Raw genomic sequence first — 452,413 nt, 5'->3', positions numbered from 1 at the left:
ATGCATGAAACCACCCTCCTCCTTCCTCAAAGCAACTGACCCCCCCCCCACTTCCCCACTCCTAAAACCCACTAGGACGACAGCTTAAAATAAGTAAACATTTGGGTGGTCTGTTGATATTCACAGAGCACATTTGAAATGAACTAATTTGCCTTCTATGAGAAACAGATTTTAACACTGTTCAAAGAGTTGCTTCTTTGAAATTAAGTAGCACAAGTTGTCTTTGCATGTCCTCTGACTTGTTTAGGCTGTAGCATTAGCCATTAGCAGCATTTGCTATTGAGAGGAAAGAGGTTGCTGAATCTAAGGACAGAAGGCTATGAGGATTTCAACCATCAAAAGCAGAGAGGCCACAAATAGTCTCATATTTATGACTCTGTATTTTAAAAATTCAATTCCTTCTTATCCTTCTTTCTCTGGAAACCTCTCTGCCCTAGGGGACCCACCCTTGTAAAATGCATTTTTGATGCTCTGGGATTAACTAACTTCAGGTTGGGTTTACTAGAGCCAGACATTAGCCAGAAAGCCAGGAATAATTGCAGGCTTTTCTGTGTCCACAAATTCTGAAAACCTTTACCAATATACCTGTCCCTATATCTCCAGCCCAAGAGATCTTCAGGAATACTGAGCTTGTCAGTCTCTGGGCATCTTCCTAATGCTCCAGTGTCCTAAGCCACTCCCATACCTCCCTTACTGAACAACTTTCAATATAATTGGTTGACTGCCAGGATTCTGAAAAGCGACTCTGCTGGCTTTTCCCAAGAAAGCCTTAGGAGTTCTAAAAATGGTCTCCTCATGCTGGCTCTAGAGTAGATGGATCCATCACAATCCCCATGGACTTAACTTTTCCTGTTTTCTGAGGTCCTATGCTAAGCCTTGTAAGGCACAATCTCAGAACTGGAGACTGAACAAATGTACTAAAGTTATGGACTATGAGACAGGAACCACTGAGTGAGTACTTTAAGCCAAAGTTTGGGAATCTCCAAAGGAAGAATTCTTAAATAGAAATATTAAATGCTACTTTCATAGTTTTTTTTAAAATAGTGTGTATTAACTATTCAAAATGGTGGGCTTCTGTATGATAATTTCATATGGGCCTATTCACCTTGCTTATTACTCTACCTTTATAGAATATTTTCTATTAAGGGCACCGGGTAAATGTGGATACTTTCTTTGTTTACTGGTAGCTATGAATTTGTCATTAACTCCTGTTGTTTCTAGTGGCAGTGACAGCCAAGTACCATTTGGCCCTGCAAACATGTTAGTGTTGAAGTAATGATGAGTTTTCCTTTTACGGAGACATATAACATGCCATAAACTTCACCCCTTTTGTTACAAATTCTATGGGTTTTAGGATGTTTGAAATTGAGCAACCATTGCGACTATGAAATTCCAGATTGCTGTCATCACTCCTAATTGAAAGCCCATAACCACTAGAGCCCTCCCCTCTCAGCCCCTGGAAACTACTAACTTCTGGTCCTATGGATTTGTCTAGTTTAGAATTTCATGTAAGTGGGATTATGCAAACTTTCATAACTGGCTTCTTTCATATAGCATGTTATCTTTGGTATGTATTTGTGTTAAAGTATGATTTCAATTTGTTTACTTTTCACTGGGTGATAGATTCAGGTTTTGTGCACCTTTGGGATAAGGTGTTTAATATTACTGTCAACATTTGGGCCTAAGATTCTATGTGAGCATGCATATCAATTCTCTTGGGAACTATATGCTTTTGACTATATACCTAGTGCCTTCTTCATTCTCATGATAAGTCTTTGTGTTTCATGTGTTTGATTAATGCCAAGGATGGCCATTTGATCAAAACTAAGTATTGAAAGAATTTTGTATTCCTGGGTATGGTTAGCAATTCATTCATTAAGGGTCATTCAAGGTAAGCCAGTATCCTTTGCTAGACTAATATGACTACCCAGACATACACGGAAGATGTGATTTGCCAAGAGAATAGCTTATCACATAGATATGAGAGTTTCCCCCAATAGGGAGAAACTATCAAATGATGGAGAGATGCACAGCTAGAATTATTTGAGTGCCTGTATCCTCTTGGCTTTCATTAAACAACTAAGTTCACACTTCTTTCAAAAGAGTCATGGCATCCTCCTCTTCTAATTCCTTGGTTAGGATCCAGAAACATACATAACTGTCTCCTCATATAACCTCCTGCTATGTGCTGCTCAACAGAAAGAGGGTCATTCCTGGGGGCCAGTGTCCCTGGGAGCTGGTGAAAGAGAGGTTCACGCTCCTAGGGGCTCTTGCCAGGCTGCTTCAGGTTTTGACATTCTTGTTTATGTGTACCCAGAATCTTGCATTTTCTCTTGGAACCTGTGTTTTTTTTTTTCTCTTACCTTTACAAAGCAAGCTTGGGGGGGGGGGGGTGGGTAGTGGTTGGAACATGTTTGCAGTCCTTGTGCTGGAGCAGTGGTTTGCATATGCTTCCTATGTTACACAGATCTTATCTCATCTACTTCTGTCCTAGGCCAATCAAGTTTGAAAAGCTTTTTATGTTCTGTTAGTTTTCAGGGGCACTAGCTCTTGGTGTGACATCTGTCACAGACAATGAGCATTTCTGATGACACACTGAGCTTATCAAGAACAAGCAAAGTCAGGACAAAGGTGTCACTTCTCTGTAAGAAGAATCAAAAAGAAAGTGGATTCAAATCAGAATGAGATAACCCAACAAGAAAAAATGTAGGCTTGCACAATCAGATTGGAGGCAATAAATATCGCCTTTTTTTCATGGTCTTGGTGGAGTGTGACAAGTGACACAGTTAGCATTTACTGGCATGGTCTAGTATCATCATTGCAACAATTGTTCTCATTACCATCATGTAGATGGGAAAACTGATGCTCAAAGATATTGAATAGACAGCCTAAAATCGCACAGCTCCTAGGTGGTAGAGTATTGACTTGAACTTCCACCTGTATGTTACCAAAGCCTTCAAACTAATAATACAAAATTGCCTATCTAAATATGCAGCTTTGGTTTTAGTTTTAGATATGTAGTTCTTCATGACTTAAAAAAAATCCAAGCTATAAATATTATATAAATAAAAAGAGAAAAATTTTCTATTACTCTCATTACTATTTTCTGTGTCATCTCTAACTTCTTGCATTGTCCTGGCTATAACTTCATGGACTCTGACCCCATCTTCAAGGTTTATTGCTAATGCTGACTTGTTAGAAAAGCTGAGTGTTTTGCTTGTAGAATAATCTGTCCAGTATTTAATGTTAACACTGTTTAAATCAAGTCTCTACTGAGTATAACTAATCTTTTTTTTGTCAGAGCATACTTTGTAAAGTGTAAGAAACATAATACCCTCCAATATATAGTAAACACACATCTAGTACTTAACTCCATAGCAAGGGACACAGGAGGATGACCAACACAGTTTAAAGAAAATCCAATGGATAGATTATACATATTTAGTCTGTTAAAAATGCTAGACATTGGTAAGGGAGGGGCTCATAAAACTCCACCCCTAGCTGAGGAGTTATTAGCTGTTGATGGCTTTTGCAGGAAAGAGAATCACTTTTCTTCAGTGATGTATCTATTGGTATGTTGTCCATTCCCTAGTAAACATAACTCTACACCCATGTACTCTACACAACCCTAAATAAACCCAATAGGCTACTGAAAAATAAATAAAGGGGAACTTGTTGGGAAAAAAGAGACGCAGATGCAGATGGATATATATATATATATATATATATATATATATATTTTTTTTTTTTCCGAACCTCATATGTATATATGAATAAAATTTTATATATTTGAAATTATCAGAGTGAATAAATGAAAATTTTTTAAATTTCAGAACAAAACTGTGAATTTTGATCCAAAATTGATTGATTTCAGAACAACTAACTATATCCTATAGGCTTGTCCTTTTCCTGAATAAAATTATTTTCAAGGCTAAGATCAGGCAACCATCCAACTTTATGGAGTCTGGGCTCTGATTAATAGTCAAAATTAGGGCAACTTTTCTTTCCCCTTAGAGAAATTGTCTGAACAAATTTTATGCGATGAAGGAAATATTCTGTCTCATCTGGCTATTATGCTAGCCACTGGCTGGCTTCATACATTCCCTGAGCTTTGTGTGTGAGTGAGCAGGGAACTAAAGTTTTAATTTCATTTAATTTTGTTTGATTAGTGTTTAATTCTGAAGAGCCATATGGGACTAGTGACCACTTCATCGTATAGTCAAAGCTTCGACTGAACGCCAAATGACCTTCATGTGAACTAGCTAGAACAGTTAGTGTGACTTTGAAAGGGCTCAGAGTAATATGTTTGCTTTATTTCCAAGCTTGGGGATTGTCATAATTAGTTTTGTCAACTTGACACAAACCTAAACACATCTGGGAAGAGGGAACATAGATGGGGAACTGCCCCCACAGGACAGGCCTGTGGGCCTGTCTGTGGAGGATTTTCTTGATTGCTAATTGATGGAGGCCCCAGCCCAGTGTGGGCCCTTGCCACCCATGGGCAAACAGGCCTGGGGTGTATGAGAATGTGGGCTGAGCATGAGTCAAGGAAAGCAAACCAGAAAGCAACATTTGCCCATGGTCTCTGCTTCAATTCCTACTTCCAGGTTCCTTCCATGGCTTCCTCAGATCATAGACTCTAAGCTGTAAGCCAGACAAACCCTTTCTTCCCCAAGTTGGCTACAGTCAATGTTTCATAACCACAGCATGGAAACAGAGGTGGTCAGAGGTATTTTTTTTAAAGGATTATTTTTTTCCTCCTATATTTCCTTCTGTCAATCTACATTTTTTTCTTTGATTAAAAAAAAAAAGTGGAAAGAGACTGGTCTGTTTATAGATGGCTGCCCATGGGGGCTTGCTTCCAGCTTTCAGATCCCACTGAAGTCTCTCCAGGGAAAGAAGATGCAGTCCTAGGACACCACTGCAGTCAGGGTGGATATAGGCCCAGCTGGGGACAGAGGGAACTGACATGCTGTGCCCAGGAGGTGAGGAGTAAATCTCAGGAGAAAGCCCCTGGAAAAGGTTCTCATCCCAGTCCCCCATCAAGGACATTAGGAGATGAGCTGTTCTCCAAGGCTGGAATTTAGTGTTATTCATGCTCTGGGTGGGTTTCAGCTAAGGCGATCCTAGGAGGTCACTGGATTTCATAGTTTACCAGCAAAATTCCTAAAAGGGTCTTTATACAGGGAATCGGCTCATAATACAAAAAGAAGGCAAGAAGAAAAGTATATATTCTTTGCGGTAAAGGGGTTGTGGGTGGGACAGCACTATTTATGTAGTAGGGTTATTTCAAAAAGAGAAGAGGAAAAGAGTGGGGTGGTAGGAAAAAAACATGCCTTCTAGAGGACCTGGCACATCTCATTTAGAATAGATCAGGTAACTGTGTTTTAGGAATGTGTCCCTGGTCTGTGTTCCCAGCTCTTTCAGGGCCTTTGCAGTGCTCCTCCTTGCTGGCTTCCCAGCCTCCTCTCCTCTCCTTGTACAGAGCTGGCCTTGTCTCTTTTCAATGCATTTTCAGCATGGGATCCCAACGATTAAGTTCGCCTTGGCTTTGCTCGAAGCTTACCTGCTTATTGTTCTGCCCCAGATTTGCTGTATCCGAATGGGACCTAAAGCCCAAGGATTCGGAGTTTGGAATCCATTTCCAGGCCTGGCAGCCTGTGAGGCTGGTTTCTATAATCCTCCTCTTTCACATGGCTCTCATATGTTGATGACTTCCCATTGATGACTTCCCTGGAAGGTTAAGAAAACTTCGGTGGAAGTCGTAAGAGGTCCCAGAGAAGGAAAGAAAGTTAAAGCAGGAGTTCTGACTGCTTTCAAACAGCCTTGAGGATTTTTTTTTCTTCAATATTTTAAGCTCCACTCACTTTTTAAAAAAGGCTTCTGGAGACATGTGTCAACTATACCATAAAACCAGACTGGCTATCATTCCCGCACAACCAAGACAATGGAACCAAACAATGAGTTTATTGCTCTTGTTCATGAGCGTGGTTCCTGAGTTATAATAAACAGTTTATTGTGTAATTACTGTGACCCAGCCAACGTGTTAGAGCTGTCAACAAAAGCTCTCTTTGATGCTCATTACACAGCGCCAGTCCTGTGTTCCCCTGAGAAAAGTTTAAATGATTCACCCAAGATCACTCATCTAGCAAGTACAAGAACTACCCACAGACTAAACTCTAGGTGTGTTGAACCCCACTGTCCACCTCAACAAAGACTTAAGTTCCTATCTAAGCTTTGAGTTTTAGAGAGTGAAGAAATTGTTTGTAAAATGAAGATGATAATATTCTGTCTTTGAGGTTAAGGAGTTAAGACTAGTGGGAATTTATTTCTAGACTAAAACGATGGGCATATGTACCGTCTTATTATTTTATGAATCCATTAGTTAGTGGCATGCTGTATTAATAGGATTATAATTAATTGACAAAGAATGCTCTGACTGTAGTAGAGAAGCCTCACTATCCATAAAAGGAAGACATTGGCTTTGGACTTGATCCAGCATGACTTAGTTACTGAATGACAGTGAGCAGCTCAATGAAAGCTGGTCTGGCTAATGAAGTAGCCAGCTCACAGTTCTCTGGTTCTGCCCCGTGTTTTGACACTCATTTATTTCACAAAGTATGCAAATACACAGGTGTCCAAATAAGAGACTATTGCACTGTTTGTTTTCTACATGTTTACAGTCTCGGTTAGAACTCTTGACATAAATTTGAAGAGCCCCAATGCCTTATTTTAAGTTTCAGGTAATTTTTCTACTTTTCTGGTCCTACACTCTTATTTCTATTCTAATGATTCAGATGGTCTTCCTAATTCTGAATGTGACTTCTCACAACTTAGGACTCTCTTTTCTGACCCAGAGCAAAGAAAAGCAAAATGGACTGAATTTCAACATCAAAGTCCAGGGTTTGTCCAGAAAGGCCAATGTCATATGCCTTTGACCAGAGACATACCCTCTCAAAACCAGCCCTGTCAGGAATGACACAGTTTTGGAGAGACATAAAACTCAGCACATCAGAGAATTGTTTCACATAGTATTGATACTTGACTTTTAATTTTTTCCAACTTCAGGAGAAAAGGCCGTCTTAGTTTAAATAATGCTTCTTTAAGGAAAACTACAGAGAAATTACTGAGTCCCTGGAAACCAACTGGGTGCCACTGCTGTAGATTCAGGAGCTTTAAGTCTTAAGTCATTCTCAAGTCAAATTTTGTGGAAATGTCAGATTCCAGCAACCAAGAGACAAATCAGTCAACCATATCCACAGATATTATCACTGAATATACTCTGTGCTTCATGTCTTTCCTAGTGAGCCACTTCTGAAGATGAAGAAGACGAAGAAGACGAAGAAGACGAAGAAGACGAAGAAGACGAAGAAGACGAAGAAGACGAAGAAGACGAAGAAGAAGAAGAAGAAGAAGAAGAAGAAGAAGAAGAAGAAGAGGGGGAGGGGGAGGGGGAGGGGGAGGGGGAGGGGGAGGGGGGAGGGGGAAGGGGGAAGGGGAAGGGGAAGGGGGAAGGGGAAGGGGAAGGGGAAGGGGAAGGGGGAAAAAGAAGAAAAGGTGCTTAGCACTGGTTGTATTGCGTGACCAATGTTACATTCTTTTCGTTCTCAATAGATCTGACTCTTCTTTTCTTTGAGTATTGGTAATGCTCAGAAGACATTTTCAAACTCCTGACTTCCATCTCTAAGGACAGCTAAGAGAAAATGATCTGGAATAGGGATTTAGTAGAAAGATAAACAAACAAACAAACAAACAAAAAAAAAACCAACCAAACAACATCAGAATATTTAGCTTGGACTTCATATCAGAGAGAGGTTAAATAATATATATGGTCAAAGAAATATTCATCCAATAAATTCTACCTGTCAACATTATAAACATGGGGTTACAAGGAGCTAAAGGGATCTGCAACCCTATCGGTGGAACAACATTATGAACTAACCAGTACCCCGGAGCTCTTGACTCTAGCTGCATATGTATCAAAAGATGGCCTAGTCGGCCATCACTGGAAAGAGAGGCTCATTGGACACGCAAACTTTGCCCCAGTACAGGGGAATGCCAGGGCCAAAAAATGGGAGTGGGTGGGTAGGGGGTTGGGGGTGAGGGTACGGGGGACTTTTGGGATAGCATTGGAAATATAAATGAGGAAAATACCTAATTAAAAAAAATAAACATGGGGTTAAAAGCCCCAGTCCTGTATCTAGGAAGCAATGATAAAGCCAAGGGAATATAAACAAACCATCTGTTCCAACCTTCCTAGGAAATCCTCTAGGTCTACTTAGAATGGGATTGACAAGGCCTCATTGGGAGAGAAAAGACAAGAGAGAAAGCTCAAACTCTTCAAGTTGGCGCACACCATGTGGAGAAGATAAAGCATTAGAAATGTGATTAAGTTGACCCCTGGTTTTCTCTTCTGAATGAAGAAGACTATGGTGATTGTTCTTGCTGAGTAACAGCAAGGCCCGCCTCTAATCATGTTTCTTATGAAGCTTCAGAGGGTATGGAAAGAGATCAATCCTATCATGATATGGCATCCTTTTTTAAATTTGATTGATGCGGAAGAACATGGTTTGGGTCGAAGGCTTCAAAAAGCCTTCAAAATGCAGCCAAGCCATCCCCTTGGCCTCTGCAGGGCCCCTGAGTCATGGGCCTTAGGGTTTCTTTTTCTTTTTTCTTTTTCTTTCTAATCCTCCCTCTCTGGGTCCTGCATATGAATCAGAACACTTTGTACCATGGAGAAACAATATAAATAAATCATGTGATCAAATGACCTTTTTGAAATCACGTTTTGGCTGGACGATGCTTTTCACAGCTGTCTCTCTGCTCTGACTGCAGATGCCAGGGAGAATGTGTCTGACATCCAGTTGAAGCCAATTCATAGGAAGCTGAATTCAACACACTTCCTTTTCACATTTTTTTTTGGCAGTTTGAAAACACACACTGCCAGTGATCTGGCATGTGTGCAAATAATATCCTTATCTTTGGCCCTCAAAGTTGCTTCTGGAGAGAGGAAAGTGGTTCTAGGAGAAGGGGCCTGAGAACAGGATTCAGAGGAGATGGATTGTTTACTATTTATTGTATTTGTTTACTGGAGTCATTACAATAGCTGATAGCTGGTTGTCTGGGAATTGCTTACTGCAGTGGCATGTAAAGAAGAAAGTGACCTGAGAAGTGACATGGGAGTCCTCTTTTTTTGTTGTCCTTTCAAAAAAGTGTGACAGGTCTACATATGCCAGGAGATGAGACACCGATCCTGGGGGTGGGGGCAGGGCATGACATGAGTGTGGGGCCCATTTCTCCAGGTGTTAGGGGTTTGAGGAGGTATCTGACAGACTGTTCTGTTTGTCAACATTGCCTAATCCACATGTCAAACAACGTTTCCAGGACACGTCCTGTTTGTGTTCCTTTCCAGAAGGATTAGAATTAACAGATGCATTAGTCCCCAAAATGACTGGCGAGGCTGTTAGGGAGAAAAGCATGGCTAGCTGGCCTGCCTGCCTGCCTGCCTGCCTGCCTGTCTGCCTTCCCTCCTTCCATTCTTCTGCCCTTCCTTCCTTCCCTCCTTCTCTCCTCCCCTTCTGCCTTCTTTCCTTCCATTTTGTTATTAATCTGTTGCCTAATTTAGTTTTATCTGAGTTGTTATATGTCACTGGGAACAGAATAAGAAGTAGAAATTAAACATTTTCTCTCTGAAAGCATTTCTGAGAGAATGTTCCTGCCCCTTTCTTTCCTAGACACTCTAAGTTCTTCTGGAAGGATAGAAGGAATAAGTTATAACTTAAAAGCAAGAAGCATCTACTCTCCTCCTCCTCTCTAGGTGACCTGTGTGTGAATCCTGCCTGGAAGCTAAGCCCTCTCCTTTCCCCTAACTTTCCTTGTGACTTCTCTCTGGTCCCCTCCCTTGGCTCGCTCAGCTCTTCCCCTTCTCAGTCCTTCTGGTACTCTTTATCTTCTCTTTTCTCTTCCACCCACTTCTAATCTTCCTCCTCCTCCTTCTTCCTCTCTCTCTCTTTCTCTCTCTCCCTCTCTCTCTTTCTCATCATGACAGCTTCCATATCTAGTTTACTCACTTACTCACTTTCTAACACAGGAATTGGGTTTGGAGTTTTCCTTGGAATCCTAGCCCAGATTCAGTGCACTGAGTTAGCTGTGGAAAGGGGATGGAGCCCACTCCTCCCACTCCTGCCCCTGCATGTCTTTTTGACCACTAAGATGAATACCTGGGGATCCATCCCATAAACAACCACCAAACCCAGACACTAATGCAAAAAGATTTTGCTGATAGGAGCCTGATATAGCTGTCTCCTGAGAGGCTCTGCCAGTGCCTGACAAATACAGAAGTGGATGCTCACAGCCATCCATTGGACGGAGCACAGGGTCCCCAATGAAGGAGCTAGAGAAAGTACCTAAGGAGCTGAAGGGGTTTGCAGTCCTCTAGGAGGAACAACAATATGAACTAACCAGTACCCCCAGAGCTCCCTGGGGCTAAACCACCAATCAAAGAAAACACACAGAGGGACTTGTGGCTCTAGCTAGCTGGTGCTCTAGTAGCAGAGCATGGCTGAGTCGGCCGAATCAATGGGAGGAGAGGCCCTTGGTCCTGTGAAGGTTCTATGCCCCAGTATAAAGGAATGCCAGGGCCAGGATGAGGGAATGGGTGGGTTGGGGAGCAGGGGGAGGGGGCAGGGGATAGGAGATTTTCAGAGGGGAAACTAGGAAAGGGGATAGCATTTGAAATATAAATGAAGAAAATATCTAATTTTAAAAAAAGATGGACATTCAGCTCATTGTGGGCCAGTTCTACCAGAGATTGTTGTAAAATCTACAAGGAACTAAAAAAAGGTAAAATTAAGCAAAGTCTTGAAAATTGTGTTAGCCACATCTCAGTGCTCCAACTTTCCTTTGAAAAACAACAAAATGCTTCTGTTGTTTTGAGGTCGTCAAACAAAATAGGTGTACATCGTTTTGTTTACAGTTTAAAATTTGTTTATTCTTCAAATGGGAAAAGGATGGTGAAAAAATCATCAATGCCAATCATTTAATAAAGGTAACAAATAAATAAAGATACTGCCTTTCCATTAAAGGCAGCTGACATGCTAGCTAAATGTTAGTATCAATCTTGTAATGTTGCCCACCAGTCAACCATTTTGACCTACAAAAACCAGACTTTCATGTGGTTCCACCTAATGGACTGACTTCATGTAAAATTTTGCTTTGGACTCAGTATGTCTATAGTTTCTAGTCGTGGAGAATGCACAATGGTTTCATCCCTCACTCTTATTGCCAATCCTTTAGGAACCCTAGGGGTTGAGTCTTTTTTCCTGATAATCTGATGATATAGCTCACGTAAGGTGCCAAGCACAGGTCAATAGCTTAACTCTTATCAATATAGTGCAGATTAGAATACATCAGGAGATTCAAAGCCTTGATCAAAACTATGAAATTCTAACAGATGTCTGTGATGTACTCGCTGAAGATGTGGATGGTGGGTTAGAGATAGTGCCATATTGTTTAGGATGGGATCTGCCTACAGTATTCCTTTTTACCAATAATTTATTTTGAAAGTAAGAAAATGAGAGCTGGGGCTATAGCTCATTTGGTAGAGTGCTAGCCTAGCATGCACAAGACCCTGAGTTCAGTTCCCTGTCATGAATAATTTAGGTCAATGGCACATGCCTAAAATCCCAGCATTATGAAGTCAGGGGGGGTCAGAATTCATTCTTAGCCATATACTGAGTTAGAAGCTAGCCCGAGCTAAAGGAGAACCAGACTCAAAAAAGAAAAGAAAAGAAAAAGAAAAATTAAAAGGAAGCCACCACAAACTGTAAATGTCTTATTTAGGGTTTTATTGCTGTGAAGAGACATCATGATCATGGGCAACTCTTATATGGGAAAACATTTAATTGAGGCTGGCTTACAGGTTCAGAGGTATATTTCCTTATCATCATGGTAGTATGCAGGCAGACATGATGCTGGAGCTAAGAGTTCTATGTCTGGATTGAGAGACATCAGGAAGAGAGAGAGAGAGAGAGAGAGAGAGAGAGAGAGAGAGAGAGAGAGAGAGAGAGAGAGACTGGTTTGAACATCTGAAAGCTCAAAGCCCATCTGCAGTGACACATTTCCTCCAACAAGGCTACACACTTCCTCCAATGAGAAGACACCTCCTAATAGTGTCCCTCCCTATGAGCCCGTGGGAGCCATTTTCACTCAAATCACTAGAGTGAGCATCATGACCAGTCCCTACACATGGCACCTTAGTGTGTGTCTGTGGCTCTGTGCTTAGCCTTACCGGATGCACACATCCCCCACTGGTTTTCTAGTTCCTTTGTCTTCTGCTCAGGCTGTACCTCTTTTCAAAGGGAGTAGGAAGGGCGATCTGTGTCTACATGGACACTTCACTTCTGGATGGTCAACTTAACACAAGCTTCAGTCTCGCCTAGCAGCTCCAATGTGAAAATCCAGAAAGGAGCTTTCCATGAGCCAATTCCTTGTGAGGAAACTCCAGAAAGTAGAAAAGAAAGTAAAAACTAGCATTGGGCTAAGGTAAAACTCCAGCCCAGCAAGTGTTGAGAAGATTCATTTGCAGTTACCAGCTGCCATGTTTCCTTCCCATCCCAGGCGGAGTGACAGCCCTTGCCCCTCCCTTGACTGAGCATCCTCTCATTGTTTGCTTCTACATCAGTTTTTATCAACTCACAAGAAACTTGTGAAGCCATTCTTCCCCACTCCCTTAACCTCAGTGAGATTTTGACATGACGTTTATACATCTGCATATACAATGTAATCTGTGCTTTGTATGAAAAATGAGTAAGAGAAGTTGCAATAGGGAATAGATATATGATACACTTGAATTTCTAAGGTACTTTTCCTTTCTACAAGGTTATTTACAGTTTGTGAAAGCCTTTGCTTGACAGATGTTGTTTCGGTTGATTTAGAAACATATTGGACACAGCACTAAGTGGTTTATTAAACCCCAAATAAGTAAATACCACATATCAAATTATAATTATTTTAGTTTCCCATATTTTGAAGTATGAGTTTGAGTTGAGATATAAATGTGTCTAGACAAGTGTGATTTGCTTGAATAGAAGTAGCCATACTCAGTTGATCTTCGTTTAGTTACTGATCATGCTTTTGACTACTACATTAGTCCATTTATATTGCACCAGCAAATACATGATCCTGGCTATTTCATAAGGAACAAGGTTTATTTTGCTCAAAGATTTTGGGAGTTGACAATCCAAGATTAGGTGGCCCCACATGTTCAACTTCTAAAGAGAGTCCACTGGGCCACCACAATATGGCTGAGGAACAGAAGAGGCCAGACATGCAGCGGCTTTGTAAGAGCCCACTCTGTTGAGAACTAACTCTTCAAAATTAGCATTCAACCTTCCCAAGGATAGAGCCCCTAGTAATCTACCTCACACTATACATTACCTTGTATTAGGTATTTCATTGCTTCAGTACTGACACACTGGGGACAAGTTCCCTAACACATCTAAACTATAGCGACTATCTAACACGACTTCATACCTTCTAATCTCAATAATTCAATAGTTGTAAGCAGATATTAAGGTGTTCATCATCTCTGTGCTATTTGTAAAGACTAAGCCCCAAATATACAGCATGAGGAGATTGCCATGGAGTGTTAGCCAGTTCACAGCAACATTTTTTCCCAGAGTAAAGTGACACCTTGATCCACATGTAAATGAATAATCAATGGCCTTGTCTATTTGCCAGACCAGAGCCAGTGACTCCATTGTGTGGTTCTGTTTGTGCCCAGCTGATGTCATTATATCTTTCCTACGTTGGAGTCTGATTAATTAATGCATCAAATATCAAAAAAGATAATGACTTTCAGTTTTTAACTCATATTTTAATTAAAGTATTTTATTAATTTTCAATTGTCTTTCCCTCCAATAGCACTAATTTAGAGAGTTCTTCCTTTGAGACCATTTTTGACATCATTCTTAGCTTGGGCTTATTGGTGTTAGGATGGTTCGATTGATTCATAATGGCAGCTTCCTTTTTCAAAATAATTAAGATTTTTTTTTTGATGAACAAGAAACCTAGAAAAATGATGTTTGTCTAGAAACTTTTGGTTAATTGCCTTCTATTTTAAAAAAAATCTATGTAGATTAGTGTGCAGAATGAAACATTCATGACTGGGCTGATGACTAGAATGGAGGAGCTCTCAGGCAGCAGCTAAGTGTCCCATACTGTACACATATAGTAAGCGGGCCCTGGGGTGGCAAACAGCTAGTTCCAGATTTGCAGGTCGTGTGTGTGTGTGTGTGTGTGTGTGTGTGTGTGTGTGTGTGTGTGTGTGTGTTTGTATTTTTAGGAAGCTTTTCTAGCACTAGATTTCCATGTGATTTTTTTCATATAGAATCTTTTAAGGATTCCAAATCCCCAGAGTTTGATATCTAAACAATTAATGAAACGTCATTTTCTCAGTCCTTGAGTTATTTAAACATGGGGGCCTAAAGTCACGGAGCAAGTGAGGAGACAACAGAGCTTGTTGTCTCAAAGCTTCCACTTGCCATATTAGCCAAAGCAGAGTTCTTCAGCTAGAGACAAAGGGCTGTGTTCTAATCTTTACTGTACTTTCCCTCTCTGGCAAATTATCAGAGTTTTTAACAGTCACAAAACACCAAGAAATTGTGTGTTATATTTTTTCAGTGAGGAAATTTCAGTTCAAAGTATTTAAAGCTACTTACATGAGTCCTCTGTCAGATTACAACCACTAGGTTGAGAACAGAGCATTCATTCTCAACTAGGGGAAATTCTTTTTCCTTTCCCAACAATCAATGCGCATTGTCTGGAAATGTTTCTGATTGTTCCCGTTTGGGAATGGCACTACCGTGACCAGTGACTGCTGGCTGCTCAGCATTCTCTCGAGCATAGGAACACCACTCTGTACATAAGAGGACACATAGTATCACTGGTGAACTAACTTGACCTAGGGTCTCCAGTGCTGACCAACAGGACCCTTGCAATGATGGATATGTCCCACAAATGACTTGAAGTGCTAACTGGTGTGGTTGGGATGAACTGAAAGTTGGTTCCATCCATTCATAAATACTATAAAGTGTCCAGTGGTCATTCATCAGATACTTTGGGTCTTTCTTGTATACTAGTCAGTCCTTCCACGTTTGCTACATACCATGATAGTAATACTTTCACAGAGTTAGGATAAGAGCTGAATACAAGAAATACGTGTGGAATAGGCTAGTAGCTACTGTGTTAAAATCTAGAAATCTATACAGTTTAAGACTCTCTTTATCCAAAAGCTTAAGAAGAGACAGTTTTGCCGGGCGTGGTGGTGCACGCCTTTAATCCCAGCACTCGGGAGGCAGAGGCAGGCAGATTTCTGAGTTCAAGGCCAGTCTGGTCTACAAAGTGACTTCCAGGACAGCCAGGGCTATACAGAGAAACCCTGTCTCGAAAAACAAACAAACAAACACGAAGAAGAAGAAGAAGAAGAAGAAGAAGAAGAAGAAGAAGAAGAAGAAGAAGAAGAAGAAGAAGAAGAAGAAGAAGAAGAAGAAAGAGGAGACAGTTTTTGGATTTTGAACTTTTTTCAGATTTTGGACTACTTATAATGACATAGCTTATGTATGGAATATGAGTTTTAACTCAAAATCCATTTGTGTTTATATGAATATATAGATATACACACACATTATTTGTAGGTAATTTTGTACAGTATTTTAATAATTTTGTACATGAAACAAAGTTTCATTGACCCATATGAGGTCAGTTATTAAATCTTCCACTTGTCTAATTTTGTTGCCGTTCAAAACCTTTCGGGAGTTGAAGCTTTTTTTTCTCTTAATGTTACATGTTCAGATTAGAGATGTCCAACCTGTATGTGAATATGGCTAAATGTTTGCATATGTTTATCATATGCACACACAACACTGAAGCTATTTCCAAAAGAATGGTTTTACACAATAACTCTAAGCTTAGAACTTTCACAGATGAATAAATGATTAAGTACCTAATTATTCTGTTTAATCCCATGTGTCACCTCTTGCAGCTGCCATACATACCAGGACCCCAAATAAGGGGGACCCACTTCTCTAGAGCCATGAAAAACAAAACTGGAACAGATACATCAGGCTGTAAGTGTGAGCAAGGCTCCTTACTCCCACCACCAATCGCAGGCTTTTCTTAAACATCAGTACTGTTGATATCACAAGTGAGACCCAATGTGCACACTGGGGAAGAACATCTTTTGATGCTTTTCAGTGCCCTGGAGAGCTACTTCGCTTCTGTAGCTTCACAGCGGTTCTGGAAGACAAGAGAAGTGACCCTTTAGGACCTCGAGTGGTCCCAGCGGACTATGCAGGCTCTCTAACGATGACTCTTTGAGGCTGTTGCTGGGGGGCAGGATTCAGACCTCCCCAGTGCTGGGGAGTTGACTCAGTCTTTCAATCTCCAGGTGTCTGTGTGTCAGAGAAAGGAGTCAGTTGATGAAAAGCCTTGAAAAGTTAATATTGAAATGAGATCAGTTAGATTCTCTTTGCATTTATGTTCTCGGGATCTTTGAGTTGAGTTCCCACTGGAACGGTGTCTAAACTCAAAAGAAAAGAGCACAGGACTGATGAATGAGTCAGAAGAGAGATATATGGTCTTTCTTCCCCCCTTTTCATCTGCATTTCATATCCCTTGTCAACTATCTAGAAAAGCCCATTTCAACCATCATGTATGTACCATTCCAATGAGCATGTATGTAACATTCCAACCAAGCTTCTCTTCCCACTGACCTGCCTTATTTTTTTTCCCAGTCATCTTCTTCATAAACTTCTGTAATCATTATGGCATGTTTGTATCGTTAGTGCCTAGGGTCTCTATGTCTAACTTTTGCCATAATGTACCTGAAGCAGGAGACAGTGCTAAGCTCTTCATTGGGGCATCTTCATAAGGCAGCATGGTACACGACGCACAGTATGTGTTTATTGACCATTATTTGGATGAAGGGATAAATGTAAACCAAATTGACTTGCACTGGAACACCGCCAGTTCCTTTTCTTACTGATGTAAGTTATAAACCACTGCCAAGAGATAATTTTCCACATTCTAGGAATGAATATTCCCAACTGCTATTTCTCCCTAGATCTGAGATAAGTTTGATTTAGAAGCAGTTTTTTTTTTTTTTTTTTTTGAATCATAACTGTCTCAACTTCAAGATCCAGGGATAAGTCCTCTAAGTATGAGTCACTTAAATGGAAAGTTATTCAAGCAGTTATATGAAGCCTGCAAATGTCAGGTCTAAAGCCCACTTAGACATAAGTTCAGAGAATTCTATTTCTAGAAAGAGTGCAATGGGTACTCAGCTTAATGATGTTCAACAAAGCCCTTGTTTGAGGACCTTTGGATATATAGTTGCTGAGATAGCCTTTTTAGAAGCATTTAGCATTTATAATGATTCTACTATTCCTATTGGACTGGGGTCAGGGGGTCAGGGTGAAATTAAGAATACCAAGGTGATGTGGCTTTAGTTTAAGGTTATAAATCTTACAAATCTGATTTTACTTCCCAGCTTGGTTACTTCCTGGTTGTTTTGGACAAGTTACACACCTTCATAAACCTTTCATTTCTGATCTAATTGAGGTGATAACAGACTACACGTTGTACTCTTGGAAAACAATTTGAGTATTTTCCCTTAGGAATTACAGTACCCAGCACATAGAAAGCATTTTATAAATGCCGACCATATATGATGATTTTAAAACTGGGCTACACATTCTTAGGTGTCTTTCCATCGAAAGAGAAGGTATGTCCCTGTTTTTAGAACGCAGGTGAGCTTATGGCTGCTCACTAATGGTAAAGTATGTTAAAACTGGCATTTAGTTCCCTTCTAAACAAGATGAAGTAAGCAGACAGCATCCCCCATCTTCTTTACTGGAATACTGATTAACTCATGGCGTCCCACTTCCATGAGGCCACTCTCCTGCAGAAGACATAAAACTCTAGGCTAGTTGGTGAGTGAGCTTCTGGGATTTTCCTGTCTGTGCATCCCATCTTCCCGCAGGCATGCTGTCTTTATAGACACACTGTGTGTCCATTCCTAGGTAGGTTCTGTAGATTCAAACAGTTCCTCAGGTCTGTGCTACAAGTATTTTACCCACTAAATCATCACCCCAGCCCCACTCTGACGCTTTGAGGAGGCAGCCTCTATAGCTGGCCTGTGCTGGTATCTTCTCATTCCGTTTTCAAGGGGGGAGGGTGTCCCGTACATACAATTTTCCCTTCAGACAGCAAATTGCAGTCTGTTTAAAACCAACATCCAAGTGACACTTCAGCTGTTTCTTTTGTCCCAGTCAGGAGTATAGACCCCTGTCCTGGTCTCCTGATGGAATTCTACATTGTCAATGGGTAGAGAAATGACCTTTTTTCCCCCCCAGTAAGTATGCAAGTAAGGATGTTAAAACAGGCTGCTAAGGTAGTTCCTCTCTTTGATACAGTCTGTGTCCTCCCTCTGCAGAGGGAACTACTGAGGCTTATTCATAAGGAAATGAATGGCGGGTCACAGAGTCATCCAGAGACTCATCCTCTTTGGCAGTTGCAGAATGCTTTTGCCTGTTTCATGTCTGTTTGGAAGCACACTCATGAATATATCCCTATGGCACAGTTCCTGGGCAGAGAAAGTCTTTAATTACAAAATAATTATAAGACCATTCGCCTACATCAACATCAACTTTAGAAAGAAGGAAAATGGAAACCTCTTCCTTGGAATATACCGTGATCCCCTCTGACCAGGGCTTCGTGAATGAAAGCCCCTTTATCTCTCTCTTGGTGATGTGGTCACAGCTAAACTGGCATCAGCACAGCTGTTCACAGCTGCACACAAGATGTGAGCAAGTGATGGACTTAGCCAATTCTCCTCATGTGGTGCAGCTTCATTCAGTTCCTCTGAGAACACACTCTGATACTGTGTTCTAGCCAGGATCTAATCAGCATATCTGAAAGGCACTCGGATTTCCTGGAATGAGGCGGTACTCTCTAGACAGAGACTCTTCTCTCAGTATCCCTCTAAACACACTGAGTCCTCGCTACTCACCCCCATCCTCGTAACACATTGAGAGGGAGTCTCTCCACAGTGAGTGTGTTTTTAATAGACCCTGAGCAGGAAGTGAACTGAGGTGGAACAAATGTCCTCATTATTTGAGGAAGAACCACAGCTGCCCTGAACAGCTTGGCCATGGTAACTGACACCAGAATGCTCTTCATCAAATAGTTCCATATAATATGACTAAATAGATATAATAAGTTGAGCATTTACTATGTACAGGGCCAAAAGAGCCATTTTATTAGAGTGCAAATTTCATATTTTCCTCCTAAATGACTTTACCATGGCCAGCACAGTTTCATGTTCAATAAATGATAAATAAGTGAATAATACTACGAACAGAAAATCAGTCTAATGAGTCATGCTTGATAGACTGGTAGTAGTCCCCCAGTGAGCTGTATCCAAAAAGATGAGAAAGCTGTATCCAGGTACAGTGGGAACGGTGACCTTCGAGGCAGTGTCTCTTAGGGGAGGGAAAAAGTAAGATCCTGTGTGCTGTGCATTTATCTGCGTTCATGTGCTAAGCATAAATGGCACAGCTGTTCCTGCCTACCTCTCACCTGTCAGTTTGGGTTTTGAGTTTGATTTTTAACCCTTTGTTCTCAGTTTCTGAACTGAGTGGCTATTCGGGTCCAATCACAAAAAAACTCTCTGCCTTCATAGCTGCAGCTCCTCTCAATACACTCACTCCCACTTTATATCCCCCAAAGATTTGTGGTTTTGTTTGTTTGCTTGCTTTTGTAAGTTTCATGGCATGTGTTGTTAAATAGAACATTAAAATACATACTTTTGATCAGGTGTTGGGGACCATGCCCACTCTCCTAGCATGTAGGAGATGGTAGCAGGAGGATCAGGAGCTGAAGGTCAGGCTGGGCTATATGAATCTCTGTCTCAAAAATAGTTGAGATAATATGGCAGAGAGAGATGGCCTGAGAGTCAAAGCATTAGCCACACAAGCCTAGAGACCAGAGTTCAGATCCCCATACCCATGTAAGTCAGGCTGTAATCCCAACACACAGAATGCGGAGAGACAGGAGACCCCCAGAGCAAGATGGCCAACTAGATTAGACCAATTCGAGGACTCTGAGTTCAAGTGAGAGATCCTGCCTCAAAACATAAGGTAAAGAGGCCAAGAAGACAGCAGGCATCCAAGTCTGGCCTCTTATGTGTCCACACCATGTGAAAAGCAAACCCATGAACATATGTGTGTCCACAAAAGTAAGCATATGTGCACACACCCCATACACAATAAATCCACACACATAAGACACAAATATTTAAAGTTCATGCTCAATTAACAAGACCACCTTCTTGCATTTAACTCTTTTAGAGCCAAAAGAAGTTTGGGCATTATTTATGAGAAGAAACTGTAAAACAATGCTATTTTCTGACTACTAACTAGAGTTCCTCTTTTAAGGGTTCAAGGAAACTCAACCAGAAGCTCTTGGAGAGTAACCGTTGTGCCAGTAATTGGAGGAAAAACCCACCAACCATAGCTTCTGGTTGCAGAAGCCAATCTAATTGATCTCTGAACAATTAGGTCCAAAGATCTGCCAACAAAGCATAGCCAACTTTTCCCTTTACTCATTCTGTTGAATTTTTAATAAGTGTGCATTAATTCACAAATTGGAGAAAAGCAATCATGTGAATATAAGTAAAAATACATGTGAATATGTAATCAGGAGCGTGTGTTTCAAATGGTACCCTTTTGACATTAAAAGAAATTGAACTAAAAGATTCATAAGTGGATACCTCGTGGTTCCCCTTAAAACTAAGACCTAATGTGAGGGGAAAGTTGAACTTGAAATAGTGAAGGGGAGTGAAGAATGGATTCCATATTCAAATTATATAGCATATTATTCCTACAAAGCAAATGTGGCATAATATCTGATGTAATAAAATTTCTCATTTTCTATTTTTTGGAAATATTTGTTGAGAAGTAAATGGGGATATATCCTTAGAAATATATCTTCCTAGTATTAAAAAGGAGATTTGTTTGTTTGTTCATGTGTGTGTGTCTGAGTGTTTTGTATGTGTACCATGTGTGTGGAGCAGCCTACAGAGGTCAGAAGAAGGCATCAAATCTCATCTAGAACCAGAGCTAGAGGCTGTTGTGAGTTGCTATGCAGGTGCTGGGAACTAAATCCTGGTCCTCAGCAAGAGCAGCAAGTGCTCTTAAAGGCTGAGCCAGCTCTTCTGCTCCCCAGGATTTTTGATTCTAAAGCAAAGGTTTAAATTCATGGACCGTACTGATAGGAGAGAGCATGAATGGTATTGATCCATCTTGATCCCTGAGCATAACCACTTTGAAAATGTCACAGTTAAATAAATATGTAGTAAAATAAATACATAGTTCAGTCACAAAAACAACAACAACAACAACAACAAAAACAAAGTGGGTTCTCTGCTCCTCCCTGTTCCAGAGACAGCCACATCTTCTTATCCAGTGCCAGCCTTGTCCCATAGACAAAATGGTGAAGGTCGGTGTGAACAGATTTGGCCATATTGGGTGCCTGGTTACCAGGACTGCCATCTATTCTCCACATACCAAAGTGGAGATTGTTGCCATCAATGACCCCTTCATTGACCTCAACTACATGGTCTACATGTTCCAGTATGACTCTACCCATGGCAAATAAAATGGCACAGTCAAGGCTGAGAATGGGAAGCTTGTCATCAATAGGAAGCCCATCACCATCTTCCAGGAGAAAGACCCCTCTAACATCAAATGGTGTGATGCCAGTGCTGAGTATATCGTGGAGTCTACTGGCGAAACCACCATGGAGAAGGCCAGCGCCCACTTAAAGGGTGGAGCCAAAAGGGTCATCATCTCTGCCCCTTCTGCTGATGCCCCCATGTTTGTGATGGGTGTGAACCACAAGAAATATGACAACTCCCTCAAGATTGTCAGCAATGCATCCTGCACCACCAACTTCTTAGTCCCCCTGGCCAAGGTCATCCATGACAACTTTGGCATCGTGGAAGGGCTCATGGCCATGGTCCATGCCATCACTGCCACTCAGAAGACTGTGAATGGCCCCTCTGGAAAGCTGTGGCGTGATGGCCATGGGGCTACTCAGAACATCATCCCTGAATCCACTGGTGCTGCCAAGGCTGTGGGCAAAGTCATCCCAGAGCTGAAAGGGAAGCTCACTGGCATGGCCTTCAGTGTTCCTACCCACAGCGTGTCCATCGTGGGTCTAATGTGCTGCCTGGAGCAACCTGGAGAAAAGAAGGTGGTGAAGCAGGCATCTGAGTGGCCACCAAAGGGCATCCTGGGCTACACTGAGGACCAGGTTGTCTCTTGCGACAGCAACTCCCACTCTTCCACCTTTGATGCCGGAGCTGGCATTGCTTTCAATGACAACTTTGTGAAGCTCATTTCCTGGTATGACAATGAATACATCTACAGCAACAGGGTGGTGGACCTCATGGCCTACATGGCCTCTAAGGAGTAATAAACCCTGGACCAGCCACCCCACCAAGGACACCAAGAGCAAGAGAGAGGCCCTCAGTTGCTGAGGAGTCCCTATCGAAACTCGGCCCCCAACACTGAGCATCTCCCTCACAATTTCCACCCTAGACCCCCATAATAATAGGAGGGGCCTAGGGAGCCCTCCCTACTCTCTTGAATACCATCAATAAAAGTTTGCTGCACTGCCCCCCCCAATGTGGCAGGATTCATTAACTACTGTAGTGGGTATTAGAGAACATACCATAATTTATTTAAGTTGCTTGTATCAGCACTTACAGTTTAAAGTTACATGGTGCTATCAATACAGCAAGAAAAGCCCTTAGCCAATGAAGAAGACAATCACAATGACACCTACAGAAATACAGCAGATAGGAACAGACCCAGTTATGCACAAGCATTTATCTCAAGCCTAATTAGTGCCCCTTGGAGACTAATTTCTCAAAGATTCAATTCCGTGCTAACAGTATCAGAATTAATTTGTAAAAGGTGTTTCCTAACACAAAGAAAACAAAACTTAGGACATATGAAAGACGTATTGATTCATCCATGGAGATAAGGAAGAAACAATCCTAAACCTATGAATGGAATTTGAAAGATACCAGAAGGAAAAATCTGGGATTAGGTGATGGGTGACTACTAATATGCACATAACCACCGTGCCAAGGTACTCAGAGTAGGTCGAGAGTAATGGCTTGTGTATTAGTTATTCTTTTGATTTCTGTGACAAGGTTATCTGACAAAGAAAAACAAAGTGAGGAAGGATTTGTCTCATGAAGTCTTCCAGGAGATACGGTCCACTGTGGCTAGAAAGTAGAGCTTCAGCCACTGGGTCACACCGCACCCTCAGTCAGGAAGTAATGGATGCTGATGCTCAGATCACTGCATCCCTCTCACCCAGTCTGGTACCCCAGCTCATGTAATGGTGCCACCCACATTCGGGGTGGGTCTTCTAACCTCTGTTAACCCAATCCAAAAGCATGCCTCAGGGAGCTGCCTAGAAGCTCCTCTCCTCGTTGATTAAAGATCCTGTCAAGATGACAAGCAATATTATTAACCACGGTCCAGCCCTAGGCTTATGGCCATGGGTGGCTGTCATTGGCTCATGCATTGAGATCTAGCTTTGGACTCCTTGACCCACCTTTGTATTCTCTTTCTTTATAGGGTTGAATTTCAACCCTATAAAGGAAAGGAAGAGAGATTTGACCAGGACACCCTTCAGCTTCTGCTTTCTCAAGTCTGCCTAGGTGCCAGCCCTCTGTAATTGGACACAGCTGAACCTGATCTTACCAAGATTGGGACGGGTACCCGCTGAGCAGACTTGATTTTAGAAACGAGGTAGTTCCAGGGCTGGAATGTGGTGCTTACTCAATTTGGAGGTTGAGACAGTATTCTGGAGACCATGGCAATGCTTCTGAAATTTTAATATTCTCAAGAGCAGCCTGGGACTGGAGAGGTGGCTCAGTGGTTAGGAGCACTGGTTGGTCTTCTAGAGCTCTGGAGTTCAATACCCAGCAACCACATGGTGACTCACTACTATCTGTAATGGGATGCATTCTTCTGGTGTGCATGAAACAGAGTACCCATATACATTAACTAACTAACTAACTAACTAACTAAATCTTAAAGAAAATAAAAAAGAACACTAGTGTCTAGGAACAAACTTCTGAGGATCATGCTTTTAGAAGTTATTTAAAATGAGTTTGTATTTTATTTGTCTTAAAACTTATTCGTTCTGGACTGTTTCTATAAAGTACAATAAAAATAAGCTGCTGGAAAGTGAGATGAAAGAGATTTATGCCGATAAACTCCATTGACAATCTGGATCCCACAAGCAACATTTACTATTCATATTACTATAAAAATTTCCATAAAGTATCTCATTTCTTCTTCTGTTGGGCCTTGGCTCTAGGTCTGCCATGGCTCCCTGCCTGATGGGTGAGCACTGTTTAGACATCCCTGCTATGATTAATTGCCTCAGAAATTTCTGGAGTGATATCCAACGTCCCCAAACCTAAACCATAATTCCTCCATGCTGGCAGCAAAAAACTAGCAGCTCTCTTTAAAAAACCATTCTGACACTGTCACTCACACAATGTGCGCGACTATATTCGACAGCCCCATCATCCTGTTATCACCCCATTTCCCTCTTCTTCTTCTCAGTGGCTATACCATCCAAGAAGATAGCACTCCCTCCTGTAGCAACCATCAACAGTTTAACAGTCAATAGCTCCTCAGGGAGGGGTGAGTCCTTTGGGTGCCCTCTGTCCAAGAGGCAGTGCTGAGGGTCCAGTCTTTGTCCATGTCCACTACTATTTGTGGTTGCAATGGCACAGGTGGATGGTGGGACTCCATGGCACGCCTCTCCACCCTCCTCTTCTTACAGCCTTTCTACCCTCTTCCTATGGGCCTTAGAGGCATGATGGAGATGTCCCATTTATGGTTGGATGCCCAGCAGTCACTTGCCCTCAGCACCGTGACCAGATTGGTCTTTTATACTCTCACTGTTAAAGAGGAATGTGGTGACTTACTTGCGGGCCAATGCAATATTAACAAAAAGTTTCATAGTGTTGCTCACTGTACAGCATTCTCAAGATGTTTCTGCTGACAACCTTTTCACTGACGCTTTTTAAAAATTTAAACATAAACATATACATATTCATGAAATATCAAGATGTTTGATTCAGTTGTACCTTACCCAATGCTTAATCACGTCTTCAGTCATTCCTCAATTGAAAACGTCATGGCTCACACTTGCAGATCCTTTCCTCATAGCTTGTGCTGTGTGCAGTGAGCTGTAATCTGCAATCAGCAGTGTGCAGCAGCGGCATCAGAACTTCATACTGCTGCTGAGAAGTGACTCAGTGCTCCGTCATCAGAGCACAGTCCCCTGGTCTCTAGAAGCTATCGTTCTGCTCTGGATGTCTGTGAGATCAGGAGGAGATCACATGCTATATGTCTTTCTGTGCCTGGAGTATTTCATTTAATACAATCATCTCCAGTTACAGCTATGGCACAAATGGCACAATTTCTTTCTTTTTATGGATGAATAGTATCCCTCTTTGTCTATGAGTTTCTCTGCCTTTCTTGGCTTCTGTGTCTAGTGCAGCACTGAGCATGGAGGTGCCTCTGGATCACTACACTGCCTTCATTTTCTTTGGCTGCATATGCAGAGTGGGGTTACTGGGTTAGTTCTGTATTTTTGTTTTGTTTCGAGGAACCGCCATGCTCTTTTCCACTGTCACTGATTTACACTCTCACCGGCAGTGGATGGGGTTCCATTTTCCCTACATCCCACAGTACTTGTTATATTTGATAGTAACCATCCTTGTAAGAGAGAGTTCAGTTCCCATGCCAGGGTGAGTTTGATTTGCATTACCCAGTTGATTTTTTTAAAAGGAGCCTCTTTTCCTGTACTGTTGGCCATTTGATAGTCTTTTGAAAAGTACCTGTTAAGGTCTATGGCCCCATTTCTAGCCAGGTTTTTTTTTTTTTTTGAGGGGGGGTGTGTTGTTTGTTTGTTTTTTTGTTTTGTTTGTTAAAGAAAAAATTTTTAAGTCCTTTACGAGGAAGGCCCTGGCAAACACACCACTGTCATGGAATCTCCTTTATTGTCTCTGACATAGGCCATACCTTGAAACACTGTCAATGACTGGCACAGTTTTCTGAACCCTTGCTGTGTGCCGGGAATGTTGTTTTGTTGATAACTAATGGATGTTCTTCACCTACACTCTTCACTTACAGTCTGAGGAGCTCACAGGGCAAGTACAACCATCCTCAGGATAGAAGAGGAAGGTGAGATGCTAGAAGTGAGTTCCCTGTGGTTCTCAGACATCTTGCATCTTGAATGCATGAGACCATTCAGAGAAGGCAGGTGCCCTGGTGGGTTTGTATGCCTGTGTCCTCAAAACTGTATTTCACCCATCCTTGTGTTACTCCAGGTCTTTTCCTTCAGAAACCCAGGCCAGGGCAAGCTGTGGGCTTTATACAAAGCCCACTGGGAAGGCACTGGGAGACTCAGACCACAGGTAGGGCTCTGGCCTGACTAATTAAGGTTAGGCAAGCTTCACTTTCCTCTATGAACATCAGTGAGTTCTCAGCCAGTTTTCAAAAACCAATGCTCCCAGGAGATCAGGAGACATCCTACAACAGATTAATGCTGTGGTCAGATCACTTGGGAGTGTGTACTGTCTGGAATCACCACCAAATTGTGAGCTGCTATTATGAGCTAGGAACAATGATAAATCATTTATAGATTGTTTATTAGAGTTATGTTTGCATCTCTGACCAAAAACCCTGACAGAAACATCTTAAGGGAAGAAAGTTTTATTTTGGCACGAAATGTCAAAGTATAATCCACCGTGGTGGGAGAAGGTATGGCGCAGCTCTGTGGTGGTGGGAGCCTGTGGGTGAGCCTTGTTCACATTCCGACTATGGGCCAGAAAGCAGGAGAGAAGTCAGAAGAGAATATCACCTTTATATCCACCATCACATATCTATTTCTGCCATTCAGGCCTGGCTTGTTTTTTAATTCTAGGCCGTCAAAATGATGCCCAGATCAAGCTTTAAGCCAGGGTGTGAGACCTGTCTCAAAAATCAAAAGAAAACAACAACAATAAAACAAAACAAAAAAAAAATAAAAAATAAGAACATGTGGGAAAGTATTTGGATCCAACCATCACAGAGAGACTAGAATATGCCCCATTTGATGACAGATGTAGCCAGTGCCACACTAAAAGATTGATTTTATTTAACTTAACATTTCTCCAAACCTAGAAAGAAGTAAAGGAACCCTTTTCTTGTATAACCAATATCTTGAGTTTTTTATTTTGCTTTGTTTTTGTTTGCTTGTTTGCTCATCTGTTTGTTTGTTGCCTTGGTTTTTGTTTTGTCTTGTTTTTTTAAGACAGGGTTTCTCTGTATAGCCCTGGTTGTCCTGGGACCCACTCCGTAGACTGGGCTGACCTTGAACTCAGAGATCCCCCTGCCTCTGTCCTCCAGAGTGCTGGGATTAAATAAAGAAAGGTATGCACCACCATGGTGGGGGCACAATCACTATCTTGAATAAGGTAGACACACATGGAAACAGACTAGAAACAAACCTCTAAATGTTTTCCCAACTTCCACAGTCTATGGATATATGAGTGTTTTCTTGCTCAATAGAGTAGAAAAGACAAAAATAATCTAAAGAATAATAATAGCTACACCTTATAGTAAGTGCTGTCATTAACCCTCCACTAGACCAGACACCCAAAAGCTGTTAGGAGTGCTTAATCCTGACTGACTCACTTAACACCTACCACCACTGCACTATGACAATTAGAGCAGCTAATGTCTATAATTGGTATAGAAACTATTATCCCATTTAACAGCTGGGGGAAGCTGAGGCCCATAGAGAGCAGCTGTCCTCTGAAAATGAACCCTCTCTGAGACTGAGGTTTTCCTGATACCCAAGGGCAGGGTTAAGTAACACTCCATGCACAAGACCATCCCATTTGTATTTGATTGTCCCAGTGCTCATTAGCATATCAAAGCCCCTACTGTGGCTGTAATCTGTCCTGTTGAACATTTCTGACTTTTTCTACTGTCCCTCAGCTTAAAAACCTGGCTCACATTCATTACCTTCTTGATCAAGTTACAGACAAAAGCAGCCTTCAAATTAGGTCTATTAAGATTTATTTTTAATGAGGAGATAATTCCTCTAACAACACAAGCCAGACTCGTGTGGGTACGATTACACAATCAGGCTGTCTTCAAAAAAGGGTAAAGAAAAGCAGGTTTGTGCCTCCCTCTGCTTGCAAGGAGTTCAGCCTGCCTTGATTAACTCCATGCTACTTAAAAGCACAAAGTACAGAGGAGGGTGTTTGGGAGCCACCCCACCACACACACACACACACACACACACACACACACACACACACACACTCCCATGGCTAAACCATCACTATGACAGAGGGGAGTTCCTGGTGCAGGAACGTGGACATCTTAGAGGGAGCGTCCTGAGCTGTGGTACTGGAAAGTATAGGAGAAAAGTTGCTCAGAATGTGGACAGTCTGCTCTTTCTCCCACGTGCACTGTCCTGTATCCCCTGAAATCCCCTGCCAACCCTCCGTGGGCTTTTCCAAGTCACTCCAGCGAATTTGATAATTAATCCCAACATTGTGGAGTCCCTCTGAATGATTTTTATGCTTTAGCAGTAGAAAATAATATGAAAATAAACTTCTTAACACTTACTTTCTAAAATATCTCCCCCAAGTCATCTTTAGACATCTATATCCTATGGCCCATTCTTCCTTTTTCACCCCAGATAAGCAAATCATTTTACTTTAATGAATAATTTATCTAGTAATATTATTATGTTTAATAATTACCCCAAAGAGTCACCGATAAAAAATGATCTCTTCATATAGTTCGCAACAAGGAGAATTCAGACCATTGTAGCTCTGTGTTCCCCAATGTTAGCCTCTGGTTCTTTTGCTCTCTCTGTAGAGAGTTGATCAGCCTTCTCAAAGAGTAGAAGAGATTGAGCAACAGCACATTGTTGAAGATGTTTGTGAAGAGTTGGACTTAGCAGGAACATCAAGGCAGAGCTCCTAACCACAGGGAGGACAGACAGATAAAGGAAGCCCTAGGGAAAAACAAGAGTTATCAGCATGCCGTCTGATGCTGCTGCATGTAATCCTAGACTCAGCCAAGTGATTAACCTGTCTGTGTAAACATGGCAGGAAGTGCTGGGCTGCACTGGGGATAAGGGATGGTTCATGGGCAGTGGGATGGTCCAAACCAGAAGAACAAGTCTAACTAATCCTAGGATACTGTAGCTCCCGTTCCCACTAGATGTACGTACACATTTGCACACTCACATGTCACTTATTGTGGATTCTTGCACACTTCTGTGCAGTAGATCTGTCCTCCTCATCTGACAGCACCCAATCTAGCCCCCATCCCGTTGTTTTCACATACTGTTTTGGATTTCTACAAGCCTCTTCATTCAAACATTCACATGCCCCCACCTCTTTCTCCTCTTCCCCTGTTAGATAAAGTAAGTCATAAACAGTCACTCTGGGAACTATTTCTAAAGCCATCTATTCCAACATCGAGTCTACATTTCTTTTAATTGACAGTAGTAACAGTGAGTTATTGGGTATATTTTTTTCATTCTTTTCCAGCTTCTTATTATAATGTTCTTATTATAATGATCTTTAATGGCAAAGAATATATCCATCCTGCCCTTTCCTATCTCCTACCCACAAGGAGTGTAACAAAATAGGCATCTTATGTTTAGCTTGCGGGGTAGAAGATACTTGCCCACATTTCAGCAGCCATTTTGGTTTTCATTTCCTGGTATAAATTCCTGTCACTGGAAGCAAAAGCTAAGTTTTTAATGTGGATTCCCAACCACATCTTAAGGAATGCCTCTCACCTCCCTTCATGTGTTTCTGAGTGTGGTTTAACCCACCATCACTCAGTGAGTGTTGTAGGTAAAAATACTGGAGAACTCCATCCTTTGAAACTTTACTTAATATTTCTCCCAGATGAATGTATTACCTTATAAAAGGACTCTTTGTCTCTTATAGTTAACAGGCTCTTTGTCTAGGCTGATACCCAGCATCCCAGAGTAAAATGTCAGATCTCTGTTTCATCAGTGTTTGAGTCTTGGCTTGTATTTCAATAAGGGGGATGAAATGGTAATTCAGATGTTGCAGAAAAACGTTTTTTTGCACCTTTTCCTGGTATATGTATATGAATCTCAACAACACAGAATTTATTTTCAGCCCATACTAATCCCTTGGAGAAATGTGCTATTCATTTGCCAAAGGACTGAACAGCTGCACTGTCATGTCAGACACCTGAAGTTGGCATACCTCTCCCCACCAACTATGTCATTTGGTTGTACTCAGCTTCTTCCTCTTCCTCTTCCTCCTCCTCCTCCTCTTCCTCCTCCTCTTCTTCTTCTCCTCCTCCTCTTCCTCTTCTTCTCCTCCTCCTCCTTCTCCTTTTCTTCCTCCTCCTTTTTTTCTCCTTCTTCTCCTTCTCTCTCCTCTTCCTCCTCTTCCTTCTCCTCCTCCTCCTTTTTCTAATTCAAAATTACAATTTAAAGACTACTGGTTCCCAAAGTTCATTTTGTGGAACACGTATCTATAATAAAACTTTTCTAAAGCACGGTTTGTGTTGATCAAAGAACTTGAATAGCCAATTACATTAGTATTAACAATTAATAATTTATTAATAATGCATTAACAAGATGGAGAAAACATATCAGAAAATCATCCTGATTCATTTAATTAGCCAGTTCCTCAATTTATTTGGCTGTAGCAGTGGTTCACAGACTGAGGGCCACAGGCCACAAGATAACTTTTTAGAAATGCAAAGTGTTGAGTCTTAACCCCAACTTACAGAATTCAAAACCATAGAGGGGAGGATAAGCCTTGCAGTCTACATTTCATTAGTTCTCATGGAGATTTAGGTGTGTGCTTAGTTTTAAGAAGCGATGCAGGGGCTAGAACGATGGCTCAGTGGTTAAGAGCAGTTGTTCTTGCAGTGAACCTGGATTCAGTTCCTCACACTTACATCGTGGTTCACAGCTATCTGTAATTGTATCCCCAGTTCCAGGGGAGCCAACAGTCTTTTCTGACTTCTGTGGCACCAGGCATATGGGCACTATGTAGGCATACATGAAAGCAAAATGTTCATACTCATAAACTGCAAATAAATAAATGTAAAAAAAAAGTAGAAAAAAGTAAAAAGAGCCACTGGAATATGAAATTCTTATGTGAGGACCAGCTTCCACTATCTTGGGGTCATCATGCTTAAATCATCTGGGAAACCACTTAGTAGATGTGGGTATGACCTGAGATTCATTATGGTACCCGAGTACCAGTTCCTAATACTTATACTAAGAGTATACATGGACTACTGGGACCTTTAAACATTTACAGCCTAGAAAGGCATGGCTGGTGTGGATAAGGAAGACTATTTAGACAGGTTCTTGTAATAAAAAATCATAGGCAAAATATTTCCAGTGGTCCATTGGACAAGATATCCTCCAGTTTTCCACACCTATTTGTTGAAAGATGAGTGGGAATGGCAACCAGATGTTCCCTTATCAGGCCACACCAGGCAGCAAATGAGGAGGTGGGGCTGGGGATTGTTGAACAGGGGAAATTTTCTTACCATTGCAAATAGGAAAGTATCACCTTTATGATGGTCACAACTTACATAACTCCCTAGAGATTCAATTTCCCCAAATTAGTCAAGCAGCACCTATGGTCTTATCTGTAGTGAGAGCAAATGTCACATTCTCATAAGATACTGACACTGTGGCAGAAAAGTGATGATGATATCATTAAAAGTAAGTAGCTAGAAGTCATCTCATGCGTCAATAGGGAAAGAGGATGTGAAAGCCAACGTTAGGTCAACTTGCTTCCTTTATCCCTGGGAAAGAAAATCCTGCCTTTTCACCACGAATCTCTGTACAATGCCTTGTGTCATGAGAACCTACCTAAAAAAAAAAAAAAAAACGCAGATCTTATAAGCGTTCGAATTGCCTTTGCTCCTTTGTAAAACACAGCATGCACACACGTATGCATACGTGCACACACAATGACTGAACAAAAGAATAGTCTTTCCTAAGGGTTGATAACTTCCCTCATCTCTAAACATTCCAAGAAGATCTCCTATTTACTTGGGCTCCGTGCCTGTTGCTGTGTGGGCTAGGTGATGGGCAAGCTTTCTCCATGGGAAGAAGTTAGCTGGATACAAACTAGAAAGACCAGAGAGCCACGTGGGAAAGAACCAAGTCTGTGGATACTAAGGTTTGGTCCAGAAGAGGAAACTGGGAAGTCAGTAGAGGTCAGTGACTAGGATCAAAATTGGAGATGAAAGCAGAAAGGAGCACTAGCAACTCTTGTGAGGAGAGACTTAATGAAGGCACAGAAGAGCTTATCAGCAATTCCTATCCTTACCTCTCCTAGAGGAGAGTTTAGAAGAATGCAAAGTGTATTTTTAGTGATTTGAGGATGTCAGAACTCTACTTTTGTTTACTGAAACAACATTCAGACACTAACTCGGAGGTGATATAGTATTACCTAAGTAGCATGTTCCCATATTTTATCAATGCAAGAATGACTAGCCTCTACTTCATCCTTTAATAAAGCTACTATCTCCTTAAAATTTAAACATCCAGACTTGTCCAAATTAGTGTTTTTTAACTGGAGCCTGCTTTACCACCCTCACCAAAAGATCTTTGACAAAATCTAGCTATCATTTATTTGTTATTGTTTTTAATGATGTATTTGTTTATTTTATGTATATGTGTGTGCCCGAGTGTATATATGTGTATCGTGTACACGCAGACATCTGTAGAGGCCAGAAGAAGGTGTTGGGTCCCCTGGAATTGGAGTTACATGTGCTTGTGAGTCTCCTAACTTGGGTGCTGAGAACCTTACCTGAGTCCTCTGCGAGAGCAGCCAGTGCTCCTAATCTCTAAGTCATCTCTCCAGCTTCTGTACTTGTTATTTTTGAGACAGGATCTCATGTAGGCCAGGATGGCCTTGAATTAGTGATTGCCCTGTCACCACTTCCTGAGAGCTGAGAGAGGTGTATTCTTTATGCTTGATTTCTGTGGTACTGGAGATAGAAACTAAACTTTATACGTGCTAGAAACCCAAAGCATTATGTGCAGTATTTGTAAGCACGGTACACACTGATCCATAGCCAATGTTCCAAAATATTGCCCAGGTTGACCTTGAATTCTGTGTTGTTGTTCTTTGTTGTTGTTGTTGTTTGAGAGATGGCTGTCCTGGAACTCACCCTATAGACTAGACTGACCTTGACTCAGAGATATGCCTCTGCCTCCCAACTGCTGGAATCGCATGCATGAGCAACCATGCCCAATTGATTCAGTCTTTATAATTGATCCTAGGGTTTTATGCTATAAGAAATATACTATCAGCCAACTGAGCTACAATTAAAATTCTAGGCACTATTTTGGTTACCAAACCTGCGGTCATTGGCATCTGGTAGAGAGGAGTCAAGGAAATTGATAAAAATCTATAATCATAATTAAGCCCATTCAGACAATTCCAAACAGACAATTGTCTGGTTCAAAATTTCAGTGGTATTGTAGATTCCAAGTAGAGTGTGCTTTTGGGGGGGAAACTCTCCTCTCAATATAATTTACATACTTTTAGTAATTCTAACTCTACGGGAAGTTTTTACATAAATCAGGTTAGGAGATGCTTTCTCCTTTTTACTATAGTCATGTGGAAGCCATAATAATGACCAGTTTGGGGGGGATATCCTTATTGTAATAAACTCAATTGACAAAGAAAGCATCTAATTCTTATTTATTTATTTATTTGTTTGTTATATGTAAGTACACTGTAGCTGTCTTCAGACGCACCAGAAGAGGTCATCAGATCTCATTACGGGTGGTTGTGAGCCACTATGTGGTTGCTGGGATTTGAACTTCGGACCTTCGGAAGAGCGGTCGGGTGCTCTTACCCACTTAGCCATCTCACCAGCCCCGAAAGCATCTAATTTTATGCCATCATATTTTAAAGTTTTCTTTCAAGTAACAAAATGTGTCCTGCTGGATGTAATTGGTGTGCTCAGTGTGGTCACTGGTACAGCTGCCATGCCATCTTGGCAACTTTATTGCCAAGCCGCTGAGGAGGTGGTACTGTCTAGTGGTAAAAGCTCCTCCATGGAGTTCATGCACAGAATCAGCCTGCTACCCTTAAGCTCTGTTCCTTTCCATTCGCTCTAAGGCTCCTGCTGAACCCTGAACTCTTGTTCAATCTGAACTCTGGCTGAGAGCCTTCTCCATGAGGAATTATGCCTTTCATTTCATCCCTGAAAGAACATTAAATAAAGATCAGGTCAGCCTCAAGTTCAAGAAAGTATTTATGCTGCTCCTAAAAACAATGAAAAGAAGAAGAAGAAGAAGAAGAAGAAGAAGAAGAAGAAGAAGAAGAAGAAGAAGAAGAGGAGGAGGAGGAGGAGGAGGAGGAGGAGGAGGAGGAGGAGGAGGAGGAGGAGGAGGAGTTGCCAATGTTAAATTATGTCTAAATGGAAATGTAGTGTTTTCTCTACTGTGAGAAATCTGTATCCAAATAAAGTTTGAAAAATAACAGAGTGTAGATTCTTCCCACAACACAACAGTGAATCAACACTAACATCTGTTGGATTTGTTTTTTTTTTCACAAGCCACACCAACATCATATTATGAGGCACAGCTAGTCCTCTCCCACCCTCCTTATTATCCCCCCTCTGAAACCAAGCAAAATAGTTTTGAACACACACGAAACAATTTGCATTGACTTCATTGTAACAGAATGTAAAGAAAAACACATCTTTGAAGTTCCCCACACAGATGGCTTGTCCCAGCTCTCCCATGGTAAATGCTAAGCATAAAATGTGACTGAACCACAGGAAGCTGAGGAGACCACAAATACCTAACATCACAGCAAGGGTCCCGGAATGTCACTGACCAACTGGAAATGCATGGAACCCAAGAGTCGCTCTGAAGCAGTCTGTCACTGGCTCCTCTCTAGCTATGCCTTCTTCCAATGTGCATTGTTGGTAGGTTTTTACATCAGAGCAATGGGGCCTGCTCACTTGAGTCTTATTTCTTAGGAAGAGAAAGGGGTCTACATGCTTGTTACCTTGGTGATATCTACTACCTGGTTCCCATGGTAACATGCAGCCGGTATTTGCCAGGCTTCCTCAGGCTAGGAGTCATAGTGGTCAAGTGTTTTGTTTTGTTTTGTTTTATTTCAGCAGGTATAAATATATGTTACAGTGCTACACAGCAGACACAGCTGCACAGTCTCTTGAGTTTACAAGTGCTTCATGACTCTTTACTTGCCTATGGGTAGTGTATATGAAAGTTCTTATTCTCTTCTTTTCCTGCCTTCCTGTTTGCTCACGTGCTGGTCATGATCCTTTATGTTGACTTCATGGCCCAGTCTGAGAATTTTTTAAAAAAATTATAGTCTTTACAACAACTTTTAGCACCAGCAGCACTCACTGGCATAAGCCGTAGTCTCACATAGTCGCAATCTTTGCTCTGCAGCCAAACCATTCTATTCTCTCTCCCTCTGGAGTGACATTTTCTCCTTGCAGAATGGATCTTGTTTTTAACTACTTCATACCCTTCCATGGGGACAAGGGGACAAGATCACTCAGTAAAGTGCTCGTTACAGAAGCATGAAGGTCTAAGTTTGGATTCCCCAGTACTCATGCAAAAAGCTGGGTGCTCTGCTACATGCCTGTAATTCCAGCCCTGGACAGAGAGGCAGACAGCTCTCTGGGTTAAATCTGTGAACTCCAGGTTCAGTAAGAGACCATGTCTCAAAAAACGTGTAGTAGCGAGCAATAGACAAAGATAGCCAATGTCAATTTCTGGCCTCCTGACCCATACATGTGTGAATACTTGCACAATCTCATACTCATGAACGAACACAGACACACAGACACACAGACACACACACACACACACACACGCGCGCGCGCGCGTGTGTGCATGCATCCATACTTCTCTGTACATGTGTGCACAGAGCTGCCAGTGACCTGAGCACTTGTTGATTTCTCCTATTAGGTCTAGATCCCTATTCTCAAGATGTGCACTATGCATATCAAAGAAAGGCATTACGTTTTTATTTTAATTTTTTAAAAGAAAGAAGTCAGGAAGTGTTCTATAATCTAAGTCTTGAGTAGTAACCCTACGTCTAGAGACTCTGAATATTTTTATGGTGGTAATCTTTTACACGTATTTTGTTTTCCTTGAGACAGGGTCTCATGTAATCTAGGCTAACTTCAGGCTCTCTATGAATAAGGATGCCACTGGGCTTCTGAGTCTCATGCCAATGCCTGCCAAGTGCTAGGTTTGCAAGCATGTGTGACTACAGCATACTCTGTGTGTGCAGTGCTGAGGATCAAACCTGGGACCTCATGCTGAACTGTGTGACAGGACCGTGGTGGGGATGGTAAGCTATAGAGAGGACCCCAAGGAACTCATCTGACAACACGGCTGTGGAAAGGGATCTTAAGGACAAAAAAAGAGAGGAAGCAAGAAGTTCAGCAAGACCCCAATCTCTCAGCAGCGGGGTTAACAGGAACCTCAGTCTCAAAAGAGGAATCTCAGTAAAGTCCCATTGCACGAGCCTTGTAAGAAGCTTGGTGGGAAGTAACAGTGACCGCAACAGGACTCTCAAAATTGAAATGATAATTCTAAAATCAGCTATAAAAAATTACACCTGTAAGATAGTTGAAGAATATTAGACACACATTAGGTTTTCAAAAAAAAAAGAAACTAGAAAATTTTATGTTATTCTATTACTATGGTTATTGGGTTCATTTTTTTTTTGCATGAGTATGTACGTGCATGTGTGTGTGTGTGTGTGTGTGTGTGTGTGCATGTTCATATATGGCTAAGTGTATGTATGCATGCAAATACATGAAATGTCAGAAGGTGTCTTCTTTGTTCAGTTTCTACCTGTAATACAGGCTCTCACTTGAACCCAGAGATCACCAACTTAGCTATTCTAGCTAGTGAGCTTATTCCAGAAATGTCCCATCTCTGACTTCTGAGATCTGGGGGCTGTGAAGACCACCCAGCATTTACTTGGATGGTTGGAATCCAGCCTCTAGTCCTCGTGTATTTGTGACAACAACCTGACCTCCAGATCTTTGCTAGATAAACTGCAATACCTACTGGTGAAATTGCATTAAAAAAAATATATTTTAGGAAATAGATGAAAATTAAAATGCCAACATGCCAATAAGTCCAATGAATTCTTTCCTTGGCTTTTGTATGGTTTGTGTATATCCACAATGAAAAAAAAAATGTCAAAAGTAAAATCGTGAGATAGAGTAAGAGGGACTACGCTTGACATCTTAGATTGGATTTCTTGGGGAATTGGCTCTGAGGTAGAGATGTGCATGGGACCTGGCTCAGTAGTCTCTTGAGGAGTTTACAAGAAGTACACATAGGGAGAAAATGATGTTAACCTCTGACACAGTCACAGGAAGGACCACAGTTCTTTACAATGAGAGCTTTGGAGCCGGCATTAGGGACACAGTTCTTGTGTGCTTTTTCTCTCCACTCCCACTCACATACATATGCTGGCCAACTTCCCATAGGACATGGCCTAGGACAAGGCAAGCTGGCTGAGGATAAGCCCCACAAAGTGACTCTTCTAACCTGGAGCCTGAACTTTCAGCATCAGGGCTCTCGAGAACCTTAGACCCCAAAGAGGAAACTAGGCAACTCCCTATATTCACATGCATTTGTGCTTGTGTGCACACAGAGGCCAGAGGGACAACATTAAATATCTTCTTCTATTACTTCCTGCTTTGTTTCCTTAAGAGAGGGTCTGTCTAAGAATGTGGAGCTCATGGTTTTGGCAGCCAGCGAGCTCCAGAAATATTGTCTCTGCCCCACTACCTGCAAGCAGTAGAATGATGGGCACAAACAGCCCCGCCTGGCCTCTTTATGTGAGTACTGGGAGTCCTAACTCAGATCCTCATGCTTGCACATTGGTGATCTTACCCACTGAACCATCTCCCCGGGCCTGTCTCTTTGTTCTTATATTGTTAGAATGGTGGTGTATGTTCCCATATCACATGGAGCCAAAAGGCAATATCTGTGCATCCTTGGCTAGTATAAAGAGCGGGATATTTGCATAAAGAGGGCATGTTTTGACAAGACAGAGATCTACTGCTTTAAATTCTTCTTGCAAGTGGTTTTCATTGAAATAGCAGGAAACTAATGTCCTTTTAAAACTTTATTAAAATCATCTGGATATACTCAGCCTAATAAAAGCACAGTGTATGGCTGCTGGACTTCCTGTAGCTGTAGATATGGAGAAAAGAGGCTTAAGTAGTATCCTACATTTGCAGTCATGTAGACAGATAATGTAGGCATGAGGAAATATGTCTTTAATGAAGCGAACTCACAAATAGCATCTCTGCTCCATTTCTGGGGCAGAACATTTGGTGTCTTTTGGTATTCTGGCTCTCATGGTCCTTTTGTTGTGTGTGTGCTTATAAACATCGGCATGTTCTTATTGGGGCTGTCATCTCATCTTCTTCAGTCCAAGGCATTTCACCTCTGTACTCAGGATAGGCTGGTTACCGAGTGCATCTTTACACAGAGCAGTACAATAAACCTAGGCTTCAGAACCATTTCTGTTTTCTCTTCTAAATCCAAAAGGCCAGTTCCATTATCACAACTCGAGGCTACTTAATTTAGCCATGTTAATTAGTTAAGACTAATTGCTAGTCAGAAAATGAGGCAGCCATATTTAAGGAGCTCATTCACAGGAATACAGCCAGGCTTTCCCCTCTCCCTTCTTCCCCAACTTCTTTCTCCCTCCTCTCTCATTCTTTGCTCACACACACTCTCTCTCTCCTCTCCTTTTATCTTCTACTTCTTTTAAATCAGTTTCTGGCAAAAGAAGAAAGTGGAGGAGGGGAATGAGGAGGAGGGAGAAGAGGAGGAAGAGGAAGAGAAAGAAGAGGAGGAGGAAGAGGAAGAGAAAGAAGAGGAGGAGGAAGACAAGGAGGAAAAGGAGGAGGAAAAGGAAGAGGAAGAGGAGGAAGAGGAGAAGAACCACTTTTGGGGCTGTTTTAGAAAAATGGCACCACTATTTATTAAGGATACAACTGTATATAAATCACAAACACATCCTCCAACTCGAATGAAAACCCTTAGTTACATTTGACTCCAGAGCTTTGAAATGCAAAGAGAAATATAGGACACAGTAGGGGGAAAGGTCCTTTGCAACCAGGAACTAGGAGGAAGTCTTGAATAACATTGCTCTGGCCAAGGTACACAAGCTGAACACCACTTTTTAACCTATGGTTATGTGCATTAAAGATGAATATCTTGCCTGTGAAAAATTAATGTCCCAGACCTCTTAGAACTGTTGTTTGTGTAGTGAAGTATGCAAGATGTCTTTGAAAAACGCAACCTTTTGGGGCTTCTCTCTTCTGTCTTGGGCAACTAGCTGTGAGGGAACCTGGAGCAGGTGAGCAGAAGGCAGGTAGAGAAGGTCCAAGGATCCAACTGCCTTCACAGAAACATGGAGGTAGTGGAACTGGCGAGTGAGATATTTCACCTTCATGTGAAACAAATGAAACATCTCTCCTGTTTTCTTTTGATCTTCTAAAAGCATACAGGCTTGCTTGCTCTTTGCTTGGCTAATCGACTGAGTTTTAAACAAAGAAATCTCATTTTGAAAGTTAACGTCAGAAGAGCTCTGCCGGGGACGTTGCTGGCCTGGAAACTGTACAAGTTATCAGATTTATGTTGTGTCTGGCGTAGAGACTTTGATAACCAAGTCTCATGGGGCCCCATACAATTTAATTTTGATGAACGACCAGTTTGGTAAATATTATTTACATTACTGCAGTTGCTGCCCATTCCTGTTTGAGCGACCGGTCCTGTCGTCTGTGCAATCATTTCTCACGTTAATTCCCACAGGCCACCTCTCCTCATCGTTACTTCACAATTAGGGAGATGATTGGTAATGAGTGAGCTTTACTTTGAACTAAAAATGAAAACATGAGCTCATCATTCAGTAATCTAGAATCGTAACTTTTTTTTTGCCTGAAAAACTTCAAAAGTATATTCTCGATGATGTACAGAGACAGAACTAATATTGTTTTTCTAATTTGCTTCTGCTTTTAAAATATAATGTGTGTGTACATGCATGCATGTGGGTGTGCTAGTGTGTGTATGTGTGTGTGTATGCATCTGTGTTATGCACATGTGTGCACATGTGAAGCATGTGAAGTGTATGTTTGTTTGCTCATGGTTACACATGTCCCTACACGGGCATATGGAGGCCAGAGTTCAGCATCTGGTGTTTTTTTCTATCACTCTCTACATTATTTTTTGAGAAACAGTCTCACACTGAACCTGATGTTCCCCTGTTTGGCTAGGCTAGAAGCTCCTGGCATCCTCTTGTCTTTGATTCACCAGTACTGGGGTCATAAACACCTTCACATCTAGCTTTCTCCTGGGTGGTGGAAATTTCAATTCAGTTCCTCATAGATCGGCAAGTACTTTGCCCACTGACCCAGATCCCTGTCCCTAAAAACAATGTAAGAAAAATTGACAAGGATTTAGGCAAGGCATTCCTAGTACAGTCTCATCCCTTTAATACATTATGTCCTCCACTCTTTATCCTTGTGTGTTCATGCATTTATTCTGTTTGTAAAGCACTTCATGTGTGTCAGCCCATGTTTGGGCAAATGTCAGCAAACACATTCATCACAGGCCACGGGGTATTAGGTTTTGAGGGCCCCATGGTGTCTGACCACCCAGCCTTGGCATGCAAGGCTTCTGTAGATAACACATGAGCAAAGGGGCTGGCGATGTTCTAATAAAACTTTATTCATAAGAATTATGCATCAGTCTGCTGTGACAGACTATGAGACTACACACACACACACACACACACACACACACATACACACACACACACACACACACCAGTGGATACTTCAAATGGAGGGAGTGGATTATCAATAAAAAAAAAGAGGGCAGCATATGGAATTAAATTTCTCACATTAAATGAATTCAATTAAAGTTCAGTGTGATGTTTTACTCGGGTACTTTGTAAGTGTATTCTCTACACCTATTCAGCCATCATTGTTTCCTGTCTTCTAATAGGCTGCCTAAATGCTATCCCAGATCTCACTCAGTACCTAATACATTTACTTAAACCTAACATATGGAAATATAAACGAGAGAGCAAGGGTATTAACATATTCATCTTGTCATCCATTCATTCTCTATTCTTTGTCTTCTTTGGACAAAGAAACCCAGAAGTTCTGATTCAAAAAGAAAAGGAAGAAAGAGTGTGTGCAGAAGGTGCTGACTGGGGGGTTAGTGTTAGTTTCTGCTACTTTCCTGCAGCTTCAGGGGATGCTGAAAACCAGATCCCAAGGGGTGGAAGTTGAGGAAAACAAGAAAAACAGATACACATGAACTCCCACTTCCCAGTTAGAGTTTGGATACTGCTGCCATGCACCAGTTCCTGCCATTCATCCAGCTGGGAATGATATCTCTTATAAGAGTACTGTTCTTCCATCTCAGCAAGCAGTCATTGAATGCCAACTGGATGTAGAGTACAGTGAGTGGGCTCCTGTCACGGAAGGGTCTGTGATAGTATGACCCATTCCCTCTGGCCGGGAGACAGAGACTGAGGGGAGAGATGGAGCTGAGGTAGATGGCAATAAATGACACAACAGGTGGGACAAAGCTTCCTTCCTCTCTGCCTGACATTTGGTGCAAACTCTATCCCAGGAAGCGTAAGCACCAGAGAGCTGCCGGGCCCATCCCTCGTGCTTGTCTTCTTTGGGGAGAACCTTTACTAGAACACTCTCCTAGGGAGACAGGATTCTCCAAATAATAATGGCAGACATAGATATGCATCAGTGTCTATGCATCAGTCACAAATCAGTCACATTTACCCAATCCTCATATCTAACCTATTAGGTAATGCCATTATCACCCCCATTTTGTACATGGGAAAACCAAGTCACAGCAATACAGAGAGATTTGCCCAGCCAAGTCTTCCCTCATAACCAGCCTTTGAATTTGTGCGCTCCATGTCGCTGGTCCATAATTTCCACAAGGAATGAGAATATTCGACTAAAGAAGAACACACCCGACTCATAGTCAGTACTCAGGCCCCATTCAAAGCTTCACTGTCTCTGACAAAGGCATTGGAAAAATTGATATCTGTAGATACCCAGGGTTGCTGTGCTATGTGTACCAATCACAGATGTGAGTACAAAAGCTAAGTCATGTCAATACGTTCAGCCATTTTGGTAAGAGGAGTAGAAATTTTCATCTCTATTGCTTTGGATAGTGTGTCTATTTTCTCAAATTGTGGTACCCAATATTGAGGAACAAGGATGTAATTAATTCTTGTTCTATGATCCCAACATAATAGAGGTATGGGTAATAGCAATAATAAGAAGTAGCTAAAATAACTGTGACCTAGCAGGCATGGTCCAGGGTAGATCACATGCATTGTTATTATCCCATTGTGGGGGGAGGGGGACTGCATGTTGCAGAAGGCAAAGGAGGAATTAATTGAGGTTGTCAAGTGGGCTTTTGGTATATAAAAGAGCAATGACTATTTTATTGGCTACATGATGTCTTAATAGGTAAGTCTAAGATTTGATTGCAATAGCCTTTGATGTTAACATCAAATAATTTTGCCTCTCATGGAGCCCCTCACAATAGATGGCAATTAGTATTGTCTGAGAGCATTCAAAGGTAGAAATAGCTCAGAGGTGCTGACTGCAAAATAGCAATGTGAGATTAGGTTAGGCCATTGCACTTGAGGATCACTTTGATCTGGTCAGCTCTTCAGCATGTGGACATGCCCAATAGCAAGTCATTAATGACTGTCACTTGCACTGTGCACACCACACCCCCCATATGTCAGCCCCATATATTGTAGTCTATTCAGAAGCTGCTTCCACAATACAAGTTGTGAAAGCTTGCTAGAGAGCCATGACTCTCTTACATAGGACATCCAATGTCAGCCTTTGTTTTAGGGTGAGAGACAAATTTGCAGTGCACTGGAAAGTCTGAGCCCTTCTGTCTTTGCATCCCTATGCCTCCGGGTTTCCTTCCATTTCTGTACCATGGTTTCTTACTTGGGCCTTGCATTCCTTTGTGACTTGGGTTACATCTTTTGAACACTTCTCTTCTGTGCTGGATGTCCCATTCATAAACATACTTATTCCCCAGGCCACAGGCTGAATGCTCCATTCTCTTCATGTACTTTGTTGTTGTTGTTGTTGTTGTTGTTGTTGTTGCTACTGATTCTTCTGTCTGACTTCAAGAGAGACACCATGATATCCGTCCACTGTCTGTGGACATGGAATCTTGGCGATTTTGTGGGCCTCTGTCGTTTTGCCAGACAATGACCTTCTGTTTCTGACTCCAGGCTTTAATGCACAGCACTGAGTTGTGGTCAGTACTGACACCATTAGTGAATAAATTTAAATGGTATTGATTTAGGCCTAGTGGATATGGTTGCATGGACTGTGCTCTTTCCATCTTCGGGGCTACCGAGGAACTTAGAAAGTACCCCTAATGACATTGATTAGAAACATAAAGCACAATGGCTCGTTATTGGGTAAATAAATGAATAAATGAATGGAGGAATGAAAGAAAGCATTGGTCATTAACACAGAGTTATCTACTATGGTAAGCTATATTTGGCAAACAGTATCTCCTAGAAACTGTAAAATTCCATATGGTTATAAATTCCTTCATATGTCAGAGCCCCAATTATTTTGATATTACATGTATTCCAAATGAAAACCTTTTCCCCTTCATTTGAATTCCCAGAAGTACTTTTCAGAATCTTGAACTTGACCCTCCAGGTGACATGCTGACATCCTGTTTTGACTTTTTAAGCTTACAGAGACCTCACTTTTGATCTGCAGGGAGAATGAGCTAAAAGCTGCACTCCTTTGGGAGACAGAATGCACTTTCAATATAGCATTTTCTCCAGTGGGACCTCTTGAATGACAGCTGAAGTATTATAGTATGATAGTGAATGAAATGCAATAATCAGGGGAGGAAAATGTGACATCCAGAGGAAAGGTCTGGGTTGTGGTGCCGAGAGCTGGATTAGCAGCTTCAGATAACTACATGTCCACTTGGCTATGGTTACATTCTCTAGGTCCTCCCATAAGGGACCTCTGTTTCTGACCCCAGGCTTCAGTGCATCAGAAACTGATCCATGCTTGTCAGCAATGCCATTTATTGAGAAAAGGAAATGACTCAAGAATAAAACAAAGGCTTAAAAATAAAATGATACAGCTCAGAGGTGAAGAATTTGCCTACCATGAAGGAGGCTATGGTTTTGATCACCAGCAGGGCAAAAAGCAATCCTGCCTCCTACTCTCAGCCTCATTTTTATTTATTTGGGTGGGGACAGGATTGTTTTGAGTCTCATGTATCACATACTAGCTTTGAACTCACAATGTAGCTGAAGATGACACCAAACTTCTGTTCCTCCAAATTCTACTTCCCAGGTGCTGAGGCCTGTTTTCTGCACTGATAGAGGACACATGATTGACCTCTCACCTTTGGACATGCACACACACACACACACACACACACACGTATACACATGACTACCTATAAACACATGTAACACACTATTGATGACGCTAATGTAAAGGCATTTAATAAGAATGTTTTAGGGGCTGGAGGGATGGCTCAGCAGTTAAGAGCACTGATTGTTCTTCTAGAAGTTCTGAGTTCAATTTCTAGCAACCACATGATGGCTAAAAACCATCTGTAATGGGATCCGATGCCCTCTTCTGGTATGTCTGAAAACACCTACAGTGTACTCATAGAAATAAATAAAACTTTAAAAAAAAAACCAATATTTTAGCAATAGTATATGGGGAGAATCTCTTGTGTCCTGTATGGTTGCATCACTTGTCAATAAAAAACAAACAAACAAACAACTATGGCCTATAGGAAAGGGTAGAATAGAAGCTGGGTCACCTGGTAAGCAGAAAGCATTCTGGGATAGACACCAGAATGTGGAGGAGGTCAGAAGCACAGGAGCTGAACAGAGGTAACCAGCCATGTGGCAGAACTTAGCATAGAATAACGGGATGATTATATATATGAGCTAATCAGAGAACAGTCAAAGCTTGGGGCCAAGGTATTTGTAAATATAATCTGAGTCTCAGAGTCATTATTCCAGGAGTCTGGAGACAGAGAAAGCCTCCCTTTATTACAATAGTGCTCTTTTAGTAGAGATCAGCAAACTAGAGGTACAGGAAGAAAAGGAGACCACTAACGGGAGAACCAGGTTAGATCACTCATTGTTCGTGGCTGCTCTCATGGTTCCATGAAAGAATGAATCAGAACAAACTAGTTATAACAGACATTACACAGCCTACCAAGTCTAATGTGCAGTTTGTCTTGTCACAAAAGAAGTTTGCTGAGTCCAACCTATAATGACAACAGGCCTTTCTAAGAGAATGTTCAGTGCGGTGAGCACACTCAGGAGGCAAGCAACTCTTTCTATGTAGGTAGCAAGGAAAGGTCTCATCTCTGGATGCTGAAGATAGAGGCATAATTTGTATTTCACAATTTTCTTTTGCTCTGTAGTTTCTACAAGCAAGATGCATTGCTTTTATAGTAAGAACCTGAAAAATTATTGTGGGTTTTTTTAAAAAAAATCATCCTTTTGAAATTTTACCATGTTCCTTGAGTGTTTTCTTCACTACCATTAAGGATTTTGTAATGAGCTGGCTATGTACAAAGCAGCTTGGAGTGGGAGGGGGTGTATTCTGAAGAATTTGTTTCCTAATGCTCTCCCGCCCCCACCCTGAGTCAAAGGAAAATATGTAAACAATGTAGTGTAGATAAAGCCTCACTAGCTTTGGGAGTGAGTTATCCAACTGGCTATGAGAAGGGATTTTTTGCGGTTATTCCTGTGTCTCATCTCTTTCTGTTTCCCCCCAAACAACAGGAATCCTGAGATGTTTTCGCAACAGCTTGCTGTATATGGTTATACAATCTATGCTGAGAAATAAATGGTTTTATTTAGCCTGTGGGTGTCAGTGCTTCTTAAATTCCCCAGCGAATATAGAATATCAGCCCATTCTGCCTATAAAAATAACATAGCCATCACTACAATCATATAACTAAGAAGTGTTGGACAGCTCTCCCAAGAAACACCAAGCTCACAGTCAGTGCATTTTATCTGCTTAAGGAATTTTCAAGAATGATCCTGTCTGCCCATTCTTACCTGAGGCAGTAATGTGCTAGGAAAGGTGGGCACATGGCCAAAGAATGTTCCGCAGCACAAATACACACAGATATACATACATAAACACACACATACATAAGCACACATACATATGCACACACAAACACATATACACACACACACTCATCTCATCGAGGAGGCATGGTTCAGCAAGATGTCAAGTCTTACACACACACACACACACACACACAGAGAGAGAGAGAGAGAGATACGCATACACATATACACATATATATGCTCACATACACATACACATTTACTTATCAAGAAGGAATGGCTCAGCCAGATGTCAAGTCTTACACACACACACACACACACACACACACACACAGAGGCATGGCTCAGCCAGATGTAAAGTATTGCATCTGTGAAAGTGCAGAGTCCACCCTAAGCTCTGATCTCTAGAATATTTAGAATATTTAGAATAGCTATGTCCCCAGCATGCATCGCACTAGGGACACATACTTATTATGTTAACAATACTTGCAGAATGACCAAAGACCATGTTCTTCAATCCAAATCTAAGGATGTAGGTGGTATGACACTAAGAAATGTTCAGAGATCCTGACTTTTTTCCTCATCAAATCACTGACAGTATTAGCCAGAGTGTATAGAAAACACAGGCAGATTAATTTTAGGCCTTTGATGGATAGATCTATTCTGTTTTACCCTGGGATTTCTGGAGAAAGGTGTTCTCACCAATTTGTTTTTCTTTTGCTGTTAAATTAAACCAAGTATTATTGGATTTCTGACCATGGATCTGCTAGATGCTGGAAGATGTCTGTATTGATAATTGATCATTTCATAGTACTACACAGAATTATCTTTAGCATTTTGAAATTATTATTACTTAGTTATGCCAAACAAACACCTAGTTTTTAGCAAATGCTTCTATTTCATAGGTAGAACTGAATATCGTTACTATCTACAAATATAGTAAAAGAAAAGGTTAATTTGGGCTTTGGAACCAAAATATAAATGCTGAGACATCTTATTCCTGTTAGTGTGATACTTCTTTAGAAATGTGGTTAAGGATCTGGATAAAGGGGATGCTTACACACTGTTGGTGGAAATGTAGGTTAAGATAGCCAATGTGAAAATGTTACAGAGGTTCCTCAAAGAGCTAAGGTCAGAACAACCATGTGCTCAGCACACTTCTGACATGTCTGCACTTGCAATATCCATCATAATCAGACATGCCTACCAGGGCCTCTACTGATAGATGAATAAAGAGAATCTTCCTGCCAGCGCCCCACATGTGCACATGCACACCACATTGAGGTAATAGTCAGTCATAGATAAGAATGGATTTTTGTCATCTGTGTCAGAAATGGATAAAATTGGAAGAGACTTTCTTTAATGAACTATCCAGGCACAGAAAGATAAATATGGCATGTTATCAATTACCATGGAGGTTTAATACAATTGACTTCATAAAATAGAGTAGACTACAGGTCATTAAGGACAGGGATGTGTAGCTGCAAAGAGGTTATGTAATAGGCATCAATCCACAGAAATATATCTATAGTCAATAAACAGGAGGATTTCCCCCCCCTATGGTTCATGCTGAAATGACCTAATTGTTGCCTATAACATTCATGAGATGCTTCAAAATAACTAAAAGACGTTGATGCTTCCCAGAACATAGAGTGATAAATGAAGAAATGAAAATGCTAAATACCCCAATTGGATCATCATTTATTACATATCATGCGTTAACTTGCTATGCTGAACTCTGTAAATCTGGACAAATACATGTCAATTTAAAACACGTGAAGCTGACAGTTGACCCTCAAATCTTGGAAAGTTCTACTTGAAACACACTAGGAGATAAATCAAAATAGAACATATATTTAAACCTTTACAACTTCCTTGATTAAACATTAATGAAATTAGATATCTTACTGTTATCTTCCTTTTATAAAAATAAAACTTGAAATGGAGAGGATGAAGAAACATGCCAAGAATTCTGGGTGTGTATGCAATCCCGGTGCTGAGAAGGCAAAGATAGATGGGATGGAGATCGCTAGCCAGCCAGCCTAGCCTGCTTGCTGTGCTCCATGCCAGTGAGAGGCTGTCCTTCAAAAGAAAAAAAAAGTAGATACCATGAGACACTCTGCTCCTTGGCCTCTACATGCATGCATGCTTAAGCACTCAAATGTGCATATCCACATAAAACAAAATAAAAGTAAACATACTTTACTATGGCCATACCATGGCCATACAACCACAAAGAGGCACTATAAAGCACAACTTCTGGTATGGAGAGATGTCTCAGCAGTTAAGAGCACTGACTATTCATCCACAGGTTCGAGTTCAATTCCCAGCAACCACATGGTGGCTCACAACCATCTGTAGTGGGATCTGGTGCCCTCTTCTGGTGTGTCTGAGGAGAGCCAAGGTGTAATCACATACATAAAATAAATCAATCAAAAACAAATAAACAACCACACCAAAACTTCCAGACTGCAGGGCTGGATTCTCAGCTTGGTTCCTGTTGACATGGAGTCTGGGTGGTCCCTTGTGTCTTAGGAGGTGACATGTTCCTTCAAAATTGTTCAGCGGCCATTTGATGGCAGAAGCAGTTTTTCTTCCTCCCCAAGCTGTAACAATCAAACATCTCTGGACAACTAGTTCCTTGAGGGGTCAGATGTCCCTGGTTTAGAACTCCTGCTTTGAGTCCCTATCTCCAACACTATGCTTTTTGCCTTTTCAAGCTAGGTCATGGTCACCACTGTTCAGTGTCCCCAAGTAAGCGCTTCTCCACTTGTGCAGATCTGGACCACAGCATGTTCAATTCTCTCTCATTTACCTTGAAAGGAAATGCCAAGCGCCTCCTATCTGAGGTGACTTGGGAGTATGGATCCAAAGCTAAATTAATAAAAAATAATGAATTGCCCTGCTCTCATTACTGAAATCTGAACTAGAACTGGATCCATGTGCTCAAGGCGGGACTTCTAAAGGGAAGGCTGGGTGGGAAGACTTCAAGTTCAGAGTACTGGCCATTGCTCTTAGAGTTAATTTGATGAAGAAATAGAATAAGAATTGCAAAGTCATCAAAAATGATGGGTTTTTTTCCTTTATGACCCTTGGCATCAGAACAGAGAGTCTATTTTTGTGGGTTTTTTGAATTTCCAGAATAAAGGGAATAAGAATGTTTAGGTAATGTTTGGATGGTTTGGAGACTGTTCTTCCATTAGTGATAGGTCAATTAATATCAGAACAGTTCAAAGAAGCAATTATTTTAATTTATAAATCACTTCAGAGGTAGGAAGCTGCCATCCATTAATGTGGTTTTTACAAATCAGAGCGCTCATGGTTATGTGTGTTCGTGTGTGTGTTTTTCTCTCCATGTCATCCTATCTGGCCCGAGTTTCCAGACCAGATTACATACCTTCGTGATTATGTATTTGTCTCTAGGGCCATGCCAAAAATATAAAGCACTGAATCTTGCAATTTGAGCCCTGGCTGAGACCTCCTTCCTTTTTGAGATTTTGCTCTGCTGAGAGGTACCACTACAGGCCTCTAAAAGTCACCTTCTAACTTTACACTGTGAATGGCAGGGTCTGTGAGTGGAGACTCCTCAGTGGGTTATGCTGTTTCTTGGTGACAAGAGAGAACCAGAGTGATGGATGAGTAGAGGTAACAGTAGATAATTAGCTGGTGAGTTGCCTCCAAATGTCTTTGAAAGCCATGCAAATCAAGCATTTCTTTCTTTCTTTCTTTCTTTCTTTCTTTCTTTCTTTCTTTCTTTCTTTCTTTCTTTCTTTCTTTTAATCCTTTCATGGTTATTTAAATTTATTAATGACTGGAACTAGAGATCCAGGTGGCTCAGTCGCTAAGAGCACTTGCTGCTCTTGCTGAGGACTCTTGCTGATTATTCATACTTTCTCAGCACCCACATCAGGTGGCTCACAACCACCAGGAACTCCAGTTCCAGGGGATCCTGAACATTCTTCAGGCTTCTGGGGCACACGCATACAGGTTAAAATCAATACTCCAGAGTGAAGACAAAGCACCGCACTCAATAATAGAGCTATGAAATGGCTCAGGACAAATGCAAACTCCATGGAGAAGCCAACTAAGAAGCTGGGCATTGTGGGAACCCAGCTGACTCTCGGAGGCCCCCATACCTCTTTTGGAAGTTTTCAGAAGGAAAGAATTACCACTTCAAAGCTGAAATAAATATATGTTAGTCCAGTGACTTGGAGAACAGGGGCAGCTAGGAGGAATGGGAGGTATCACAAGGAGCAGGTGCCAAGGCCCAGAAACAAGAATTTCTGACAATCCCAGGAAGTGAAGTTCAAGAGAAGGAAGTTTAAGAAAAAAAAAAAGTGGGGGTGGGGGGAGGGAGGATGGGGCCTGCAATGTGAATAGGTATAAAGACATTAAATATTGTGATAAATTGTGATAGGGTTGCGCTGAGGACATTGGTATATGTCCTCGGGGATATGGCAAATTGGCACCTCCTTTGTGCTGAGGAATACTAGAGCAAGATTAGTGAAAAACAATGGGAACCAAAGAAAGCTGCTGGGAAAGGGATGGGGAGTGTGGTAGGGGACGTGGGCCCACGCCCATGCCAGTGAGTATGAGACCAAAAAGGGGAGCCTCTGATGGTTAACGGAAATTTCAGAATTTAGTTGTGACTCAATCCAGCTAATAATAAAGCCCCCACTAACCCTTTCCATTACATGTCTTTTACCCCTATTAATTGAGGTTATAATTCTGTTGCCAGAAACCAAGATGGTGGACACACACACACACACACACACACACACACACTTCCATGAGAAACCACAAGGTTACATAGCAGATCATTCTTTACAGAGAAGAGGTGACACTTTAGCTGTAACATCAGCAATAAAGACCCCACCAAGGTAATTCCTACACATGACCAAGGCCTTGGGATGGGGTGATGGTGATGTTTTGGAGAGCTGAAGTCCCAGGAAAGCACATTATGGGGACCCTCTGAACCACAGTGAGGCAGCTAGAGACCACCCTGGGGAAGACATGTATATGTTAGTCATTTCCTTAATGATTGGACATTGGCAGACCCATTCCAAAGGCTGAAATAAACCATCTGCTTTGAGCTATGCCATATCTGTGTGATTGCAGAAAATTGTTTATTATGAGATTCCTACTTCCTACCTCCAGCTGATGGAACCTTTGTTGCAATACATTTCAGTGGGAAAGTAAAGTAGATGGCCTGAGTAAGAAGAGCATTCATTAGAGCAATGATTATTCATACCCCAAGTCTAGGCTGCTAGGTGTGTCCGGGCTGCCAGGGGCTGCCAATAGTCCAAACTCTTTCTGGAAAGAAGAGCAAAATGGTGCCTCAGAGCACACTCAACTTTCCACTTTGCCAGAGGAACACGGCCAACACAAGTAGGACCTGTGTGAACTACGTGCCAGGTACCTCATCAGCAATTAACTCAATTCTTTAATTATGAAAAGTGTTTAGGAAACTGAAGTAATCAACAGAAGATCAGCCTTGGGGTTGTCTATGCTCCAAGGACCTGTTCTGCCATTGCCAAATCTCCTGTGCCATCTGGGAAGGAATGTAAGAATTTATAGAAAGGAGCTTGGGAGACCGTTTGGTGTGTAAATCACTTGCCACACAGCTGTGTAGATCTCCATTTAGATCCCTAGACGCTACACCAAAGCTAAACACAGTAATCCATGTGCTCTTATGGGAAGCAGGGAGGTGGAAAGTTTGAAGTATGGCCTACTGTATGCAGTAGTGAGACCTGCTGCAAATAAAGTGCAAGTGGAAGACCAAAATTTAGCTTTATTCTCTGACCTCCAGATCCCACACCCATATGGCCCCACCCACAGGAATTTACAGGCAGATAGTTGTGGGTGTGAGTTGTGAGTTCTGCTTCCTACTATGGCCTCAGGGACAAAACACTGCAATATCACTGTTAAGTCTCTAAACTTTCATTGTGCTGATAAAAGAAATGTGGGGACACTGGGTGGGCAATGTCACTTACGTTTTCGTGGCTTCCCATCTCCAGTGGCCTCTTCTCCTTTTCAGTAGAACCTCAAGTTGCATAGCTTCCTAATAAAAAGCCATCAGCAGTCCCCTGGAAGACAGAGCAGCCTGCTGGTAACTTGGTTTCATTTACCACCACCAAAAGATGGCAGTTAATCAAGGCATGGCATAAAGAAAACCATGATGTTCTCTCAACGATGAAAGACTTACCTAAAGGCTATTGTTTGTTATTGAAGTACTGTCAGAGTCTAGTGAAACTTAAAAATACAAAACAAGATGTGGGCTGAGCACATGGAGACTGAGAAGGAGAATTCTTAGAGAAGTTAATTTATGTTTGGCCCATCCAACGCATTACATCACACTGTTTTGAAAACATTATCATAGTACTATTAAATTTAATCTTGTGGTCCAACGACATTACCACATTCAAATCAAGAATACTTGTTACTGTGAAAGGTGTATTAATAACTTGAAACTTAAATATTCATTTATTTGGATAAATTTCAACCTTTTTTATTAGATATTTTCTTCATTTACATTTCAAATGCTATCCCCGTTCCTAGTTTCTTCATTTATTTGGATAAATTTCAACCTTTTTTTATTAAATATTTTCTTCATTTACATTTCAAATGCTATCCCCTTTCCTAGTTTCTTCTCTGAAAATCCCCTGTACCCTACCACCTCCCCCTGCTCCCAGACACAGCCACTTCCACTTCCTGGCTCTGGCATTTGCCTATACTGGGGCATATAATCTTCACAAGTCCAAGGGCCTCTCCTCCCATTAATGGCTGACTAAGCCATCCTCTGTTACATAAACAGATAGAAACACAAGCTCTGGTGATACTGGTTAGTTCATATTGTTGTTTCTTCTATAGGACTGCAGACATCTTCAGCTCCTTGGGTACTTTCTCTAGATCCTTCATCCCTGTGTACCATCCAATAGATGACTGTGAGCATCCACTTCTATATTTGCTAGACATTGGCATAGACTCACAAGAGAGAGTTATGTCAGGGTCCTGTAAGCAAAATCTTTCTAGCATATGCAATAGTGTCTCGGTTTGGTGGTTGTGTATGGGGTGGATCCCTGGGTGGGGCAGTTTCTGGATGGTCTTTCGTTCTGTCTTAGCTCTGAACTTTGTCTCTGTAACTCCTTCCATGGGTATTTTGTTCCCCATTCTAAAAAGGAATGAAGTATCCACACTTTGGTCTTCCTTCTTCTTGAGTTTCATGTGTTTTGCAAATTGTATCAGGTAATCAAAGTTTTGGGCTAATTTCCACTTATCAGTGAGTGCATATCATGTGTGTTCTTTTGTGATTGGGTTACCTCACTCAGGATGATTCCCTCCAGGTCCACCATTTGCCTAGGAATTTCATAAGTTCATTCTTTTTAATAGCTGAATAGTACTTCATTGTGTAAATGTACCACATTTTCTGTATCCATTCCTCTGTTGAGGGACATCTGGATTCTTTCCAGCTTCTGGCTATTACAAATAAGGCTGCTGTGAACATAGTGGAGCATGTGTCCTTATTATAAGCTGGAACATCTTCTGGGTATATGCCCAGGAGAGGTATTGCTGGATCTTCTGGTAGTACTATGCCCAATTTTATGAGGAATCACCAAACTGATTTCCAGAGTGGTTGTACCAGCTTGCAATCCCACCAGCAATGGAGGAGTGCTACTCTTTCACCACATCCTTGCCAGTGTCTGCTGTCACCTGAACTTTTGATCTTAGCCATGCTAACTGGTGTGAGGCAGAATTGCAGGGTTGCTTTGATTTGCATTTCCCTGATGATTAAGGATGTTGAACATTTTTTTCAGGTGCTTCTCAGCCATCGGTATTCCTCAGTTGAGAATTCTTTGTTTAGCTCTGTACCCCATTTTTGTCTAGGGTTATATGGTTTGCTGGAGTCCAACTTCTTGAGTTATTTATATATATTGGATATTAGTCCCCTATCAGATTTAGGATGGTAAAGATCTTTTCCATATCTGTTGGTGGACTTTTTGTCTTCTTGACAGTGTCCTTTGCCTTACAGAAGCTTTGCAATTTTATGAGGTCGCATTTGTCGATTCTTGATCTTACAGCACAAGCCATTGCTGTTCTATTCAGGGATTTTTTCCCTGTGCCCATATCTTCGAGGCTTTTCCCCACTTTCTCCTCTATAAGTTTCAGTGATTCTGGTTTTATGTAGAGGTCCTTGATACACTTAGACTTGAGCTTTGTACAAGGAGATAAGAATGGATCAATTCACCTTCTTCTACATGATAACCACCAGTTGTGCCAGCACCATTTATTGAAAATGCTCTTTTGTCCACTGGATGGTTTTAGTTCCCTGGATCAATTCTCATTCTTCTACATGATTGAGCCAGCTGAGCCAGCACCATTTATTGAAAATACTGTCTTTTTTCTACTTGATAGTTTTAGCTCCTTTGTCAAAGATCAAATGACCATAGATTTGTGGGTTCATTTCTGGGACTTCAACTTTATTCCATTGAGCTACCTGTATGTCACTATACCAGAACCTTGCAGTTTTTATCACAATTGCTCTGTAGTACAGCTTGAGGTCAGGGATGGTGATCCCACAAGAGGTTCTTTAATTGTTGAGAAGAGCTTTTGCTATCCTAGGTTTTTTGTTATTCCAGATGAATTTGCAGATTGCTCTTTCTAATTCGTTGAAGAATTGAGTTGGAATTTTGATGGGGATTGCATTGAATCTGTAGATTGCTTTTGGCAAGATAGCCATTTTTACAATGTTGATCCTGCCAATCCATGAGCATGGGAGATCTTTCCATCTTCTGAGATCTTCTTCAATTTCTTTTTTCAGAGACTTGAAGTTCTTATCATACAGATCTTTAACTTCCTTAGTTAGAGTCACACCAAGGTATTGTAGATTATCTGTGTGTATTGTGAAGGGTGTTGTTTCCCTAATTTCTTTCTCAGCCTGTTGACCTTTTGTGTAGAGAAAGGCCACTGATTTGTTTCAGTTAATTTTATATCCAGCTACTGCACTGATGTTGTATGTCAAGTTTAGGAGTTCTCTGGTAGAATTTATATATACAATATCATATCATCTGCAAATAGTGATATTTTGACTTCTTCCTTTCCAGGTTGTATTCCCTTGATCTCCTTTTGTTGTCTAGTTGTTCTGGCTAGGACTTCAAGTACTATATTGAATAGGTAGGAAGAAAGTGGACAGCCTTGTCTAGTCCCTGATTTTAGTGGGGTTGCTTCAAGTTTCTCTCCACTTAGTTTGATGTTGGCTACTGATTTGCAGTTTATTGCTTTTATTATGTTTAGGTATGGGCCTTGAATTTCTGACTTTTATCATGAATGGGTGTTGGATTTTATCAAATGCTTTCTCAGAATATAATGAGATGATCATGTAGTTTTTGTCTTTAAGTTTATTTATATAGTGGATTACTATATAATTGATGGGTTTCTGTATATTAAACCATCCATGCATACCTGGGATGAAGCCTACTTGATCATGATGGGTGATTGTTTTGATGTGTTCTTGGATTCGGTTTGGGAGAATTTTATCAACTATTTTTGCATCGATATTCATAAGGGAAATGGGTCTGAAGTTCTCTTTCTTTGTTGGGTCATTGTGTGGTTTAGGTATCAGAGTAATTATGGCTTCATAGAATGAATTGGGCAAAGTACCTTCTGTTTCTATTTTGTGGAATAGTTTGAGAAGAGTTGGAATTAGGTTTTCTTTGAAGGTCTGATAGAACTCTGCACTAAACCCATCTGGTCCTGGGCTTTTTTTGGCTGGGAGACTATTAATGACTGCTTCCATTTCTTTAGGGGACATGGGACTGTTTAGATCATTGATCTGATCCTGATTTAATTTTGGTACCTGGTATCTGTCTAGGAATTTGTCCACTTCATCCAGGTTTTCCAGTTTTGTTGAGTATAGCCTTTTGTAGTAGGATCTGATGATTTCTTTGATTTCCTCAGATTCTGTTGTTATGTCTCCCTTTTCATTTCTGATTTTGTTAATTAGGATGCTGTCCCTGTGCCCTCTAGTGAGTCTGGCTAAGGGTTTATCTATCTTGTTGATTTTCTCAAAGAGCCAGCTCCTGGTTTGGTTGATTCTTTGAATAGTTCTTCTTGTTTCCACTTGATTGATTTCAGTCCTGAGTTTGATTGTTTCCTGCCATCTACTCCTCTTGGGTGTATTTGCTTCCTTTTGATCTAGAGCTTTTAGGTGTGCTGTAAGGCTGCTAGTGTGTTCTTGCTCTAGTTTCTTTTTGGGGGTACTCATAGCTATGAGTTTTCCTCCTAGGAATGCTTTCATTGTGTCCCATAAGTTTGGGTATGTTGTGGCTTCATTTTCATTAAACTCTAAAAAGTCTTTAATTTCTTTCTTTATTTCTTTTTTGACCAAGTTATCATTGAGTAGAGTGTTATTCATTTTCCACATGTATGTTGGCTTTCTATTATTTATATTGTTATTGAAGATCAGCCTTAGTCCATGGTGATCTGATAGGATACTCAATATTTTTGTATCTGTTGAGGCCTGTTTTGTGACCAATTATATGGGCAATTTTGGAGAAGGTTCCATGAGGTACTGAGAAGAAGGCATTTTTTGTTTTGTTTTGTTTTTGTTTTAGGATGAAATGTTCTATAGATATCTGTTTCATCCATTTGTTTCATAACTTCTGTTAGTTTCACTCTGTCTGTGTTTAGTTTCCAGGATCTGTCCATTGATGAGAATGGGGTGTTGAAGTCTCCCTCTATTATTGTGTGTGGTTCAATGTGTGCTTTGAGTTTTACTAAAGTTTCTTTAATAAATGTTGATGCCCTTGCATTTGGAGCATAGATGTTTAGAACTGAGAGTTCATCTTGGTAGATTTTACCTTTGATGAGTATGAAGTGCCCCTCCTTGTCTTTTTTGATAACTTTGGGTTGAAACTCAATTTTATTCAATATTAGAATGGCTACTCTAGCTTGTTTCTTGGGACCATTTGCTTGGAAAATTGTTTTCCAGCCTTTTATTCTGAGGTAGTATCTTGTCTTTGTCCCTGACTTAGGTTTCCTGTATGCAGCAAAATATTGGGGTCTGTTTATGTAGCCAGTCTGTTAGTCTATGTCTTTTTATTGGGGAATTGAGTCCATTGATTTAAGAGATATTAAGGAAAAGTAATTCTTGTTTCTTGTTAGTTTGTTGTTAGAGTTGGGCTCTAACTGTTCTTGAGGCTCTCTTCTTTAGGTTGTTAAAGGATTACTTTCTTGCTTTTTTTCTGGGGCATAATTTCCCTTTTGTGTTGGGATTTTCCCTTTATTATCCTTTGAAGGGCTGGATTAGTGGAAAGATATTGTATGAATTTGGTTTCTCCATCTATGGTAATTGAGAGTTTTGCTGTGTATAGTAGCCTGGGCTGGCATTTGTGTTATCTTAGGGTCTGTATAACATCTGTCCAGGATCTTCTGGCTTTCATAATCTCTGGTGAGAAGTCTGGTGTCATTCTACTATGTCTGCCTTTATATGTTACTTTACCTTTTTCCCTTACTACTTCTAATATTCTATCTTTATTTACTGCATTTGTTGTTCTGATTATTATGTGTCAGGAGGAATTTCTTTTCTGGTCCAGTCTATTTGGAGTTTTGTAGGCTTCTTGTATGTTCATGGCCATCTCTCTCTTTAGGTTAGGGAAGTTTTCTTCTATAATTTTGTTGAAGATATTTACTAGCCTTTTAAGTTGAAAGTCTTCATTCTCACCTATACCTATTATCTTTAGGTTTGGTCTTCTCGTTGTGTCCTGAATTTCCTGGATGTTTTGAGTTAGGATCTTTTCATTTTGCATTTTCGTTGATTGTTGTGTCCACGTTTTCTGTGGAATCTTCTGCACCTGAGATTCTCTTCTCCATCTCTTGTATACTGTTGGTGATGCTTGTATCTATGGCTCCTGATTTCTTTCCTAGGATTTCTATCTCCAGATTTGTCTCCCTTTGGGTTTTCTTTATAGTTTCTACTTCCATTTTTAGATCTTGGATGCTTTTGTCAAATTCCTTCACCTGCTTGTTTGTGTTTTCCTATAATTCTTTAAGGGATTTTTGTGTTTCCTCTTTAAGGATTTCTACATGTTTAGCAGTACTCACCTCTATTTCTGTAAGGGAGTTATTAATGTCTTTCTTTAAGTCCTCTACCAACATCATGAAATATGATTTTAAATCTGAATCTTGCTTTTCAGGTGTGTTGGGGTATTCAGGACTTGCTGTGGTGGGAGTACTAGGTTCTGATGATGCTGGGTGGTCTTGGTTTCTGTTAGTAAGATTCTTATGTTTGCCTTTCACCATGTGGTAATCTCTGGTGTTAGATGTTCTAGTGTCTCTGGCTGGAGCTTGTTCCTCCTGTGAGTCCTTTAGCCTCTGTGAGCACTCCTGGGAGACCAGCTCTCTCCTGAGTCCCGTGGGTCAGAACACTCTCTGGTGGTCAACTCTCCTCTGGCATGGTGGGTGCACACAGGACTGAGAGTCAACTCCACCTCCTGACTGATGATGAAGGCCTGAAGGGACCCTGTCCAAGAAGCTCTGTTGCTTCTGCAGTCTGCGTGCTCTCCTGCCATAAATTTCAACCTTAATACTCTATATCTTGTCCACATTTCACAGAATCTTAATATTCAAATACAGCATGAAGCTGAGTGATCTTGAAAGAAATGTGGGTATGGACCCACTTTGTGATTAACCTACTATCCTGCTACCCTATTAACCTGCTGACCCTACATGACTTGGACTTAGTTTATAGTAAACTCGGAATTGTGAGACTGTCATTGGAGTCTCAAAACTACTTCTCAGCAGATGTTTGATCTTAGCACAAATTGTGTTGTCTTGAAACCTCAGGTTCCTTCTCTGAAAAGCAGGAAACAATATTTACCTTATAAGCTGTCATTAGACTGAGCCCTATGACAGTGCTTGGAATAAAGCCTACTGTGTATTAAGAGGTCAGAAAAAGAAGCCATTGTTCACTGTTAGCTGTGCTGTCTTTAGCTGGTCACTTTAAACAACCTGAACTTTAAATACTTCAGTTGTAAAATGCAAGTCTCCCTCTTGCTTCTCATATACTCCTATCCATTTTCTTGGAGTCTTGTGATAAAGCCTGGGATAGTTTTGAACTCACAATTCTTCTGCCTCAGCCTCTATGATATTAGCAAAATACAGGTTTTTGGAGTACAATCAGTGTTTCCTAATGTAATTATTTTTCTATGACTTTCAAATCATTTGTCATTTCTGTGAAAAATATAACACAGTTCTAAAAAAGAATGGAATCACCCTCTGCATATCTGTGTAAATTTATTAATTTAAAATCAATATTTCATTCTGTGTAGGTGAAGTGACTATTTGATGTAGGGATCAGAAGCCCTGAGTGATTAAAATCTGTAGTGAATATGTCCTGTTGACATAACCATGACAAGGATCTCAAAGCCTCAGCCTCATTAAATGGCCAAGCCTTCAATGGGCTAGGCTCCAGGAAATGGCAAAGCCTCACTTCCTGATTCAAATGTGGATGTTAACAGTGTGTGCAGAAAACGTCTAGCATAACTTTATCCCTGCAACAGATATTTATGTCCTGAAGACTGCTTCCCTACAGAGGCTGCTCCTTCTGAATTAGCTGCTGAGCCTGCCTCATTGGTTGAGGTGTATGTCATAACCCTGCCTTATTAAATTAGCTGTATGCACTAACCCCACTTCCCTGTCCAGATGTGTATAATAAATACATTGTGCAGCTTCTCCATCAGAAAGCCCAGTCCATCCAATCCCAGTTGTTCTAAGTGTGTGGCTGTCCTTTATTTCCTCACTGTACCAATAAGGTCAAGTCCTTGGATACATGTAGGATGTGGGCATTTGGCTTTTGTTTCACTTTGTTATTTTAAGACGAGTTCTTCCTATATCTATAACCCAAGGTGGCCCCAAACTCACTATGTAACCTAGGATGGCCTAGATTTGTTGCAGTTTTTCTTTCTACCTATAGAGTTAGAATTACAAGTGAGTACTGCCATATCCAACTAACCAAGCTGACTTTGAGAGCACAGAAGATCACTCCACTCACCTTTGCAATGTGTGGTTGTAGAAGAATCCATAACTGGAAGATAGACCCAGCCATAGACATCACGTTTGTAACCAATTAGTTATCAAAAACCCTGCACACCTGAGGCACCTCTGAAGCCATGGTGTCTAGGTATCTTATTTGTTCATAATGAGAAGTCTTTCATTTATTTGGTTGCATTTTGCATAATAGGTTCTCAGTGTAAATAATAAATGGGACATACATGTACTAAAAGCCAGGCGGTAGTGATGCATGCCTTTGGCTCTAGTACTCAGGAGATCCATGGCACACATTATTAAAATTTTTCATTTCAATTCTAAAACAAACAAACAAACAAACAAAGAAAACAAATAAAAGGGAGGCATAAGTGAAGAGAACGAAAAGTGATATACAGGGGTATTTGGAAAAAGGAAAGGGAAGCTAGAAATGTAATTAAAATTTTTAAATTTTAGTCTCATTATCTTTTCATTTCAAACACATCACAATAAAACACATATGAAAGTCATGTTTTCTGTGGAAGGGGAAAAGACAGAACTTGAAGCTAGACAGCTTGCAACCAAATGGTACTTTTAGTTTCCTGATGAAATGAGTGTTTAGCAACTATGTGCCTTCATCTTCCTAGCTACAAATCAGGATGAGAAAGCTGTTAATCTGAGTATGGTTATGAGATCTTTGGATGAGCTAATACATGAAGCAGTCAGAATACTTGGCATAAGCAACAACATCAGTTGTTCTCAACCTGTGGCTCGCGAATCCTTGGAGGAGTTGAATGATCCTTTTACAGGTGTTCCCCCAAAACCATTGGAAAACACAAACATCTACATTACAATTCATACCAGTAGCAAAATTACAGTTATGAAGTAGCAACGGAAATCACTTTATGGTTGGGGTCACAACAACAGGAGGAGCTGTATTGAAGGTTTCCAGCATTCAGAAGGTTGAGAACCCCTGAACTATACCATACTTTATCAAACAGGAGAGTGTATCATCTCAGAATCCCATTTTGTCCCTTAAGTCTCTAACCAGTCAGTTGAGGATATGTGGGTCCCAATTCTGTAACAGACAGGTGATGTATCTTGCTGGGATTTTTTTCTTCCTATAAAATTGTTAGAATATTGTCTCCTAAGTATGGTAAAAAGCTACATAGGCAAGAGGCTATATTTGAGCAGCTCTAAGCATCCCAGCACTCCACAGAAGTTCCTGCTGAGTAACTTGTAGCCGTGCAGCTAGTTAACCGAAACAGGCCATTGATGTGAGGACCAAATGTTGATTGGTAACTCTCCCCTGCATAAGTAAAACCATAAGGGAATAGAAAATCATTTCTCTTGCTACAGTTTTCCCACCAAGAATACTGAAGAAAACTAGACATAATGTGAATCCCATATGTCCAAATATGTCACTAATTCATTTGGCTATAAAAAGTAAGTCTCTCTGGCCTATCATATTTGAATCCATTTTTATCTCATATTCAGACTCTGCCTTTAAATCCCCACACACCTGCATCACGTTGACATCCAAAGCAAGCACGATTCCTTGAAGCCCAGGGGATTTCTGCCCCAGAAGAAGCTCCATGAGAAGAGAAACACAGTACTGAGATTGGAAGTAGAATGCACAGAGGAGTCCATGTGGCTAACAGACACAGCCTTCATACTAGGAGAAGCCCAGGGGGACGAATCAAGTGTTTGAGCTGCTCAAGCTGAATGACCAGGTGCTGCATTCTTAGGTCTCACATGAGAAGGTTTTTGGAAATGAAGTGAATGTAATCATGCTCTTAGGCTCATTACAGCAAAATTTAATAGATTATGGCTTTTAGCTTGAATGGGACCAGGTTTTGCTCTGTGGTTAAAAAGGTCTTGTGTCAAAGCTAGACTATATAGGTGGATGGGCAAGTCCTAACCAAAGCAACACTGGGTGGGGGGGGGGGTGATAAGGCCAAAGTCAAGTGCACTGTGCTTTTGTTCTGCTTAAGAAGAAGGCTCTGAAGCTGTCTGTGCTCATGCTTTGCTTTCTGCCTACTATCGGAGGACTATCCGTAAGGTAAACATTTTCTACGCAGAGATTACGTACTGTCCAAGAATCTACTTACATGTTTCTTATAAAGATTTTTACCATTTTTGTGTGTGTAGTCTGTTCACTTTCAAATAAATTAGTAACTTGTTAGAGAAAGCACAACATAGTCATGAATTGCTTGGTAACAGGGACAAATTCTGAGAAGTGGTGCATAGGTGATGGTGCTGTGGTGTTATGTGGCCACCATTTAATGTGCTTACACAGCCCTGTGTGGTACAGTTCATGACATACCCACTAGACAGTGTGTAACTTCGTATTTGTGATTCATCTGAAGCATACACCATGTGTGGTTCAGAGCTGTGCATATGAGATGTAAAATCAGACTCCACCCAGGCAACCCTGTCATTCTAGTGGGTTATGGCCGGCCACTGAGATCTATAACACTCCTTCTCCAATATCTTCTTCCTGAACCAAATCCATCCTGCTGACCTAGCTCAGGCTGTTAATTCAGGTGCACTGGTCTTTTCCCTCTGGGCAGTATGTTACCATTTTTCTTGCTGAAGTTTTCTTTTATTCCTCTCACCCTGCCTAGACCTAGATGGATAAGATGGGGGCAGAGGTGTTCTCTACTGAATGAGACTCTTCAAAGAGAACTCTGTCACCACTACTACCCCTAAATCCTATTTTGCCCAAAGTCTGTCTGAATCTATTATACTCAAACAACCCCACTGTATACAAGGGACTAACAAAAATGTCATGTGCATTATATCTCTATATTACATACATTATTTATGAAAAATATCATGGAAGGTTCCATTTTAAACTCTTAGCATATAGAAAACCCCCATGCTTATTTGTTTATAGAAACACCTGACTTGGCACATACTGCTATTTTTTAAAAATGGAACAATGTCTTATTCTTTAAATTTTGCATAGACATATATGATCTATGTTGTTCACATTTCCCCATTCTCTCTACCTTCTTCTGGCCCTCTTTTTAGTTAATTTCCCTTCCCGACTTAAATCCTTCTTTTGAAATCTATCTATCTATCTATCTATCTATCTATCTATCTATCTATCTATCTATCTATCTATCTATTTACCTACATACCTATCCATCCATCTATCTATCCATCCACCTATCTTTATACATGTATAACACATGGAATCCATTATTTCATTCCTGATCCAATGTTTTCCATTTTTAATAAATACACTGATGTCTAACAAACCCTTCAACTATCTTATTAGTTATTCTTCCCTTCACTCACTGGAATATAAATTGACAGATATGACTCTAATGCCTAAGATAGTCTTTGACATATAGCAGGGTTTTAATAAACAAGCATTTAATTATAAACCTGTTTAATGACTGAGACTGAAGAGATGGCTCAGAGGTTACAAGCACTGGCTATTCTTTTAAAGGACGCAGGTTCAATTCCCAGCACCCATACCACAGCTAACCATCTCTAATTCCAGTTCCAGGGATATGATGCCCTCTTCTGGCTTCAGTGAGTACCAGGCATTCACAGGCAAACAGAAAGTCAAGACACACATATAAAATAAAAATAAATAAATCTTTAAAGACTGATTAATTAATTATATTGCATTTTTTACTGAGTATCCCTTGAATTCCACAAAGTCCCCTAGCCTATCTTGCAAGACCCGCATTGGTGCCTAGGTAAAATGTTCGATTCTCACTCTCAGGCCTTTTAAATGAAAGCTTGACTTGCCCATCTGTGCTCTTGCCCAGTAACAGCGTACTAGATCACATGACCTCCTGAGAGCTCTCTGGCCCTTGACATCCTAATTCAATTCCACTTAGATGTCCTAAAAGTAATTTGTGGAGAAATTCTTTTCCTCCTCCTCTCTGGATTGGAGTTTGCGTTTATCTAATTATTTCCTTGGTAGATTGACCCAGCTTGAAAGGAGCACCCTGTCACCTCCCCTGGAAATGCTCTAAGCCCTCACTTTATAAACCGGGAGGACTAAAGACTCAGATCTCTAGGGAATTAAATTGCATTCAAATAAGATTAAGGCTTTTTGACTCACAAAAGCAAGGACAATCAGAGGCTAACTGAGCCAAAGCAATTGTTCAGCAAACTAATCCAGATATGTTATTCACAAAAGGACTCTCACAACTGGTTAGCAAAAGGGAGAAATGCCCAGAAAGGAATGCTGGACTGGACCGAGTTACAGGAGAGTTCTTGAAACCTTGTCCTTCCCCTCTTAGGTACTGAATGGGTCTTTCCTCAGTTCTGTTGTCTGGGGCCCAACACCTCCCAGTGACCGCAGTGGGAGTCTCTAGTGGGGATGGAGGAGGTTCACCCTCTGCAGACATGTTGGATGAGTGGAGAGCCAAGGTGCAAGACAATGTCACTGGGAATCAAAGGCTGAATGCGTGCCTCTCCTTGATTTGAAGCGTGATATTGCGATCTTTTACAGGATATAGATTCCTTCGTAAAAATAGTATTTTGGCATAATAAAACAAGGAGCACAAAATTGCAAAGAAAACTAATTACATTAAAATTCGTGTTAGCAAAAATCCTTTCTCCCCCAAACAGGTGAGTTAGCTCATGTATGTCACTAATGTATTCAACTGAGGGCCAGCATCAGTCTGATAGTTGCAGTAATTTTATAATGGTGACACATTTAATTGACAGTTTGAAGTACTTCAACAAACAGAGCTATGCTATAAATATCGACAACTTATAAATGTTGGATGTGCAGGACAGTAGCCACAAGTAAAGCTAACGCCGCTGTGGCTTATTCTCTACATTACAATAGAAGGAAGTGTAATTTGGGGTAAATATGGGTATAAGTCATGATAGATGCAATCTTCCCCTTCAAATTCATGGATGCCCCTCACCCTCTATCTCAGGTTAGAAACCCCTGATGTAGACATCAAAGAGTTCTCTGAAGACCCTTTTGTCAAATATACATGGTCCCCACCTTCACTTGTACTTAATTGTGTATGTTCTGACCGTTCACAGCCAACAAGTATTCTTGTTGGCCAGGTCAGCAAGGAGAAGGCTTGAAAAACTGGAAGGTGACCAGCCCTGTCATGTGTGCTTTATGCTTAGAGAATAGACCTCTTCAGGCTGATGGGGAAGGGCTGCCAGTTGCCATAGAATTCTGGCTCAGGGTTGTTCAACTTGCCCTGAATGTGGTCACAACTACTGTTTGAAAAACACAAGCCCTGTACCCTAGAAACAGCTCAGTTCTTGACAAAGCAGGATGGTGAGTGGGTGCTTTAGGGTTGGAACTGTGTGATCTCCATTGTTGTATTTACTGCTCCGAAGCTGGTCATTTTAATTCCAGTATTGGAAGAGCAACGTCATCAAGGTTGCAGTAAGAATGAAGGGAGGATATATGCAGAATGCAGTTCCTGTCACAGTCTATACACTTAAAAAGCACTGGCATTGCGGCTGCTGTTGGGACACCTCCTTCTTTCTACTGGTCTCACCTTCCTGTGTGCCAATGTAATATGCAGAGTTTAAGACCCTCCACAGAATCTGTCTTTTCATGAAGACTTTGATAATTCCAGATATGCTAGTGAAAGAGCATGCTATGCTAAACCCATAAAATTGACAGTTTTTTGGAAAACATTCTATGATTGATAATGTTACACAGCTCAGTGTAGTACATAACACTGAGAGCAGGGACTGCTATATAGGAAACTGTCTCTGTGAAGAGCCTGCCTGCCTTCCTTCCTTCCTTCCTTCCTTCCTTCCTTCCTTCCTTCCTTCCTTCCTGATTCTGCCTGTACTTCCACAATCACCCCTGAAGTTCAGTGAGGTTTCTGGTTTTCTCTTAGAAAACTCTTTTCTATAAAGGCAATTACTTGAATGTTTAACAAAATTATTTTAACACAATATACGTTACATACAAAACCATAATAAACCAAACTGAACTTGAGAGCACGTGCCTGTAATCCTGGCACTCAGGAGGCTGAGGCAGGATATTTAGTAAAAGTCTGTTAGAGAGGGAGAGGGAGAGGGAGAGGGAGAGGGAGAGGGAGAGGGAGAGGGAGAGGGAGAGGGAGAGGGAGAGGGAGAGGGAGAGGGAGAGGGAGAGGGAGAGGGAGAGGGAGGGAGGGAGGGAGGAAGGAAGGAAGGAAGGAAGGAAGGAAGGAAGGAAGGAAACAATTAAATCAAAAGAGAAATTGCTTGGAATTGGGTATCAGCTCTCTACAGCAGCCATGGAGCCATCTTCACTCTGAGCTGAGGAGAGGGTAGCACCTTGTATTGTCCCTTGTCTCATTTACACAGGTGTGGTTTTCTAATTGTGATTAAGTAATATCTTTCTAATAGTCTTTGTTTCAAAGAGCAAGGTAATTGTGAATGATTGAAAAGGAGGGTTTAAATACCATTTGAAGCAAATGAAAAAGTTATATAGCTAAAACTGGAGAATCAAAACAGCATCATGAAGGCAAGATCATTTAACTCTTATGGAGAACAGCATTATCCTGTGTGGAACGCCCAGCTTCATGTGACTGTGAATTCCCTGAAAGGCAGTCAGGCAGAAGTGAAATGTGGCCATGCACTAAAATGTTTCAGAATGAAATACACACTGGATTTTAAAGACGAGGTAGTAAATAAAAGATGTAAAATGCATCATTAATCATCTGTATTGTGATTACATAGCGAGAGCACAGCAATTTGGACATATCAGGTTAAACATATCTTGTATTATCATAAATCCGAAGTTTAGCCAATAGCACAAGAACAGTAGTAAAACAAACTACTGCCTTTCAACTGGCTTTTTCCAATGTGTCCACTGAAACACTTAACACTCCAGCCTTGACACAGCCAAATGCTCCCTGACAGATGGGTGAGTAACTGAAATGAAGACACATTCAGCAGAACACAAGCCTCAAGGCAGAGTGGCTTCCATCCACTACAGCATGGATGACCTTTAAAAACACATCACGGGAAAGAGAATAAGTCAAATACAACTGAAGAAATACTGCTGGATTCTGCTTATATACAGCAGCAACCGCAGGTTAATCCATACGGAAAGAAAATGATGACTGAGAGGACAGGGAAGAGCAACAGAAAGCTATTGTTGAATGGCTACAGAAATGAATGGGCTCCGGAAATGTTGAGTGGCGAGGGCCACCCAACAAGAACACACTGAATGGTATCGGACTGAGTCAAAATAGATGCAGTGGTAAAGTTTATGTTATATGCATTGTGTTACAACGTCAAAAGTCCATATATGGCTCTCTCACATGGCTCACATTTCTGTGGTTGATGCTGTTCTAGAGCTTGAAATAGGGGCTAAGAAGCAAGTGCTACACTCTGTGGTCACTGAGCCTATGTAGTAGGAAACCCAGGCCTTGAGTGCTATCTAGCTTAAAGAGCTTGGTCTGTGTGACAACTTTTGTCTTCCCATCTGAAAAATTAGGCTCAGGGTGTTGCTCGTTGAGTTATTTTAGGTCTAAAAGAGTCTGTTGCCGGGCGTGATGGCTCATGCTTTTAATCCCAGCACTTGGGAGGCAAAGGCAGGCGGATTTCTGAGTTTGAGGTCAGCCTGGTCTACAGAGTGAGTTCCAGGACAGCCAGGGCTATACAGAGAAACCCTGCCTCAAAAAACAAAAACAAAAACAAAAACAAAAAACAAAAAACAAAAAAAAAAGAGTTTGTCTATTTAGTGAGTAGCACAAAGAAGTGCTGTTAAATAAATAATACTCTACCAACACAAGGGAAACCAGGGCATTTTACTGCTGTTGAGACTCCACTAATATAAAAATGCCTATGGAATACCTCAAAGGTCAGTCAGTGTCACACAGCTTTGTTGTGGGTTTGGTCTAATGCTGCTTATATTATGTTAATTTGGTGCCCCAAATTGCATGAGAATCTGCACATCTACACGTAAGATGCTGAAGGACTCTGCCCCCAGTTGGTTTTGATTGGTAAGTAAAGTTGCCAGCAGCCAAATGACTGGGCAGGGACAGAGGGGGGGGACTTTAGGATCCCCAAGCAAGAGACCGAGGAAGGAAGAGGAAGGATATAGCTGCCATGCTGGGAACGGAGTAGAAGTGTGTGTGTGTGTGTGTGTGTGTGTGTGTGTGTGTGTGTGTGTGTGAATGTGTCCTGGACAGAAAGCATAGCCTTCATGTTAGTGCTGGGAAACTTAGCTGGAGAGGGCTGCAGGTCTGGGTCTGGGGCAGTAAAGATGGAATATAGGTTTTAGTAAGTAATGAGTTGAGATTATTAGAAAGTACACCAGCCATGTGGAGGTTAGGAAGTGGGCCAACCATTGAACTGCTCAAAGCATATTAAAACATAAAGACTATTTGTGTCATTCAGGAACCCAGAACACTCGGAGGTTGGGGGTGGGTAGCAAGGAGTGCTGCCACCACTGTTACCAGGGTCGATTTGAGTAGAATGAATTGGGAACTGCTGCACAGTTTTCCTGGGCAAAGCTTATTAAGTGTAACTTACTGGAGACTGTGAGGGAAGCATTGGGCTCTATTCTATGGGAAATACACATTCTAGGGCTATGGGGATAGCTCATTATAGCAAGGGTTTGCCACACAAGCACTTGAACCCAGGTCCAGTTCCCTGAAGCCAGACGCTATGGCATGTGCTTGTAATTATTTTCCTGGGAAGGACACAGAACAATTCCTGAGATTGTTGAGGATTCCTGACCAGCCAGCCTAACTGAATTGGCAAGGCCCAGGCCAATAAGCTACCCTGACTTAAAACACAAGATGAGATGATGAGATGTTTCTGAAAACATCCCTGGAGGTTTTCCTTTGGTCTCCCCATATATGTATCCATATGTGTTCATGCCCTCACACATAAGTGTGTACCACCCACAGCCATGTTCTCCTTGAATCCCTCTTCTACCGTGCTCAGGTATAGCAGATTGATAATGTGACATGGACTTTCCTAAACCAAGTCCTCTTGTCCCCAAATATGCACTAACAATAGCCATGCTGGAGAGGCGACGATCTGATCTCTCCACCATTCCTACTTGTCACTAACAAAAACAGTGCTTCCATGAAGACCAGGCCAGGCAAGCTACTCAGCGTGGCTGAAATCTGCTGTGGTGGGTTTTTCAAAAGTAAATTCACACACATGCACGCAGTGGCCAGAGTTGGTAAGCTAGGCCTCACCAGGGCAGGCCTGGAGAGGGCAGAGAGAACGCAGACCAAAACCAAGCTCCAAGCTCCAGGACTGCCAAGAGCTGGGCACAACAAGCAGTCCAACATGCCAGGACCCAAGAGCCAAGCTGACTTTCGGGTGCCTGTTTTTGAAGATGCCCCAGATGTGGACACTTGTGCTGATAGATTCTTTTAATACAATTTAACTCTCTCCCAATGTTGATATCATTACAAGCCAACCTGAAGCCATCCTTTAAGATTCTCGCTGCCCCAACGCACCTTACCTATGGAAAAGAAGCATCACCAATGAGTTCCTTCTGCACACACTGCACAGACTGCATCCTGCTTACACTAAAGGTTGACCACATGGGAGCCCAGAACAATAAGTTCTGTATTTGCTTTGTACTAACAACACCACCATATGGATGCATCATCCTACTTCATATTTACAATACCTGTGCACAAACGATATCCTCATGTGCAGTTTATAGTTGGATACTTTGCTCAACAACCCAGAGCAATCAAGTTGCTTTAGGATTCACATCCAGTCATCTAACCTCAGAAACACTCCTCTAAGGTACCATACTGCACCATGTGTTCATTTTTAGGCTATTAGAGTTACAAGACATCTGACCAGAACCTTGTGTTTGCTTACTCCACAGCCTTTTCTGAATTTCCTGTTAACTACAGTACTGGTGAAAATAATTTAAATGACCCATGCCTTGTTCTTTTATCCTGCTAATGTTGTTTGAGACAAAGGCTCTTGTAGAGGCGAGGCTGGCCTCTAACTCATAGCAATACACCTCAGCCTTGCATTTGCTGGAATTAAAAGTGTAAGCTGTCCTATACAGCTGATTCATGGACTTGTCTAAAATAAACAGTGGAGACAGAAAGCAAGATCATCATCTTTGTAGGTCTCTATCTCTGGTGTTATTTTTGCTAGTTTATTGCCTGTCAAGTAAGCAGATGAGGATCCCTGGCCAATCGCAGATAGCGAGCAGCTTGTGTAAGCAAGATGGTCCCTCTATAGCCCCCATAGCAGTTACTAGGGAGCTGGTCCCTATCCGACCCCCCACAGCAGTTACTAAGGGGTTCCACAATGAGCAATCAAGTCTTCAAAACTAGAAGAAAGTCTAATGAGGAAAGTTCTTGCTTGAAATTCAAAATTTGCTGCTCATTCCAAGGTGTTCAGTTAATGAAGCCATAGTAGCCATTAAGATACTAAATAGTTCAAATGCAGTAGGCAAGTACCCATCTCTCAAACATTCTGAAGGCTCCTTTTATGACAGTGGTTCTCAACCTGTGGGTCAAGACCCCTCTGGCAGACCTTGATCTCCAAAAATTATAACATTAGAAAAATTATAGTTAGGAAATAGCGACAAAAAGAATTTTATGGTCAGGGTCACCATAACATGAGCAACTGTATTAAAGGGCTCAGCATTAGGAAAGTTGAGAGCCACTCCTCCAGCTAAACTCTTGATATTAGAGCAGCCCACCCTTATTCATGGCACAAGAAGGAAAGGACACATTTGAAAACAACCTTTTTCTGCTAGTTACATTGTTTAACTACTGTTTGAGCTTGTGTGTGTGTGCGCGCACACGCGCGCGCACGTGCGCAGGTATTTATTAAAATATTCTGAGTGCTTGAGGTCCTGTGGATTGACTAAATTTGATATGCAGATATGCTTTTTATATTAAAGAGTATATATAAATATTAATTCAGTGCTGGAGTGTAGCTCACTTGTAAGCATGCATGAAGTTCCGAGTTGGCTCTTTAGCATCTCAACGACTGAGCCAAAGAAAGAAGGAAAGAAGGGAGAAAGGGAGGAGGGAGGAAAGTTTGTTGACTGTCGCTCCCTCCACCGCTGTATCTTCTTCTACAGCTCCCCCTCAGATACTCAGAATCCCAGATCATCCACCAAAGGTGCTCAAATTAGCATCCTCTCCATTCTATGCACACACAGTACTCTCTTTCTCCTAGAAAAAAACCTGCATATCAGTTTGGCTGACCCCAGCAAATTGTCCACACTGAGCTATGTTGGTTCTACTTGGTATTGAGAAATGGAGGCCTATTTGTGTTGAGCAATGCCTATAAGAATCACTCTGGGGATACGGCCAATTCAATTTAGTTAACCATTTTGTTGGACTTGGGCAGGTCTAATTAGATTTGATTCGTCTCTAATTTAGTACCAATGAACATATTTTCATGATTCTTGTAAGCCTTCTGAGGTTTGCAGCAGACACATGCTCAGCTCCTTCCCTTGGGCTCTTTTCCTCCCTGTCTTAAGGGATGGTATGGTGGGTCATTATAAAGTTTGAGTTCTCCCTGTCTTCCCAAGAACTGAGGATGGGATCTGTGGCACTGGGGTAGCTTCTGGCTGTGGGCCACCTCCCTAGATTATTCATGTGGAGCCAAGATTGGTGTGTGTCCAGCCACAAAGAACCAGGACCAAGGCCCAGGGGGAGACTCTGGTCAGAAATAATTGCAGACAGCTCTACTGGCGCCTCTGACTTGGAAGCCTCAAGGAGAACCACATGATTTTAGCTCAAGTCCAAGTAGCCTTTGACCCTCTGCCCAACTCGTATGCTCTCCAGGAGAGGTGCTCCAAGGAGCCAAGGTGTCTCTCTGACCTGGCTTAAGCCAGGGTCTTGATTCATCGTGGTTTTTTTTTTTAAAGTCACCCTGCAAGAGGTTTTAGGAAGCCTTGAGAATTTAGAATAAACAACAATCTCTAGCCTCTAATTTTCTCCTTCTGAACTCTTGTAATTATCTGATTGGTGTGAAGCTGATTGTATACTGTTAGTATAACCACTGAGTGCCTATCTCACACACACACACACACACACACACACACACACACACACACACACACACAGTGCTGTGAGGGTCATGACAGGGCCATAGCGATGGAGAAGACATTTTAATGGTAACTTTACATTGGACCCACATTGACAGCTGATGTTAAAGGCAAAGTCTTTAGGTAAAGTGTTTAGAAGAATTCTGAAGTTCCACAAAGAATCATGGGATAAAACAGTAGGTTCTTGTCTTATTTTCTGGGCAGAAACTCCTTTTTGATCACAGTCTAATAAGAAAAATGATGCACCTGTTTGTCACCCACACAACTTTAATAACATGTTGGCCAGAGAAAACAAGTTTCTACTATTTCCTGTGTACCAGATCTATGCAAGATGTTAGGTAGGTATTTAATAAACAGTTACTCTTGCATTTTAAGAATATGGAGCATTGTGCCAACAGGGTACCTAGAAACTGGTTTTATGCCTGAAGTTTGATCTGTGGAGTCTTCATCCAAGCTCTAGTTGCAGATTCACAATTGTATATTTATCCCATGCATGATAAAAGAAGTAGCCATCATTCCTAGAAACCATCCCACATTCCAGCCCTCCATTCTCAGAGTGTAAACTGACAGTCACATCTTGATGTCTTAAGTCCTTTCCAACTCCACAAGCCACATCTCATTTCTCTCATGAGTAGATGGGTTGAACATTCGTAACTGACAGAAAGTGATTAAAACCATATACAGGTCCTGTCTGGAAATAGCTTAGAGGCTTACTGACTGTCATCCTGAAAAAAGAAAGGGATGCTACTAAAGTGACCACACACAGCTCTTCTGAGTAGATACTGGACTTCCCTAGGTTTCAGGAGGATATAGTCAGGGAAGTTGCCCAGGGTGCAGCAATTTAAGTACACAGAGTGACATATGAGATTTGCCTAATCTCTCTTAGTTATGACCAGGTCACTGAAGGCATGTGGAGAGAATATGCTCTGATAAAGAATACACAATTAACACTTTTAATTATGTCTGGGACGCAAGGCATTGTGGCTGAGCTGAGTGGACATTATTGAAAACCTTGTCAGCTGCCATTCAGTTGTGCAGTCAGCCAAGGGAGACCTTGGGAATCTTGTCTCTGTCCTTTATCCAGGCTGTTTGTCTATCTACGTGATTTTTAGGAATGCTCTTTTGAATGGGACAGCTGTATAGCTGTTGACCCTAACAAATAGTAGCTTTTTAATTCTGAAGCATCTTTTATCACATAATGGGTAGACCAAAAGAAAGAGAGGAATCTCCTTGCTCTATTGTTCTTGGAGGAATACAGAACCAGTTAATGGGAATGAAGACAGACTCGTGTTCTCTCTCTCTCTCTCTCTCTCTCTCTCTCTCTCTCTGCATCCTACACATGTTTCCTTAATTTACCTGGAAACCACATTGGAACATTAAGAACTGGAAGATGCTGTTTGTCTTTTTTTTTCTGCGCATTCATACTTCTGCTGAAGTAATATTTTTATGACTTTTTAAAAAAGGGCTGGCTATGACGGTAGTGCCCCATATTTGCAAAGTATGAGCAAAATGCCTCATGTGTAACAGGCCAGCTATGTAGCAAGCCTATATGAAAACAAACAAAAGGGGGGAAAAGCCAGACAAAACATAAACCACTGCAAACGTCACATTAAAATTTGAAATCCAGATGGGTGGTGATGGTGCACACCTTTAATCCCAGCATTCAGGAGGCAGAGGCAGTTGGATCTCTGCATTCAAGGTCAGCCTGCTGTATAGACAGATTGAATTCTAAGTCAGCCAGGATACATAGAGAAACCTTGTCTCCAAAAACAAAACAAAATAAAAATAAAAATAAAAAAACCAAAACAAACAAACAAAGAAATCCAAATAAATAAAAGTTGAAATCCAGAGGAAAGGATTCGCCTCCCATAAGGAAAACTGTTTACATTTGTGCTCCAGCTGGATTTGATAGCCTGAAACTTGTTGCAAAAGTCACTCTTTGATGTTTGTTCTGGGACAGCAGTTAGTCTTAGACCACGTATAAGGAGGGCTGCTGTGATAGCATTTAAGGGTGTACCCCAAAGACCTGGAGGCTTTCTCTCCCAGCCATCCTTTGGTGTCAAATGAGTATACAGACCAAAGATTTGATCTCTCAAGCAGCCTCTGGAGGAAGTAGTGCAATTGAGTTTTATCTCCCTACTTTTTCCTATTCTTCTCAGCACCTAACTCAGCCCAGTATAAACTTCCAAAGAAGAGCTATGCAGTGTCTAGAAAGACCAAAGTGAAGCAGGAGACTCTCTGTGTCTTTCAGACTGTATCATTACTTTCTCTCTCCATCCATGTCTTTAAACCTCAGGCAGGAGGAGGCAACTACAGGAACATTACATGGTCACCCAGGAGTCTCTGGGTTTGCATACTTTCTATTGGACTTTTGATTATTGCTGTATCCAATGCTTTGATCACCTGCTTTAATCCATCATTCCAGTGTTTGGTGAACTGGGTGGCTCTTCTGTGGATTTCATGTGATATTGTGGCCCTTCAGGACCAGATGCTATAAGATGGGCAGCATCTCATGCTAGCTCAAGCTTGAGCATCTCTCTAGAAAGATGCTCTGGGTCTTATACTGAGAAGCAACCATGAGTCATGATTTGTGGTCAGGGCTGCATAACTCTAACAACCTGACCCAGTTGGCATGAATGGGTAGCAGCAAAGACGTAATTGACTTTGTAGTGTTGGTCAAGGACCAGAGGACAAGGCTCCAATACCTGGAATTAGCACCTTCAAGCTGAGCCAAGGAATGGTGAGAAAGCCATATGTTCACATTCAGGGAAGTCCTCATTCCTGCTTTGAAAAGTGGCCAACAGAAAAGAAATTGGATATTTCAAAGAAATATTTTCCCTCCATTGGTCTAATGTCAGAAAGGATACTAGCTTTATATATTTCACATTTATTTATTTCTCGTAGTCTGAATTAGTACCCAGTTATTCCCAAGAGTACCTGTTGCACATAATATATATAATAATGAGATTACGGAACGCTAGCTGTGTGAGCAGAAAGTTAGACATTCGAGATTTAGATTTTCAAAAGCATCAGTCAGTCAGCCACGCTTGGGTCTTCAATATTGAGAAACTGCCTTAGCGTGGCCAACTTGAGCAGCACAGCTGGGGAAGTGGACATGCTCACACACAATTGCTTATGAGCTATTTGTGTGGAGGACCATGTGGAAGATCAGAGACTCTCCAAGTGGGAAGGGATCTCAGCACTTTCCTCTTCTCTCTTCTACTGTGGTCTACATTATTCAAGACAGATGGACTCGGCTTGAACTGATGTTCCCCTCGTGCCAAGCTCCTCCTCCCGTCACAGCCGTTTTTCCCCTTCCTTACAATATAAAAAGGAGTTTTAACCTCTGGATTGCTCAATCCAATCATAAATATATAAGACAAATGGAGCCTGGAAGTGTTTAGAACCTGGACAAATTAGATAGAGGGACAGAGGGATGGCATGGGAGATAGAGAGGGAAGGAGAATGGCGGGGGGAGGTAACATGTTGAAAGACTGCAAAAGAATAGATAGAAGACAGTATGCAGGGTTTGGGCAGTCTTCCAAAGAAAGCCTTGTTTTACTTTCCCAATGTTCCAGGTAACTGCAGACACTTAAGCATTGCTTCAGTGTAAGAACACTGTCTTCCAGATGTATTTTATATTTCTCCATGAGGCATATAGACAGGAAAAGATGTCAATGCACATGACAGCATTGACTCCAATGTCATGCAAGCAAGCCTTTGCTTAAATTTAGGCCACACTAATTCACGCCTTGGTTTCCCATCATTTTGAAATAGTGGTACCTTATCACTCCTTACCAAAGAGTTGGAATCCTCTCCTGCACCCATGCAGCTTTGAAACCAGGAGTGCAAGAAGCCCAGTACTCATTTGGGGAAGTAGTTTTGCTGGATGTGGTCCCTTCATAAGGAGATGTCTCCTGTATGCCCTTTCTGGGGCCAGGGAAAACAAAAATGCAAACCACCCAGACTGAGAAGAGACCTCAATCAGTAGAGCTTTGCAAGCATGAGGAACTGAGTTCTCTCTCCAAGATACCTGTCAAAAAGCTGAGAGTAAGAAAGTGTACCTGTAAGCCTGATGTTGGCGATGATGAGAAAGGAGCCCTTAGGCTCCCTGCCCTTCAGCCCAGGCTAACTGATGAGTTCAGGGCCAATGAGAGGCCCTGACTTAACATAAATGTGGGCAGTGCCTAAAGAATGACATCTGAGATTAGCCCTCATATGTCAGTCACTATCATGTTCATACAAAGTCATGTGCACCCCCCCCCACAAACACCACAAGAACAGACACACACACACACAGAGAGAGAGAGAGAGAGAGAGAGAGAGAGAGAGAGAGAGAGAGAGAGAGAGAGAGAGAAAGAGAGAGAGAGAGAGAACTTTCTCAGTAGAGACCATTAAAAATAGCTATCCTGGAAAAGATTTACAATGGCTGGCTTTTAGCTTCTAGGGAAATATTCAATGTGTATACATTTGTTTCCCTAATTGCCACAAATACTCAAATTGTTATCAGTGACTTGTAACATATATTTATTTAGGACTATCATTTCTAGTACTTTCCCCAAATTGGAAACAAAGCAGCTGTTTTGCCCTTCAGAGAACAAGACTTGTCCCTTTGAGTGATCACTTAGAGAGGACAGGGATTACTAATATTTACTTAGGATTTTTAAAAATAGGGCTGGGGTCAGTTCGTTGCAGAATGGAAATAATGTCTTGGGAAACTTCCGTTGTAACTTATTACTGCAGTCAATGGGAAAACAGTAATTTGAGATGAAACCGCACTCCCCTGGTACAAACACTATGTAGATGCTGTTGCCATCTGAATGTGCCTCTTACTGGGCCACAGTCCGTGCTGTCAGTGGCTGATAGTGAGCACATGAATCCATGGTGTCTCTGATTTGGTAGCTCATCTGCTAGCTAGCAACAAGAGGAAGTGTTCCCTGAGACTGACTACTCATTCCAAAAAGAAAAAAATATCATTTTTATGATCTTGCCATTAATTCAAACAATAAAAAACATAAAAAATAAAATGTCTACATTTTAACGGATGATTTGCACTATGTTTCATTGCATACAAATGAAGGAAAATGACTTAAAATCAAGTTTTGTTTTCAAATTTTAAAGTGGATAGAAAGCCAACATTCTTGTTTGTGTTTATATACAGGAACTATAAAATATATGATGAATATTGGCTTTTCCCACATAAAAAGTATTGTTTACATATGAAAAACTGCTGTAATTTTAGGGGAGGAAAACTTAAAAGTGAGTTCACTCTTAGTGTAACTATATCAATGTAAGGAAATAGCTGTGTTTACTAATGCCATGGTTAACAGTGTGTGAAGTTTAATTTAAAAATCATATACAAGTAGTTTATTGTTTACAAATTGCCCAGTTGAAAAAAAATTAGAAGCAGAGATTTAAATAGATTTCTATCAGCACAGCATTCCTGTCCATTTCCATCATCCAATGATTTCAGACTATCTTCACGGGAAATGGTTTCTTACCCAGTAACAAGCACAGTATAGCAGTCTACTTTGGGAGGGGGGAGAATGGGGGACCAGGACTGGAAATTGCTTTGCACTTTGGTTCATGATGATAGACATTTTTTGAATGTAGCTAAAGGTTCTTGTCCATTTCAGGAAGTTCCTGAATCTGTACTTTCAGAAGTGGGCCTGGAATCAAACTCTTAATGGACTAGAGTGACAGGTCTGTGTTCTAGACTCCAGGAATGGCCCAATGTCTCTTTGCAAAATTCCCATGCAGTGGAAACACCCAGGGTGACAGTAAAACTAAACACTGGACAAATAGAGATGGTGCAGAATTCAGCCCTTGAAGACTGTCCTCTGGAAAGACAGCACGAAAAGCTTCAACAGTGATGGCAAAAGCAAACCTGGAGCCTGGCCTTTCCATGGTCGCCAGCTGGTCTTCAGTGTCAATTGTCCCTGATTAAAGCCAGACACCAGACGTTTACATCATCTGTGTTCTGGGACTCTCCATGTACTTTCTCTTCAGGTGATTTTTCTTGTCTTTGCAACAACTCTAACAGCATCACCGTCCTCCCTTGGCTAGAATGAATTTAATATAATTCTCTTTTTTCTTTTTTCTTTTCTTTTCTTCCTTTTGTGTGTGTGTGTGTGTGTGTGTGAGAGAGAGAGAGAGAGAGAGAGAGAGAGAGAGAGAGAGAGAGACACATTCTCATGTAGTAGGCAATAAAGTTAAAGTCTGATTTTTCTGCCTCCACCTTCCAAGTGCAGGCATTACAGATATCTATAACCACACCCAGTGTATGCAGTGCTAAGGGACTGAACTGCATACGGACAGTACAGGTGAGTTAATATCATATTGACTGATTGATTGCTCAACATAAGGCTCTTCTTCAAGTCAATCTTTGGATCCTCAGCATCAATCACATATCTGATACCAAACCAAATATTCATTGAAGAAATAGTTTCAAGGGCTAGAGGTAGCTCAGTGGTAAATCACTTTCCTACAGTATTCAGTTGGTTGGTTGGTGAGTTTTGGGGTCTCTCTCTCTCTCTCTCTCTCTCTCTGTATGTGAAGAGAGTAAAGTATACAGTTAATCCTGTGTCTGTGCAGAGCATATATTCAATGTACAAAGCATACCATTATTATTATCGGCCTTAGATCAGTATCTGTTACATAGATTCATAAATGTCAGACTCTTCAGACTCTTTTAGGGGAAATTTTACCAAGCAATTTAAACTTGGAGACCTGAAGAATTATATACTCCAGTTACTTTGTGGTGGTCAGGCCTGAGGAAACCATAAATGTCTAACTTCTTAGCCAGAATGACCATCTGTCAATGTACAGCAGAAGATACAATTTTCAAAGATTTGAGTCTCATGAAACCAAGTCCTGGAATTGCAGAATCTGTAGTCAAAAGGTTTCTGTGTGTCTCTGACTCAGAGAAAAGAACATTATTGTCTTGGTTAGGGTTTTATAGCTGTGAAGAGACACCAAGGCATGGCCAAGGAAATTCTTACAAAAGAAAACATTTAATTGGGGCTGGCTTACAGTTTCAGAGGTTGTCCATTGTTATCATGGCTGGAAGCATTGCAGGAAACAGACAGATATGGTGCTGTTGGGATATCTGAGAGTCTACATTTTGATCTGAATGCAACCAGGAGAAGACTATCTTCTTCACTGGGTGTAGCTTGAGCTCAAAGCCCACCTCCACTATGACACACTTTCTCCAAGGCGATACCTACTTCAAGAAGGTCACAACCCTTAGTAGTGCCACTCCCTATGGGCCAAACATTCAAACACATGAATTTATGATGGCCAAAACTATTCAAACCACCATAATTACCTAGATGGTCATAGGCTGCAAGTCAAAGGCCATTCTGACTGTTTCATTATATGTCATTTTCTGGGTGTTGTAAAGTTTGTATAAACTGGACACTAGAGCTCCTCTACACTGTTAAGAGAATGAAAGATAAGCTGACCTGCTCCACATATGCCTATGTAATTTTCAAAGTGGAAATCTACTTCTTTAAAACATAATACCTTTGCTATAGATGTGAGGGTGAGACTAGAGCTGATTTTCTCAGGGAGAGCTGATAGTAGCATGGCAAGGACTAGACTGGTTCTCTCCATTTGAGTCCTTCAGGTTCACCCTTCAGGTTCATCATCTGTCAGTCAACAGATGATAGTGGCCTGAAAAATCCCAAAAGTTTTACCAGACTAATCCCTGGGATCAGTGAATGCACCTCTTACCAAAAGGTAAGAGCCTAGACAGAAAGCCACCACAGAAAAGTCTTCAAAATTGTGATAAGGATGGTAAAGTGCAACTCTCCACAACTGACAGATTCTGGCAGGGATGTGGGTGGGGAAGCACTCAGGTTTTGTTTTTGTTTTTTTTTTTTTAATGGGGCTGGCCACTGGGAGTTTCACCGTGCACCAGTGAGTGTATGGGCAAATTGGAGGACTTGCTTTGTTGCTGTTGTTGTTGTTGTTGTTGTTGTCGTCCTCCCTCTTCTCCTTCTGCTCCTTCTTCCCCTTCCTCCTCCTCCTTCTCCTCTTCTTCTTCTGCTTCCCCTTCCCCCTCCCTCTTCCCCTCCCCCTTTCCCTTCTTCTTCTTTGGGAGGGAAGGTCACAAGGGTAGGGAGCAGACCTGGGAGGACTGGGAAGTGAGTGTGACCAGGGTGTATGGTGTGAAATTCCCAAATAATCAATTAAAATATTATGTTGGGGTTGGGGGGAGAACTGCAGACAACTGTGGAATGCTGAAAATGGGAAAACGGCCTTCCTCTAGGGCAAAGCTCCTCCCCAATTGCTTATCTAATACCAAGATCAGATAACATCGTGCAGACTGAGAATATATTAACAACAACTAAAGAAAAAGAGGTCATAAATATGAGAAAGGGCAAGAGAGATGGACAGGAGGTGTCTGAGCGAGGAAACGAAAGGGGGGATGATATAATTGTAGAGAATAAAAAATATTATAAATAAAACCATAGAAGAAAAATCTCTCAGTAAGTCTTTGACTTTCAAAACTAGGTTAACTGAGATAAAAATATTGACCCTAAATGTGGGAGTACCATTATTAGGGACTGAAGTCTTAGACTTCATAAAAAGGAAAATGCTAGCCAAACACTAGCATTCATTCCCCTCTGCTTTTTGAGTGTGGCTTCAACATGACTAGCTACTACAAGTTCCTGCTACTATCATGCCATTTCTGTCATGCTAGACTGTGTTCTCTCAAACTGTCAGCTAAAATAAAACCTTCCTTCCTTAGATAGCTTTTTTGTCAGGTATTTGGTCACAGCAATCAGAACACTAGCTCCAATGCCTTCCCAGTAGCAAGTCTTCCATATTTGGGTGTCAGTATCTAGAATTTCTTTGGGGAAGGCTGCCTCTCCATACTCCATTACTGTGGTTATCTTAGAGCTATGTCTATTCCAACTCCATGATTGGTCATGTGATAGAGGCCTGGCCAATGTGAACTTCATTGCAGGCTCAGTGATAGGCTGGTGATCCAGTTAACACTAAGCAGTATCTGTGGACTTCTGATGGATGTGCAATAGGATGTACAATAGTAGTCGTTAGGGTAGAGTCAACTAACCTAGAACCTTGGGGGCTCCCAGAGACTGAACCACTAGCCAAAGAGTGAGCATGGGCTGGACATAACTCCTGTCCCCCTAGAGATGCAGTTTGGTCTTCATGGGGGACACTCAACAAATGGAGTGGTAGCCGTTCCTGAATTTGCTGTCTGCCTGTGGATCCAGCTTGTCTGGCCTCAGCAATAAACAAGGATGTACCTAGTCCTACAGTGACTTGATGTGACAGTGGGGGGATACACAGGGGAACAACCCCTTCTCAAAGGAGGAGGAGGATATGGAAGGAGGGAGTGGGCAGAGGCTGATATTGGGATGTAAAGTGAAAAATAAGTCAGTCAGTCAGTAAGTAAGTAAGAAAATAAATAGTTGGGGCATGAAAGTTTGCTTTTTCACATGCTGTAGGCTGTACAATATAAACTCTGGAGCCACTACCTAGCTAAAGTTTTACAAAAGTGAAACAGATGCAGAGAGAATTGAAGTGAAAAGATTTGAAAAAGACCAAATCTCTTGCACTGGCCAGTGGTACCTCACTTCTTCAAGCCCATGAGCTAGCACATCTCAGTTTTCAGATACTTCCAAGAAAACATTTCTAACTCCAGGTACCCAGAAGAGTATCTGGCTACTGAAAATCCTTAGAAAGCATTCCTGTAGCTAACTGAATAGAATTATTTTGTACTTACCTGCCCACACGATAAGGTCCTAAAACCAAAGTCAAGTCCAAAGTTGTTTCTTCCCAGTTTCCAAGGTAGTACTTGACATGTGTCTATTGAGGACTCAGAACTCTATGTTCTCCTTCAGTGTATGACACAACTGCAGGGAGATACAGTGTGGTTAAAGAAATGCATGTGGCAGCCAGAGCCACGCCTGGTGTTTGCAAGGCATTGAAAACTGATGATAAACCTGCTGATGGTGTCCAAACCATCTGCTAAGCTTCCCCCATGGACAATTTGTTATGTGTGTGGGATAAAGATGGTTGAGAGACTAACTGCATAGGAATAATACAATTGGCATTCTCCCTTCTAGTGTCTTGTCACTCTTAAGTGAACATGTTTGTTCTTGGATTTCTCGTCCAATTAGAGTATATGACACTTCTTGGTTTATGTGGCCAGCCTACAATGAAATATTTGCTAGTCTTTACCCAATCCATAGCAAAAGACTAACAGAAGTTATGCATGTGGATTTCACAACCAATTGGAACAGGGAAGAGTGTCTGAAGTGAGCCAGGCCACTGTTTCCTAGATAAAGAACAGTGTTAACTTAGTCATTCCATGTGAATGGAATCCCCACATGTGGCCTTGGGAGATGTGGGTGGGCATCTCTCCTCATTATGTGAAATAAGCAGAGAAAACAGCAGATGAATATAGCAGAGCTGCATACCGTGGTCTCAGGCCTAGTCATCTCTTCCCGGGGCCAGTTCTAGTCTTGCCTGAGTGCTTACTGCTCTCTCCACACTATTACACAGCAGAATTCTTGTGTCTTTACACTAGGTAATGATTTTATGTTGATGTTGCCCAGGCTGATCTCAAACTGACTTGGACCACCCTGAATTAATCACCCAGGTTATTAGGACAATATGTACACACCTAGGTAGTTAGTTCTTCATCTAGGGATTGAGTAAACCCAAGGTAATGTCTGATTCCCTCCCCCTCCCACCTAGACAAAAACCTCATACATTAAGAAAGTCAAAACTTTCTTAAGATGGGAAATTACCCAGGTGAGAAAGTCAATGGCCATTTCCCAAACCACCAAAGACATTTCCCTCAGCACCAAGAAGAGGAAAATCAAGCTGCCCCATGCAGAGCTAGGATAACATGCATTGACTGCTCCATGGTTCACAGAGCTGCAGAACATGAATTCCTTCTCAGTCTTCAGCCTGCTGCTGAGCTGGGTGATTTATTCCTAAGTCCCATCCCATGACTTCATAACAGTGTTTACACCATAAAGACTGCCAAGTCGAGATAGCATGCTTGCACCATCCCTGACATGGAGATAAGCGTTCAGATGATCAATGAAGCCAGTGTCCTGTACAAGCACAGCAGGTGGTTTGACAATCCTGTGTCTTTATGGCCACAGAGGAGTCGGAATTCCCCAGCTTGGCTCAGGAAGAAGAAGCCGGCATGGTGACTGTGTCAAAACACATTGGTGGATTTTTCTTCTCCCGTTACTGTTGCTCATTGGCATTTGTGGAAGATAGCAGATTTCAGGTTATGAAATCTACATTTCCTGCCTGTTGTTTCAAAATTATGTGGTACAAGGGAGTATCATCCCCTCTAACACACAAATGAATTGGCATCACCATAAACAAACAAAACAGTCAAAAACCCAGCCTATCTTTGGTCCTTTGCAGCTGAGCAGATAAACCATATAAAACAATAGGAATTGTTTTGTTTTGGTTTTTTTTCTTTTTTTTTTTTTGGCCTTAAAAAAATGACCTTTCCCTTGCTTGAATTGTAAGATGATACACATATTATTCGATGTCCTTTTTTCAATGTCTAGATAAAGTTACGGATGTCACGTTAATGACATCTGCAGATGATACTAAATTGGGAAAGGTTCCTTTTATTCGTAAGGATAATGTTGTATAAAGGCTGCCAGATACAACAGCATCACTGAGAGAGAAGAACGAAATAAAGAAAGTTATATCCTAAAGGAAGAGAATAGGAACTAAGAAAAATGAAAATAAACCTGTGAGTAGAGAGAACTCAGACAGATGAGCCCTAAAAACTTCTCATATCTACATGGACACACAGTGGACAGCAATTAGAAGTTCGAGTACCCTGGGGAATGAGAACTGAGCTATTTTTAGTTCCACAAGCCCAGGCATTGTGTCTCAGAACAGATAGTCTTTTCTTCTGAAACTTTAATAAGGCCGCACCTGGCATGGGGCGTTCAGTTCTGGAACTGTACCAGAATGACATAAAAAACATTCTGAAATGGAAATTTTCAGGTTTTTTTTTTTTTCTTTTTGGTTCTTCTAAGAATGCAGCCATCTTTATTTTTTTCCCCAGCTATATCTAACAACGTATCAGCTACATTTGTTGATTGGCTTCTAACTGAGTATATCCAAAAGAAATGTGAATGCCTAGTAAGTAGATTGTCCCCAAATCATCATTTCCAAGCCCCAGGCTGGCCTGCTTCCCAAGTGCCTGTCGAAGCCTGCCCACTCCCCAGTGTTCCAGTCTCAATTACTGAACTCAATGACTCCTCTTATTCCAACTGCAGAGCATTCTGTGACTCCACTCTTTAAACAACACATCTTACTCACAGTCAATTGCTAATAGCTTTACCTGCAAATAGACCCAGGCTCTAACCACACATCATGCCCTCGGTTGCTACTCCACTGATGCAGATCACTTGAGCTGCCTTCTCAGAAGACCCTGCTGAGCCAATAAGACCCGAGATGGTCTGCTACCCCGTGTGTCACTGCTCACATTTTCTACTCCTGCCTTGCATTCTCTGTCACGCTCTGGCATTCTCCCTGTTCCTAAAACACCAAAGTCAATCTCTACTTGGGTTTTTGCCTTTGAGATTCCCTGTGCCGGGAATTGCCTTGTCCGGGTGGTCACATATCTTTCCTCCCTCAGATTTTGCTTCAACATTGCCTTTCTTTTTGGGGGATGGGGTGGGTGAATGTCACAGCCATGCTAGGATTCATGTCACATACCCCCTTTCCTCTTCTCAGCACATTATCTTTCCCAGTCATTCCTTCCTCTGCCTACAGTGCAAGTGACCTCCACTAAAAAGATAAGTGGCACTTTCTAGCCTGGTCTTGTCTAGTCAGAATGCTGCTCTGTGAATTTTTTTTTTTTAATCCTCAGAAAGACATTTACAGAAGTGGGCAATGGCTAAGGTAAAAGTCCTCTTTAAAGTCTCAGAAATAAGAAGCATGAAGTTCCTGAGAATGAATCTAGTGAAAAGAACATTCATTGAAGAATTGGACAAGGGTCCACATTACCACAAGCATCATTAGGATAGACCTACTATTGCTGTTCCCTTCTCATAGAAAGGTAGCAGAGAATGTGGGAACACTGCTCAGTGTCTAAAACCTCTTAACAGATCATTGTGTAGGTCTCCCAGGAAGACATGGCTCCAGAGTCCATGTTCTCATATAAAGATCTTCAAAAGCTTGGGCTCAGGACTCTCTTACATACCTAAAAATCAATGTAGACCCCAAATCGTTCTGTATAATATATGATTGGTATAATTATTGTATTCAAAATTAGAGCTTTTGTGGAATACCTTTATTAAATTATTTTAAATATCAAAAGCTCACTATCATAACATATTTTGAAAAAAAATGATATTTTTCCAAAAACTAAAAAAACCTTGGTGTCATAGATGATAAACCTGATTATCAACTTGACTACATCTGGACCAATCAAAACCCAAGCAGCTGAGCACCAGCTTAATTTGCGATCACTTGGAGTCAGAAGAACCACCTAATTGTCAACCATACCTTTTGGTGGCGGTCCACCTAAGGTGACATGGAATAGGGAAGCTTTGGCTTTTTGCCTGGCTGCTCTCACTCTGCCAGGTTTACCGATCCTGTTGCTGAGACATTCCCTCATCCGGGTTAGAACCTGCTTCTTTGGGATGCCAATGCAGACTGAAGACCAGCAGCTCTCTAGGCACTCCCCAGAACTCCAGAGGTAGATTAGGACTGATGAGACAGCCAGTCTCATGGACTAACCAACTACCAGATCTTTGGCCTTTCTGATGGGAAACAGTGGGGCTACTCAGACCACAGCCTGTCAGCCACTCTTATAAATTACATATATTCTTCCTATCAGTTCTGTTCCTTTACAGAACTCCGACTAGCGTGCTTGGTAAAATGAGGAGTGTCCATTTGCCTACAAAATCTGCTTTAATAGAAAGCAGCTTGATGACCTATCTGCTTCTGCCTTCAATCTGCTGTGATGGGTTGTTTTGACTGAAGTCTATGAAGAAAATCCAACTCCTTAGACACATAATTGGAAGGGGCCGTTAGTTTAATAGCTTTCTAAGTCATTGTTGCCCTGCTTTAACAGCACACAGTACCTGACGAGTGATATTTTCATAAAGGTTAGTTGCAATGTGGAGTCTGAAACTGGAGCAGTGAACTTTTCATGGTCTGTTACAATAGAAGCTGTGTCTTTCCTGCGTGTTCACCAGCAATTCGGAGAATAGAGACTCCTTTAATGTTCTGCCATGGACATTTGGAGGACACTGGTTCACTGAGTCTCACCAGTCTTCTCAAAATTGTTTTTAGAAGCCACTCTTTTAATGTCACTTCAGCTCTTACTTTTGCCTTAAGAGGTGAAAAGCGGACAAGATCATTGCTGGAGTCACAGATTTTCTAAAATCCTATTTTTTTTATATGACAATTCAAATCACATTTCCGAGGATTTGTCCCAAAGGCCTTTACAGTCATTGATATTATTTCTAGACATTAGCTCCAGGTGCAGTCCTGTTTTTATCTTCTGCTGCTTTGTGTGACTGTGTTTATATAAAGTCCTCATCTATCTAGGGAAAAACCTACTTCTAGTCTATGATTAACATCACTAATAAAAATGTTAACCATGTAGCTGAGGTACAGACAGCTTTATTCACCCTCGCTCCTGACTCATGGCTGCAACTGCCAACACAATAAAAAAGATAAAGAACGTCTCAGCGCTGTTGAGAGAGTTGTTGGAGTTGTTGACCACTTGCCCTTTGCAAAGGCCTCAGGCATCACAGAGCATACACTGGGGACAGATTCACTGTACTAAACAATCTTACCTTACACAAATTATGCCATTTACCTTCTCTAGGCTGCAGTTTCCCTCCATAAAATAAGTGTGTGTGTGTCTGTGTGTGTTTGTGTGTGTGTATTTATGATATATGATATATCACTCCGGTTTTGCAAAATCATCATGCCAACTTGATACATTCATATGTTACATTCTTGGGAAAGTATGTGGCACACAGAAAAGTGGTACCTATCACTCATGATAATGTCTAACCCAGTGCAAATATTAGAAACAAATTCTGGTTTGCTCTGCTGCATCGTACCATGTGAGTATAGTAGACTTCGGTGTGGCAACAACCGCAGCAAGGAGCAAAGGAGGTGATTATTTTAGTTGATCGAGGATTTCACTGATGAACGTACTGGACGACTATGGCAGCAGTCAAGAGAAGTTGTGAAGATTGTGTATGCTCTGTGCTTGGATTCTAAATGTGCCATGGACCAGCCGTATGCCCTGGTACAAATTCTCTAGCGGCTGATCTCTTAGTGTAATTTCAGACTTGAATAATAATAGTATCCTGGGAGGTTGTTATGAGAATTAAATGAGATAATACACAGCTATATGCTTAGTAACATATGTGCCCCGAAGAATAAGTGTTCAACTAATGGCTAGCTGCCTGTTCTTATACTGATAGGACTCAGTGGGTCATTAGGCTGCCAAGCCTAATGACCTCAGTTCAATCCCTGGGACCCACACATAGAAGCAGAATAACAGCTCCTGAACGTTGTCATCTAACTCCTACTTGTGAGCCTTGACATGAGTGTCTATAAACACACACACACACACACACACACACACACACACACGAATGCACAAAGTCAATCGATCAATATGATAAAAAAAAAAAAAAAACAAAGACCTTTCATTAGGATCTTATCTCAGCTCAATATCACTCCTCCAGGGACACTTTTATGGCCATCCAGGGAAGGGTGCCCATTTTCGACCTCATTAATCCCTATACCCTTTCTTCATTAGACATATAGTAACAGCAGTGCCGTATCTTGTTATACATGTGATTAAAGTTCACCATACCCACTAGGCTCAAATTCAATGAAGACAGACATAGAGCCTCTTTTGCTCCCTATTATATGCCCAGTGCTGGCTCTGGGCCCGGCATAAAGCAGGTTTCAATAAGTACTTATTGAAAGAATGAATGAAATAACCAATTTACTAGCTTGGCACGGCATAGCTCTACTCCATTATAACTTTATCTGAACTTCCTCTAGCACTTGTGACTCAAGTGTGGTCTGTGTGTAGATCGGGACCAGCAACCCACCAGGGCATGTTGAAATACAGATTTCGGCTCTGACTTCAAACCTACAGAGTTGAAAGCTTATATTTTTAGCAAAGTCCTGAGGTAACTTTTATGTTAGAAGCACGGACTCTTGCTTCTCTTCTTCCTCACCAATTTGGTAGAGAGAGACAAGAAAACTCCAGGGAAAAGAGAGAGAAAAGATGAAGGACAGAAGTGAGGAAGAAAAGCAGGAAACAGAAGGCGACTCTCTAATCCCCTCATGCAGCAACCCTCCCTCCTGTAATTCCAGGTCCATCCCACTCCAAAGACTGACGTTATACCAACATGGCCGTTACCCAGCCCCAACTGATTCTTTGTATTGTTTCCACTCCTCTCTCTCTCTCTTTCTCTCTCTCTATACACACACACACACACACACACACACACACACACACACACACACACACACACACACATATATATATATATATATATATATATATATATATATATATATATATATATACTTTGTTCCAAAAGACTAGTTTAGCCTCGGTTGAATAATTTTTGGAGACTGGAGTCACACCATCCATTCCCACTCCTGAATAAGCATCATCAAACCATGCTTTAGTGTTGCCAAGTCTGAATGCCTGCTTGTGTATTGCAACTTCAGAGAGAAAACACAACAAAGTCTCTTCCTTACTAGCACCAAAGCCGACCTTGAACAACACAAAGGAATTTTTAAACAAACAAACAAACAAGCAAACAGCTTCCTGCTGCCTGTGTGGCCCCCCAGGGGCACCTAGTTTTCTCTGTAGTAAGAAGGATATTGGCTTTAGGATTTATCGCCACATGTATATGCTAAAGTTCAGCCAGAGACTTGGTGAAGACTCCATTTTCTCGTGCTTAATCTCCCCACATTGTGAGGGACTGGCATTGGCATCCTCCTTGCCACAGAGCTCCCTGATCCCCAGGGAAGTCACAGGCCTAGCCAGATGCCAAGCTACATTTCAGCTCTGGGGTCCTCTCAAGGTACATTGGCTGGCTGAAGCTAATGGGACAGGACTGACTGGCAATCAGCACAGCACTGCCCAAACTGCTGGCTCTTCAAAGAGCTGTTACTTGCTGGGTCTTCCTCTCTCTCCCTCCCCTTCCCCTCCCTCTCTGCTTCTCTCCTTCTGCCTCTCTCTTTCTCCTCTCCTACAGACACATATGAGAGTTGCCTGCTCTAAGAGCTGTTGGGTTTTCAGAATCAGCCTTGGGTGGTTTATAGTCTTATGCCACCAAGTCTTCTAACTCTTCATTTAGGTTCCCCTGGCATCTCAGTCATGGACAGACTTAGAAGAAAAAACCTGGGTTATACTAAAAGATGGAGATCCTAACTGAAATCCAAGCTATTCTGACAGTGCATTCTAACCAGATGAGCCAAGGGCTTTCTCCCTCATCTCTATACACACCAAAGAGCACAATTTCAAACCTGAATCTTGGCTTAATACTACTAGTTCTGGTTGCAAGATTATATTTTATTATCAGAACTTGGCTTCTGTGTCATAAAAATATGTGCACAATATCCCTTTGTTATATTTTGTAAAGATTTTAGGGTTTGTGAGACAGAAGCAAATTTTGAGATGTGTTGATTGGTAACTCTCTCTCTTTTCTTTTCTGGTTTTCTAGAATGATGAATGGCAGTAGGCAGAAATGGTTGGGTTGGTAATGAGCTATATAATGAGTTCTATATATATTTATTTAAGTGTATACACTCTATATACTTATGCTATGTAAGTATAATGACTAAGGACTTGGCCCAACCACTAAAACTATATACATACAGAACCGGGAATGGCAGGGCACACCTTTAATGACAGAAGACGTTATTACTGGGGCTTGCTGGCCAGCCAGTCTAGCCAAATCAGTGAGTTCCACGTTAAGTGAGAGACCCTCTCTCAAAAAATAAAAACGGATTGAGGAGGACAGCCATTGTTGACCTAAGTCCACACAATTGTGCATAAGCTGGCATGCTTACACACCCAGAGAAACAAAACAAATGCTGATGAAAAGTGGCAGAAGGAGATCAGAGAGGATCAGGAGGAGAAGAGAAAGGGCAAAGAGTCTGAGCTGGAACTGATCTGCAAAGATGACTTACAGAGAGCGTGGCTATCCATCTCACTACATTTTCAAGGTTATGAGGTTAAATGGTCTTACACGCGTTCTCGCGACCGGCCAGGAAGAACACAACAAACCGGAATCTTCTGCGGCAAAACTTTATTGCTTACATCTTCAGGAGCAAGAGAGCAAGAGAGCAAGAGCTCTATTGCTTACATCTTTAGGAGCCAGAGCCAGAGCGCAAGAGCGAGAGAGCTCTATTGCTTACATCTTTAGGAGCTAGAGCGCAAGAGCTCAAGAGAGCAAAAGCAAGAGCGTGAATGGCGAAACCCCGTCCCTTTTTAAGGAGAATTATTCTCCGCCTAGGACGTATTACTCCCTGATTGGCTGCAGCCCATCGGCCGAGTTGTCGTCACGGGGAAGGCAGAGCACATGTAGTGGAAAACTACCCTTGGCACATGCGCAGATTATTTGTTTACCACTTAGAACACAGGATGTCAGCGCCATCTTGCAACGGCGAATGTGAGGGTGGCTTCCTACAAAATGAGATATTTTTTAATCAGAAAACCTATTTCAGGTTTGTCTGTTTTTTTATCTTAAGCTACTTAAGGGTTATTTTTTTAAAAAAAAATTATTGGGTCTGCTACTGAAATATGCTTTCTACCACCCCTGTGCTTCACCTTAGTCTTCATGACTTCAACAAGAAGGTGACTCTGACTCACTGTCAAAGCTTTGATCCTTGCTCTAATGGCCATTTTATATGACAAATTTACATGATGTCCCGGAGGCAGTGATGGGTCCTGAACAGTTGAGAAAGGAAATTTGGAAGTCATCAACACCTTTCAGTCTGTTTCACGAAGCACATTATGAAAAGTCAAATTTGCCTACAGTGAGTGCCTACTTCCTCAAATCTGCCTCCATTTCAGGAACTATAAGAGATAAGGCCACGACCTTGATCTTTCCAAAGATTTTTTTCACAGATGCTTTTGCCTGTGTTCTCTATTCCAGGCACAGTGAACACTGCTAACAACATTCTAGTGAGGATGAAGACGAAAAGAATAACATTACCAGTAGCAACCAACTTTCACAGGTCAGCTACCGTGCTAGCTGGACTACTCCTTCAGCCATCCAGTCACACTGGGGTAAACACAAGAAGCACCCATGTCCTCATTATACTTGACAATTAAAGTGGTCAAATCACTACCTAAGGCCAGCACATGTCAGAGGTGAGGTCTGAAGCCTGGGATATGATCTTAAATTTTGATTTCTTTAATCAATTTAAAAATCTTATTTTGGCATCACCAGAAACAAAACGACAGTCCCACAATAGTCTACACAAAGCATTTGCTGATGTAAGCATGTTCTTATTTCTGAACCTGGAACAGAACCGAGGAACTTGATATAGTTTTAACAAAATATATTAGTAAGATGCTCCAAATGTCATAACACACATAAGAGGACATTCTATTCCTTAGGTTGGGAGGGTGATGGAGACTTACTTATAGAGGGTATTTTCAGAAGGACTTAAAGACTAAGAGCCTGCCAGACAGAAACTAAAGGAAGTACGCCAAAGACCACACAGACAACAATAAAAGTCTGCAGTATTCTGACAAAATAAATGCCTAGCCTCGATCGCTAATCCTAATGATTTAAGTGAACTGAAATCACTTACAGGTTTTTTTTTTTCCTTCAACAAACTAAGGAGGCAGCCAAGTCCTGGGGCTTCTGTTGAGCTGAAAATTTGCATTTCTAGTGAATTCTCATGTGCAGCTTTGGACTACTCTTTGCTGAGAGCCTGTGCCCCAAACCAAAGACCTGTCTGGAACCCCCCACTGCTAGTGTGTATACAGGAGGGAGATGCCAGGGTCACCAAGCCCTGCTCCGAATTTCCCAGAAGACCTGAGGGTTTTTTTGCCTGCTAGGAGCGGTAGTGAAATTTTACTGTTGGTTTTGGGAGCAATTAATACTGAAGCTGTCCAGTGGGAGGAAATAGGAAACCACAGCTTGAGGCTGAGTGGAGAGAACCTAGGATTTTATGGTGTTTCTGTCCCCTCCGTGCCCCTATTCACAGGCGGGTGAGGGCCTGCGGCAAGAGCATTTAGAAACACTAGTTCTTTTGTTGTGGGAGTGAGGAGGGTGTCCGATTTGCAGGGAAACGATGTTTTCACAATTCCTCCTCCAATTTTGAGGCTGGGTCTGCTGACGACAGCTTAGTTTGTGTGTTTGTCTCAAAGGTGCTTCTGCTGACCTCAGCACCCAGCCCGGAGTAAGGAGGGACAGGCAGGAATCCTAGCTGGGAATGAGAGGAGCAAGGCAAAAGTGGGCTCTGTGGATGCAGCTGGGACAAATGAGAGCCTTGGGAAATCCTTCCACTTCTAATTCAATTTCTATGCTTAGTTCTTATTTTCCAGGACGGAAAAAAATCTAGACTCCGAAAGGTCAGCTTCCAATTGTAGACTCTCCCTCTCAGACCACACCCACCGGCTCCCACAAACCCCGGCAGCTCTGAAGGTCACTGCCCAAGAACCGAGGAACAGGAAGAAGCAAGCGCACGGAGTCCTTGTTGTCTTCTTTCCACCAGATTGCTTTGCTAGCTGACAGTAATCAGCTGTGCTAACATTCCGGGCATGTCCCCTCTGCACCCGCCATACTTGGCATGGAGGAAAGGGAAAGAAAGACAGGCATTGGCTTCTAGAGACCAGGAAAAGAGATGAAAGCAAGGCGTTCAGGTTCTGTGTTTCATCTCTGTGTTCATTTGCTGTTATAGTGCCTTGTGGCTCTGCAGGAGTCTTGTGGGAATTTCTAGAAATCTAGTTGGCAGTGCTCCTAGTTACTACACCATTATGTCCCAGAGACACTTAATTCAGGATATTCGTTGTCATACTGTTGACCAAGAAAGAAGAGCCTGACAATTATCTAGAAAAGAAATACTACCAGAGACAGCACGATCTTGGCTCCTCTTCACTGGACACTGAGACTGTTATTCCCCAGATTACAGTGATCCACACTTTCTTTGAGAGTTGGAGTATTTTTTGTCATCGTGTCTATTTCACACAAGAACACAATTAGAGGAGGTTTCCTCAACAGAAGAAGCTGATTAAGTTCACAGATTTATTGTGAAACCATTTGGGAGTCATGGAAAATGAGTTTCACTGCTAAGCTTTTCTTGCTTTAAGTAAAGAGAAAAAAAAAAGGCAAACTGCACCTTGAATTCTCCATCTATAACAGATCATAAAATACCCATAGCCTTCCATGTAATTTACTCATCTCAAGAGAGATGCTGAATGCTTCTTCCAGTCTCTTAGTACTTTCCCAAGAGTTCAGCGATTTTACAGGATACAGCGGGGGATTCTGACCCTGCAGTAGGGTAGGCCAGACAGTGGCAAACTGCCAGGATACATGTCACAATAGAAGGCTGTACTTTGCACAACTTGCAAACTAGTGGGTGGGAGAGCCTTGTTTTATTTGAGTCCCGGGAACGATGCTGTAAATAGGACTGATGTAAACAGAATCCATTTTCAATAGCAACGAAGACCGCATTAATGATGATGCACTTTTGACCCAAATGCCCAAAGTCCTGGAGAAAGAGTCAGAAGCCATACTTCAAAATCCTTGCTTTAATGAAGGTTTCAACACACACAGTTTCAATGTTCATTTATCAAACACATATCTCATGCATGTTTCTTCAGATCTTGGGATTTTAGGGTGGTAAATTTCAATGGTGTTCCATGCCCTGTGCCCCTTCATCCAGAACACTTAACAACCGAATAGAAGAGAACAGGTCATAAAACTGTTCCTGATTTAGGCAGGTTTTGTTTATTTTAAATAAACAAAATTTCAAGAATGCCGAGATAAGCATTATCTCATTTGCTACACAAGCAGTTGAGAGTTGGACTGGTTTGTTGGAATGGACAGTTAAAAGTGCAAGTTGATTTCAAATCTGCTCTCATCATCAAGTCTACGATCAGGTGGTTTATGCCTGCCTGGTGTCACTCTAGATAACATCTCCCCAACACCAGACTGTTGTTTTCCCATCTTCCTGGGCCTCTCCTTCCATAATCATTTCAAGCATACTTTCTAGGATACCCATCCATATTTTTGATGGATACACAAAAATGTAAGGGAACAGGCTGTTGCAGGGTTTGTAGTCTACCTTTGGCAAAGGAAGCTTATTCTGCAAAATTAAAGCACATCAAATTCATGATAAAATGATATTCAGAGCACCCTGGGTTTGACGAGATCTAGATATCCTCCTCCTCCTCCATCTTTTTAAAGTATAAAACTATAATCCAGAAATACAAGTAGAGCTCTAACATGAGAGCATAGACGAACGAGTCTGGCTGCCTCCTGGTCAGCACTCTGTACGGGCTGCCAAGGTCAGGACAGCACTGATGCAGAGGCAGAGAGCAGAGAGCAATAACACAAGGAACATGATCCAGAGCTGAAACCCAGAGGGTCAGAAGCTTGCTGACAGATACACAGACGCAGTAACTCCTCACTCACTTTCCATAATACAGAATCCGAGACGTAGATTTCTCATATCACTGGGATCTTACAAAGTTGTATAATAGGAGAAAGAGGCATGGGAGGAGGCAAGGAGCAATCCTGAATCTGTCTGCTGTACCTCAAGTTAACTGTTGATAAAAAATGGGTATCATCATCTCACACACACACACAACACACACACACACACACACACACACACACACACACACACACACACCACAAGCAACTACTTGGGAATCATGTTGTCTACTGATGATCTCCCAGTGCAGATACTTGCTTGGGAAATGGAACTTTTAAGGTACACAGAGTAGAGATTGAAAATTATTATCACTGACCCTGTCACAGCAGATGTAGAGCCAAATAAAAAGGAGTAGTGTGCTCAATTCTGTAACATTTCACATGGCCCCTGACCTCTCCATTTCCCTTCGTCTCAGTGAAACTGGCCTCTTGGACAGACTTAGCTAGGAATACATCTGTAACAGGATTAACCCCACTTTTGCATCCGTGGACAGTCAGGAACTAATTTAATGAGCACCTAAATGGACTCAGCCTTGCTTTCTCCAGGAGCCAAAGGCCCTGGATTGCTTATCACTGTTTGCAAGGAGTTTTTGTTGTTGCTTTGTAGTTGGCACACTCTGTAGGGATTCCTCCTTTGTCCTCCAGAACAGTCTTAGAGGGTGGAAACTGTCGTTAGTTGCGGTTTATGGATGACTACGCTGAGTCGTGAGGATGTTTAAGAAGGCTTCTCTCTTCGGGGCGTGACAAGGGCATTCAGGTCAGACCCTCGTGTTCTATGACTTGTACAGAGTGAGGTTCCACCCAGCCTCCATGTCTCAGGACAGCTAAATGGGAGCACATCTTACATATTACTTTCCTAGACAGATTAGGTATGTTCTGTTCCAGAAATGTAAATAAAGAGAAAAATATTTGATCCATCTTTTAATAGTGAATTTGTGAATGTTATAACTAAACTGTGAGTGGGACCTCCAAAGTTGCTGGGGGGAAAACCAGGAGATCATTTATTTCAAGAGAAACACTAATTATATGACTATAAATTTGTCTGGATACAATTGTCATGAATACCAATGCTGCCCATAGCCCACGCCAACTTAACGAATTACAGTTAGTTTTCTGCTTCTCTACCTTACAAAAGCATCACTTGAAATGTTTCTTTAGTCATTTTAGCTTTCGAAATAACACACAAAATAAGGCCCTTTCTAAAATTTAGGTTATCTCATAGGAAATATCTCATAGGAGGCGTGGGAACAGGGCCAAGAATATTACTTGTTATATGAAAAGCTTTTAAAGTAAGGTAGAAACTATTTGACAACAAGATCTGGATATTGTTCCATGGTGCAGCACTTGGCCAAAGTAGGAAAGCTGCTGTGTTCAATCCCCAGCACCTCAAGAGACTCTCAAGTAGTTAAAAAAAAAAAAAAAAAAAAAAAGGAAATGAGCTATCAAGGCACAAAACAGGGAAGAAACTTATCCCAATGCAGACTTGCCCCAACGCTCAGTGAAAGATGCTTGTCTGAATGACTGTCCGATGATGCCAACCCTATGGCATTCGAGAGGGTGAAAGGGTAAGCGCTTGCCCGGGTAGAGTGGTGGGTAGGAGTGAGGGATGAGCTGGTAGAACACACAAGAACAGTGTTAGGTGTGGTAGGTACATGTCATAATGCTGACCAAACCCACTCCATGTACAATGCAGAATGACCCATATGTAAGCTGTGCACTCGTGATATAACCTAATATAATTGGTCTAATAAGATAAAGTATTGGCACTTGCCTCATCAGTGGCTTAATAAACACGCCATAAATGCAAATGATATCACCAGGGAAAACCGGAAGAAGCCGTTGGGGGAAAAGAAGACAGCTCTTTGTCTTTGCTTTTCATCTTTCATGTAAACATGAATTTGCTCGAGAGTACATTCTTACTTTTAAAAATTAAAAAGGGAAACGGGGAGAAGCCCACTGCCCCTCAGGCCCACAGCATCTGTATAGATGCTGTACCCCTTGTGGGAGAAAAGGAGAGTATTCTCAAGGAACCCCAACACCTTGGGCTGTGACAACCACAGAGTATATGAAAGGTCAATTTAATCGTCTCAGTGGGTTGGAAAAGACAAAGCAGACTTTGTCCCCAGTTGAATTCACCCCTTGAAACCCCAGCGATGGCAAGAGATAAAACAATACTCTTTATCAAGGCAGATTAACCAGCAAAGACACGTTCCCTCTCCATTTATCCTATAGGCTTCTAAGGACAATGGGCCTTTTGTCCTTACACCTGTTGGGGGAGGGTGGCAAGAGCCCAGGACAGAGGCTGATGTGGGTTAGATGAGGTCATCTGCTTCAGATTTCTTCCTTGCATCTCCAATGATACATCTCATTTCATAACACGCCTTCCAGGGGAGGGCATGCTCTCAGGATGCAGCAGGATGTGAGCAGGTCCCAGTCTTATTGGAGAAGAATGATAGAATGAAAATCCCAGCTGGAGCTAGATCATGGCTGTGTCGTCACAGGTCAGTTTTTAGAATGACTTCAGGCCCAGGTGTCTTGAAGGTCTGGCTGCTGTCTTGACCTCAGCTTCCAGTGTCGCACCAGAGAGAGAGGGAAGGACACTCACCAGAGAGAGACTTCTCAGGTAAATGAACCTTGAGGGTCTTGACTTTAAGAAAACACACACACACACACACACACATACACACACACAGAGAGAGAGAGAGAGAGAGAGAGAGAGAGAGAGAGAGAGAGAGAGAGAGAGATAGTTCCCCCCACATCAACATCAGGTTTACCCAGCTGCTGCATTAACATTTCTTGGCTCACAGATTTACAGGCATGTGTGTGCTAATGTCCTTCACTCTGAACCCTTGCTTGGAATGGGATCTGTCAGCTTTGACTTTTTCCTTTGTCTTCTTTGGGGAACAATGCTCCAATTTTACTTTGAAGCCACCAATCTTTCCCCTCCTCATAAAATGTGAAGGTTGAATTCAATACTTCTATTTCACCTAAGGGGATTGTGTTTGGCCAGCCAATCAGGGTGCTGTTCCTATTCTTCAGAGAACAACACATAATTCATGCTGGACCCATGAAAATCCCCTCCTGGAAACTCACTGGATGGAGTTCTTTCTGCCAGTGACATGGTAAAGCTAATGTAGGGGCTAGGAGATGGCTCCATGGACTTGCTCCTCAAGAATGAGGACAGGAATCCAGTTCTCCAGCATCCACATAAATACTAGATAGTTGTGGTAGCCTGCCTGTAATCCTACTGCTTGAGATACACAGACAAGGAACCCCAGGTCAGCTGTCTAGCTAGACTAGCTGAAAGAGCAAGCTCTGGGTACAATGGACAGGGTCTGCCTTAATGAGTAAAATGGAGAATGATTAAGCAAGATTCCTAACATCAGCTTGAGTCTGCTTACACACACACACACACACACACACACACACACACACACACACACACAGACTTAGTTTCCATTACAGCTGGGGTATGGATTTGGGGTAACTCTTTCAAAATAAAAGCAAAACAGAAGAAAAGTGAGGTAGTATACTAAAAATAACAGCTTTTGTAAAAATGGTTTAACAATTAGAAGCGATCAAGTCAGAAGTCAAAGTATTTACTGGATCCTTCTATGAAAGAGACCATCAAATTTCCAGAAATTCAGTTGCCCATTATAATAGGAATATCTACTCTTCTCCTTTATATCTAAGTCTACGTTGTTACTCCATATAACCCTGTCATTCTGGTTAAAAATTAACAGGAAACTTGGAATTAGAGTGGTTCTATCTAGAGCCTCATCCACTTTTCTTGGTCCCTGTCGCACCTCTAGATGGACATATGAAATGGATTGTTGTGAGTGCTGCTACCAAGTTCCAACAGAAGGCACATATCACATCTCCATCACTGAACACTCACTCTACCGCAGGCACCATGACTGTGGAATTTTTGTGGCTGAGAAGACGCTTGCATGTGACATAGCCATGGGAAGTACCTGGCTCACTTCATGAGGACATGGCCCTGTGCCGCTGCCCCTTCTAACCCTCCATGCTCCAGTTAAGGGTAGGAATGTAACTCAGGAGTGAGGGAAGCTTGGGTTCAGAAATAACCGTAACTTGAGGGTGTGTGAAATGGAGGAAGAAGCATAGCCTTACGACACAGTCATCACTTAACCTTAGAGAAGGTAGCGTGTACGGAGTACCGCTGTTCTCCTGGGTCTTCTTTCTACCATCCTTCACAATGTTTTTGTGGCAGGTCCTGCTATCATTCCTGCTCTACCATACAAGGAATACACCCAGAAAGTTTAGAAAATCTGATCCCCGATTCCTGAGCAGGACGCCAAGCAAGTAGCATGAGCCAGGCTTTCAACGGCTATATAACATTGTCCTTTGGGTAGCAAAGTCTGAAACTGTGCATCTCTCATTAGCTTCAGAATTGTGACAATTCAGGTTGTATCTGGGAGTTAGTCTCAATAAGATTCAGTTAACCTGATGGGAGATCTTGGGTGGAGGGAGAGAGGTGGTTTCCATCAAGTTAGAGAATCATGCTCTGAGCATGCTCCCAGTTCACACCTCTTGCTTCACGGTAGACACGTCTTGCTCCACACTTCCACTGGTTTAGCGGGCACCATCACTATAGACACAACAGTAACTATTTCTTTAAAGCAGCTCTCTAATCACTTAGCAAGCATCCATGTCCTCAAAGTACCTCCTCCCTCTCTTGTCAAGTGTCACACAGATCATCCCACCATTCAAACATCAGAGAGAAAGTATGCGCTCTTCCAGGATCCCTCTGCATCCCAGGAGCCAGCATCCACCATTGTGAATCAAGCTTCTGCACTTTCACTTAAGTATTTTAATGGGAACTCTTCATTAACTTGGTACCCAGCTTAGATACTGGGGACATTCTGGTGAATTTGTACATCCTAACTTGGTTATTAAACTGGTTATTCCAAGGTAAGAAGTAGACTGTGCCCAAGACGATGGGGGCCAGGTGGTAAGAAGATGAGCTTTAATGTTCAGGATCCTAGGCTTATCTAAGAAGGCAGTTTCATCTTCTTCCTAGAAGATACCCTCAGCACAGAGAGAAAGATGTCAGGCCATCTATTGTCTGTAGGAGGCAAAATATGTCTTCCCTCTCACCTTCCCACTTTCTTTATGGAGTAGCCAGCTGTGCCACACATTATGGAGCTGGGATGATTGCCTCTAGATTCCTGTTCTGCTTAAGTTCCTACCTTGACTTCTCTCAGTGATGGACTGTTACCCCAAAGTGTAAGATGAAGCCCTTTTCCTAAGTTGAGTTTGGTTACAGTGTTCTATCACAACAATAGGAACCCTAAGGCATTGTCTATAATGAATAATACAGAGGACATCCTAAAATTCAGTGTGATCATTTTTAGGTGTTATGGAGACTTCAAAATACATTCCAAATTGCCTCATGCCTTTTACCTCAAAGTAAGAATCTTAAATTCCCTCTTAAATTCTCTTGAAAGCAGGCCTTCCCTGAGGTCATCACCTTTATATAAAGTCAAATGAAGAGATTGCTAAGCATTTTCTAGAAGAGCCCCAGCTGTTTACATCTGGATAGCCTATTCATCAGACATGTGACTGACAAAGACTTGAGGTTATGGAAGCTTCAGTTACCATCCAGATATCAGATCCCAAGCAGACCTCTAGATTTCTGACCCAACAAAACAAGGGGAGACCACAAATGATCATTTCCATTTTAAGCCACTGAGTTATGGACTATTTGTTACAAAGCAGCAGATATCATATGGGGGGACTGATTCACATCTAACTCTACAATGTTTATTATAAGCTAGAAACATAGACTAGAGATTGACTTCATAAATGCATTTCAAGTTAGATACAATCTCCCAAGCAGTTCAGAACAGCAACAAACAACAATAAAACATGAGTAGATAGAGAGGATCGTCAACGGCAACTTGGGGTTTCAAGTTGGACATAGTACTACCGGAGGATCCAGCAATACCTCTCCTGGGCATATATCCAGAAGATGTTCCAACTGCTAATAAAGACACATGCTCCACTATGTTCATAGCAGCCTTATTTATAATAGTCAGAAGCTGGAAAGAACCCAGATGCCCCTCAACAAAGGAATGGATACAGAAAATGTGGTACATTGACACAATGGAGTACTACTCAGCTATTAAAAAGAATGAATTTATGAAATTTCTAGGCAAATGGATGGACCTGGAGGGCATCATCCTGAGTGAGGTAACCCAATCACAAAAGAACTCACATGATATGTACTCACTGATAAGTGGATATTAGCCCAGAAACTTAGAATACCCAAGATATAAGATACAATTTGCGAAGCACATGAAACTCAAGAAGAACGAAGACCAACACGTGGACACTTTGCCCCTTCTTAGAACTGGAAACAAAACACCCATGGAAGGAGTTACAGAGACAAAGTTTGGAGCTAAGATGAAAGGATGGAACATCTAGAGACTGCCACATCCGGGGATCCATCTCATAATCAGCCTCCAAACGCTGACACCATTGCATACACTAGCAAGATTTTATCGAAAGGACCCTGATATAGCTGTCTCTTGTGAGACTATGCCAGGGCCTAGCAAACACAGAAGTAGATGCTCACAATCAGCTATTGGATGGATCACAGGGCCCCCCAATGGAGGAGCTAGAGAAAGTACCCAAGGAGCTAAAGGGATCTGCAACCCTATAGGTGAAACAACAATATGAACTAACTAGTACCCCCGGAGCTCGTGTCTCTAGCTGCATATGTATCAGAAGATGGCCTAGTCAGCCATCAGTGGAAAGAGAGGCCCATTGGTCGTGCAAACTTTATATGCCTCAGTACAGGGGAATGCCAGGGCCTAGAAGTGGGAGTGAGTGGGTAGGGGAGTGGCGGGGAGGGTATGGGGGACTTTTGGGATAGCACTGGAAATGTAAATGAGGAAAATACCTAATAAAAAATTTTTTTAAAAAAAGTATTGGCCATGACTGTGTTCACTAAACAAGCAGCTATTGTGTTTAAGCAGAAGAATTTTGGTATCCATATTTAACAAACACGAGGGGTTCAAATCTTTGGTTTTTCTCTGCTTTTATTTAGTGTGTGAATCCATTTGATTTGTATAATTATTCATATCTAACTTTACATGAGACATCCACATGCTGTTTTAGTAAGTCAACACTGGAGAAGTATGATTAGTTTTCCTTTTAAAGAACTTCAAGTTTGAGAATCAATATAGGAGAATCTTCTGAAAGAAATGGTAGTGAGTAAAAATGATAAGTAGTTTCCTTACAATGAAAAGTGGCTTGCTACCGGGGGCACTGTAGCCACCACATGTGGTAGGGATCCAGGGTTGCCTGAATCCTAAGGCTGCTTACCATGGACAGCCATCTCCTCTCAGCCCCTCTCCCTCCCTTTGGGACTTGCCAGAATCCAGCCAGGTAACCTTCAGCCATCATGCATGATTCACAGTTCCAGAAGCCTGCCAGCTGTCTGACTAGAACCCTGTAGTTGCTCCACCCAGTCTTAACCCACAAGATCAGCCCATGCTGTAAGAGGAAATTTGTACCAGGTTCCTTAACTAACCTAATGAAGCCATCAGTCTGTAGCCAAGAAAGAAACAGAAGACCTGGATAGATGTAATATCTTCCAATACCAGACAAACAGAGGACACCAAGATCGCAACCTTGCTATGAGTCTAATACAAAATGTCAATGAACAAACTAACTCCCGATATACAAATCCCAGCACAGAAATAAAAAGATCATTAGGAGAAATAAAATGACATCTCCAAAAAATACCAATCCTACAGTCATGGTCGATAATAAAAATAACATGGGAGAATATACAGGAAAATAATTCAAAGGAGTAATTAGAAATATGGCCAAACAACTTGAATGGTTTGAATGAAAATGTCACCCATAGTATCAGGTATTTAAATCTTGGTCCCCAGTTGTTGGTGCTATTTAAGACTGTGTAGAAGGTGTTTTGAAGGAATTAAGTCACTGGAGGTCAGCTCTGAGCATTTAAAGACTCATGTTATTCTCAGCTTGCTCTCCCTGGTCAGTGCTTGCGATTTAAGATATGAGCTCTAGCTCGCTACTCCCACTGTCATTACTAATGCTTCCCTGACGGAATGAATTCTTATCTGTCTGAAACCGTAAGTCCAAATAAACTTTTCTTTGTATAAGTTGCTTTCAGCATGATGTTTTATCACAGCAACAGAAAAGTAACAAGTACACAACCCAAAAGAGACAAAGACACACAGAGGAATAGTTGAAACGACACTCTGCATTCAGTCTGACTTTGAAGGAATAAAGCTGAATAGCGACAATAGAAATGGCAGAAAATACAGAAACTCATGGGAAGTAGACAACACACTCTCGGGTCACGGGAGAAATCAAGAAAGAAATTAACATCTATGGAACACAATGAGGACTATTTATATCTCTAAGGCACCTACATTACCGCCATTTAAATAAAAAAATAAAAAATAAATAACCTCACCTTAATAACTTAGTGGTATACTTGAAAGCTTTAGATAAACAAAATTATCTGATAATTACTATCTGGAATACATAAAGAAATAAAACAGCTAAACATCATGAAAACAAAACAATTCAAAATGATGTAAGGAACTAAGCAGAGAGTTCTCAAAAGAGGAAATGCACCAAGAGATAGAACATACTTTAAAGAATGTTCAATAACTCTAGTCATAGGAAAATACAAATTTAAACTACTTTGAGATTTCATTTTATACCAGTCAGAATGGCCAACATCAATAAAACAAAGGACAGATAGCATGTGCTGGCTAAGTATTCAGAGAAAGGGAAGCATTTGTTCGTTGCTGGTGGGAGTGAAAACTGGCATAACAACTGTGGAAATCAGTGTGGAAGTTCCCTCAGGAAGATGGGAATGAATCTATGTCAAGATCTAGCTGTACCACTCTTAGGTATATACCCAAAGAACTCCACGTCTTACTGCAGGAATTAACCATGTTCATGCTCTATTCATAACAGCCAGAAATTGAAAACAGATTAAATGTCCATCAACTGAGTGAATAATGAAAATATGATATATTTACAAAATAGAATACTATTTAATGTTAAGAAAAATGAAGTTATGAAGTTATAAGATAAATGAATGGAACTAGAATCAATAATTCTGAGATAACCCTGAAAGACAAGTGTCATGTTGACTTCTCATTTGGGGAATGTTAGGTTTAACTCTGTAGATATGTGTTTCATTTGGAATCCCCATAGAGTTCAGGAAATTAGGAAAAGGATATGGGTTGATTCAAGGGCAGAGAGATAGAACAAAGAGGTAGAAAGGAGACTAATAGAACATGAGTGGTTAAATGGAGAGTGGGATGAGAGGGCAGGTGTAGTAGAGAATCTAGGGAGGGGTAAGGAACCCGGAAGACATTTTGAGAAAGTTATATGGAAACTTACTCCTATAAAACCATCCTAAAATATATAATTACATGTTTATAAAAAGAATTTAAATTTATATTTAAATAATTTCCAAATTTATTTATTTTATTTTAATTTATTTAATTTATTTTATTTTAATAAATAAATAAATTTCATTTCCAGCAACCACTCGGTGAGCCACCGAGTGGTTGCTGGAAATGAAGGTTGCTTGCTCTGGCTTAAAGATTTATTTGTTATTATATCTAAGAACACTGTCGCTGTCTTCAGACACACCAGAAGAGGACATCAGATTTCATTACAGATGGTTGTGAGCCACCATGTGATTGCTGGGATTTGAACTCAGGACTTTTGGAAGAGCAGTCAGTCAGCTCTTAACTTCTGAGCCATCTCTCCAGCCCTGCTTATAAAAAGAATTTAAATGGATTTTCCCTATAATGCATCAGCTAACCACACTAGTAGACAACATAGAATAACAAATAAAAGCCCAGTGTCATAGGTGCAAAAAGCACCTTTTGTAGTTGTGAGCAAGTGAGGTCACATGGGCCTCCAAAGGTTACAAGATATTGTCAGTGCTCGTGGTTGCCCTCCAGAACTTGACAGTAAGACTTCACATACTCAGTCATGGAACAAGAGAAGACAAGCTGGTACTCACCTGAAGGCTTCATTCCTACTGACAATCTTTCATAGTGCTATGAGGAGTAATGCATGTAACCAGAAGAGAAAATTAATAATCTCATCCAGCTGTGATTCCCAAACTCTGCAAAATGACCAGCTGGCCAAGACAGCCCTACGGGTGTAATAGTGACACAAATATTACTGGAGCAACCAACCACTTCCTGATTGCATTTAAGGCCCAGGAACCTATAGCTAGCAGTTATTGGAACCAAGAATATGTGGCGGCATAGGTCAAAGGCTCAAAGGGAAAACCTACTACTATCACTCTGCTAAGTAGACATAGTATTTTACTGACTCATAATGACTTGATATCCACAGTGAGTAGTGTATCTGATAACCTTTATCAGAGAAGCATCTTTTTTCAGTATGTGGTAATTAACTTGAATAACCACAATTGGTCAGGGTGCAGAGAATAAGAGACTTAAGCATTATCAACCCTAAATAAGATGTCACTGCTCTTTTCTCCAAGGTTCAGTAATCATTGATAAATAAGGGGGCTGAATGATTGTGAGACCCAGAGGTGCTGAATAACTACAAGAACAATGCTTCCAGACACAGTAGTATATTTGCCCAATGAGAACTCACAGTGGCTGTGACAACATGTACAAAATCTGCACAAGGTTAAGCCAGACAGATTCTCAGCATTGAGTTAGTTGAGGTGGTAATGAGGTCTCCTTGGCCAAGGAGCTATTGACAATTATAGATGGAGAGAGAGAGAGAGAGAGAGAGAGAGAGAGAGAGAGAGAGAGAGAGAGAGAGTTAGTTTTTTTTTAAGTTCCAGCTCCTGCTGGGTTGACAAAGGAAAAAAAGACCACATATTCAAGAGTAAATGAGCAGTAAAAATTGTATTTGATGATGATAGCAGTGTGTGTGTGTGTGTGTGTGTGTGTGTGTGTGTGTATTTTTTTTAGGTACAAAGCTGGATGTGTAGAGAAGAGACATAAATATATGATAGGACTAGACCATTAAACACATTGTATGAAAGTCTTAAATAACTATTTAAGAAAAAAGGGAGGAAAAATAAATTTACTTTATTAATTTGATCATTGAATTAAAGGTGATAATTAAAATTACTTCATTAATATGACAATAAATTTAGTTACTATTTTTTATGCTAGGATTTATGATATAAAATATGAAAAAAGTTTTAGATTGAGTGAAATGTGTTTTTCTGTGTATGTATGTAAATACATATTATGAAGATATTGTAACTCTTATTATTGAATAACTAGGGACTATTCTAAACCACTGTTATTCACAGAAAGAACTTTGTATTAAATATTAAACATCTAGGAAATATTGTGTTCTTTCTTGAATACCTTTATAAAGCATATTCTGTATTTTTTATTAAAAATACAATCATATTGAAAAACAGTACATGATAATAGCTTAAAATCAGCAGTTTTAGCTACAAGATGTACTATGTAAGCATTATGATAACTCTGCAGCAGATACCCAAAGGGAAGACATGGGAATCTAAAACAAATGACTATGTTGATAACTCTTAGCCTCCCTGCATATAAGGCCATCAATTGTGTGTCTTGGGGCTAGTATAATTGCTTGTAAGCCTTATGCTTCCTGTTATGTCTGTTACATTGTTGGTAACAGTGGTGTTTTCTGTGATTGTTAATATTATAGTCTAATTTCTTTGATGGAGATTTATTGTTTACAAGGTTTTTCTAGAAGATGCTCATTTGCCCTTTTATTTCCCCGGGCTTCCCACTATGTATTTCTAAGTGGGGCACTTAAGTTATTCTTAAGTCAGACCACTATTAAATCAGTGACTACTAATTTTTATATTTCAAATAAACAACAATATAAATGCTTGATATATGTCTTAGGTGTTATACATGCATGGATTTTTTCAATTAAAATAAGTCTTAAATTATTAATCAAAATAAATTTAATCATTTCCTCCCTACCTGTTTCTCCTCCAAGCCCTCTCATAACCCACACTCAAATTCATAGCCTTTTTTCATGTAATTATTGATATTAAACAAACACATAGGCAAATGCATAAATATATAAATACAATCTGCTTCATCCAAGAAACAAACCTTAATATCAAGTATAGACAGCACCTCAGAATAAATGAATGGAAAAGGATATTCCAAGTAAATGGACCTAAAACCCAAGACAATATAGCTTTTTTTTTTTAAGACATGGTTTCTCTGTGTAGTACTGGCTGTCCTGGAACTCTCTTTGTAGACAAGGGTGGCCTTGAACTCAGAGATTTGCCTGCTTCTGCCTCCCAAGTGCTAGAATTAAAGGTGTGTGCCACTACCACCCAGTAAGGTATTTAAAAGTGATCATTTAAATATCTGACAAAATATTTGGATTTCAAACCAAAATTAACAGAAAGAGATAAGGAAAGTCATTACATACTATCAAATGGAAAAACCCACCAAGATAATAATGAAATTCTTAACATTTATTCACCAAATGTAAGGACACCCAAGTTCATAATAGAAATGCCACTACAGCTTAAACCACATATTGACCCTAACCCACTGATAGTGGGTTACTTCAGTACTCAACTCTCACCAATAGATAGGACAGTTGGATAAAAACTAAACAGAGACATGCTGAAGCTGATCTATAGGACAAATGGTTGTAACTCATATAAATAGAACATTTTATCCAAATACAATAGAATACACCCAATTTCAAATTGTACTATAGAGATAGTAATAAAAACAGCATGGTACTGCCACAAAACCAGAAACATTGATCAAACTGAAGACCCATAAATAAGTCTACACACCAATAGACACCTTCTTTTTATAAAGCCAGAAATGCACAATGGAGAAAAGATGGCATGTTCAACAAATGGTGCTAGCCAAATTGGATGTAGAAGAATCCAAATTGTATGTAGAAGAATCCAAATTGATCTGTACTCATCACCTTGCACAAAGCTCAACTCCAAATAGACCAAAGACCTCAACCTAAGGTCAGATACACTGAATCTTATAGAGCAGAAAGTGAGCAATGTTCTTGAATTCATTCACAGGAAAAGACTTTCTAACCAGAACACTGATAATACAGACACTATGAACAACAATTAATAAATAGGGCCTTATGAAACTGAAAAACTTCTGTGTGGCAAAGGACACCATCATTTAAACAAAACAGCAGCCTATAGAATGGAAAAAGGTTTTTACCAACTATATTTTCAGTAGAGGGTTAAATATCCAAAACATATAAAGACCTCAAAAAACTGGACATCAAGAAAACAACCCAACTAAAATATGGGGTGCAGATCTAAACAAAATTCTCAAAAGAGGAAACTTATATGGCTGAGAAACACTTAAAGAACTGTTCAACATTCTTATTTATCAGGGAGCTGCAAATCAAAACTATTTTGAGATTTCATTTTATATCAATCAGAATGGCCAAGATCCATAAAATAAAAGATTGTGCTGGCTAGGATATAGAGTAAGGGGCACACACATCCATTGCTGGTGGAAGCACAAACTTGTACAGCCACTCTGGAAATCAGCATGGCAGTGCCTCAGGAGGATTAAATTGATCTACCTCAAGATCAAGCTGTATTACTCCTGAGTATATACTCAAACGACACCCACCCTACTACAGAGATGCCTGCTCAACATATGTTCAGTGTTGCTCTATCCATAATAGCCAGAAATTGGAAACATCCTAAATGTTTGCCAACAGGGGAATGGATAAAGAAAAAGTGAAACACTTATACAAGAGAATATTATTCAGCTATTAAAACAATGAACTTTGCAGGTAAATGACTGAAATTGGGGTGGGGGTAGGGAATCACACTGAGTGAGGTAACTCAGGCCCAAAAGGACAAATATCATGTGTTCATTTATAAGTAGATGTCAGCTGTTAAGTCATTGATAACCAAGCTACAACCCACAGAGGTTAGGTAGAGAGCAAGAACTAGTGGGGAGAGTGAATCTTCCTAGGCTGGGGAAATAGAAAAGATAGTTATGGGTGACAGGCAGACTGGAATGGGAGGATCAAACCAGAAGTGGGGAGGGAAGAGGTACTCCAGGGAGGGAATATGGTGAGGACAGCTAAAACCAAGGGACTTTTGGGGTATATTATGAAAATCTAATACAGTGTAAGCTTCCTATATTATATGCATGTATGTAGGTCATCTAAATAAAATCTCAAATAGTGAGGGAGACCAAGCCCCAACTGGATATCCTTTGTCACCAAATGAAGCTTCCAGTACCAGGAATGGGTTACATCTAACTGAGTTGTTGGCCAAGGGGGTCCCATGGGAAACCCCAAACAACACAGGCTATTGCCACAGCTAATGGTGGCTCTCCACAAACTGACAGTAAGGCCCTATAGCTTAAGGCAACACCCACATAACTCATTAAATGCGGATAAGTCTAGATAGTGCCTACCTAGAACCTTCACCACTACAGACTAATATTCATAGCACTAGAAGGCACTCTATGTGCTACCAAAGGGCAAAGATAAATGCTACACCAGTTACAAACCCTTCAGTCTTCAATGGTGACCTGCTTGGAAGATATCCTGGTGCAATAGTGGCACAAAGCATGCAAGAGTAACTAACCAATATCTGATTGGAGTTATGGCCCAGGCCATGAGATGAAACCCATGCTCAATGTTGCTTGGATAGCTAAGAACCTGAGGCTACAAAGGCCAAGGACCTAAGGGAAAACCAAATACTTACTGATGTGCTAAAAGAACATAACAATAAGATGAATCCTGATGACATCCTGTTATAATCATATTATCTGTGCTCTGCTCAGCCATCATCAGAGAAGCTTGCTCTTGTAGCAGATGGGAACAAATACAGAAACCCACAGCTAGACAATAGGCAGAGAGTGAGAGATCTTGGAACATGCAGCCCTAAAAGGGATGTCTCACTGGGGCTCAGGGAACTCTGAGGCACAGAGAGAGTAAGACTCAGAGGGAATGGAAGACACCAAATAATCAAGGCCTTCTAGACACAACAGTGCCAGTACACAAATGAACTCACGGAGATTGAGGCAGCATGAATAGGGCCTGCACGGGTCTCTACCATATAGAGCCCTAGAGACCTAGTTGGACACGGTCCCACATCCCTAACTCAGAAGCCATCTCCAATTGGTAGCTACTTGCAAATGAGAACTGTTTTCTCCCAGACAGTGTCACTGGGAAATCATCACTCTTGAGAGTAGTTTTCATGCCCAGCGGTAGATGGCCAACACAAAACTAACTCAACAGCATCTTTGGAAGTGCTTTTCCACATGATGTTAAGTCAGGAATATTTTTGTTTTGTTCTTCCTACCTTATGAGTCCTTTGCCTATATATTACAGCTTCCTGTTTGAAGTTCATATGGGATTCCCCGAGTGTGTGCAAGTGTGGGTCTCTGCATCTATACATTTCTTCTGCTTTTTCTTTGGCTTCTTTTTTTTTCTTGTTTGTTCTGTTCTATTCTGATTTGATTTGATTTGAACTCCTTAGATACCTGCTCATTTTCTTAATGAGAAACAAGACATACACATACACCCACACACACATGTGTAAAACGATGATAATTAATGGGAAGTTCTTGGAGGTTCACAGAGGAAGAAAGAGGAGAAAAGGAAGGGTGGAAACTGTATAAACATAGTATTTGTGCATGTGCTTCATAAAAAGTAGATAAAATAAATAAAAACACATGTTAGAATCAGTGAAATGTGGTATTATGCCATTTCTTATAAATCATGTTAAGAACCAACAATTATAAGTGAAAAGACTAAGTTACAATATCTTGGTAATATTGGGCATTCAGACCTAGTATCAAACTTAAAAGTTTACCTACAACCCTTTACTGACACTATATTTTACTGACACTATATTTTCTTGATGACTGCCTATGATAACTGATTTACATTGCCCTGTTGAAGGAGGGGAGGTTTACGATGTTTAGAAAAATTTTCAACGTCACTTTGATTCTGAAGTAGCAAAGACAAGATCTGACTTTAATATTGCTAATATGAAACTGCATTCTGCTGTCTTTTGTGACACTACCATCCACACAAACTCATGCATGAGAATCAGCAAATATTATTAATGCTCCTTAGCATGTGCTGTGTAATAAAACACACACACGTGAAGTGATAAGTCATTTCCTGTAGCCTCTTCGCTCTCCCTTCGAGTCTGTAAAGTACCACCACCATGGCCTTTTTCTCTTCTCCCTAAGGCTGAGTATTAGTAACAATGCCAGGCACTGAGATGAAGGTGAGGGGTCAGTATGCCGTGTAGCTTGGCATAGATCATTCAAACGGCCATTTGGTTTTTACATTTCTGGGAGATTATCTATAAAATGACCATAATGCTTGTTGTCTTAGACAACTCTAATAGGTAGATTCATGAATTCTTTCTTTCTGTATTTTTGTTTCTCTAGCTTTTGTTTTGTTGTTGTTGTATTTTGTTTGTGTGTTTTGTTTTGTCCCAACAATCAGAACATTGTCTCTTGGCAGTCAGTCTACAGGAAATTAATGTTACTCCCTTCACGTGCTTAGGGCTCACAGTATGAAGGAAGAGAATATATGCATTATGCATTTTTCTCTGTTTTATCAAATGCAAAAGATCGCATTATTCAGCTGCTGCACTATGAAGCCATGCTTGAATAATTATTTTGCTTTACAAATAAGAAGCCACAGACATCTCTCAATATTTTAGGGGAATTAGTTTCACCTGTATGAACACCGAAATCCTAGGGTACTTGAGTCCATTGGTAAAAATGGAATGATGTTTGTAAAACTGATACAAACACTGTATATGTTCAGAGCAACACTTTATGCAATTCAGACACTAAATATGTTTTGTTTTAACTTTATTATTTACGGAATGAAGAGAGTGGAAAAAGTCAGCACTACTCAGTGCAGTAACAATTCAATTTTAGGATTTTTTTTATTAATTATTTTATTTATTTACATTACAAATGCTGTCCCCTTCCTGGTTCCCCCCTCCACGAGTTCTTTACCCCATCCTCCCATCAGTTTGTTGAATCTGACATAGAGGGCTAACTGAAATTGTGGAGGAACTGTGAGCTTACTTTCTAATCAGGAGTCCCCAGAGCAAAATGTGTGTTATGTTAGCAGTGCTGCTTGTAAACTTTATGACATATGGGTAAGGAATCTGAAAGGTTTTTATAACATAAAGCTAGGTAGCTGTATGTCGTGTATGCATGAGTGTGTAAGCGAGCTTAGGCATTCACGCATACGTGAGTGCATAGACATTGTCTTAGCTGACCAGAAATCCCCCAGGGAGTTCCCATGCCCCTGCCTTTCCAGAGATGGGATAAAACATGCATATGACCTAGGCTTTTCATATGAGCTCTGGGGATTGGGACAAGCACTTTCCCAACTCAGGTGTCTCTCCAGCCCTGAGAGCATCTTTTATTATTGGGATGTGGGTTTAGAACCTTCCATTTAGATACATCTCACACATGAAGTGGGTATTCAGTCTCATTCAACAATTTAGTCTGGTGTTTGTAAACAAGAAAGGGACCTCTGATATTTCTCAAGCTTGAGAGCCTAGACTTAGCTGAAAAATGGTCTAAAACTGCAAACCACTGTCTCAGCAAATGGGTTATACTGAATAAGAATATACATCTGGATACATCTACAAAACAGCTACCACTCATAAGGCTCAGGGAACATTGTGGAAGAGGAAATGGATAGATGGTAAAAGCCAGAGGATCAGGGGCTTTGCTGTGAGATTGTGTCTCACATATTTAGAAATGACAGGAGCTATAGCCATTGAGTCTCACCAATATGACCTGACCACCTAAACATGAGTTGAACAAGGTCAACCCCAATAGACATACCCAAGTGGATTGGGGCCCGGGGAGCCCATGAGGTCCCAACCCTACAAAAAGAACTATAGTCAACTAAGGAATGCTGAGAGTGGGAGACATAGGTTTCTCCTGGGAAGAGAACACAATTGGTTAACCAATACCAAATAGTTATCTCTGAAAATATACATACAAGGAACATCATACAAACTGAGCAGGTTGTATTGAGGAGTAAACATATTGAGGATTATATGTTTATGTATATACATATATATATAGTTCCATACATATATATGTATATAACAACAAATAATGAAAAATGAGGCTAAGAATTTGCAAGAGAGCATGAAGGGGTATATGGGAGGATCTTGATAGAGGAAAGGAGGAATTGATGCAATTACATTATAATCCCAATAGTTAAAGGGAGAAAAAATAAGAACATACATCTGTGCTTTATCCCATCAGCCCAAGTCTTGGTGTCTGACATCACCAGCTCCTCCCTACACAGGAAATCCTCTGCATTTGTGTTCCTTCAGTCCTTCTACCCAATTAACCTTCAAGTGTTACTAATTCTACTTGATTGCTAGCTCTGCAATCTGTCTGCTGTCCCACCCCAACTGCCCACACTTCCAGTCAGGACCATGGCCCACCTAAACAATTGCATCAGCCTCTACGTGAGTTACCTGATCCTTTCTGTCTTTAGCCCCACTGCTTGTTAAGTGCAAAGTCTAATCATATCACTCTCTGGCTCAATCTCTTCAATGGCTTCCTGTAGCTCTTCAGATAAAGCCCCAAGTCCATTGTACAGCTAACAGGCCCTGCAGGAGGGGCCTCGTTAATTGTCTGAGCCCCCATGTCCCTTTCCTCTTCTTCAGTCAAGTAAAACTAATTTCAACAATTCCACTGGCCCACTCTCAGACTCTTATACATGTGTAAAATACCCTCCCTTTTAAAGTTCACAACTAGGTTTTACATCCTGACAGTGGCTTGCTCTTTCTACTCTCAGGCTAGTTTCCTGTCTCCTACCCCAGGACAGCTTTCTTCTTTAGGATTATCCTATATAGCCATCCATTTCTTGAGAGCAGGAATAGGCTCTTTTTCTCTGTTGTAGGCGAGGGAAGGTGTTTCCACACTAGACACAGCCTCCATGTCTGAAAGGCTGAGAGGAAACTGGGCACAGATGCTAACTATAAAGCTTTTAAATGGTAATACATGTTTAATGAAAAAAAAAGTTTATTTCCTTTTAGTAAGAATTACAGATTAGTTTTAGAATTAGAATTAATTAGATGGATTGTCTTTGCTCCCAAACAGGGTTGTGATTGCTTATTGAGTGGGCTATATTGAGTCATTTCTCAATTGGTATCCTCAAATCATCTGTGCAAAATGAAAGCTAGGATCTCACAGCAACAGTTGGGATGCAGCTCAGTGGTAGAGGGCATACTTGAATCCTGGGTGTCCTGGGCAAATTCCTGGCACCATAAAACCAAACCAAAAGAACCATGAGACAGACAATATCATCAGAAGAGCTACCCATGCATGTAATCTATCTGGTCTGTTATTTTTGTACAAAGTACATTCATACAATGACCGGCGTTCTCTTCCTTTTAAAATGGCTTAAACATCTTTTTGTTTCTAAAATCTTGCTCCTACTTTGGTTGTTGTGCTAGTGTAATATATTGGAGACATTCTCATGCAACTTCTTGTTGTTGGGAGTTAGCCATATTGTTGGATGTTGCTGTTGTATATCTGACCTGACTATATCATATCTCTTTTTTGTTTGTTTGTTTGTTTGTTTGTTTTTTACAAGACAGGGTTTGTCTGTGTAACTGCCCTGGCTGACCTGGAATTCAATTTATAGACCAGGCTGACTTTGAACTCAGAGATCCACCTGCCTCACTTGGTCATGTTTTTCACTGTGAAAGTTAAATGGTGAACTTTAAATCTGTAAATGGCCTGTATTCTGTAATTCATTAGACTATAACATTTCACATATACAGCATAAGGGAAAGCATTACACACATCGTGTGTGCACATCATGACTGGGAACTGAACAACAACCACCCTACTGCAACTGCCTGTATCAACCCCCTATTCCTTTCACTTAATTTATTCAAATATTTTGCAGATTACCAGGTGTTGGGCACTGTCCTTGACCCTGGAGTAACGAACAGAAAAACAAATTGCAGATTTATGGAGCTTCTCTTGATACAGAACTGCTTGTAAGCTCAGGATATAAGGCTGTTACAGAACACTTGCTTTGTTGTGCAGTACTCTAGGTCTAATCGCTAGCATCAAAAAAAAAAAAGACTATTTTTAAAAATTTCTCTTCTGAATTTAGGTTCATTCTTCTCCTTAACCTTACAGTTTTATTATGTAACTATGACTTTCCAAACTGTTTATTAGTGAGCTTATGATAGCACCACATGTGTTCTTGTAAGCTTCTTTAGCACTTAATGTTCTGATACAGGAAATACTAGTCTATTTATTTTTAATCTTTGAGGTTTTCTATTGTGTGCCTATGTCAGAGTTTATCCATCTCCTTGCTTCTGAATGTTTCAGTGTCTTTAAATTTTCACTATTGCAAGCAATGCTTCTATAAAATGTGTTGCAGAAATATATTCAATTTATTCTACGTGCAATTTATTCATGGATTTATTTCCGTATTCCTTTCATGTGATGTTTCTGATATGACACACAAATATGGAAGGCACACTTGTGTTGGATAAAGCTGGGCCCTGTGGTAGGTATATGCCTATTTTAATAGCTGCTGTTGGAGGAATGTCAGAAGTGGCTGTGGGCTTTGTGCTCCTACCACAGTCCTTGTGCATAAGCTGTTCTGGCACTGTGGACTGGGTTCTGACTACTGTTAACATCCATCTGCCTGCTGATTAATGCTAGTGAGGATAATGACTTAAGCAGACATGCACAGGATATTTGATGGTGTCTTTCATGATACACAAGTTCAACACTTTTGCCTGCTGTGTTAATTGTTACATTTTATGCACTTATTTCTTGTTGATTTAGGTTTTTTTTTTTTATTTTTGCATTGGCTGTTCTAATGATTAATGAGGAGAAATAGCATGGTGATTTAGATGTGTGTTTCCCTGATGCTTCACAACATTGAACATTATTTCATGTGCATATGGGCCATCTGCATCTCTTCTTAGGGGTGAAGTGTCTAGTTGAGTCTTTTGCCCATTTTTACACCTTCTTAGTTTGTCAGTGTGCTGGGGCGCATGCCACAGGGATACACATGGAGGTCATAGGACAACATATGGGAGTTGGTTCTCTCCTTTGGTCACGTTAGACTTGAGAATTGAACATCAGGCTTGACAGTATGTATCTCTGCCTATTGAGCCATCTTGCCAACCCTAATTTTGCAGTTTTGAAAAAAGATTTCTGTTGTTGTTGCTGTATTTTAGGAATACTCTTTTTTTAGGGAATACCCTATTCAGATATATAACTTATATAAATATTTTCTCACATTCTGTGGGTGGTACTTTTTATTCAGTGGATAGTACCTTTGATGAATAAAAATTTTAATGTAGTACAGTTTCTCAAAGTTTTCTATCATTGCCTCTATATTTTGTAACATATCTAGAAAACAAATCCAACCACATGAGGTTTTTTCTCTCAGAGTTGCATTGATTCTGTATTTAGAAATTTGATCCATTTTCAGTTCATTTTTTTTGTATTGAAAAGTATCAAACTTCATATGAATATTCAGTTTTTCTACTACCTTTTTAAAAAAACAGTCTTAGTGTATTTGTCAAAGTCATTTGTAAGAGGTCGTGTGTGTGTGTGTATGTCTATGGTGTGTATGTGTGTATGTGTGTATATGAGTGTATGATGTGTGTGTGTATGTGTGGTGTGTGTGTGTGTGTATAGTGTATATGTGTGTGTGTGTGTGTGATTGTGTGGTGTGTGTGTGTGAAGACATATGAAGGTCAGAGGACAACTTTATGTGTATTCCACAGATATAATCCACTTCTTTCTATTTTTTAGACAGTGTTTCTCACTGGCCTTGAGATTACCAAGTAGCTGGCTGATTAGCTAATGAACCTCAGAGAAATGCCTGTCTCCACCTGTCCAGTGCTGGGATTACAAACACGGGTCATTACTTGTATAGTCTTTGTTCAGGGGGTGTGGGTAACTGAACTCAATTCTTCATGCTTCCAAGGCAAACAATTCCAAACTGAACCATCTCTCTAGTCCATGCACAAGTTATTTCTGAATCCCCTGTTTGTATCTATTTAATATATATATTATATTGAATTTTTATGCCTGTATTGGTTACTTTACAGTAATCATAAGTTTTGATATCAGAAGATTGACTTCCTCCAGTTTTGTTATTTTTCAAGATCACGTTGACCACTCAGCAATGGTTAACATTTTAAGGGTCCATATGAGTTTTAAGGTCATTTACCTATTCTTACCAGAAATCTCAAGGAGATTTTTTTTAAGAGCTGTAGAGACTGTTAGTAAATATTGGTTAGCAGGCGATGGTGGAGCACACCTTTAATCCCGGTAATTGGGAGGCAGAGGCAGGTGGATTTCTGAGTTCGAGGTCAGCCTGGTCTACACAGTGAGTTCCAGGACAGCCAGGGCTACACAGAGAAACCATGTCTAAAGAAAAAACCCTAAATAAATAAATAAATAAATAAATAAATATTGGTTAGTGTGGACATTCTAACACTATTAAGGAATACAAAAGCATTTCAATTTTTAATCTTCATTTATTTGTTTCTATAATTTTCATTATTTTTCCTTTATATCTTTGGTTGAGTTAAGTATAAATATTTTACTTACAAAGTGACAGCCTACAGAATGGGAAGAGGTCTTCACCAACTCTACATCCAATATAAGGCTGATATCTAAAATATATAAAATATATAAAGGAACTCAAGAAATTAAGTATCAACAAACCAAATAACTCAATTTAAAAATGGAGTACAGAAAATTCTCAACAGAGGAATCTCTAATAGGTGAGAAGCAATTAAAGAAATGTTCAATGTCCTTAGTCATAAGGGAAAAGCAAATGAAAACTACTCTGAGATTCCTTCTTACACTATTAGAAAGGTTAAGATAAAAAACTCAAGTGATAGCACATGCTGGTGAGGATGTAGAGCAAAGAGAACACTCTTCCATTGCTGGTGGGAGTACAAACTTGTAAAACAGTTTTGGAAATCAATCAGGCGTTTTCTCCTAAAACTGGAAATAGTTCTACCTCAGGACCCAGCCATTCCACTCCTGGGCATATACCCAAAATATGTTCCACCATACCACAAGGACACTTGCTCAACTATGTTCCTAACAGCGTTATTCATAATAGCCAGAAACTGGAAACAAGCCAGATTTCCCTCAACTGAAGAATGGATAAAGAATATGTGATACAGTTACACAGTGGAATAGTGCTTCTAATGACTCTTTATCCAGCTCCTTCGTTGAACTAACTTATTAGTTCTAGTGGATTTGTTGTTTTTAATTTTTCATAGACCCCTTAAGAGTTTCTAGAAAACCATGTCATCTACAAACAGATATAATTTTACTTCTTTCTTCTTCTAGGGATATGTGTATTTCACTTACCTGATTTTAGAAAAAATGTATGTTTAGACACTGAATGTGATATTGCCCAAGAGATTTTCACGCATAGCATTCATTATAGGAACATCCATTCCTTGTATCCTCTTTGGCGAGTGGTATCATGACCAGGTGCTAAGTTTAAAGGATTCAAATGCTTTTCTCTATAAACTGAGATGACTACAGTGTCTTTTCCTTCCCTTTCCCAATGTGATGATCCATGTCTCGACAAATTTTTGCACTGTAGGAATTAATCCTATTTGATCATAGTGTGCGGACACTTAACATGTTGCTGACCTCACTTTGCTAGTATTTTCCTAAGAATTTCTGGATTCGTGTTTTAAAGGAATATTGAACTCTTATCATGGGGTATCTTTCTCTAGCTTTGATGTCAAGGTAATGGCCTCCCAGGGCATGTACAGACACACTGCTCCCTTTTCAGTTTTGTTTGTTTGTATTATAAAGATTGAGGAGGATTGGTATGGGTTCTTCTTTCAGAGTTTGGTGTCATTCACAAAGACAGTGTTTTGATCCAGAATTTTGGGGGACTTTTTGTAGTACTCATTTAAACTCCTAGCTAGTAAAAATATCTCTTCAATTTTAGATTCTGTTCTTTATATTTCCTTGTGATTTTTGGTAGGTTTTATATTTCTAAAACACTTTTCTTTTGATGTGGGTTATCTGGTTTATTGGTAGCCCTTTGTTTCCTCATGGAATAGCCAGCATCATCCTTGGCTTTATTTCTAACTAATGCCATTTGAGTCTTCTCTTAGTTCATGGAGCTAAATGCTTGTCAGGCTTGTTGATCTTCTCAAACAGTCACCTTTGGTTTCCATGATTTTTTTCTGTTGTTTTCTTGTTCTCTATTCTATCTTTGCTCTAATCTTTAGTATTTCCTTCCTTCTGATGGCTCTGAGTCTGTTCTTTTCCTAGTTTCTTAAGTTGTTAAATTAGATCATTGATTTGACATCTTTCTTATTTGTTAATATAAGTGTTTATAACTATAAATTTCTTCCTTGATGCTTCTACTGCATCCAAAAAGCTATACTATATTGAATTTTTCATTCATTTCTGCAACAGTGGTGTTGTTGGGTTTTTTGTTTTGTTTTGTAATGTTTTGAGACAAAGTCTCTATTTGTAGGCCTGGCTGGCCTGGAAATCCCTATGTAGACCATGCTGGCCTTGATTACATAGATATCTACTTACATTTGCCTCCCAAGTTCTGGGATTAAAGGTGTATGCCACTCCCCTTAGTGGATTTTTTTTTTGTGTGTTTAGTTTTGATTTTGGTTTTGGGGTTTTGTTTTGTTTTTGTTTGTTTGTGTACTGGCTGTTTACATCTGCTACCTCACATTAGTTTACTGTCTGTGTTCATTTTTATTATATGTTATCTATTATAATAAGAGGCATTGAAGTTTCCAACTACTACTGTATAGCCATCTTTCTCCCTTAACTGAGTTTCCTTCATATAGTCTGAGAACCTATAGCTACATACACAAATGTTTATAATGGTTACATATACTCATATGCTAAAATTTCATTAACATAAAGTATCTATCTTCCTCCTGTCTTGTTTGAAATCTTGTAAGCTTAGGTTTTTAAAACCTACTTTTAATAAGGGCTTTCAAATGCTTTGATCCCCCCCTTCTAGCCCACTGTCCAAAGGTAGGGGAGAAAGGGATATGGAGCTGTTTAGAAGTAGTTCCTTGGAGCAATTCCAATCTCTGTCAGGACACCAGCAGACTGGGTCAGTAGTACTGAGATAGCAAACACAAACCAGCAGCAGTAGCACAATCCAGCAGAAACAGCCAGGCCTCCGCCTAATCAGCAGGAGTCAGTGGGAGCAATGAGGACCATCAGGGGTGCCAGGAGAACTTCTCTGCCATGCCTCTCCCAATGAAGAGAAGATCAGAGAAGAGTTGAGATTAATGAAGAGTTGCAAACGTAGCTATACAAGTACACCATCACTGTCCATTGAGTCCTATTTATATTTTCTTCAATCATCTTGTGTCTTCCCATGAAAAATACCACATGAGTCTGTCTTAGCAAAAACACCACATGAGTGTGTCTTAGCAAAACATCAATGTGAGTCTGCATCACCTGATATATCCAGAAACATCCAATTCAAAATCTACTTTTTCTCATATTGTCATATATATTTTCTTCTTTGGGGAATTATTTGCACAGAATCTCTTCCTTCATATTTATATCCTTCACACATATATCTTCATTCATATATCCTTCATACATGTAACTTCTTTAACTCTAAATTTAGTCTCTCACAGGTAACACATTCCTCTTATTCTATCAATTGTTGTCTTTTGATTAGGAAGCCCAGTCCATTTGCATTTAAAATAATTACCAATATTGGGGAGAGAGTGCTTTCATTTTGCTGTTATGTTCTTTATTGATTTTTCCCTTCCATTGCCTGGCTTTCAGGCTTTAGTTGATTTCTCATAGTGAATGTTGGGATTTCGTTCTCATTTTCTTAATTCCCTCCACCACTGGGTCTGTTTGCTGGCATTGTTCTATCTTCAAATATACTGATGAAGTCTTCCATCTGCTCAAATTTCCTTCTGAAACTCTATAATGGATTTTTCATTTCAGTCATACCTGATTTGTTTATTTATTTCTATTTTTCTTGACTTCCTTCACATCTCTAAGCTCTTAAAGACATTTTAAACATCTCTACCTAGAAGCTGAACTGTCAAATCTTATTCATGGTCAACTTTAAGGTTTTTGTGTGCATGGGGATCAGATCTCTGGGTTTTTTGTTTGCTTTGTTTTGTTTGTATTTTTCTGATTTATTGCTAAAGACTGGACATTTTAACCTAAAAACCTGATGCTGGTGGGAATCAGATTATCTTCCTCCTTGATGCTTGATGGCTTTTATTACTATATTTTCTGTAGTTTTCATTTACTTATAGGCTTGCTGTATGCCTAGGACCAGCTGAGGACTAACCTTAAGGTCTCCTCATATTCTTTAATATTCTGCACTTCCTGCAAGGATACAAGTCACTTTCCAGTGTTTCCCAAGAATTTTACTGCTGTGGGATTTTTCCATTTAGTATGTATCTCAATTTTATTACCATTATTAATTTGTAGTTGATATACAGCCTAATGACTTTAAGTATGTCATTTTCATGGGTATATAACACTGTAATTCACTCATTTTCTCCTCCACTTTCTTTGTTTGTCCCTACCTCCTTCTCCCATTGATTCCCTTTTTCATCCTATGCTTGTTAGTTTTTGTCAAGTTGATACAAACTAGAATCACCCAAGAAGACAGAACCTCAGCTGAGGAGTTGCCTCCCTCAGATTGACTTGTAGGCAAACCTGTGATGTACTGATTGGGGTGATTGGTAAAGGAAGGCCCAGACTACTTTGGGCAGTGCCACCCTTGGAGATGGTGGTTCTGGGAGGTATAAGAAAACAGGCTGAGCTGGGAATGGTGGCACATACCTTTACACTCAGACACTTGGAAGGCTGAGCTAGTCAGATATCTGTGAGTTCAAGACCAGTCTGGTTTACATAACAAGTTCCTGGATAGCCAGGGCTTCATTGATGACTACGATGAAGAAGAAGGAGAAGAAGAAGGAGGAGGAGGAGGAGGAGGAGGAGGAGGAGGAGGAGGAGGAGGAGGAAGAGAAAACACAGAAGGAATAAACTGTATGAAGTAAGCTAATAAGAGGTGTTTCCCCCGTGGCTTCTGCTCAGTTTCTGCATCCAGAATTTTTCTGAGTCCCTGTCCTGACTTACTTTGAGAATTGACTTTAACTTATAGAATATAATAAATCCTTTCTTCCCCAAGTTGGTTTTGGCCTGTGCTTGATCACAGCAACAGAGCAGCAAAGTAGAATATATTTTTAGATATTACCTTTTATTTCATCTCAAATATTTATCTCAGTGTAATGCATCTGAGAGAAAATGCTGGGTTGTCCTGTGTTTCCCTCTGCCACAGTCACAGAGTCTTCCCTCCCAGCTCCTTTGTACTGTTGACTGCTGAAAACGTCCCTTTCTAATTGTATATCATGAATATAAACCATTAAATATGAAATCTCTGAATGAGAGTAGGCACATGTGCCTTTTAGAGTATTATCTATTTCTCTTAACATCACTGTGTCTTATTAATGTTCTTTCCATATATCTTTTGATTCCATTCATTTTAAAGATCAAATAAAATCCCAGTGTAGATGCATAACATTTTTTTAATCTGTTCATGTAGTGATGGACAACCAGGATGAGTCCATATCTTGGCTATTATGAGTAATATAGCATGTTCTTTTAGACATCTTTCATGTGTAGAAATGTGTCATATGGCATTCTACTTTAATTTTTTAAAATTTTCCTTATTCTTTATTGTTTTGTGCAATTATACAGTGAAATGTGAACACATCTACCCTTCTCCAGAATCATCTTAGCTTCCCAGATATATCCTAGCAAATCCCCCCACCCCAACATCACATTTCTATCTTTTCGCTCCCTGGTCTGTTTTTGAATAGTTCACTAAGTCCAGTTAGTATTACCCATAAGTACATGAGTATAGAGCCAGTCACTAGAAACTAAGAGTTCTACTCATGTCCACATCATCAGAAGGAATGACTTTACCTCCCCCAACATCTATCTACTGCCAGTGGCTCCTTAGTAATGTTCAGGAATTGGAAATCATCTACCACATCTAGGTTGGAATTTTGTCTGCTTACTCTTGTACAGATCTTGTGCAGGCAATCCCTGTTGCTAGGAGCTCATGTACAGTAGCCATGTCAGGTCCAGAAGACAGAATCTCACAGTACTCCTCCTTATCCTTTAGCTCATATGTTTCTTATCTTCTCTTTCAGGGTGTTTCCTGAACCTAGGTTATGGGTGGATGATATAGGTGTACAAGAATAAAAGACTACTCAGTCTCTGATTCTTAGCACTTTGGGCAGTTATGCATCTCTACATTGACTTCGGCCCACTTTTTAAAAAGGCAGGGGTTGGGGGGAGCTTCTCTGGACCAGGATTACCAAACCAGCTAGGTCTCTATGCATAAATATAAATATTTAGTAGGAAATTTAGTAAAATAATCATTTAGCAAATTTCTACCATAGGGCCTATTATCCCTTTGTGGATAAGCTCTTAACCAGGATTACAATACTAAGTATGACATTCTCCACTGTGGAGCTGGCCTCAAATCCAATAACAGAGTAGTTACCCCATACCTCAGAACAGTCATGCTACTATTGCACCAGTGGACATAACTGGATAGTCTGTCACTATTTAAGGACAGAGTCCAGTGCTGTGCAAAATGGCCAATGCTTTTTCTCCCCTAGCAACTTGCCTAACACCTTCCAACACTATGGAAATTAACCAGCAAGGAGGAAGATTCTTAGTAGATCTGAGATTAATGTCTCAATATCTTACCATGTAGCTGTGGTGGATAATCAAGGGCAACGGCAATAGCCAGCATCATTTTGGAGACCTCTGGGACCTCCTTGACTGGTAATTTATAGGGAGATATCACATGCTTTGTGTGCAACTTATATTTAATGATCTGTGTCTTCTAAGAGAGTCATTATCCACCATGAAGGGTAGTTCTACTTTAACTTTTTTAATATGTTGCATTTGGAAATTACCTAAATAACTAACAGGTTTCATAGGCCTTTTTCATAGATACTTAGTTTTGGTCAAGCCACCAACTACTCCTCCTTTCTCCCATATTCCTCTCCTCATTCCTGCTTAATCCTTTAACCCCAGAACCCCCTCCAATTTTATTTTATTTTATTTTATTTTATTTTATTTTATTTTATTTTATTTTATTTTATTTTTATTGTCCATCCAATTATTATTTTAACCGGGCTGTGAGACTGATGCTTCCCTAGAGTTTTTGGCAACTTCTCCATGGCTCTGCTCTCCACCCCCAACTTCATATACTTGTACACCTCTCCCTGCTTAAGCCTTTCTAGCCTAGTGCTCTGCTCCTGACTTTTCTTTTACCTATAATCTACAAACCCACACAACCCGCTCCCATTGCTTGTCTTTCTCTAAAAAAAAAAAAAAAAAAAAAAAAAAAAGTGCCCTTTTTATTTTGCTGACTTCCACTTATGTTCCAAGTTAAACATAGAAGAAATGATTTGAAGTTAGATCTGCTTATGAAAGTTTGGAGCTGAGATGAAAGGATGGACCATCTAGAGACTGTCATATCTGGGGATCCATCCCATAATCAGCTTCCAAACGCTGACACCATTGCATACACTAGCAAGATTTTGCTGAAAGGACCCAGATATAGCTGTCTCTTGTGAGACTATGCCGGGGCCTAGCAAACACAGAAGTGGATGCTCACAGTCAGCTATTGAATGAATCACAGGGCCCCCAATGGAGGAGCTAGAGAAAGTACCCAAGGAGCTGAAGGGATCTGCAACCCTATAGGTAGAACAACATTATGAACTAACCAGTACACCCCCCCCCCCGGAGCTCGTGTCTCTAGCTGCATATGAATCAGAAGATGGCCTAGTTGGCCATCAGTGGAAAGAGAAGCCCATTGGTGGTACAAACTTTATATGCCTCAGTACAGGGGAACGCCAGGGCCAAGAAGTGGGAGTGGGTGGGTGGGGGAGTGTGTGGGAGACTTTTGGGATAGCATTGGAAATGTAAATGAAATAAATACCCAATAAAAAAAAGAAAGAGCATATGACATCTGTGGTTTGTCTTTCTGGGTTTGAGCTACTTCACTTGGCATAATTTCTTATCAGTTCCATCCATTTACCTGCAAACTTCATGGTTACATTTTTTTATTCCTAGTACTCCTTTATGCATGTGTACAACATTTTTTCTTATTTATTTATCTATTGGTGGATATGTAGACTGATTCTGTTTCCTAGACATTATGAATAGAGCAGATATGAACATGGGTATGCAAGTGTCTCTTTGTAGGATATAAAGCCTGTTGGATACATGCCCTTGAGTTATATAGCTGGATCACACAGCAGTTCTGTTTCTATTTTAATAATCCTCCAGATTGATTACCAAATGGCTATATTCATTTTCCAAATAACCAACAGTGCTCAAGTCTGCCACGTTCAAACTAGCGTTTATCATTACATGTATTCTTGATTTTGGCCATTGTGACTAGAGTGGGATAGATTCTTAAAGTAATTTTAATTTGCATTTCTCTGATGGCAAAGGATATTGTCTTAGTCTTCTTTCCATTGCTGTTATTAAAAACACTGATCAAAACAAACTTGAGACAAACAATGTACATTTTTGTTTACATATCCAGGGTCACATTCCATTGAGGGAAGCATGGCAGTAACTCAGGACAGGAACCCAGAAACAGCAACTGAAGCAGAAACCATTGAGGAATGTTTCTCTAGCTTTCTCAGGTAGCTTTCTTGTATACATACCCCAGGACAACCTGCCCAGAGATGGTCCTACATATAGTGGATTGTGTCACTGTGGATGTGGACCCTCATTCTAGCTCCCTGGAAGCAAGTCTTCCGATAGCAGCCTTCAGATGAAGATGCAGAACTCTCAGCTCTGCTGCACCATGCCTGCCTGGATGCTGCCACTTTGATGAGAATGGACTGAACCTCTGAACCTGTAAGCCAGACCCAATTAAATGTTGTCCTTTACAAGAGTTGCCTTGGTCATGCTGTCTGTTCACAGCAGTATAACCCTATGATAGTCCTATAGTCCATTTTTAAATTGTGGTGTTTGTTTTCTTAATGTTTAGTTGCTTTAGTTCTTTGTATACCCTGAACACAAATCCTCTGTTAGATAGACACAGGCAAAGGTGGTCGTCATTCGGGAGCTGCCTCTTCACTCACTTGACAGTTTCCTTCTAAGTCCAAAAGACTTCAAGAAACCCTGTTTGTCAATTGCTGGTCTTATGTGATTTTCTATCAGAGTTTGATTTTAGAAAGCACTTAGCTATGCCTATAAATTGAAGTATGCTCCCCCACTTTTCCCTTCTATGTCGTATGTTGAGGTCTTTAATCCATTTGTAGTTGGGTTTTGTGCAGGGTGAGGCATAAGATCTAGTTTCCTTTTTCTGAATGTTGAAGTCTAGCATTTCCAGTATCATTTGCTGAAGATGATGGTGTCTTTCCTCCAATATAAATTTCTAGCATCAAAATCAGGTAACTTTAGTTGCATGGAGTTATATCTGAGTTCTCAATTCTACTCAATTGATCCGTGTCTATTTTTGTACCAGTGCCATGCTGTTTTTCTTACAATAACTCTGTAGTATAATCTAAAATCAGGCTGGTAATACCTTCTACCTTCTTTTTGTTAAGGATTGCTTTGGCTCTCATTCGTCTTTGTGCTTTCATATAACATTTTGGACTGTGTTTTCTATGTCCATGAAGGATGGCATTGGAATTCTGATTGAAATTGCATTTAATCTATATAGATTGCTTTTGATAAGATGGCTGTTTTACAATGCTCTGTCTTCCAATCCATGAAATGTCTTTCATCTTCCTAAGTTTCTTGCTTTAGTGTCTTAAAAGTCTCAATGTAAAGGTATTTCACTTCCTTGGTTATGTTTATTCTCACATGCATATATATGAATGTGTTTGTAATAAATGGAATTGTTTCCCTAATTTCTTTTCATTTGTAGGCATAAATTTTTTGCAACTTTCTTTTAATACACATTCAACCAATTCCTCTTGCCTGCCACCCACCAAAGAGAGTAGAAGAGAAAAGTTATTAGGAAATGGAGGAAGTGGACCTGTTCAGCATTGCATTATTGAGCTCATTTTGTGGTAATGCTGCCACTTAAAAAAACAACAACAACAACAAAAAAACCTCTCCCAAGAACTGCTAGTGAGGTTCCTGCAGAAGCTTGCCACTTCATTGGGATTTCTTCAGGATTGAACTACAGCTGCTGGTTCATGTGTGGTGTCTGCATGCCTAGAAGCCTGGACTGAAGCTCCTGGGTTGGGTGTGGCATCTGTCTGCCTAGAGGACTGATCTGAAACTGCTGAGTCATATTTGGTGTTGTTAAAGTACTGAACTGCTGCCAAAGAAGGTCAAACTTACCCCCAAAGAACTATTGCTGAACAGATTTCAGCCACGGAATAAAAAAGAAGTACAGAGGGTGGGCAAATTTGTCTTATTCCTTATTACAGTGGAAATTTTCTCACAGTTTCTCCATTGATTACTATGTTGGATATAATTTTTATAGTTCATAGATAGCTTTTATTATATTGAGGTATGTTCCCTTTTCACCTAGCCTATGACTTTTATCATGGAGAAATGTTGGATTTTGTCAATGGCTTTTTCTCTGTCTATTGAGATGACTGTGACATTTATTGATTTATGTGTTTTGTGCCATCAAGTTGATAAAGTCAACTTGATCATGGTTAATGAGCTATGTAATGTATTGTATGTATTGGTGAGTATTTTATTAAGAATTTTTGTGCCTGTTTTTTTTGTTTGTTTGTTTGTTTGTTTGTTTTGTTTTGTTTTTCCCTACCAGAAAGATTATTCTGCAAATTTCCCAACTTTGTGATGTCTCCAGCTGGTTTTGGTGTCAGGGTAATATTTTTTATTTTATGGAATAATTTGGTGTTCATTGTCCTTCAAAGTCATGGCAAAATTCTTCAATGATTCTATTTGGTGTTGGACATATTTTTAGTCATGAGATTTTTGTTATTGCCTCAATCTCATTGCTGGTTATAGATCTGTTTAAATTATTTCTTTCATCTTGGTTTAATTCTGGCATGTCATATATATCTAAAAAGTTCAGCCATTTCTTTTAACTTTTCCAATTTAATGAAGTATTCATTTTAAAGGTATATAATCATGATTTTTTTTTTTAAAAATGTCATTGGTATCTGTTGTAATGTCTCCCTTTTCACCTCTAATTTTATTGATCTGGGCCTTTTCTCTTTTACTTTTGGTTGATTTGGCTAAGCAATTGGTAATCTTGTTTATCTTTTCAAAGACAGGCTCTTTATTTCAGTACTTGTTTACATTATTTTGTTGGTTTGTTTCTGTTTCATTAATTTCTGTGCTGATTTTGCTTATTTCTTCTCATCCACTGTTTTTAGGTTGTGTTTGGTCTTGTTTAGTTAATGCCCTAAGCCTTAAGCTTTATCATTGATTTATTTATTTGAAACCTCTAAAGTTTTTTGATGTAGTCATTCGGTCAAATAAACTTTTTTCTTGGGATTGCTTTCATTAGGTCCCACAGCGTTTGGTAAGCTGCGTCTTCATTGTCATTCAACTCTGTGAGGTTTATAATTTTCCACCTGATTTCTTCTATGATCCATATATCACTTAGTAATTTGTATTTTAATCTACATAGGTTTGTATACTTTTTGCAGTTTCTATTACTATTGTTATCTACTTTTATTTTAGTGGTCAGACAGAATACAGTATTTTATTTTTATTCTCCTATATTTGTTAAGACTCACTTTGTATCCTAATATGAGATTGACTTTAAAGAAAATTCTGTGATATGCTGAGAAGAAAAGTGTAGTCATAGTGTGTGGGTAGAATGTTCTGTAGAAGTGTCTAAAGTCCATTTAATTTACTATGTCTTCTAACTCCAGTGTTTTTCTGCTTTGTTTTTCAGAGTAGACAATTGAAGTCACCCACTGTCACTGCATTGGGATTAATCTGTAGGTTTATATTTAGTAGTACTTTTTGATCAAACTGAGTGTGCCTATACTTATTACATTGATGACTATGAAGTGGCTGTCTTAGCTGCTTCTTGGTCATGTTGTCTCTTCACAGTGATAGAAAAGTAATTAATACAGTGCTCTTTTTATTTCTCCTATTTGGGGCTTAGAGTGTACTTTTCTGGTTATCAAAATACATGTGCCTGCTTATTTCTTAGTTTTTTTTTTTGTCTGGGAATTACTTTCTTCCATCTTTTTACTCTAAAATGGTATCTACTTTTGCTCATGAAGTGTGTTTTCTTTATATATATATATTATTATTATTATTATTACATATTTTCCTCAATTACATTTCCAATGCTATCCCAAAAGTCCCCCATATCCTCCCCCCCCCCACTTCCCTACCCACCCATTCCCATTTTTTTTTTTTGGCCCTGGCGTTCCCCTGTACTGGGGCATATAAAGTTTGTGTGTCCAATGGGCCTCTCTTTCCAGTGATGGCCAACTAGGCCATCTTTTGATGCATATGCAGCTAGAGTCAAGAGCTCCGGGGTACTGGTTAGTTCATAATGTTGTTACATCTATAGGGTTGCAAATCCCTTTAGCTCCTTGGTACTTTCTCTAGCTCCTCCATTGGGAGCCCTGTGATCCATCTACTAGCTGACTGTGAGCATCCACTTCTGTGTTTGCTAGGCCCCGGCAGAGTCTCTCAAGAGACAGCTATATCTGGGTCCTTTCAGCAAATTCTTGCTAGTGTATGCAATGGTGTCAGCATTTGGAAGCTGATTATGGGGTGGATCCCTGGATATGGCAGTCTCTAGATGGTCCATCCTTTCGTCACAGCTCCAAACTTTGTCTCTGTAACTCCTTCCATGGGTGTTTTGTTCCCAATTCTAAGGAGGGGGATGGTATCTACTGAAGTGTGTTTTCTTGAAGGCACAATAGATCCTATTTTTTAACACAATCTTGGAGGCATGATGTTTCTTATTGAGGCCTGTTTCTTATTGAGTAATTAAAACTGTTAGCATTTAGAATTATTCTTGAAAGATATTCACTAAATCCTGTGGTTTTATTGATTTAGTAGTATTTTCTCAAACCATCTTTGAGCAGTTGTACTATCACTGCTATTTACAACTAGGTACTTAATATCCAACTCTTTATCATCTGGATGAGAGATGTGCAAAGAGAGAAAAGAACACTAACCATTGACTTTTAAAAGGTGTTGTGCATGACTTCTGTTGGAGGAAAAAAAATGTAATGCAAGGGTAGGGACAACTCAAAAAAGAATTGATTTCTCACGGTTCTGAACTCAAGGAAGTCCAAGAGCAAGGACTGGTTTAATGTTCACTTAAGCTGTTCCTGGTTTGCATGAGATTTTCCTTCTCAACGTGCTTTCATATGTTAGGAATAAGAAATACAGGCAAGCTCTTAATGTCTCTTCCTTTAAGGGCATTGCTCCCATGGTGATGTCTTACCTTTACAACCTCATCCAAACCTAATTATTTTTCAAGGATGCATCTTAATACCATCCTAATGGGGGGCTAATCCATCAACATACATTTTGGGAATGTTAAGACATATTGTGGTACACACATCCCAGCTGCCGCACAAGCCATTATGAACATATGGATTTACTTTGACAAAAGTTACACTAACGAAATGCAGAGCAAGGTAGTTATTCAAAATACACGGAATCAAATACAGCCAGAATCTCATTGAGTCATTTTAAATTAATCAGTTAAGTAAGTAATCAAGCAATTTTGTGCTGCTGGAAGTCAAACTTTGGGGCCCCCCTAGAGTGCTAAGTAAGCCACCTAGCACTGAGCTGCAGCCCTAGCCTTAGCCCCTTCTCCTCCCGTTCTTAAAGAATGTATGGTCTAGCATGTGCTCACTTTTAGTATATAACTTAGTCATTCCTGTATTCCTTTTTTGAAATGAGTAAACTAAACTAGGTAACCTGGGATCACACAGAAAAGGCAAAGCAAATTTTGACCATTGCTTCTTAGTCCCTGAATGTTAATTTATCCTACTTTGCGTGTGTGTGTGTGTGTGTGTGTGTGTGTCTTCACAAAGTGGAACTCACAAGAGTTAGCATTGTTCTTCTACTTTTGGAACCTCAATCTGAATGAAAGACTTCCAGCCAAGTAATCCTTAGGTGAGGTCTCTGATTGGACTAGCATTAGTCACATGCCAACATTGTCAGGGGTCAGAGTGCTATGACTGGACACTGTTATTTTCCAAAACAGAAAATATATTTGAAAAGCAAAATCTCTTAATCAAAAGCTTTACACAATTCCATGTACAATTAAAGCCATGGCTTAAAGTATACCTGGCAGATGATACCATCCAGTCAAAAAGATAATAGGCAAAAGGAACAAATTGCTTTCTTAGTCAATCCAGCCTATTGACAAGGCCCACTTGATTGGTGTACAGCATGTAGCGTAGAAAAAAAAAAGACAAAATGTGGCTATTGAGCCATAGTTTCTGTTTATATCCTGGGCTATGTCCCATTTGAGACAAAATGTTCACTCATAAATGTATCAATTGTCATAAGTAGTTCCCAATGCCCTCCCACCTTGCAGGTAGCTCTAATTTTCTATATTTAGTCATAAGTTTTGGATACAGATTCCTTGATAGCCAAGCAGGGGAAGAAAAGAGAAGCATTATATTCTGATTCAGTGTACGTGACTCTTTTTAAATTTGTGTTTGGTATTGCAGTGCTTGTAGGATCATAGATATTCTAGTTTCCCATGGGCATCACAGAGTGTCCATATTCTGGGCAGAGCCCAGCTTTATTGAAACAGAATCTCATATGAGGAAAATTTAAACAACAACAAAAACACCAAGTCATTGTTTAGTGAATATGATCTACATAAAAGAAACTGGAGTAAGAGTCCAATCTGGAGCTTTTGCTGGGCCAATGTATCTTTAAAGCAGCAAAAATTGCACCATTACCAAGCTCATTCATTAAGAGTAGATGCAGAGTTTTCTAGCCTTTGGCAATCCACATGCCTTTTGATAAACCTACACACATCACCCCAACTCTCAGACTTTTTGAAATTTCTATCTCTATGATAGAAGACCAACTTCTCCACTTTCTCCATTAATAGTTAATAAAGCATCCAATTTTCACATATAGCTCCTTGGCAAGAGTCGTTAAAATTTGCTTGTCCCAAGTGTGCAATTTTAAATGTTTTTTTTAATTTCACCAATTAAATCAAAACATTAACTATGCATTTATAACTCCCTATAATGGAGAGAGAATGTGCCTCCACGATACCCATACGAATGGTCCTCATTTACTAGAGACCTTCCTTTTCTCTAGACATTTGTTAGACATTATCTAACTTCTCCATGATGGTTTCTGAACCCAAGTCCTTCATGCACAGACAATACACAGTAAGGTTTCATAAAACTGGTTATGAAATTTGCGGGGTGATTACTTGTGGAATATAATACAAGGTCAGTGAACTAGAGTCTGATGATCCGTGTTGCTATGAATAAGCTGCTCACTGTGCGGCTCCACGGCTGCAAACCCAACTGCAGTGTGCCAGCCGGCTCCAGTGTACTTAAGCACTAATCCATATGTGGACAGATGAATAAATGGGGATGTGGGGAAGAAGATAGATGTGAAGCAATATTATTTTACATTCTTAATGAATTATGAAAATTGCCCAAGACCAGGGTGACTGAATTGCCCAGCCTCATTTTCTGCTCCTGCTGCATGGTATCATCAGCAGAGCAGGAAGTCCAAGCCAGCCAAGTATGCAGCATCAGGCCATCGGGATCCTAGCCAAGTGATTTCCCAGGCCAGCTTTTGAAAAGGAATAGCATTTCTTGACCCACAACGAATGGGAGTGAAGAACTAGAAACATCCAGAAGGGGCCATGTGAGGTCTTTTGCAACTTCAGGCTCCCTAGGAAAGGGTTTGTACCATTTTAAATACTGACTGTTTTTAAAATATTGGTGATGGGAATCACCCCAGAGCAGCTGCTGGACTGTTCTGAGTGTGCACAGACGAGGGGATCTCTCTCTGTTTGGACCAGTGGCAAATGTCTTCCCCTACAGCCTGTGGGATAGAAGTGTTTCATAACTGAGGGATGCTTCAGTTCATGCTAGAGACGTGTGACCACAAAACAACTGGAGAGGAGAGGACAAGTCAGAGCAAAGGGAGACTGGAGGATATTCAATTCACCACAGGCTCCTGGACCATGTGTTTTATGGCATGAAACACTCCAAGAGGAATGTGACATTAAAGGAAATAAAGGGATCTGTGACCAAATAATACTAGTGTGGAGAATTCTAATTGGGCTTTCTACTCAGAGAAGTTCAAATACTTGCAAGTAGTGGGAGGTTTATCTCCCAGACCATCCACACGTGGAATGGTACTGCTAATGTCTCTCTCTTCCCATTGATTTTCATTTAACCCCAGCACTGCCAAAGCTGGGCTTTCATAGCAGGGAATGTGTAAGAATTTGGTTCAATTCAAAGGCATCCTTTGCCTACCTTTTGTGCAGGGTAAATAGGTGCAGAATAGGACTAGAATAAAAAGAAGTATACTCTCTGCTGAAAGGTGGATGGAGTGGTCAGGAAGCTTAACAGAAAGGGAAATGCTTGCGCAGGGGTAAGCGTGCAATCACCCAGTGACACACACAGTCTTTTGAGAATGATGGGCAACCAGAGAAAATAAGACACAGACTGCCAATTTATTCTCATGGGGAATTTACAAAGAACCTGATGACACAAAGAAATGTTGAATTTAAAACAGAATCCTATTTGTTGAGGGAAAGGCACCCAGGGCCTCTCCAGGGAGAAGCCTTTTAAAGCTGTGTTTCCACCTACTAAACTGCAGATTTCTATCCAATTGCTTTCACCTCAGACATTGAATCCATGATTAATTAATTGATGTGGGGAATTTTTCATGCTGTACTTAGACCTAATTTATTCACTGAACTCAATTTATTTGGGAGCAAATGTGATGACAGAGACTTTAAAAATGCCTTCCTCCATCTCAGTTTCTAACCACCCTTCACCCTGCAGGGGGAATCAGCACTTTCAAGTGTGAATAGCAAAATCTGCCTAAATTTGGACTTGAAGAAATGAACATTCATTTATACATGTTTTGGGGGGTGTTATGAATGGCATTGTATATTTTCCTTTTTTATTAGGTATTTTTTTCATTTACATTTCAAATGCTATCCCAAAAGTCCCCCATACCCTCCCCCCACCCTGCTCCCCTTCCCACCCACTCCCACTTCTTAGCCCTGGTGTTTCCCTGTACTGAGGTATATAAAGTTTGCAAGACCAAGGGGCCTCTCTTCCCAATGATGGCAGACTAGGCCATCTTCTGCTACATATGCAGCCAGAGACACGAGCTCCGGGGGTACTGGTTAGTTCATATTGTTGTTCCACCTATAGGGTTTCAGACCCCTTTAGCTCCTTGGGTACTTTCACTAGCTCCTCCACTGGGGGCCCTACATCTTTAATATAGTTGCCATTTTAAAGAATGGTCCATGGCTTCACTAGCCTCATGTATTTGGCAGGCCTTTTAGTCCCAGCTACAGTTTCCCTCTTGTTCAGCAGCCTTAAGTCCAATTAGAGAGCTGCTGGTTAGCACCAATATATATGGGCCACTATTGCACCCTTAGAGTTATCATGCTATGCAAGTCACTGGTGTAGTCCATAAGTGACAAAGATGAGAGGAGGCTCTGGATCAGATGCAGCTCTATTCCTTAGAGTCCTATGCCTGAAGCCAGTGGTGTCTTTAGCAATAGGAAATTCTTCAGTCTTTGGAGGCAACCAAGGATAACAATACCCTATAATGTTTTGGGAGTCTTTTCAGTTGGAATTTTAAAAATATATCTACAAATTCTAGGTTGAAAATAGAAATCAACATGCAACTCTTGTAGGCTTCCAGGTTTTTACTGATTTGGGTCATTTCATGAGTTGTCTGTTGTTTTTGACAATGGCTCCCCAACCATTTAAGAGGTCTGCATATAACCTGAGTCGTTTCATCTGAACAGAACAGTAGAACCCAGTCCGTTCCCTATAAACTAAGCATCATACTAACTGTCATCTGAAGAAATCACAGTGAAGGGAAGAAATCAAACCATCAGTTGGTCACTTTAAACAGAATGATGACCATTTCTCAAATGCCTCTTCTAGGCGAGGTGTGGAATTTGGATCCATTTAAGCTTTTGTTAGTGCTTGAAGTTAGACGGTGGTTTTACGTGGCCATTTCAGAACAAAGACGATGCCTTATACAAAGCCACATGGCCAACGAAAGCCACAGAGGGAATGGGAATGGTCTTCACAGAAATCCAGGGGAAGCAGTAGATTTTGAACCCCATGTTTTTACTGAACTTCTGTTCACAACATTAAGAAAAAACTCTCAACTACACTTAGTTCAAAATGCTACTTAAAGTGTAATTTTTGCTTAGAATGTGACTCTTCTGTCACAGAATAGCAAAAAAAAATGCTAATATCTACACACCTCCATTATACTTGTGGTAATGAATTAGACATTATATTGGAAAATAATGAGTGCTGAGACGGAGGTGCCAAGGCTGTTAATCTCATCACATAATGAAGGCCATATCATTAGTTTCCTATACTCTTCATGTAGAGGCTCAGTGGTTCATTCAACAAATACTCTTTGAATGCTGCTTTTTATCATCCAAAGCATTATGGACTCTTCTGAAAGACAGAGACAATACTGTTTTCTCCTGTTTCTGGAAGCTGTTTATAAGGATCCTGTTAAATAGTATAGTGTGCATAAAATTGTTTGAATAACTCTGAATTTCCCCAATGCTCTGTCTTTCTTACTAGTACTGTAAGACACTACTATAATATCAGGTTAACAATACAGTGCATGCATGTGTGCATATGTGTGTGTGTGTGTGCACATGTGTGTGTGCACATGTGTGTGGATGCACTGAATGTAGCATATGTGTGTACATTTTCATGCATGCTCATGTATGTATGTCAACAAAAAGCATTTAGAGGCCAAAGGTCTTAGATTTTTTTTTTACACCCAGGATGTCTAACTAAGCCTGAGATTACCAGTATGACAGGGATGAGTGGCTGGAAGGTTCTAGGGACTCATCTGTGTCCATGCTGCCCAGAAACGGAATCACAACTGTGAATTGCCACACCTAGCTTTTCTCATGGGCCCAAAAGGTCAAGACTCCTACTCTTAGACTCACATGTCAGTACTTTACCAACTGAGCCATGTCTCCATCCCTACAACTTCAGATATAGTTTGAATGCCCTGCTGGTTGACTTCATGACAGTATGTATTTCCCCTGTAAACCCTCATTTCCTAAGAGCACATGCAGATGAATGACACCTGGCGAACACTACCACCATGTGATGTGTGGGTTTCAGACAAAAATACAGTATCGAGATATCACTCCCATGAGGAAACAGCCACAAAGATACACACAGAATTACAAACTGTATTTGCAAATAGAGTCAACTATACTCTTGCTTAAAACTATGGCCTCTGATTAGCAGCCTATGTGGTTTGTTTTTGTTTTGTTTCCTTGCAAAATGGAAATATTCATAGCAGTCTCATAGAAGGGTGGAGATACAGAATTAATAATAAGGATGTGTTCTCTGGAAAGGAATGCCACTTAATGAGGAGTGTGTATGCTATACTGGATGAACAGGGCTCCTTTTCTCAGCATTTTTAAGAATTTACGTGTGTGAAGATAATTTGCAGCTTCTTCCCAGGATGCTGTACTCCAGCTACCCTCACCCAAGCTTCCTTCCCTCCAGCTGAGCTGCCTCCACTGAATCCTTGCAAAGTCTTAGTTTTTCTATTCAGTTGCCCAGGAACTCTAGAAATGCAGCCATGTGTCTCTATACAAGAGAAGACTCTTGGGTCTTGGGCCACTCAGACTCCAGTACTCCTCACCTTCCAAACATAAGGAACATATTTCAAAGTTCTCTGAGGGCCCATGATGGCCCTCTCCACCAGCCTTGTAGGTAGACCAGGGTTAGTAAATGTCTTCGCTCAACTCCAAATTATAAGAATTACAGGTTTTCTTAGTCACACAGTGTCCACCATAGCTTGTATGCTGTGCCTCTGTAGATCTGGTATGAGCACAGAGAATTTGTGAACACTGTGGTCAGTAATATTGCAGAGAAGGACATTGCAGTTTGAATCCGAGTTACTTCTCACATGTTATATAATATATTTTTGGTTCCCCATGTCCTTATCTGAACCACTTAAAAATAGTAAAACTGTTTCAATCTCACAGCACAAAAACAACCGGTCAACTAGAGTTCAACCAAATTGGTTGGAACTTGCTAACCCTAAGGTGAGAAGGGAGAACCCGCCCCTTTCCCTACAGTAGCATCCTTTGCCATTTGCTGATCTGGCCATATAATCCCACTCTCCCTCTCTGTAATTTCCCCTCTTATGATTCTCTCAAATTATGGTTTGAGGGTGGGAGTAAGGATGCTAGGCAATCTGCCAAGAACAACTCTGGTTACATCTGTAGTCAGAGGGGAGGACAGGAAGATTGGGAGCCTAAGGCCAGCCTGGATTACATTGTGATACAAAAAGAAAAGATTAATGGATCAGTTTATTACTAACATTATCTGAAACATCTCTGAATATTAATCCCTTGGTATCCAAGGAGAAATGGTTTCAGGACAGTAGCAGACAACAAACTCTTATGAAATAGCCTAATTTCTTATAAAAAAGCTAGAGAGTCTGAATATGACATATGCACATCCTTTTCTATACATCTAGTGACCGGTACATTACTTACAATAGTGAGAACAATATAATTTCTATGCAAATGTATTACCAAGGAAATAATGGTAAATGCCTGAACATGTTCACTCCAGGTACAACTATTTCCTGTGACTCTTTTTGATCTGCAGTTGGTTGGAAATGAAGATAAGGAGCCCAGGCTCATGGAGGACCGATTATATACAAGTTTATCCTGCCCCCACCCCAACCCAGTGCTGTGCTCTCACTACTGCTACCCAAACTGTTATTATTATTATACCCAAGCTATTCTTTTATTAGATATTTTCTTCATTTACATTTCAAATGCTATCCCCTCTCTTAGTTTCCTCTCTGAAAATCCCCTAAACCCTCCCCGTCCCCCTGCTCCCCAACCCATCCACTCCCGCTTCCTGGGCCTGGCATTTCCCTATACTGGGGCATATAATCTTCACAAGACCAAGGGCCTCTCCTCCCATTGATGGCCAACTAGGCCATCCTCTGCTACATATGCAGCTAGAGACATGAGCTCTGGAGATATTGGTTAGTTCATATTGTTGTTTCTCCTATAGGGCTGCAAACTCCTTATGCTCCTTGGGTACTTTGTCTAGATCCTTCATTGGGAGCCCTGTGTTTCGTCCAATAGATGACTATGAGCATTCACTTCTGTATTTTCCAGGCACTGGCATAGCCTCACAAGAGACAGCTATATCAGGGTTCTGTCATCAAAATCTTGTTGGCATAGGCAATAGTGTCTGGGTTTGGTGGTTGTTTGTGGGATGGGTCCAAGGGTGGGGCAGTCTCTGGATGGTCGTTCCTTCAGCCTCAGCTCCGAGCTTTGTCTCTGTAACTCCTTCCATGGGTATTTTGTTCCCCATTCTAAGAAGGAACGAATTATCCACACTTTGGTCTTCCTTCTTCTTAAGTTTCCTGTGTTTTGCAAATTGTATCTTGGGTATTCTAAGTTTCTGGGCTAATATCCACTTATCAGTGAGTGCATATCATGTGTGTTCTTTTGTGATTTACCCAAGCTATTCTTATGGTTATTTCACTTGTTATCATTGTGTGTGAGACATGGGGAAGCCAGAGAACAACTTTGTGAAGTTGGTTCTCTACCCCCACTTTTATGTCAGATATGAGGCTTGAACTCATGTCTCCAGGCTTGCACAGTGAGTAGCTTTACCACTGAGCCATTCAAACTGGCCCCATCCTATTCAATCTGCCATATTCTTGAGTATGTTAACTACAGGACAGTTTTCCATGTGTGGATGGAGTCACTGTTTTCATCGGTAAGTGTATTAATGTTCCAAACGTATGAAGCAGTGAACAGGACTTCTCAGATAAAAATTCAAGTGTCCACATTTAATGAGACTTTAGGAATCATACAGTTTTCCTTAATTATTTAATGTTGGGGGTAAATGAGGCACAGAACAAATAGGGAACACTCCCAAGGTATCTAGCTCACAGGCGGCAAGGAAATCTAGTTACCTCAAACTAAGAGACCTTTCTGCTTGAACTCTTTTGGCATGCTCCCTATTCTGTGTCAGCAGTGAACATCAGTATTCAATCCTGCTGCTCATTCTCATCTAGATCACTCAGTCTCAACAGCCACTGTCAACACTCCAGCGACAACCAATTACTGACTTGACACTGGGAACATAAAACCCATTTTGCCACCTGTGAGTATAAGACATTTAATATGATTTGGAAGTTATTGCTTAAAGATGGGCACCTAGTACACAGCAGCAGGCAGAGTACAGGTAGTGCTTAGTGGTAATATCACAGTAGCCCTACGAAGCTGACGGATACCATTGCAGAACTGAAGTTAAGAGAGATATAAACCTTAGCCAAGGTCACAGAGCCTGCTGGTAGCAGACTGAAGATCTGAGTGTAGGTATTAAAAAGAAATGCGTCCATACATACATGTATGTGTACTTGTGTGCATGTGTAGATACGTACACATTTCACCTCAGTTTTCTCTGGGCTGTTTCAATGTAGCTCTGAAACCATCCTCATCAGGTTCTTTTGTTCTTTCAGTTAACCTGAATCTGGAAAGGTGGTATTCCTTTTTCCTTTCCAAATTCTGCAGTAAGATCAGATGTTCCAGGTTCATTGGCTTTGAAACGCCAAGCCCGCCTCTATCTTTGCCATCTTACCTCTGTTGTAACTTGCAGGTCAGAAGAGATCTTTCCCTGAAAGCCATATTTGGTGAAATATAGACTGCCTTTTGTTCATGCTTTGCTGGGGGCCATGCTTACTGCACCCCTTGTCTTAGGCACCCCTCCCCCACCCCTGGCCTCCCTCACACAACTTCCTGACCATTCTTGTCCTAGGACAAAAATGAACAAATTCAACCCTGCCCAGGCTGGCATCTTCCATAAAGCTAGAGCCAGGCCAGAATCAAACACTCTAACATTTTCTAGCAGTTCACCAACAAAAAGAATCCGACAGATTTATGGCACTTTTCAGTAATGAGTAGATGCCACCCCTAGATTATGAGACCTGACATATATCTTAGAACCTCTATCCTGCTCAATCAAAAGAGGAAAAAGACAAGGAAAAACCCAGGAGTGGTCCACTAGCCACAACTTTGTTAGTGGCTCACCACAGTCTGGAGGACAAAGTTCAAGGAAGATCATGACAGACTGTCCTTTTCTGGATATGGAAAGACTTTGTAGAATAGATCATTTCTCAACCAGTATTGCCCAGCTGTGGATGACCCAACTTTGTTCCTACACTAGAAATTGGAATTCTAACTGATGCCTTCAGTATTAGAATGTGGCCAGAGGGGCATGTTTCCAAGCCACAGAGCCCACTCTTTATCACCAGCCATTTTCTAAGCTTCTATTTGATATAGAAATTATATATCAGTTATACAAAATGATCATCTGGAAACAACAAATTTCATTTATCTTCCTGCTAAAGAAGTTGAAAAATATATCATTAGTGTTTGTATACTGGGGATGAAGAATCTATGCTCTCTACTGGCATCCATACCGTCAGCTTGTTTCTGATCCAAATTCTAACCAAATTGTGATGCTCATGTGTACCTGTCCCCTTAGAAAGATGAATAGGTCACAGATCCCAGGAACGTTGGCTGTGATTGCTTGCCCTGCTGGCAAAAAAAAAAAAAAAAAAAAAAAAAAACAAAAAACATGAGTTGCTAAAATGGGGTTATCCTGTGTGCAGACTTAGACATCATTGGTAAACAGTTGATTCTGTACCTTGTTAATAGTCAGAGGTACCTAATGTAAACTCTGAATTATTCAAACACTGTGCAGCTCTTGGAAACACAGCTGCACCTCCTGGTGTTTTGTTGAAATCCCTCTGTTTGGTCTTTATCAAAATCATGTATCGGTCATGTGCTGGGAAGCAGAGGTAAATAGTTATTGGTTTCATCATTTCTCTGCATCTGTGTTTGTAAGCACAGGGCTGCTTGGTGCTGTATGCAAATGCCATCTGAGGTTGAGTTATGAGCTAAAGAAGTGCCCTGTCCACACAAAATGCAAATAACATCTAATCAGCACACATATCCAAACTAAATAATAAAGGAAGTTTCTGGCATGGGCAGACAATACTGTAATTCTTAGGAAAGAGAGATCCGGAGGCCTAGGAAGATGGATGACTCAATAGGTAAGCTGCTTGCTGTACCCATGTGAGGACTTAAAGTTCAAGCATCCAGAACCCACTCAACAATGGCCGCTTCTGTAACACCAGCACTCTTACACAGACATGGGAGGCAGCGACAGGAGAATCCCTGGAAGCAGCTAGCCTTTTAGCTTGGCAAATACAACAGAGAACGAACATCCCCTGTCACCCACTGATGTCCTCTACTGACCTCACACACAGTGGCGTGCATGCCTCCTCCCACATCCATCCCCTCTCCCTCCCTCCCTCCCTCCCTCCCTCTCTCTCTCTCTCTCTCTCTCTCTCTCTCTCTCTCTCTCTCTCTCTCACACACACACACACACACACACACACACACACACGGGAGGTTAAAAAGAGAATGTGCACTCATCTCAGCCATATTCAGTGATGACAAAGACTTCAGTGTTGGCCATGGACACTGAGTAGCATGTCACTAGACATGAGTACATCCAAGGGCACATACACACCTGAAGTAGGACTTTGAAAGCAAAGGCTGAAATGACAATTTGTACTTTATGTATATGCCTATGCTTCTACCTGCAACTTCCTAGCTTTATTTTTCTTTAACATCTTTTCCTCATTCTCCTCCCTAAGAGTTTTGTTCTTATGGGTATTAGTCACATATGCATCTCCCATTGTCCCTTACTCACTACCATTGTGCCCGTGGTACATGACTGACACTTCGCAAACATTTACTCAATGGAAATCTCATCTACAATCTACTTCTCTATTTCTTTTTCCAATCTCATTCTATGAATTACTTGTTTTTGTTTGGTCTCTTTCTGCTTCCCTCAATTGTAAGATTAAGTGTTATTGTGATTTTATGCAAGATATACGGTTTGTGGGCTAGAGTTCTAATCCTGAGGCGTGATAAGGCTGAGCCCATTCTGGAGACGATCTGACTGACTCAACTGAACGGCACTGTGAAGCTAGGAACATTCACTCTCAGGATATTGCAGAAGCCAGAAGTAGAACAGAGAAGGAAGGTCACTGGTTCAAGGCTCACCCAGAGCAGTGCTTCTTAGCCTTCCTATCGCTGTGACCCTTCAACACAGTTCCTCATGTTGTGGTGACTCCCAACCATAAAATTATTTTTGTTGCTACTCTGTAACTATAATTTTGATACTGTTATGAATCAAAATAAAGATATCTGGTGTGAGGGATATCTGGTATGCAACTCCTGTGAAAGGGTCATTCAACCTCCCAAAAGGGGTCACAAGCCATAGGTTGAGAACCACTGTCCTAGACGGGATGTGGAGGGTACAGTTTAATCCCACCCAGCTCACCTCAGCTCTCAGATCTGGAGCCTGTTCAACAATTAAGCCATTATTTCAAGGTTCCCTACAACAAGGTATGGCTAGACACATCCTTCAAGACACCTCAGATCTCTATGAGGTATAGAAAAATACCAAAAGAAGGAAGGTTGGACTAGTGTAACAAAAAATATCACAAACTGTGTGAATTTGTAAATGCTAGAAAGCTATCATTTACAGCTGTGGACATTGGGAAATCGGAATCAAAGTGTCAGCAGGTTTGGTGTGTAAAAACACTAGTAAGAACACAAGCGGTCCTTACACTGCTTTCTATGTATCCTTACATGGCAGAAGGGTTAGAGGATCCTGGAACACCCTAAGAGACTGGCTTCCTAAGAGGCCCCAATTCTTATACTATCACATTGGAGGTTAGGTTTCAAGAAAAGAATTTTGTAAGGATGTAGATGGTCTATAACAAAACCAGAAGAAAGGGGCAGGAAGGGTAGAGTTCGAGCTTAAATCCACTGCCACATATGCATATGAGTTCTCAGGCAGGTTTGCTATACTTCTGGAATTGTTTGCTATACTTCCAGATCCTGAATGAGAAAACAGTGCACGACACACAGCTTTATCACACGAAGTCTACATAGGGAGGCAAGAGGGCCTGGGGATGGGTTGCTGTTATCTCTGAAGGGCTTTACTGTATATAGTTGTTCTTCCCCTTGCTTGCAGATGTCAGAGAAGCATCATTGGGCAATGTTTAGGAATTCCTTACCTCTCTCCACGTTCCAAGCTACTGATTCTCCCACTAGAGCTGTGCATATAGGTTTAATGTATACCAGAGTTTGACTTCGACTCCTCCAGTTTGTAGCTATGGAAAGATTTGACTAGAGTGGAACATATTTGCTCCCCTCACCGTTCTGAGTGTCCATTTTCTTGGGATTCAAGCTGTCTGCTGTCTTTTGGACAGGGTTCAAATCCATATTGCACTACAGTTCAATTATTACTGAACATTTTCCATGGCTTATCAGAACTGCATAGTTGGGGAGAAGGCCTTCCTAGAAGAGCAGGAGAGAGCAGACTGTGCAAGGCAGGTTCTGCCTACCTATGTGCACCGAGTGCAGCTTAGCTGCTATGACCTGCGTGGACTTAGAAACTCCTGTAAGATTTCTTTCCAGGAAGCTGAGAAAATTGAAAGACTCCAAGAATCAATTTTCATGAATTTTAAGTTTGGACGTAGTTCTAGCAATTTTTCAAGTCAGTAATTTTATGAGTAAAGAAACCAAAATTATTCCTGTCGCAAAATTGGTTTGTTCCTTTAAGTAAAGACTAGGTGACAAGCCCCAAATGTATATAAGAATGTTCTAAGCCTAAATGGAAGATATGGGAGAGCTGCATCAAAGCATACCTCACCCTCAAATAAATACAAGGTGCCCACTTTCTTCCCTTTGTCTTCCCCTTGATGCCTTCTTCCCCAGTTTGATGTCTCTATACTTTTCCATGTGCCTTTCACAACATGATTATTGAAATTTCTTCTGACAGCCTGATCCTCTTTCCAGGCAAAAATCAATCCTTTCTATTCTGCTACATCCCCAGTGGCCTTACTACACCAGAATGCACAGAAAGGAAAGTCACTTTGAGAAAAGAGCCATATGAGTCTTTGTGCTAGACTCAGTTCTTCTGTTACTAATAAATTAAACTGTTTATCCAATTCCTGCCACTCAAATTCCCATCTGGAGGCTGAGGGGGCTATAAGTGCCAAGTGAAGAGATCACCTCCTGAGCCTCCCCCTTCCCGGCTCCCATACTGGGGTCTAGAGGCAGACAGGAGGCGTTCTTACCTCTGGAAGCCAGACAGCCTACACCTCAGTATTAGAGGACAGTTGAGTGCAGGAGGTCACAGGTAAAGCCATGGAAGAGAATCTGTCACTCAGCCTTGTCAGTCTCCTATAAGAGACTTCCCTCTTGCACTGCCAGGCCAATGAGGCACAGAGGCAGCATGAGGTCACATGGGTAACCCCAGGCCACCAGGGCCATGCTCCATCACTCTGGATGTTTATATTGGCCTGCTTCCAAGAGGCTAAATATTTTCAGAAGTAGAAGAGGAGAGAGCTAAAGGAAAAGAAAGTGCTTCTAGTTAGAGTTGTCTAGCATTTACCTACAGAGAGAACTATCAGAGAAACAAACTGGAACAGCCTCAGCCTACATGGAATGCTGAGGGATCCTCCAGACTTGTGGGCATGCTGAAGTGACTCTGGCCTCCTTGCTAAGTAGCCTAGCATGTCCTGCAGTAGGTACTAGGGTTAGCATCAGGAATCTGGAATCTTTCATGAAAGGTCCAGATATGGTGAGCTTTGCCTCGAAATAAAGGAGGGTCGTCTTATAACACCTCAATACAGATTGGAGGCGGGAAGAGAGAGAGAGACAGAGAGAGAGAGAAAGAGAGAGGGGGGGAGGAGCAGGGGGAGGGGGAGGGAGAGGGAGGGAGGGAGGGAGGGAGGGAGGGAGGGAGGGAGGGAGGGAGGGAAGGAGACAGAACAGTACAGGTTTCACCTTGACTTTCTGCTTTTCTGCATTATACTGGTTAGTTTTTCTCAATTTGACACAAATTAGAGTCACTCAGGAAGAGAGAACCCTAACTGAGGAACTGCATTGATCGGACTGGCCTATAGGTATATCAGCTAGGCAGTTTCTTACTTCCTGATTGATGTGGGAGGGGCCAGAACACTGAGCAGTGTCATCCCTGGGCTGGTGGTCCTACTTAGTATAAGAAAGCTAGCTTCAAGGCAGTAAGCAGCTCTGATCCTGCTTGAGTTCCTGCCCTGACTTCTCTCAGTGATGTGGAAGTGTAAGACAAAGAAATTCTTTCCTACCCCAACCTCAAGCGGCTTTTGGTCAGTGTTTTATCAGACAAACAGGGAAACAAATTAGGATGCATACATAAGAGGCTGTCTGGCTAGCAAGGTTCCAGGGATTCTTGTCTCTGTTTCCTCCCTCAGTGCAGAAGCTCTGGGATTACAGATGTGTGTTGCTCTGTAGGTAAAGCACCAATTCGGGGATCCTAGGAGCCTCAAGATTGTGCAGCCAATGCTTTGCCAACTGAGCTATCTTCTCAGCCCTGGCATACATTTTTACTCAGAAAAGAATTTTGCTGTAAATCGCTTACATCCTTCTACTGTGAATTTGTATTTCTGGGTTCTTGTGGTAAGAAAGTGCTACAATTAGGATGCATGTGTGGACTTGGCTTTTTAAAATCTTCACTTGTTTCAGCGCTATTTGTACCAGTTCAGTGTTGGCAACATTCTAAACATCCGTCTGCTGGAAGTGGCAATTGTGTATGGAATTCCAGGAATGGCTTGGTTAGGGCTCACTTAGCTCAGAAACCCATCCTTAGGAAGTCAGAAACCACTGCTCAGAAAGGGTGAGTGCAGTGCAAACCCTAACCAGTAGGAAGGGTGCATCAAAGTGTGTGCCTGAAATAGGTGCCTTTTCTTTAAAAAGCTTATTTTACTAAAGATGGGTAGATTTCATTTACTCTACACATTTACGGTTAATAAAATTTATTCAAACAAAGTAAAATGATGAAAGTGTGCTTATTTGTGTGAGAATTTTTTCTTTAAAAAAAAGTCGTGAAATGGTGATTATATAGCATTATATATTATATGACATATGTAAGTTAAAAAAAATCTAGAAGGGTACACTTCAATACAGTCTTTCAATATTCTGAGAAGTGAGCCCAGAGGTTATTTTCATTTGATCTTTTGTTGTTGTCTACATGTTTCTGTGAGTGTCCTGTTCTATTTGTGTTTTGAGAGCATTGCCCCATGCTGCCTTAGCTGTCCACAGCTCACGATGTGCAGCAGGTTTGCCTTGAACTTGTGATGACTCTCTTGCCTCTGGCTCTAAACTGCTGCTGTTCTATTTATTGTTCTCTAAAAGTAATTTTACTAGACAAATTAAAATGTGCTCCCCATTTGAAAAAAATCACAGTGCAAATAAAATACAAACTAAAGACATCTCTAGGTCCTTCAAACAACTGCCTTTTCATGACTTCTTGAGAATCCTTCCAAAGCACACATAAGCACATCTGAGGATAGATGAGATTTTTCTTGGTATAAATTAGTCTCCTGAATACAGAAATAAAAGCAAGCCAACTGCACTAACTAGAGTTTGTTCTTCTTTATGTGTTATCTTGAGGAGATTTTAGGACCAGTGCTTATAAATAAATCCATGCCATCTTCATACAGTTGTAGATGGTTCCACTATCAGGATGCCAAACTGGTTGTAACACATTTGCTAATCTCAAACCCTATTACTATTTTCCTTCAATATATTTTCGAATATTCTAGACAATAAGATGATAGAAAGTGGATTTGAAAGGAAAAAGGACATAAGCACAATTATCTTTGTTTGGTATACCTGTGTTTCATATTATCTAAGATTCTATGTTGTGCACTTTAAAATTAAAAAAAAAAAGATAAGTTACATTTCAATGGCGTTGGTGAGTCACATTTCTTTATGAGTCCTTCTTACGTTCAACTGTTGTTCATTTGACCTGTTTATTAAGCTGATTGTGGTGCCATGCCCAAAGGGCACATTCTTGCTGAGATGATGGCTAGTGTCCAAAGTAACAGACTTAATATACAGTCAGTGTTATTGTCCAGAAAAATCTCAGGCCTATTTCCCAACACTGTAAACCTATTTAACAAAAGAACCAGCCAAGAAAGTGTTGGCTGAAGGACCTGGGACTCTACTACCGTAGATGTCTTTGGCATCAAAACGCTATGGCGATGAGCTTGAGATATGGCTCAGAGGTTAAAAGCATATATTGCTCTTCCAGAGGGCATAGGTTCAGTTCTCAGTACCTATATGATGTCTATAACTCCAATTTCAGGGAATCTAACATTTTCTTCTGACTCCTGTAGGAACAAGGTATGACATGATGCACATATACTCATGCATATAAAATAAAAATCATTTCTGAATGCTATTGAGCGGGGTAAATGGTGAAAACCCTGTAAGAAAGACGTCCATAGTTATTAAGAGTACCATGGCAGGCTCGGTGGAAGCTAGGAACAACATGGGTACATTTTCACAAAACGCAAAAAAATTGGAGTCATTGTTCAGGCAGAACAGTTCTAAGTTATTCTAGAATATTATTAAGAAGCCATGTTATTGAGTTAGGGCTGAGAGAACACTCAGGTGACAGACAATAATTTTCTTTGCAACTGGGATCATAGCAGAAATCCATTAATCATGAGTTCGGGGATAAGATCAGAAAAGGGCATTAAAGCAACCATCTACACAGGATGATACTAAAGTATATTTGCCATGTTTCCTCAAAGGGGAGGAAGGTTAGTGTTGGCAGCATTCCTCAAACGGCAGAAATGTGTTTGCTTGGATCACCCAGACACGGGATTAAAACAACATCATCCAACTAATTATCTCCTGCTCCTTAAGTTTCTCACTAACCTCACTCAGCTTGTTTTAAAATCGTTTACAGAGATGGAGACGTGATTTGGTGCTTAGGATCCTATAATTCTCATGCAGAGGATCAGAGTTCCTAACGCCCATGTCAGAGAGATCACAACTTTCCATCTCCGGGGGATCCCACACCTTCTTCTGAACTCTACAGACACTTATACTTATGTTTGCACAAAGCCACACACACACATCTTCCTGGGGAGATGGAAGGGAGGCAGAAACACTTGGAGCCCTCTGACAAGCCAGATTAGCCAAATTAATGAACTCAAAGCTCAGTGAGAGGCCCTGTCTCAAAAAACCAAGATGGAGACTGAATGATGCAGGCACTTGATGTGAACCTGCGCCCTCCACACACATGTAAACACACATGCAGGAACACATACACACACATACAGAAAGAATGAATGGTTTTGGAATATGTCTTTCCTGAGCTGTATATTTAATACAGGCGTTACATGTGGCAGATAATATTTAACATTTAAATTAGATGAAATGTAATCCATTACTCATTACACTGGTCAGTCCCATTCAATAGCTACTGTAGGTCCCTGGCTTCTGTATTGGACAGTGTGGATTTACACACGTCATCATAGAACATTCTCGTAGAACACACGTTGGGAATGAAAGTCTCTCCTTTGGCCACAGCCACCACTCAGGTTTCTGAATGTCACCACTAGTCATTCCCACCTCATTTTTGTTCCTTCTTTTCATGCCATCTGGTAGGACAGGAATATTGACAGCTAATTAGAGGCTCTCAAAGGACAGATATGATATATTATGCCTAATTCAGGGCCTGGAGTAAAACTGACTCTTACTGAACGTTTACAGACTTACTGATTTGTTAAAGAAGGAACAGATCTTCTGCCAGAACTAAGCTGATCTTTGCAGACAAACAGCAGTCTTCTTAGGGGACAGCAAACAATAAACTGGCGTTGAAGTAAGAGTGGTTGAAGAGAGGAGGCCGGATCTTCTCAATCTGTACCACAGCCTCTTCAGGAGACTTCTGGATGCCATTCCATCTGGATGACCCTCAAACCTGTAAAGCTTCCTGTAACGCACGATGTGTGTGGTCGGCTGGCTTGCCTGCCTGCCCAGAAAGCACACATGGCTATGGGAAGAGTCCTGTCCACATATCGGCGGCTTAAATCTTGTCTCTGCCCTTCCCGTCTTCTGCAAACACAGGAGCTGCTCAAGCCAACTGATCATTGAACCATTGTTTCCCTTGAAGCTGAGCAACAGGGTACTAGAAACAAACTCTTAAGATGGCCCCTTGGGCTGTGCCTTTCAGTGTTACATCAATGGATCTGTGGTAAATCAGACTTTGTAGGTGAAATTAAGGTCACTAATGAGTAGACTTTACAGCAGACTCTCTGGAGGCCCAGCTCAGCCACCAGCACTGGGGAGAAAGCAGAGTGTATCCTGGAGATGGCACGGGATGAGGAAATCTGAGAGACTACAGTGTGAGGTGGAGGCCACATGTTGGTGGGCCCAGCTTCGAGGCTGAGGTAGGAGGATGCTACCATTGAGACCAGCCTCATACCAGAGAATGAGACAGACCCCTGTGACACCACAAAGGTACAAGAAGATTCAGTGCAAAGGGGATGTTCCAATGCTGACTTTGGAGTGAGATTGCAGGGAGTCACTTGGAAAGCACATAAGCAGCAGTCTTTTCTTTTTTAAAAATAATTTATTTTTTTATACTCCATATTTTATTCCCCCCTCGCCCCCATCCATCCTCCGATTGTTCCATATTCCACACCTCCTCCCCACCCCCTGTCTCCACGTGGATGTCCTACATCCCTCACCCCACCTGACCTCTAAACTCCCTGGGGCCTCCAGTCTCTTGAGGGTTAGGTGCATCATCTCTGAATGAACACAGACCCAGAAGTCATCTACTGTATGTGTGTTGGGGGCCTCATATCAGCTGGTGTGTGTTGTCTGTTTGGTGGTCCAATGTTTGAGAGATCTCGGGGATCCAGCGTAATTGAGACTGCTGGTCTTCCTAAAGGATTGCCCTTCTCCTCAGCTTCTTTCAGCCTTCCCTAATCCAACAACAGGGGTCAACTGCTTCTGTCTATTGGTTGGGTGCAAATATCTGCATCTGCCTCTTTCAGCTGCTTGTTGGGTCTTTCAAAGGGCAGTCATGATAGGTCCCCTTTTGTGAGTACACCATAGCCTCAGTAATAGTGTCAAGCCTTGAGACCTCCCCTTGAGCTGGACCCTACTTTGGGCCTGTCACTAGACCTTCTTTTCCTCAGGCTCTTCTCCATTTCTATCTCTGTAATTCTTTCATAAAGGAACAATTATGGGTCAGAGTTGTGACTGTGGGATGGCAACCTCATCCCTCACTTGATGTCCTGTCTTCCTGTTGGATGGAGATGGGCTCCATAAGTTTCCTCTCCCTACTGTCTGGCATTTCATCTAAGGTCCCTCCCTTTCAGTCCTGAGAGTCTCTCACCTCCCAGGTCTCTGGTGCATTCTAGAGCCCCCCCCCCAACCTCCTATTTCCCAAGGTGGCCTGTTTCCATTCTTTCTGCTGGGCCTCGGCTTCAGTCCTTTTCCCTCACCCAATACCAGATCAGGTTCCCCTCCCCCCACTACTGCCCCCCTCCACTTTCCCTTCTAGATTCTTTCCTCCCTCCCAACTTGTGATTGCTTTCTTCTCTCTCCCAAGTGGGACTGAGGTATCCTCACTTGGGCACTTCAGTTTGTTGACCTTTTTTAGTTCTGTGGACTGTATCTTGGGTATTCTGTACTTGCGTTTGTTTGTTTGTTTGTTTGGCTAATATCCACCAATTAGTGAGTACATACAATGCATGTCCTTTTGGGTCTGAGTTACCTCACTCAGGATGACATTTTCTAGTTCCATCCATTTGCCTGCAAAACTCAGGATGTCTTCATTCTTAATAGCTGAGTAGTATTTCATTGTGTAAATGAACCACATTTTCTGTATCTATTCTTCTGTAATGAGACATCTAGGTTGTTTCCAGATTCTGGCTATAACAAATAAGGCCACTATGAACATAGTGGAACACATGACCCTGTGGCATGGTGGGGCATCTTGTGGGTATATTCCCAAGAGTGGTATAAATAGCTTTTCAGATAGATAGATCTATTTCCAATTTTTTGAGGAACCTTCAGATTGATTTCCAGAGTGGTATAAGGTGGAATCTCAGGGTCATTTTGATTTGTATTTTGCTGATCACTAAGGATTTTGAACATTTCTTTAGGTGCTTTCGGCCATTCTAGATTCCTCAGTTGTGAATTCTTGGTTTAGTTCTATGTCCCATTTTTTGATTGGGTTGTTTGGATTTTGGTGATAAACTTCTTGAGTTCTTTATATATTTTGGATATTAGCCTTCTCTTGAATATGGGGTTAGTGAAGATTTTTTTCACAATCTGTAGGTTGCTGATTTGTCTTATCGACTATGTCCTTTGCCTTACAGAAGCTTTCCAGTTTCACGAGGTCCCATTTATCAATTCTTGATCTTAGAGCATGAGCCATTGGAGTTCCGTTTAAGAGATCTCCCCCTGTGCCAATGAGTGTTAGCTAGAACAATAAGACAACAAAAAGAGATCAAGGGGATACAAACTGGTAAAGAAGAAATACAATGGCATCACTATTTCCAGATGACATGATAGGAAACATAAGTGACCCCAAACATTCTAGCAGAGAACTTCTCCAGCTGAGAAACAACTTCAGCAAAGTGGCTGGATATAAAATTAACTCAAATAAATCAGTAGCTTTCCTTTATACAAAGGATAAACAGACTGAAAAAGAAGTTTAGGAAACAACTCCCTTCACAATGGCCACAAATAATATAAAATATATTGGGGTAACTCTAACCAAACAAGTGAAAGACCTGTATGACAATAACTTCAAGTCTCTCAAAAAAGAAATTGAAGAAAATCTCAGAAAATGGAGAGATCTCTCATGCTCATGGATTGGCAGAATTAACCCAGTAAAAATGGCCATCCTACCAAAGGCAATCTACAGATTCAATGCAATCTCTGTGAAAATCCATACACAATTCTTCAAAGACATGGAAAGAGCAATTCTCAAATTCATCTGGAAATGCAAAAAAACAAAAACAAAAACAAAAAACAAACAAAAAAACCCCACCAGAATAGTGAAAACAATTCTTAATAATAAAAGAAGAGCTGGGGAAATCACCATCCCTGACCTCAAGCTGTACTACAGAGCAATAGTGATTAAAAACTGCATGGTATTGGTACAGAGACAGGCATGTTGATCAATGGAATAGAATTAAAGACCCAGAAATGAAACCACACCCTGATCTTTGACTAAGACACCAAAAATATACAACGGATAAAAGAAGGCATCTTCAATATAAGGTGCTGGTCTAACTGGCTCTCTGTATGTAGAAGAATGTAAATAGGCTCTTATTTGTTACCTTGTACAAAGCTCAAGTCCATGTGGATCAAGGACCTCAACATAAAACCAGATACACTGAGTCTAATAGAAGTGAAAGTGGGAAAGCGCCTTGAACTCATTCGCAACAGTCTTTTCTAGCAAGAAATAGATAAAGACCAAGGTATCTTTGTGAGGGAAAGCATTAAAAACATATCAGAAAAAAATCCAGCAAAGTAAAATAAGCTCTATTCCAGACTTGCAAGGAACAGAAATGTGTCAGCAACCAGAGTCAACTTAAAGCGGACTTTTCCAGAATATCCAGGCAAGCTGAAACCTTGCTTCAGTCCTGTAAAGCCCTAAGAAAAGAAGCTCATTAAGGCCGCCCAGATTTTTGACTTCTAGAGCTCTGCGGTATTGGATGGTACTTTAGAAGTCTCTGTTTGCTGAGGAGATGGCTCCTTGAGGGTTTGCTGTGCAAGTATGAAGATTTTCCAGATCTGTTTTAAGGTACTCTTGTATACGAGTTTTGTGTGTGTGTGTGTGTGTGTGTGTGTGTGTGTGTGTGTGTGTGTTGAGATGTGTTCTTCTGTGAGTGTGATGCAGAGGATAGAGCATCCAGTGTCTTCCCTGTTGCTCTCTAGCCTGTTACAAGACTCTCATAAAATCAGTCGGAAGCTTGCCTTTGTGCTAGGCTGGTGGGCCAGGGAGCATTACCAGAATAACAGGCGTGCACATCCAATTTCAGTTTATGTGGATGCTGGGGTTTCTAACCCAGGCACTCTCTCACCTGCTAATCCATGCCCCTATCCCCAACACAGCATCTCGAATTTGATGTTTTATCTAGGTGTGCTAGAACCACTTGTATAAGCAACAACACTGCGAACAGCTTTGAAATCCTTCGCTCATGTAAAGGAGCGCTATGAGCAACATGCGCCTTAGAAGCAATTGAAGCTTTGCACTCTGAATCAGAGTTTAATGGGCAATTTCCAGCATGGAGGAAGGGAGGTGAGAGGGGATAAAGTAACTGTTGGGAAAGCTCAAGATCAGATTTAGAGCTAAAAGGGCCAGACTCCGCCTTACTGATGTCTAATGGCTGCTGAAGAGGAGACAAGTGATCTGCGCCTTGGTTACAGACTTGGAGGTAAATTGGCCCCATTAAAAAATAATTTGGAGAATCGTATTGATGATGATAATGCTAATGCGGCAATAACAGCATTCCACTCTGACCTTGACTGGGGTTTGGTTCCAGCCAAGCCCAGCCACTTAGCTCACACTGGCTTTCAACTGCTCATCATCATAAATGTCTGTATCCACTCTTTGGGACAAAGGGCAGTCTCCTACCTCCAAAGTAAGCAAATAAACATGACAGTCAAGGCCTTCTGTGGATGCCCACCCATGTGAGGCTTTTGGCCAATCTGACCTAAGACTGAAGACAGATTCAAGGGCCTTTGCCATTTACTGGAAATCTATTGTAACAGGAAGACTTATGGAGGCCAGTGATTCGAAAACAATAAATACAAAAGACATGGACTCAAATCCAAAGCCACGCAAAACTGTTGGGCAGGTTGCAGAAAAAACAAATCTAAACACTGAAGGAGAAACAAGATTACAAACCAGTGGACTCCTGTCAGCCCATCTCTCCTTTTTATAAACACTTCCAGGCAAACCACAGTTTCAGCTCATTTTCAAGCAATGCTTTCTCTAGTTATCTGGAAATAAACACAAAATTTACCTCTTATCAAGGTAAGCAGACAAATGGGTGTGTGTGTGTGTGTGTGTGTGTGTGTGTGTGTGTGTGTGTGTGTGTGTTTTACTGCCTAATATGGGTCAGAAGATTGGGCATGACTCCCAAGGCCGTCAGCATATGAAATGGAGTGAGATGGCAGATTTCCCAGACAGAGGGGCAAACACAACACTCATCTTTCATTGTCTCTTCTCTCCACTCCTGGTTTTCTTCCTTCTGTCCCGTTTGTAAGGTTCTGTTTGGGGTTACACTTTTAGACAGATAGCTGCTTCATCACATATGCTCTTATCCTTAGTGAGGCTAAAAAAAGATCGCAACACACACCCCCACTGTGGCACTTGCCAACAAACTCTGCCTGTGTTTGGGGCTGATCTCATCCTTAACCTCCCTCTAGGACCCATCAGAATAATGGATGGTGTAACTCCTCCCTGATAATGTATGTATGGAGCTGGGAATTTTTTTTTCTTCTCTGATTAATAGGTATTCAGGCCTTGCAATCCTTTTGCTGTTTTCTTTAGATTAAGAGCAATCTTGGTGTCCAAAAGTTTAGAGTCCAAAAGGGCGAAAAGAAGTGCTTTTCAAATCCCGGTGGAAGGAGTGGCTCTCATTTCCTTTCTACTTGCTTTTCCTCTAGTAGTACAACTAGTCTCTGGGAGGCTGGAGGAGGGCCACACTGGCACAGACTGGGTTATTACTACCTCAGTTCTTTTCAGCACTGAAGAACTTCACACGCCACTTCTAGGATAAAAGAATATGAGTTTCCATCTCTCAGGGCTTTTGGGAGTCTACCATAAGGATGGAAGGACCATTTGCAATTGTGTGTGTGTGTGTGTGTGTGTGTGTGTGTGTGTGTGTGTGTGTCGTCCATGTGTGTGGTGTTCCTGTGTGTGTGTATGGGTGTGTGCACATGTCAAAGCTAACAGTCAGATTCAGATATTGTTGCTCAGGTGCTATCCAGCTTGTGTCTTGAGATGCTCTCTCTCGCTGGCCTGGAACTCACAATGTAGGGAGGCTGGAAACCCAGTGAACTCTGGGAATCCTTGTGTCTCTACCTCTCCACCACTGCGATCACAAATGAGTGTGGCTCTGCTAGACTTTCCACTGCTTCCTGAACTTGAACTGGAGTCTTTATGCTCATAAAGCGAGCGCTTTACCGATTAAGCTATCTTCCTAATCCCATTAGAAACTATCTTGCCAGAAGACTCTATCTAATGTTGCCAGAATGGTTCTTAAATTCTCCAGGGATCCTGGCCAGGCTTCCAAATGACCTTTGACATTGGTTAACTGGCTAACTACTCAACAAAGGATGAGGCCTTATCAGATACTAATGCCCTTGCTACCAAGGGCACTGGCGTCCCCATCGTAGAATTCTTAGTCTCATTGATAAAAGAATTTAAGGCAGATTTGAAAGGCAGCTGGGGGGGATTTTATTCTAATTCTAAAGAAAAATCTCAAAGCAGACAAGCTATAAATGTAGGCAGCTGCCCAAGGAGATAAGATTGAACAGAGGACAAGAGAAAGCCATGCCATTTAAATTAGGTCTGTGGTTAGCCATGTGGTGGACAAGCAGATGACTGGTAATAAAGCTGGGGGTGGGAGGATAGAGAAAGAGCCAGAAAAATCATACTTAGACTCTGGCCAGCATCCAAAAGACAAAAGAGAAGAGGTGGGAAGGTTAAGACTCAGGGTTAGAAAGTTACAATCTCATGGTTACTGTACTGACTGCACTGGGCAGGGGGGCAAGAAAGTACATTATCTCATAAAACAGGTAATTGTTCCTCCTATCTCTTAAGCATGACTTAAGGTGGATCTGCCTTGTTGAGGGGTGGTCCCCTAGCTAACTGATTATCCACCCTAACTGGATTCTTAGGTCTCCACCCAGGCCAAAGATACCATTGTCTTGACCAAAATGAAATATGATAATTTCTTCGTACTAGGCCTTTACTGATACTGTAATACAAGTACACATAAGGAAGGGATCTCTTAGGTTTGTAGACACTAAATCTAGTGGGAAAACTCCCCCTGTGTTGAATTGATACCAGGTGTTTACAAACTTACAGAGAGAATAGCCCATTGTGGCAAGGAAGGCATGTTGGTTAGATGAGCTCCTACTCATGGCAGTAGACATATGTCACAAAGTAACTGAAAAGGCTTAGGCAGGAAGTAAGGTCAGGTTTTAGCCTTAAGGTGCATCCTTCTGACCTCCTAATGGCCCATTTCCTCTAACTAGATTCCACTTCCTAAAGGTTAACAACCTCCCCCAATTAAAATAATCATCTGAGGATCAAGTGTTTACACATTGAACCTGTGGAGGACATTTCACAGGTAAACCATCACAAACTGATTTTGTTAGCACAACAAGACCACGACAGCTCAGAGCTTCTCAGATTTGGTCCCAGCAGCAACAGTGTTTAGGGACTTCTCAGAAATGCAAATTCCTAGACCCCCTTTCTGACCTGCTATTAAAGAATTATGAGGTGACACTCCCAATATGTACACATTAAGTCGTCATCTGGGTAAATGTGATGCACGTTAGAGAAAAACATCCAGGGCCTCACTTTGCTCTTCCTTACAGGATTAGTGTGGGATGAGATTGGCTACTTTGGAGGAAGCTGTCAGAGAAAGCAAACTAAGGTCCAGGTCTCCATGCTGGAAAGGCTTGGTCCCTTGAAGAGCACATGAAGCTAAACAGTCAGTCATCCTGTTATGAAAGTCCTCCTAGATTTGGATGCTAAGCCTAGTTCAACCAAACAACTGACTGCTACTTTTATTCACTCTGTGGCATCAGGGACAGGCACTAGGAATTAGTACAGTGTAGGCATTTCTGCCCTGTATGCACTGAAGCCAAGAAGGAAGTAAAAGGCACTAATGTGTTTACTCAAGGAGCAAACATGGCTGCTGGATTTAATTGCCTGAGAATGTGATTGAGATGGGCATGGTTCCTTTATTCTTGATCTTGATCTGCCACGGCCCCACCCCCACCGCATCTCACATAAGTGGTAGCCAAAGAGTCAGACTGGTTCCATGTTGGTTTCACAGATAGGCTGCAGCTGAACTTCATGTGGGCCAGAGTTCTTTTCCTTACCATAATGACTGGTCAGGAAACCCAGGCTGGCCAGTGAGAACAGGTACTTCCTTACTGAAGAGGTCAGAGTGGTCCAAGCTGGAGATTTTCACAGATCAGAATGAAGCTCCCGTTAACAGCATTGGAGACGTAAGACAGTTTACTTCCATGGGTAATGCTTACTTTGGACAAAGCTGGCTCACAGCACCATAAATATCAGGTGCTAGTATTATCCATTTCATCCTTCAGCATCTTGTCTCAAGTCTTAGTCAGTATGCTATTTACAAGAACTTCTGAATAAGGCTAAAGGGAGGAAGGAAGGAAAGAAGAGAAGAGGAAGGAACTTGCTGAAGAGACCAGAGATAGACATATTCAAGAATTTTCAAAACAAAACAAGAAACAAATCAAGAAATCACTACATACATGTTCAGTGGTAGAACCCTCAACAGTGGAGACCTCAATGTGTTAAAAGTGACTCCCACCACTTGGGCCAGGACTCAGAATACTGTGACATTTGTCATGGAGAATGGAAGTAAGGTAAAGAGTGGAAGGAAGAAACCTTTTGAGGCATAACAGAGAACTCAAACGGCAAATAGAGTATACCACATCTAATAAACTGATGAGAAGGCTAGTGGTTGGGACAAAAAGAACAAAAAAAAAGCATGAAACATAGGTACTCAAATAGCAGCAGGTATGGCCCGCTGGCTGGAGGAGGTTATCGCTCCTGAGTTGTAGAGTAACTGACTCACCCAGGCATGCTAGGCTGTGATGGGCCTTACTCTGGGGGCCACAAGAGCTACGGACTGAACTGGAATGGCATGACTCATTTTTGGAGAAAGACAGATACATGCCTTGCCCTCCTCATTGGTCTCTGCCTATGCAAAGGTGTGTGAGGGTCACACCATTTCCATTGTGTTGGCAGAATCCGTAGGGTGTCCACAACAGCCATGACGACTCTGCACACTGACAGGCACTTTGGGAAAGGAGAAAGGGGAGCCCACACACTTGCATTTAAAGGAAGCCCCCAGACAGAGCCCCAAGCTAAACTCTGACACTCCTCACCTTCCCTCTGGAACTCAGTCACAGGCTGCAGCTGGTGCAGTGCTGTCACCTGCCAGAAACCTAGAGCTTTGCTTCTTGCGTTGACCATTTCCCTCTGTTGGAAGAAGCTTCCAGTGTTCTTTAAACAAGTGTGCTTCTGGCAGTAAAATAGGAATTAGAATGTACATTTAACGTAAGAATTCGTTTTCTTTATCCTCCAAGGTGATAGCAATTAAAAGGTGTATCTTACAATTCATGTGTTAAGGAACTACCATAGACAGACATGATACTCTTGATGATAACTGTCTCCTTACATTGATCTTTTGTTCTCTCTCTTTCTCTCTCTCTCTCTCTCTCTCTCTCTCTCTCTCTCTCTCTCTCTCTCTCTCTCTCTCTTTGTATGTTTGTGTGTGTGTGTATGGATAGTGCATATGTGTGTATTCATGACACATGTACACTTCTTTGTGCCAGTGAGTATACATGGGTCTGCCGTGTGAAGACCAGAACTGGATGTTGATTGTCTCTTCAGTTCTCTCCACTTTAAGACAGAGTCTCTCTGAAGCTTGAACTTACTGATGATGATAATTTGCCTGGCCAGTGTGTTCCAGGTATCCTCCTGTCTCCTCCACAGTGCTGGGATTACAGATGTACATCACCACAACCAGACTTCTATGTGCTGGCAATCTGAACTTGGGCCTTCATGATTTTGTGGCAAGCACTTCACTGACTGAGCCATGCTCCCAACACCCCCTCTTATGTTAATAAAACTTCATATTTTGCATTATTTTCTCACTGGCATACAATTATCTGTTCAAGTCTTTTCTGACATGCAGTAAGCTCCCCTAGGTCAGTGGGCATTTTCTTGTCTCCTCAACTACCACTTAATAGATCCATGCAAATGCTAGATGTGAAACACTTTGAATCAATGAAAAAAAAATGGGTGATTATATAAATTATATCCTAAACATAGTTCAAGAATATCTTCTAAAAAGCATTTTAAAAAACATGACATAGAGTTCTTTTTTTCTTTGTATTCTGAGCAGAATCTACAATCTCAAACATTTTAAAGGGCCCACAATTGGAGCAAACTCTGCCCAAAGCTTTATATGGGACAGTTTGTTAAATTGCAAATAAGCCCCAGTTAATAATATAGTATCAACCTCTCCATTTTCTAAGATAGACTGAAGGGAGAAAGTCTGTGTCCCCAAGTCACTAGCATTGAAAGTAGCAGTGACATATCTTAACTGTGTCCCAGATGGGTCCCCAGATTGTCCTATGGCCACAGTGAATGTGTGAAACATCCCAACTCCAGATTTCAGTTATGAAAATAAAGACCAGGCTCTCTGAATCTCTGGTCTCTATATCCTTCTCCACTCCTTTGGTAGTAATCGTAGTACCTGGCTGCAGAGTAAGGAACACTACTCAATGAAGTGGGCCTTACCTCCAATTCCATTGTTGTATAAAAAGCCAGCTTAGGAAAAGATGCACATATTAATATAACTATTTGGAGATTTCTCTCTATGTAGGGAATTTTATTTTACCCCATTTCAAGTAGGAGAAGTTTATCTGCTTATATTCAATTTTGAATGTAAAAATGTATTCTCACTAAATCAGGCATCTCTCTCTCTTTTGTTTGTTTGTTTGTTTTTGAAAGAAAAGTGGAAAGAATTAAAAGACACCATGGCTGGATGATGGTATAGATGAGTCAGCTGAGATAAAATGTAGTGGGAGGTATTATTCCATTGAGATGAGCATCAAATCATGTCCCCTTGACCTGAATGTATTAAGAACTGCTGGTTGTGTCTACTGTTTGTTTTTCCCCTTTGGTAGGAAGGAAAACACTTTTTTAAGTGGGTACCAGGACAACAGAAACAAAGGCTGTACCTCTCAGAGTTGGGAGGATGCAGATAGTAGGGGCTGTGTTTAAGTTCTTCCCAATAACCTATAAGTGAAAGGTTCACATGGTTTGAATGTCTAATACCACAGCTCCTTTGTGCTGTGGTTTTTATCTCTTCATTTCTGATGTTTGAAATTTCCAGGTAGTGGCTGATGGTGAAGTGGCTATCTTGGGCCATGGTGACCTTGGGAATGAAAATCTATACACTGAAAGGAGACACATAAGCTGGGGTTCACAAGGTCCTTGTAGACTAGAGCCAGCATACACAGCTCTAAACTGACCACATCTAGCTAGATGTTGTTGTTGTTGTTGATGATGATGATGATGATGTGTGATGTGATGTGTGGTATGTGGTGTGTGGTGTGTGGTGTGGTGGTGATGGGGTGTGTGTGTGTGTGTGTGTGTGTGCGCGCGCACGCGCGCGTTCCTATGCTATGACACAGAGAATGACTTTTAGGAGTCGTTTCTGTCCTTCCATCATGGGTTCCAGGATCAACCTCAAATCATTGAGCCTGTGTTGAAAGTACTTTACCTGTTTAGATATATTGTCATTCCCTGATTTGGGCATGAGGGAAGAATAAAAGTTATATATTTTATAAGCCATTGTCAGCAGTTTAATAACTAGTTCAAATCAGACATTCTTGTAACAGATGCACATGCCAATAGCATTCAGTAAGCTCTAACAGTAATGCCTAGACCACAGATATGAATATCAAACTTAGACTAGCCTTACAATGGGACCAAATAGAGTCCCTTTAAGATATGGGTCATTTATGCATATTCAATCTGGGAATACTATACAAATAGTGATTATTTCTTGACAATTAAGGACTCCTATAATGATTAGTAAAATATTAAGTAGAATACACAAAACATACACACACAAACACACACACACACACCTCTGCCTCCCTCAGATCCCACACAAAACTTAACACAGTGGACAGTTCAGCTGCAAACTGTAAGAAAGTTATCCACCTAGAAACGAGAGAAGGGTAGGAAAGAGGAGGGGTGGGGGGGTTACGAACACTAAGGATGTTTGAAAAGGCTGCGCATATTCTTTTGTAAGCTTCATAGAAAAGATTTGGAGTTTTCCTACACAGGGGATTGTGTTCATCCCAGAAGCCATAAGTTGTCAAATAAAAGTCCCATTGCTAGATGTAGGAATGTTCCTCTAAAGTTGTTGGTCACAGGTGTCCTAGATACCTCACCCCAAACAAATACAGACTATTGACATTGCTTATGATTGCCCACAAGAACTTGATGATAAGACTCTATTGCTGAAGACACCATACATAGTAGTCTCAAGACATAGAGAAAGCAAGTTGATACTGACCAAAAATTTCCTCTCTGCTATATATCTCTCATAGTTCCATGCTTCTGAGAGCGGGGGGAGGGGGGGTCATCAATAGTCTTACCCAGATATGAATCCTGTCACTTGCAATAATTACTGGCATGACAAGATATATCCATGGTGTAAAGTTATAGGTGGCAACCAGTGCTTTCTAATTGAATTTAAAGCCTCCTCCACAGGAAGAAACATATGTCTGATATTGCAAATCATGGTTGGGTGCCTACAGGCTCCAGGAGTGAACCTATTACTATTATTTTTGCTAAATAAGCATAGTATCAAACTGCCCTCTAAATTAACATCTCTCCACCCACTGATACAGCACAGCTGTCAGATATCATGAGTAGTGAAGTGTCTTAGTGTAATAAACAATAATGAACACAAAAATCCATAACTGCTCTGTGTTGTACTTAGTCAACTTGACACATAAACTAAAGTCATATGAAAGGAGGGAAACAACTGAAAAAAACACCTGCATAAAATCCAGATTTTAAGGCATTTTTAAAATTAGTTATTGATGGAAGAAGGCCTGGTCCATTGTAGATGGTGCCATCTCTGGGATGGTGGTCCTGGGTTCTATAGAGAACAAGCTGAGCAAGCCATGGGGAGCAAGCCAGTAAGCAGCACGCCTTTGTAACCTCTGCATCAGCTCCTGTCTCCAGATTCCTGGCCTGTTCCTGTACTGACTTCCTTCAGTGATGAATAGCACAAGTGTAAGCCAAATAGATTCCTTCCTCGTCAACCTGCTCTTTGGTCATGGTGTTTCATCCCAGCAATAGTAACCTTAACTAAGACATGGTAGAAGTTCAAATAACCGAATGTGGAGGGCTAAGCCAAATGAGATGTCTATATCACATCCCCTCCCCAAGGCTCAGGAACTGCTTTGGAAGAATGGAGGTTGAAATTGTAAGAGCCAGAGGTCAGGAGGCCAAGAGTGAAACTTACTACTGGACATGACAGAACCACTGCACCTCTGAACTCTCAGCAGCTGTGGTCACCCACGTAAGATGGATCCAGTTACATTCTAGCATGGAGTGGGAAGAGGAAGAGGTTCATGATGCCCTAACTGAGCAGCTAGGAACAATTGATAGCTTCCTGAGAAGGGAGAGTCCATTTTTGTTGTTTGTTTGTTTGTTTGTTTGTTTGTTTGTTTGTTTTAAAGGCTGGCTCCTGGTAGTCAACTACACTCCAGGGGATTGTTCCATACCCAGAAATACACACAAAGCACAAATGGGAGTTATTGGGTTATTAAAGAAAACTAAGTATAAAAATAAAGTATTCCATTTAAGATCCCTCCCTTTGAGTCCTGAGAGTCTCTCACCTCCCTGGTCTCTGGTGCATTCTGGAGGGTCCCCCCTACCTCCTATTTCCTGAGGTTGCCTGTTTCCATTCTTTCTGCTGGCCCTCAGGGCTTCAGTCCTTTTCCCTCACCCAGTACCAGATCAGGTTCTCACCTCCACCACCACCCCTACACTATCCTCCCTTTCCACTTCCCTCCTAGGTCCCTCCTTCCCTCCCCACTTGTAATTGCTTTCTTCTCTCTCCCAAGTGGAACTGAGGTGTCCTCACTTGGGCACTTTAGCTTATTGAACTTTTTGAATTCTGTGAACTGTATCTTGGATATTCTGCACTTTAAATGCCCTACAGTAGGGAGAGGGAACTTATAGATCCCACATCCAACAGGAAGACAGGACATCAAGTGAGGGATGAGGTTGCCATCCCACAGCACATCTCTGACCCATAATTGTTCCTGTCTGAAAGAATTACAGGGATGGAAATGGAGAAGAGCCTGACAAAAAGAAGGTCCAGTGACAGGCCCAAAGTGGGATCCAGCTCAAGGGGAGATACCAAGGCCTGACATTGTTACTGAGGCTATGGAGCACTCACAAAAAGATACCTATCATGACTGCCCTGTGAAAAACCCAATAAGCAGCTGAAAGAGTCAGATGCAGATATTTACACCCAACCAATGGACAGAAGCAGTTGGACCCTGTTGTTGAATTAGGGAAGGCTGAAAGAAGCTGAGGAGAAGGGTGATCCAGTAGGAGGACCAGCAGTCTCAATTACTCTGGACCCCTGAGATCGCTCAAACACTGGACTACCAAACGGACAGCATACACTAGCTGATATGAGGCCCCCAGCACACAAAGAGTAGAGGACTTCTGGGTCTGTGTTCATTGAGAGATGACACACCTAACCCTCAAGAGACTGGAAGTCCCAGAGAGTCTAGAGGTTAGGTGGGGTGGGGAATGTGGGACAACCACATGTAGATAGGGGGGTGTGGAGGAGGTATGGGATGTGGAATAGTCAGAGGGTGTAGGAGAGATAGGGGGAATAAAATATGGAGTGTAAATTAAATAAATAAATACATACATACATACAAATTCATTCCCCCCTCCCCCAAAAAAAGAATTTCCTTAAATAATCCAGCAAGAAGTAGGGTATGGAAAGAAATTTGAGTTGGCACTGTAATATGTGGTAATCCAATTCTATCTTCTATGCCTGTGAAGAGCAAGAATGGGGAGCTTATCGAGTGACCCTCTATCTTATGTTAATGCATTTACTCTACTAAAACATCTCTCTACTCAACCTGGCCACACTGAAAAGGTAGACACTGCTTCACACACCCTGGGAAGACCTCCAAACAGTGCCTTTTAAAAACATGCATTGATACTTGTTACTTGTATATAGCTACAGAGGAGAGGGTAAAAGTTCAGTGTGTACGTACAATAGGTAATGAGCCAGTTACAACATCTGGCATTTCTACTTCCTTGAGCATTTGCTTCTTTCTTTTTGCAGCCTGGGAAATCTCAGTCTTTGGAAATTATGTGATAAGTTGTAGATAATATTCACCCTGTTGTCTATAGAAATATCTCATTTATTTCTATCTCATTGAATTTTAGTAGTCCCTGACTAACCTTCCTCAATCTAGTCCCTCTTCCTTCTCATCCCTCTTAAATCTCCTAGTGACCTCTTCTTTCTCCCCTTTGAGATCAATTTTCTTTGCTTCTACATACGGTTGAGAACACGCAGTATTTGGTGCTGCCACTGCCTATAACAGTCTACAGTTCTGTAACTTTTGCTACCAACAATGGGGCTTTACTCTGTTTTAGTGACTAAATGATAATCCACAGTACATCTGCACCATGTTTTCTTCATTCATTTGCTGATTGTGTCTGTTAGATATTAGGAGTGTTGCAATAAACACTGGATGCATACATCTCGTTGGTAGCCTTGTATCCTCTCCCCTAAATGTCCAGTAAGAAGTGAGAGAACTGGAATACATTGGAAGGACCTCCATGCTGTCTTCTGTAATGGCTCCATGGATGTACATTTTCATCAGCAGGCATCCTGCCCTCCTCTTGAGTTCAGTGATGGTGGTGTGCTGCCAATTCACATGCAGGCCATGTAAGGACAAAGTATCCACAGAGTGCCAACCAGATCTCAGGAATTCTCAACCAGAACACATCTATCCTTGGCTCTAAGCTCTCCAATAGCTTCTCGTGAGATCCACTCTAACCTGGCCCTAGCCACATAGCTGTCCCACACCCCTCTTCATACCCATGTCAACACTTATGCTTCCACAAGAGGATTTATTTCTTCTAAACCCACTGTGCTCATCCCCTCACCATGTTCACCTTAGTTTCTATGATGCTCACTGTCATGAGTATTTACTGCTTACCTAATAAACTTATTGAGTGTAAGTTTCTGGAGACACGGCACTCTCAACACCTAGAGTGGTGCCGCTACAAAATAAGAATTCAGTACAAATGAGTGATAAAATCCAAAAGCTTGGAGGCTGAGGAGATAACTCAATCGATAAAATACTTGCTATGCAAGCATGCATGAAGACCTGAGTTCCATCCCACCCTCCAGGCAGATCCCTAGAGCTCAATGGCCAGGCAGCCTCACCTAATCAGCAAGCCCTTGGGCCTACTAAGAGTCATGATTACACACAAACAACACATCAAAAAGCAATAAAAACGGCAGTGGGTGGCTCCCGAGTAATAATAACCTCTGACCTCCACATATATGCATGCACATGCATGTGTGCACACACCGAGAGAGAGAGAGAGAGAGAGAGAGAGAGAGAGAGAGAGAGAGAACAAAAGTAAAAGTTAGACTACAAAAACAAAATTAGTAAAAGCAATTCATTCTTAGGCACACAAGTCTGACGAACAAGAGGAGCTTAAAGACTGAATAACAATGCCATTATCTACAACACACACACACACACACACACACCACAGCCTACTATCCTAGAAGAACTGACACACTGACACTAATCTACAAGCATGACCACAGCAAACAGGTCCCGATCTGTACTCTCAGTTGAACAGCAGATGGTGCCTCCTCGGTAATGTCAGAGATAGCAAAAACCCAAGACAACACATGCACTTGGGCACAGGCTTGGTAATGGATATAAAAGCCAGCCTTAGGTTTCATAGAAGTGCATTTGTGAGACTGATCATTTTGGTGACAAAGGAGCCTGGAAGCAGGGCCACACCAATTGAGAGTCCCTTTCCTACTGCGGACCTCCTGAGGAAAGGGCACCTCACCCATTTTGTCCTCCTGCCTCTCTGCTTATGATACCATAAACTATAAACATGAGTGGTCCAGAAGGCTGGCTGGTTCGTGCCATGGCAAATGGCCTTCATGTGTTTTCTTTCAGCTCACCCCGGTTCCCTCCACAAGGGTGGAAATAAAACGTTTTGAAGGTCTGAGAACATTCAAAACAAGCCATCGTTTAGAAGTAACTGCTGCTTGTGCTGTGCACATAAATAAAAATCCATTCTAAGCTTAAACACATTTACAAGGCCTATGTAAAGACTTTGCCTTTTGCTCTATAAATGTCTGAAAAGATTAATTAAGAGCAGAATGAGTCATCCATCTAGATTGATTTAATGTATACTTAAGGGTCAGACTGGAAACAATGCTTAGACACATTACCATACAATTTGCCCACAGTCATTAGTCTATTTATTTTACTTGCTGACAATATTTCTAGAATTAAGTCATTGTTAATCTATGTCTGGAAGGAGAGACAGGACCACCCAACTCCTGATCCAAGAAGACACATCTTCTCTCACTTCCCAATATGAGCATACAAATTCCAATCTTCTGGGTTTGGGGCAGGATCAAGAAATCACAATATACTGGGGATGTTACTCAAAGCACCATCCCACTCTCTGACCTCTGCCTCCCATCAGCCTCTGAACAATACTTCTGAACTTCGTTCTCTCTCTTTCAACAGTGTCCACTTGCATGGGGACACATTTTCCATACACTCTTTGGGAACTGCATTGGTTACTCTTTTGTTCCTGTGATGACACACCGTGGCTGAAATCAGCTAGTGGAAAGAAGAGTTTATTCTGTCTTACGGTTCCAGAGGGAGAGTCCATAGCTGTGGGTAAAGCATGGCAGCAGACAGTCAGAGCAGGAAGCTGAGAGATCATATTCTCAACTGCAAGCACAAAGCAAGAAGATCAAACTGGAAGTGGGTTCAGGCTGTGAACTCTCCAAGCCCATCTTCCATGACATACTTCCTCCAGCAAGACTAAACCACTAGCCAAAACAGTGCTACTAAACTTGGGCTAAGTGTTCAAACACCCATATCTATGGGGGATAATTCTTACTCAAATAGCTATAGAAACTAATATCATCTTCCCAGAAACAAATCATATTGTGACTAGAGAATATCAACTATTTGTAACATATTTTTACATGTTCTGTGCCCTCTTTATTTTAATTAATATGCATAAGTCTGTAGAAAGCCCAAAATGTATTCATAGATGAGGGAAACTTTTGACTTTCATGCAACTTGAAGAGCTACAATTAAACATCTATATTCAGGTAGCTTGGTGTGCCAAATCCATTCTCCATGATTTGGGGGTTGGTCTTGGTCAGTTTTGCTTCTTTGTGGTAAGCCTCCAGAATGTAAGTCCCATCACTGTCCATACTCCTAGTGGCAAAGCAGAGCCAGCCTCAGGCCCTGAAAACGTTTGCTGGGGTTGTTGGAATGCATGGTATGTTGTTAATTTTTATTTGGCTGTTATTTGGTTATGGTGGCCAATTTTCAATGCCATGTTTATGGATATAACTCCTAGGAGGATTTTTTTTTAAAGCTGATCATACTTCTAGGCTGAGCACACAGTTCTAAAAGAAGGCAAACAACGCAGATCTAAAGAAAGCAAAGTCAAAGAAACCAGAGCTCAGTTCTGCTCATGTGTGGGGTTGGGAATAAGAAAATTCGGGGTTTGAATCTGCATACTACTGTCATTCTTGGACAGGAGAGTTATATCATTTAAATAATCAGACTCTCTGTTATTTGACCTGTAGGTAGTTGAAAGTATGAAATGAAGTGAAGATAAAGTAAAGCCCTTTGTGTCTGCCACATAGCAGCATCTCAAGCACTAAGAGTCTTAAGATCCCTACCACTGTGCTTGAGAAATGGTCATATAGCTCAGCACACGTGTACTGAAGGGAACCTTGGACAACCACAAAACGTGGTGCTTCCTCTGAGGTTCAAAACCAGGAGGTAAAATCCCTAAAGATCAAAGTTTTTATTATCCTAAAAAAGAGACAGACAATTGTGAGAAAGTAGCATCCGATCTGGTTCCTCAGGTTGTCACAAAGGGGGAGAAACATGAAAAATGTTCAGTCGTCCTTGTTCCCCCTCAAAGATCACAAATCCCCCTTTATACAGTTTTATACAGCTTCTTGTTAAGAAAACACTCAGGGAGTTGACAGTAATTGTGTCATTTTTCTTTAGCTTTGTCGTTTAGATTTAATAATACTGCCTTCTTTGGCTTTCTCTCTCATGTTTATTAATAATTTTCATTGCTTTTATCATTTCTCTGAATCCTTTCTATCTTAAATCTTATGTTAAATCTCACAAGGAAATAACACTTGAAAACAAATTTGAAATATTCTAACCTTTGGCCACTGAAGGCCTAAAGACAAAACAAAAATAAAACAGAAACCCAAAACTTGATCTGCTACATCTCCAAGGCAGGGCATAAAATAAGAATTCAGTTTATGATGATTTGATTGCATCATACACACACACACACACACACACACACACACACACACACACACACACACACACAAAGCACATATACATGTACACATGCACACCCATACACACACACGCACAAATCCACACATATATACATGCACACACATGCACACACACACTTCAGGTTCATCTTATAAATGTGTGCGTAGGCTACAGAGGAAGCTTCAGTGGGACAGACCTGCTCCACCCGAGCAAAGAAGAAGGAGAACAAAAAGGAAGGGCAAAGAAGTATTCTTTAAAATGCTCAAATTTCCCCCAAATTGTTCAAGAGAGAAATTATATGAAGTCCTATGGCTAAATATAAACATATACATAAGGATATTAGAAATAATTCTGTATTCTCAGAATGGTCTGTGCACTGTAGTTAAGGATGTAGAAGTATTGATTTGGGGGCGGGGGTTGTTTTCACAAACTAATCTGGTAAAGGAAACAGTGGTTTCTTACCGATTATACGGTTTTGACACAGGAAGCAGAGGGGTTTGTGCTTAGCTGGCAACCAGGTACAAGTATAAAATGGACCAACCTTTTTGGAGACTACATTTGTAGTATCAAGGAATGTTGGAGAATTATGAATGCATAAGTCCTAGCCCCGGTCCCCTAGGCAGAATAACAAGTACAACAGATCAGCTGAGCCAAGCCTCTTCTGGACCTCCTACCATCTAGAAAATTCCCGAAACTGGCTATTTACTTTAAGGTACCCTGGGAAGTGTAAGGAGATGTGGGAAATGGTGGGCTTTTAAAAAACATTACCTCCAGACAAGAAGGCGTCGGGAGTGCTAAGCTTTTCCACTGCCCTGAAGAATGAGAAGAATGAGGAGACTTGGCTGGGGAAGGTCAGATGTTGTAAACTTAATGCTGTCCTCTGAAACTCAACGTGAATATACTGGGACAGACCTTTAAGGACGTAGATGCAATTAAAGGAGGTATTAAGGACAGAGCCCCTAATCCAATGGGGGCAGTAACCTTGCAAGAAGGGCCAAAGATACAAGAGTAAACATACGGAAAGGGAAACGAGGGCCACCCACAAGGCAGGCAGAGAGAACTCAGGAGAAGACAGACATAACTGTTGAAGCCAGTTCCTCAGTAGGATTGTGTTAGAGCAGTCCTAGCATGGCCACAGGGGGTATATCGTGGTCTCAGTAAGGGATGACAATTCTCAATGAGTGAGGAACAGTTTGATAGCAAAAAATCATAGGGAAAAGAAAGTGCCTTTGGTGGTCATGTATCCAACTAAGTTGTTACCCCCAGAAATATTATGTCTCAGAGGTCTTCTACATGTCTTACTGGTTTATATATTATCAGATTTCAGAACTGGGTGTCTTTCAGCAAGAGGAACTCAGGAGGTCTGTGACTTGTCCCTACTTCTAAATGTGCAAAGCACAGAGCTTAACTTCCACTTCAGGGCAGCCCAGTGTTTCAACAACCAGACTCTCTCTCTCCCTCCCATCTCTTCCCCTCCCTTTGTACCTCCCTGAAGGTTGCTTTGAAGCTCTGAAAAAGCTCTACCCAGGCTTTAAAATAAAACCCTCCCCACCCATCCACTCTTAGCTAGTGCCTGTCAGAAAGTGGCATAAAAATGCATTACACATAGCAGTAGAGAGAACGCTGAGGTCTATGTCCCCTCCTGTTTTCTAGTCTCCCTACAGACTGTCAGTTCTCCCACTGGTTCGCAATCACACCCTTCCTGGAATCCCCGGCTTGAGACCCGCTTTAAGGAAGAATATAAACCAAAATATTGAAAATCTTAAATAGATTTTCCCAATCTTTCTAATTCTACTTTCCTTATCAGTAAAAACGAGGCTATGCGATCACTTATAGAAAGTCAAATATGAGGACATATTTGACGTGATGTTAATCTAATACCCAGCGTTACTCTTGGTGATGACGATGCTTTGAGCTAAACCACTTCCTCTGTACAAAAATCTCTGATGGTTGGGCAAGCACACATAGGGTTCATGTGACCGGTCAAGCTCTTCCTGAAGACACAGGTTATTGTCCAATAAAAGGCAGCAGATACCACTAAATGCAGATCCACGGAGCGGATAGATTTATTGTGTCCACTCTCCCTCAAACTGTCACGTCCCAAATCAGAAGACTCCATCCTGAGCCACAAGTCCCGTCTGAAGGACGCCATGGCTCCTGAGTTCCTGGTTAACACGCTGGGCTGGAGCCTGCTGCGTGCTTGACCCCAGGAAACTGTCCCTGATCTGAAGGAGGAAAAGTGTCAAGGAAGTGAGGCAGACAATTAGAAAAGCATCACTTCCCCGCAGCAGCGGAGTAGAGGGAGCATGACTTCATTTGTGAGGAAGCTTGCCTTCTCTCCCGTCATAGGGAAATCTGTTCACACTGAACCCTGCCCTCCCCGTGACAGTCAATAAGTACAAAAAAAAAAAAAAAAAAAAACCCTTTAAAACAAGCTTCCTCCTCAGGACGCACGCTCTGTGTGCTTTGGCTTTTCCTGTTCTTATTTAAAGGTTCCCCAGAGTTCTCCTCAGTCACGACTTACCCTCAAAACATTCAGGGGTCTCTGAGGGAAAAACTGGATACCACAGTGTGCTCCAGGGACTCAGTAGACCCCCCTATCCATGTAGAAGGACTCCTTCAGCCCCAAGGTGAAGCAGCCTAAGATGTTAAGAGCTGTACTCTGGATCGGGGCCAGGCCAGGAATAACAACAAAGCTGAAATTAACTTGGAGGACTTTTGAGTGGATGTGACTATTTTTGAACCCAAGAACATCTCAACAGCTACATGAGACACTATTGGAGAAACCCCCTTTTTGGTAGTGTTGTCTTCTTGTTCTGCAGTAGGATGTCAGTGGCGGGGACATTTCCTATTAGAAAATCACAGAGCGCCATGTGGCACTTGGAGAAGCTTGAAAGGCTGCTCTGGTTGAAATGCTAACATTTCTCTTTCCAGGGGAAAATAGTTTCGTTCTCGTATCTTATTGGGTCAACACAATTAAAACGGTTTGTGCCACAGTCTTTCTGGTCATGGGGCATAAATTCTTAGCAATTTATCCTTGCATGCGAGGGTTTCTAGATAGTCTGGGAATGTGTATGGTAGGAATAGATCGTGCTGGTGGTAAGTCGCCCAGTCACACCCTCTCACGGTCTCAGTTTCTCCTGTTCCCACTGCAAGCTCCTCCCATCTTCTGGCAGCTCACATTCCTATCACAGAGCATGCGCTCAAGCCAGGTGAATTCTGGGATTAAAAGGAACCTCGTGATTCTTCTTTTCCTAAGAAAAAGAACATAAGGAACAGCCGCAGTGAGGCAGGCACAGTCTGTGCTCCATGGGCTCAAAAGAGAAAAGAAAAGAATGGGGTTCAGATACGAGGCTCGCCATATCCTAAAGGCAGGACTGTGAACAGTGCTTTTCTCACATCAAGCAATTCAAAGATCTACTCCATAAGCCTTCTAAAGATTAAGTGGTAAAATTCACACAAATACGGCCCAGAGTCTGGGACTTGGTCACTCTTAAAGTGGTTATTTGCCTTCATTAGTGTCATAATAAATATTTTTAAGTTATCAGAAAATAGAATTCTTTGTTTTGTTTTTGTTTTGTTTTGTTTTGTTTTTTCTATGCCTGGAATCTCAACCTGTAACACCAGACACAGGTGTTTTAAAACAAACAAACAAACAGAAAACTCTGCGTGCGTGTGTGTGTGTGTGTGTGTGTGTGTGTGTGTTACATGTTTGTAAGTATGCGAATATGTATGTGTGTGAGTGTTAAGTGTGAGTGTGTTTGGGTATGTGTGCGAAATCCTGGGACAATCTCAAGTCTTTGTTCTCACCTCTCACCTTGTTTGAGACAAAATTTATTGGGTTTGTTTGTTTGTTTGTTTGTTTGTCCCTGTGGTTGACCAGGCAAGCTACACTTCAAGCTTCTCTGCCTCCCAGATTGTCATGGGAGCTCTGGGATTACTGGTGTGCAGTGTTTCATTTGGGTTTACGTACGTGTAGGAGAATCTGAACCCAGATCTTCTCACTTCCATGACAACTACTTTACCTACGGAGCCATCTCTCCAGTTCCTGGCTGCTGATTGGGAGACTCCCATCATGGAGCCACCTCTGAGCTGATACTTCTGAGTTCTATACCAGAGTGGGCTGAACGAGCCACGGGGAGCAAGCTAGTAAGCAGCATCCTGCCATGGCCTCTGCATCAGCTCCTCCCTCCAGGTTACTGGCTTGACTTCCTTCATTGATGAACTGTGATGTGGAAGCCCAAATAAATCCTTCCATCCCCAACTTGTTTTTGATCATGGTGTTTCATCACAGCCATAGTAACTCTAAGACAGCCGTTCAAGAAGGATGCAAGGCTCTTGACAGCAATATCATGATTGGTGGAGGGTACATTTCCAGATTGCAGATTCCACCAAAGATAAAGCTAGCCACGCCTGTTATCATAGAGTGAGTTCCGATCCTCAGATGTCACATAATGCATTGGTCCATCCATCTGTACTCAGCTAACACAGTCTGGATGGATCCCCATCACTAGCGTGAGGCTTGATAAAAGAAAGATGCTATGAATCTTATTTAGAGCATTTTGTCTATGTACATTTCTGTCACAAGTAACAATCTGGGCGGAAATAAGGTTATGCAGACCAAGCACAGTACTGTTTTCTTGTAATCGTGGGGCTTTTTTATTGTTAAGTGAGAGATCATGGAAAAGATCTGTAGTTTACTACACAGAAAATGTCTGAACCTGTACTGATTATAGTAAGTGTTAGCTGCTGATCTATACCTTATGGATCCCATGCACTTAGACATTTACCTTTCCATTTGGTGTTTATTGACTTCTTCTATTTAGCTCACTTGGTACAACAGTGAAGATTATTATTATTATTATTAATTTATTATTTTGGTTTTTTGAGACAGAGTTTCTCTGTGTTGTCCTGGCCACCCTGGAACTCATTCTGTAGACCAGGCTGGCCTCGAACTCAGAGATTCCCCTGCCTCTGCCTCCTGAGCACTGGGATTAAAGGCATGAACCACTACTGCCCAACAAAGATTAACCTTTTTATTTTCATTTTACATATGCTACGTCTAAAGCTCACTGACGATTAAACGGTGTGACCTTGGTCAGTTGATATGTGGTATCTGGGAATTTCTCACCACCCTGGTTATGAATTTCCAGTTCTATATATACTCATACCGGGAAAGAATGCTCTTGGCCAGTGGTTACTCTTCCTTGTTCCTTTGGGTTTGGTGTGAAGCAGAACATCATGACAGGGAATAGGTAGAGGATGCTGCTCATCTTCTTGTCAGGAAGTAGAGAAAAAGATCAGGAGAGTTTCAATAGCTCTTTCAAGGTCATACTTCCTGCATCCTGACTTCCTTCCAATACACTTCATCCCCTAAAGCTATGTCAGGCTGGAGACAAGCCTTAAGCATAATGGCTTTGGTGAGATTCTGAAGACCCATACCACAGCAGGAAATTCACCACAAGTCAATTGCAGGATCCATTACAACCTACAAGCGATTGATAGGCAGCAGGATACAGTATATCTAGCAACGAATTAAAATTTAAAGCCTCCTAGTTGCATGGAAACAGCCACTTTGCAAATAGCTTTATCCCTGTCCACTCACTGTTCCCTTCAGACCATCCTGTAGATGCAAAATAAACACAAGCCCCACCAGACAAACAAGAAACAGAAGGGCTGGGCAGGAAGACAAGGGTTCAGAAACCCTTGGCTGCATAAGTTAAATGTTAGTGATCATCCAACCCAGGGCTTTGCAGATGTGATTAGTACACACTGAAGGACCAAAGAACAGTCACATTTTCCATATTCTATTTTTAAAGTAAAATTTTTGTTAAAGGACCCACATCATTTTCTAGCTCTGTGTCTGAAACAGACTGTAGACAGTAACCCAGCGGAACGTCTTCATCTCCAAGAAGTTACTGGTTAGCACTTATCCCTGCCAGTCCCCTTGGTATGTGATACCATGTGGTACCTACATGAACATTAATGATAACCAAGACCCTCAGGTTGGAATGCTCACGCAGTAAAATAATATTGGTGGTCTGGGGTGATAACAGTCAGTAAGGTGCTTGCCTTTACAAACATGAAGGTTTGGATTTAAACCCTCAGAATCTACATAAAGAAAAGGGAAGTGGGGTAGTGGTTCCAGTGCTGGGCCGGCAGAGACAAAAGGATGTCTAGGTATTTATCGCCAGCCAGCCTAGTAGGCTTGGCAAGTTCCAAGTTAAAGAGAGACTCTATCTCCAAAGACAAGGTGTCAGAAACTGAGGTACCCAAGGTACTTCAAGATAGTCCTCAGCATGCATGCACATCCACACACATGTGTATCTGCACACATATCATTAGGCACACACAAACATGCACTAAACAAGCAAATAAATGTTACTATCAAACTGGAGTTTATTTACCACCAATTTCAGTGAGCCTTCTGTGCACACTGCATCCTCATCTACATAGAAAATACTTGAAAAAAAAAGAAAACGTTGCTTTGTTGCTGCTGCAAGGGATGTAGTTGGCTTTGCAAGGGCTGCATCTGTATTGATCAGATGCAGATTGCTTTATCATTCTTTAAATAATGTAGCATAAAAGCTATGCACATAGCACACATATTGCATTAGCTATGCAGAATGTAGGCCCGAATTAGAATTCAGAAAATGTGCTTAAATGCTGTAAATTTTACACAGATTTTGATATCCACAGAGGTCTTGGATACCCAGAGACAATCATGCTCTTTCCACTAATATATTTTTAAACATGACAGGATCATCAGGAGGAAGAGTAACAAGAGACAGAAATGAGGACCTGAGGCAGAGGCTCTCTATGCTGAACTAGACTTTGGTAAATTCTGACCAAGGAGCAAGAACTCTCCTGATAGAAAGCCTGAGTTCTGCTAGGTTTCGTCCCTGGGTTGTGAACATGGCAGTGCATGCTGAGGGATGAAAAACGTCCTCTTCGCTGTGCTGGCTTTCCCGCTAAGTATCCAAGAGTCTCTTAGAAATGTCAGAACAGAAGATCAAGATCTGTCTTCAAAATACTGTCCTGACGGTAGTGTGGTAATCAAAGGGAGGGAGAACTGGCGTATGGCAGCGTGCCAAGCTCATGGCCCAGTCACTTCTACTGGCTACATAACTGAACACTTTCCAGGCTGAATGTAGTCCAGGGAGGACTATGCTCAGCAGTATCCTGACTCTTACACTTGAAATCACTGCTTTCAAGTCATCAAACAATTCAGGGAGGTGGGCCAAGAGTTATCCCACATTCATAGAGGAAGAAGCGTCACCCAGTAACAAGACCACTGCCCAGTCTCCTGTTAGTGTGACTGTGTGTTAGTAACAAGACCACTGCCCAGTCTCCTGTTAGTGTGACTGTGTGTTAGTAACAAGACCACTGCCCAGTCTCCTGTTAGTGTGATTGTGTGTTAGTAACAAGACCACTGCCCAGTCTCCTGTTAGTGTGACTGTGTGTTAGTAACAAGACCACTGCCCAGTCTCCTGTTAGTGTGACTGTGTGTTAGTAACAAGACTACTGCCCAGTCTCCTGTTAGTGTGACTGTGTGTTAGTAACAAGACCACTGCCCAGTCTCCTGTTAGTGTGACTGTGTGTTAGTAACAAGACCACTACCCAGTCTCCTGTTAGTGTGACTGTGTGTTAATAACAAGACCACTGCCCAGTCTCCTGTTAGTGTAACTGTGTGTTAGCTGAGCCCCACTAAGATTGGAACCTTTTGCAAAGATTCATTTTTAAAAAATTTTTATTTTATTTTATTTTATGGGTATGTCTTATCTAACTGTATGTGTGTAGACACTGTGTGTAAGACTGGTGCCTACAAAGGCCAGAAGAGAACACCGCATCCCCTGGATTTGGTGTTAAGGGTGGTTTTAAGCTGTGTGTAGGTGCTGTGAACAGAACCAAGTTCTCTGAAAGAATATCAAGTTCTCTTAACTGCTGAGCTGCCTCTCCAGCCCTGAAAACTGGGATTTAATGGATGTATCTAGGACAAAAAAAAAATGCATAAAATGCTGGGGAAAACAACTACTCAATGCCCATAAGCAAGAATCAGTGACAGACAATGCTCCAGAAGCACACTGGGTTCAAAACCAAGAGGCTAAGTCATTCACACAAAGCGGTGCACAGCATGCCTGAAGACCTGGGAGCTGCTCTCTAGGATCTGAAAAATACTAAAAACACTCGACAGGGCTGGGGAGGTGGCTCAGACAGTAGAGTGCCAGCCATGTAAACACAGGGCCTGGATTCGAATTCCCAGAACCCACACAAACAACTGGTCACACTACCTACATCCCCAGGACTGGGAGAGACAGAGACTGGTAAATCCCTGAATCTCATTGGATAGCCAGCCTAGCTGAATCAATGAGATTCTGGGTGATTTTTAGTGAAAGTCCCTGAATTTCACAATGGAAAAAAAAATCAAGGAAAGACACCAGCATCTATCTCTGGCTTTCAGAAGCACCATCTGCATGTATGCATGCCCATGCCTACATGGACACATACACACCACACACACAACATATTATATATACCCAAAACACACCTCACAGAAGATATTATCATCTCTTGCTTCTAATATACATAGCCTTTAAGAACACGTTTCAGTGTGGAACGTTAGGGTTACTTGATTGTGCAGACTACAACTCTTAGCAGACTGTGCTAAGATTAGCTTAGGAGAGCATTTGGAGCTGCCTGCAGAACACACATTCTCTGAATTGTAAGGGAGAGCCAGTGGCCTTATTCAGTGTGATGAAGGCTGAAGCAACGTGGGCTTTCATCCAAAGCTAAAGGCCTGAAGAGGCAGGTGGTGGGGTATGAGTGGGGCTACTGCTCTATAGTCCTACTCAATCCCTTACTTCAGCTCTCCACTCCAGCCTCTCAGAGCACTACAGGAGCCCTATCTAATTCAATGAAATTTTTCTTTACTCGATCTGTTGATGTTAATGTTAAAGCTCATCTCTTACAGAAACACCCACACAGAGGCATCCAAAAATAATAATTGACCCACACTGTGGGCAACCACTGGCCCAGTGAAGTTGACACACAAGATTAGTCATCCTGATATTTTCCACTGACATTTCTTTTTGGACGTTCTCCAGAGTCTACAGATAATATTTCCAAAGTAGGGAGAGAGATAAGAAAGTGCCCTTTAGTATGTAGTACAATATGTATCATCAACTTGGTGTTTCAACAGAGCAAGCCAAAATAAGATTGGGCCAGGTTTGTTTCAGTCGCGGTTCTACATGATCAAGAGAGATTTCATGTTATTAGAAAGCCAGAATGGCTGGGCAGACAAAATGGCAGGGCAGTGGTGGCACATGCCTTTCATCCCAGCACTTGGGAGGCAGAGGCAGGCTGATTTCCGAGTTCGAGGCCAGCCTGGTCTACAGAGTGAGTTCCAGGACAGCTAAGGCTACACAGAGAAACCTTGTCTCGAAAAACCAAACCAAAACAAACAAACAAAAAAACCAAAACAAAAAAACCCAAACAAACAAACAAACAAAAACCACAGAATGACTTCAATGCCCTTAAATGAACATTTCTAGACCCCCATTGCATCAGTGTAAAATGACCCAATGTCTCTAACTTCCCTGGCCCCCAGCTGCATCTCCTCTGTCGACATTATTTCCTCCATTTGTTCTTCTTGTACCTCCAGGGAGGCCTACACGTCTTCTCGAAACATCAGACACTCTCCTATCTGAGGCCTTTACACTTACAATCTACTTCCCAGAAACAGCTGCTCCTTTGGATGTTTTCAAGCTTACTTCCTTCCTTCTTTCACCTTCTTCTTGAACAGCCATTCTGAAAGGTAACTTCAGTTAGCCTCTTAGCCTGGTTTCTTTGTTACTATAACAGAATATCTGAGTCTTGGAACTTTGTGAAGAAAAAAATCAATGTAGCTCATGAGTTTGAAAGTTCAAGAGTGTGGTTGGAATCTGGATACCTTCTGATAGGCCCCTGCACTATAAGTTGTTGTAAAAGACAGAAGGGCAATCACTCAATGGCAAAAAGACAAATCACAGGGTGTGCCTTTAAGGAAACCACACTCTGCACAACTGACCCACTCTGCTGAGAGCTAGATCATTCCAGCCAGAAGGACAACTCCCTCATCACCCAAAGTGCCTCTTCAAGCTTTCAACAAGTTCACATTGAGAATCTAATTTCAACATGAGTTGTGCAGAGGACAATAGACATATTATCCATTGTCCATATCAATAGATTGCTATATCAACCTATATCAATAGATTGCTACAAACCATAGCAATCAGTAAGTGGTACCCATTGCTCTTTGACATTTCTTTTTGATGCCCTGGTTACTTCCAGCATTTATATCTATCTGTTTGTGTTTTTCTGTTTATTATCCACTCCTAGCCAGAGGAAAAAATAAAGTCCATGAACATCAGAACTCTGTTCTTTCTCACCTCACCTCTAAAGACTTCCAACTAGTGTTGGCGAATAAGTTCAATTAATTTTTATAGAAGAGAAGAAGTGGACAAGAGGAAAGAAATGTCAATCCACTAAAAATGGCACAAAGTTATTTCCATTAATGTTACAAATCTTATTTAAATGAAATCTCATCATTATCATCATCATCATCATCTTTAGATTTAAGCAACTTTTATTTGTAACAAAATACACACAGCATGAGTATACTAGTTTACACGTTCTTAAGGGACAGTTCAGTGGTGTCTGGTGCAGTCATTCTTATCGTGCATAAGCCAGTAAGCACATCAAGCTACAAATTCTTATTGCTCTTTCCCCAAGCTCTGGTAAAATATCTTATGTCTCACGAATCTGATTACTCTAGAGGCTTTTTAAAAACATTTATTTTTCCCCTGCCTCATAAAACAAAAAAAAATTGTCTTCTTTTATGTGTATAAGTATCTTGACTTCATGTATGTACATTCTGTGTACACCTGATGCCCAAGGATTCTTGGAATCCCTTCCAAATAAATCACATGTACGAAGAGTGAATTTGTATGTAAATTTTGTCTCAAAGAGAGCTCTGGACTTGGCTTTCCATTGTATGCTTCTAAATTCATTACTATAGAGATGTTTTAGTTCAAAAATGTATGCTTCATTCCTAAATATATTCATTAACTAGGTCAATTTTTTTAATATCAGAAACAATGCAATATAACTTTCTTCTACCAAAGCAAGGGAACAAAATTTAACTCCCAAACTCAAATCAAAAAAACCTATTAACTTTTAATACACTATGAATAGTACGGTCCAATAATAAAGCAAGAATGTAAGAGTGTAAAGCAATATATTAAACTTTCTGTTTTGTCAATGATCTAAGGTGCATTAAGCAAACATCACACAGCAAGTATGCCAGGCACCTATATTTGGAGCTCTTTGTGAACAAGGAACAGGTCAAATGACCCTTAAGACACAAGTATTTTATGCCACAAGATTGGCCAGGTGGCAGCTGAGCCTAGGGGGAGACTACTACTCATCCAATCAAAGCTAGCCCTCCATCTGGGTCTTCTGACAGTAGGTTCTGAGCGATCCATTACACTAGGCTACAGAGTAACATTCCTGGATGTGGTAGGCACACTTCCAACCTTTTTATTATTTGCTCAGCTTTTGAAGGTCATTCTATGTGGAAATCTCTTCCACCAAGACTCACATAAAGTGTTTGCTTGTTTTTAAGAGAAACTTATGCCACAAATTCTCTAGACTAACACAGCACATGGCAGGTCAAGCCTCCCTTTAGGAAACATGACTTAATCGAATGGGATGCTGAGAAGCAAGCTTGGAATGAATGCAGCATCTAAGTAATACTTTCTGGCCAGGTGGTAGTCACTTGCTCCTCAACTACCCCTTGTTTTAAGAGATGGCTCTTTTTAGATTACCATATAGCAATCACTAAAGAGGTTGAGGTCTCAGTTTTGATCCTAAAGGGGTCAGTTCCTTTGACTGGAGCTGTAAGGTATTAAGAATGACTGGTTCCATTCCATGGGCACCATCTTTATAGGGTGAAGTGGGATGGAAGACTCAGAGCACACCCATTGCCAGAAATCCTGGCAGCAAGTAGTCAAGTCACTCAATCAAAGGCAACTATGAAATTCTTGAATACATTTACATATATTTATACATCTAATACAGTGGAGAAGACATAGTAAAACATTACAAATTAAGTTTGTAATCAGCTTACTAATGAGCCTTTCCCATAATTCCTGGAAATGTTCTAGATGCTGTGGACACAACAATAATCAGGGCAGATGTCTGTGAAACGCATAAGTTTCTTTTTCAACAATTTATTTTTTTGAGAATTTTATACATGAGCACTGTATTTACATTATTCTCATGCCTCTCTTTTCCTTTCCACCTCCTTCCAAGAGCCCTTCACTTTCTTTCAAATCCAAAACTTCTTCTTCTTCAATTTTAATAAACCATGTTGTTGAGATCTCATGGGTGCAGATTGTTTGACATACATAGGATACTAATCCTAAGCAGATCTCCTGGTCTTATGACTCTTAGACTCTTTCTGTTTTAGGGGCAGGGGCTGTGTTGTAAATGTATCAATTGGAGTTGGGCATCTGACATTATTTATTGTCTGCACTTTGACCAATCGTAAATTTCTGTAATGGTCTCTGCTGAAAACAGAAACTTCTTTGATGATCAGTGATAACTACATTTATCTGTGGGTATAAGAATAAATATTTATAATGAATTACAAATTAGACTAGTTTCGGAAAGGGGTGTTACTGGGTTCTCCTCATGGGCCCATGACCTTACCAGCCATGAATAGTTATCTAGCTTTATAGTATTATGCCAAAATTCCCTCCTAGTGAATGGGCTTTAAAGGCAACTAGATAGCTATTGATTACCTCAAAGATGAAGGTGACACTCTTACACCCTTTGGGATATTTTGTTCTGTTCATGAACCATTCTGCTCATGGTTGTGGTTCATAAGCTTTAGAGCTGAGTGTGACTATTTATTGCTTTCCTACTTTGACAGCCGGCATACCATCTCCAATACTATACGAGCTACACTCTAGGGATGAGGCGTCCCGTTCATTTCCAACTCAATTCCTCCAAGACCTGAGTCCATAGTGTGTAGTGTCTTCAGCAACTTAGACAAACAAAGGACAAATCCACAGCTAGTTTTGTTTTGACAATCTCTTGGACAAATCAAAGAGAAGTTTCCCATTCCTAGCACTGAGTTTCATGGATAGTCTATGACTTTTGAGGGGACTATCATGACCCAAGTGGTATGACTCCCTTAAATATTATATATACATACTTCACACACACACATTTAACAGATTATTTTCAAGTAAATATAAAATTCTATTTTTCATGGCTTTAAAAATAATCCTTAGTGTTTTTTTTATCCCACCTCCCTCCCTATCACTCAGTATTTTCCTCTACACCCTCCCCAACTAAAGCTCCGCAGCTCCAGCTCCCTGTCTAGAGCTCCCATATCCATCCTCCATGTCCCCTTTTTATGTTCCTGGATGCTGCTGTTACTCTGGGTGACACACTCACATCAGAAGATTCATAGGTGACACGCACGAACAAGAGAGAACAGTGGTGTTTGTCTTGCCTAGTCTGAGGTGCCAAGCACTTGCTATAGTTTCTCCGTCCACTCACTTACCTGTGAACTTCATTTTTCTTTACAGCTGAGTCGTGCATGTGAACCCTTTTTCACTATCATCCACGGCATTTAAACTGTTTCTGTTCCCTAACTATTGTGAGTGACTACTGTGACAATGAAGTGACCGAGCAAGGATCTGTGGACTCAGATCCTGAGCCCTCTGTGCACGTATCAAGGACCGGCATTGCTGGGTATTTGATAGGTCGACTTTTAGCTTTTTGAGAATTATCTGTACTTATTTTAATTCACCAATTCCGGTAAAACGTCAGTGCAATATGGCAAATTCTTATTATATAAAAACAAAACAAACAGAAAAAAACTGTGTGGGTTTAAGTTAGAATACCAAACAGGATGTGGTAGTGCATGCTTGTAGTCCCACTACTTAAAAATGGAAGCGAGAGGATCAGAATTGCTAAATTAGCCTCTGCTACACAGAAAGTTCAAAGCCTACCTTAGCTAGATGAAGCCATATCAAACTAATAAATTGTAATTGTAAATTTAATATAGTGACTATTGTAAGAAGCTGCAAAGGTTGTAGATGATTTACATGTGTGTGAATAAAGTATTTAACGGTTTCGTGTTGACTAGCCTGTTTTAACTGAATAACCACTCAACATTACCAAATGCTGCTAATATCGAGAGGACACTTCACTTGTCTCTAAAATAAAACCTCCTACCCCCTTTTTTATATGTAAAAAACATACAGAGGCTCAGGAGATGGCTCAAAGGGAAAAGGTGCTTGCCACCAAGTCTTCCAAGATAAATTGTATTCCTGGACCCACATGATAAAAGAAGAGAACTGACACCTTCCAATGGTCCTCTGACTTCCACATGTGTACTCTGGCATATACATGACTACACACACACACACACACACACACACACACACACACAAGCTCTTTAAAAATGTTCTGTTTTAAGTCTTTTTCCTGCAGTCTAGCTTCCATGGTTCCAGAAAATACTGTGCAATCTGCCAAGGGAGGGAATCAATTAGAAAATCCTATCCAGCTGTGCCATCTGTAAAGTGTGACAATTACCAGAACAGAAGGACAACCCTACCACGGCTTTTCTAGAGCAGCATAACTTCATACTGCACTTGAAATCTTGTCCTTAGACCCACAGACAAGAAGCATCTCTACAGCAAAGTGAGGCCATCAGAGAAAACAGCAGCTGAGATGTGCAGACCATGCAGGCCCTTCCCCGTGAGACATCTGCATCACAGCTCCTGCGTCTATGGATCAGGGGACATCTCAGACGATGAGGTATAAAGACTATAAGAGTCAGAACATCAGGAAGTCTGCTATGAAACAGTTTACCCCAGAAATGGCTGCATAAGCAAGACATGAACAATACTATTATCAATGGGCATGTCAATTCAGAAGGGAAAAATATCAGGGGGCCCTACCCCTAGACAAAGAACTGCAAGCAACTATTAACTGCTTGAAGAAGAATTAGTCCCTTTTGTGATGAGCCTCCTTATTGGTTCTTTCAGTGCAAAGTGGTCAGCTTTAGCACCACATACAAACAAAACAAAAAAAACAACAAAAACAGATTCAGCAAGTAGGATTGATATATTTATATAGACACATACACACATGCATACATTCCAGTAATAATCAAAGAAAAAGAAGCTATCATCTTGAGAGTTGGGGGGAGATTCAAGGAAATGTAGCTGGGAGGAACTGGAGGGAGGTAAGGGGAAAGGGTATTAATCTATTTCAATTTAAAACGTATTTAAAATCAAATGTTACAGTAAGAAAAAAACTTCCTGTTTTGTTTTTTTCTTTTAAGAGTTCAAAATTTATCGACACTCTTGTAATATGTTAGGTGTCTAAGAAATGGCCTTCATTTCATTTGGACCTGAGCACAGATTGAATGCTGTGTGCTCTTTGGCAGACTTAAGCATTAAGAATGTTTTATTAACTAACCACTAAGATAGTAGGCGTCGGCTGTCAGCTACCTGAAAAAGTCTACTTTAAGAGAATTGAATCACTAAAAGTTTTACCTCAGGTGAGCTGTATGCTTTTCTACAATATAGTTCTTGTTAGAAAAAGATAACCTAGCTTTCGGACAGGTTATCAGAGAGCAGAAGCTGATGTTGACATCTGCATGTCTTTGTTGAGATCATGAGCTTGGGAGTCAGAGAGACCTACCTTTGAAACCTGGACTTTCCTAAATCGTAGTTGGACACTGGTTTTTTTTTTTTATAGCTATGACAAAATGCATGTGAGAAATAACTCTAGAAGAGATATATTTTGATCGATGATTACAAAGCAATTTACTCTATGTAAAGAAGGAATACCAAGGCCACTCAAGTTATGTTGGTGGGAGTGTGTGGCAGAAGCTGCTCACAACAACATAGTGAACCAGGAATTGGAGAGTGAGTGAGATTAGTTACAAGAGACCTAACAGTATCTTAGACCCATTGCTTTGTTAACTCTAAGATAGGGTAAAGTAATCTTTCTTCAAGAAATGGTTGAGAAGACTGAACTGATTCATGCAATAACAAAGCCAATACCTGCCCTAATATGAGCAGGATAACAGTAATGATAATGGTGTTCATGGTGATGGTGATGGTGATGGTGATGGTGATGGTGATGGTGATGGTGATTGATGGTGATGGTGATGGTGATGGTGATGGTGATGGTGATGGTGATTGATGGTGATGGTGATGGTGATGGTATGGAACAGCAACAGAACAGCAGGCATCCAAGATGGGATGCAGATGAGTATGAGGTTGATATTTTCATTGTGTGTTTCTCTCACACCCAACTCGTACCTTCAACTGTGATGTCACACAATCAAATTATATTGAAATGTAATAATCCTAAAACAATTTGGAATTATTCCTCCAGATTTTCTAAGCCAGGCCATCCTAGGAAAAAAAACGAATTCATCTGAGATGGTTAGCTTGCTTTCACAAAGCTAACTGGGCCCAGACAGAGATAAGACCTTGGCCTCACCAATGTCATCTCATACCCAACTAAGCTAACTAGTCCAACATGAAGAATGAACCCAACCCCAAAACAGTCCCTGGGTTATTTTCATTGGCTCCATTATAGAACTGGCTGCAAGAGATATTTTTATTATGCTAGCCCTTTATAAAACTTCCCTGTGAATGTTCATTTGAAATGGTTTCCTTTGAATTGCGGTGGTTCTCTTAGCAAAAGCATTAGAAGGTGAAAAGCAACTCCTGGGAATTAAGAATAAATACTCCATTTCATTGTGACCATCTAATGAGCTCCCAAAATGCAAGTGCCATAGTGAACAGTCAAGATGATTTGAAATTCTAAAGTTAAGACAGCAAATAGTAAGTTACTTTCCTTTGTAACTCTAGTTTCTTTACAGTGCAGAAAATATCCATTACTCCATACATGGGAAATAGACACTTTCACAACACTATTTTTTTTAACATAGTTTGACTTTTAATGGCATTAGCTGGTAGAATTTCAGTGTACCCAATGAAGTGAAAGCTTTGAATAATGCACAGTTCGAAATAGACTGAGAACTAAAGCAACATGTTAGCATTTGACACTACTGTCTAAGAGAGTCGGCTTCTGCCTTGGCAAGGCCATACGCTCAAGTTGTAGCTGTTCCAACCTGGTGAAATGTGTCACACAATACTTAGCTGTAGCATTTTCAAAACCCTTAATAAATTTAGATGGAACCAAGCCTGCATTTTTAGGCACATATCTTATTTTGGGAGTTGGAATGCTAAAGGCTGATAAAGTAAAATCCACCCAATATTTTTAATTGTGCTCTTTAACTCTCATATCTTAGTGGTTTTGTTTCGAACATGATCACGTTTCACTAAGGGTTGGAAGTTAATGTTTCAGTCTGAATAATGAAGGTCCTGGAGGATGCAGGAAGTCATTTAAGGAAAAGGCGAGTGTATTCATCTGGGTTCCCTAAAAGAACAGAACTGATAGAATTAATATGCATGTATTTTACATTTCTATTGCATATATGTGTACATACATATGCAATTAAAGAGGATTTACTAGAGCAGTTTGCAGGCTGTGGTTCTTGTAGTCCAACAATGGGCCTTTCAATGGAAAGGCCAAGAATCCAACGGTTGTTTAGTCCATGAGACAGGGTATCTCAGCAGTCCCAGTCTGGTGCAGGCATCCCAGAAGATTCCTAGAGAGATGCTGGTATTCTAGGCCAGCAGAACTTAAGGCTCCAGGAACAGGAAGCAAAAATTGTTTCCGCGGGTGATAGTGAAAGAAACCATTTCTATTTTCAACCCTGTTTCCTTGATCCATTAATCCTGCATAGGAGAGAAACCGTATTGGATGCTGACTCAAAGCATAAACCACCTTAAAGGGAAACCTGCTCCACCCCTCCAGGCTACCACCACCTACTTTGTACTGTCACTGTGTCTTTCAAAAGAAGAAAACGTTCTATTCAGCCAGCCATATCTAGATGGTGGGAACATGGTAAAAAGCCAGTGGATTGCATACATGGGGGCCTGCTGGTGCACTTCTATGGCTATGAATAAGTTCCTTGATCAGAAGCAGGGCTGTATAAAATACCATGATGGTGAATAAAGTATTCTGGAAGTTCACAGATGGGAGTTTTAGTAGAAGCATTAGATGCAGGAAAAGCAGATCCAAAACAGAATGAGTATACACTCCTATAAGGACAAAGCATTGCCCTTCCCATGAAAGAAGTGGTCAACCTGCCACTAGGTTACTGGCTGGTCCTCAGGGGAATAGTAGCATATCAGAGCTCATTGTTGGTCTCTGATGCTGCTAGACCTGACATGCCATTGCAGATGTAACTATGTCAGCCTTTGGTGAGTAGAAGTACATGTATTTTTGAATCCATGTATAACCTCCATTTCTGCCACTGTGGCCACTTTATTCATGGGCCCATTAGGCAACGACAGGGATGCCTGGGGAAAGAGGCTTATTGTCCACAGAGCAAGCTATCTTAGCCACTCAATTGCTGAATTCCTCCTCTGCTGAAGTCACTTTTCAATGAGCATTTGCACAAGTATCTTGGCATCCTTCACACACTTGCAGAGATCCATCCACATTCTACTTCCCTAAATTTCTTTCTCACCAATTTTCCAATTGAGTTCTTTCCAAGTTCCTGACTATCCAGCTAACCCATTACTACCAGTCCACAAATCATGGAACAATTACCTTCATAAGAGAAGAACCACCAGTAAACTCAACCCTAGTCTTCTCTTCCTTTGTCAATTCATCATAGGGCATACCCCATGAGGCTAGATGTGTATGCTCAGAGAAGGTATTGTAATGGGAGTAGAAACTATAGGCATCTGAGCAACTTCTTCATGTAAATTGCTTGTGCCTTCAGGATCTTCTGAGTCCAATCACATATAAACCACTTCCATTTGATGTTGGACTGCTGCTATGTATGTCCTACTTTATGGCTTGGTGGGTCAGACAATATACCTAGCTCATAATGGGCAACTCAGGCAGAGTGATAACCTGGTGACCTATTGTCTAGTGTTAAGAGTCCATTCACTAGGGCCAAATAGGAGGTAAAGAGTCCCTCAAAGGAAAAATAGTCAAGATGATGATAGTGTATTGCTCCAGATTCTCCAAGGAATTCACTTTGATTCACATAGCACTGGTTATGATAAGCACAGCCTGGATATATATCATATCTCATATGCATCATATCACAGCTCTCTGAATAGGAAAGCTTCTATGAAGCAAAGCAAAGGATTTGTTGTGCTACAATGTTTGAATGGTATCAGAGGCAAAGAATAGCCAAACCTCTAAATACTTTTTTTAAAGGTACAGGCATAAACATATATACACATGTACATAGTTGATTTCACTTGGCACCCCCTAGTGTGAAGAATAGAGAAAGCAATTTCCAGCTGAGACTACCTTTGCATTTCTCTTAGTCATCATTTGTCCCTTGAATTTGATTGACTATTCTGTGCAATATATTGTGGTAGAGGCCAATCCAGAATAGAGAATGAAACAGAGCTGCTTCTATCTTCAAGGGGTGTATTGCACAATATGAGACTTGTAGCAAACGATTAAAAGTTCTCAGCTCCAATTTGTGGTGATGCCCTTCCCTAGCAACAACCTAGGTCCTGAGGTGGAAGTAAGTGGGAGGCCCAACAGGCAATCATTCTGCTAAAGTGAGCAGTGCTCTGAGTGAGGAACAGGACGTTCATAGGTGCGAATGTGCACCCATCCTTAGAATCCATGGACAGCAACCCATTGTGGCTGGAGCCTTGTAAGAGAAGAATGAGCCTAGGTATGTGAGGCAACTATGCCTTAGTGTAGATGAACCCAGTTTCAAGATGTTGATCCTGTGTGTGAAGGGATGCAGGCAAGGAATTGAGGTTGGGCCCTGACTGTGGGCTACTGTACTGTGAAGACCATCCTGACTGCACTAGGCAGAGAAAAGGTCTCATGGCTGCTGGAGAGAGACTCTTAAGAAGTCTCTGTAGGAGTGGGAGGGGAGAATCATTCTTGGAATTGGATTGGAGGTTTTCTAGCTCCATGAGATTCTCTCCAGAGCAACACTGGTGATGTCTAAAGGGATGTTTGGGTTATGGGACCCCAGTGATAGCAAAAGCAGAGAGAGCAGGGAGCTACTAATGGTGCTACAGTGCCAAGGAAAGCCTCTACAACAATGACAGGAACCCATCTGGCCAAATGTCACTAGTACAGCTGGAAAACCCCATGCTATAGACTGGAGGTAAGAACAAACACACGCAGTTACAGTCACTTTATTTTATCTAAGGAAGAAAAGTGTTTAGTGCTTGTGGAGTGACTAGGGAGATGGAGGTACTGAGCATGACTGTCTTAGGGGTAGTATTGCTGTGAGTAAACACCACGATAAGCAAATTGAGGAGGAAGGGGTTTATTTGGCTTATGCTCCCACATTGTAGTCCATCACTGAAGGAAGTCAGGACAAGAACCTGGACACAGAAGCCAATGCAGAGTTCCTGGATGAGTGCTGCTTACTGGCTTGCTCTTTATAACATGCTCTGCTTGCTTTCTTATAGAACCCAGGATAGCCATCCAAGAGGCAGCACCACCCATAATAGGTTGGGCCCACTCTCATCTATTACCAATTAAGAATATGTCTTATAGGTTTATCTTATGGAGGCATTTTCTCGGCAACAACTTTGTAGCTCTCTGACTTAAACAGTGGTGGGCTGCCCTTTCCTGTGACAGAGAAGGCTGAGAGCTGCTAGATGAACAATACAGAATTAACTCAACTCGGTTTTGAATATGTCAAATTTGAGCTGTCTGCAAGAGAGCCAAGGGGAGAGAGCAGATCTTTCAGAGTCCAGAGCTCATGCATATTCGTTAACATTGATTACATCTATTGGGCAACTACAGTGTAGTAGGCATCATCTGAGGATATTTTTCCCCACATCACTTTTATCAATTCTATCAAGAGAACATCAACATCCTTTCATTGAATCCTTTTGATGTGTGGTTAAGTTTCCACATTAGGACCAAAGAATCTCATTCTAATATTAAAAAACAAAAACAAAACAACTTTCCTTTCAAGTAAGAAAACACTCCTGGAAGCTAACAGTAAACACATGTTTCCCAATAACACATAGTATCAGTGAGGTGGCCATCCTAACCACTCTGCCATAAAAATCTTCCAAATTGTATTATTATTGTTCAAATGGCTTTCATTGTTTTCAACTTTGGAAACATCCTGAAATTATTTGCCTGCTTTCACATCTCTAGTTTGGATAATGGCAACACTTTGCCTCAAATAGAGCACAACCTAAGAACTGTATGGTGCACTTTCTAAAAACAATGGATCAATCTTCTGCCATTTAATATTTGTATAAAGCCATCTGGCCCTCTATTTTCTCAGCCAAATGACACAGTGTCTTTAAAATTAGCAGATGGTCACTAACTCAAGTCAGAGATCCTGGAGAAAGCCAAGAGCCAGGTTCGCAGTTATATGATACAGAAGTCAGTCCTCAGTGCTCTTGATGGATGTCTGGGAACAGTTTTGCTTATTTGGTCTGGGGAGGGGGTAGAATCTTAAATAGCGTGACTATGAAAGCTCATATTGTCACTGCTCGGGTCCTCTTGTGGTTTTCAGAGTCAGCTAGACCTTAGGAAAATGGGACTCCAGTTAGGAATTCATCAACACAGCCAATTCTTGGTAGGGTCTATTTGTAATTTGGCCTGAGCCCAGAGTTTCAGGTCAACTCACAGTAAAAGAGAAAATCAAGTATTTAGTTCAGGTAGGGAGGGGGCTGCTCAGCTCAGGCCAGGGATGCAAATCACTCCTGGTCCTCACAAGGCTTGGATGACCTATGGGAGAGTTCTCGTCAGTTAATTCTCCCCAGCATTCTACCAAGATCCTGGTAGGATTGTGCCAGGTGAGAAAGACTGCAGAAAAGCCAGGCCTTTCCTTAACACAACAGAAAGTGCTCATCCAACCATAGTCAGTAAATACAGCCTCAGACTGAGTCCTGCAATGCATATTTTGTTTGTTAAGTCCAAGGCCTTTTAGTGTCTTCAGAGAGAGAGAGAGAGAGAGAGAGAGAGAGAGAGAGAGAGAGAGAGAAAAGAATTTCTAAATTCTGCAGTTGGCTAGACTGTATTGAAAATCCCTTCCTTAGAGTCAACAGCTTTTCCTGCCCCTCATTACACAATTTCCTTAGCTGTTCTAAAAGTGGCTTCGGAATTTTTTTTCCCTCCAGGGAAGGAGGGGGTCAGGGAGTAGAGTAGCGAGCAAGACTTCAGTGCTGTTCCTGGTAGTCCAGGAGCAGCCAGAGCTGACAAGCTGCTTGCGGTGGGCAGTGTGGAACACCTACATACCCCTCCCATGGGTCTGCCACCTTGCATGGGCAATTTGAGCAGGGAAAAGACTTTTTTTGCCTCACTAGTCCCAAATACTCTTTCAACCAAAGGCTGTTAAAGTTGGCAAAATGCTTTTTAATACACATTTAAAGGCTTGACTTTTCTAACTTGCTTTTCAATCTCTCTCTATCCCTTTATTTATTTATCTTTCTATCTGTCTATCTATCTATCTATCTATCTATCTATCTATCTATCTATCTATCTATCTATCTGGAAGAGAGTATTTCTTGTTTGGGAGGAAATTTGAAAAGTTTCATGACATCTATAATTCCACTGAATATATAATTGATAATGTGCTAATAAACAAATATTTAAACCTTCTACTATGTTAACTTTTCTCCTAGTCCAGGGCCCACATTTAAAAATTCTGTGTGTGCCTCTAATTGTTTCAATTCAAAATCATTGGCAGTTTCTGGGACCTTGTTGGATCAATAGAAATAAATATGATCCATGTATAAGGAAAAAAAATTGGGGCTTAGATCTCTACTGGGGGGTTAAAATTGGGCTTAGATCTCTACTGGGGATTTAAAACACCAAATGCACTAAACAAAGAAAGAATTTTAAAAGCAATAAGGGAAAAAGGTCAAGTAACATATAAAGGCAGACATATCAGAATGACACCAGACTTCTCAACAGAGACTATGAAAGCCAGAAGATCCTGGCCAGATGTCATACAGACCCTAAGAGAACACAAATGACAGCCCAGGCTATGATACCCAGCAAAACTCTCAATTACCATAAACGGAGAAAACAAGATATTCCATTACAAAACCAAATTTATACAATACTTTTCCATAAATCCAGCCCTACAAAGGATAATAGATGGAAAACACCAACACAAGGATTGAAACTACACCCTAGAAAAAGCAAGAAATTAATCTTTCAATAAACCCATACAAACATAATTCTACCTCTAACAACAAAAATAGCAGGAAGTAATAATCACTTTTCCTTACTATCTCTTAATATGAAAATTATTATTACCAACATATCCTTATCAATTGAAATTCAAAAATATGAGGAAATAATGATTTGTTGGCTGTCATACAGTGGTCTCTCTAATTTGGTAATTAGAGAAATGGGTCCAATATTGTACAATACATATATACTTTCTGCTTGTTTGTATGTGACAGTATCTTGCTATGAACCACATAATGGTTTGAAATCATGCTCCCCCTATTTCAGCCTCTTTATTAGTAGGATTGTTTATTTGATTTTTTTCACTATACTATGGCTTTCAGAACAGCTTACAAATTTCAAAATTATTTATACAGCCAAAAGAAACATAGACAATTAATTTGGGAGGTGGCTTGTTAGAGAAAAACAGTGAGATTGAATGTTTTGCTTAATATTTATAATTATTGTATCAATTTTGAAGAAGGGGATCTTATAAGTTACTCTTATAATTTCTGAGATGAATGCTTTTCAAAATCATCACTATCAACGAACCAGAATCTTACCCTCACCTAATGTCTGTGCCACCCTTCAAGTAGAACCATTCTTCATTGAAACAGTTGATGAATGAATTAGACCATCTTAATACACACACCATTTCCTAAATGAATGTAACCTGTTACCTGTGGGCTGAGAATAGCACCATGCAAGTCAAATAGCTTTGACCATAGCAGGAAATCTGTATTCAAATAACCATGCGTACAATTCAATCCTTGGTGCAGCAGAACTGTTAACACTTAGCTTAGCTACTATGAAGGTAAAATCCTTTGGTGATGTGAGGGGCATTGAAGTACAGTCTTATTACAATGAACTCCAATGCCTAAAAATTGTTCTTATTTTGTGTTTGTACCACAGTAAGATTTTAAAGCTCTACTAAAAACAAAATAAACAAACAAAAATTACATTGATTAAAGATGGATTTGCAAAATTTAAAAAAAAATTTATTTATTCACTTTACATCCCAACATCAGTTCCTTCCTTCCCCTTGAGTATTTTAAAGGAAACATATATAACTGAACATTCAAGGTCATTGTCCACAGATTAAAGAAAATGTGATTTTTCTCTTTTTGGTCTGGGTTACCTCACTTAGGATGATTGTTTCCAAATTCATACATTTACCTACAAGTTTCATTTTTCTTTTCTTTTTTTGTTTTTTTGTTTGTTTTTTTTGTTGTTGTTGTTTGTTTGTTTCGAGACAGGGTTTCTCTGTATAGCCATGGCTGTCCTGGAACTCACTCTGTAGACCAGGCTGGCCTTGAACTCAGAAATCTGCCTCCCTCTGCTTCCCAACTGCTGGATTAAAGGCGTGAGCCACCACACCAAGTTTCATTTTTCTTAATAACTAAGTAATATTCTACTAAGTAAACATACCACATTTTTTTTTTAGTTGATGGACATCTACCTGACTATTGTGAGTAGAGCAGTAATGATCATGGGTGAGTGAGTTTCTCTAGAGTAGGACAAGAAATGCTTTGGGTATCCTACCCAAATACTTGAGAGTGGGCTAGCCTCATTGTACGATAGATCAGCTTGAAGGTTTTTGAGCAACTTTCACACTGATTTGCAGAGTGCTTGTGCCTGTTGGCATTCTCACCAGCAGTAAATGAGTGTCCCCCTTTCCTCACATTCATGCCAGCATTTATGGCCATTTGTTTTATTGCACCTTAGCCATTCTAATAAGAGGAAACGAAATATAAAAGGAGTTCTAATTTTTCACTTCCTTGATGGTTAAGGGTGTTGGACATTTTTAAGTATTTGTCAGTATTTCATCTTTGGAGAACTCTCTGTTTACTTCTGCTGGCTATTATTTTGATCCTCCTTTGGTGTGGTTGGTCAGGGGAGTCCAAGAGATCCCTCCCCCCAAAAAAAACCAATATAGACTATTGCTGTTGCTATTGATTGCAAAAGTTGAAAATAAATCTCTATGACTGAAGGCACAACTCATTTTGGATAAAGGACTTGGAGAAATCTAGCCTCTTCTCTGAAGGTGAGCTCTCATAATTCTAGAAGGTGCTCTATAAACTGCCGAGGGAGGAAAGCAATCAACAGCTCTACCCAGCTGCAACCCCCATGCTCCATAACAGTGATCAGTATGGAAAGATTTCCCTAAAGTGCAATAGTGGCATTGGCATCGTGGCGGTAACCAAAGGCTATCTAATTGGACCTAAGGCTCACTGAACAGGAAGGAAATCATGCCCAATACTGATAACCTAACCAACAAGCTGTCCTTAGTGAGGTCATAGATCGCAGAGGAGAACCTACTAACACCGCTTCCCTAAAGCAGTCTAATTCCTAGTTGCATTCTAAATACCTAGCTCTGGCCTTCATCAAAGACGTTTTCTTCCAGAGCAGACAGAAATCATAGAAACTGCAAGTGCAGAGAACAACTAACTTTGGGTAGCCAGCCCAATTGATACATCTACACTAACTCTTTGTTTGTTTGTTTTTCAGTTTTTCAGGATGGGGTTTCTCCTTGTGACGCTGGTTGTAATGGAACTTGCTCTATAGCTCAGGCTGGCCTCAAGTTCAGAGATCCACCTGCCTCTGCATCCAGGGCTCTGGGATTAAAGAAATGCACCAGCAAGTCTAGCTGTTCTATGGAACATTTTTTTAAATTAATTAATCTGTGTATTTACTTTACATCCCAACTTCAGTCCCCCCCCCCACACACACACTTCTCCTTCCAGTTCTTCCTAGCCCTCCATCGACTCCTCCTTCCTGTCTCTTCAGAAAAGGGAAGGTCTTTCATTGATATCAACCAGCCTTGGCACATCAAGTTACAATAAGACTGGGCACATCACATCTTGCATCTTGTCCTACTGAGTCTAGATGACACAGCCAGTAGGGGGAAAGGGTCCCAGAGGCTGGCATTAGAGTCAGAGACAGTGCCTGTCCCCTCTGTTAGGAGATTCACTGTATGACAACTCTTATAAGGCTCAGGAAACATAGTGTAAGTAGGAGTTAAAGATTATAGGGCCAGAGGACCAGAGGACCAGAGAACCAGGAAGTCTGTTCCAAGGTTGAGTCTTACAGGGAAACTATGCCCATGAAATCTCTACAATTTAGCTGCTTCAACCAGAACAATGTTGACATACCAACATGGATGAAGGAAATCACATGGGGACACTCCTCCCCACCATCACCAGATGAAGAACTACAGGCAATTAAAAGCTACTGAGAGGAAAAGAATTAGTCTTTTTAGAGATGAACCCCCTAAATGATTACTCAATCCCAAATGATCAGTATCATTTAAAAAGAAAAGAAAAGAAAAGAAAAGAAAAGAAAAGAAAAGAAAAGAAAAGAAAAGAAAACCATGCAACTGTAAAAGAACTCAACAGGCTGCATTTCATATATGTATATGCATGCATATATTTATACATATTACATATATTGATATATTTGAATAAGAGCATGAATTTTAAGGGGAGTGGAAGGACTTATGGACGAGTTTGGAAGATGAACAGGGAAGGGCAAAAAGATAATTAAATAAGAAAAAAAGGAATAAACTCAGAGAACAAAACACAGTTCCCCTTCCCTGATCTGCAGCCATCATACATCTGTGGTGGAAATTGACATCAAACCTGGCAAACACCCTTGGTAGGACAGCTAGAACAAAAAGGATGGTCTAATTCAAATGAGGTTTGTTCCCCTCCCAGTACTGGAGGCTGCAAGTCCAGAATCAAGGTGTCATGGGTGTTAGTTTGATGTCTTGGGCTTGTAGACGGCTGCCTCGTGATCCATCAAGTCTGGCCTCACTGCGTTTGTTTCTAAATGGTCTCTTCCTGTGAACTTTGGTGATCATGGAGGAGGCCCGCTTTCGTGTCCTTATTTTACCTTAATCTCTTCTTTGAAGGCTATGTCTCCAAATACTGTCACACTATGTGATCTCGGGAGTCCTAATTCAGCATGTGAATATTGAGCAGATACATCAAGCCCTTCACACCTGTGCATGGCTCTCAATGAGGAGACCCACCCACCCCCATGTGTGCCTCTACTTTCTCACCCCTGCTAGGATGATTCGCAGGCAAACTCCCCATTCAGAAGGAAAAGAAAGAAAAGGAAAACAGATGTGCCATCTCTCTGACACTCCCCAGCCTCCAATGCCAAGGGAACAACGATTGAGGTTATTTTCCCCATTTGAAGTATCAGATCACTACTGCTTTGGGCAGGTTTTCAAATCTTGGGCAACATTTTAGGAGAGCAAGACCCATAACTTTTGCACTACATTCCTTTAAGAAATAGCCTAGCTTATACTGCAGTGTCAAGAAAGAAGCAAAAGGGGAGGGTGGGATGAAAATAATACGCTCCTGGAAACAGGCTCTAGCATAGCCTTGAGGCCATTCTTGTCAACCAGGCTCCTGACACCTGAGCCTCGGGAACATTGTCCAGGGCTGGCCACGGGCAGGTCTGTCCCGCTTGGGCCTCAGACCAAAAATAAACCCTCCTTTCTTCTTTGTACCTGATTACAGCCTTTCTTACTAAATCTAAACAGCTCGAGACTGCCCTGAAAGGTATCCTCGAGAGAAAAAATTTTAATTACGTGAAATAAAGCACTTAACTCTGTAAAGATCTTGTTTAAAATGAGCCACCAAAATTTCTCCATAGGAAAGAAGTCGAAGCCCAGCGGAGACGTCTCTTCTCCGAGGGTTCTTCTTTGAAAGACATGGCCGCCGCTGGCTCCTTTGTTCTTTGAATTTTGCTGGGGACCCAGAGGAGAGGTTTTGTATCCCTCCCCATATCTTTTTGTGAAATCTAATCCTGTTTTCCTAAAGGTTGCCTCCTGTTCAGTTTGCTGCGCAGGTGGGGGTGGAAGGCTGCCGTTTAGCCCAGCATGGAGCTCTCTTGAGCTTATTACACGGGGCTGCTGAAAAAAGTCTGTCTCCCTGCAAGGGCCCAGGCTCCCGGCAGAAATATCCGCTTTCTCTATGACATGTTATGGTAAATACAATACCAGAAGATTATTGTATTTGAGATGAAGTAACTGATTCTGAATTTTCTTTCTGTGCCAAAATGAAAACAAAAGATAACTCAATATCCTGATGGGAGCACAGAAAGACCTTCTTTTTACCTTTCTTTCGGATGGTGATTACTAGAAATTGACGATTCTGGGTCTTTGTGTGTGTTGTTGCCCAGGGCAGGCCACCTGCTTGGTCAGGAGCCTGCCAGTTGTGGACCATTCCTTGGGACAGAGCAAAGGAAACAATGCCTTACTACTTTCATCTTAAGGTTATTTCATTGTTAGAGAAGAAAGATTGTTATATCAGACCAGACTTGGTTATTTTACCCATCCCTCCTCTAGGGCTGGTACTCTACTGACCGCACAGTGTGCACCTTGCAAGAAAACATCACTGTCATTTTTTAATAGATGCATTCATGGAAATCTCTAGAAAATCAACTCATCGACCTGACAGTGTGAGTCACTAAGACCAGTTTTCACAATCTGAAATGTATGACTGGCCTGTGTTCTCCTCTAGAATGTAATTCTATGAGGTTGGATTGGTTGACTAAAGAATTGAAGGAACGATTGAAATTAAAATACAGCCTGTGGCTGCCTAGGTCTTGTGTATATATCTCATATCTTAACTATATGACCATGAAGGGTTTTTTTTCCGAATGATGCCTGTGCCCCTTATATCATGTCAAGAATTTTATTTTCCATTTTTCATCTTTGAAAGAAGATTGGCCAGGTTGGAGAGATGGCTCAGCAGTTAAGAACACTGACTGTTCTTCCAGAGGTCCTGAGTTCAATTCCCAGGAAGCACATGGTGGCTCACAACCATCTGTAATAGGGTCCCATGCACTCTTCTGGTGTGTGTCTGAAAACAGCTACAGTGTACTCATATAAATAAAAATAAATAAAATGAAGGAAAGAAAGAGAAAGAGAGAGAGAGAGAGAGAGAGAGAGAGAGAGAGAGAGAAAGGAAGGAAGAAAGGAAGGAAGGAAGGAAGAAAAGAAGGAAGGAAAGATTAGCCACTGTGTTCAGAGAGGGTGTTCTGAGTTCCTGACTCATGGATGACCATCCATCCTGGCTTGTCCAAAACTCACAAGGCCGGGATATAGGCTGGGAGGGTGGGCTAAGAGGTTAACCCTGGAAAGCTTTAGGAAAACCAAATTGAACCATTCACACCATCGCAGTGTGACTTCACCATCACACGCTGGTCTTTATCCCACCCAGTCCTCACCAGAGCCCTCCTGGATAAACGGATTCTTTTATTATCCTATCTATGGGTGAGACCCATGTATGTTAAGTAATAAAAACTTAGAACTATCTCTTTCAGAGCCTGAAGATGCGTCACATACGAATAAACTGGGATGACTGTGGAGTCCTCCTATTACCTGAGATGACAGTAGTGGATTCCCAGATAGCATTTTATTATCCACAATTACCATTATCTCGACATTTATTAAACCATTTATCACATCATAAGACTCTCAGCACCAAGGATAGGGACTGGGCCCTATATTCACATCCATCCGTCTGCGGACTTGAAATAAAAATCCATAAGAAGAAAACCCGAGCATCACCTTAGAGTGGGGTTTTTGCATCTACTTTGTTCAGAGGGCAGAAAACATTGAGTCTGGAAAGGAAGAGGAGACAGAACTATGGAGAAGGAAGCTAAAACATCTTTGCTAATGTGAGTGGTGTGGTTTATAGCATGAGTGAAACATTATTATATATTTGGCAAGACGGAGATTTGAAAATGAGATGCTTACATAGATTTGGTGAAAGACTGTGTATATTTGGGCATTGTCATCTGTTCCTGGTGCACAGCAGCTGGACCCTTTGGAATTTCTTGAGTGATGGGGGGTGATCAAATCCTGCGCAGGACAGTCCTTGTGGGGCCCCTCCGTTCTGCTCTGAATGTCTGGGTGGTAAATTGGATTAAACCAGCTTAAGTAATCAAAAATAACCTTAAGTAATCCATCATAGGCAATGAATTATTATTAATATGAGAGAACAGAGGGACACAATGTGAATGAACAGAAAAACAAGTCCAATATATAATTAGAGAAATTAGAACATAAAACAGCACTTTTCCATATAATACTAGTAAGCAAAATGACCATTCCAACAAGAACCATTGTCAAAAAAACTTCAAGTAGACAGAAAGAATATATTTACAAACGAGTCCAGTATGCAGAGGATATGTAGAGCTTCTTCATTTCAACAGCAAACGACAATTGTGTTTTAAAATAGGAATTTGGCTAGATATTCCTCTAAAGGCGCCAAGAGGCAATTGGCAATAGCAGGCAGACACACTCACATACACAAATACACACACACACACACACACACACACACACACAGGGATTGTAATTTTTAAAAAATAGACAATAGCAAATGTTAGAGGAGATGTAGAAAAATTGAAACTTTTGTATATTTCTCATTTGAATGTAAAACATTTAATACATTGGCAATTTGTTAAAAGTTACAAGCAGAATTACCATATTACCCAGCAGCTCAGTTCCTAGACACCGATGAAAATAAAACTGAATGGAGAGACTAGTGCTATGGTTCAATAATGTGCCTGCTGCCTAAGAATGAAGACCTCAGTTTGGTCCCTAGGACCACGCCATAAAGCAGGGTGTGGTAGCATGGATGTGTAACCCAGCACTGAGGGGTAAAGGGTCCCTGGAGCCTATGATCAGTCAGCCTCAACCTCAGCCTCGCAGAATTGTCAAGTATTAAGTCCAGGCAAGGGACTATCTTGCCAAGAATGGTAGTCAGCCTGTTAGTAGCCTGTAGCATCTACATCCACATGTGCCTACACACACTGGTGCCCTTGTGTCCACACATCCTGTCCTTCCTCATCCATAAGAATGACACTGATACATGCTACAGTTTAGATGAACCTCAACAACACAATGCCCTCAAGGGAGAGGGACACAGTAGTCACATGTGGATCCGTTTCTGGAAAATGTCTAGAATAAGTGCTGTAGAGACAGAGTGGAGACTGGAAGTTGCCAGGGCCTGAGGAAAGAGGTAGGGGTGGGAGAAAACAATTGTTTAATGGACACAATGTCATTTCTGGGGTGATGAAAATATTCTGGAATTAGATGTGATAATTGTACATTGTAAATTTATTAAAGATGACTGAAACATTCACTTTAAAATGGTTAATATAGTGTGTGAAATTCATCTCAACAGCAAAATAAAGATGGAGATATGATACTGTTGGGGTAATTTTATTAGAACAAATTTTATTTTAAATGTATATAAATATGTCTGCTTACAAGACAAATGTTAGTGTGACTCCCCTGCTTCAGCCTCCCAAATGGCTGGAACTATTCACCATGCCCTAGTTCTAGATGTAATTTTTAAAAGGTTTTCTTTCTTTTCATGTCATGTGCATTGATGTTTTGCCTGAATTTCTATCTGTGTGTGTGGGTGTCAGGTCCTCTGGAACTGAAGTTAAAGACGCTTGTGAGCTGCCATGTAGGTGCTGGGAATTGAACCCAGGTCCTCTGGAAGAGCAGCCAGTGCTCTTAACTGCTGAGCTATCTCTTCAGCCCTCTTGATGTAACTTTAAAGTGATGTATTTAATGTATGTATGTGTGCTTTTTTTCATCAGATAAAGATGTACTAGTTTCTATTTTTTCACAGTTAGATAGTCCATTTGAGAGAAATTCATGATGATTGATGTGACTGATAAACAAGGAGATGGTGCCATGAAAACACATTATGTCATGGGATCACCTAGGGTCTGAGCATTCCGCAGCTGGGTGCTGCCCTGCTAGGAAATCTCAGATCTGTCTTGTCCTCAAGATCAGCATAGGGCAGCCTTGGCTAGATTATATCTGGGTTTCCTGGATTCTGTTTACATTTTGTTGGCAAGTTTTACTTGTGGCCCATTTAAAATTTCTTCTCATTAACTATTTTTTTGTCTAACATTTTCTAGTATCTGACATAAGCTTGATTCAGCTTCTTCCAAAAATTCATATGAAGATACAAATTGTAACATAAATCGATCACTTCATATCAACTTATTAAATTTTGGATCTAGGAATGCATGCCTGTATGATGACTTGCATGCACACACTTGTGTCAAATAATAACCTGCTATATGTGTGAAGAATAGACTCTTTTGTCGCTAAATGTGTCTGTTTCTTATGCCCAGCTTCTTCCAGATATCTGTGATATTCCTTATTGCTGTTCCTTCATGAGGGGGCCATGATGCATTACCCCGGGATATGGCATTTTTCCTTCGCTCTGACACTAAGTTTCCAAGCTTTGCCTCCTGTTTCTCTTTCACTTCTCTGTTTCTTTTTTTTTCCTCAAAGATTTATTTTATATAAGTACACGGTCATTGTCCTCAGACACACCCAGAAGGGGTCCCATTACAGATGGTTGTGAGCCACCGTGTGGTTGCTGGGAATTGAACTCAGGACCTCTGGAAGAGCAGTCAGTGCTCTTAACCGCTGAGCCATCTCTCCAGCCCCTCTCTGTTTCTTTTTGTTAAGCGGATATTCGCATCCTTACAAATGGTAAGTCCTTTCCAATAGTAAGCTGGTAATTTAACTTAGACACGTGTGCTGCTTGTCTGTGGATTAAGAAATCTAGAAGTTTCTGATCTAGGCAAATTTCCTTCCTGTTAGGTTTACCCCCTTTGGCCTCTGTGAAGCCATTGTCCTGCATTTGTGGCAAAATGGCAGTCCATAGCCAAAGCATCTCTTTGCCTTTTTAAACTTATTTTTAGTTAGACAATATGTAACATGGTTTAAATATCCAAAGAATTATAGAGCACACAGGGAAACGGCCCTCTTCTGCTCCCATATGGTATGCTCCTTTGGAAGTGACCAATATTTTCATAGCCTTCTGCATTTCCTTGTAAAAAAAAAAACAGATACATTCATAAATACTAGTAATCCAAACACATTTTCTGTATCTAGTACTTTGAACATACACAGTTTACTCTTTCTATACAAATGCGTATTCTACATTGTTGGGTGTCAATGCACCATAGCAATCCTTTTTTGATGAATGTCCAAGTTGCCTTTAACCTTTGATTCCCCGGAGAGCCATCCTGTAAACAGACCACTTTGTCCAAGGACAAGTATGTGCGTCTAACTCAAAACTGGCTTACGATTTTAAGGATTTGAACACTATTTCAACTGAGGGGGTTAAAGAAGGGAGAAAAGCTGATAAATGTAATGGTTGTGAGAAAGTAAGAAATGCTACAGCCTCCCCAGGCTGTGCACTTGGGAAGTTCCTAACCAGGAACTTCTTCCTTTCTTCTCCCTCCCTCTTTCACAGTTTTGCCCATCTAAGGCTCTGAGATTTTCAGAGGATTAGCAGCAAAAGGAACTAAGTGTTATAACCCCAAAGGCAGCAGAGTCCCTTCCACCCCACATCTGCTGTCTTACAAGGAACCAAATCACCTTCCAGAGAGGTATCTGACTTCAGGAAGGGCTGAGGGGCAAGCCCCGCAGGAGTACTTAACACTTCCTGTTCACAGAGTCAGAATGAAGCTCCTACTTAACCATGACTTCATATTTAGATGTTAGAAATTGATTTCATTTACTTAAAGGGAAGCTTCTGAAGAAGCCTCAGATAGCAAGGGCGTTGATCCCAGTAGTATCACTTAATGAATTTTTCACAAAGCAAGTGCATCTAGGAAGTTTCCACAGATCAAGTAATGGAATATGATCAGAACCCCAGGCCCCAGATGAATCCCTCCTTCCTCCGCACACTAACCCTCAACGCCCCCCACGTCTCCATCAGTTCCCACTTCCTGTACTCATCCGTAAGTAGACAGAGGTGCGTGATGTGCCTTACTCTGTCCTGCTTCTCAACAAGATGGAGAACTTATCTGTGATTTTACTTCTATCTTTCTTTTATGTGGCTTTGCTCATTCCACAAATATTTATGGTTGCTCTGTGCTAGGCATGATGCTAGTGCTGGAACACAATGACAATCCTACTGATAAGGTCCGCACTCTTCTAGAACACACACGTAGAAAGATTATTTTCTTCTAATCATAAAAACGAACCTCTGAGGATTTAAGATGTATTTCTTTCCTGGGAGTCTAAGGAGGTTTGTCAACACAGGTCACTTCACGGAGTCCACTTGTTTACAAAATCAAGGGTATTGTTGGACTGAAGTGATTTTCTACATTTGGACCCAAAGACTCTCACAACACCATTGAAATCTGCAAAATAAAAGTCTTGGCTACATTTTAGAGTTGCATTCCACCATAACACTGAATACCTCTACCATACCAACCAGGTAAGACTCAAGATGCAGCTGAATCTATGCAATTCTGCTTTAAACAAGACTCAAAGAAAAGTAGTGACCAAGGAAGACTTGTCATCCATCCATCCATCCATCCATCCATCCATCCATCCATCCATCCATCCAACCATCTATCCTCTCATTCATTCATTCATTCATTCATTCATTCAGCATGTGATCTTTCCTTGGCTAAGAAGATCAACTGGGAAACATACTTCATGCATGAACTAATCCAGGAAAGAGAAGAAACTATGGATCTCCCTGTTTGGGCCTCTCACACAAGTCAGAAATTCTAGTGTGTGTGCATATTAGGAAATGTTGCTGTTTTCAACGGATTTTTAAAATTTTTAATTAACACAGCACTAAAATTATAGAATACGTGTATTTATCCAAATGCTTAAAAACTTATGGCCATTGAAAATAAATTTGAGGTGCCTTAAACCAAGCATCACCTACAGCCTTTCTTCTTCCCCCTTCTCCCAGATAAGAATTTGGAGTATTTTCTTCTAGACCTTTTTATGTGTCTTTGTGCATAAGCTTCTAGTTACCTGTTTTTTATATGAATTATCATAAATTTTTCCTTCAGTAATTATCTGGCCAGTTGAAAATTTACTCTTTTGATCTAAAGTATAGTATCCCACCATCTAAGCACTGTTTAATAGAAATTTGTCATTTCTCATCTGAGGACATGTAGTCTCCTGCTGTTTACCTTCTAAGAAGTGTTGCTGCACACATCCTTGATATGAGTCCATCTGCATGTGAGCATGTTATCTCTACAGAAATGAATAGAGGAACTGCAGAGATGGCTTAGTGAGTAGCAAGCAGTATGGGTTGCCAATGCGTAAGAACGTAGTATGTAAACCTAGAATTCACAGGAAAACACAGTAGAGGGTAGATGCAAGAGGATCTCTGGGGCATGATGGCTGTCAGCCTAGCTCCAAGTTCAGTGAAACATTGTCTGAAAGGAAAGAGGTGGAGAGTGGTAGAAGCAGAACACTCAATATCTGTCTCTAGCACATGTGTGCCAGCGCACGCGCACACACACACAGAAGCACACACAGGCACACACTCACAGGCACAGACACACACAGGCACACACACAGACACACACACACACACAGACACACACTCACAGGCACACACACTGATACACACCCACTGGCACACACACATATACACAGACACACATATAGGTACACACAGGCATACACTCAAGGCACACACTCACAGGCATACGTGCAGACACACAGTGGCACACACTGACACACACAGGCACACACAGACACACAGAAACACACACAGGCACACACTCACAGTCACACACACATGCACACACACAGGCACACACACAAGCATACAACACATATACACAGACACACTCATAGGCACACACAGGCATACACACACAGGCATACACACACAGGCACATATTCACAGGCATACAACACATATACACAGTGGCACACACTGACACACACACACAAACACACTGGCACACACAGGCACAAACACACACAAATACACATGCACAGGCACACATAGGTAGTGCTCATATAATGCACACATATATGTCACATTCACATAAACGCACAGAAAGGAGTGGATAAATAAAATAACTCGGTCTATTTTATGCTAAAGATTGACCAGCATGCTGTCTTCATACATCTTAAATTATTCAATCAGTCTCCTATTAATTTAGATTTCTTTTTTATTTTTTTGCCATTAGAAATGATCTGCTGAACCCACCCCAGTCTTTTTTATGGAGAAATTTTTCTGCTTTGAAGAACTTGCACACAGCACTTCTTGCACATAAACATGATGCACATGAAATGGAAAGGCTAGGTTAAAGAGTATAAGATTTTCCAGCTCTGATGGGTGTTATCAAGTTGCGTTCTAAGGAATTAGGACAAATATTGCACCCAACAAGGATATCTAGGAATACCCAAATCTTATCAAAATGTAGGATTTACATGCTAGTAACCAAAAGGCTGAAATTGGGAGACTTTCAACTTGAAAAAATTTATGAGCAAAATCAAGTATCTTCATGTAAGTTGAAGAAAACATCCTTGTAGTATGAGCTGAAATCCTTTTTTCTTCTTACATTTTGTTATTTCACTTGAATGTGTTTGCTCCAAAAGCATTTGTTGGGAGTTTAGTCCTCTAGGACGTAGGACCCAGGGAGAAGTGATCAGGTCTCAAGTGTAGAATAAATGAATTAATGCCATTATTGCTGGAACAGATAGATTCTTGCTGAATCGGGACTTTGGCTTTTCTCTTTCCCCATCTGTCCTTACCTCGACCTTCCCCCTCATGACTGATGATGCAGTAAGATGTCGCGGGTGCTATGCTGACACCTTGACATAGACTTTCTATCTCTGGGAACTGTCAGCTGTTCTGTTCGATTCATTCATTGCCTGCTCTGAGGTGTGGGCGAAGACGTGGTGACTTTTATGAGACACAATTTGTATTTGTCTCATTCTTAATGAAGTTGAGCATTTCATGGTTTTCTTTTACAGATTCTGGATTTTGAGTCATAATCCAGAGGGCTTTTTAGTGCTTCAGTTACAAGAACAATATTCCTTCCTATTTCTTTTTAAAGCAGTGTTGATTTATGGTTTTTTTGTTAATTTCTGGTGCATCTGTTGCAGAAGAAGTATATATTTTAAGTATCAAACACAGTTTCTGCTTTGTGAAAAATGTGTGTATGTGTATATGTGTATGCATGTATGTGCATATATGTATGTGTGTGTATGTGTATATGTATGCATGTATGTATGTGGGTATGTACATGCATATGTGTACATATGTATGATAGACGTGGGATGTGTATATGTGTGTATATGTTTGACGGTGTGGATATGTACATGTATGTATGTGGGGTATGGGGTGTGTGTATACATTGGTTCTGTCTCCAGCACCACATAAATTTACATAGTGTTCCATGCCTATCATCCTAGCATTCCAGAGATGAATACAGGAGGATCACCCTTGAACAGAATGATAAAAAATTAATACTATTGTTGTCAGAATAATAAAGAAATGAACATAGTAGAAACTATATGAGATTTTTATAGGTCTGCTTGGAAAGAACACCTGGTTCCATTTGGATGTGTATTTAATATTTGAGACATTCAAATGTGGGTTTTAGTCTACCTAACATAGCTGGAATTAGTTATTATTCTTCCTCAGTTTTATGATGGGAGGTCTAAGTTAAATAAACGCCACTGTGACTCGGTTGCTGGGCAAGCATTTTGGGCATGTTTAAGTCCTGAACAGGTGGCTTTTCCATGTCCGTTAAACAACCACCTAATGCTTCATTTCTTGACTGTCTCTTGGCAGCTCCTTGCCATTCACTACAGAATAGCCATGCTGGGTTGAGAGGGTTTCCCTAACAACCTTCATTTGGTTCAAAATGGTATCACAGTGGAACTATAAGCACCCAAATCCAGGTTTATGTTCAGGAATAAGAAGCTAAATAATCTAGGAAATACTGATTTCAAATGTTGATTACATAGGCAACTTGCTGTCCTGTCCTGTGACCAAAATACAGGAGTACCCCACTGCCCCAGTGGGGTATCCTAAAGAAAGCCACCCCCTGGACTCCAAGCATCCATTGCTGTGCCTCTTGCTCACAGCCCAACAGCAGCTGCAGCTTGTACTATTATGTGACTGCGAATGTCACTGATGTGCACAAGTCACATCCATTTTGAGTAGGGGGAAAATCTGCAAAACGAGTTATTTTTTTCCCCCAGGATCTGATGAGACTTGACAAGGCACTAATTGCTAGGCTTACATTTCAGGAAGCAACTTATCCTGTTATTGGTGCCTGCTAATACAGAGACCATGCATGGTGAATATACCATGGACAACTGGCATTGATCCGATGCCACTTAAGCTCATTACCAGGTCTCGTTGCAACATGTGATGCATCCCACTGCTCTGTACATTTCAAATATCTGCACATTCCTATGGAAATTCTTCCAAACATCACCACCACCCAGTTCCCACTGTCCATGGTAATGAAGTAACTTGAAGAGTTGTTGGAAAGGATCTTTGGAGAGGCCCCAGATTAATTTATTGCAAAGAACACAAATCCAGCCCCACTTTTACAACCACAGGCAGGTGCTATTTATCCAGAAGAACCACAGCATAGCCTAGACAGTACAGAGACCCTATACAGAACTGGAGATGACTGGATCTTATAGTAATGGTTGTGACAGTGAAACCACTAAAGAGCAGTTCTTCCAAAGGCTGGTCTAAAGTCAAGAAAGCCAGTACCCTAACTTGTGAGGAACTCAGTCCATTCACCCCCCCCCATCTACTCACCCCCCCATCCACATTCCCAATATCATGCCTGATGCCCAGCATCACCCAGTCCTGAGTGACTCCCTGAGACATCCCCAGTAGTTCCCTTGATTCCCACTGACTTAAATTTGAATTCTGCTAACATTCACATTTTCACTCTTTGGAACAGTATCCCTAAGCTTTGCGCAATTTATCCTGAACTAAGCTCGATAAAATATAAACACAAGTGAGAGACACTTCGGTGCATTAGTGGATGAACTCAAGCCTTGAAATCAGACTGTGTGGCCTTGAATCCTCGTTCAGTTGCACTAGCTGTGCATTTGAGGCAAGTTGGCTAACTTTTCCATGGCTTCGCTGCTTTCTCTACTAAGTTCCATGGATTGTCAGAAACATTATATGTGGTATAATTCATTGAATCTGGAAGCAAGCTTTATCCTAAATGTAATAAGGACAGAAAAACCTGTTAAACATCATCTGACACCATTACTTAGTAAAAAAACAAGAAACACAACACAACACAACAAAATAAAACCACAGATTTTTGTGCACGTGTAAAAATTGATTTGCCATATAAAAACAGGAATTTCTTTCAGTGTTCACAGGGAAATAAAATTTTGGCTGTTTCAAGAACTGTGGGGCCAGCAAGATGGCATCTCTGGTAAACTGCCCTTCCTTCAAGCCCATCAACCTGGGTTCCACCCCCAGAGTCCGCATGGAAAGAAAGAACCAACTCCCACCACACTAAATCAAGAGTAAACTCAAATCGCTAAGAAGCTCTCAAAGAAATGTTCAACATCCTTAGCCATCATGGAGATGCAAATCAAAACTACTTGAGAGTCCACCTTATACCAGTCAGATCAATAAGACAAATTGTACTCATGTTGGCAAAGATGTTGAGTAAGAGGTACATTCATTCATTGCTGGTGGGAGCAAATTTGTGCAGTATGGAAATCTGTGACAGTTTCTCAAGGAAGACTGGAGTCCATCTGCCTTGAGATCCAGCTATACCACTCTTGGGCATACACCCAAAAGATACTTCACCCTACCACAGCAGAGATTTTTGTTCAGCCATGCTCATTGTTGAACTTCATAATAGCCAAAAACTGAAAACAACCTAGATGTCCCTCAACAGATGAACTGATAAAGAAAATGTGATGCATTTACACAATGGGCTATTACTCAGCCATTAAAAACAATTAAATCATGAAATTCATAGGTAAGTCGATAGAACTAAAAAAACAAACAAACAGAAAGTTTAAAGTGAAGTAACCCAGACCTAGAGAGACAAATATGATATGTATTCACTTATATGTGGATGCTAGCTGTTAAATCAATGATAAGCAAACTACAATCCATAGGACCATAGAAGTCAGGTATTGAGTAAGGAACTAAGGAAGATGGATAGATCTTCCTAGGAAAGGAAATTATAATAGTTATAGATAGATGAAGTGTGTGGGGGGAAATGGGAGGGTAAGTCAGGGAGGGGGAGGGATGAAGGATATGAAGGAGAATGTATGGGTAGTGACAACTAAAATTAAGGACCAAAATTAAGGACCATTATGGAGTAGTATGGAACCCTCATATAGTAGATGCTTCCTAAAAATATATGTATGTAAAGCAATCTCAATTAATTGCCAAATAAAGGGAAAGACAAAGGCTCAACCAGACATCTCTTATTACTAAATGACGCTTTCAGTTACGTCTAGTTGAATTGTTGGCCAGTAAGGTCCTATAGGCTGCTCTCCACCAAAGGCAACACCTACACAATTCATTGAATGTGATGATGTTGAGTTGGTGCCTACAAAAAGCCTTCATGCCTATGGGCTAGTGTTCCCAGTACTAGAAGGTACACTGCATGATATCAGAGGAAAAAGGTAAGCACCAAGCCAGCTACAAACCCTTCAGTCTACAATGTGTCCTGCCTCCCAGATAAGCTAGTGTAATAGTGGCACAAACATTGTGGGAGTAACCAACCACTGATTTGGGTTAAGGCTCATTCCACACCATGAAACCCACAGGTAATACTGCTTGGTGGCCAAGAACATGAGCCTAGACAGACCAGGGATCCATGGAAAATCTATTGTTCTACTAAAGTAGTGTAACAATAAAAGTAACTCCTAATGGCGTTCTGCCATACTCAGAGATCAGTGCCTTGTTCAGTCATCATAACAAAAAGCCTCTTCCTGAAGCTTTATTCTTGGGAGCAAATATAAATTTATAAAAAGTATTCTCTCTCTCTCTCTCTCTCTCTCTCTCTCTCTCTCTCTCTCTCTCTCTCTCTCTCTCTCTTCCCTATAGGTCCTTTGCATATATACTTTGGCTTTTAGTTTTATGTTTTTATAGGATTCTTGTGCATGAAAATGAGTGAGCTCTGCATCTATTTCTGTTTTTTTGTGCACGTTTCCTTCTGTTTGTTTGTTTGGTCCTATTCTGCAGTGTTAGGGTTTTTGTTACTATATTATATTATATTATATTATATTATATTATATTATATTATATTATATTATATTATTACATTATATTATAATCCCTTACATTACTTTTTTTTTAAATGAGAAACAGAAAGGGGGTGGATCCTGATAAAGAGGGAAAGTGGGAAGGAACTGGGAAAAAGGAGTGGAAAGTGCAATCAGGATACATTATATGAAACAAATCAGTTTTCAATAAAAGAAAAGTAACAACAGCAAAGAAAACAAGTAGTACTCTGACCTCCCTGCATACATTGTGACCTATCGGGGATGAGGGTGTGCACACGCACTCATGCACGATCTCGAGCACGCACTGGAGCGCACACGAACGCACAGATACACACAGACACTTAAAGTCTAGCATTTCTGAATGACATTTGTGGTTCAACCCTGAGCCTGGTGGGCTCATTCCACAAGACAGCAGAGGAAGGAGAGGAGGAATGCGAGCAATGTGAAAAGGAAACCACTGTAGGACCATAGGACCGTCTAAGGGATTATCGACCCAAGGTTAGAATGACCAGGAAACAAGGAACACTTGGTGATGGGATTGAGCAGGTTAAAGGCGGAAGCTATGCCGTAGACTCGATGAGTGTTTTGAAAAGCCACCTCACAAACCAGACCTCAGTAGAAGTTTTAAAGATATAAAGGCTGAATGAAGCCGGGCGTGGTGGCGCACGCCTTTAATCCCAGCACTTGGGAGGCAGAGGCAGGCGGATTTCTGAATGCGAGGCCAGCCTAGTCTACAGAATGAGTTCCAGGACAGCCAGGGCTACACAGAGAAGCCCTGTCTCGAAAACCCAAAAATAAATAAATAAATAAATAAATAGATAGATAGATAGATAGATAGATAGATAGATAACGGCTGAATGAAGGTGCATAATCAGACAGAGGTCTGCATGTCACTATATTGCACAAAATCATGGAAACCATAGGCTTTTGGGCTGAACTCAGGGTACACGCCTACTCTGTACTCTTAATTTCATGATGCTCAGCAGTGCACTGCCCTTTGCTGTCTGATTCTCTTCATAAGCAAGATGAGGATAATGAAAACTCAATAGTCAGGATGCCCTAAGGATCAAATAAGTAGCACAAAGGAAGAAATTGAGCCTTAGCCAACATAGTGGTGCCCACCTATAAATCCCAGGACTCAGGGGGCAGAGTCAACTTCAGCTTCCAGGCCAGCATGATCTCCAGAGTGAGTTCTAAGGTACCCAGAATCTAATGTTGTTACTGTTCATTGTACAGGAAGATACATTCTTAGCATGGCAGTTTTCTTGAAGTCAGTAGCTGTGGCACCAAAAGATATGCACAGGTTGTTTAGTCACACGGCAAGCAAAGATGATATAGTTTCTTTCCAGTTCCATCCTGCAAATAAGTGGCTCCCAGGGCTAGAGAGATGACTTACTGCCTAAGAGCACCAGCTGCTCTTGCAGAGGACCCAGGCTCCATTCATAGCACCAACATGGCTGCTCACAACCTCTGTAACTCCAGTCACGGGGATCGCATGCCCTCTTCTGGCCACCACAAGTATTGCATACAGCTGGTACACAGACATACCTACATAGGCATCTATATGCATTAAAAAAATAAAAATAGGGGAATTTTATTTTAAAATAAAACTGTGGCTCCCAGCAGGTAATTCATGGAATTACAGAGTTCAGCCACCATCCGTTCCTCGTTTGAAACCTCATTCAGCAGAATTCACTGTCAAGTACAATTCCCTGGGGTTTATCTTTCTCACATCTCCTGCTGTTTGTCCTTCAGGAGACATGTCTTTCTGGTTCCTGGTTCCTTTGTGTCTTTTGGGTGTGGGCATTCTTTCTCTGAGTTCCCTTGCTTCCTCTCTCTTTCCTGTTCCTTCATTGGTATTGTTTCGGCAGATGGAATAATTTATGGTATGATCTCTCTTATTTCCAGGCTATCCACTGCCAGCTGCACTCCTTGGGGACCAAATTTTCATGTGGAATCCTCCAAAGAAGGCCTCCGCTTTAACCCACAGTAATATTCAATTCCAGTAAAGACTCTAGAGAGAAACTAGCTAACAACAATCTCTCTATGAACTCAAAATGACTTCAGAAAGTACTGAATCTTTCAGAGAACACTTTTGTGTACATTGGGTAGTAGGGAGGGCAGTGCTTAAAATCTATATTTCTCTCTCAAACTTGGGTAATTTTAATACCACTTTATATAATCAACCTCCAACACTGCTTCCCGGGTGTGTGCATGTGTGTGTTGAAGGTGAAGGGTATGTTCAATTATTCAGTAATTTTGAGTAGGCTATGTGGAGGACTCCTCTACATTCTATGGAGAAGCTATGAAAATATGAGACGGTGGTTTTTACTCAGCATTAGATAAAAGTTAGAGCCAAAGTGGCGGCTCATGCCTCTAACTTCAGCTACAGGAGACACGAGAGGATGGCAAGTTCAAAGCCTGAGACCTGCCTGGGATACAGTGGGAGCTCAGGATGAGCCTAAACAACTCAGCTGAGCCTCTTTCTGGACCAGGTATGTAAGTCAGTGGTATAGCATAACTCCAGCACTGGGGAGAAGAGAGCAGAGGGGAAACAAGAGGAAGGTGGGAGGGAGGAGAGGGAGGAAGAGGATATTGGAAACATTTTTCTGGACAGTATTGGTCACCTTCTCCACACCTAGCTACATTTCTGATTATTTACTTGTCATATAAAAATCATGGTTTTATCGTTTGACTTTTTGAGATAAGGTCTCACTGTACAGTAGCTCTAACTGCCCTGGAACTCACTATATAGACCAAAATGCTCTCAAATTCAGAGATCTGCCTGCCTCTGCCTCCCCAGTACTAGGTAGGATTTGAAGCACAAACACTACCACATCAGCTTACATACATTACGAAGTTAGACTAAGCTTCCAAAACAGATCACTTACTAGCCAAGTATTTTTGTAAAAGTACTTTTTTTTAAATTTCACCTTGGTATTTTAATCTGCTAGATAGTTACCACCACCTGCCCTGTATGGCTATTAGAACAACTGAGTTAGATGTAGTGTATTAGCATGAAGTCTGGTACACCGCAGATTTGCAATGAAAGAATTATTATTTAACTCTTACACTCCTGCCTCTCTCTTGACTCTTCCCCCCTTGCTCCCCCTCTCTCCCCATTCCCTCCCTCCCCTTTCCATGTGGCCATGGCCAGCCTCCACTTACCTACTCTCTCCTTCTCTCTGCCTTTCTCTGCCTCTACTACTCTCTTAACTCCCCTCCCCATGCCCGAAATAAACTCTATTCTATCCAAAAAAATTATATATATATTATTTAAGATTAACACCTGAAATAGCAAGCTCATTTATCTGCTTTTCTTACGATTTGAAACATGTTTCTCTCTTCTAAGATTTCTTTACAGGTGTACATCCTGAGGCTGGCTAAAACATTGATGAACAGATAAGCACTTTCAAGAAGGTGAGAAATCCATAAACCTCTTATCCCCAACACCTCAGGAGCTCAGGAGGTCACCCGCAGCTCAGGAGGTCACCCGCAGCTCAGGAGGTCACCCGCAGCTCAGGAGGTCACCCGCAGGTGCTTTGGTCCTTCTTTTCCCATCAGCTGCAAACAGAATCTGACCTTAACCTTTTAGAGGTAAAGCAAAGGAGTGAAGCTACACAGGAGAACATGTGTCCCTCCCTGTAGTAATTTCTTAAGATATTTTTAATTGCATGTATGTGCATATGTGTACAGGGGTTTGGGGGAGTGGCTAGAAGAAAGTGTGGGATCTCCTGAAACAAGTTACAAACAGCTGTAATCGTCCAAACGTGGGCAGCAGAAACCAAACTCAGGACCTGTCTCTGTAAAGGTAAGTGTTCCTTACCAAGGAGCTGTCTCTTCAGCCTCTCCTGTGGTAATGCCTGTGCAGTTAGCATCTCCTGATCAGGAGGTGTCTGAATTAAGATTGAGGAGTTCCCTGGTAGAAGATACTTTCAGAAGGGCTAGGCAGGTGAGTAACTGTGTAGAGGTGCTGTTACATCTCCACTGAAGTCAGTTCTTGTGGACTGATTTCCATGCTCAGCTTCTGGCAACTTCCAGGCACAATAATTCAGAGGGAGCTTTAGCACCTAATGAAGAGGAAGATGGCATGCTAGAAGAAACTCACTTTTGTGAGTTATTTGGAAGATTCAAGGTTTAAAGTCCCTTTTTAAAATTCGCTGGTTCTTTTGTTTGCTATTTTATTTTTACATTAAGACAGGGTCTCCTGTATGCTTTAGACTGGTCTAGATTTCTCCAACCTCCTCAATAGCGAGATTTCCGAGATCTCCAGTGCACATCCGCACAGGGATACCGGATGCCCAGCCTCTTCACAGTGGCAGTGGTGCCTAACCAATTGGATTAACAACATCTTTAGGAACTGGCAGACCTGCCAAGTCATTTTTCCGCTATCATCAGAACTGTATACATCATTGTTTCCAGGATGGGTGGCACTCCCAGCACACTGTTGGCTGGTCTCTACTGGCACTTTGATATTCTCAGTTCTGAGTGGCTGGCCAAGCAGCAGAGAACTCCGGTTCTAGGAAACTTGGGCGATTATAACTTTATTAGTCATATCAGTTACTGAAAATGCCCTTTCCTTTCCCTTTGAATTGGCGCATCCTCTCCTCTGAGAGCTAAGGAAGAAAGGTGCTTTTTTTAACTATCCATGATTTAACAATCTTCCCTCTTTACTTCCTCCCCCTTCTCCCTCTGTTCCTTTCTCCTTTTCTAGAGTTCTGACTTCCAAATGTCTATCTTCAACCCGAGGGAGATGATGGATAACTTGAACTATCTGCTTGGAGCCACTTCCCTGCTTGCATCCTCTCTAATTCTGAGAGCAAGCGGAAGTGACTGGAAATCCCTGGAGGTTCGAGTGCCTTCCCCGGGACCTATGGCCTCACAGTCCTTCCCTACTCCCTTCCCCTCAAATGTCGGGCAGAGTTGGGGGCTTCCAAGTCCCCACCCTCTCTAACCGCACAGTAAGCGTCTTAACCTTTTTTTGGGGGGGGGGGGGCTACAGAAACCTGTAGAGCTCTCGCCACAGGGACAGAGGTCCCGGGAAGACCCGGGTTTAAACAGTTGCGAAACTTTCAGAGAACTGCGGATCAGAAACACAACTAGAACTACTGGACTGAAATAGATCCCTGCCTTTAAAACTCTTGACTTGGGGCAATTAAGTAGAGTGGAGCTCAGGTGACAAATCTGGTTCATAGTGATCAAGTGTAGGACTAGGACGGCGCAAGGCTACTTTTTTTTTTTTTTTTCCTCTTGTAAGGAATGCCAAGTTGGGTGATGGAAAGAGACGGGGGCAGAATGAAGAGGACAGGCAGATACGGAGAAGTGGAGATGGCTCAGTAGAAAGCGGAGAAGGAAGAGACCATCAGAGAAAAGGGACATGGGCCCAAAGAGACCTACACCAAGACCTGGCGAGAGAGAGATTCCAAACCGGAGACCAAAGTAGGAAAGGGGAATCGGAGTGGGTGGCTGAGCGCCACCTCAGAGAGAGAGAACTTTCTCTGCTCTCCCTCCTTCTCAGGGAATCTCTGCTAACCCCACCTCGGGGAGGTGACGCGGACGGCCACCGATTGCTCCGGCACTGCCGGCGCCTCTGGCCTCCGCCTCCGGCAGCTGGAGGGGCCTAAAGCGGTGAGTCCTGGCACCCGCGGCCGAGGAGGGGACAGGATCTACAAGGAGGCGGGCCGCCTGCCCCGTTTTCTCCTCCCCTCTCCTCCTCCTGGAGGCGTGCACCTAGGGTATTTGAGCGCCCGCGGGGGCCCCCGCCCCCTGGCCCCCCATTCAAGAAGCGGCTCGGCTAACTCAGCCAGCAAAGGGCGCCCGGCGCGCCTCGGAGCGCACGTTCCGCGCCTTCTCCTGCCCGCAGGCTGGACATTATGCGGCCGAGCCGCCGAGCCCTAGTCCTCCGCCTCCTTCTCCTCCTCCTGCGGCCCGAGCGCCTCAGCTCACGGCAGGCGGCAGCGTTGCTCAGCGGAGCGCAGACGGGACCCTCTCTGCAGGACCTCAGCGACTCCTAAAGTCAAAAAGTTGGCGGCAGGGCGCCGGGGTTCCGCGCGCTCTCCAAGGCTGCTGCCTCGCGTCGCCGCCAGCCACCAAAGCCGGCAGGAGGGAGGGGGTGGGAGAAGCGGGGGGAGGGGTGAGGAGCACCATGCAGTTAGTATCCTGGGCCACACTGCTAACGCTCCTGGTGCCGGACCTGGTTGAGATGAGGAGCCCTGACTCCGCGGCGGCCGTGCGCAAGGACAGGCTGCACCCGAGGCAAGGTAACATGGCTCTGAACCCTGAAGCCCCCCCCCCACGCCCCCACACACTCCATCGCCACCTTCTTGAACACGCTCTGGGGCGGGCACCCCGCAGTAGAGGCCTCTCTCCTTTTCCTAGAAAGAATTACCTCTCCTTTCGGAACCTCTCCCTTCTCTGGGTCATCCTTAGTCAACTATTAGGGAAGGAAGCACTGCAAGAATTTTAGGGCCACCCCCACCCCCAGTCCTTTTTACCTGACTTTTTTTACCCTCCTTATCCCTTGACCCAAACCAGTCCTAATTAATAGCTTGGATCACCAGATAGCACACATTTTATTTTATTTAGGATATTTATCAGAATCTGTAATTATTTTATGTTTTTATATTTGTTCATTGTCTGACTTCAAATGCTGTAGTCTCGGCCCCTCACCTAGTTCTCGGCTGTTACTATTACAGTAGGCGCTCAACAAATATTTATCCAGTGGTGGAGCGTGAAGGAATTGACTCGAAGTGGCTGCGAAATAAATTAGGACAAAGCCCCCCATCTTCTTTTTAAATTAAAGCTTTCGGGGGAAATGACTGATTAGCTCACTTGCCTCTGTTTCTCCCTGCAGTGAAATTATTAGAGAGTCTGAGCGAATATGAGATCGCGTCTCCCATCCGAGTGAACCCCCTCGGGGAACCCTTTCCCACGAACGTGCACTTCAAAAGAAGGCGGCGAAGCATTAACTCTGCCTCTGACCCCTGGCCTGCCTTCGCCTCCTCTTCGTCTTCCTCTACCTCTTCCCAGGAGCACTACCGCCTCTCAGCCTTCGGCCAGCAGTTTCTATTTAATCTCACCGCCCATACCGGATTTATCGCTCCACTGTTCACTGTCACCCTCCTTGGAGAGCCAGGGGTAAACCAGACCAAGCTGTATTCCGAGGAGGAAATGGAACTTAGGCACTGTTTCTACAAAGGCCATGTCAATACCAAGTCCGAGCACACTGCGGTCATCAGCCTGTGCTCCGGAATGGTAAGTGGGCGCGTGCCCCTTCCCTCCTCCCCGCCTCCTCGTCTGCTTTTTTAAGACTTAATTGCACCCTAGTCTGAACCTACCGAGTCTATGCTCTGGCGTTAAATATCAACCCTGGCTTAGTTCTCGGGAATTGGGGGTCCACCAGCATAGTGTGTGCTCTTACACTCGAGAAGAGAAGAGTGTACACATCTGTCCCCCAGAGGGTCGTGTATCATTTGGAGCTGTCTTAGATCGGATGGATTGGGTTTGCTGTAAGCAGCCCAACTCTGCAGAGTAGGTTGCATGTCGGTTTACAAACTCAGAGAAAGTTGCTGGGTTGTGGTTTCTTGTAGCAAACTTGGCCGCTCTGGGGCTGTGCAGCTGAGCGCAGGGCGGACTCAACTCCTCATTGGCGCGTCCTGAGTCAGGGTTGTAAACTGACAATCCCTGGACACCCCTACTGGAGTGCTGGGATATCTCATGTTGTGGACGCGGCTATACTACAGTGTCCCCGCGTTCTTTCCTCTCGGAGCCTTTTATCACGTGCAAGGAATTTTGAAACTGAACCAGATTGACAGGGAAGCGGATCCTGTCCGGGGAAAGGAAGGGTGGGCCAAATACTCTGAGAGCCGAGAGTGAAGGCGGAGCCTGTCTCTAAGGCGGTGTTTAGGGTTGGAAGGTGGCGGCGGGGGAGGGGTGGTGCACTGCAGTCCGACTCTGCACCCTGCTGGCGTGGTGACTGGAGGCGCTAGAGTAATGGGAGAGAGCCTGGAGAGGTAGCCTTAAAAAGAACCCTATTCTAGAACCTGTGGCTGTTTCAAAATATAGGAATAGAAATGTATAGCTCATGTTTCTCTAAGAAGGTTGGGAGGACGGATACCACCCAGTGCTGTCAAGTAGGCATTTAGTACGAGATCCAAGTTGGTACCTCCACCTCTTCTTCCTGACCCCTTCATTACCCTCCATTACCCTCCATTGGGGCTAATAAGGTATCGGTCCCCAGCTCCTACGACAGTCGAGAGTCATGTACAATTCTGGACCCAACTAGGGTGGTCCTTCACTTTCCCAAGCGACGTGCGTTTCTACCACGCGCGTATGACGCAGAAACTTTCCCGCGGCTGGCTCTCCCAGCTCACTGCACCGCGCCTTACGCACAATTGGCTATTAAAAGTCTGTGCCCCTGGCGCATTTACCCTCTCCCCTTGACACACACACCCTCCTCCTCCTCTTTCTAAATGGGGGCTTGGGTACTCACTCGCATGCTCGGCTGCCACTTTTGCTGGCTGGTTCTTGCGTCTTAAATTCCAGGTCTGGAGGTTATATCCTTCTTCGACCTCCAAGAGCCTGCTCTTGGATCCCGGCAGGAGCTCCGCAATCCCGAAGACTGGGAGGAGGGAAGGTGGGGTGTGGGGAAGGGGTTGAACCCCTTTGCCCACCAGCTAAGTGCTGGGAATCCTGGCTCCCAAAGAGCTTCCTTGAGATTGATTGGGGGTAGGCGGAGACCGCGGTTTAGCAAGGGGAGGGGATGCTGCGTTGAGTCATCGCGGCCTCAAACCTGGGCCTGGACACAAGAATGGCTCCAGTCTTTGAGAGGTATCACCTAGGTAGACCTAGGCTGAAGTCTTGAGGCGGATCCCAAACAATCAGTGCACCCCACTATTTAAAGTTAGGGACCCCCAAGTCCTGGATCTTAGATACGGCTGCTTGTGTATTTCGTTGGTAAACAGTCTTTACTCCTCCTCTTTCCCCGCCTACACACCGGTGGAATCTGAGTAGCCCCAGCAGTTGTATAAATATTTTTCTGCGTAGGTCCTTAATTTCCATTGGTGGTTTTACATGGTAACACAGTGCACGTGGTCTTCTTGAGAACGGAAAACCGGGGCTCCTGAAAAGACTCTCTGGAGTATACTATCCCCAATAACACGGCATGTAACTTGCAGCATGTCTCTGAGGGGGGGGGGGTCGCTAAGGAAGGGGCTATATATATTTTTTAAATAAGCGAACCAGGTTTTTATGTCTTTAGCCACTAATCTAGCTCAGAGCTTCCTGCCTTCTTTGTCTCCTGGAATTATTTCCTCCCAAGACTCCTCTTTATCATTTCTGTAGCCTCTCTGTATAATGATGTTCCTCACTTTGCCCAGGAAGGCCTCCAGGAAATCTGCCCTCAACAGAGTGATCCGACTCTGTATGCCCCACACCCACACCGCCAACCCACCCCTCCCATTTGCAGTTTTCTGAATCCCATCTCACACATTGCTCGCCTCTGCTGAGGGAATGCCTGTGCCTCAGTTTTGTTTTGGGTTTTTGTTTTTTGTTTGTTTGTTTTTTGTTCTTCTTGTTCTTGTTCTTGTTCTTGTTCTCGTTCTCCTTCTTCTCCTTCTCCTTCCTTTCTTTAGGACAACGGTATGAGAAAGACCTCCATCTACCTGCTTCTCTCCCAGTTTATGTTTTCTTTCTCAACCCCTGCCACACACCAGTATCAGGTCAATAAGCAGGCTTCAAAGTCTCATTGCCACCCTTTGTTCACGTAGCTTCCACACCTCCTTATATCCTAGTGAACAATATCAAACACACAGCTGATAATCAGAGCCTAACATTACATCCTCTCACACATAGCCTATGCCCAATTTCATCTTAGTTCTCTCTTCTGAAATTCTGTATTTCAAGTAGTTGGCTTTATACTTTCTCTAAACTCTCTTAATTTCCAGTGATACATACATATATATATATATATATATATATATATATATATATATATGTATGTATGTATATCCTTTCCTCCTCTTCCTCTGTGTGTGTGTACATTTGCACGAGAATCTATCTCTCCCTCTCCCATACTATAGTTTAGAGGATACATAGTGTGTGTGCGTATGTAATACATGTATTTAAAAAAAGATGGTCACCTAAGTCAGCACAAAACAAGTTGGGTCTCAATGATTATTTCTGAACCAACAACAAAACTGATTTTGTCTCTGTATTGTTACCATTTATTGAGCTTTTGCTGGAGGCTCTGTGATACAATGCCCCAGTCCTCAAAGCTACCTATCTTGCTTATGAGAATATCTGGGCCTTCCTCTCCCAGGCCTCAAGATGCTAAGTGACCAAGTTGGAACTATACTCCTTAAGAGAATGACTAGATTTGTTTTTCCACACTCTGAAATAAAATCAGGATTCTGGGTCCACGAATCAGCACTAACCCCAACCTGCTCTGTCCCACTGAAAAGCAAATCACTTCCTGTCTGTGCCTCCCAGGCTCCTTCTACTGTCCCCCATAGGCCTCACATGCCCTGTGCTTATGAGATACCATACTGACTGCTGACAGAGATACCTTGGCGAGCATAAATGTGCTAACCTGCTGCTTCTCTGGTGATCTGACAATGTGTCACAGACTATACTAAAACTGACTTCTGCCTGAGTCTATGTTCTGGAGTCATGAGGAGAGTTGTGTTAAAACGTCAGGTTCTAGACATCACGCCTAGAAATTCTGAGTCTGGAAATACAGTGTGTCACTTGGAATCTCATCAGAAAAAAAAGTGCTTTTCTCTCAGGCTGCTCTGATCCTCCTTGCTTTGGGAAAGCTTGGCATTTTGTGTGCATTTTCTTGGATTAGACACCTGGGAGGAAAGTGCATTAAAATTCTGGTTCTTCAGCTGGCCCCAGAGATTTTGGTGCAGTTCAGCAGATAGAGGCACAGGCCAGTGACCTGGCTCTCTAGTCGACTCGGGACGCTGGTGCACGTACCCACACTAGTATTCAGGGGTGGTCTTTTCTCGCGTCCAGGAAATGAGAGAAGGCTTCTGGTTATTTTCAGTGTGTGAAGAAACAACAGTTTTGTGTCTCCTCTGACACTTGGCACTTTCAATGTTCATATAGTATTAAATCACTCGAGTTTGAGGCATTGTGAATCATTTGCAAACCTTGTAGATATTCAAAGAGGGGACCAGGAGAATGGCCTTTTACAAGGTGTTCCTTCATAGAGCTTGGTAAGAGCAAATTGGCCCAAGACCAGTGAGTTACAACAAAACCCACTGGTCAGTTCAGAACCTGAGAAAGTCCTCGAACTTGGCTGATGGAATGGCTGGTATATCCCATTGAACTCTCACAGCTGCCCTTTAGGAACGTCACCTCCAAATGTCCAGTAAGGAAGCGGTTCAAGAAGGTGTGGTGCTGGGTACAAGTAGCGGCCTGTGACAACACTGGTTTACAGGATATCTCTCTGCCTTAAGGGAACAGGAACGGTCCTCGTGTCAGAGCTACAGGCCTCACTACCTTTAGGTCATTATGGTCTACCTGTACCTAGTGAAGGTGAAGGAGAGGGTTTTTGGCTTGTCTCTTAGCTATGCCCTGATGCTAACTTTCCAGGCAGCCTGAACACTCCACGGGATCTCTTTTAGCTGCCTGTGGCATTAAGAGATTTGAAATGTAAGCACCAAGAAAAACCTAGCTATGAAAAGCAGGTGAGGTCAGGTTGAGTATTAGCTCAGACTATGACAGGGAGTGGAGAGGAGCCACCTGCCTCAGGCTACCTCAGAAGAGTTTCAGCAGAGGAGGAGCCAACAAACTGCCCTGCTCCTCCCTGGAATCACTCTTTGGGTTGTTTTTGTCCTTTCTGTTGGCTGAGTCGTGGTAAATCCACCTCTCTTCTCTCTTCACAGATGGGCACGTTCCGCTCTCACGATGGAGATTATTTCATTGAACCACTGCAGTCTGTGGATGAGCAAGAGGATGAAGAGGAACAAAACAAACCCCACATTATTTATAGGCACAGCACCCCTCAGAGGGAACCCTCCACAGGAAAGCATGCCTGTGCCACCTCAGGTATTTGCCTCTTGGTTAAATACAGATGCGGTGCTGACGTGGGTTCATTGCCATGCTGCAATGAGGCAGCGGCTTTCTCCATGTTTGCAGGACACCACTCTATACAATATGGCTTAGTCCTTCCCCCAGTAAGGTAAGGTATAGATGGAAACTACTGAGAGGTTTAGTGACTTATTCAAGGTTGCACAGCTAAGAATTTACCATCAGGATTCCAGCTCAGGAAGCAATGACTCCAGCCCATCTGTGGGCAAAGCCACCAGTTCTTGTTGATGCGCAGAACAAAGCTGGGGTCTGAACCTGTGACTCCAGTGAGCAATCGTGTATGTTTTCTTCATCGCTTCTACTCATTTGGTTTCACTTTTGGTTTCATGCCATGTTTTATAACTTATGCAAGCTTCACAGGGGTTTTCTTTATTTGTTTTTTTTATGTTATGATGGAGCTCACAAAACCTGCTGTGTGTTTATTGGTTTGACTAATGCCCTGTGACTTTCAGGAAATCTAAGAATGGATCTGGAGCTTCTTAGTAGGTTTCAGTCTCACCCTTACACTCTAAGTCTAGGGCTGAACTTCATTTTGGGCAGATTGTCACAGATTTGGGGGCTGGTCTGCAGGTCCATCATTAGGAATGTATTTTCCTGAGCACTTGAGGAAATGGGTGCGTGTCTGTGGACTTCAGTCTGCGGTGTTGCAGCATTTCTTACCGACTCCTAGGCCTGGCTGTTTTTCACCTGCTTACAGCTTACCACTGAGTAGCATCCTTACCGCTGGTTGTTCTTACGTATTAAGGCGTTTCTTACAATGGTTTTTAAAAGTCCATTGACTTCTTGCTTATGGAAGAAGTTTCTTTGTTTCTTCATAAGAACTGCCTCAACACAGTGAGCAGCTATTCAAAGTTTTCTGGTATCTCCATACAAGACCAAGACAACCTTGGAGAGTCTTGAAATGCTCCGCCAAGGAATTGTCAGCTTCATCTCTGTCTGTAGCAGGATTGCTCAGAGTGATGTTGCCTCGTGTCCTCATCCCCACTTCAGGCATTATTTCTAAAGTGAATCCTAAAAGATAAGGATAGCTGCTGCTCATCTGAAAGTAGTCAGTGGGAGAATTGTAGGTCTCTGGGCTCATTGCATCCATGTTGTGGTCTTACTGTGACAGGAAGGTGGGGTATAACTGAAATCACTTTACTTAGTCTCTCTAAAGGGCAGAAGAAGCCATATGGCACACATCTGGAGAGGATCATGAGTTCAAGGCTAGCCTGGGTTACTTTGTGACTTCCAGGACCACCTGGTCTATATACTGAGATGTTGTCTAAAAACAAAAGAGGCAAAAAGAAAAGCCAAAAGTTGATGGTCTCAGACACTTGAGTTGTGACAAGCCTGCCAGCTGCCAGCTAGTTTAATAGTTAAGACATGCCTTATTTTTATTTTTTGACTATGGTAAGCCAGCCTTATTTAGATTTCTCAAATCTGTATTAGCAAGCACATATTTAAACATGTGTTATATGTGCTTATATATGCTATAAACATGTTTATACATGTTTAATCTATGTTATTAACATGTTTTACATGTGTTTATATATGTTATAAACCTATTTTACACATAAGATAGAAGGAATATACATGATTTTTCTCCTTCTGTCTAATTAATGTGTTAAAAAGACATGGACATGATACTTGTGTTTAATGCCCTGAACAGTGGTCCATGTGCTAATGTTCTTTTCCCTAACATGGCTGGAGAATAGCTTTTGAAAAGGTAGCTAGGACATCCTTGCCCTTTTCTGGATAGTCACTGTACAAAGCACAGGACCTGTACTCTTCCCCTGCACTTCTGCTATAGACTCAGCAAGGCAAGACGCGCGCACTCTCTTCTGCCTCCTATCCGGGAAGGAAACTGATGCTCACATGGAGGAAGTAGCCTGCCCAAGACCTCACTGACAGTCCAGAGTCCAGCCCTGCAAGGATTTGCCTCCTCTCACACCCATTTTAACTCTGCAGAAGCGCGTGTGGGACAGTGAAGCAGGAGAGACAAAGTCTTAACAGTATCATTCAAGAAAATTGGCAAGTTTTTGTTCGGTTTTGTTTTAATGGATTACATGACACAAGTTAATAGACTTTTGATTTCTTCTGGGCTAAAGGACACATTTTCAGGTCGTGTTTAAAAAGAGAGAGAAGAAAGAAAAAACTTAACTGTAGGAAATTAAAGGTGATCAATAGAAAATGGCTCAGCGGTCCAGAAATGCTCACTTAGGCTCTAGTTGTTGAGTTATTGGTGTCAGAAGATGCAGCCTTCCAAATCACCAAGACCGAGTGTTTGTTTACTTTCTGGTATTAATTTGCCAGTGACTGATCTGCTGAACACTTCCTTCACCCTATGTGATAAATCAGAAGGCTGGTACTTTGGGGTTCTTTGTTTTAAGACAGGGGCTTCTGCATAGCCCTGGATAACTTGGAATTCACTTATGTAGATCAGGCCAGCCTTGAACTCACAGAGATCCACCTATCTCTCTACCTGCAGAACGCTGTGATTAAGGGTATGTGTCAACACCCCCTAGAGAGCCTGGCAGTTTTGATTGGCTCTGCCAAAGGTTTTCTGTTGGATTTTGCCATTTTTTGTCCCAGTTGCTTCTGTATCTCTTTGAATTTAGATGCAGGAGCATCAGGACAGTTGAAAAAAGCAAACTTTGAAATGTGGCACAATTCACCAGCACCCTTAGCGGCACTGACAGGTGGCCTTCGCCTAGAAAGTGAACATAGTATGCTAGTGGGAAGCAATAGCTCTTGGAAGAGAAGAAAGGAGATGCCTAGTAATGTCTGTCCACTCAGCTACATTGATTTCTCCTTCCAGTCCTGAGCAGGGATTGGTCACCTCCCCTCTGGGGAATACGAATGCAGATTCCCTTAAAACAGAGAAACCAATCCATGTCTTTCAGGCAAATGGGATGGAGTCATATTGACAGTTTCACTAATATCCAGGCAACTGGGATATTCAAGTAAATCTGAGTGTTACTGCTAGAGCTGAATAGAAGGCATGTGTCACTCTCTGACACGTGTAGTTTGTACCTTCAGTACTTCATTTTCTCATGCCAATTCGTTCTGGTCTTTTCTGGTAGGGCAGTAGACTATTTGAACTGGAATCTTCAGTAGGAAAGTCTAGTTCAATACTCTAGTTGTATATGGAAGAGGAAATCAGAGTGTGGGGTGTAAACTTAGGTGCCAATTTTAAGGAGTGATAACGCTGCACATCCAATACCTGATGGAACTTTTTCTTGCCCAAGTCTGGGAGTGGCCTCTGGAAGCCATAGACAGAGCCAGGCATCACTCTTTAGCTGCGGGATTATGGGATTCTCAGCAGGGCAGGCTACTCTGCCTCTTGTCCTGCTGCACACAGATAGGATGTAAGCCTTGCTCATTTCTGATTCTCGATGTTGGTCTCATTCTCAGAACAGAGTCTGAGATAGTGTATTAAAGATGTGTGAAGGAGTCTAATGTGCTGGGACCATGGACTTACAAGGGAAGGTATAGCCTTGTATGCATTTATTTATTGAGCCATCAAGTACTTATTGAATAACTCTTCTAGGTCCTGATGAGAAAACTAGAAACCATCGATTTCACATGACCTGAATCATATTATAGAACACCAAATAAAAAAGAAATAACATGAATTTGCTGAGTTGTGTTCAGACTGAGCATGAAATAATGAAGGGCCCAAGACAGGGTTTAGCAGAGAGTACATATCCACAGGAAGAAAGATGAGAAAGAAAAAAGAGGAAAAGAAAAAAGAAGAAAGGTCGTGAAAATAGGGAAGGTAACATTGTGGTCAGGGAAGGGGAGCTGGAAACACCAAGCTCCGATGTAATCACCTGTAGTTTTTCTGTAAGCACATTGCTAATGGGTTATGGAACTTGCCCAAAGCTGTTATACCCACCAGTGGTGAGACTGAAAGCACGTCCTGTCTCTTATTGCCTCTTCATCCAGTGTAGTATCTTGTTGCTGGAAAGCTCTTGGCCTAGTGTCTGCCCTTTCTGACTCCTCCATTGAATGTAGACTCTGTTCGGATGTATCGACATGTTTTGTCTTTTCATTCTGTTTGTGAATTCACTGAGATTCACAATGGAGAGTAGGGTGTCATCTTCCGGTGCCATGTCTTTGAGAGAGCAGAGACAGGTTCACCGATCTCTCCATCCACCTGCTTTTCAGGGACCCCAGTGGCAGGCTGGAGGAGCCCTCAGAAGGGCTATTGCTATTTCCATTGCTTGCTTCCAGGTAAAAACACAAGTCCTATTTCTCTGCCTCTCTCTTTGTCTGTTTATGAGTATGTTTGGGGTGTGTGCAGTTGTGTGCAAGTGTATGAGAAGGTTAGAGTTTGACATCAGGTGCTTTCTTCCACGGCTCTCCTTATGACATGGGATCTCTCAGTAAACCTGGAGCTGGTTCACTTGGCTAGACTGGCTGACAAGAAGCCCCCAGAATCCTGCATCTCTGTCTTCCCAGTGATGGAATTACAAGCTGGCACACGGAGCAGACTTCCTATCATGGGTTCAGGAACAGAACTCAGCTAACATTTTGCCAATTCCCCATTCCCAAGTTCTGTTCCTGTCTGACCCGGAACCTTTCACAGGAGGATTAGCTCTCATCAATGAGCTAATCAATCAGACTTGCCAGGTGAGAGGGTAGATGAGTGACATAGAGAGGCTATTTGACTGAACCTACAAGATACACTTTTCTGTTACTAAAGTTTCTCCTTTAGCCTCCATTGCATCAAGGTCAGCCTCCCCCACCACCTTTAGAACATTTAGTGTTAGGTGCTTCATGGCTCATCAGTGCCACACCTAAAGAAGCAGTTGGACAATAGGGTGACAGCATTTCTGAACTGTTTCAATGCTGCTTATTGTAGGAAAGAACTAGAAACAAGTACCCCTGGGAGGAAAACAGATGAGTACAATACTGTACTAACACAAGAAGGATTCCCGCGCAACCATTGCAAATGAGGATATAGATTTAACCTCCTGGGAAGTACATGGGCAAAGAAACAGATGATGACCTAGATGCACAAAAAAAGTCCCAGCTTTTAAGAAGGACAAAGTTTATCTGTGCTTATGTTTTTTATGCTATATCCTGGGGCACAGGACAATGGGCCATATTAATAGTAGTTTACCAATAACTGTATATTTATAATTAACATAATTTTATAATAATATAATTATAACGGTATGTGTAAGTAAAACAAATCTTTAGCAGATGCACAAATGTATGGGAAGTGATTATTTCTTCTTTTAAAGAACATAGATAACCTTTGCTTTTTAAGTTTACACTTTTTTGTTTTGTTTATTCTTTTGCTATTACTCTATAGTACTTTCCACAGAATTTAGCAAGCGTGTCCAACCTATAGTCTACTGGCCACGTGAACTTCAGGGTACATTGTCCAAAACAAAAAGCTTATATAAAACATAAAGACTGGGGATCAACGCAGTGCAGGCCATCATATGGGGTTCTCGTAAGCATAGAGATCGTTTTTGCCGCATATTATCATATCAATACACTCATCACCATCATAGGAAGTTATATCATCCTTATTCAACAGCTAAGGTAAAAACACAGCTCAGAGGAGTTGAGCAGCTTACCATTGTCACACTGATGGTAGGAAGTGGGCGTACAGCTCCACCCTCAACAAACAAGTTTAGTTTGTTCTGTACAAAGGGCCAGACTTCACTGAAAACACACATAAAAGCTGCCTTCTAGAAAATTCTTTTTTGTCCCCACTTTGATGAGATACGTTGTTCCTACATAGTCTAGCTTCACCTTGAGCTTCTGGTCCTCCTTCCTCAGCCTCACATGGCTGAGATTGCAGATGGGTGCCATCATGCCCGAGTGGCAAATCCTTTCTGATTGAATTGTCAGAGCATTGGGATTTTTTTGGTTTGCATCTAATGTCCAATTTTCAAGCAAATTTCCTATGACTTGTGTTGAGCATGCATCCTCTATGGTTCTAAGACTTTATATAGATTATACGAGGTTTTCCTTGTCTTATATTTTTGATTGCTATATGTTAATTATATATAGTAGCAATTGGTATAGCGTGTAATACAACGATACCCATCTCCCCCTTACCCTCTGTTGCCCCTCCCTCTTCCACTGGTCCCTTTCCTTTCCCCAGCCTCTGCCTGCATGCCCCCAACTCCGTTTTGTAGTGACCCAGTGAGTTTTATTAGTGTTGCTTACAGAGGGTAAGTGAATGGTGGCTTACAGGGGAATGAATACCTTATCAGTGGGTCCTCCATTGAAGTAAATATTTCTCCCTCAGCTCTACCAACCATTAACCGAGGACCAACCCCCAGGTGGGGGTGGGACCTAGGGAGCTACGCCTCTGGATTATGTATTTTAATAATTCAAACACCTTCCGTTTGTTAGTGAGAAAACTGAAACACAGGAGTTCATAAAGAAGAGCAATCCAAGGTCACAATAACTCATAAGTATAGCATTTTCCCCCAAGCTTTAGATCTGGTCTAGTTAGGAGACTTTTCTGGGCCTGGTCCTTTGCGGATTCAATGGCATTCATAGGAATTACAGTTCCTGGACAGATTGTCAACTGGCCTGCCTGGAGTCTGGTTTGATTATGAGGAGTTCCACGCTCCGACTTCTCACCAAGACTGTAATGACACCCAGTGACTTTGCAACTCTACCATGCCCCTTGTTGGAGTGTCTGCTTGTGCTTGTTACAGATTAACTTCTGGGATCCCTGTAATAATTTAGCATCAATCTACTGATGACACTAGCATCCCCATAGCAGTGAAAGGTGATGTTCAAGAATCCCTCAGGGGACTTTCCATGAGAAACCCCAAGGCAGCTGGCCAGTGCCTGGTTAATGGTGGTCCATGGTGGGCTAGTCAGTCTCTTGGGCTGAAGCCAACCCGACTCTCCTTTAGTACACATTTCCTGCAGCCCCTCTAGTCTCTCCCCGTGTGAAATAAGAACAGGCAACTTCCAATGCAGAGGCACCCTCGGATCATTGTGTAGAACTCAGCATAATTCCCAGGGTGGGGACTTTGAATGTAGGAATAAATGATTGATGAATGAGGACTTAGGATGTAGGAATGAATGATTGAGTGTGAGGACTTACTTAGGATGTAGGAATGAATGATGCCTTCTTTTGTTTGTTCTCACGGTATCACTATCTCACCTAGGCTGGACTCCAGCTTGGCGCTTCACTCTTAGCTTCCAAAGTGCTAAGATTATAGGTGTGCCCCAACACATCTGACACCATCTTCTTGTTGTTTGTTTGTTTGTTTTAAAAGACCAGCACATTATATTATGAACATATTCAAGTGTACATAAAATAGAGGTGATAGCAAAATGAACACACCATCTATATTTAATAGTGACCAAGGATTTCCCACCTACTTCCTGTTGGTTTGCTCTTTCCTGGGATGTTTTAAAGTGAACTGAAGACTCATGACTTTCTATCTCTAATTATCTGTCTGGACAACTAAGGGAAATATTCTAAGTAGCTGAAATACATTTCCTGTGGTAAGCAGAATCAGTACTGATTCCCCCACAGCACGTGAATAGCACCTACATTAAGCCGTTCCTCCTTGTTTCCCAATTCCTTTCTGTCTGGTTAGACTGGGATCTCCACAAAGTCTGTGCACTGAGTGGGGTGGTTGCATCTTCCAAAGCACTCGTGTTGTTATTGTTGCTGATGTTAAAATTGCCATGTCGTTTTAGATTTGCTCAGCCTGGCCAAGTTCGTTTGTCTCTTTGTCTGTTTATTTTTTGTCTACTTGTTCTAGTCTCTGCTTCATCCTGGTCAATTTGCTGCTACAATAATTTGAAGACAGAACTAGCCCTCAACCATAGAGCAGGTATCACACAGAGCTTCTGATAGTTTTGGAGTGATTTGGTGAAGCACAAAAGGCAGTGTGGTTGGGCATTTTTGTTATTGCTGTTGTTGTTGTTGTTGTTGTTGGTGGTGGTGGTGGTGGTGGTGGTGGTGTGTGTGTGTGTGTGTGTGTGTGTTTTGCAGGTATATATGTGTATGTGTTCACCTATGTGGCTGCCTGTGTTCATGTGTGCTCTTGTGTAGGCAACCCAGAGGTTTGTGCAGGTGTCTTCCTCAATCACTCTCCACTTAATTTATAAAGGCAGGATTGCTTAGCTCACCAACTCTGTTCATCTAATTTAACTTTAAAGCTTGTCCTGGGGATCTCTACCTCCCAAAATGCTGGAATTACAGAGATGCCTTCATGTCCATCCGGCATCTACATGGGTACTGGGGGTCTGAACTATATCTTCACATTTGCACGGTAAGACTTTTACCTACAGAGCCATCTCCCTAGCATTGGGCTGGGCTTTTTGTTGTTGTTATTGTTTTGCTTTGCTTTGTTTTAGAGTGGTGTGTGTGTGTGTGTGTGTGTGTGTGTGTGTGTGTGTGTGTGTGTATGCTTTGCTTATTTTGCTGTCTCTTGGAGTTTTCCTCCTGATAGAAACAGTCCACATTCACAGCACTTCTTCCCACTGTCTTCTATGCTGCTCAGGTGGCCCCTCACCTGGGATTTCCCAGAACTAGCTTGAAGATGGAAATATAAAGTGGCAAGATAGACTTGGACCGGAGGAGGTGTCTTTTCTCGCAGATGTGAGAAGGACTCTCCTCTTCTATGCCTTACTTAGAGCATTTTGAGTTTCTGAACCCAGAGAGAGCTGGGAGGTGCAATTCTCTTACTGCCACCAGGGTCAGGTATTTCCTGTATCCTGTCCATCAGGATCTTGGGAGTTCCTGCTGTAAATCACTTTCTGCTGCTAAGGGCCTGGTAATACAGCTGCTTTCTAATGTGTCCGTGCTCCCAGAAGCCACTGGGAGTCGGCGTGGATGCATATCTTTCTGTAAAAGGACCCTGAGAATTGTCAGAGGGCTTCTGCTGGTGGGAGCAGGAGCTCCTGGGAGTTACCATGAGGATCCTTCCCTCAGCCCTTATCCAGGGTGGGCTGTTTCCAAAGGAAGACCTTGGAGTGTCTCTTGGGTTTCATTATTTGAGGTGATTAGACAAGCGGCTTAATGAAAGACTATTTATCCAACCAAGGAGATTTAAATTCCATAACTTAGTATCCTCCAAGTTTTGGTTCTTTAAGATAATCAGACCATTGCCGAGTTGATATTGTAGTCATTCTGGGTGAACCATTTCCAGGCAAATTTTCCCTTGTCTCTTTTTATGATGTTTGAGCCAGATGTCTGTGTGAGTGCTCTGTTTGAGTGCAAATCCTTAATACATAGAAAGTACCACAGAGAGGGAGGCAAGGGAGATGCTGAGTCAGGTGCGTAGTGGGGCTGGTGGATTTCAGGAGAGAACAGACCCAAGTGAAAGCTGAGTTGGGGTGTGTCTTCCTTTTTCACCCATTACCTATTCTCTGTGATATTAAAAGAGAACGGTGAAAAATACAGCTTGTGTCTGGAGAAGGTTCAACCTGATTTCAACACAGGCTTAGCATGCCTTTCTGTTCTGACTCTAAAAGACCTTTTTATTTTCCTCTTGTGTTCCCAGTGTCAGTGCTTCTGTTTCATTTTAAGGTAAAACGTACCTGCTGGAAGAGTCATCTTCTCAGCATACAGGCGTGTGAGTTTGGGCAACTACTATGATAACATAATATTAGGCTCTCTTCCCAGTAATTCTCTAGAAACAGGATCAGCAAGTGCATTGCATTTGAGAATCAGCCACTCTGCTGCCTTTACTGGCCATCTACCCAGACAGTCATTCTTTTAACTATGGAACACCATTCCATTCAATGGATGTAACGCTCCTCCATTATACAATTGGTGAACACTGGGTTTGGGTTTTTGTCTGTTGTGAATAAAGCCATTCTAAATACTTGGATGCAGATCTCTGTATGAATATGGTTTTCACTTCATTTCAGTTGTATGAATGCCTTAGAGAGGCTGGCTTATATGATCAATGTGTATGTAATGTGTAAGAAACTACCAATTTACTAAGCTCTGTGTCATTTTGCAGTAGGGTGTGAAAGTTTGTTTTCTGGGTCCTTAACAAGGACTTGCCATTTTGTGTATTTTTACTTTTATTTTTTGGCTAATCTAGTAGGCTGGAGCAGAGTCTTTCTGTAGTTGTAATTTGCATCCTCTCATGACTCCTGATACTGAGCATCTGTGCTTGGGGTTGTTTGACATTTGTGTATCTTTGGTGAAATAACTATTTTGTCCATTTGTTAAAAAACAGGAATGCTTTTTCCCCCCTCACCATTAAAGGTTAAGAGCTCGCTCTACATTCTGGATATGGGACCCTTATCAGACACAGCCTCTGTGAATGTTGTCTCCTGGGCTGAGGCTTGTCTCTTCCGAAAGTCCCGTCATTTGCAGACACATGCTTCACAGACAGCTTCTCCCTTCCTCTGACAGCGTTCAGTGCACTTGCTTCGGGGTCCACCTTTCCATGAACCTCCATGGCAGCCAAAGGCAGGGGCTTGTCAGGAACAGGTGGAGGGGAATGGAACAGGAGAGGCGTATTTAGGGTTTGTTAGTGGAAAGCAGTTTCCACTATGGAATGGGTGTGCTGGTGACTTTATTTCTGGTTGGCATCCAGCAGCACGGTTTCAGTGTTCATCCACTGCGCTGTGTGCTAGGAATGTGGGTGACATCAGCTGCACACCCGAGGATGCTGTTCTGTACCTTTGAACAGGTGTGCACATAGGAAGATCAAAGGAGCCAGGGAAGCAAGGAGACGGACCTGTGCAGAGGACTTGGCAGTGGAAGTGAGCCCCACCCAAGGACTGGGCTGTTTGGGGAGGAGGAAAAACAAACATGTCACTCCATCAGAAAGCTCCTGCTCTGGGCTCTGCAGATTCTTCCTATGTACACTGCTTTCTCTCATTCAAGCTCATCCTCACATCTGATGTCGTATTAGACACAAATGGAAGTGATTTTTTTAAAACTATCATATGTGTTAAAAGGTCAAAAACAAAAACAAAATAAAACATCACTGTACCTTCTTCAGTATAATTTGACATTAGCTAAACATCATCTCTTTCATGTTGGTCTCTTCTTTGCAATTATTCCATCCTACCCTGCTGATGGTTGGTTTCCTCCACATCTTCTCTGTGGGTCTAGTTTTCATTACTATAAAAAAATGGCTACGTGTGGATAGCATGTACAGGAAATAGGTTATAATTTGGGAAGCCACTAGTTAGGCCTGTGGTGAGGGACCAATAGAAACTGTCATCACGACAGAAGAGAAAGTGGCAGACAGAGATCAGATCACTAGACTAGAAGCTGTAGGGTAATTTGGGGCTTAAAATCACTCTTGTGAGAACTGGCTTAGGTCTTACAAAAAAAAAATCGGAATTCCTGTTGAGTGGCCTAAGAATCTTGAAGATCCGACCACCTCACAGTCAAACTAGACAAGTCTCTGACACAAGGTGTCAAACTACGTTTAACTCATAATACAGTCTCTGATTGACTGTAGCCAAGAAAGACCCTTGGATTTTACTGACTTTAAAGCTAAGGACTTCATTTACCTCTGTCCACTTTTATCTAATACAAAGACGTGTGTTCCACTTCTCATTTCTGTACTGAGCAGATCAAGGCCAGGATACCATAGGCAAGATGATGTCAGCTTTAGATGCTCAAGATAGGCCTCATTTTCAGGCCTGTGCCCTTTCTGGGATGCAGCACAAGGAAAAGCTGCCTCTGGGTAGTGCCCAGAAAGGGAACGTTTAAAGTCATGAACCAACTGAAGTTTGAATGTAAGTGTGAGGATAATTAAAAATAAACTTGTGAGATTGTTCAAGAAGCTGCTTCAAACCCACAGAGGAACTTTTTTCCACCCTTTAATTCATTTAAGAGATTAAATTGTCCAAGCAAGAGCTGAATATATATGAAATATAACTCAAGAATAACAACATAGGGTCTGGGTGTTGGGGGGATGGGTTGGTCAGTGAGTGCTCGCCACACAAGTGTGCCTACATGAGCTCCAATCTGCAGCACTCACCCTAAAAAGCCAGACTCAGTAGCCTGTATCTGTAACCCCAGAATAGGGAGATGGGGACAATTTGGTGGGTTCCAAATTCAGTGGGAAACAAGATTGAAGATGACCTCTTAATGATAGTATTCAAGAAGAGGGATGTTGCCCTCTGCTCTCAACACATACACAAACATATGTATATGTGCAGCTGTATGCACAAATGAATGCACACAAACACACATAATACACACACACACACACACACACAAAGGAAAAAAAGAAAAAAGAAAAAATCAGAATTCTTTACACCAGGCCAAGACACTGGGGAAAGCGGTCTAGGACTATACAGTTCTGATTGTCATCAATACAGAAAGCTACTCCCAAATCACTCGTTTCCATGCCCAGTGGATCAGGCATCTTGGAATGGGAAGGCGTTTCTGTTGCAAGCACTGTAATACAAAGGCATCCTTGGGAGGCTCGTACTGTACCAATCGTATTCACAAGGAATGCTCTCTGGGAAGTGGTCCGAGTTTTTAAAGCGCTCCAGTGCAATGAGCTCTTTAATCTCAGTTCTGGGAAGGAAACCTGGTTCCCCCACAGGCATCTGAGGCCACCCACGAACTGCACTGAAGTGTCAGGAGACACCAAGCTCAGGAGCTGCCTGGTTCCTGCAGCCCTGAGGCAGCCCTCTTCTATGGAAAGTGGCGGCAGGATTCCTCTAGAGCACTTGTCATGTACAGATCCTGTTTCAACATCCAGTCAATCGGCAGTCACTTAAGACTGGCTATCGTCCCTCAACAGAGTGGCTGGTGTTTCCATTTCATAGGTAAGGGGAAAGTGGTGTGGGTGCAAGATCACACAGAGCAGATGAGGAGAGGATGACTTTCAAACATGGTGCCTTTGAATGCTGAGCCCACATCTGAACGCCTGAATCCCACTGCCCACTGTGTTTACTTTGCAAACTGCCTAGAAGTCTCTGTTTTCTGGGATCCCCAACTGACCTTGGGCATGGCTAAGGCTGCAGGTTACAATGGTAATACTCTGGCTATGCTCTGGATGTGGTGTGTTAAGTAGACTATATTATTAAGATTGATTTAATTTTAAACTATTTAGTTATAGGTATGTGTGTGAATACATGGTGAGGTGCACGGCCCCCCCCCCCAATCTGGGGACCAAGCATTCAAATACCACAGCTTGTGGAGAATGAAAGACATTGTTCATTTAAATCACCCCATAGCCCTCTTGTAGTCCAATTTCATGTCTTATAATCACACCTAGTTCTCTCTCTCTCTCTCTCTCTCTCTCTCTCTCTCTCTCTCTCTCTCTCTCTCTCTCTCTCTCTCTCTCTCTCTCCCTCTCTCAGCTAGGATGCTCCTGGCTGCTCTGTGTGGGTTTTGTCTGTGTGAGTTACTATCCTAGGTACTCTATAGAGATGAACTCTATTATTCCTCACAGAGACCACTTATGATAGGGACTATTAATTTCAGTTCATAGGTAGAAAACTGAAGGATGCTTGAAATAATTCAAAAGGATATTTCCAGAACATCTACTTAGAAAACACAGGGAAGATACTTGCCAGTACAGGCAGAGGCAAGAACTTTTTGAGGAAGGTTCAATAGTTCAGAAAATAACCTCAAGAACTGACAAATGGAATCACATGAAATTTAAACATTTCTGCACGGCAAAGAAGAGCACACAGCAGAGAGGAGACAGTTAGGAGAATGCATGTGCAGACACACACATACACGTACACATGCATGTGCATACAAACAAACACACGCATGCCCCCCATGGGAGTGACACAGGAAGAGAGAGAGAGAGAGAGAGAGAGAGAGAGAGAGAGATATTAAATTGCTTTCTTGCATGAAAGATGTCTCTGAGCCTTCGAACTGCTTATATGTGTGGAGAAAATTCCAGATGTGAATATCATATGCCAGGTTTAACCTAACTAACTTGTTTTTGGAAATATCTTATGGCATGAATGTCCATAAACTACTCTCACAGAAACATCTTTCATAAAGGTTCAGACAGCCGAAATAGGTCTTCTGCCACAAACTCCACCCCAAAGTCTCTCGTGCCCTTGTGTTTTGCACCCATAGGTTGCCTGTACCGTGCATGTGTCACTTGAAAGTGGGGGAACATGGTGCTTTGGTTCTCATTCCTGTTTTTTTTTAAACAGCTTATAGTTAGTTACAAAGACTGGGAACATAATCCTGAGAGTATCTCAGGACCCATTATTATTTTTGAAGTCAGCGCACCGAGGGCCCTTGAAGAATGATTAAACCATGTTGGTTCCCACTCATGCAGACTGGAGCCTTATGCCCCTGTAACATCCTGCCCCTCGATTAACTCTTTCTGCACCTGAATTCTAGAAGCACGGCACTTTAGTGGAATCTCCATGGGGGTTCAGGGTTTTGATGTTTTCTTCCCTTTTTCCCTTGCTGCTTTGCTCTGTTGTTTGTGGCTTCTTATTCCTCTGACCCAATAGAACTTTATCTCTGGCGTTTTTTAGTCTCTGTCTGAAGGCTTCATTATGTATCTCTGAACATGACCCCAATAGTAGGGATCCTAGCTCCAACTAGAACTAAGATGGCAGAGACTAGTCAGCTCTGTGCCATGTCCTCAGCTCCCAGGTCAGTTAAGACATGGCGGTGTTTGTTGCAGTGACTCAGGATGGTGCATTCTCATTTTGAGGAGAAGGGAAAGGCTGCTTTTGGGATGTAAATTGAATAAATAAATTAATTAACAAAAAAAGAAGAGGTCTCTTCTCTATCAGTATAATAGCACCTTCTATGTTACAGTGTTAAGTGGAGGTATTTAATACTTTCCAGGGCCCTGCTCTATATGAATTTCATATACCCGTCTCCTTTAATATTCACAATTCCCCTTTTGCAGGTTTACTATTATTATCTTTATTTTACTAAGGAGGAAACTGAGGCAAGAAATTGTTCTAGGAAGGGCAGCCGGTGAGCTAGAGCAGGAACAGAAACTGAGACCTGACCCTGGTGTCTAAGTGGGGGACAGTAACGAGATGGCTGTCAGCCTTCCTTCCCTCTGCCAAGTTCCAGTGGAACAGAAAGGAGTGGGGCCTCCCCTTGGTCCTTGCCATGTGATGTCTCAGCCCACCAAGACCATGAAGTCACAAGGTCACTGTGTGCCTTGAGAGCACCCGGTTAAACTTTGATAAGCTTGTGAAAGTGCACAGCAGTAATTAACCTCCCAACTGTTAACATTAACGTTTGGATTGGCTCCACTCAGCCCCAGCTGGCAGAAACACTTTGGTGAGTAGCCACTAAGTAACGAGGGTGTGTGTGTGTGTGTGTGTGTGTGTGTGTGTGTTTCTCTAAAATAGCTCCGATTCTTTAGTAACACCATGAGCATTTCCTCACACTGTAAAATGAAACTTACTTAAAATGCCTTCAACACATGCATGAGCAAATATCACCAAAATTTGGTTGTAAAATGTGTTTTTCCCCCATAACAATGCATCCTAAATGTTTACAATACTAGATTTTTAAGACTTGAACTCAGTTTTAAAATTGCTCAGTGGTTACTTTTGTCCTTTTCAACTTACTTAGGCATGAAATAAGTACCCAAGATGATGTCTTAAACTTCCCATTTATAAGAAATGTTTCTTCTAAGTACTTTCTTATTTAATTCTCAAACACCCTTGAAATGGATGCAGGAGTTTTGTTTTGCTTTTTCCTGCTCTTTTGGGCGATGGAAGGCCGCCCTCAGTTCCTCTGGTCACACCCCTCTAACTCCTTCCACAACAAGGCGCAGTGATGTCAGGACTGAAATGAGGTGTGCTCTGCTCATCTGCCCTGCCCGTGAGGACAAACATCGTTAAAATCCTTATCCCAAGCCAGAACATTATTTTTAAGTGCACTTAGTCACTCTGCCTTAAATGGTTCCTTTTAAAATCTAAAACTCATATTATACTTTTATGACTGGTTTAAAAATAGCCAACAAGAATAATGACAGGATTTATTTACTCCTTCCTGTGCACCAGGCAGGAGTTAGCATGTTGCATTCATAAACGCCCATTATCCCTCAAAGGAGCTGTAAACAGACACTGTTTCCCCTTGGTCTGTAAGTGGGAGAACAGAGAGATAGACAGGGATGTGCCCAAGGTCAAGTGGGGCTTCCGTGACGTCTCCTCGCACTGTGTGAGTTCTTAGAGCCCAGGGTGTTTGGTGTCAGAGAAGCATTAGTACTTTCCTTTTGATGGCATCAAAGCCAAAATGCTTGCAAAGCCAACACTAACTTAACTTTAGTAATTGCCCTTAGGAACTCGAATACCTAGGCTGTAGTCACAGGAATGGCTGGCAGAAAGTCTGCCTCTGTCTTTGACCCTCTGTGTCTCTCTGTGTCTGTCTGACTCTCTCTCTCTCTCTCTCTCTCTGTCACATGTGCACGTGCACACACACACACACACACACACACACACACGCACACACACATTTCATTTCATTTCGTTTTATTTTATTTTATAAAACATGGTCCCATGTAGCCCAAGCTGGCTTCAAACTTCAAATCCTCCTTTCTCTACTTCCAAAGTATTGGGATTACAGGTATGCACAGCCACACCCAACAAAGAATCTGTTCATATCCACATCTGAGATTCATATTGCTTAAATATTACATTTTCTCAGACATGCCCTTGATTCTCAGAAGAATCAACACACTACTGCAGGGTTTGAATGGGGTCATGTTTCTTATGAGCTATTGGATAAAGTAAATGAGCAGAATTTCCCAAGACTGCTTAAAGAAAAAGAGACATGTAAAAAGATTCCTTGTTTCTGAGGTTTTTATTTAAATCTCAGGAGGCAACATGGCACTCGGAAAACAATTTTATAATTGTTAAAAATGTAAAATGTAGACTTATCATGTGACCTAGAAGTTCTACTTCTACATGTATATCTATATGTATATAGATGTGTGTGTGTGTGTGTGTATATATATATATATATATATATATATATATATACACACATATTTAGAACAATGATACAATTTAAATTTTTTTTAGGATTAGAGAATACTAGGAACTTTGAAAACAATTTTATAGCTATTCAAAATGTAAAATGTAGAGTTGTCATGTGACTTAGAAATTCTACTCCTACATATATACTTATGTATTGTATATGTATATGTGTATATTCATATATATGTATATGCAAAATGAAAATACACCTGCCCAAATACCAGCTGAGGAGTTGATTTGCTGACTTTCCATCCAGATGTCAAATAGACAAGTATGTTGGTACACTCCTTACAGTGGGCCATTTGGCAATAAAAAACAACAGAATACAGATATATGCTACATCATGAAAACATTAAGTGAGGTAAAAGAATCTATATACAAGATGCTACACAATGTATGAATCAGTTCATAAGCTGTGCCTGAAGAGGCAGACCCATGGATGTCAAAACATAGCTTCTTAATTGGTAGGGCCTAGGAACAGGGAAGAGTGGGGGAGTAACTGCTGATAGGTATAGAGTGCCTCTTGGAGACAATGAAATTATTCTCAATGTAGACAATGGCAGTAATGACTCAGTTCTATGAATAGATTAAAGTGCAGTGAATTTGGCTAAAGGAGGGGAAAACTCAGTGGTAGAGTATTTATACAGTCAGTATGCATAAGGTAATGGGCACCTGCAAGAGCACACACATACCCACCTAGAGGGGGATTACACATTCCAAAGGGGTGGGTTTAATGGTATGTAAATCTAAATGAAAATGTTATTGAAAAGTAACGATAAATGCGAAGCTATGTATAAGGAAGGAATTGCACCAGTACTTGGCTATTTATACCACCCTTCGCACAAGAATAAAATTAATTAGTCCATGTTTATAGAGCATAAGCCAAGTAACACTTGAAATTCTTGAAACACAGCCCTTGATTCTATTACACTGGAAGACCACTGAAGAGCAGTGTGTGAGCCTTGTTTTTAATCCTAACAGAAGGTTCTCCTTAGCTGAGAACTACCCTTCTAGTTTGAGGCTAGAGAATAAGTAGGTGTATTGGCTCAGTATCTGTGTGTGTGTGTGTGTGTGTGTGTGTGTGTGTGTGTGTGTGTGGTGTTGTTGTTGTTGTGGTTGTGGTTGTTGTTGTTGTTGTTGTTGAGGTGGAGTCTCTCTATGTAATCCTGACTCTCCTGGAGCTCACCATTTAGATCATGTTGGACGAGAACTCACAGAGATTCTCCTGTCTCTACCTCTTGAGTTCTGGGATTAAAGGCATGCGCCACCATGTTTGGCTTTAATGCAACATTTTAAATAGCTTGCTAAGATGCCCAGTGTGCTAGAAGTGAGTTGGGCTAATTAAATCAACAGATAAGGTTCAAACTCAGGAGGAGGGGAAGTAAAGTGGGTGAAAGACTGAGGAGTATCACGTGTGAGAATGTGTCCATTTCGTTATGAAGAAGTGATTGGTTTCTGCAAATGGGCTTAATTTTTATTTCACTTCTTATTTATTTGTATTTGAGAGGAGTGCACTAGTGTGTGCTGGTGTGCCTCTGGGAGGAGAGAGCTAGTGTGTGCCTGTGGAATCAGAGCACGCATTTCCAAAGTCAGTTCTCTCCTACCATGAGGGGCCTGGAGATCAGGGATTCCCATTCCGAAGTTCCTTCTGACAAGAGCAAATGTTTTTTTTTCTCCTTACTGCTTGAAGTAGTGTCCTGCAGTTTGGTTGTGGCTTGTCCCTCCAAGGTGGGTGCATTCAGCAAAGCAATGTGAAAAGTGAAGGCTTTACTTGGTGAGACCTACTGGGAAGGTTGGCTGGCTGCTGGGGACACTTCCCTAGAAGAGACATAGGTAGTTCTCTCGGGTCCCTTGTTAATTCCCCTATGTCTATAGAAATTGCTTCTTCTGTTATGCTACTCTGAGGACCTTAACAAAAGACAAACAAACAAACTGGACTGCCTAAACATAGCGTTCCAGCCTACAAAACTGTGACCTAAATGAACAAGTTGAGTGACACACATTTTCTTTTTTTCTTTTTTCTTTCTTTCTTTCTTTCTTTCTTTCTTTCTTTCTTTCTTTTTGTTTTGTTTTTTGTTTTTTGTTTTTTTGTTTTTTTGGGACAGGGTTTCTCTGTATAGCCCTGGCTGTCCTGGAACTCACTCTGTAGGCCAGGCTGGCCTTGAACTCAGAAATCTGCCTGAGTGCTGGGATTAAAGGCATGTGCCACCATGCCCGGTTCTTTTTTTTTAAATACAGCTACTTATATATTCTTTGAGAATTTCACGTGCTCTGTATTTACATTAATCTGCTTCCTCTCCTTCCAATTCCTTCCAAGTCCCTCCCACTCCTCAAACTTGTGACCTCTTATTCTTTAACTATAATTGCTACACACGCACACACAGCACGGGAACACACATTCACACACACACACAGAGGCACATACACACAGGCACATACACACAGGCACATACACACAGGCACACACACACAGGCACACGCACACAGGTGCACACACACAGGCACACACAAAGAGGCTCACACAGACAGGCACAGGCACACACATGCTCCCAGGTAACTTTCACTCCCTGCCCTGTTTTCCCATTCCTCTTCATAACACCTCCATGTACCTCTTCCTTTCTCTGTGTCGCCTTCTCCCCCTGCTTCTCCACTCCCGGTGAATCCTTTTTACTTTTCTGGCATCTGCAGTTACTCCAATCACACATTTACATCTAAAACTTTGGAACTGAGATCCATGTGAAAAAAAAGACATGGCATTTGTCTTTCTGGGTCTGGGATGCCTCGTTCAGTATAACATTTCTTTTGGTTGGTTGGTTGGTTGGTTGGTTGGTTGGTTGGTTGGTTGGTTGGTTGGTTTTGGTTTTCAAGACAGAGTTTCTCTGTGTACTTCTGGCTATTTTGGAACTCATTCTATAGACTAGCCTGGCCTTGAACTCAGAGATTTGCCTACCTCTGTCTCCTGAACGCTCAGAATAAAAATGTATGCCACCATGCCCAGCTTTTATTCAGTATAATATTTTCTAATTCTATTTACCTGCAAATTTTATGATTTCATTTTTCTTTGCAGCTGAATATGTTATACAGTTTGATTATCTATTCATCGGATGAAGGGCATTAGGCTGTTCATATTTCCTCACTATCATTTTGAGTAGACTAGCTATGACCTTGACTGAGCAAGTATCTGTGGAGTAGAATCTGGAGTCCTTTAGGTATTTGTCACCCAGCGGTCTAGGTGGTCCATATGGTAGATCTATCTTTAGCTTTTTGAGAATTGTCTACACTGATGTCCATAGCGCCTGGACAGTTTGCAATCCTCCAACTGTGAATGCCCCCTGTCCCCACAGCCTTGCCAGCATTTGTTGTTGTCATTTTGTTGAGTTTAGCCATTCTCCCCTAGTCAAGGATGAAGTCTCAGAGTAGTTTTAATATCAGTCTCCTAATTGGCAGGAATGTTAACGCTTTCTGGGATATTTCTTAGCAATTGCCATTTATTCTTTTGAGAACAATCTGTTCAGAGATCTCTAGCCCACTTTTTTAATTGGCTCATTTGTTTTCTTGACTCTTTTTTTTTTTTTAGTTCTTTCTATATTCTGGATATTAATCATCTGTTAGATGCAGAATGGACAAACATACAAGGCCTTTCTCTTCACTCAGTTGCTTTTTTTCTGTACAGAACCTGTTTAGGTTTATAAGGAACTATCTGTCAATGATTGGCCTTAGCTCCTGGGAAAATGAATCCTATTCTGAATGCCCTTCCAAAAGTTTCAGCCAAGGGGCAGGATGTGAAATCAACTTAGAAAATCGGTAGCCTTTCTATACATCAGCAAGAAACACCCCGAACAGGAGATTATGAATACAGTCCTCTTCACAACAGCTTCAAAAACTGTAAAATAAACCTAACCGAGGAGCTGGAAGACTCCAAATCTCTGCAGAAAGAGACTGAGGAAGATACTGGGGAGAAGGGATCTCGTGCTCCTGGATTGGCAGAATTAAAACTGTGAGAGTGGCCATTCTACTGAAAGCCATTTGCAAATGTAATGCAATCGTTATAAAAATCCCCACAACATTCTTTATGGAAATAGAAAAAAAATCCAAATTCAAATGGAACCTCAAAACCCTGATGGTCAAAGCGATCTCGAGCAAAAAGGCACAATGTTGGAGGGATTATAGCTCCAGATTTCAAGACATATCACAGACTATAGTAATAAAAATAGAGTGGTACTAGCAAAAAAACTGTAGATCATTGAAACCAAATGGAAGCCCTGTGGATAAGTGCATGTAGCTATAGGTATCTAACATTAGACAAAGATGCCAGAATATACACTGTAGAAAAGACAGCATCTCCAACAAGTGGTTTTAGGAAAACTGTATCTCCACATGAGGAAGAATGAAATCACACCCGTATCTATCACCTTGCACAAAAATCGACTCTAACTTAATCAAAGACCCCAGTATGAAACCTGAAACACCGAAACATAGAAGAAAACATAGGTTGTTTCAACTGTCTTTTGGAAACAATGCTACTGAGTTACAGCTCTCTGACCTTAATGTATTAATGAGTGTGATCATCATCAATGTCTTGGGGTAAAGACACACACTGATGTAAATCCAGCGTCTGCTCCAGCACACTGAGATTAAAATGCTCTCCTTCTTCCACTGGCACTTCCCTCTTCCTGTCCTCACTACATCCTCAGCCAGGAGCAACTGCTCCTCTGGCCTCTAGCTCTACATGTGTTCAGATTCTGAGCATTTCATATGACTGAAGCCATGTAACATGTGGTCTTTTGTGACTGACGTCTATCATTTTACTGATACAGTAAAGTTCAGCACAGTGTCTTTAATGACCCAAAAGTCAAATTGTTAGGAAAGTTCAAATTAGAAATCTGGCCTTTTCAATAAACACAGGGACCTGAGCTCAATGCCTAGAACCCACACAACAAAGGAAAGTCTGTGTGTATGGGTGTACACTTGTGACCCCAGCAGTGGAGAGATGGAGACAGGCAGATCATAGGCCAGCCAATCCTGCCTTTTGGGTGAGCACCAGGTACCAGGGAAAGACTATATTTCAAAACTGGGGTGGAAAGATCTTAGGAACTACATACGAAGTTCTCTGCTGTCTTTTACATTCATGTGCCTGTCTGTCCATTACACCCTCCTCAAAAGAACATTCACAGCATTAAACAAGGAGTATTTCCTACAAAATAGATGAATTATTGTCTTAGTGGATGGAGTAATTTTACATTTCAACATGTCTCACACACCTAATGTGAAAAAGCAAACCATCTTGACAAATGTTCACTGTTGCTTTGTTCGGGTTCCCTTTGGTAATGGTTAATCTCCAGCTGGAGAAAAATGTTGCCAAATGACCAGCACAGTTTAGGGTGCTGATCAGATATGTGCCTGAGTTCTTCTTGCAGTGTTCCCTGCTATGTAACTTTGGCCAACTGCACAGCTTCTTGATATTAATTTCTTTATCTATAAAAAGAGAGGTCATTTTCTGAGTGTGAAACGTAGTATGGTATATGAGATGGTCTACGAGCCCAAGAGTCACAAAAGTGCAATGCCTGGCCTATATAAGATGCTAATTAGTATCTGTTCTGTATTCATCTGGTGACATGAAGCTTGAATGACAGCCTAGACCATATGGCATTGGTATACTGAGATTATACTTGAAAGAGAAACTAGGAGGACATGTCTAATGGTGCACTCTCTCATGTCCCAGGTTTCCAGTTAGCTGTGTTCTCTATAGTTGCATTACACAGGACCTGTTTGACAGTTTGAAATTTTTTGCACCATTTTAATAATCAAAATATTCAATTTGGCCCAATGCATGCCCCAGGCTTAATTTTTTCCAGTTTCTTTTTTTTTTTTTTCAATTTTTTATTAGATATTTTCTTCATTTACATTTCAAATGCTATCCCGAAAGTCCCCTATATCCTCCCCCCCCCCCCGCCCCAGGCTTAATTTTTTAAGCAAGCGGTTATAATTGTCAAGCTCTCGGGCCCATCAAATATGAAACCACTTAGAGTTTATCCTTTCGATTTGTATCTTTGGTATTGTTGAAAGGAATCATTTTTCAAGTTCTAGGCACAGAAGCAGATTTCTTAGTCATACAATTCTTCATTATTATAACATGAATGCACATTTATGAGTGATAAGCAAGGTAACTGATTAAATCAAATTTTATTCAAAATGTGTTTTGGCAGGCTCTTTTATATGTATTCTGTTTGTTCTGTGGTTGGTGATATGAAAATTGAATGGTGCATTTCAATATTTGAGCTTATTATGAAGTTCTTCAGAAACAGTTTAAGCCTGGCTTCCACGGGTATATGGACACACATGCACACACCTAGGCCTGGGTACGACAGAAAAGTCCCTTTCCCAAAAAGCTTACAGGTCCTTACAGGGTTGCTGCACCATGGATCACGCTTTGCAGAAAATCTGGAACCCAGGAGGCCTAAAGATGCATCAAGCTACCCTGGCATAAAGTGTCGTCCCAACTCCTGGCCCTCACTCTGCCCTGAATCTGCTTCCTTTACTTATCACTGAAAGAAATGAATTGCAGGTTCAGAGACATCAAATAGCTGTGACTCTTCTGTTTTGCTCTGATGGAGACCTGGTAAAGAAATAGGACATTTTATTCTGCTCTCTAATGCCTTTTACATTCTCTGTTAGCCTGTTACCTCTCAGATCGCTCTCTACTGTCTATGATTGGATTTCAAAAAGACAAACGAACAAACAAACAAAAAACACTTAAAAGGAATAACAAGGCTTTTGTTACCCAATAGAAGGAGCCATATGCTGCCATTTCGCTTAACCCGGACCTAATATTCTAGGCTGGTTGGTATGCATCTATTGAAGCTTCCCAGGGAAGCTAGTTACAATGTAGTCATTTCAATCAGGCACAGTCATTTCAGTGACAATTCATAGTCTGTAGTCCATTTTGTATGTCATTTGAGTATAAAGGCAATTGTTTACTTATTTTTGTATGTGTGTGGGTTTAGTGTGTGTGTGTGTGTGTGTGTGTGTGTTATACTTGTGGAGGCTAGAGGTCAATGTTGGGTATCTTCCATAGTTGTTCTATATATTATTTTTTGAGATAGTGTCTCTCATTGGACCTGAAGCTCATCAATTCGGCTATACTGGCTTACCGGTGAATTCCAGGGATTTAACCTGCCTGCCTTCCCAGTCATGGCATTTCAGTTCTCAGAACCAACCTGGTTTTCTATATGGATGGTAGAGATCCGAAGTCATGTCTTGATGTTTGGACAGCAAACAGTTTACTAACGGAGCCATCTCCCTAGTACCTAAAGGCTCCATTTCAAACCACGTACAATTTTTAGTGTAAGTAGAGCCTGATGTGTAATGAATGACATCTGATTTCTTACAGAACTCAAAAATAGTCACAGTAAAGACAAGCGGAAAATCAGAATGCGAAAACGGAGAAAGAGGAATAGCCTGGCTGACGACGTGGCACTGCTAAAGAGCGGTTTGGCAACAAAGGTGCTCTCTGGCTATAGCAACCAGACAAACAGCACAAGGGACAGATGGAACCACAAAAGAACCAAACGCTTTCTGTCCTACCCACGGTTTGTAGAGGTGATGGTGGTGGCTGACCACAGGATGGTTTTATACCACGGAGCAAACCTTCAACATTATATCTTAACCTTAATGTCCATTGTAAGTATACAGAAGAGAAGGTGACTCATGAACTGATGTGATGTGCTGCTGGAGGACGGGTTTCCTTTTCCATTCTGCTTGTAGCATCAATTGGGGCCAGCATTTCAGCCATTCAAGTAAATGACCAAAGAGAGTATGTGGTTACTCGCTGGCTGACTTTTTATAATAAACGTAGTAGATATCAGGATTGAGTGCTGGCTCTCCTCTGAATATTGCACTTATTACTTGAAAAGCATTGTTTGGCTTAGGTGGCATTATCATCCACATTTTATAGATAAGAACTCTGACTCTGGACGGAGTGACGTCATTTGCCCATAGTCAGGCTCAGCTAGCAAGTGCCTTAGAGGCTGTGTGTGACCTTCAGCTTGTTTTTGTTTGTTTGTTTTCTGGAGCCTCATGCTTTCTGTCTATTTAAGGAGCTTTGCACAGCCTGGTGGTACTATGCAATGCTGGTCTGGAATCTCAGTCATCCATGATGCTTTTTAAAAACACATCCACCCAGTCTAGCATCTCAGTAGGGGTGATAATTGGGTAGGCCAGGGGAGAAGCTTAGCAATCTCTGTATTTTTCTGCTCCTGTATCGCATTGGAAATGCAATAGATCTACATAATTAGAAAATCAAGTAGACCCTCACACTAACCATCCCTTTTGGTTCACACATGTTCCCTGCACCTTCCCAGGAGCAAACATTGTTAAAGTTCTTGCTGCTTCTAACCAGCACGGTCCAAAAAAATAGAATCCCATTCACATTTTGAATTCTGAGGATTCTAGTAGTATCTTTTAACAACAGAAACAAAACAGATAAAATTAATTTTAATCTATTTTTGTGTCCATAAACTATCATATCAATAATTCTGGTGAAAGAGTTTATGTAAGTGTTTTCCACACTAAGCTTTCAAAATCCAGTTTCTGCTGGTTCAACTAACCATGTATCCAAAATATTTGGAAAAGCTGGAGTGATAGCTCAGCGGGCAAAGCACTTCCATCTCAAACATAAGGACCTGAATTCAATCCGTAGCACTCATGTAAAAAAGCACACGTGTTGTGTACACATGTAATCTCAGCACTAGGGAGGCAGAGAGTTTGCTATTGAGCCAACCTAGCCTACTTGACAAGCTCCCAGCCAGAGAGAAATTCTGTCTCAACAAGGTAGACAGTGCCTGAGGAAAAAAAATAATCTACATGCACATACACAGCTGTGTACTCAAATGCATGCATATATGCACATGCATGTATGTGCACACATATGCCCATCAGAAAAAAATCTTGTACCTATGTTGAACACACATAGCATTTCTTTTTATTCCATAATCAAGAAAACCTAACAGCTGTTTACATTGTATTGGCTCTTGTAAATAACCCAGAGATGACAGACAGGCCATGGCTGTGTGTAGGCCCTGTATGGGTCATACATCATTTTACAGAGGCAGCATGAGAATTTGCATGTTTTCCATCCTCAGCAATTCTGGAGTCAGGCTCTCGGAGGCACGGAGAAGTTACTTTACAAGTTCCATTCAAGCAGAAATGGAATATACTCATGTATTCCCTATACCGTAGTATTTTTTTTAATTAATGTTACACAGTGGTGCATAGAGATCTGATGTCACTCATTTTCCTTTGATGGATTAGCCCTTCTTTACCTGAACAACAACAGTCTTCTTAGAAGGAATGTCCCAGGTGCACGTGAAAAGCCACCATGCTTGGGAATGACTATTGCTTCATGTTGTCCTCTTCCCTCCCCACATCCTGTTCTGCTTCCTGCTCTTTGCTGTGGGCCATCTTCCCTCCTCCTGCCTTTCCGCAGCTCTATCCCTCCATGACTCATAGGCCTCAGCCCTCTCATACCCAGGAGACAGAGGGAAAACCCAATCAGATCTCGCAAGCCCCAGCTCCACATCCATCCCACTGTTTTGGGTTGTCAGAGGGTTTTGACTATGGGCCTGGCTTTTGGATCAGATAGCCTAGACTGTAACTTCTGGCTCTGCTGCTTGCTCCTGGATAGCCTTAGGCTACTTGCTTTATCTGTCTGAGCCTCCGTGACCTCTTGTTTCAAAGGGATAGTTGTAGGGCCTAGCCCAGAGTTTTGCTGTGGGAACTAAGGGCAAATCCAGTTTTCTGCCAGAATCTATTCTATGGTAAGCACCAGCTAACACAGCTGACATAAATAGTTAATAATAATTAATAATAATAATGGCAATAATAATAATAACAGTGAGAAACCAGTTTACAGTGCTGTTGAACATATAAATGGACAATGAGCATGAGGAATGTGTATCAGCATTTATGTGGGACCCAGGACTTCAAGGGGCAGCGAAGTGCTTGATGGAATATTAATATGTGATGCTTTGGGACAAATAACTGTTAAGTCATATGATGATGCAGCTTCAAGGGAAAATACCTCAGAATTTCGCTAGAGTTCATTTTTATGTAAAAAAAAAAAAACCAAAAACCTGCCATCTATGAATTTTACAACAAAACTGTAAGTCAATACTTGTACAGTGAACGTTCCGAACCATAGACCACATGTGTTACACGAAACGTAGGAAGTGATGGAGCCTAGCCTAAGAAGTGAATTGCTTATTGTTTACACAGAGAGTCCGCCATTAACTTTGAAAAATTTATCTCGGTTGCAGGTAGCTTCTATCTATAAAGACTCAAGTATTGGAAATTTAATTAATATTGTTATTGTGAACTTAGTTGTGATTCATAATGAACAGGTAATAAAGTTTATTTTTCTCTTTTTTTCTATCTGTATCCGAAATGGCATATCTAATTGGTGTTGTTGCATAGACCAAGAGCACTTCTTCTCTATGTTTAGGAAGGACCTTACATAAATTTCAATGCCCAGACAACATTAAAGAACTTTTGCCAGTGGCAGCACTCAAAGAACTACTTGGGTGGGATTCAGCACGACACAGCCGTTCTGGTCACAAGGTAAATGGATCGATCGCTGGTTCCTCGGATCCTTGGTGTCAGCAATGGGAGGGGTCCTGCATTGCTGGGAGCCAGTCAGTCCTGCCAGGGGAGGTTCTTAGCCTAGTCACTATGACTATTTATAGCAGCCAACTCTTTGTTGCTCTTGCTGCCCTGAGCACTGCGGTGCTTTTGGACGCATTCCTCGCCTCTGTTCACTACACACAAGTAGCACTCTCTCACCAAACACTGCTGCATGTGCCCTGGGGGTGAGGGAGGTTACCTCTCTGTGCCACATGAGGACTCAGTCTATAAGGCAGGTGGAAAAGCAAATGTCCTTCTACAGCTGGGAAAGCTACCATTAACACCCAGCTTGTGGCTGCCGTTGTAGGACCTGAGGCTAGTGTTGCCAACTGTTATGATTTTTCTTTTTGCAAGAAGCCAGAAAGAAGAAATTTTTAAAAATACAACTCTCTCAAATTTTTATATGGTAAGCTATTCTCAAAGCGTGTTTTTGAAATGTGCAAGGCAACAGAATGATGCTAGCTTATTGGTTTCTCTTATTATGGTTTCTCTTACCACCTCTGACAGTTATAAACACTCCCATTGTCCCACAACCCATTGCTGGGAATTGAACCCAGGGCTTTGCCCAGCCCTTGTATGTGAACTTTACAACTGAGCCACAACTACTAGCCTATCATTCCTCTTAAAACGAACTAACCTTTCTGGGGCCAGGTGGAGGACAATATAACTGTGCTGTGGCTACCCGGGAGACAGCAATAGACTTCTCCATGTTACCTTTAACCCTTAAGTCCATGCTTCACAAAGTTTGGGGGGGTTGCAAAACCCTGAACTTGCTAGCTAGCCTTTTGCCAATCCCCTCCCTAAAAGGAACTAGCAGTCTCTGGGGGATTCTCTATTGTTGATCTTCACTTTGATGTTGTCAAAGCCTAAGTCTGTTTTGCTCCTAGGGAAGATATCTGCAGAGCTCAGGACAAATGTGACACCTTAGGTGAGTACTCCTGCAAGCCCCTGTGGCTAAACTGGTTTCCTCCATGGTTCTCTTCTGAATCATGATTGCTTTTAAAGGTAAATCCGTGTTGGTTTCTCCCCCTCCCTCCTAACAGGTCTTGCTGAACTGGGAACCATTTGCGACCCCTACCGAAGCTGTTCCATTAGTGAAGACAGTGGGCTGAGCACAGCTTTCACAATAGCTCACGAGCTGGGCCATGTGTAAGTCATTCTTTTTACTGTTTCCTAAAACTTTGTTGTTTTTTTTTTTGTTTTTTTTTTTTTTTTTTGGTTTTTTGGTTTTTTGTTTTTTGTTTTTTGTTTTTTTTTTTTTTTTTTTTTTTTTTTTTTTACCAGTAAGTATTTTCTTAACTTTAGCAGAGCCAATTCTTCAGAGTAGATTTGGCAGGATTGAAAGAGCTGAACCTTTGTGAGAAATTGGGTCAAAGCTATCCACCCACTTCAGGCCCAGTTCTGTGTGCCTTTGGTTGAACTGTTTATGTCTGATGATGCAAAAACTTAATAATTTCTCTCCTTCTGTTGGGGACTCAAAGAAAGGTGCATTTTTATTCCTTCTAATACAGTAAAGGATGAATTAGCTTGGAGAACTTTCTTGGCTCAACATATATGTCTATAAGTTTGCCTCAGCGTTTTTGACAAATCCAGACCATTCCCAATGCTGGTTATACATGGCTATAACAAGACAGGTATTATCTGGAACAGCAACACCGCTCCTTTAGAGAAGAAAATGGACAAAGAAGCAGAAAGGTTCATTTCCAGATTATGATCAGAGCAGGGCCATTATGAGATAATTTTCCCTGTGTGTGTGTGTGTGTGTGTGTGTGTGTGTGTGTGTGTGTGAGAGAGAGAGAGAGAGAGAGAGAGAGAGAGAGAGAGAGAGAGAGAAATCAGTGTAAATATACCTGAAATTGTTTTAATTTGGAACCACATTAGTGTATCTCTAAAATAATTGATATCACTGCATCTTTTAAATGGCTTTTTTCAAGCGAATCCCTAGTGTAGTCTAGCTGTATGCCCCTTTGTGTCAGATGCCAGCTCTGTGTAGAGCTAACATTATCAGTGAGGAAAGCTCTTCCGTTCCGATGCTTTTCACACACCTCTTGTACACGCTGTGCAGTAGATGGAGCAAGATGTATGCTCACACATCCACACATACATGTATGCACTCACAAGTTTAATTTATCAAGGGCCTTTCAACTTTTTGTAAGAATACATCTTTGCTGTTTTCTCCCAAGGAAAACACTATTGGGGATTTAATGTTTAGAATGTAGTCAAAGCTTTCAGTGTGGTCAGGCCACACAGACTTAGTCAGCCTCTCCCGGGTCCTTCTGATTCCTAAGACAATCATGAAATGCAAAGAATCCTCAAGATGGCTTCTATTTCCAGGTACCCCATGTGAGTAACAATATGAACCCGAGCTGATGAAGTAGTGAAAGCTCTCTCCCCCTTACTTGCTCATCCACAAAGACTAAGGAGTTGTACAGTCATCCTTAGGTGTCTGTAGGAGGCTGCTTTCCATGCCTCCCATAAGTGCCAAGCTCCACAGATACTCAAGCCCTTTTGGTGAAGAGGCACTGAATTTTGGCATCACCTATGCATATTTTGCTATCTACTTTAAACAATATTTAGATAACTCATAATACCTAATACAGCACAAATAGCTGTTATATTATATTGAGTGGGGAAGGGGGTAAGTCCGTGCCCATTCAGTACAGAAACAAGTTTATTTCCCCCTCTAAATACGTTCCACCCTCAATGAATGGAATCTGTGGGTGTATGATTCACGGATGCAGCGGGTCAATTGTACTGTTCACTGCATCAAATGAGTGATGAAATGGAACATCCAAAACACTGAATACATGTTCCAGTATAGAATGGCAGTGAACAGTCTCAGTTAGTATGGGTCAGTAAATATTCAAAATATAGTTATTATATTCCCAGCAGTGAGCAAATGTGCTTGTCCAAATGAAAACAAGCTTCTGTTTATTTGTATGAGGACATAAATAGATTCCATTTAACCTAGTTATGATGAGTTGGGACTAAGAGGGTAGCTCCTGTCCACCACAGAGGAGCATGGTAGGGTTGGGTGCCTTCCTTACTTGAGGTGTGCTAGAACCAGTGTTGTTGGGACTCCATAGCTGGCACCTGCGAGCTATGTCGCTTCTTTGAAGAAAAGGGGTTCTGCAATATTAAAGCCTTTTAGTAAACTCATCTAATACAGATCACATTTTTCCATCTCTGCTGGCAAACTCAAGAACCCACATTTTTTTTTTTAAGAAAAAAGAAACAGAACAGAAAAGAATTCGTGGAGCAGACGCAGGGGCTTTAGTCCAGATTTTTCTTTCATATGAAACAGGTCCACACCCCTCCATCTCACTCAGACTTCCTGAGTTCAGCATGAACTGGGAAGGGAATTCCTCACTCGGTGCAAACTTAACCACATGTTCCGTGTTCTGATTGACAGCAGCCTTTCCCAGAGAGAAAAGATGACCCGCTGACCTTGTCAACTGGTGGATAATTGCCTGGGCTGGAAGGCCATGTGGGTCATGGAGGGGGTGCACATTAAGGAAATGCTATCGTTTTTCCCCCACTTCCTCTGGTGAAGCCAAGAATGGAAAGTATGTGTGAAGGACGCTGCCACAGCCCAAGAGGACACTGGCTGTGCTCCACAGCCTCCCCTCAGGCAGAATGGGAAAGAGTTTAAGAATCTTTTTTATGCCTGGCTTTTCAGGAAGCCAGTTCCTGTGAGCTGGCATTGGCAGGTGAATCCCTGTGCCATCTCTACTTTCAGCTGGCTGGGCATATGTGCCTATGGTCTCTGTGTCACTCCCTAGGAGTTTGTGGGCACACTTTATATACCTTCATAATGATACTTTACTTGATAAACACATGTGTATCCCTAATCACCGTGACCCAAAAAATGGGAGATGTGAGGCCCACAGTGATCCTCTTATTACAAAGCACTTAGCTTCCATTTATGACACGAATTTATTCTTTATATTGACAACAGTATGACACCCTGCCAAAATCTTGTTCTATGGATTGCCCTTTCGCTGTCTACTAGCATTTCCTTTAGTCTAGCACCAACTACTGCACATTCAGAGCCTCTACAATTCCAATATTCATATTTATACCCAACAAATGGCCTGTGCATACCTTTTCATTCACTAAAGGCATTTACATCAAATTCGATAAAAATCCTCTGGTGGTCTATGCTCCGTCTAGAATTGTCTTATAATTTATTCTGCTCATTCAGATTCTTGTCCACAGGACAACAGGTCCTTAGTTATACTTTCTTCTTAGATTTGTTAAGCAAGGATGCCCGCAGGAACCCTTGGTGTGTTCTGACATTCTCACCACTGCTTCGTTGACTTTAGGTTTAATATGCCTCACGATGACAGCAATAAATGCAAAGAAGAAGGAGTTAAGAGTCCCCAGCATGTCATGGCACCAACACTGAACTTCTACACCAACCCCTGGATGTGGTCAAAGTGCAGTCGGAAATACATCACTGAGTTCCTAGAGTAAGACCTAAGCGCTCTCTTAGTATCAGCCACTGGTGCATCCCTTCTCAGCCTGTGGATAGCAACCCTTTGGGGGTCGAATATCAGATACCTTCCATATCAGACATTTAGATTATTATTCTTAACAGTAGCAAAATTACAGTTAAGAAGCATCAACAAGATAATTCTCTGGTTGGGGGTCACCACTATGTGAGGAACTGTGTTTAAGAGTCACAGCATTAGGAAGGCTGAGAACTGCTGCTCTAGTGCCTGGCCTATCTGAAGTAACCCATGAAGGGGAAGAAAACGGAATCTGGCATTCTTTTTGTCTTGTTGTTCTTGATAACATTCCTTAGAGGAGAAAAAAATTTTACTCTATAACATCTGTTAGCTCATAGCCTTGCCAATGTTTGGAAGATTACAAACTGATCTGAGCACAAAGCAGGGTCTGTAAAGGAACTATGCAAATATTTCTGTGTTTGTGTAAATGCTTTGAGATTTATTCAGGCCTTTGCAGAGTGCTCTGATGATGAAGGGCCCAAATATTTATGTACTGCTAACCTAGTAATCGTGGCTTGGGAAGAAGTGGGATAATGAGAGGTTGCCAGAAGAGAGTATGTGATGGAAATAAGGGCATTCTCTGTCTCTCTGTCTCTCTCTGTCCCTCTCTCTCTCTCTGTCTCTCTCTCCCCACCCCTGCTTCCCCCCTCCTTATGTCCTTTTTTTTAAGGTTCCTCAAAGACTCAATTATGTTATACAATGCTCACACATCACAGCCTCAGTGGTCTCCTTTCCCAGAAGTGCAGAAGGTTAAGCAATTGCCTCAGGTCACTGGTTTATATTTCTGCAACCACAAATGGAGAGGGCTTTGTTAATCAGAACTTAGCTGGTGCAGATTTTCCAGGAAAGAAACCTGGATGAACTGGAGGGCCGATGTTTTCCTTCTAAGCAGGTGGCTTGAGATGCTATCTTGCTATGAGTCATTGAGCCCTTACTCATTGTTCAGCAAACACTTACTGAATGCCTTGTGTTACAGACCAGGCCCAGTACAAAGATAATCATAGTTGTGGCCCTAAGATGCTTACTGTCTATTGGGAAGGATTTAAAAAAAATGACTCCTACAGGAGATTAGTGCTCCTTCCCCTGACTGTATCGTATGTGTAGAATATCTTTCTACAGAAATACAACTTTCGATTCTAGACTTACCCTTGACCTAACTGTGAATGAAAAGAATAAAGGCCAAAAGGACCAGTCCTTGCTGCCATTAGGTACATGTGTGGCCTTTGCTTGTCTCTGCAACCCTCAAGAGCCTGTCTCACCATCTGTATGTTTCTGATTCCCATAGCACTGGGTACGGAGAGTGCTTGCTGAATGAACCTGCATCCAGGACCTATCCTTTGCCTTCCCAACTGCCCGGCCTTCTCTACAACGTGAATAAACAATGTGAACTGATTTTTGGGCCAGGCTCTCAAGTGTGCCCCTATATGGTAAGTGTTCGGGGTAGTCTCTGCCCGCAACTGGTGATTCTGGACTTGCTTATGGTCACCTTTTCCACTTGATTCTCACTCGGAATCAGTTACCCAAGTGAAGGTTCAGAATAAACTGGCTCTCCGTAGTTGTGTCTGAGGCTGTGGTGGGCTCAGTAGATTCTCACTGCATTCCTGAGACACGGCAAAGGGGAGATGGCATTGTCATTTGCAGCGAGTGGGACAAGAACCTAGGTTAAGGAGGTCAGGTCATCGCTCTCCTTGTGTGCCCTTCAGCTTGTAAAAGTAACCCGAATTAGGGACTCCTCTAGATCTGTACAAGGAATTCATGAGCCAATCCTGGCTTCCTGACATAACTTGTCAGGGGTGTGTTCTGTGACCAGCTGGGTCACTTCTGATCACTTCTGATCATCATCTAGCTGGCTGGGTGGCTGGGTGGTATTTTGATGTGTGAGATAAGGATCTGTGTAGATAAGAGGACATATGCTTTGTCCTCAGGTGCCTCAGGCTGGGTCTTTGGGAACGTGAGTTAGTTTTGCTGAAGAGGGCCTTCAGTAATGGTTGGTGGAATGAGAAATAGAGGGATTCTGCAGAAATGATTTAAAAGTTCAAGGAACTCCATCGAAAATGATGTCTACTTCTCTGTCACTCATACAGAAATAAAGCCATTGGGTTGAGCATGATAGTGTTGAGGCAGAATGATAGAAAACCATCCCGAGGCCAGCATAAGTGGAGTAATTCTGTCTCAGAATGTCCTAGGGTGAGGGAAGGCCAATGGGAAAGAGATCAAGCACACTTTAGTGTCACCTTTTAATAAACTATTACACGGCAGTGACAATGCTCAGTACTTGGAAATATACACCAGAACCGACTGTGTGAGAGCATATGCCTTCAACATCAGAAGGAGAATGACAAGTACTAAAAATCCAGGTGGCTAGAGGCTTCTTTTTCATGTTTTTTAAAACATGAGTCCCTGGTAACTTTTAAACGTTTCTCCTATAAGTATGGTTTGCTTTAATAATTAGGATAAAGCTAAGGATTTAGAACCATCTCTTAAAGTATACCTCAAGAGCCTGGAGGTTTGGCTCAGTAGATAAAACTCTTCCCTTGAAAGCAGGAAGAGCCAAGTTTGATTCCTAGAACCAGTGTGAAAATGCTGTGTGGTAGCCCTGGCTTAATCCCAGCGCTAGGGAGGCACTGACAGGAAAAATCCGTGTCTTGCTGGCCAGCCAGTCCAGCCTAACTGGTAAGCTCCATGCCTCTGAGAGACCCTGCCTCAAAGAACGGAGGTGCTGTTACTGAAGATGACACCAGGGCTGTCCTCTGGCTTCCCCGCATGCATGTGTGAGCACACCTGAACATACAACAACACACAAAGAATATACCTTGGATATAACCTTAAGTATGGATATACTTAAAGTATATTCATGGGCTAATTGTTAAAAGATAGTCAATAGGAACCTTAAAGGCTGTGTCTCACAGGTGGCATAGAGAATCCTGAAGGCATGTGCACTGCTAAAGAGAGTCACCTCTGGGGTAAATGAATGTGGGAATTGGAACTTGGGATGAATGTACAAGGCCTTAGCTTCCCTGTGAGTTGTTCTTTTCCCTTCATTTGGTAATGATGGGAAAATAATTAGCTATTATATTATTTTATGTGTGAGAAATATATTTTAGCATTTTTTCTATATTTCCTCCTACAACCTCTAGATCTTAAAAATGGCTCATTATGTGATCATGGTATTATATGCATACATATAACATTTATATTTGCATACATATAACCCACAAGCAAATGTGCATGTACATATATGGGCATGCACAGAAACACACTAATTTTGGAACCATAGCAAAGCAAAATTCAAGTCACAGACGTTTACAGTATCCCAGTGAGCCCTCATCCCTCTGACCCTCAGTCTCTTCATCATTTACATGGGGGAGGGGACAGACAAAGGATCCTGTGATGTCATGTAAGTCTCAGAGGTCCCTTATGTCAGTCCCTCTTTTACAGGACCATATCTCTTACTGGAACATAAATGTGTCTTGGGTGGCTGCATTTTGGAATATGTATTAATGATAAGTATTTTATACCAAGAAAGAATAAAAAATCCCTTTGCAAGCCAACTTTAACCACCAGCAAAGCGTAATCGAAAGGGATTCTTGCCCTGCGTGCTTACACCATATCTCATCTTTCCCTGCATGGAGCAGATGCAGTGCAGACGGCTCTGGTGCAATAATGTGGATGGAGCACACAAAGGCTGCAGGACTCAGCACACGCCCTGGGCAGATGGAACCGAGTGTGAGCCTGGAAAGGCAAGTATCGCCCTGTGTGGCCTCTCCTCCTGAGACAGAAACGCTCCTGACTTGGAAGGAGTTTGTGTGGTATGGTGGCATATAGTATAACATGGTGTGTTCCAGCATACGTATTCTTTGGAGGATGAAGGCACAGCTTACAATTGAGTGCTGTGAAACAATTTTCACATATAAACCATTTAATGCATGGTGATTTTTTTTCCTTTTCTATGACTGGCACTGGAAAGCTATTCTGGCTGAGCATATTAGAATCAAAGAAATGCCATGCCCCTGCAAACCTGGTGTCTGCACTGTTCTTTTCCCAGGCTTCTTACTGAGTGTGTTGTTTTCATGATTACCTGGGACATATCTTAACCAAGATTCTCATGCACTGGTTTTGATTTTAATGATTCCCATCGATTCATTAATATCTAAACAAATTGTACTATTTGTAAGGGCCAGTGATAACAGGGTTCCATGCTGTTAAGAGTATGACTGACCTGACCTTCTGCACCTGGGGTCTACCTATTGACAATGGTGGTCCTTCGAGTTCCTCGTCACACCCAGCCATCTGCTGAAGGAAGAAAATCTTAGCTCTAGGTCCACATGGCTTGTGTCTCTGACCCTGGATGCAATCTGTGGGAACTGTTCCCAAAATTCTTGTCCGTCTTAGCATTTCTTGTCTTTTCTCTGTCCTTTTATTTTATTTTACTTTCCTGCTTCCTTTGAACAGTTTGGAACATCTGAGTTCTCGTGCCTCTACTTTACCTTATATACTTAATGATATCCAGGATGTTTTCTTGGAAGAAGAACTAAGAAATCAATGAGAGAATTTTATTCTTCCTTAACTGATTTTGTACATAGAGAACTGAAAACAAAACAAGAATTTCCCCTGAGATCAGTCAAGTCTTCTGGGGAAGAACTGCACCCAACCCCTTCAAGGGTGAACCCTCCCTCCCACGGCTCTGACCCTTGCTTCTGAGGGACAGTGGGCTGCTTGACAGACCCTGAACTTGGTCATCTGAGTGACTTCACTTTCCACCAACCGAATGTAAGGTCTCTGTTTTTATGAATCATCTCTCAAGGTGGCTATGGTAAAAAGAAACAGGATGTGGAAAGTATCTGGTCAAACTGTATTTCTGAAGATGGTTTTGAATTAAGTTGAGAACAAAGTCAGCTAGCTCATCCTCTCTCTTCCCCAAGGCAGGGCCCTAAATCATTAATTCAAAGTGCAGCTTCCCAGAGTAAGGGCTGAGCAAGAAATAATAGACATACTAGCTTCTGGAACTTTAATCATTTAAAAAGATAAAAAAGACAGACAGACAGACAGACAGACAGACAGACAGACAGACAGATAGATAGACAGACAGAGGGGAAGGAAGGAAGGAAGGAAGGAAGGAAGGAAGGAAGGAAGGAAGGAAGGAAGGAAGGAAGGAAGGAAGGAAATTTTTGTTCAAAATTAATTTGTTTTTTAATTTATTCTTATTTTTTATTTATTCACTTTACATCTCACTCACTGCCCCTTCTGGAGACCCCCTCCACAATCCTTCTGCCCTACCCCATTCCCTTCTCCTCTGAGAGGGTGGAGCTCCTTCCTCCCTCATATACCTCTACCCTGGCACATCAAGTTTCTTCAGGGCTAGTCACATCCTCTCACTGAGACCAGACAAAGCAGCCCAGCTAAAAGAATATATTCCAGGTGCAGGCAACAGCTTTTGGGATAACCCCCACTCCAGCTGTTTAGGACCCACCTGAAGACCAAGCTGCACATCTGCTACATATACGTGAGGGGAGGCATGACTAGGCCCAGCCCTTGTATGCTTTTTGGTTGGTGGTTCAGTCTCTAACATCCCCAAGGGTCCAGCTCAGTTGGCTTTCTTGGTCTTCCTGTCAAGTTCCTATCTCTTTTGGGGCCCACAATCCTTCCCCCAACTCTTCCATATGAATCCTAAGCTCCATCCACTGTGTGGCTGTGGGTCTCTGAATCCTCTGAGCCAACTGTTGGGTGTAGCCTCTCAGAGGCCAACAATGCTAGACTCCTGTCTGCAAGCATAACAGAATATCATTAATAGTGTCAGGATTGGTGTTTGACAATGCGGTGGGTCTCAAGTTGGACTAGTTATTGGTTAGCCATTCCTTTGGTCTCTGTCTCTTCCCCTGTCCCTGCACTTCTTGTGAACAGGATAAATTTTGGGTCAAAAGTTTTGTGGATGGGTTGTTGTCCCTATCACTCTACTTGAGTTCCTGCCTGCCTACAGTAGGTGGCCTCTTCAGGCTCCATAGCCCGAATGCTGTGAGTCACAGCTAAGGTCACCCCCATTGATTCTTGGGGCCTCCCTTATGTCACATCCACAAGATGCCCCCACATCTCCACCCCTGTGAGTTTCAGATTTCCATTCATTCTCATGGCCATCTGGCCATTTCTTTTGTCCCTCCCCACACCTAATCATGACACCCACCCCATCCCCTGTTCATCTCCCCAGACCCCTCCTATAATTATTTTATTCCCCCTTCTGAAGGAGATTCAAGCATCCTCACTTGGGCCTTCCTTCTTGTTTAGCTTCTTTGGGTATGTGGAGATAGCATGGGTATCCTATATTTTATAGCTAATGTTCACTTATAAGTGAGTACATACCATGCATGTCCTTTTGGGACTGGGCTACCTCACTCACATATTCTCACGTTCCATCTATTTGTCTGCAAAATAGATGTCTTTAGTGGTGTCTTTGCTTTTAATAGAGTAATAGTATTCCATTGTGTAGCTATAACACATTTTCTTTATTCTTGTTTCAGTAGGTAGAACTATTCCAAGTTTTCCAAGAAACCACCAAATTGATTTCTAAAGTGTTTCTTGTGTACAGCAGAAGGATGGATCCTGTTTTCACATCCATTCTGTTAGCCTGTGTCTTTTTATTGGGGAATTGAGTCCATTGATGTTGAGAGATATTAATGACAGTGATTGTTAATTCCTGTTATTTGTATGTTTGGGGTGTGTGTGTGTGTGTGTGTGTGTGTGTGTGTGTGTGTGTGAGAGAGAGAGAGAGAGAGAGAGAGAGAGAGAGAGAGAGAGAGAGATTCCCCTGGTTTTGCTGTTTCCTTGGGTTGAAGTTTTCCTTCTAGTATTTTCTGTAGGGCTGGATTTGTGGAAAGATATTTTCACATTTAGATTTGTCTTGAAATATCTTGCTTTCTTTCATCTATGGTGATGCAGTGTTTTGTTGGGTATAGTAAGTAGTCTATTTTGTTTGTTTGTTTGTTTGTTTGTTTGTTTGTTTTTTGGTTGTTGTTGTTTTGAGGATGGATTTGGTTATGAATCTTTCCTGTTGTAGTAGGAATTGAGAGGGGGGTTAACCTCGATGGCTGGTGTTGCAGGCCTCTGATGGGTGTCCTTTGACTGTATGGTTCCAGATCCACAAGTCTCATGAAGTTGGGAAGAGAGGTAGTGGGAGAACTGAGGTCCACTGGGGATAAAGACTACTCAGGACCAATTTTGAATTTCTTGTGGAGCTTTTACCTTAGTATATCTAAGTGAAGAAATGGCTTAGTTGAAGAGATGGCTTAGTTGTTGAGAGCACTGACTGCTCTTCCAGAAGACCCAGGTTGAATTCCAAGCACCCACATGGCAGCTCACTACTGGCTATAACTCTTATGTGTATGGTATACAGACATATGCAGACAAATCACCAGTGTATATAAATAAATAGGTGAATAAAATAAAACCTAGTGTGTCAGTGGGTGCAGGATCACAGGTTTTGTGGGAATGTATTTCTCAGGTTTCCACGGCATTCCTTAAAATTTGTACATGACACTCATTCTTACACAATCAAGACGTGATTTCTAAGTCCTTCTAAACACAGTAGCCCATGGGCTGCTACCAGTTGACAGTAGCTAACAATAAGCATAACTCCTAACTGACAACTTGCTTACTTGATTAGGGTAGAGTCAGCTCATATCACTCAGATTGGCTGATCTCAGAAAAATCACTGGTTGTTATATTGTGGTTCTTCACCACTCATGTGATGCACCCACCCACTGTGTCTGTTCCTGACACTTGTTACTGCTGAAAAATCACAACAAAGGAGCAGTTTCAAGAATATGATGAATTGACTTGTATTTAGTGTTGTTTCGTTAGTGTAGTCCCATCATGAAGGGACTCCAAAACTCCATGCAGTTTTAGGGTTTCCCACAAATTCTGGATCACAGAAAGCCTTAGAGGAGGTCTGCTGTGCCAGGTTCTCAGCTTCTATTTTTGCAGCCAATCAAAAGAAAAAACAGTTCAGGACACTCTCGTAGCTTCTGATAGAGTAGAGGGCATGGAGGGAGCCTTGGACAACCTTCCAGAAGACTCTCTCTTCAATGGTTAATGGATTCAACTAGAAAATGGAGATCAAGCTTTCCACAGAACAGGCACAGACCAGTGTCAACCAGTTTTAGAAAATGGCTGTGCAGAGAAAAGAAGTTATACTCTTACTTGTGTTTTAAAACTTTGGCCATGTCTAATGGCTCTTATTAAGGAGAGATAGAGGTAGAGATAAAGGTAGACAGATAGAGATAGAGGGATAGAGAGAAATACACATATCTTCCTATTGTTCAGAATCTGTTTGCAAAGGAGATGTTTACATTGGCATAGAAGTTGTGATTATTTTGTGGGTTACACATTGATTGCTCAGAATTGACAGTGTGTTCCTTTTCTCCAACTCATTCTCGTTCTCTTTGTCCAGGCCCTTCTTCTGCTCCCTTCCTTTCTTTCTGCCCTGCTAAGTCAGCCTATTTTTAGCTAAACTTCTACTTCTCCCACAATGTTGTTTTAATGAATGGCTCACTACTAATGTCTCCTACTTTTCTCTGTTCTCTTGTTAAGCCCACGAACGTGTTCATTTCAATCCTCAAATCTCTTGTTCCAAGACCTCTTAGAACAAACCTGACCTCGACATCCCCCTCTCTGACCTCTTAGAAAGGTGCACGTATGGAACATAGCACATGAATCATAGAAAGGCTAGGGCAGAAGATGACTCACTGGGTAGCAGTGCTTGCTGTACAAGCTTGAGAACGTGGGATCAAGTGCCAGAACTCATGTAAACAGCTCTGCATGGCCTTACCCAGGCCTGTAACCCCAGCATTACAGGAGGATCAATAGGGCTTGCTGGGAATCAGCCTGGCTTCCGGTTGAATGAGAGACACTGTCTCAAAAAGAATAGGGTAGAGAGTGAAACAAGAGGACACCCACTTCCTCTAGTGGCCTCTGTACATACTTACATGGGCACATATGCATACTACTCTGTGCTCACACAGAGTCACGTACTAGCACATATGTGTGTGCACACACATACATCCAAGTCTGATCTGATCTCAACTCAATCCACTAGCCATGTAATGCTTGATTGTTGTCTTAGCTTTCTGTTGTCACGATAAAACACCATGGCAAAGTGACTTGGGGAAGGTCAGGTCACATTTCTTCACTGAGAGGAGCCAAGGAAGAAGGCTGAAGGCAGGAATTGAAGCAGAGGCCATGGAGGAGTGCTGCTTATTGGCTTGCTCCCCAGAGCTTGCTTAACATGCTTCCTCATGAAACCCAGGACAGCCACCAAGTACGTGTGGCCTCCTGAGCATTTGAAGACGCACTGTGGTCTGTGATACTACTTATGTGCAAAGCAGGATCTACAGACAAGTTACGGAAAAAGAGGATCAAAAAAATTTTTTACAGTCTGGACATTACAGTGCATATTTTTACTACTAGAACTCAGGAGACAGCAGCAAATGGATCTCTGTGAGTTCAAGGGCAGCCTATTCTACATAGGGAGTTCCAGGCTAGTCAGGACTGTCTTCAAAACAACAGAAGAAAAAAAATCAACTTATGACTGGAGAAATGGCTCAATGGTATAGAGGATATATTGTTCTTACTGAAGATCTGAGCCAGGTTTCCAGCACCGTGTCAGATAGCCCTTCCTCAGATGCCTCGAGAAGATGGTTACAGAGGAAAAGGCCAGGATACTCCAATTCTGTACTCTTCCATTCCCCACCATGCCTTTCTTTCCTGAGAGGGATCACCCCTCTGTGTCCTTTACCTGTCTCTTGTTTGCCTCTGCAAATCACAGAGGCCTCCTCCTTCCTCTGCTCCTCACCTCTCCCTCCCCCTCCTCCTCCCCCACAGAGACATCACAACAGTTCAGGTCTAGTGTTCCACTTCAGAGGTTCAAGAGAGCCACAGGAATCACCCTCCTGTGGCTGTGGCTACTGCCACTTCTTTTGTCCCCAGCTCAGTTGCCTGGGCTTTATGTCTCACATGAACAAAAGCTGGAAGTTGAAGAGGGCTCCTCCACTCCTTGTCTTGCTGGTAGTTTTATTGTGTTTTTATTATTATCATTATTTTTAGCATCACAGGCCTCTTCCTGCTCCAAGCTGGAGAGTCTGAAACCACCAGGACAAGAGAAAAAAATGGAATAAAGTTTAGGACTCTCTGTAATCTGCCCCTTTGCTTTAGTCTGATCCTAAGTGCTTTTGTGGGAATGGGTTTAGAAGAATTAAGTAGCTAACTCCCCCTCCTCCACTGTAATCAAAATTGGGGTTTTAAAATCAGGGCTATTAGTAAAACTTTCAATTTTTGCGAGATTGTGGAGTCTCGAAGCCTTGCTAGTAGATTCTGCAAATTCTTTAATTCATTATCGACCTCTCTCTGCAGTCTGTGCCCCATTTCCACTCCTTATTTTTCCAAATACACAGACTAATTGAGCAGTTTAAAGCTGGCCATTAGTGCTGCCCATTCACCATAGAGCCAGCCACTCACTGGCTTGTAATTTTTAGAGCAAGCTGTAAATGCAAACACCACCTAAAAATCAATGAGCATGATATTAAAATGCCTGCAGTATCAATTACTCATAGGAATAGCGAATTTGCAGTGTTTCAAACCAGCATATGAAACTTAAAAGTGTGATGTATTTCTGTGGACAGCTGGTCCTAGGATGGCTCACAGCATCAAGCTCTCCCTCACTCTTCCCCTTATTAAATGCAGCACTGCAAGTTTGGATTTTGTGTTCCCAAAGAAATGGAGGGCCCTGCAATTGATGGATCCTGGGGAGGTTGGAGCCACTTTGGGACCTGCTCAAGAACGTGTGGAGGAGGCATCAAAACAGCCATCAGAGAGTGCAACAGACCAGAGTAAGTTCCAGGAGGGATTGCTGTCATCACTCCTCCAGAGGGTTGGAAAAGTATTCAAAAGGAATTCTTCAGCTGGAGGCTGTGGAGAGAGCTGGTGGACTTCAGGCCTGGGATACCCAAGGTACCCAAGGCACTTTAATTCCATGGAATTCTTTTCCATTCCAGATTTGCTGTTATTCTTTAAGTTTGTCTGACAATTGATGCTTTTGCGTTGGCTGCTCTTAATGATCAGGCTATGTCATTGCACCCTAGAGTTTGGGATAGCATGCGCAGAGTAAGCAGAGATTACAAGTTGGCGCATCCAGCACTAACTAGGGCAAGAAGGGGCACCACCAGACTTGAGGGTCCTTATCTTGTTGTTTTCTTCCCAAATTTGGCTCAGGGATTCCTGATGGCAGGAAAAAGAACCTATCCAGAACCGGTTGATAGGAAACAGGAAAATAGGAAATAGAAAAAGGAAAACAAATAGGAAATAGGGAAATAGGAACGAGAAACAAATCAGAACAAAAACCCAGTTTTGAAAGACAGACAATTATTCTTTCTGGGTACTTCTATTTTGCTTTTAAATTAAAAAATAGGTTAAATTTTAGAATTACAATGAAATTTCATATTTGTCAATTTGCAAAAAAAAAAAAAAAAAGATCATGTACTTGGTATTTCCCACTTGAGCTCTTACCATAGTAACCTCATAAAAATCTTACTTTTAAAAATCAGGACATGTTAGCCAGGCATGGTGGCACACGCCTTTAATCCCAGCACTCGGGAAGCAGAGGCAGGTGGATTTATGAGTTTGAGGCCAGCCTGGTCTACAAAGTGAGTTTCAGGACAGCCAGGGCTATACAGAGAAACCCTGTCTCAAAAAACAGAACAGAACAGAACAAAACAAAACAAAACAAAACATCAGGACATGTATGTTTTATTTAAAAAATTAATTTTAAATGTTATTTTTGTCAGTACAGATGCAACACAAAGGCTTAAATTCCCTTACATTTGTATTCGTGTGTGTTTGTGCATGCTCACACACATGGATGCCACAGCACATATGTGTGTGGGGGGGAGAGGGGGTGGTCAGAAATGACTGAGGGAGTCTGGTCTAGTCTTATATCGGGGATCAAATTCAGATTGTCAGACTTGGTGGCAAGAACCCAAAAAGTTGAGTAATTGTCACCCCCTGGGTTTTAAAGCATTGATTAGAATGAGCTATCTTCAAAATGCTGAGAACTGGTTATTATGGAAGATCTATTAACTAATGAAGCATAGGACCAACCTACCTTCCTTGTTTCAGGAGAGAATTTTTTGAGCTAACCCAAATGCAATTGCCCTAATTCATGTAAATATACAAAGCAGTTGATATTTCTATCCCAGCCAATTTTTAGACAGAAACTCGGCTGTCTTTAAGAGTAGGATGCACCTGCAATAGTGTTTGCAGAAACTCCTTCCTAACCTTGAGTGTGTATGATCCCAAATTTAACAGGTTGGGTTGTGTAACATTGAAGGAGTGACCGAGCTAAGCTGCCTGTACAGAGTGATAATTAATTTCCCAACTTCTTGAAGTCCTTTCAATTTCTATTTGGCACAAAGTAACCTTAAAAGACCTTTTTAACTGGGAGATACAGCTAACTATATTTTCAAAGCTGAGTTTCATATAGTTTCAGTATTTGCCTACTCGGAAAAAAAAATAGTAGTAGCCAAACAAATTTTTTAACTATGGGATTAATTTTTTTCTATTCTGAGAGGTTTATGGTTATAGATTTCCATATTATACGGTACACACAAATCTGATAGGAACCACATTGTCTAAGAGACATACAGTTCAAAAGGGCACACTTACATTCATTAAAGCCATATGTAGAGGTAAGGAGGAAATTATAATCTGCTTTTACACAAAAAAACAAAGTCGCAGACTGAGTTTGATATGCAGAGTGCTGGGATTGAAGACATGTGTACCCTGCCATGTGCACGCATAAAGAAGGGGAAAACTCAGTGTAGGGGATGCCAGGGTGGGAAGACGTGAGTAGGGGGGAGCACCCTCACAGAGGCAGGGGAGGGGGATGGGATAGGGGGTTTCCAAAGGGAAGACCTGGAAAGGAGGAAACATTTGAAATGTAAATAAAGAAAATATCCAAGGAGGAAGAGGTGGTGGAGGAGGAAGAGGAGGAGGAAACTGGAGCTCAGGGCACAGTAAGGAGAGGGGAAGACTGGAAGCCAGAACCAACCTTACTACCTACAGTCTCCCCCTTCCTCATTATGGTTCATAATTGATATGTCTCCCAGCCCCTAAAATATCTGCTTGAAAAATAGAACAAAACCTGTTGGTTTTTTTTCCTTCAAAAATCATTTCTTATAGTTAAGATTACTCTGAAAAATTCACTGAGACAGAAAAACTGTGAACTTTCTCTTGGAGCTTCATGCTGTTCTGAGATCATTGTGTGTTCTGAGCTGTTCAAGGTTTGTGGCTGGGTTCTGAGGCCTCCACTACCTCTATGATGAACTTGGCCAGCTGCTGATAGCTGGGGGTGGGGGAGTTGTGTAAGGTATACTCTGGGTCACATCTGGAAAAGACATGTGCAAAGTTTCATGCTGTGAGTAAATTTGCACTACAGCTTGTCACCAGAGTGTACCTACTTGAATGACACAGAGGTAAGGAAGCCGGGGTTCTTTCTCCTCCTCCTATGAAGTGGGTCAAAGGTGAACATATGGTGTGCTTGCTGATCTAGTTTATAAACCAACCCAAAAGAGGAGTTGTTGGAAAGAAGAAGGGAAAGGGCAAAATGACAAACAGTGGAAAAGGGTGTGTTCCTGTGGTCTCCTGTGAGGGGATCAAGGTGTAGAGGACCAACAGGAAACAATCTTAGTGGCATCACTACCTTTCCCTACAAAATTCTTACAGTTGAAGGACTAAAGTCATTTGGGAGAAGGGAAGAAAACCAACTTCATATGATCAGGCTCTTTGTTTATACTTGACATACTATCCTCAAAGCAGGTTTACAAAATCTAGGTCTGATGATGCATGCTTCTAACTCCACCATTCTGGAGCTGTGGGGTAGGCTGATTAGGATTTCAAGGTCATCCTCAGCTCCATAAGGAGTTTTAGAACAGCCTGGTATACATGAAACCTAGTCTCAAAGAAAATAACCACAAAACCCAGACATAAAATAGCCACATCCCATTTCACAGTTTTAAGTGCCAAGGCAACGTTTGACTGATTGACTTACCTTAACAACTAAGCAAAGCTAGACCCAGAGGAATTGAAGGGCGACAGAATGCAAACCTGAATCTGGAGCCATGTCCTTACTGGGGGAGGAGGACTTTCTGCAAGATTCAGAGGTGGAAAGACCAATCGGTCTCATGGACAAGGGGCCTGGGACAAACAGGGTTGTCACAATCAGCTGTTCTGCAGAGGTAAACCACTGGATTATTTTCACAAAATTGGTGGTCAGCATCTTTTTAAAAATGAACTGGATCAAGCTGGAAGTCTTGGGGACTCTGAGCCCTCAGTAGATGAGGGGTGCAGGGTTGACTAAGAAGTCTCTGGAGATGATCACTCTGGTGACTCCAGCATCAACACAGTAAGGATGCAGAGGCCTTCTTCAGGGGTAGCCCAGAGACTTGAGTTAGAAGCCACCCAAGAGAGTACTTTGAGTCCACCGATAAGTGCTAAGTGTTGAGAAGGACAGGATGGAGAGGGCAGGGAACCTTCTATAGGATACAAGGGCAGGGTAGCCTTGTGGCTCCATGGGCAAGGACTCGGGACACAAATGTTGTAAGCTAAAGTTACTGGTCCAACAGCTTCAGGTAGGTTCTTGCTTTGAAGTGCTCAAGTGATTTCTTCTTTTGCCCTTTGCTAACTCAAAGTTGCTTCCTTAAGACCCAGCAAATCACAAGTGAAGCCATGATGAGTGCAGACATCATTTCCAATACATTGTGTCTGTTGCTTTCCTTTTTCTCAGGCCAAAAAATGGTGGGAAGTACTGTGTAGGAAGGAGAATGAAGTTCAAATCCTGCAACACGGAGCCCTGCATGAAGCAGAAGCGAGACTTCCGAGAGGAGCAGTGTGCTCACTTTGATGGCAAACACTTCAACATCAATGGTCTGCTGCCCAGCGTACGCTGGGTTCCTAAGTACAGCGGAAGTAAGTATACTGGGGCTGGAGCATGTGGCCGACAGGCTGGCATTCGGTCCAGGCATGGAAGTCACATTGCATCACCGTCTTCCTCTCTAGTTTTGATGAAGGACCGGTGCAAGTTGTTCTGCAGAGTGGCAGGAAACACAGCCTACTACCAGCTCCGAGACAGAGTGATTGACGGAACCCCCTGTGGCCAGGACACAAATGACATCTGTGTCCAAGGCCTTTGCCGGGTAAGTCCATGTGACATTTTCCTCATCAAGCTATCCCATTACCAAATTGATTTGTGGCTTCCTTAATCAAATGACAGCTGCTTTTATCTGTGACTAACTCTTAGGCAGTGTATCTCAAGGTATAGGTCATGGATGCCATTCTGTCTTCATCATATGATTCTGATGCACGTAATACCAAAATTTGAGAACCACTATTCTAGATTTTTCTTGATGTTTTCATTCTCTATGAGGATCTATGCAAAAGTTCTTCCTGAATATTTATTATACCAATTTACATATGCATACCTTCTCTATAACTGAGTGCTTAAGGCTAAACCAAAGAACTAACACACACACACACACACACACACACACACACACACACACACACACACACACACCATATCTGAGTGCTCAAACCCAAGAGCTTCCTAACAGAAGTGTTTCTTGATTAAATTGCCCGTATTCCAGAAAAATGGAAGGAGAAGGAGCTAGCCTCTCCCAGATTTCTCTGTCATTTTAACTACAATTGCCTCACCCAAACCATGCCTGTCCATTAGTGTTGGAAAGTGAGCTGAGAAACGCCCGGACAATGTGCAAAGAGTCTGACTGGTCTCTCAGGGCCGTGACACTATTTTGTGTTTTCACTAATCAGAAATCATGGCTAGCTCAGCCAAACTCTAAACTGACGAAAATGGTCACTGTAGGTGATGAAAATGGTCACTGTAGGTGGCCCACAAGCCAACTAGAGGCACTGGTGGATCCGGTTTGATTGAAAGACCACCTAAGGGGTCAGAGAGATGGATGGTTCCATGGTTAAGATTGGGAGGCAGAGGCAGGCAGATTTCTGAGTTCGAGGCCAGCCTGGTCTACAAAATGAGTTCCAAGACAGCCAGAACACTAGTTGCTCTTGTAGAGGACTTGGGTAGGGTTCCCAGCACTCACCATGGCACTTGACAGCCATCCCCTAACTCCAGTTCTAAGAGGATTTGAAGTTTTCTTCTGACCTCTGAAGACAATAGGCATGCATGTGGTTTACATACATATGCAGGCAAAAAAATTTGCATACATAAAATTAAATATTTAAAAAGAGAGCATACCTAAGAGATTTACCTACCACTCAGCTTGCACTGACAGTGTGGGCTCTCTTGTCATCCCACTCAATTGCAACACATTGAGCTTCTCAAAGACAAATGTGCACTAAGGAACAAGAGATGAGAAGGCTCTCTTCTCCTGTTGCCAGGGTCCTCCCTGGAGCTCAGCACATACCTCTTCATTGCTTTGGTAAGGAAACAGATTGCCCTGTCATACTTTGCCAAGTATGTAGAGAAAATGTTTCAACCTTGCGATTGCACAGCAAAGCAGACTCCCAATCTCTCCTGATAATTTGGAACATCTCAATGCTGGAATCCTAAACATCAGCAGGAGCCAGCTGGGAGTGACTCGACTTGTCCCTCAGGCTGTGCAGTTCTCTGGTGTGACACCAGCATTGCTGCTGTCCTTTAGCATTCGTTGCTGGGTAGTTTTTCTCATTTGCTCTGCTTATGCACAGACCATCACATCTCAGACCTTAATCTGTGTGTGAAGCCCTGGGAAACTGATTAAAACGCTAGTCCTGGTTCACTAGAGAGGAGGATCTAGTGCAGTGCGTCTCGCCCTTCCTAATGGTGTGACCTTTAAATACAATTCCTCATGTTGTGGTGACCCCCAAGTATAAATTTATTTTTGTTGCTACTTCATAACTGTAGTTTAACTACTGTTAGAAACCATAATGTAAATATCTCTGTTTTCTGATGATCTTAGGTGATCTCTATGAAAAAGTCTGTAGAGCTCAAAGGGGTCGTGACCCACAAGTTGAGAAGCACTGGTCTAGGGGTTCACTATGTCTACAGCATCCGGACTGTTAGGTGACTGTGGGTCCAATGACCACATCTTAAATTGCAAACTGTGGACAATTTGAGTGCCTAACCTCTGCAAGTTTTAAAGCTGATGGCTTCTTTGTCATTTGTGGACTCATATCAATGACAGGAATGTATGACTTGCCATTTTATGATCTCTATAGTACTTACCACGTATTTCAATTGTTTTCTTTTCAAAAGCAAGCTGGATGTGATCATATTTTAAACTCAAAGGCCCGGAAAGATAAATGTGGGATTTGTGGTGGAGATAATTCTTCATGCAAAACAGTGGCAGGAACATTTAACACTGTCCATTATGGTAAGAATCTGCTCCAAAGAATTGGGGGAAAGGAAACATTTAAACATAAATTGTTAACTTCAGGTAATATAGAAAAGTATTACTGTGAAGGGCAAAATCAGCCTTGCTGTGGTATATTATTAATCTGGCTATAAGGCATCTTGTAGTGGTAATTGTCTTTCTTCTTTGTTGCCTGCCTTTTATTTTATCCATCCTTAGAGAATGTGTAATGCTCAGCAGAATACTGATTTTCTGCCAAATTCTTTGCAGGTTACAATACTGTTGTCCGAATTCCGGCTGGTGCTACCAGCATTGACGTGCGTCAGCACAGCTTCTCAGGGAAGTCTGAGGATGACAACTACCTAGGTAAGAACACAGTCTTGACATTTACAGGAATTCTGAGTCTCCTTCTGGAGCAGTGGGGACTTGCTACTTCCTTCCTCCGTTTCACACAGCAAGCTTCCTTCCATAAAGAAGATGATCTTGAAAGCCACCATTTTATTTTTCTTCTTCTGAATATCCCCTCAGAATATTGACTCAGGGGTTATGTTGTTGTGGTGTTCAATAGCAAGGGATTTGCTCCAGATCTTATAAACATCCTCTGACTTTAGTATAGATGCCAGGGAGACCTTTAAAAACATGTGGCTGCTGGGTAACTGACTTGCAAATGTTTTCTTAGAAGCGTTATTTGATCAAAATTTTATGTTATCAGATCTACCCAGGAGCAGACTCTTTTTAGGTCTACTTGATCTTTTATTATGCCTGGTATGTATCTCCATTTCTCCTTTCCAAAAGAGTCTATCATGGCATCTGCTCTTTAAGCCACCATTGCAGAAGTCAGCCTATTTCGCTATGTTATAGGTATTTCAACTTTTTACCTTTCACATATATTCCTTACATCTAACCACACAATTATTTTATATCTTTTCTTATACTTAATCGCATAAGTAGTTCATATATATTTCTCATTTTTAAACCACAACACACCAAAGCCCTCTGTTCATTTCTTAGTAGCCTTCCAACCCAGACCAACTTCAACTTCTTGCTCTTCAAACCACCTTAAGTAATTTTCCCACTGCCCTGTGGGAGAGTGGGAGAGTGGTATGGGGAAGAGTGGAGTGACAGAGAGGGATTTTGCAGGTCACCTTGTATAACTAGGCTCCTCGGGCTTCGGGGCTTGGCCATAGCTGGTACTCGGCTGTAGAAGAAATCAAAGCTGTCTTACTGAGTAGTCCGTGTTTTAAAAAAGCAATTGATTTACTGTTTCTCCTAAAATGTGCTGGCTGGAATTCTATTTGCCCATCCGAGTGAAGCCTATAGAGGTCTACTCCAAATATTCAGACATGTTTGTTGAACTGGCTAATGAATATTTGTTGAATCAAATGAAAACTTACATCTGTATTTTCAAATGTCTGTAGGAGCTCGTGCATTCATAGCCTGGCATCTTACCCATGCTAACTTATGTGGGAGTCTGTGTCACCGTTCTGTAGTCACTTGCTATTGTGCACCAGCATCACTTTCAACATAACGAAACAGACTCAAATCACCAAACTCTATTTTCTTGAAGACTTCTTTTCATGGGTTGAGAAAGACAAGAAGCAGAAACCTAGTAAGCATGGTGGTCCATACTGGAAGAAGGTGATAAATGGTATTAGAAAATCCAAGCAGCACACAGAAAGTGGATTACAAGGATAAGGTGGAGATGAAACATTTACAGCGTAGGGATAGACCATTAAAGTTGTTGTAGGTGAAGGAAGTCTTCGTAAAGTCTTTGGGTATGTGTATGTGAAGACGGCAGTGGAATGTGTGTGTGTGTGTGTGTGTGTGTGTGTGTGTGTGTGTGTGTGTGTGTGTGTGTGTGCTTGCTCTATCTCTCTTATGATTCTTATCAGGACTCAGTGAAATGGTGTCTAGCCTGAGGGCCAGCAAATGATCTCTCTGAATCTGACAACCATACCACCTGGGCTTACAAGCCTTTAGACACACACACACACACACACACACCTACTTATTTGGGTGGGAGTAGGAGATGGGGGTTAGGTGAGTGTAGGTGGTTGTATTCCTGCCCTTAATGGTTGTGCAGCCACCATTCTGACTCATCATTCCCAGGCCCTCTTTGCAAAGTCTTTAAAGTTGAGCTACAGGAAGAGCAAGTCTGTGTGCTTGCTGCTGAATGGAAGGGTAGCATCTTAGGGCTAAATGGCTTTACAAAGACATCATGTTGAACCATGTAACTTCTGTAAGGACCTTGTTGTAAACTCTGAGGGGCACAGGAAGCTGCTGATGGTTTTGAGCTGCTGCTGCTGGACATGTTCAAAGGAATGTTGGGCTGTTATCTTGAGCATCTCTGGTTAGGAAGTTATATCAAGGATCCAAGAGAAGTCTAACATGGTGGTGTGGATCTTAACTCCAGCACAGGGGAGGGTGAGGCAGGATGGTGGTGAATTTGAGGCCATTCTGGGCTACATAGGAAGCTGTTGTCTCAAAAATTAAAAAGGACAAATAAAGAGCAAAGAGAAAGATGCTATGAAGAGGAATGCTGGTAGCTTGGCCTCAGTGAGGAACGTGGAGGTGATGTTGAGTGGTAGGGGTCTGTGTCTATCTTCAGTTTGGAGCTTTCTTGATTTGCTGATGGACTGATCCTGGTATAGGACGGGAAAAGAAGGGTCAGGGGCTCTTAGCACTGGGTCTAGTCCCTTGCCATCTATGAGTATAACATGATGGCAGGCACTGTAATCCCAGCACTCAGGAGATACAGTCAGGGGGATCAGAAGTTCAAGGTTGCTTCAGTTACATAGTGAGTTTAAGGCTAGTCTAGGCTACATGAGACCCACTCAGAAAAAGAAAGAAAGGGAAAAGAGGAGTAGGGAGGGAAGAAGAGGGAAAAAGACAAAGGGCAGCGCTGTGCTAGAGTCAATGGAGAGAAAAATTCTCAGGTTTGGACCTAAGCAATGGGAAGGAGGCAGTTACTATCATGGAGATAGGACTTGTTACTTATTCATCCACACAATCACAGTAGTTCAAGGTCAGGGCTGTTGCCAGCATCTTTAGCTCTTGATGCAACGCACATATGAGAAACCTTGAGTAAACACTTGCTGGATTGCTAAACAGCCATTGCTAGTGCTTCATAGAAAATGGAATTCTCTTGGAGATAAAGGTTCACCTTCTTCAAAAGGCTACAAAGCCTAATTTGGAATTAATTGCTAAACAGCTGCATTTGCTTTTTAACACCACATATTAAATTGAGTGGTAGCTTTACAAGAAAATGAACAGGACTGGGTTGTAGCTCAATTATGAACCATGTGTTTACAATTGAACATTTATTTGGCCTTAGGTTCTGCGACACAGACAGACATATAAACATGCATATGCACAGGGATGGATACACACACATGCATGAATTAAAATAAGATAATTAACAGGCTTCTGGAAACCACCTTCAAGTTACTTTTGGGGAATCCCACATTTCCCATTCTACAACTGCATGAAATATGTCAGGCATTTCCCTCCTCCACATACTTAGTTATAAATCCGAGCTTGTAGTGGTTTTTATGTTCTGAGTTCATCCTAATTAAGTTAAAGAACATGGCATGAAGTGTCCCTTATAAATTAATTTCTTGAGAGCCAAAAACCATGTTGAATCCTTTCGTCCCTCTGTTCCAAAGGAAGAAGGTTCTCTTCTATTTTCCTTGGGAAAATAACTTCTGTCCAAGTACTGTCCGCCTCGGTTCTGTTGATTGCAACCAGCACGTGCGAGGCGGTTGAGCAGAGCCTGCTGACAATCTTTTTTTCTTTCCTGGGCATTTCTTAATCTCCCCGTGAAAGAATGAGAAGAAAGTTAAAGGGGACGGGTCAGCAGGAACGGGCCGTATGGGCAAGCCACTGCTACGCCCAAGGCAAGCCTCTCTGAAAGCAAATGTGGAGTGTGCAAGCATTGATGGCAAGTCACAGCCCACTGAGTGTGAAGACAGACCTCTGAGGGAGCCTCACAATGGCTCTTTAAGAAGCTCTGGTTCGTAAGGAGGATCTGGTGTCACCCAGGCTAGAGTGTGTGCATATTCACCCTTAGCTTGAAGCAAGGGGCTATGTATTAGCAGATCCCTTTAGATACTTTACAGCCAACCACCCTGTTCTGCTGAATTCAGTCATTGCGTTCTGTTACTAAGCAACCTTCATCCTTATTCCCAATAGCTGTGTGAAGACTGGTCAAGTCTCCCACTTTCCCTGTGTGTTTTGAGGAGGAATTCTTTTCTAGTAGAACCTCTGCAGCAGCCTAGTTCTGATGGCGGAGGAGCAGCAACTCAGGAAATTAGCTTCCCTAATCTCATTAGCAGGAGGTGGAGCAGGGGACTCTGGATTTGGGGAAAGAGTTTGTTTCTCTGAGGTACTGAAGCAGAAAGCCTGCCAGTCAAAGGTCACCTTCCAAGCGGATCCCTCTTGTTGGGTTAAAACCATGTTGCACTGCCCCTGCCTTGTTCCTCTCTCTTCAGGAGATGTAACCATTTTTGTGATACTTACTTGCCTCTGGGATGCTTAGCCCTGGATTTAATTCTGGCTGTGGGAAATCACTCATCCATGCAGTACAAGAGAAAACTAGAGTTTTAGTTCATTGATACCTTTGTGTAAGTCTGTGGACATACCATTTATAGGAGCAAATCTTGAGAAGGGTTTTACATTATTTGAGATCTTGTCTGGCTGTGCACTCACCACTAACTGGCATAAGAAACAGGCAGTGAGGAGCGGCCTTCCCCTAGTTCTGTTAGAAGCAAGAGAAGCAGCTGAAGCCACAGGAAGAGACTTGGGGATTAACACAGAAGAGACCATGTTCTTTAAAACAAAGCCAGATTGATGTTCAATTTATAACTCTGGCATGGGGCACTTCATTCTCCCGTTTGGAGTAGCTAGTGTATGACTTATGACGGTATCGTCAGTACATCATGCTATCATGTACAAGTGATCTGACTTTGGAACCACCCTAGGGCGCCAAGGGAACAATCACATTTCTCTGTGACCCACTGGAAACCCTGCATCTCACTCAGCTGGCAGGTCTCCAGCTTCTGGGGCCAAGAGTGAGTGAGATGTGGTTTTCTGAGGTTCACACCAGCTAGGGAAATAAGTCTCAGGATGGAAGTGTTTTATCCTCTTCTCAGGGGTGTCAGCTTCAGTCACTCTTAACAGCATCTTTCACTGGCCTACTAAGGGTTGGGGTCTTAGGGTTCAAAGAGGTGAGCTGTGAAGTGGTTTTAACTGTACGAAAAGGTTCCTGCAGTTTAGCAAAACACACCAAGCTGTTAAAGAGCTTAGCCTGAGCGTATCTTGGTTCTATTTGTAAACAAGAGGAAGAATGAATGAGCGAATTTACCTTCTTGACAAATGTTTGCTGGCTCTCTGCTTTGGGCAATTTGAGTGTCTCACAAGCTGTGGAGACAGAAGCTATCTGGCCTTGGTCAATGAACTTACTGGTTGGTAAATCGTGCTTTTCTCATTTGTACGTCCATATCTACAAATGTGTGGCATGCATTCACAGAGCAGCCTCACAGAGGTGTGATATGCAGTACACTGCAAGCTGCCTCTTACGAGTGGAGTGGCTGGCCATGTGGGAATGGGCTGCAGGTGCAGAAGACGGGCTTAAAATGAGGCCATGGTAGTGTATGGCAAGTGCTAAAGAAAAGTGATCTCGCCAGGTTTTAAAAGCTACATATGTTTTTTAACATTTTATGTATTTAATTTAAGTGACATGCACGTGCCACTGTATGTATATGAAGGTCAGAGGACAACTCGAGGGAACAAGTTCTCTCCTTCCATGTGGCTCCTGGGGACTGAACTCAGTTTGTAAGGCTTGGCAGCGGGTCTCTTTCCCTGCTGAGCCACCTTGCTATCCCTCACTGAGATTTCCATCTTTAGAAAGTTAATCTAAAAAGCATGAAAGTATCTCTCTCCTGTGTTATACCTAACCAAATTACATTTTAATTTAGATCATGCACTGGCTGTTGGAGTGGAAAGTAGAGTGATGCACAGAGATATGTTCACATAAATTGTCCAGTCAAATCAGGTGCTTGAAGGTATTGCGTTCTTAGGATTCAGTTCAATGACAAACTGAAATGTAGTCATTTTAGAGAGAATCTCTGGTTATCCCAGGCATTGTGGCTACTGCTCTGAACCCCACCACTCAGGAGGCAGAGGCTGGGGCAGTGCTGCAAGTTTGAGACCAGAGTGAGAAACAGTGAATTTAGCCCACTAAAATACAATGCTTTTCTGCTGTTGCTGTTGCTGTTGTCTGATACACACAGCGGCATATGTGTGTATCAGATTTTAATACCTCAGCCTCTGTCTATAATCCTGCGACTGTTGCTGTTGTATAATTAACTTCAGAATACTGAGGACTTCTATATAATATTTCTCTTAGTTTACATAGAAACCACCATAGGTAGGTGGTTTTCTTTATCTCCATTTATAAATAAAGAAACTGAGACCAAGAAGGATTGATGGCCCAAGGTCACATAGCTAGCACATGGAAACCAAGACTGTGGAATCATGGCCTGGCTGACAAGCCTGAAGTCTTCTCTTCTGCCAGCCTCTGCCAATCAGGCTGTTCTTATCTATCTATCTATCTATCTATCTATCTATCTATCTATCTATCTAACTATTTTCAACACAGCTGGTCACTGGCAGCACCTCACCCAATTCCCTTTTCCCATCTACAGCTTTATCAAACAGTAAAGGTGAATTCCTGCTAAATGGAGACTTTGTTGTCTCCATGTCCAAAAGGGAGGTCCGCGTGGGGAGCGCCGTCATTGAGTACAGCGGATCGGACAATGTGGTGGAAAGACTGAACTGTACGGACCGTATCGAGGAAGAACTTCTCCTTCAGGTAAACACTGGGATGGTGGCCAGTGGCTCTCTCCTCTTAGCACTGCAGGCCAGCAGACTTCTTCCCAATCTCTCCACACATTGCAGGTGTTGTCCGTGGGAAAGCTGTATAACCCAGATGTGCGGTACTCATTCAATATTCCCATTGAGGACAAACCTCAGCAATTTTACTGGAACAGTCACGGGCCGTGGCAAGCATGCAGCAAGCCCTGCCAAGGTATGCTCAAGGGTTTCCAGCTTCTATGGGTTTGAGGATGGGGAGGGGGGAGGCGTAGGCATGAGGGGCTCTGTTTCATTTATCTACTTGTTTACTGATTTTTTTTTAAGAACAGCTATGTATATACAATCCAAAAACCTTTCTAGCTGCATGCATCTTCTCACTTCTTTTACTCAGACCTTTCTGGTTGTTTCTGTTGTCAAGTTGAATTTTATAAGATTCAGGTCATGTCAGGTCACACTGCATTTTCTTCTAAGAAGTTTGAGTGTATGTGTGAAGCCACGCAGAATCAATACTGCCACTTTAATTTTCTATCATGTGGCTTTACGGGTCATAATTTTTATTAGTTTTGTTTCTTTTTGTTAAATTAACGTCAGCAAACTATAGCAGCAGGGTCAAATTCAGCCCCACCCTCTTTTTATTAATACAGTTTTATTAAAGCCGGGATACTCCGAGTTGTTAGCAGTCTGTCTATGGCCAGCTGGTTTTGTCCTGTCCTGGTTGAGTTAAGTGTGGCAGAGATCATACGGCCAACTCGATTGAAAATACTGCCTAGCCTTTGCTAGTAAGTGTGGGAGAGTCAGTCCTTGATCTTGGTAATTTAGAGCAGGTTATTTCCTCAGCAATAATGTGCCTACTCTTTGCTTAGGGGAGCGGAGACGAAAACTTGTTTGCACCAGGGAGTCTGATCAGCTAACCGTTTCTGATCAAAGATGTGACCGGCTGCCCCAGCCAGGACCTGTCACTGAAGCGTGCGGCACAGACTGTGACTTGAGGTGCGGCCTCTGTTTTCCTTGTATCTTTCTTCCGGAGTCAGTGGGCTTGAGGGGAGATTCTGTGGGGGATGCGATGGAGACAAGAGTTGCCAGTCTTTTCCTAGCCTTGCCAGTGTTTTCCTCACACAAGCTCCAGCCAGTTCTGAAACTGTTTAGCCGAGATCCATCACTCTGGATTTCTTGTTCTCCTAAGAATTAAAAATAGTTAACAGAGCAGAGCACTGGTACAAAAACAACTTGATCTTCACAACCCAGTGATTAGGTTTTGGCCTTACCATCGAGTCAGACTTTATGTAAGGGAATACCCATGGTGTTCCCTTCCCATCCAGAGCAGACACTGTGCAGAATTCTTTTGTGCATGAAAGTTTCAGTGTCTACATATATAAAACACATAAACACATGCACAAATCAGACAGAGAGACAGACAGACTGAGAGAGACAGAGAAGGAGACACAGAGAGAGGGGGGGACAAAGAGGGGGGGCAGAAAGAGAGGCAGAGACAGAGAGAGGCAGAAACAGAGAGGCAGAGAGACAGACACAGAGACAGAGAGACAGACACAGCCATAGAGAGAGAATATTATGCATTAATGTAGAGGCATGGAGGGAATGAGAAAAAATCTAAATATGACTGGCTAGGTATTCACGGAATTCTGTGTTTAAGAAAGGTATGGTATCTGATGGAAGAAATATTGAGAGGGTGGAAAATTCTAGAGTGTTTCTATTGCCTGGGAGGTTGACTGTGTATAAACATCCAACATCATGAGGGCTGTATTGTACAACCTGCATGCCAAGTCTGCAATTACTGTGGGAGACTATTGGCATAGACTAGCACTGGAGTGTGATAAGGTCTCTCCATTCACAAGAAGCGGAGTAAAGCACTTTGAAGTTCCACATCGCCATGCCAGGTCTTCGCAGTGTTAGCTGCCTGGTGTAGGAGTGCAGATTATAAGGTCCTCTTGTGTGTCCGAGAGAAGAAAGTGCCACGATCAATTAATAGTGTTCTGTCCTAGGAGTCAGAGGGCCAGCAGTGACATGTGCATCATAGATCTTCCAGTCCTGACCTGAGGCTCTGACTTCAAAACCAGGCACTTTCCACTCTACCACACATTTTCTGAGGCTGTTATCACTAAATGGGTTGCTCTGTGGCTTCTCAAAACATATGGACAGAAGTCACTGTCAAAGTAAGATGTTAAAAAGTTAGTTAAAAGAAAAGGAAAGGAAAGGAAACGTTTGGCAGTACTACTTTATTTTAGATAGTGTCCATATAAATCTATTTGCTTCAGTCAATTGAGTTACACTAGTTAAGGTAGAATTAAGGAGTCCTTTCATGGGAAATTAAGTTGAAGAGTCACTGAATTCTTGCACAACTTCCTTGAGATGCAAGGTTAACAAGCTGAGTAAGATTGCATTCTCGGATCGCCTTAAATCCAGCCATCGTGACATCTACCATTCTGCAAGTAAATATGGTGGAATAGGCCACCTTTAAGATCTGGGTTTGTGTTTGTCTGTTGTGTTTGTTGTTGTTGTTGCTTTCACAGAAGTGGACTTGGGACCTAGAGAATTATACATGTTAGGCAAGTGTTCTGCCTTTGAGTTAACCCCAACTTTCTTTCTACATTTTAAGATAGGGTCTCACTAAGCTGAGAACTATTTTTAACAGCTATATATAATATCCCCAGAGTAATAGGATGGGTTTTATGATTCTATTAATACAATTAATAAACCTATACTTTTTTCAGTTACTACTACTTCTATTGTCTTAGTCATTGTGCTATTGCTATGAAGAGACACCATGACCAAGGCAACTCTTATAAAAGAAAGCATTTAATTGGCCCTTGCTTACAGTTTCAGAGGCTTAGTCCATTATCATCACAGCAGGAAGCATGGCTGTAGGTAGGTAGATAGGCATAGTGCTAAGAGCTATATTCTGATCTTTAGGTGTATGTGTGTGGCGGTGGGGCTGACATGACTTTTTGAGCATCCCAGTGACACACTTCTTCCAAAAAGGCCACACTCAACTCAAACAAGGCCACACCTCCTGATCCTTCTCAAATAATGCTGCTCCCTGATGACATTCAAATAGATGAGCCAATGGGGGCCATTCTTATTCAAACCACAACAACCACAGCATAGATTTTATCATTATTTTATATATCAAAATATTAACCCTGACTGCTGCTATGCAGATTGCTTCAGATCACACTGGATGGCGTAACAGCCGAGGCTTAAATGTGGCCCATCCAATGGGAGAGGCTGTGTACTTCAGTTCCGGAACAAAGCTGCCTCTATTCCTACTTTGTTAATGCTGTAGGATGATAGACATGCACCCCATTCTGCCATGCCATATATGAGGAATTAATCTCTCCCAGTGTGTGTCCTGCCTCATCTGTTCATCCACACTGGGACTCCACTGTCTGACTCAGACTGGGGCTAGTCACATCCTGAATGGCACATGCAGTGTCTGTAGGTCTGCTACCTTGAACATGAAACCTCCTACTCTTACAGTGGCAATGAGTGTGAGTCTGTACGAAGCATCTCAAGAAACAGAATGTGTGAAATCAACCAAATGGTATTCAATAATCCTATTCCAAGCTTATCCAGCAAATAGCCTTTTTAAAGAGGAGGTAATGTCTGCACTGTTACTTCAAGAACCAAATACTTGTCTCTTTAAGCAATCTTAAGATGAGTCACAACTCAGCATGCGATGGCTCTGGTTTCTCCTGCAGTAGACACCATGGAGCATAATATTCACACAGATCTTAAAAGTCAGTGCAGGAAAGGTAGACTCAGCTCGGAAGAGTGTTACATTGGGCTGCACAGACTATCGCAAGGGTGCTGCCTTCTCATTGGCTGATTTTTAAAGTGAGCTGAAACTCTGTGAGGGAAGTAGGGAAATAGGGGCAGGAAGATGGAGAGTCTGAAACTCGCCTAAGCTAAACTGTAAGACCCTGTCTCTCAAAAACCAAAGGCCTAGGCTGCAGCCTGAACAAGCACGGATGAGGGCTGGGGTCTGCTCTTCAGCTCTGCAGAAAATTAAGAGAAGGAGGCAAAAATAGAAGTTTCTTGGAGACTCAAATGCCAAGGATGGCATAGTCATAATAATAATAATGGCTAATTTATTGTGTATCCTTCACAGGTGTTAGACGCTACTCTCCCCACCTTGTTCCACCTGATCCCCCCCACCTAGTGATCGACTCAGGCTCTCTGCTCATAAGCATGAGAGCTTCCATTCATACCCAACATTTGCTGATTAAATAGTACAGACTGATTTTTGTTTATATTCTTGTCATAATACCAGATAAAACTTCAGCCTGAATTTTCTATTCTGATCAATAGCAAGGTCAATGTGTTATTATTCTCTATATTCCCCATTTACCCATTTAGAATCAACTTTTAAACACTTTTTTTTTTGGTGTGGAAACTCTGCCGGAGGCCAAGTGGGGACAAGAGCCGGAAGCACAGAGCTGAGTGGCCAAAGCAGTTGTGATTGTAGATAAGAAGGAGAGGGGGCTTCTTCATCCCTGCCTCCTCATAGAGGTAGCAGATCTGAGTGTGGAGGAAGTCAAACACTGAGGGCAGAAAGAGTTCAGGGTTAGCTTTAGAACCACACAAAGGGGCAGACGTGTGCTTGTGCCTAAAAGTCAGCGAACAACTGTGGCTTTCAGTCAGTGCTCAGGTGATCTCACGACTGGCTCACTGCTGGCTTTTTTCTGACTGTTGGGGAAATTAAAGGTCCCTGCTAAAATATGCGGAGACACAAACCAAGCCTATGGAAGATGTACTGTCCCTTTTGTCCACCTGACAGTCCGTCTAATCAAGACTCATGCTGAAATCTGGCCAATCAGCTGTGAGCACAACTGAGCGAACAGAGAGGGAATGGTTACTGGTTGGTCACACTCCAACGTAGTTTCTCCCAGGCATGTTCATGGGACCACCAGTCAGACGAAGCAACTCTTAACCTGTGTATTTGAGAAGCCCTCCAAAACATCGTCTTCCTCATATGGAGGCTCATGATACTGGTAAACATTGTGAAGCTTCAAAGACCTACAGTATAGAAGTCCATTTCTTCTGGTAGTTCTCAAAATCATTTAATCCAGCCCCCATTATCTACTCCTACACACATGTTACGTATTTATCTTGTTCTTACTTATTAGCATATTAAAACACAGATTTTATTTTACTTTTTCAGTGTTGGTGGCTGAACACAGCTCTTTTTGCCTACTGGGCAAGGGCTCTACCATTGAAGTATTTCCCCAGTCCTCAGATTTCTGAGGCAGGAGCTCTCTATGTATCTCAAGCTGGTTTTAAGCACCCTCATCTCTCTAGCTCCCACCTCCTAAGTACTGAGATACACACATACACCTGACTAGCAAATACTTTCCTGAAATATAATAATGAAATATAATAATAGCATTTTATTTCCCACAAAGTGAACTATGAACACACTGTACTGAAGAACAGGTCACGGTCCAGAAAGAATATAGAGCAAACTAGATTTAATTTAGAGTTTGATTATTTTTATAGATTCTTCTTGGGGATCTCTGCTTGGCCCCTGGGTCTTATGCGATGACAGGGAAGTGACTTTGGCAGCTGAACTGCAAAGTGCTTTCTTGTCAAGACATCTCCCTCCTTTCTCCAGATGGTAAATAGCCTTCCCCCAGGGAAGTGACCACGGAGGCCTGAGAAGGTAGCCAAAAATCAAAGTGCAGATGGAAGTTCCAGATGCCACTGTAGAACGAGTTCACCTTTTTTTTTTTTTTTGCCTCACTTCCTGTAGGAAGTGACAGTTTGCCCCAACTGGCCTGTGACAGGATGAGATAAAGGATGAGTTTATAAGTCCTCGTTTACTGTGTTAGAACAAAATCTCCCTGACGCTATTTCAGTGTAATGGAAAATCACAGCCCACTTTCCTTGCCAGTGGTCAACTCTGACCTACTTTTGGACATTACTTAGAAATTCCTTGATAAGCGTGTTGGCTTGAGTTCCTCTTTTTTCCCAACTCCTCCCCTAGACAGGTGTGTATGAGTGAACATTAGGACATTGAGAAGTGGCACACCTCCCAGTGGCTGAGATGAAGGGAATTAATAATGGGAGAGAAGATCCCCTGGAGGTTAGAAGAAAATTATCTTTTTCTAGATTTCCACATACATTTCAAAATCCTGATTTTAAAAACTGTGAATTAAACATTTTTTGCTTATGTTTTAAATTCAAGCACTCTGTTCCTGTTGTGTTATAGAAAATAAGAGTAGTCATTAGTATATACTGTGCACCTGATGTGTGTCAGAAGGCTTCGTTATGAATAATATCAGGGATGTAAAGGTGGCAAAGTCTGATGGATTCAAATCTAATTTTAAAAGTGTATAATGAGGGTTTGGGAGACAGTTCAGTTGTAAAGTGCTTCTGCAAGCACGGGGCCCTGAGCCCACTTTTAAAATGTCAAGTGCAATGGTGTAGCTGGGGATATAGTGGAACCCACTGGGCAGAGGAAGGTTCTTGGCCAACCAGCCTAGCAAAGTCTGAGTTTCCAGTGACAGGACAGGTCTCAGTGACAGTGCCTGTCTCAGAAAATAAGGTAAGACTAGTAAAATAGTTCAGAGCATAAAGACACATGTCCCAAACTTCATGACCTGAGTCGGGTCCTTGGAACTACATGGTGGAAGGTGAGGATTGTACTGTAACCTCTATACCTGGTATACACACACACACACACACACACACACACACACACACACTGTGATTAAAACAATAAGTAGAAGGAACCAGAGAAACAATACCTTTAGTGGCTTCCACATGTACCCATGCACACGTACACACATGCATACACACAGATACACAGGTTCATACATATAAACACAAACACACTGACATACATGTTCAGACACACAGTCATATCAGTCATATACACACTCACACACACACACACACACACACACACACACAATATCTGCTGTTCCAGATATTGTGTCCAGCTTTTGCATCTTTGCCTCTCTCTTCATGTGGTCATGACTGACCCCCATTTCTCTACTCTCTCCCTCTCTCTGCCTTTCTCTGCCTCTACTACTCTCTTAACTCCCCTCCCCATGCCCTGAATAAACTCTATTCTATACTAAAAAGCAAGCAAACAAACAAACAAACAAAAACATTTCCAGCCGTATGTGTGTGTGTGTGTGTGTGTAGTGTATACACACATGTGCAAGGGTGTGCACCTGCTTTCATCACTCTCTGCTTTATTCCTTTGAGACAGGGTCTCTTATTGATCCTGAAGCTGAGCTGATGGCCAATCCCCCCAAATTTAGTGTTTATTACAAAACAATAATAATAATAATAATAATAATAATAATAAATAATAACGCTCCTAGTGTATAGCACGTACACTTGAAAATTTTTAATTATTCCCCATATTATTCATTCCTGCATTATTATTATCAGAATAGTCGCTGAGTATTTACAAGCACGGACAGACAAAAAGAAGCATTCCACAGATGAGTTTCCCAAGAGCCAAGTGAAATACTTCATATAAAAATTGCTGTCCTTGCTTTGCTGAGTTCCAGTTTGTTTGTTTGTTTGTTTGTTTTCCTTTCTGCTGCTTGAATTTCAGACTAGCTGTACCAAGAGATTCTTCACAGACGTAGCATCTCTGGCTGTGGTTCTGTGACTTCCACGTACATTGACAGCCATGAAAATCACACGGATACCTTGGTCTGAACTTGGATTGTAACTGGCTGTGACTTTGAGCTGTCATCATATTTGAATGAAGAAAGAACGAACTCAGCTTTCTTACTAGTTGGATGTGACACTTGTGTTTAACACAAATGTTGGTTTTCCACCATTATTTATGTCTAGGTGGCACGTTGCCAGCAAGAGCGAATGCAGTGCCCAGTGTGGTTTGGGCTACCGTACTTTAGACATCCACTGTGCCAAATACAGCAGGATGGACGGGAAGACGGAGAAGGTGGATGACAGTTTCTGTAGCAGTCAACCCAGACCGAGTAACCAGGAGAAATGCTCAGGAGAGTGCAGCACAGGTGGATGGCGCTATTCAGCCTGGACCGAAGTAAGTTGGTTCTCATCTGAGAGTCCTGAATACCAAGTCTGATGAGTGATCATAGCTCCTTCTGGGACTGTGTTAAGAAACCCATTTAAACTGCATAGAGAGAGATCTGCAATTGATTTACGATGCCTTTTAAGTCAAGCTCTGAAAGGAAGGCTCCCCAGGTTAATTTGTAATGTCTGACTTGAATATAACATGAAGAAAAAACTAGACTTGGGTATGGTAGGACATTTATTTCTTAAGGGCTGAAAGAAACAACATAGCTTTGATTTTAAGCAGTCTTTGTAAAGAATTCAGAAATGCCTTATTTTCTTTTATTTTTTATTTTTAATGATCATAGTGTTCTAGAAGCTGTGATGGTGGTACCCAGAGAAGAAGAGCAATTTGTGTCAACACCCGCAATGATGTCCTGGATGACAGCAAATGCACACACCAGGAGAAAGTCGTAGTACAGAGCTGCAATGAGTTCTCCTGTCCCCATTGGAAAACAGGAGACTGGTCAGAGGTGAGAAAAGGAAGCCCTGGATCCTAGCTCAACTCAGATGACTCTGGATTCCCCAGCGTCGGGCGGAGGTGTAGACTACTGTATGGTTCTTCCATCTCACTCCCATTTGATTCTCCATTTCCATTACTACTGAAACCCTTTAGTCTGCCTAGGGCCTCAGAGTCACTAGGAGTTGGCTGGATCTTACAGCCCAGTAGCTTCTGCTGCTGACTTTAACGGAGTGGTTCTCCCCCTCCCCCACTTTGAGCTGTAAATCGTTGGCTGGAAATTGAGGCTTAATGAAGTGTGAGGTTAAAATAGTTTAGACATGAATCCAACAAAGAGGATTCCCATCTTCCTCGTCTTTGAAATAAGAGATTAGACCACCTGGCTTACACATCCAGTCACATGGGAGCGCTTGGTTAGGGGGAAGCCCAGGCTGAGTGTTTGAGAATAATAACTTCTCATCCCTTGCTTTATGAAGCTCAAGGCAACCCCATCTGTGCCCCGTATCTGGATCTTGGGATACAGTAGGCATCTTGTCTGTTAATGTAGCCCAACATTGTTACAGCCCAGTGAGAATCTCAGCAAGACGGCTCCTCACTTCACCTCCTTCAGCGGATGCAGGTGGTTGGGGAATAGACATCCCTTATTAACTGGACAGGTCAGAAATGTGGGGAAGCAAAGTTGCTACAACCACAGCTCCTACACACACACACACGCACACATACCCTTATCTCCCCCCAATGTGAGTGCAATGTAAACTGTGTATTTCAGGTGTCAGATCTGAACAAAATACCCCTAATGCTGCTGGAATGGTCAAGTATCGACACATGTCCTTACCTATGGCTGATTTGTGGTCACGTGATCAACAAACTTGGCGCTTTCCCAGTAGATTAAGCACTAAATCCTTGATTTTTTTTTTTAAAATATGATTGAAGATAGCAGGTTTACATTATACTTAGATAGCTAATACTTTAGTGTCCAGTTGTTCATGAAGCCAGGTGTGGTGGTATATATCTTTATTCCTACTCTTGGGAGATCAGGAATTCAAGACCACCCTTGGCTGTGTGTACTATAGTGAACTTAAGGCTTAGCCTGAGACTCATGAGACCCTCTTCTAAAAAAATAAAAAGTAAAGGAGAGGAAACTTTTATAGCAAACCCTGACTAAACGTGTGTTTGAATAAATACTGAACATACAGCCTAACTGTTCCAACACTTCGTTAACACTTAGTAACCTTGGATAAAAAGACTGGAATGGAAAGAGTAAAGAATTGAAGAAAACATTCAATTATTTTACTTTGTCTTTTGTACTTTTTAGGCATTTTTTAATTTTTCCAAAGTGAGCCCAAATAATAATGATAATTATATTTGACATACTTTTCTTTTTGAGAATGTCATACATGAATACTGTACGTGCTAGACACTTTAGTTTCTCTGAGTCAGAATTATTGTTACCCCCATTTTATAGATGTGAATATTGAGGCACAGAGACACTGTGACTTGGTTATAGAGGTGTCAAGTTGGTCGGACTTTTAATTCTTCACACTGAACCTCTGTAATGGAAAATCCTGACTTCTGTTTGTTTCTCAGAGCATGGTACTCTGCTTTTCTGTGTTTGAATCTGGCCATAATACAAAGGGAATAAGAAAAAAGATTCTGGAAAAAGAAAAGAAGGAGATGGGGGAAAGAGTGGAAGGAATGGGGCAGGAGCAGCTAGTGGGAGCAAATATGGATGAGAAGCATAGTGATAAATACTCATGAGAATTTCATAATGAAAACGAGTAAGAACCCAGAAAGGGGGTTGAGGATGTGGCTCAGTTGGAGGAGCATTTACCTCACACGCACAAAGCCCTAGGTTGGAACCCCAACAGCGTGTAGCCCAGACTTAGTGGGCACCACTACAATGACAGGAGGTGGGAAGTAGAGGCGAGAGGATCAGAATCTTCAGTGACCCTCAACCTCATGGGGAACTGGAGGCCAGCCTGGGCTTCAGGAGGCTGTGCCAGGATAAAAAGAAAGAGGGAAAGGAGAACGAGAACAGGATGAAAGGAAGCGGAGAGCAGTGGGTGTTTGCTCATTGCTGTTCAGTAGTGGGGAGGGGCCAGAGGTGGGAAGAGGCCACCTGCTCTCATTCGAGAACAGCCCCCACGGGCTCCAGCACATTGATCACAAGCAACCCTGATGGCCTCTGCTTTTCATTCCAGTGCTTGGTCACCTGTGGGAAAGGGCATAAGCACCGCCAGGTCTGGTGTCAGTTTGGCGAAGATCGATTAAGCGATAGAATGTGTGACCCTGAGGCCAAGCCGGAGCCCATGCAGACGTGTCAGCAGCCAGAGTGTGCAGCTTGGCAGGCGGGTCCCTGGGGACAGGTATTTTGAATGATAAGATTCTTAACTGCATTCTTTCCCCCCTTATCTGGAGAGGGGCATTCCAGTGGTGGGGTTTTACTGCTGCAGCTGCCACCGCCGCCGCTGCCGCCCGTGATGTTGTGACTTGGCCTGCACTGTGCTTGAGCAGCTCCAGATCCAGCACATGGGACTCAGTGGCTTGCTGTCCTGCATCCCTTCCAGAGTTACCTTGCCCTGCTGGAGCTGATTACTCCAGTTACAACTCCATGTGCAGGTTTTCACCCTGTTTTAAACTGCACACAAGTATTTAAACAAATTCACAACAGACGTGGCATCTGGCAGATGTAATTCTCCCCGGGGTGAGCCTCTGTGGGTATGTGATTCTGCCTGCCAGTGGAATTGGACCAGAATGTCTGGGCTGTGCTTTGGGAGGGATATTTCGGGAGGAATCCAAGACTCACCTCTCATAAATAAGTGAGATTCTTCAAATGTAGTCAGATCAAAGGGGTCCAGCATCCTAATCATCGGGTTGAGAATCTTTTCCTAGTCTTCTTGTGTGTAATGGGTTCCACATCTACCATTTCAAAAAGAGAGAGTGCACGTCCCCTGGGCCCAGTTTGCTCTTGGAATCTAGTCTTTCCTAATATAGAAGCAGGAGAGTGCTGTGTACTATTTAAGCAGCACTCCGAGTTCCCAGTAGAAGTGGAACAGCTGTCTGCTGTCACTTATGCAATCTGTTGAAGAATGACTCCCTCTGCCCCCCCCACCCCCCCCCCCCCACCCTGACCAGCCATGGCCACTCCTGTTCCTTAGCCTCTGTCTCCATTTCTAAACTTGCATGCAATACACAGGCAGCTTTGTAACTATGTCTCGGCCTTCCTCATCCTTACTGATACTGTCTTTAAAATTTGTCTTACATTTTTTTAACACTTAGTGTATGGGGGGAGTGTTAGAGAGGAGAGAGAGAGAGAGAGAGAGAGAGAGAGAGAGAGAGCTAGAGAGCTGTCTGTCGGGTACATGTGGAGGCTAAAAGACAGCTTACAGAGCTGGTTCCTCCCTCCACCATCTGGGTCCTAAGGACTCAAGTTGAGTCTTTATTTTGGAAGCAAGCACCTTTACCCACTGAGCCATTTTCAGACCCCCATACTGACACTTTTCTGCTAGAATCTTCTGCTCCAGAGATACTCCAGTCCAGTGGCAAATCATGTCTAAAGAAAGAAAGTCCCTTTATCCTTTCAAACAGTGTTTCTTATTGGTCCAAATAGCTATAGCATTGCCTGAGTAATGAGAGGCTGTTCACATACCTTGGGCTCACTCTCAGGAAGTGACTGCATATCTACTACAACTCAGACCAATTTCTCATCCATCTCTTGCCCATCTCTCTTACAAGGAATCTGGCCTTTCTCTAACTGATCATGCACCTTAGGCAAACACTCATATCTAAGGTATTAGAAAGAATTTACAAAATATGTGTTAGCAAAGAGGAAAAAAAATCAAACATACTGCTGACAGAGCACAGAAAAAAAAAACCCCAAAAAACCAAAAACATTTTTAAGCTTTGCATTGGAATTGTATTCTGCCTGTATTTTTGATTGAATAGAAACACAGGACATAAAATTGACTATCTTAAACAAATAGGTATTATTCACTGTATTCATGTTTTATGACCTCCATCTACTTTCAAACCATTTCCAGCACCCCAAAAGAAACCCTATATGCATTCAGCAATTATTTGCCATCCCCCTCTTTGTTAGCCTCTGGCAACCTCCCAGTTTGTATTTGGGGTCTGTGGATTTGCATAAGCTGGACTTTTCATAAGCATGGGCAGTTGCGTGTAACACACATCCTCTGTGGCTGGCTTCATTCACGCTACACAAAGCTTCACTCATCTGCAGAGGAGCATGTCTGATACTGCTTGCTGTCAACTTCTGAATCCTACCCCACTGTGTGGATGAGTGCCTAAAGTAGATATTTGGGTTCTCCCCACACTTTGACAACTATGAATTTTCTTGGCGTAAATGAACAATCATTTATCTTAGTGCTCAATGACACTTATTTGGAATCTGTTACCCAGGGATATAATTGCTGGCTCCTATAGTAACTCTGTGTTTAGATTTTTAACTTCCAAGTGGCTTTCCCTGGAGGCTGTCCCATGTTCCATCCTTCTAGCAATATATAAGCAATATACAATTTCTTTCCTATCATTGTCAACAGTAACTATTTTCCGTTTGAAATTGTAGCCCTCCTACTGAGGGTAAAGTATTGTCTCACTATGGTTTCTGCTCCTATTTCCCTAATAGAAAAAGATGTCAACCAATTGGCCATGTGTTTGTCACCATTTGAATGTTTTCTTTGAAGAAATGTCTAGTCAAACTTCCTGTCCATTTAAAAAGCTTAGAATGGGGCCTCTCTGTGGCTCTGTAGGCAGAGTGCTCTTCTAGCATGGGCCAAGTCCTGAGTTCATTCCTAGGACTGGCCATGGCACATACACTAGGAATGCTGGCATATCCCTATCACTTCAGTAATCAGGAGATGGAGGCAGGAGGATCACAAGTTCAGAGTCAACCCTGATGACATAGACAGTGTGAGGGCAGCCTGAGCTACATGGAACTCTGTCCCCCTCCCCTTCCAAAAACAAAAAGAAGAAAAGAAAAGAAAAGGAAAGGAAAGAAAAGAAAAGAAAAGAGAAATCAAACAAACCTATCAACCACTTTAAACGTACCTTTTCTCACTTTTCCATGATCTACCCAGTGCCATTCCCTTACCAAGTCTCACCCAGTTGTTTAAAGGTTACAAGACTGTTGATGTTATTTGAGCTCTGTCCATGGCCTGGGTACTGATTCTTAAAAATCAGATATAGCATTTACAAATACTTTCTTCTCTCTCATTTGTTGCTTTTTTAACTCTGCTGATCATGTCCTTTGATGGACAGATGTTTCATTCAGGCAGAGTGTAATTTATTTGATCTTTTGTTGTCTTTGCTTACCGTATCATAGTGAACAAATCATGGGCAAAGCCAATAACACAAATGCCCTGTATATTTTTAGAGTTAAAAATAGTTGGGAGCTACTGGTTTCAGGCAACTGATGCATTGTTATATGTATATATGAGGGGGGAGTCTGGCTTCACACGGGTGGGTAAACAGCTGTCCCTTTACTATTTATTGAAGAGACTTTCTTTCTTCGTTAAGAGTATTGGCATACCTGTCAAAAATGTCAAAAATCACTAGAGCATAAACGTGGAAGTCTGCTCCTGGACTCAGAACTCTGACCCACTAGTCTGACTACCTGTCCTGATGCCAGCATGAAACCACTTCAATTCCTTTCAAAAATTTGGAGATGGGAAAATATGAGTCCTCCAGCTATATCCTTCTTTTTCTATAGTTGTTGGTGCTTGGAGTCTCTTCCCATTTTTCATACCCTCCTTTTGTATGAACCAGTTTGTATTCACGCTTCACAAAGGCATGTGATTTTTTTCACTTGGGTTTCAAAGGATTCTAGATCTGTTTGGGGAATATTTTATATCCTCATTTTACAGTAAATAAGTATCTTTCAGTTTATTTAAGACTTTTAATTTCTTCACTCCTTTAGAGATTTTAATCGTAGAAATCTTTCACATTTATGGTTACATTTTTTTCCTGATGTTTTTATTCTTTCAGATATTATTATAAAGGCATTTATTTTCTTAATTTCCCTTTTGACTATTTTTGATGATTTGTAGAAACATATCTAATTCATCGTCATTAACATCTTTATCGTCATCATCATCTTTTTTATTTCATTTGGTGTCCAGAAACTGCTGGATTTGAGTGTTAGCTCTGGCGGTTTCTCTGCAGATTCTTTGGGATGTCTATGTTTGTTGTGATAACGCCTGCAGATAGGCTAGGCTTGGCTTCTCTTTCCAATCTGACTTTTACCTCGCCCTGCTTTGTCTCCAGCTAGACCACTAGTGTGTTCAGAATAGCGAAGGTTACAGGAGACATCCTTTTAACCTGACCTCAGAGGAGAAAGCCTTTCCCCACTGGGTAGGAAGCAAGTGGAGGGGTGTTTTACCACATTGAAGAAAGGCCTCTCACTTGTTTTTGGGTGCATTTGCATGAAAGGGCTTTTGGTGGTTTTTTAAATTTTGCCAAGTGACTTTTTCTCAGTTGACATGATCATAGGTCTTTTTAAGTATTTTTTTTCTTTCTGTTTTATCTACTTATATGATACATTTCATTAATTTTTTTTATTGCAAGCCATTCTTGCTTTCCTGGGCTAGATCCCACTGACTAAAACCCATACTATGTTATAGGGTTTAATTGCTAGTATTTTCTTGAAAGATTTTGTATCTTTATTTACAAGAGATATTTGTCCACATCATCCCAACATACACACAGTTTGGGTATTGATATCACTGGCCCTATGGAATAAAAATCTCAAGAAATAACTGGAAGTTGTTTCAGTAGCCTTGCCTAGAATGTTGTTCACAGCATTTTTAATAAAAGACAAGACGTTTGGCTCTTGCATATTTAGGTGCTGGCGTTGTGGAAAATGACCCTTCCTCAATACTTTGGGAGTGTTTGAAAAGAACTGATGTTAATATTTCTTTAAATATTTGGCAACATTCGCTTGGACTTTACTGGGATTTTTTTATTATTGAGTCAATCTCTTTGTGCAGTTATGTTCATATATTTGTTTCTTCTCTCTCTTTTGGTAGTGGGGATTGAACCTAGGTCCTCAGGTGTACCAGTCGTGTGCTTTCCCACCAAACCACACCTCCTGTCCTCTGGGTTTTTATTTTATTCTGTAACTCGTTCAAGTCTAGTGTGGTATTTATTACTTACTTTCCTCTTCTTTGGGGTTTAGCTTGCTCTTCCTTTTTGTTCTTTAAGATAAAAATCTAGGTTATTTTTAAAACTTCTTTTAACTCATTCTTTGAGAATTTTATATATCACATTTTTCTCATGTTCTTTCCTATCCCTCAACTCCTCACGAGTCTTCCCCATCTTCCTGCTCACCCAAGTTCCTGTTCTTTTTTTTAATGGCCTAAGAGCCACTGAAAACCATGGAGTCTAATTTGTGTTGGTCTTCTCCTCCTGGGTATGGAGAATGACTCAGGAGTGTGATTGATATACCCAGTGTCACTTCACTGAAGACAACTGACCTTAAACAAAGTCACCGCATAATGGGGGATGATATCCCAACTAGACACCGAATGCTACCAGGGATGGGTTACATCCTTTTGAGTCATTGGCCAAAGGGTCCCATAGACATCACCACCACCATCACCATCACCTCCCACTCCAAGTTATTCTACAGGCTGTTGCCAGTGGTATAGGTTACCCTCCACAACTTGAAGGTAAGCTCCTATTGCTAGTAAGGCTACTGTTTTGAAATTCTTCTTATTAATTTATATATAGCCTTATGCTGCAGTCCATTTCTACCATGCCTCTCCAGTTCTCTTCTGCTTCTTTCATCTTTCTCCCCAGAGTATCTATTATCTCCGCAATTTGTTCTCTGACATACTACTTGTGTAATTCATCCAGGGAATTTATCAGTTCCCACACATTGGTAAACTTTCCAGGTTTGCTTTTGCTACTGCCCCATTTCATTGTGGTCAGAGAAGATATGTCCCACATTATCTTATCGATGTACTGATGCTTGTGTGACCTCACTGGTGGCCTATCTTGAAACAATGTTTCATGTACGTTGAGATGAATGTACAGTGTGGTTGGAAGAGTAAGAACTATCATGATCCTTTGTTATCCAATTTTTTTGGCTTCTTTTTTCATTAAGTACTTGTCTACTTACTGCAAGTTTTAAAGTTATTATCATTAAAACTCCAATTAACAGTTGACTCTTATCCATTGTTGTTGGATTAGTGACTCTTACAGTATAGGGATGGATTCTTTCAACATCTTCTGCTGTCTTACCCATAACACCCCCACCCCCATCCCTTTCCTTGGCCTGTAACTCTGACAGAGTGCCTTGTAGCACTGTAGTATTGATCTCTGTACTACTTGTATGCTGTGATATATATAACTAACTTTTGGCTATTATATATGTAGGTGCTTTCCAATATCTTGTCTCCTTCTTACTGATAGCTCTGCAAAAATCATCCTATGCAGAAATAGTGGTACAACTTTCAAGGATTTGCTGGGAATTATTTCCCAGAAGTCAAAGATCACAGAGATGTACAAAATGCCTGTGTTAACCAGGCTATTCTAACAGGTAGAGTGTGACAGGCCTGACAGTTATGGAAACACGTTCCTCTTTCTCCTGAAGTCATGATCAAGGAGCTGAACACTTACAAGTGTCATTCCAGTAGCAGACAGAGAGAATTCTAGATGTCATTATAATAATCGACCAGGGTAAATTGTGTGAAGCAGGATTACACACTTTACCTAATCTCTGGGTACCAGCCCTGAGGTCCAGTGTGACAGAAGGAGTTTTCTCTTGCAGAATATTATGGGGTACGTATGTGAAAGAAAGGGTTTGGTGACATTATGTTTTATTTCATTCCCCCAGTGCAGTGTCACTTGTGGACAGGGATACCAGCTAAGGGCAGTGAAGTGCATCATGGGGACTTATATGTCAGTGGTCGATGACAATGACTGTAACGCAGCAACTAGGCCAACCGACACCCAGGTGAGGCTCCTGTTTCAACTCAGGTATTGGCTTTGGGCTGTAAAGGCCAAAATCTCACTGGTTCAGACAAAACGGAAACATTTCCATAGAGAAATCCAAAGGCAGAAGAGCTGGGGTATTAAATTATCTGGGAATTACTTCTTATTTTCTTTTCCATTTAGGATCCAACCTCCATTTTTCCGGTTGTGTGCGGCGTGTGTGTGCGTGCGCACACATGCGTGTGTGCGTGTGTGAGTCTTAAGCTGTTTTAAGTATCTGTAGATGAGCATTTCATTTTTCTTGAATAGCAAATATTAGTTGGTTTTATCTTGAACTTGGAAATCTTACATACTTTACTTGAAGATTCCTCCAGGAGCTCAGGCTAACGTGCAAGAAGTGTGTGTTGCTCAAGCGATTTGGGAGCAGCTCTTAGCAGCCAACAGCAGACTTCACAGGGCCCTGTGAGCTGCTAAGCCCTGGGGAGGAGGACAGCTGGTAAATCCTCGCCATTCACCACTTAGAAAGTTACTGTTTATCGCAGTCGCCTGTGCTCACGAGGTCACTGATACCTGTTTGCATCTGTGGTGTCTCTGCAGCTCTGTTAACAAGGTCAAGCGCTTAGCTTGGCAACTGGCATGGTGAGAGAGCACGTAACACAGATTCAAGCAGGTGCTATAACTTACAGCTTCATTTACTGGTTTGTCCATTGTTTCTGACTTCAGAAAGCGGCAGAGAGACTTTAACCATTTGTAGTCATTTCACTATGAATAACAAACACCCAAAGGTGAATAATTGAAAATTATTATCTGATGCTGTAAAGAATTTTTCTTCAGTAGCATAAGGTCTCAGGCAGTCCAGGTTGGCTTTGCGTTTTGTAGCTAAGAACAACTTTGAATTTCTGATCCTCTTCCCTTCTACTTCTGGAGTCATAAGCTTCCTGACATGTGTCACCCTGGTTTTAGCATTACTGAGTATTGAACCTAGGGTTTCGTGTGTGCTAGCAAGGATTCTACCCACTCAGCTACATCCCCACCCACACCTCACCTCCTAAACACCCACACACCATATATAATTCAGTGACACATTTCAACTATCATTTTCAGCAATTATAGTCATCCTTTGGCAGTAGGTTCAAAAGTTGAACAACAAAAAAATCAATAGAAGTCTATTATTAGAATCAATTGGCTATATGAAATCTGAGACCACTGTAGGTTTTAATGTCATTGGTAAAGTTTTTTTGTTATATATCATGTAACTCAGTAAAATGTCTAAGTGTGCACAGAAACACAAATATCTGTATGCAATGTCTACTTGTATGTACAAACACAACCATATACACACACATACATAACATATATACACACACAAAAACACACACATACACACACATACATAGACATACACATGTGCACACACATACATGTACACACACACACACACACACACACACATAGTTTTTCCCTCATAATAATATGGTGTTTTGCTGTTTTGTGAGTTATCTTGTTATCATTTACATCAAGAGAAGGTTTGAGATTGCATGACAGATTTGATAACTACTAAAGATAGAGTTAAGCCAAGTGTGTACTTAGAATTCATGTTTGTTTGTTTGTTTGTTTGTTTAAAAATAGGACTTGTGCAACCACTAGACTGCCTCCAAGCTGGGTATCCTCCGATGGCTGCGTTTTACTAATGTCATTTATGGATAAAGAATCAAAAAGGATGAATGTAATGATGTTCATCATATTATTGCTGCTTATAAATTAACCTAATAAGTAGCATACCTATATAAACTCTATTTTTCTAATTTTATTAAAATGTTCAAAATGACATGGGGGCAGGTTCGGGGAAAGGGAATTCTCTCAGTTGGGAAATTTTTTTCTACACATGAGAACTTGAATTCATTTCCCCAGTACCTGTGTTAAAGCTGGGCCCAGGGGTGTGTCTGTAATGCTGAGACAGGAGGGAGAATTAGGTGTATCATCCTGGAACTCATGGGCCAGTAAGTTTGGCCAATTGCTGAGTTTCACATTGTGTGAGAGACCCAGTCTCTAGAATTAAGGTACTAAATGATTAAGAATGACACCCAATATGACCTTCTGGCCTACACTCACTCACTCACACACATACATACAGTAGTTAGTCCCAGGAAAATGTCAGTCTTTACATCAGATGAAGTAATGGAAATTAGCAATTTCAATGGAATCTTTCTCATTCTATAGTGTTCGTTTATCCATAGGCTCCCACAGTCAAAGCCTATGGACAAATTGTTCACTGTTTGCAAAAGTCCCCTGGGACTCTCTTTGGAGCACAGGCAAAGTAAAAAGTCAGGTATGGAGCCAGGTAGCAGAATTTTCACGCTGTATATGTGAAGTTTGAAGGCGACCAAGCATTAGTGATCTTCAGTCTCAGACCCCAGCACTTCTGCACGGAGTCAGCTGACTCCTGGGCCTTGGATAACTATGTATCAAACGGAGGAATTGTGGGCAGCTTCTGAGGCTGGGAGTGATTATAAACAGGTGTGCTCTTTTGTTTTCCTCTCTGGGAATAAGAAAGAGACTTGTGTCCACCCACGGATGACTACACTCACTACAGCAATGTTCTCTGAGTGACTGAGGGACATTAGGCGAAATTCCTGCCCTTGGCCTACAGAAAATTCCTTTTTTATCAAAGGTTGGCCTTCAGGGCCCCGGGTGTTATCTTTAGGTGCCCCCTGGGAAAACAAGTTTAGGATTAGCAAATTTTGATTAGGAAACTACCTGAAGTGTGAGAACACAATTTAGCCTTGAGAATATTTAAACATTAACAGTGAATACTTATTAAATGTTATCCTGTTCTTTCCAGACATACACACCCCCTTCACAGTGTTTCCTCTCCTTTCTTATAAACAGGTGACTAAACAGGGCTTTGCTGATCATTAAGGAGACCCTGCCCTGTGTTAAGGCATCCAGAAAAGGATTCAGATCTTATCCCTCTTTGAAACGGAAGCAGCTGGGGCCAAGAGAAGTCAGGGGCTAAGCAAGGCTTGTAGAAACAGGCAGAAATAAGAGTATTTAGACTTCTCAGTGTGGCATGCTCTCTTACCATGATTGCCTCTATGAACATGTGCTGCCTGGAAGGTAAATGCTTTCTCCTTTCACGTCTAGGACTGTGAATTAGCATCTTGCCACCCTTCCATACTGGCTCTGGAACCAAGGAGAAATGCACAGAGTATACCGAGAACCCAGTGGCGATTTGGGTCTTGGACTCCAGTAAGCAACGGACTAGGGGAAAGTGGGGAGGTGTGCAGAGGAGACAGATATTCTCTGACTTGACTATAGAAATGGGGCTAAGAACTGATAAGATACTGGGCTAAGTGAAAAACACTAGGAAGCCATCTCAAATGATATGTCTGTGTCCTATCACTCCCACCTGCAGTGCTCAGCCACTTGTGGAAAAGGTACCCGGATGAGATACGTCAGCTGCCGGGACGAGGACGGCTCTGTGGCTGATGAGAGTGCCTGTGCTACCTTACCTAAACCAGTAGCCAAGGAAGAGTGTTCTGTGACACCCTGTGGACAGTGGAAGGCTCTAGACTGGAGCTCTGTAAGCGTGGGCTTTGTGGGGTTGGGTGGGATTGGAAGATGGGTGCAGGGATAAGGAATTGGAAGGTCCATATTATGAACAGATAATATTTCAGAGTCAGACATGAGACTTAAATATCCTATTTCACATATATGTATCTAGCTAAGTATGAAAGAAATCTTAGTCAAATGTCCAAGGAGTACACATTTAAAAATAGTATGTGAATCAGTACCTGTCCTGCTGGACTGACTGCAAACCTCATTCTGCAGAGGCACATCATTATATAACTGACTTACAGAGCCCCAATAGCGGCAAATGAGGAAGCGGACTGGGAGTTCTCTGATTTTGAGTCTGATTGCTCATGCATCCTGTGATCTCTCAAAGGCAGGTGTGTCCCTTGGTTCCCTTCCAGGAGTGCCATGGGACCTTCTCACGGGGATGGGGGCCCTGTCTTCTAGGGACACAAGCACCATCTGTGTAGACTTTTATAAAAGCAGATGAACCTTTTCTTCAGGCAACTTCTGACGTCAGCCCTTCGACACTCCCACAATCCAGGAAGTAGCTTAGGTTAGGTGAACAGGGAGGCTGTGGAAAAAATAAGATTAGTATTGCAGGACATTTCAAAATATACGTGTGAGACAGGGACTCAGAGCTACAGAGAAACTCAGACCTAGTCATTTATTGATTGCCTGATTCAGAACAATTTAAACTCTTGGGGGCCACATTTTTTTTCTTCTGCTCTTAAAAAAAGAAGAATGGGCCTAGGATATGGTTCAGTGGGTAAGAGCTCTCTCTGTGCCAGCAAGACCTGAGGTTACATTCCTGGCACCAACATAAAGACAGGGCATGGAGGACATGCTGGTAACTCAGTGCCGGGGAACAGAGATAAACAGATTCCAAAGGACACCCAGAGCTTGCTGACTAGCTAGCCTAGCTGGAAACCAAGGGTCTATGGTTTAGTGAGACTGTCCCAAGGGAATGAGACAAGGAATTATAAAACGACAAGCCTGCGTGCGCTTGTGCGCGGGAACACACACACACACACACACACACACACACACACAATTGAATAAGTAAATAAAACTAACTTTTAAAAATGACCAGGATGAGCACCTAGTTTATGACATTGTCAGTGTGATTGAGATTATATACATTGGATGCTTAGCAAAAAATAAGTACTCAACAAGTGACAAATAATCTCACCTTACTGCGCAAAGTGAGAGGAGAAAAGAATCTGTAATTACGGTTTATCAAAAACGAAAGAGCAGCCGAAGCAGTCGTCAGAGGCTCGGTAATCAAAGGCCTGGAAAATCGGCAAGGAGTTTGGATATTATTTTAACTGAGCTGGGAATTCACCAGATGTGTGTGTGTGAGTTACATTGTAATGGGTGGCATTTTGTCACCACTAAACAACACATATGTGGGATGTGTCAAGTCCTAAGCAGAAGAGCCCAGCTGATGAGTATGACATTAATCCTGGCGAGAGATCCAGATGGAAACAGAAGGAAGCAGTCACGGCTGATTCTGAGACTTTTAGCTGGGCACCTGGGAAAATATTCAGCCACCTGAAGAAACGTATACTCAAAACATAACTCTGACTCCCAAATGACAGTCCCCTCTTTCTTTCTAACTATTCAACATAGTGTTCCGTGACTTGTGGGCAAGGTAAGGCAACCCGACAAGTAGTGTGTGTCAACTACAGCGACCATGTGATTGATCGAAGTGAGTGTGACCCAGATTACATCCCCGAGACTGACCAGGACTGCTCCATGTCACCGTGCCCTCAATGGACTGGCTTGGCTCACCCATTTCAAAACGAGGACTTCCGTCCCAGGAGTGACAGCCCTAGCCGCACCCACGTGCTTGGAGGGAACCAGTGGAGAACCGGGCCCTGGGGAGCAGTGAGTACTCACTCTGCTTATTTCTCTCCGACTTGAGTAGTGTATGGCAGAAAGCAGACTAGAATTGGTTCCTTCGAAAGATTATGGGCACACACTTGCAGTCAAGTGTGAATACCAATAGGTTCGTTGCAGTCCCAGGGAAGAGCCCCTTTGGAGGAAGGGGTTTCAGCCCTGGATGATGAGATGTTATGGCTGGGCCATGAAGGCCAGGCAGAGTCTACCTGGAGGAGAGAGAAGAGAGAGACTTTTGTGAAGAGGCATCCTTTGTATGAGCCTGCCACTGTGTGATTGAGAGAATCAGACCATGGGTAGCTAGCTGCAGTGGGTTCTCTCCCTCCACTGTGTGAGCCCAGGGATTGAGGTCAGGTCCCCAGGCTTGGTGACAAATGCAGTTGCCTGAGGAGCTATCCCCTAGGCTGAATGGAAGTTCTTCATGAAGACAGGTGTCCTTTGCTAGGCAAACCTCAATGTCCTTGTCTACTAAAGGTTGACAACCTTAAATCCTTTCTGTCACTTCTTGGGTTAAATGAGATGCTTATGTAAAGGGCTTTGTGCCTCACCTGCTTCGGGATGAAGCTGGGCAACTGCGTAGTTATCTTCATCACGCTTGTTATTACTGGTGTTGCAGCCACTAAGGCCTTGAAAAATATTGAATGTCAAAAGGAAAGAAATTGCATGCAGATGGTTTTAACCTGTTACGCTGGATGATTTTTCAAAAATACGTTGGAGAATGCTGAAACATTTCATGGCATTCCAAAGGGAAGGATGACAACAACCTCTGCAGGCCAAGTAATTAGAGTGGGCGTGCTGATCCCTGTGGGTCTTGTTGTTTTTTTTTTTTTTTTTTTTTTTTTTAATGTCTAGTTTCCCTCTAGTACCGCTAATTGTGTTAAATGTTAAATTATTTCTGGGCTGAAAGGATTAGAAGTCTGCCACTCCCCCACGGTGAGTGTAAATGCAGTGGAAAGCTGGCCAGTGGGTGCTGATTGGAGTCTGTGTGTAGACTTCTGAGTGTGACTGTTGGCTACCTAACCCAGCAGCTCCACCTGCCCCCTCCCCTCCCCCTCCTTCTTTTCCTCCTCCTCTCACATTTCCTGCAAGTCTCCCTCCCCTACTTAGGAAAGGGTTCAGTTCTAAAAAAACCTGACCAGTGATCAGAGCCAGTGACTACTGAATGATCATGGGTTTTCCTCGCTTGAAAGAAAAAAAAAAAAAGATTCCGAAGTCACACGTATATTTTTGGTGGTGCTATGAAAGGGGTTTTGTTGGTGGTGGAGGTGGGTTTTTTGTTGTTGTTGTTGTTTGTTTGTTTTTTGCTATTGATGATGTTTGGTGTGGGGAGGGGGTTTGTTCTGTCGTTTAGTACTATTTTTATTTGAATCCGTTTATAGAGAGGATGTGTTCATTTCCAGTTGCGTGCTTCTGCCCTGTGGCGGAGTCCCCAGCCTAGAAGGCTTAGATCAGGAAAGAATATTATTTTCCTCATGATGCTTTTGGTTTTCTCTTGTGTTTATTTTTTCTCTTTTTCTAAGTGAAGCTTCAGGTGGACTGTGTAATTTTTATCTTTATTTTGTATTTGTTTTTCCTCATGTTGTTATGTCTCATCTCTGTCTGGGGAGTGAAAATTGCTCGGGAATCTTTGCACTTAATATGGTGCTGGGTGAGCACGTGGTGTAACACTGAGTGTTCCTTGTGGTGGGGTAACCAGACTCATAGGTGACAACATAAAGGGGTGATACAAAACTGTATCCGGTGGTAAAGCTCAAGGGATATTCCAAGTCCATTTACAACATGCAGACCTTTTCTACTGTTTTTACATTCTGCTCCTTAAAGCTCTTTAAGATAATCGTCCTCTGTGCCTTGATTATATATTAGCCTGACACTAAAACAAACAAACGAAAAACCAAGTAGGCTTAGAGTAAGTAAACCAGAACCTTGAGAGAAAAAAAGTAAAATTTTGTAAGACAAAATAGACTTAAACAGTTCTCAGACACTACCAATCAATCTGTTGTCCCGCTCAGACACTACCAATCAATCTGTTGTCCCGCTCAGACACTACCAATCAATCTGTTGTCCCGCTCTACGACTGAAAACTGGTGGTTCTGCATAAGGTATATCTTTACCTTTTTTTTTTTCTTTTTTTCTTTTGTGCACACATGAGAGGAGATCAAAGGACACCTTCCCAGAGTCAATTTCCCCTTTCCACCAAATGAGTCCTAGGAATCAAACTGAGGGCATCAGCTTTAGAGGCAAGAGCCTTTACTCATGACTGTGTCTTATAGCCGCAGGATGCTTGAAAGCTTTTTAACTTTTTAAATCACTTACAAGTTGACCAAGATAGGTGAGCCACTGTTATCTCCCAGCACTTCCCAGTAGTCAAATGCACTCAGTAACATTTTTTTCCTTCACATCCTGATATGGTGCAGGCTGGTGGAAGCACAGTTAGAGAATAGTTTTAAATGACACTGGCTTTGAGAGCAGGTAAGGGGTGGGATGGATTTAGTGGCCCCCCTGCCTGCAATCCCAACACTCTAGAGGCCAATGCAGGAGAATCAGACATGGGCTTGAGACTAGCCTAGACTACACAGTAAGAAACTTTATCCGAAATTTGGAACCTACAACTAAAACCAAACCACTCAGTTTGGTAGTTGGAGAGAATTGTATGGCTTCAAAGACTCGTTAACTATAAGCATTCCAGCCTTTCCTGGTCATCATAGTGGAGGGTGCTAGAAAATACACTAGGTTAAACAGGTAAGGAATTTCTGGAAAGAGAAACACTCCAACTGTAGGTTCATAGGAGAGCTATGAGAAGTGTGTGTGGGAAACCACCGAAATGCAAACAACAACAGCCATTCAAGAACATTCCACTGAAGTGGGTTGAGAGATTTGTCAAGATGGAATTCAATTGAGTTCATTGAGGAAGCAAAAGGCAAATAAAGCATGCTTTACTATCATCAGCCACTCAAGTAGATATGTTCTTGCGAAAAAGCAGGGGTGGGGGCGAGGGGGAAAGGTCACCTGCTGTCTAATGTCTAAATGTCATTTTGTGGCACCATTACGAAGTCACTGAAGGAGTTCACAAGCAAGTTCAATTTCCATAATTGACAATTGATTAAATATGAGTGAACCTCTGTGTTGAAAGAGACTCAAACATTGGTTCTAGAAGCTCTTGACACTTGAAAAATGTCCACAAACTGTGATAGTTCTGCCCCTCTCAGAAATAAGGACAACAGACACGGGTGGACAATGAACAGGGCTGCACAGAGAACTCTAAACATAATCACTCACTGCAGCCCACCCCTGCTGACAGCCTGGAGAATGTGAAAGGAAGCCCCCTTCTACCGCCCAGGCATTCACATATGTGTACAAAGTGAACCATCCCACCTTGGGGAAGTACCCAGTCTCTCTACTAACTTCCTCCACTGTCTATGAAGACTGCCTATGGAACCTGTCTAGCTGCTTTATGTATGGGACGGAGGCAGGTGGTGCTGAGGATAAACCTGCTGCTCTGTGTGCTTAGTGTTCTAGTACCTGCGCCGGAGGCTCCCAGAGGCGAGTGGTGGTGTGTCAGGATGAAAACGGATACACAGCCAATGACTGTGTAGAGAGAATCAAACCTGATGAACAGAGAGCCTGTGAATCTGGCCCGTGTCCCCAATGGGCTTACGGCAGCTGGGGAGAGGTAAGAGCGATCCATTTGTCTTTCTGTCCTTTGTCGCCTGGCTGCTATTGTTTAAGACTTCATTGTTCAGAACCAGATCTAGGAGAAGCTCCTGGACCTGGGATTCTCTGGGAGATCTCTGTTGGCTCCATCCTGCTGTTTAGATGCACTTACTACTACTGAGAGAAAGCTTGACTAGATAAAGGGTGGATAATGAGGAAAGATTGGGCATCAATCTACGCTGTTTATTAGTTAACCTCTAATAGTTAAAAAATATAATGAATGCTTATAAGGGGTGGAAATCACGTGTTAAAGTAGCTGTGGGAGTCTTGCCCTTATTCTTATAGTTTTGGGTGCACACATTCCCGTAGCAGAATGCCTTCCAAGGTTTCAGATTCTTTAAAAAACCAGAATAGGGGTTATTCTTACCACAGATGACACTAGGGAATGATGAGCTGTATCTTCTCTGTGCTCCAATAAAGACACTTTTGGCTGTTAGCTATGCAGAACTGCCCACTTTTCCTGATAAAGGCTAACATAGTGTTTGGAGTGCATAAAAACCAGATCCACTTCCTGACTGTGAGTCTCTCTTTTTCTAACTAAGATATAATTAAACCATTTCCCCACTTCCCTTTCCTCTTCACTCCAGTCCTTCCCATGCACTCCTTCGTTCTCTCTCAAAATCATAGTCTTTGTTTCTATAATTGTTTTATATATATATATATAAATATAAATATAAATTATATATATATATATAATCCTAAATAGGAGCCAAGCAGTGGTGGCGCATGCCTTTTACCCCAGCTCTCAGGAGGTAGGTGGACCTCTGACTTCAAAGCCAGAGTGAGTTCTACGGCAGCCAGGGTTACACAGAGAGACCCTGTCCTGAAAAACAAAACAAGCAAATAACAATAATAGTAATCCTAAATATGTACATGCAACTTGTTTGTTCCATATATTGTTACTTCTATGGATATGATTCCAGGGATGACCACTTGCTATTGGATAACTGATTTAGGTGCCCTTCCCTGGGGAAGACTCTTTCTCTCACTTCCTTTTTTCTTAAGATTTATTTAAATAATAATAATAATAATAATAATAATAATAAAGTACACTGTAGCTGTCTTCAGACACAACAGAAGAGGGCATCAGGTCTCATTACAGGCGGTTGCTGGGATTTGAACACAGGACCTTCAGAAGAGAAGTCAGTGCTCTGCTGAGCCAACAGCCCTCTCTCACTTTCAATATTCATTATTTGCCTATAGTTCTTTGTCTAGGGTTGGAGTTCAGTGAGATTTCCCTTGCATGGTAGCATATCTATTGATGCCATTCTTGTTTAAGGTCTTGTTCAGGCAGCTATGCTGATGAGACTTCCTAAGTGTAGCTTCTCTGGGATTTCTAAGACATGAAATCTTACAGCAAGCATCCTCTTCTAGCTGCTACAATCTTCTCTTTAGCTGTCTACTCTGATCCCTTAACCTGAGGTGCATAAGTGTGTTAATATCTGGGTTGTTTTGTGGTCGTGTGTGTGTGTGTGTGTACATGAGTTGTATTATAGCCCATTTGGGGTTAGGCATTATATGGCCACTTGTTCTCTGCATTTTGAGATTGGTTGTGGTTTTCTGTAATGGTTGCAAAGAGATATTTGTTTGATGGTGAGTATAAGGATAAATATTAGAAAGAATTGGGAAATATGCAGTTTTAATTAAAGTGGTGGCTGTAAGTTCTCCTCCAAGACCAGAAATTCATTAGCCTCAGATAGTTGACTGTGTTTCCAGTACCATCAACGATTTCCCTCTTGTTGAGTCCAAGTAGAGAGCTGTTGGTTACCACCAAGGTATGCATGCCACTACTGTACCCTTAGGGATATTGTCCTGCTGGATGTTGTTTTAATACATAAGCATCATAGCTGGGTATGACTATTGGTTACTTGGAAGCTTGCGTGGCACCTTCTGGTTCCACGAAAGGCAGTGTTCGTAAAGGAGGCTTTGAGGTCAGAACCAACTCTGGATCCTGTTTCTGGAATACGTAGTGTCTTCAGCAATGGGAACTTACCTTCTATCTCTGGGAGGCAGCAAAGGCAACCAGCAATAACCTATGATTAGGAGTCTCTTAGATAACTCTGACCAACATTTCAAAAGAAAGCGTCGCAGGCCAGCACTTGGGAGACAGAGACAGGTGGGTCTCTGTGAGTTTGAGGCCAGCCTGATCTACAAAGTGAGTCCAGGACAGCCAGGATTATTACACAGAGAAAGCGTGTCCCTCCCCACCTTCCAAAATAAAAAATAAAAAGCTGCTCCACCCAGACACTCTATGTAACTATATATGTATACGTATATGCAGACTTGTCAACATTGTATGTAACGTTAGGTAGGTAGATAATGCTTCCTATGGCTTTCCCATACATCTTTACTATCTTACCCTCCTCTCCACTTCTTTATCTCCATCTCCCCTCGCTAATGATAGGGCCCCCTCTTCCCCATCTCTCCTTTCAAATCATTTGTACCCTGCTATACCTCTCTCTACTGCTCCTCTGCACCCCACTGTCTTCTCTTTTAGGAAACTCAGATTAGACTGAGAACAAGTGACATTTGTCTGTCTGGGTCTGGGCTACTTCATTCAGTATGTTCTTTTCTAGTTCTGTCCTATCCCCCTGAAATGTTCACAATTTGACTTTCCTCTCCGGATGAATGATGTTTCCTGTTGTATATGTGCCATGTTTTCATTTCATCTCTCGTCAGTTGAAGGGTACTTGGGTGGTTTCCATTTCTCCTTCAGAGACTTAGAGTTTTCATTGATTGAGTTATGCCTAGATATTTTCTTTTCTTTGAGGCGATTGTGAATGGGAATGTGTCTATGATTTCTTTCTCTATATGCCTGGAGGTTGAAGGTCGCACAGCTGGGGTGCCAGACTTTTCCAGCACGAGTTGTGGAACTTTGTTTACAGCTGGGGAGTTAAGGAGAGTGCGAGGAGGAAAGGACCAGACAGTTTGATAGAACCTGATTCTGGATGTGTAGAATTGGGCTGGACCTAGCTATGATGGTTTTGTGATAGTAACAAGTAATAACGTTGCCCGATTTTCACATCATTATCCATAAACTGGAATAGTAATAGTACCACCTGCATAATACTTATGACTATTATATGAGACAGCATCTACTAAATGCTTAACATGTAGCCTTCAATCAATCAATCAAGTGATACTGTAATAATGCAACAATAACTTACTTTATTAATAGTAAGAATGATATGTATTAGTAGTAGTTTGTTGGGAGTTTTGAGCTCCTGTTATATTGTGTAGTAGGACTTATATATACATGTTTAAGTTAATCAAAACCTTTCTCTATTGTTGAATCTGTAAGAAAAGCACATACTTAAAGTTCATTGAGTTGTTCTGTCGTAACTGTTTACCAATTAAAGCCTAACAATTAACACCTGGGAGACCCCAGCACTAGGAGAAAGGAAAAAGACAAAGGGAATAATGGGGCCACTTGTCCACAGTCTTGTGTCTCATCAGCTCATACACATAACCTAGAAGTCACAGGCAATGTTCCGGGGATTTTTGTTGCCTCTCACTGATATCATTCTGGGAAGTACTGCTGAAGGAGGGAGAGAGGGAGGGAGGAAGGGAGCGAGGGAGGCAGGAGGGGGGAGGAGGGAGGAAGGTTTGATGTGAGTCTTCCCAGCTCTTTGTGCAGTTTTGTCCTGTGGGATCCATAATTAGGCTTCTGTAGTTGGATCCGAGCCAGATGAGTCTACGCCTTCACTGCAAGGCTTTCATTATCATGGGCTGACCCTTCCAAATGTTGTGGGAGAGCTGGCCTTGACGCAGCAGGGAAACTGAATGTCTGTGTTCCTGGATATGAGCACAGCAGCGCTGTCCAAGAAATACAACTTGTTCCTGTCTCACAACTGTGAGTCCTGCCAGCAGTGGGAACTTCAGCTAGCATTCACTGCTGCCAGGCTGATGGCTCATCCTGGGGAAAAACTGAACCTGTCCTGAGGTTTGAAATAGAGTTAAACAGTTGAGCATCAGAATTGGAATAAGAGAATCAGCAAAGGCTCGTCCATGGCAGTTTCATAGAAGTTCTGGAACGTGTGGGATGATGTAAAACTCAGTCCTTAGATTAAATCCCCAGCAACATTTAAAAATAAAATTTGAACTTGGGCCTGGTTGCTCACGTCTATAATCTCAACACACAGGAGGCTGAGGCAAGGGGCCAGTCTGGATTACAGTGAGTTCTAGACCAGCCTGGACTATCTGGTAAAACTCTGTCTCTAAATAAAAACCAAAGAAAGAAATTATCAACTGCCATCAAATAAAATAAAACTGGCCAAGCCATTATTGCTTTATTTGATACTGAGTAGCTTCTAGTTACTTATTTATTTACGTGAGTTTTGTATACCTCAAAGAATTTTATCTTAGCTACTGGTTAATAGATTGAGATTAACTTCCCAACCTTCATTTTACATATATATATATAAGCAGTTCTCAAACTCATAAGATAAACTATATAAAAGTCCTTATTATAGATGGAAAGGAAGCCTTCACTGAGGGATACCTAATGTTCACAGGAAAAACCATGGTCCATTGGCTGTATCATCGCTGGCAATTTGCCTTGGCTCTGCCTGTCAGACTGAGGCTGCCCCAATGCTATAATAAAGTATAGCCAAGAAAAGTTTCCTGTGTGGAGATAGAATTTGTCATGTGCTGTTCACACAAAATAACTGTAGCATTCTTTGTCCCTCTTCCAGTGTACCAAGCTGTGTGGTGGAGGCATGCGGACAAGACTGGTGGTCTGTCAGCGGGCCAACGGTGACCGATTCCCAGACTTGAGTTGTGAAGTCCTGGACAAACCTACTGACCGTGAGCAGTGCAACACACATGCTTGTCCACAAGATGCTGCATGGAGTACTGGCCCATGGAGCTCGGTACGGACCTAATGCTTCATGTTTGTTCCCCAAGCTCTGAGACGATTGTTAGAAGTGTTCTGGGGCATGCCTTCATATCGGAGAACTGTCACGCCCACGAAGGCACACTAGATACTGTGCTGTGAGCATCCTATTACAATCTCCCTAGTATAACACAGTAGAATTGACACTGGATGGCACTGTCAAAATGACTTTATAGAAAACATATACCTCATGCAGGCATGGCACCAAGAAGTATCTTCCTGGGCCTAGAAGAGCTGTGTGTGTGCATATTGCTAATGATTTATAGAAACAGCTAGTAGCAGCCAATCTTCACTTTCTAAGTTGTGGTAGTTCTGACTATTAGAATAAGGTTCCTACTTGTTGAGGGCCAGACATTTTTTCTCTTCAGTGACTATCATTTGCTTTTGTGAAACTTGACTATACCTTAGCACAATCAACAGGAAATCTATACCCACCAATAGACTAGTCATTTTGGAAATACAGGAGATTTTTTGTTTTATTATTATTATTCAGTGTAATAATCAGTGACCCAATATCTTTCAAGGTACCTGGAGTCTCTTCCCTGCCCCTAGACAGAAAGTCCATCTGAAACCAGTTTTTAACTTTGCTCCTAGCCAGTAGTTGACATGGTGAGGCAGGTTTGCCACTGTAAATGCTATACAAACTTCTGGGGCAGTTCTAAGCAAACAGGAGGATTAACCATGTCAACACAATACCTTGGGTAAGCGGTGGCATAAATTATGGATCAGGTAGGTCTGATGTGTCTAAGTACAGTAAATATTCTATAAGCACATTAATTGCAGTGAAGCTGAAATCAGCCATTCTATAAAGCTATTTCCAGAAGCCCTTTTTATTCAGTGGGGTCCTGGGAAACTCCTACTCATTCCTAGTGCCAGATAAAGAGCAGATTAACTGAAGTAGGGTGAGTGGCACTCATTGATGCTTCTACAAGTCAGGGGTTTCAGCATCTGTGGCTGCATCTGCAGGGATTGCTTATAACCTAGTTGCAAGGCTCTGTGTTCAACTGAGCTAGAAGTGGAAGCAAGAGCTAGACTGTGCTCCTTAGCTGGGCTGTGGGATTTTATTCCGGAGTTTAAGAAAAGTTACAATGTCCCATGTATGATTCTCTAAGGATATTTTGTTTACAACACTGGAACCTTTTCCAGGTGTATGCTTGACAGAGCTTGAGATAAACTTAAGACAGGCAGATGTCCTTTGAAAGCCCCAACTTCTCTGTCACTGCCACATACTACTGTTCATGACATGTTACTTCTCGAGCCCGTGGCATGCTCGCTTAGCCAGAGCTAACTGTTCCAAGTCCATTCACACTCTCAAAGGTAGTATGTCACTAGTTCTAACGTCACTGGTTAGGCCCCTGTGAGAACCTTACAAGCCTCCTTATTACATAGTCTTGTGGTTTGATGAAGAAAATAAATCTGTGTTTTCCTTCTCTAGGTTTTAATCCTTAGATTATCCCATATTTTTCTAAAATAAATTGTTTAGGAAAGTGGAAAAATATATTCATAGTGAGTTATAAAATATAACGTTGGGGATATATTTTCTTGTATATAAGTATATATGTATATGTATACATATACATATATATGTATGAATATACACATATATGTGTGTGTGTGTCTGTGTGTATGTACATACATATATATGCTGGTTTCTCTTCTCTTCTTTGCATTCTCCCAGTATATCTCCTATTGATAATTTAATAGCTTAAAATTTTAAGTATAAGCTGCTTATTGTTTGAACTGAAGAGTATATTTAATATTGCTGTTCTTCTTGGGGCTGCATACAGTCATCTAAACTATGAGAGGAAGAAAGGAGATTAAAATTTCTTTGCTTTGGCCTATACAGATTATGGATTTTAAAGCTAGCTTCACTGCCTATGTAATCTCATAAAGCTAATTGCTTGTTTGACTTTGATTCCAATTCTTCTGTCTCAAGAGAGAGGCCACTTTTACAAGGCTTTTAAACTGTGATTTTTTTTTTTTTGGTTGTTGTTGAAGAATTAAATCAAAAGCCCTTTGTTTAAGTAGATAGATAATTTAAATATATTAGTTTTATGTACATGTGAGAGAGCAATCATTCAGACTCTTACTGTAGGATTCTGATTTTATTTTTATTTACTTGGATGCTCTGGTATAATGTCTTAAGAATTTACATTTTGGCATACCTCAGTGAATCCTGTTTCTAGCCATAAAGTCCTTTTTTATGGTGCTTTACCATTATAACTACAGTGAAGTTAACAAGACTGCAAAAGAAAAAAAGAAGGCTTTTGAGGTTTTGAGGTGCTAAGGTCTTGCTTCCAACAGAAAGCAACTTAGACTGACAAGAGGCCAAAGTGGTAATGTCTCCTTCAGCAGGTTGCTTTTGCTCCCAGGGACTCCCACACATAGACACTGCCTTATCATAAAGTAACTACTGCTCTGTGACACAGCCAAGGTCAAGTGGAGACAGCTGACGTCTGCGCTGCCTTGCCTGTGCAGGAGCAGTATTTGAGAAAGAAACCCCAGGTCATTGTTGCTACAAGTTTCAGAGTCTTTACAATGAAGCTTCTTTGAATTTAAGATTCAAACGACCCTTTCAGAAAGACCACAGGTTCTGGCTCAGATCTATGAGTCGTGCTTATTACACTGGCTGCCATGTCTCTGTCAGGGGTATCACCTCTAATTTGAGACCATAGTAAGTTCCCAGCCAGCCAGAACTACAAAGTAACACCCCTGTCTCAAAAAAAAAACCAAAACAAAAAGAAAAAAAAAAACATGATTGAGAAAAATATCCTGCAAAAATGTCTTTTCTGGAGGTTTAAAAATAATGTCCTTGGATTCTTGGTGTTTATTTGGGAAACAGTGTTCTTCAGCTCTGTTGAACTATTGAGCCAGTCCTAGGGCACGCTGGGTAGCAAATGCACTTGTCCCATGACAAATGGGACAAACTGGAAAGAGAACTCTTTGTTGTCAAGGTGAAGTCAGAAATGTCTTGCAAGTCAGGATCGTTCTAGACTGAGCTAATCCATCTAGAAGAAGACAGTGCTGTAGCTATCGATGCCACATCCGCAGGACCATTTGGTGACATTTAATTTTTGCAGTGCCCCGTATTTCTGTTTGCTGATCATCCTGGAGATGGTTTTTCTTTGCAGAAAGTGCTTGTTTGGTTGCTTCCATGACAACCCGATAAGCAGTCTCTTAGCCTCTGAGGCCTGTGCTTACGTTACGGACCTGAGTGATGAGAGTTTATGAGCTTGCAAGGGAGCTATGCTCTTCTTTCAGCCTGGCAAACTTAAGTCTACCTCATTTTCAGATCACAATGTGCGGTTCCTATAGGTAGAAAGAGAAGATGTTTGACATCAGTGTTTCACAACCTCATTATATCACTAGAAAAAAAACAAGAGATTATAAATATCACAACCATATTGCTAAAAATAGTTTTAAGCAGCCACATCTACATATTTCTGAGTATTTCGAGTGGTACAGATTTCTATGTGTTTATATAATAAAGTATATTTATTTTTTCATGTTATTTAATTTCATAAGCAATGTTCAAAAACTAGCATGTGTAAGCTGACTATGGAGGCAATAGGCTACATGAATTAGAAATGAATGTATGTTTCTTTTGATTAAAAATATACATATATATATATATATATATATATATATATATATATATATTAATTTTGTAAACTCTGTCTTGTTGCCCACTCCTAAATTCTGAGCAGCCGTGTATTAAACTTCGTGTCGTTGACTAGGCTAAAGTGTGCATTTTGAAAGGTTACTTTAAAAGAATTCCGAATCAGAAGTGATGATGAGTTTGATAAACAAAAATTTGTGAGGCCTAACATTGTGTTCGGTAGCTCTCTCTTTTCTAACAATGTTGTCTTTATTTATTGAGTTACAACTATGAAATTGGAATGCTCTGTTTACTGAATTTGAAAATAATGGTATAACATACCCAGAAGACCAAAAAAAAAAAAAAATGACTAGAAGAGATGACTCTGAGACAAACCACTAATGTGTACACACAGGATTACATCTGGGTCTCTGCCCAGACAGCTGCAGAAGGCTTCCGTTTTGGCACTTCTTTTGTTTGCTTACCTTCAATCTGCTTCAGAAAGTATTTATTACTAAAGAAAGATAAATATAATAGCAATGAAGGTGGAAGTTCCAAGACAGCCTTCCCTTTGCAAAAGTGTATATCCAGGTGATGATGCCTCACCCCAACCCCATTTCATCCTTCTGTATGTAGTTCTTACACACGACACATCCAAGATAAGAGAGAGGAGATCCTTGTATGAGATAGAGGTTTACAAAGATGGGACATGAAATAGCATTGCAAAGTAGGTGATGATAACCATAGCTCACCTTACTGAGCAGTCTGCTGATGGCAGCCCTTTTGCTATCCTGTGAGGGGGACCGCTGTTACGCCACATTGCATGCTGCTATCATCTGCTTTAGTGGCAAGACCTCTCCTGTCATGTGCCTACACTATGAATCCCATTTTGAGAGGCATAAAGCAGGTTATGTTCAATGAATTATGAGACTTTTGGTAGGAGATTCCTAAAATTCAAATTATCATCCAACCTGAACAATACTGAGCTGATTCTGACATTGAGCCCAACAAGAGAAAATCCTAAATTATTGGTGCTATTGGCAATTTCTCATAACCAGCAGTTACAGAAAGGCCATGTAACTGCCTTAGGGTAGGCAGGCATTGCCAAAACAGCCCTCTCTGTCATGTTAAAGATACGTGTTTGGTCACTATTGGGTGATCACGTAAGATCTCAACGTTGAAAAAAGTATAATTAAATATAAAACTGTAAGTGATATGTTTACTAAAATAAGCATATTGCTTTAGCACTTCTAAAAGTGAAATATTCACACTACCTATTTTGTTTTGAGGCAGCATCTTGCTATCATCGTCAAGGTTGGCCTTGACCTTCTGATTGTCTTGCTCAACCTGAGCTGGCTACATTTTTTTTTCTTATCAAAATACCATGACATATGAAATCACATATTCACTAAATCCAATATAGATTAACACTGTTTATAAAACATCCCTGTCAGGGGTGTTTAGGGCCATCAGAATACATGTCTGCATCTGCCTATTGAAGAGAAGACAGCCGACTAAATTTGTTTTGTTTATGGTGACTGTATGCCTACATACTGTATGTCATGTCTTCGAGCTATTTCATCACATCTTTTGTCAGCTGGTTCAGAGTGGCTTAGCAGACTTCTGTTCTATGTATGTAGGGCTGAAGATGGGAGGTTGAGGTCCCAGGGGAGACTACTTCCTCTGCCTGACTCAGGAGTTGTCCCTCTATTGAGGAAAGGGATGAAAACCCTGGAATGTGGAGGGGGGCAGCAGGGGTTGCACCCAAGAGTAATTGGCTGGGAGGGAGGGTCCTGGACATTAGCAAGGGCTTATCTGGAAGGTTTGTCTTGGAGGAGAATGGAAAGGAGTAAACAACTTGACCTTGTTCCCTTCCAAATAAAAGCCACCCATTTCCCAGCAAATACTTCCAAGGTGCCTACTATGGGCTGGGTCCTGTTATAGGTACAACAGACACAGCAAGGAGCAAATCAGAGCTGTGCACTGCAAATGACAAAGGGAAATTTTAGCCGGAAATGGAGAAAGCCAAACTCACATAATCAAAGACCAGACACACCTTTTGCTGGCAGCTCCACCAATTAAAACTCAAAAGGACGATCTGCTACAAGACCCACAGCCTCACTGGTCCTGATGATGTTCACTCAATAAATAAAAGTCACCAATCTGAGTACATGTGAAGTTGTCCAATCATTTTTAAAAAAATGATTTAAAAAAAATGTTTTTATTTGTTCATTTATTTGTTTAATTTTAAATCCCTGTCCTAGAATCTATACACATTTTATCCCAACACTGTGGGAACAGAAACTTTAAAAAAAATGTTTTTATTTGTTCATTTATTTGTTTAATTTTAAATCCCTGTCCTAGAATCTATACACATTTTATCCCAAATGTGGTTGATTGGTCTAAGGCCCACAGCCAATGGAGGACTGGGCTCTCTGCCTCCTCCTTGCTGGGACCCAGAGGCTCGTCCTGGGGAAGTTGTGATCCGAGGGCACATTTCCCCTTGTTATTTAATAGAGGCCAATAAAAAAGACCTGGAATGTGTGGAACGAGCACTGTCTTCTCTGCGCCTTACAGTTCCCTTGAAGTGGGATTATTGTTGTGAACAGCTTTAAAACCAAAACTTCCCTTCCTAGACGTTTATAAAATAGAAATTGGCAGCTAAAATAAACATGTGCCGTTGGTAGTGAAGAAGATAACACACATCCACCATTCCTGTCTAGATCTACAGCCCCTCTGTGAAAGACTTCATGCCTTGATCCAAGCCTGACAGCATCCTGCAGGGAAGGAAATATTCTGTACTCCTGTTTTCCAATGTGGAAGTCACTAGTAACATGTTACCAGCACTAAACACATAAAGTGGACCTGGTGGCACAGACCTGTAATCCCAGCAACCAGGCCGTTTGAGGAAGTAGAATCCCAAACCTTGGCCTGGTCTACCAAATAAATCAGCCTGGGCAGCTTTCCCACACCCTGCCCCAAAAGTTTTTTTCAAAGGGTTAAAAAGCAGTAAGCGGTATATATAGCTCAGTGGTAAGGCATTACTAGCAGGGACCAGACCTGAAACTCTGTTCCCATACCACTCAGATCAAAACCCTAAACACTAAAAATATAAGTAAGGGGTAAGAAGTTACATTTCTAAAGGTATTAATTTATAAACCTATTAACCATAGTCACCCTAAATTTTACACACCTTTCTGTAGCGGTGACTACCAGATGGACAACCTGGCAGCAGTATATATTTAACAATTATAGTAACAAACATAGTTATAAACTAGCCAAAAACCAAATTTAACAAAGTAAACTTGAAGACAACTCCTGTGTCAGCACTGAGAGGTCCCTGTGTAGAATATCCCCCAACAAATAGCATTCTCTTGCCCTTCTAGTGTTTTGTGCTTTGTTTTACAAAATGTCAGCAGGCCACAGCTGGGCATGAGAGAAAAGCAGGATAGTATAAAAGCAGACTATCAGAACCAGCTGTCCTGGGAAGGACTAACTCCAGCGTTTCATTGTAAAAGCAGCTGTTAAAACAAACTCCTCTCCTTCGTCTCAGAGTTCAAGTTCATAGTGGCAGTAAGTTCACTTAAGGAGAGAGATGTTTACATATGCTGTGGGTTGGAAGGCCAAGACTGGATTAATGCCTTTAAGGAGAGGGTGAAAATGGAGATCACCAGGTAGCCACCTTGTAGGATCTGGAATTCCAAGAGACCATTGTCTCTCTGAAGGGAAAGCTTTAGGGAGACAGCTTTTCATAGTCACTGAACCCAGTAGGTGACACTGAGCAGATTAGCTTTGCAGGAATCCATTTCAAAGACACTTCAGAAGACTCCAGAGCTGTGGTGGCCTCTCCTTCTTCACCTTCTTTTTTGTCCTTGGCCTTTGCAAACCCCATCATCCTCTGCAGAGTTAAGAAAACCTGGGTGGGTCCATTTAGTCATGCCTCAAACTGAAGAACTACCCCTCCCCCCCTGCCGCCACCCAACCCCACCCCACCAACATGCGTGTGTGCACACGCGCGCACGCGCGCGCGCGCGCACACACACACACGATTGAAATACATGCCAAAGTATTCCCTGCAAATTGACCCATGAAGCTACCCACTCTCTTTCTGAAGGTAGGCTATGATCAAGAAGTACTTACCAGTCTTATACTCCTTCTCGGATCACCTAAGCTTAAGAACAAGACTTAAGTAATTTTCCCCTAAGCCATTTCAAAACCATCTCAGACCTAAATAAACAAATCAAATAAAAGAGTCAAACCCCCAGTCATTCACAAATGACCTGATATCTTGATTGGTCAGGAAAAGACGAAATGATCCTGGCCTGTGTCTAGGCAAGGGGAAGCTGACACTGGAAGTTGGGAGGCTCTAAATGAAGAGACTAGGGAGTGTTAATATTGGTGGTTGAGGCACTCTAGATAAGGAGGTGACCGGGATGATGCAATTTTTATGTATATTTGAAATTTTACAAAATATGTCATTCTTATTAAATAAACATGTTCAGATTGCATTTTCCTTCACAGGGAAAAAAAGAGTAGATCTGGGTTTATTTCAAGCCTCTGAAATTTTGGATAAGCTTTAGGGAGCTGTTTCTAATGCCACTTTGGCCCTGTAATGACAGCAATAGGGGGTGTTGCCCTCTCCCACCCAGGATAGAATCTACCTATCTTACTTAGTTTTCTCTTTCCTGTTCTCTCTCTGCCTGCATGGTTCCCCCTGCCCTGTGTAATTGAAATAAAAGGCCTCTGGGTATCTGAAAATTGTGCCTTTTATGCCTCTCCTCCCTAAGGAAACCCCAGCTTTCTTTCAATTCAGTCCCTGCTTGCAAATTCTAATCAATAACACTGCCCTGCCTTTAATCCATCCCTACCAAAGTCTAAACTTGGAAAACAAAAGACTTTTTTCCAAAACTGTGTGCTGTTTGTTTTCTTTGAACTTAAATTACAAGCCCTCACCCAGCCAGCTTACCTATTTCTGCAGTTCTGTATGCAAGCCACTGATGAAGCCATGCTCCCTTCTTCCTGGTTGTTTCTGAATCAGCTCTGACCTAGCTAAGAATCCCTTAGGTGGCCAGTGACCAGCTGGTGTCAGGGAGGAGCACTGTCCCCTAGAGCCTGTTGCTGTGATTGAAATCCTGTGAAATGTGTAAAGGACTTCATGTCCCACATGGCACACTCTTCATAGAGCCAGGCTCCTACACTTATCAACCCAAGTCCCTAACTTTGCAGAATTGAAATCCACATAAGCCTACCCCATCCATTTGTCAACAAGGTTGTGTTCCCTGACTCCTCAACATCCATTCAAATCCAGCCAGTTCTGGGAACCTGAAGGACTTTCCTGGAACCTTGGGATAAATTAGTGTTTCTCATTTGTGGGCAATTTTTAATCCCTTAATGAACCTTTAATCAGTCTGGAGATACTCCTGGTAGTGACTTCCTGGAGTGGAGGTGGGAGTGGCGGTTCTCCAGGCATCAGACAGTTAAAAGGGGAACGCTATTAGTCATCCAGCAAAGACAAGGATAGCCCAACAGAATTTTACCTCACCCAGTGCCCCAAAAGATGCTAAAGTTGAAAGGTCTAGTTAAAACAGAGTCATTCCTGTTGAAAATGGTGTGACGATGCTGTTAAATACAATTCTGAGACCCTAGGACACCTTCCGTATCTGTCAACTCCCAACGAGGTCTGCAAAGATAAGCTGAAAGCAGAGGGCTCTAGAAAGTAGATTGTCTAGCCAGACTGTGAATTCACAAACCAACCAGGAGTGTCGCTTACCCCAGAGGCGGGGAGCACTTGGTGGGGGTGGGGTAGTGAAAATGTGTACTGACACCGCCAGGTATGGAGAGATAAATGCCACAAGCACATTCTGGCTTGAGTGGTGACCTCTATAAACAAAATAGTGATGGTGTAGATAGGAATAGTGCTCCACATCTCAGTACATGGGATAGAGTTCCTATTTGATTCTCCTTAATGAGATGTTTCATCAATGGTAGAACTCTGCCCCCGGTGTAAGAGTCCAACAGCCCCTAGCAACAGGTGGGCCCGAGTGTCACGTTTGAATAGGTTGGTTCTGTTTGACAAATTCATTCAGAAGTAAAATGAATTCTGGTGAGCATTTGTCTGGGAAATGGGAAGCACAATTCTGATTAGGAACTAAGATTGTAGTACAATCTCTATACCATAAACAAGCATGAATCACACCTTCTGAAACATGATGCTTAAGACCATTGAACTCCATTCTGCGTCATTCAACTCCATTCTGCGTAGCATCCTTCTGGGCATTGTAGCATGCTTCCCAGCTTCCTCGGCTAATACCTACCCAGTGCCTATAGCATACCCATACACTGTGATAATGGAAAATGTCTTCAGACATCACCAAATAACAGGCTGGGTGAGGATGACAAAACAAGATGCCCTTTAAGTTTATTGATTTCTCCCTGCAGAATTTGGCTTTTCATAGTTTTATGAGCATAGGGTCGGTGACCCTCAACATTTCTGAAATATATTTGATACCAAATCTTTACTTTTAGGTCAGGAAAGTCTTTGAGGTTACACAATTATTCTCTTTCTTTTTTTCTGGGAAGAGAAGGGTTGTTTTGCATATTTTTCACTGATTTGTGACCTTGGGATGTTGGTTCTTTCTCTGCTGAATTTTTTTTAACCCATTGGAGGAAACTATTCATAGAACCTGCCCTTCCAGATGTATTGATTTGGCCCTCCTGTACACACATTTCTGGGAAAGAAAGTTTGAGTTCCACTCCTCCAGACCAACATTTTTTTTTCTCTCTTTGCAAATCATCACTGCATTAGCAGATGGCAAATTGTATATCTATCTACCAGTCCCAGGCCCTACACCACAGATACTGACAAATACTCAGAATGGACAGTCTGAGATCATACAGGCAGAGAACTTTGTAGATGATACACTTCTTGGATTCAAAAGGAAAAAAAATCAATCTTATTTCTTCTCTTTTAATAAACTCATAAACATGACCAAAACTCTAGACTCTCAGATTGTTCACTACATAGTTCATACTTAATAATTGTACAAACGCATTATAAAAATATCGGAGGGGGTGGAGCGATGGCTCTATGGTTAAGAGCACTTGATGCTTTCAGAGAACCTGAGTTTGGTTCCCAGCACCCAAGTCATGTAGCTCACAACTTCCTGTAACTCCAGCCTTGGGAGATCCAACTCCCATGTCGTCTCCATGGTCACCTGCAAACGGGTGGCACACATTTACATAAACATACATACACATAAGCAAACATCTAAAAATAAATCTTCATGAAAATAATATCTCTTTATTTCTCTCTCTTTCTCTCTCTCTCTCTCTCTCTCTCTCTCTCTCTCTCTCTCTCTCACACACACACACACACACACACACACACACAAACATTTCCCTATGTTTTAAGTTAATTTGTACTTTTGTGCTGAGCCACAATTCACCTCTATTCTCGGCTACATGGGGCCCAAATTCTGTGTATGAAAACCCTACCCAAAGGGTGCCGTAGCTGTGACGCTAGAATACTCTGTTGGTAGGGAAAGCAAATGAAATAAACCCAAGAGACTGCCATTAGCCAAAAAATCTCATAGTGGGACTTAGCATTTAGCATGTAGTGAAGCAATACACCCCCTCAACCCCCCAAGTTTAAAGTCAATGATGGAAGACTACAGAAAACCTTGCTGAAAGTGACATTCGTACTTGGCTCTCCATGAGATAATGTGTACTGTTTTCTATAATTAAATTGAATCTTAAGTTATCAATGAACTATCTCAAAAGCTCTTTAAATTAAAGCTAAGGCAGATCAGTGGGTAAAATGCCTAGCGTGTATAGAGCCCTGCACTCCAATCCTAATATACATGAACTGGCCAGAGTGGCACATTCCTACAATCTCAACAGTCACAAAGTAGACACAGGAGGGTCAAGGGCTTAAGGTTATCCTCAGCTACACAGGAAGTTAAAGGCCAGTCTAGGAGATGAATTCATGTGATCATGTCTCAAATCAATCAATCAGTCAATCAATCAATCAATCAATCAATAAATTTGTTTTAAACATTAGAATTTCTACCTTTGATACATATAACCTTGCCAATAATTCTAGGTTAGAAATCTAACATGTGCGGATTTTCCCTAAAAACCACAAGCTTGCCTCAGTACCGTCCTGAACAGTCTCCAGTTGGTGTCTCACTGACTGCCTTACACTTCTGTACTTGACACACTAAGTGCCCATCTATAGTTGGCTAGGTGTTTTTGACTGGGATGCAAAAAGAATAGCTAAGACATCCAATTTTTTGGCCCTGTGCTATGGGCCATGCTCCAGATCATATGTGTTATACACACTACTAATAATCTTCATGTAATCCTGCAGAATGCATTCGTTATGTCCATTGTGCAGGTAGGGAAACTGAGGCATCAGAAAGTTAAGGATTTTTTTTTATTTCAATTTCATGTGTCAGAAAGCTTTGGATGCATATCCGATAGAGTCCAAAGCTTCGAGCTTTGAGCTGACTCCAATCTTCTGAAAGTTCCATTAGAACACCACCAGTCACTCAGATGAAACGGTTCTGCCCTTCCTCTGCTTTTGAAAATTCCTTAAGGCTGGGTCCTTGAAATCTCAATGTTCCCCAAGAGTGTTTTAGCCAGGACCTACATTTCTTCATACTTATACTAGTTGGAGAAGCTAAACATTTGCATTGTCTGAACTGGATTTTTTTTACACTGCACTCAGTTTGATAAAGCTATCTAGGCACCGTGGAAATTGAATTGTTCACTCAGCACTCTTTGAGCACTGAGTTTGAAATGGCTTGGCTTTCCCCTGGCTGTTAGCAGCACCTGTAGGGTGGAGTTTCCAATGTCTGTCCTATGGGCCTGTTCTTTCTGGACTTGGCCCAATCCTAGCATCTGGAGAGGTAGGACTTTGCCAAATAGATAGGCACACTAGTGGTGGCTTATCAGGAGCTGGTAGACACAAACCTTAGATTCACACCACACAATTGAGTTACAAAATCTTGGGCTCCCCATTGGCTTCCTAGTCTTGTGTAAGCCTATTTCTGTTTATAATGAAAAGGTGCTTTTTAAAAGGTCATTGTTAAACAGGGACATACTGTCTTGGATATGTATGGGAGTTTGCAGGTTTTTTTCACATAGGTTTTTAGTCAGAATGGAAATAGAAATTACCTGGCCCTGATAGACTTTCTTGCCTGATTGACTGGCTTCCTTCCTTCTCTTCCTCCTCATCCTCCTCTCCCTTCTTTCCCTCCTCCTCCTTATGGAGACAGTCTTATGTATCCCAGGCAAGCCTTGAGTTCTCACTGTACCAAAAGTCCCGTTACCAGCATGCTTTTATGTGATGCTGTGTATCAAGCATGGGATTTCATACATACTAGGAGAGTTCTCTGCCAAAGAAACTCCACCCGCAGCCTCTTGCTTATTACATATCTTTGCATTATATAAATTTCTACCTGGAAAACAAAAGTCAACCTAAAGTGGCATTTCTAAGTAGAAGTTATGGAACACTGAGCATGCATGGTGATCAGCCATCAGCAGTTAGAGATGAACTCTTTCTTAGTTCTTTTCCTCCTTCCTTCCTTCTCTCCCTCCTTCCTTTCTTCCTTTCTGTCTTTCTTCTTGATTATCATTGTTATTGTTTGATGCAGGCCTTGAATTCACAATGTAGCTCAGGCTGGCCTTGAATTCACAATGATCACCCTGTCTGGGCTTCCTAAATGCTGGGATCATAGGCATGTGCCACCACATCCAGCTAGAGCTGAACTTTCCATGTCTGCCTAGCATTTGGGGGTAGCATAGCATTCTGGGTTTCTAGTTTCTGCCTTTTACGATTTGTTTGATGTTTCAACCTCAGATAAGCATCCTTATAGTTCTCTTATACAGTATCCAGCTATATAATTGTGAATTAGCATTAAAGTACAAGGTTAATTAGTCAGTTGGGGTTAATGGACACAGGAGATTGGAGAGAAATACTGTTATTTATTTGTCCTTAAAATAAGCTGAGCATTGTGGGAAATGTGGACTTGTTACTTCACTGTTCTTGTAGGATAAATGGGTATAGCAGTACTATAGCATGTATTCATTGGTGTGTTGTATAATTACTTGTATGTTTTCCATACATCAGATGTGTTTTTAGTCTATAGAGATTGAATAGAGCACACATTCTCTGTCTCTGTCTCTGTCTCTGTCTCTGTCTCTCTCTCTCTCTCTCTCTCTCTCTCTCTCTCTCTCTCTCTCTCTCTCTTTCAAAGCATATGAACTGTGTATTCTTTGGAGTAAGGGAAGCTATCAATAACAACAAAATAAAGAAGGAAGTAGAGATTTGAAAGAAGGTGATAAAACTGTATAGGTAAAACTAGATTCACGGGGAGAAATAGGGCTTCCCATGGAAGAGTGAATGGAAACATGGGTTTGAAGGAGATTTGAGGAAGTCTCTAACAATCTTCATTTGAACAAAGATAAGGGGACATACAAAAGAAAACCAAACAGCATCCAGAAACAGGATGTTTCTGGAGGCAGGAGTGTGCTGCATTTAGGGATCCTGAAAGGCAGGAGGAACTGAAATAGAGGAGGAGGAGACAGGATACAGGCGTTACAGAGGGAATGAGAGACATGGAGACAAGTTGTAGTGTTGGCAGAGAGAGGCAAGGGTTAGATTACTGAGAGAGAGAGAGATAAGAAGCCCCTAGGGTGGGATGGGGCAGGTTGAACAGGAACACGAGTTTATTTTGAAAGAGTGACTCTGACTTCTGAATTCAGGGAAGGAAGCAGGGGGTACCCCCTTTCTAGGAAGACATTGTGATAATTACAATGAGAGCAACAGTGGGTTGGAGAACTATGCTCACAGGAAAGATGATGAGGCACAGAGGGTTCCTGAGAAATTCTTGAGGAGGAGCTAAAGGATGAGCTGAGAGATTGGATATAGGATACAACGGAAATAATGGGGTCAGTGACTCCAGGTTTTATGGACTAGGAAAACGGAAGGATGGCATTCCTATTGTTTAAAATAGAACTGCCTATAGGAGGAACAGATGTGTGGAAAGAAAAGAGAACTTCTGTTGGGAACCTATTCATCTGAGATGCACACTGGCTGCAATTTCACATCCCTGCTTAACGCAAATACAAGTAGATCTTGGCAGTCTTTAGTTAGACAACAGAGGGAAACATGGCACTTACCAAACCATATTCTTCTTCATTGGTCTCTGGATACTCTCTTCTGTAAATCTTAGAGCAGTACAGGAATAATTTAAATTTGTAAAACATGACAAAACCATTAAACATAATTCTAGTCCTTCTCTTAGTCACACCATTAATTCTGTGTACATGTCTGTTTTCATTTCTTCTCCTCTCATCCCTTCTCGGTGGCAATTTTTAATCTTTTTTTTTAACTGAAATGTGGGCAGAAGGAGAAGATTAAAAAAAGAGAGATGAAGGATTTGAATGAAACATGTTGAGAGGGATGGAGGGCAGTTTGATCTCTCAGCAGAGTGATGTGAACTTGGGTGAGCATCTGATTCAATGACCTTTTGCCCATCTGTTCAGACATGGATCTCTGAAAACAGGCTCAAATATTTATGCATACTGGATTAGTATTAGAACCCAAATGTCACTTGCTTACCTAAACTATTTCCTACAAAGTAGGGGATTTTTCAGTTCTCCCTTAATATCTTGGGGTTGTATAGGGGTTCCAGGACACCCCCCCCCTTTGCTGGAACCTTCAGGCTCTGTAGATTGAGAAGTTCAGCTCTTTGGTTAAAAAATAGTGTAGCATTTTTATACAACCTATCCATGTCTTCCTTAATACTATAAATCAATGTAAATGCATAACAAATATTTCTGTGTTGTTTAGAGAACAATAAGAAAAAAGTCTCTATATGTTATATGCATGCGTGATTTTTTTTTTCCCTCCAGATATTTTTGATCCAAGGTTGGTTGCATTTGTGGACTTAGAGTCCAGGGATATTGGGGGTCACCAGTGAGCTCTATTTTGCAGCTGCTTTGTATAAATAAAGATTCTCCCATTATACCAAGGTTATGGAGAAAGGGCTAGACAGACCAAGAAAGCGGTGTGGATTGGAGAAGACAAGGAAAGGCACACATCTTCTATGTCTTTTAGATGACCGATTGGTACTTGGCCTCAGAGGGATGCAGCTCAGCAGGCACACACTAGAGTCTAGAGACAAATTGATGAATTGCTTTCCTACAGAAGCATTCCTAGTTGTGACTGAAGCTCCCCAGACCTTGGATACTAACATAGGTCACTCCAAGTTGGACTGCCAAAACTTGACAGCTGCTAACTGACAAACATCTCCAGATTGCCTTGATGCCTCCAGCCCAGACCTTTGATCACAGTCCACTTTTGAGTTTCAAGAAATTTTGGTGACCGCTCCCTTATAGCTTGCCCATCAGTTAGTAAGTCACTTCCTATTGTTCCTCCTTCCAGGCACATGTGTGTGTGTGTGTGTGTGTGTGTGTGTGTGTGTGTGTGGCACACAGGAGCATGGGTGTGCAGATTCAAATATGTGTGGGTATGTGTGAGTGCACATGTTCCTGCACAGTCTTCTGCCATTGTCCTGTACCTGCTTTACTGAGTTGAGGGTCTGTCAGCTGAACTCAGAATTTTCCAATACAGCAAGTATTGGCTAGCCAGCTTGCCCTAGGGACCCTCTGACTCCCCTTTCTGGTTTTTTTTAATTAGGTATTTTCTTCATTTATATTTCCAATGCTATTCCAAAAGTCCCTCATCCCATCCCATCACTCTCCTACCCACCCACTCCCACTTCTTGGCCCTGCCATTCTTCTGTACTGGGGCATATAAAGTTTTGCAAGACCAATGGCCTCTCTTCCCAATGATGGCCGATTAGGCCATCTTCTGATACATATGCAGCTAGAGACATGAGCTCTGGGGGTACTGGTTAGTTCATAATGTTGTTCCATCTATAGGGTTGCAGACCCCTTTAGCTCCTTGGGTACGTTCTCTAGCTCCTCCACTGGGGGCCCTGTGTTCCATCCTATAGATGACTGTGAGCATCCACTTCTGTATTTGCTAGGCCCCGGCATAGCCTCACAAGAGACAACTATATCTGGGTCCTTTCAGCAAAATCTTGCTAGTGTATGCAATGGTGTCAGCATTTGGAGGCTGATTATGGGATGGATCCCCAGGTGCAGCAGTCTCTAGATGGTCCATCCTTTTGTCTCAGCTCCAAACTTTATCTCTGTAACTCCTTCCATCGGTGTTTTGTTCCCAATTCTAAGAAGGGGCAAAGTATCCACACTTTGGTCTTCATTCTTCTTGAGATTCATGTGTTTCGCAAACTGTATCTTATATCTTGGGTATTCTAAGTTTCTGGGCTACTATCCACTTATCAGTAAGTATATATCATGTGAGTACTTTTGTGATTGGGTTACCTCACTCAGGATGATGCCCTCCAGGCTGTCTCCCCTTTCTGAGCTCTAGAATTACAGGTAGGCCACTAGACCCAACTAGCATTTACATGCATGCTAGGGATTCAAATACCAGTTCTCACATTTGTAACACAAGTGTGTTTTAACTACTGAGCCATTTCCCTAGTCCATTTCTAGACACTTCTTTACTTACCTTTGAAACATGAAGATTAAGGATTTTGGAGCCTGTGTCTTACCCACAACCCTCTTCTTCTTCCAGCTGCTTACGTAAACACTTTTATGGCAGGCAGAGTAGGCCCTTACACCATTCTCATGCCTTTCCTGAAAAACACAAACAGTTTATAAATAGCCTACTGGGTAGCCTTTAGAAGGATAGACAAGCTACAGAACTGGGCAGTGGCCTTGGGCAGTCACAGGGTACATTAAGGAGAATCAGGCCTGGTGATGAGATATGCCTCATACTGCATAAGCATTATTTAGCCAGCATGGAATTCATCAGATACCAAATTTGCAGATTTTCATGGGTTTTGTGTCTCTCTTGATGAGAAGAAAAACTGTAACAATCACATTCTTGCAGAATCAAATGGATAGCAGTTTGGATTTTCACAGATTGTCTGAGTTCATGTACTGGTGTTATTAGTGCTAAAATACATGTCTCTATCTAATTATGAACGATTTACACTGTGAGGGAAGGTGAGAGAGGGGAAGCCAGAGAGCCCTGTGCCTCCTAATTCTTGAGGGGCTTGTTGAGTCGAAGGCACTAGCCCTTGACTTCAATACTGACAAATGTTTTGAAGTATAGCCCAATAGTTGACATATGAATCAGAGTTCTTTTCCTTAGATCTTTTAGCATTTAGCATGCTCAGAGCAATGGGGTAGGATGAGGCTAAGAACAGAAATATGGCCCAGTGCCCTATCCAGCTGGGATGATTGTGACCACCATATCAGCTTTCTGCTGTGCGGTTGCCTGGCAACCTCAGGCTTCTGGGATCCTTTTCATACTAATAAATACCAGGGTGGTCCTAGACATAAATAGCCATCAAGCAAGCTCATTGACACTGACTTTACACCCTGAAATCACAGCCCTTATTTCCTATTGAAATTCTCACTTTTCCTGTTCCATAGTTTGGTTCTTGACCAAGGGAAGTGACCACTTGCACGTGAGCAGAACACAGAAGGGGGTGAATATGTATTTAGTGGTAGTTGTTACTGATGCTAATGTACTTAGGAAACTTGACGTAGCCACATCGGAAAGCCCAGGGACGAACAGATGTTGACAGATGTTGATAGAGGTGAAAAGGATAAGCAAGAGTGTTGAGCAGAAAAGACACATGGCACTCAAGTATGGTGCCCATCTTTTCTTACTTTGGTGAAAAGAGTCCGTATTAAATAGGGGATAGCATAGAGAAGAGCAAAGAGTATTAGGTGTCCTCAGCACGCATGTCTGCTCTGCAGATTTCTCTGCACTCTTTAGAAAAGAAAGTGCTTCACTGGCACGTGCTGTCACCCAACTGGAACTTTGTCAAAGTCCCATCTTCACCAGTCAGCATTTCCTAGAATGTTCATTGTAGGGTCCCTAAGTTGACAAATATTATCTTTAAAAAATGCTACCTCTCTTGGGAGGCAGAGGCAGGCAAATTTCTGAGTTCGAGGCCAGCCTGGTCTACAGAGTGAGTTCCAGGACAGCCAGGGCTATACAGAGAAACCCTGTCTCGAAAAAAACAAAACAAAACAAAACAAAGCTACCTCTTTGTTGGCCTATTTGAAGATATACTAGAAGATTCCATTGGATAGAAAACCATTGTGCTGATAGAATCTCCATGTTATTTTTTATGTTGTTGGCCCAAAATATGAAGTTTTGTATGCATATTTCCTTTAGTTGCCACATAACTGCATTGCTCCGATTGTCTCATCTTAACAGAGAACAAATCTAAGCCAAGAGAAGTTATGTGTTCCCCAACAGCTCAGTGTTAAGATAGCAGTTATGATTTAAACCCCCAGCAGCATGTTGGAGCAAAGTGAATCACTTACAAACAGCTGTTCCTTTTTTTACCTTCCATGAACAGCTGCCTCTTGGACTCTCTTTACTGGCTTCATGGGCTCTCTCTTACTGGAAGTCCCTCAAAGTCATAAGAGCATAATATCTGCTTGAATTCACTCTTTTCTGCCCATTAGGCTAGCTGTAGATGACATGTCCAACTGGTAAAGCCAAGAGTGGATGCCTGGTTAGCCATGGGTCTGGACAGCATGCAGAATCCTTAGAACCTCCAGTGTGACTGGCACCAAATGGTTTCCTCTTATGGTGATCAAAACTATATGTGTGCCTTTCTTTCTGCGTGACCTTAACCGTGTCATCTAGTGTCTTCTCAAGCCTTGAGCCTGAAGTTAATAGGTGGACTGGATAATCTTTGTGATGGCTCACAATTCAATTATTTGAGAAATTGACCTATAACTTATAGCCTGCAGCCTTCCATTCATAACTGTGCCAAGAGCCATTCATCAGTCAACAGAAATGATAATTCACTGCAGGGCATTAGGCAGGCACCTAAGGGTTAATATACCTCAAAAATGACAAAGAGAGAAGCAGAGTACATTTTCAGCTAAGGGGCAATGTGGGCTTTTATTTATATGATTGTATCTATTCTTTACAATGCCTTCCCTTTCCAAAGTGTGGAAGAGGCTGTAAAAAAGCATTGATATCAGAACTATTAGCACTGCCTAGCCACTCTTCCTGTTAGAAGGATGAATGATATGAGGACTCTGAAAGAGTCTTGAAGGCATTTCTCTGTGACCCTTGCTTCTAGGTATTCTCATAGGGAGGTAGACTGAATATTACCCAGCTTACCCAGCTCTTTATCTAGTCTAAGGATTAACATGCTGATCATGGAGTTGTACTTAAAACCTAACTCTACTGCTTCGCAGTTTTGTGGCCCTGGGTAAGTAATGTCACTCTTAGGCCCTCAGCTCCTTCCTTTATGTAAAGGGCCCCTAATAATACGTAAGCCACTGTTTCTTTGGGATTAAAGGAGAAATGCTAATGTATTTTAGTCCAGTGCCTGGTTCATATTAACAATTAATTAAGAGATGCCTAATCTAGTGGAGATGCCTAATCTAGTGGTTAGTAATTATGGTCAAAGTTCCTCTTTGGGTAACCTCTTTTGAATCTTCACTTATGTCAGATTAGTTCAGCACTAGAACTGAGAGATTCTGAGGGGCTCTTTCTTTATATAGTATGTAGTTTATGATGCTATTCTATGATGGCTGTAGCTTATGTGTGTTTGTTTCATAAATATGTTTTGACTAGCTATAGTGTACAGAGAAATAAATAAATATATGCTAACTGGAGCTACATCTACTGTCTTTTTCCATCATCCACATAGTTCTCTAGGCCTACCATTCATCAGTATTTTAAACTGGAACCCCAATTCTATAGCCTTGTCTTTACATTGTTTTTCATGGGCCTTTTGCCTTCCCCAGTGTTGTGACACTTTTGCCCTGTTCATTTCATGTCTCTCTGTATTGGCAAAGACAGGCCTGAGCCTTGCAAATGGCCTTGCATCCTCTCTGATGGCATACTTTACGGGTGACATTTAACTTTATTTTGTTAAAGGCAAAATGAAAGAAGAATCCAGAAAAGCTTCTTGCTTGAAATTAATGATTTAGGTATCATTTGCAAATTCTGTAGAATCAGAAGAGAAAGACTTTGAGAAGTAATAAATACAGTGTCTAAATAGAGCTCCATCCATCTACCTCAGTATGATGTTAGCCATCTGACTGCCAGAGTCATTTAGAAGAATCTCTCTTTTTTGCTAATAGGCCCCAGTACATGACATTCTCTTGGACTTTCAATCCTTGTTATTTTCTACCTGCAAGTAATCAATCCTGGGCTTAGACGTGTATGCTAGTTGATCAGGATCCCTCACTACACATTTCACATAGACACAACCTCATCTGTCGAGACTACACATCATCTAGGCAGACACTAGACAAGGGCTGTCATCTTAGACCACCCACCAACGCACATCTTTCAGACATCTGGTACAGTTCGACCAGTCCTGGCCTACATTCTTCCAGAGCTAGAAGCTTCAAGTCCCACCAAGATGCTTCCTACTAGCCATATTCCATGAGCACACCTGCCCCCCTCCTCTTCTTACCTCCGTATTCCCCTCTTCTTCCTTCCGAGTTCTTTGTGATGCACTTGCTAAGCCCATACAGAACTTCGTCATCATAGAGATGTCCATATCCTCAGCAGTGCCACAGCCCAGAGAACTCATTCCCTTCGCTATTGAGTCCTTCTCCATCAGACATATACACCAGGGTTGTTTGCAGACTTCTTGATGGCTAAGGAAACATGACCCTTAGCATAAGTGAAAAGACAAATGCCAGGATCCTTCAAGACCAGGGCCACCAGACCACATCCATCCTCACGTCTAGAGCTACTTCTCCAGAGAGCTTAAGCCTTTGGGGAGAAACTAAGAGCACACTGCCTTCATCTTGAGTTTCCTTCCCACCAGCTGAGTTGAAATGCAGGAATTTCACATTTTTAGACGTTAGTGAGTGCAAAGCGTCAGCACTTCTAACCACAGCCCAGCTTCTAGCATGCCCTTTGAATGGCCTCACAGAAACAAAAGCTTGAAATCTCAGGCATTCCGACTGGCTGACCTTGGTGTTTCTAAGTATCAAGCAATGATAATGCTGTTTGGAGGCTTGCTTAAATTTGGGGTGGGGGTTGGGGCAAGGAAGAATCAGTCTCCTAGCTATGTTGAGTCATTTCCCAAGAGAAAAAAAAAAGTCAGCATTCCTGGCAAACTAGGAGGCTATTTCGGCTGCAAATGTAAGGAATTAAATGTTCCCAGGAGCAAGAACTTTGAGATACGTAGCCAATAAATAACAAGTACTAGATGACATACTAAGATGACATACTAAGTATAAATACCGTGTGTTGGTGACGCAGGTTGATGTAAATGTCATTTTTTGCCCTGGAAAAGGTGAAATGATCAGACAGAATTTTTCCTCGGAATGTAAGAGCTGGAACCTGTGTTTATTTGATTATCACAGTGACAGCTCCTTTACAAAGTCACACTAGACCCATTAGTGAGCCTGGTAGATTTGAGTATTTTTACCAACAGCTGATTTTCTTCAATGGTAATTTAGAAAACATTGAATGAAGAGTGTTTTGCTGTCAGATGAGATTTCGTGAGGATTTCCAAATCACTTTGAGATCTTAATAATCCCAGACAACTAACATGTGTGGTGAATCATGCTAAAGTAGCACTTTTTTTTCTTTCACCACTTCTATTCAAATCCCATCCAAAGTAAATGCGCATGGAGATGAAGGGGGGCAGCTAATCTATATATTGAAGGCATAGTATTTAGAACTTAGTTTGTTCATCACTGGCTCATTGGCAATGACGTTAGTGCCAAACCTCGCATGAGTCATTGACAGCAAAATTCTTGATTACTTTTGTTTTTTCACTGCACTGTCATTGTTCCCAGTAGAAGTATATCTTACTTGTATTGGAGCAGCGTGTGTGAAACACAACTCAAGGCTTTGTGGTTGCACTGTTTTACAGATAGCACGACTTATCTCCAGTAACAGCACCTATCTCTATTATCAAAGTGTATTGGGAGGTTGGGATAGCTGAACTATACAAGCTTTAAGGATGATAACCTCTTAGGGCAGTGTCTGGCACATAGTGAATGTGAGAACGTTGAAGCTTTTCTAATTCTGACTCTATAGATCATTACCAACGTTTAGACCCTGTCTTCTGATGACCCTGGCAGATTATTAACTCTCATGAAGTCTCTTTGCCCGCTTCACATTGAGGTATAGCTTGTTTACAGTTTGCACACTGAACTGACTATTCCTAAGGATGTATTTGCACTAATTTCACCCATGTTTATTTGATGAGCATTAAAAAACTAGATTGTTTTTAAACTCTAGCCAAGCAAATGTTACCACCTACTATTAATATGCTTTCTGTCAGACTTATTTCCTACAAATAAAAACACCCTTGACTCCCAGTGGTATTTTTCCTGCCAGTGGGTACCATCTTTAAAATGGAAACGAATATTATCACCATCTGTTCAGCTGCCCAAACCAGAAATCTGATTGTCATCTTTTGCCCTCTTCCCTTCATGCTACAGCTAACCCATAAGGTACTATCATTTTTATTTTTTTTCAAAAAGGTACAATCTTAACCTACCAACTTTCTCCACCCAAACCTTCTATCCCAGTGGTTCACAACCTTCCTAATGCTGTGACCCTTTCATACAGTTCCTCATGTTGTGATGACCCCAACCATAAAATCATTTTGGTTGCTACTTCAAAACTATAATTTTGCTACTGCTGTGAATCATAATGTAAATGTATGATATATGTGAAAGGGTCAGTCGACCCACAAAAGGATCACAACCTACATGTTAAGAGCCTCTGTTCTAGCCGGGCATGGTGGCGCACGCCTTTAATCCCAGCACTCAGGAGGCAGAGGCAGGCGAATCTCTGAGTTCGAGGCCAGCCTGGTCTACAGAGTGAGTTCCAGGACAGCCAGGGCTATACAGAGAAACCCTGTCTCGAAAAACAAAACAAAAAAAAAAAAAAAAAAAAAAAAAAAAAAAACCTCTGTTCTATGTATTCATCCAAGCCACTGCCACCACAGTAGCTCTTGCCAACACAAGTATGGTGGGTTTCTTTGTGGTTTATTTCATTTCCAGTGACCCTGTATTCATATCTGGTACTTGGCTCCATAGTCAAAGTAGAATTTTCAAAACAAAAATTAGACGATTCCTTGTCCCAAATTAAGTCTCCTCTAAGATTTCCCATAATGTGCCAAATATAATTCAGTCTCATTTTTATGACCTTCAAGCTTGCCTGGTGTGGCTGAGTGGAAGACTTCAGGGAGCCCTCTTTGAATCACTCCAGCTATTTGTTTCTTAGAATTCAACTCAGTGAATACTCATATGCAATATTTACTTTTGTCATCACTTGAGCAATATTAATTCCCATAACTGGTCTCTATGCCCCCTGAGGTCAAGGACTATGTCAATTTTGTTATCACTGTGTCTCCCGTGTGTCATATAATTCCTATCACATGGCATGTACACAATAGATGCTCGGTTCATTAAGCAAATGAACTTATCCCAAATTGTTATTATGACTTCATAGTTTCTCATTGAAGTAACATTTTTAAAATGATTAATTTATCACTTAAAATAGAGATTATCTTTGTGCAAGTCATTAGCTGTTCTCAGAGACTGGAATTCTAAGAACTTTATTGGAAAAAGCCTTTGAAAATTATACTAAGTACTCTACATGTACCCAGACATTGTAGGTTAATTGTTGCCCTTTTTGTTTAGATACAGGCATTCCAACTAGGCTTCCCCCTTCCAAATTATAAAATATTAAGAGTTTCATAATGGCTACTCCAAATCATATATTCATGAATATTTCACATCTTAAAGTAAAAAGTTAAAGCCAAATGCACTAACATACATATTTTAAATTCTCTACCAGCTCTGGTTGAAAATTTTATAATGGTTTGCTTTTTAACAGAAAAGCATTTTTGGCACATTTATGAATGGCATAACTTTGAGGATGTCTGGTAATAATGATACCACTAGTATTAGACTCCTTGTTTTACATGGAGTTGTTTGTCTATTAGGCATCAAAGGGCACTTTGGTAATTTAAGCCAAAAAATAACAAAAGCTATTGGACGGGGTGGAGATAAGAAACATGAAATCAAGAGAAATGTAATGTGAAATCTATTTTCATTAAGACTTTGCCTTTTATTCTCCATTCTTAAATTTACTCCCCCTCTAGAAAGCAAGACAATTATATTGGGAAATAAAATGTCTTTAAAGATCTGAGCCATCAGTTTATGATGGCTGAGTAAAGTCTCGTAATTGCTAACGAAGCCTTGGATGTTGAATGTCTCAGTGCGTCCGTTGGGGCCAGCCTCTTGCCTGTTCTACAAGAAGCTGTCACATCAAATTCTTGTCCAGGCTCCGTGGGCACTTTGATTCCTAAACCTTTCTGAGAAACCTAATCTGAAATCAAAGTCAAGTTTCCTAGATGTGGTCAGACAGGGTCACATTTAAAACAGTCCAGTGAACCCGCAGATCAAAGTTGAAAGGTAATGCCTTCCCCCTGAAGTTGGCACAGACTCACCCACCAGCTAACCTTTTCAGGGCTTTTTTTTTTCCTTGCCTCTTTCACCTCTTTCCAATGGGCTGGGAAAACGAGAGCTTTTTTTCATTAAAGAGAGAGATGGAGAGTTTCCTTAAATACGATCTTGAAAAAGTTGAGCACAATCATATGAAAATGCCCTTTATACCAGTGAGTCAGGAGATAGTTCATTGAAGATGTGTTTTTACTGGCTTGCAGCAGGACTTCCCTCAGTAAAAAGGCCATAGTAATTTCAGAATCAAGAGGCAGTTTTCAGATTAAATTGTCAGGATCTTTCCGTGCATCTCGATGGAACAGCATGCCACACAGGGGTGCTGCCATCATGCTTCAATGCATGGGCTTTTTTTTTTTTTTCTATTGCCACCTTTCTTCCCTGTGAGGTTTTTAGCTATTCTCCAGAATGGCACTGGAAAAAAGCGGGTAATGGTAACTCTCATTAGACTTGATCTTATCGTCACATTACACATTTTCTTTCTTCCTTTTTTTTTTTTTAAATCAAAGTCACTGTGATTTAAAAAACAAAACAACAACAACCTTGCCATTGCTTTATATTGCAGTGTTCTGTCTCTTGTGGTCGAGGGCATAAACATCGAAATGTTTACTGCTTGGCAAAAGATGGAAGCCATTTAGAGAGTGATAACTGTAAGCACCTTCCTAAGCCACATGGGCACAGAAGGTGCCGAGGAGGACGGTGCCCCAGATGGAAGGCTGGCGCATGGAGTCAGGTGAGCAACGCTTCTCTCCCAACTGCTTCCTTCTGTCCAGCCCCAGGGCCTGACACCAGCGTATTCTCTTGTGTCTCTGCACTGTTCTCATTTTACAAACCGGGAGGAATCTTCACCAGGCAGGCTGGGTGGCCTTGGACAAATGACCTAGTCAACAGAGTGTTGGTGCAGTTGTGAGGCTGAGTCTCATATGGTGATAGGCGGCAGACATTCTAATACAGAGTAAACCTCTGTATCTGGCTGCTGGCCTTACGGTCATCCTTTGCCACTTACAAAGGCGTAGCTTAGCGTGCATGGAGATGAGCTGTTGTTACCTGATGGCAACCGAAGCTAAGTTTACAATGGAGATTCTTTCCTATCACATAGAATACCTAACAGAGATGACTTAGGGAAAAGGGAGTGTATTTTGAATTTCCATTTCAGGGGATACTGGTTTGGCACCGCAGGGAAGGCTTGGCACCTGGTACAGCATGGTCTGTGGGTCAGGGGTTTTGGGGCACAGCTGTTCAAATCTTGCAGGTCAGGAAGGAGAGAGACAGAGCTAAAACCAAGCAGGACCAACCCTCAAAGGCAACCCCCAATGACCTGTCTCCACTAGTTATAACTCCTACCCCACATCTGCTAACTAGGTTGAACCTGCAGGACAATTCACCTCCGAGCAATAACAATTGTCAATATGAAATACTGGCCAATATCTCTCTGCCCGTTTGCTTGTTCACAACTGAGATGGGGAACATGTAGGAGATCTCTCTGTTCTTTCATAGCTGTGAAACACTGGGTGGTTTGTTTCACCTTCTTGGGCCTATGTCATGCTGTTCTTAGGGGGATTTAATGTAGTAATGAATGCCAAGTGCTTTGCTGGTGGGAGGGAGTTGGGGGAGTTGAATTCAGTAGAGTCTCAAGTAATATTTTGTTTGGATGTGGGTGATGTATGCTTTAGATAGGAAAGAAGAACCCAGGACTCCAATAACAAACTAGTCAGTTGCCTAGAACCCCACTGCTTATATACTCCTTCGCTGTGATTTAAGGCTCTTGTTTGAAAGTAGAGAGGTTCGACTTCTTTTTAAAGCATTCCATTCTTGAAGCTGAGCTGATCGGATTCAGCAGGAGGTAGCCTGTCTTCTCATTCTCCCAGGCTGCGGTGAGTCATGTCAATGACTCCCAAGGATCAGTGAAAGCAAGGCTGAGGGTTCATGGCCTCCGGAAGAATTCTTTCAGCTCTGGATGCAGCCATGTTAACACCAGGAGAGCTGAGTATTCTCCACTTTAATATTCCAGAGGAAAATCCCTCTAGAATCTGAATGCTGCTTAAACGTCCTCAGCTGACATCAGTGTTCTCAGTGTCCACGTTGTACGTTTTTGTACAGAGCAGGGCATCATTCCCCAGCACAATGGCCTGCCCCTCTCGAGGCTTGTATCATAAAGAACCATCTGGGATTTGCTTGTTGGCTTTAATTTGGCAATCAAAGAATGTGTGCTCTGCCTTCCCCTGGCTTCTGTTGGGGATGGTGTTCAAGGCACTCTGTCACACTTGTCATCTTCTCTAATGGTTTCTAAGTGACCATTATCATCTCTTAACTTCCAGTCCTTTTGTTTTTGAAGCTATTCAGTTCATGCAAAGCCTGCAGCTAACGTTATTTAAGATGCCACGCTAATTAGGTTGTCCTCTTGTAGACTTTCATGCTCTGTTACTCTTTGCTATGGTCCTTGGCCTTTTCTTATCTATTTATCTAATGTGCTTCCCCCCAGAATAGTAAGCTCAGAGCATGTAAGCGTCATACATCTTAAAGACCAATTTATTCACTGAAGAGATGCATAAAAGAGTCGTTTGCTCTTTACTGGGAGACATGAGCTGAGTTTTATTACAGTATCCAGGAGAAGTCTAAAATTACTTATGGAGCTAGGATGTTAGGTCTAAAACCTGTTTTGTTTGTTTGTTTGTTTGTTTGTTTTGCAAACATAGAGTATTATCAAAACATCTCTGTAGAATAAAAGCACAGCTGTTCAAAAACAGTCACTCAGAATTGATTTGCAGGGATAAATTGGGAAAGGAGACAAGACATGAAAATCCCTTGGGCCACTGGTTGATGGAGAAAGACAGTCTGTGTCTGCATGCTTAAGGATTACTGGCTCACTAATTAGCTGGTGGTAAATAAGAATATTCCTAAGGCCATGATATTGAGCAAAAGAAATGAATGCTCACTTGCTATAATAATTAAATTTCATATTTGACTATTCTGTTGTCCGATAGTAGCTATATTCCAGTCATCTCATCTTCCAGATATAATGAATAATTGGTATGCTTTTTCATCTTGTCAACATGTCTGGTGATTCTAGGATGCATTGAATGTTACCATAGGACTTTACCATCCTTAACAATCTCTCCCCAAAATGGAGTGTTTTGTGATGTCAAGTGGGTGTTTCATTTCCAGATCCTTTGAAATCTTGAAGCTGTAAAGAAAATTTACAAAAAAAAAAAAAAAAAAAAAAAAAACAAAACAAAAAAAAACAAACCAAACCAAAACTCAGAAAAGTCTTAAAGGATTTCTTTTCCCCTCAAACATTCATGTGCAATCTGTTTGGATGATTTTGATCAAGAGCTAAGGGATGCTGATGAAATTTTAAGACAAAAAACACCACTGGGTTCTCAATTCAGCCTGATGCTATGAAGGCTCAGTAGTCCCCTGGGGCCAAAGCCCTGTGAGATACAGTTAGCTAGGATTATGCAGATCTTCTAGAAAATCCCCTCCCCCAAGATGATCAGAAGAAAAACATATTGGGTTGAAAGGAATACTTCTTTACTCATTGGTCCTAAGTTCTGTCCATCGGTTCATTCCTTGCTCCTTCAGGCACTGCCCTTTTTTTTTCAGTTCACCACCTGTGGGTGGGGTCAGGACAGGCCTTACAAACCATGGAACTCCCTCTATTGACTTTACTTCCTTACTGATGTAACATGTAATAGAATTCATACAAGCCATGATGTCTCAGAGTCATAAGATTTCACTTTTACGTGATCTCTGTCGCAAACATGGAAATGGAACTGGCTGTTTGCCCTCTGAATCGCCCGCTGTCCTTGGTGTTGAAGGAAGGCAACCTGATTGTGGTGCTTTCTGCAGGAGGCTTTTCAAGTGTTTTCTGGAGAAAGTGGGAAAGATGTACCTTGTGCGCTTAGAGCCATTAAGGGGATGGTCCTAGGAGTTGCTTTAGTACTTTCTGGTCTCTTGGTTATTTGGGTTTTATTTGAGCCATGAATATTGATGGTGCATGGTTTGAATATAAACTTCTAACTCCAACTTTTTCTGGCATAGTATAAAACATTGCCTCACGGTAGTTCGGTGTTTGAAAACTGGGAGCCAGGTTTTAATCTAATCCATAATGACTTTGCCATATTGCCTTGCCAACTTTGATTTTGATTCAAATTTTGTTCTTAGCTAAGGTAATTGTCTTTGTTCTTCACTGTAGCTATGGAATGTCAATTGGAAAGGTTTATAAAGAAATAAAAACTTATTTTATAGAAGATGCTTAGCATACTGCTAATCACTCAACTGGAGGTAATTTTGTATCCCATGAGACAATTAGCAATGCCTGGAGATGGAGATGTCATATCTTGTACTGAGGGACCCATAACTGGGTTTAATAGGACAAAGCAAAATCATGTCCAAACTTCTACAGTGCACAGGACATCCCTGCAACAAAGAAGCACTTGGCTGAGACCTTTGTAGAGAGCATGCAGTAGCACTTAGTGAAAGTCTAGCAGGTGATATTATTTATTGACCTTTTATTGATATTATTATTTATAAAAATGTATATAGTGACTATATAATTTAGATTTATATAATTTAAATAATGGCTATTTTCAAGTTAATTCCCACTTTAAAATAATGGTGACACCAGAAGCTCAGCATAATTCTAGAAGAATTTGTGTGACAAAAATCCTTTCTCATTTTTCAGGTATATATTGATTCCCCAAACATGAGAAATTTCACTGATTTTATTTTTTTAATCTATGTAAGTCAAGTGTCAGGTTCCACTTAAGCCAGTGGACATTCTAGCATTGCACAGCAGGGAGCTGAAGGAGATGAAGCCCCAGTTCAGAGCTCAGCATTTGACCACGAAAAGCATCCCCTATCACACCCTTTCAAACAGATTGGCCCTACCAACATGATAGAAGGGGTGCGTTAATAAAGGGAGTGCAGCCGTTCTCTGCCTTGGAACTAAACAAATCACTGAGCATAACTAGATCTAGGATGGAGCTGGGGACTTTCTAATGCTGGACTTTTCTAGGGGATCCTGGATAAGTCTGTCAGAATTCATCAAGCAAAGCTGGCTGGCTCTGCACATAAATTGTTGTCTTCCATGAACCAGTGCAGGAGAACGAAATTCAGTTGTAGTGTGTCTTGTTCTGAGCAGAGATTACCACAAATGCACTATCCAAAAGGGCAGGTTTTGCACTTCACTCTTCATTTAAGTCATGGTAATTGTTTTTAATCAATAAAAGCCTTAGTTCAAAGTTGCCTTTGATGTTATGATAATCAGAAGCCTGAGCAACATATTGTATAATAAAAGTTCCCTGTGTCTTCAATTTGTCTTATGCAGAATTATGAAACATTGTAAGAAGTGATTGTTTAAATTGTAGACACTTACAACTCTTAGTTCCTTACCTTCACTGCCCACCAGGTACTTCTTTTTGGTAGTGATAGCATCAAAAAGAGGTTGGGGATCTAGGGAAATAGCTCAGCAGGAAACTACATGCTCTGCCAGCATGAGGATGGAGATTAGATTCCTGGCGCCCAACTCATAATCTGACAACACGTCCTTGTAGTCCCACTTCTGAGGGAGGCAAAACCTGGAAGATCTCTGGTGCTTCTTGGCTAGCCAATATAGCTGAATCTGTGATTCTGGGTTCAGTGAGAGAGCCTTTCTCAAAAAAGAGAGTGATTGGGGAAGAAACCTAACATTGAATACTAGCCACCATATGCATGCCTATAGATATGTACTTCACCACCATTCGCTACATACACAAAGGGGTTTCATTTACTTAACAACCTAATTAGTACTAGACACTCTAAAGGTCTTTCCCATTTTTCTTTGTTGTGAGAACGTTATGCGATTTTTTTTAAACTTACCAGCTTTGTGTCAAATTCCAATGTGTTCACATTACTATTCTCTTTGTATTTCTGTTGTACATTGTTCTAGAAGTATATTCTTGGATTTAAGACCCCAAATCCAAATAGCCAGAACTCTTTGATTGTTGTAATGACACTTGAATATTTCTGTCATTTGCTGGGTAACTCCAGTCCTTTTCCAGCGCAGCCAGTATTATAACTCACATAGCCCCTGTGAGCATTAAGTGGCTGTTGTTTGGAGACAAAGCCATTCGTGGTATTTAAGAGTCCTCCCCTTATCCTTCCCAGAACATAATGACTTTAAAGTCTGGTTTCTTGTGGGTCACAAACTCATTCAATTCAATTAATCCAATTAAACCCAAACAATGGCAACGATGTTGGGATGAAGCATTGTCTTCCGCGCCCTTTGATGTGAGCTGTGAGGCTCTTCTCCAGCATAGATTTCTCTGAAACAATAGCATTTCTCAAGCTGCCTTCTACGAAAGAGCCTAAGCTGCAGCAGCATCCACTTGGGTATACATATGTCTTAACAAACTTTCCGTCTTTCACGGAGCACCTTGAATTTCCCTACAAGCAAATTAGACAAGCGTGCAGTTGTAGAGTCTGGTTTTGTTTTAGAAGAAGACCTCCTTTTGGGTACATGGCATGAATGTCAGATAACTTTGTTTCTCAACACCAGGCAAATTAATAGTGACTGATTTATGTCCACCCCCCAAATTGCTAATAACCTTTAATAACCAAGTGCAGTGTTATGCAGTTCTCTCTAATCAAAGGTTGCCTTTGGTTTCTGACTGCCAAAATCTTAATAAAGACAATAATTCTTGGCTTGCCCATAAGTGAGATTATGCAACCAACAATGAGGAAACCATTAAAAAATTAATTTAGGGGAAAGTTAATTGGTGTTTTGCAACTTGGTCAACAAAATGTTTCCTCGTGATTAATGGGATTTTTTCAAGAGCTGAAAACATTAAGCCTGAGGAAATTATTTTTCCTTATTAGCTTTTATTCTTCATCTATTCATTTGAGATTATGAGGAGGCACAGATAGTTAAGTGAATTCCATGATTTAAACAAACAAACAAACAACAAGCGAGGCAATGTTCTGTCTCCAGGAATAGAAACTAGAAAAATAAGAGGGCAGGAGAAAGTCCTTCTGCTTATATGGCCTTAATTGTCAATGGTTGGCTCTCTATGGGTTACGCTATAGAACCGCATCTCCCAATTTTCCCAAGCCATCCATCTTCCAGGATGGAAGTCATGCACAGTGTTTCGTTTGTCTGTTTCAATGTGGCACCATTACTTCTGGATGGTGGTGTTTCCCCACAATCTCTCCTCCCTCTGACATCCCCTGAGAGTTTTGGTTCCTCCCCACTTGTGGCTCCTGCACCCTGCCCAGCACTGGCAGTTACCAGTGCTTTTAGAACTTGCCTTAGTGTCCCCCTCCTTGGAAATGAGAAAGCATTTTGACTGCTGTGAAAAATCATTGGATTAAGAAAGCATTGCCCTCCTCTGTGACCCACCCCTTCCCGCCCTCCAGAAGGGAGCCGAAGTGCCTACTTACATCCTGTGTCTTCTCAGTGCTCTGTGTCCTGTGGCCAAGGCGTGCAGCAGAGGCATGTGGGCTGTCAGATCGGGACACACAAAGCAGCCAGAGAGAGTGAGTGCAGCTCCTACAGCAGACCAGAGTCGGAGCGTGTCTGCCAAGCCTCACCATGTCCTCTCTACACTTGGAGGGCAGAGCAGTGGCAACAAGTAAGTAAAGCCATGAAGTAAGTGCACACCAGCCTGCGTGTCGCTCCACCCCCTTGTTAGCATCAGCTCCACACCCTATGGAGCCTGCAAAGCCATTGAATGGAGTGGCATTGCTGGCTCCTTCCCAAAGGAGCTGTTTGCTGTCAGGCTCTAGGCAATTCCTGTTTGCGTTTCTCCCTGTGGTCTTGAGTATCCCAGAGCTGGGGTCACTGAAATGGAAAGGAAAAAAAACAGCTTTAACATGCCTCAGGCCAAGAGTATAAGCATACAGACAACTTTCACTTCACAGGAGGGGAGATGATGGGCAGAACATTTAATATATGTTTGGATTTGGTTAGCCTGTGTTCATTTGAATAGCCGTAACATGCAAGTATTTGAGGTAAAGCTTACTCTGTATTTTTCCTTTTCGTGTGCCATTGACGATCAGGGAGAGAAAACGGGCTCTCGTGTGAAATACTCATTAATTAGGGTAGAATTTCCAGTGTTTTCAACCCATGGTAGAATCCACATGAAGTGTTGAGTTAATATAGAAATATGCTGGACTTATTTTTCTTCTACTCCCCAAGTTAATGCTTGACTTTAGCAGACATTTAAGTGTCTGTGCTGGAAAGTCCATTGCTGGGGGAAGGGGGAGAGGAGGGTAGAGGTGGTATAAGACATTAGGGGGAGGTAACCCCAATTTCCAGAACAGAATGCTAGGTTATAGAAAGAGTAGGACAGAATTAGAAAGTCAAATCAGATCTGCTGACCCCGGAATGACATAAAAGACGCACACTGCTGGAGAGGCAAGATGGAGGAGCCGCCTGCACTGAGCGTGGCTCACAACCCAAGGTAGCGTGGTTTGAGGATGTTTGTTCTGCACTTGGCTGTGCTGGGAGCTTTCTGTCTGTCCGTCCTCTCACTTTGTCTTTTGGATGACACCTAGATGAGGTGAGTTTAGTTTTTAGTTTTAGGTGGTAAAACTAAGATTCAGACAGACTTTGCCAGTTGTCCAAGGGCCCCACATCTAGCAGCTAGAGGAAGCCACCCATGACCCTGTTTGATATCTCTCATCTTTATGATTTCCTACTGTATTCTGCACCTCTGGGATTGGCTTCCCAGCCCTGCTCTCCCCAGTCCCTTCCGGTAATGGATCCATTCCTTACTACAGTGGTTCATCTCTTTAGGAACGCTTCCTTCTTCATCTGCTTGGTCATGTTGCTTGTTTTCCTTCTAGACTTCTCTTGCTTCTGTCAGATAGTATCTGGGACAATACCTAACACAGTTAAGTTTAAGATTATTTGAACTTGAGCCAGATAGGTTATCAGGAACTTGTATGCTTAGAAAAATATCACTGTGGTCCCTATCTCAGCTGTGCCATCAATAGCCACGTGACTCAGAGCAAGAATTCTTATCTCTCTGAGTCTTGGCTTGCCATCTGTAGGATGGGAATGGTAGTAGCTTTGTAGAGCTGTTTTGAGGAAGTTGGAAAGGACACTAATCTGTCATCCACTGCAGTCTCAGGACTGGCTGGGTCAGACAAAGAAGAGGTTAACTCATCTCTCTGACTCACTGAGACTTTCGACTATCTTTGGGATTCCTACTTCAGACTCATCCCTGTCTGTTTTCTCCACCTTGATCTTCACTCCATAATGAACTCTGTGTCTCTGTCGCAAAGATCAAGAGGTGAGAAAGTACTCATAGACAAGGCAAAGCTAACTGCTTATGCTGCAGCCAGCATTTGAGAGTTCAGAAGCCAATCACGAGCACCACAGGCTCCATTCCCAATTCCTTCTGAATCCTATAAGGTAGAAAACCACACAAGAAGTGTGCCTCGATGCTTCTGTCTTTGCATGGGCTATGTAGGTGGACCTTTTGAAATCCTTCCTCAAATATTGCTATTAAGTTCCATATAGAAAGACTTAAGCGTGATGACGAATGTCTTTAGTCCCAGCACGCAGGAGGCAGAAGCAGATAGATCTGAATAAGTTCCAGGCCAGCCAAGGCTACATAATGAGACCCTGTCTCAAAGGAGTAGGAAGAGGGTGAGGAAGAAAACAATGACTTGAGGATATGGCCTGATGGGGATTATATATAGTAAATTTAGCAGAGCTTAACCATAGTCTTGGAGAGAATGAGCTCTGTAAGTGATTTTTAAAAAACAAAAACAAAAAACAAAAACCAGGATCTAGCATTTACCCTTCTGCTAATGTGCTTTCTCCCAAGGAGGAGAGTTTGAAGAGGAACCAGATTGGTGTGGGAGAGCAAAGTTCAAGGCAGCAAGGGAGAAATGGGCCCCATCAAACCCTTTGTGTTCCCCACATACAAGGCACAGCGGGAGCCTACTGGAGATGTTCTCATAGCACCAAGGCTCAGAGAAGAGGTAGAAAACCACTGGGCAGCCATCTTAAATAACCACAGCAGAGCGCTGCATCTCAGTCACACTTGCCTACAGTAGCAGGACTACTTTTGAGATCAAAGATGTTCTCATCAAACAGTAAGGGGATGCTCACTGCACAATGCAGCACCTCCCAGCCTCCCCCGAATCTCCTTCTCTCTTCCTGTCTACCTCTGGTCTCTTCTCACAACCTCTCAGCCACCATTTGACCTGATCTCATCCCTGCACAGGCTTATGTTCTAGGGGCACATCACTTAAGGTTGGTGACACTTAAGTGTCACTTATCAAGGTGCATTTCCTACTAGGCCCAGGAGCAAATGACACCCTTCTCCTATTAAGAAACAACTGGGAAATCTGTCTGAAGCCCAACTTTCACGTGTTCGCCCTGAGATGATTATCGGGGATATTTCCCACAGTTGCAAAGACTGTGAGCTGCACAGTCCCAGGGAGAGCTTTGCCTATGGGTACCTAGTGAGGAGCTTCTCTTGGAATTGTCCACGTCAGAGGCTCCACACTGGTGATACCAAGCATAAGAGAACATAGCATTTACTAAGCAATGAACAAGGCATTTGATGAGTACTTTTACATGAAGTGACCCATTGAACTACTTCCTTAACTCTTTGATATAATCTTGTTTTATCACACTTATTGTGAATAAACAAGAGGCTGAGATAGGCTAGCCCATCAGAGCTTTTGCATGTAAGGAGAGAGTTTGAGGCCCAGAGTCCTGTGAGAGTTTATGTCCTTGGTCCCATCATGGTGGTGTCACAAGCCTCTTCTTGGAGAGTTGGTTTCAATGTATTACACACTCTCCTGGGTTACAATTCCCACCTGCTTTTAAAACCAAGATTCTCTGTGCCTTTGGGTTACTCTGACATAAGGATGGTAGGAAGGCCAGTCTGCTCAGAGGGATGTCTGTCTCTGTGCCAATGAGAAAGACTGGCAGCTTTTTAAGATAGGGACTTCATTTTCCAGGATTTCTTCAGCCTCTAGCACAGTACCTACAGCACATAAGATACTTTTGAATAGTTGAATTTATGAATGGAGGGACAAAAGATGGTAGGGGGTGCAGGGGTGGGGGTATAGGCAGTGCCTGCTTCTTCAACTGAAGAATAAAGGCATTCCAGCATCTTCTGGATCAGTTAGCAAATGTTCTTTCTGGAAGAGCAGCTGCTGTGTTTTCTTGTCACAGGGCCATGAACATGCTGTGACTTTGTAGAACTGCCCGATCTGTTGCTGTTTGGCCCAGAACAGGAATCGGGGCCCCTTTTGAGCATATTTCAAGTTTAAGAGCATTTCTTGTACTCAGCTGCAGGGTGATTCCCAAGTTCATCTCCTTAGAATAGAACAATTGGAATGAGCAGCAACTCCTTGGTCAGTTGAGTGATAAGATTTTCATGGTGTTTACAGCAGGGAGTGGAGAGGCCTGTGTGTGTTCAGAGTTAGACCTTAACCCTTTATTACCCGTTCAGTCACCTGAAAAGTACCAGGAGCTGGATATTAGGAGCATTTTGGAGTTTGTGTGTGTGGGGGGGTGTTGTTGTTGTTGTTGTTGCTTTGCTTTGTTTTAAAATCCCCAAACCTTAAATCCTATCATCTGAAAGTCTTTACCTGAATCTAAGTATCATGATGGCATATGCCCACAATCCCAGCAATGAGAAGGCAGGAGGGTGGCAAGTGAAAGTCTATACCTGAGTCTAAGTATCATGATGGCATATGCCCACAATCTCAGCAATGAGAAGGCAGAAGGGTGGCAAGTGTGAAGCTATCTAGAGCTACATAGGAAGACCCTGTCCCAAAAAGAGCTGAGCTGGTAATAACTCAGTGGTGGAGCCGAGAGGACTTGGTTACCATAAGAAGACCTTGGTGTCAGGCCCTGCAATCCTGAGAAAGGATAAGGTGAAAAAATTGAAAAGTACAAACCCTACCTGCTGTAATCCTCACCCCTACACAGGCTGTAGCTGCTCACCTCCATCCTTACTAAGTCTTGAGATAGTCCCTCCTCTTCTGGCCCTGGTAGCTCATTGCTCCTTCATCTCTTTTCATCAGCTGCCACATACACCCTTCAGCACCATTCCCCTTTCCTACTACACGGCTTCTATCTCAGTAACTTTATCTCCTCTGGAATCCATGCAGACTTACTTGATTATACAAGGGACCCTTAGGATTAAGCCTCAGTGGTTACCTAAGGGGCATGTGAGGCCTCAAGCTGAGAGTGTCTGGCTCCCTGGCTGTCAGGCAAGGACAGACCCAGAGTTAGAAACCATCAAGCTGTCTGTCTTCTAATTCACAACAATGGGCTCCTGCCCATTGCAAATGTGAGTCAGATGAACTTAAGAGTTAAAGAATACCTCCACAGGAGTGTCTCTGCATTCATTTTCCATACAAATGGCTGCTTTTTCTTTCTTTTCAACAACAGTAAATGAATCCATTTGTCCTTGCCTTTCCTTGGGACATAAAAACCCAGAAGAGGCAACTCAGTGTTACTAACTTCCCCTTTTGGGTCTGAGATTCATCTGCCCATATGCTTCCCAACAACAGTAATCTGATACCAGAAATGACAAATTCTGTCATCCTTGGGGAATGTCCTTTAAAAGGCAGAACCTGTGAATGTCCAATGTTCTTTCCCATGGTTAGGAAATCATGACAAAATATGTGTTTATTATAATGTTTAAGGGTTGCATTGAACGATCCTAGTTAGACCATCAACCTAAAGCCAATCAACCTGTTGAAGGAAAATAGAACCTTAGGGATTTATTTTAGGTTTTCCTTGTCCTCCAATTTTGAAAGTTATTTCTAGATAGTTTCAGCACCCGTACCCGGGAAGGCATGCACCCTGCAGGACAATGGATGTGCTAGCCTGTTTAATCTGGCACTGTGACTATTTCCTTTCTGCATCTAAGTCATGCTGAGCTACACCGAGGCAGTGCTGTTAGCTGGCCATTTATCTGCTTGTTGCTTTATTGATTCAGAAACCTTAATGAAACCCAGAAAACTTTCTGCAAATTTAAATGAAGTGGCTCAAAAGTTCCATTTTCTTAGAACAGTCTGATGATATTCCAGGATAAAAGGTGTTGTGGATTATTGAGGAGAAGGGAGGTAGCATTCACCAGAGCTGAAACACCCCAGAACTGAAGCACCCCAGAGCTGAAGCACCCCAATAGCATGGGCTGGATTTACTTTCCCCATGACTTTGCTAAGACTTAGGTTTCCAGGAGGAAAAAAACCTTCATCACATGCTTTTCAGAACATGAAAGACATCAATTATTTACCTGGTTTAAATTTTAATTTCCCAGAAAGTTTTATTCTGGGTAAGTTTTCTCAGTGCAATTCCCTGCCCCTGTCAAAACAGTTTTTATAAGAGTTAACTATTCTTCAAGATGGGAAGAAAATACTTAATGAGCAGAAACTGTTGAAGAACCCCGATATTTCTGCTGGGAGCTGTTACTTGCTGACACTGATTCGAGCCTTACGGATTAGTGAGAATGTACTTGGACGTGGCAGGATTTCATTTAGGTTTAGCTGTGATTTTGATGTTCCTAAGACCTAATTTTCCAAGAAATTATTTTTTCCCCTATGGAAAAGGTTCCTTCTTCGGAGGTCTGCATGGTTTTTAATGTTCAGCAAAACATTATAACTCCCTATTAGCTGCCAGTTTACTTCAAGGAAGACCTAAAACTCCTAAATCCTAAAGCTTGAACCAGGGAACCAGGCCTGGCTGCTTCCCACTAGTTTAAAGTGGTTTAGTGTCTTCTCATCATACTGGGGATTCAGGTCATATTGGTGGTTCTAGAAATGGATTGGTAACAAGCCAGCTATGAAAGTTTGCCTCCAAGCAACTAGACTTTTAAGAATCCAATGATAAAGCTACTGGGATGACCAAGCATGTATCTTTTGCTTCCTAAAAAGAACAATGACTCATGAAAGATGGAGGGTGCTGTCATATGCTCTAACAACTTCATTGCTAGGAACTGACTTACTTGAATTGAAATCGAGTGTTCGCATTGCTGTCTGAATGTCCCTAATAGACTCATTCACAGTAGCTGGAAGGGCAACCACCACATACTCATTAACAGAGGAGTGAATGCATGAAGTGTGGCATATCCACACATTGGACTATCACCCTTGAAGAGTGGTGAAGTACAAGACATGCTCCAAGTTGGAAGAACTTAGGAGACACTGTGCTAAGTGAGAGAATCCTAGCAGAAAAGGGCACATACTGGATGGGTCTCGAATGTAAAATCCCCAGAATCAGCAAATCCATGGGTACAGCAAGCATGGACATAGTTGCTAGGGTCTGGGAGAGGGAGGCAAGAAGAATGACAGCGTCATGGAGACAGATTGAAGTGATGAAAATGTTCTGTCAACTGGATCATAGCAAGGGCTGCACAGCCTTGCATTCAGGGTCATTGAATTGACATTGTAAGATGGTTAGATGGCAGGTTTAAGAAACAGTTCTTTCTTTTTCCATTATTGATGTATGTGCATGTGTGTGCATACATATGTGCGTTCTTGTGTATGAATGAGAGTATTTGGGAGACATGCACATATGAGGTGCTCAGAAGACAAACATTATCTTTTTTTGAGAGAACCCTGAGTTGTTCTCTGCTGTGTATGCTCAGCTAGATGACTCTCTAGCTCCCAGAATCTTCCTGTCCCATTTCCCATTTACCCCATAGGGGTGCTGGGATTACATATACTCACACGATTCCTCCAGCTTTTACATAGGTTCTGAAAATTCAAATTCAGGTCTTCATGCTTGCATGCAGAATGTGTTTGCCACTGAGCCATTTCTTAGCCCTTGTATTGTGCCTCCCTCCCCCTCCATTTTTAAATCATGCACACATATAATAGATAGAGAGTACATTGGGGAAGACATTTCAGAGTGAAGCTGTGTCTCAAACTCAATTGCCTTTGAGGCAAAGAAAATAAAAGAGAATTCCTGCCTGTGCTGACTAGTTTTATGTCAACTTGACATGGCTAGAGTCATTTGAGAGCAAGGAACCTCAGTTGAGAAAATGCATCTGTTTATATTAGGCTGTGGGCATTTTCTTAATTAGTGAATGATAGGAGAGGGCCCAGACTATCATGGGTAGTGCCAACCCTTTGCTGGTGGTCCTGAGTTCTATAAGAAAGCAGACTGAGCAAGCCATGGAACGTAAGCTAGTAAAAGCAGCACCCCTTCATGACCTCTGCATCAGCTCCTGTCTCCCGGTTCCTGTCCTGAGTGAGTTCCTGTCCTGGCAGTCTTCAATGATGAGCAGTGATGTGGACGTGTTAGCCAAAGAAACCCTTTCCTCTGCAAGAAAGGAAGCGGTTTTGGAAATGGTGCTTCTTCACAGCAATAGAAAGCATAAATAAGACACTGCCATTACGCATAAAAAGAGAGGGGTCTGTACTCTCTTTGCAGAGCTTAAAATGAGGAGTTCTGAAGGGCAGAATGCTAACAACACACCCAAAGCTTGCTGATGTTCTAAAAGCCAGGACAACAGGCACCCAATCCCCAGGCAAAAGACTCCCCTGCAGCTCTCGTGGCAGAGACATCAGCCTCTCCCCTGCGGCTTTCTGAAGTAGTCCAGACTTAGAATGCCAAGTGACAGCAAAGCTTTGGGCAGGCTTTGGTGACCAAGCAGATGACAGAAGTCTACGTTCCAAGTTGAGTTTGCTGTTGGAAAAAAACCATTCCACCTGTTCTGTTTTCCTTTGCTGGGTCACGGGAGTAATCAGGTGTGGCAGGGCTCAGGTGTGGCTTAGGCTCGAACTGTTCCAGTTCTTCTTCGACTAAGACTTGGAAAAGATCGTCTCTGCTCTGTCACACTGCCCAGCTGTCACCCTTTACACCCCTTGTCTATCCTTCCTGCTCAAATAGCTTCTTCCTGAGAATGAGGGAAATCCTGATTATGGCCACCCTTGGCCATCAGGACCTACTTTCAATTGGAACTGGGTGAATATTTGCTGGGAAACTAGAGTTGAGAGCAGGTCACCAGCCAGACCTCAGGCTCCTCACCTCTCCTCACCTTGCCTCTCCTCTCCTCTCCACTCCCCTCTTTACTCCTCCCCTCCCCTCTCCTCCCCTTTTCTCCCCTCTCCTTCCCTTTCTTCCCTCCCTTTCTTTCCCCTCCTCTCTCCTCCACTCTCACTTTTTCTTCCTTGCTTTTCCTCCTCCTCCTCCTCCTCCTCCTCCTCCTCCTCCTCCTCCTCCTCCTCCTTCTCCTCTTCCTCCTCCTCTTCTTTTTTCTTTTTCAGACAGGGTTTCTCTGTGTAGCCCTGACTGTCCTGGAACTTGCTATATATAGACCAGGCTAGCTTCAAACTCAGCAATCTGCCTATCTCTGCCTCCTAAGTGCTGGAACTAAAGGTGTGTGCCCCCATGCCTGGTGTTTCCTTCCCTCTGTCTCCCCTCATACTTCCTTCCTTCTCCTGTTCTCCTTCTCTTTCCTCCCTCTCTTTCTCCTTCCATTCTTCATATCTTTCTCTTCCTCCCTTTCTCAATTTTTCTCTCCCCCTCCTCCTTTACTTCCTATGTTTTGTTTTTGTTTTTGTCAGTAATAAAGAGTGCACCCAGAGTCTTACACAGGCTAAGCGAGTGCTCCACTGCTACTCTGCATCTCTGGCCACAGATTCAATGTTTGAGTGACTGTTGAGGTAAAACAAACAAACAAAAAGGCCTCATCCAACTTGGTGTTTGTTCATTCACCCTTTCGTTTCCTCATTCAGACAGACATGCCTGGGAAACCCGCCCCTATGCTAGGGATAAAGTTGTCGGGCGCTGAGATAGAAACAGTCAACACTTAGAGATCTTGCACTTTAACAGCTGTCTGGCTAAGCCATCAGACTGACTGAAAGAATAAGGGCTTGGAGCTGTGTGAGGCTTCATCTCACCCCCCACCTTATTTGTCTCTTGCAGTGTACCAAGACGTGTGGCGAAGGCTCCCGGTACCGGCAGGTGGTATGCGTAGCAGAGGACCAAAGTGAGGTGCACAGCACACACTGTGACTCAGACCAGCGGCCTCCAGACCGTGAGAGCTGCAGCCTACAGCCCTGCGAGTACGTGTGGATCACAGGAGAATGGTCTGAGGTACTGTTCTGGGGAATCTGTGGTGCCTTCAGTGTAGGAGCAGCAGAATAATGGGACAGGAAACCTACCTTCCAGGTCTACTTCTGAAAATCATGGGTTCTCACCCAATGCCAAGTTCCCTGAGTTCTGCATTCTGTGAGACACCTTGATTTTCTTTTAATAGTGATAAAAAGGGAATTATAACAGGGACTGATAATTCATAAGACACCTTTAGTTGACAGCAGAAGGTTGTATCTTGAGGCTAGGGAGAAAGCTGAGTGAATAAAAGTGTTTGCAGTGCCAGCATGAGGGCCTGAGTTCAAATCCCCAGAGCCTATAGAAGTTGGGCATCATAACTTGAGCATGTGTAACCTCAGCACCCCTACTGGGAGATGGGAAGTAAAGGAAAGGGGATGCTTATAAACCTGTGGTCCACAGAGCCTGTTGTATGCAGAGGAAGGACAAGATAGAGACCCGGTCTCTAAGCAAGGTGGAAGGTGAGAATAGATACCAACACATACCCTGTGGTATGTGCACACCACAGTCACACAAATGAACTTCAGCGCACACCTAGACAAACACAGATCATATACAAACAAACATATACACACACTAAAAAAAATAAAGATAATACCTTAGGGTAGGTATTACCTAGGTAGAGGTAGGGACTGTAATAAGTTGGTCCATATGACCAGACACTCTTCTTTTGTGGTAGTAATAGTTGTCCACAAACATGAATCCACCATTCCCCACCTGGAATTCTCCAAAAAGAGGACCAAAGTCTGGACTTTGATATGTAGTCTCTTCACTTGGAAAGGAGGCCTAACATTTCTATTTGAAACCAATGTATAGGCAAACCCAAATGTTTCCTGCAAGCCAGGTATGGGTTGTCCATTTAAGCACCTTGGTTCCAGCAAAACCAAAGAATGTTCTGTGATATCTAACGACTCTCAAGCCTTTATTTTCCCTATGGGCCCCTGAGGGCAATGCCTACGTAGACACCTTTAGTTATTAATAAAACAATACCAATAACAGCACGATTATCTGATCTTCAGCTATTGGTATTTTCAAAGCACTAAAGTACTAAAAGATCTAAACTTCAGAAGCATTACAGTTGCCCAAAAAGAACACCCAGATTCAAAGTGGAAACACCTTGGTTCACAGTAGAGGGGACAGAGATGGTAGGTAACATACATGTTTGCATGGGGTCTCTCCATACAGACCAGAAAGTTCTCCCTCAAATGACATGAGCATTTGCCCCTAGATGATATAGTTGATGTGTGTTGAACTGTGTCTGTATTCAAATCGGTCCAAAGAGTCTTTTCCAACCATGTCCCCTCATCCTGTACTCTACGGCGCTGATTTTTGTCCTACTGGAAGACATTTGTCAATGTTAGGAGACATGTCTGGTTGTCACAGCTATGACAGAGGGCTATTTCTTGTATCTGGTAGGTGGTGTCCAGGGTCATTACAAAGTGATGGACAGTTAACTGGACCTGACCACAGAACACACTTATATGTCTGAATTCTAGAGTTCTAGAATAAAGGGCCCTGCTCTGCCATGACTCACGTGTCTCCAGATAGCAAGAAGAGCCCTTAAACAGTGAAGGGAGATGGCTTAGTAGATACAATGCTTGCTGTGTACGCATGAGAACCTAAGTTCAAACCCCCAAGACTCATGTGAAAAGCCAGGCATGCCAACACATATCTGCAATTCCAGAGCTTATAGGCAGCAGCAGAGAGTTCTCCCCAGATCCCACTGGCCATCCAGCCTAGCCAGTGAGTTCAAAGTTCAGTGAGAAACCTTTCAAAAACTATGAGACAGTGATGGAAAAAAGCATCCAGCATTGAACTTTAGCTGCTACATCTGTACCCATGATCATGTGTGCACACGCATGCATGCACACACAAACACACACACAGTGAAGAAAAAACATTAGAATATGCATTTATACAGTTGCTGGCCAGGAACAGATGAGTCCAGATGAGTGTCCAGAAAATTCATGGACTGGCTTAAGGCAAGGCTTCCAAGCACTCAGACCCAGCAAGGGAAGTGTGGGAAGGGTCCATGGATATACTTCCTCTCTTCTCATCCCTTTGTTCTTCTGCTCCTTGTCAGACATGGGCTCCAACTTCTAGCTATTTCAAGAGACTCACCTCCCCTGGCTCTCAGGATGGGGAGAGCTCTCCCTGCCACCCTCCTTCTGCCCATCCACAGGTCTCTTTGTCTCTGTGTCTTTCCAGCCTTCTGCCTCCTAGCAGATTCCTCTTCTTGGCTCTGGTTCCTCTGGCTGAAGTTGCTGTGCCTCCCACTCAGTCAAGACTGACATCTTCCTCTTGGTTAGCCAATTATCTGGGGCTTTATTATGCTAAGAGACTTTTGGTCTCTTTCTGAGAGTCATGCTATACCTGTGTGCGACCTTAATCAAACCTCAATCATCAACAGACGAGAGAGAGCATGGCCTAGTGTTTGTGTGCATGTATGCCAGTTTTAGACACCAGGCTTCTTATTACACTAGAAGCCACCAAGTAGGCTAGGCTGGCTGGACAGAAAGCCTCATAGATCCACAGATCTCTGCCTTCAGAGTGCTGGGATTTCATGTGCATGCCACCACTGCTGGCTTCTTCTGCCAGGGTTCTGGGAACCAAACTTAACTCCCTTTAATTACACAGCAAGCACATTACTCACTGGGATGTCTCCTCAGGCCCCGAAGAACATCTTTTGGAACATAGCTTCCCACAGTTCCACAGGGTTTCAAGTATGCTACAGATTGAAATTAAACCTGCATATTTTTTTATAGCAAATGATTGGAAACAGATTTGGGGACAAGCACAAGAACAACAGCACAGGGCCAGGGGCTGCAAGGGAGAGGCTGGCCCTAGAACAGCTCCTAGAAACTGTGTTTGAAGATGCTAGAGCCACTGCAAGGCATTCCCCCACTCAGAACTTTGCTTTGTCAGAGTTCTTTGTGTTTTGTTCAGCGTTCGCCCTACCTGAGTGTGTCAAGCCTAGGACAGATATGTGAAGGGGAGTTGTAAGGAACATGTGTGAGTTCAACAGGAAGCCTGAAATACAGTCCTGGTGAACACACGCGTGTTTGTCTTCCTTTGTTGTTGCAGTCAAGTCAGACAAATGAAAAGTTACCCATGGTGAGCTTTACACATAAGGCCACAGCATGTGGAGTCTACTTTACCACACAACTTCAAAACCCTGGCCTAGCAGCGTGGGAGGAGCTGGAAGCCATCAACTCTTTCCTATCACCGTTGTCAACTGGCCCTTAGTGTTGAGTTGTACTGGATGCTTCTCAGGGGTCTCAAGGCCTCTGACCATGTTTTTGGATCAGGTTCATCAGCAAATGTGTGTTTCCTTGAGATGTACAGCTATCGGGCATGCCACTTTTGCTTTTGCTTTCTAGGGGCTGGGGTCTCAGCATCTGCTTTCTCTGGATATAGCCCTAGGGAAGTCAGTACAGACCGAGACCATGAAGGCATGAGGTCATACCCTCTAGAACACCCACAGCTCAGTTAGGCAGAGCTTGTCAACATTGCTCTACACTGACACACTGGGGTAGCCTAAAGTGCCCTGGCCAGGAGTCAGCTGGGTCTTCCAGCGTGTGAGCAGCAGCAGCAGCCAACGAAGGAAGAAATAAGGATGGCCCATTTCCAGGTCTCCAGCCAGCTGGGGGGGCGGGGGGAGGGCTCGGAGATGCTCAGCATGCCTCTGGCTGACTTTCTTCTAGCTTGTTGCTAGGATTTCTTCAAGGCCCGCCCAGGAAGGCTAAAGGAAAAGAAAATGGAGTGGCTTAAAGCAGCAGGGCAAGAGATGCCAGGCAGACATGGTGATTTTTAAATATCCTCAAGGATTAATGAATATTGGTCCTTCTCCCCTGAAAAACATGACATGCATGTGACATACTACTTCCATGTCCTGCAGAGCCCGAGGTCTGGGGAAGAGGTATAGAGAAGACTGACCCCACTCTACATTTGCACAGTGCCTTTACAAAGAATGGCACTTATTCAATGCCACTGCCTAGAAGTGTCATCTGAATGTCATGGACTATAACTTAGCTTTAATTTATTATTACTATTAGCATATGTTAATTATACACCATAATGGGCATCACTATGAAAATTTCATGCAATGAGCCTCTCTTGCCCTCTCCTATCCCCACGATTCCCTTCTTTGCTAGTCCCTCTTCTACTGCGTGCATGCGTGCGTGCGTGCGTGCGAGCGAGCGAGCGTGTGGTTAGAGTTTCATTAGTATTGCTAACAGGAGTGTGGATGAGAAGTTGTTTACAGAAGTAAATGTTGGGCTACACCACTGAAGAAAATGTTTCTCTCTCTCTGACCAAGCATTAATTTTGTACAGCTCCTCAGAGAGGGGCGGGGCTTGTGAGCTCCTCCTCCTTTACGTCACCAGAAGCTGGTTGGCTCAATCTCCTGAAACTCTAATACAGGTCACCAGAGCTTCTATGCACTCAAGAGTGCCACAGCCATACCATGCCCAGAAGGCTCCAAGAAACTCTCCTCCTCCTCTGGCCCTAACATTCCTTCCGTTCTGCCCTGTCTTCCACAATCTTACCTGAGCCGTGGAAGGGGTCATAGGATGTCTTATTTGTGGCTGAGCACCTAACAGTCTTATTTTCAGCTTTGCCCAGTCATGAGTCTCTGTAATTACTGCAAGAAGCAGCATCTCTCACCAGAGCTGACAGCTGCACTAAGCCAGGGACATAAATGTAATTATTTAAAAGGCAATTGACATCGCGTCACGTCCACTGATGCCCAAGTGGCAAGCTGGCAGTGTCTGAGTAAAACTGTTGCTGGCAATTCTCCTCACCTGCAGAGCACATTCCATCACGGTGGAAAGGGGAGGAAGCTTCCAGCCCGATGCCAGCTTGGTTTCCCTAGGCCCTGCAGCCAAAGTGTATGGTGGCAACCGACCGCAGCAACGATTGCCTGTATTGTTTTACTTTGGGGGTGGGGAGGAGGGCATGGGTCTTGGAAATCTCCCTGACCAAAAGCTCACAGGGAGGTAGCCCACCCCATCATTGAGATTTCAGTTTTTAATCTGTGGTTTGTGAGGTCCACTTTACCCACCTATTCAGGAAACTGTTTTTAGTAAAATTTTAGCTTTACTTTTTAGTTGGCTTACCAATTATCACACTTGCAACTTTTCCGTATGTCCTTAGCTCTCACTGACCCCTCAAACCACCCTCTCTCCTCTCCCTGCTCTGCCCACCCTCTCCACTTAAGTCACGCTCCCCAGTATCCCTCCTGCTGCTTTCAGGAGTTCTAGTACCCTCCCCTGCTCCACTCTCAACCATCCTACTCCACCCCCACCATGGTCTCTTTCTAGTTTCCTGGCTTCCCCACATACTCACTCCCACATAAACATACATATGTAGAAATTAGCAGCTGGAACCTGCAAATGAAAGAGACCATGCAGTGTTTGACATTTTGAGTCTGGGTTACCTCACTGAACAGACAGTTTTCCAACTCTGTCCATTTTCCTGAAGATTTAATAATTTCATGTTTATGAATGGCTGGATTAAGTTTCATTGTGTATGTGCACTGTATTTTTTAAAGATTTTATTCTTTATTATGTATATATGTATGGGTCTGTGCGAGGCTGTGCACCTCAGTGCAGTATTCAATGAGGCCAAAAGAAGATGTCAGGTATGACAAAACTGGAGTTGCAGAGATGATTGTGAGCCACCTGATGTGGGTGTTGGGAATCAAACTCAGGCCCTCTGTGGGAGCATGTGTCTAATCAAGAAGCCATCTCTCAGGGCTTGAGAGATGGCTCAGTGGTTAAGAGCACAGACTGCTCTTCCAAAGGTCCTATGCTCAATTCCTAGCAACCATGTGGTAGCTTACAACCATCTGTAATGGGATCTGATGCTCTCCTCTGGTGTGTCTGAAGAGAGCAACAGTATACTCACATGCATAAGATAAACAAGTCTTTTAAAAAAAAGGAGACGCCATCTCTCCAGCCTTTGCTCCACATCTTCGTTATCCATTCTTCAGTTGATGAACACTTAAGCCGATCCCATTCCTATTTATTGTGCATAGAGCTGCAATAAATATGCAAATATCTGGGTAGTAGAATATAGAGTTCTAGGGCTATATTTCCAGAACAGCGTATCTGGTTGTTCTAGATTTTGGTTTTAGGGGAAACTTCTGCATTGGTTTCCATAGTAGGTACATCAGTTTACCTCCCACAGTGAGTAAGCTGTTTCCATTTCTATACCTTTGCCAGTATTTGTTTACATATAGTAGGGATTCTGACAGGGAGAGATGAACTCACAAACTTTTAATATGCATTTCCCTCATAGCAAATGATGCTGAACATTTTAAAAATGTTTACAGGCTGAACATTTTTAAAATGTTACATTTGTTTGTTTGTTTGGTTGGTTGGTTGGTTAGTTGGTTGTTTTTTCAAGACAGGGTTTCTCTGCAAAGTGGTTTTCCTGCAACTCACTTTGTAGACCAGGCTGGTCTTAAACTCAGAGATCCACCCACCTCTGCCTCTTGATTGCTGGGATTAAAGATATGTGGCACCACTCCCCTGACCATACTTTTTCTTTGAAAATTATTTGTTCAGATCCAGAGGCCATTTTTAATTAAGTTTTGAGTTTTTAAATTTTTTTAAAATTCTTTATATGTCTTTATAGTAATCCTTTGTCAAATGTATAGCTGACAAACATTTTCTCCCATCTTATAGACTGTCCCTTAACTCAATTAACAGTTTCCTTTGCTGTACAATGTTTTAATTCTATGAGGTCTGATTGTTGGACTTATTTTCTGAGTGATTGGACTCCTGGTCAGAAAGTCTTTATCTATGTCTATATTTTGGAGTGTGTTTTTTTTTCCCTTAATCTTTCCTATACTAGTTGTAGAGTTTAGAGTCTTACATTAAGGTCATTGAAATAGGATTTGATTATGTGCAAAGGGAGTGATGGGGGGTCTAGTTTCATTCACCTAACCCATAAAAATGCTGTTTTCTCAGTACCATCTTCTGTACAGGCTGCTATCTTACTAATGTGTACTTTTGACATCTTGAGGCTAGAGCTGTGTGGTGTGTATGTATACACTCTATCCCAGCGGTTCTCAACCTGTGGGTTGCGATCCCTTAGGGGTCACATATCAGGTATCCTGCATATCAGACTAATAACAGCAGCAAAATTACAATTATGAAGTAGCAACAAGTAATTTTAGGGTTGGGAGTCACCACAACCTGAGAAACTATGTTAAAGGGTTGCAGCATGAGGAAGGGTGAGAACCACTGCTCTATTCTAGTCCATTGATCTACCTGTCTGGCTCTGTGTCAGTACCATGTTGACTTTATTACTCTGGCTCCCTGGTATGATTCGAAGTCGGACATGACGACTCCTCCAGCATTGTTCTTTCCTCTAAGGAGTTCTTTGGCTCATTGGTGCTTTCATGAATTTTTATCTTTATTTCCTCAAGGAATGACATTGGCATTTTGATGGGGACTGCACTGAATCTATAGATTGTTTTTGGTAGGATGGCTATTTTCCTAGTATTAATCCAACCCATGAGAGTTCTTCCCATCTTCTGACATCCTCCTCTGTTTGTTCCTTCAGTGCTTTAAAGTTCTACTGTGGAGATCTCCTACTGCCTTCTTTAGCTTTATTTCACGGTCAGTTTGTTTCTAGAGGATGAGGTACACGGGATTGTTTTCCTGGTTTCCCTTTCCATGTTTGTCACTGATATACAGGAAGGCTACTGGTTTTTTTGTTTATCTGGTATCCTGCCATCTTGCTGTATGATTTTATCAGCCTGCAGCATTTTCTGGTGAGGTCTTTGGAGTTTTTAATGTGTAGAATCATCTTGTCTATAGATAGGGATGTCTTTACTCCTTTTTCTATTTCTCTCCTTTATCTATCACTCTAATTCAGGCTTCAAGCATTCTACCAAGTAGAGAGACTGCATAGCCTTCTCCTGTTCCTCATCTTAGAAGAAACAATTGGAGTTTCTCCAGTGAATGAGTTTGGCTATAGGTCAATTGTGTTAGTGTGTTCCCGCAACTCATAGACGCTTTGTGGCTTTTGTCACGAATGGATTTTGGATTTATGTTAATGGCCTTTTCTACATCTACTGAGAGGATCACCTGGTTTCTATCTTTGAGTTAATTTATGTGATGAATTGCATTTGTGGATTTACGTATGTTAAACCGTCTCTGTGTCTCTGGAATGAAGCCAACTTGATCATGATAAGTGGTATTTTTGATATATTCAAGAACTTAGTTTGCAAGTATTTAGCTAATAATTTTTTGTGTCTGTTTCCATCTGGGATATTGGCCTGTCATTATCTTCTTGTTTCATCTTTTGCCATATACTTAAAATAAGAGTAGGCAATGACACGCTTTCGAAGAAAAGAAAGCAGAGAGGTGGCTTAGTGCCCAAATACTAATTGGTGGCTAGGGAGAGAGGAGAAACTGGGGGGGAAGATGGATGTACGAAACAGTCTCACAGAGAGCAGGGGACCTCTGAGAGTGTGACTCGCAAGTTGACTGCAGGCTCCTTTTCCCTTCCACATTTGATGGGTTTCTGATGTGGTCTTAGAGGTCTAGAAAGAAGGTGGGTGTTGGTGGCAGATGGGTATCTTTTCCTTCTCTGGGAGCCCCAGAGAAAGAAGGGTTTTGAGATGCCTGCCCAGTGAAGCCATGGTTTGGGAAGTGTCCTGTGACGCTTGCTGTGGCCTGAGATGAGCAGATAGGTAAGAGAGAGCATTCTGCAGCTTCCTCAGGAGAGCAAACTTGGTGTGGAGAATGGCGGCCTTCTCTGACCGCCGTGGGAAATCTCTGACACATCCCCTCTCAACCCCTCTCTTCTCAGTGCTCAGTGACCTGTGGAAAGGGCTACAGGCAAAGGCTGGTCTCCTGCAGTGAGATTTATACCGGCAAGGAGAATTATGAATACAGCTACCAAACCACAGTGAACTGCCCAGGCGCCCAGCCGCCCAGCGTCCATCCCTGCTACTTGAGGGACTGTCCTGTCTCGGCCACCTGGAGAGTTGGCAACTGGGGCAGTGTAAGTAGGGGGCTTGGGTTGTCAACTCTGAAGTCTCAAACCTTCTCTGAACCCTCGTGCCTGCTTACAACTTGGCACGGCTTATAGAAAGAGACCTGGTTTTCTAAATCCAAATAGCTAAAAATTCATCTTGCTTCATCCAAGGAAACTGCAAGTTGCCAAGGTTTGTCCTCCAGTTTTTCATTTATATACTGGACGGCAATGAAGATGAAATGAGTAAATATATCAAAAGCATTTAGATTATTGCGGCTGGTTTTATGTTACATTTTCCTACTTTTTTTCTACATTCTTACTACACTTTTTTTTTCCCCCAGACAAGCCTTTCAAATCTGACATCTTACAAGAGATGCATTTTGGTTGCTTCCATTGTTGAAGACAATGAGCTTTAGTCAGTTTCCGTAGAGAGAACTGTGTCTACTCAGGACACAAAACAGAAGTAAAAATTGAGTATGTTTGGAAAACCCGCTGCCATAGTCTTCTGGGTCGGGGCTATGAAGCTCTCAGGCAAAAGTGTGTGGTGTGACGAAAGTCATTAGGATTCGAACCCCAAGTTCATGAGGACCTTGGCCACATTCCTTAATCGGAGCGCAAGTCTTCCATTTGTAAAACAAGTAATGGTGGTACTATCTCATGGGGTTACTATGCAGTTTAAATGGGGGACAGTGTATAGATCACTACAGTAAGGCCCATGTGTATCAATGTTTTATATAGAAATGTGTATTATATAGAGAGATATATGTATGTTTCGTATATATGTAAATATATGTTACACAGCCCAGGACTCCGAGCTTCATGTCACCAGATGCTCATATCTCTCAGGCTCCAGAGCCACCCGCTGACTCTCCTCTTCCCTCCAGTGCTCAGTGTCCTGCGGCATAGGAGTCATGCATAGATCTGTGCAGTGTTTAACTAATGAAGACCAACCCAGCCACTTATGCCCCACTGATACGAAGCCAGAAGAAAGAAAAGCCTGCCGCAATGTTTATAACTGTAAGTCTCTCAACTGAAGCCTTCTCTGTCTGTCACGGAGGACAAACGTCTCCGTTCATCTGTTGGTCCAACCTTTTTAGAGATGTAGTAATTCTCTGGGTGTCTGTGTGATGTGGGAGGTGGATGCCCGCACTTGTATGCTCAAGGTTTTAGAAGACAATGATTGATCTCCAGTATCTTCCTCAATCGCTCTCCACTTTCCTGTTGAGACAAAGTTGCCCATTGCACCTAGAGATCAGTGACTCACCAAACTGACTTGCCAGTGGACCTTCATGTCCTCTGTCTCCACCCTCAGCCCTGACATCACACAATGCACATCCACACCCAGCTTTTCTGTGTGGGTCCTGGGGTCCAAACCCAAGTCTTCATGTTTGTCTGGCCAACACATTATTGACTGAGCTGTCTCCCTTTCCTTGTCTCTCTTCTCCCCACCATGCTCTTTCTCTCTTGATTCTACCTCTTGGGCGGTTAGTGATGTATTCTGTTGGTAAATACTGAACATCTGAGACTAGTTAGTCCATTTTTACTACTTGTGTTTCCTAGGTGAGCTACCCCAGAACTGCAAGGAGGTAAAAAAACTCAACAGCGCCAGCGTTGATGGGGAGTATTTCCTGGCTGTCAGAGGGAAGCCGCTAAAGGTGAGTGCTGAGTTGTTGTTGAGTCACTGTTCACAGAATGTTTTCGTGGTAATCTCATCACTCCTTCTGAGCACTTCTGTTAGATCCTTCCTTGTGTATCTTACAGGTATTCTGTGCAGGGATGAATTCTGACTATCCCAAGGAGTATGTGACACTGGCTCACGGTGACTCAGAGAACTTCTCCGAAGTTTATGGTCACAGGTAAGAGGCTTTGTCCCTGAAGAGCTTAGATGCCTGGAGCTTCCTAGAGAAAACCATCCCATTCTTACCAGAATGCTATCTCCACGGCTTAGATTGCACAACCCAACAGAATGTCCCTATAATGGGAGCCGGCGAGATGACTGCCATTGCCGGAAGGACTACACAGCTGCTGGCTTTTCCAGTTTCCAGAAAATCCGACTCGACCTGACCAGCATGCAGATTATAAGTAAGTTCCAGGAAGTATCCCACAGCTGTGAACACCTCCTCACCACTCAGGGAACATGGGTCCTTTGAGAACATAGGTACAGAAGGGAAGTCACACATTTCATCAGTGACAACCCCACCATATGCTTAATAGGCCAAGCCTTTGTCTTTCATGTTCAGTGGGGAATTCCAGGGCCTATAGGATGGCTACTATACTATAGTATATAGGTCAGGTACTATATATATCAGGTCTTCATCAGGTTTGCATTGAATGGTGAAAGGAAATAGATAAGCCGGGCACGGTGGTGCACACCTTTAATCCCAGCACTCGGGAGGCAGAGGCAGGTGGATTTCTGAGTTTAAGGCCAGCCTGGTCTACAAAGTGAGTTCCAGGACAGCCAGGGCTATACAGAGAAACCCTGTCTCGAAAAACAAAAACAAAACAAACAAACAAACAAAAAAGAAATAGATAAATATTTGCTCATGGCAGTATCACCAACCAGGGTGGCATCCTAGTAAGCATGGCCTTGGGATCAGGAACTTAAGGTTGCAGAAGGGTTAGACACTCGGTTTCTATGCAGAGGGTGCAATAGAGCAGAAAGACTTTTCTAGAACAGAAGAAACAGCAGCTAGGAAACCCTGTGGCAAAGTCATTTGTAAGGCACATTCGCCTCCAGATGGCTCTGCCCAGCACAAAGCACACACACACACACACACACACACACACACACACACACACACACACATGGAGAGAAAACTAATTTTATCTGATTGTGGATTCATGGAAGAAAAATGGATCCAGAATTACCTTTCCTAACAAGCCTGTGCATGGTCTGATTTCATACTCTGGCCAGCACTCCTGTACTGCTGGCCACATTAATCACTGCTGCCAGGAAAGATAGCTAAAATATCTAAACACATTCTCTTGAATAGTGGAAGAACAGAAATAATGAAGAATTAATTTTTTTCTCATTAACATTGCACCCATAATATTACCCTGGTTCCCTCTCGAGTTAGATTAAACGTGATTTATATTGAGGTTTGTTGTTGTTGTTGTTGTTGTTTTTAATTTGCTGTCAGCTATACAGATTAGGGCTAGGTGCAGTGTAGATCTGCAGTTTTAGATCATCGGGGGCGGGGCCTCATGACTCTGTCCCCCTAGCAAACAGTGCCTTTAATCCTACCCAACTGAGGACCTCCAGGCAGTGAAGTTGCTAAGGGAGGGAGATACATTGTCTTCAGTGGTGTAGCGAGGATAAGTTGCCCATTAAATAACCCCTCACCCATGTCCCCATAAGTGACTGTAATGAAACTTATCAGGTCCACTTGGGAAGGAAAGAAATTGGATGGGCATAGGAGCGGGGAGGGAAGACGGGAATGGGGTGAATATGTTCAAAAGATATTATGTGTGTGCATATGTGCACATGAAGGCGCCATAACCCACCATTAGATATAGTGAATATTTACTAGTGACAACTTTAAAAAGAGAAAGACCCCATGAAGAGAATCCCAGATCTTTTCCCCACAAAAGCAGGGTTTGCTGTGAAAACTATGGCCTACAGCTGTTCCTGAAAGGGTAGAAAAATAAAAACAGAAAAAAACTAACAAACAAGAGCCCTACCCATTCCCCAAGCCACCTTCTGCAGACCTTCTGTAGCTTGTGGTTGATCCTCCTGTGCGTGTGTGGAGCTAGGAGGAGCAGCAACGGGGTTAAAAACAACTGTGGGTCACCATTGTTTTGTGGGGTTTTTTTTTCTTTTAAACTATAAGCTAGCCCCGAACTTGAGAAATTGCCATTAATAATTTCAAGATGTGAATTCTAATTGTTCTACATTCTGGCAAGAATAGGCCGTAGGCCACAGGAGGACAGAGGAAACTTTGGGGATGGCCCCTAAGTGGCTGGAAATACTTCCCTGGCTTCTCGCCCCGTCCTTAAGCTGGGGATGTGGGGTAACAAGAGGTTCACCCGTGCTCAATTACACTGCACTTAAGTGATTCCTATTTATGTAGGAATCAATTCTAAGGTCACATTAAACCTCTTTTTGGCTCACATACTCTGCGGAGACAGACAGTCAATGCTGATAAAGCCCAGGGAAAGCTCTCAGAAGTACAAATGTAACAGGGAAAACACCAGAGCACATCTGGATCCATTTGCTCACTAATAATTCAAGTTATTTCTTTCCCTCCCATCCCTCCTCCTTCTTTTCTCCTCCTCCTCCTCCATCTTCTTCTTCTTCTCCTCTTCCTTCCTCTTTGTCCCCTTCTTCTCCTCCTTCTTCTTTCCTCCATCTCTTTATTAATGCCCTGCCCCTTCCTACTTATCCTGCCCTTCCTTCTTTCCTCTCCCTTTAACCCTTTCCCCAACCCACAGCCACTGACTTAGAGTTTGCAAGGACAAGTGAAGGACATCCTGTTCCTTTTGCCACCGCTGGGGACTGCTACAGTGCTGCCAAATGTCCACAGGTATGTCCTCAAGCCATACCCCTTCCCAGGAATCCACCACTCACCCTGCTTCCAAGGCCGCTCTGCCCATTGTTCCTGGAATTAGAACAGTTGATCACGGGACAGTTTATCTGAATTATATCTGGGGCCTCACTAATACTTTTGGAGTGTGACCCAGAAAATTGACACCTAAGAAAATTCTCATAGTTGCAAGCATAACTCTGTATTCAGTAAGATGTGTCATGTATAATGTTCAAGACTTAAGAACAAATCACATGTTGTAGGCAATGACTTGATTCAATAAGTTATGGCTCAATAAATGAATAGTCCAGTTAGTAGAATGTTGAATAATGCTTAACAATGGGCTTTTCATCAACAAAATTCAGGCTTTGTAGCCTTTCTCATTTCTATGGTATAAATATTTTCCCCATAACTGATTTAAACTGTCACCAACAGTATGTCACTAAGTGAGAAGAAATGGATAGAACTGACTCTAAAAAAAAATAAAAATAGAAAATCAATATAGAACCAACTCTGATGGTGTAGACTGGAAGTCTCAGGAATTTGAGAGGATGAGGCAAAAGGATTGGAAGGTTGAAGCCTACCTCTGCTAAAAGGAATTCCAAACAAGCTTGGCAACCTAGTGAGTTAGACCTTACCTCAAAAGAGCTTCATGCACAAGACCACGGACTCAATCCCCAACACCTACCCAAACAAACAAAGAAACAGGAGAAAAAATACTACAGGTGATCCTCAACATAACAGTTTGTCATTACAAATTCTGAATTCTATAAAACGTAGAAAACCGCTCATGGGATTATGAATGAGAAACCAATATCAGAAGTACCATGTACCATGTACCATGTATACCATGTACCATGTACCATGTATACCATGTACCATGATACCATCCATGTGTAATAAATTGTTTTTCAGGTTGTGTGTGTGTGTGTGTGTGTGTGTGTGTGTGTGTGTGTGTGTGTGTGTGTGAAAGAGAGAGAGAGAGAGAGAGAGAGAGAGAGAGAGAGAGAGATTATAGTGCTTGGAATTGAACCCAAGGCCACATGCATGCTAAACTTTTTCTTAAAGTATTTTTTTGAGAATTTTATATGAGCAGTGCATTTACATTATTCTCTCCCTCTCCGGTGTGCTTTTGAAAATGTGTATTGGTAGAGAAAAAGTCCAGAAGGAGTTTTGTTTTTTATTTTTAATATCAATGGATATTTTACGGTTTTAAACAAATAAATATTGGAACTGGGCCATCGCAAATTTGTAAGATGCTCATGGGTTTCCTTTGACTCTGTTAATGTTGGGCTACTAGAACAGTTTCAGCAAGTTTACATTTACTCAGAGCCAAGTCGCATCTCTGTTGCTGGAGATTCACAATGTCCAAGTCCAAGGAACTCATCACCCATGAGGAGAATAAAACATGAAAAACCATGATATTCTAGAAGTCCCATTAGACTGAGTCTTGGGGCTCTGTCGGTATCTTGATTCCAACTGCTAGCTCTACTGCAGATGTATAAAATTTGTGATGTGCATACTAGCAATGCAAGTTTGGCATCTTCAGCCCTTTATGCCCATATTACAATCATTAGCTTTCTTGCCTCTTCCAAGGTTCAACCCTTGGGAAATGCTGTGTTAGTAAACCTGGGCTAATCACGCAAAATGACCAGTGGTCTTTGCAAGAAGCTTCAGCACTTGGAGCAAAGGACAAACCTGAGGAATCTTCTACAAGACAGGAAACCCAACCCACTGCTTCCTTTGGTTTTTGCAAAACTGTTGTTAGGCTGTGGTGGGAATCCTCCACTTATGAGCACCCAGAAGCCTGGGCATTGGCATTGGAGGGTACATTCAAAGTCCCAGGCCCTGTCTCTGAAGGACGAATGGATTTGCCCCCAACCACAGAGTCATCCAAACTCATGTGAACTTTCTTCTAAGGAAGAAGTGTTCTCAAAGTGTTTTGTGTGCCTTGAACTTTAGGACATCAGGGGTAAGCATCTCAGAGTCACGGCACGGGTGCCCCATGGGAAGAGAGAAAAGCAGCAAAGGACATAATGATTGAAGGAAGGTGTGTCTCCTCCATCACCAAGGAACCCTAAATGTTTGTGGTGCAGGTTTTTCAGAGTGTGGATAGCTCCACGCATCCTGTCAGTGTGGCTTGCATTTCAGTGGCTAAGAGGCTGACCCTGTCCTGCCTTCTTCAACTGTCTCAGGATTTCCTCATTTCTATGTGCATATCCTTCGGGAAGTTAATTCTTCGGTAAATGAAGGGTAATTTGTTTTCATTTATTTTAATAACTCAGAGACAAGAACTCATTTACTAAGTTCTGATAAGAAGCAATTGCTAAGGAGGGAAAGTCTATGACAGGGAGAGGATTTATATTTTTCCCTCAGACAATACTTCCGACCCTATTGGGCTCCTTACAAATTTATTGGGCACTAACTGTATTTATGAAAAACATGAGGGTTTTTTCCCAACTCGATTTTCCAGGGAAGGGTTTATGGGTAGCCTGATTGTGTGCAGTAGTCTGCAACTTCATGGTTGCTTTGACATCAAAGCAGAAGGATGCCTCATTTGAGCCTCTTTTTTTTTTCCCCTCTTCATCCTTTGTCTTTGTTTTAAAAGCTTATTTTTCAGTACGAGTAAATTCCCTGAACCATCATCCATGGCTAGAATATGTTTTTTTTTTTTTTTATTATTCTGATTGTGGTAAACTCAGTAGTGTTTCCATTGGAACTGAAATTACTCACTCGCCTTTATTGAGATTTTTTTTCTGTATTTCAGGCAGTGTGCTTAACACCCTTAAGATATCAGCACTGAATCTCACTTTTCTATCCCCTTGAGATGAAAATCTAATTTTTCCAAACCACACAGATGTCTCAGGGCAGGTTAGATTTGATTTCAAGATGTCTGACTCCATCTCCACTATGGTAGATGTCTTTTACACTCTGTCAACAGGCTGAGTTCTAACACATTCACTCCTCTTGGACACGAATAGGCTCCCTATTGGTCTAAGTACCTTTTCCTGCAGACCCTCAGTGTATATATATCCTCATTCTCCGCCTCTGCCCCCAAACCAAGAGGCAGTAGTTACACGCCATATCCTCTTAAACACCAAAGCTGAGACTATGGGTGCAGGTATTGAGAGAGAGAGAGAGAGAGAGAGAGAGAGAGAGAGAGAGAGAGAGAGCATCGGCGGTTTTTCCCTCTCAGACACTTAGTTTTTAGAGTGACTGGATTGGAACTTCCATGCCAAAGTTCTTCACAGCATCTACCTTCCGGGAACTTCAATGCCAAAACAGGCCAGGTGTGTTCCCTGCCGCGCAGCAATGTGGAGTGGACGACAGGTGGGAGGGAGAAAGCAAGCACCTCTGGGTCACGCTGTGATGTGGAACATCTGTACAGAGGGTCCTACTCATCTGAGTAACAGTGACCATGAGCTAGGGGCATGGTCAGTGGGATCTGGGCGTGGTCGTGTGCACACCTGCACTCTCAACACTCCAGAGGCTAAAGCAGGAAGACACTGAGTTCCAGACAGCCTGGGCCATATAATGAGACTTTCTCTCCAAACTGTGTTGTTAAGAGAGAGGAAGGGCTGGGGGGTTGGGGGGGGGCTGTGTCAGGGGAAAACCAGAAAGGGGAGCAGCAACCGGGATGTAAAATGAATGAATGAATGAATAAATTAATAGGAAAAAATAGTAAGGAAGAAAAGGCTAGCAACAGAAAACTCTGAAGGAGGCTTGTATGGAAATCCCAATCCAGTCTACGCAAAACACCTTGGTATTGAGGCCACTCAGTGTAAGGACTACTAACATCTACACAGTATGGTCATTTAAAATATCTAATAATACTTCTTATTCTCTGCCAGGTAAAGGTCTAGATACAGAATAAGGAGGTCTTCCATCCCATAACCTCCTTTTCAAAAATTCATGCTTAGCCATTTTATGGGTGGGCTGGGCAAGGGAGCCACTTGTCTACTGTCCCTGAAGCAGATGCAGGAAAGGCTGTTGTGGAATGGATCCATCCTTTACACACATGCGCACACACACACACACACACACACACACACATACACACACACATGCACACACACATGCACACACATACACACACATGCACACACACACACACACATGCACACATACACACACATGCACACACATACACACACACATGCGCGCACACACACACACACACACACACACACACACATTCATGTCTCACTTGCAGCAGTTTGGACCTCAAGGACCAGGGCAGGATAGCTCTGAGGGGGAAGGGGAGCTGTCCTGTTACAGGCAGCCCCATGGAGTTCTTAGTGTCTCCCTGTTGCATATGCCCCTGCCACAGGATGGGGTCTGTAGACATTGCCACATTTCTTCCGAAGATGCATCACCCTCACCAGGACCACTGACTGGTCACTCTGTGGGCGGAAACCCTCTTTCCCATGTCATGTTTGTGGTGCCTTAGCTCCGGAGGGATCTGGGAATCTGATCCTTTCCTCTTTATGAAACTGGCAGGGAGAAAGAAACCCCAAGCCCCATCTCCTTCACAGTCAGCTATTGGATAGATCACAGGGCTCCCAATGGAGGAGCTAGAGAAAGCACCCAAGGAGCTAAGGGGATCTGCAACCCTATAGGTGGAACAACATTATGAACTAACCAGTACCTCGGAGCTCTTGTCTCTAGCTGCATATGTATCAGAAGATGGCCTAGTCGGCCATCATTAGAAAGAGAGGCCCATTGGACACGCTAACTTTATATGCCCCAGTACAGGGGAACACCAGGGCCAAAAAGTGGGAGTGGGTGGGAGGGTATGGGGGACTTTTGGGATAGCATTGGAAATGTAAATGAGGAAAATACCTAATAAAAAGTATATAAAAAAAAAGTTTCATCTGAAGACCTAAGATGTGCTATTTACTGGAAAAGCCTATCAACTGTCAGAGACATGTTACTACTAATAGCTGATATACATAGATAAAGTAATACTGAGCCCCTCCCCTAAATAATTATCATTAAACCTAGGCAAAGAAAACAAGAATTTATTGTGAAACAATTAGAAAATGCAGGACCAGAAAACACAGAAGCGATGCTTGTATTTTTGTTACAGATACCAGTATTTCTACTAAGTATCAACAACATGAGATTTTATTTACTTATTTATTTCTTCTAAGTGTTGTTTTAAGGCAGTGTTTCCCTAGGTAATGCAGGTGACTTGGATCTGACTGTCATCCTCCTGTCTCAGTCTCCTGAGCATTGATATCGTAGGCAGGGACCACCACACCCAATTTATTCATGTCTAATTTTATTTATTCCCATTACTACAGTAAGTGAAGGAAGTATATACTTTACCTTGCATTTTAAAAATGGACAAACTTGCGCCGGGCATGGTGGCGCATACCTTTAATCCCAGCACTTGGGAGGCAGAGGCAGGCAGATTTCTGAGTTCGAGGCCTGCCTGGTCTACAAAGTGAGTTCCAGGACAGCCAGGGCTATACAGAGAAACACTGTCTCGAAAAACAAACAAACAAACAAATAAATAAAAATGGACAAACTGAGGTTCTGAAAGGCTGAAATCTCTCTCTCTCTCTCTCTCTCTCTCTCTCTCTCTTTCCTAATCATTGTTGAAGGAGTTAACGCTTTCATACTAGGATTTGGCTCTGAGTGGCAGCTCTCCATTATCTCTTTGTTTTAACTTTTGTCAAAGTTGTGGGTTCTCAGTTCTGGAGAAAGTAATCCTGAGAGCACGCATGTTCAGGGTCACAGAACGTTCTCAGCTCAGAACCCGCCAGTGTTGGATCTGGTTTTGAAAGAGAGGAGAGACCGTTTCAGGATGTCTCTACTGCAGGGACTCCTTAGAGATAAATATCATTATCAAAGGCCCAGACCACACACCCTTGTGGCCTTTGGGAATTCTGTTCCTGAACTAAGACTGGCGGGGCGGAGGGGGGCGGGGAACAGCCTTAGATGTGCTGGGAGTGGGCTCTATCTTCAGCAGGCGATGCGCGCCCTCTTCTGGCTGCTTTTGGAAACGCGCCTCTGCTTTGAACTCACACCCAGCGGTGCTTGGTACAAAGTGTGCTTGCTCTTCGCCCCAGGGAACTGGAAGCGGGGGGGGGGGGGGGGGGGAGGGGGGAACTTTGGCAGCTAGATCTTGTTAGAAAAATTACACTGCGGCATTTTGGTCCTGAAGGAATCTGATAATTGTGAGCAACAATCAGGGTTACCGTGCTACGGAGGCCGGCTGGAGGAAGCTCTGAGAGAGGATTTAGAAGTCAGTAAAGATGACCTGAGGGCTTTCTGTGTTCAGGAGGGAGTCGATCGGCTGTGATCCTGGGTTTCACCGCCTGTAAACAAAATCCCTACCTAGAAATCATGAATGTAAGGCGCCTAGCTCTGACAACGGAACAACAAAATACCTTCAACGATTAGCGGCCATCAAAATTAATTAACACCTTTCTGCTTACCAAAGTGCCTTTGAATGTGTGTCAGCTCTGCCTTGGTTGGTATGTCACATGGGCTGAAAGTCTTTTGTGTTGGCTTTGTGTTCCAGGGGCGCTTTAGCATCAACCTTTATGGGACTGGGCTGTCTTTAACGGAGTCTGCCAGATGGACGTCACAAGGGAATTACGCTGTTTCGGACATCAAGAAGTCTCCGGTAAGGCTGCGTATTGCTTGGAGGATGGCTCTTGGGGGAGTGGCTGTGTACCGAAGGAGCAGAGCAGGTGTGCTTTCCCATTCACCAAACTTTTGTTTGTTTGTTTTTCCAAAGTGGCAGAGAGAAAATTTAGGACACAAATACGGGAAGGGATTTAGAAGTGGGTGAAGCAGGAGAGACTCACTTCACCTGGTTGAAGCTTGTCCCACCTAGTAAATGCAAAGCCATCCAAGCACCTGGAAAGCCTACTGAATTAAAAGAGGAAGGGGGGCAGGGCTCTAGGATACACACAGCTCAAATATCTTAACTAACCAAACGCAACTCACCTATGTGAACCTCGACAAATGATGGTTTGGTTTGGTTTGTTCTGCCCAGAAACAATTGCAATTCCAATAGGAAGAGGTTATGGGGTGATATTTTCTGGGAAGTTAGGAATACAATAATCCACTTTGTTCTGGCCACCCTGAACCCAGTGCATTTTAGCATGTCTGCAACCGCAGAGCGTGTTGGAAGACAGGTGCTTGGATCCTGGTCTTCTGGGTCCAATTCTGTAGTTGAGCAAGCCCCAAGTGGTTGATAAACACAGCCCAGCCCAAGAATCACGCACCCCGTGGAGCTACCAGGGAAGTTTACATGTACCCCTAGGCCCCCTGACTAGGTTCAGGGGATGCAAACCTCTGGGGCTGTGTCTCCATGGTGATTCTGAAGGGTGATGGGGCAGAAACTCCTCCTTAAAGCCCTTCCACTGAGTTCTCAGGCCACCGCAGCATCTGGTCTCCTGGAGATATGGGACTTTTCCCAGTTCCTGTTCAAGCCCTGTGCACGTGGGAAGAAAAGAGAGAGGGGGAAGAAAGGAGGTCTGAGTCCAGAATAATGGGGTGGGATGAGTGCGGCTACCTGGTTAGAACTGCAGGGTAGAATGTCAGGTCACCTGGGAGGTGGTTTTATACTATTCCTTTGAGCTTGTATGGGATATTTACATATTTTTAGACAGTCTGTTCCCACGTATGGGGTACACCGCTGTAACTTCAGCACTGGGGAAGCTGAGCAGGAGAGCCTTCCGTTCAAGGTAAACGTGGACTACACAGCTAGACCCTGTCTCCTAATGACCAGTACTATGAGTAATGCCACGTGATGGTAATATGTTGTTTATCTGAAATCCATATTTGACGAGCATTTAGACTTTCACTTGCTGAGTTCGGCAACCCCTCCAAATGTGGTGTCTTGGGTTAGAAGCAGGAGATGAAGCGGCAATTCAGCCTGCACTGATCCAAAGCCCCAGCATAGGGGAGGTTCCACACGGCATCTCAGGACAGTGTGTTTCCTGACTCCTTTTTAAACGTCCAGAACCCTACCTGTATCTCAGGTCCTGGTCTCGCCACAAAGCTAACCAGGGATCACAAATCTCATTCAAAGGTCAAGCGATTGCTGTGATTTCATCATAAGTATTGCCTTCCCACCAAACAGAATAGAGACGACTGTAATCTTTGATTGAGCCCTGACATCAAGACATCTAACTCTACTACTCCCCACCTTAATCCCAGTCCTATAGATTTTATAGGAAATAAAATCAGTATATTTTGTTGTGTTCATGTCTCAACATGACAGGCGCGTTATGCCTCAATGACCCGATTTGAAATTTTGAACTGCTTTAGATGTGGTTGAATGAAATCATCTTTGTAAGCTATATATGTTGCATTTATACATACATACATACATACATACATACATACATACATACATATGTTATAGTTTTGCTAGACTACAGTCAATCATAATTGAAATTTCAGCCAGAGGCTAAAAATAACTAAAGGCTGGAGTGCCATCTTATGGCCATGTCGAGTACTGCAAGGCTGTTCCCCACCCTCTGAGAATTCTGCCTGAGCTGCTGGGCTTTCTTCTCCACCCTGCTGCCCAGTGTGTGTGCATGTGCGTGTGCGTGTGCGTGTGCGTGTGCGTGTGCAAGTGCTCACGTGTAGATATGTAGAATCAAGGACTGCAGTCTTCCTAGCTCCTGACAGACCAGAGCCAGGGCCTCAGAATAGCATCCCCTATGAGAATGGACCCCCAGAACTGCTAAGCTTGAGGAAAAGTTCAGATGGTCCTCTCCCTGAAGAACACCTCCTCTTTGGTGACGGCCCTCCATAGCTGCTGAGAGAAGAGGCTTTCTCCATCCGTACAGGAAGTCTCCACACACACAGTGCAGGTGGTCATCAACATCGTCACCTCGGGGTCTTGTGAAACCAAGGCAGGAGCATAAGCAACAGGCAGTGATGTGGCATCTTTGCAGCCTTGTGGCTTACTACTAACTTGCAGAAGCTAGCTGAGGCTGCCTGCTGTGGGTAAAGGGACTGCAGGCTAGAGGTGGAACCTGGGGGAGCTGTCCAGGCTGAGCCTGGGAGAGCTGGTGCGGGTTAGTGATTGCTTGGAGGGTCTGGTGAATTCTTACTGTCTCAGCTCAGAGCTCTGCATACGTGGACAGAAGAGATGCTGTGACTAGGAGCTGAGTGAGGCATGAGGGAAAATTCCAAGTCCTGAGCTCAGTTGCCAGGAACATTCTGGTCCCTCCAATGCTATCTGTGCTTAGGACTCCTCAGGCCTGTTTGGAGTTCTGCTGTGGCACTGTTCACTGTCCTCAGGACTGCCTGCCTGGTGCTCTTTCAGGGCAAAGATCGTGCATAGGTCTCCAGGGCCAGGCAGCTCAAAGAAAGCCTACTTGTGGCTGGTTGGGGCTGGTGCTCAGGGGTTATCTGCTTTCCTGAGGTGCCTGGCGAATTTTAAGGCACAGGGAGCCTGCTCTCTACCAGGGATTCCTTGTGCTATACAAAGGATTGTAAATAAAATAATTGCTTTATAAGATAATGAATCAAACAGGCTTTTCCCACCTCTGAATTCTTTTACAACAACTGAGTTAAGAAATGAACATACATGTCTGCACATGTGTGTACACAGTAAAATCTCATGAGTGTGCACATGTGTGTGCACAGTACAGTAGAATCTCATACGTGTGCACATGTGTGTGTGCACAGTACAGTAGAATCTCATGTGTGTGTGCAGAGCATCGTAGAATCTCATACGTGTGCACATGTATGTGTGCACAGTACAGTAGAATCTCATGAGTGTGCATATGTGTGTGCACAGCATCGTAGAATGTCATGAGTATGCACATGTGTGTGCACAGTACAGTAGAATCTCATGCCTGTGCACATGTGTGTGTGCACAGTACAGTAGAATCTCATGTGTGTGCACATGTGTGTGTGCACAGCATCGTAGAATCTCATGAGTATGCACATGTGTGTGCACAGTACAGTAGAATCTCATGTGTGTGCGTGTGGATTGCTTTCCAGTTTGTGAAAACCCAGCAAGTACCTAGACCTACAACATGGAATTTCCATAGGTTCACATTTTCTACACGTGTACCTTTTAGTCTGCACTTTTCTATGGAAACTGGATAGTATGTTTACACATATGTAGATGTATGTACATAGTTGCCTGAGGACTGTACTGGGGAAAATTATATGTTACATGTTTTGTATGCAGTTCAGAAGGAGTCAGTTTTGCATGTCATCTTAGCCCTAACATTTTACTTTAGGTCCTAAACTATGTTTCTTTTTTTTTTTTTTTCCGAGACAGGGTTTCTCTGTCTAGCCCTGGCTGTCCTGGAACTCACTTTGTAGACCAGGCTGGCCTTGAACTCAGAAATCCACCTGCCTCTGCCTCCCAAGTGCTGAGATTAAAGGCATGTGCCACCACTGCCCAGCCTCTATGGATTTTCTTAACACACCCTTGCCTCTTAGCCCTTCCACTAAAGACAGGCAAATGACCATGCTTCCGCCAAAAATAGGCCCCTCCCTAAATCATGGGCATCGGCTCCCCTGAATCCTGTCCACTGAGAAAAATAATAGAAAATTGGGAATACAAGCTGTGCCTAATAGGGCAGTGCGTCATTCACTTCACTTATATGCAATAGTTGGAGCTATTATTAACAAACTATTTATTTAAAAGAGAATTCAACTGTAATAAAGAAATAAAAGCCAGGGTTTCATTGCATGACAGCAAGGGCTTCTGGCTCCCTTTCCTTCTGAAAGAAGCTGTCTCCACGGCAGCCATGTTTTTCTTACTTTTCAGTCTTGTTTTGTTTCTCAGTCTGGTGGCTGTCAGGATGCTGACATGCTAGGACCATCTTTAACATCATTTGAGGATAGTACCATCACAGAGAGTAAAAGGGTAGCCCCACTTTATCTGTTTTGCCTAAATTAGCAGAGTTTTCGGAGGAAGAAATAGTGCAACTACTGTAAAATCATTATCAAATTTATTTTGTTTTCAATTTATGACTGCCTAGGCCTTTTCTCATTTGATGAAGAGAGGCTATTACGGATGTCCTGAGGCAATGGCTTTGTAAGGACAGAGAGATATAGTCACCACAGTACCGAGCTCAATTCCCCGCTGGCACCGCTTTTCTTTCTCATTCTCTCTGGGTGGAAAAAGAACCCCGAGATTACCTACTGCCATTGTTTGCAAGAGACAAGTGGGCTGTAGGAACCATATCTGCATGACCCCTGACCCTTTCTGGGGATGAAGCCCAAAGATATGAGGTGTAAGTGTGTTCAAATCATTCCTAGTTGTGGAGAAAGTGGAGCTTTGTCCAAGGAGGCTGAGGGGCAGGGCTTAGGCGGCATGGTCCATAAAGAGAGCAGAGCCGGTACTGCACTGCAGCAGGGGATATTTCCAAAGTGTGAAAAAAGCATCAGGGAAACTAATGAGCAAAACATTTACAGCTCAAAAGAAAATCCAAATCTCAGCCCTCGGGAGGCAGAGGCAGGTGGATTTCTGAGTTCGAGGCCAGCCTGGTCTACAAAGTGAGTTCCAGGACAGCCAGGGCTACACAGAGAAACCCTGTCTCTAAAAAACCAAAAATAAATAAATAAATAAATAAATAATCCAGCTTTGTTTTTTTTTTCAATCATTCATCTCATCCATTTAATAAATGGATTTGGATCATTACTCAGTCCTTGGTCCTAGATGCTTCCAATTCGACAAGATATCACTTGTATATCATGGGACTTACATTCTAGGATGAAAAGAAATGAAAGAACACTACCCAGTTGTGGGGTGCTTGCAGCAGATAACTGAGCCAAAACTATGTCCCAGAAGCTGACCTTGAACTGGGTTATGAGACATTTAGGCTGGGGGGTGGGGCATACGGGAAAGAACAAAAGAGCATTTCAGCTGTTGGAGACTGGCGCATGCAAAGGTTCTGTGGAGCAAGGATTGTGTTGTGTTGGAGGTGCAATCCAAAGAAATGCAGGTGTAGGAAAGACTGACAGAAGACAAATGTGTCAGGGCGGCCCAGCACCGACTTTGTGGGGCTTAGGCCAGGGCAGCACAGCACAGACCGGGGCAGGAATCAGCAACCCTTTCAGTGAACAGGATAGATAGAAAAGATTTGGTTTGGGGTTTTTGTTTTGTTTATCTGTTTTGTTTTGTGTTTTGCCAAATGGCAGGATTGGTTATATATGGATAATATATGTATGTACATATCAAGAGAGTACAGATATCCGCAAAAGTGTTATTACTTGGGCTGGAGAGGTGGCTCGGTGGTTAAAAGCACTTAAGTGCTCTTCCAGGCTCATTCCTAGAATCCTCATGATGGTGTGCCACCATCTCTAAATCCAGTCCTGGGATGATCTGATGCCTCTTCTGGCATGCACTTGAGTGTGCGAGTGTGCGTGCACGCACACGCTGGCACACACACATGTGTACACATACACACACATACACACACGGTGGGGGGAGAGAGAGAGAGGATGTTGCTAGTTGAATTCTAAAGATACAATACAAATAACTGGGTAACATTTTAACACATCTACCAAGGAAATAATAGAATATTGGAGAAGGAAAATATTTTGTCTAACTAGTGTTTTCTATTATCAAAATTTATGGTAAACATTTGTCTGTTAATGCTAATGGGAAGGAGATCTTTCGTTCGTGTTGCTAAATGCCTTTTTACGTAGACAGCCATTGCCAAGCACTACCATCTCTTCACAACTGTACACTTTTAATCACGCATGCTCAAGTCTGTCAGGCATTTGTAAAACTGTCCTAGAGTTTTCTTCTGGCCTTTGCTTGTTTACAAGGTTTATTGTTTTGCTTACAAGTGTGTCCCCGCCTGCATGGGCTTTACTTACCAGATGCGTGCAGGTCCTCTAGAACGTCTTGGATTCCTTGAGGCTGCGCTTACAGGCCAGTGTGAGCCTGGTGTGGGTGCTAGACAGCAGTGAGCGTTCTTAACTGCTGAGCCATCTCTCCTGCACCTTGATACCTGTTCTTCCATTAATCATTTGCAGCTGAAAGTTATCTGGGAGCGTCCTGTTAAATGGCCTGGTTAAATGGATTTTGAAATATGAAAATTATGTCCTCCACACATCAAAGTCCAGGTCTGCAGTTTGTGCTCAGGAAACACAATCACTGTGAGTGTGTACGGAATAGAGATGCATCTCCTTGTCTTAACTTGCGATGGCCCTAGGAAGGGCATTTAAAAAGCTTAACACTGCTTGTCATTTAAGCCATATCACTTAAACATAGTTTAAGTGTTCCCTATCAGGATCTCCTTCCTCCGTTATAGGCTAAGTTTCTTATTAGTAGCAGAGCTGACGTTCAAAGCCACTGAGGGTTCACTTGTAGTGACCGGGAACAGATTTTATTCTCACCTCTGACCTCAAAAAACTTATTCAAAATATTGGCTGCTGTTCAGCTCTTACCCCATACAATAGAATAGGTCAAATGTTTGGACTCTAGGCCTCACCAAAAGGAATCCTAAAATTGGGTGGCTGAAGAAAAGGGAGTGAGCGAGCTAAGGACCAGTGTTCCGCCCCTCCCTTGCCTCTTCCTTTGCCCCTCCCCCGTCCCTCCCCTGCCCCTCCTCCCTCCCTCCCTCTCTCTGCTTCCTGACTGTGAAGGCCATACTGCCTCACTGCCCTGCCCTTCAAGATAGCCTGCCAGGCAGCAAGCACACACTAGGCTAGACTGGAGGGAAGCTTAGCTGGGATGGCTGGGTGCAGTCGGGATCTTGGTCGGCCGTGAGTGCACAGGTAAAGAACACAGACACACACAGACACACACAGACACACACAGACACACACAGACACACACACACACACACACACACACACACACATACACACACAGGAGCAGCTTCAAAAAACTGGTTCAGTTTATTGGGGGAGGGGGGAACAAAGACTATTTAAACTTTTGGGTGGGGAGGGGCTATCAGGATGAGTGCATGTGATTGGCTGGGGCCAGGATGTTGGGGATGCCTCATTTGCATAAGGAAGAATTCCAGGTGCTGCTGGACATGACTTTATAAGAAGGGGGAAAGGAAGTTTAACCGGGCTACTGGCTATGTGACAACGCCTCTGATGAGGCAAGGGTAGGAGGCACAGGGATATGAGCATCAGAGTATGCTGGCCCAAGGCAGGGGAGAGGAGGTGGTGTAGGGCTGGGGGTGGGGAAGCGATCGTACTCCTGCAGATCTCAGGACCTGGGTTTGGGCATGCTTCAGCCCCACTCTCGCTCCAGGCCTTCTCCTAGGCTCCCTGGCCCCACACTATCCGACCTGCAGCCTCACTTCCCTGCTGCCACGCGGTTTCACACATGACAGGCAGTACTCTGAAACTGGGGCCCTAAATAAACCCTTGCCTCCTCCTCTCCTGAGTTGTTTCTGTTGGGTACTTTGTGTCGCCAAGGAGAAAAGTAACTAGTATCACCAGAGAGTCTCTCGGTCCCTCGCTCTGGTTCCTTCTCCACAGCTTTGCATTCCAGTCTGCTTCTCAGAGACATTGCACACACATGTATCCTAGTCATCGCACAGTGAGTGGGCTCTCCTTGAATAAAGAGCAAGATCTTTGGGATTTGTTTCCCCTCCACCTGCTCCTTCGGTTCTTGCTGTTAAATAAAATATAATTAGCTTGGTGGGTAAATTAATTTTCTCTTATTTTGCTAAGAATTGAGGCACATGGAATGTACCTAATCCCACTTGTTGTTTTTGTGAACCAAATATGCTGTGTTGATTGATATTCTATCTTAAATTTCCCGCATTTTGATGGTGGCTTTCTCCTAAGCTGGAAATACTGTGATAAGTGCTCAGTGTGGGGATGCCCTCTGTTGTTGTTATTTTCTTAAGCCTACTTGTAATACTGTTGTGTGATAAACACAATAATTTATTGCCTAAAATTGATCACAGAACACTCCACATGCCCCTGTATCTTAAGAGCAGGACATTTAAAGCCCACTGTCCTCATCTTCTCCTTGATGTATCACAGTCCGATGGGCTCCTGGATTAGTGACTCGTGCCAATGCCGTGACAAAATGCCCAATAAAACCAACTGAAAAGAAGAAGGGTTTATTCTGGCTGTCTGAGGGTGCACCGTCCATCGTGAGGAGGAAGGCGTAGTGACAGGAGCAGGAGGAAAGACAGCGATCCCATTGCATCCACAGCCAGAAACCAAAAGATGAATGGGGGAAACACAGGCTTTCCTCATTCTCCCCCCACACCCCGCCCCCGCGCTAACTCAGCCTCAGCTCTGAGCCTGTGTTTAGAGCAGGTGTTCCCTCCTCTGAGACACATCCAGGAGAGCATTTCTAGGTGATTCTAAATCCAGACAAGGTGACAATGAAGATTTACCATCACAATTGTAGTAAGAAAATAATGAAAATATTATGATCTAGCAATGCACCTCACACTCGCAACACAGCTGAGTTAGAGTTGCGTTGCTGCGATTCATGGTGTATTGAGCAGTAGCTTGAAGCTAGAAACTACTCATTCCTCTTAGTGCACCATGAAAGCAGCTCTAGGCTTTAAGTACATGAGTGATGCTGGCTATGCCAAGATTTGAATCTTATACAGTTTTTAGCTGTCAAGATATACTCGTCATAGTTTTTCTCACCTCTGTAGAAAGGCAAAACAAACCAGGCATGGAGATGTATACCTATAATAAACTAACCAGGCATGGAAATGTATACCTATAATAAACTAACCAGGCATGGAAATGTATACCTATAATAAACTAACCAGGCATGGAGACGTATACCTCTAATCCCATACCCAGGAGACTGAAGCAAGCCTGGATATATAGCAAGACCCTTGGTTGAAATGAAAACAAAAATGCCACTCTAGCTTTTAGGTCGTCCAGAAACAGGTGGTGGTCTGGGTTTGACCCTGTGAGCCTTGTCTGCTGACCTATGCAGTTAGATCATTATGAGTGTGTTGAGTTTCATTTCAATACACTATGGTGCAAGAATTACTTTCCCCGAAAACAGGAACCTCACAAGCCATCTAAGACGACTCATGTTTTTGCAGGATGGTACCCGGGTCGTAGGGAAATGCGGCGGTTACTGTGGAAAGTGTACCCCATCCTCCGGCACTGGCCTGGAGGTGCGAGTTTCATAACTAAGGTAAGTTCTCCCATCACCTCTTTCATTTTAATCTATAGCCTAGTGATAAACAGATGTGGGTAAAAGACCTCTCCCCCAGACAGAGCTACTGTCAAGCATCGTGAAGCTGACCCAATAATATTCTGCCCTTTATATTCTTGTTTGTCTATCTTTCTGTGTCTGAAGCCATCTGTCCCTCACCCCTGAACCCAGGCTCCTCAGGCTGCATACGTTTTCTCTTCACTGCCTGCTGAAAATGCTGCTTTCTGTGTTTCATCTCTGAGAGTCTTACTTCCTAAGATCCAGAAATCCATGTTTTGAATATTGAAAATTGTGAAGTAGGGGGCTGAGATATATAATATCTCCAGATATAATATATATCCTGGAATACATATAGTATATATATATTTTTACTTTTATGAAAGTAAAATATATATAGTATGTTATATATAATAATACCAGGAATATAATAATTACAGTAGTGCTGAGGTTTGTTAAGCTTCCACTGCGCTGAGTAACTTATGGGAACCATTTTCAGTGACTCTCACAAGGAGGTCATGAGGTAGAGCTCTTGTCCTTATTTTGCAGTAGAGGAAGCTGAGGCCACGACCGTTAAGAAGCTTTCTGAGGTCACAGTGAAGTCCCTTGCAGCCCCCAGTGGTACCTTACACCAAGGACTGTGCTCTCAATCACTGTAGTGTCACCTATGTGCCACTCACAGCAGGTGGGGCCAGCAACTCAGTGTCATTTGAGATCTTATTATAAATGCAGATCTTAGACCCTCTCTGCACATGAGAAACCAGAATCTTTATTCTATCGAAGTCCACAGGAGACTCATTCGTATGCTAGCAAGTGCTCCCTCTGCTGGACAAAAGATTAAACAGGTCACTTTTCATCATCCTGGTTCCTTCAGCTGCATGACACAAAAGTTCAACCAACTTGTGTGACCTTCTAACACCCACCCTATACTGTCCAATGGCCCATTCAGTTCCCCCAATAGCTCATTGATTCTCTGACACATGAGTTACTATTTGACAAATGCTTAAGTAAACATCAGTATTAAAAAGTACTTTTTAAGTATTTTTTTAAACAAGCTCTTGCTTATTAGCCCAAGCTAGCTTCACACTTGGAACTCTCATGTCTTTGTCTCCCAAGTGCTGGGATTTCATTTGCACACAGTCACATGCCACCATGCATAGGCAAAATTGCCATCTTAAATTAGTATTAGTTGTGTTGCAAAAGGCAAAGACAATGTGTTTAATAACTGGGATGCGCACATGCTGTGCCTTCTTCAGGCACAGCTCTACAGTATTGTGCTCCATTGATCAGTAGCGAGCCCTCATGGTGCTTCTCCCTTAGCATGTCATCTTCCCCATACCTACAATTACATCATCATTATAGCTCCTGGCTCAACTAAATGCTTTCTGCAACCATTCTGAAAAGTAACCCTTGGGCTAAAGAAAAGGCTCAGTAGATAAATGTGCCACTGGCTCTTTTTCCAGAGGATCTAGGTTCGATTCCCACCACCCACATGGCAGCTCAGAACCATCTGTAAGTCCAGTTCCAAGGGTTTGATACTTCCCTCTGGCCACCCAGGGCACCAGGCAGACATATGGCACACAAATAAACAGTCAAGCAAAGCACACATACACAAAATACAGCAAAAAGCCTCTCCTTACCTCTGGATGGATCACTTGGTCAGTTCTGAAGCAATCAGTGTCTGGTGGCCTGAGATCTTGTGCCTACAGAGTCAGGTGACTGACAGCTGCATTTGGAAGAGGGTCACTTCTAACAGCAAGCAGAGGCTTGACTTGGGAATATGGTTCAGTGGTAAGGCACTTTCCTAACATGAACAAGGCTGGGTTTGCCCCTTAGAACCAGAGCAATGAACAAAGCAATTGTGAGTGAGTTGCAAGACAGCCTGGGCTAGAGAATAAAACAAACCACACACACACTCATATACCACATACAAAGCACACACACACACCATGCATACACCACACACATACATATACCACATACACACCCACACCACACACATACACACAATCACAATCACAATGGTTGAAGAAAGACTTGAGATCCAAAAAGAAAAGATGGGGTGGTGGCAGTAGGCAAAACTCAGCAGACATACTTAAAAGACCCCATTTTTGTATGCATTCTATGTCTTCTTTTCTTGTGTCTGTTATGTGTCATAAAACATGAGTACACATATGTAAGAAGACTAGAAAGAAATATTCTAACATTCGAATGTTATTCCAGATGAAATTTCTAGGCACTGGACTCTTTTCTCTTTCATTCTTTTGTAATTATTCTTTTTAAATTACATTCATGTATTCATGTGTGTACGTTCTGGGCGGTGGATCTGAGACCAACTCACTGCAGTGAGTTATTGCCTTCCTGCAGGCATCTCTCCTCAATCTCCACATGCCTGTTCTCTCTTTTCTCTGGTACTGGAGTTCAAACCCAGGACTTCACACAGCTAAACAGACACTCCACAACTGAGTTACATCCCCATCCCACTTCTGTGTTGCTTATAGTAGACAGATATATGATTAGATAGATAGATGATTGATAGATAGATAGATAGATAGATGATAGATAGATAGATATATGATTAGATAGATAGATAGATAGATAGATATATGATTAGATAGATGATAGATAGATAGATAGATAGATAGATAGATAGATAGATAGATAGATAAAAGAGTTCACTTTCTAACCTAGAGAATATCCTAAGTGACACTTCTGCACGTGGAAGAGCCTAGTTCACCTACTCTTGACTCTCAGCTTTTGCTACGGAAGACTTATAACTTCTGGTTTGTTTATTTCAGGGGCTCTGAAGAGGAAGCCATAGGAGACGGATGAAGGATAGTAATTCAATACCTCCACCTTGAATTTGGGTGCATCTGTGTGCGTGTGTGTGGATCTGTCTGCGCGTGTGTGTGTGTGTGTGTGTGTGTGTGTGTGAATGTGTGTGTATATGTGTGTACATATGCATATATATAAATATATATTATATATATATATATATACAGGTTGAGCATCCCTTATTTAAAATTTTAAGCTCTGAAATGCTCCAAATTCTGAAAACTTTTGAGTGCTAGCATGAGATCTCAAATGGTAAATTTCATGCCATGAAACTTTGCTTCATACACAAATTTTTATAAGTACCATATAAAATTATATTTCTGCCATGCATGTAAAGTTTCCTAAGAAACAGAAAGGAGACACACAACCCACATTCTTGGGCATGGCTTGCTCTCTTCCTGAGTTCCCTACTGCTTAAACCCTACGCTAAAATCTCCTAGTAAACTACAACTCCGTTCAAAAGGAAGAGGCATAAATTAATAGCATGTTTAGATGAGCCCCATCCCAAAAAGATCTCATCTTAAATATGAAAATATCGCCAAGTCTTCAAAATGTCTGAAATACACACTGATGGTCTCAAGCATTTCAATGAGGGATACTCAACCTGCGGAACACCCTAATGATGTAAAGTTTAATATTTATGTTTGAAATTATTTATTGTGATGTAATATTTTTGTACGTAAAATGATTTTATTATGACTGCCTGTGCATGATCCTCCCCCTTGCAGTCAGACAGCTGCATTTTACGTACTCTACATTATATGTAGTATATGACAAAGTGACTCTTCGTTATCACGGTACACTGTTGTTTACTTTTTACCTGGAAATGTGTTTTACTGTTACATTTTGAAAATTTTTGTAATTATTTTTTTAACAACCTAGCTGACATCAAGGTGCTATGTGGGTTGAATAAGGGTATTTTTGGCAATTGTGGGGACGTTTCATTAGCCAATGAGTAAGTTAGCAACATCACAGGTTGTACCAACTGTTCATCATAGTCTTTATTCCGTTTCATGTGATCTCTGGGAAGAATTGTGCTGCCTTGGTGCTAATATTATATGTTTTTAAAGTAATTGTCAGAGTCAAAACTGTAAACACTTAACAAAAGGGAGCAAGAAATAGATTATCCCCAATGGATAAAATCACTTGCTAGAGTAAGACCTACTATTTACTCTTCTTTTTAGACCTGTCTTTTTTTTTTTAATAGTAGCTGGACTCTTGTCTTACTGTTGTTGTTGGTAATATGATCTACTCTGCTCCATGGTGCCTTGGACTCCTGTCAATCATTGGGAGGGTCCACCAAAAGCTTCATTACAGAGTGACACTGGGAAAGGAGGCTCTCCTGCTGTTTTGTCACGATATCCTCCAAGTTTATGAGCAGCAACACAAAGGATCTACCACAGGTGTATGGCCTTAACACCCCTCAGCATACTCAGAGAACGACAGGAGATCGACCACCTTTTACCTGAAAACTTTGGCCAATGATATGACTTCCCTTGAGGCTGGGAGCCTAATACCCTGCCGGGTTTCCTGTGGTCTTCAGCGTTTGTGTGAAAAAACAAACTGGTGTCTAAGATGCCCAGGTCTTTCTGATCTTCCACGAATCCACCTTTTGTTACTTCTTTCAGGAATGAACGTGCTGAGGCAGTGGTCACAAGACATTTTACTTGAGAAAGCCTGACCAAGCTTTCCAAGACCAAAGAGATTAGGAAAACCCTGACAGTATTCCCCAACTCCACAGAAATGCCAGAGCACTTGGTGTTTGAACAAGTGTCATTTTTCTATTGTTAATACATGTGAAACATATTATAAATAAATATTGTGACCACATCCAAACCATAGATGCTTCTCTTGGCTTCTGGACTCTTGATTAAAGTTCAAATACAAATGTCTCTAGGGATATATATATATATAATATTATATGTCATAACCTCAATATACATATATTTGTATATAAAATATATTCTAACATCAATGTTTATAATATATGTATAGTGAGGTTATAATATAATTACATCATTTTTACCATCTCTTTCCAGCCTCAAGCCCTCCCATATACCCCTCCTTGTTCTCTATCAAGTTCATGGCCTCTTTTTTTAAACTATTAATTGTTGTTACATATATACATATAACTTGCTCAGTCTGTAGAATGTTACTTGCATGTTCGTTTTCAGGGCTGATCTTTTGACACTGGATAACCAGCTAAGGCTGAGGTTCTTTGGCCTCTCCCCCATCCATTTTGCCATGTCTGTCTTGTCCTTAGCTTATGTTTAGGTCATCATGCTAATGAGATTTTTATGGGCATAGCTTTTGACACTCCTAGGAGACCATATCAGCTCTCTGATCCTCTGGTTCTTACAATCTTTCCATTCCTCTTCTATGATGTCCCCTGAGCCTCACATGTGGGAAGTGTTTTGTAGACATGTCCGCTGGGCCTGGGCTCCACAACTGTGCATTTTGGTTGCTTGCGGTTATCTGTAAAGGCATCAATCTGTTACAAAGAGGAGTTCCCTTGACAAATGAGGACTACACTTATCTTTGGGTATAAGGCCAAATATTTAGAATATAATTAAGGATTATGTTGAATTAGTGAAGTGATGGCTGTAGGTTCCCCTCCAAAATTCAAGACTTCCCTAGCCCTGGGTTCTAGGCATGGTCCTCGCTTGTTGAGCAGATCTCAAGCTCACCGTGAAAGCTCTTGCTAAACACTAAGGTATGCACACCACTACTGCATCCTTAGGGTTAGTGCACCATGCTGGCTGTTGTTATGATTTGCAGGCATCATAGCTGGATAAGTCTGCTGATTGCTTCCCTTCTTTGGAAGCTTGTGCAGGGCCTTCTGGTACCATGAAAGCCAGTCCTCAGGAAGGAGGCTTTCAGGTCAAGCCTTATGTCTGAAGTCGCCTGTGCATGGTGTCTTCAGCTATAGGGAATCATCTTCCACTTCTATGGGGCAACCATGGGCAATAGCAATCGTTTGTAATATTTGGGGAGTCTCTTGGACATCCCTTATCAATGATACGAAAGAGGGCTTCTTGCAAAAACTATATAAATGTTTATACTAAGCTTTTGTGTAGTATAGTGGTTATTTAGGTAGATGGATAATAATATGGTCCCTCATGGCCTTTCAGACAGTCTTACTATATTACCCTCCTTCTTCTGTAGTTATCGCCCTCCCATCCCCTATTAAATCTCCCATTTTTCTCATTTCCCTGATCAATTGTAACCTGCTATTCCCCTTCTGTCACTCCCCTGTCCATCTTACCCTGGCAATGGTCTCTTTTTTCTAATGTTCCTGGTTTCTGCTGCTACCACAGGATATGTACTCCATCTGAATTTTTGGAGCTAGGAGCCTCTGATGAGAGAAAACGTGATTTGTCTTCTAGGTCTGGGTTGCTTCACTCAGTATAATAGTGTCTACCTCCATTTATAATTTCGTTTTGCTTGACAGCTGAATACATGCCACCGTATCACATTTCATCAGGTGATAGGCATATGGGCTGTTTCTATGTCCTACCTCGTGTAAAGAGAGCACCTATGAATATGGATGGCCAGGTATCTTCATGATAAACAGTCCCTTGGGTGTATGCCCAGGATAGGTAGAATTGTGTCAACCTGTAGATCTAGTTTTAGTTTTCTGAGGAACTACCACACTGATTTCCACCAATTGGTAACAGTACCAATTTGCACGGCTACCGTCAGTGCACGAGGGGTCTCCATAACTACCCATCCTCCTCAGTACTTCCTGTTGCCTTTTGTTTTCTTAACTCTGTTCTGTTGGTGTTGCTGTTCTGGTGGTGGGTGGGGAGAGATGAGATATTGAAGTCGTTTTAATTTGGATTTCCCTGATGGCTAAAGATGATGAACACCTTTAAAAGTATTTCTTAGCCATTTGTATTTCTCCTGAGAATTTTCTGTTCAGTTATATATCCCACTTTTTAAAAAATGGGCTTCATTACATACCACTGAACTCAATTTGTAGCTCAGGCTGGCTGACCTCAAACTCATATAGATACCCCTGCCTCTGCCACCTGAGTGCTGAGATTAAAGGCATGTGCCCCCACACCTAGCCCCATAGCCCACTGTTTTATTGGGTTGTTTGTTTTTTTTAGATTCTTGTATATCAGAGACACTAATCCTCTATCAGATGTATACATAGCAGAATTTTTTCCCATTCTGCAGACTGCATCTTAAGTTGATTAAAAGTTTCTTTTGAGCTGGGCAGTGGTGGTGCATGCCTTTAATCCCATCACTTGGGAGGCAGAGGCAGGGCGATTTCTGAGTTCAAGGTCAGCCTAGTCTACAGAGTGACCAGGACAGCCAAGGCTACACAGAGAAACCCTGTCTCAAAAAACAAAACAAAACAAAAGTTTCTCTTGCAGTAAAGAAAAAAAAATTAATTTTATGAAATTCTGCTTAATGATGGTTGTCATATTTCTTGGGTGACTAGAGTCTTATTCAGAAAGTCTATATCATGAAGTGTGCCCAACTTGTTCTGTCATATATGAATAAGTATGGGGCCTTTCATAGAACATAGCCAACCTACCATGAACTATAACCTAAAGAAAACTGACTTACCTTCACCAAAACAAACAAACAAACAAACAAAAAACAAAGAACAAAAAAACAAAGAAAAAAAAAACCCAACTTCAATAGATCCTGAGCTGCTGTGCTGGGAGATCATGAGTTCCTTCCCCTCCACAAACAAACACCAAACAAAAATATGGAGTTAAATATCAGCCTAAATCAAACAGACCTAATAGATATCTATAGCAATCCTACCCCAAAACTAAAGTATATACATTCTTCTCAGCAATGTATGGAATGTCCTCCAAAACTGACCACTGAATAAGACACAAAGGAAGTCTTCACATTGAAATGCTAACTGGGTTAATCTTATGCAGATCTTATGCAGGCAACTGTAGGTGCTGAGTTCATCAGTACAGTGATCCTGACGTGTGCAGAAGACACTGTCCTACTACAGTCTGTCCCAGGTTCTGACTCAATTTCTCTGCTCCTTCTTTCATGATGTTCGTTGAGCCATTGGAGTGGGGAATGTGATGTAGACATTCCATCTGTGGTTAAGCAGACACTTACTCTCTGCGCTTTGACCAGTTGTGAGTTTCTGTGTTAATTGATCTATACTGTATAAAGAAACTTCTCTGATGAGGACTGAAAGCTGCACTAATCTCTGGGTAGAAGCATATGAATTTCAAGGCTAGTTTGATACTATATCTACTTAGTAAAATAATAGTAGGTTCATGCCTGGGACCTGTAAGCTCCCCAGCTACAAATCCGGAGAATCCAATATGGATTTTAAAAATACCTGTTGAAAAGAGAGAATTGGCCTGAGCCAGACTGATTCCATGACAGGCTGCAAACTAGCAGTTTAGGAGACCAGGCCTGAGTTTCTACTTCCCAGAACTGGGTAAGTCAGTTACTGCAACAACCTCAGGCTTACGAAGGACAGTTAGCCAAGGTTGTGGCCAAGAGGTCAAGAACTACCCTTCCTTGGCATGAAACAAGAATAATTAGTCTGAATCATAGCATCATCCAGACTCCCAGAGATAGAACCCATCAATCAAGATATAGATCACCTACCCCCCGGAATGCTCCTCTACTTGACTTTAAAACTAAATCTGTGAATTCAGTCAGGGTCCTTCCATACTGATGGGATTGGTCCCCTGCATGCAGAAAGCCCTATGCTTTTGCAAACTATTTAAGTCTGGGGTATCATTCTGTAGGGGGCTGGTTATGATGCTTTAATTTAATTGGGAATCTGTGAGTGCTGACACTGAAGGTCCTTGTCCCCAATTGGTTCTTGATGAATCAATAAAAATACCTGGACCAATGACTGGGCAGAAAAAAAGAGGCGGGACTTCCAGGTTCCCATAGGCTTAGAGAGAGGAAAAAGAGATGGAGATACCTGGGAGCAAGAGAGACAGGACAGATCTGTAACTAAGATCTTCCAAAATGTAGGTGAAAAGGGAAAGCAGCCTGAAAGTGTCTTGGGCAGCAAGACCAATGGGCTTCACAGGAGGTAACTGGGCAACTAAGCTGAGGGAAGATTTAGAGGTGTTGAGCTAGGAGTGAAGGTAAGAACATGCTACTGCAGAAGGCTTAGAAGAGACCAGTCACAGAGCCAATAAACCAGTTTTAAAATGAGCTAATGTGTGTGTCTTTTATCCCCAGATCTGAGGTGGTATGTGCATGCAACCAGCAGGAATGCAAAGTGGTGTAGACAAAACTACATGCTACATCATTCTTCAGCAATTCATGGACCCTAATAGCCATAAAACATGTATTTCCTCCATGAAGCAGGCCTTAAATATAATCAGCAAATGGTTGGCTACTCCAATAACATCCATGCCACTAATGCACTCACAGGCATGGCTTACCAGGCCAGTTGTTATTGTCGTTCACAATAGTCACAGCTGGATATGGCTGTTGACTTTTCTCTACAGGAAACCTACATAGCCCCTTCTAGTGCTGTGAAATCTAGCCAGTTAGGAAGACAGGCAAAGGAAGGCAGAATCATGGGGAGATGGGCTTAAGTGAGGAGAAAGATAAAAGGTTAGGGCAAAGGAGGAGTGGTGTGAAAGATAACTAGCAATAAAGATATTTAAGGAAGCTATATGAGAATATACTATTTTATAGGACACACACATTTAATTAGAGTTAACTTACACTGAGAATAATTCTCCCTTCATCCATAGGCTGACAAACAAACAAACAAACAAACAAACCCAGTTAGGATGCTTCGCCTTGACTCATGGGTGTGCTGGAGCTTCCCCCTTCCCCCAAACTAATACAGGCCATTGTCATTGGTCTTGGTTGCCCACCAGAACTTGATAGTAAGGTTCTAGTGCTGGAGACACCACAATCTTTGGTTATAGAACATGGAAAAATTAAAATAGTGCTGGGTTCAGAGACCTTTGAACTTTATAGAATTCTACATTCTTTAATATACTTTCCAGGGCATAGAATTCTTAAGGCTGTTAAGGGGTCATCCAGTGTATGCTAGATGCCTTTTGTTGTTCTATCTGTCCTGATATCAAGGCTTGGAGAGCCATTTGTGACAGGGCAGTCTTTTAGGAGATGGGAAGTTATTAAGTGCAGAAACTCCCATGGGTATATATAGTAGCAGAGTTTTCATCATTCTTGGTGACCTGCAAGACAGCCATCACTTACTTCTTAGCCTCATAACAGCAGCTGCACATCTTGGAATCTCCTGGGCCCCATCATAAGCAAAGCAGACCACAAGACCTCAAAAGGATCTTTGGGGTTTCCTGAACATATCCAGGCTTATTTGGGAACCGGGCCCAAGAATCACCCTAACTGACAGACTCCCCCAGAAGCCTTATGCACACTCCAGAGGACCACCTCTCAAGGCATCCTTATTCACACAGTGTAGTGATCTGTGCAGTACGAGATCTTCCATCCTGTCGTTCTGTTCTTTTGCTTTTGTTTACAATTGAATGTGCAGATGACATTAACTTGTGATATTTCCTCTAATCTTTACCTGTGGAGCCTGGAATATGACTGTTACACAAGGATCAATATACAAATACATTTAAAGCATCTAGAAACTAGCATGGCATGTAGTAACTCCTCAGTATGACTTTAAATCATTGATTATTAGAAAAGATATAAATTAACAAGTGATGTCTACATATCATCCCTTATTTGATTATGAGAAGATTATCAAGTGGACACTCTTGGCTCCAATTTTAACTTCACCACAGGGGCCCAGAGTTGGAAAAAAGAAAACCTAGATTTTCCTGAATATACCTCTTAGATTCCATTCATACATAATATAGTAGAGTTCTTTCTGGATGTTTTCCAAGAATATGAATGAAGGTTGTAAATCAGAGGACCTTAGGACCAGAAAGATCCTAAAGATGACATATAAAGCAAGGAAGATAGTAACTGTATCATAGGAATAATTAAAACTGTGTTTATGAATTATGTCTCACCCCGTGTGAAGTGTAGCAAAACAAACACCATAGACTTGGTGGCTATAAATTACAGAAATGTATTCCTTAGTTCTGCAGACTAGGAAGTTGGAGATTAAGATGCCAGAAGAGTCTCTTCATTCTAATCCCAGAAACAGAATGGTGAGGAGTCTCTCTCCCTTTTACTGGGTCATTAATACTATTTATAAATAGTATTATTTAAATTATTATTTATAGTTATTAATACTATTCATAAAGGCTCTACCCCCATGACCTAATCATTTTCCAAGAATCCCAACTACTAGTAGCATCTCTTTGGATGCAAAGATCTCTATATACAAACTTGCCAGCAGCAGCACAAACATACCAACTGCAGCTGTCCTGGTTACTCTTAACTGTCAACTGGACACATCCTTGTTACCTGAGAGAAACCTCATTTTAGGGATTGTCTAGATCAGGTTGCTGTGAGTACATGTCTGTAGTAATTATCTTGATTATTAATTGGTATAGAAGGCCGCCCTCTGTGGGTGGCACCATTCCTTAGGCAGCTGGTCCTGGGATGTATTAAAAAAAAATTAGCAAAGTATGAACTAAAGAGAGAGCCAGGGAGGAAGCCAGCCATTGTGCCTCCATGGTTCCTGTCATGGCGTCCCTCAGTAATGGACTGTGACCCAAAGTGTAGGACACAGTGAAACTTCCTTCTCTTGTGTTGTTTTTGATTATGGTACTTGTCATTGGAGAGGAAAGAAAGAAAGAAAGAAAGAAAGAAAGAAAGAAAGAAAGAAAGAAAGAAAGAAAGAAAGAAGAGAGAGAGAGAGAGAAAGAGAGAGAGAGAGAGAAAGAAAGAAAGAAAGAAAGAAAGAAAGAAAGAAAGAAAGAAAGAAAGAAAGAAAGAAAGAAAGAAAAGAAAGAAGAGCAGGAGCTATCCTTTGCCCCTGTTGCTATGCAAGTCACTGACCAAAATCAATTTGAGGAGGAGAGCATTTATTTGGCATGTAGGTTACATTCCATCATGAAGGGAAGCCAAGGCAGGGACTGAAACAGAGACTATGAAAGTATGTTGTTCACTGGCTCACTCAGCTCTGATTTTTAGACTACCCAGGACCACCTGCCTAGGAGTTACAGCTCCTCACACATCATTGATAAAGAAAATGGCCCATAGACATGTCCAAAATGCTAATCTGATTGGAGGCAGTTTCCAAAATTAAAACTCCCTCTTCCCAGGTGACTCTGGCTTATGTCAAGTCAACAAACCCAGCACAACAGTAGATTTTATGGTGGTTAATTTTTGTGTTAATTTTGCATAGGCTATAGGATCCAGTTTGGGGGTCAAACAGCAGTCTCAATGTTGCAATGAAAGTACTTTTGAATATGTGATTAACATTTAAATCAAAACAGAGTAAAGCTGGTGACCCTCCATTGGGCTTTATCTGATCAGCTGAGGACATTTAGAGAAAAAGACCATAGTTCACCATAAAATTACGAAGTCAGCCTCCATAATCAAGGCTCAACACTGTTGGCTATTCACACCAACTGGAGCAGCAGGGAAGGCTTTGTAAACTTTGTAGGCATTGTAAAGGCAGGGTTTACAAAGAGGTCAAAGCCCCCCTCAGGAGCACCAGTGGCCAGGCTGTGCCCCCAGACTTCCTTCCCTAACAGCCCCAAAGGTCTTTTTCTAATATTGTCTAACAAAGCTGGAGAGTGGCCAGGCCCCACCCTATAAGAAAAAAAGTATCCCACCAATCTCTGAGCTTCCTCCAAAGATCAGGCCACTTGTAACCCTTTCAATCCCAGGCCACCCTGGAAAGACCCAGCCCCGCCCCAACCCCTACCCCCACATCAGCAAGAAACACTATGCAAACCCTGCATTCTGCCCAGTTTTCCAATGTTTCTCCTCTGAGAAGAGGCAGCCACCCTCCTGGGTTTTCCCTCCCAATACATCTCTTGTTTGAGGTTTGTTGTGTGGTGTGATTTTGTGGTATTACTTGGCTCTTGATTGCTTCAATACCTCTCCAAACAGAGCTGTAACACTTTCCCTGGGGAAACCTCACCCTGCCAGAGCAGAGCTGTTGGGGAAAATTCCCTCTCACCCCTTCACCCCTGCCCCCCAGAGCAGAGCTGTAACACTTGCACTGGGGAAACTTTCCCAGTGGTAGCGCAACTTCTGTAGGGGAAGCCTTTCCCTTCAGAGCTGCAACACTTACAGACATCACCTTCGCACTGTTGCTCCAGCTGAACACCCTCTTGCCATTCAGATTCCCAACTGCCTGGTCCAGCTGTCCCAGGATTCCTTCCCACCCCACTGGTTGGTCATTGCTATACAGAGCAACACAGAAATGATAATGGTGTGTGTGTGTGTGTGTGTGTGTGTGTGTGTGTGTGTGTGTTTACATCTAATCAACAACAACAACAATAACAAAATACAACTTTCACCTCAAAGGGAGATAGTTTATTTCAGGAGTTGATTATCAGTGACTGTGGCTTAGGAACACAGATTTAGGTTACCCCAGATTCCATGTCACCAGTTGGAAGCTGTTTCATGAACTTTTTATGTTTTGTTTTTAACAAAACAAAGAAAGTCACAAATCAATGTGCTTCTCGAATGCGTTGGTGGATATCTTAGGTAGGCAGTTACAACAAATCTAAGAAATCTCACCTGTAGACCTCAGGTGCTACCCAATGAGTCTTAGTATTCTGGTTTATCGTAACTATAAACTATGGCTTTATTAAGCCATTCTACGAAGTTTTTATCTGTTAGTTCTAGGATGTCAGGCAAGACACCAAGGTGGGCAAGAGATGGCTAGATGGCTATTTAAGGGCCTAAAGAGAGCTCAAGGTAAATTGTACTTGGGCTCTGTACCTGAACATTCCTCCTTTATGCCACTGACACTCTAATGACTTCTTCAGCATTTGCAGATACAGCTCCTTTCCAGGAGAGAGACAGACATGGCCTTAGCTATGGATGACATTGTTTGCGTATCTGAATATCGTTGGTCCTCCCTCTATGGAGATCCTGGCACTGACCCATACCACATATCAAAGACCAGGGTTTATTCTCCTCCCAGAGGATGCCATGCACCACCAAATCTCAAATTCTAAAAGCTGTGCTGAACCCCGGGCTCCTATCCTCTTTCGAAATCCTTACGACGCCTCCCAACTAGATCTGCTATCTTTATTCCCACTTTAAAGATGGGAATTGAGCTGACCTGAGCCTGCTACCCAAATCAGTCAAAGTCACTGTGCCTACAGCAACACCTGAGCTTCAGCATAAGCCTGGGGCCAGAGCCCCTGATCCCCGACAGGCTGGCTGCACACCAGCAGCCTTCTCACAGGAAGCAGAGCAAATAAAGAACCTTGTGCTTCATGTGATCTCATGGAGAAAGAGACCATCGGTCCTCAGAGAACATTTCTTGTACCTCTAGACTGTTCTGCAGTAGAAACTAACAGTTAAAAACTCCAGGCTCCTCTAAGACTAAAGATGGAATAATTTTCTAGTTAGGTAGCTAGCTCGGCTGCCCACTCACTTGCTCCTTTTGGCTCCACTTTTAATACAGTTCAGAAGTCATTAGAAATGCCTTCCTGGTGCCCTTCCAGACTGTTCTTTGGTACAGAAAGGTCTAGCAAAAAGTGCAGGCTCATTTGCTCCCCTCAGCGATGGGAGGGAAATAAACCCTTCTTGTCCAAGGAAAGAGCCCAGCTCTTCCCTCAGCAGCTGGCTGCTGTGAAGACCCCTGTGGCTGTTAACTAGCCCACGTTGTCTTTCTGAGGTGAGGGCTGTTTTCTGACTCCCCATAGATATTATTCAACGTAGGAAGTACAGTGTTAAAGCAATTGCTTGGCTGGTTTAGGCTAACCCAGGGGTTAGCAAATCCATGCTTCTTGTACAATTTACAAAATATTTTCTTTGTAGTAGTCCTTGAAGCCCAAGTGGGACTAATGGCTTTAACTACCACCCAACACTTTCAAAGTGATTTCCCACACCAGGAAGCCATTGTCAGCTTCCCCAAACACTTAATTGGTACAGGATGTGAGGCATTCTAAACGGCACACTTCTGGACTTGACTCAATCATGGCTCCAAGAGGGGCTAGTTCCTGGTAAGCATTTCCATTTCTGCCTTTTTGTATGTGCTAATCGTTTCGAGGCTCCATTTTTCTGTGGACTCAACAGTTTCCTTGGTAATGAAAACACATTACCACTCACCCCTGGTGCCCAAGAAATGGAATTGGCTTTGTTGCCACCAGACGAAGGTGCTCTGTGTTGCCATAAAGTCTCAGAGGGCCCATTGTGAAGCACAGTCTTTGTCAGTGGGGAGGGGAGTAAGGAGGTGTGGGAGGGGGTGAGGAGGGGTGGGTGTGTGTGGATGGGTGGGAGGGAGCGGATTGCATGGATGTGGGCATGGTGGGTATTCAGGAAGAGGTATGGTGTGGATAGGCAGAGGTGGTGTTCAAGGGTAGAAGCCTTGAACAGCAGAGCAAATCTTTTCCCTTTAGGCCTCAGTTTCCTTATTTGTCAGAATAGTCCAGTGTAGACCACAGTGAGTCAAGGATTAATAGAATAATACACACTTCCCTAAAACAGAGGTGACACACGGGACAGGAAGTAACTCCTCTCCTCTTGACTTCGCTTCTCCCTTACTTGCATTTGCCGTCATCTTCATCTTCGTCTTTGAGGAAAGGCCCCTTTTTTAGAAATGGTGGAAAACGTAATCAGTTTAAGAACATGAAAAAAAAAAGCTTAAAATCACACACAAGAGAAAGAAACCATCCAGAACTGAGTCCAGAGATAGATGATAGGGAGGGAAAAAAAGAGGTGCTTTGCACACTTTTGCCAGATCCAAGGCATTACTCCTATGGACAGAGAAGAGCTACCTAGCTTTGTCTTTGTGTTTGTAGTTTAATGTTGATCTGGAGAGAAAGTTTGGTCACTGAAGTGTTTGCCTTACAAGCTGGAGGATGAGTTCAACCTCTGGAACACCTGGGGAGAGAAGCCAGATGCAGTGGGTACATCCTTGTCAGCTCGATGCTAGGGAGATGGAGATGGGAGATTCCCTGGGGTTCACTGGAGCTAGCCTCACCTACGTTAGGTTTTGGATGGGATGGGCTATTTTAGAGGATACTGATGATGTTTATTAGGACAGTGACTAGCACTATGGACAGACAGGTAGACAAGGGAACAATGGTATGGCAAAGGCTCCAAGGAGAGTTTGGACCTCAGAAGACATGATGAGTGTCCCTGAAGAGAATCCAAGCCCATGCAACAGACAAGGGAAGGCCCTCTGGTTCTCTGGCTGAAGGTAGGGATGGGTGGGTGGGGGGTGGCCTACCCAGGTGAGGTACTACAGTGCCAGTCTGCTAGCTGGGCATCCACAGAGAGTGTTCTAATAGGCTGCCTGTTGGTATCTGTAAGAGGAGGTCTGAGCAGAAGCTGGACTCTAACATTACATTTTGTAGCCTTTGCGGTTAGTGCCAGGGTGACTGCTTTGAAATGTGTCTTCTGGACATGTCCAAGATACTGCTCCCATGAACTCAAATCTCTCATATGATAAAGTATGAGTAATCAAAAGAGGAGAAGTTATTACTGCCCCGTAGTTGGTAGAGTGTTCTCTGCAACACCTTTACTTTTACTTTTCATAGCTGATTGCAACACTTTGAAGAAAGCAACAAGGATGAAAGTGTAAATTGGTGAAGCGCTTGGAGTTAGCTTGGGAAATCTTATAACCCCAAAGTTTTAAGCACACTTTAAAAACACTTCCTTAAAACAGGAATTACAGAGCATCATTATTCACATGGAGCAATAACTTGGATGTTCCTTAACAGTGGATGAGTTATATAAAGTGCTGTAAGCTATTACAATGGTGTATCCATTGCTCATAGCTGCTTAACAAATTCAGCCAAGACTTAGCAGCTTCAGTCTGCCCAATTATGTACCAGTTTAAAGCAATCATAAGAAACCCAAACAACACATATTTATTTTCTCACAGTATCTGTGGATTGGCAACCAGGCGTGGCTCAGCTAAGTCTAAGGTAGATGGTGATGGGACTTGTAGTGTGATGTCTGGGCTGGCTGGAGAGGGGCCACTTCCAAGCACGTGCCCACAGGTTTGGGTATGACTTGTTTCCTTGTAGACAGTTGACTCTCTGGGCTCCTTGTCCTAAGGATCTGACTGATCTCTTCATTGGCTCAGAGGGCAGTGCCAGACATGGTGCTTTGCTATATCAGAGCAGGTCCTGGAAAGAACTCTCTCTGGCTCTCTGGCTCTCTGTGTGTGTCTCTGTTTCTCTATCTCTCTGTCTCTGTCTGACTGACTCTCTCTCTCTCTCTCTCTCTCTCTCTCTCTCTTTCTCTCTCTCTCTCTCTGTGTGTGTGTGTGCATGTGTGTGTGTGTTTATAATAAACTAATCTTGGAGGTGACCTCCCAGCTTCTTGCTGAATTCTCGACGTTAAAAGCAACTCATTAAAAATCTCTAGCATCATGAGCTTTCAATTCCAAACTATTCAGCATTCATCTTTGAAGAGGAAGAACCTTGACCTCATCAACCACAGTGCAATCATGACATCTAGTGTAATTAATACAATCATGACATCTGGTGTAATTAATACAATCATGACATCTGGTGTAACTAAAGCAATCCCTTATTGTCACCTTAGACCCCATTTTCATCTTAATGCTTGTCCCCCAAGCATCTTTTTGTAGTGGGTTTGGCCTAATGCTGCTTGTATTCTGATGTTAATTTGGGTCCCCAAAACTGCTTACACAGGAGAATGTCTGAAGGTAGCTTCTGGGAACCTGCCCCCAGTTGGTTCTGATTGGTAAATAAAGATGCCAACAGCCAATAGCTGGGGAGGACAGACAGAGGTGGGGCTTTTAGGATTCCTGGGCTTAGGACAGAGAGGAGAAGGAGATCTGTGTCTGGGGAGTGTGGAGGAGAGGAGAGACATCATACCAGTGAAGAGTGCAGGGGAGAGAAGCATGGCCACCATGAGAAGGAACTGGAAGAGTGCAGCCCAGAGCAGCCTAGATAGAATAGAGAGTTTAGTAACTAATAGCTCAGGATTGTTGAAGGGAGATGGACTAACCACATGGAGGTTAGGAAGTGGCCCAGCTACTGTGCTACATAAGGCATATTAAAGTCGAAAAGCTGAGTGTGTGTCTTTCATTCAGGATTTTATAAATTAATTCACCTTAGAGACGTTTTGTTACATCCATGTTCCAACTGAAATCCACATATAAAGAAGACTGCATTGGAAAGAAGGCTGTAGCACCAACATCTTGTGGATTTGTCTGAGTACTTCCATAGACACTCTTAAATGTGTTCCTCTAACTTCTGTATTTAGTATATTGATACTGAATCTTAGCATTTGGCAGAGCTATTTCCTAAGTGCTATCATTTTCCTCCAGTTCTAGGAGATGCAGAATAACTGTTTTCATTACTACTTGAAGCTTTAAAATGGACCAGATGATCCTTATAAATGCTCAAGTCCCAGGCTGAGTTGATAGCTCAATTAGTAAAGTTCGTGCCTTGAAAGTATGAGGACGGAGGAGGGTGCAGGGGGAAGTGAGTATGAAGACCTAAGTTTGATCCCACAGAAACTGTGTAGTTCCTATAAATCCTCCTGACTCCCATCTGGCTTGTAATTCCAGCCTGAGGAAGTGGATCCCTGGGGCTCCCTGGCCAGCTAAGCCAGCCTACCTGGTGAGTGTCAGGCCAGTGAGAGACCCTGTATCATAAAACAAAGTGGACAACATTTGAGGAAAACAGCAGAGCTGTCCTCTGGCCTTAACACACAGAGGTACCTGTATCCCGCAAATATGTGCACCCCCAACACACACATCTGCACTCCTAACATACACATGTTCAACACACACACACACACATCCCTACTCCACTTTGAATAAAATCAAAGCCCCTCACCCCAATCCAGCCTCAGGGTAATACTTTAGCCGTTTGTCACTAAACCTCAAGCATGCTCAGTTATTGTCCTTTGAACCTGTCAAGTTCTTTCTCAGCTTAGCACCTTTGAACTGACGACTTACTGTACTGTGTGAACAGGGCACCTGTTCTCACTAAATTCAGGAGTCTCTCGTGAAAGCAAAACAGTTCTCTATGCACCCTTCTGTACAAAAGGGACCCTAGCATAGAGAAAAAGCAAAATGACTGGCATGTGGATTTGGTGCAGGACAGTGGTCTTTGAAGTCCTCGATTGCAGTAAAGTCACACCTTCTTCCCATAGGCTGGTACTCCAGAAAATTACAATCTTCCAGCATAGCCCCTTTCCCCTAATTTCCCCATCCCATTGGCTCAGGATACAAACTTTTTTTCTTTTCTTTTCCTTTCTTTTCTTTTCTTTTCTTTTTTTTTTTTTTTTTTTTTTTTGAGATGAGGTTTCTCTGTGTAGCCCTGGTTGTCTCAGAACTCACTATATAGACAAGGCTGGCCTTTGAACTCCCAGAGATCAATAGCACAGAACACCCTATCAAATACTGAGCCACCACAGCCAGGAAAACTCTTTCTAATGAATGTTCTGGGACTTTTCTGATGGGGATCAAACTGCCAGCAACTTCTCCCCTCTCAGAGTTCAGAGATGCAGGCAGCCGTCACCAACTAGGGGAGATGGAATCCTGGACCCCCTTCTCAGCTGTGACTCTCTGATGAGCTCTGAGTACAGTACACCTCACGCTGAGAATGGAGCTAGAACTTAGTATGGCTGCCTACTTTTCACCGCTTCCCAAGGACTCTCCTTCCCAAACCATCCTTTAACCCATTACCTTGTTTTATGTTTCTTTGAGATTTATCACAATCAAGATGAAGAACTTTCAGTGTGTGTGTGCGTGTGCGCACAAGCACACTCTTCCTTGCACTGCATGTGTGTCTGTCTGTATAATTTATTGTCTGTCTTTCCACATGGACATATAAACCATTCAAAAGAAGGCCCTTACCACGATTCCTCATGTTCACACTCCAAAATTTGCAGCTAAGCTCAACAACTTATTAGAGCATCTATTAGTATTTGTTGAGCATTCAAATGAGTCTAAGCAGCATTATTTTCCTAGACGGCTATACTGAGACTATTGGAGCAAACTCTCACACACAACTCTCATCTCAAAGGGAATAAAAAGTAGGCTATTTTGAAGCCAGATATGCATGACCATGGCCCAAGAACACAACAAAGAAAGTCAAATATCAAGCCCCCCACCCCAAGAAAAAAAAAATAGTGAAACTATCAGGTAGGTGGATCAAAGCAAAGAGAGGGAGTCTCCACCAAAGGCCCCAGCTGCAACATAGGACAACTCTTAGCCTTTAGGTTGGTGGAATCTAGGGCTTTGTTTGTACATTCCCAAGAGAATGTCACCTGATAGCCACAGGATGTTGGGTGAGACACAGAGATGGGGAATGAATGTCTGATAAAGAAAGCAGAGATAGCCGGAGATAATTTGGCTCCAGACCTAGAGAATGCTAGCTCTCTGCAGCCTCAGGTTGTAATCAATACCCCTGTTAGAATCCTTACCTCAATGTTTTTTTCTGGATATTTTAGTTCACAAGATGCAGATCGGAAGACATCTACTGTAGAATGAAAATGAAACACTGAGGAATTTTTCATTTGATTCTATTTCTCCTTATCTTTTGTAGGGCTCTGTAATGGTTTCACACCAGAGAAGGAGTCTTCTCAAAGTGTCCTCTGGCACTTGTGAGATACTCAGAATCTGAAGCCCCCAGGGGTTCACATGCTTTTTATTTGTATTATAGCATATTATGGTCTTTCTATTTGTTTAATTTTTACCTTAGTTTTAAATTAGCATAGACAGTAATGAATTTCTCCATGCACTTTCATACATCATTAGCTTTAGTCAATTATACCCGTGTACTTCGCCATTTCCTTGTGGCCCACACTCTCACCTCTCACTCACTAGCCCTCACCCCCACTCAGCTCTGCCACTGTATCCCTTCAACCTCATTATGACACTTTTAATTTTGTCACATGTTCTATTGCCCAATCCCCCTCCTCCCTTTAACCCTCTTTTTTCCCAACTTCCAGGCCCCATTCTAGTTTCCTGGCCTTGCCCACATTTGATTGTCCCTGAAGATACACATATGAAAATAAAAGCTAAGGTCTACGAGAGAGAGAGAGAGAGAGAGAAAGAGAGAGAGAGAGAGAGAGAGAGAATGTGCATTATTTGTCATTTTGAGTCTAGGTTACCTCAAAGGTTTTTCCCCCTACTGCTATTCATTTTCCTAAAGTTTAGTAATTTTGTTTTTACAGCTGAATAAAATTCTATTGTGTGTATATGGCACATTGTCATTATCCACCAACCTGCTGATGGACATCTAGTATGACTCCATTTCCTTTACGTGCATCTTCCAGTCAGAGGAGAGATTATCTGTACCCTTCTGAACTCTTCTCTCCTTCCCTCTCCACCCTCCAGCCTGGATCCAGCCACTGCCATTGTTTCCCTTCAGAGCCCAACTCAGGAAGCAGCTTCGGTGCCTCCTGAAATATTTATCTAATGTGTATCTGCTCAGTTCCTTCCCTCCCGATTTGTGCTGTTTACAAACATTGAAATTGACATGTAAACTACACTAGAGCTCATCATGTTTCCTGGCAGGTCTGCCCCGTCCACTTCTGTTCTCTGGGGACATGTAAACAAACAGATCTGTTTCCACTGAGAGGATGGGCGGCTTCTCCCTTCATCAGGCAGGTTGATCTCCGTGTTTACTTTCAAAGCATAGAGGATGTGCTGTGCTCCTTGGATGTGGGTTTAAGACAGACGCCAGGCCTGCTGCTTCGTCCCTCCTGCTGCTCTGCTTCAGTCCGCTTAGAATGCTCTGGGTGCTGAGTCTGAGAACCAGAGAGGGCCAAGGGCAAACCTTCTGCCTTCACTTGGCGGAATTTTCCTGAGAAGCTATCATGTGTCTTTATGTGTGTGTCAGAACACACACGCACACACAGTCAGGAGCTGGGGAGAGCTTGGAGTCTAGTATACATGAGATAAAGCATGTAGAGTCCTCAATGAATTTGGTGTACAGAAAAGACAATACTGAAGTGTGTTTTCTTGTTTTAAAAACTAATTGCTGATTTATTAATGTCTCCTTTTTAAGACACAAGGTTAAGTTAGGTGTGGTATCGTTAATCCCAATGAGGTCAGCCTAGTCTACAAAGTGAGTTTTACACAGACAAACCCTGTCTTGAAAAACCTAAAAGAAAAAGGGAAAAAATAAAGGAAAAGGAAAAGAGAAGCAGGAAGGTTTGATTTCAACTCATGTATCTATCTGTAAGTCTTACTGTCTTTCAAACTCTTTGGAATAATGTTTGGTTTCATTTTTTTTTCTTTTTTTTTTTCCATTTTTTATTAGGTATTTAGCTCATTTACATTTCCAATGCTATACCAAAAGTCCCCCATATCCACCCACCCCCACTCCCCTGCCCACCCACTCCCCCTTTTTGGCCCTGGTGTTCCCCTGTACTGGGGCATATAAAGTTTGCAAGTCCAATGGGCCTCTCTTTCCAGTGATGGCCGACTAGGCCATCTTTTGATATATATGCAGCTAGAGTCAAGAGCTCCGGGGTACTGGTTAGTTCATAATGTTGTTCCACCTATAGGGCTGCAGATCCCTTTAGCTCCTTGGCTACTTTCTCTAGCTCCTCCATTGGGAGCCCTATGATCCATCCATTAGCTGACTGTGAGCATCCACTTCTGTGTTTGCTAGGCCCCGGCATAGTCTCACAAGAGACAGCTACATCTGGGTCCTTTCAATAAAATCTTGCTAGTGTATGCAATGGTGTCAGCGTTTGGATGCTGATTATGGGGTGGATCCCTGGATATGGCAGTCTCTACATGGTCCATCCTTTCATCTCAGCTCCAAACTTTGTCTCTGTAACTCCTTCCATGGGTGTTTTGTTCCCAAATCTAAGGAGGGGCATAGTGTCCACACTTCAGTCTTCATTCTTCTTGAGTTTCATGTGTTTAGCAAATTATATCTTATATCTTGGGTATCCTAGGTTTGGGGCTAATATCCACTTATCAGTGAGTACATATTGTGTGAGTTTCTTTGTGAATGTGTTACCTCACTCAGGATGATGCCCTCCAGGTCCATCCATTTGGCTAGGAATTTCATAAATTCATTCTTTTTAATAGCTGAGTAGTACTCCATTGTGTAGATGTACCACATTTTCTGTATCCATTCCTCTGTTGAGGGGCATCTAGGTTCTTTCCAGCTTCTGGCTATTATAAATAAGGCTGCTATGAACATAGTGGAGCATGTGTCCTTCTTACCAGTTGGGGCATCTTCTGGATATATGCCCAGGAGAGGTATTGCTGGATCCTCCGGTAGTACTATGTCCAATTTTCTGAGGAACCGCCAGACTGATTTCCAGAGTGGTTGTACAAGCCTGCACTCCCACCAACAATGGAGGATTGGTTTCATTTTTAACATTAATGCTAACACTAGGAAACAGGTTCAAAAACGCCAGACAGTGCAGGCCTCTACTGGAGGAGGGGTGCAGTCCTGAGGGGACCTGGTAAGATGAATCAGAGCTCTCCCCCTGTCATCTGTCTTGGGGTGCAGAAGGAAGTTAATGGAATACAGAACAGTGAGTGAGAGAATGCCAGGTGACTGATGGACATCTCTCGGGCAGGACCAGGAAGTCAGGCTTTATCTATTATGGCCAGACATGGTGTGTGTGTGTGTGTGTGTGTGTGTGTGTGTGTGTGTGTGTGTTTACGGGGTGTCTGGGACCTGGGATTTACTTTTGGAAAACTAATTACTGTGGCTTGGAAAAATTTCTCACCATTTACCAAATTGGAAGAATGAGCTGACATTTTAAAGCCACATTTTAAAACCCTCTATTCGGTTTCATTTTTAGTCGCTCATTTGTGTTATTGATAAACCTTCCTAGGTGTTTAATCTTTATAAATCTACTAAATTAAGCTAATTGATACAGTGATCCTTAAAGTATCTTGAATACTCTAATATATCAGCTTAATTAGATTTCAAATTAAAATCTTGAGTCAAGATCAGTTATTGCTCAATTACACAGCTTGAGTGGGTTCTATTGGACCTGCCTCTACATTCTAATAGGATTATTAAATATGAGCATATAAAACATATTCTCACATGAAATAATTAACATACATTGCAATGAATTTGACCATCTTAATATATATATAATATATACATATATATTATATATATAAAATAAATGGTGTCAGAGAACAGGAGGATTGTGGGTAATGAGAAGGCTGCCATTTTATAGGTGGCCAGGGGTAGTCATGGGATCACTAACTGAAATGGATGGACACAGGCACATGGACTTCCTTGCCTGAGAGAGTAGTGTTCAAGGTAGCAGACTGTGCTTGGCATTTTAGAAGGAACATAAAGAGGGACTCACATGAGGGGAGACTAAGAGGGGTGAAATTAGAACAGGGCCATTTATGCATTGTTTTAACAATCAGGTCTTTTCCAAGTAAGCAAGAAGATATTTACTTGACTTCAGCTGTAAGAACCCTTCTCTGCCTATTAGAGAACAGGAGGCCAGGGCCAAGATAGAAGGAGAAACAGTTTGAATGATCTTCCTAGAAAAAGCCAGTCCAGAAAGCAGGTGGTCTGTGGTTGCCATGGAGACAGTGCAGTGTCTAGCTCTTAGACATGTTTTCATAGCAACACAGTGATTAGTGAGTGGAGGGAACTGAGAGAACCATCACACCTGGAAGAAAGAAGTGGGTTGTTTCTAAGCCTGAGACTTGTCAGGTGGGAGGCACTCAGGAGAGAGACACAATGGAACACTTGGACACGTGAAGCTGGAGCTGGGATAGAGGCAGAATCCACGGTTGGCATCAGCTCTCATCCATCCACTCTGAGTTTCAGGGTGGTGCCCAGCTGTACTTTGATGCCTCCTCTGGGTGTCTAAGAGGCATCTGTGACCTGCAGCAGGAAGCAGTGACTCTCCATGAGCATTGTCTTCCTTGGGTATCTGGTGGGAAAGGGCCCTAGAACAAGGACCTGGACCATTCGACTAAGACAAATAGACAGTGCCTTCTGCACGGAGTTTTAGAATGCTTAACTACTTCTGTAGTGGGATTTCAAAGGTTAACATGTGCCAGATGTCCAGCTCAGTCTAAGCCTATTGGATCCCATGCTTTGAGCATGAGACAGGCTAAGGACTCAGTATGGAATCCTGATGTGAGTCCTTCCACCTGACAACTTCTGGCATCATGGCGGTGCTTCTCACATGCTGATGTCTTCTTTTCCAGGGAGGCTTAGTAAGTGCCAACACTTTCTCTCCTAGACCCAGGGCCACAAGCCAGAATCAAGATGCAAGCAGAGCCCCTCTGCTGGAGAGGTTCAAAGGGATTGTAGTGGCTGCCAGCATTTCTGCTGCTTCAGCATCTCAGTTTTGACCGCCAAGTTCACAAGCCGTTTTCTCTTCCTGTAGTCTACTCTTTCTCTCACAGGGACACTTCTCATTGGATTTAGGTCCCACCTGAGTGACACAGGATGGTTGCATCTCCAGATCTGTAAATTAATTGTATCTCCACAGACCCCTTTTCTAAATAAAGCCATATTAACAAGTCCTGGGAGACAGAGTGTATGAGATCTTTTGGAGGATGCTCCACTATCGAGCCTATTATATCCAGTGGTGCTTACACAAAAGAAAAGATACTGCCATTTCCATATCCCCTTAGCTGTGAAGTATTTAAAGAGCCACTGCTTAGGCACACACATTATTGGTGACTCCATATTGACTACTACAGACTGAGTCATACATCATTGCTGAGAAGTTAACATATCTCCCAGCTTTAGAGAACAGCATAAAAAAGATGGGACCCTCTTAAGTGCGCATGGTTTTCCATGTCTATTATTCTATTTAGTCCTCCTAGTTCTGGGTGGTAACTATCCAGGCTCCCATCTACCAACATAAAGCAACTTGGACAAAGTGGCAATCAGTAGTAATATGGTCAGAGTTGGAACTCAACTTGTCTGAGCCACAGCACAGCTTGCTCTGGCCCCATCAGTTCTGCTGTCCCCTAGGACACTCTGTGTTCTTGTCAGGCACAGCTGACTTCTCTGGCCCAAAGCTCAAATTGATAGGAAAGAGTTTTAAAGTTAATTTCTATGTAAGTAAACACAGCAAAAATATTCCCAGAGTCTTCATGTCAATTCTTCAGGTAAAATATTTGTTTATTTTTATATTCTGAAAACATACAGGTCTTGGGTTAGCTTACATTCCGCAGCTCCAGAGGCCTCAATCCTATTAAAGAACCTGAGAACGATAGAAAGATGTCTTTGCCACGGCAGCTGAGGACCAAGATTGTATCTGAAAGTGATAGCCTCAAAGTCTATTACTCCCAAAACCAATACTGCTCATACTGATTAGAATCAGAGTTAATGCAGGGTCCCCACATGCAGAAGCACGCCTGGATGCAGAACAGGGCTTGGAAAGGTCACCTTTGTTTATCTTCACAACCCAGTAAGAAGTAAGAGAGTAAGCAAAACATTCCCCCCCCCCTTTTTGTTTTGCTTCCGAAGTTCTGGCCTGGTCCCAAGAACCCCTGAGTCCTCTTAGAGATGCTGTTCTTGAGCCCTGCGTGACATGGGTTGTATGGTTGTTCCAACCTGAGCCTTGGATTCCTGTTGCAAAGGTAAAATATCTCCGAAGTCCCTGGCCCCTTCTGACTCTGAAATGTTATAGCCACTCAGTGCTAATTCCATTGGCTAGGATGTGTTCTTATGGTTAGGCGTGGTTCACTTTTTTTTTCAATGAAATGGATGCATGAGGTTAATAAGAATAGTTCATTTTAGAAGACATTGAATTCTGAGTATACACTTTATTATAAATTAATTTATGGGGAGTGATAATTGTGTCACTCCAGGATTTAAAATGTGTCCACTTTCTGGATGCACTAAGTGAAGGACCGTTTCTTGAAAGTCAGTTCTACTGCACTACCTGGGGGCAAGGATAATCCATTTCCTAAGTGTATGAAGGAGGTAAATTCAGGAGCACTCTCATGCAGTGTTATGGGTCTCTTGTCTTTGTCAATTTTGTACCTCTGCCATGGGTAAGAGATGTTCATCACACAAAGGTGTCCCTACTATTATCCCCCTCCTGTGTACTCTAACTACACAGTTGCTCTTACACTATATAATGTCTTCCTTGCAAGCAGGTGTACTATACCTGTTCAGGAAATACCACTCTGCAAACAGCTTTGGAGACAGAGGCTCTGAAGTAGGCTGTGGCTAGACAATAGATCTGGGGATGAGTTACGGTACTTACTTGTCCCCTTGGCAATGAACATTCTACCCACCAAACAGCAAGTCTGTCTGTCTCAACCATTTAAATTGCCACTCTGTCGAGGATGTGCTGTGTCTTTATTTTGAAAAAGCCCCTGAAGTAGCTTTGTTGGAGGTTGCATGCAGAGGACCTTAGGGGTAGGAAAGAGAATGGTGCCTTAGAGGAATGGAGCAAAAGATCCAACCTATGGCTGAAATCAACACTGTGATGAATGCAAAAACAAACAAACAAAAGAAAACCAAACAAACAAACAAAAAAAAAAACACCAAACCACATTACTTTATTCTGTATAGTGAAGTGACCGTGGCTTTCTCTATTTGCTGAGTGTGCTGTAGGCCCAAAGATATTGAGAAACTTGGACAATGTTGCATAGCAGAGGTAAGATGTGAGCCACAGAATCAGGGAAGTAAATCCTTGCTCTATCCCAGGGATCTTCAGCTGCGGATGGGGATCAGCTCCCGGGGACAGTTGACAATGTTTGGAGACATTTGGGCCTGAGCAGCTAGGGCTAGGGCTCTGCTCTGCGGGGTGTCATGGGTAGAGGTCAGAGATACTAGTAACGTATCTCCTAGTGCCCCAAGTCACAGGACAGGCCCAGAGTTAAGATATCTCAAGAGGATAAGGCTGCAGGCTGCAGACGTTTGGAAACTTCCTTGGCTCCAGCTCAGACACATGTGGCACTGCTTGGAGTGGGTTTCTATTCCTGGCAAGTGGATCATATGTCATCTTGGCTTCATTTAGTTACTTATACCGCACCCTCTTCTAGACAGACTGTGAAGCTGCTAACAAGGAAAAACAAAAAAGCTCTAGGTGTGTGTCAATTACCCAAAGTGAGGGGCTAGCTCAGTGGGTCAGTACTGTACTTACCACTCAAACTCAAGCAACTGAGTTAGACCCCCAGCCCTGGCACCAAAACCACGCAGCATGGTGGCAGAAGCTCGCAACACCTGTGCTAGGGTGGCAGACACAGGTGGACCTGTGAGGTTCACTAGTCAGCCAAACTAGCCTAGGCCAGTTTCAGTGAAAGCCTGTCTTCAAAGGGTGCTCCTGAGGAATACCACCCAAGGTTGTCCTCTAGTCTCCATGTGTATAAGTATACATATGTACACACACAGTCACACACACTCATGAACACAGTCCCTCAGACACATGGACACACATAGTCTCTCTCTCTCTCCTCTCTCTCTCTCCTCTCTCTTTCTCTCTCCCTCTTCCTCCCCCCACCTCCCTCCCTCTCTCTCTCTCTCTCCCTCTCTCTCTCTCTCTCTCTCTCTCACACACACACACACACACACACACGCAAAGCTAAAGAGCATATACATAGGTGGAGATATAGGATAGAAGCAGATATAAGACTTAAAATGGTCCCAATCACATTTCTAGCTACTGCAGATCTGCTGTGAGATTGTGAATAGTGTGTCCCACCTCTGCTGGGCTCATGAGCCTTCATCTCTCAGTACCTGAACCTCAATATTCATCTGTCAGACAATCTGCACCTCAAAAGCAAACAGATCTTTTTTTTTTTTTTAACTGAGTGTGTTTTACTAAGCCTCCCCAACACAGTGGAGGAATGGTAAGTACTTGTGAAGAGACACTTTTTGTTTTTTTCAAGACAGGGTTTCTCGGTATAGCCCTGGCTGTCCTGGAAAGCACTTTGTAGACCAGGCTGGCCTCGAACTCAGAAATCCACCTGCCTCTGCCTCCCAAGTGCTGGGATTAAAGGCGTGCGCCGCCACCACTGCCCAGCATGAAGAGACACTCTTGTGAGAAGTCTTGTAATATTGTTGTTCGCCATGGTGGTAGTGGTGGTGGTGGTAGTGGTGTGTGTATGATGTATGTATATGGATGTGCATGTGCAATGCACATGTGGAAGTCAGAAGACAGCTTTTAGGAATCAATTCTCTTCCTTCACCTTTACGTGGGATCCAGGAATTGAACTCAGGCTTCCAGGCTTACAAGACAAGTGTCCTTCCTCACTGGGCTATCTCACGAACGTCTGGCATCTGACGAGATAATCTTCTCAGAAACATAAGTCTTCTGCCCAACCACCCCCACCCCCCGCCCGCATGGAGTTTCTTTTCCAGTAAGAGACACAAAGCACAGAGGCTAGCAGGTACCAGAGTCCACACCCATGGTGCATTTGTTCTATCAGATCACTGAAGGGAATTTCCAAGTGTCATTTATGCTAAAATGAAGGGATCAAACAAGAGACTCAAGAAACAAGGAAGAGGAGAGAGTTGTTAGATGTGAGGTTGGGGATTATTATGTTAACTTGTAAATATGTAACCTGAGCCCGAAGGAGCAACTGACACTGTCACAAACTGGAAGCCAATGTATCAAGGGGAAAGATGGACAAAACACCTTGGGTGGCATTTGAAGAACCCAAAGGAAGCCAATGCCCCAAAGGGAAGTGAGGGCGTGAAACAATAATTTAGGCCCTGTGAGACATGCAGAATTCAGTCTTTTCCCTGTGCAGTAGGGAAGTGTGGAGTGGGGACCATGTAGGACTATGGAGTGGTGCCATTGAAGGTCACTGAGTGTCTCCTTTCCCTTTTCTTTTCTGAATAAAATCCTCAAAGAATCTGAGGATGAGCTTAGATGTCTGGTGTACACAAAACCCTGATTCATTCCTAGCTTGTTGCATTCCTATAATTCTAGCACCTAAGATGTAGAGGCAGGAAGGTTAGGAGTTCAAGGTCAAGTTGTAGTGAGTTCACAGGATACATGCAGCCCTGCCTCAAATAAATAAACAGATACTTTAGAAAATAAAACAACAGCAACAAAGCTTCAAGCTAACAAAACAGCAAAAACCCTGCATCTTAACAATAGAAACAGTATTATGCAGTCAAGAACCATGCCTGTCTCTTGGAAACAAGAGTTGGGAAATAGTCATTTCATCTTTTAAGGTCTCAGTTTCTGCCTCTGTAAAATGGAGCCAACAGTAATGTCATGTGATTATTGTGAAGATTAAATGAAAATTTATGTGTTGAAAGCCAGTCTGGGTATTATATATTTATAATTTATACTATTGATTATTATATTATCTATAATATATAATTATGTGAGTCTTTTATGACAATTATCTCCAAAGTCTCAGTCAAAGGAAGAGTAGAGCTGATGTTATATTCATGTATTGATTGGTTCGTTTACCTAGCATTCCTGTAAGCTAGGACACTTCCTATAAAACAATGAATGCTGCCGGGCAGTGGTGGCACACACCTTTAATCCCAGCACTTGGGAGGCAGAGGCAGGTGGATTTCTGAGTGTGAGGCCAGCCTGGTCTACAAAGTGAGTTCCAGGACAGCCAGGGCTATACAGAGAAACCCTGTCTCGAAAAACCAACCAAACAAACAAACAAACACAACAACAACAAAAAAAGGATGCTCAATAAGGGTTCACTTGGGCAATGAAATTTTGAAAGATCTGGAATTTAACTCAAGTTCAAAAATTGAGGACCACACTTGTCTTCTTCTTAGCTAGAATTGGACTTGGAAAAACAAACTTTCATTCTCATCTTCTGCCCCTGCTCTTCTCCTTCCTCTAGCCTTTTCTCAGAGGACCCCAGACAACTGAACTTTTCTGTAATATGAATAGGAGATCGATCGAGGACACCTCTCCTATGACCGGTTGCCTTTGAAGTCATCTCTATAATTTTGGAAATTGCAGTGCAAGAGGACCTGCATCGGGGTGGAAAAATCATCACAGACTTAGGAAATAAGGTAGAAACTGCTGACTGTTCAGTAACCTTGACCATGAGACTACATTTCCCAGCTTCCCTTTCAGCTAAGTGTATCCACCTGTTGTATCTCTGACACAGCATGTTGGAGAGAAGCCATACCCTGTTTCTAGGTTTGATCCATTACAACTTCCCTATCTTTCCCTTTCCCTGTCTCTTACCAGAGACTACCTGTTCCAAAGAGAGGAATTCCAAGAGAGAAGGTGGCCTGTGTCTTTGAAATGATACTCAAAAGAGATAACCTAGTGTGAAGATCATTTATTGAAGTGGGACGTGATTTTTTTTTTATTTGTTTGTTTTTTTTTTGTTTTTTGTTTTTTTTGGGGGGGGTTGTTAAGGTTTTGAGTTTGGGTAGGTAGATATTTACCATTGATATCATATCCAGTGTTACCTCAGCTATTACAGCAATGAGGTGGAGCCACAAAAGAAAGCTGAATGAAACACAGTCAGTCTTCTGTATCTACAGGTTCCCCTACCTGTGTACTCAATCAACCATCAACCAAAAGCAGAGTTAGGCTTATGTTTGTATGAGTGCTGAACATTACACTTTCTATTAATGGCATCATCTTCTAAGGAGCACAATGCAAGAGCTGTTTGCACAGCACTGATTTTGAACTGGGTACTCTGGGCGATCCAGAGATAAGTCAAAATATCTGGGAGGATATACAGAAAGTATGTGCAAACACTCCACACTTGGATTTTAGTTTTTACAGAAGGGTCAAGATTAATCCCCCTGTGGATGCCAGGAGCTTGCTGAGAAAGAGCACTGTGCGCTGATGCTGTACGATGACTCCAGTACAGACTGGGCAGGAAGTGTTCTGGTTCTGCCTCCACCACTTCCTGTCTGTGCTGTGCTTCTAAAGGCTCCGAGAGAGCTTTTTAAAGATGTGAAGTGTTCAGCCACCTGTCACTGAATCGTCGATCTCTTCTGAGGTGATTCTAGATTCTGGAAGAACCAGAGAGCCGGAGAGAAAGGCAAGTGTTTTTGTTGTTGTTGTTGTTGTTGTTTTGTTGTTGTTGTTGTTGTTGTTGTTGTTTTGTTGTTGTTGTTGTTGTTGTTGTTGTTGTTGTTGTTGTTTTTGGCTCTATTTGCCATTTCTGTTTTGGTTTAGAATGTAGAGTTTAAAATCTCCACGGGAAGAGTCCTCATCTTTTTGTTTTTCTTCTTTCTTTCTCTGTGTGGTGGCAAGTGTGGAAGCAGCTAGCTAGGGTCCATGACCAATCCTGCCTCTCTTGGAGTGTGGCCTCAGCCAAGTTTCTTTCCTTTCCTTGATCTCTGTTGAAGATATACCATCACCTCCCTTTCCATGTCCTCCTGTGGACACAATATAAAAGATGACAGCACAGTAATAAGCCCTCGTGTCTAAATGTCACACTTTCTGGTCAGGGTCTCTGCTAACCCTTTCCTCCTGCAGTCATTTTTTGAGCACCCATGGGGTTTTCAAGATGAAGCCTCTGCACTCAGAAGCCTAGAAATCTAGGAACTGGAAAATGTGTTCTATGTGAACAGATTTGTAAAATAATTTCAGTAAAAGAAATAAGGCTGGTGAGGAAAAGAATATTAGGACAGAGAAAGGGGAGGCACATATTGAATAGGGCAGTCAGGGAAGGCATTCCAAAGGATGTGGCCTCTTATGAGTCTCACAAGCCAATGGGTACCCAGTCGGCAAAGCTATAGATGGATTCATCTGGCCAAGAGAGTAGCTGGTGTCAAAATCTCTAGGTGGACAATGGCAGGCAGGAGACAAGGGTGGGGCTGGAGCAGAGGAAGTGAAAAACTACAAGACCAGCTGGGCAATATACTGCCTGGTAGACCATGAGGCACAAGATGTGAATTTTTAAGGTTTTGTTTTTTATTTTTATTTACTGTGGTATTGGGGATAGGACCCAGGGCTTTGTGTGTCCTAGGCAGGTGCTATACCACCGAGCCACAGGTTCAGCTACCACTGCAGGTTTGTAGTGCGGTCTTCAGGCCAACAGCAGCACTTGGGGGTTTGTGAGGAATGGGAATTCTCATGATCACTAAATCAGAAACTACAGGTGAGCCTCAGTGGTCTGTGGGGCTTCCAGAGCTTCTAGTCTGGTCTAGAAGTTGAGCGATTATCTAGCCATCTGGACAGATGAACCATCTAGAATCTTAAGGAACCATGAATACTGGGACTCTTCCTTCTGCCTGGCATCTTCAAGACATCTTTAGTTGAGGATTAGCTCCGTTAGTTCTTGGACAATTCCTAGGGTGATCGAAGGGCTACAGATGTGGAACCATTGCTCTACTGCCTTCTGAAGACAACAGGCCAGGGAAGTAGGCAACGCCCCAGCATGGGGAACAGGGATGGAAGCTTGTACTAAGATGGTATCCGACAACAGGAAGTGCATGGACCACTGTAAACCTATTTTGGTGGAAAATTCAACGTGCCTTTTATGCTGATGTGGGCAGGAAGTGGAACTTGCGATCAGCATCAGGTGGGAGATTAAGTAATGCTATCTCACGTTTGTGGGTAAGCCAGCCCCTAGACACCTTGGGACCACGGCCATTAGACCATACAGAAAATAGAGACCAAACCAGTTCACCTCCTTCCTCTGCCTGGCAGTAAAGGCTGTGGCGTCTGTAAGGAGGTTAGAATATTTAAGTTTCTCCTGAGGTTTCAAGGTCCCAGTCTCCCTTCCTCCACCTGGCTCTTTCACAGCTCCTCTGTGCTACCAAAGGACCAAAGTGGGGGAAATGACCATCAGGGGGCGAGCAAGACTCAGAAATGTGCTTTGCCAGGCGCAAGGCAAGTCTGGCACTTTGGGGTTTACCAGGTAGAAAAGAATTCGCAGGGAAATCAGAATCACGTGCACTTTACTGGGCAGCTTCTGCGCGTTAGATTCTGCGCAAGTGCATCTGGTGTTTTCTCGTTTAATCCTCATTAGGTGCCCCCGAGTTACACACACTCGGAGTTAGAATGACACTCACGGCCTGGGTCACCCAGGCAGACACACAAATGGAATTGTGCTCCAGCCTATCTGACTCTAAATGCGTGTCAGCAACAAATGCCGGCTCCCCAAGTAGCTCCTTGCCCATGGTAGTGTTTTCTTTCTCTTGGGGAGATGGCTGTGGAAGGTAGCATCACCAGCTTATATAAGGAAAGGCTGTGGAGTCTGGCTTTACATCACACATTTGCTGTGTGATAGTGAGTGAGTTATTTAGCTTCTCTGAAGTTTCCACAGCTAAATGTTTTCACAGTAAGCAGATACCATTTGTGGACCCTAACAGTGTGTTTTCTATAAGCACCATCCATAGCATAGAGTGTTCGCTCGCTGTGTGCTGTACACTAGACAAATCCTGGCCACGGGTGACTTTAAGAGTGCTTGGTACCTAGGTTGTGAAATTGAAGAACTGAATTTAAATTTTCAGTTACAATGAACTTAAATCTAAATAAGCATGTTTGGCTACTGGCCATGCTGTTAGCAATGCAGCTCTGTAACGTATCTATCTAAGTTCAAAAATCTACATATCCCCGGGGACCCCTTGGGCTTAAATTAAAATAGACTGTGCTCACCATTTATAGTCTGGTTTACAACAAGGTTTTGGTGCATTTGAGTTTGAAAGGAAGAAACATAAGAGAAAGGAAAAATCTATAAGTATTGTTAGGTTTTGTGCTCAGCAGGTTTTGTGAATTGAGGGCGGGGCTAGACTTTCCTAAGGGATGCCCCCCACCCCAACTCCTGCCCAGCAGAGCTCAGCACATGGAGGGGACTAGATGTGATGGGCAGTCTTATTTGCTCCCAGCCCCACTACCACCACACACACACACACTGCCTCAAGCAGAATTCTTTAAACATTTCTTCACCTTGTATTTGTAAGGCAGAACAAAGCCACAGTGTGTGTGTGTGTGTGTGTGTGTGTGTGTGTGTGTTCCATACAAATTCCCCTTCACCTATTTGCTGCCTAAAGAAAGCCTACCGTTTGAAGCCTCTCACACTTCCATTTACTCTTACAATTTTATAGACAGACGGTGTCACAGAAAATTCCTAAAGGTTCCAAGTGTGAATAATAAAATAATTGGCCCCCTCAAACAGTATTCCTGTGTCAATCTCAGTTTCAGAGCTGTCTCTATAGGTATTTGGACTTTGCCTTTAATTGGTGGCCATTGGTGCGATCTAGAGTCCACTGGCAGGCTACCCTGCAAAGGTCAGTTTGCATTGGGGACATTGTTATTCATGTCTCCCTGAGGGGCAGTCCTCTGACATTCTCAGGCTCAGTTTGCCTCCAGTTGTATAAGGAAACCTGAATTAGCAGGCACATTACTCCCAGAATATTCTAAACCATGAGCCGCGTTCCTTGTAGACAGATACCCTGAGCTGCTACCTTGCCCCTCATCTGACCCTGGCCCAATTACTACATAGCTGCTGTCTTCCAGAGACACTCTTGCCGCTGGCTCACCAGGTCCTTCTTCTCTGGGTGGCCAGTTACGCCCCTATATCATTTCTCACCTCCCCAGGACTTGCATTCTCTGTGGGTGCCCTGGATACTGACCTCATGTAGCCCTGATCACAGTAATTGGAGAAAGATTGATGGCTGATGGTGAACAGCTCAAGCAAAGGAGCTGATTTTGCTTCCCCGGGTTTGGGTTTCTTTCAGTTGCTTTGCTCTCCCTCGTTGCAGAAAGGTAGAGAACCATCTGCCCAAATGTCCTTCTGCCTTTTAAGACTCTTTTTCTGGACACAGTGCTTTGCCAATTGTGCCACTAAGGTTCCTTCGGGCTACATAGGGTTCAGATAAAAATAAAGGGCACCTTGCCTCTCTGACTCCACCTTGTACTAGAAGCAAAGACATCTACAGCCTGACAAGTAAGAAGTCCCCTCACTTTAATGTTCTCAGCATCCCCAGATTGTTGTGGCTTTTGTTCCCTAGAATTGTTATGTGTTCATATCTCACTGTCAGTGAGATAAGCATCAGAGTCTGTGGTGGTTTGAATGAAAATGGTCCCATTAGGCTCATAGGGAGTGGCACTATTAGGAGGTGTGGCCTTGTTGGAGGGGGTGTGGTTTCGTTGGAGGAAGTGTGTCATTTGGGGTGGACTTTGAGGTTTCAAATGCTCAAGCCAGGCTCAGTGTCTCTCTCTTCCTGCTGCCTGCTGATCTGGGTGTAGAACGCGAAGCTACCTCTTCTGTACCATGTCTGCCCACATGCCACCATGCTTCTTGCCATGACAATAATGAAGTAAACCTCTAAACTTGTAAGTCAGCCTCAGTTAAATGTGTTCCTTTGTAAGAGTTGCCATGATCACAGTGTCTTTTCACAGCCATAGAGCACTGAGACACAGTTTGAGGCTCTGAAGGACACAGGAACCTTCTGCCAGGCTTAACTGGCTCCTTAAAACAACCTGGTGGCGGGCTGGGTTTTCATGTTACATCATTGCTTGTTAACAACAGGATCATCCCGCATCCTCGTCCCCTGCCTCCCCTCTCTTGCCCTTCAACCTTGTCTCAAGAGAAGGGAGAAAGGTCCTACCCTCATATTCTGGCTTTGGCATCTTAAAATATTCCACTCCAGACCCCTCCTCGGCCAATGGTGACTGATCATTGGTCATAGCCCTTTGGTGTTGAATGGGCTCAGCCAATGCAGAGTCAGGGGACTCGGGGAAGAACAAGAAGTGGATATGGATTCCTTGACCCTTATATTTTGAGATTCCACTTAGCCAGGCAGTGGCCCCAGACTAAGGTCTCTGCTGCTTCAGACTGCAACTGTCATACTTGTCTCACAGGTGCTGATGACAGCTCCTTTCTCTTGCCCCTCATCCTTTGAGCATGCGGGTCCCTTTGCTGCCTCTACCCATGAATTCATGCTTCTCTCAGTATGTAAGTTTCTCTAGCATGTAACCCCTCTAAGTGCATATTTTATCTACCTCTAGTTAGCTTAGCTTGCGTGGCTCATCTGGCTTTCTCAGGTCCCTCACTGGTACATCTTGCTTTGGCATGTTGATATATTCAGCCTTTGCTTTCTTGCTGGTTTTGGTTGTTCTGTGTACCTTCCTACCTCCATTTCTCCTTTCATGTTTGGGGTTGAGATGTTTGCTAAATCTCCCATGATCTGAGTGTCTCAGTTCTGTTCTCTTTACGTAAAACGTCTACTCATCCTCCTTCTGCTTTCTCCTCATATCCTGCCCTCCCTTCTGTCTTCCCCTCTGCCCTTTCTGCTGGCCAGTTACACATATAAACCCCAGAGCTGGACCGCCTTGGCTTACGTCCCAGGTCATCTCCTAATGGTGTTGTGATCTAGCCTTGTATACTTTAAATTTTCACGTCTGGCAGATAGAGATAGTGATTCAGGTTGTCACAACAATTAAGCAAGAACTCAAGATGCCATTATCTCCTTCCAGTGTCTTAACTAGGTTGCCAAGGATTCCCTTCTTTGCCTTTCTATGTGGTCTCTGTCCCCACCCCTCCCACCCCTGCCCATCCATATTACCCATGGTTCTGAAGCAACCTTGTGAGTTCTGATCATTAAAGAAATCCTTTATCTTCTAATCCACAAAGAAATCCTTCCATTCCCAATATAACCAGAGAGCAAACTCTTGCCTGCTTCTTATACCTCAGTTTGCCTTTCACCCATACTTACTGGTAGAGGACAACAGAAGGGAGTTTTAAATTGCATTATTATTTTTAGGATCTCCTGTCAAATACCAACTATACACAGTATCACAGAGGGAAGCATCAAGAAGGAGATGCATGTGGCTCTCTTCCTACCAAAACTAGGCAGAGCAAGAGGGAGATTCTGACACCAAGTTCTAGCAGACTTAGGAGAGAGGAAACAGCACAAGAGAACACTGAGTGCTTATGGCTTTGCATTGGATTTCATCACCAGTCACAGCAGTTACCTTGGACATTTGGGAAGATCTGTGACCAGTGATGGCTTTATAAAGGGTTGGCAATGCAATTTGCTATTTCTAAGCACCTGAGAATTTTAAGAAAGGTATCAGGAAGGAGGGTGCATATGTGTGTGTGTGTGTGTGTTCACACAAACCCCTGACAAAGGGTTAAAGATACATTTACAATAACACCCACAGCTGAGCACGTTTTCCCGATGCTCCATTGATTTCATATTTTTTTCATATTTTTATTTTCTCAACAGTTTCCTAAAATAGCAATCTGTGCACATTTGTCTTCTCATCTAATTTTGCTTTAATAACAGTTGGGAAAACACAGCCAGATGCTTTCTTTAAAAAAAAAAAAAAAGAAGAAGAAGAAGATGTCATGTTGATATCTTCATGTTAATAACAATGTAAAAATGAATCTCCAAGCTCCAGAAAGCCACTCTTTCAGTTCAGCTGATAGCGAAGTTCACGGCCTTACCTCTTAAGTTCCAGGACATCACAGTCAGGATCAAAACCTAGATCTAACCCTCAACAAAGTCATCTAGCTAATCTTTTTCTCTTCTTCCTCCTCCTCCTCCTCCTCCTTCTTCTTGGAGCTTTCTAGAGAATCATGCCATAGACAGGCTTCCCTATTTAACATTAAATGTTGATTACCTAAATTGGAGGTGAAAACTCTATACATTTAGAATGTAGTTTTGAAGACCTTTTAATTTGCATTTTACACACACACACACACACACAGTAAATCACAAGTGTTTTTCTTCAAGTCTGCTTTTCTTGCTGTTTCCTATAGTCTTGTTTTCTTTGGTTTCATGTTCTGGAAGGTCCCTAAGACCAAAGACCTGCTGAGTATCTTGTTGTTTATTTTCCCTTGGGAGTAGGAAGTTGTCAGAGCCATTTCTTTGTATGACACACAATTGAAAAATTACATAAAGTGGGGACTATAAGATGGCTTAGTGAAGTGTCTCTATGCAAGCACAGGATTCTGAGCTTGAATTCCCAGTGCCAAGGGACTGAATGGACTCTATAATCCCAGAACTGCAGAGGCAGAGACAGGGGGAACCCAGTGCTTGTGGGCTAGTTGGTTAGGGTAGTCAAATCAGTAACCTCTAAGTTGAGTGAAGTGGAGGAGAATGACTGAAAAAGACACTCAATGTCAACCTGTGCCCCCCCATACACGTGTGTGTCCTTGCATGGACATGTAAATATACATATATAATGCATATATGTCAGAAAGGGAAACAATGTAATGTGGCTAAAAAATATATTTTACTTTTATTTCCATCCTAGCAATGCTTAATAAAAACATTAAGAAGAAAATTCCCACTAAGAATGTAGTACAATTTAAACTGGAAAGATTTCATAGAACATACATTTTACATATCAAGAAGCACACTCATAGGAGGAGACACTGCAGCTAAGAAGACCAGAGGACAGGACCTCCTTCATTTAAACAGACAGTGGCAGCATCCCTGTCTTACCCCTCCCTCCTTCCTGCTCTCTTTCTCCCATCCCCTAATTCAGCAAAGTTTGTTTCATTTGCTACTTACCTAATATATGTGGGTGTGGCAGGAGCTGGGGAGTCCTGGGCTCCTTCAAGGTCACTCGGTCAAACCTCCTCCTCAGGAGGTTTCAAGCAGCCTGACTAGAAGTTTCCTCCTGTTTCTTACATCCCTACTTTGGTGCACCAATGGGCGAGTCCTCTGCTGGGGTGCCAGACCTTAGCACCATGTCTCTCTTCTATGGGCTTTTCAGTGTCCAAAGCAAATTCTGCGGCCATAGCAACGTTGGTGGTTACCGTGAGCTGCAACCCTCCACAGCTGGAGAAGGGGAAGAGCTAGAATAGCGCTGATGAGTAGCATCTTTATGTCTGCTTGCTCTTTGTTTTTTGAAGAAAGGTATCCCTGTGTAGCCCAGAAGGTCAGCTACTCATCCTTCTGCCTGAACCCGCAGTGCTTGGGTTATAGGTGTGTGTAATCACTACCAGTTCTGATTAAAATCATTAAAAGTCTATCATTTTACTACCTCTTGCTGGTATAATGAAACGTTGGGGGCCGGGTGGGGGGTGTTTTATTTAACACCCCTCTTCCCTAGCCAGACTCTTGCATTTGTATTCTTCTTAGAAAGCTCATCTGCTCAACCCTATTCATGGACTTCCTGCTTTGAATTTCTTGGCATCCCATGCTGACTGCTCAATGCTGATGGAAGTTGCTCTGAGAAGGGTTATAGGGTTCTTTCACCCATCTACCCCCACAGGACACCATAAGCTATCAGCACCACTATTATCCAAGGCTTGCCCGGTGCCACCATGAAGTCAGTAGCTTTTCAGAACAAGCAAGAAGAAATAAGGAAGGAAAGAGGCAGATTAGACACACTGGGTGAGCTGGCAAACTGCCCTTCAGGCAGCAGGAGCTCTATGCCTGCTAATGACTAACTGAAAAGTGACCTGGGCAAGACACCTGCAATAGTACTTGGCACTTCCTGAAATATAAATGAGGAGTAGGTATTACTAATCTGCAGGGCCAATTATGTCAGCATTTATGCTTTTCAGATCCTCAGAAGACAACCCTTTCCTTGGCCTCAGCCCCGGATTCAAAGGTGCTAGGGTATAATTGTATATTATAGACATTTGACAAACATTTATTTCTCATTAATGGATATTTTACAGGTCACATTCTTTGTAGCCAAACTTCTGCTAATAACTAATGTTTATAAAGTTAATTGTTATGACTTATGCAGTGATGAATTATTTTTTTTAGCATTGACCTCCACCTGTCATGCATTGGACTGGATCTAGAGGGCACTAGAAAATATAGTTGACAGTGTATATCACCTTAGCCCCATGGGGATGACAGACGCTCTACAGAGGAGCACAGAGAACAATAAGACTGTGTGTGATCCATACTATGAGAAAAATCACCATCACCAATGAGGACATGTAACAAAGGGTCAGGGCGTTCGGAGTATCAAGAATGAGACAGTCACACTGAAGTTAAGTAATCTGTATGAGTCTACCATGTAGAGAAAAGGAAAGATGGGCCAGGGCAAAGTGTCTCTCTCACAGGGCCTTGGTCAACAGGAAGAACCGGATAACTCAGGGGACAGACACATCATGGAGGCTTAGGAAACCAGGAGACTAAATCATGCACCAAACTGTCGCCTTTTCAGAAAACAAATGCTCCCCTGTTGGAACCAAAATAACTGGCTGGTGGGTGAGAAACCCACGATCAAAACAAATGCCCCAGTTGTCACTGAATTGGAAAGCATTTTATTGACGTCAAGATGTTTAAAAATATGAGTGGCAAGTTTAAAATAGCCCCTTCCTGCTTTTCCCGGATCTGTTCCTTCTCCCGTGATCAGATCTTCAGACCTTCGGGGACCTCACGAGAGGCAAAAACCAGCGAGTCCTGATGTGCCCTGGTCTGTTTCGGGCTTCACCTTGTTGGTGGAGGCACTAACACCTAAAGGAGTGACGGGCGAGATTTAAAGGAATATAAGCAGATTTGGAGGTCCAGTCCAAAGACTGTCACCAGAAACATGAGGTCTTATTGTTGTCTTTCATTTGTGCTTCTGTTTCTTGCCCATTGTCTTCCTTAACATTGAATTCAAGCTCAAGTACATGAGGTGTTACCTCCCTGTCAGACGTGGCACCAAGGGCTCTACCTATGCCTCCTCATTGAATCTCTGTAGAAGTACACAGGATGAGCACTGTTAGACTGAGATGTGAAACTGTCAATATCTCAGTTTTATACAGAATGTTCATTACATAAAGTGGAACTAATGTTATTTTTTTTTCCTGTAGGGGATGTAGGGCTTGCAAAGCTGGTCCCAGTTCATGACTAGGGAGAAGCTGAACTGAGATTCCTACCCATTTCCATGGTGGACTGAAGTTTTGTTCTTCTGATGGATGAGGGAAAGAAAGAGAGGAGAAGAGGGAGGCAGGAAGTAATTACCAGGAAGGTTCTTTTTTCTTTCTCCTGCCCTTGTTGACCAGTCTGTGTGACTTGTGGGTTCAGAGATGAGAGAACGGTGAGAATACACAAGGTCTGAAAAGCTTCTGTGTGGCCTTCTTATGCTGATACCCGTTTCCACCCTAGCCCCATCTGAAACCTCTAGATTCATCTAGGCAGATCCTTCAACAGTACTGAGAATAAAAAAAAAATCTTAGCGTAGATGTATCAGATCTTCTTTCCACCTGTTAATATTGGTAGGTCCACACTCTTTTTTTGTTTATAAGCAAATATTTTTTTTATTACGTATTTTCCTCAATTACATTTCCAATGCTATCCCAAAAGTCCCCCACACCCTCCCCCCCCCACTCCCCTACCCACCCATTCCCATTTTTTGGCCCTGGCGTTCCCCTGTACTGCACCATTGCATACACTATCAAGTGTTTGTTGCAAGGACCATGATATATAGCTGTCTCTTGTGAGACTAGGCCAGGGCCTAGCAAACACAGAAGTGGATGCTCACAGTCAACTATTGGATGGATCACAGGGCCCCCAATGGAGGAGCTAGAGAAAGTATCCAAGGAGCTAAAGAGATCTGCAACCCTGTAGGTGCAACATTATGAACTAACCAGTACCCCGGAGTTCTTGACTCTAGCTGCATATGTATCAAAAGATGGCCTAGTCGGCCATCACTGGAAAGAGAGGCCCATTGGACAGGTCCACACTCTTGCGCGCGTCCGACTCGCCAGCAAGAATGGCACTGCAACAGGATCCTTCTGCACATGTTTATTGGGAGAACTTGATTGCAGAGGCGAAGAAACCCCGAGCCCAGAACTGGTGCTGCTTATATAGGCCTAGGAGAGGCGTGTCTCACACCCGGATTGGTTATGCATTCTACCTCATTTGCATGTTCCTCATCTGATTGGTTATTCTCTCTCAGTACCTCACAGAACCTCATTAACATACCTCATTTGTATGTCTCACATCTGATTGGTTATTCTCTCAGTACCTCACAGAACCTCATTATCATGCCTGGGCCAGGCAGTATCTTGGCAAAAAACTTTACTGCATATGTACACATTGGTTGTTTGCCCAAACTTATGCATGGTGGCCAGCAGTAGCTAGCGCCACTCTGCAGCGGCACATGTGGCTTCCCACACCACACCCCATGGCCAACCAAACTGCTGGGAAGGGAGAGTAGGAGAGAATAGAATATGAGGTGTTTCCAAAGCAGTCCATTTGGCCTACCATACCATGTATCAAGGCCTGAGCAGAGGTGGACCCTCCCTTCCTTCTCTCCCTGAGGATATACCAAATATTTTTCCCATTTTTTGCATTTGATAATTTTATTAAAAATTAAAAGAATAAGGGTATAACATGATTCTTGCCTCAGAAACAGAGCCAGCAGGGCATGGGCTTCCAAGGGTGTCAGTGGTTGCTGTGGGTATAAGGCTTATTTGTGTATATATATATTCTTTCATGTTTCTCCTTCAGGAAATGTTCTACATGCCAAGGTTAATGACTGCATGATAATTAGAAACAGCTTGAGTCCAGAAGTCAAGGGTGTGTGGTAAATGCTGAGACCTTCAGGACAGCCCTTAAGGCTGTGGGAAAGAACTCTGAAAACATGAGTTCAAAAATATATAATTTCTCAACTATGTAAAATATAAGGATGCAATATGAATTGTATAAGGAGCTTTACAAATCTAAAAGAACAGAGGCAGCTGTACTATGAGCACTTGACAGAAAAATACTAAGGAAAGAGATAAAGAGATTTAGGGAGTGGTGATCACAGGGCAAGATCCCATCCAGCTAAATTTATTGTTTGTGCTTACAAAGGCAGAAAGATTCCTGAGTTCAAGGTCAGCCTAGGGCAGAGAGAATGATAGGAATGATAATTTCAGAGTGATGTCCCACTCAGTTATCTTATTGTCTGTGTTCAACAAAGGCAGGCAGATCTCTGAATTATTTTTGCAATGTTAAAAAAATGCTTGCTGTCTCATCTAAGGATCAAGGGGGAGGATAAAGGGATGCTGATTCATGGGCTAATCAAAAGGGAACCTGGGGTAATGACTGAATTGATATGTAAATAAAAGACTGGGCTTTTTATCTATGAGAGAGAGAGAGAGAGAGAGAGAGAGAGAGAAAGAGAGAGGAGGGAGGGAGGGAGGGAGGGAGGGAGGGAGACTTTCTTGGTCCTCAGGCTCTTATAATCTTTTCACACCCCTTTCAGTGGTGCCCCCCTAAGCCATAAGTGTAGGAGCTGTTTTGCAAGTTTATTTATTGAGGCAAGCACCTTATGGTCAGTTGGTCTCTGCTGTTTTTTTGTTTGTTTGTTTGTTTGTTTGTTTTGTAATGACTCTGCTGGGGAAAAAAGAAAAGAAAAACTTTATTTTTAGCCTTTTGGGAATTCTACACATTAATGTCCATGGTGGCTGCTTGCCATCCCCCCAACATTTGGTTAGAACCCTCCCCCTTCCACATTTGTGCTAGCATTTGTTCTCAGTTGTTTTTTCTGCAGTTACATGAAATCTCAAAATTGCTTTAATTTGCATTTCCCTAATGACTAAGGATGTTGGGCAATTTTGAGATATTTCTTAGTCATTTTTGTCTCTAGTTGGAGAAATGTCTGTTCAGATCTATAGCCTATGTTTTAATTGGGTTGCCTTGGTGACTCTTTGTGTTTTGAGCTCTTTATATATTATGGATATTAATCCTCTCTCAGGAGTTTTAGAGAGATCTTTCCATATCTGTTCTTTTGACTATTTTAAAAAGTATTGATCACTAGATATTCTTTGAAAATCTTGTAGAATTCTGATGCGAATGAATCCATTTATGCCCAGACTTTGTTTTGTTTTGTTTTGTTTTAATCACTGTTTGGATCTCCTTATTGTTATATGTCTGTTTAAGTTGTCAATCTCTTCTTGGCTTAACTTTAGTGGTTTGGATGAATCTAGAAATGTATTCCCTTTAAACTTTCTTACTTAATGAAGTGTAGGTTTTTAAAGTTTTCCCTATAATATTCTGACTTTTTCCCTAGTTGATTCTGTTAACTTGCATCCTCTCTTTCTCTCTTTGGTTATCTAGTTTATCTTCTCAAAGAATAATTTCTGAGACTCATTGATCCTTTGTGCTGTCTTCTTTGAATCTGTTTTATGAATGTCTACTCTGATTTTTTAAATATTTCTTGCCATCTACTGAATTTAGGTTTGGTTTGTTCTTGTTTTTCCAAATCCTAGAGTGACATCATTAAGTTGCTTATTTGTGCTCCTTCTGAGGTTTTTTGTGTAAGCATTTAGAGCTATAAGTTTCCCTTGTAGAACTACTTTTAAAGTACTCCCAAAGATTTTGTTGTAATGAATTTTTCATTTTATTTAGTTCCAGGAAGTCTTTTATTTCATTCTTGATTTCATTCATTATTTATTAATTTTTGACCCATTCATTATTTAATAATGTGTTTAACCTCCATGAGTTATGTTCTTACTAGAGATTCATTTGCTGATGGTTATGCTTTATTGCATTGTGGCCAAAGGTTTTTGACGTTTATTGTTCTTCATTCTTCTCAACAGCTCTAAAAATTAAGGGCTATCCTCATCACCCATTTTACAAAAACTGAGAAGATACTAAGACAGAGAATGATTGGAAAAGTGACCACAGGACAGAGAGCTAGTAGACTCTACGTAAGCCCTGTGCCTCTCTAAGGACTTGGAATGTAATGGTTTGCAGCCATGACTATGTCTGGGATGAGGAACAGGATAAAGAAGAGGCTCTGTTCAATTTAGTAGCACTTCAGTCACAGAAACTGAAGGTATGGAAGGGGTTTTCCTATGGGAAATACAGTGTTCCTCTCTGGAGAAGTGGGTGTGGGTGCCATACAAGTTCCCTCCATGATGAGACTATAGAAAGGTTGTTTTGTTTTTGCTGTTGTTGTTGTTTTTTTATTTTCTGTTTTTTTTTTTTTTTTTTTTTTTTTTTTTTTTTTTTTTTTAACACAGAGGGTATTTTTTCCTCTGCAGTCAGAAGTTGGGCCCTGATTTCAAAAGACAGGGTGCTATCCATAAAAAGTTCATAGGAAGGACAATGGTAATTAAAAGGTCCCTACTGGGTTCTATGGTCAGAAAAACCAAAGCATTGTACATTGGAGAGAGAATCACAGCCTACAGCTCACTTCTAGGAATTGGAAGCAGGACAACCAGCAGTTCATTCCAAGAACAATAAAGGGATAGGTTCTCTTCAACTCCATTTATTTATTTGCAAAATGGAAATGAAAATATCTAGTGTATTGATAGGAATTTAAATGGTTTAATACAAGGCAAAGCCTTGGCCTGGTGCTTGGCATATGGCTAAGAATACAGTGTACTCTTAGTCCATAGTAATGGCTGTCAGGAATGTTGCTGCTAAAGCTATTCCAATAACAGAGTCCTGGGCACTCTTCCTCATAGGCCTCTCTTAATTCTTTTGTTCTTTTTGCAAGATCATAAGATCAAGGGCTTCTCTCATTATCTATGATCCCAGAACTCCCTTGGCATTTCCCAGAACGTATGGTTTGAATTGGGGGTTGACAATGTGGCTGCCATGCACATGGACCACACCAGTATTTTTTTCACTCTCTTCTGTCAGATATTTGGTCAGGAGTATCCCGATGACAAACCGTTGAGTCATTATTCCCTCCACACCGCTTGGTCTTCTAAGGGCAGCCTGCTCAAACTCTATACTCCATCACTCTTGGCTAGTTCTCCTGGCAACCTTGCAGGGCTCAGCCTCAGAACCCACTTTTCTGCCCTGCCTTCCCTTTGAACTCTGCCAGGATTCTGTGCACTTGACACTGTAGACTTACCTTGCTTCCTGACTGATACAAGTGGATCTGGTTTCTTTTTGTAGAAACCCAATTGAGGTCACCTTATCAACTATAATTGCAAAGTCAAGACACAGCAGAATTTAAAGACCCAGACAATATTGGCCGGCCTCTGTCTATATTGCTTACCGCTACTGTTTGTTTGTTAGTTTGTTGTTGTTTGTTTTTTGTTTGTTTTTCCTGTTGGTTTTATTGGAGTACTTTCCTAATCAGGTGGTAAAAGAGCTAACTAGCTTAGCGCTGGTTGACTGCATGACTGAATTCAGCTGTCACCCTTCCTGAATGCTTGCTTGCTACCTATGACTTTGCAGTTTCTTTTCACCAGAGAGTACATGTGGCATCTTACCCATGTTGTAAGGAGCCCGATCATCTAGTTAAACTGAAGGAATATTGTTCTAAATCACACGGCGCTAGGTCTTAGCCTAAGTCTCAAGAGAAATCTCCTGGTTTCTTTTGTTTCTGTTGCTTGCTTGAATGTTAGCAATTGTCATGAGCAAACACCACACCTAGCTGGCTAGTTCAGTAGAAAGCAAAGACTGTGAGAAGAGAGCTACCACTCATAACCACAAGTGTACATCCAGAAGTAGTGGTGCTCTGGATACCTGGAGACATGTGAATGTGATAACAAATACTGTCCTATGACACTGAATTATGAGAAGATATGTTAAGTGTCATTATTAGATCACAGTTGATAAACACACATTCCATCTGCTAACAACTATGGTCAAAAGAGACTTTCCTGTGGATAGTTCAGTTTCAGTTGGGCAGATATGAACCAGATGCTAGTACCCGGATAGTAAATAAAGGAAAGGAGCCTGTAGAAAACCATAGGGCTGAATGTGAAGAAGAAATCATGGTGTTGGCAGTGAAAGAAATATAAAGGATGCTGAGCAGACAAAATGACTTATTCTCCTTCACCATCCCCAGAATGGATTGTAGAATATTAAATCCATAGTAAGCCTATACTAAGCCAGGACTCAGATGTTTCTCATCTCCATGTAGCTAGAGAGGGTATAAATAAGAGCTAGGAGCTAATCACCACAAGACCATGTATTGACTCCAGTAATCAAAATCAGGAAGTCTGTGCCTTGACTGCTCTCCCTTGCAAGGTAGATTTGGCTCGCTAATGGCCTCCACTTGGCAATGCAACATCTTTCCTCGAAGTACAGCTCAACCCAGAGGAGAAAAGTATCGGCTAGCTGCTGAGTCCATGGTTGGCTCTCAATTAGCCCAATTCTTTCTTTGCCAGCCCCAAGATTTGCATGGACACAGGACTCTCTAGTCTCCAGTACACTGATATCCCTCCATGATTGTCCTTTAAGGAGAACAGACCTGAATTGGGGGCATGACAGGTGATAAACATGTCTCTGTGCCCGTGCTTCATGTGGTCATTAAGCCCCTTCTGAATATAGTGCTGAACTAAGTGATCCAAAGCTGCAGGTGCTGTGCTTGCTTTCTTCCTCCAAATCCCACTTTCCTATCCCCGTTCTCTGTCCTTGCTTGATTTAGTAGTTGGTGTCTTTACTCAGTTCTAAGATAACGGTGGGCATTATTATTATTTTATTTGTGAGTGGGGTGGGGTGGGTGGGGTGCACTTCTGGAGACTGGGGGTTGACTTCTGGTATCCTCCTCCATCATTATCTTAGTTTTTGAGGCAGGGTCTCTCACTGAAGCTGGAGCTCATCAATCCAGTTAGCCTGGCGGGCCAGCAAGCCCCGGGACCCTCTTATCTCAGTCTCCCTGGTGCTGGGATTATAAGCATGCGCTGTCACATCTGGCTTTCTACATGGGTGTTGGGGATCTCAACTCAAGTCCTCACGCTTGTGCCGGAAGCGGTTTACCCACTGAGACATCTCAGCCTCATTATGGGGCATTTTTGGTGGATGCTGTGTTGCAAGAAGGTTACTTGATGCCTCATGGGACAGTATCATGTCAATGCTTCAGTGCATGTTGTATTTCCTCTAGGGCATTCGCCACATAGAAACATCTCCAGTTATAAAGAGCCTTTGCTTTCTTTATTCTCTGGAAGAACCCAACCTTTCTGCCACACTCTCCCCTCCCCCACGCTCTCTTTAAATGCCAAATCTCCCTGTGGAGATGGGAGAAAATGTTGGGAGAAAGCCCGGTGGGGAAAATAAACAGTGGTCAGTGTGTTCACTCTGATTACAGCCTTAAGTGCCAGACAATAGCTGCAGTGAGCCCAAGCAAGCAGAGTTCAATACAGCTTTCTTCCCTCCTCAATGCAACTCTGATTCAGCCATGGCTACGCAGGAGAAATGGCGATCTAACTGGGGCAGCACAACCTGGGAATCGTGTGCTGTTCTCTAGGGCCGGCTCCTCAACGGTCTGGAAAGCAACTGAGACCAAGCTTGAAGTGTTTCATGGACATGAACCACTTCCACAGCAGCAGAGCCCCCTTACAAGCGTCTACCTTTTGTTAGCAATCGTACGAGTATGATTTCTAAAGCTAACCATCCAGCTGCTGTCTCTCAGGCCCAAATCTACCCGTGTTTTGGGAGGTGGTGCTTGAATAATCATCTCTTCTCTCGGGCTGGTGCCATATTAGATTTCACCACTAGGCGGCATCAGAGGGCGAGTGCAAAGCTCTGAGCTGGGGGAGGGGAGGGAGGCCTTCGCCTTCTAAATCTTACCAACTTCATCTTGCTGGGGAGCATTTGTTTTGTATCTAACGTTCTCAACACTACTTGCACTAGCCTCTTCCTCGTTGTTTTTTTTTTTTTTTTCCCCCTGCCCCACAATTTACAAGATTTCTCTTACTTTTAAAAGATGCTCTTCTGTTTTTTTTTTTTTTTTTTTTTTTTTTTTTTTTTTTTTGGGTTTGGTTTGGTTTGGTTTAAACACACACACACACACAATTCCAGTTCTCTGTATCCGTTTTTCACTCAAAACATAGAAGAGAAGCTCGAACAGCTGCTTCGTGGGGAGAAAGGTCCCTCATGCTTAAAGATCCAATTTCCTCCTGGGTGGTGGATAAAGCTAAGGAGATAAAAAATGACCTTTCACCTCCAGGAAACAGAAATGTAAGATTAATCTGCAGCTTTGAAACTAATGAGTTGGCTCATCGCAGCAGAGCAGCCCGTGAATAACATACCATGTGTGGAGCCAGCAACCTGGCAACTTTTGTTCATCATATGGGGCTTGGGAGGGAGGAGAGCTGAGAAAGGAATTCATTTTTAAAAATAATCCTCAGAGGATGCTATCTGCTAGGTCTCCACGAAGCTGGTATTACAGGAGGAAGAGATTGGGGGTGGGGTGGGGGTGGGGGAGATCATGAGCCTCTAATGAGCTTGGCTTTTCCCTGCAGAATAACAGAAGGATTCAGACAGGCAGGGAGACTGTGAGGTGGTTAAGGCCATGATCTTGGAGTTGGACTCCTTGGTATCTAAGGCTGATCTGTGGATTCCTCCATGTGTAATCGTGGGTGTGTTTCTTAACTTGTGCCTTGGGAGGTTTGGATTAGATAGTGCACGGAAAATACTATATTCTAGCCAAGAATCTGGTTAGTTTTGCATTTTTACTAGTGATTGAAGGAGGCAGGGGCAATTTGAGGGTGATTTATCCAGGGAGTAGGAAGTCTAAGGTTTCTTCTCTGACAAGAGGAAATGCCTAACAACAGAAGACAAAAGTAAATCACAGAAAACTGGTTTCAGAATCACCCAAGAAGGAATGAACAGTCTCTCAGGACACCAGGAGGGCTGAGCAACCACAGGGGGGGCTGTCTAAACAGACACCCTGAATACCTTCTCAGCAGGTGTGCAAGCAAGCGGAGACTCTCCACTCCAGGAAAGGATAAGTGCAGCTCCCTTACCCTGCTAAAGTTCTGTCTCTCCTTCTGGCAAACAGGGTTTCTAGGACTATTGCCTCTCTTGGGGTCTGGGCTGCTTCATTTGTGAATTAAGCTGATGGAGCTATTGATCCCCCTCTTACGATCATGTTTCCTTTGTCTATTACTTCCTCCAGCAAATGAGTGCCCATGAGGTGGTAAGCAGCATGCTAGGGACTGGGACACTAATGGGAATGGAAAGATATATAGACATTGATCTGGCAAAAATGCAAGCATTTAGTGAAGGAGACAGAAAAATAAACAGATAATTACAACGCAAATTTGCAGGCATGCCGACAGACAGCCATTGGTTGTTCTGGGGGCACAGAGAAGGGGCACCTAACGAGATAGAGGTAACATTGGAAAGGAGTCAAAGACCGTTGCTGAACTCACTGCACAGTAGAAGCATCTGCAGCAGAAGAGGCTGTGAACAAAGACTCAAATATAAGACAAAACAGAGAACACAGGACATTATAGGAAAGATAGCTCCACAGGGTCACAAAGTGGGAGTCAAGAGTGACCTGGGATGGACCTGGAGAGGCAGAAGAGGCCTCGGAACGTGAACTCGAAATCAGCACATCACCATCACTGTCACCAGCGGCTGAGCTTAAGCAGTGGAGTGGCAGGTACAGGTTTCCAGTTCAGAATGACCTCTCTGGAGAGAGGTCACTGTGGAAGATGAACTAGGAAGAGGCCAAGCCAGGCCACCAGCTGTCAGACTACTGAAGTCAGGAAGCCATCTAAGCCAGAAGGAAAGATGCCAGGAACAAAGCTTTGTACAGAATTGCAGTAACAATCTAGTGACCGGATGCTCCTGGAAGCCCAGAGCAGCAGGACTCACTTTTGTATGTACAGGGTCAGTATAATTATGGCCACTCTATAAAAGCTGAATTTGGAAGCTCATTATAAAAAAAAAAACAAAAACAAAAAAACAAAAAACAAAAAACAAAAACTCTGCCTCCTATCTGAGCTAGATTTGACCTAAATGCTGTTTCCTTGAAGATTAGCTTTCATGATATCAGAGGGGGCCGGGTAAGCTTCCAAAGTGAGGGAAGCAACCAGTACTCATAGCCAGCTATACCTACAAACTAAAACACATGCTGACTAGTGCCAGCATGGCATGCTATCCTAAGGATGCTAAAGTGACACACATACCTTTGTGGTAGCCAACAGCTCTCCAATTCAATGTAAGGCCTACTCAACAGGAGGGAAATCAGACCTGGTATTGGAAACCCAGCCAAATCCCCAAGGCTCATGAAGTCATGGACCTTGACGAACCTACTATTATCACTTTCTTGAACCAGCGTAATTCCTAACTACATTCTAAATAGTTATACTCACAGATAAGTACAGGTCTTAATTACACATCAAATAAACATCTCCTTGAAATAAGCATAGACCAATCCAAATACAGAAAGAAGTGACTACGTGGTACCTAGGCCTAACTGATACATCTACATAATTCTTGCACCTAAGAGGTTATAGTGGAAGAGGGGGCAGAAGGAGTGTAAATGCCTGAGGAACAGTAAGTTTGCTGTGAGAGGTTATCTCCTAGAAATGTCAGAGAAGTTCTACCCATGAAGTCTCACCAACAAGGCTGCCTAAACAAGACCAGAACAGGATGACACCAATGGACATGCTAACATGGAAGGGAAATCTTATGAGACCCCCAACCATACACAAAGATCTATAGGCAACTAAGGGATGCTACAGTAGGAAAAAATCATCTTCCCCAGGGAACGTCACACCAACTGGTTATAAAATACTGAGTGGTCAGTGCTGAAATCATACATACAAGTAATGTTATTCAGACTGAATAGGTGTGTGTGTGTGTGTGTGTGTGTGTGCGCGCGCGCGTGCGTGTGCATGTGTGTGTATGTGTATGCAATTAAAGAAATAGATGACATGATTAATTTGAGAGAGAACAAGGCGGGGGGTGGATAGAGGACAAGAACTGAAGGTAGGAGAGCAAAGGGAGAAAATGATGTGTTTGGCCTTCTTATTACTTTACCTAGGCAGTGAAAATAAAAAGCACCCATGTTGTCTACAATGATATTAAGGGTGTGTATCCCAAAAAATGCTTTTAAGATGGTAATGAAGCCACTGACTTGAAAAACAATTTTGAAGATGCTTCTGGAATAAAAACAAAAAAGACTGCATTTTGTTTCTAATGGAAGAACGAGGTAGAGAAAACACAATATGAAATTTCATGCAGGCCAAGTGCAGGGAGATGCTCTCAAATGTGCTGAAATGCCTTTCCAGACAGCTGTAAATTCACCCACATAATCTTTTGTTACCAGCAGCATATTCTGGACCTTTGGAGAGGTGCCCTGGAATACCCTACCTCAGGGAAATATCGAGGAGTGTCTCAGTGCAAGTGTGGTGTCTGCTTCCAGTGCTGTTTATGGCAGAGCTGAAAACTGTCTTCAAAATTAACAATAGATGTGCATAAATCTTCCTCAGTTACCTAGCAACTGATCTAAGACAAGGCTGAGGTTCACTGGGCTGGGTGGAGGTAAACCTGTTTCAGGAATGCCTCGGGGTGGTCTAATAATACTTGGAGACTGCAAAATAGAGAAAGAAAGAAAATCAACTTGATAATTAGATGTTCAAGGTTCTTGTTGTTGTTAGTTTTGTTGTTTTGTCTTTAGCAAAAGTAAATACAATAATGAAAATGTTTTGTTAATCTCAGGTGTCTAACAACAGTGAGAGTTTTTAAAAAGACTAACTAGGGTGTGTGTGTGTGTGTGTGTGTGTGTGTGTGTTTATATGTGTGTGTGTTTTGAGGGGAGTCAGACAGTGAGGCAGGGTGCCACTATGCAGCCCTGACTGGCTGGGAATTCACTATGTAGATCATCTGGGCTTGAATTCACAGAGATCCAGCTGTTTCTGTCTCCCGAGGGTTGGGCTTAAACGCATACACTATCCATCTGGCCTATACTAGGTGGCTTCTGAGTTACTTTCCCAAGCTAAAATTTGGGGCCATAAATTGGTTATATGACCTCATATGTAAAATTAGAAGTCAATAAGAGGATTGTAGTTTTATCCTCATTTCTAAGCGTTATGGGACCCCAGGGTGCTTATATTGATTTTGTTGAACAGGACACCGAAGGTATGTATGTGTCCAAGGTTAAGGTTAATTTTGTAAAAGCAACAGTGTTGAAATCATGATGCCATAGGTAACTCCTTAACACACACAGGGGGCTGGAGAGATGTTTCAGAGGATAAGAGCACTGACTGCTTTTCCAGAGGACCCGGGTTCTAGTCCCAGCATCCACATGGCAGTTTATAACTGTGAGTAATTCCAAGATCTGCACTGACTGCTTTTCCAGAGGCCCCAGGTTCTATTCCTAGCATCTACATGGCAGTTTATAACTATGTAATTCCAAGACCTCATACAGATACACATACAGGCAAAATACTAATGCACATAAAAATAAACAAATTAAAAAGAAACACATACATTGGCATGTCTCTGTCCCATGCATGTGTGTGTGTGTGTGTGTGTGTGTAACTATTTTGTGAAGAAGTTATATAGTTGTTGATGATTCATGAGAAATAGACATACGGTTGTATAAACCACTGTCTAACAGGAACACCCAGTTTCTTTAAAAATAAAAATAAAATAATTTAAAGGTATTAAGCAAGTAGAGAGTGCAAGCCAATAGTAGCAGTCCTCCATAGTTTGTGCTTCAGTCTCTGCTCCAGGCTCCTACTTGGAGTTGCTCCTTAGGTTCCCACAGTGATGGATATAAGCGGTACGATGAATTAGATACTTCCCACCAAGAGTTGCTTTTGATTACCAGTGTTTATCACAGCAACAGGAAACCAAACTAAGACAACACGTGGTCAGTAGCTGCCTATTGGGACGTCAAGGGAAGAAAGCATGAGCTGTGCAGAAAGGGTTCTTCATGCACAGAATCCAAACCCTTTTAGTTCTGTGATGCTGGGGAGCCCCGGCCTTTCTGCAGGGGATGCCGACTGAGGATTAATATACCCTGTGTCTGTGTCTCTCTTCTTCATGGAAGGACACCAATCCTCGTAGATTAGGGTCACCCTGAGACTTCATCTCCATCAGGAAACAGCACCAGCCTATAAAGTCATATGACCATCCAGCACCCCACTTCTTCTAACGAGGCCCCACTTTCTACAGGTTCCACAGCTTCTCAAAAAATAGTGCAAACAAGTGGGGACTGAATGTTCAGGCACACGAGCCCACTCAGGACATTTCACACTCAAGCCGTAACATCCTGAGATACTATGGACTAGGACTTTAAGATATGAATTGAGAGACACAATTCAATCCACAACAGAAGCCATCCATTTTCTTTTTCATTAATTTCACTGTAATATCACTGTTAGTATCGGAGTGGCTGAGAGAGGTCTCTTGCATCCTGGAGACAGAGTATGGGACAGGATGTTGGAGAACCTGAGGGCATGTATTTATCTCCTGACACCCATAAAGGCTGACCCAGCCTTCAGTAACAGCAGCATGTGCTGAGGAAGGCAGTGGTTTCCCACTCGGCACTCACACGTTAGAACACATGACACGGGGGCTTACAGTTAGCAAGGCCCTGTTTTATTTAGGATCCTTGTTTCTATCCACCTGCTTTGACTTCAAATAATACGCATGTAAACAAGCGGCATTACCCATCACATCAGACACGGGAAATAATCTCAAAGGTTTGGGTATAATAGGATTTTTATACACACTTTGGAAATTGCTGTGGAAAAATATTGATGTTGTAAGAAAACATGCATGATGGATGAAGAAAAGCAAAAGCATTTTACAAGGAAATACGCATTGTTTTGTTCTAAGCTTTTAGGAAGCATATTATGTGTATGTTTCTCTTCATACTTATGTAGTCATCTAAATAATGTATTCCAAAATATTTTAAGTTACTGATTTCTCCGTGAAATTACATACTTTAAAATTTTCTTCTGTTTTTCTTTTTTTTTTTAAACGCTTGCAATCAGGAGAAGATTTACATAAAAATCTGTAGAGAGTGTCCTTTGCTTTAGTATCTGTCACAAGAACGGCTTTGCTCTCACTGGAATGGCAATGGGCTAGAGAGAGACCTCAGTGGGAAAACTGTTTGCCAAAGCTTGAAGACTTGACTTCAAGACCCCTGAAACCCATGTGTTTTACTGTCTGATTGCTGTGAAGAGACACCACAACCAAGGCAACTTATAAAAGAAAGCATTTAATTAGGGACTTGCTTATAGTTTCAGAGGCTTAGTCCATAATAATTATGACAGGCGCGCAAGCTTGGTACCAGAGGAGTAGCTAAGAGCTTATACCTGGTCTGCAATTTGGAAGCAGAGAAAGCAAGACTGGACCTGGCATGGGTTTTTGAAACCTCAAAGCCCACCCACAATGACATACATTCTCTAACAAGGCTACACCCTGACTCCTTTCCTAAGAGTCTATTTTCTAGGAACCAAACATTCAAATATATAAGTTTATGGGGCCCATTCTCATTCAAACCACCACATCACGTAAAGCCAGACACAATAGGACATGCTGGTACTGCTAGTGCTTTTATGGTGAGATAAAACACCAAGATAAGACAATCCCTGTCCAACTAGCCTGGTGTACACATTGGCAAGACTCTGTCTCAAGCAAAAGTGAAAGACCAAGACCAACACACTAGGTTGACCACCCACACTTTTGCATTTGCATACACACATATACACACAAATACACAATTTTTAAAAAGTTTAACTTACAGTTTCCCAATATAATTCTCAGCATCATTACTTGTGTTCTAGGTGTGTGTGTGTGGTCTAAGACCCTCTTCTCTCTTTTCTTCTTCTGTGGTTCTCGGTTCCCATTAAACAGGTTAGAAAGTGAATTTGGAGGACAGGTACTATTGAATAGGTCTGGAAAAAGAGTGATAAAAATAAACAAATGGACTAGTTTAGTGTGTCCAAAATATCATCCAAGAAATATGACCCAAAAAGGGGGCAAGATGTTGCTTCATGGTGAGTTTATTTTTTTCTCCTTCTCTTTATTTGAGGCATCCTTTAGGCACACACTCCTTTCAGAGGAGGCTTTGATTGGTTAAATGGCTCTACAATGTATTATTCTACAAAGGAGAGACTCGCGAGGAGTGTGCTGTCAGGACTCCAGCCTCCAGCTCTAGCCATCTTGAGTTCATAAAACCTCGGCATCCCCTGCAGAGCTATTGTAAAGGTCAGAGCTCCTTGACATCACAGAACTAGAAGGGACCTGGGTTGGAATCCTGAGCATGAAGAAACATTTCTACACTGTCCATGCTCTCTCCCCTTAATATCCCAATAGGCAGTTACTGAATGTGTGTTGTTCTAGTTTGGGGTTATGTTCCTGTGATTAAACCCCGTGACCAAGAGCAACTCTTGGTGGAAAGAGTGTATTTCATCTTATAGATTACACTCCACTATGGAGGGAAGCTAAGGCAGGAATTCAAGGCAGGAACCTGGGATTGAAAGTGAAGCTCAGGCCATGGGAGGATGGTGCCTATTGGCCTCCTCTCTCTTTTGTTCTCAGAGATAAAGTTTTATTTGTTTAGTTTATCAATGTGTATTTGAAGGTACCTTAATGTATGTGTGCAGAAGCCCATGGAATCAGAAGGCATTAGATTCCCAGAATTGAATACATGGGGTCACTTCACTAGTGCATTTCCAGTACGGTCTGATGTCTGTGTTGAGTTGTCTCTTGCAGAACAGAAACGATTGCAATGGAAACTTGACATCCAGCTTCAGAACGGTGTGCAGCATCCAACTTGTGACCTTCGTAGAATTTCTCAGGGCCATTTTACCTTGCCTTCCTCAGACTCCCAGAGCATCTCACCCACTGGCCTCACCCCAGCTCTCTCTAAGAGCAGCCCACAGGCCTGTTTACTTCATTCCCTCTCACCTGCATTCGCTCTCAGCAACAGAGCGGATCAATCTTTTCCTCCACTGCTTCTTCTTCATTCTGGCTCCTTCTCCACCACCCTTAACACCTACATTTCCTACAACAAAGGAGAATCCACAAAATGCTTAACAAACAAAATCTGGCCCCTGCTCTTCTATTCCAGTGGGGCCTGTTTTTCTATATGCAGCTTCCTGATTTTGTGATTTTCTTTTTTAAGAGACAGGAACTAAAGAGAAGTGAAGTTGATGTCAAAGACAGATATCCCTTTATTGAATTAGACAAGACAGGGCTAAAAGTGACTGCCGGGCAAATTAATAAGCCTTCCTGCTCATCCTAATATTGACTTCTCTGGCTGCCCCCAGAGCCGACGGGCTGCTACACAGTGTACATCTTCGGCGAGTCATTTTAACACACAGGTGTTTCAGACACAACCCATCCACTCCCAGCTACTGTCTATGTAATTTCTTTTTCAGCCCCTGTTCTTGTTTCCACCCTCTGGGAATAGCTCCGGCTGAGTTCCTCCCTGATCGCCATGCTGGGGAATATTAAACAGTGGTGTTTTGTGCAACAGTGGCTCAGAATGAAATATATACCATTGCACTCTGGATCCAGTTCTGCTCATGAACTAAAGTTGGCCTTTGATCCCAGCCCTGTCTGCTGTGGTGTGACACCTCATCACCTCACATCACCTCAGCTTCCCCTTCTGGAAGCCGAGAACCATAAAATCAAACTCAAAGTGTCATGAGAATTAAATTTAATTAACTCAAGTAGAGTGTCTGTGCCCAATGAAAAAGCTAATTCTATATATACACCCCCAATATTTCCATTTTTACACTTACTACTCTTCTGTAGGGGATAAGAAGTGTAATTTTGCCAAGAAGGTGAATTGTTAGGGTTCTCTAGAGGAACATAACCAATAATATGTATATAAATATTTATTTATACATATGTATAGGGGACTTACTGGATTGGAGGACATGACTGGAGATTAGAGAGTCCTGATACACTGGACTGTGTACGCCAGAGAGACAGAGAGCCCAGCAATTTCTTAGCCCAGGATAAAAGCATTAGAAAAAGAGGTCCAGTGACGGAGTCCTAACTCAAGACTGACAGTCTGGAGGTTCCATGGAGACTTTCTGGAATGTATCCCCATGGGAAAGGATGCAAGAAAAGCAAAAGCTATAGCAGTAGCTGTAGATGTTCTCTAGAAGAATACATCCAGCTGGCTGGGTTTCCCTCCATCCATTTTACTCCATTCAGATCACTGCTGCCCACATTCCAGGAAGGGCGTATGCCCTCAGTGGCTATTCCATATGTCAGCCCTCTCCAGAAAAGCCCTCAGACACAGGCAGGAGCGAACTTTACCAATCCCCTAGACAGCTCTTACTTCAGTCAATTTGATGACCAAGCTGAATCAGGGTAGAAAAGAAGAGATCTGGGAAACAGCTTAGAACAGCTGTGCCCAGGAGCAAATTCAACCCACCACCTGTTCTGAAAAGCTTCAGTGAAGCACAGGCACACTTTACGGTGATGGCTGAGACTGGTAAACAGCTGTATGACCCACACGACCTTGGCTTAGAACATACAAACAAAATAGCTTTTCTATATGACACCCGCCTCCCCCAGTGATGAGAAGTCTAACCTGGCTTTTTTTCCTGTCAAGTAAAGTTGTCAACCACTAATTAGGCATTCTTCTGTACCTAATGGCCAACCCCTACTAATATTTAGATTCTTTGTTTTTCTAGCAATAGGTAATATCCATGAGGCTCAATTAAGAATGAGATAAGAGGACTTGGGATTTAGGTCAGAGGCACAGTCCTTGTATAACAGACTCACAGTGTTGTGGTCAGTTCCCAGCAATACTTGCAACACCGCATACTAGGATGAGTTAAAGTCCCTTAGAAGCTTGGCTGGTACTGTTAGGAATGTGGTGGTGGTGGTGGTGGTGGGGTGTCTAAAACAGCACCGCACTTCTGCTCAGGCCACTGTGGTAGAGATGCCCAGCCCATGCTTACGTTCCCTAAGCACAGACTGTATTACTTCTCCTCCCGTCACACAAGCCATGGCTCAAGTTTTGAATATAGCATTGGTGGTGAAATAAGTTTGATATTCTTCGATAACCTTTCACCGTCTCCTCTTTCTTGCCTCTTTCTTGTTGGGTTCATACTATCCAGTGGAGAGGAGTATTCAGAGCCAGCAATCTAACAGAACTTTCTGGAATAATGGAAAGCCTCTATTCTGCGTTGTCTAGTATCATTTAGTTACATGTGGCTAATATGATTGAGAAGGTACACTTTTACTTTTAGTTCCTGTAACTGAATAGTCACATGTGACCAGTGACTACTGTATTGGACACTGAAGTCCTGGGTGATGCAGACACAGCCACTAGTAAGTCTCAGACCCAAATGTCTGGGTAGGGCTGAGTGCTACCTCCCATCTCCTCAATTTCTCCCACCCTCTCTCCCCACCTCCAACCCCTTCTCCACCTGCTCCATTGTTGCAGACATAAAACCACCCCATTTAGTTGTCCTGGAAAAGCCAGAAGCCTGCCCTAACTATACAGGCCCAATTCCTTACAACCACTTTTATGAAGAAATAACAATCCAGTCTATTACTCATCCGTTTTACAAGCCCACTGAATGCCAGGAGCCACCATTTGGGTCTCATTTCCAACTTAGTCCATGACACTGATTATCTCAATTAAGTGGAAAAGTGGACACTGAGCAGTTGGCCTACTGACCCCAATTGTGAGCTACAAATGAAGGTTAGATTTTTTTCAAAACCAAATTCTACTATTTTTTCTTAAAATAACCCCTTTAAACTGCACGTGCCCCACACATGACAGAGAGGGGGGCATCTGGTTTGATGATTTATGTATGGTATGGAAGAAGAGCACATGAAAACAAAGCCAGAAGTTTCATACCCAGGGGATGAGAGTCTGTGCTGGAGAGGAAGTGAGTTCATGTCCAGGAGCCACTGAGTAGCCAGACAGCACTCTCTGGGGGCTGTTCCCACAGGGGCCATGAACATTTAGCATGACATTTTTCTTGGTCATTTCCAAAGTGAGATGTTTAGCTTTCCACTGGAGCAAGACCTCTGGGGACCTCTTCTCGTTTCCCTCACCCTCACTCCCATACTCTCTCACAGTAACTCAGAAAAGTCCTTGAAGTGTCAGTCCTGAGCAAGAAGAATTGCTATCACGCCAGCTGCTGGCCTACTGTGTGCATTAGATCTCCCTCACATCCTGAAGTAAACTAGCACAGGCAAGTCACTTCACTCTCCTCAGCCTTACTTTCTTTCCACAGAGAATAATAATAAACCTGCCTCACAAAAAATTGGTATCAAGCACGCAGGAACCCTGAAGCAGGCTGACAGGGGTGGTTCACACCTTTAATCTCAGCACTTGGGAGGCAGAGGCAGGCAGATCTCGGTGAGTTTGCGGCTAGTCTGGGTTATGTAGCAAATTTCAGGACAGCGATGATGATACACAGTGAGACCCTGTCTCAAAAAATTCAAATACAGGTGTGTGTGTGTGTGTGTGTGTGTGTGTGTGTTTGTGTGTCTGAGAGAGAGAGAATACTAAAGAAAAACATTTAAAGCAGGATTTTGTAGAGTCCATAATACCTTAGGGAAACAGGGTTTACACCATGTAGTTTCAAACCCCGTGAAGGAAAAGAGCGCCCCTGGGTGTCCCTGCATTGACGAGGAGGGTTTAAACCTTCATTAGAATAGTGCTTCTCCAACTGCAAAGCTTCTGTCTTCCTTTAAACACAGATTCTGGGTGATCAGACTAAGCGAGGCCAAGGAACACATGGGTGACTTTAAGGCTGCTGGGTCTCTGATAGCACAATTGAGGGGCAAGGAACTAAAAGCCTCGCTCTGGTCTGTTTCTCTCTTCTATTCAGCTACATAAAGTGGGGGAGCACAGTCTACTGTGGGGAGTGGGGCTGAGCAGCATTGTATGAGGATGATGTGGGGGAAGTGTCTGGAATGATGAGTCAAGAAACTATGGGAAAAGAAAGATTTCTCAACCTTGGTTGGGCTCTAACTCACCTGGAGAACTTTAAAAACTATCATTGTCTGGTCCCAGCTCGGGATACTGGTTTAATTCATTTGGATGGGGCCAGCTGTGACATATTAAATAAAACAGCTCCCCAGCTGACTCTAGTGCGCAGCCAGGTCTGAGAACTGCTGGGCTTAAGAGGCGACTTTCCCAGCTGGAAAGAATCAGGGAAAGGTCAAATCCAGACACTATGTCAAAGTAGGTTTGGTGAGGGCTAGGGTGGGGAGGCTGCTTGTTAATTACAGGTAGGAGAAGCTAATTGATTGAAATCTCAAACAATCAGATTAATTTGATAATATTATTGGGGGGGGGGGGAAACCCACTGAATCTCCAATTCAACTGAAATCATAGACACTTAGCCCTAGCTAGACCTTTAAACTGATTTGTCTGTTGAGAAGCCAAGCGTGAATAGGAAGAATGAAATGTATAATATTTATTAAAATTGGACTTGCTTATTTCATTAGATTGTGGATTTAGTCATACTCTGTCCTTGTTGAGACTGGGGAATGATTTTAATTAGGATATATAAGCTGCTCTATTCTGGGAATCTTTGGGGGCAGTTCCCACAGGGATAGTGAACATTAGCATAACATTTCTCTCAGTCACTTCCAAAGAGAGGCATTTAACTTGTCACTGGTGCGAGACCTCTGGGGGCCCTGCTTTCTCTCTCCCTGTCACAATAACTCAGAAAGAGTTCTTCAAGTCTTGGTCCAAAGCAAGATAAGTTGGTATCAAACTAGCTACTTACCTACTGTGTGTGCCGACCTGCTTCTGGTTAAAGAGATCCAACCTCTGATTTCTCATGAAGAAAATCAACATTGGAATCAAACAACTCTTCATCAAGATCTTGGATCTGTCACATGCCCTCTAGCATGAGAAAAAGCACTTCAGTTTTCTCCGCTTTACTTCTTCTGATAGGGAACCTATCAAGGATGTAGGAACACTTCAGGCAGGATTTTTTTTTTTAGAGTCCATACCTTAGGAATTGAGAGTTTTGAGTCATGTTCTCCCAAGCCTAGTGAATCAAAGACTAGGTCTCTGCTTCAGAGCGACAGACAGCTCAGCACAGGCGTTTCAACAAATTTCAACTCAGGAACGTCATGGATTTTGATACAAGTTGGGTTTATGTTCTTGAAGTCCAAGGACAGGCTGCCTCCGTGCTGGCAGATGACAGTTCAACAGTGACCTTTCCCAGATCTGATACACAGCTCAGGCCCTGTCTAGGATGCTCTAAGATCATGTCATGGCAAGCATCTGCAAATGTTATGACTATATACCAGAATGAAGCTGACTGAGGAACCAAACAACACTTACCTTAACAATTCCCACTAGATACATCTCCCTTGAATCACATAGCCAGTGTGCTGTCTGATTTTATGTCAACTTGACATAAGCTAGAGATATCAGTGAGGAGGGCGCCCCAATTAAGAAAATGCCTCCATATGTCTCAGCTGTAAGTCATTTTCTTAATTAGTGATTGATGGGTGGGCCATCCCAAAGCTGGTAGTTCTGGGCTCTATACGAAAGCAGGCTGAGTAAGCCATGGGAAGCAAGCCAGTAAGCAGAACTCCTTCAGGACCTTTACATCAGCTCCTGCCTTTGGGTTTCTGACCTGACTTCACTGCTTTTGATGATAAATTAAGTGAAATAAACCTTTTCCTCCTGCAAGTTGCCTTGGTCATAATGTTTCATTGCATCAGTAGTAACCCTAACTCAGCCAATTAACTGAGTCTTCTTTCTCTTGGTCCCCAAAGCACTCACCCCTCTGTTCCTTTAAGAGACAGTGAGAGCATCATCTCTTCTAAGCATTGCACACTTGCCTGTTTCTTTCCGGTTTAAACTTGAAGTGTTCCCCATAGGCTCGTGTTTTGAATGCTTGTTTCTCAGACACCGATGGTATTTTAGGAGGAAGTGGAGCCTAGCTGGCAAACACAGATCACAGATCCAAATGCCTAGCTTCCTCTGCTCCTTGGTCTTTTTTTCCCAGTGCCCAGCCTCTTCCATGTGTTCCTGCAGCCACAGACTGGATGGACCATGTTTTCTCACTATGATGGACCAAGACCCTCTGTGTCCAAGAAGAACTGTAAACCAAATAAACTCTCCTTCCCTTAAGTTGTTTCTTTCAGCCTCTTGGTTCCAGAGTCCAAGTATGTCAAGTACAAAGTCTTATACAGACCAGACTCTGTCTCCCTAGATACCATGGTAACCATCACTGGGTGTTGACCGGGTCATTCTGATGACAGTAGAACTAGATAGAGCATCTGGTAAGAAAAAAAGACCCTGGCAGGTACTTCAGCTAAAGCAACTGACCAGGGGAAAATTTGTTATAACACAGGCAAAGCTATCACATAATGCTTGTTTGAGGGAATCAGCTGGGAAGAATTTTTTTAAATAATGCTTTTTTTCTGTTTATTATCCTATTATTTCCCCCCTCTCTTTTCTCCCTCTAACCCTTACCTGGGAAATTCTTAAAGTGTGGACACCTGGGTCATGACTCTCACCCAAAATTCAGGTTTAACTGATCCAGAATGTGGACTGAGCTTATGAGTTGTTTTTTTTTTTTTTTTTTTTTTTTAACTTCTCCAAGCTCTTCCTAGGAGATACTTTCTAAGCTGCTTAGGTATACTTGTCAAAGGGAAAGGAAAATAACAGTTGATGTTTATGTTGTAATGGTCATGTCCTTGTAGTTGACCTACTTTGGGTTTTGTTTGGAAGCTTTTAATCCACTAACCGGGATGAAATTCAGTTTAACCTTCAATTTTACCATCAGAAGCACAGAAAGGTGGAAAGCCACGCTGTAATTCTGAATTTGTTTTTAAAGATTTATTTATTTTATTTTATGTATGTGACTGTTTTTGCTTGTATATATATGCATTTACACACACACACACACACACACACACACACACAGAGGAATGGTTGTTAGCTCCCTCATGGGTACTGAGAACCAAACCTGGGTCCATCCAGGCAAGAGGAACAAGTGCTCTTACCCATTGACTCATTCTCCAGCCCCCAGTTCTGAGCCTTGTTTTGAGAGTTCTGGGAGTGGGGGTGTGAGATAGGCAGATTTAATTCTTAACTAGGATTGAGAAGACACACCAGATTTCTGTGTGAGAACACTGATCTTCGTTTCTTCATGCCTCTCAGGGACGGATTAAGGAAGATCATGGCAATGCTGTGCATGGACGTTTTCTTCTTCCTTGGTTAGCTCCTCCTCCCCAGTTACGTGAACAATCCAGTTACGACAACTTCGACACTGTAGAGAAACAGCACAACACAGGTGAAGAGCTGGAGAAAAGGGTTAGGGTTCATCAGGAAGCAAACGTAGTTATGGGGAGACTGTGACTGTCTCCTCTCCTCCCTGCCGTGGCATGCTGCCCTCCCTAGTGCATGCTGATGCCTTAAGTACGCTTCTGGGTGAATTAGAAGGCACTGTCCTTTCATGGATGCATACAGACCTCATATCAGATCCTGTGTGGGAGCTGAACGATCCTTGAGAGACTTTCATATGAAGTTATACCTTGAGATACTAAGGGATCAATACACTTAAGCTCATCTCTCTCTCCAAGCCGGTACCAGCCAAGTCACAATCTTTCTTGCAGTCCCCTCTGACCTTACCACTGAGAAATGTGCTCTACTGCAGATGGCTGATATAAGTAAGAAAATATGATTAAAAGGCTAGCTTTGGATCAATGTGCTTTTAGAGAGATTATTTTAGCAAACATGCATACATTGTAAAGCCAGAAGAGGAGACCAAAGACATAGTTTTCTGTTATTATAAAAAACATTTAATATTTATAAGAATGGTAACCCAAAAAGTATAGAAAATTGCAAAGAAAATATCTGAAGTATCACCATCAAAAATCCTAATATTTGTCTCATAAGACAACTGTATTTGTGTATTTAAAATGCATACTTTCAGTTTAAAAGGGAATCTTAATTTTGGTGTAAAATATAATTTTTGGTATAAAATATAATTTGCTATAAAATAAAATTTGATATAAAATTTTGGTATAAAATCTTTTGGTTGAAAATACACACATAATTTTTTTAAAAATCCTCTATTTTATACCAAAGATACCTTGGCTACTACAGCATTAAAAAAATCAAAGAAACTAAACTAATTTAATATCTTTAGCTTTATTCATTATAAAAAGAAATGTAAACTAATGGTAGAAAAATTAGATAGTTGTTAATTAAGTTTCTGATGACTGACAAAATACCTAAGCAAGGCAACGTAAGGCAGAGGATTTATGCTGGCTCAGCGTGTGGTCCAGTCCATCATGATGGGGAAGTCACAGCGGTAGGAGCACCAGGCAGCAGCTGCTTACATGATCTGCAGTCAGGAAGCAGGAGAGAAGAAGGCTGGTGTTCAGCTCACCCCTTTTTTTATTTAGTCCAGGACTCCAGCCCATGGGATTCCATTCACATTCAGGGTGGGTCCTCTCTGCTATGTAAGCCTTTCTGAAAACAGACTCCAAGAAACTGTCAGAGGTATGTTTTTAAAGTGACACTACAATTTTGGTTGTGAGCCTAGCCCTTAATATCTGAGCTGTCTCTCCAGCTCTCTACAGTGATTCTAAATCGAGTCAAGTAGACAGAGAAGAGTAATAGTCACACAGAAAACTATCCCATCATTTGAAAGTCAAACTAATTATCTTAACTAATAATACTGTTTATTGTCATTTCTGGTCTTTTCTTCCTCTTATTTATCTATGTATCTATATTTTTATTTACAAATACATGTGTTTTACTTCTAGTACAGTAGGTACCCATATCTTCTATGTATGTTTTAATTACTATTTTGTAAACTGTTTTTCAAATGAAATAATACTCAGGAAAAGTGTCTCATATTCTACATTTGCAATGAAAGAAGAGTAACATTCAAAGAATAAGATACCATATTCTTGATTATTTAGTATTTCCTGTTGTTTAGGGACTCTCCTGTGCTTAGACATTCAGATAAATGGTGGCTTTTTTGTCTCAGAAACAACCCTGAACTATTCCTTTAGCCACATATCTGTACTTTTTTTTTTTTGGTATTTAACATTTAGGATGAGTTGGGGCTGTGTCTCTAAAAATACTTCTCAATGAGAAGTATGTACATTGGTTAGTTCTTTTTACTTTTTCTTAATGCATTAGAGTATATTTATAAATTCCAGATTATTTATTTAATGCTTTGTGAAGTACTTAACCTAAGTACTCTCTTCTTTTCTTTCCTATTTGTTTTCTGATTATACACATATATGTGTGTTGTGTGTAGTGTGTGTATATATATGTGTATATATATATATATATATATATAACCCATATACATATATGTAAATTGTATATATGAGTGTATGTCTACAATATAAATTATATGTGTATATGTATGTATATATATATTACATATAAAACAATCTGTGTGTGTGTATGTGTGTGTGTGGTCTATACTCAGATGGGAAAATGTGTAGAGTACAGAAAAAGGCTTCTTGGAAAGAAAGAGAAAAATCTGTATATTCAATCACTAAGAGAAATCTCTCTCTAAGTCTCCCTGGTCACTTTCCTCCATTTGCCCAGCACTCTAAGCCTGAAAACCTCTTTTACCACTTGTAGGCTCCTGATTCCAAGGACGTCCTGATGGTACTCGCACATGCTGACTGCTGTTCAGGGGATTTTTACCCTTTTGACAGCATCCACATTTGTCACTAGCACATTCCACAAATAAATGTACCCCTGGCGAGGCTGCACTTGCACACTCTGTTCTTCATCGCTGTTATAGGAAGCTCTTTATGGACACATCTCTGAGGCCTTCTGAGGTCTTCCGCACAGCAGGAGAGAGGCTTCACTTGACTTAAAAAGCCACAGATTTATAGAAGGGAAAAAATAGAAAAGTCAAACTAAATAATTTAGGGACTTTATATAGGTTAAGGTGAGGGGAGATGCACAGTGTTTGCTATACCTGGTCCAGATTTGATGTTAAAAAAAAAAAAAAAAGAAAAGAAAAAGAAACTCTCAAGCAACAAGGGCATATTTCTCAATTTTAGATCCTTTTTGATTTCTGCTTATAGAATGAACATATGTTCATTACAGGAACTATATTTCAGAAGCAGAAAGGAGAAAAAAATTTAAATCTTACATCAGTTCATCCTAGGGTGTGGTGTGTGTCTTTCCTAATCAGAGCTACTCTGCCTTGGTTTTGGCTTTCCACTTCATGTTTCAGCAGAGACCCCCATGCTGACAAATGTGTATGAAGATTTCTTCACGCTCCGTTAGTAATCACATTGCCTGGAGAGACTAGGAGGGAACATAAATCAAAGACCACAAATGCAAAGGTACAGCACCACAAAGTTGCCTGCTGTCTGCAGACAGCTGATGGCAAGAGTTTGTCTTCCTTCCTTACTAAACTTCATCTTCCTAATCAAGAGAAAGTAACTGATGAGTATATAGAGAAGATCTTATAAGCTGCAGGACATTTACACCTGTCTGGCAGGAATGCATCAGTAGGGTCCAGGTTCATGAAAACGTGCTCTTATAAAATATGCACGGAGAAAGCACTCCTGCAGCCTGATTTGTGGGGTGTGCTAGGGCTCATGCCTGTGTTGTGTGATACTATTCCTGGGGAGACATAAATAAATGTCTACTCACCAGAGTCATTGGAAGCTAACGACAGATCAAAGGATGGATACCAACAAAGTCCAATTTGGTGAACAAGTGAGTTCTATTGGATTTACTTAGAGGGAATATGGGTAAGGGGTTACATCCAGGAACAGAAATGACTCAAATAAAGCTCCATCACCAAAAGCCCACCCTACCATGGGTGACAACTCATGAGTTCTGGAAACCTGGGCCACAGTACATAGCTTGCAGGCATTTCAACAAGCTAGAGAGTGTCCTTTCTAGATGTGATTTGCTTTCAGGCAGCTCAGCTTGACTAAGAGCATTTCCCAGCATTTACTTCTTTAGCTTCCCTGCAAGATACACTGTATCACCTTCATTTAGACCAGCCTGTGTTTCACCTCCTTTTTAACATCTTAAGGTTAATTCCCTCCAAGATGGAAGGTTTTAATCTGGAGGAAACTATGTGACAATGTGGCTTATTCCAATAACTCATGAGGTTCATTCACATCACTCTTGCATCTCCTCTTTGTCTAAACAACAAACCTTTCGTAGACTCATATTCTCAAGGATGTCACTATTGCTAATCCTTTATCAGCTACATTTATCTAGGAGCAAAACCTGGGACGGGGCACCTTCCAGTAGCTCCTGTAGCTACTTTTGGGGAATAAATAGCAGGTTTCATTTCCTCTGGACATCTGCTGTCCATCTCCTGGAAACTTACACAGCACTGATGCTCTTACTGTGTTGCCCTAAAAAGTTTTGCAGTTAAAATACATGTAGACACCATTCATAATTACAGCATCAATGCTGTTCCCCATGACCTTTTCCTACGGGGCAGACATGAGAGTACAGTAACTCTTCGAGAGGATCCAGTGAGCATCTTGCCCTGAGAAGTTTCCATTACTATCCTATCCTGACCCTCCCCCTGCCAAAAAACAAACAAACAAACAAACAAACAAACCAAAACCCCAAAAACCTGAAGCTATTGCCTTATTAGTTTTATGATTTAATATGTGCATGCCTCTATTTCAACCCTGATCACCCCACGCTCCCACCTTCTCCTACTCTGTATTCCCCATATACCATTCTTAGGTATGGGGCACTCACTGGATCCTGCTAGATCCACCAGAGGGCATACCCTTAAAGAAAATTGGTTCTCTCTCTCCCCCTGGATGCCACCGAGTGTCAGTAGCTCCCCAGTTAAGGGTGAGGAGATCAGGCAGCCCTCCCTTCTGCACATTGGTTGGAATATTGATGGCTTGATCTTGTGCAGACAACTTCAGCTTCTGTGCATTCGTGAGTGCAGTGGTTCTGTTATGATCAGAAGACAACATCACTCTATACGCCATGGCTTATTCTCTACAACTGCCACCAAAGACGATAGTGGGTGGTCACCACTTACCTCAGTCCTTATTTAGTGTCTGAATTTCAGAACACTTTGCGTGTATATGTTTAAGTGTGTGCAGGTGCTCTGCTCTCTCGGGGGTTATCCACTTAGTCGTCGTTAGGGTTTTGTTTTGTTTTGTTTTGAGATGGGGCCTTTCATTGGTCTGGAGCTCACCAAGTAGGCTAGACCAGCAGAACAGTGAGCCCCAAAGATCTTCCTGTTTCCACATCCCCAGCTCTGAGTTTACATGTGTTTTCCACCATGCCTAGCTTTTGTTTTCTTTCTGTTTTGAAATGTGGGTTCTGAGGCTCAAACGCAGGCTTCATACTTGAAGAAGAAGCATGCCACCAGCTGATCTCTCACCATAGCCCTCTGGCTCTCAGAGCATTTTTATAAGGGAAGGAAGGATGGTGAGGTGGGCGAGGCAGGGCAGGATAAGGCAGGATTCAGCAGATATATCTGGTATTGATTTTGATTCTTTGATCACAGTACATAAATATTTGTCTTAATTGCTGAATTTATTCTCTGTAAATTGTGCTCCTGAGGCAAAGGCCTTACATGCCTCTCCTTAGAACCAAACTAAACTTCGTTGTCTTATTGGTGAACGTGGACAGCTTGTTCTGATGAAGAAGGGGGTGTCTGAGTTGCATCTGGCTATTCCTTTGATTTTGATAGATAGGTATCTTGCCCCCCGCCCCCCATTTGCTGGGTTATCCCAGGTGGAGATGGCTTCTCTTCATTCAACTTCAATGGCCCAGATATAAAATGCTAAGCCAGAAGATGACCATCTTCTTCTCAGTGATGACAAATTGTCTTCTTTTGACTTGCAGGAGTATCCAGAGTATACAAACCTACATATGTGCCTAAGCAAAGAAGACAGGGCCCTTCTGTCATTTGGGTTTGGTTGAGAACAGATGTCAACACATGATTTGTATGTCATGAATGTGTAAGGGATGGCTTAGTGGGTGGTGGAG

At 42.1% G+C, this 452,413-nt stretch overlaps 1 protein-coding gene, 4 long non-coding RNA genes and 1 pseudogene across 8 annotated transcripts; 2 read left to right on the top strand and 4 right to left on the bottom strand.

Annotated features, from left to right (window-relative positions):
• Positions 21,532 to 22,736, top strand: Gm5313 (predicted gene 5313; annotated as a pseudogene).
• Positions 47,791 to 218,958, bottom strand: 9530026P05Rik (RIKEN cDNA 9530026P05 gene). Its single transcript, NR_015530.2, has 3 exons — positions 218,731 to 218,958; positions 52,381 to 52,473; positions 47,791 to 48,464 (listed from the first exon to the last, which is right to left on the bottom strand). It is a non-coding gene; the product is annotated as an RIKEN cDNA 9530026P05 gene (long non-coding RNA).
• Positions 215,090 to 386,841, top strand: Adamts9 (a disintegrin-like and metallopeptidase (reprolysin type) with thrombospondin type 1 motif, 9). 4 transcript variants are annotated; one of them, NM_175314.4, is made up of 40 exons: positions 216,006 to 216,499; positions 217,093 to 217,493; positions 222,131 to 222,293; positions 246,628 to 246,917; positions 249,551 to 249,634; positions 249,736 to 249,851; positions 250,802 to 250,842; positions 250,958 to 251,063; positions 254,240 to 254,386; positions 255,711 to 255,852; positions 258,061 to 258,165; positions 265,154 to 265,299; positions 269,250 to 269,431; positions 269,522 to 269,658; positions 271,737 to 271,854; positions 272,104 to 272,199; positions 278,538 to 278,704; positions 278,791 to 278,920; positions 279,570 to 279,696; positions 286,540 to 286,750; positions 287,088 to 287,252; positions 289,441 to 289,605; positions 296,094 to 296,213; positions 299,336 to 299,440; positions 299,607 to 299,774; positions 301,397 to 301,654; positions 305,175 to 305,336; positions 310,072 to 310,248; positions 336,026 to 336,193; positions 342,897 to 343,070; positions 352,355 to 352,525; positions 361,367 to 361,561; positions 362,419 to 362,551; positions 363,095 to 363,189; positions 363,296 to 363,390; positions 363,483 to 363,616; positions 365,966 to 366,057; positions 372,590 to 372,694; positions 382,053 to 382,147; positions 384,964 to 386,840. In NM_175314.4, exons 1-39 carry the CDS (start codon positions 216,385 to 216,387, stop codon positions 382,140 to 382,142), a joined length of 5,796 nt encoding a protein of 1,931 aa, NP_780523.3. In that variant the 5' UTR covers positions 216,006 to 216,384; the 3' UTR covers positions 382,143 to 382,147; positions 384,964 to 386,840. The 4 variants fall into 4 exon arrangements, with proteins under 4 accessions (XP_006505324.1, XP_006505325.1, XP_006505326.1 ...); XM_006505261.4 differs by lacking the exon at positions 336,026 to 336,193 and having other exon boundaries at positions 215,090 to 216,499; positions 384,964 to 386,841; XM_006505262.4 differs by lacking the exon at positions 342,897 to 343,070 and having other exon boundaries at positions 215,090 to 216,499; positions 384,964 to 386,841.
• Positions 275,114 to 290,183, bottom strand: Gm15737 (predicted gene 15737). The gene is made up of 2 exons (NR_169058.1): positions 290,046 to 290,183; positions 275,114 to 279,884 (listed from the first exon to the last, which is right to left on the bottom strand). It is a non-coding gene; the product is annotated as a predicted gene 15737 (long non-coding RNA).
• On the bottom strand, positions 316,072 to 343,097 carry A730049H05Rik (RIKEN cDNA A730049H05 gene). Its single transcript, NR_169152.1, has 5 exons — positions 342,880 to 343,097; positions 331,437 to 331,623; positions 327,476 to 327,603; positions 325,054 to 325,101; positions 316,072 to 317,767 (listed from the first exon to the last, which is right to left on the bottom strand). It is a non-coding gene; the product is annotated as an RIKEN cDNA A730049H05 gene (long non-coding RNA).
• On the bottom strand, positions 371,610 to 372,864 carry Gm52913. Its single transcript, XR_003956476.1, has 3 exons — positions 372,504 to 372,864; positions 372,264 to 372,383; positions 371,610 to 371,836 (listed from the first exon to the last, which is right to left on the bottom strand). It is a non-coding gene; the product is annotated as a predicted gene, 52913 (long non-coding RNA).
• Positions 386,842 to 452,413: the final 65,572 nt, after the last annotated feature.

The sequence above is a fragment of the Mus musculus genome, chromosome 6 (assembly GCF_000001635.26).
Source record: "Mus musculus strain C57BL/6J chromosome 6, GRCm38.p6 C57BL/6J".
Lineage (NCBI taxonomy): Eukaryota > Metazoa > Chordata > Mammalia > Rodentia > Muridae > Mus > Mus musculus.
Note: the sequence above shows the minus strand (reverse complement) of the source record. Positions and strands in the feature narration are given on the sequence as shown.

Coding starts and splice junctions, on each gene's coding strand:
- Adamts9 (NM_175314.4), top strand. CDS start 216,385: ATGCAGTTAGTATCCTGGGCCACACTGCTAACGCTCCTGGTGCCGGAC. Junction 251,064..254,239: donor GCTCACGAGCTGGGCCATGT/GTAAGTCATTCT, acceptor CGTTGACTTTAG/GTTTAATATGCCTCACGATG. Junction 310,249..336,025: donor GTACTGGCCCATGGAGCTCG/GTACGGACCTAA, acceptor TTTATATTGCAG/TGTTCTGTCTCTTGTGGTCG.